Source organism: Simochromis diagramma, unplaced genomic scaffold (assembly GCF_900408965.1).
Source record: "Simochromis diagramma unplaced genomic scaffold, fSimDia1.1 OVJJ01000685.1, whole genome shotgun sequence".
Classification (NCBI taxonomy): domain Eukaryota; kingdom Metazoa; phylum Chordata; class Actinopteri; order Cichliformes; family Cichlidae; genus Simochromis; species Simochromis diagramma.
The window spans coordinates 11,795,637-12,339,163 of record NW_024387477.1 but is presented as its reverse complement, the minus strand read 5'-3'; the positions used below and the strand labels follow the sequence as shown (position 1 = coordinate 12,339,163).

Below are 543,527 nucleotides of genomic sequence, written 5' to 3'. Positions count from 1 at the left end.
CTTAGTTTGATTTTTAATGGCCAAACCACTGAAATCAAAAATAAATTTATCCCCCCTCCATTGTTTTGCTTTTATTTATTTGCTTTACTATAAAGAAGTTTAGGTACAGCTTCAAAAAATTCACGTTTAATTTAAACCCTTTATAAAACTGACTCTGAACAACTTAAGTCGTCTCATGGCTCAGTCACACTGCATTAAAAATAGGAAAGCAACCTCTTTGTGACTAGAAAGACATCTGGTTGTCGTCCCAGTTATTGTATTGATTTTTTCACATTTGTTGGACCAACTTTCAATCAGAAGACCATTGCATGGGTCACCTGGCGGGAAGACAAATTGCCATTTTATTGCTGTCCTCAAACTTGCTTCAAGGACAGCAACCGCCTGTGACTGGTTGCAGACCTGGTCCCTACCTTGGAAACAACCATTTCAAAAGCAAGAAGACCTCCTTGCAGTTGCTGTAGTTGCTGGTTGATTGCCAGGGTCACAAATAGTTTCTCTGTTTCTGTTTTGTGTTGCAATTTTCACACTTTTGCTACTACTTGGAGAATACTTAGCGAGTGCAGATAAGTTGTTGTCTTCCAAACTACGGACTACTGAAGACATTTGCCAGTGTAGTATTGCAGACCTCTTTGTGACTAATTTTTCCGTGTGATTACCAGTCAGCGAATACACATTTTTCCCCAGTGACTGGTGGTCACGGGCGGGTTGCTGATCAGTCTTTAGGCCTGCACAGTGTTGGGGAGTAACGGAATACATGTACCGCCGTTACGTATTTAAAATACAAAATATGAGTAACTGTATTCCGTTACAGTTACCGTTTAAAACGGTGGTATTTAGAATACAGTTACTTTGTTGAAATAATGCTGTTATTCCAGGTGGGGCGGCAGCGTTATGGTTGTCATGGTTGTCATGGTTACAGGGTGACGCTCTCTCTGCAACTGTGTGTTTCCTGGGTGACAGAGCGCCTTTTTGTTGTTGTTGTTGTGCTAAGCTAATAGGCAGAATGCTACAGGCATAGCCCTAAAGAATTTAGCCTCATGGGCAGTGTAGTCTGTGCTGCAGGGAGAATGGACTGCCATACTCGTTATGTGTCTGTGAGCGCGAGGAGGAAGAAAAAGGAGAGTAGAAAAGTACGAGCTGTCATCGAGCAGAAACGGGAGCTGGAAGCATGTAAATATAATAATAACTACTGCAGCCAAGAAGAGTGCCTGACGAGCCCAGTTGTAAGTAAGCTATTAAGACTCGACTGTACACCGTGTTCGTGTTTTCCTCCGAAACAATAAGTTCCGTTGGAGCAGCCTTTCAAAGCCCAGACAACAAAGTAAAGCTAGTTTTCAGCTACGAGCCCGACACAAACCTGACGTATTAGCCAGAGGTCCTTTACTGCGTTCAGAGCCGCGGACCTCCCGTAATAGTAATAAATCACACAGCAATAGTACATTCATGTAGTTGTAAAAAGCATGATAATATATTAAGTAATCCAAAGTATTCAGAATACGTTACTCTCATTGAGTAACGTAACGGAATACGTTACAAAATACATTTTGGGGCATGTATTCTGTAATCTGTAGTGGAATACATTTTAAAAGTAACCTTCCCAACACTGGGCCTGCGTGAATGAGGCATAAGAAAAGTAAGTTGTCTCCGTTTTTTACCTTTTTAACCTTTTACCTCCTTACTTTGCAGTAGTATACCAGACAATATATAAAGAAAGAAAGGAGTGGGAAACAGTTTTTTTCTTTAAGGGCGACCGTCAATAATTTCTGGTGAAACATGCAGCCCAGGATTTATGTCTTTCTTTGTCATTTTTTGCAAAGTCATCCAGTCGGCCATCTTTGGGAGTCCAATTCAGGCTCCCAGGCCACATGCTTGAAATCCCAGCTTAATGCAGAGTTAAACAGTTTCATTTGAAAATAACCTCCCTGCTGATGTGTGCCAAAGAAACGGGACTGCAGCAAAACAATGCAGGGTCACCCCAGAAGAGAAAAAAAGGTTGGATCAGGTCCAACTGCTGAGGTAAATAACGATGACGTCATCCACTAGTGTGTTCATTCAAATCTAGGTAACCGCACATCCTGAAAGATTACATTGTAACAAGAACAGCATATTTATGTTGTTTACCTTCATTTTGACAAAAGACTAAACATTTGTTGATTGGATACATTTTTCCAAAATCCTGCCAGTGAGGATTACACAGCGTTAAGCCTGTAAACACATAAATTTTTCACTAAGGCCCGATTCCCACGAACACGTTTCAAATTCTTTGAAGAACTTTGCCATTTGCAGTGTTTATTTTTTCCATTGTTATCTTACTGTAATACATATAATCTCTGTCTGTCTGGGTGTTTGTTTGTTTCTTTGTCTGTGAACTCCTCCTACACAATCAAGAGTTGAGCAACCAAACTTGACGCACAGGTACATCTTAGTCCCCTGAAGGTACTTATCTATATAGGATTTTATGATGTCATCTTGTTGCCTAGCAACCACTTAGCAAGCCTAAAATGACGAGTTTAACTTATATGCACTTATAAAAAGTTATTAAAACATCATATAAATTTTATTTAATGTCAGAGACAACAGAAGCCACCCTGCAATGGACCCATTTTTAGTCTTTATACGTGTGACTTTATTATTTTTAGGATCAGAATCGTGAAATAAAATTGTCAAAGGATCTTTGCAGCAGTAAAAATACTCCTAAGATCTTCCTCAAAAATAAATCTGTCACATCTTTTGTTCAGGACAATACTTTAAATGGTGATAAATGCAGTCCTGGTTACTTCCTGAGTGCTTGGATGTAGAAGAGAGTGCAATTCCTCTTTGCCCTTAAGAGGTGAGGTTCCTCCGTGGACATGCTAGATCCAAATGTGTGTGTGTGGTGTGTCAAATTCAAAATACATTAATGGCATCAGAAAGTCACTTGTGGTGGTTTGAATGTTGTAAAATACAACCAGAGTACATCCTCCTCTCCAAAATATTACTAGCTAATCGTAAACCATCAACAGTGTGTGAAATAAAGGCTAAAGTCTCCAAGAAATCCAGTGTATCCCTGTAAATTATATACATGCATTTTTCAAGCTCTTCACGGTTCTCATCTTCCCCCCCTCTGTCTGTAGTTCTCGTGTTTGCTCGCCATGCTTTTTTTGTTTCCTAATCTTTTTTCCATATGTCCCACTGCCTCCCTTTGCAGCGTCCATCCGTATGGCATCCTCTCTAACCACACCAGAAGCCATTTTGTGTCATTTCATGTCAGTTTTGTTTCATTTTCTCCCCATGTGTCCCACTTTTCTCGGCTACAATCAAACCCTTTCACCCTTCCCTCAAATTCCCTCGGCCACCCCCGCGTTCTCTCCGCCTTTTTCCATCTGTCTATCTCCTTCCTCTTCTTCTTCTTCTCCTCTCAGTCTCTTCCCTCTCCCTCCCTCTCTCTTCTGCTCACCTGCAGCACATAAAAATTCCTCTTTTCTTTCTCCAGAGGATAGTTCAGTCACTGTGGGATTTACTGCATTCCTCTATGCTTTTGCTCCCTCTTTGTCTCCATATCTGTCTCCCCTTGTTTCTCTCTGTTTTGGCAGCACAACACAGCAGTGGATTCAGCCTATCTTGTCCTTTGTCTTTTTAACACATTTATATCCCTCTTTAAGTCCATCTGTGCTTTCTTTCTCCATCCCTTCCTGTCTTTAACACATACTAATCCTATACCTGTTGATTCCACGACCACACCCTTTCTTTTTCTCCTCTGGAGCACCCACTCTACCTGCTACACCTAGCCTCTCCCTCCTGCTGGGTTTCTTCCATGACCTGGAACATCACGCCTCCACTTACTTAGCTGGAGGGCGTTGGGTTGGGCTGCAGGTTCTCACTGCTGTTTAGGGGTTGGTGGGGGTGGAAGATGGAGGGGGCGCTTCAGGGCCTGGGGCCTGGGAAGAGGTTGATTTATGAGTTAATCAATCGGTCGTCCGTGTGAGTGAGTAAAACCGCAGAGGTGTGTGAGCTCTTTCATGTTACTGTCTGTGCTTGTTGACTCAGTCCCTTAGGAAAACAGCAGGAGCTGTCACTCCCCATGTTGTTCAGCTCCTCGACATGTTTTCAAAAGCAATTACGGAGAAATGGGGCTGGGTGTTCATTCACCTTGATGGTTGAATGCCTCGTCTGTGTGGATGTTGGTGTATGGTGTTAAGGTCTTACAGAAGCCTCACCTGACCGTGAAAAGCCCTGACATCACGTTTGTGCATCGGCGGGGAGAATTCTGTCCGAATCGTTATTTTATGGTGTGAATGTCATGTGTCAAAATAAACAGAAAAACAGATCAATGACAACAGCAGTTCTGCTTGTTCAGCTTTAGATGACTGATCTGACAAGAAGGCAGAGATCACAGAAAGTTGTGTTTATACTGTCTCATCAATTGTGAGCAGCTTACACAGCTGCCATTCAGCTCCATTGTTCAGATTCACAACTGCTCACAGATTTTTTCAGACAGTGTACTAATTTAAAGACATTTAAGCAGCTGATCCAGGACATTTGCTTATCTCTGAATCCACTTTTACTCTACTTTGGTTTGTGAAAGAAAACGACCTTTGACTTCGTCACTTGATAAATGATGAGAGCTGGTTTAAAGGAGTGTAAAGGAGTGGTGGAAAGAGTCATCACTCCTTTACATCATCTTTCTGTCATACAAGCTGCATGAATTTAGCTCATGGGAGCTTATATGCTGGGAGTTGATGCCCTAAGGACTGATAATAGGAGAGACCTGAACACTCGACTCCTCTTGAGTGGAAAACTAAAATCATATACAGTTTAAAAATAATGCATTCTTGTTTTGCCTGGGTCGAAATCTTTGAACGAGTTGACTGCTCTGTGATGTAATATAGTGGTTTCTCAGTTAAAACAGTAACTCCAATGCTAGATTAGCCAGTTACTGCCATTTTTATAATCCTCACAGCCAATTTCAAGCCAGTGCTCTTCTGCACTTGATGAAATTGAGGCTAATGTAAAACTATTTTTACTTTGTGGCAATATGCTGGCTGGCAAAGCACGATCCATCGAAATCTTCCTCAACAGACTCCATATATTATTGTAGGGTCTTTACCTTACAATATAATGCACCTTGAGGTGGCACCTTGTGATCTGGAGCTGTAAAAAATAAAATCCAATTGAATTTAATTGAATTTAATATAAAAAAAAAATGCACACAAAGCATCAAAAATTACCATTAGGGTGTGACTCTGGATGCATAGAAGTGGATGGGACCCTTCAGCTCACCTGACCTCAGGCCTCTGTAAACATTTTCCCCATTATTTTATTTTCCCATTAGTTTAAATGTCATTCTTATTAAATACAGTGTTATATTTATCTTTTAATTAATTAATTAATTGGCAAGTTGCTAACATATTTTCAGTCATAAATGTGACATTTAACAATCACAAAAAATAAGAAAAATTTATTTATATTAAATTTACATTAAGTTACATTAAAAAAAATTAATTCTTTAAATTCAGGACATATTACCTCAAACACACCCTTTTGCTTTTCAACAGGTTTGTTCAGCTCGAACTCGAACAGTAATTATAGTAATTATTAGGTGTAATTATACCAAAACAAGATGCAGAGAAGACAGAACAGAACATTTAGTGAATATATCTGGAGGTAAAAATGGTAAAAGGTTTTTGTCTCTCCAGATTTTTTAGGGTCTCTCACTCAGTCTCATTTCTGCTACCTTGACTGAGGTGTTAGTAGGTTGTTCAGGAAACTCCCCTGTAAAAAGTGTTCATTATTTATTTATTGTTTTTATTTGATTTGATTTGTCTTTTAATGGTGTATATTGAGCTCAACCTTTCTGGATTTTCGTGTCATTTTTCTTGAGGCTATATACTTTTAATGTACTGTACTTTGGTCAATGCTGTTGTTATGATGTGCTATATAAATAAACCTGACCTTAATAATTGTTATTAATCAATAATAATTATTAACCGCGTTGATCTGCACATCTCCTCGCATGTCTTGTTAGAGAGCGCTACAGTAGTGGAGATAATGGCCAAAATCCTCCGCTTAAGGCTTCAAGTTGGGATTTTACAACTGAATGGTGGCTGTGTCCATCTTTTACATACAGTCTATGGATATAAGGGTCTCTAGTGATTCATGAGGGAGGACAAAATCCCTGCCTCAGGTGATATCGAAGATGTGAAGATGGAAATGGAGTGCGGCAAGTAAACAATGACTTGAATCAGATCCTGAAACTGTTTGTTGATAATCTCATGGATTATGAATAAGCATGTCGGTTAAGTAATATCTAATGTGACTGACAATGCAGTAGGAACTGTATCCTACCAGTGCCTCATTTTTGCTCCAAGAAAATCATCACAAGAGCACAAAGTCAGCTGTGTAAAAGTAACAAACCCATGCACCTCCATGTCCAGCAAGTCCAGCAGAAAAGTGATGGTAAAGTCCCCATTTTTCAGACGTTGTAACGCCAAAGCAGAAAGTACTGTAGTTAAGCTGAAGTTATGTTTTAATGGTTACGGTTACTTTATACAGATTAAACAATCATTAAGAAGAGCAGTTATACCAAAACAAGGTGTCAAGCAACATTATCTGAACACCTGGCCAATCAGAAACAGTGTTTAGATGTCCTCCTACCCACAGGATGTTGCTTTTTATCAGCAGATTTCAGCTTCAGAGAACCTTTGCATGTTTCCACGTAGTGTTGTGTATTTTCTTTGCCTTGCCCCCCTAACTCTCTCTGTGTTTTTCCTTCTGCTTGTCCGTCTTTCTGGGGGTTTACATTTAACGTATGTTTGTGTGCGTATGTGGTGAGAGACTGATGAAAAGGGAAAACAAGCGAAAGCTACTTTGGAGAGAAAAGACTGGGGGAAAGCAGAAGGAGCCAGATGACAAACAGATGATAAAAGAGACGTTTGATGGCGTCTAATAAGTCCGATAACTGACATCCATCCTGGCAAAAAGCAGAGATGAACAAATGCAAAACAGAGGGTGCAGCAGCAGCAGCAGCAGCGGGACGGACGGGTGGGGGAGGTAGACACATGCATCCAAACCCAAGGTATGACAAGGTATGCACCTTTGTTCCCAGAGCCAAGCTATCCTGAGGTGATTCCAGCAACCACAGCCAGGAACTTCCCTCTGTGCATTTGTTTTGCTCATTTTATGACAATCATATTCCTCCCCATCCCTCGTAAAATCTCATTTATGATTAATGGCTACAGTTGGGAGTGTTTGAGCAAAAAGTTTTTTTTTCTCTTTTCTTTCCCTCGAGGGTTTGGGTGAGAGTCAATGAGGCGTTTTACGTGTTGCTGTGTCGCGGTCTACGTTACATGTTTGACATGTCACGGTTTGTTAGAGACTAAAACGCCTGTTTTGGACCGGCTGTCCACCCACGCAAAGAAGACTTACAGTGCTCTCTCTGTCTCTCTCTTGCACACACACACACACACCCACACACACATCTCTATCCTGTGACTTGAAAATGGGAGAATGGTGCTAAAGGTAAATAGAAGGCTTTTAAACTGTCTGCATGACACAAAAAGACAGGAGATTATGGAAGAACTACAGACTCCCTCACAGATACACACAACGTCGCACACTTGTTTTTTGTCACTCAAGGGGAGACATTACATTCATGCCCTGGAGACTTACCCCAACTTTAGTCCTAACAAGTCCATGCTACATCCCTGCCTTTAACCTTTAAAATGACTGTGTTTATACTGTGTTTTTAAATGCAAACAAGTCTCGTGAAACACACAAAAGACACCAAATTTAGCCTTCCTCATCCAGCTGAAACCTGATGTAGCACACAGGATATCTTTCTTTTCTCTAGATTTGACTGCAAGACCTTTTTTTCTGGAATAAATCAGAAGTCGCTCTTGCATCTGGTTCAGAAGGTAGCACCTCGGTTTCTTGCTGGCTTGAGCAGGCAGCATCACGTCCCCTTAATCCAGGCTTCACTTTATTGGCTTTCTTTTGGCTTTAAAAAAAATCCAGGTTTAAATCAAAAGGAGATCACACCCCATCAGGGCCCCTCAACTCTAGAACGACCAGTCTGAGGAGATAAGGCTCGCAGAATCAGTGATTTCCCTTAAATCATTCCTGTTTATAGACCTTCCTTTTATATGATGTCATACTTAATTTTTTTGACTGTCTTTTAAAATTGTTTTTCCAAGTGTTGTAATTACTTTTATTTATGCTTATTTATTAAATCTTATACTGAGATCTGAATAACCAACAATTTTTAAGTGTCCTTGGTTCAAGTGGTTCTTGGTTCCCACTTTGCTACCTCATTTAACTCCTGCTTCACAGACACAACACATTTCCTCACACACCTGTTCGTGGCTTCCTCTTTTGCTTTCTTACATTCTCACTGACCCTGAACTTTTTTTTTCTCCCCCACCATGCACCATTTCTAAAGGCAGAACCGAATAGTGGTCCAGGCCTGGAGAGTACACAGGGCCTCTTACAAACCTCACCGTAACATGATGCTGTTTCTTCATTCCGTCACGCTGTCTGAGTTTTCTTTAATTGCTTTGTGGTGTTTTACCATTTGAGCATATAAAGACAAGAATGGACCAAAGCAAACTCAAGCTGGGCATGCTTGTGTCTGCCTGAAAGTGCGGACAAGGATGAGCGAGTAGGTAAAAGTTTAGGGAAAGAGTAGGAGTCCTGACCAGATGAATGAAAAGCGGAGGGGGGGAATTCACATCCTCTTTTTGACGCCTTGTTTAAAATCTGAACTTTTCATCTCGAACCTGCAAAAACATCACTTTACCTATCCAGAGGAATGATTCCCACGATGTGTAGCAGGGCTGATCCCCAGTTTCTATTAATGCTGGCAGATTTGTATTTTTTTATGCTTACAAAAAAGGAATAATTTCACATCTGCCGTGCAACCCCGCCATGAAGCTATTTAGTGCTAGGAGCAAGAACATTCAAAGAAATCCAGAACAAGTTGTTTTGAATAAGTTTGTGCTTTCATCTACAGTTTGCTTGGCAGATGGAACAAAGATCAGATGCACTGGTCAGTTTTGCCCACGGCTTTCTTAGTTCTGTGTGACAGTCAGAGTTAATTCCTCCTCAAAGACCTCAGTGGGAGCTAAAATAACGAGTGACTAGAATTCGATTTTGTTCAATGCGGCCCGGCTTGATTGACACGTTCTACAATCAGATCAAAGTGCTGACAGCTGGGACTGATTTCCACAAACGGTTGTGGTTTAGAGACACAAAGATGAACGGATGGCAAAGCAAAATCCAGAGAAACAGAGGAAAACAGAGAAATGTGGGTAAAGAATGGGTTTTCTTGGGCAATATTTGTTTTCTATTAAACTGATGGTTGTTATTTTTGACCAGTATGGGAGGCAGAAATGTGAGAAATTGAACTTACCGCAGAGATGCTCAGATATAGTTTCACAGTCTACAAATACAGTCAGAGAAGCTGGCAGGAAAGCTGTTATTAATGAAATATTGATGTTCTAATTAGTTTAAGATGAATGCATTGGACTGAAGTTTCACTTAGGGCAGCTTTAGAGCTACGGTACTTTGATTTTTAGCCACTTGGAGACAACACAACAACATTTTGACACCCTGTAAGGATTATTTGATAAACATGTTAGCAGACAGTTGCCTATTCACATTAATTTGGACTCATGCATCACGTCTCAATCTTCTTTCTTTTTTTTATTATCCTTTATTTATCTTTGTTTTGCTCTTGGCTATCCACTAAGATCAATAAAATAAAAGCTCTTTCTCTGCTAAACATCCCCATAAGCAGTTTTCGAGAAACCTGGACATATGGACATACTTTATTTTTTTCTGCTTGAAAGGTACGGAACATGACTATCAAGTGCAAACTCAGGCCAGAAACAGCTGTGCACTGCTGCTAACACCACATCAACTTTTTCCAAAATCTGCAAAGACAACATGCGAAGGTGAATGGGACGCTTTCAGCTATCAGGCCCCTCTCCTCTGGAGCCTGCTTGCACTTAGGATTCAGGATATAGTTGGCCTCTCTACTTTTAAGATTAGACTTAAAACTTTTCTTTCTGGTAAAGCTCAAGTCGAGGCTGGATCAGATGATGCTGAACCATTGCTTAGTTGTGCTGCTATTGGCTCAGACTCCTGCAGGACTCTTCAATTGATGCTACATAAAAACAACTGAGTTTAAAGATAACTGGACCCAGAATGAGGTTAAAACTGAGTGTAAGCCAATCACAGACCAGCAGCTTGATTTTTAACAGGTGAGAAAAGGAGCCTTTTTTTCTACCCGTACCTGTTTCTACAGTAGAGTCGCTGAGGCCAAAACATTTTTCTCCGAAGTGCTCTTTGGGCTGGTTTCCAATTTTGCTGTCCTCTTTGTGTTTAAACTTAAACACTAAAAGAAAGATCTTGTGAGTGTCCTCATTAGGTCTGGGATTTATGCCAGTGGGGTGGGAATGTAGCCTCTGGGTTTTATTGTTAAACAGTAAATATGTGACAGTACATCTCGGGGCATGTTCCAGGGTAACACATAGGTTATGTAATGAGTTGTGTTAGGTTGTGAATTACTTTTTAGAAGGAGTAAACTAGTAACGCAATACATTACTAGTACTTTTTTAAAAACATCTCCACCCACCTTCTAGTCACAATTTTTAAAAAGTATTCTTTATGGGTTTTTTAAGCTTTTATTTTGATAGTAGAGTTGAAAGGGAAGCTGGGAGAGGTCTCTGCGCAAGCCTTATGGCACATGGGTTATCTGCTCAACCCAGTGAGCGGAAAATAATACTACAGCTGTTTTTATACACGCACTGCAGCAATGATCCTTTCTAAACATTCCCCAATGGAGCTGCATGTGAAATCACAAATGTTCAACTCAGTCAGATGAGACAGCTCCCTAGTACAAAGCCAGTGTAATATTCAGTTGCACCCATGTAGGAATATGCAGGTTACACTAAAGTTCACAGTAAGTGTCATGCTGTCTCTTGCATGTTCATTCCAGGAGTTGCACCTCGCCTAAACCAAACAGAGTGATTCCAGCAGCGTCCTGTGGCATGTAACATCCGAGAAACTTTGGACCCCAATCTTCCAACTCTGTGCAGAGTTCATGTGTCGAGTCAGAAAGGTAAAGTTACAGACCACAACAACCACAACAACAAATACGTGGGAAAGTCTGTAGATGCGAGCGAAATGAAGTTGGGTGATGATTGGGATTTGCTTCAAGTGGCCCTATCACATTACCCGCAGTCATCTGTCGAGAGCATCTTTAAGGGTTCGGTTGGCTTAAACCAGCCTAGGCTGTGCGAGGAGCCGCTCGATGGCGTCTAAGGACAAACGTGTAGCTATTTGTATCACTAAACACGAAAGAAAGTCTGTCATCATAGCCTCTATCTGGCTGCATCGCAATGCCTCCCTATCTCCCGTATTCTGCGTATTTCACGTGTCTCGACTTGGTGAAAGGTACGAAAGGTACGATAACAGCAAGCGAATTCAAACACTCTTTTCTTAAAGTCCCCTTTTGTGCTCAGAAACGTGATGATATTATGTCGAAACATCGATATGTTTGTTTGTAAGAGGGGTCCCACCTGTGCTAATCCATTAAAGGTGGAGTTTTTTTTGGTATTTTTCAGCGTCCAAGCCGAAGGGTGTTCGATAGATGTCCTGTGCTGTTGAGGACGTGAAAAAGATTGAAAAAGACAACCTGACAAGCTGTCTTTCTAAAGCACGCTGACTTCATTACTCTGATCAGACCTTTTCGGTTAAAGTAAGGGTGAAAGTTTAAAGTTGACTGGGTTGCTGCTAATTTGAAACCAGGTGGCAGTCTGAAATGTGAAGCTGCCGCAGTGCACTCAAGGTTCCTTCAAAGTCACAACATTCCTACCAAGAACCTGAAGTTTTGGAGTGAATGAGTGAAGAAAGACAGGAATCCGCGTATGGCCTGTTCAGACTGTAAATAGAGTAACGTGATGAACGTGAAGAATAGCAAGAAGAGGGATTTGGGGTCAAACACAAAATCGGGGATCTCAAAACATCTAGAGTGATCGTGTGTTTTCCTAACCTACGCAAAAACCCATCCTCGCATCTCCCTCTCTTAAGCTCTCGTAGGAGTTTCATTAAAGTATGCTTTTAAGTTAATGCATGATCTTATCGTGCATCTCCATTCAGCTCAGCTCCTCTCTCTGCCTCTCTCGCTCTATTTGTTATCACTTCTAATCTTCTTCTTCCTTCCACTGTCTCCCACTGCTTCTCTCAATCCACCCTCATCCCCCTCCCGCCTTAACACACACTCACCTTTTCACTTACCCTTCGTCGTGCTCTGTCTGATTTACTCTGCCTGCTTGAAGGCACTCATTATCTACTTGAAGTTATGGAGCTCCTTAAAAGGCAGAAATAGAAGAAGGGCAAGAGGAGCGGGTAATACTTGAGGCCTGAGCCACTAAGACCTCCGCCATTCCCTGTCCGTCCTTCAATCTAGCTTTTGTTTTGGCTTTCGTTCCCATCCCTCCATCGAGAGTTAGTGTTACACCAGTAGCCCTGTCTCTTTCTCTGCTCGCCCTGTTCATGTTTTCTTTCCCTGGCTCATCCATCATGTGCTGTCGCCGGCGGTTGTAACGCTGTCGTGTAATTATCTCATATTTATGCGAATATGCTTGTCCTGAGCTACTGCCGCGTTGGTTTAATGCACACTCAGGGCTCCTTTCAGCCCAATGCGTCTAGTTTCAAGAGCTTTATGTCATAACTCAAGCCAGGAGTAGACTTTTGATTGGCCCATGGGCTCAACTGCACAGCGGGATCTCTTTGATTATTCGCCGACTTCAGGAGTAGCAAACCATTTTAAGACAGCAGGAGTCCTCGTGGAAAAAAAACTGAATGTGCTAATTACTTTTAGGCACCTACTTGCCTCACAGGGTACAAATGCACCATAAGCAATTTGAAGGATCCTTCTTATTACTGGTGTTTCAGTGCTGTGCAAACATGCAGTTTCGATTTGTGGAGCCACAGCGGGAGTCTAACCCCTAACCACAGAATGGCCACGCCATGCTCTGCCCATTGAACTTCAGAGCAGGAGCGTGCGGAGAAACAGCAGGGAGGGTAATTACTACCTACACACAATGCCCTCAAAGTCTTAATGCCCTCCCGAGGATAAATCAGTCAATGTTTGATCTGGACTCCATTTTCACATCTTCTTTCAATTCCAAACAAAGTCTTATTAGATATATAAAAAAATAACTCATCTCATGTAGACCATGTATTCTTGCCAACATGCCGGGCTCCTTGTTCCAACAAACAACCTCCAGGCTTTTCTTCATCTCTAATGGCAGATAATGCAAAACATTTAGAGTGCAATGAATGTGTGAATGTTTTGTTTTTTTTACTTTTTCTGAAAGAAAATTCAAAGTATAATGCTGCTATTCTGCACATTTTTGAGGAAACTGTTCTTAATCTGCAGGAACTAATTTAAGTATCTCCGAATGACATCTTATGGGCAGCATGAACTTCAGTGGTGGATAACAGACTGGAGCTTTGCATAGGTCTGCAAGCTCCACGACTCCAAAATATCTACCAAATCAAAAACCTTACCTGATCTCCAGAAATTTTTAGAATGGTGCCTGGAAGTGCACATTTGAAATACATCCTGGATCTTTTCCTTGGTAACAGCAACCTTTCAATATCATACTGGGGATGAGTGTAAGTGGTGTGGTCGCTGAAAAAGTGTCACGCTCCTCAGGTCTCTTCAAGCAAAAGCTCTGTATGTTGACACAGTAACCCCAGGGATGAATTCACGTCTTAAAAACCTAATTTGCACCTGTTCATGCTCCTGAGAGAGATCGCATTCATGCCACTTGTGATTATCCTCATTGACGATCGGTCAGGCTGACAACAAGCTGGTTCTCAAGTTTTGTGAATGGTGAAGTCAGAAATTCACCCAACGCTAGTGTCAAAAGCAACATCTCACGAGTTATCCAAATGTAGCAGCTCACAGGATTTGGTTGAACCTTTAGCTTTTGAAGTTTTCTGTTTATTTGAGTATTAAACACCAAACTGACTTTCCCACTTTCCCTCTGGAAAACACGTAATCCTGATTCTCACCATCAAGGGTTGGCTGGCTCTTTTTTATAGATGTAGTAAAACACATATTCAAAATCAGCAATCAAATTATTATATATAGATAGTATATGCCCCCTATTCATTTAAGCAAATTGAGAATTCAACCTGGTATTTCATGCCGGTTTAACTACAGCCGTTATGGCTTTGCTGTCTTTTTGAAACACAAAGGGATCCGCTGCAGCTGATTTTCTGCACGTGTGTTTGTGATACTATAAACCAGTACGCAGCTGCAGAAATTAAATGATTTGTGATTGATGGTATTTTCAAAAGTTACACAAAATTTAGACCAACATTTTAAAAAGTGCAATCCTTAGTAAAATATATGGGGATTTTTTAAATAAAAAAAAAAATCACTTTAATTTCATCTAACCTCATTAAATATATGTTCTTTGTATAGTTTTCATGTTATATGGACATTTGTGCTTCTATGCATGGTACATTACACTGCACGTCTGTTGAAAAACACATGTCCTGGCTGTTCTTGGGGTTCATTCTTTTGATACTACTGTTACAGGACCAGAGGGCCGCACCCACTTAAGGAAGATATATGAAGCTCTGCAGAATTGGTGTGTTGAATAATGGGAACCTACTTTCCAAGTTGGATAAGAGTTATAGCATTATTGAGGTTCAGGATTGAGAAGCAGTAGAAATGCCTCCAAGCTTGGCTCGAATCAAATAGATGTGTCAAAAAAGCACTCCTGCTTTGTTTTCTGTGTTACAGGAGAGCGCTGGATTACATTAAGGCTAGAGCTCCTGCTCCAGATCTTGCCGGAGGTAAATAAGCCCACTGGAAACTGTTTTGCTTCAGCCAACAGCACTGTTTCCTAAATGATTGGCCAGTTGTTAAAGAGGTTAAATAGACTTCTCTTGTAAAAGTTTTTTATATGCCTCTAATGCCTCCCTGTGGCGAGCAGTAGACGTTACTATTATCAGTTCATGCCTTCTCAGGAGCTGTGAGTGTGTTTGACCACCTGTGTGTAGTTTTAAACTGAGAAAAATGATGTGTTATGGTCTTCTGCTAATGGAATCACAGGATTAGATATGTTTTATGTTTCAAGTACCGTGCAACTCTCCCTCTCCCCTGCCAACCCACCAACCATCCTCTTTTTAATGAAAATTAAGACCACATTGAATTTGTGTGTGTGTGTGTGTGTGTGTGTGTGTGTGTGTGTGTGTGTGTGTGTGTGCATTCACTGATTACTGTCTGGACCTTATTTAACTAGAAACAGATTGAAGAATGATAATTAGGGCTAATAAGATGGAATTTCCCTGACTATGTCAAACGGCAGTTGTATCACAGAGTTGATTTTTTTTAAAGGGGCTTCAGGTCAATTGGAACCACACACTCGTATACACAAGAGTAATATGACACCTATAAATTTTCTGCTTATTTACAAAAAAATAAAGAATTGAAAAATGACTATAATCTTGAGGCAATGATTCAACATTTTGTCATACTCTGTCTCCTACATAAACCTATACATTACACCTACAGGAGCTGCTTGGGCCATGCTGTGAAGCACCTGGTGCACAGTTTTAATGCTGATGTTAATGTGAGAGGAAGTTGGAACTGTGCAGTTATTGATCCAGCAGGTCGTGTGGAATTGTGGAATATCTGGTAGGGAAGAAATTTCACAAACTGACTTGTTGCAGCAGTGGTGTCCTGTTACAGTACTGCACTGAAATTCAGTGAGCTCTCTCTCTCTCTCTAGAACAACCAGTTCTATCGCAAATGTTTGTGACAGGCAGACTGCATGGTTATCTTTTGTCTATATTGTGTATGAGGCTACAGCACAGCTTAGCATAAAAACAGAGAAACAGCAAATATGGTTTTATAAAAGCTAAGATTCACTAACTGGGACTGCAGGAACTTGCTACCAGAACAGTCCAGCTCAAATTTTATCAGCTATAAAAACAAATAATGTAAAGCCAGTGTTACATTTGGTCATACTTTTGTAAGTTTGCAACATTACTAACTGAACTGCTGACATTGTGACAGCATTGCTCTGTGTTCACAAAATGTCGACTTTCCTGACATTGCACTAGTGCAAATTAAATACAATGGTTTTTTTTTTAAATGTAACTGAGTTTTTAATCAAAGTCAGGGTAATGTATGTATGTAACTTTTTAAACAAAAATATATTCACATTTATTTGGTAACATTTCTACAACTGGGGCCCTCTCTTACGTTTTTAGGCTAGTATTACATAGTTTGAAAAGTTATAAAGTAATTCTATTTAAGTGCCCAAACGAATTTTGTGTGGAGGGCTTTTTTGAGTGACAGGTTGCTAAAGCTTTAGTTATTTGCTTGACTTCCTCTCAGCTAATTAAATAAACTAGACATCTTAGCCTCTTTTTGTGGTGTTGAACTTTTTCAATCTGGAAACTAATATGGCTTTCTGTGGGGCTGACTATTAACAGCCTGTCCAAGAAGTGAAATTCTAGCATTTTATTAGTTTGTTACTTTGAACTTATTAAGCGGGTGTCTGCCTCTATGTGTATTTATACACCTCACTACATTTAATCATCAGTTATTACTAATCTCTGACTCTCTTCCACAGTGTGTTTATTTTTTTCCCTGTTGCTTCCTCTCATCTAGCTACCAGTGATGGCAGATGGCTGCCCCTCTCTGAGCTTGATTCTGCCAGAGTTTCTTCCTGTTAAAGGTGAGTTCTTCCTTCCCACTGTTGCCAAGTACTTGCTCAAAGGGGTCTTTTGATTGTTGGGGTTTTTGCTCTGTTATTGTAGCGTCTTTACATTACAATATAAAGTGCCTTGAGGCAACTGTTGTTGTAATTTGGTGCTAAATATTAAAAGAAAATCTTAATTCAGTTGGAGTTGAAGAATCCATGCTTAACATATGTAGATGCAGCAAAGCATTAGATTGTACTCCACCCACACATGCAAATTTTCTTACTTACTTGCTTCACAAACATAGAGGTTGTTGGCTGTAAAGTGAAATTTTAAGGCATCAGAACGGAAGTCCACAAACTAATAGGTGATGTGATGTCAAGATGGCTGCTGCCAATCTCCCATAAAGCTTTGGTTTTTACACTTTAGGTTTTGTGCAGGTTAAACATATAAGCAGGTGAGGTTAGGAAGAGCTGCACTGGTTTCTGCTTGTTTGCAGTCATTAGACTGACTGTGCAAGGTAGCTGGTGGTCAACACAGGACATCAACACTGTCCTGACAGCTGTTGGGTGTGAAATTGTAGCAGCAGCTATACAAAAACTGGACTTTACTCTACACTAAACTGTTTCTTCTTAAGGTAAATCTACCTGGCCACTAAATTGTTTCTACACAGACTTTTTACTCTTCAACTTCACAAGGTCTTTTGTGAGACCATTAGGGTGAAAGCATTAAACATGTGACAACCTTTGGTCTTCACCAAGAGAGAAAAAATATCATCACACATATTTCACATTATATCACAATTAAAGATAATACATCAGCATATCCTGCGGGATGATGTTGACGCCTATCCGTCTGGAAATGTTTCCAGAGTCATTCTCAAAAACTACGGGGCTCCACTGAATATCAGCCAACTACAAGCGGGAAAAAGTCTGGGACAGCACTGAATCTGCCAAGAAGTGGTCCTGCCTAAACCTCTCCAAGAACTGAAGAATCAGAGGAAGTTAAAAGAATCCCTCTTTTCAGCATCCAGAGGTCTGCTGGCTTCTTTTGTCCTTGGCTTCAGTCAGTCATCATGAGTATCATGAGGCCAAAAAGAAGCTGAAGTAAAGTGAGATCTATGGCGAGATGCCAAGACACAGTCCACTGCTCAATAGCAAGAAAAATTCATTCTCTGTGGTTTGCCAAATATCACCTAGTATGTGATCCTCAGGATAGAAACCTTCTTTTTTTTTGGCATCATACATTCAATAAAATTTAGAACAAGTTGGACTTGGGCTTGACCTTTGACCTGTTCCATATCACTCAAAAACAAGGAGGACATTCATCTCACATGTGCAACAATATGAAAAAGGCTTTTTTCACATTGCTTCCAGATGAATTAAGATGCTAAGTTGCAGCCAGGTGCTAATGATCAGATGTGCTTAATTAATGATCATCAGCATGCTATAAAAGCAGAAGTTAAGTACAGGTCTGAAGCATTCAGGTGCGTGTTAGCACCAAGGCCAAAGAGGACATTTAGTCAGTTGTTGGGATGGGAAGGGTTAAGACCATTTTCCAAACAATTTAAAAACCATCTTTGTATAGTAAGAAATAGTCACAAGTGGAAAACATTCAAGACAGCTGCCAAGGAGTCCCACGAGTGGACGTCCCATCAAATTCACCCCAAGGTCAGACTGTGAGATCCTCAGAGAAACTGCAAAAAGCTACATTCAGATTTTACAGGCCTCGATTGGCATCTTAAATGTTAAAGTTCATGAGAGTACAAATAGAAAAACCCTGAAAGGGGGGTTCCGGTGAATATGGTGGGCTAGAAGACGTGCTTTCACTGTGCTCCCGCTCCCACCTGTACTTATCACAGTGTAATGCGCACTACTGTCTATATTTTTACCTAAACTAGTGACTGAGAGCTTTGGGAATACTCAGCAGTCCTAAATACGCTTTTTGGAAGTTAAATAATGTCGAAGCAGACGAAGATACAATCTCGGAAGACCACGGCCGTCGTGATGAACAATGCTAGCCAAACTGATATGCTAGTAGCAATGGACGACCAGCCCTCGCCCCCGGTGGACACCGCGACTCTCGTTCGTGAGGTGACCGATAGCATCAGTGAGGTAATTGACCAGAAACTGTCTGCGCTGTCCGGGACGCTGGAGAAAGTTTCGTCCTCGCTGGGAGACGTCTCCAAACGCGTCACGGAGGCAGAGCAGAGAATCTCAGATGTGGAAGATGGGGTGACTGACCTCGCGGGGAGGCTGGCTGAAGCGGAGGGGAGGATTAAGATTATGGCAAAAGGTTTGGACGACTTAGAGAACCGCAGCAGGCGCGACAATATTCGCATCATTAACCTGAAAGAAGGTGTGGAGGGGGAGAGTCCTACTCAGTTTTTTGAGGCCTGGCTGCCTGCCACACTCGGGCTGGGACACAGCTCCGCGGGTAAAGCCCGCATTAAAATTGACCGTGCACACCGGGGCCTCGGCCCGCGGGGTGCTCACCCCAGGCCGGTGATCATCAAGCTCCACAACTCCGGAGATAAACAGCGGATTATGGCTGCGGTGAAAGCGACCCCCGACCTCCACCACGACGGGCAGCGGATCTTCATACATCAGGATTTCTCTTACGCGATCCGTGAGAAACGACGGGGATTTAATGCTTCTTGCCGTGCCTTAATCGACAAGGGCATCCGCTTTAGGATGCGCTTTCCGGCGACGCTTGTGCTGACTCACAACGGCAATGAGCACAAGTTTGAATCGCCTAAAGATGCACGAAGCTTCATCAATGCGCTGGATTAATAGATGCTTGCTCCGTACGAACTGTGGCACTGCCAGGACTTAACTTGGACCGTGTCATTGAACGCCTGAGTCCGCAGCGTTTAACGCAGCTTGAGGAGGAAGTGACGGTTTGACGGGGAAAATGGCCTAATTGTTTGCTCAGTCTCTAATTTTGACTCACAACTGACAGTAACCCGATTCCATTCAGGTTTGGGGAGCGGGGTTTTGCTTTGTTTTTATCTCTTTCTTTTTCTTGTCTTCTCTCTCCTTTTCTCCCGTGGAGTGAAACTTCTTTTGGCCGCACTGGGCTTGTAACACCACCCGGTGGGTGGCATTCTCATTTTTGTTTGTCTCTTGTTTGTCTGCTTTTAGTTCGTGATACCTTGACGTTTATCTTAATTCTTTTATTGTATGCAATTTGTTGTGTGGGTGAAGGTTCCTTTGCCATCTTTTTGTGATGGTTTTGTTCATGTCAGCGCGGCGGGCTCAGACCATGGGTTAAGTTTTTCACATGTCTTTTATTATGATGGCTCTTTCTGTTTGCCTTGGGTTGACGATTCTAGTCCAATGACAGACTACTTTTGCAATGAGTAACACTAAAATTATTACTCTTAATGTCAAGGGAATTAACCACGTCATTATGAGGCGCAAGATAATCTCCTTACTCAAAAAAGATAGAGTGCAGATTGCATTACTGCAAGAGACTCACCTCACAGATTCCGAACACCTAAAACTCAAACGTGATTGGGTGGGACAAATTTACTATTCCTCCTTTAACTCTAAAAGTAGAGGCGTCGCAATATTGGTCCATAAAAATCTACCATTCACTCTACATACTATTGTAAGGGATACGGACGGACGATTTATTTTGATCACTGGGCTTCTATATGGGGAATTAATTCTATTGGGAAGTGTTTATGCACCAAATACTTTCGATAGATCGTTCTATTCAAATTTTCTGGCAAAAACCTCCCCTGTGTGTCCGAACCATGTAATAATTGGTGGGGATTTTAACTGTGGCTTGAATCCTGAAACTGATTATAATCCACCAAAATCTCAACCATCTTCAAAAATGGCAAAGGCTACAACGGACCTCTGTTCAGATCTTGGTCTCTTTGATGCTTGGAGAGTTTGTAATCCACATGTGAAGGACTTCACATTCTTCTCACGCCCCCATTTTTCCTTTTCCAGAATTGACTACATGTTTGTTTCTGGATCTGTCCTTGACAGAACTCGGGGCTGTTTGATCCACACATGTGCGCTTTCAGACCACTCATCAGTTGCAATGGAGCTATCACCTCCTTATTATGACCCTTCATCTAGACATTGGCGGCTAAACCCAGCTCTCCTTAGTGACCCTGCATTTGTAAGGTATTTGGAAGATCAGTGGGAACTCTATCTTTCTACAAATGACTTACCGGGGGTTAGTGCCTCTACTCTCTGGGAGGCGGGTAAGGCGTTTCTCAGGGGCTCTATTATCTCTTTTACCTCGGCAAAAAAGAAGAGCAATTTGGCCAAACAATTAGTGCTTGAACGCGATATCACTGACTTGGAGAGGGAGTTTAAGAAATCCTCGTCTGTTTCTGTGCTTCGGAAGTTGGATGCAGCTAGATCGGCCCTGGACCAACTGTTGACTCAGAAAGCGGAAACTGCAATATTCTATGCAAAGCATAGATTATTTGAATCGGGTAACAAACCTGGACGCTTGCTCGCCCGACTTGCCCAAGGGAGACGGGGCTCTTACGCAATACCCTCTCTAAAAGATAAGGCAGGTGTCTTACAGTTTGAGGCTAAACTTATCAGCAAAATAATGGAAGAGTTCTATCAAGATTTATATTCCCCTGAGTGTCAAAATACTGTAGACGCCAGGAAACAGTTTCTTGACACTGTTAACCTCCCTGTACTGTCGGAGAGAAGTCGATTGGATCTTTGCAGCCCTATCAGGGTGCAGGAGGTCTTGGATGCGATTAAATCTTTACAGGGTGGAAAGGCCCCGGGCCCTGATGGGTTTGGGCCAGAGTTTTATAAAAAAATGGCCAGACATGTGGCGGGTCCTTTGTTGGGAATGTATACAGAATCTCTTGAGAGGGGCGTGCTTCCACCCACCCTGAACCTTGCCCATATATCCCTGATTTTGAAGAAGGATAAACCTGCGGATCTGTGTACATCCTACAGACCTATAAGTCTACTTAGTGTGGATTGTAAGATTCTGTCCAAAGTTTTATCCAGACGATTGGAGGAGGTTCTTCCGGTTCTGATAAAGCCTGACCAGACGGGATTCGTCAAGAATAGATACTCCCGCTCCAATGTCCGCCGACTCATAAATATTGCGCAGTTTTCCCAGAACACCAATTGTAGGGCTCTCGCGATCTCCTTGGATGCTGAGAAAGCATTTGATCGGGTGGAGTGGGAGTATCTATTTGATGTTTTGGACAGGTTTGGTTTGGGATCTGAATTTGTCAAGTGGGTCAAACTGCTGTATGGGGCCCCAGCTGCAAGGGTCTTGGTTAATGGCTCGGTCTCGGATGTCTTCCCACTGGGTAGGGGAACGCGGCAAGGATGCCCCCTCTCTCCCCTGTTGTTTGCACTTGCTTTGGAGCCACTGGCAGAGGCTATAAGAACTGATCCTGGGATCTGTGGGGTGACCTTGTCGAATACTGAATACAGGATTTCCCTTTATGCAGATGATGTGTTGCTCTTTCTCACTAAACCAGAAACTTCTATTCCTGCACTGACACATATCATCAACCAATTTGGCCTCTTCTCGGGGTATAAGATAAATTATGATAAATCTGAAGCCTTGCCACTGGGTGTCGGGGGGAGGTGGGACGCTCCTCCTAATTTTCCTTTCAGGTGGTCGACCACGGGTTTCACATATTTAGGTATCAGGGTGTCCGCAGACACAGCGGAGTTGTACAAGCTGAACTTTAAGCCGATTGTGGCCTCAATCAAGAATGACCTCAATAGGTGGTTTGACCTCCCCCTGTCTTGGACGGGTAGAATAAGTCTGATCAAGATGAATGTGCTACCCAGAATATTATACCCCATTCAAATGTTGCCTCTCAGGATCAACAGAAAAACATTCGTGGAAATTGAGGGTTGTCTTTCTAAATTCATATGGCGTGGGAAGAAATCTAGACTAAAGATACAGATTTTACAACTGCCCACGGATGAGGGGGGTCAGGCTCTGCCTAACTTTTTATATTACTACTGGGCTTGCCACGCACAAATAATTTCAGGGTGGTTACATTCCTTCCTTCACCGGGGCGAACCATCGGTGGATGCCTGGTGCTGTGACCCTCTCTCACCTCTTAGTCTCTTATCCACTGACCTGGCGGACCTCCCTCCTGGTGTCAGAACTAATTCCGTCTTGATGCCCACTTTAAAGGTCTGGCATAGTATTACTGCCCACGTCGGAAGGAGAGGTTTCTCTAGTGCACTGCAGCCCCTAACTAGGAATAAAGCTTTCCCCCCGGGTATTGGCATTAATATATTTGATGATTGGTATTCTAAAAATATAAGGTTCATTTGTGATCTGTTCGAAAGGGGTAGCTTTATGGCTTTCAATCAGGTTCAAGTTAAGTATGATTTACCACAGAAACACTTCTTCGGATTCCTGCAAGTAAGGCATTATGTGAACTCTCTTAAATTTCCAGCCAATCAACCAGTTTTGAACCCTGTTGAAAGCCTTCTTCTCAAAGTTAACGAGGAAATGACTACGAGAAAGAAATTTATTTCTCTTTGTTATGGGAAATTGTTGTCTTTGAACTTTGTAAGCACTGATACGGCCAGGGTTCGGTGGGAAACCGACCTCGAAGCTCAAATTGGTGCGGAAGCATGGTCCAAAACTTTCAGATCTGCCATGAAATTGTTTCCCTGTAACAGACTAAAGGAAAGCCAGTACAGAATCTTACACAGGCTGCAGCGCACGCCGGAGTTCCTAAATAAAATTCACCCTCAGATTTCTGCTCTTTGTGTGAAGTGCAATACGGCTGTAGGGACCTATTACCACTGCATATGGCAATGTCCTTTAATTGCTAGATTTTGGAAGAATATTGCTATAGAGCTTTGCTCTATTTTCCACCGTACGATCCCACTGAACCCTATGCTGTTCGTTCTGGGTCTATCTATAGAAGGGCTCTCTCTGTCTTCTGCACAGATGCTTTTGTTAAGTAAACTTTTACATTTGGCGAGGCGATGTGTACTGTTTCAATGGGTTCAGAGTCGGCCTCCTACTGTTACACAGTGGTACAGGGAATTGCTCGGGGTGCTGCCGATGGAGCGCCTCAGTGCCATCATGAAGGGCAATTGTAATGCATTCTGTAGCATATGGCAGCCTCTGCTTGATCACCTACCTCATGACCTTACTGTGCTATTACATAAAGGGGACTCACAGTTTGTTTTTAAACACAATGCTTAATGTCTGTGTTTTCCCCCCGCTTTCCCCCCCCCTTTTTTTTTTTATTTTTTTATTTTTTTTTTATTTATTTATTTTTTTTTTATTTATTGTTTCCCTTGACTTCAAATGTGGAACGCTTTACATTTTTTGTCCCAGGCGTGTGTACTGGTAACTCATGTACCTGCATTTGCTCTGCTTTTTCTTTTGTGTGCTTGGCTGTGCTGACTTGTTGCTGTTCGTGTTGTTCTGACAAAATCAATAAATCATCGTTTCAAAAAGAAAAACCCTGAAAAAGGATGGTTTCTTTGGAAGGACTGCCAGGCGAAATCCTCTTCTCTCTAAAGAGAACATGGCAGCGCACCTTAAGTTTGCAAAGCTGTATCTGAATAAACCACAAGACTTCTGGAACAACGTCCTTTGGACAGATGTGACCAAAGTAAGACCAAATTATGTTGGAACATAATGCACAGCTCCACATTCATCAGATCAGCATATCACAAACACTTCATGCCAAGTGTCAAGCATGGCGGTGGAGGGGTGATGAGTCCGGTGATGAGTCCAGCTTGTTTTGCAGCTACAGGACTTGAGCGCCTTTCAGTCACTGAATCAGCTATGACCTCCTCTCTATTCCAAAGTACTCTAGAGTGAGATGTGAAGCCATCTGTCCAACAGTTAATGCATGGCCCAGACTGAGTCATGTAACAGGACAATAATCCCAAGCATAGCAGCAAATCTGCAATAGAATTCCAGAAAAGAAGTCCTGACTTTAGTCTGAATGAATTGCTGTGGTAGGACCTTAAGAGTGCTGTGCATAAATGAATGCCTATAAAAATCAAAGAACTGGAGCAATGCTGTAAAGAATAGTGGGCCAAAATTCCTCCATAACGACGTGAGAGACTCATGAAATCATACAGAAAACAATTTAAGTTATTGCTGCAAAAGGTGGTTCTACAGGCTACTGAATCATGGGCTGCACTTAGTTTTTTACTGGACTTTCGGAGTCCTGTGAGAACGTGACTGTACATGAACAGTCAAACACAATATAAGTTGCATTGTTGTTGTTTCTGTTTTGTCAGTGGATCTGGATGCATCAGGATTTAATTAAGCTTCCCTGCACATAACGCCAATGTGAAAGCCTGCAAATGATCCTATTTAAGCCAAGAACTTTTGTAATAAATCTGGATGCACGATAAGCTCAGTTATTTTTGTTCCTTTTTATCAGGCCTGATGTTTTTCATTCTGACAGCTACAAAAGCAAAAGCGTTTGAAGTCACATAGAAATGTACCACACCACTAACACAACAAGCCTTTTTAGAAAGCAGACAGTTTGGCATGTTGTAGCAGTATTTATGTCATACTGTAGTTAATTACACGTTTCAAACTTGTAAAGAGCGGTTACATCAATCAATCTGTGACAGCATCTGTTGAGACTAACATGGAAGTGTTACCAATACGGGATGTTACGACAAAATTTCATTTATATTTTCATTTATATTAAATATAAAAAGAGCAGGAAGTCAATTCTCACCATATCATTGGAATATTGCCCATTTCTGTTATACGTACAATTATTGCATTACACTTTTAGGCACTTTTTGGTCCTGATGCCAAACCACTGAGACACTGTCATAGATTAATGGATCTGAATGATTGTTAAGGAAATGTGTTTCGCCTGCACTTTTCCCTCTGTGACATGCCAACACATTATCAGTGGAAAAAGGAGGCTATATTATGCACCAAAAAGTTGGAAGGAAGTGAAAACCACAAACTTCTCTGGGGCTGGATGGCTTTAAGAGCAGGTCAAAGTGCCTGCGAAAAGCATCAGTTTATGTTTAGCTGCCAAGAGCTGTCGCATTCTTTGTCTCTCCCCCCTCCCTTTATGTTTGTTGTCAGTGTTTTTCACTGAAAACACGACTTGAAAGCAGGAAGAGCTGGAATTCCACTGCTGAAGTGCAGTAAGTGCTTCGTGGTTTTCGAGAATGTTTTTTAGTGTTTGCCCCCTAAAGACTGCCTTGTGGTATTCATGTGAATATTCAGAGCAAATCATTTTTTAAATAGTTACCACACAAAACATTAAGCTCTATACTTTGTCTTACAGAGGTTTGTAAACTGTTTTAAAACAATCTCACTGATATGGGTGTGATGCAGTGACAACAACTAATTTGCTTTTTTAAATCCAGGCCACCACAGCACGAGTCCTCACTGACTTAAATTGTCTTAGGGTTACAATAACCCATTTGGCAGTGGGCCAAAGAGATAATTTTGACCCCTAGGACGATCAAAATGATATTATAGAAGTTAAATTTTTTTATTTCTTTTGGAGTTAGTGAGTTTGAAATCTCATTCCGGCCCAGTGTTAGGACAAAATGAGAATTATTCTTTTTCAAAATTCTCCTATATGTTACTTATCCATAATATCCAGGGTTCTTCATCTTGGCCTTACTATTGTGTAGAAACTACAGATTGCATATAGTTTTCTTCTTTCAAAAAATAGCCCAGGGCAGTGATTCCCAAAGTGTGGGCTGCAGCCCTCTAACGGGCTGTGAATATACTGCAGTTGAGCAGAGATAAGTTATTTAGATAAAAATAGATTTAAACTTTGGTACAAGTTAATCCTGTAGGATAATACTTTAGAATAAAATGGGATTATAGGGTAAATTAATCCCAGGAACCAGTCCTTTCCAAAAATCCTAGTTTTCTATTAAAACCTTCTTTTGGGATTCTGCAGGACTTTTTGACTCTGATTTCTATCAGTTTATCTTAAAAATGCAATCAAATATTTACATTTTAAAAAGAAACTGAATTCACGAAACAAAACCATTGGATTTAAAAATTACTTAACATTACCTGCTGTTAGTCTTTATCCTGGTTGGTAGTTGCCCTGTTCTAACACTGCAGTTTAATGATGGGTTGGATCTGCAAGAACCCATCCCATTGGCTTCCAATCAGACTCATCCTCTACCTGCATTTAAGGACAAGCTCCAGCAGCCAGTCTCCGCTAGATTGCCATGGATTGTAGATTGATAGTCAGGCTCATTTATGGCTTTAGTACTAGTTATTATCTATTACTACCGTACTATCTAGTACTACTGCCCTCAATCTCTTGCTGTCCACAGATTTCTGTTTGGCTGAAAAATATGCTTCTTGCAAAAACTTCTTACTTGTTTCCACCAAGCTGGTTCGTTTCTGGAAGATTCTGGACAAACACTCACCTCTCTAACTCGCCTACAGCACAAACTCCTCACAGAAGCCTGACCGGTTGGTCCTCCCGTCACGCTGCTCCCAAGTAAAAATACTCACCAGCACCTTATAACAGCTGTTGACTCATAACTTTGTTTGGACTTTTTGTCTTCCATCTCCTGGAGTTGCTGACCAGTTCTCCTGAGTCACCCCAGTTGCGAGTTTCATCATTCCCAAACCTCAAACAAATAAAGCCTTTGAATTATAAGCTATCCAGTTTCTGAGTCTGCAGACTGGTTTTACCTTTGAATGCCACGACAGATCTCTGGACTCTTATGTCGGGTTGTTAGTGGGTAAGATCTTAACTTGGGCATTAAGCTGTTGATGGGGAATCAAGTTACAAAAGTAAATCATCAGAAGATCAAAAAGACAGAAGGAAACAAAAAGGAAATACTTTGTGTCTTCATTTCCTGCTTGTGTAATGATCAGAAATGTGAGTGAAAGTCTGGGTGTGTTTTTAATATTCCAGACTGGGATGAGTTTGAGAATGACTGGTCTAGGGTTTAAGGGGTTAATGTGACTTTCTGATTTAATGGGGCTTTTGGGTATATTCCAAAGTAGTCAACATTACCATCTTGCAGAAATATTGCCATCTGAAATGAAAAGAGGAATTCACAACCAGCTCTGTTTCTTCACTTAAACTTACATGAAGTTGCTTGAGAAAGGCAGGGCAGAAAGTTAAATCTGGAATCTATTTCTCCACATATGATTTCTCAAAACTCTCAATGACAGCTTCAAAACAAATTTATGCTAATTACAAAAACGGCCAGTGGAGAGGAGACTGTGGTGGAAAGGTCAACATGCAATAAGAAAGACACCTAAAGCTGAAATGCATTTATGATGTGTAGAATTCAAAGCTTTAGCTGTTTTGACATAAACAACCTGTGTGAGTTGCTCAGAAACTCTTAGTTTTCTGTTTGGGTTTCAGATGTAAATGTACATCTGGTCTGTGACATCACTGACACACATTTTTCTGCTCTGTTTCAGATATAGCTCGCTGTGAGACCTTAAGCAAAACAGCTTCTTTTCTCACGGCGTCAGCCTAAAAATCCTGACAACAGCAGGAATTTTATTTTTCGTTATATAAAAAGCATGAGATCCTGGCTAAGGCAAGAGAAACAATGTTTTGGTAACGAGTAAATTGTTTGCAGCATAATTAGGTAATGAATTGTGGTTAGCAGTTCGGATACTTCTTTTGTTTTACAGACTGACTTTATTCCTGTTAGAGCTGACACTAACTGCCTGAGCCATTTAAGAAATGTGTCTCTTAAACCGACAAATCTGTCTTACTAAATGCTTCCTTCTACAGCACTAAGCCTAAGCTGCATTGGAACACCCTCATCTTATTGCAGTCTTTTAAATTTCATGTGTTAGCACACAAAGTTACAACCGTGCATAGCCTACATTTCATTATTGCATACGGACATCAGACGTGCATCTTGTACATATATTCCAGCCAATGTGTTTAACACTGAGATTAACTTAACTTCCTGAGATCCAAGCTCTTGTTCGTGTTGAGCAGAACAATGATAACGTGTAGAAAAGCCAAATGTAATATCCCCCATATAAATATGGTAGTAGGTTAGGTATTAAAGGTGAGAATGTCAGTGTGGATCAATAGTCTACAGGTGGATTTTCTTCCAAAAATAAGGAGTGGCGGTCAAGAACAAGAACATACAATGCTGAATGAGGTTACAGGCTAATGCTGGGCCAGAAAGCTAAATACAATGTTGCTGCAAACTACACTACTCAAAAAATTAAAGGAACACAATATGTAAAGTTAAGTATAAAGTTAGGAAGCATAAGCCATTGTAGATCAGTTTCAGTTGCTTTGGTGCAAATCAAAGCGAGAACAGGTGCACCAGAGAGGAAACAACAAGACAACCCCGAGACGGGTTGACGAATGGTTTAGCAGGTGGTGGCCACAGATCACTGCTCTCTCTTTATCCCTCCATGCTGATATTTCTCTAGCTTGGATTTTTATTAGCATCTTTGTCACTGCTCATAGAAAGAGACAAGGGGCACATTCCTGAAGAGACAATGCATGCTATCCTGGGAGGATCTCTTCCCAGACCCAGATCAGAGCATCAGAGTTCCTGGATTCTCTGTAGTGCAGCTGGCAGCATTGGATGTACAGCTATATACTATCCCAAAGGTTCTCAAATGAATTCAGGTCTTGAGAATGTGAGGGTCAGTCAGTGATATCAATGGCTTTGTCATCCAGGAAATGCCTGCATGCTCCGTCCATATCAGGGCAGACATTGTCCTGCACCAAGAGGATCCTAGGGCCCACTGTAACAACATAACATATACCAAAGAGTCTGAGGTTTTTATCAGCAGTCCTGTAGATCTCTGCAACCCTCAAAGGATATACCTTCCCAAATCATTACTGGCACACTACTAAATCGGCCATGCTTGATGATGTTGCAGGCAGGCATCTTTATCATCCTGATACGTCTAGACGAAGGTTCGACAACCTTCAACATGAAGACAACCATTTTAGCTCCTGCTATTGAACAATTGGAGAAATCGTGCACCACATGCGGGTGGAGGAGGGGTGTTGTGGGACAGATGGGCAGATGAGGGATGTAATGTGGAGAGAATAATGAATACATATACTATATGTATTAAATAGTTCCGACAGTTTGTTCAGAAACATGCATGTGAGTAGCCTGCTGGCGGTCAGTTTGTAGAGCTCTAGGAGTCTTCCTCATGTTCCTCCAGCACAAAGAAGCAGATATCATCTCTGCTTCTACGTTCATACCCTTCTCTGGCTCTTTTCAGCTCTGCTTGCGTAACAGCACATCTTACTCCACACGCTTTAGACTGTACTGGAAATGCACCAAACCTTTTTGTGACGGCACACGTGCAGTCCTGGAGGTGCTGATCTATCAATGCAGCCTGAATGGGCTCCTGGTTCTGTCTCATGATATCAGCATGACGAGCACACTAGCAAGAGGAAAAAGTAGATAAAAATCAGTCAGGGGCGATGATGGGATAACAATGGTCCGTGGCCACCACCTGCAGAACCATTCGCTTTGTGGAGTTTGACTTGTTTTCTCTCCTATTCACCTGTTGTCACTTTAAGTTTCCCCAAAGCAGCCGAAACTGATCCACTGCAATTTACGCTTCCTAAGTGGACAGATTGATATCCCTGAAATTTAACTGTGTCATACTGTGATGATCAAGTGTTTCATTTTTTGAGCATGAGGCAGTATTATTTAAACTTTGGCTCACTGGGACCTCCATACACGACTCAACCTTTGACAAACTAAAAGCAGGTTTTAGATTCTTTGATGCAACACATTCAAGCTGTATTCCTTTCTTCTTATTCTATAATTCCTTAGTTTAAACATGGATATTTATTCACTGAATCTGTGAAATCTGTAGAGTTGTTCACTCTATTTACAGGTCAGATAACGTCGTTTAACTCAGACTCTGTACTGTTTGTTCAGTTTCTTTCACTGAAACATCTGCTGGGAAGGATCAAAATGTGCTTTCCTCCTCTAAGCAAGTAAACTACCAGTAATCTGCAGTAAAGAAGCTTCTTTGATGATCCATTGTAATTGGCTGTTGTGAGAGTGGACTGTCACTTTTTAATAGGAGCTACAGAACCTAATCCGCCCTTTTTAAATCCTGAGATCACGCTGACTTGTGGCTGCACAGCAAAGTTTCATTAGTCTATTTAGCCGGTGACTGTTTCCTTATGTTGATCCTTAATGTGTCACCCATTCGGTAATGCAATACATGCGCCACTTAACGTTCTGCTTTGGTTAAGGTGACACGGCGAGCAAAGAGTACCCTCCAGTCGCTGAGACATGAGAAAAAAGGCAAAGATTTTTGATCCAATCAGAATCAGGATACTTTATCAGTCACAGGGGAAGCTGCATCTGGACACGTGCTCAGTGCGAATATGAAATGTAGAAAAATATAAACTGAAACATATTATAATAAATACTGCAATAATATTATGTTTTGGGTTTTGTTTTTTTTTTGCTAAATATGCTGAGGTCTTCCTTTTTTTCCTCCTTCCTGGCAGCTCCATTTGAAAAATCTCCTCTGCACATGCCCGAGCCATCTCAGCCTTGTCTCTATAACTTTATGTCCTTAGCCGTCCCTCCGATGCGCTCATTTCTAAACTTGTCCATCTGGGTCAGTCCCAATGAAAATCTTATTATCTTCAGCTCAGTCTCCTGTCTTTTTTCAGTGCTGCTGTCTCTAAACTAAACATCAAAGCAGGTCTCACTACCATCTTGCAAAACAATCTGTAACTCGGACAACAACCTTCTTTCTGCCACCTTCATCAGGGAGGCAGGCCCCACACCCACAGCGAAACTGACCTTGCACATTAGTTCGTTGAGCATGGTGATTGCTATAAAAATAAAGGTGTGTTTGGATTGATGTAGTCCTCCAGGTACTTCAACTTCCTTTTTTTCTTTTCTCTCTCTCTCTTTTAAAAATGACATCGTTTGCCACGATTGCGGGACGTCCAGCAGGTGGAGTCCTCTATCAGGATTCTCCAGACTGCAACGTGGTAAAATTTGCTTCATTAAAAAACTTTCCAGCTTTATTATAGTTATTATAGTTTTATGTTTTCTAATTATGTAAATTTTGGCTTAGTTTCAGAAAGTTTCCATAGTGGGTTTCCTTGTTTTACTTTATTGTATTCAAAATATTTAGATTTAGTTTTTAATCTGTTTCAGTGTCGAAAACTGCACATTTTCTGCGTTGTTTCCACTTTATGTCTAATCCCTCAGCAACATATAGACTTCCCTGCTGTGAAGCACAGTCCGACCTCACTTTTATCTTGTTCACACAGGCCCTGGACTTTGCAGGTGGGGTTAAAGGTGACATTTCCGGGTGTCCACAGCTGGAGAGAGCTCACTCAAATTCCAATGGGATTATTTTATTAAGAAACTGGAGGGGCAGAGTTCTTAGATTTACACCTGCAGTTGGAACAAATGTTTTGCAATTGGCTGTAAAGCTGTGACTAATCAGACTACACTTGCTATATATCTGAAATGGAAAACTGGACAGTTCCCTGTGGAGCCCTGCGGGGTGCAGATTTGCTTTGCGACGTGAGCCCTGTCAGACTCATGACTAAGCAGAACTAATGCTTTTAAGCTGGAGCCAGAATTAATAGGGAATTACCAGATTTTGGCTCACTGCAAGATATTAATAATGCTTGGTTTTCTATATACAGGAGGGTTGATCTGATCTGTGTGTCCAAAATGACTTTCTTCTATGCAAGTAACTCCTGTTTGAAGAATATTAGTTTCACGTTATATTTATTGCTGGTGGTTAATTTATAATTAATTATTGTAGGGTCTTTACCTTCCAAAATAAAGGCCCTTGAAGCAACTGCTGTTGTGATATGGCGCTATATAAATTAGCTCCCTGTTTTAATTCTTGGCCTCAACTATAGTAGCCACGGCATAATGTGCCAAATACAGCTGTGTGCGGCTGTGTAGTTCCTCTACCGTTAAGCTAGCGTGCTTCTGATTGGCCAGCCCTCTGAAACTTCCTCATTCGCAGTGTGTTTGGGATCATTGCTGACAAGAGTGATACCAATCAGATGCTTTTCAGATGGTATGCCATGGTGGCTCAAAGCTGACAGTACCTTTTTGTTTTTGAAAAGACCAAAACCATGACAGAGCCTCCACCAAGCTTCACGGATGGATGTACAGTGGACACTCACTGGTGTGCCTCTCTGCTGACCTCCTCGATACATACTGATGACATTTTGAACCAAAAATGTCAAATTTGAATTCATCACTCCATGTTGACAGTGATTATCAGTCCAGTTCTTGGTATTCCACATACCTTTTTTCCTGTTTCAGTTCCTTAAGAATAGCCTCTCGACATCCACCCTTACACTGAGATCATTTCTGATGAGACTTCAGCAAATAGTAAATGAATCAACTAAAGGACCAGATGACTCTCTCAGGTCCTGTGTCAGGTCTTTGCTCAATTTTTTCCTATTTCTTGACGACATGATTTTCTATTGTTTCAATACCAAATAAATACAGGGCCAGTATTGCAGATACCATTACCAGCACTGACGTGTTTACTTTATAAAGGCAGCAGGGGAGAGCAGTATGTAATAATTTATATGAAGAATCATCATCAGTTTGAAAACTAAATCCCTGTGATTTTCATTTTTACAATAATTTGTTAACATAATAAAAGAAACCTTTTAGCAATTCATGTATTTTGAAACTGAGCTTCTTGGAGACCTGGAATTTAAATGTCCCCGACTCTAAAGCACTGTGGGGCGAGTTCTGTTGTTTAAATATGACACCGACTATAAATAAAAGACATGACAGTGAACAAAAAAGATTCAGATATGTTTCATAGTGCATGTTTGAGGTATATTTTTAAGCTTTCAGATTTGACTCTGTCAGACTTTGTTCGTTTTCATTTTTGTCTTCTTTGTCTTCAGACATGATGTATCTGGGGAAATGTTTGCAATTTATAAACAAAACTGTATGAGAACAACCTACATTTCACAGTTTCAGACACCAAAAGAGTTGGGTTGTTACAATAACCTTCGGAAACACTCTTTCAGTCTTTTAATAGTTATGACTTTCTCTGTTAAATTACCTTAAATGTGAGACATCTCCACATTATGTGGTGAAGTCCTTCAGAAGAATGCATTGCCAAATTAATTTTCTTTTGTTTGTTTTCTTTTGGTTGTCTTTTTTTTTCTTGCCTGTCCCATTTGGTTCTTTAGCCATCAGAATTATTGTCTGAAGGCCAAGAAAAATACCCAGTGGATTAACTTTACTAAATGGTCCATTTGATTCATCTGGATCACCTGTTGAGAGAAGAAAACAAGCAAAAAAAAAGAGCAACATAATAAACACAACGCCATCACAATAATCTAGCTAAGTATAAATAACAGTAAATACTAAATATTGAATGTTAGTGTAGCGGGAAGAGGGAGGCAGCTGGGGATGGGGAGGGAAGGAAGGGCCAGCTCCCCCGCTGACCCCAGTAGGCACCAATACTCTCTGGAATCCACCAAGACCAGGAGGCCCGGATGGGCCTGAATACAACTATTCTGTCAAACGGAATGAAGTCTGTTCCTTCTAATATATGTTCCAAGTATTTGATTCCACTCCAATCTGGGAAGTTAATCATATTATTGTTTTGTAATATGTCAGGGTTGTTCCAGATAGGTGTACGTTTGCATGGGATTAATGAAGACTCCGTCATTTTTAGGAACTCCCACCATGCTGTCAGAGATGCTTTTAAAGCACTCATGTCGTTTGATGTTTGAGCTGATAAACTATTGTTGTATTAAATGTATTTTCAGCTTGGTATGAAACATTAACCACATATGTGCTGAATCAGTTATTCTATGTGATCCCGTATTGCAGTGACATTCCTTTAACCTCCCAAGACCTGAACTCTTTCATGGCATGCATTTTTAATTTCTCTTTGCTGTTTGGCCTGATTGGGACCTGATGACTGTAAAAAGAAAAAGAAGAAAAAGAATTACCTGATTTTTTTTTTTTTACCTGATTTTTGTTTCTGAGAAAAATGCAATCCACATATGAGGAAATTCACAGTGGTAGTATAAATTCCTCGTAAGTGGATATCAGGCCCCTGAAGAGCAAAATTTAATATTTTGGTCTGGACAACTCAAAATGTGATGTCCACATATGTGGACCCCAGGTCCTACGAGGTCAAGGGCTCTTTAAAACTTCCATGCGCCATGCTGGAGGACATTTGCATGGAAAGAAAGAACAGCATGAATGTGTGTGGCGTAGTGACTTTTCTCCTCCCCTCAACAGGCGGTAAACTAGATGGGAGGGAGAAGTCAAATTGAAGGGGGAAGTGTGTGGTGTAACCGGAGAGAGAAAGGGAGAAAAAACGTGGACTTATAGGCAAGAAACATCAGTCTTTAACCAGGAAGAAAGGGAGAGGACAGAGGGAGGGGGAAAAGTTTTATTTAGGGGACTCGGGCTCAACTTTGCTATTAGGACAACATTTAGTTAAAGTTGAGCTTAAATTCTTATTTTGTTATTCAATAAGGAACTCAAACCTTTATTTCAAGCCCCTGTGAGAGGACACACAACTGAAGTAAGTATATGATGTTTGCTTACATTTCCACGTTTTGCCGCTGTTGTGTTCACGAGTTTAGTGTTATATGTAAAAAAAAGAAAAGAAAAGAAAAGAAGTAAGCGGAGGCTTGAAACAGCAGGAGGAACAATCGACCTCTGATACACGTGGCATGAGATGGACAGTGTCAGCTTTCACGATACAGACCAAACGCTGCGTATTAAACCCACAATATGTGGTGTGTCCACGTGTGTTTGTGCGTCCGTGGCCTGGTGAGGGGAGAAATAGCGCAAAGTACGGGCGCTCACAAAGGGAGGGTAAACATGTGAGAATCGGCGCGAGCGGCAGATGTTGAGAAAGTTTCGGAAGTGACGATTAAAATGTGTAGAATACGCTCAGTGAAACCCGAGCCTTCATTTCGCGGAGCATCGGAGTCCTGCCTGTTATGACTCATTTATAATATTTATAAAACCCCTGGAAAGCCATAAATGCGCACAAATGTCTTAAGTTAGGCGTTTGTTTTATTACAGCCCAATTACAGCATAACAGGGGCGGATCTAGAGGGGTGGCATGTGGTGGAATGTGCTGGCATAGACCCCTAATGCCACCTTGGTTTTGCATATGACAGTATTGCATATTAAAATAAGATTGCATTAACACTTTGAGCCTAGCTACAGTTAACACTAAATATAAATTCTAAAACCGAATATATTGCATAGTGTACCCCTCCCCCACCATTAATAAATGGTTCAGCCCAACCGGCTTTTTTCTTGTTTTCAGTAGCAACCGATGCTTATGATTGTGCCAGAGACTGTATTGCCTTGTGTCACATGCTATACAGTACATCAAATCAAAATTCACGTTTTATGTAACTGAAATGTTTAATTATGTGGGCTAAAGAAAATAATTAAGCTATAGACGATATTTATATGAAACATGTATACTTACTGCATTTGAATCATTTTAACCATATGTAACACCTGGAAGAAACTTTACATTGGGTAGCAGTCTGATGAATTTGTTGTGCATTTAATGTATCCATACATGCCTGTACTGAGTTATTAAGTTGGTTTATGTCAGTCAGTGAAAACTTGCTGGGATGACATGATGAAAATCTTGTTTGCATCTTGAAAAACCAAAAGTTGGTTGGTTTCATTGATGAGGAATCAAATAAAACAAAATAAAATGACAACCCCTTAAATTAAAGAATATTAAAAAAATGGGGAGAACGATGGCTGAAGCAACTGTATGTTTAATATGTGTGGATTTTAAATGCAGCATGTCCCCAAGTCACTGGGTGTAGCCTCTAACACCCAGTCTAAAGCATCAGATAGAGCAGAGCTGCCCATTTCTCTCAGAACTGGGGCGCTGGCGTTCATAATCAGTGGATGTTTTGGGTGATTAATGGTCACAAAACCCTTGAAAAGCAGATTAAAAATAATCTTGATCTTTAAACAGCCTAATTATATATTTGTTTCCCTTTATCCAGCCAGTATGCCTATATTTTATGTATTTATTGCTCGTTTGCCTTCTTCATTTATTTCTTAATTGTGTCACGCTTTGATGGGATCTGGAGGCCAGGGGAGAACTCCAGATTTTGACATTTGGAGCAGCACATGAACGCGTCTCCTCTTCTGCCCTGCCTGGTAAGCGGAGGCTGACTGTCACACCCATGGAGAGACAGCTGCTCGCCGGCCGGGCAACTTTTGGACTCTTTGGGGAACAGAGAGGCCCAGGGCTTTGTGGTTTATTTTATTTGGAAACATTTTTCCTGCGGTTCCTTTAGTCCCGCAGAGTTTGATAAACACGTCTGGTCAAGGTCATCTATATCCCCAGCAGGGAAAAAAAGAGCATGGCTGGAAGTAAGCAGCAACAGGGAGACTTGAAAGTAAGCATGATAGGGATAATTGAGCCTATATGTTCACTCAGTTGTTGATTGAGAAGGAAGGCCCTGTTCAATAATTCAAAACCCATTAAAACCCCATCCGCTTATCCAGGCTGCCAGTGGCAAAGAGGAGTAGAGTAAGTCTTGGAGTTATTGCATCATTCAGCTGCTACTGCTCCGGTATTTCAGGAAACACCCTCCTTTTGTGGGATTTATCCCAAAGCAGGCTTCACCTGCTCTAACTTTACAAGCACACACTTCACAGTGTTGTGACAGGGACTCACAACTGCCTGCCAACAACACAAAAAGCCGGGCTTTCATGTTTTAAGTTGTTGCCACATGTCTGTCATGTGTTGACCTTCCTGCACGGTAACACAGTAGCACTCCTGTTCCCTTTATTGACAGCGTGCAGTTTACTGCAGTAGTAACAGGCACCTGGAAATGGGCGGAAAAACGGTGACGAGGGATGTGTGATAAGTTGTAGTTAGTCCGAATGGATCCGTGCCCTGCATCAGTTTGTGTGAAAGCGAAGCAGATGACACCACAGCCTTTTTTTTTTTTTACAGTAACAGACATGTGTTTGTGATACCAAGAAGCCATGAACTCCCATTTTCATTTACTGCTTTGCTATGGGCTCAAAATGTGGTCATAAATATTTTGTACTTGTAAAATAGATTTGTATGTGTAAAAAAGATTTGTATGTGTAAAAAAGATTTGTATGTGTAAAAGATTTGTGTGTGCGTAAAAAAGATTTGTATGTGTAAAAAAGATTTGTGTGTGCGTAAAAAAGATTTGTATGTGTAAAAAAAGATTTGTGTGTGCGTAAAAAAGATTTGTATGTGTAAAAAAGATTTGTGTGTGCGTAAAAAAGATTTGTATGTGTAAAAAAGATTTGTGTGTGCGTAAAAAAGATTTGTGTGTGGACTTAGAAAAAAAAACCCTGCAAGTTACAAGTACGGATTTTGACCCTATTTTTCTTCCTTTCATCTGATTGGTCAATGTCATGTCAATCACAAATGTAACAATCCAATCAGAGAACAGATGGGTTTGGCTGTCGGAGGGGCGCTTTTTTGAACTGCAGGTCCTTGAAGGGTGATACCGTTTGAAGCTGGAGGAACGCTATATAAATATCCGATAGCAGCTAGGTCCCCTAACTTTCAGTAGCTGTTGAAAGGAAAAAGTTGTGGTATATCAGTGGTTAGAAATTACGGAGCCCCGCAGGGGACATGGGAGAAAAAAAAATTAAGACGGACTTTTGCGAGATCTCGCAAAACTAACTCGGGATCTCGCAAAAGTTTTGCGAGATCTCGCAAAACTTTTAGTCGCATTCTTCGGACGCTGGCTCGAAGCCGACCGGGAGGTCGAGGCACGATGTGCCGGGAAAGCGGTGTTCCTCCCGGCTGTAGTAGGTCTCGACCTCCCGTTAGCTTCGAGCTAACGGGAAGAATGCGGCTAAAACTTTTGCGAGATCTCGCAAAAGTTTTACGAGATCCCGAGTTTGTTTTGTGAGATCCCGAGTTTGTTTTGCGAGATCTCGCAAAAGTTTTGCGAGATCCCGAGTTTGTTTTGCGAGATCTCGCAAAAGTCCGTCTTAATTGTTTTTTCTCCCATGTCCCCTGCGGGGCTCCGTAAGAAATACCATTATTACTTTAGGATTAGTTTAACACAAAGTCAGGGCTGACCCAGGACCATTGCTGTGAGTCACAGTGCGCAGCATAAAAGTCCTTTCACATCGGATGCAGGATGTGCTGCTAATGCTAACTGCTAACTAAAAGCAAAGGATCCAGAATTTGTTACGCTGGCTGCTGGGCTCTGTGGGTTTTTGCAGCAGCTCTACCTGTACTAGATGCACCTGCTCCTTGTCTTTTCTATCTCTGACTTTATGTCCTCTACAAGAGTTTGTTTTTTTTGCTAGTTCTTCAAATGTTCAATAAAAACATGTATGCTAATTCATAACGAAGAAAGCTTTGTAATGAAGACTGTCATTTCCAAAACACTGCCCGCCCCCACCCCGCGGTCCGCAGCGCTGTTGAAAAGGCTGTGGAAGTCCCTGTATTAAACACGTAGACCTGTGACACAAAAATCACCAAACTCGGACGACCACAGACTGTTTTCCTTCGTGGTGATGAAGGAAAACGCTGGGTTGGCATGTAAAAGAGCATTTATTCCCTTCAAAGACCTGCAGTTCAAAAAAAGTGCCCCTCGACAGCCAAACCCATCTGTTCTCTGATTGGATTGTTACATTTGTGATTGACATGACATTGACCAATCAGATGAAGGGAAGAAAAATAGGGTCAAAATCCGTACTTGTAACTTGCAGGGTTTTTTTTTCTAAGTCCACACACAAATCTTTTTTACGCACACACAAATCTTTTTTACACATACAAATCTATTTTACAAGTACAAAATATTTATGACCACATTTTGAGCCCATACTTTGCCTCCTGAGCGATGTGTGTGCACGATATTTTCATGCACACACATTTTTCACCATGTGTGTGTTGATGCCCCTGATTCAGCCACCGCGGTAAATCAAATACATGTGACTGTAGCTTGTATACTTAGACCTTTAATGGTCTGTGTGTTACTTTAACATTTTAGTTTGTATATGTGGAAACTCTGACACTACTTAGGAGTTACTGATTTTTTTTAAAAATGCTTTTTAATTTTTTAAGTTAATGACTTTTATGGACTTTAAGTGGTTTGGCTGTTTTTTAGAGTTAAATTTTGTGCATAGTGTAGTGGTGTATATATATGTGCTTGACAAGCAAAAGGTTTCTGGCTCAATTCTAGCCAGAGACACAAATCCCTTCGGGGGCCGTGTCATGAAGGGCAGCAGGTGTAAAGATTAGCCAAATCAATCATGTTTGACTTGGCAGAGTTACATTTGCTACCTGCTGTGGTGACCTGTTCTGACAAGGAAGCAGCTGAAAGTAGGAAAGTCATAAGCGCAACAATGAAAACTTGTATGTTCAACTCCTTGTACTCATTTGATCTTTGAAGTTAATGATATACGCTAAAAGATTTTTTTAAAAGTGCACATTGAGGTTAATTAAACGACAGATTTCCTCAGCGAGATACTAACTAGGTTAGGCTGTCCTTACTTCACATCAGCTTTGGCTGAAATTAACAAGATTTAGATTTACGCTAGATTAAAGAAGTAATGTGTGCATATATCGACAGACACCCTATCAGGATCATCCAAATAGAAGTTCAGTTGTTGACTGTAGCAACAGCTAAGCAACAAATTTTTATCTGTGTACAGTTATCTCTTATATACAAGGACACATGGGATAACTGTAATGGTTGGGGTTTTTTTGTTTGTTTTTTTCCTCCAGGCTAAAAATAAAATACAAAGCACATATGACACATCATGCAGGATCCAAAGGGGAAATGAACTCCTTCCTTCATTTTTGCCCTGTGATTGATAGCTGGAGTCTGTTTTTGTTATCATTTATAAATTTGGTTGTAAATGATAATAAACTCTATGGACAGAAAATTTGGTTATCATTTTGCCCTTTGATTGATAGCTGGAGTCCGTTTTTGTAAGCAGGTGGATCTCTGACACATTTTAAAAGCTCAAATATGAACATCTTAGGCCTTTGTAACAGTGGATCTAATAACTTTGGTTCTCTCTGGCGTGCTGGGTGGATAAAACAATCGGTTTGAAAATGGTAATGGATCGACAACAAAATTCCTAACTTAAAGATGATATGAATGGTTGTAACTCAAGTGTTTGTAGAAGTTTGGCTAAAAGTTAGCCTCTTTACTGTTTGTGCGCTCAGACTTAATTAACGGGTTAATGTGTGGATTGGGCATTTACGCGACAGCGTGAATGAGCACCGTCTTCTGCTGTCACCTCATTGTTGAGTGAGTGTGTGTTGAAGGGGTTTTTGTCGTGGGGTGTCAGTTACAACGAAATCCCCCTTTTCAAACACTCTTTTCAGCACAAAGGCGGTTCAGCAGGCAGTGGATAATCGCATTACACACACGCCTCGTGAAGGCACACGCAAGCTTGTGAGCACAAGCGGAGACAAATCTGTCCCATTAGGGCCTCTCTGGTTCTCCTGTATGACACATGCTTAAAGGATGCTGCCATTAAGAAGCACTGAAACTGATTTCCTATTTGAGGCCTTGACTGTAGGCCTCTTCTCTCGCTGTTCCCCTCCGCCTCCTTTTGTGGTTTGGCTGCCAAATGGAATAGCTGGTCATATTTGGATCATTGCTTCTTGTTTAGATGTTTTTCATATGTGTGTTATCAGATTCATGACTGTGTTGGGCGCTCATGTTGCAGATCATTGTGACCAGTGACCTGTACTTTGTGTGTCTATGTGTGTGTGTGTCTGTGTCTGTGTGTACTTTTCAGGTGGCCGTGACTAAGATGACTTTATTTAGTCAGTCAAATCACAGCTGCTGTGTTTTTGCCCATGTGTGTTTATGTAAAAGCAGCCTGATTATCCTGTGACTTAAAACCAAAGCCAAGCTGTAGTTCCATTTGGTTTCCATACTCATTTAATTCCACTCCCCTTTGCTTTTAGATGGAAACAGCGGCACTTTAAGGTGCCACCCCAATTTCCATAAGGAAAGCAGACCAATTCAGCACTCTGCAGTGTTTCTGGGAGTCAAACTCAAGTGCTTTGTTCACAGCACAGTAGGTGAACATCTGAAGCTGTCTGGCCTAGGATTTACAAAACAGTGACTCTCCACATGGACACTTATTAGATGTACTCATCAGGTTTCAAATGTCAATGTGAATGAGAGCTTAAGTTCACAGGAAGTAAATCCGGACTGGAATAATTTCACAAACCCAAATTCATGGAAAGTGGTGTGAGTCACTCAGACTTAGGGTTACAGTTTGTGCCTTTTTTTTTCTTCCCTGAAACAACAAACTGGTTTAGCAAAAATCCTAACATTCACATCGCTAAAGAGTGTCCTGGTCCTTAATAAATATGGGAACATTGGGAAAACATTACTGAGTGTTTTTGAGCTAAAACTAAATAAGGGCTTCAAGTAATTAATGTTGTTACTTCAAACTAAGACACCGGGTAATCAAACCTTTGGAGGAGGTGGTTTAGCATCAGGAATGACTCACATCAGTGTGTAATATTATTTAATAAAATCTGTTCAGCTTATTTAGTGTGTCTGGAAGTTTTTCAAAGGTGTTAAACAAATGGAAAACCCTTCGCATTTACATTGGATGCATCAACTATCTTTTTTACTTGTTAGAAAAAATAAAAAAAATAACCTCCATGTTTGCCTAAAGTCATTTCAATTTATCCTCCCCCTCCCTTTTTGTTGCTCCTCAATCACAGAGCAGCAGCGATGGCGCCCACTCTCGTCCAGGCCTACAGGAGGCGCTGGTGGATGGCGGTGACAGCGGTGATTGAAAACCTGCTGTGTTCGGCTGTGCTGCTGGGATGGGGCTCCTTGCTCATCATGTTAAAGAGGGAAGGCTTCTACTCTCACCTGTGCTCAGGTAAGATCAGAATCTCTGAACCTTGATATGGAGATAACACATCTATTAGACATTTGCATAGATTGTAAATAGAAGATAGACGTACCCAAAATACCAGCAGCCAAATTATGTGTTCGCAAGCTTGCTACAGTTTTTTGTTTTGGGAGGCTTCTAACTTTAAGCCCTGATTAAATCCTAACAGTTCACCCCATCAACAGTTCCTATGAAGGCATAGAGACAATGCTCAAGTACATTTTAACATTGGAGTCCATGAGGACTGACTCATTTTAGGAACGTCCCTTGAGTGGCCATTTGAGGAACTGCAGGTTTTAAGGCCTCATCACTTGGAATTACTTTTTGGGAAACATATGTATTGTGTTCAAATGTGTCATTGCAATCTATAAAGCATGAGATTGTCTTGTTTTGGAAATTGCAGAAAAGTCACCTTTAAGACAAGTTTAGAAAATGGGGAAAATAATGCTTAGTTTTGGAGTCAAGTCAGAGCCCACAAAAAACCTGAAAGACCCAAATAGTTCTTGAGCGATCTCTCATCAAGCCTACACACTTGTTCCCACAGAAAATGACACAGCGCACGCGTCTTTGGGTAACTCCTCTGGCCAGAAGGTTGAGGAGTGGGTCAGCTGTGTGGACCAGGAAGAGATGCTGAATCTGGGCTTCACCATCGGTTCCTTCTTGCTTAGTGCCACCACCCTCCCGCTTGGTATCCTGATGGATAAGTTTGGACCACGTCCCATTCGACTGGTTGGAAGGTAATATTGTAACATTTGAGAATGTATTCGTATGTGTGGCTCATAAATGATCCTCGTATGTTTGGCTTAATCATAAAAAAATCTTCCTTGGCACATGTGGAGACGAGGAAGGAAAACTTGATATTCAATCAATTCATTTACTGGTAATTATGTTCTAGTACAAAAAGTAGATGGATCACATTCCCACAGCAGGAGTGAGAAGTTGATCCAGTTTCTGCAAATTACTGAGTAGGCAGTCCTCGTTTGTATGTGTGCACCTTTTCTCAGTACACGTGTAATTAGTCTACAACCGTTCATGTAATTACAGGATGTGTTCTGTAAGGTAGAGCTTGGACTGACTTCAGAGCCAGACTCTTAGAGATACAGTAGAAGAAATAATTATTTGATGATCTGCTAAATTTTTAACTTTGAGAAGAACAGTCTCATGTTTTTATGGTAGTTTCAGTTTAATCGAGAGACATAAGATTAAAAAAAAACACATTACATAAAAGTTATACTTGCATGAAATAAACGTTTGATCCTCAAGTAAAACATGACTTGGTACTTGGTGGAGAAACCCTTTTTGGCAAGTGCATTTGTGCATAAGATGTTTCCTGTAGTTTGTAACCACATTTGCATACGTCTCAGGAGGGTTTATGACCCACTCCTCTTTACAGGAATGCTTGAGGTTTCTTGGCTGCTCAGCAACTCGAAGCTTAAGCTCCCTCCATAGGTACTTTTTTTTTTAATAGGGTAGAGGTCTGGGGGTTGGCTAGCTGCTCCTTTGTTGTGTTGTATTGTCTGTATTTTTGGGGGGTTATTGGTCATTGCCTAAAGACCCATCTGTGATCCACCTTCAGTCTTCTGGCTGCGGGAAAGGAGATTCTAATGATTTTAGGGTACATGGTCCCATCCATTGGCCTCTCAGTCCTATGAAGTCGTCCTGCACGCTTAGCAGAAAAACAACCCCCAAGCATGTTTTCATTTCCTGCTTGTCTGTAGGGATGGTATTTCGTGGGTAATATTCAGCATTTTTCTTGCTCCAAACACGACAGATCGAGTTGGTCCCAGAGGGCTGAATTTTTGGTTATACCTGGCAACCGCACTCTTTCTCCAAAGCCTACTCAGAATCATTTAGATGTTCACTGGAAAACTTCAGTTAGAGGTTGGGTTATCTTCAAAACAGAAGGGTAAAAAGTCACGTTACATAAACAAACACACATGGTTTCTGCCTTTCTCATCCACAGTTTGACTTTACTTGACTTTTAAAAGTCAAGCGTGACACTTATCGGATTTGAACGTATCTGATTCAAAAAGCATTCAGGCTGTTAAATCATTGACCAACTGTTTTATAAACCAGACTTTTTATAGCTGATTTAGACTTCTGGTCTTAGTCTTTGTAGACGCTTCAACATAACCTCCATAAGTGGCTGACACCGTTGTCAGTTTTATGTGTCAGCCTCGATGGAAACTGATAAAATGCTGATTTGGCAGATGACAGATTTTACGCCTGAGTTCCTGTCGCAACTTCAAAGGGGTTTTGTGTCTCTAGCTGGAACGAATCAACAATCTCTCCAAGTCACCAAGCTACCCACTGTGGCGACCCCTTGTGGATAAGATGGCAGCAGAAAGTAGCTTTTTATTACTGCCGACGATGTCACCAGCAGCTAGCTATCTCGAGGTTTCATTATTTTTCTCTCTCTTTGTTGCAGCTCATGCTTTGGTCTGTCCTGTATTATGATGGCCGCCTCTGCCTACAAGACCGACGGTGAGTAAAAACAGACAAGATATTGATGAGATAATTGATGCAAAATGGCACACAGGCTTTACAGAAGTCTGTATACCTGGATTTTTTTTAATCACTGTAAAAACAAACAAACTGATTTTTATCACTGATCAATAAGGTATCTATCTATTTGCATGACAATGAGTTATTTAAAAACAATTGTTCCTACCTGTCACTCATAACTCATAATTTTAAGCCTAATTAAAATTTAGATTAATTTTAGGGCTATATGAAAGTGTCTGTCACACTGGCTGGAACCATTTTATGTACCAGCTTGTTTATTTAAGCTGCTGTCTGTGTTGCTCAATATTACACTTAAACCACAGAGAAAGTGACGGAGTTGGAGCTGCATCAATGTGTTTCACCACACCCTCATCTTTACACCACTTCACAAGTTAAAAGTCAGCTGCTTTAGTGAATATCCGCTGCGGTTAAATTTTAAGGCCCATGGTAATTTGCTTGTTTTTGAAGGCGGTCTCCTGAAATGTTAACTTAAACTGACTTCTTGTAAAATGAAGTCCTCCAGTTTACCAAAGCGAGTTTTAATGTTTCTCTTGCTTTCTCTGCAGTCCTCTCAGCGCTCATCTTCCTGGCTCTTTCTCTGAATGGCTTCGGAGGCATCTGCCTGACCTTCACCTCCATCACGGTAAGACACACGGCTAACAGGCGAAGGGATAAGACATGCAGTCTGGCTGATTAATTGAGGGGAATAGTGTGATATATATATATATAGATATAGATATAGATATATATATATATATATATATAGTTTCAGTTCAGTTCTTTCTGCTGTGACAAAACAAATTTCCCACGTGTGGGACTAATAAAGCTTGTCTTGTCTTGTCTTGTCTTGTCAACGGCCAGTTCCAGTGCAGTTGGTTTCATGTTCACATCTCATTTACTGGTATCGTTGTGTCTTTTGTGATGTTGTTAGAACAAGACAATCACTCCTCTCAGTACCAGTTTGGATTTATTTTTGGGTGGCAAAGGTCTTATTCCATGTGGTCAACTTTACAAAACCCCTAAATTAAAAGAAGGGAGCCTTTGCATGTACACCATGTCTTGTATTTCTTAACAGTTGATAGTAGTATGACTGGTAATCCTGTGCAGTACAATCAGTAACATTAAATGCTATTAGTCATCTGGTAGTCAGTCAGTAACTCTATGTCCTATAATATAATTTAACACCATCTATTTACATAACTCTTTCTAACAAAGTAGTGACAGGGTTTTATTTTTTTATTCTTCCTGGAACAAATGAGCAGAAACATTTTAGTAGCATGGTTGGTCTCTCAGCTGACAAAATGGCATGTGTTGTTCTGACTGGCTGGGGGTAAGGGGTGGTGGTGGTACGGTGTGTGATGTCCACATCAGGCAAGTGTATGTGCGTGTGCTCTATCAGCAAGTGTGTTTTTTTTTAAATCATTGTCCTGGCAAGTATTTAGGTTGGTGCTTAGTCCTGGTACAGTGTTTTCGTCAGAGTGCACATGACTTCTACCACATGGAAAGTTTCCACCAATTGCAGCCCAAGGGTGACTACACACCCTCCCTAGTGCTCGGCCCCTTTACCTCTAATCAAAGATACTCAAGGACACATTGAGCACACATTGAGCTCTTCCTCGCGACCTTCTTCCTGCTCTCTTCAGTTTCTCCGCTCAGCAGTCAGCAGAATAATCACTACACAACCTTTTAAACTCTGCATGACTGTGCACACATGCGGATGTGCAAATGTGCGCGCACGGGGAGATGAACAAGAAACAGCTGTTTAAATGCTGAAGTTAAAGACTGACTGTGGACAGATGACCTTATCCTGGGACCTTTTTCTCTTTAAGCTTGCAAACTGCTTACGTGGGTGTTTTTACAGAAAGAAAAGCGTTAGAGGAGTCTATTATGAAACTGGATGCCATTGGGTATGAAAGATGTTTAGGGTGATATAAACCAGACAAACAGTGCAGATGTTTTTAAAAAAAAAAAAAAAAAAAAGTGTAACTTGCAGGGACCTGTTGGTGGTGACTCAGCAGGTAGACTTTTTTCTTGTTTCTACAGTGAACAAAATCGCAGCGTTGAATTTTGATGAAATGTTTTGGAAGTAGTGCAGCAGCACATCGACAGAGTGGTTCGTTCGTTCAGGTTTTTACAGATGCTGACTCATCTTTTTTTTTTTTTTTTTTTACACAACAGTGAAAGATGTTTAATTAGCACTTCTTCCCCCCCAGGTAGAGGTGTACAAAAACAACACCAATTTTAAAAGCAGAAACGAATGCAAAATTAAGAATGTAGCTACCTTTCATACTCGCGTGGCTAACATTACATTAAGGAAACACGCATAACACATGCAGGAACGTGGAGCTCCTTTTAGTGTTAGCTCACGCCGACACAGAATGTTCTTTCAAGCCTATCAGACAAACACGGTTAATAACGCACGCACACACACACACACACACACACACACACACACACACTGTTGAGTAATGATCAGCTGCCCCCTGTTGTTTGTCCCTGACTGACCTCCGTGTCCCTCGTTCCTTCCCTCTGTCGACACTTCTAATCAGGGTGAGGTTTACCAACACCGAGTGACCTCAATGCTGCTGCTTTTCTAAAGAGTGCAAGGGCAGACACACACAGACGTAAATTCACAAATGCCATCATAATTTATACCATGTGGTCGAGAGTTAAACAAGACCATCTCAGTCGTTTTGCGGTATTGTGCTCTATGAGTCAGTTACTGGGGGGAAACTCCCAATACAAAGCCCATCATTGGATTTTTATACAATACATAAATATAGTAATTCATTTAGACAGACATTATAACTTCAGATTCTTTAAACTGGGAATATCAGACTCCCTTGGCGGGCCGGTCTTAATTGGGATGGAAATTCTATGGATGGATTTCCTATAGAAATGTCTGTAGGAACCGCTGATGTCTTTGTCAGTAAGAAGACTGTAAAGCTGACAGAAGCACTGATGAACGTCCACATTTTATCCTCATTCTTTACAGTTTTCACATTTTCCAAAAGTGGACTGGACGTTTGGCGTTGATGAAAGTTTTAACATTTTTAACTCCATAACCTTGATCAGGGTAATTAACTCTGCCTCACTTTCACAGGTACTCTTGGTCCCCCTGTGATGTCCGTACATGTTCAGTGTTATTTTGTAATAATACATTCATGTTGCCAACAATAACACAAGATTGGCAGAAAATTGTAAAATCGTTTGAAGAGATGCTGTCAATTACAACAACAGGTTAAAAGATTGTGGGTTTTATTTCAAGGAGGAGTGACATAATTGAGTTTGGTTGAATATTAAATAAAAACAACTGAACACTGGGACATTTGAGGTGCAGTATCTTGCACAATGAGCTGAGATCCTGTGTGGGTGATGTAAAAGAACAACAACAGGTGCCAAAAGCTGCAATTGTGACGCCCTGTAGTTTTCAGTTTTCTGATTTCTTTCCTTCATTAAATATTTAGTTTGACTCATTACTGTGCTCAATATGCAAACACACCTTTAGTTTTTTTGGTTTTACCAACTAATTAAAGCCTTAAATGACAACAAGGTGATTCACAGACACCTTCTTTTCCAGTGAGTCACATTGTTAGGAATGCATGAGGTCCTTTGAACGCCCTATGTTCTCTATGTACAGAATGAAAGTTTTTCTGCTGCCAGTATCATGTCATTTTTAAAGGAATGAAGCCTGGCCTGCAACTGACAATGCAAATACTTTACCACTGGCATGCGATTAGACAATGCAGCTACTTCTGTTAATCATGTTCCTTGTAATGACTGTGAAAGTTGTCAGTCTGCTTCTGACCTACTTTTAAATTTACTCAGTGAATAGAAGCAACTTCAGGGAATTGGGGGGGAAAAGGTAATTATCGTACATACCCTAATATTAAAAAGTCCCTAGTCTTTATACAAGTCCACTACAGCAGGCTTTTGACGGCTTTGCTAACACTCTGAAGTTGACGGTTTGACCAAAGTGCGAACACTGAGAGAGGGAGCAAAAAGAAGTCTGTGCTAATCGGCTCCAGTTTAGGGTTTCCTGCTGGGATCTCCACAGAGGGAGGCTCTGCAAATGTAGCGTTGGAAGATCAAACACAAAAAGTTTTACTCCTGCTACCTGTCTTTTTTTTTCTTTTTCTTTTTTTCTTACCTTGCTGATTTTTTATTTATTTACTTTTTTCTTGTGGCTTGTCCTGTCTGGCAGATTTTGCAATCAGAATTGTGATCTGAATGTACAGTGGTGAAAGAACAGCTCTTCTTCATGTGAATTACATTATATGTGGTTTGGTTTGACAATGCAGAGGCAAGACAGGTGGGGGGTGAATGCACAACTGCCGCACCTGTAAGACACAAAAGACAAAACAAACATACAGAACCTGGAACAGAAAAATTAGAAAATACACAGATACATAAGCCAGCAATCTTCTTATAGTGTGTGTGAGAATGCCCGTGTCTTTGTCACAGATGTCCTTGCTGATTTTATACTCCCATCTGTCTTTCTTCCTCTCCTTTTTTTCCTTTCCCACATTCCCTTCTTGCGTCCTGTCTTTCAAAATTTCACTGCTCATTAATCTGCTATTTGGCCCATTCTCCCAGTGATTAAAGTCTTAATTAAACTCAGTGCCAAAGCCTTACAACACCCAAGTGAGTGAGCACGGCAGGAGTAGAGCCTGAACTCATTAGCTGTGGCAAGTGAATGGCTAAATCCTTTTTTTTATGTGTGTGATTTTGACCCTGTGTGTGCGTCCATACAGTCATGCGTTTGTGTCCACATCCCCCTAGCAGCATTCGCATGCATAAGTGTTGCAAGGCCCTGTAAAAAAATATTTATTTAATAGGATCTGACAGAACACAGAGGTAGAGGATAGACATTTGCACTTTCCATATTTGGTAACCTGACATCTTACAACATGAGATGCAAGCTCGGAGGGCCCCGTTTCCCACATTCCATAAACTTCCACAGCACTGCAGACCTTATGTTCATAGACGAGCTGTATTTCAGTTCTCAGAAGTGCTGAATGAGGACGGGTGTTCTTGCGGTTGTTTTTCTCATCTCACTCAGACAGGCAGACTCTCTCCTCGAACATCCTCAGGAAAGCTTTTCTTTCCTGTTTACCTGCCAACATCTCACTTCAGTGTCAGCAACTGAAGTGACCTCATGCTTCCTCGATAAAGCGCAGGCACCACAGCTTGCACATCGTCACAGTTATGTAATCTCAGGACAGCAGACAAAATTCATACATGGATGAAAAAGCACACCTCTCACCCACACCTTCCACCTTACATCGTGTTTGGCACAAAGGCCAAAATTTTGATATTTGGTTATAAAACTCCTGGAAACCCTTTTCTATGCTGCTCTGAATCCCAGTGTGTCTAAGTGATGGGAAAATTAAGGACTGCAGAATGTGCTATAAGAAAAATTTACAGTAATTAGAAGGGATCTGTAATCTGTTAAAGGTACTATAATTAATATTTTTAACCAACATTTGCTCAAATAACAATGTATAATGTAAGATTATAAACAGACTGCAGTTTTCTTAGCTCTACAGAGGTTTATACTCTTCTTACAAATTATTTTAGGTTTTCCCAACCCACAACTTTACTGCTTTGGTTCTCACCGCTATCTCGGTGCAGCTGTTTCCAATGAAAAGCCTTGTGTACACTTGCTGATACGCTAGCAAATACAAAGCGAAGTTACACTAGCAAACATCGCTTGATATTTCACTAAGGATTTGGTGGAGAGGGTAGGGAAAGAGTGAATATTGCATTTAAACTTATAGGCTTGTAACACAGGACTCCAAATAAAATGCTGATGTTGCACCATGTTGACTGGTTGTGCAAACTGAAGCAAGTTGCGTCCAAGTCAGCCGTATCAACTTTCTAAGTAGCCTAAGCTGGTGTTGTTTTCAGCTCATTCTTAATTAATAGAGGTTTAAATAACTTAAAGAGATAATGATTTTTCGCATAAAAAAATTCTATATCTCTATACATCATCTCCCAATAAAAATGTTAGGAGGTCAACGTTGTGCTCCTTTATGTTTAATAAATGCTCTCTGCCTCGATAACGTCAGTGTAAGGGTGTGGAAACTGTCTGGGAGACAACAGTGGCACTGACGGCATAGGGAGATTAGGTGACGTTTGCAGGAGTTTTGGAAAACTGTGGTCATTGGGAGAAAGAGAGAGAGAGAGAGAGAGAGAATAGTAAGCTTGTCATCCAGCACAATTAAAATCCTACACATGTGATTTTTATAATCACGATTAACCCATTTAAAACTCTAATTAAAAGGACACTTACTGTGCTACAAGCACAATAGGTCACTGTTGTGTTTGCTAAGCTCCTTGTCACTGTAAATAGGTTGACCTAATATATGGTGTCCTAGTGCCTAATGCCCACCACCTTGCCCCCCTCATGCTAGGTCAGAGGAACCTAGTCAAGTCTGAAATAGTTTGAATTTTATTTCTTTGTTTTAATTGCAAGGATAACAATGTTTCTAAGTATAGCATAATCCATTAATGAGCCATGGGGCCATGTCTTCATTTCTTCTTTGTTTTGACATGGAAACTAATATTTTTAATGAGTCTGCTCTGCAGGAAGAGAGAAGTGTTACTGGGTGCAAACGCTGCAGGCTAGAGCAGTGAACCGTTGCTGTTAGGAGCAACCTCATCAGTGTTCAGTAGTTCGTCCTGCTAACACAAAGCAGACCACTGCCCTCTGCTGGCAAAATAACATAGTGAACCTTCACTAAAATAAATGATGAACTCCGGGTAGTCCATGGACCACTGTGAATGTTTTTATATGTGACCATGTCTGTTTTGTCTACATGTCCCTGTGCCTGCAGCTCCCCAACATGTTTGGTGCCCTGAGCTCCACCATAATGTCTCTGATGATCGGCTCCTACGCTTCCTCTGCAGTCACCTTCCCTGGAGTCAAGGTAAATTAAGGATATGTTAACAAATACACCGTTAAAGTTACACACTTAGATGAATTTCTCACATAAACCGGGTGGAGTTGTAACTGTGAGTCTACTTCAGAGTGCCTTTGAAATGTTAGAAATGTTATGGATGGAGTTATAAGGCATAAACATTGAGGTACGCCACTGTAAATAAATGCATAAATGTGTCTGGATGGTTTCTAAGCATGCTCACCGTAAAAACTTTACAAGGTGATAATGTCTGTGTTGTGTTTACAGCTTGTTCTGTTTCCACCATGTGGTTTAAAAAAAAAAAACAGTGAGCGAGCACACCTTTAAACACAAGTGAAACATGAGTGTAAAAACACAACTTCTTTTTCCTCCCAGGCCATCTACGACGCAGGCGTGTCGTTCAAGGTGATCATGTGGACGTGGGCGGGTCTTGCCACATGTGTCTTCATAAATTGTTTTGTTAACTGGCCCAAAGAAGGTTTTCCAACACCTGAAGAGGTGGACTACAGGTCTGTTTGTTTTTGTTTTTTAATATTGATACAGTAACTGTTGATGACAACCGTAACTCCGTAATTGAAACCCTCCTGTTTATTGATAACAGTAAGATCCTCCATGTTCAAGAGCCACCTTCATCTGAGCAGAAGGTTGTTGGTGAGAGACTGAGCCACCAAAACGGAGACATCCGACGCTCCACAGAGAAGCTTGCTAATGGACATGAGGTTGCACCCAGTAGGTCAACAAATCTGTCCTCTTTTCCTTCTGCAGTTTGTGTGAATGTGAATGGTGCACTATACAAGTGCCAATCTATATTGAGGTAAATAGATTGGATATAGAGCAGGTCATCTACTAATTAAAAAGTTGGTGGTCCAATGTTGAATATTGTGAATGTTGGGTAGAAATAGCACTTGGGTATAGAAAACAGTGCTTGTCTGAATGTAATTGAGGCAATTTAAAATTTTAAAGTGCTTTGAGTGCTTGAGCAGAGTAGAAAAGTGCTATATAAGAACCACTTTACCATTTAACACAGTTGCCACTTTGGAGGAGAATATAGTATGTTATAGTTTTGTGGGTAAAACTACATTTTTTCCAACTGTAAAATTTTAAGATTTGTCTTATGGGGTCTTGCTTTTTGACCCCAAAAGATACAGAGTCCCCACACATGTGTGACTGTACGGATATAGGTCCCCCAAAATGAGTAATGCAAGTGTACCCACACACACAGCCACAATGCTCGCAGTCATGCACCTTTTGTTTTGTGGCCACAATAAAATTCTGTCCCATTAATCATCTTGCAACCCCTCAAATTATAAAATTGTAGACAAACTAGAAAAGTGCCTCACGTCTTGCACATGTCAGGCTGAGAACCACTGATTTATTTTGTGTGATATTACTGAGAGACTGGATCTCCCACAAGGTTTACGGTAAAAGTTAGAAATCTGAACCACTTTTCCTGAATTTCCATCACAATCATTAGAGGAAATTAAAAACACTCGTCCTCTCACAGATGCGGTTCCTTTCCGTCGGTCTGTGTTTTCTCCCATCTTCCTCTGGAGTCTGGTTACCATGGGGATGTCCCAGTTGAGAATCATCTTTTATATGGGGGCAATGAACAAGATGCTGGAGTTCCTGATCACCCATGGAGAAGAGCACCGTGAGTGTCCAACCCTCAAACACAGTCAGTATTTACAATACTGTGAAAAACCTTTGAGCAGTACTGACAGAAATGCTCTTTATTATATGTATCTTCCAGCATCTGGCAAGCTAGCCAAGGAGGCAGAAGACAATGGTGAGCACTGCAGTAATAAGGCTTTAAACTGAAACTTGTTATCTTTGTTATTTTGTCTCCTCTTAATTTAATGTTTTGTCTTTCAGTGGGTTTCTACTCGTCCACCTTTGGCATGCTACAGCTGTTGTGTCTGGTCACATGTCCTCTGATTGGCTACATCATGGACTGGAAGATGAAGGAGTGTGAAGAGGATCAGACAGTCCCCTCAGGCAGACAAGAGAGGTATGTGCAGAGAAACTTGACAGATTTGGGAATAAACATTCATTTATTTTTCGCCTTTATTGGGTAGTTTGACAGTAAAGACATGAATATAGGATGATGGAGAAGGACTGACTAGACTGACGAGGCCATTTATATATGAGAAGCACACACTGTATGTTGTGATGGGAACTTCTTTGCCTGTGTCCTCAACAGGCTCACCAGTGGACCCAAAAGAGACCGTAAGATTCAGAAGGTGACAAATGCAATGAGGGCGTTCATCCTCACTAACCTGCTGCTAATTGCATTTGGAGTCTGCTGCCTCATCGACAACCTGCCTCTACAGGTAATGCCTTATTCTGTGACAACAACGATACAACAATAATTAGTGTGATGCATTAATTTCCTTACTTTTTCCATCTCTTTTCAACCTTAGATCTTGACCTTCATCCTCCACACTATGGTCCGAGGCTTCATCCACTCCTGCTGTGGAGGACTTTATGCTGCTGTGTAAGTGCTGATAAATCTTTGTACAACACAATTACGTGCAAAGTTTCACAAAAACCTAATTTTTAAATCACATGGCATTTAAGTGACGTAATAACTGGAAGAAGTGCTCATCAAAGTGAACATATGTTGAGTTTCCGGTTCATTAATACGACAACTAGGATATCACTTAATCTTGGAAATGAGACAATGGGCTCTTTTCTGACCCATTTAGTGTGATTATCTAACACCATATAAACACCAAAAAGCGCGGCTTTACAGTGTGATAAAAGCAACCAGATGTGGTAACAAAAGGAGGGGGGATCCTGTATTGTGTGCCCGGAGACCACACTGCAACCTTTCAGCTTATGCATTGCTTTATACATTTTATACTTATTCAGTATGACATGCATAATTATGTCATTGTAGGATTGGTACATATCTAATTGTTCATTATCACCCAACATCGTGTGGGAAAACATTAAACTTGCTGGTTATGAGTGCCCTCCAGAGCCACATCAGCATGAAAACAAGCTCTCTCTGGCACTAAATCCTGCATTTCAACACAGATGTTATGTCTCCAACACTAAATCAGTTGTTTTTATTTTATGTATTGTCAGCCTATTGTCACTTGGTATTTCACGCTAACCACTAAATCTTTCCCACAGCTACCCGTCCAACCACTTTGGCACGCTGACAGGCCTCCAGTCCATGATCAGCGCTGTGATCGCCCTGCTGCAGCAGCCACTCTTCATCGCCATGGTTGGACCATTGAAAGGAGACCCCTACTATGTGAGAAAACACATTTTCTCTGCATGCCTGCGAACTTCACAATGAGACGCCCATAAAAAGCTCTCAGCATTGTTTATTGCGCCACCAACTATCCGTGGGATAACTGAAATTGTAAATGAAATGAATTTGCATTTGTTAGCTACAGTTTTATACACATTAATTTCATTAGGTAATGAGTGCACTAAGTGAAGACTGAAGAGGCCAAATGGTAATCTTAAATTGGATCGTCATGTTGGTTCACCTCAAAATGTCCACATGACCACTCAGTGTATGTTAAAACAATCATTCAGGTTTCAAACATAATGAGTCCTAATCACTCTGATCACCTGCAAATGTTTTATCTAGAGCCACATAGTAGGTTGACATTCAGCAAGTATAATATGAATATAGCAAAAATATATATAATATAGCAAAAATATTTGAGCTTTCCTCAGGATGAATTGTACTGAGTTTGGGTGTCACATGAGTTACAAATCTGAAGACATTCCCTTCTGCTTCTTTTGTTTACTGCAGCTAAACTAGCCTGTGAACATATTAAACACTGTGTTATTTTGAGAATGTTAGCACTGTAACATTAGCATTTTAGCACAAACCATGACTATGCTTAAAGGAGACACTACTGTCGCAGTGTTTGCTTACATTGGTAAGTAAAATTTAGCCAAATCTTCTGGCTTCAGGCTGGTCTTAACAGGGAATTTTCCTTAAGGTTATTGTGTTAAAGCTCTCTACATGCCTGAGATAAAGAGGAGGGGCTTACAAGCCTAGGGTTCTGTTTATGGAAGCCAGATGAGGGGCCAGCCAATCAGAAAAAAGTAGGCTTTTAGGAATGCCCCCCTAAAAAAAAAATACAAACTAAGAGTTAGAAGGGCTGTTTTCAAAGAACAAGCTGTATAATTGGCCAGAATAGGACGCGAGAAAGTTTGAGATTTAAACTGTTGGTGTTGTTTTCAGTTGATCGGTTCTTGCTACATGTTAAATGTAATTTGATTTATATGGGTTATTGTCTCAGTTGGTTTCAAACAGTTTTAAAGTTTTCTTCCTGTAGTTTAAAAATAGTCACAGTTGAAACTGTCAATTTTAATTATGGCCTGACAATGTGAATCATAATTACAACTGTCCATCTTCCTGATCTTTCTTTCCTGCAGATTAACCTCGGCCTGCTGATCTTCTCGTTTACTGGCTTCCTGTTGCCGGGTTACCTGTTCTACCACTGCAGACAGTTGACGAGGGAAAAGAAGGCCAGAGAAAAGCTGGCTGCCAATCAGGAGATGGAGGCGCTCAACCACACAAACGCCAATGGCTGCAAACCTCACACTAATGGCTTCGCTGCTATAGATGCTTAGAGAACACGACAGCTGAGGATAGAGGGGGACAGTAGGATTAGATATGAAATAAGCAACCATAAAGTTAAGTTTTGCTTTTTGTTTTGTTTTGTTTTTTTAAGCTGGTGCTAGTTCTCGTAACAAACCACATCAGAAAGAATATGATATCCCATATGTTTGTATTTTAGGGAGATTTGTCATCACTTGTTTTGTTTTTTTATTTATTTTGGTCTAGGTCAAGGATCAAGTTCGTGTGTTTAAAAAGCCATGGATTTCATTTGATATCACAGTACTTGAAATACTATGATATAGTTTTCAAAGACTTATAATCATGACAATACTAGTTAACACCAAAGAACTGCTCGAAGATATTAAGTTACACTTCCAGTTCACAAGCTTGTGGGGATAGGTTAATTGGATAATCCAAATTGTCACTAGGTGTGAATGTGCGAATGAATGTGAGTGTGAATGGTTGTCTGTCCCTGTGTGTTGGCCCTGCGACAGACTGGCGACCTGTCCAAGGTGTACCCTGCCTCTCGCCCTATGACAGCTGGGATAGGCTCCAGCGTCCCCCGCGACCCTAAAAAGGATAAGTGGAAGCGAATGGATGGATGGATGGATGGATGGATGGATGGATGGATGGATGGACTTCCAGTTCAGTATTTTAGGACTCAACCATTTAGTTCTCTATATGGACAAAAGTAATAAGTGACTCCTTTCAATAATTGAATTCAGGTGTTTCCAGTCCCATTGCCACAGGTGTATAAAGTCACGTGCCTCACCAGCTGCCTGCCTTTACCAACATACCAACATTTGTGAAATAATGGGTCGCTTTATGGAATTCACTGAATTTAAGCACAGTGCTGTAATAGGATGGCTTTGTTACCACCAGTCAGTTAGTGGGATTTCTTCACTTAGATATTCCATGATTAGTTGTAAAAGGGGTTATTGCAAAGCAGAAGCGTTAAGGAACCACAGTTAATTCAGTTAATAAATGGTAAACCAAATAAAGTTATAGAGTGGGGCTATTGAGTGCTGAGGCGCATAATGTGTAAATGTTGCCAACAAGCTGACTTGATAACTCTGGAGTTCCAAACCTCCTGTCGCATTAACATCAGCACAAAAACTGTACGCCAGGAGCTTCGTGGCAGGCCAAGAAGCTCCTGTAAGTGTATTGTGTAGGTGGTCTAAAGTGTAGATTAATAGTGCTTTTTCTACTGTAGTCTCCAACAAACTCTTAACAAAAAAACAAAACAAAAAAACACACACAGTAAGTAACACTGTTAATGCATGTGAAAAAAAAAAATCCTAAAGACCTAGACGATTTGAACATTTCAATATTTATGAGAACTTCAGCTCTTCACAAACGTTCTCTGATTGAAACACACAGGCGGACACCACATCTACCTCCATTTACTTTTTCTTTTTTTTGTACTGTCACTCTTTAACAGACTCCTTTGCCTATCCAGCATTTAACACACCCTATCCAGCATTTTCATTTAAATTAAAATACCCGAGCTGAACAGAGAGATTTCTCCTCGTGCATTTGTGTGATTCAGAGATGAAGTTTAACCAGCTTATTTTCCCCTCACATTCTGAACTCTTTTATAAATATAAACATCTATAGGAACACATTTTGTAACTTTTACAAAGAAAGAACGGGATGGGTTTTGGTAATTGTGACGCACAGTGTGTCAGTGTTGGGGACTACTTTATACTACTTTATGCACAGAAATGAACTAGTGTGTGTATAAAATGTGTATTGAAGTGTAGTTTTTATAATTTCTGTACCATTAAAAAGGGAAGCGCTTCATTATCAGCTAATGTTATTTTGTAGCGGGCCTATTCTAAAGGAAGCTCGGGTGATTTAATGTTTATTCTGCTCAGTTTTGTATTGCAGGTAAAGCAAACGTCCTCCAGCAAATTGTCTTGTAAATAAGTGTGAGGTGTGACTTGTATTTTATGATCTGCCGCTTGCTTAACATTTTTGTGTACAGTATATTAAGTGAAGACTGAGGGGGAAGTGGCTGGGGTCAAACTTGTTTGTTGTAAATGTGATTTTTAACTAAAAACACATCTAGCTGCAGCACGTGGTCTCAGCCAATGGCTGGCAAAAACAAAATGTATTTTTATTCCAAAGTGTTGTGTACATGATCTACATGACCTTGTGTCATTGTGTTGTGTACATGTTTGTTCTGTACAAGTGTCCACAAATTACAGCACAAATCAGCTTTAATGTATATTTTTAATTGTTTTAATTCAATCCATTTCAATGCCTGGGCAGCTTTCCGTAGATTTTCTGTTATGTTTTGTCATTTTATTTATACACCATTTTCCTGGTCATAGGACGTGTTCAGCTGCTTGACTCTTTGCACGCTTGCTTAGACGTGAGGTTTTTATTTCAGCTTTGTGCCTGTGCTGCTATCTTTGCAATGGAAGTGAAGGCAAGATTAATGCCTCTAGCAAACAGCTTACTCTATACCAGGGGCGGGGGAACTCCAGGCCTCAAGGGCCAGTGTCCTGCAGGTTTTAGATGTGTCCTTGATCCATCACGGCTGATTTAAATGGCTAAATTCAACATGGCTTGAACTTTTCCAGTGGCCTGGTAATGAACTACTCATTTAAATCATCCGTGTTGGATCAACGACACATCTAAAACCTGCAGGACACCAGCCCTTCAGGCCTGACGTTCCCCACACCCTACTCTTAACCAAAGACATCTTTAGGGACTGTGATAACAGTTGCTAGTATAGGAACGTAAACCAGGAATGCCTTAATATAAACTGTGCACTAGCTCTGCAGTAAAGTCCAATTTGTTGTAAACTCACCTTTAATCTTCATAGAGGCTGAAATTGTTATTACTTTGTATAGATTAGCATTTGAAAGTTTGAGGTTCTACTTTATGCCATTTCTTTATGTCCTTCTTGTCATGTTAAAATATTTAACAACCATCTGTTGTATTATAGTTCCGTGTAAGTAGCCGTCTGAAAAGCTAATGGCTTCTGCTTTTGTCTTTATATTTGATTAGTAGTTGCCACCTTGAATTTAATCTGTGCCTTTGACAGTCTTGAAAACGTCCTTTGCTGTATCTGTAAAGACTGTTAGATGAACTGCCTCCATGATTAGTGTTGAAATGCTGCTTAGCTAAATTAAATCTTGCATCACTATAACCAGCATGTGCATTTGATATATGAATAAATGATCAAATGCCAAGACGTTGCCAGAGTGATCATTATTTTAAACCTGATCGTAATCTAAGACAGACCAAGACACAAGATAGTAACCAAAGTTTATTTAATTTTGGCATTACGGTCAAAAGATATTACAACATTTTTAAAGAGAGACACACACACACACACACACACACACACACACACACACACACACACACGTTGTCATCCACAGCACCACACAGCTTATCTGCCTTTTACACTGTACTGAAATCAATCTTTCCATCACATCCTGTCACAGCTCACTCTTTCGCACACCATACATTTATTTCTCTCTTTAAACATACTCTTAATAATACAATTACTTGTAAAATACACACACATCCTCTTACAAAAGTCACGCATTCAAACACAGGCATGCACACAGTGGGCTGTCTATCTGAGGCTGTTGCTGTTGGGTTGTGATCCAGCGAGGCCGGGGTGGTCTGGACTGTGGCGGTTCTGTGGGGGGGCAGAAACAGAGTTGTCACACTTATAGGATGAATACAGGTGTGGTCTTCACTGCTGCTGAGTGACATGAAGCAGGAGTTTAGAGAGGCTACATCTGCAGTGGGACCCCAGATGGTTTTAAAATTATTGAGGTTCGCACACACAATTAAAGACCTTGTTTAGAGATTTGGTGTCTCAGAAAGGACTAAAACTGTGGAGAAAATATGGATCTGGTTTTTGCAGAATGTTGCTTAATGTTAACTGTTTTAGCAGGTTAAAGCAGAGGAGATTAAGAACTTGTCAATGCTTTATTGCAAAAAAGCTTAATTATTTCGATCAGGGATTACTCACAATGTTTGATGAAATCTAATAAACAAAAATCAGCAGTAGAAGTCATGGTTATGTTTTTTATTTAAGCTAAGAACATTTCCACATGCACAATTTTTAAGAGAACTCAAGGGAATGGGGCTAAACAGCTGTGTAGCCTTAAGAAAATCACTTATCGGTGAGGTTAACTGGAAAGAAAATAACTTGCTAGGAAGGAATAAAGACCAAAATCTGAAGGAGTGGGAAAAAAAGGTGATGTGGTCTGATGAGCCGAAATTTAATCTGTTCCAGAGTGATGGGCACATCTTACAGGTGTAAGAAGAGAGGCAGATGAAGTGATGCATAAATCACGCCTGGTGCCTAATGCACAATCCTGTGGGGACAGTGTTATGATCTGGGGTTGGTTCAGTTGGTCAGGTTGACAAATGTTATGTAGCAACTTTAAGTTTCTAATAAAAAAAAAAAAAAAAAAATGTCAGCCAAAAACCTGGATATAACTTAATGACTGGATTTTCCACCAATTAATTTTTTTGATGGGAGGCTCTTGTTCCAAGATGAAAATGCCAGGATTCAATGGGCTCAAACTGTGTATGAGAAATCGTTTCTACACTTGGATTGGCCACCACTGCATTGGTGAAAAGCCTGCGCAACTCTGGAAGTAGATAAATTTAATCATTAAAGCTCCAGTTAATTAAAATTTTAAAATAGTGCGATTTCAATTTTTTCTTTTGGTTGAGCAGTGTACATACAGGTATCATCATGGTCATGTAGTTAAAGCATTCAGATCCCTCGACTTTTTGCACATTTGGTGTTTTCCACTGAATTAAGATCAAATGATGCATTTGCAAACATGTAACGGTTTACATATTTGCCTAAAAAGTGAAAGATCCTCACTTTTGATAAGAGACACAAATCCCTTTGTTTTTGTGTGAGGAAGGGTTTTTGGTTTAAAATAAATAAATAAATAAATCTGCCGACTCAAATACGAGGAGCTACTTGAAGTGTCGATCCCTTGTGAATAAGAGATCAGACAAAAGTAGCCTTTAAAAAAATAAAAGAAATAAAATACAGAAATTAAAATAAACCTGAAGTGACTATAATAATGAGATCCGTCTAACTAGTTCAGGTAAAGTTTGACAAATGATCTTACCTTCTTCTTTTTCTTGTCTTTCTTCTTTTTCTTGCGATCGGGATCATCATCTCTCTTTTTCTTCTTTTTCTTGGGATCAGAGTCTGACGGCGTTTCTGTGACATCAAACATCAAAATAAGAAAGGTTATTGAAATGATAATATTTGTACCTTTTTGCAGACATGCATGTGGATAAACTTATATCATACCTTGTGGTAATGGATCCTGCGGTCGATGGTGTTTGTGCTTGTGCTTGCTCTTCTTCTTTGGAGGCTGTATGTGCATCAGTCTGTACTGTTCTGGGAGCTGCAAAGATGTGATGAAAAATTAGTTGCGTACTTAATATGCAAATATGAGAATTAAGATCATTTAAATGTCAGTTAAATTTGAATAATCAGTGTCAGTCAGGACGTTGAAAATGTCTGCGTGAACTTTATACTGCATTGTATTGTGTAGTATGTACCGGTCCTGTGTGTAGTCTGAAGCCTGTTAGCAGAGCGCCAGTCAGTGGGCTGAAGGAGTTTCCACACACTGGAGGCTTATCAATCAGAGAGCGTAATGAGCTGCCGTCCTGTGTGCCCGGACAGTCAATCATACCTGCAGAGAAGCAGAAAAGGTCAAAACGTAAGTGCTCAGCTGTGTTCACAGGTAAATTTAATTAAATATTCAAATCAAAAGAGAAAGAAACAAATAAACTGCTGCAACTTTTTTCCCCTACTGGGTCCCCACCCACTCTTTGTTGTGATCAGTTCTTTTTTCACATGCATCCCTCTAGTTTTTCCACTTTTTTGTAGATTCACTCCATTCTGATAGTTTCAACAATATCCCTCCAGGAATTTGCTGACATTTGTGAGTCCTTCTACTGATGTTATGATTATTATTCCTTATATCGATATGATGATTCTCTCACTGATAAATTGTGCAGCAGAAAAGTAGCTGGAAATGCACAGGACGAATCACAATAGTTTCAGAATCACAATAGTTTCGGACTGCTTCGACCTGACATGTAGTTAAATTTCTATGGGAGGTGCATGTCAGGTTATGTCATAACGTTTTAAGAGAAGTTTGCAGTTATGATGTAGCTTCGCATAAAATTCCCACTGATTCCCACTGAAGCATAAATCCCCACTAATATGTTATATCTGTATTAACTAGTTGTGGATCATGGTTTAACAGCTCATAAAGTACTCATAAAGATCCAAAACAAGAGACGTGATTGGAGTATTACAATCATCTTTACTATCACATCACATTGTTTATGTCCTGTGCCGTAGCAGAAGAAATGGCTGAAGATAAACTACAAAGTGTTTTTCCAATATGAGTTTATTTTGCAGCCAATTTCATAACAAAAGGTGGCCTGTATAGTACACTTAAAACTAGATAACCAAAACACACAATAATATAATTGGGATCTTCAGGCCCATGAATGACACCTACACTTAGAATTCATTATTTCAGAACTAATTTGGCATTATTAAATGACCCAAAATGACAAACAATTAAGATATCAGAACTTGTGAAACAGGCTGGTGTGGAGGATAGACTACTTGTATAACTGACACTGACACTTGTGTCAGTCCACTTAAAAGGGAGTTATCCTTTCCCACTTTCTCCAAGTGGTTGCTCATACGAACAAGTTCTGATAACTCTCAGTTGTCAATGTGTCCTTTAGTAAAACTCAGTTTAAAGACTTTTTCTCAGTCAGCGGTATCCAACGGACAGTGAGAACCCAGGTTTTAAAATATTTTATAATATTGCATTTCACAGCTATCAAAGCAAAGCTTTACGGCTACTGTCCAACACTGATCACTATAAGATTGTTACTAAACAGTTATCTGACCACATCTGTGACTGTCGCACCCACCTGGTAACTCTGGCAGAAAGTTGCTGAGCTTCTCCTTCACCTTCTTCCCGCAGAACTTATTGTAAGCGTGCTCCAGGTTGTAGTGCGTGATGAGGTTGGTGTTTCCCGTTAACTCGTTCCCCACTAAGCACACACACCAAATTCATATCATTTGTAACCAATCTGTACATAAATGTTTGTGAAATAGATGGCCATTTCCAAAGGGAACCTGGGCTACTTCAGGGATGTTCATTCCCATAATAACCGTAGTTACACAACATATTTTTAAGCCACAAAAAGGTGTTAAATCTACAGCATTTGTGTTACACACTGAATATAAACGCTTCACTGAAAAACACATCGCTACTAACTACAATCAGCTAACTCAATGTTAGCCCACAACCAGCTAGTCAACCTACGTGACCTAGTATTGTTTACAAACTATTTAAGCAGCTTTAGATTTCGGCTAAAGTTTAAAAATAAAGGACAAATTAAACACGAAGCACCCAACAGTTACAAGAATTCACCAGTACCAGGCAACTCCCGCAGTAAATAGAAAGGTTCATTCATAGCTCCAGGCTTCCGTAGAGCAGGCCCTTCATCCCCGAGCTGCGGTGGTATCTGACCCGCCATGGCAACTTGGTTTTGCGGCATAGGCGGTGGAGGCTTCCCCGGTCCAAAACCCAGAGACGAAGAACCAGGTGCTCCCTGAGCTTCATTTGACCCGAAAAGAGTTGAAAACATTTCCGTCATATCTACCTTGAATAATACATTTATATGGAAAGAAAATGCCGGGCTCTTCAAGCTTATGGCCTGCTATCTGCGAGAAAGCTGTTCTCCGTGAATTCGAGTGTCAAGCGCTCTGCTCCTCACTTCTTTTCATGGCTACTTACCGTAATGCAGGCAACAAACACGCACTGTACCGTAACTGTCGGTGTATACAGGACTATAATCACTAACAATTTCCAAAACGTCGTGTTTATTTTCAAACAAACAGGCACAGTAAACAAACTCATTATGTACAATTAAGTTAGTGGACATATTGTGTAATTTGGAAAATCACACATCAAAAACATCAGCGGGGCAAAGAGATGACGCCAGCCTTTCAAACTCTGCCACTGATACCTAAAAATGAGAGATAAGAACACACATAACAAAACTATTAGTACTCAATTTATTTATGTTACAAGTAGAAATGTTCTATAACAAGTTACCAAATAAAACCATTAAAGCTACACTGAGACTAAATATACTGAACATCCTCATTAGGAATGATAGAAACATAGAATACAATAGAATAGCTACTTTATTGTTATTCAGATCATCAGTTAGTGCGCATTAGAATGCATTTTCAGTGCATTGACTCGCTTTTAATAATAATATAACAAATAAATCTTAAAATATAATACAAAAAGGACCTAAGATGTATATACACACACAAATGTAAGAATATGAGAAAAAAGGTCTATATACATGTAACAGCTAAAAAAAAAAAAAGACTGTATGTGATCATCAAAATAAATGTACTGTACAAAGAATATTTTGTATGTAAAAATCGAAATGACACAGTTTATACTTCCATACATGCTGAATATGGTTTTTTCATGGATCTTATTAGGGACAAGTCATATCTATTCTGCCAATTATCTACTCTCTCTCTCTCACCTTCCACTCATCAACAGCAGCAGAAATTCGGTGTTCAGTCAGACTGATGCTCTCTCTTCCACCCTGAACCTTCTGTGCTAGAGCAGCATTCTCTGCTTGAATCTTTTTCAGCTCCCGTCGCATGTAGGCCTCCTGCTTTTGATAGTACGGCATCAAAAAGCTGCAAAAGTCCTGCTCAGGGACCCCGCTTGGTCGCCTAAGACAACATTTGAGATGATGAGGGATTAAAATGCTTTGATTGTTAAAAAGCTGAAATAACACAGTGGTGATATGCAGTATAGTAAAGGAAGGCAATATAACTATAATACAAGATGCAAAGTTACCTTTTCAATCTGATTCACTGACTAAATGAAATTCTTAAATATACAGTTAGTACATTTAATGAAAAAAAGATTTCCACTTAGTTACGTTTCACTATTTAATTAGATAAAAAATAAGAAAAGAGAGAATTTCAGCAGTTTGGTAAGAAAATGCACAAAGCATATATAATTAAATACTCAAGATTTCAGAAGTTCAAGTGTTTTCAAAGTGGTTTACTGACCATGCAGGGTCTGGACTGTCCTTGGTGGCTCTCTCTAGTTTGTCCAGCTCATTCAGTTTTAACTCTAGCTGGCCTTCTTCAATCAGTCTGTTGATATCTTCCTTCATGAGAAGGAAAACACAAACTTTTATGTAAACAAGTTTAAATAAAGACCAGTAGTAGATCAGTGAATATGGCATACAATGAGTATTTGGACAGCTATACAAATGTTGGTTTTGCCCAGGAAAGTTATTTGGTTTGTCCTGTTGAATGACAAAATGCATTTATAATACTAATTTTACTGCTATCAGCAAGGAAATTGACAATAAATGTCATAAATGTAATAAATGTCATATATACAATGTATAAAAAAAAGGTGTACCACACATACAGCCTAATGCAAAGGAGGCAGAAGTCCTCCCATTTGTTTGTTTTTAAATACAGGGTTTTAATGTAATATGCTACAGACCTGTATGGTGCTCCGCAGCTCCTCTATGAACTGCTTGTGAATGCTCTCCATTCTCTGAGGGTCCTTACTGTACAGTGGACGAAACATGCTGGCGAATCTGTTAAAACTGTGAGAGAACAGTGTGAACAAAGTAAAGTAAACTATGACCTTTCCTGAAAATGATAGCTAAGGAATAAGTAGATCATTAACATTATAAGACACTACTGCTATGTTAAAAGTACGTTTGGATAGGCCTTCTTTTTTGGAGGACAGGAGGGCAGTGGAATTGTTTGGTTTTCATCTGTAAGTAAAATAATATACATTTAAAAAATAATCATAGCAGAGTGCCTGTCTGAAGTGTTAGATTTGTCCAAACCAGAGTTCTGAATAATCGTATTATAGATTTCTTGCTAACAAACACCACAGGATCATTCCTTTGTCAATTTATCTCACTATCTCACATGTGCAAGGACAAAAAATCTGTATGGGAAAGATACACTTCTTAAAAAGAAATATGTCAAATTCAAGTCCAATATTTATCATAAGTGATCATAAGTAGTCTTCTAGATAACAAAAAATGTAAAATGAAAAAAAAAAATGCTAGGGCTCTTAAACAGCCCAACCTCCATCCCTTATTTTTATTTATTTGTTAAAAAAATAATAACAATAACCCTATGATTTTGCACAATTCCCAACAAGCTTCCCTCTGTTTTTCCCCAGAAACGACAACAGACTACACAAACTGCAAGTAAGCTGTTCATCGAATGTTTTTTTTTAAAGCTGAGGTTCATTAAATATGAAGCTTTTAACACACTTAGTTGTTAGTTTTACTTTTTTAAGTCCCTTATTGTATTACTTTTTTAAATTAATCTCGCTATTCCAGGGTTTTTAAGCTATTTTGTTTTCTGTTGTTTTTAATGCCTCGGTGTTGTGACACAATGAGTCCCCTAAATTTAGGGCTAGATTGAGGAAATATCTTATATATACTCTTGGGGTATTCTAGGTTATTATACTGGAGTTTTATTGGCTCACTTGAGATAAATTAAGACTGTATGTGTTCTAATAATGAGATCTTCACACTTGGTTTACTGTTTATTTAATGACCACCACCTTTGTAACTATTTGATGAGAAACGTTCAAACCAGCTCTCACCCCTGTTTATATCCTTCGTGCAGAGGTAATATCATGACATACGTGTAGTTCACCGTAAAAACAAGGTAATAAACACAACACCCAACACGTTACCTGACATCTTCGATAAACCTGTTCAGGCTCTTCTGCATGACTTTGTCAAAAAGCTTCATCCTCTTGTACCGAGCCTCCGCCTCCGCTGTCGGTTTATTCGGCATCTGTGAGGAAGCTTCTCCTGTCGCTTCATTAGCCTGGCTTTCAGCTGAATCTTCCGCACCAGTTTTAACTGCACTGTGCACTTCTGTTGCTGACTTAGTTTCCTCCATTTTTCAGCTGCCTCTGTTTATGTTTTGCAGCGCCCGCCAAATCTACGGCGAGCCGCCGGACCCAGAAACGCCGCCGCCGCCCCCATGTGGCACATGCGCACTGTAACACCGTAGCCCAACAGCTCCAGCTGTCATTTCTCCTCCAACACTCTGTCGCGGTGGTTCGTCTTCTCCGTCAGCATGGGTTTACTCACGGGACTCTGCGCTTTCTTGTATCACTTACCTCAGATTTACAAATGGCTGCTCAAGCCGTACTATATCACGTCCTTCCTCTTGACCATCTCCTTCGTGGTGGTGCGAAAGACTCCAGGTCTTTGCGAGCACCTGGTGACCCAGCGCGAGGACGGCAACTCCTGTGACTTTGACTGGGTGAGCATAGTGGTGGTGGGGGAGTTGCGGTAATGCTTGCGGTTACCTTTGGTGGGGCTAATTAAGTCTCAGAAATATGAAATAAATAGAAGTAGTAAATAAACTTGATACAAAGTTGTTGTTTGTTTGTTTTTAATGATTTTGCTCCTTTTGTTTTACAGAGAGAGCTGGAGATCCTCATGTTTCTCAGTGCAATAGTGATGATGAAGAACAGGAGAGCTAGTGAGTAGTCTACCCCCCACCACACACACACACAACACACACACACTGTCTTATGTGTAAACCTACTGATGAAAGTGTGTTTACACTATAAACTGTCACATCACAAAAAGTGGCCCAATCAACCATGTGGCCAATGATCCAAACCACTCAGCGAATCATAGGAAGCACCGGGATATGTTGTGATTTATTTGTTGACCTTAACTTTTTAGATAAAGTCAGGAAGGTCGCTTTGTTTGTGTCTTTATTACATGCTGCTGTTAAACTTTAACCACACAGTCTGATGTTTAACTGTTTCCACTCCTTGATCTGATAAGCCATTTGAGAGGAACCCCCACTCTACTGAGAACACACATCTGTAAAGTGATTCACTGTAAACTTTGGGTTTGTTGTGTAAACATTAAGGGAGTGGGAGGGGTTCACTTACACACTGCAAGGTCAACAGTATGAAGGTGTTCTTCTGCTGTTCATTCATTGTTCCCTGCTCTTTGTTTCCTCAGTCACAGTGGAGCAGCACATTGGGAACTTGTTAATGTTCAGCAAAGTGGCCAACTGTATCCTCTTCTTCAGGATGGACATTCGGTTTGGCATCCTCTACCTTGCACTGTGCCTCGGTCAGTGGTCTGTCACAACCACCTTTAAAATTGTGTAGTGTAAACTGTGTCTACCAGTGGTTCTTAATTAGAAAAGCACAACTCTACTGCATTAACCACCCCCAGTCTTAAGGCAGTGATGCTGCACTCATTCTTTAGTTAAAGAGATATGTTAATGAGAATAGGAGTGGTCTTTTGTTTTGTTTTGACATGCCAAATTAATCAGCCCTCTGTATTCACCTTGTACTGATATCTAAAGCTCATCAAGGGGTTTCTCCTTGAGCCAGTGTTTCTGAGACATAATGTGCAACAGCAATTAGTTCCCATTTCTGTTACTGCTGTAAAAAATGATCATTACTCTAATGTACTTGAAGCTCATTCCACTGATAAAAGTCCTCACACTTTTGACAAATTTTTCTTCATCTGAATACCATCCAGTGGGAAGTCGGTGTTATCACTGTACAGAAAAGTGACATCAGCAGTTTTCTTGTATATATTTAGATTATTTTCCAATGCAGGTGAGGTGCAATGAGTATTTTTACTCTGAAGTCCTGAATTTTTTTATCTGGCAAAGATTTATGTATTTATTTTAAGAAAAAGCTTCACATCTTCTCTGTGAAGTGTTCTCCTGGTAAAGAAGCAATCTGAGCCCTGTTTAGAAACTTCTCTGAGCTTTCTGCAATCAGAACTTTTTATTAACTGGCCTACAGGTGGTGCCATTGTGTAATTTATAAAAACAGTGTCCTTTACAACCCCCCGTCCCCCAACAAAAGAAGCATTCATTCAAAGTCAAATTTATCTTTATAGCACATTTAAAAACAGCTGTTGACCAAAGTGTACACCTAAAATAATCAAATTACATAAAAACATAAGACAAGATGGCAGAATTTAAGAAAGGAAACATAAAATGAGAAAACTTAAATAAGAAATAACACAAATAAAAATGGTTTTTTACCAAAGTATCATAGGTGAACACAGACTACCACTGGATAAACTGTAAAATGTACATTGTTTTTATCCTTTTTAAGCTCATCAGTCTGTTTATCTGTGTATTTTCTGCAGCATTTGTCATGACCTGTCAGCCACCTCTCTACATGGGCCCAGAGTACATCAAGTACTTCAGTGACAAGACCATCGACGTGAGTCCTGTCTGATATCAGCTGACCAGTTGCATGTATAGTAGTGCCACTGGTCTTTGTAATGATAGATAAAAACAAAAGAGGTGGGAATTACTTACAGTTACATCAGTTGGGAGTGTTATTTTATTTGAAAGTTCATGGAGTGATTGAGTCTATTAATCATTTTGTTTGAAATTAGAGCAGTTTCCATCAAACACTGAAATCCAGTTGTATGATATTATATTAATTGTATGTCTGACATTTAAAAATTCCTAAACTAAAATACCAAAAAAAAGTGAACTCTCTAACTGATCATGCCCTGCTCAGAGGGGTGGGTTGGTTTGAGTGTAACTTTGTGTTCTTCACTCATTAGGAGGAGCTGCAGCGGGACAGTCGTGTCACATGGCTCGTTGAATTCTACGCCAACTGGTCCTCTGATTGTCAGTCGTTTGCTCCCATCTTTGCAAACCTTTCTCTCAAGTAAGAAATCACACTCTTTACTCCAGTCGCATTCAGGTTTTCTAAGGTTAAATATTTCAGAACATATATTTTTTTTAAATCACCTGGTTCCTACCAAGTTTAAAATGATTTGAATACAGTTTCAGATGGACACGTATCATAATACACCATGTCATTAAATACTTAATAAAAATTGTGCAGGAATTTTGTTTTGGACCACTGTTCTTCACAGCATTGCTTCAGTTCATTGAGGTTCGCAGTGAGGCAGTTATGCAAAGTATTGAGGTCTGGATTCGACTGGGCCATCGGAACACTTTGATTCTGCAGTCATTCTGTTGTAGATTTGCTGCAGTGCTTGGGATCATTGCCCTGCTACATGACCCTTTTTTGACCAAGTTTTAGTTTTTTGGAGAGATGGGCATACATGTGGAAGAGTTCATGGTCCACTCAGTGGAGTATCCAAGTCCTGTGGCTGCAAAACAAGCCCAAATCATCAGCACTCCACTACCGTGCTTGACAGTTGCTTTGAGGTGTTTGTGGCTTATAAGCTTTGTTTGGGTGTCTCCAGACATGGCGATGCATGTTATGGCCTGTTACGACCCCCTCTGCTAGGGGACAGGGAGGAGTAACATACATAAGCATACATACACAGGAAACTAAATGAAGAAAAGGTTTAATTGCAGAAATTCAAACTGAAAACCAACAGGGCTGCATTCTGCAGGCCACTGTGCAACCAGTTAACATGTAATACAATAACACAGACGAGGGTAAAAGTTAAGGTTTAACTAAGGCAAGTTAGCATCACAAAACTCCAATCAAACTAAGTTCACCCATATACCGGGGTTAACAAGCAAAGTTCAACACTATGAACAGAGTTTAACAAAAAGTTCAAAGAGGGAGGCACGAAGGGCAAACTGCATGTTCAGTCCTAAGCAGCAGCCCCTGAGTGAAGACTTTCCTTAGCAGGAAAGACAATCAGGTATGTGTTGATACGCACCTGAATGCTTCAGACCAGAAAAGCTGCCAAAACATCTGTTTTTATGGATCTGTTACCCAACTGCTACTTACCCTCTTAATTTCTTATGGAAGCTGTAAGGATGTGCTTAGTTTATCACAGACTGCTTCTGCATTTTTGTTAATTAATGACACAGTAAAACATGTCATGTGGTATTGTTCATATGAGGTAACATTTACCTAAATTTTAAGACTTGCTAAGGACCAAATTATTTTTTAATTATGTGCTGATATAGAAAAGAAGAAGAGTCTAGATGATATTTAATCTCAGTCAGGGTTTCTTATTTGAAAACAGAAATGACACTATGTTTAAAAAAAAAAAAAATCCAAGATGTTAGTTAACATTTTGAAACAATACCCTTGCCTGATTGTTGCTGGTGTACCTGTTGTAGAGTCACTTTTCAAATGCAAGATAATGTAATTTACTTCATGTTAGAGAAACAGCTGTATATTTGTCTCAAATGTCTCATGTGTCTTCCTTTATATTCTGCAGCTACAACTGTGCTGGACTTCGCTTTGGGAAGATAGACATTGGTCGCTATGAAGAGGTTTCAAAGAAGTCAGTTTTGGGGGGCTTTTTTGCCTTTAATAAATGGTCTTTAATTATCCAGTATTGCTCGATTCTTTCTAGAATTCTATTGACTGGTATTAACTGTCTTTCTGAACAGGTACAGGGTTAGTACTTCTCCTCTGGCCAAGCAGCTACCTTCAGTTCTGCTTTTTCAAGGAGGACGGGAAGTTATGAGGCGTCCAATGGTGGACAGCAAAGGTAGAGCTGTATCTTGGACCATGAACGAGGTACGTCTATTCAGATTGTAAGAAAACACATGAAATAAGACCTGAGTAGATGCTGCTTGCTTACACATGCAGACAGTATAAATACATTTTATATCACCCACAGGAGAACATCATCCGAGAGTTTAACCTCAACGAGCTCTTCCAGAAATCCAAGAAGCTGAACAAAAGCCATGGTTTGAAGGAAGAGGAGCAGAATGGCTCTCAGCCACAAGAGGGTGGCGAGGAGCTTCCTCCTGACACCGACAATATGGAGCAGCCAAAAGAGAGCAAGAAAGACCAGTGAAGAGAGGGGCTGCATCAAGTCTTTGCTTTGCTCTTAACATTTCTGTAACTTTCCGTATTGTAACAGCCAAATATTTTTAGTTTAAGGGAAGAAAACAGGCTCCACTACCACAAGAAATAGTCTCTATACTGTAAGTCTTTATTGTGGGAAATACCCATAACCGCTGATCTTATTTAAACGATCTGTGTGTGATGCAGATTGAAGCAGCAGCGATTTTGGAGCATTTTATTACACTAAGTTATTGACGAACAAAAAAGGTTTTTGCTAATTTTTTTTCCACTTTTGTCAACGTGTCATTGGTTCTTTTGCTGCCTGTATTTATTGACTGGTTTGTTTACTTTTGTGTCAGAAAAGCCAAAGTAAAAGCTCGAGGTGAAACAAAGTAAGAATGCGTGCAATGATAAAATCCAAGACACATTCTCTTTCAACAGTTTGACCTTTTTATTCTGACAAGACATCTTTTTAAAAATTCTTTATAAGGCCATTTTGGAATTTTTTTTTTTAAATGTTCTCATTACAGATAATTGAAACTCGTTCCATTCATCACAGCCAACAACAGCAATATTTTATCTCACATAGAAGTTACTTGCTATACTCACATAGGTTCAGGTTGTTCAGTGGCCACCATCCCTTGGCCAGAGCGGGAAGAAAAAAAAAGTCAACACAGGTTCTCTTTATTTCTCTGTACGACGGCTGCTTTGTGCCATTTGTGATATTTTTTTTTTTCTGGATGCCACTCGCACAGAAACCGGATGGGCGTTTGACAATAATCTCACAAGAATGCACGCCAGAGAAGCAGCAATGAACCGAAAAATAACGTTTTTTTAAAGAGTCACATGCACACTGAAGACACAGCCTGGTAGGGTATAAAACTCGTACTGAACAGTGATATTTGTGTGCTTCAAGCATGTACTTTCTCCCCCAAAATGATGTGCCATGTTCCCTTTAGCATTCTGCAAACACTGCTGTGGGCCTTGACAGAAAAAAATAAATAAATAAGCTTTCTGTAATGCCCAATCGTGAAAAACAAACACACTCCTCTTCTGATTAATCCCTTTCTTAACATGGCTGTGGGTATCAAAGTGAGAAGTGTTCCTTTAACAAGAAAAAAAAAAAAGAAGCAAATGAAGCAAGAAATTCTAAATACTTTAAGAAAAGTGTAAAAAAAAAAAAAAATTTAAATGATTAGAAAAAGTAAAAACATGCTTCACTACGAATGGTCTCAAGGCAAGGAAAATAAACAAACCCCAACGAACACACTCGCCAATTTCAAACCAGTCCCTCTTACATATTCAGTGGCATGGCATTAAAATTTAATGAAATATAACCATAGTTTCTATTTTCTCTTTAAAAAAAAAAAACAAAAAAAAAAAAACAAACCAAACTATCTGGGACTGGTTTGAAATCATGTACAGAACTACAAAGTTTCTTTCCACTGGTGAAATAAATAAGCCCTTCCCCGCTGCTCCTATTTGGCTGGCCATCTGTTAAAGGTATAAGGTTGCTAGCATCTTGACTGACTGACAGACAAAAACCTCTCAGAAAGAAAAGAGAATAAAAACACCAAAAAGACATACGATGATCTTAAAGCTACAAACAGATTTTGCATAATGTCTCTAGCATAAACATTACAAGCGTACATTCCACAAAGATGCTTGTGCTGCGATTGTGAGAATTAACATTTCTTTGTGGCTTTTAAGAAAGAATAGAAAAAAATAACCTGTAATTTTTTGCCACTTCAGGTGTCCACCAAAGGATCATCATCATCATCATCTTCTTCTTCTTCTTTGGACAGTGAAAACTCCAGCAAAAACTTTGAATAGCTGATGCAGCCATCATTTCTCAACAGGCAACTGATTTTTAAATCGCTTTCATGAATAATTACATACAGTATAACTGCCACCGTTATCAATAGTCATCTCCAATACCTGACAATTTCACCCAATAATAATCTGTATACATTTATATAAAACAATATTTAAAAAAAGACTTATAAAACTAAAATGATACTGTCTTTATAGATTGGACTCTTTACTCCATGATTCTTATCAATATACAGATTGTGTGGTCCGTTCAGACATTATTATTGGTCAACAGTCCGAAATCCTCCCTCTTAAAGTTTTACATCCACTGGATAAAGGCCATCCTTTCTATGAGTGTCAGACACTGTTGTCAGTACTCTGTGTGCTAATGTACCAAAGTAAAATGGCAAATCATTGACTAGCTATGCGTGCTCTATAGACAAATCTGTACCCAGCTGTGATGATACAGTCGCATCAGTCTATGGCTCACAAAGTGGCTAAATGTTTGTTCAAATCTGAAAGGCTGGCAGATAAGACTGGCCAGTGGCATTACAAAGATAATAAAGTGAGTACCAAACAGGCCTGCTCCCTTAGTCCAGCGCAGCAGGAGCCTGCAGTCATGAATAATATCCAGCTCGGGTAAAAGACAAGTGGAAGTTGTCCAGTGACTTTCTCCCATCCTTGTGGCAGATCATGTGGGATGTTTGTCACTTAAACCGATATCTCATATGTGGTCCCTCCGACGCCGGTTACCTTCTTCACCCCTCCCCCTGGTTTGGATGTGGTGTGATTAGCCAAGACTGGGCGAGAGGTGGATCTGATTGGACAGCCATCGGGAGGGGAGGAGCCACATCAGGGTAGAGGAGAGAGAAGAGAGGGAGATGCAGGTGAGTGGTTCTTTTTCGAAAATAAAGCACTAACCGCAGACGTTTCTTTACACGAGATCTTGTAAGGCATTCGGTAACTACACTGAGTGAGGACAGGGGAAAGACACAAAAGGCTACAAGGCAAAACACAGCAGCATGGGCAGACATGTCACATTCCAACAACTAAACCAAAAAGACTTACACAGACACAGTTTACTATTCAAGCACTAAACAGGTAAAGACTGTAAGTAAAACATGAAGGAGGAAAAGGAAGACTCACACAGATCATGGAAGAAGAGGAGGGCTGACACAAACCAGGAAGGAAGAGGAGTAGGAAAAGGAGAAGGAGGAAGAAGAGTAGCAGGCTGACGGATCTGGCGACGGATCACTACTCACTGTGTAGCCTGTTGCCCTCCTCCCCCTCCCAGCACAGCACCTCCTCCTGCAAGCCGAGGCTTGTGCTGAGGCCCTGCCTCCATATTGTAAGGCAGGGACTTGCCTAGGGAGAGGCCACGAGGAGGCGGGGAGACAGGGGGCTCGAGCGATCGAGCCCCAGGAGAAGAGGATGAGGAGGAAGGGTTACGAGGAGGACGGGAAGAGAAGTCCTGGTTATGCTGAAGCAGGTGGTGGGTCTCAAGTGGCCCAGCGGAGGAGGGAAGGGGAGGGCTGACAGCACGCAGGTAGGCCTTGTGGGGGGAGGAGAAAGTGGCAGAGCCCTGGAGCAGCTGCCCCTCCCTCTGCTGGGCAATCTGAGCTGAGAGAAAGGGCGACGTGTAGCCCTGCAGCGGAGTACTGGGTGACACCACCTCAGTCTGGCCCCTTACAGCTGAAGAGAGAAATGGAGCATGAGGCTTCTGTGGTGACAGCTCGTGGGCGGCTGACTCGAACTCTGGGCTCTCGGATGGTGTCAGCAGGCTATCATAGGACAGGCTGCCATTCCGAGGTGTCTGATTGGCCAGGCTTTTGTAGCTGGTGTCTGTGGTGCCCTCTGAATGGAGCGTGGCCAGCGGGTTATGTGCAGTGTGTGCTGAGCGCAGGCTGGAGGAGTGTGAGCCACCAGTGGACAGAACCAGAGAGGATGGGTAGGAGGTGTAGGAGCGCCCAGTCAGGGAGTAACCTGACATGCCCCCTAACACCCCACCAGCAGTCCCGCCAGGGCCTCCGGGGCCCTCGCCCCTTTCCCCTCCCCCTCTGCGCACCCCTACACCTCCCCCCACCACTGTGGTTCCATCCAAGCTGCTCGGCTCAGAGCGGTAGCTAGGTTGGCGGCTGGACTGCAGGATGGAAGGAGATGGAGAGTCAAGACTCTCTCCACGGATCATCTGAAGAGGAGAGAGGAGGAGAAACAGACCAAAGGGGAGAGGGTAAGGAAAAGTGTGATGAAGATGAAAGCAGGAGTAAAGAGGGGAGGGAGAAAGATGAAAATTACCACCTTGCCGTGGGAATAGAAAGCAGAGAACAGAAAGCAATTTTGTAGAGATTTTTAAACAGGGAAAAAAAAAAAAAAAGAGTGGTGGGGAGAACTGGATGCTTGACCGGTGTGCTACTCAATCATCACACTACTGGATTGGGAATATTGACTGGTTTCAACAAGCACTAACACTGCATGTCAAAGACTGTGTGTGTCAACAAATGAATGGAAATACAAAAACATATGGAACATGAACTATACATTGCAGTCAATGCAGTCTCAGGGGAAAAGGACAGATCCATTCAAACACACAGAGACAGCCAAAGGGATACAGGTATACACACGTACTGAGACTTACTGATCAACCGATGGCCACTGAATGAACAATTTAAAGTAAAAAAAAAAAAAAAAAAAAAAAAAAAAAAAAAGGGGCATGTATTAACCATTAAGGATTTAGAGGGGCAGGGCATATAAGCCACCAACGCTTCCCCTGTTTCACGCATTAAGCTTGAGCACATCTGTGAGTTTTTCCTCATTAAGCTATGTATAAATCAACAAGGCTGTGTGCAGATGGTATTTTGATTTGATTATGTCTGCGTTTTAAATGTAATTAACTTCAGCTATTTTTTCCTTTTCGTACATGGTTTACACAGAGCACTTTAAGGTGTCTGTAAACTAAGATCTACCTTGTTGGGATGTGTGAGTGCAGTGTGGTTTCTCCCTGGGCTGTTGAAGGTTGGCCGGTACTTATACATTGATGGCGTAGGTGGTGCTTCAGTCAGCAAGCTGCTCTCTGAGTGACAAGAAACCAAAAGTGACATTTGAACAAGGTCTGTTTATGATTAGAAAACAAATATTCATCTATTTACACAAAAGCTAAGAACTCTCTCTGCATATTCTGTCATACAAAGTGGAATCCTAGGTTCAATTATGCATTTGTATGTGCATCTCACCCTCTGTGTCAGCACGGGGAAGGCCAGGGTAACGAAGCTCTGGCTTTGGAGGAGGTGGAGCCTCTGCATCCGCTGACTGGCTCTCCATCTGATCTAGACTACTCTTGGACTGGAAAGGATGAGGACCGAAAACAAAAAGCCATTCAGTGAAATCAGACTGCCTGGAACAGAGAGCTACATCTGTAACGTTTTCCAGGTTTTGATATCTGATTAACGTTGCAGGCAATTTCAGGATCCTGTGGGAGTGAATTATCATTTCTCATAACCAAACATTAAAAAAAGAAAAGAAAGTTTGACACCCAATGACTGAGGGGAAAATGTAAAATAATTAATTAATTTAAAAAAAGCATCTTCCATCACACAAACTCTTGAATGTTCTGAGTTTTGCCCTCCATGCTATGGAGTCGCGACAGACACACACCTCTCTCAAAACACGCAGTTTCACAACATAGATGGTGATACATGGTAATACTAACAAGTTAATATTTGGTACAATGACCTTTATTCTTCAACACAGGCAGCTTTCTACTATGTTCTTCAAGTAGTCTTCAGGAGCACTTCTCCAGGTTTCTTGAAGAACTCTTCTTTGCATGTTAGCTGCATTTTGATCTGTTCTCTGTCAAGATGATCCCACTCATCCCGAACACATGTAGAGTGTTCCAGGCTTTGGGGAGACCAATCCATGACTCATAGTATCACACTGCTGGGTTTTTTTTTTTGTTTCCTTTTAAATCCAGATATTTTTTTACTGTATTTGCAGTGTTTTTGGGAGTACTATCAAAAACAAAGCCACTACCATTAAGATGCTTTCCACAAGTACTCCATGTTGGCTCAATATCTTGCAATTCTTTTCTGCAATCATAATTCCATTAATTATAACAAAATCTCCAATACCACTAGCTGAAATGCAGCCCTAAACCATTCACATGCATTTCAGCTAGTGGTGATCAACAACTCTTGAACCACTCTTGTTGGAAAATTCTGACAAAATAACACAAAGAAGAAGAAGACTACTATTAAGTTATTCAATCTCTACTAATAGTATGGTCTGCAAAACTACACCTGCTGCTACTTTCCAGCAGCTGCAGCACCAATATAAACTACATTAGCTGACTGCTAACAACCAGAGTTTCTGTGTTGCTTCTGACCTTTTAATATTTAAACATGAAATTAAAATTGATGAAATATTTTGTGCACCAGATTTCTCTTCTCTAAAACTCATACCACAGTAATAATATAGACATATAGCATATCTGTGGAGCTGTTATAAAGCGCTATACAAATACAGGCCATTTACCAGGCCATTTACCAGGCCATTTATCAGGCCATTTATATCCAGACTTCTCTGTACAGACTGCATGTGTTTGTTCAATTCATTATAACTCACCCTAGTGCTATGTCGGTCATTCTGGATGCCGTTGTCCAAGACCTTGGCTTCTAGTTGAGCTTCAGTGAGAGCAGGTCTAAGAAAAGGTGGCTGAACTTCCACCATCTGCCGGCCCTGCCAACGACCTATGTATCTATAACACACACACACACATATTCAAAAAGATACAACCCAGCTCTGTTGACCAACACCTCACCCACTCACTCCAAAGGTCTGCATTAGATATTTAATTACCTCAACAGACCAGAATGAACTATAAAAGAGTAGGGTGGAAAAGTGGAAGGGGAAAGAGAGCAATGGAAAGAAAGAGGTAGTGGAAAAGGAATAACTGCAGAGCTGAGTGTTAAACGGGGGGGGAGTAAACAGATGAGTGCAGAGAAGAAAGATTGCTGACCTGGGGGCTTGGGAGCTGCAGAGTACATGGGTAATATTCCTCAAGCAGCCGTTGGTGAAAGGGTTAACGCCTCCCCGAAACTTCCCTGTCACCTACGGAGAGGGAGCGAGATAAAACAGTTGCATACCTAACAAAAACACATTAACCAGTGTAAAGCATGCCTGACTTATCTCAGTGATGCAGACCGTGATTTGCACAACCACCTCTGGTATGTACCTGTTCATTTGTGGTTCGACCGCGAGCCACCAGCACTATGTGAAACCCAGTCAGACCAGCGACTGGGACAAAAAACAGGCCAGCCACACACATCACACCCATACTGGTGGGGGGGGTTGTCAAGGAAATCACAAAAAGAAAAACCCCTGTCATAAGACACAGGAAAATCTATTCCAATGATGTGTTTTGTGTTTGAGAGTTCCATAATGTGTTGTGCATTTCTATGACAGACTTATGCCAAGTAAAGGATACGTAACAGCAGCACCTGGCGTGTCCAACTCCTGTTGGTGGTGCAGGACATAAACCAAGCCAAAGCCAAATACGTTCATGATGTGGGTTGTGAGAGAAAGTAAGAATAGGAAGAAATAACGATAATTCCTCCGACCAATGCAGTTGTTCACCCAAGGACAGTGGTGATCAAAATCCTAAGAATAAATAAAAAGATTAAAAGATATCTCTCAGAGGGAAACTATAAGAATAAGCAACAACTACAGTACATCATATTGCATGTCCACACAATTTCCACCTCCCACACTCACACATGAAAACTAAGAATAGGACAGATCTAGGCTGTGTAGTGAAACCACACAGGAGTGTATAGAAGCCCACTGTGAAATTAGGACTTGCTATTAAAACAAAGACATTTTAACATGAATATATAACAGTCATTTAGGTCATTTTATTACATTAAGTGCTTAAACTCATGGAAACATCAGATTTCCAAGATTGTGTTTCCCTACCATTTAGTTTATAGGTTAAAAAAGAAATAGCATAACCAAGGCAACAACAGAAATTTTAATTAAAAGATTTTTAGCATACATAATTACAAAACATTATCCAATTTTTAATGAAGTTCACTCATTGCTGTATGATACTACCAATTCATTTCTAATTTAGAGCCACAAGAATACCCAGTCAACATTATTAAGCAGGGATAAATGTATAATTATGTACCTCCACACAGTTGTCGCACACTGAGCAGTGCGAGCAGCGCGGTGGTCGGTAGAAGCGGCATGTTGAGCACCACTTCATGCGCACCTGGATGCCTTTGATCTCCACTGTCTTATAGAGTGGAGCGCGGAAGTCATCCTCTTTGTCCTCATCTTCCTCCGCTGCAGACACAGACAACCTGAGATTAAACTTGTATCATAATCACCTAATAACCATCTCACACGGTCTCTCTAAATTACTTTATAGGCAGTGAGTATTCGAACAAATAGTCTTATTTTGCATGTACTTTAAAAGTATTGCACATGCATCATTAGGACGTGACATTTTACTTTCTAGAAGTTCACCTCTGGGAAAGATTCCAGGATCCATAAAAGTGGCCATGCAGAAGTTGGCGAGGGTGAAGAGGAAGATTACGGCATTATATATAGGAATGACAGAGGAGAAATGCTCTGACAACCATGGGCACCTGGAGAGTGTTAAGGAGGATGGAAACAAAATTACAGTTAGACAAGCTTCCACCAATCCCCACACTTAGTGGTAAGATGTGGAAAGGAAAAAAAAGTAACCAAGTAACATTTCACACTCCATCATCAACTTCTTATAAGCTTATGTGCAAGCTAAACAACTGCCCACAGAAGTTGCTCAGTGGCAGAAATAGGAGACTGTGTTTGTGTTGGGGAGGTGACAGGTGTGGCTGCGATAAACTATGAACAAATGTTCCTGAAAAGCTGTCAACTTACTTTGAATGAAAAAACATTAAAAGAACAGCAAAAAAAAAACCCTGCTTATTTTAACACTGAACATAATGCATGTGGATGTTTACACATCGCTCCAGCATGTACAAACACATGTGTATGTACACACATGTAGGCCCTTTAAAACCCATGTTTGATATGAAACAAAACCAAGAAACACTCACGTGAAGCAGAAGAAGAGCGTTGTGGCTCCGACAAGGAAAGTGGTGGCTGCAGACACCGGGACGTACCGGCTGGGTCGAAATGGACGGGGAGGAGCAGAAGCAACGCCACCTACTCCTCCCCCAACCCCCCCACTGCTGAAGCCAGGCATCAGAGATAGAGAGAGGGTGGAGGAAGATGGAGAGAGGTAGCTATCTACTGTCTACCTGCTGTAAAGGGGTGCTTTCCAGGTCAAAATGGCATATGTGGCGTTCGTCTGGGAGGAGGGGCCATAGCTACTGACTGGAAAAGAAAACAACACTATGCAAAGCAGCAAATAAAGGGAAACATTAGGGGTTTTCTGTGTCCAGAAACTAAATGTCTCCCAGTACTAATATAATCACTAAAAAACTGATTTTTTTTTTTTTTTATTTTTTTTACATAGCACTATACAAACTGCTGTGTACAGCTTGTTGTAAATATTTAATTTGTGTGCATAATCTTAATAGAAGCTTATAAAAGCAAAACTATACAAGAGCAGTGTGATACAAAAATATGTATAGGTAATTCAAATATTTTTGTATGGCTTTAATGGAACTGTATTTGGTGCAACAATATAAATAAATCTAATCTTCTACTGTTACTCACTGGCACCAGTGCAACCGTAACACTGCTGTGCATATACGCGAAAGGACCAGCACTCACGCACAAAACACTGGAACAGCTCAGGGTTTACATTAATGCTCCATCACTGGGCTTCAGTTCTGATTATCCCGCTCAGTGAAAATGAAAAGACCAGAAAAATTAAAGAGGTAGTGGGTGTACAGCCAACAGGCCGAGAGCAGAAGCACATGGAGGAGAACAGGCAGAGGATTGAGCGCAGCAGCTGCTGATGACTTCTGTGATCCTCCCGAGAAGGCTTATTTAGGCACTGGGTGGGTGGAAGAAACTGAGGATAGTGGCAGGAGGGAGAGTTCCAGCATTTCAAACTTAGTCCACAGGGGAAAACAACTAAACAAACAAATTCAGCTTTTAAACCAGTTGTGGGAAGCCGTTTAACATCAAACTAAAGTCCAGCTGGGATTTGTTTTCCAAAAAAAAAAGGAAGCTGCTATTAAAAAGAAAATAAAATCATAAAAAAATTAAAATAAAAAAAAAGATGTCTAGCCTTTTATTTACTAGGAAAATAACTCAAAAAACCAAGTGGAGTCCCCTGGATCTTCTGAGACTCCTGTTGTCAGTCTCTGTGTCATTAAGGGCACAAAACCAACTCATTCCACATGGAAGTCCCGTGTATGTCACCGAGGTGTCACCACTTTTTGCTGGGATTGGGTCTTCCACCTCCAAATTCTCTGCAGGTTGAGCTCTTTTCCCATACTGCGTCTCCTAAAGAAAGCCACGTAGAGTTTGGATGTCACATGGTTAGATGCATTTCGCACCTTTTTCCCCCTCAAATAAACAAAACAAAAACCCCAAAACAAAAACAAACAAAAAGATCTTTGGCTCCTTTTCTTCTTTCACACTTGGGTTCTTTGTGCAAGTTGCTGGACAACCCTGTAAGAAAAATAAATCACACAAAAACTCAATGAGCAGAACAAAGACAGGACCAGAACGAATTTGTTTCAAATAATTGAAGCTTTAATGAGCCCTTGGTTCAGATCAGTAGTGTCCAACCAGTTTGTTCCCACAGTACACCTACATTAATAGTCCCACAAAGTCTATATAGCAAGATGAAGGCACTTCTAGCTGCAATTTTGCTTCATTGGAACACAGCATGCCAACTACAATTTAGTAGTTTGAATCACACAGAAAGTAATCTTTTTGCCCCTCCTGCTATCAATCAGACCCTCTGACCTGTAGAAATATGGCAAATTAAAATCTTATTCATTATTTTTTTGTGTAGCTAGAACAATATTTGTGATGACTTCCACCTCATGACAAGAAGGACCTGGGTTCAAATCCAGTTTGAGACCTTTCTGTGTGGAGTTTGAATGTTCTCCCTGTGTCTGTGTGGGCTCTTTCCAGATACTCTGCCTTCCTCACACAGTCCAAAGATAAGGATGACATTAGGTTGATTCCTAATTCTGAATTAGCCCCCTTGCAATGCTGAAGTGAAGTCCTACCTGCCTTTAGGAATACCATTTTGGAAACCTGGGATTAGAGTAATGGGTTTTTGATAACCACTATATTTGCATTACATTTATTATCTTTGTCCTATGTGGTGTCAAATTAAATCTTTGCATCTCTGACTGCCAATGCATAATACATCTCATACCATAAGCGTGGAATATAGAATTACCAAATATGTTTGAAAACATGTATACTACAATGTTTTGCAGGTAGCCTTCAATGTATTTCCTTGTTAAATCACAGGCCAAAGGTCTTAGTTTGATTTCACAACAAACCAGACTCACTGACCAAGTTCCTCCTTTCTCTACAAGCTTGCCTTAAGCAGTGTGGGTATTTCACCATAAGCCCGTCACCACCTCAGTGACCGCAGGTTGTCAGATGGAAATACCTTCCACGAAGGGAAACTGAAAACAACACACAGACACAACGATCTGTGGAAAAGGTGCACGCCTTTCACACACACAATCACGCTCATACTCCTTAACTCTTGTAGAAAAACTAGTCTGTGAGTACACTGAAAACGGATCCGAAGCAACAGTGTAATCTGATCGTTTGGACACACCTCTCTCGTCAACAACCATCCGTACTAACAAATGGCAGAGAGGTGTCAGTAGGTAATAATCGCACTTGCCCCAAAACTACCCCCCACTATAATACATGTTAATCCTAAAATCTCCGTGTCGAGCATTGCTTATCATGTCACCGCAACAATCTACACATCGCATGCTACAACCGGTCAAGCAAATTTAATACATTTTCCGAGTAACAGTGACATACTCGCGCTTGATTTTTGCCGTCTGCTTTAAATCTACACCCCTAGACAGACTTTGACTTCATCTCAAAATGAAACGTTACACATACCAACCGTTAAACAGCAGGCCAGGGCAGTGCTAGGATTCAGTCAAGACCAGCTAACGTTATCATAATCAGCTGCCAACACCGTGAACCTCACAAAAATACACACACCACTGTTTTAAAACCAAAAGCCGCCGAGAAGTAGTAGCCCATGCAACCTACAAAAACCGATTAAAACACGACCCATACTTGGAAATCACAAGATACTGAGTAGGTAATCATACAGTGAGCTTTTACCTAGCCTAAAGTTTTTTTTGCGACACTGTACGGTCCTTTACCACAGCTATAAGAGTTAGCTTAACATTAGTTATCTGGCTAGCATGAGAGCTGTACAGTAGCAAATAGATTTTCATTAATAACTGACGAAACAACTGTGGCGAATTTCACCTGAAAAATGGCTAAAAAGAAGAGGTAAAACACACACCTAATCATGAACACACGAGGTGTCTTGCTTGTAGGGTGTGGGTCGATTCGGTCCTCCTTGAGTTAGCCGCTAGCAACCTACTTAGCTCGCCTGCTAGGCCGACGTAGGAATCCCGGAAGTAGCCCGTCAGGCCTCAGGTGGGGCAACCAGCCAATCACAGACATGGAAGGCGTCGACTCTGGGAAAAGAAAAACACTGTGCGTGATGGGCCAGTATTTTTTTTTTTTTTGTTTGTTTGTTACTAGAAGTAATTCTATACAGATTAACCCTAAAACGATTATGTATTATGTTCTAGGAACATGTGAGTACTTTCATACACTTTCTAAAAGACAATAAGGTACTATTTGTATGCAACAAAACAAACAAGCGTTGCGTTTGAATGGTGGAATGAAGAAGTACTGGCAAGTGTTCAAAGTGTTGTGCCAAAAAGTGATCGTCTGCCAAAAACTGATTTCCGGTATCTGTCAAAAACCGATTGCTCGTATTTAAACTGCTATAAGTAACTTGTTGGGCTATAATATGTGAAACATATGTCAAATGCGTCCCTCATGGATGACATAGAGTTATCTTGAGCCACAAACAACATTTGTGTAAGAAGGTAGAAGCCGCAATCAGTTTTTGGCAGTGACTTTTATATAACCTTTATTTATGCAGTTAAAAAAATCTCATTAACATTAAAAATGTCTTTTGTAAGAGTAAGTTGGCCAAGAGGACTGCAGAAATGGCAGCAAATATTACAATAGGTCTGTAAAAATACTTTAAATGGGGATACAGGACCGGATTGGTTATAATGTAAGTACAATAAAACAGAGTTATAAAGATACTTGAAACACAGATAATTTTTTAATTCTATATTTTTAATTCTATAATTTTTTTATATATAAACCGTGTTCACTGAAGTCTATTTACCAACATACATAAAGATATTACACGTAAAAATACACAGAAACACTGGAAATCAGTTTTTGGCAGGCAATCACTTTTTGGCACAACAAATAGAAGAGGGTAGCGAAGAAAAAGTGGGAGACAGACAGTAGACAGGAGTTCCTAGTGGCTAGTTGGTAAAGGAAAATGCTTATGAGACTGGAGACTAAGCTGGAAAGGATGTGCAGCAGTTTGGATGGTTAAGAATAGAGATGGAAAGATACTTATCAGTGAAAGAGTGTATTGAGATGATAGAAGGAGTTCGTTTAAGAGCTTTGCGGAAAGTTAGTGAATCAGTTGGTTGGGTTCATGGTCGGGGTGGGTTTATGTCAGGGATCTGCTCTGAGACCCTTCTTGTTTGTAATTGTGATGGACATTTTGACATATGAGGTAAGCCAGGAGTATCTGTGGACTATAATGTTTGCAGATAACATTGTGATCTGTAGTGAAAGTATGAAGCAGATAGAAGAGAGCCTGGAGAGAGAAGAGGAAAGTTAACAGAGCAAGATAGAATACATGCATATGAATGAGAGGAATAAAGCTGTAACAGTGAAGCTGCAAGGAGCACAAACAAGAAAGAAAGGGCAGTTTTGCTTAAAAACAGCTTTAAAACCTAAATTCGCAGAAGTGTGGCAAATCCACCGAAAATTTTTAAAACAACCCACCTGGAACATACCTTGGGGGAAAAAATGCTATACACCAAAGAGAACAACTGCTGTTTAAAAAGAAAACAGCAGTCACACCAGATACTGATTTCTATATTTTTTTAATAAGGAGTTTTATTTGCCATAAGCTGTTTGTGAAAATATTTTGACGGTACACCTACTTGAAATGGTTTTACACGGTTTCTTTTCCACAAAATTCACAATCTACGTTCCAGATGGCCATCTCAACCCTCCACAACAGACCCACCTACGATTAATCCACACCCTGCTGGTTATGACAAATGATTAACACTGACATGCAGAAAGTAGGTGCAAAGAAACACTACATATGGCAGGCAGGGAATAGAAAAGAAAAATTAAGTAATTTAATAAAACAAAAAGGTTCAGAAAAAAAACAAAATATTAGGAAGAAAAGATTCAAAGACAACAAATCTATCCAATATTATTTTTTGAACCACGTGCTTACATTTAAATATCTACACTTATTTATTATATACTTAGTTTGAGATATTTGTACGTATTATGCATCACACAGTGTTGTTTTTGTGTATGCTTATAAGTCATGTTGTCATACATAGAAACGCTGTTACTCTAAAAAATTAAAAGAGCATCTGGTATGGTTTGGTAAGCTGGTAAGTGTTTACAGAACAAATATTAAATGACCTGCTAGTGTAGTGCTCCCAAACAATCACTAGCATGCTAGTACTGTGTGTGTTTTAATGAAGCCTACAAGTTATTATTATTTGCCTTTCTTTTGTCAAAACAGAAGACCTACTGAATAAAACATATTAAATTTCTTTAGGAAAGGTTATAAAACTGCAAAGTATTCCCAGGTTTGATTGGATTAGAATTAAGTTCATTAAGTGTGTTCCATCCTCAGTTCATTACATATTGGGTATGCAGATAATTAAATTATTGTTTGTTAGTAAGGGAAACATACTGATAGATAGTCAGATAGTGTAATTAAAAACAAACTCACACAACTTTTTACATTTAAAAAATTTATTACTCAAGAGAAAAAAAATCTCTACGAAACAGATTATGAAGAAAAATATTTTTTCTTTGCTTTGATAAAAAAATCCTTTTCTACAGACATCTGTGCAGTGTGGTCTAGAATTTACAGCTGCTTTCAATTTCTATTAGGGATGCACCAATTCCCAGCTCATGCTAAAATTGATAACACAACAAATTGACCAATGGCTAGTGTAGAGAGTAATGTTTTTTTCTTATTTAATCCCCTCTTCTGCGCAATGAGACCAAAAATCTTCAGTATAAAAAACCCCTGCTCCCATCATCTTATTGTTGAATAAGTAGAAATTAAATCATAAAATGTATGAAACAGGCTGAAAACTGGATTCACATGAACCACAAAAAATGATGCATTCCGAATTTCAACACTTAAAATGTTTTCTCTGTAAAGTACAAACAAGATAGCCTTAAAATAAAAAGGGTACCCAGCAGGACGTCTTCGATCCAAGTCCTCTCCTCTGAGGGCCTGCTTCATTTCATATCCATGAAGCGAATGTCCATGATGAGCAGAGTATGCCTGGGCAGGGGTCTAGGTGCTGGGGAGAGCACCTTCATCACCTGTGTCTGAGTATCTACATGAGTCACCACAATAAAGCCACACACAGGACTCTCCACTATGCCCTTTCTAGCACCTTCATCTCCGTCCTCAGCGCTGCTCACGCTTAGGACGTGGTATGTGAGGTCTCTTCCTGGAGTAACAGGCACCAGTTTTAGCTGTGTGTCATCCTGGGACATTCCCAGTGGCAGGCATGAGTCCGGGATGGATGGAGCGCCAATTTTATAGATGCGAACGTCTGAGAAACGCACTTCGTAAGAAAAGGGGTAGAAGGTGACTCCACGGAAGCCGTAGAAATACTCGCGGATCTTCTCATCCCGAGTATCCCGCCGACACTCCTTGGAGCGTTCCACGACTCCCCCGGACTTGGGTAGGAGCACAACCCGCACAAAGTGAGGGAGGTCTCTTTTGAGTTCATTGTAGAGCCTTTCATGGTCCAATACCAGAACCACATCCACCTGAAAGGTTGACGCACAGTGGACCAGAGCCTGGTATCCAGAGCCCTTCACCCAGCCACAGGTGTTGATGATGCAGCCTCCTACACTGGCTTTCCTGTTCACTTCACAGCGCTGGGAAAACACCTCAGCCAGGCACGATGTCAGCTGCATGTTGTGACAAAAAGATTTAAATGCTCAACAGGTAAAGACAACGTACGAAAAATTTAAAGTTTTGTCTCCAGACTATGTCAGGAAGGGTCTAGACTCATTCTTTTTTTTTACCTTGTTGTAAAGTTTGATGTTGGTCCCTGGACTAGTAGAGCCAAAGTGGTAGACCAAAGGAGCCTGGACTGAGAAACCCTCCTCCACGTCCGCTGGACGCTCGATGCAGAGCGCTGACACTGTGCCGGGTACAGACACCTGAAGGAGCAGAATTTTCTTTTACTACTCAAACTGATAACAACTGCATTTTTTAAAATTAAAATTGAGGTCTTTAGATTATCCACAAAAAACAGAAAACCCAAAGCAGATTAAAACAAACAAAACAAACAACCCCCCCAAAAAACAACAAAAAACAAGATACATGATACCATCTGTGGAAGTACTAATCATGCTGCATCATATGAAGAAAGCCACTTTGTCTGTGTCCCACATAAAACAAATGTCCTGTCCAGCATTGTTCAGATCTTTACAGTCAGCATAGAGTGCAATCAAATGACTAACACAGATACTTTATTAACAGACATACTGTAATTTACAAACTTTGACCAAACTGCTTCATATGCTATATTACCAACAAAGGCACGAACACCTATCCCCTTATTGTTCCAATAAGTATACTTATTAGGTGATCCATTCCTAAAAAAAATACTTGGTATATTGACACTTTTTTTTTGTAATTGTAAACAATTACATGTTTCAGATTAAACAAATTTTAATATTAGACAAAGGTAACCTGAGTAAATGAAAAAATTTTTTTTTACAATTTCATTTATTAAGGGAAAAAAGCTATTGAAACTTACCAGTGTGAAAAAGTAATCTGCTCCCTTATTGAATCATCAATTGAATCATTAACTATGATTAACCACATTTTCTGGAAACCTGAACTCAATTTTACTAGCCACACCCAGGTCTGATTACTACAAGACCTGTTGAATCAAGAAATATAGATCCTGTATGACAATGTGAAGTGGGCTAAAAGAAATACATTGTGCTACAATCTAAAGAAACAGTTGAGAAACAAACTCTCTGACTTCTATGAGTCTGGAAAGGGTCAAATTCATTTTTAAGGCTTTGGGACTGCAAAGTAAACCACAGTGAGAGCCATTAGCCACAAATGGAGAACACTTGGTATATTGGTGAACCTTGCCAGGAGTGGCTGGCCAACCAAAATTACTTCAAGAGTGCATCGATGACTCATCCAGGAGGTCACAAAAGAACCCAGAACAACATCTAAAGAACTGCAGGCCTCATTTGTCTCTGTTATGGTCAGTGTTTTTGACTTAACAATAAGAAAGTCTGGGCAAAAATGGCATCCATGGGAGAAATCAAATGAGAAAACCCCTGCTAAAATGAGAAAACTACTGCTAACCAAAAAGAACACAAAGGCTCATCTCACATTTGGCAAAAAACAACTTAATAATCCCCAAGACTTGTGGACTAATGAGAGAAAAGTGGAACTATTTTAATCAGCAAACATGGTGCTGGTAGTACGATAGTCTAGGGTGCTGTAATTTATGGAACCTCTATGCTCTCTATGAGAAAATCCTGAATGAGGGTGTCGATCAGTTCAAGCGGACTTAGCTTATGCAGTATAACAATGATCCAAAACATGCCACCAAGTCCACCTCTGAATGACTCGTAAGAAAACAAAATGAAGACTTTGGTGTGGCCTACTTAAAGCCTGGACTTAAATCAAATTGAGATGCTTGGAAACCCTCCAGTGTGGCTGAATTAAAACTACTGCAAAGAAAAGTGGTCCACAATTCCTCCAAAGTGACCCGAAAGTTATTCCCAGATATCGCAAATACCCGATTGTAGTTTTTTCCTGAAAATGATGGCATAACCAGTCACTAGATTTAGGGGGCAAATACTTTTTTCACACAGGACCAGGTACGTTTGGATAGTTTTTCCCTTTAATAAATGAAAGGAGGAATTCAGTGCTCTCAATCCTGTGTAGAATTCTTTGTTCTTTACTGCAATGACTTGAATTAACACCAGTGACTGTAAACAACTGAAAGACTAATGTTCTTTTTCTTTGTACAGATATTAAAACAGATGTCAAGATTTTTTTTCCAGAACTTGTGCATCTGATAAAACAGAAAAAGCCACATGGGCAGACAAACAGGGGGATCATCACAGCTATAAAGCTAAATAAACAAAGTAGATGCTGTACATGCTTTAGCATCACTTTGCACAAAATCAAGACAGCTGAGTCTGCAGGCTGTGATATGCAATATTTTAAATACCAGCCGACTGTTTGATATTTATAATGGTAATTCCACTTGATCTTACCCCGCTCTGTCCAACATCCAGTTCCACAAATGTTGGCCTCCTTCCAACCCTCACAGCATAGCTGAGAAGCAGCCGACACACCGTTGACTTCCCAACATCTGTCGGTCCCACCACCATCACCTGAGGGTCGATTTATAATTTAGCATTAATCCAAGAAGCACTCATGGGATCTGATAAGTTACTATATGAAGTAGTTCCCCATTCAAACATACCCTTGGTCCCCTCTCATTGTCACGCTCTGCTTGTTTTCTCATCTGTTCAAGGGCTGCATGTGTGTTTAGGTAGAGCAGCATGGGCGTATCCTTGGACACATAAGCAACCTGCGGTGATGAAAGCAAGATGATGGTATTTGTGGCTTTGTCTTTTTTCCCCAAAGTGAAACACACAATGATGCGACTAAATGTAACACAACAGACACATTTGAACTTTCCTAAATCTGCAAGTATTCTCATCCACGTGCTTACCTCTGGCTTCCCATAAAGATTCACACTACAGCCTTGCCAAGTGAAAACTGCAATCTTAGAGCCTGGTCCAAATGTATACTTTTTGTTTCGGTTTAGCTCGGAGCCAAACACCTCAGCCATTCCTGTGAGCAGCTCCAGCTCAACTTGTTCAGCTGCTTCCCCTGACTCCACCTCAAAGCGAAGTTCAGTCTCCTTTTCCAGGTCATACCTGGTGCTGGCCTTTCCAGCTGCTGGAGCATCTTCACTCGTCTTTTCCACCCCCTCTGTTGCCATGACTGTCAACGAGAAACTTTAGGTTGCAATAATTTGGCAGAAGTAGCATGCTGAAAAGAAAAAAAAGTTACATGCATACATAGCGTAGTAATACAACAAAACATTCCACATAGCTTCTCTAATAAAGCAATGCTTAAAGGAAAGTGTGTTAACACGGATCTTTATTAAGTATTTGCATTTTAAAGTCACAAGCTAACCACTGTAGTTTTACAACTTTTTAATAACACTAATTTTAACTCTAGCATTACCCCTCACATTTTTTTTAATTTGGTGTTTTAACATTGTAACATTGTATGCATAAAAGATAAACTTAATCACACAGAGTAAAAGATGGAATTGTTTAAATACTGTGATGTGATCGGTGTTTTCCATCTGCAGGATTAGTCAATCTGAGATCATGAGTCATTTTTTGAACATTTTCTGCTCGGCCATTTTCGACTTCCCTAAAAATGTTATGCTCCAAAGTTGGTCCATATATTTTCAACATATTTATTCTTTGAAAAATGTTTTCTATATACGATGCTAAAAGCAATCATAAAATACAACACAACTCCAGCCCTTCCAGCAGAAGGCCCACGATATTCTGAAATGGAAACACACTTCAGTGATTTTGTCCTAAAACCACGGCGGCGTAATTAATCTTGGCTACCTGTAAAGTGAAACGTTTAAGTCAAATTACAAAAACACACCCGATTACGGACAATGATAGGTTCAAGTAAAGTTAAGAGGGAAACCACTTAAATCAACAAACCAGCTAGCGGAGCCACGGCTAATTCGACCTTTCTAAGATTAGCAAAGGTCGAATCACTGCTTACAAACCCGCCCAGACGATTCTCGAAACGTCAAGCAAAAGTCTAAAACGTATTAATTTGTAATATATAAAAGTTACGCACCAATTTCAAGACTTATTGTAGAAGGAAATCGGTCCCGTGCTCATGAGGAACCGTTGAGTCGACTTGCCTGGTCGCGGGACAATGACGTCACACCCCGGCGATTATTCAAACAAAATGTTCGTCTGCCAAAAACGGAAGACTTTGAATCCTTTTTGTGTGTCTGCTATCCTTGTTTATATTTAAGGCAAAAACAAAACAAAGCAACATTTCGCAAACACTTGGCAGACGATCGCGTTTTCGGTGTCATTGTGTGACGTCCTCACAACGCGACTTGTTTATATTAGCTTGGCATGTGACACGAAATTCATTGTAGCTTCTACCTTGTGACAGGAATGTTTTGGGGGGGATCAAAATGGCTTGATATCATTCACACAGGAGACATTTGACAGATTATAGATTACAGACAGATTAACAAATCTTCCTCTTTCGGCTGCTTCCTTTTGGGGTCGCCACAACGGATCGCGTCTCCAACTCACTCTATCCCCAGCATCCTCCGTTGTCACGCAAACCCTCTGCGTGTCTTCCTTCACTACCTTCTCTGTGGTCTTCCTCTTTCCTCCTGTTTGGAAACTCCACATTGAACATACTTTATCCAATGTACCCATTGCACATGTTCTAACCATCTCCTTTCCTCTCTAACTTTGTCTCCAAACTGCTTAACCTCAGCTGTTCTTCTGATATACTCATTTCTTAAGGCCAACAAGTGATTTAAAACTTTTTAAATACCAGCAACCGTTTTTAGCAAATATTTGCGATCACGTTTGGAAGATGACTTTTTTGCACAAGACTAAGATCAGAGCCCTCAAGTTACTAATTAAGGCCATTGCTTAGGTGAATGTAATTGCACAACCTTCTAAAATATGATACAAGGTGCTTTGCCAGCTGTTTAAAACTATTAATCCTATCAATTAGTAACATGTACTTTATTTGCCAAGAGTTGCAATATGTTGTTAATAAAAATATAAATGCTAATAGTGGTTTTATAGTATTGAGTCAATCAAAAACATTGCTACACTTTCTGAATGCATGTGAGCATTAATGTGTTTCAACACACAAATTGTATCTCTAGTTTTCTTCTCCACACTTGGTTCCTGAATAAAAATAAGAAAACCTTTCCATAATAACAGCTGAGTGTTTGGATAGTTGTAACAAAATACACACAATTACCCCAAAAAAGATTTTATTTATCAAAAACCCCCAAAAACAAAACAGACATAAAACCACAACTGAACGTTTGTGAAACACAACAGTAAACAGCAGTAATGTGTCAGAGAAATGCTTTGGCACCACTAGGTGTCACCATGCACCCAGAAGATGGCAGCAGTTAGAGCATGGCTCATCAGAGGAGGGACTGAGAACATCTCCTTGGTCACTTCTCATCATTTTTGCTTCCACTGGCTGCATCTCCTGAATGTTGGGCTGCAAATAACATGGGAAAAGTTTTGTTAAAAAGACACTTATACACAACTGTTGTTCACTGAACAGCTGCATTGCAATTCATACTGAAGGCATTTTGACTTGATTCTATTTACAAAGCTACATGAGTTACCAGTTTACTGTAAATAAGAAGTAAAGCTGAATTTTCTTATTTTCTATCTGTTTTTTATGCATTCATTATTCAGTCAAACCGCTTTGCCAAACCTTCACTTGGTGTCTAAGCCTTCAGAGCCTCTTGCAGAGCAGAAACTACCACATCAGGCTGTGGAAACTTCAGCTTACGAGGTGGGCCCTTCTTTATTCCAGTCCACAGAGATGTTTCTTTAGGAATCGGGAAGAAAATGTCATTTGTATAATTTTTTTTACAATGAAAGATCCACATTGCTGAGTAAATACTGTTTACCTTTGCCTCCGTCCAGCAGAGTGATCTCGAAGCTGTTCCTGCGAGGTTTCCCAGGGTTGAGGACCACAGTCAGTTCAGGGTGGGCAGCCAGGAGGGCGGATTTCACCTCCTCAGCATTACGCCCGTACACTCGTCAGCTTTTACTGCCAGAAGTGACACATCAAGATTACATCTTTTTGCAGACTTTAAGAGTTGAGTTACACAGTGAACTGTGATGTTATCCATTTTGGTTCTGGTTCAATAATAATATAAACAGATTTCATGAGAACTATTGTTTTTTTCCACCTAATCAATGCATTCACTTCTGATACTTAAACACTTTGATTTTGATTTTTAATTAAGTATTTTAAAATGGTGGCTATATTTACTCACTTTAAATAAACACAATTAGCATTTCCTTCACCACTGATTATAACGTGATTACATTTTTTTTCTTTACCAGTGTTCAATGACCACCCTGAGGCCTTCCTGGCTGCTTTCATCCTCTCCTCTGCCCTTCTTTTCCTCCACTGAGGGTTTCTCCTCCTCTGCTTGAACTTCTGCTTTGCGCTTCTTCCCACCACGACCTACAAACACACATGCGTAGTTTTGTGTTTGGCTGTTTCTTGAATTTGTGCCTCCATATCTCATTTATCCTCTGTCCTTTTGTCCATGACCCAGAATTCAATCAGGCCGCACAATACTGAATGGAAAATTTCTAAAAACATCAATAAGACAGAGGAGACAGTGGCCTGCACAAGAAGCTACAATTGAGGACTCAAGGGTGTATCTTTAGTGGCTGCTTGTCAAAAAGTGAAATTCAAATTCACAATCAAAAGGCCAGTGATGCACAATGTGCAAGTGAAGTATGTAGGCAAAAGAAGTCAGTTTCCCAAAAGAAAAAATACATGCAGTTCATCGATTTACTTGATCCTTTGCAAGTAGCTGGCACATGTTGCTTCCCTTGCCATGGTTAAATAAAACCATAGGCCCCTTCCTGGTGAATGCTGGTCCTATGCCCACCCACCTACTTATTTAGCCTGAGGTGTCTTTGGCCTCAGTAGAGTCTTACAAAAGCCCCAAAATAAAGCAATCATCCATCCACCATCTTCTTCTGTTTATTCAGTTCAGGATTGCAGTTGGGCTGTAAGACTCCCAGCTTAAATAGGGTGACATGTGGTTTACACTGTGGGCAGATCGCCAGTTTGTCACAGAACTCGAGTACAAAATAATTTCGGATGCAGCTGTGCTACATGTCATATTTAATGTATAACCTTATAAAATGAAGTAAAGAGGTCTGTTTTATAAATGTCTAATGCACCAACTCCTCCTGTCATGCCCTTGGTGGGAGGAGAGTGAGTAGAGGAGGACTCGGGCACGTGCAAGCTGAGAAGTTTCATAACCCAACAGAGTAGTAATAATAATGACCCATTTAATGAGTCGTTGCATAATAAACATGGTCAGAAAGGTCAGCGCGCCGACTCCTGCTACATTTAACGAGTTTAGAAAGTGAATAATGTAAATATCTTCGCAGTTACTACTTTGCTCCGGTGCATGTAGCCATTCAGCTAAATGACCTACAAAGACAGGCTGAAACAGTCATGGGGATGATAACCGCTGGATCAAAATGGTACAACCGTCTTCCTCCTCAGACAAACTCCGTTACAGCTTTTGTTGTAGAAAAAAAATACGGTATTGTTTACATTCCTATAACACACACCCACCTGCTTTGGACGCCATTGCTGTTACAAAACTTTGGCGCGCGCATGTCGACTGTACCAATATATTTGGGAAGGGGGTTTCAGTTTGGCTGGGCGAAACCATTAGTAGGAAGTTTTCTGAGCATGAATGAAAATGAGATCTATCGTTATTATTTCTAATGTGTTAATATAATTACTGTAATTTAACTAAAGCTGCATTTAAAGAAAAATGCAAACCGTTTGTTAAACACATACAGCATTAGCATAAGTGTGCTTTCATTATCTTTGTATGTACCGTACCTATACATGAACAGGAATACATGGTGTTTGTAAGGTGACAACACACTTAAGCATATAAAGTTAAAGCAGTGAACGTGTGTTACCTGATTTAAAGGGTTATGTGTGTTCCTGCCTGAGTAAATTAAACATATTTTTTGTGTTTATCTTGGTCCTGCTGATTTACATTTAGGAAAAGGTCAAAAGTGCAACACAGTAATGGTTACCATTGTTGCTTTGCAGAAAGAATGTCCAGTGTTTGAATTGAGCAGTCTCCAGCCTCCCAAAGTCCAAAAACATTCATTGGGTTAAGTTAATTAGACTAACTGGCGATTCTAAATTGGCTGTAGGTGTAAATGTGAATATGAATGGTTGATTGTATCTCCATTTTAGCCCTGCAATAGATTGGCGATCTGTGAAGGGTGTACCCTGCCTCTACCAAGGACAACTGGGATGGGCTTCAGACCCCCTGTGACCATAATAAAGAAAGTGGATGGACAGAAAAAAAACATGATTTATTGTTGTATCAAGTCATCCAGTTGAACACAGCAAAATTAACTTGCACAAAACAATTAAGTGTTTGGCTAGAGTAAGTAAAAAATCTAAAAAGTAACAAAGAAAATCTCTAATTTACCAAAACACATATAAAAACATCATTAGCATCATTATGCTCCACCAGATGACCTCATGTGTCCAGAAGATGACAACAGTTGGCACTTGACTCATCAGAGGAGGGACTGAGAACATCTCCTTGGTCACTCCTCATCATTTTGCGCTTCCACTGGTCACATCTCCTGAACGCTGGGCTAAAACATAAACATTGGACAGGAATAGTCAGTTCTTTCCAATAAACACAGGCAAAGCATCATCAACAGCTCAGCGTAGCCTGAGATTTTCCACAAATAATATGGATGGATGTTTGCCTCAAAATAAAATAATTATAAAAGAAGAAATATCTACAACTTGTTTCAACTGACAGCCAGATTAAATTAGGGGGAACGTACATCTCTTACTTAATCTGTAGCTGATGTTTTCTGTGCAACAGCTTTGACAAACTTTGGCATCCGCTCAACTTTCAGAGCCTCCTGTAGAGCAGCAACTACTACATCAGGCTGAGGAAACTTCAGCCTAGCAGGCGGACCCTTCTTTATTCCAGTCCAAAGGCATGTTTCTTTTGGAATCAGAGAAAAGAGGAACAATGTCATTTAGAAGATTGCGAGTAGGAAATATTTTTGATGTGAACATGGCAATCCAAATCAAGTCCTGTGATAATACAGAGTGAGTGAAAAACCAAATCACATGCTTAACAATCCCTGTACAGACGATATAGCTACTATATGGTAAATGGCCTGTATTTGTATAGCGCTTTACTAGTCCCTAAGGACCCCAAAGCGCTTTACACATCCAGTCATCCACCCATTCACACACACATTCACACACTGGTGATGGCAAGCTACATTGTAGCCACAGCCACCCTGGGGCGCACTGACAGAGGCGAGGCTGCTGGACACTGGCGCCACCGGGCCCTCTGACCACCACCAGTAGGCAACGGGTGAAGTGTCTTGCCCAAGGACACAACGACCATTACTGTCCAAGCCGGGGCTCGAACTGGCAACCTTCCAATTACAAGGCGAACTCCCAACTATTGAGCCACAATCGCCACTATAAACATTAATATTTCCCCTGTGCAACACTAAAAGGGGTGGGTTAATCTTGGATTTTCCTTTTCATCTTCCTAACCTTTGTCTCCATCCATAAGAGTGATCTCGAAGCTCTTCTTGCGGGGTTTCTCAGGGTTGAGGATCACAGGCAGTGCAGGACAGGCAGCCAGGAGGGCAGATTTCACCTCCTCAGCATTATGCCTATACACTCGTCAGCTTTTACTGCAGGAAGCAACAGGTAAACTATAAGGTAGCCATCTGTGCAGGCGCATAAGGTGCTTTTATTAGAAAAGTACATTTAAGAAAGTACTAAGCCCAAGGACAACTTTGAATGCAAAAGAGAAAATACTTTCTTTCTTTATAGTAAAGAATTATACTTGATTTTACTTTATTTATGAATTAGTTGTAAAATAATTGCATAACATAGAATACTGTTGTAGAATCTAAACAGACAATTTACTGTTTAAGTACCACTTTGTAGATGAAATACTCAGTTGCATTTGTCATTGTTAAAAGTAATCTTTTTCAATCAAGCACCCACACACCCTGACAAGGATAAGCAGAAGAGAATGGATGGATGTTTTTTATACTGTAAAATGGATTTATATTAATGTCTTAAGATTATATGACCTATTCAGCTGCAGCTGATTTTTTTAAAAACTGAAATTTCAGAAGGAAAAACTAAAAATGAATAAACCATATAATAAGTAGTGAGTGGACTCAGTGGACAACAGCAGTGGTTGATCTGGGTATTTACCACACCGCTTATAATCATGTGATTAGTGTATTCACCAGTGTTCAATGACCACTCTTTTGCCTTCCTCCTCTCCTCGCTCCTTCTTCTTCCCTGCTGGTGTTTGCTGCTCCTCTGCCTCCGCTTTGCGCTTCCTCCCTCGACGACCTGAACAGCGCACGTGCTGTTACGTGATGGTTTCATAACACAAAGGGGCTTGCATTGTGTTGCAGAATGTAATGCTGGATAAGGCAGGGGAGTGAACTTAACCTGCTACATTATTAAATGCTCAGACATTTCATGTGAATACGTAAAATAAGCGCATAATGTAAACATTTGACCAACTTTCTCCTGCTGATTTTAACTCCGCAGATAAATTCCAATCCAAACCGGACAGCTGCTGTAGCTATAGACTGTATAACACAGCGTGCAGTGTGTGTGTAAGATCTGGAAACAAACTTATCTCAGTGGTGCAGTGTAGCATTTAGGATTCACACACCTACCTGCTTTCGGCGCCATCGCTGTTACAAAAGCTTTTAGCTAGAGGTGGGTGGATCGACCCAAATTTTGATCGTATCGATACCAGTGCTGGTACTGGCATCGGCTCGATACTAGTGCAACAGGATCGATACTTTGTTTTACCCTCTAAGTTCAGTGTGTAGCCCACTAAATTGTGTTAAATATTATTATTATTATCCAAACCTCAAACGTGCACTAAAATGTCTGAGCCCTTTTGTGTTGCCTGTCATTGTGTTATTTTGTTTATCTCTACTCACTCTGTAATAGCTTCTCATATTGTAAATCAGCAGGTCCTCACTTTGCCACCATAACAGAAAATATCTGAACTTCCTACTGCTTACATTTTTTTTAAACAAATGCTTAAAAAAGGTTCCTCTGTAGCATTTATACTTGGGAAGGAGTGCAAGTGTTAGGCTAGGTTTAAAGGTAAGAACTGTTCAGTGATACTTTATAAACTGCAAATTTAAAGCTTGCGTGTGATATTATCACTTCAATCACAGACTGGATATTTCTGCAAAACAAACAAAGATATACTAACTTTGTGTTATTCAAGTGTCACGTATAAAATCCTGGGTAGTTTGTATGGGATAAAGAGGTCAGCTTGTCGTACTGTGGTGGATTTATTGTAAAGAACTGCACTGAACTGCTGCACAGTATCTGTGGTGCCCATGGTCAGTGTTGGTTTACATCAGCTGTAATAGGCTAATTAACAATTAAGATGATGATGATGATCATTCACTCTATAAATAGTATAATGTCAGTGTAGAAAATGGAAGTCAGCTGAGATAGCTGTGAAACATCTTCTGCAATCTGGTTGAATTCAGTTGTGTGATGTTTTTTGGACTTTGTTCAAATAGTACATCTTCTACAGTTGGCTGGTCATTAGAGCATTGTTTATGTACAATGATCCATACAATGTAGCGGCTCAGCAGGCCTAGTTGCTCAGTGGATAAGACAAAGAGGCTTAAGACATGTAACAGATTTGCTGTTTTTTTAATTAAATAAAAGCTTTGAAATTGTTTCATGCAATGAACACATTTAAATAACTAATCTATGGCTACAGATCTCTGGCTCAGCCTACTGAGCTGTCTGAGCCGTAGATAAAGTGTTGGGACCCAAGTTGATTAACTTTTTGGACTTGTATTTGCGTCATCCCGTTCTGCTAAAACCTGTAAAGTTTTTTATTAAATCCGCTTTTCTGGCTCTTCCAGAGAAAGCTCTTCCTGTTATCCTCTGTAAACAGGGAGACAGATGAATGCGGGTCCCAGGGGCTCGTGTCCCATATTCTCTAATAATTTTGTACGATTCCCAAATGTGGACTCGTTCGGGATGGCTGAGAGACGGCATCCAAAACAAACAAGAAGAAAAGTGAGAGAAAAACCCTGCAGAGCACCAGACGGATGTGTTTGCCTACTCCAAAGTCAGGAGCAAATATGGTGTAACCGGAATAGCAGTGTCTCTCACAGTGGCTCTGGAAGTCATATTTTTGGGCACATATAAAGCAATTGTCAAAAGAACGTCACAAGTTGCGTCTGTGCCAAAAAAAATGGGCTATACAGGCTCCCAGTGGGAGGCAGAGTGATTGACTCACGACAACTGCTCATCTAATCACTGTGCTTTTGTTCTCCTACTTACAACAAACTCAAGGCTCACACTTCTTGGGTTTTACTCTTGTTGTCTTTGTCATACGATGACATCTTTCACTCTTTCTGAATCAGAAAGGCAGAGGGAAAAAAAGAAGCATGCATCAAATCTCGAGTGCTTCTTTGGCTCCCAGCAGGCTCTCTATGCAGCCTGTCGCAGTATATTTTTAGCTGTCTGCGTAAATGTTCAGAAGAGTGGACAGATCTTCAGACAGATGTGCCCTGTCGTCACCCCGCTCTCCTCTTTTTGCTTCTAAGTGACGCAAGGCCGGACGCACAGGGCAGCAAGCCTCATCGCATAAATTCTCATGCATGTTCATGGATATTTCTGTGCATGCACACACAAGCAGAGGAGCAGTGCCAGAAGGTTGACGTTTCATTCATGAATCCAATTCTTATTTATGGCTGCATCTTATTGTTCTGACTTCTAACCTCTTCAGCTGTCAAAGCTCTATTATTGCACTTAACTAATCTGTGTCTGTCTCTTTATACTGCAAAACGCAGACAGTACAACTTTGATGAACCTAAGATATTCAACAAATCGATACAGTCAGTCAGAAACGAAAATGACTTATCAGTTCTATCTTTGCACACAGGGCTTTACTGTGACAAAAATTCTCTGTAGTTTCTTTGTTTCAAGTTTAATGAAAACTAAGAGCAGGGGTGCCAAATATAAGGCCTGGTCCCAAAATGTGCCTGCGGTGACTGTTATTAAATTTATTTATGAAACCGCCTTTTTTTTATGTGGATATACTACATATGTAGCATGCATTACATTGTTTAGTAAAAAATTATTTTGATGTTTAGCAACATACATAAAAATACATAAAGTGAAAACAAGTTTGTTTTCCAAAAATAAATAATACTTAATAATAGTTGGGCAGCCTACTGATTAGCTACCGTAACACTCGAGTGCGTTTAACTATACTGGTAATGTGTAATTATGACCTCAGCTAAGAAACTCAGACAAGAGTAGCATGAGAGATGTTTACTTTGATTACACAAACATTATGTAGGAGTCGATAATGGATAATAGATATTTATTTGTAAATAACTGGGCACGAATAACCTGAGCTTGTTCTATAATAATATAGTGTAGTATATTTCTAACTAACTAGGTAATACTCCCTTTAAAGATATAACACGTTTTGGGGTCAACCTGAAACAACGACAAATGTGAAATGTAAAACTGAGATCAGAGGTCAAATATAAAATGACATTTGGACGTTTGGAGTACCCATATACCAGTATCAATACCTGAATCCAATACAGTCAAAGGCAGCAGAATTTCAAGTAAAGTTTTAAATATAAAAGACATTTTATGAATGTTTGACTTTATTTAAGATAATAATAACATGATATTTAGAATATATGTTGTCAATAAAAAGGCAGTAAGAAATTCGTTCAAAACTTTTGGAGCTGTCGTGTTTTAAGGACAGAACTATTACGTCCTTGGCTGAGGTAATCGTGCTCAAGTTCTGAAGGGTTAGGGTCAGGGTCTAACAAAAAATGATCAATGCTTTACATTTTACATCCACAAGAAGCTAGTATAGGTTATCAACAAAAAGGTCTTGGGTTCAAATTTCTGTGTTGGAGTTCGTGCATTCTCTCTGTTGGTGTTAATGGGACTGGCAGCCTGTTTGCGGTGCACTCCTCCTCTTGCACCCATGATCCAGAATTTGATAAGGGAAAGAATTTATAGTAAAGTATGGATTTTATACCTTATGTAGTATTTTTGTTTTGTTTGTTTCTTTTTTAAAGTAAAATCATGTGCTGTGCAGCAGCTTTTCGACCCAGTATGGAGGAGAGGGAAAAATGTGAACTCAAAAACCGCTTTGATGCAGGAGCTTTTTCAAAATCTCAAACATACAAATTGAAGGAAGCACTGGAGTCAGGAATACAAAACAATAGAAATCTGGGGTAAATCACGGAGGGGAAAGACACATTAAGGCTATTTTCAAACAATTTTAAAACAGTGAGAGAGATTATTCACAAGTGGAAAACATCCAGCAGTGGACGTCCCAGCAAACTCACCCCAAAGCCAAAGAAACTGTAAAACCCCCAATAGTTACATGTGAGACACCACAGGCATCAGTTATAGGCAGAATTTAGAAAAAAGACTGAACAAGCATAGTTTGTTTGCTTTAGCCCCAATAAACATATTCTAGAAACATAGTTTTATGTTAATAATATATTATTTGTACAGTAACATAGATAGGGAGCACATAACTTCAGGAAACATGGAGCAAGGAAACACACAGCAGTGATCGAGGATGCGACAAAGGACCAGAGGAAGATGTAAACAGTTTACACACATGGTAATGAGGTGAGGGTTAAATAAGCGGGAGACACAGCAGGAATAAATCAGGGATAATGAGAGGGCAGTTAAACTTGACAAAGTGATATAAGATGAAACACAGAGATGGGATTTGACCAGATACGGGAAAATAAGGCAAGCAAGGAATACAATATGAACTAAAACCAAGAACAGAATTAGAGGGAAGAACCAAATGCAAAGAAACACAATCAGGAAACATTATTTTAAAAAAGCCCAAAGCTCGGAACTGGGTACTTGACTCAGGAACCCGAATACATGGACAACTGTTCAAAGAACTGCAAAAGTTAAAAGAAGACATATTTAATTCAAAATTCATCGAAAGCTTTCTTTTTTGATATTTAGTAATTGTTTGGGAGGTTTCCCAGTTGACTCCCTCCTGCTTGGCAGCTCTTCGTCTAGTGAAACTCCCACAGGCAGTAGGAACATTGATGTTCAGTGTGTGAACTCATAGGCAGCCTCTCTCTCTTTCGTTGTTTCCACTTAAAATGATTTATTCATTCAGTCTTGTTTTTCTGTTCAGGAGGAAGGCTTTGCCGTCCAGCAGGCTCAGGTTTTCACGTGCTGGTTAATAGAAGCTGGCACTGCTGTGTAACAGCACTGCAGATGATGTTTGTCAATTATGGATGTGATAGGTTCGCTTTCCTGTTGACTGCAGCCCTGCACTCTCAACCATTCGACTGAATTCTTTTGCAGGGTAAATATCCAGCACGCAGTGGGAGGAAATTAATCGGCTCCATCCTTCTGAAATTCTTCCCCCATACATTTCATTTCCTTCCGGCCTCCTTTGACGTCAGGGTGTGAGTCTCGGTTCATCCTCTGCAAATACCACGTGTGAAGGTGAACGTCAGCAAACACGACGGCAAAACGCAAACTAAAACGCCAACTCATTCGGGCCAACACGCAGGCTTATTCAAGACAAGCATAGACAGCCACGTGGAGGATACTGTCAGGGAGAGAGACGTGCCTGAGCGATGGGTTTCAGACAAAGACTGAGTGACAGCAAATTAAAAAGATGCAAACACACAAAAGAGAGGAATAAAAGCAGAGGCAGCAGAAGTTAGATAGAGAGTTGGGGGAGAATGAGTGGGCACACATCATCAAAGTCTGACGATCAGAGAAATTCTGGCTGTTAATGGCCTGGTTCCTGCACCGGAAAAACACTAAATATGTCCCATGACCACCCAGGCAGCTGCTTTCCGCCATGGAGGGCAACCGCCCACAGTTCTGCCATGAAATTGGGACTTGAGAATATGGGAAGGGTAATTACATTGGTCACGATGAAAGTTTTTCTGCAGGTGGTTATCAGTGGCAGGAAAAAGCTGAGGGGAGTAATTTAATACTGCTATCTCATCTCCTCTAACAGTAGTGTGAAACTGTGACACACAGTAAAAAAGTCCTTTTACATAACCAAAGCTCAAAACTGCCTTTAAAGTAGTTTTGTCACAGTTATACTGTGAAATACTTTCTGACCTGGTAACTGACTGCATCTAGACATATTGTAGATGTATTTCCTTTGAACATAACAGCAGAGACATTTCTTATAATAATGAAAGTAATTAAGAAAACACATGAATACTCTATAAATGGAGTTTAAAAAAAAAAAAAACCCTTAAACTTACAAAAAATACTTATTTTCTCTCTTTCTTGCAGTCAAAAGTATAAAGTATTACTTCTCAGTTCAGTATTCAACAGCAAATTTTAATGAGACATACATTCACCAGTCATTTTATTAGGTACTTCAGAAAGGCCTTAATTCTTTGTGACATAAATTCAACAAGGTGCTAAAAACATTCATCAGAGATTCTGGTGCATATTCACACGACAGCATCACATAGTTGCTGCAGATTTGTGAGCTCTACATGCATTAATACACTGAACTGCTGTCATGTGATTGACTGATTAGACAAGCAGTTGAAAAGGCATACCTGAAAAAAGGCACCGGTGAATACATATAACTCACTAACTCATTAAAACAGGGCCTTTTGTATTTTCTTATACCACATAATGTTTTTTTTCACTCATACTTAATTCTTATAAATATATGCTACATGATTAAATATGAAAGATGATGATTACACGAATTGATTATATTAAGAGGCATTTAAGTCTTACACAGACATTTACAAATAGAAGACACAAATATTTACTGTAACTTTTTCCTGTTTTTCTTCCATGTCACATTGGCAATGAATTAGCTTAGCTTAACTAGCTAGCTAGCTAACTAACCTAAAAAACAAACAAAAAACCAAAACAAGGTGAAACATCCACATTGCCTCTGCCTAGGGGTGGGTTTTGATTATCTATTTATCGATTAAAATCGATTCTGACTTGGATAACGTGATATCGATTCATTAAAATACTGAATCGATTTTTAAATATAAATTTATTTTGCCCGAAATGCCAGAATCTCAGGTTAAACCTCACGAAATTTCTACAACCACCAAACAGCTAAAACAGTCAGTGAGAGCAGGTACACGGATTCTGCACAAAGACTTAAACACAAAACGCGGACCCAAGGCATCCAAATCAGTGAGATGTCGCCTTTCTCACCCGACGGCCTGTACGCAGACGCGGACACGCCGTGGGCGCTGAAAGCCGACAGCTCACTGATTTTGAAGCGTCGGCGGGCGCTTTGTGTTTACGTCCTTTTTGCACTAGATTCTGAAGCTGCAGGTTTTAGCTCTCTCCAAACAATATTGACTGAACCAGCAGCCAAAGACGATCCAAACTACTTTTTTCACATAAACTTCGTCACCCACTCCTACTTATTACCCACCAGTCTATGGTGTCGGCCGCTGTTTTTTGTTTGTTTGTTTGTTTGTGTTTTTTTTTTTAACTTACTTCTGACAAGAAAGCTTAATTTCTGCTGTTCAATACTGAACAAATTTAAACTTTTTAAAATTATGCAAAATTGCAAAAATGCTTAGCTGTGTCTCTAATCAAACCTCTGTAACTTTGCTTTGCTTCACTTCGTTTTTGACTGCACAATGTATTTAAGGTCATCTGCTATAAAAACCCAGACCAGGAAAACCGCCTTCGTGTTTTTCTGTGTTTTATCCTCAGTTACTTTGACACAAAGGAATCAGCTGTGATGGTTACACCTTTGATAAAGTCTCACAAATGTCAGCTTTCTTTTTATAGATATAAAAATATAGAAATGTACTGATAAGTGATCAGAATTATAATATTTATGACTGTCTGAGGCAAAATTTCCCCGATTCGAATCGAATCGAATAAATTCGGGACCTTGTGAATCGGAATCGAATCGATTCTAGAAATCAATGACGATACCCAACCCTACCTCTGCCTATTAGTAGGTTATTGAATTAAAAACAACAACCTTGTAATAAATCTCAAATGATTTATTTTTTATTTACAATATTTTACAACAACTTTAATTTATGAAGCCACGTAGAATCTTACCTAAACAGTATAAAATGTTCCTAGTTACAGGCTCTTAAGCTACATAGAAGTAAGTCCAATATTTTTCAAGGTTTATGGCTGTGGAGGTGTAGGAAGACAGGGACATCTATATATCAGAACAACAATCCCTGGCTCCTCAAATCTACATGTTGAAGTTTCTTGATGTATATCTGTGAGTGAGTGTCTGAATGTTAGACAAGGGACTAATACATAGAAAAAAGTGTTTGTAATGATGGGTGTAGTAAAAGTGCTTAAAAGTACAGGTTCATTTGCAATTTCTACAAGTTTTGATTCTGTTAGCTAAAAACTCTGGGGAAAACAAAAATGCTAATTGAAAAGTAACCAAAGGTCTGACTCACCTATTAACACTTTGGAGGCCTCTAAATTTATTTGAAAATATTCATGGTATGAAGTAAAATTTCGCATTGATCTATAAAGTTTTAGTAAAGAAACAAATTTGCTGACTCTGAGGATTTTTCCACGAATGACCCAGTAACAAAATCCACCTACCAGCATCTCTGAAGCTCTATAATTTAATACTATTATTTGTTTTAAATAAATGTAAAAGCATGTGAAAATTGCTCGTTGATATTTTTTATTGAGTTTTTACTGAGTTTTCGCCTCTGAGCAGTTGCCAGGCAACAAGTAGACTCCAGGAAGTGCCTGGGCCTGGTCAAAAAAAATACTCTGACATATATCGCTCTGTAAAGCAGTAAACACACATTTATACAGTGTTTCTAAGAATCAAACATACCAGATATGATGTTCTTACTAGTGATCTTAAAAAGTGCAGGTTTTATTCCTCAAACTTCTTAAATTATTACACACCTTTTCCCCTCTTTTCAGTCTTTGAGCTAAGCTATTTCACAGAGCTATCTGGGAGTAGTGTCAATGTTCCCATCTAACTTCCCTTCAGATCAAGAATAAACTTTTTCACAGCTGATATTTAGAATTTTTATTCCAGTAAGGGGAGATTCTTCCTTTTTTTGTACGTGCTTTTGCGCAAGTTCTCACTGGGAACTGAGCCAGCATTGGCACACCTGCGGAGAAAGGAGGACAGGTAACACCAGGTGTCATGTAAAGCGGTCAGTAATTGTTTATTTAGTGGAGAAAAAGATTCAAACAAACTTCTCAGTACTTTTAAGGTTCAGAGAAGCTATTCCCGCAGATCACTGGGAACCGCGGGGAATAGGTTATGTCCCTGGTGGGTAAAGTCAATTATAATAAAATGGTTTTCTTTAGAGTCAGCAGGTGTCAATATCACAAAGTAAAGATGTATTAAGGCTACTTTTAAACAATTTTGAAACAATGAGAGAGATTCTTCACAAGTGGAAAACATCCAGTGTTCCCAGCAGAAAGACGGAACTAGCATAGTTTGTTTGTTTTAGTCTCAATAAACACATTCTAGAAAGATGCATAGTTTTATGTTAATATTATATTATTTGTACCATATTTGTAACATATGACTCATTTATTTGTTATCAAACGTCAGTTATTGGCTTACATTTTTATGTGTGAGGATCACAGGACTAACTTGACTTGTGCAGATTTTTCAGATATTCAGTATTTTTTTTGTGGTACCTTTTTTGTTATAAAAAAAAAAGACAGTATTTGTTGTGTAAAATGCAATTTTTAAAAAACTGATTTTTTTGTCACTTTTCAGTGAATCTGAACTACAACCAGAAGCAACAATCACATATTTTAATATTAAAATAAAAACAAGGCGATCTGTGAAAGTTGTGAATAATTATTTACATGGAGGCCAACCACGAAGTGTGAAGTTGGAGGCAACTCAGCTAAACTTCTTTTTGTGTGCACATGTTGCTGTTTATGTACGTGCACGTGTCCTTGCACTAGCAAACAGATGCGTGAGTGTGTGCATCATCATCATTATCATTAGCATGGTGAGAGTATCTGTTGAGGGGGTGTGCTGATTCCGGGACACATCACATATTCATCCCTGGTGTGCTCCCCGTTCTGCCCTGAATCATACCTCAGCCCCTCCCTCCAAACCCCCGCACACACACACGCACATCTCGAGAACTTATTCATCCATCTCACTGTATATGTAATGCGACCTGATATAGCTGCCTTCTGCACATGTTGAGAAAAGTGACTGGCTTAACATAGCCAAGGCTGGATACCTTGAACACACACTGCGTCTACTACACACAGTTATACAGATAATAAATATCCCCTCCCTTCTATAAACAAATATCCTCACTTTTGCACGAGTCCCTCATTTTACTGGATGGAATATTCCATGCAAAGCCCTTATTCAATAGGTTATCAATTTCAGACTTGCTGAAAGACTTGTTGCATTATATAACTGTATGTCTTATGATTTGCTACTCAGGTTTCTGCTCTCTGCTTTCATCTGATTAAGTGTTCGTGTAAATTCATTATTGATTTTTTTGTTCTTTTGCATCATCCTTAGAGAGCACTTAGAGTGAGATTAGAGCAAAGACAAGAACAAAGAAAACTCCCACTCACTTCTGTGTAATTATTTCTTTATTTTTTTAATAAAGCAAAGCACTTCCATAACAGTTTTTTAATTTTTCATCAAAAAAAACAAAACAGACTCTAACGAATGTCACAGTATCTCTCATGTTCTGTTCTGAAACTCACAGTCATCATCGAGGTTTGGTTTCAGATTTAACATGTGGGGCCGACGTGGACTGTATGTCACAGTTAGGCTTCATTGGTCGTAAACAACACACATACACTTTTCCATAAACACATACTGGGGTTAGAAAGGTTCAGCTTATAAAGAGAAGAGATGGTTCAGAGTGTAAATGCTGCATGCAGTTTTAAAATACAGTTCTTGGTCATTTTTTTGTGTGTATGAAGGATTTTTTTTTTCAGATTTCAGGTTAGAAAAAAAAGCACATACAGACATGTAAAATAATAAAAAACAATATCAGGTATAAGTGTAATAAAATAGGACTTCTGGACTTCCACACAACATGCATACAGGCACTCACTTTTCTAAGATAGATGAAGATCCGTCTCTTCCAGACTTTTCTAGACTCTCTTATCTACATCACTTAAGTTTCACTCACACAACCACAACAGAAAATTGAAACCCACACACAAATCAGTTATAACTCCATGTCTGGGATATCGAAAACTTTTAGATTTATAAAGGGCAAAGTGATAATAGTGGAAATCAAGAGGCGCATATTTAATTTGCTTGCCATCCTTTTACAGTCTAAGCATCTCTTCTATCTTCACAAACAGCTGTTTACTACGATCAAAGTACAAATCCACCTAGTCTAAGATACAGTGTGCTGGATGCATATGTACAGTGATGGTGTGTGGTATGTACAGATGGTTTGCTGGCATCTCTGGGATCACACAAGGTTTTGAATCTGAAGGAGGGAGGTTAGTCACTCCTGGTTGCATTGAAGTGAACACCTCAAACTGCTTTACTTCTCTCCTCCTAGATCTCTCTTGTTAATCCACATCTTTATCCTACTTCTGGTAATGCCAAATAATCTTCCTTTAATAATGTTAGTGATAATTGGATGGTGAGTACTAGTTAATATAGAAAACAGCTGGATAGTTTTACAACGCCTGCGCTGTTTACAGCTGTGATAGAAAAAAAAAAAAGACATCTGGAGACCCCACCAGCTAACTTCGTAGTTTTCTGCCTTTGTGTTGTCACTGTCATTCAGCTCCGATGTCATCCTAAGCCTGTACTATGAAAGATCAGGTATTTCACGATCAATTGTGTCTGGCTCTACATCAGCTCAACTGACCTGGCACTTTTAAGCAGCTCCCTGCTGCCTTGCCTGTCTCCTGCTTCAGTGTAGCACCCCTTGCATGTTGAGGAGGCAACTGAAAGGACTCAAGATCCAGGTTTTTGTTAGTATTAGAAAGAGGAGAGGGAGAAATCAGAGAAAGAAACAGGTAGAAAGGAGAAAGGAGTTCAGCTGAAAAGGAAATGGAAGGAGAATACGAGTATGGTGAGGGTGAGGAGGTGGAGTGGGCGTGGAGTGATGGCTAGGGAGGAGAATGAGGGGAAGGCTTGGTCGTCATAGCTTGGAGCACAGTCCAGCTCAACACAGCGGACAGAGGAATCTTCATTGCCATAGTTGGTCCAGTATTCTTCTTGGTCGAGTTTGGGGAGGGCTGCCTCATCAGCTGACAGTTCATACTTGGAGGGGAACTGAGGCTTGACCGCAGGGAAAGGGAATGACTTCACTGTTTCTGAGCTCTTCTGGTACAAGGACTTTGATTTGGATTCGGGTTTGTTCTTGGAGAACCACCAGCGGGTCTTGGTACTGAAGGTGGTTGTGGTGGATCCAGCCAGAGAGCCGGGGTCAGGAAGAGGGCAGAGAGCGAAATCCATTTCTCGGAGGAATCGGAGGTCCTGACCACGACGTGTAGATGGGGAAGTGCACACAAGGTCAGATGAGGAGATGCGGGCCTTGCGGAACCACTCCCAAAGGGGACGTGCCTCACAGCCACAGGACCAGGGGTTACCATTGAGGCGGAGGAACTGGATGTCTTGGACATCTTTCATGGTCTGTCCTGGTAGCTCAGCCAGGGAGTTGTTGAACAGGTAGAGGATGGTAAGACGGCCAAGGTCACGAAAGGCCTTGCGGTTGACCTGCCTGATGCGATTGTCATGCAGAAGGAGACGGTCCAGGTTGACCAGACCCCTGAACACATTTTCAGTGAGGGTACGGATACGGTTCCCATGCAGGAACAGATGGGTGAGGTTGACCAGATCAGAGAAAAGGTCATCATGCAGAAAATGGAGTTGATTTTCCTGCAGCAAAGTCAAAATGCAACATTTAGTGCTGGGAAAAAAGTGAAAAGTAAAACTATAGACTGCATATAAAAGATACACATAGTCTCCAATGCAGAAGTGACTTAAGCTTGCAATCTGTTTAGTAGTCAGAAGGGGGCGACTCTGCTGGTTCAATTCTCAGCTCATTAGACACTTTTGTGATGAGTTTGTGGTTTCAGTCACTAGTTTAATGTCTTACCATGCAAACCATGATGTTCACATTACAAATTATAATCCCACTAAGACTAAAATAAATGATGATGGATTGTATATTAAAAAAAAATGGCTACTTCGTGATTGCAAGTTGCTGTCTTAAAAAACTTGAAACTAATGATTAACATCACAATGTTTACATCTATCTTTAATATACAGTCTATGAGAAAGACTAAAGAAGCTGGGTATGGTGGTTTTTGTTAAAGACTGCATACAACAGATTCAAGTCCTACAACAAAAGGTCAAAGCTGATTTTGAATCCTGAAATCTAGAAATGATTGGAAGCTCACACAATGTGTGACACAAAAGCCGCCTTTAACGAATTACTGAACATCCAACATTTCTCTTTGAGTCAGCGATCAATATGAGCAGTAAAAATAAATAAATAAAAGAATATCTCACCTCCCTCTGATTGCAGTTATAATTTATGCACACGTGAGAAGTGATCTGTTTGAAAGTAGCTTTATAACACTGAGAAGTGACCTGCATTGTCTGAGTCACACTGAATGTGGGATGTGTTCTCTTTAATTCCCTCAGAAGGCTTCTTGGCAGGCAGTTATTGTCTGATTGGAAGAGAGTTTAAATTCAGGAACAGATGAGATCTCACTGTTAGCTGCCAAAAGCTGACAGCAACCAAAAAAAATAATGCACATGGCATCTCTGCAAGCTAATTTTCAATGCATTAAAATGAAATCACTGCCTGTTATATTATATCTCTACTTAAAAAAAAAAAAAACTATTTGGATCTACTGTACTGGTTTTGAAGTGATTTAAAAAGATGACTTTAGGTTTTCTTTTTCACTTATTTTAAATAAAATTAACTTAAGGATGAATATGAAGTGTTGTAGTAATTTTCCTGCCTTCTACAAGTGGTGATTGTATCACCATCCTTGCCATCTATATGTGTATTTTAAGTTTGGATTGATATTACTTCCTCTGACTTGTAGATACACTTGCTGAAAGTAAATGTGTGGACATGTGTTTTGTTTTTTCTTTTACAATTTATATTATTAGAAGATCTGTCAACTACCCACTTAGCTTACATTGATCATTATCTGCATTGAGTTTATAGTAATTAAATAAATCTATTGTCATATTGTAAATCTATCCTTATACGATAGTTTCAGTGTTTTTTAACTGCTCAATGGTTCTAATTTTCTTTGTAGATATACATTTCTGCATCTTTTTATTTTTACAACTTATTTTTGTTTGCATATAAATGCCTGTGGTGTGTGCAACTCACGCTTCAACACGTGCAATATGAAAGCATCAACGTGCGTGTGGGTGTGCAGCCTGTGCAAGCTTTAAATCAATTCTACAACACAACTAAACGTAGTAATTTTGCATACCCTTGATCATACCCATGTATTACTATCCAACATCTTACTGTGAACGTACTGGTCATCTTTTAGGTGTGTGTGTGTGTGTGAATGTTGTCTTTACCTGCAGATAGAGAAATTGCAGGCTGTACAGCTTGTGGAAGAGATCATGGGGGAGAGTGGCCAGCTTGCAACGATGCATATGCAGGCTCTGCAGCTTCTCCAAGCCCCTGAAGGCTCCACCTTCCAAGTGGCGCAGTGAAGGGTTGTCACCCAGATCCAGCTCTTCCAGTACCCTGAGGTTACTGAAGGCTCCGGCCTCAATCCATGTGATGTTGTTGCCATATAGCCAAAGCACCTGCAGAGGAATTCAACAGGACAGCAAAGAAAAATAAGAATAATGGCATGAGAGAGGAAAAATACATTTCTGCCCATAATTTTTATAAATAGTGTTGTCACTCTGCTCACTTGTGTCTCAAAGCCAAAAGAGTCTGCGCGAAGCTCTGTGATGCGGTTGTTCTGGAGGAAAACACGTTGTGAGTTGTAGGGCACACCGGCCGGCACTATGGTGAGGTTCTGGGACTGGCAGCTGACCGTCATGGGCGTAGGGTAACACACACACAGCTTGGGGCATGCTGTGACCCCACCCGGCTTCACCACCACCAGCCACAGAATCAGCCATAGGGTTAGTCCACCTGGAAAGAGAAGAAAAAGGCAATGTTAGCATGAGAAAGCTGCAGGAGTAGCAGCTTGGAAAAACGTGCACATTGTGTGTGAGAAAGAGTGACTGGCAAAGAAAAAGAGATTGGATTCAGCTTTAGGTACCATTTCTTTTTCTTTTTGTCTGTCTGTCAAAACTTTTGTTTTGTTGTCAGTGATTCCTTTTAACATCGCTGTGCTCTTACCCGTGACCTGTTGATGGATTCAGAACCTTAGGCTTCATATATAATTCAGCAGCTTACATTACAAAAATCAATCACCCATTCATATCCACCTTATCACTTTACCTAAGTAGCAGTGGATTTTGTGACATGGTTACATAACCGTGGATTTCAGCAGTTTAGACTATAAATTAGCCACAAATCAAGAATCAAAATATATTTAAGAGGCAGAAACGAGAAGCACATTGCCTCCCTGTTACATTTACCCCGTTTTCTACTTCTCAGGCTGTTTCAACCAAAAGGATGTTTCCGCTGAAAGGTTGTCTACGCGGAGGGCACGCGTAAAACTAGTAACCAAACCCGGATCAGTTTCGGTTCTTATGATTAATTTAGCAGCTTCTTGGCATCGCTCAGATTACGGTGCACAAAAAAGTGGGCAAGGCGGGAAAAGTACATGCGTTAAATATTAACGAGGTTCCTTTTCATCTATTGTGCGCAAGATTTTCCAGCGTCTCACCCCCTGACCTCTTAACAAGTTGGACTATTAGCCGCGCTGGACGCTGAGAGACAGCTGGAACCAGAGCTCTGGAGTCAAATAGGGCATATGTCTTTCATATTTACACTAACGTTAAAGTAACAAATTGTGCGCGCAAAACTCGTGCTTTTATCTCTCCATGCGTAAAACAGTATGGAGAGCAGAGGAAAAAGCTTTGACCAAGTGTAATAAATAACTTTTTAAGCAGATCACAAAATCTGTACCCCAGAGTGAGCATCCCTGACACGTTTCTTTAACTCTCATAATATGTAGCTGGCATATACAGTTTATATTCACAGTAAAATAATTAGAAAACAGTCAGACTGACTGCGCGTAAATCGAAGTCTACACTTTGTTTTTCTGTCTAACAAAGGCTGCTTAAACCCAAAATTACACGACAATATTCCCTGAAAACACTAAAAAAAACTGAAACGTGTTCAAAGGTAAGTAAAAAGGTGTCAGCTATAAGCACATGAATGCACCTGTAGAATCTGCAGATGCAAAATGGTGAGGAACTTACCCTTGTAGTTGCGGGCGCTGGAGCCCCTCACGGTGCGACGAGTTTCCATCTCGAACCAAAGCCGAAAGCGAGTTAGCCTGCACGGCGTGGAAGTGCCTGCTTGATGCTATCTCTGCTGAGGTTCAGCTCTGGTGACCGAGTCACTGCTGCTTCAGGCAGTGACGTACCGGAGTCCCGAGGAGCTTTTTATCCCCGTGGCCGGTCTTCGCCCACTGCCGTGGGTAGCGGAGGATCCTCTACGTCAGCCTGGGAGGAGGAGTTACCGGAGGAAGCGACTAGAAAGGCAATGGCAAAGCTTGTCACTGTCATCTTGGCGGCAGACCTCCACTGGCTGTCAAAAGAAAAATAATATAATTCAACATTAATCATTTATTATGCTGTGATAATGAAACACAACATAAACTAGAAATTTTATAATTTGTTTTTATAATTCGTTACGTTTTCTTTCTGAGCATGTATTAAATATTCTAACCATTCCCCAACGTTTAATACAAATATCCAGTATTTAGTTTAACTATTGCAATAATTTCTTTGTTCATCGTTTAAGACAACTCGCAGTGTGGGAGGATTGGAGGTGGATGGAGGTGACAAAAAACTAATTACTGGGAAAAAAGTAAGAATTATTGCTGCATGACTACTGCACATTAAACGAATTTGTGTGTAGCCTCGTGGCACATGTACTCTGGGGAGGTGGAGGTGGGAAAACTCATCTGGCCTTACAGTCAAGTTATCGTTTCTCTTCTTCGGTGTAGGCCAGGCTGGAAAGAAGCCGATAGACGCCTACAGTTCAGAATAACAGATGAACATGAAAGGGAAACCCAGCGGTGGAGCGAAATCATCTACCACAGCATATGACCTGGTTATATTAGTGTGTGTGAAAGGGAGAGATAACACCACTGACAAATCGTAGTAGTACAACACCTGCACATCAGGCTGCATTTATTCACACCAATCCTCTTTGTAAATGTCACATTTACCAAAGCAATGCATTATTAATCCTCCAGTGGACTGATGAAATGTGGATTTTCTTTGCGCTGTGGATGTGAATAAAGATGATGGGATGACTACAAGTAACAATGACACAGGGACACAGAGTACCCATTTGACTGAATAGGTCCCATAAGTCGCATCCGTGAGCCAATTTGGCTGCAGAACAAATGATTTGCTAGAAAAGGCGCGATGCAGCGCGCACGGGCGGGACGTGGGATGGATGACAGGGGACATGGAGTTTTGTTTTGTTTTTTTCCATGTGAAATTAACTGTGTCAGGGCAGGGGTGGGCAGAGTTTACTCACAAGTGAGTCCTTCCTTCGTGGCACGGGTCAAGCCCAGGTCCAGCACGATGCGCATCATCTGTTCCCCAGTGAACACACGCTCACCAAAACCTGCTCCTTGAAGGTCATTTGTAACTCCAAGCTGTGAGCGAAGCGCAGGCAATAAAAGCCGTCTGGAGTCACACGATTTCTTGGCGTCGGTATAGTGATTGGGGGAGGTAGCTCAACAAGGAGGCATTAGTGGCCTCAGCGGGGGTCTGTGGAATAGATAAGGTCGCGTGTGTGTGTGCACATGTAATGCACACAGGGTATTCTTGGCCTCAGGGTGAGTGGGGGAGGCAGCCAGCTCACCAACAAGTGTCCATCTTCAAGTGTGTGTTTGCCCACCTGCATGTGGGCGGCTCTTGGTGCCCCTTCTACAATAATGATCTAGTATCCATGCAGACTGAGACAATTTATGATTCATTCTTGTGTGTGTGTGTTTACATCGGCACTTACCTGAGACTTACCCGAGTATGTGTGTGTGAGATGCTAAAGCTATGGCCCATCTAATCAGAACAAAATATTAAAGTGGATAAATGTATGCAAGGACATACACACAGGCACACATCTATCTCCATTCCCAGATACATTCTCTCACTTGCCTGCTGTGTCAAAGTGAGTCACTGGAACGCTGGCATTTGAACTGGTGTAAACACAGCATGTTCAAAGGATCTGTCCTGATCCTAAAAAAAGTGTTGGTGACTCTGTCCATAACCCCCACTCACACATACAAACATACACACACAGCTGAAGACCTTGTGTGAGGACTGAGTGCGGATCTCTGCCCACAGGGTGGAAATTCAAGGAGAAAACTCCAGAAACTTTGCTTTCATGGATTCGCTCTCTCAAAGTTTGTCTCATTTACGTCAGGCTCCTTGTATTTCTCGACCTCTTGCTATGGGGGAGGTTAAGCTTATCATTAAAGGCATCTGAGGACCTAAACCCTGTGAGGTATTGCAAAAAGTCATTTGAATTGGTCAGCACAGCAAGTCCAAGAATCGTTTTCAAATCTCGGCCTTTTAATGCTCTGTGAACTTAAAAGAAATGTATGAATCAGACAAAATGTGGGTGTCTTTTGGGACAGAAAAGGTCTGACAAGACTTAGCTAACGAGACAATGAATCATTTGATATTTTGTTTCAGTGTCAGTGGAGAAGCTTCAGCGTGTAAAGTTCATGTTTAGTTGTGTAATTAACGTGATGTATCTGAAACCAAATTCACTGCAAAACTGGGAGATGCAAAATAAGAGAAATCTAAAGTGTAGCTGTGTAACGTGTGCTTTAGTCACTGATAACTGAAGTGGAAAGTGGTCCTCTTTAAGATTAAAAGTATGTGGACATGGAACAGGCCAAAATCATGAGTTCATCTCATACAAACAAAAGTAATTACTTTTACTTTTATTACTCTGGTTTAAAAACCTCTGTTTAAGTCTTTGCAGAAAATCTTAAGGAATTTGTTTTCATTCAGCTTCACAAAGCTGTTAGGTGATAACTCACCCTCACTCTTTTAGTTCCAAAAGCATGAGGTTTAGGCCACAATGATTATGTTTAAAACAAGACAGACACAAACTGTGGCACGCAATAGGCCTCTTCTGTAGGAGATCAGGTGAATAACTTGGCTATCAAAAACTATCAACTTTCTTCACCTTGAGAAGCTCTTGGAATGCTTTTGTAATATGCACTCAGACATGCTTTTGCACTCTAAAGCTCTGTCAGATCAGTTCTACATCAACTGGCTGAATCTGAGTACATCCCTTTATACGTCACATCCTGCTACATGTACCAGCAGTCACTTTTTGAGATATTTGTTAGCCAACTCCAGTCTGGCCCTCTTATTCTTGAGTGTAACCAGTGGTTTGCACCTTTTTGTAGACCGCCTGTATTTACATTCATGTGGGAGTCTCTTGATTGCAGACTCTGATAATGATACACCTTCTTCTACTAGACTGCTCTCTATGTTGTGAAGTTGATTTTTTTCAAGCAAGGAAATACATTTGTGCATCTGCACTTTAGTTCTCTTCTGTGGCCTTTCAGAAGTTTGGATCTTAGTGAGATGACCAGCGAGTGATCTTGTCTTTATTTATTGAAGAAGATTGTTGAGTAGACCACTCCTGTCTCTGGCAGGTTTGTAATGATTGCCTCCCTCACTTGCACTGATATCTCTTGGTTTTTGTTTATCTTTTGCAGTTTTATTTGATAGTTTAGTTTTTGTTCTTCATTCATTTTGGGAGACAAAATCCTTTGGCCCATGGTGTGGCTGGACCCAGACTCCTTCCATCTTTTTGTTCCTTTTTTGCAGGAAAAGGAACAAGAGTTTCTAACAAGAAATGATTCTTAGTGGCAAACTGAAACTGGGGTGTGGTTTTTTTTTGTTGGGGTCACTGAGATTAGTTGAGCCTTTGCTTGTTCCTAGTTGCGACCTACTAAAAATTGAAGTCAAACAGTTTCAAATCACACCTCGAGTGTTTGATTTAAATGCCTTTGTAGTTTTGTACAGAGGCATACTGTTCATGGAAATACATATTCTGCATAATATATAATGCATGTAATGAAAACGCATACAATTCAAGTGATCAGCAACTTCAGATTAAATAAACATTAAACAGAACCATTATACTCATTTCTATCTCAACATTTTTATCCTTGGATGGCAGTAAGCATGATTTAAACCTCATAACAAAACTAATTGATCTCATGCTCAGTCTTTTTGAAGCTCTTCAATTCAACAACTGCCTTGAAACAAGTCTTTTTAAGCTCCTCTTCCTGTAAGCCAACCTTTCTGTAGACTGAATGCCTCTCACAAACAAAAGATTTGAACAGCAGGTGGGTGGGGCTGTTGTGCTCACTGCCAGCGCTGTACGCCTGATATGACCATATTAAGGACATCTGCTGTCAGTGACATCACAAGAGAGACAGGACAACCTATGAGGGGAAAGTGAGGCTCTGATCTCCTTTTTCTGTGAAAACTGTGCTGTCGTCATCAACATATGTGGTAAAAAAAATTTATGCCCCATATGGGTTTGCTTACTTTTGTCCAACTTGTTAATATTGTAGTTTGTTACTTGCTTCATTGTTGAATCTCTTTTTCTGAGGTCATCATTTTACCAAATGTGTTGATCATTATAATTAAAATCAATGGAACTGGCTGAATTTCAGACAATTTTTGAATAATTTCATTTTTGATAGAATTTCTAATCTCACATTGACCCTCTGAACTAGGTGGCATATACAAATGTTCTATACAAATCTCACAGTCGCATGTATTTATACATTTGACAGATCAATTGAGCACCAAATGGAATGTCAGATTGGACTGGTGTGTCAAAATATAATAATAATGGATTGGATTTATATAGCGCTTTTCAAGGCACCCAAAGTGCTTTACAATTCCATTATTCATTTACTCTCACATCCACACACTACAGTTGTAGCCACAGCTGCCCTGGGGCAGACTGACAGAAGCGAGGCTGCCATATCGCGCCATCGGCCCCTCTGGCTAACACCAGTAGGCGGTAGGGTAAAGTGTCTTGACCAAGGACACAACGACCAGGACAGAGAGCCCGGGGATCAAACCGGCAACCTTCTAGTTACAGATGCGCTTCCCAACCTCCTGCACCACGGTCAAGTCACTCACTTAAGAATAAAGGTTTAAACTCAGAAGAACAAACCAAACACACCTCAGCTGCTGCCCCTGGGAGTGAAAAGAGTGAGCTGAAAGTGAGTGCAGTCCTTATATAATGTGTTCCAGGTGAGTTCAATTAAGGGACAAACTCCAGAGTCAACGAGTGTGAGAAAGTAAAAAAGGAAACAAGGTAAGTCACAAGGTAAAACTAAAATTAGAGAACAATCGTCTGTCACAGTAAGATGCCACACATGACACACAAAATTAGTTTGTCCACTACAAGACAGAGGTGCACACTGGAGGCCTAAACAACAGGAGGTGTATCACTCCTCCTGGTTTCCACCTCGAGACAGTGTTTACGTTGCCTTTGGTGGCTTTTTGGCAGGTACTGTGACATTCACTGGTACCCTCACTGGCACACAAAACAAAACAACTGAAAATGCCCTTTTTATTGCTTCTTCCTGCACTAAACATGTCAACAGTATTCAAAAAAGATCATCATGTATATAGATTTTTTAATCATATATATATATTTTAGTGGTCTATCAATAAAATTAAAAAACAAAATAAAAGACTCAGCCTGGCTGCAGCTTGTTGCTATGTCATCCTACATCAGTCATGCAGTATATTCACTTTTAGAATTTATATTCAGTGTTAATTGTAGCCAGGCTCAAAGTGTTAATGCTAGCTTATTTTTAGTAAACAGCATTGTGATAAGCAAAACTAGGGTGGCATGAGATCATTATATGATGGCACTTGCCACCCCATGCTATCCCTGTAGATCCGCCCCTGGCCACAAGAGCCTCAATACTTTTAGTACAGCACTTAAATAAAAGTACTTTCCATCCATAAAGAGTATATAAACAGAGGCATCCATCATTTTTTGGCCATGTCTGATGTCCCATTAAGAGACCAGGGACCTCACAGCCTTGAACAGTTTGTTTGTTTAGTGCTGCAACTCTAAACTGAGCATCAATAAGCTCAGAGTAGATGATGGAGCCTGATGAGACACTTATTCATTCAGTTTCAGGCATAAACTGTTTTCCTATTAGCTGCCATAGCAGATGGGAGACAGCAGATAAAGGCTGACAATGTGAGGCCTTAACATGTTTTTCTCTTGTTGGACCAATCGCAGAGAGCGACACAATTTAGTTGGCACAGCTTGAGGTCGCCTATTAAATCTGTGTGTTCATATAAGACATCCTCTGTCTCGAGAACATATTCATATTGATTAGTGCACACAATTCACCTCATTAACAGACAACCTTATTTTTATCTTCCACTCCTCCCGCCCTCGCTCCTATTTCTGTCACTCATTTATGCAAGTCTGTATTTTTAATTTGGCGAGATGCTGAGGATGTGATCATCAATGACGCAGATGCATGGATGCAAGGGAAGAACCTGTCACCATGTGCATACACACTGCGTACACGCACACACACACACTTGATGTGAAAGACTTTGTTCAGTAGCATCAAGTTTTATTTTTAATTTCGGGGCACAGCAGGTGTGGGGGAGTGTCCCTGTTATTTCAGGTGCCAGAGATTTTCCCCAAGTATTCTTCCCCATCTGAAATCTCCTCAGCACTTCCCACAAAAACATGGCAACTGCCACCCGGACTGCAAACAGTATGAGTATGACTGGAGAAGTCATGCTGTCCTCCAAGGCTGCCGTGAATCCTACAGGTGTGAAGTGATATCAGATCTGTTTTCAACAGATTGAGCACAACACTTCTCTGACATTAACAAACTCACATCCAACATTGTTTTAAGAACATGAAATGATACAGCTTATAGAATCTGAGGACTTCTCTGGTTTGTTTCATGCAAACATGCACCACCTTCTTCTAAAGATGGCAACTACATTGCTCACTCTGCCGTTTGACCTCTGACAGTATCCTCGGGGCTTCAGGATGTGTGCTGGCAGCAGGTAATGTACGGTCTACCCTTACAGGTCTGATGGGCTCACTATTTGTAATTCTATTTTATGCTATTCTGTCATATATTGTGCTGGTCACATATTTTGAGCACGTCCCGAATTTCTGGATGCATCTCATCCAAACAGAGGCAGTTCGAAACCAAGGATTCATAAAAGTTCTTACACACAAACTGGTTCACACCTGTTAGCTTTGATGTTTTAAATTAGCAGAATAGGCAGATTTTATTTAATCCCAAACTGGGAAATTCACTTGTTACATACAGCAGCACATGGACAGGAAGAAAAAGTGAATTAGAGATTTAAAAATAAAAATGGAAAAAAATAAATGAAAACTGTGCACAAAAAGCCAAAATCCTATACTATGTACAAATGGTTACTATATACTGTAAGAATCTGTCTCATTTCATGTTAAAACCCTTCACTTGTCTTCTGTTTGGACTAACAGCATTCTTTCCAGGTGTGTAGTCTTGAGATTGATTTCCTAATGTTAGTCTTTAATTCTGCAGCAGCAAACTGAAGATCTAATATTCAGTTTATAAAGCTGTTTAATGCATCATGAGTTTTATAAACGGAACAGCAACTTTGCAGCTCTCTTTCCTCAAGTGCACAGCAGTGACAAGCGAATTAAGGTAGCATGCTTTGAAGCTAAAACACATAATGATCCTTTTGCTGTCAGGCAACCACAGAGCCATCGCATGTGAAAAGCCTCAATACGTCATGTTTTTTTACACATGGCACTTCCACCTCCTTAGCCTTTCAGTGCCATAGAGATGGGGAGCACGCGACATCTGTCAAATTAAAAGAGAAAAATATGTGGAACAGAAGCCTCCTATCCTGGTAGATGGTCCTTTCTCCCATACAATGCACCCACAATGATGGCAGCATGTTTAGTTTTTCCAAACTAAAAAAAAAAAAAAAAAAAAAAAAAAAAAAGGACTAAGGTCACACAATGACCCAGTCTTCATCACCATAAATAAACCAAACCTGGCTGAGCAGGTGCCAATTATCTTCAGTGATGGTCTTCAATTATTCATTTAATATATCTAGTGGTTTATTTGTTGCTTTAAATCCTAAATAATGTACAATTATATATATAACACACACACACACACACACACACACACCTTTAGAAACATATTGCAATAATACATCATTTGGGCAAGTATTCAAGCAACAGACAAAACATTCAATAAATCAAGGACAAAAAGCCACTAATTGTCACATTTATTGAAATATAGTATTGGATATGTGCATGTAAAATATACATATACTGGACATGTGTCATAGGTTTCTTTACATCATAATTGCACTTTCTATCTCTTTGGCACCTGCACATGAGGATATAACAGTTTCACCACAGTTAAAAACTGAAACTGCATTCAAGGCTAATATGAATTCCCTTTACTATACTATAGATAATATCAAAAGACTTTGTTGCTGAAAAAAAGAAGTTTGTAGGTTAAGACAGTGCAAAGTCTGGAGTAGTTTCTTTAGATTTTGCTTCCAAGAGCTCAGATTTATTTATTTATTTTAAAGGTGGCTTTGAGCAGTCTAACCTACAAATAAAATGCCCAAGATAATGGTTTGATAAGGTATATTTATAAAAAAAGTAATTTGCACCAACAAGGAAACCCTAGGGTTACTATGTAAAAACTTGGCACATCTCGGCATGGTGAAGTGTTGTCATGATTTGTGAAATTTTGACCATAGAAAAATGTAAATCTATTTTATTCCTACGTGCGATACATCTGGAAAACATCTTGTCAACAGCTTCGTTTTTCAGCCAAAAAAAGATTCCAAGCACACTGGCAGTGCAGTAAAAGCATACCTGATAAAGTGAAAAAACAAAAAAGGCACAGTTGAGCACTGTCAGTCACTGACCTTCCCAGAGCCTGAACCTCACTATGAAGCAGTGTGGGATCATCTTGACAGAGAAAGGAGCATAAGGCAGCCGATATTGAAAGAAGAGCTTGCAAAATATAAAGAAACGAGCGATGGGTAAACACTTTTGCACAGTACTGTTTACATGCAAGTTTCAATATTATTACTACCTCTTAACACTTCAGAAAAATACTGTCTGAAACAAACACTATAGGAGACATTCCCTTTAACATCCTTCACATGTCAATATTACCAGGTACAGTACATTTTAAAAAAAAAAAAAAAAAAAAAAAAAAAAAAAAAAAAAAAAGAGAAATAAGAAACCACGCTCCTCCACACTGAACACCTGAAAATTCACATCCTGGACGCAAACAAGCATCCCTTCCTGTTGATTATTGTCATGATGTCAGTGCAGTTTGTACCATGTGCACTGAAGCCAGCAGATGGCAAAGAAGTTTTTATACTCTCCACTTCGCTCATCAACCAAGTTATTGACGTACTGTCAAGACATTCCTTAAATAAATAGCCTAAAGCTTTTGTTCCCAAATGTCCCTTATGTTCTCACTATAGCCACACTAGGTTGGGGGGGGGGGGAAAAAAAAAAAAAAAAAAAAAAAAAAAGAGAGAGAGAGAGAGAGAGAGAGAGAGAGAGAGAGGAGAGAGAGAGAGAGAGAGAGAGAGAAGAGAAGAGAGAGAGAGAGAGAGAGAGAGAGAGAGAGAGAGAGAGAAATGACACAATATATTTAAAAACAAAAGCAGTGTATTTGTTGAAAGCATTTCTCAGGAAAATAAAAATTATATTTCACCTTGTTTCAATCTGATGTGCACTTGCAAAATTATAATCTCCCCCAATTTCATGGAATCCTTACTTTTATAGTAACTTCATAGAAAACTTTGTAACTTCATTTAGTTTTTATGCAAATCCATGCATACCTTCAGTATCTTGCCAACAATCTAGCAATTGTTTGAAAAAAGAAAAGAAAAAAAAAGATGTAATAATAAAAGTGCATTAAAACAAGAATCAAGACATGTCATAGTTTTTGCACATATATTATTAGGGCAGCCAGCATGATTACAGAAACGGACGGTAAAGCAGGATTAGAGAAAAGGACACATTAGCACCATCGGTTTGTTTACATGCTTCAGAGACAGCAGCTCAGAGCCTGCTTAAACTCTGAAGTTGCAAAAGGGAGTTAAAAAGCTGCAGAGCAGAATCTTTTCTATGACAGATAGTCATTTTTGCACTGGGCATACACAAAGCTTTGCGAATGCACACTTTACAATCTGAAATGCATTTACAGCCAACTTATGGTACGTAAAAAAAAAGGAAAAGAAAAAAAGAACAGCCAATAAAGTTAGTATCTGAATGCTTTTTGTTGTTCTTCAGGCTCTGTCTTTCAGTAGATTCAATCTAAAGCAAAACGATGCAAATATTAATAAAACGGGCCGAGCAGCAGTTTTGTTTTAAGTACATTTGAGATGATTTTTATGAATATTCAAAGAACTGTGTTTGACAGATGATGTGTAAGGTTTGGTTGCTGTTTCAGTGCTGGTCTATAGCTACATTTGCACTGCTGTGGAGGTGTGTGTTAATATAAAGTGAGAATCATGTGAGTGTGAAGAAAAAAGAAAAAAAAAAAAATTAATTTGAGCAAATCAGTAGCTGGGGAAATTATTAAAATGAACGTCTGCAAAGGAAAAACAGGCAATAGCACCAAAATGCAGACAAGCAGATCATTGGTGCGGTGAAAGTAAAGCCCCATATAATTATATAAGCACAGTCATTGATTAAGAGGAGATCTCACTAATATAAGATGCAAACTTTGGTGATCCTCAAAGAAAAAGACCATTTGTAGTTTTAAGAAAAATCAGCTTCTATCATTATTTCAGTACAGAGCCTGAAGAGCAAACAAATGCTTCCTGTCAGGAATGTGGAAATAGCACTTTAACCACATGAAACAAGTTGAAGAGGTAATTCTCACTGGTAGTAAACTTATAAGAATGAGTTACTGTACAGACTTTAAGAAGACTGCGTCATGGCTTTATTCTTGACCCGCTGGGAGGAAACGCTTCGACAGTGCAGGTAGACTGAGAGGGGGTGGATGAAGGCCAGCAGGCTGAGCAATGTCAGACCAATGTTCACCTGGAAAAAAATGGAGAAAAAAAAATGATGAAGATGTGAGGAGAGAAAGGATGAGATAAGGAGCAAGGATAGATCATAAAAATGTATTTACATATAACGGATCCCCATCCAAGACTTTAACCAGAGCAAAGCAGGGATACTGCAGCAGCGAAAACACCGCAGACAGAGCCATGACCAGACCATACAGCTTCCCAAAGTGGCAAGATGGGAAACTAAACACACACAGAGCGAGAAAGTAAGGAGGAAGGAGATCACACAAGAATTATTTAACCAGGACAGGCAGCAATAATGTGGAAATAATTACTTATTACAAGTATACTATATTTACATGCAGTCTAAGAGCATTTGTATACATTTACTTGTCAGCAGCTAACATTAAAGACCCTTTGATGCATTTAAAAATATGAAGCTGTGGTAGAGATGATGTCACTGAACAAACTTATAGACCATCCTGGTCCCCCTCCGTACAGACTGAGCAATTATTACTCATGCAGCAGCTTCCTACAATGCATTATTTGTTCTGCTGACTTCACTTTTGTTGATTAAGTATTTAATATATTTGGTTTTTTTTTAATACATTCATTTTTTAAATTTAGATTTATACTACTAACAAGGTATTTAAATGATGCTAAACTGGTACTAATGGGCCCAAAGTCTGCCAAGAAAATCCACCACCAGCCTGAACTGCTGATCCATGCTTTCATGTTGTTTACATCTAATTCTGATTTCAAGAGTTTAGACTCAATGTTTTTCCAGTCTTGTGTTCTTCTATTGTAAACTGCAGCCTCAGCTTCCTGTTCTTAGCTGACAGGAGAGGCCACTGCGTGGTCTTCTGCTGCTGCTGAGATGCTCTTCTGAGTACTTTGGCTGTGGCAAGAGGTTTGAGGTATTTGAATTACTTTTCTCCTCTTATGATCTAGAAGTCCATTTACACACCTGGAGTTACTAATTTTTATTAATTTTCACCCAGAGAACTGCAACACAATTGATGTCTTCTCTTTCTTTGACCAACCTTTGTAAGCCAGAGACGAGATTGCCAAAAAAAATCCCAGAAGTTTCCAAAATACGAACTGACTAGCTATTTTGTAAGATTTCGCTTTTAGGCATTACTCTACTTACTAAAATAATTTATTTTAATTTGCTGTGTTTGACTTCATTTTAATTGCTGTAGCAAAAGCATATCCCAAATTTGGATAAATGAAATGCTTCATGTTATAAACACAGCTGTTATATACTGCCATCTAGTGATCTAAAGAGGAAATGCTGGGTAATGCTCACCTCTATAAACATTTTTAAAGACCAGTGTGTAAACCTGCCTGCCTCTATGCACATGTGTATATAGAGGCTGGCTTATTTAAAAACAAACAAAAAAATAATTACATGCCTCATCAAAAACAATTCTTTCTGATAAGTTTCTCTTTTGTTATCGTTTTTTCACTGTTTTGATGGATGAGTCATCACTAAGATATGCGTTTTATGCGTTCTCTTTTTTAAACACAGATTTCTTATCTTTTGTGTTTCATTAAATATCAGAAATATTTCGTGGAGTTACAGTTGTGTTGAAAGAGTGCTGTGAAATATAAACTATTCATTGATTAGCGTGCATGTTTGATACTCACGCCACACTGATGAAGGCCGCGTTGCCGCCATAGAGGAAGGAGCGGTTGAGCACCTGCAGGACGAAGGTGAGGTACTGAAGAGGCAGGTATGGGGTGGAGGCACAAATGGAAAACAACAGGCACTGCAGGGCCGTCAGGAAGAGAGAAAGCACCGTCGCCCGCAGGTCCACCTCCTGCTCGCTCTCCCCTACAAACACAATAATGACTTAAGACTGAAGTGTGCATGTCGCTCTTTATGAATCGGCAGCCAGCCTGAGGGTCTCAGACTCTTCAGATGAGACTGAAGATTAAAGTGGACAAATCTTTATATACTGTACGCAAGTTTCCTTTCTTCTCCCCTATCATTAGTCTGAAATAAAGTAAAACTTAAACAAAATGTCAAACAAGGTATAAAAAGACTAGTTTAAATAGCATGCACAAAAACTAAACCATGACAGCATTTCATGTAAACCCATCACTGAATGAATTCATGAAAATTATTCAATCCACACAGGGATGGGAGGTGTTGTCTTTTATTCTACATCAGTATTAGAGTCATGGTGTTACCTTCAGCTCGTGGTTTGCCCTTGTGTCTGTCCATAATGAGGCCGTTCCAGGGAGCACACAGCACGCCACATAGCTGGGTGATCGCAAAGGCATTGGTGTACTGACTCACTGCAGGGACACAAACAAAATGGACAAAAGGCAGAGTCCACCAAAATATGAGACATGATGGTTCAAAAGGCATCAAAAACATGGAGTTTTAGTTTGTAAATCACTGCACTTACTGTGTAAGATAAGCCAGTTTATTAATGAAGCAGAATTTAGACACTGATGCATTTTCAAAGTACCTAACGCATGTTGATTTAGTAAAATTACATTCAAGTGCTTAGAGCTGAGACTCAGTGATGTGGTGTTTGTGCGATTACCCAGTGAGGACTCTCCAGCTGTGAGCCTCTGCAGCATGGGGTTTAGGGTGCCAATGAACAGGTAATGCCTGAGCTGCATCACTGACAGCCAAAGCAGATGCCACATGAAGAACCTGGACAGCAAACAGTCACGGAAACTCTTCTCTGAGAGAGACGGGAGATCACAGAGATGAGGAAAGAAGGCAAAGAGATAGGTAAAAATCACAGTGGATAAGTGTACTGTGTATGATTGGTTCATTCTTTTTCTTTCCAAGTTGGGCACAGACCTTGCTTTGCAGATGCATCCTTGTTGAGCGGCACTTCCTCTACCTTCTGTGCATCTCCGTTTTCTGCCACCTCACCAATACGATTGTCCGATTTACCACAGGTTATCCTGAGGTCAAAGTCACAGTGGGGTTAACGGCACACAGAATGGACCGAGCGAGTTGTTTTACATTTACTTTATGAATTGAGTTTATTGGAATTTTAAATTTTGCAGGATGTTTGCATGGAGATGTGGGGGGGGGGGGGGGGGGGGTAAAAGTTGAGCATTCAAAGCTTTTTCTTATTACAAACCTCATTCAGCCACTAACACAAATACACACAAGTCATTTTTTCCTATCTCTAAGTCCTTTAACATAGCATTCACTCTCAGACACATGCATCAATTTGGGGTTCAGTATATTTCTCAAGGATACTTTGGAGGTTTGGTGGTTTGATTCCTGGCACCTCTAGTCTGCATGTCAATAAGCAGACAAACGTTTCTACCTTTTGAGCTACAGGTGAGGAAAATTATGCACAATTATAAAATTTCTGCTCTTATGATCAGTTTTAGACTTTGTGTTTATATTGGCAGGGACTCTAGTGCATTTAAAAAAAGGAAAAAAAAAGCTGTCCTCATACTGAGGTTTAACTGTTCTGTTGATTTTAATACAACTGATGTCCTCATCATTGGGCCTTTGTCATCATTGGCTGTAAAGAGCTCTCTTACTCAGCTTACTGAGTAAGAGCTTTCTCAGTAAGCACTGGATGCATGTTTGATCTGTTTCCTATGAAAACAGGAACTCTCTATGAGGAAACTATTCTGACCACAGTGCTACACTGATTCCTCTTTTTGATTTAGCTATGGCACTCTCCTTTAGCACTAGCTCTGCCCTCCTTGTCCACTCCAGGTTTTGTTCTTTGGCAGCAACACAAACAAGACAAACTAACCAAAGTAAAATTAAACTCATGCATGATCATTTCATGCATCTTCACTGCAGTTTTTATTTTAGCAACCACGCTGCAAGGTACATTTGGCACTTTCCAAACACATTAGTGCTATTGTAAATGTGAACTGACTGGTCCTTGCATAAAAAGCTCAAGCAGAAATGGACTACATAACACTTTCTGATTCACCCAGTCACACTTTTTCCTGCATCCAGGTGCTTTCTATCCAGCATTCCCACCGATTAAAACTGCGCATCCCTCCTCTCCTTATGGTCCTTTGTCATTTTTCTAAAATGACACTTTGTATTTGAAGTGCAGACCCGTCTGTGACGTCTGCCGTGGATTCATACCCGTATGTGTAGTTATCCGGCAGCGGGTATGGAATCAATTTCCGAGGCAGCAAGAAGAAAGTCCTGAGCAGGTGAACGACGCTGCAGGCGGACAGAAACAGGAAGGAGGAGCGAAGAGCGATGCCACGTTCATGCAACAGCTGCAGGAGAAGACGAGATGTAGTGGTGATCATTGCTACACGAGACAGCCTCTATATATCCTGCTGATTCTTTTGTGTGTAAATGTTTCTCACCTTGATGACGAGGAAGAGTGCCGAGGAAGAATCAAAGGCCCCGTTATAAAGAGTGATGATGGTGGAGCGACGTGAGCCAAACAGGTTTCCTACCTTTAGGAAAATTGAATTAAATGTTATTGTGGGGGCTCTTTAAAATTCTTAGTTGATATTGGTCCCCTCTGCATTCATCTTTCTGTTGTCTATTCTAAGTTTCTGGACAAAAACACACATTGGGCATACCTAAAGTTTTTGCTATCACTGATAGATACAACTGAAGGCGATTACGTCTCTTGTACTGAGAGTTTCTGTGAACAGCGACCAAATGCAAATTCAATATTTGTACCAAGTTTATCTATTTTCCCCACAAAGGGAGGGGAGAATAGATAAACTTGGTTCAGTTTTTCAGTTAGGAGTCAAGTGTGCACAGCTGAAGATTATTTTTAAATTCTGTGCTATGGTAGATAACAGCTCGAGCCGACGTAATTTTAGTGAAAATCGTGTCAAAGTCAAACCAAATGTGAAAAATGCAGCTGCCTTACATCAGTGAGCTACAGCATAAACACCGATCCATCTCCTGAACCTTGAGACAGCTTAATGTTTGTCAGTTAGGTTTGGAGCTGAAAGTCTGCACTTCAAATGACACCCAAGTTGTTTGATTTAAAAGTCCAGTGTACAGTGGCAAAACTACAAAACCTGCCACTGTCCAAACACTTGGCTGTAGGTCTTGCTCGAGGGGGAATGTAGAACGTGGTTCAAATTCATAAATCATCGTGGCCTCCCCAAGAGGGATTTGTGCAAAAACAAAACAAAACAAAACAAAACAAAAAAAAAAAAAAAGTGTGGTGAAGGTGGTTTCTGTGTTTTGGCTTTGTTGCAGTTTGCTGATAGCCTGAGGAAAGAGTGGAACGTCTTACATTCACAGAACACAGATCATAAAAGGTCACACAGTCGAACCTCTTTCTTCACACAGTGCTTTACTGACAAAGTGGGCCATAGATGAGTCAGTTAGCAAGTTGTAATCATGTGTCTTTCCAGCTCTTTCTGGTGATCTACACACAGAGCTCACAAGCAAAAGCGCATTTCAGAAGTCGAGAGGTTTAAAGGTTTAAAATGTGACAGGTCTAAAAAGGTTTTACTTTCCCAAACAGGAAAATGATCAAACCGACATTCTAGAAAAATATATAAGAGTTTTTTTTTTTTTTTACAGAAATAGTCAAATGTATAATAAAATTTATTAAAACTGCCTGATGTTGCAGCAGTAATCTTAAACTGATCCAGTACCTGCATGTTGGTCATCAGAAATAAGATGCCACCCACAGCCAGGAGGGAGAGAGCTGGGAAGAGCAGGATGGCCAGAGCTAAAAAGGAGAAAGAAAAAACAAAAAAACATAACAGCTGTAACATTTGTGTTCATGTTGATATTTATTTACTTTATTTGAGAACTCTCACCTGAAGTAGAAAAGGCCACCATCACTGTACCTATGGTGTAAAGAAATCTGCAATTGAAAAGTATCATTTGTTATTTGTGCCACACAATTTGCTAAAACAATTTGATGAATTCTTGATCATTAGTGTCCTAATAACTGTGCAGCACTTTGGCAAACTGGTTGTTTTGAGATGCGTTACATTAACACACCATCACTCACAACCAAGTAAATGTGCTTCTGGTGCCGTTTGGAGAGCTTTAATTTCCTTTTCTTGGCCTAAGCATCCTCATCTGCACTCTGTGCCTCTTCTACAACTACTAGCATTCCTTGGCTATTTATTTTCACCCCACCCTGTATAACTGGAAACATTGATCTGTTCAGTGCCAGTCTGTTATTGTGGATTTAGATATTTGGGGCAGAACCCTGCAGAGGTATGTCTGGTGTTCTATTACATGATTAACTTTGAGGAGGGATGACAGCTTAGTGTTGGATTCTGAGCATCTGGAGGAGAAAAGAAAACCTTACTCTGTGATTAACAGTCTTTCCATTTTCTTGCCTTCCCCGCTAAATCTGACATTTGATTGAACTTTAGACGGCATCTCTGGCAGCAGAAGAAAATATTTCCCCTTACTCTACTTTCAAAACAATCTTTGGCTATCGCACATTAATGTGAGTTTTTGTTAGAAATCACGAGGAAACTAAAAGATCAGACAGAGATAGAAAAATAATGCTCATTTCGATTTAGGTCATGGGGTCAAATTCAGATATTAATATTTGTGACACCAGTCGCCTAATTTGGACTGTTTTATTTACGTCCCTAACTTGTGAGAAGCTGAAATACTGTGGCTCCTCCAAGCCTCCAAATCTGCTGTCAGATCAGATATCCAAGTATTTCAGGAAATTCATGCATCCATCATTCTGTGGTAATCCGAGTTATGGGCCTGAAATTCCACATTTGCCACGCAATAATTCCTGATATCTTCCCTAAAAGGAAAATTCTCAAGTAGTTTTCTAGATAATGGAATTTAAAAGTGGACTCTCAAAAACAGATGCTATAGGAGGGGGTTTTTTTTGTGGGGTGTTTTTAAGTCCATTTTATTTGTGGGCAGGATATATTAGAATTACCTGCAGAATTTCAATAAACCATCACATCTCGAGGAAAAACTAATTAAAAAGTTGCACTGTGCAGTTGTTGCTCAAAAGTTATGACATCTTATTGGTGCTATTTAATAGTTTACCACTTCATTTCTCTTAACATGATTGTTGGGCTTTTAGTGCCACATACAAGTACATTTTTCATATGAATGTTCTTGATTAGAATTATTCATTGACTATTTAAGGTGCTGGACTTACATTCCGTAGAGCCGAGTCACTGTAGTACCAAACCGGTCAAAAAGGAAACCATTCGGCAGCGTCAGAAAGTTGTTCATAAAAGACGCAATGGTAAAAATAAGCGAGAACTGTTCGTCCTGTCCGGCGCAATCTGCAGAAACAAAAAGTTAGAAAAGACAGAAGGAACAGGTGATTGATTAATTTCCATCCTTCAGCCATTTTCAAGTTTATTTTGTTGCTCAAAGTTGTGAAGGTGAGAACATCACACTGACCTAAAACGTGTGTTCCATTGATTCCTGTGCCGTTGACACACAGAGAGCTGAAGTAGCCTTCTTCCTTGAGGACAAACACAAGTGAAGCCCAACCAAACACGGCTCCAGCGAAACACAGGCACTCCACCAGACCTGTGGTAAAGGTGAGGCAGCGCTGCACCGATAAACCGCTCCCAGACCCTGGCATGGTCGCACAGGCTCAGCTCACACTCACAAAGTACGTCACAAACTTGTACACATTCAGAGGGGGCTTCACTCACAGCACCTGCTAAAATAACCAAACCAAAACACTGCATTTTATTCTTATGTTTAAAGAAAAATAAGAATAATGTGACCATATAACAGCAGTCATTTATTTTGTCTAGCAGTCGTGGTTTGTTTCCATTCCAGGCCTGTTGCTGCATGCCAAGCTCTTCCTTAACCCACCTTCCCTGTTTCTCCATCCCTTCCAAATTGAAAGGGAAAGAATACAAGAAATCTACTACAAGAAAATGAAAAAGCCCAAAACAGAACGCCTTAAATCAAAACCTTTTCAGCTGCGTAAGAGCTGTAACTGAAAACATCTGGACATAAAATGCCCTGCTCAAGTTTAGGTCACACCTCCAGAGACACATATTGCATGAATTCATAGGTTACACAAAAAGAAGTTATTCTTACTAAGATTAACCTCGTGTTGCCACAAAGAGGAAGTATTCCACATAAACAAAACGCTCTGCTGTTCAGTTACAATGATTTACAGTTCATTACCGTCTTGTACTCACAGTTCAGCCTCCAAGCGTCTCCACAAATGCTCTTAAACCACAAGCTTGAGCCTCTCGCGCTTGCTTTATATAGAACAGCTCTTCCTTCCTCTTCCTCATCAGTTCCCTCCCTCTGGTTTTTTTCTCCTCTCTGCTCTATAGGAGAGAAAATATTCTTCGCGGTGCTAGTGGCTAAAGAAAACAAACACTTGTGCACGTATAGCCAGCCAGATAGCAGAGCCACATACACTGTGGGAGAAAGGACAGATGTGGATGCTGGGAGGCTAAGACAGTTTAGTCAAAAGATCATGTGACTCAGACAGGGGAGGGGAAAAAAAACAAAACAAGAAAAACCCCCAAAAAAAAACGTGAGTGCCGTGTGGAACCCTCTTTGTCACAGCTGGTGCACGTGGAAAAAAAATAAAATAAAAAAAAAAAAAAAAAAAAAAAAGATGTGCAATAGGTTTTCTCTCCTTGACAGGCTGTAAAAAGGATGCTGCAGTAACTCATGACTCTCCACGGTGCTCCAGGCTGATGAGAAACAATGCATAATTAGCCCCTCACTAAAATTAAAAGGAGAGGGTTAAAATAAGGCTTCTACATAAGGGATTAACTTTGCATGCAACTCCCCCCCCCCCCCCCCACAAAAAACGTCATCCAACAAGAACGCAAAGTCAAGTGGTGACACTGAGGGGGAAGAGGAAAGAAAAAAAAAAAAAAAAAAGCATGGATAGTCAGAACAGAAAGATTTCACTACTCTAATAACTTGTTACAATGGAGTGAAATGAATCAAGAGTAAAGTGCCTGCAGTGTTTGATTCTGTCTTACTCATTAAAAGAAGAGTCAAAGAAAGCTGCACACCACACTGAAAGATTCCAGGCCAAAAGCCTCTGCTACGTTCGTAGATGGCCCTCAGTTTGAATTCAGGGTACAGACACCTCTACTTTTAAGATTAGGCTTAAAAAGTTCCTTTTCCCACTCACTCTGGTGAGTGGGAAAAGGAACTTTTTAATCACTAGTCATTCATCTCTGGCTCTCTTCCACAGCCTGTCTTTTATCCAGTCTTCCTCCCTTACACCCAACTGGTCGCGGCAGATGACTTCCCCTCCACTAGCCTGATTCTGCTGGAGGTTTCTTCCTGTTAAGAGGGAGTTTTTCCTTCCTACTGTCGCCAAGTGCTTCCTCGTTGGGTCATCCGATTATTGAGGTTTTCTCTGTAGTTTTGTAGAAACTACTGTTCTTCTATATAAATAAAATAGAATTAAGTTACTAGATACTAGTGACAGATGGAAGGCTATTGGCAGACTTAAAAACCCATCTTCAGCTTGTCTAGTTTCTAAAGATTGCACACCACGTTGAAATATTCCAGGGTTTTGGCTAATAGCACTTTGGGAATCATCCTGTTAGATCAAAATACTATTTTTTGTCTATCAACCTGTTCTCTTTGGCACTTTTTATAGATTATAAAGATAGTAACACAATGTATTTCAATTTCTAACAGCCAGTTCCAAAAACAAAGTGCTTAAAGCTACAATTTAAAGCTGGTTCATGCCAAGTTGTCCGTTATGTGTAAGCAACACGGCTTCATCCCTTGAGAAACCATAAATATTACAAACTTGCTTATTTAGTATCCCTTGCTCGGATTTGCATTTTCCCCTTTTAGGAAGACAACATGGGAAAAACCTGTAAAACTTGCCTGACCCACTCACTCACCTGAATAAGACGTGCCCAGTCCTGTAAAGCAGCGTTCCCCAATCCCCTGACCACGTGAAATGTTTGGTACCGGGCCGCGAGAGTTGAGGCTCGAGTGTGAAATGTATGGTTTTCAGGGTTTTTATCGGTTTTCAGCGTCATTTTGTTATCGTTTTTTGTCATTAACTCTGTTTTCCTGGGTCTTTTCACGTGTGTTATGAATAGATCTTTTTTTCGGTACCGGTACTAGTTTTATTTTGTTGTATTTATCCGCGACACTTTAAAGGCTTAGTCCGTGAAAATATTGTCGGGCATAAACCGGTCCGTGACGCAAAAAAGGTTGGGGGCCGCTGCTGTAAAGGACTATTCAAAGATTCTGACCAAGTTCAGGTTTGTTGGAGTTCTTTGTGTCTCACATAATTCTGTTCATTACATCCAAATATTCCACAGTGCTCGATTCCTCAGTGTGAACTCTGGCACAACGCATATGCTAGTGGACCACATTGCACGGTCAAAAATAAGTGTCACGCTCCTTTCAAATCAGAAGTGCTTTCGTCCAACAGCGTGCCATTTTGCAGATATTCCGGCTTACTGCAAAAGGCAGTCATAAAACACCAGAAAACACACATTATTACACATCCCAGTTTTTGTACAGTATCCTTAGTATCAGGGGAGCAGTGGTTACCACCATTGCCTCACAGCAAGACAGTTCTGGATTTCGATCCAGCTGCTGCTCGTTAGCTTTTTTTAAAAAAAAATTATATTGCTGGTAGTTCTAAATTGGTAAATGAGCCTTAGCCCTGTGATTAGAGCGGTGTACCCCGACTCTTGCCCTGTGCTAGAGATATGTTCCATTCACCCTGCAACCCTGAATTAGACAAGCTGAACATAATGGCTCGATTGATATCCTTCACCTATTAAATAATTCATCTTCTACAGTGAAGGTGAACCTTCAAAATATGTGGTTGGTTTCTAACACATGAGACAAAATTCCATATTATAGCTTCAAGGATAGGCCTTTGTTTTTAGCATCCAAATATTCTTTAGGTCCCTCTATCAAAAATGTTTGCATGATCAAAGTTAAAAAAAAAAACACACCACTGGAACAAGTTCAGTAACATCCATTCATTCTCTGCACTCACCTAAATCCCTCATACAGGTTTGAGGTTTCACAGCCTTGTTACGACTTTAAAGCTAATGTGCAGTTATAAGAGATAACTAGCTTACCTGATTATTTTGATTCAACCATTTTTCGACACAACACTGAGTTTTATAGAAATTGCACTAATCACTCTTTCTCTGTTGCTGGCATTAAACTTCGACTGCTCCAGGTCTTCATGGTTACTCAAAGCAGGTGGCTGAGTTGTTTGAAATGCAGAGGCTAATGGACCAAACCATTTGTTGTGATACCTGTGGGGTTCATGGATTTCCTTTGTGGTGAGTTTAGTTGTTATCCCTGTGATTTTTCCCCTTTGCATCCATAATGGTTTGCTCCACTACTCTAGGTTCATGGTGCTCTCGTGTGTTTTAGCTCTCTTTGTTAAAGTGAGGTATTGTAAGCAGTAATTTATGAGCAGTGTTTATTTAGTTCGCCCTATTTATTTGCTAAATTTATATGTCTTGCATTAAATATTATTTTTAATGCTTTTATTTAATTTTGATTGAAATGAAACCCACTTTTTCAACAGCACAGCTTTGCCTGCTCGGTCCCCTACAGTCACTGAGACAGCCTGCACTCAGACTCCAGAGATTATTGATTATACCCAGATGGTGATTGATTTTCTGTCAGTTTTCTTTAGTTTGAGGTTGTTGGGAAGGATGGAAAATGGCGACAGTGACATAACAACAAACAAATAAAGTAATCTAATTTCACCAACATGTGATTTGTTTGTATTTGCATTTTTGGGTGTGGGATGCCAGGATGTCACTGATGCTAAAGCAAACGAGAAAACACAGCACATATTGTTGTGTGATCTATGTCAGTTACAAAACAAACTGTTTAAAGTCATTCTTATTACCTTATTGTTTTTGTATCAATGGGTTTCTGCTGCTACAGCAAGTTAAAGAGGGTGTTATGAGAGGGCAGAGATGTAAATGGAAGTATTACTATAAAAACACATATATATCATCATCACTACTCATCACAAGACACAGCTCACACACTCATGGCTTGACACACAACAAGCTTGAGCACACTTCCTGAAACCAAAGCTTTCTATGTGCATGCAAGTGGAGCTATAGCCTCACTGGAAAGATGACCAAAGGTCTTAAAGCACATGACCTCTTTCTGGTCACAGTCCAGAGTCACTGTTTAATGTCCCGGTAGTCAAAGTGGACTCCAACTCTAATGGTGACCCTAGGTGACATGATACGGAGGAAGTGAGTGTAACAAGTAAAGAATGATGTGCCAGCGTACATTTTATTCGCTCGAAGGATGATGATGCAGAACGAGAACAAGGGCACATTTCCGTTGACTTTCACATTTCTCTTCTGCCGCTGTGGCTCAAACCTCACCAATGAGAGACAGATCAAGTTTCTACCTCTACCTCACAAATGATTAAGGGAGTACAAACACCACAGTTACCATTGTTTGGCATGAATCCCAGTCATATCCATGACACACAAACTAAATGTATTTGGTGCGTACCTTTTCTCCTAGGCCCTCCATTATATGCTGGCTCACTGCAACCACAATTCAAAGCAGCTGACAGCTGGTATGCTGTGTCCAGTGTCCAGCCTTTTATTGACCCATCCCAGCATTTTGAGACATGCTACATGAGCTAATATAGTGCTGTGCAAAGTTCTTGAGCCAACGCTCATTTCTTTATAATTTAAGCCAGAATTTCTCGTAATTGTTTAAATTAGTCTTGAATAATAGTTTCCAAGGCTTTCTGGACGTTCTTCTTTGAACATTTGCTGCTTTTTCGCTCATTTTCAGTCCAGTCTAGTCCATGAAATCTTTGTTAAGCCACTTAATACTGACCTATGAGTCAACTAGGGCCTATATAAAAATGCACCTAACTCAAGTGATGAAACATTGTTGCAACTACACATAACAGACCTTTTAGTAAAGAACCAATTTTAAATTAGATATTAAGGCACTTTGTTACAAGCAGCCTGATGCAAAACAGATATTTTGTTCCCATTCCTTTAGTCAAATCTACTGTATGAGGAATGCCAAAGGGAACACAGTTTGATGCGCATAAAATAGTAATCAGAAATGGTCTCAGTGGAGGAGCAGCTGTCACAGAGCCATTTTTAAAAAAAGGGAAATGTCGAAAAAAGGATGAAGTATGCCAAATTACACAAGAACTGGACTGAAAATCAGCAAAAGGTCTTGAGGAGTGATGAAATTTTATTATTTAGTTATGGATGGGTCTAAGTTCACCCAGTAAAGTCACTGTGGCCCTTCAGCTGAAGTCTACTGATACGCATTAACACTAAGTTACAATAATTAATACAATTTGGTAATGAAAAATGTAAACATCCATATTGCTGACAAAAGTGAGCTCAGTTATAATTATTCAGTTAAAAGTAGTTTAGTGCTTCTGCAGCAGTCGTGGTAACTAGCATGGCTGACACTGGGGATGACACTGGGCGGGCAGGCCTATGCAGGTCAGATTCATGCCTCTGAGAAACTACAAAGAGGTCATTCTTCAGCTTGTGCAGCTATTTTAAAGCACGGAGAAACAAGAAAATTGCAAAAGAAATCGAATGGAAATGTGAAATGTAACGTTTGTGGTGAGTTTGCTGTATTTGTCTTAATTTAAACATTTGATAGTTCTTCTATATTCTAATGTGAATAAAATGTGGGTTTATGAGATTTGGGAATCATTGCGATATGTTTTTATTTCAATTTCACACAACGTCCCAACTATTTCTGAATAGGGGTTGTAAATCAGCAATCATCCAAACTTTGAGAACCAGTGAATTAATAATAGCATTATGGCGCCCAAAAATGTCCAACTGTTTTATTCAGGTGATGTGAACCGAAAGAGTGGAAAGAAATAGGTTATGTTTGACAATCACTTAACAAAATTCCACATCCTGGTGGGAAAATTCAAACAACAGCTCAGGAATATAAATATCAAGAAGCTACTTTCAGCCACTCCGCATGTTTTAAAAGGCGTGACCTTACAAAGAATTTTTCACTTTTGATCCACCTCCTAATGCAACCAAAATGGATTTGTATTTCCTCCAAACTGCACTTGTTAGGCAAATATCTAAACCACTAAACTGTACGCCACACCAGAATGATAAAAACTTAAAACTTGGAATAACTTTAGACAACAAAAGCACATAAACATTTGTAAACTGTGCTCTTCTTAAAAACAGCCAGAGTTCACAGGACAGTATAACAGGCTGGCACTCGATTGGCAATAAAAATATTAAATAGCATCAAAAAATACACATAGTAATCTTAACAAAACTCTGACTCCTGGCCATGTGTGCTCGACTGACTGCCAGCTAAGTTAATGTTAACTGGCAAAGTAAACAAAAGAAACAATGTTGTGCGACCAGAAGTTATGTTATTCAAGTGTCACTCCCCAAAAGTTAAGGCAGCAGCATTTAATTATTTTTCATTATATTTATTCATTATTATCTGCTCCACTCACCACTGTCTGCTCTAGCGTTTTTCTCCTCTTCCTCTTTTTCACTCACAGAACTTTAAATCCTCAAATTTTTCACTCATTGGTTTTTGTTGTTGTCTTTTGGTTTGTTTAAACAGGATCATGCACATCGCAAAACGTGAGTGACTGGAGTCAGGTGGGGGCCTCATAGGGAGTCAAGGTCTCTCCTACTGTCACTGCAAACTTTGACCACCACCCACCAATCAACAACTTTACAGGTATTGATGAATGGATTTTCTTACAGTTTTTGTTGTAAGCTAGGCTACAACAAAGCTAGATTTTCATCTGAGTCTGCAAAAAAAAAGACAGGGATGCATTTCACTATAAGATCAGATCACCAAAGAGGACTTTGGTAATAATGTGCTTCATTAAAAGTGATGCTGGAGCTTTTTGGGTGTATCTGGAAGCTTAGAAATTTGTCTGATTATGAATCGAACCAGGTGCAGGTGTCATTATGGTTGCCTTTAGGGTTATGGGCTTTAGGAAAAGTAAATGAGTGTTCTGATATGAAAACACATGCATCTATATGATTATTCATGTGATTGGACATAAACATACATACATGCATAAATCAGTATTTTAGTGTGAGTCTTCTGCAGAAAATGACTGTGATCAATCCTCAGAAGTGATGGAAATCTGTGTGTGTGTCCTGTATTGCATAACGGGCAGTCAGACACACTCTTCATTCGTGCCAGTCTGATAAGTGCCAACATCAGCAAACCGTTGGACAGGAAATTGTCACATGTCATCGAATTTATATTTCTTTAAAATTCGATCCCCAAATAGAGAAACCACGGGACATCACACTCACTACTTCCTCTTTCTGAAAACGTTTAGGTAAAAGAAAAAGTTAGTGCCACATGTGACTTATGAGATTAGCTGGTGACAAAAATTCTAAACATAGGATTTTGTCACAAGATTTACAGTTTTATTCTTTAGCTTATGTGTACTGTTCAAAAATGCTGGCGAGTTTTGGCTTGCACAGTGTGCTGCTGTCAGGTTGGATGAGGAAGCTCCTCAACTGAACAGGTGTGACGTTTGTTTGTGACTTCTGAAACCTGAAGTTTGGCATTTTGCCTGCCACCAGAATGTTTTTAAGAACCATCAGTCACGAGTTAGGGGGTGGATCTGACTGTTGATGTGGCGGCAACTTCTCAATAACAAGTGAGCTCGAACCTAAAGCACAATCTTCTTTATTGTCTACTGTGCTGTAAACAAAATGATGATCATGTTGTAGTAAATAAGACTTAAAACTATCGACTGAAGCCATAACCAATCAGGAAAGTATCTACTGAGTTCCTAAATCAAGTGAGCAGCAGGGTAATGTTGTCATAGACTCCTGCACAGTTGAAACAGCTTCACTTTTTCACACCAAGAGACCAAATCCTTGTTATTGCATGCGAAGGGAGTCAAAATTGAAGTGAATGAGAGTACCTATGACTGAATGTGAAGGTTCACTGGTATGAATGAATCAATGACCATGTGACCTTTGGCAAACGGACAAACACAGACCTAGTTAATGTTTAAAAGTTAAAGAACAGGCGTTTTTAACTCTTTCCCCTGTAAAGATGACATCTGACAACTTTCCCCCACCCACCCTTAATGATGAATTTTCACACTTCAGTATAAATCACTAAAGATGAAAGATTTGAGTTTCTCTCTAAATAACAATCTGTTTACTGACGACAAAGCATTCATATATGCATAATTAATGATAATCATTTTTCGTTTAACTCGGTGGACATATCTGAACACCAAGAAAACCCTTCCACACACATGATCGATGATGTAGTTGATGCATAAAAATGCAGTTACTTGAAGTTTATAGGACGGTAAAGAATCTTCTAATTTCATTTTTTTAAAATTCCTTTTAAGACCACAACCACATTCTTCAGATAAACGTTCAAAAATAAAGAGAGGGAGCTGTGGATTTTGTCCCAATCAATAATACTGATATAGACTTGGACACAGATATCTCGGCCTTATATGTTAAAAGCCAGAACGATAACAGCAGGAAGAGCAAAGTAGCAATAGTCGCCCTTTTTGTTTGTGACAACGGGAAATGGGTGTTGTTTTAAGACAGACTTGCAAAATTAGGAAACTATTCTTTAAGCACACATACATTAACACACCGTCGCTTTATTAGTTACACTATGCTAGTACCTTTTGCCTACAAGACTACCTTAATTCTTTGTGGTACAAGGTGCTGGAATCCCTGCTCAGCGATTTTGGTTCATATTTACATCACAGCATCACACAGTGGCAGCAGAATTGTCTGCTGCACATCCATGATGCACTCCTACATTGAACCACATCTGAAAAATCCTCTTTTGGATAAGATTTGGTGGCTTTATAGGCCATTTGAGTACAGTGAATTTCTTAAATGGTGAGTTATCCTGCTGGATCCCTTTATGACCACAGTGTACCCATCTTCTGATGGGAACACTATGGTCATAGAGGGATGGACATGGTCAGCAATAGCGTTCAGGTGTTTAAACAATGCTTACTTGGTAGTCCAAATGTTGCAGCAGAAATCGATAGCCATCAGACCAGGCAATGTTTTTCCAATCTACTATAAGTACCATTCAGTTTTGTTGAGCTTCAGTTTTCGGTTCTTAGGTGAAAGCAGTGGTACCTGTTGTGATCTTCTGCTCCTGCTTCAAGGTTCTGCATAACTTGCTTTATAACCACTGTTTATTTGCATTACTGTTACCCTCCAATCACATCACATCAGAATGACCGTTCACCTCTGACCTCTGACATCAACAAAGTGCTAATGGTTTGTTTGTGCTCTGGCACAAGCAACCACGCAACCTCCAAAGGCACTTACATCACATAAGTCTGACCACATCTTTAGATTAGGTCAACTTTAAAAGTCGTTACATTTAAAACAATGAGTGTAGTTGCATGTGATTCTACTAATCAGCTCTTACTCTTTTTATTTGCTGTATGCGCTTAAAAAATACAAGAGGCGTCAGTGTGTTTTTTTTAAGCTGTAATCTATTACAGACAGTGTCTGCTCGGTGCAGTGTCTGCACAGCCAGACCCGTATGATGTTGATGCTCTGTGTGCACACACAAAACTGCCCTCATTAGAAAACAGCTTCGAGTCTATTTTTAGTCTGCAGCTTTGTCTGAAGTCTTTGTAAGAGGGGATGTACACTTACGTGATATTGTGATCTCCTGCAGCGATCCCATTGTCCATTAAATCCACACATTGTTCGTCCTGTAACATGAAAGCAGCCTGGAGAAAGGACTCGGGAGGATTCTGCGCTCTCACACACCCTCTTAGTATATGAGTACTAGCTGGTTTGCTGCTCCCAGCTCTGGTCTTTGCTCAGGTTTAATCCTCTACAAAAATTAATTTCTTAAAAAGAATCAAATATTTTAATTAGAAAAACTTTAAATACTCATTAAAACTTGCATTTGCTCGTCTTCACTAAATTCGACTCCTTGTACTATTCATCTGTCTCATGATGAACTAATAGCTATGTGTTTGATATACGCTAGCTCGTGAAGTGTGCCTATGGTCCTTTTGCGCCACCGTGTGACCATAGGAAAAAAATGCGCTGAATAAAACGTAACAATATTGTGTTCCGCAGGATTATAGGATATAGGATTACATGTAAATAAGAATAAAGCCTCACTGGTTTGCATGAGATTCATCAAAAGTGTGGGAAAACTGGATAAATGAATACATAAATTAAGAATAAAAACAAAAATAACAAATCATTTCTTGCGTTTTTGATACTGACATGTTTACTTCTTCTTGAACGACCTTTCACTTAAGAAAACAAGTCAGATAATTGCCTGAAACCACATTTGATCATTCCCCCTCTATCTCTAACTATAGCTGAGTACTTCTTCCACTGACATACATTGTAATGTACTGTGATGCTGAAACATCCTCTTGGTGTTTATGTGTCGTTTTCCTCCCCGTTCTCCAGCTGTTTCCGGCTCCATAGCTGAATGTTTTTACTGGTGAATCTTTTTGTTTGCGTGTAGTTGTTTACTTCTTTTATCATTCTCACTCTAACTCCAATTCTCTGGTCCTCTCAGTGAATAGTTATTGAAAGGGATTTCTTCCACTCCCTCCATCACCAGTACTACATTGGTGTGATACTGTGATACATTATTTGTGTTTTGTTTTACATTTTTTATATTGACGCTGAAATTTTCAAACAGACTAGAAATCTGATCAAAGGTGATGCTGTGCCTCAATTCACAACAAAGATCAACAGAACAGTGAGAGGAGAAAAAGGTGCATTAATGGTTGGATTAAAGTTGCATTTGCTTTCAACAAAAAATATAATCATCATCAACAACAAGAAAAAGAACAAACACAAATTAAAATGTGTTATCTTCATTCAAACACCTGAGCAGTTTACACTGAAGCGTGATTCACTTTTCAGGCAGGTGTTTCTTTTTTAGTCATTAGGCTCTGATTGGTTAAGACTGCTCTCTGGCAGCATTTATAAGCCTTCACCTCAGCCAACTTTATTACTGGTAGCCTTCAGAATGATGACAACAGACTACTTCTTAGGGTATGTGGCAGATGTAGGTTAATTTCCGTCCTTCAGGCCTATTATCGTTAATGATCTTTTACAAATGTTTTAGGGGTTCAGTCCTTGTCTTGCTGATTGTGCATATATGCAGCCTTCCTCTTGAGAAAGGTAGGTGAAACTTTTCCATATATACAAACTGTATTGCTTAACTTCTATTAATGTTTCCTTCTCCCTCAGGCTATTATCCAGGCACTCCTTACTGGAGAGGTAACACAAACACTGCAGGTAATGTTGACTTAAGCCAGGGTGGCCCTTATGCATACCCATCCTTTGTAGTTGTACCTTATAATGCTCAGTATGGAGGGGTTGCAGTGCAGCAGCCTGGTGTCTATCAACATGCTCCCCAGAGCGTGCCAGTATTATATACTGGCTCCAGTTCTTCTGGTCCTGCCCAGGCTGGAGGATACACGACTGGCTCCACACAGGGTGGAGGTGCTGCTCGACCTGCAGCTGGTAAATAATGGAATATTTCATGATGCACTACAAACATTTATTGTGAACATTACCAGCAAGTGTTGTGTGGCTTTCTCTTTCAAAAGGTTCAAATGTTGGTGTTTCTACTGGAGGAAGCGGCGCAAATACTGGTGCTAATGTTGCCCTAAGCCAGGGAGGACCTTATCCATACCCCTCCTCTGTAGCTGTTCCTTATAGTGCTCCATATGGAGGTATTGCAGTGCAGCAGCCTGGTTTCTCACATGCTGCTCAAAGTGTGGCAGCACCATACACCGGCTCCAGTTACTCCGCTCCTGCTCAGGCAGGAGGAAGCACAGCTGGCTCTGCACAAACTGGGGCAACTTCTCAACCTGCAGCTGGTACCTAGTGTGGTGATGCAGTATAAATGCAATCATTAGGATCTCCTGACCCGAATCCTTGGTAACCTTGGCTTAAATTTTGCTTTCCTTAGAAATCAACTGGGCTGTCCCACCTCCCAAGCTTGGTGAGGAATCATCACCCAACCCTCAAAGCCTTGCCTCTGGCACAGCTGATGAGCCTGGTGCTCTTCTACCACCAGTACCTGCATACCAACCAGGAGAGTTGTCCCACTATGAGAAGGCTGCTGAGGCTGGGGACTACCAGTCGGAGACAGAAGAACTAGGTCACAGGACTGTCCCAGCTACGATGGACTCTTTCGCTGCTGCAGGTGGACTGGCATCCCCGGGCTTTGCCACAGGACAGTTTGGAATGGGTGGGCTGTGGGGTAGTCCGTATCCATCCTTTGACTTCTTGTTCCTGACTGGCCAGTACCCTGTGGGCACAGTCAGTCACTTCAGCCAGGACTACGAGCAGGGACGAGACTACTCTCACAGCACTCACTACCTGAAAGACCACCCCTACCCTGGCTTTGCACAGTCAGTGGGGACTGTTGGAGCAGCTCAGAGCCTTGAGACTCCCAGCTTGTATGTGAGCAGTCCAGTGGTGGGAGGTTACTACCAGGTTGGAGCACAAACAGTACCCGCTTCCTTCCCACACAGGTGTTTCGCAGGTATGTTTCCTAATGTCTAAATTTTACCACAACTGCATGTTGTAATTGTACTTACACTTCCCTCTTGTCTTTCAGATAAAATACTAGCTGAATCCAATCAGCTTACTGAACTGGGCAACACAATGAACTGGTTAATGCTGCAATAGGAATGACTCCATGTGATACAATAAACTTGGGTTTTCAGTGTTTTGAAACAGTGACTTCAGTCTTCTCTGTAGTGAATGGTAATGAAGCTTTACACCCACCCTCCCTTGCTACTCCGGCAAGGCACTAGTGCCTGTTCACATGTCTGTGGATAAATGCCAATTGCTGTAGTCAGCCTTGACTACTTAATGGTTCAGTAGTCTATAGCTTCTAGTATATCTTCGGTCTCTGATACAAAAAGCAAGACCCTAGTGTAAAGCCCCAATGATTTTGAAATTTGGGCAGATTCGCACAAATTTTTAAAACCCTGATCAACTAATTGGCATGATAAAGACAAGCTAATAATTCTAGGTATTTAATTTCCCACAGAAATTAAAGCACTTTGGATAACTAAGACATCTGTCACGTTGGGAGTCAGACTACACGGAATTCATTTTACTAGTTTGCCATACCAGTAGTTCCTTTTCCAGCTCTTAAAGTGAGGAAATGTAAAAATCTATGGCATGTAACTGGCTTGCAAATTTCAGATTCTTTTGGCATAAAACATAAACATTTGTATTGCATGATGTTGCTGCATCTGAGTATAAACACTATAGGACAAGCCTGCTGCTTTATATTATGCTTCCCCCATGTGGCCAATAAATCAAGTTTTAATAACTCTCCTCTACACAAACTTGTAGTACAGATGAATGCTGTGATTTCTGTAACTAGCATGTCAAATGAACATGCAACAGTTTGTCGTCAGTGATTTGCAGACACTCCCACACAGGTGTTAACAGCATTTACAAATCCACAATCCTTTCTACTCTCTCGACTTGATGTCCTCAGCTCCATGTGAAAGATTAACAGCAGCTGTGCATTACAGCTCCACTTTTCACATTAACCACCATTTATGAAGTAACTGCAGGCCACACAAGACCAAAACAAAGAGGAAGACTATTTTGCTAATTTCTAGTTCCATCTTTATTTGTGGATTACTAGAGTAGCTTTGCATGATGCAGTTTAAAATCCTTATTTTTATTATAGTGGTCTTGGTGCACCTCTCAAGTTCATTTCCTGTCTGCAACAAGAAATTTCAGTTCCCTTCCCCCTCCCTTGAAATTAATTTCCTTTGGACTGGCTGCCTCTAGCATGCAAAAGCTTTGAACAGCGTTTGGGTGGGGCTTCTTCTGAACTCACAGCCATAGACGTGTGCCATGAGATGGCCATATCAATGATATCAGTTGTCATTGACATAATATGGAAATGAGCAACAACAAAAAACAGTTTGAACACTGGCTCATAGAGATGACTTTCACACATAGTGCCCTCAATACTTGAAACTTTGTAAATATTAAATATGATTATTCACCACTGTAACTGTAAATGAATGATTTATTTTATTGGCACATAGACAGACTCTTTATTTTTAAGATTTGTGTTAAAGCTCACCTTCTCAGCTCCACCAAGGCAGTTGTTTGCCTTGTCAGGTATCTCGGGCTCTGGAGGTGTATGTTTTTGATTTGTGGTTTTTGTAGGGTTTGTTATTTGTTTGTTTACTTGTTTCTCACTTCAGTCCAACCCCCGGTCTTCTTTGTGTATCGTGTGTTGTCTGGCTTTTTCTTTGCTCTTCATTGCTGCGTCTCACTGTTCTGTAGCATCCTAGCTAGTCGTAGCAGGCGTCTATTTCTCTTGGATGTGTATTCCTGTTAAAAGGATGTTTGTCCTCCCTACTTTTGCCAAGTATTTTACCACATGGGATGATATGATCCCTGAGGTTATTGCTCTCATATTGTAGGGCTTACCTTACAAAGACTACCATGAGTCACTTGTTGTGAACTGCTGCTTCTGTCTGTATGCTGTTCAGAGTGAGCCAACAGCAAATGTAGGGTCTGGTTTTGGAGCTGTTCCTATATTAACTGAACTAAATTATTATAAGAGATCTTCCCTTTTCCCCATCCCCATGTGCTGCTCAAGAGCAGGGGTCGGTTAACCTTATTCTATTTCACCTATATTTTCATGTGAAAGTACTTTGTAACTGTAGTTGGTCTTAATCTGTTCTGAGGTACTATTATCTGCACTTGTGGCATGTGATGTTTCTTATAAGGGTCACTATGTTATAAAAAATATATAGTAATTCATTTTAAGCAGTTTCATTGTTTATTGTTATTGTGACCAACAGCTGTACATTATTGAGATTTAAGCTCTGTTTGTGAGAGATGGTTTTAGGACCTACATGAGACAAATTATTTTATTTCCCATTAAAGTGAATTTTAATTAAACTTCATTTTTATTGCACATTTCTTCCTAACAAATGTATAATGTTGCTGAAATGTCCAAAAAGCTAGCAGTCTAATAAGGGTCGTATTGGCTCGGTGTTCGCACATCTCACAGAAAAGGTCAACAGAACAGTGAGAGATGAACTGGATGCACTGATGATTAGCATAAAACTGCTTAGATTTCCACAAAAATGGAATCATCTATCCAAATAACAAAAACAAATGCAAATGAACCCTTGTTATTTTTCAGAATTCGACGTCTACACCATCTGAGATTGTTGTAGGGTAGTCAGCAGCTCCTCGCACCTAACAGGTGTAACTATGAAGTGAGAATAATGAGTCTGCAAGCAGGTCGATCTCAAAGCTTTACACGTCACAGACGTGGCTCTGTTTTTACCTGGGAAATCACTGCGGTAACTTATACTGAACGCTTAACCTGGTTAAGCCAGGTTATGTAGACAGTTTCCATCTAAAAGTGTTACGTCTCCACTGATTCCTTTATTTACAGCATGTTTAAGTGTCCTAAAGACTGTTGGCTAAATATGTTTTATATGTGCACACTGTTAAGCTGTACCTTTAGTACCTTACAAACACCATGAATAAAACCCAGCTGTAGTTACAGCAGCACAAATGCACATCACATTATCACTGGGATGTGACATGTGATGCACAAAATGTATAAATGCTTTTATACTTATACTTTATACTATACATTTCTGCCACATGAATCACTTGTATTATTTGCATCAGTGTTGCATTTTAAATCTTTATTTTTCATACTATTTCTAGATTTTACCATCATTTTATTTTCATCATCTGATAATGTCTCTGATTGGACTCATTGTCTTCATATAGGAATTGTTGATTGTTGAAGCCCAGTTGATAGCCACCTTTATGATACTCCTTATCTTTGACTCAAGCTTGAGTCACCTTTCCAGCAGGTGTATTCCATTACTTCTTTAAGCTCTGATTGGTTAAGACTGCTTTCTCGCAGCATTTTTAACCCTTCACCTTTGGTAGTTGTTCTACTGGTTGCCTTCAGAATGATGACTGCAAGCCTCTCACTGGGGTATGTGGCAGGTGTAGTTGGCTTTTTCTTTTTCTTTTTACACAACTGACTACTTTTTGTAGGCACGTGATTCATATTTTCAAATGGTTTCAGGGGTTCCCTTTTTGTCTTGCTGGTTGTGGATATATGCAGCCTTCCTCTTGAGAAAGGTAGGTGAAACATTCCTAAACATACAAAACTTTGTGATAAATCTTCATTAATTTCAGTTCTTTCTCACCCAGGCTCTAATCCCAGCACTCAATACAGGATAACTAATGTAAACACTGCAGATAATCTTGCCTCAAACCCAAGAGGAACTTTAGCCAACTTAACTCCTGGACTTGTTCCCTACAGCCCTCAATACAGAGGGGTTCTAGTCCCAGCATATGTCAGCTCCAGTGTTTCTCAACCTAATCAGGCTGGTGGATACACAGCTGGCTCTACATTAACTGGGGGTACTGTTCAGCCTGCAGCTTATAACCAGTGAAATATTTCATGAGTTTAAATGTGCATTGCTCTCATTACAAAAAGGCATTCTGCTTTCTCCTAGATTCAAATGTTGGTGCTTCCCCCGGTAGCAGTAACACAAACACTGCAGGTAATGTTGCCTTGACTCGGGGAGGACCTTATGCATACCCATCCTCTGTGGTTGTACCTTATAATGCTCAGTATGGAGGGGTTGCAGTGCAGCAGCCTGGTGTCTATCAACATGCTCCCCAGAGCGTGCCAGTATTATATACTGGCTCCAGTTCTTCTGGTCCTGCCCAGGCTGGAGGATACACGACTGGCTCCACACAGGGTGGAGGTGCTGCTCGACCTGCAGCTGGTAAATAATGGAATATTTCATGATGCACTACAAACATTTATTGTGAACATTACCAGCAAGTGTTGTGTGGCTTTCTCTTTCAAAAGGTTCAAATGTTGGTGTTTCTACTGGAGGAAGCGGCGCAAATACTGGTGCTAATGTTGCCCTAAGCCAGGGAGGACCTTATCCATACCCCTCCTCTGTAGCTGTGCCTTATAGTGCTCCATATGGAGGTGTTGCAGTGCAGCAGCCTGGTTTCTCACATGCTGCTCAAAGTGTGGCAGCACCATACACCGGCTCCAGTTACTCCGCTCCTGCTCAGGCAGGAGGAAGCACAGCTGGCTCTGCACAAACTGGGGCAACTTCTCAACCTGCAGCTGGTACCTAGTGTGATGATGCAGTATAAATGCAATCATTAGGATCTCCTGACCTGAATCCTTGGTAACCTTGGCTGAAATTTTGCTTTCCTTAGAAATCAACTGGGCTGTCCCACCTCCCAAGCTCGGTGAGGAATCATCACCCAACCCTCAAAGCCTTGCCTCTGGCACAGCTGATGAGCCTGGTGCGCTTCTACCACCAGTACCTGCATACCAACCAGGAGAGTTGTCCCACTATGAGAAGGCTGCTGAGGCTGGGGACTACCAGTCGGAGACAGAAGAACTAGGTCACAGGACTGTCCCAGCTACAATGGACGCTTTTGCTGCTGCGGGTGGACTGGCATCCCCAGGCTTTGCCACAGGACAGTTTGGAATGGGTGGACTGTGGGGTAGTCCGTATCCATCCTTTGACTTCTTGTTCCTGACTGGCCAGTACCCTGTGGGCACAGTCAGTCACTTCAGCCAGGACTACGAGCAGGGACGAGACTACTCTCACAGCACTCACTACCTGAAAGACCACCCCTACCCCGGCTCTGCACAGTCAGTGGGGACTGTTGGAGCAGCTCAGAGCCTTGAGACTCCCAGCTTGTATGTGAGCAGTCCAGTGGTGGGAGGTTACTACCAGGTTGGAGCACAAACAGTACCTGCTCCTTCCTACACAGGTGTTACGCAGGTATGTTTCCTAAAATGCCTACATATGACAATCTGCATATTGTAACTGTACTAACTCTTTCCCTCTTTCCTTCCAGATAAAATACTAGCTGAATCTCAATGGCATGAGCACAAGTTTAATCAATAAAGTCTTATGAAATACTCCTGGTCACTTTTCTTATTAGTGGTGGTGCGGGAACAACTAAGGTTGTAGAAATTGCATGTAATGTAACTACTGCGCTCAATTTATGATCTGTTAAAAGACCGAATGCACGCCTGAATTTAGACCTGCCCATGTGGGGTTTATTACCTTAAGGGAACTACTTGGGTTTTCTGTTGGCAACCTGTAGTGACCCATAAGTGGACAGTCCCACTTTTGGCCTGGTATAAGCAAGTTTACCCTGCTCAGGCTGTCAAGAAGGGCATCCAGTTTTGTAAGTTGTAGAGCTATATGTTAAGGTGGATCTCACACTGGCAGTAACCTATATACGCTTTCAAGTATTTAACATAAAAATACTGGAAGGGTTTACTTTGCCCGGTGGGGATTGCAAAAAATGTGGACACACAAGCAGTACGAGGGAATCACTTGGAAACCTTTCACCTAAGCTACAGACAATAATTTGAATCCTCCACATACGTACACATTCTATAATCTACTAGATTATAGGAGGGTAACTATAAATAGCTGAACTCCCCCTCCCTTTGCCACATGGCTCCTTCTTTCACAAACATCCAGGTTACATTAGATGAAGAGCTGTGATTTGAGTCGTGCTGTACAAGGTGTTGACAGGAGAACTGCAGTGAGTTTAGAGTGAAATGATACATGGACCATTTGATTCCACTCAAGAAAGAAAGCCTACTGTAAGGGAGATTATGTACATTCACTAAGAAAAGGCCTTCAAAAGTCACATTTGGGTTTCAGGGCTGAAAAATTTATTGTCAAGTACATTTATTTATTTATTTTTTTCAAAAAAAATATGTGTGTAATTTCTTAAAAAAATATTTAGGTGGATTTTATTGCTTTGAACAGAGCTGAGATAGCCCACTCACGCTGATTTGTGTTTCATGTTTCCTTTTCTTGACCTTTTGCTATAAGTACAAGTATAAGTTTCCCAAATGTTGAACTGTTGCTTTTAATTTTATTAATTTAAGCATCCCAACAGTACAGCACTCTAAATCACCACACTTTACAGTAAGAGCTTATAAACGGGACAGGTGGTAGCTAAATTGTGTCTATATTTTGCTAAAAGAGAGAAGGCATATTTAATGGTTTCAGTGCTTATGTATATATGTGTGTGTGTGTGTGTGTGTGTGTGTGTGTGTGTGTACAACCATGGTTTCCACAGCAGACGCAGCTGTCCGGCCTGGAGGACTGAGCCTATGTCACTGTAACTCTATTTCGGGAACCTGTGTTGTCCAAAAGGTCAGATAAAGAAGCACAGGAATCCTTACAAAGCAGAGGGCGGGGGTGTCGGGTGAAGGCGGATATTCACAAACCAACACACACACACACACACACACACACACGTGTTAAAACTCAGGACAGTGTTGCTGAGAAGGGGAGAAAGGCAGACAGGAGTAGTGGGACACAGAGACATTAAGAGGGGCTTTCACCTTTGACTGAATTAAAACGTTAGTGTACCAAAGTCTGATCTGACCTCTAATCCAGCTGATACACACACATTTATGGACACCATGGATGGAGAATCACCCAAACAGGACACATCCGGTTCCACGGAATCAACCAATCCCACTGACACCAACAACAACAGCAACCAGGTCTGTATCATTTATTTATTTATTTATTTATTTAACATGTTCATTAACATTTTCACATTCACCCACAATGACTGTCCATCATGTTCTGTACTGGGAAAAAGCAGTGAGAGTGTTCGTGGCTGTAGCAGGTGCTGTGTTGGGACAGCAGAGCAGGAGAAGGGGTTCTTGGCTGCATTTGCTACACCTGTTCTTACTACTGGCTGAAGAATGACACATACACACGTAAATACACACTCACACAAGTTATGCAAAGTAGTGCACATGACACACACTAAGCCACACATACAACGTTGGAGTTTCCTATTCCCACTGATGAGTCACTGCTGTGATGCCTGACCTGGTGTGACTGTTCCTGCAGGAGGTCATTAATAAACAGGGTACATGGGCCTATTTAATCATGATGATAGGAAATAATAATGTATGCATTACATTTTTTTTATATGAAGATTTTTAACATATGATGTGAGATCATTGGTTTTAAAACTGTAAAAGGTCAATTTTCCCCTTGAAAGTTCCAACTCTGAGGTGTATATTTATAATACTCAACAAATCCCAGAGCTCCAGGTCTCACATTACAAGGACTGTGTTATCCCTCGAGTAACTTGTGGAAAGTCCATTTTATTTATACAGCAGCTTTCATGTAAACAGCTCAAACGTTTCACATAGCAAGACCAAGAACTGAAGAACACGGAAAAATCACAAAGAATTATTTTAAAAATACAAATCATAGTTAATGAAAGAAATACCTAAAAAAAAAAAATACAACACACAGCAAATGAACTAATGGCTCGCATTGCAAATCTGAAATAAATAAAATAAAAAACACAATAAACTTTTGTTCATTCTTCATACATTTTTTCATGAAAGAAACAGAAAAAATCCTCTTTACAAGACTGAAAAGAAGAAGATAGTTATCAGAGATGTAAATAACTGAAAGAAAAGAGGAAGACTATCTTCTGAGTCATGCTGAAAAGAAAACATGTGATGTAGTGCCCCCACAGAGAAATGACTATGAAGAAGCTTCTCCCTTCTTCACAAGGGGTCACCACAGCGGGTAAATCTGGATCTCTGATCTGGCAAAATTCTATATGGGATACCCTTCTTCACCCAAACCCAGGGAAAGGAAATAGCAAAGAAAATTACTGTGTAACCTACACTGTTACTTATACTGAATACTCCACCTTAAACTCCACCTTGTCTTGATGCCTTGGTATAAGGCTAGAATTTAGAAGTGATAGAACTATTGTCACAGACATGTATTACAAGTGTTTGTCACATATTTATTTTTGCACAGGCCGGCGAGCCAGAGGTGGAGAATAAAGACTTGGGGGAAGGAGCAGAAGGTCAGAGGGTAATGGAGACTGAGGATAAGGCTGAGGAAGATACTGTATCAGAAGAGGCAGAAAAGGAGACGTCAGGAGACACAAAGAAACCTCAGACTGTGTCACAGTCTGGTGAAGGCAATATTGAAGCAGATGCACAAGATGAGGAGAAAGCATCTACTGGTGCTGAGGTGAAGGATTCTGAACGTGAAGGAAAAGATAAAGAGGAGGAGGCAGAAGAAACCGAGAAAGGAGGGCAAGTGGCAGAGATCCAGAGTAGTGAGACTGGAAAAGATGGAGAGGACATGAAGGACAAAGAGAAAGAGAAAAAGGAAGAAGGTAAAGATGTGAAAGAACAAGAGGCAGAGAAGAAAAAACAAGTGACGGAGGAAGATGCAGAGCCAAAGGACAAAGGAAAGACAAAAGAAGCAGAAAAGCAGGCAAAGCCCAAAAGAAAGAGTGGTCCCCCCTCCTCTTCTCTCTCTCGACCAAGACCCTCTGCACGCTCCATAAGAGCGTCTGCTAAAAACGACATCATCGCCAAGTTCCAGAAGGGCGCACCAGAGTGAGTAACTACATGATGCTTAGTACCTCAAATTAGAGTGTGACAGTTAAAAATGTTCCTCAAGAGGTTAAATCAGAAACTGTGTTGCAACACTGCTAGGACACCAATACCTCGCAACTTCAAGATTCAGAAGTCATCTGCTGCTGTGGCTACAGGAGCTTCAATCAAACAGAAGATACTTCAGTGGTGTCGCAACAAGACTCGGAACTACGAGGTGAGCTCAGCGTTAAATCTTTATCTAATGCGACACATCCGCATTCTAGATCCAGAGATAAAAGAAGACCTAATTTAAGATGCTCTTCCCATGTGTCTGTCTCTTGCATTTTTTAGGGCATCAACATAGAAAACTTCTCGTCATCCTGGTGCAATGGGATGGCATTCTGCGCTCTGATTCATCGTTTCTTTCCAGATGCTTTTGAATACAGCTCACTGAAGCCAGAGGAGAGGGAGAAAAACTTCACTCTGGCCTTCAAAACTGCAGAGTATGGATTTCTTCATTCTTTCTTCTCTCAGTTCAGTTCAGCACATTATCACACATGAAAGATAAAAATGGCTAAGACTGAATAACACAATTACAATATTTAAGAGTCGGAACTTTACATGCAGCACATAATATAACAAGGTCACGGTGAAAAATACAAAAGGAGAACTGCTGTGAAAAGAATGTAACTAAAATAAAATTCTGCATGTTGGCTGTCCAAAAAAGAAAGTTTCAGGAAAACAATGTATGGAATGACACTATTACTGTAAATGCACCTGGTTAGAAATCTCTTATTCATATTACTATGAATGACTGCCACCTTGTCACCTCAACTTTATCCTTTCCCCTCCTTTGTGTATCCCTGACAGGTCCTTGGCTGACTGCTGCCCTCTGCTGGAAGTGAGTGACATGCTCATGATGGGTAACAACCCAGACCCAATGTGTGTGTTCACATATGTCCAGTCCCTGTGCCACAGCCTCTCCAAAATAGAGAAAGAGAGGAAGGACAAAGAGAAGGGGGAGAAAGAGAAGGCTGGTAACGAGGAGGAAGAGAAGGACAAAGGAGATGATGCAGCAGGAGAGGTGTCGCCAGAGAAAGATGAGGAAGAGTCTGCTGAGAACGAGACGATGAGCAGTCAGGAGGATAAACCAGTAGACGGTACAGAGATGGAGGGCACTAATGAGGAAGGGAGTCCATCAAAGAGCTGTGTGGTGGAGGAAGGTCAGAGTTCATCAGTCGAGGCAGAGTCTTAGACAGACACTGGCAAACACAAAGACTGAAAAGACCAAAAAGATTGTTTATGGTACTACAAGGAGCAAGTCTTAGTCTGGCATTGTTGGACTGACTACTGTCGGAGTAATGAGGTACGACAAAAAATCACTCAAAACTAAAATACTGGTGATGATGATGTCTCGTAGTTACAGCGTGTTTGAAAATGTACTTCTGTGTGTGTTTTTTCCATTTACGGATATGCTGTTTTTTATGTTGTTCTGGGCACGAAAAGCAAGAAATTGCTGTGTATCTATGAAAAAATAATAATGAAACAAAGATCTTGTGAATTAAAAAGCTGCTTGTGCAATAAGAAAACCTTGAGAGAGTGTGTGACGTATTTACTTTTTTCATAATACACATGAAAAGGTTAAACTATTTCTGGTCAGATGTTAAAACTTTAAGTTGTTCCAGATTGTTACTGTGAACAAGGTAACAGTGGGGAGGGGGTTATGACACTGTGAAAGATTGTGCGGGCAAATGTTCAGGGCTTTCAGGCAGACAAAAGATGCTACAAGAGCTGTGAAAAGCTTCCAAAAGAAAAGTTGGTCTGCTAATGCAATTTATAACACTATCCTCCATTAAATTGAATGTAAACAACACCCCAAAGCAGGTTTCTCTGGGCCAGAGCTTATTTAAGAGGGACAGAGACCAAGTGTAGGTCTATCCAATTCAAATTTAATATTGATTTTGTTAATCGTAGATCCCCCACATCCCCCAAACTAGCAGAACAAGCAGAAAGCGAACAGCTATCATTACTCCTGTGATGGTACTGGGGAAACATTAATCTATATAGATGAGGTAACTCCCCCTCACATGTGAAGTCATCATTATGTTTAAATATGTGGAGAGACATGTTCTTTCCTGGAAGGCCTTTTTAAAATGTAAACCCATTGAAAAAATTCGCTGTATCGAAACAAACTAATACCACAAAGCCAACTGTTGAGCAACTAAAACTATATCAACCAAGAATTGCCTTCAAAACTACAGAAATTGTTTTCTTCAAACAAACATCATCACCAGCCAAGCATCACCTCCCAGTGTTCCTGCTTTCTGGGTATTACGGTAATCAGCATCATGCTACCAGGAAGGCCATTGTGTTGTCTCTTTTGTTAAGCTAACCTACTGACCGTGTTGCGCCCTTTTTTCAACACAAATCTCGGTGGCAGCAAAGTGAAACATGTCCACAAACATGCCACCGGGGAGCCTGAATCTGGAGTCACAGCTTTTGTCCATTATGGACGTGCTGGTGAAAGCGGCGGTGGCAGAAATCAGCCAGCTGTTCTCGGAGAGCTCGGCGTCTCTCCGTCTGCATTTAACCCAGAGCTTGAAGGAAAACGAAAACCTGAGGACGAGGATGAAGGTTATGAGGAGTGAGCTCTTCTCCCTCAGGCTACAAACCAGAACTAATCGACCAGCGAGCCGCTTTTCTCCCATCAGAGGAAACATAACCAAACCACGAGCTAAGCCACAAGGTAACGATACTTTCACTTTAAAAGTACTTCATACTCGAGTAACAAATAACATTCCGCCCCCGCCATTTATATAATTAACTATTAAATACCCACCGCTAGTTACTTCAAACTAATAACGTATAAAACAGCTGTTTTAGCTAGTTTAACGAGTTGATTATGAAAATGCAGATGTGCGGAGTAGTATCGCGCATCAGACACAGCTGGCCCTGGTCATGTGACACAGATAACAGAACCAGCGGGTTTTTTATTGTGGTGATAAAAGTTTATTCGGCTTATTAAATGTGAATTCACTCTCTTACTTAAACTTAATAATGGTCAGCTAAACCGAAACATAAATAAATAAACAAATACACAAATAAATAAAGACACATTTCGATACGCCTATTCAAAGCCTCAGTCTAAAATAATTGTTAAGTGGAATTTCCGCTTAAAGTATGTGATGCTGAATTATAACAAGTCCAACCTCAACTCAGAACATGTGTCTGTCCCTTTAAATACATTTAGTCTTCACCACAATCAAATCAACCCATAAAGAATCAAAGACTCAGGTACACAGGTTATTTATGGACATATTCTATGTTATCATAAATCACTAATACGATGAATTAAAAATCAATGTCTTACATGATCTTTCATATTACATTTCCTTTATAGACATTTTTTTTAAAGGAAAAGTAATGTTTTGTCACTTTTATTGTGTTCACTGTCAGGTAATTGAGTGGCGTAAACCACAGAGACCGTAGAGAAATGCCATTAATTCCCTGAGTTTTAAGTTCCATATCATATTTGGTGTCGACATGTCAACTTGTTTTTTTTTGCAGACACAGAACATAAACAGATTTCCCTAACATTTGTTATCTCTCATTAATTGACTCTTTTACTCTCTGCATGAATCTGAGGGTTGATTAATAGCATACCGACTTTATATCAAGCTTAAAGTCAGAGCTGTCTGTGTCTCAAAAGTGTCTGGATTGCTTAATTAATAATTTTCTGCAGCATTAATCCTTTTCTTAGTTTACAGTTTTATTTTTTATGCAATTCACTTCAATTTTGAATTCAGTCTTATGTGCATAGCTCCAAATCACAGCAACTGTGAGCTCAAGGCACTTAATTAATGTCTTTTTTATCACTATTTTATCATCATCCTCTGACAAGACCTTTGACTGGAGTAGGCGACACTCACAGGGATCATTTTGTGCAAAGAGGAATCATATGACATGTGAAACACTCGTTTTTCTGTGAGCGCACACAGAGCCTGCTTTTGTGATGCTTGTTATCTCCGCTGGGGGTATTAGGTGTTATTGAGCCAGCTAATGCAAAGAAAACCTGGCTGTGTTGAACTTCCTTCATTTTATTCCTGTCAGCTCGTTTCAGCAAACACATGTGACACCAACAGGGAAGTTGCCTCCCCCCCGTCTGTTCTTGACTCTTAAAATCTTTCGTTTTCAGCTCGTATAAATACTGATACCAACAGATGAACAAATAGCTAACTGAAAGTAAATCAAATATTTAATAAAAATATGGAGGACTTGTCCATATTTGGTATTACAAACTGTGCAGTAAGGCTTTGGTGCAAATATTTGTTGAGACCAGGATGTCTAAATGACTGTGACTCAACTCTTCAAAAGTACTGTGTTTAGTTCAGGTTTTGATCAATCTTGAGGTAAAAGTAACACGGAAACTAGTTATAAAAACTAACCATTTTCTGGCCACGCCAGAAATCAAACCAAACTGAACTGAGGGTATAAACTCAAAAAAGAAATAATATTAGAAATATTAAAAAATGATCAGCTGTAATAACTCTGGGCTGCACAATATGAGGAACCTGCATAGTGCTGCAAAATTGTTCTGTATTTTAAAGACTTTATAAGCTCACAGTTTCTTCTGCTTATCTAGTTCAGGGTTGCAGGGAAAACTTTCACAATTAGACTGTAGGTGTGACAATGAATCTAATCTCTGGACTGTGGGTGAAAACTAGAGTACCTGTAAAGAACCCACGCAGAAAGAACACACAAACTCCACATAGTCTGAATTCAAAGCAGGATCGTCTTGCTGTGAGATGACAATGCTGACCACTGCACCACCAGGCCTGTCACACTCTATAAGTGTCAGCGAATAAAAATGCTTTGAAGCGTGCATATTCAGTGTGGCTCTGTAGTTCAGTGATTTATGCATTCACTAGCATTGCAGTTAACATTGCTTTAAATAAAACTAACCACCACAAGTCTTTCCTGGGTGGTGCGACAGTACAGCTAATAAAACAGTTGTGGGTTTGAGGACAGTAAAGGTATGATTGTTGCTCTTCTGTGACTACATCAACACCATCTGTGGTCACAGTTATTTAAGTTACCCTCAAAGTAGTAGGGTCCTGGGTTCAAATCTGTGCTTATCTGGGGACAGGACACTCTCGCAAAAGACATTCTTAATCTAAGGAGTTTCACTTCCTGGTTAAATAAAGATTAATGAATAATAAAAATGTATTTTCCTTTCCTTCTTCAGTTCTCATCAAATCACAAGTGGCTCAAAAGGCGGGTGGGGAAGCTGCTTCTATCGTCCTGCAGTCGGAGAAAAAGACCACCTCCTCAGCAGCTCATGTGCAGGTACATGCAGTCCATAAATGAATAGCAGTAGCTCTGTTTGAAATCTAGTTTGCTCATGCATAGCTGTCCTTAATGTGCTAGTGTGCAGATGTGGAGAGTCCAGATGTCATTCTAATCAAAGATGAGGATGATGTGGGTGGATGTGGGCCAGATGTTGGTGGTGAGTAGGATTTTTAAGTGAGCTTAAAGGGCTGATTAATTATTATTTTTATTTGTATTTTATGTCTTTACTTGTCATCACTACAGCTCACAGATTCTAAAAGCCTAGATTGTCTATCTTCTATCTTAGGGCTGAAAAACAATTAAACCAGGCAAGCCGAGAATAGGAGGAAGAAAGTAGATCAGACGTCAAGCATCTGATAGAAAGTCTCTCTTTCTAAATTACACACAAGCAGTTCCTCATTGATGAGTGCTGAGTAAGAGTGGCCTAAGCGCTTCTGTTTCATAGTGGCCTTTAAAGATGCTATTCTCTGTCTTTTCAGATCAGGGTGACTTTAGAAACCACAGTCTGCAGGGCGGTGTTGCAACAGGAGCTCAGAATTTGGAGCCAGCTGGTTCCTCTTGCTCGACAGGTGATAACGAGGAGCTGAGAATCGTGTGCGTTCACGGCCGAGGCGAAGGGCCTCTACAGGATGAAAGTGACACCCTCTTCTCTGCATCTGAGCTTCAGGCTTTTAGCTCTCTGTCTGACCACAACGTCGGCCACGACAACCTCCTGAATTTCACCACCGACGCAAGTGACAGAGCTCCAATGAGAGTCACACAGGATAACAGTGCCGGACTGGTGAGAAACAACCAACTTGAAAGAAATAATTCCACACAAATGGCTCCGACAGCATTGAACCCTGGATTGAAATCGCCACTAGTAGTAACTGAGGGTCAAGTGGGGCACCCCAGCCACATGAGCCAGTTCCCACAGCAGCAAAACGTCTTCCCTCACACCGCCAACAAATCCCTGGACTGCAACTTCTGTGGCGAGCGCTTCCACAGCCGCGAAGACCTCATCGTACATCGCGCGAGTCACACCGGGGAGTCTCCGGTCCCTTGCTCTCTGTGCGGCAAGTCGTTTGTCAACAAGACCACACTTAGCATCCACATGCGCATTCACACGGGCGAGAAGCCGTACGCATGTGCGCAATGTGGAAAACGCTTCACCCAGAACGGCAGTCTGAAGATCCACCTGCGGACACACTCCGGAGAGAAGCCGTACACCTGCAGTCAGTGCACAGCCAGTTTCAACAACCCCAGCAACCTTCGCAGACACATGATCACACACACCAACGGGGCGCTCTGACCCCAACGAACTAGAAAGACTTGATAGACTTTGCAGTTTAGAAGCACTTTTACTGTCATTTGTGCCACAGTGTAAAACTGTTTTTGGATCACGCGCACTTGTAGATTCCAGGTACGCTGACACAGACAAGCATGATCGCTGTTCATGTTTTTTAACTATAGGAAAACCGGCTTTCTATTCTCGAGCGTGCACAACAGATCCTCAAATGAAGACACTGAAATAAAGAACCATGTCACAGTTAGCAGTGGGTGACTGTGGATTACTTCTGTTTTGGTCTATGTTATTTCAAAATGGGATATCAATTATCATTTGAAGCTTGGACCACAAAATAATTGCCAGAAAATGTTTAATGAAATTATTGAACATTCGGACAAGTTTTTAAAAATAATATTTGAATACTAATTTGCATATATGAGTTTAACTTTGTTTCATATTTGCTCGTTTTTTGCGTTAGTACCTTAAAAATGTCATGTGCAATTTATTTAGGTTTGTCAGGGGGAAGATTACAGTAGAAATCTCAGAAATTGCTGTCAAATATGATACGCTACGCATTAAGGGGTTAAAGTCTATTTTATAGCAGACTTCTGTATCGATAAAGCACCACGACAAGACTGTTTTTGGCCAGATTTGAGCATTTCTGAATTTTATTTATGCACCACATTTAATACAGTGTTATAAAGCATTCCAGCTCAATGATTTGCCCACTGCAGCAAACTGATATATATTAAATTTCTGTTTTCTGACCCCAGACTCTGTTCTAGGAAGCACGTTCAGCATACTCAGGTTATTCCCTTTATCTGGATTCACTTATTCTAACACTAGTAATCAGGATAAGCAGTCACATGAAGCTGGCTATCAGCTGGCTAATTTAGGGTTTCCTCTCTGTGTTCATATCAAAGAGGTGGCGTTGGCAGAATCTGACCAATTACAAAGATGGATAAGTGACAGCAGAGTGGCTGATTTTACACAAGAAGATCAAACTGTAGTATTAGAAAACTATGAAGCAGTTACACACACAATACAAACTGAAAGTAACACGGATTCTGCAGACAAAGCAGCAGTAGGACTGCGTGTATGCTTCAAGTGTTTTTGTTAGTAAGACTGGAAAACACCTACTGTTTTTAATAATATAGCAAGTTGAAGCTAGGAAAGAAAGCTGGCCAAAAATGCAGACGGTGTAAGTTAACAGATGCATCAATATCACAATTCTGTTTAAAGATCTGATAGCTGATAGGTGGTGATTTTATACCTGTTGATCTCTAATCTCAAATATAACCCACACTGGTCTGCTGCATGAGTTACCATGGCGATGTCCAACCTGCAAGAAGTGAATAAAGGTTAACCCTGAAGTTACCGGGCTTAGTTCAAATCCACTGATGTAAAGCTGCTTTTATATACTATAGGGATACTTTTAAGTAACTGCCGAGCTTCCTCAAATAATAAGATTTAATTCAGTCTGAACTTCAAACAAATTGAGAACGAAAAACATGAATCATTACTTATAACAGTTGTTTTTACATGTGTATTATTTCCTTTAAAAACGCACTACCTCTACTGTTGTCATTTTTTGCAGCTTTTTTCCTCTTTTTTGTACTTCCTGGATAGATAGGGCAATAATATGCTAGTCAGTGTGGATATTCTGAATAAATATAGTTGCTTTTTTACTCGATGCCTGAAGAGTTTCATTTTGCACCTCTAGAGTGCAGTGTTGTGCCCCCCCCCCCCAGCACTTATAATGTCTTAAGGCCTGGTCACACTGAATCACTGTGGGTGGGGGGACTCTCAAGGAAACTGGGGGAAATTCCTCACATTGTTCCTCTTTCCACCCTACCCACACTTAAGTATTGTTTAAGAGTTTGTAGTTTGTTTTTTCTTTGATTTTACCGAAAGCTCTGGAAAGTCAGACTGTATTAAAAAAGAGACTTGACTCAAAGTGTTAAAAAAGACACTAAAATTCAAAATAGTAAAAATAAAAATAAAAAACAAACCCTTAGAGGTATAGTCATGCACTAAGCCTTAAATCCTTTAAATAGCTGTGGTCAAGCATGATTCATGTAAAGAAGCATGTTTACCAGCAGACCAAGCGCATGCGTAACATGTGCACGATGGCCGTTGATAGCGGTTTTTAATACCAGTAGTTTTGGCGACTTGGTGAGGAATGCTGTTGTTGTACTTCCCCATGAAAGTGGTGCTTCCTCCCAGACTATTGTTCTTGGGCAATCAATGAAATGACATCAGTGTGTGTGTGTGGCCACTGAGGGGAATGAATGGGAGGAGATAAGAGGCGGTGGGAGGTAGCTTCTATATTCCACAACACAATTTAAATCCCTCACTTCCGTTTTGTTGTAATAGTCTTTCTCATACCAGCCAGTGTACGTTTCATCTAGGAGGGGATACTTTAAATTTTGTCCCTTTTGTGATAGCAGACTGCTGAGTGACTGCGCCCACCTCGTAAGAACACCTGTATGAGAGGAGGAATTTTGTGTGCGCCTGCGTCTTTACGGTAGCCGTTGATCCCGCCCTCTCTTTTGATAGAAAACTCGGTGATGTCGCTCGGTCTTTAACGAGCTTGACCCAGAACCCGGAGAAGGAGGGGGAAAAAAGAGGGCAGAAAACAGTAAAAAAACAAAACAAAAAAAACCGACCGTCTGGAAGGGGCAGGCTTTTCAAGAGCAGGTGAGTAAATTCGTAAATGTTACCATATGGCTGCGTGTGCTGGGGGTCGCGTTTTTCCCCCCTCCATCAAATTATGGGTGCACTGCAGCGCTGGCAAGGAGTGGTCACAGCATCGACTCTCCACGGCTAGCTAACGATGCTAACGTAAAGTTCAAATCGAGACCCTCTATTGCTCGCCGTGCAGGACTCAAACAAGCCTTTGGTGCCAGGAGATAAAACAAAGAAAACAGTCAGACCTGACTGTGAAGGACGCTTTAACCGAATATTCCCGTGCCTAATCTGTTTTTGCTACCCTAACGCTAGCCTGGCTATTTTTTTGGCAGCGATCTGGGACGGCTATGTGGGTTATTGTGATGCTAACGCTGCAAGACAGCCAAACGAGGTCATGCGGGTGCTGAGCGAGCATTCACGCCAACTTGGGCTGATTTGATCTCCGGCGTTGTCATTTATTTGTGTAGTAGCGCTAGCGCAACTACAGAGTAAGTCAAATGCGTGGTCTTTGTTCGCCTTTTATTTATGTCTCTGTGTGCCAGCTCACCGCGTCGCTCCTGCCCCACGCTGCTATCTTAACGCTAGCAAATCAATTCCCGACATTGCGTGGGATTTCAGAAGGGGTGCTAGCAGTTAGCTGATCTTGCAGGTGATAGGTTTTGGGGTGTTCAAGCAGATATGGCAGTGTGATGCTCGAGCGTTTTTTCTTTTTTGCCTGTCTGCACTTAACTGTGGTTTGACCTACTTATCGTTGCAGCTGATGCCTCCTTTCTGCGGGTAGCATCCATATTTTTCAGCTGGAGAAGGGAGCAGATTGCACAGGCTTGACGATAATTACGATTAGGAGCTCTCCCGTGTCCCGGAGCATAATTGGAAACCTGTTTGGTTAGACGTGTATGTATATGTTGCAGAACTCTCTGAGGTTAATGGTCTTCCATTTGCAGCCTGCCACACATCCTGGGATTATTAGCTTGTCAGCCTGTGAACCTGTTGTGTGAGTCCTGTGTGGACTTGTTTTTGTTAGGAAAGTGCCTGGGTGGGGATAACTGTCAGCCTGTTTGTGTGCCTGAACTCACAAACACTGGTTTCATTAAGGCACAAATGCACACAGTGTGTTTTACACGGGCTTCCTGTACCTATCACTTTACCTGTAGCTGACTCATGTGCTCCAGGTGCCACCACTAATAAGTCTGTCTGCAAGTCCTTGTTTGATTGTTGATGCGTGCTGCCGACACAGACTACAATTGTGTCTGCTCTCTTGAGGTGTACAGGTTAATCCCCGAAGGGCCTAGTGTGTGTATGTGTGTCCATCTACGTTCGTGCATGTTAACTGTGTGTGTGTGTGTGTGTGTGTTAGGATGTAAGTGGATTAGGAGGCTAAAGCTTCAATCCCATTACAAGCCATGCTCAGCTTAAACTACCACCAGTGGCATCAAACTGACTTGAGAGCAAATTGCAGTTAGTTACTTTGAGATGTGTGAACAGATGTGCATTTCAGCAGTGAATATCTTGTTTCAGTGGGAGCTGGTGCAGGTGCCTCTGTTACTGACTAGATTTTAATTAAGTGGACAGAGGCTATATTGTTGCTTACATGTGAGTATGATAAGATATCCCCTGACAGGAGTGAGTCACGTTGACTGATGGGTGCAGAATCAGATGGAGCTGTCTGACTCGTGGTGTGTCAGTGTTCGATCAGATGTTGTAGTTGACCTCAAGGCACGGTACTTGACATGTTGAACCTCTTTTACTTCTCCTTGTCATGGTCGACTTGGAACAGTGTGGCTCTTTTTAAAGAACAAAATAGGAAAACTTGTTTTTGTAGTTACATAGACTTTTTTAAAAATGTGTATAAGTCCATGTTGTGACTCTGTACCTGAAGTCCACATGTAGGGTTGCTCCGTTTGTTTCCTCTGGCACTTTACGTTTTGTCTTAGGTTGGTCTTTCTGGGCATATGTTTTTGACAGATATATGTGTGTATGTACGTATGTATGTGTATATATGTCAGACCACAATGTCTGAAACCCAAGAGAAGATGGTGATCTGATTCAGTGGTTAGACCACTCTGCTTCTTGAATCAACAGCCCAAAAATAGACTGATTTTAGATGGAGCCTGCAAACAGTCACCGCAAACATTTAATTTGGTTGCATCAGACATGAACTAGTCTTTTAACCAGTCTGAAGTGCTAAGTTATAAAGTTACAACATCTGCTTACTCAGATTTTGGTTAGTGGATTTATTAAACTTTTAAAAAGCAGAAACTTTGAGTTTTCAGGTAGTTGCAGGGGTACTTTTGGGACCAAATAAAGGAAAATGCGCTAAAAAGCAAAACAATAATTTTCTTGTTTTAGTATTATTTAAAAGCATAACTGTGATTAAAGTGAATGACTTTGTACTTGTAATCTGTAGGAGATTCGAGTGAAAGTAATGTTTGATGTACCTCATGTGAGAACAGAGCATGTAACCGTCCAAAGTTTACGACGTGCGGACACGCCACGTGTTTGCTGCCCCGTGCACGATCTGGCCTTACACCTAATGACAGCTAACTCATAAGATCATTTCCAGTAGCTGGAGCAGCCGTGATGCTGAGTTTCTCACTTTCTTTCTCACATTTAGCATTAGAAAAGGGAACTCACGATAATGTCAGTGTGTCAGTTTTTCTGATGTTATCCCAGATTTTATATAAAAAAAAAATGCTCTAGTAACTTCTTATTTTAAAATAAATTGCAATGACTTAGCTATGCAGGTTCATAAAAATTGGTTCCCAAAGTTCACAAAAGCAGAACAGAAACCAGTAAATGGAGAACAATATTGGCAGGGTGGGAAGTGCCTTGTGGTCGTGTGATCAACATATTGACCATGGGGGATTTTCGCCGCAGCAAAACACTCTGTTGATGGAAGAAGACAACCATCAGCTGGTGGTTTATGAAAGTGTACCTTAGGTAGGTTTTCAAGGTTTGTGTACTACTGGTTCTATTGGGGTAGAGGATTTATAGTGAGCCAAAGACGCCATTGCGGACCTCTCCTCAGCTCTGATGTCGAATTCATAACATCCTGTTTCTCAGGAAGTGGCTATGAGGGGAAAGGGGAGCGGCAGTGGGACGACATTGATTGTTTTCATTGTTCAGCGAAACTCTGCGCTGACTTTCAAGGCCAAAACTAACAGCTGTGAGAGAGAGAGTCGGATGGAGGACAGAAGCCATGCGCATGTAAAGAGTGACATTATAAACACAGATGCGTGCACAGTCAAATGTGTCCTATGATCTTTTTCTTGCTCCCAAACCCTTTTCACACTTGCGCCTGTGCTCTCAGTTGCACAAACTTCTCATTGTTCCTCCAGCCTCCCAGGCTGACAGCTGCAAATTCCCTCCTGGCTGTGGTTAAACCACAATAACACACTTGCTCACACACAGTGTGTGTATATATACACACACACACACACACACTCTCGCCTGCCAAGAAATATCCATCATGGTTTATAATTCATCTTGTGCAAATGGCATTAGTGCTCATTAGTTCAATAAGATGGCCTACAGACAGGTAATGATAATATTAATGATTTTAACAAGCCAAGAATTGAGACTATGCGAGTTTATCACAAAGCTACGGTATGTAAACAGAGCAGCTTTAGAGACTTGATTAGTTTATTTTGCTGTGTTTGGGTCACAGTGACCAGTAAACCTGCCTTGAAGTGCCACAAAAGCACAGTAAACTCTGATCTCTGAGTGATTATTAGCTAGTGTCCTCCTTAGCCTGTTCCACACTGGATGAGTGGGTGGGCTGCTGTGCTGAATTGGCAGGAGACAATGCTAGGAATGCAAGATTAGCTTTTATCTTTGATTCAGCACTCCTTTCCTTATCGCCCCCAACCCCCCCCCCCCCCCCCCCCCCCAAGCTTCACCCTCTCATTCCCTCATCTTTCCTACAAGTCCATCTGTTTTATTTGTTTCCAGCTCTTAAAAGTCTGTTCATCTCAATCTCTAAAGGATGAAATCAACCCTGTCTGGGCTGTGACCATATAAAGGCATGTGGGTAACACGACAGCAGTTTGTGATTTGCTCAGGTAGGAGGTTATGACTCTCTGTGAGTCAATGAGGTGACATCATATCGCTTCCTGGCAGCCAGCCTTATCCCACATGCAAATGCTGGTTTTGGTTCTCGTGGATTCCTTTGTCTTAGGAAACACTTAAGCCACGCCTGGTTTCCTCATCAGGTCATCCCACTTTCCCTCCCTCTTTTCCCATACTGAACACACCCCATTCTGGGATTTTATTTTATGTTTTTCTTTTTTTAAATGTCGTGTGCTTTGTTAGTCATTATTTTGAAATTCGTACAGGAACAGACAGGCACTGCAGCTGTCAGTTCACTAGGTAAAATGAAACTGAGAAAATGATCTTACTGTGTGGTAATAGTTTTGTTTTTAATAATTTTCTTTATAAACTCATGCTGGGTCATGAAAGTCAAACGACGAGTCATTCATCATCACATCTTGAGCCCCAATGCTTGCTTTGTGCTTTGCTCTACACCTGTTATCTGAAGTGTAAATGCAGGGCCCTGTTTCTTGTTCAAACTTTCAGCTGCGTTGGTGCATGTGCGCCAGACAGTGTGACTGAAATTTAGTCACCCCCCCCCCCCCCACCTCGTCCAACCGGTCATGCAGGTGTGTAGCAATAGCGGGTTTATTCACCTCATGAAGAGCTGGGCCGCTGCAGAACAGGGTGTATCACCAGATAAGAGGATCTGAGTCTCCACTATCCAGTTGCTTGCCTCTGGTATAACAATGTCTCTTTTTAAGGTACAATAACAAAGGATATAGAGGGAGGGGATATAAGGCAGTTAGGAGATTTGGGAATTAATGCTCGGAGCTACAGGTAGGGTGAAAACTGATTAGAGAGAAAAGCTTGGATTAAAAAAAGGGCAAAAAGAAGAGGTAGTAAGAAGAACATATGTTAGAATCTCTAAAACCTGCTTTTGCTTAAGCTCTTTATGCTGAAAATCGATGTTATCCAACCTAGAAATAGCTGCAGGTTGTTAAACTTCCCCAGCTAGCCTCCATATTCTGGCCAAATGTTGAGTAAATACAGGGTGTGTCCAAAGGCTGAAACTACTGTATATCTGTCTCCCTGCTGTGCCTTCCTCCCCACAGAGCGAGCAAACAACCCCCGTTGACACGCTTGTACGGTATTCTCACTGTGTTGCTGATTTTTTTTCAAGCCGATGCGTCTTCTCTAAAACACTTCTCGCCCTCTTTCCTCCACCTCTCCTTTCTTTCTCTGCAGTCCATTTCTACCTGCTTCTGGGGCTCGGTGGTTGGGTCACTTTCCACACATGAACAACTAAAGCGCCACTTCTGAACTTGGTGTGATCTCTCACCTCTTCTACCAAAACCCTGCCCACAGGTTAAGGTGTGTATTTTGGATTTTCTGTAAACCCAGTTTAAAGGCAGATGGTGCATTTTTAGTGGTCAGCCCATAAGGAGAAGTGTGCAGTTCTCTTTTGGGTTAAAGGTTGTAAGTTGTGGTGTTAAGCTTCCTGTTTCAGTAAAAAAAAAGCTTCATTCTCTAAGGGTAAAGGTTGTTTATATAAAGGATTTTCTATTTATCACCAGAAATTATTCTACTTGAATGTGGGGGGGAGTGACTTATCCAAGGACAGCATTTAGCTTTTCTCTGCTCTTATCTGAAACTTTATCCATGAAATGTCTTGTGATACAAAGATACTAATACATGTTTTAAAAACTTTTCTTGGCGTCTTATTTCTTGTGTGGTATCGGACAGTGTCAAAATTTAGAGGATATCTTTGTTTATTTAATGATGGTGTATTAAACTGCATGCAGTCATTGACGTAATGTTGTGATAAAATACTACATATCCACGTTTTATGATTTAACAAACTTTTATGGTTAAGTGCTATAAACCTCTGCTACCACTTCCTCTCTGCTGCAGTTTACCAGTGAAGTTGGGATTTCAGGGTTTTTTTTTTTTTTTGTTTGTTTTTTTTCTTGTTTTAATCCTTTGAACACGGTAAATTTTCCCACGCAGAATTTAAATGGGTTGGCCATGTAAATATAATTATTTTAGCCAAAAAAGACATTGATTTTTTTTTTTAAATCAGTTTTCCTCAATTCATCTCTTTTTTTTTTTTTTTTTTTGTTTTGTTTTTTTCTTCCTTGTATTTTGCAAAAGTTCTCTGTTACAAAGTTTTCTGCCTGCAGGCTGACCAGTCGCTGGTACTGGTTTTCTAAGCAGTCTCTCATTCAGTTGAGCCCCATAGGATGTGACTGACAAGGAAAATGAATCAACTGCTCTGTCTTGTATTTGTCACAAAGTGCTTGGAAATGTGAGAGAGTGCAAGAGGAACACCTTATTTTTATTTATTTATTTTTTTGTCTGTGTGTGTAGAATCCTTGTCTGTTGCTGTTGATGACGTGTGAATATGTGGGAAATATTGCTCATAGTTGTGACATTTGGGGGGGGGAGATGAATGAAATGGACATGACAGGAAGTCTCTTCCTGTAAAATTCTAGTGTATTGGGGAAAGTTCTCTGGTTGACGTTCAGTTGGAGGCGTGTCTTTACGCTAACCGTTGTAATTTCATCACTGAAGCCAAATCATGAAGCGAACTCTTGTGAAATCCCGTAGCTCTCTAAAAAACCTCTGTCTTAGTTACCAAGCAAGATCTGAGGATAACCACCTCCCCATTCAAATCATGCATCAGCTGGATCTCGCTGTACTCTGTTTGGAGAGTGTGTTTTTGTTATACACCCTCTCCCACTGCTGTAGCCTGTTTTAGGGCTGTATGCATGTGTGTAACGCCCCCTTGTCTCCCCTTGGGGCTGTGTAGTGTGTATGGAGCAGTGCGAGAGCGCAGCGGCTCTGCTGGAGTCGGTCAGGGAGCAGGAGGTGCAGTTTGAACAGCTGACCAGGGCGCTGGAGGAGGAGAGGAGGAGAGTGGGCCTCCCCGCCACTAGCCCCTCAACCTTGGGTCGTCCCCTCCCTCACACACAGGTAACTGCCCAAAGAACCCAAATATTCCCATCTTGAGTCATTTCAACACCTCTACGTCTTTGATTGTATGGATCATTATTCCCTCCATCCAACCCTTGGCGTGAGTTCATGCATCGTTTGTCTCTTGACATTCATCCGTCCATCACTCATCCCCTATCTCCTTGGTCCCACCTCCTCCCATCCAGTGCTCAGCAAGGGCGTTTCTGTGCGTCATTCTTGTAACTTTTTTTTTATTTATTTATTTTTTTTAGATCTTTCTTTATGGACTCTGATAACATATGTCTGACTCGTTAACTCTCATCTGCAAATTTATCATTACATGCCTTCAAAACCTGTCAGCATGCCTACAGTGTCACTCACCGGACGCACTCTGACTCACATTCATTTTTCATTCTCCCCTGCTGTGGAATTTCAGTCATTTTCTTATCCCTTCACAGCATTGTGCATGTGTTGCATAGTCCTCTAAACAAGTTTTCTTCTCCAAGTTTTTGTTTTGTTTTTTTAAGATCACAGATTCTTTTCTTTCATGATCATGTCGCATCCTCAGTGTTCATTTGTTTTAAACTCTACTAGATGAATGGCTGTTTAAAAGTCGATATTCATTTCTGCTGTATGCATCAGTCTTAACTGTCTGTGTGTTGGTGCTGCATGTTGTATCTATTAGACTTGCAAATTTGTGTGTTGTATGTTAGAAATTGTTATGGCTGCTCCACAGAGCTTCCAGGTTTGGCAGGAAGCTGACAGGTTGGCTTAGGATGGCTTTTCAAAATGACAGTGGATACATTTTGACCATTTGGCCATTAACTGACACATTTTAGCTCTGATGCTGTCAATATGTCATATCTGACAACTGAGAGCACTCATGGAGGCAGATTTGCTAAATGACAATAATGGATTTTGTGCAGATGTTATAAGACGTTACATTTTCTTTTTCAAATAAATTAAAAAAAGAGGGACTATAAGTAAGTATATTTATTTTCTTACATTTATTTAAAGCTTTTTAGAGGTTTAGCTGTGACTCCCACTTGTTTTGTTTTCCAGACTAATAATTTATGTGGTCCCACTGTTATCATGTGCCATTTTTCTTTACCATAGCGCTTAACTATCACAGTAGCAAGTTTGAGCAGTTAGAAAATAATGGACCTGTTTTTGTTTGTTTGATCAAGTCACACTTTTACAGTAGAGGAGAAAAGTTGGCACACTTTTGTAAGCAGTTCTTAAATGTTTTCCTTCCTTTTTCAGGGCGTGCTGACATTGATTAGATCTCATGTTTTGTCTTATGAAAATCCTTGAAAGCCTGAAGGCTACAAAAACTTTGTGATAGCTGTCAATGCTTTATGATAAAGGCACACAGTATCTGTTCTGCGATTATGGGTTCAAATGCATACCAGAGTTGTTTGTAAATCAGATGGTATTAAAGGAAGGACCAGCTCTAGAGGAAGTTTGTGCTTCCTTTACGGTGTATGCACAGTCTGCTCTTCCAATCTTCATATCGCTTTTAAAAAAAAACAAAAACACAGCCCTGCTTCCTTGTGGGCACACAATAAACCGCAGTAGCATTGCAACAAAGTGGAAGAAATTGTAAAAGGTCTTTAAATGTTTTTCTGGTCGGCAGTATCAGTAATACTGAAACTGAGTGTCGAAACGCTAAACAGCTGCTGATAAACGCTTCCAAAATAGCTCAGTTGTGCTGCGCTTGCATGTGATTGCCACTAACCGAGGTAGTTGCATTGCTAGAGTGTTACTGTGGTTTAGAAAGAAAGTGTCCCAAGTCGTACACTGTGACAGCCTTTGATTATATAAGAGTTTAGTGCAGGAGGAAACGAGGTGTGAGGATGACTGGCTGCATTCCAAAATGTCCTCCTTCGTGTCTGGCAGTGATTCACAGACCATAAACATGCAGGGACGGTTTGGTCAGCACTGAATGTGCTTCAGCAGCAGTAATATCATCTGAGTGGTTAAAAGTAGACAGCACAGACTACTGGGAACTGTGCCTTTACCCTCAATCTTGTATATTGTTTCAGTGTAATAGTATATTTAATTTTTTTTTTCCTGTGTATTTCACAGTCATGTTTTCCTCTTTTATCCCAGAACGGGCGTTTAGGGGATGCAGACATAGAACGACTGAAGCTGACAGACACATATATAAACGGCACACAGGTATGTGATTGTACAAAGTTAAGCACATTTAAAAAATAATGTTCTTTTATCTATGCTTAAATATTTACACGTGTGGTGTCTTTGCTACAGTACAGGATGGTGGACCCTGCACATGGCGCTCTCGATGAGAGCTACACGCCAGAGGATGAATCTCAGGAAGTGCATTCAGTCTTTTCCGAAGAAGGAACCACGCGGCGGATGGACAATGGGGTATGTTAATCTAGCGCATGCTTCATTTTCACCGATGATATCAGACGTTATTAAATTTTAATTTAGCCATGAACATTTTAAAACACTGGACTGATCTCACTATGCCACAGATGAAGAAACCGATATCGCGCACAGTCCTGCCTACTGAGTCATTGTCCATCGATGGGGGCTTGTCAGTGCCTGGTATGGGCGTCTACAGCGCCACATTGGACCGTCCTTACAGGCAGCCTGGTGGAATGGACTACCCCACTGCTACAGTACCCAGAAACTACCACTATGGTCCTGTGGGTGGTTACGATGACTATCGCGGAGGTCCGCCATCAGAGGCCTACGCTAGTCTGAGCAGGGGTTCACACATGGATGATCGCTACAGGTGATTGATGCTTCTAGACAGTGTCTTGACGTTTAATGGTGACTGCTTTGCCCTACATTCAAGCATACACGTCTTTACAAGCCACAGTGTAACGGAAGTTTCCATCATTGCATACAGGGGAATAACTTCCTGTTTTGCCTCATTAATTATTTAACTTTTTAGCCCTTGTTAATACTAATAGACATGTTTTTCCACACTCAATAATTCAAAGCTAAATATAATTCCCCCTTTTTTTTTAAGCATGCTTTTTTTTTTGTAGTGCATATTCATCATCATTCAGTCATGTGTGAAACTGACATGAGCAGAATTTATAGTTGACAGGCCTTGAACTTAACACCATAATAACATGATGGTAACATATAGCCAGTCTATAAACATCTGTTCCGCATTTGTCCACAGACCATGAAGTGTCAGGCAGAAGCCGAGATGTGACATCAGATAACACGTGTCGATCTTTTCCACATTAGCAGCACCTATCCTGCTATCTCTGTCAATCTAACACTGTCCTTTCTTTGGAAAAGAAAGGATTAAGCTAACCCGACTCATCACTTTCATAACTGCCATCTTTACTCAGGCCAATGGATGGCTACAGGACTCTGGACTCTGGCTACCGGGCTCCGAGCCGCCAGCAGCTCGACCCGTACGCAGCACAGCCCCAGGTGGGTCGGGGAATGAGGGCCATGGGCTCTGCGATGGAGATGCGGTATGGGCACGGTCACTATGGTTTGGAGGATGATCAACGTAGCATGGGATATGATGAATATGGAATGGGGCCTCCACCCATGCACCCTGGAGGCTATGGTACCATGCCACGCCTGGGACCGGGGCCTGGGGGTATTGATAGACGAAGACTGAGGTAAAATAAAAACATACTGTTCTGCACTAAGTCAATTCACAACATTACATAGTTTATTTGATAAATAAACACTCTTGATAAATGCTTCCGTCCACTTTTACAGGAGCTGCGAGGACACTTTGGACAGTGACATAGGCAGCGTTGAGCCATACGCCTGGGCCGTCCCGATGACAATGGAGAGAGGAAGCATGGCTTCTCTGGACAGCACATTGAGAAAACCTCCTACTTCGTGGAGACAGCCAGAGCTTCCGGAGGTTATCGCCATGTTGAATTACCGCCTGGACCCTGTCAAGACCAACGCTGCTGCCTTCCTCCAGCACCTCACATTCAAAAATGACAAGGTAAAGCCAACTCTGCAATTGTGTTTCTGGTAGTTCTCTCTTTCTTTGTATGCTGAGTTGTAGTGTTTCTTCTGCTAATTTCTTTTTTTAAAAGGAAGTATCTAATTATGTTTGTAGGTTAAATCAGAGGTGCGCCGCCTAAAGGGCATCCCAGCTTTGGTGTCGATGCTGGACCATCCTAGTAAGGATGTGCATCACTCAGCCTGCGGGGCTCTGAAGAATATTTCATATGGACGAGACCAAGACAACAAAATCGCCATCAAGAACTGCGATGGCGTACCTGCTCTGGTCAGATTACTGAGGAAAACGCACAACCAGGATCTCACAGACACTATCACAGGTATCACTGTTATGTAAAATACTTGTTTTTTGTTCTTTTTGATATATGTGGCTCTTAAATGTTACTACTATTTGGAAGATTTGTGTGGTGGTTATATTTTCTTATTTTAAAGGCTCAACTGTCTCTTTATTTCATTCTAATATTCATTCTAAATTATCCCAGGCACCTTGTGGAACCTTTCATCCCACGATTCGGTTAAGATGGAGATTGTGGACCACGCCCTGCATGCCCTAGTTGACGAGGTGATTGTTCCACACTCAGGCTGGGAGAGAGGGAACAGCGGAGGAGGAGAAGAAAGCTGCAAACCACGCCATATGGAGTGGCAGACCGCCTTGACCAACACTGCTGGCTGCCTTAGGTATGCAAGAGATCAATGGATGCAAAGCAGAGGAAGTTGAAGAAGGAGAAAAGGAAGCTTATTTTAAGGAGAAAACATGCAATTATGTGCTTAACTTCTCTCCCTTTACTTCAGGAATGTGAGTTCAGAACGCAGCGAGGCCAGGCGAAAGCTGAGGGAATGCACGGGGCTGGTGGATTCACTTATGTACATGGTCCAGTCACAGATCAACTGCAAAGATGTGGACAATAAGGTTAAAAATTCACTTATAACTGTCCCTTTTTTCGCAAGACAGTTGTGCGATTTTAAAAAAAATAAATGAATAAATAAAAATTGGAGTTTGAGCCTTTTGTCCCCATTCACCCCTTCTTCCTATAGCTGGTGGAGAACTGCGTCTGCCTTCTGAGGAATCTGTCCTATCAGGTTCACCGTGAAATCCCCGGCTCTGAACAATACGCAGAGGCCATACCTGTCAACCAGGGCCCAGCTCCAGCCAGTAAGGGCGGCTGCTTTGGCTCTAGAAAAGGCAAAGGTTGGTGTTTTACAGCTACATTGTGTCAGATTTGTGGTTGAGTGAGTGGCAGTTACTGGTGGGGTTGAGCTTTTTGGTGGCAGAAGACCCTTTCCCTGTTTTTCACACTCTACTGTTTCCCCCCTTTCCTTTTCTCCCTCCTTATTTCTTCCCACCCTATTTCACTTCTTCCTCTCTGTGCTCTGTTTAGATGAGTGGTTTTCCAAAGGTAAGAGTTTGCGTTTGGTGTTCTGCGAACACCTGCGAAGCTGTCCATCCCTCTCATCACATTATTTTACTAATGCATATTGAAACACCTGGAGAAATAACGTTGAATTTACACGCATTCCACAGGCATGATCACACATAGCATTGCATGCTGATGGTGCTTGTTCCACTGGTTGCATGTTGGACCAGATAACAAGACTGAGAATATGAAAATGGTTATACCCCCCCCTCCCAACATCACTATATCTGTCTTATCTGCTGTTTCTTTTTTTTCTGCAGGAAAGAAGGACGTAGATGATGGAAGTGCAGATATGGTTGATATTCCAAAGAGAACGACACCTGCCAGAGGTACTGTTTGTGTGTCTGCTTCTCTTTCAGATGATTTATAGTTGATCAGGGAGCTTGTGTTCATATAAAAGCATACAACTCTCTCTCTCTCTGCCAACTTTAGGTTATGAGCTTTTGTTCCAGCCTGAAGTGGTTCGTGTTTACACGTCACTGCTCAAAGAGAGCCAGAACCCATCAGTGCTCGAGGCTGCTGCCGGCGCCATCCAGAACCTGTGTGCTGGCCGGTGGACTGTTAGTATCATTTCTTATCAGTGATTCAGAGCTGGCTCTCTGCTATAAAAGGCTAATGTTTAATTTTGAACTTTAAAAGTGCATGAACCCTGAATAGTTGGGTCTGTCTTTGTTTTTATGTTATTAGATGACAACTAAAGTTGATCTGTTCTTTGTGCTTTTCATACAGTATGGTCGGTATATCAGGGCCAAGGTGCGTCATGAGCAAGGACTCCCCATGATGGCGGAACTGCTGGCTCATGGCAATGATCGTGTGGTTCGTGCAATGTCTGGAGCTTTGAGGAATCTTGCCATTGACAACCGAAACTGTGAACTGCTAGGTAAGGTTGTTTCTTCTTAGCTGTTATCTATTATCTTAGCATCTGTGTCATTTTGTTTTCTAAACATTCATTGCACTTGGGTTAAGAGTAAGAGTTTCTCTTGCAGGTTTGCATGCAGTGCCTCACCTTGTGGCCAACCTGCCTGGAGCCCAGAATCAGTCTGGGCGTAATCTATCCGAGGAGACAGTTGTGTCTGTACTGAGCACGCTCAGTGAGGTGCTAGGCAACAGATTGGAGCCAGCAAAGGTCCTTCGAGAGAAACGAGGCATCGAGAGCCTGGTGCTAATCAACAAAGATGGGTAAGTGTTCTGAGTGTAGAAAAGGTGCTTTGCGTATGTGGTTTTTTTTTTTTTGTTTGTTTGTTTTTTTTTGTATAAAAGCAGCTGTTTTCTAACCGGTGTAAACCGTGTGTGTGTTATATAACAGAAAACTCATCAGAGATGATAACAGCTCCAACCCTTATCTCTGGTTATCTTTCAGCAAGCGCTCTGATCGCGAAGTGCGGGGGGCGAGCCAGGTCCTGCAGCTCGTCTGGGCTCACAAGGAACTGCGCCGACCTCTTGAGAAAGACGGCTGGAAGAAAACTGACTTCATGGTTAACATTAACCCAGGCACCGCTACCACTAACGGCCCGAACACTCGAGCTAACGGCACCTATGAAGACAGCACTACACCCCTCCTGGACAGAGGTGAGCAGAGAAAGTATTTACATAAAATTTTGCAGGAGGGTTATTTATGAAGAGTTTTGCAGCTTAACTCATGAATTGTTTTTCTTTGTGTCAGGGGAAAAGAGGGACATGATTCCCCTGAATGACATTGGCCCTGGTTAGTAGATTTCTTTTAGATTTCTTTTGTTTTTGGGGGTTTTTGTTCTGCCTCAAGATTAAATCTTTAACAAATTTTAACCTGTTTTCATCTTCCTTCAGAGGCCTACTCTACACTGGACCAGAAAGAAAGGAGACACACTCTGGATGAGACCACAGACACTTTACCGGTACTTCAAGTCACTGTTAACATGTTGGATTGCTGGCTTAATGACACTAATCCCTAACCTCCTGCACAGCTCTGAATATTTCCTGATTGTAACCTTTTAAAACCTCACGATTACTGACACATATTTTCTCACACTCATTTCCTGTCCGCCTTCTTTCTTTCTGTCTTTCTCGGCTCCTTTCTCAGCGAGGGGTGTATGGGGGCAGAAAGGGCTCCCTGCCTCTATTGGACTCCTACGATGGTTAGCCCTCCCCCATCCCCTCTACCCCCCTCTGCATGTAACAGCATGGTATGTCCAACTGACCTCTATTCCTGCATGAACTTTATGAACTCCTTTTTTTCTCTAATAACTGAAAACCTGAGTGAAACCTGGTCCAAGTCTGATTGTGAACTAAAACAGGCAGAGGTGTCGTTGTACTGATGCTTAAATATGAGATACCCTGATGTGTTGTGTATTCATGCTGGTATAGTATGCTGCTAGGTGTTCCTTGTGCATTGTCCTCTGTCATTGTAAATCCGAACCCCGGGCTGATCATTAAATAACAACATTTAGATCCTCAGAATAATAACTGTTTATGCATTAGTGTTGTCACAATACCACAGTTTTAAAAGTTACTTACAGTCCTTTTAATACAAAACCAAAGTTCTGTGTCAGTTTTCTACCCGTTTGCTGTACATGATCTCATGGGACTGTTTGGTACAAATGGCATGAAACTTCAGGCCCATTTTGTGCCTTATGCGTGCATTTATTTTGTTAAATGCCATACAAAAAAGTTACTGGTCACATTTGTTGTTCTTGACAAGAAATGGCACATGAAAATCAAAACGATTCTGATGAAATTGATGATTCCCAAAGCAGTTTTGCTGTGACAGCTACTCTAATCTTTGTACCCCTCAAAGTCCTTTACAATCAGCTGCTGGAGTGGATTTAAGAATGTCGGGAAGTGTTAATGCTTTTGTCATGTTGTGAAATATTTGTCTGGTTTTTCGGAGATCCATTCCAGTGTTGTGGGTTGTTATTTGTGTGTGAGAGCACACTCTTGTGGTTGTGTCGGCTACTACAATAACACACACCCAAGAATAGAAATGGGTTTCATTGATTTCTTTGAGTTTGTGAGGAAAGTAGTGGCAAAAAGTGCTATTTCTTAACAGCTTTGTTTGGATTACTTTGTAAAATGTTCCTGACTGCATGACCAGAATGGTGAGGGTTTTAAATAAACATGTTTGGCAGTTAAGACACGTAACAAATCAAACACAGAGCAGCCCGGTTACTTGTTTAGAGTCATTAATGGATGATTGACTTCAGCACAGACTTCAGTTTATTATGGAATAGTTTTATGTGCAGGGCAGCAGGCCAGGAACTAGAATCTAATTTAACTAAACTAAAGCAGTAATGTGATTATAGTAGCCTCCTGTTGAAAGGTCGTTTACTGTGACAACACTAGTGTGTAGATTGCCATACTTATACCACACAAGTCTTTGTGTTGCCTCCTTCTTTGATGTCTAAATCAGCCACATATCTTTTGTACTTGTGTTTTTTTTTTTGTTTTTTTTTTGTTTTTGTTTTTGTTTTTTTTAATCATTGTGTTTTCGTCTCTTCCTCCAGAAAAACTGATAGTTTGCATCACCCAGACTGGGCCGTCCCTGCCCTACCACTGCTACTGAGGAGAGAAGATCCAGACTCTCCCTCTCCTCACCCCTTCCTTTCCCCGTTTCTCTCTCTTATCACCACACAAATGGGATCAAAACATGGGGGCGGGGGGGGTTGGCATCCAAAGAAAGTGGTTGTGTTGCAGGCAAAGACTTTCAAGCAACACACACGTGCAAATTCAGTTGTAGCAGCAGAAATGTATTCCGTTTATAACTTATAATTATTCTGTAAAGGCAATCACCTTTGTTGACAATCATTTGATTCTGGTGTTGTCCTCTGGCTTGCTTTTTTTTTTTTTTTTTTTTTTTTTTTTTTTTTTTTTTTTCATGCTGTTAACTTTTTTTTTTCTTTCTTTTTTTCTCCTCTTGGCAATTTTATTGTCATGTTACAGCCACCTGACATTGGCCCTGATAAGTTTGTATTTAGACATTTAAGTAGGGTATATACTGTATATAAAAAGAAAAGGGGGGTGACTGCAGTAGTTTTGGCTCATTAATTTAACTAATGGGAGGTTGGGACACCGACAGCCCGCCCTGTAGATTGAGAATGTTTATATAGGAGTTATTTTCCTGTCTAGAGTTATTTTCTCTCAGTTGGGATGACAAGAAAGGGCAGGTGTGTGTATATTTATCATACAGTAAACCTGTGGGTGTGTGTGCACGTGGAAAATGAATATGGACCTTTTGAATGATTGTGTGTTGATCCAGATGACACCACATGTTTTTCCATCAGTTATGCTTATTTTTTTTTTCTTTTTTTTTTTTTTTTTGTGCGCTCCTCTTCCTGTGATGAAGCTGTTCTTGTTTTGTTCCCTTTTGTCCCTCCCCACATGGAACATTTAAGAGAATTTCAGCTGCTTTATTTTGGATTTTCCTGTTTGGGTTTAGCCAACTAAACCAGCCAACACTTCAGACCTGGTACTGAGATGAAGCTGTGAACAAACACTACTAAGCCACTAAAATATTTCGACATACAGCTTCAGAAGGCCCTTAACCATTCCTGTACACCTGCCTGTTCATCTTTTCTTTTTCTTTTTTTTCTTCTGGACCAGCTGAAGTGACTTTTTGGAAGAAATTTAAATATAAAATTCTGTAGCTGTTTTTTATACATGCTTGTCTGTATTAAAACATTTGGGAGGCTTCTGTACTCAGAGGAGACTCGAGTTTTAACAGGTTGGGAGAGATACAGGTGTAATTTAAACTGGGAGGCTGGCAGAAGGCACATTTTGTTTTTGGGTTTGTTTTTTGTTTTGTTTTTTTGTATTTCTTTGTGCGTCTGTTTCTTTTTATTTTCTGGAGGTTTATATGTATGGGAGTGGTGGATGAGAGCATTATGCAATTTGTTCTACTTTATAATTCCACTTTTACATCAGAGTTGTTTTAAAGGCAAAAGAGACCAATCATCTTTTTGTTTTTGTTTTTTACTCTTCACACACATAGTATATTTGTACTGTTGCCTATCCATGTAAAATTATGATGTACCATTCATTACCTGCCTTGGCTCTGAGAAGTTGCTTTCGTTTTTTCTTTTTTCAGTGACGTATGTAACTGGTTGTTTTTTATAAATAAAGATCTTTTCCTAGACAAGCTTTGGTAACGTGTGCTTGATGTGGCTGTGTGCTGATGTGAGGAAGGACTCCTGTATCGTGTGGATAAACATATCTAATTAAAGAGGGGAAATGCATCTGTGTAATTTCATCCCCTCACTCTTGTAAAGGCAAATGCTAATAGTTGGTGTGTTTGATATTCACTCCCTCACATCTTTAGATCGAATTAGTAGTGCTTTCAGTTGGGGAATGCTTTTTATTTGAGAGACAAACACGTTAATCTCCTAACTTAAGACCTCAAACTGCTCACGCCTTGTGCTCAAGCCTTATTAAAGCCAGCTAACTTTCAAGCGCCACAGTAAAGCTGAAGGCCGGGCGAGCGTTGACGTTCTCGGCTTTGCTGTTTGTCTCTGGTTACACACAGAGCAGCATGTTGACAGGAGGGTAGTGTCCTGAAGGTGTGCGTGTGTTTGCTTCCAAACATGTCAAAGACACACAGTTGGTTGTCTGTGGATACGAAAGTGTTTAGGTGTTTCAAGTATGCAGCGCATCTGAAATGCATCGTGGGCTGGTTGAGAAGCAGCTGCTGGATCACGAGGGCTATGAGCTATGATGTCTGTGTGAAAGTTTGATATTAGTTAAGCTATGATGTGCATGCGTCTGCTTGGAATATAAAATTAACCTTAAATTGAATACACAAGGTGCAGGAAGACGGCCAGTGAGTGCATGTTAGTGGTGTTTTAGCACCGTGAGGGAGTTTATTCTATAGTGTGGAGGTTCACATGCTTTTTGTAGTAGCTACTAAACAATTTATTCATTCTTGAATCTCTTTACTTTTAGTTGTAACAGTTTGAATCACACCAGCATACACATAATACTCCTGCTTTCATCTCTCAATCTTAAGCAGTCATTTTCACTTTTAAAAGCCACAGAGTCCTGTTTACAAGGGAAGCTACAGATTAATGATTTATGAGAGATGTGCCAAAAAACGCCTACATGTATTTTAAGTTTTGAGAACTAGGCCTGATTTGAGTTTTTAAGCGTGTAAAAGGTATAAAGCCCCACAATAGACTGGCAACCTGTTCAGAGTGCATCCTGCCTATTAGCCAAGGGCAGCTGAGCTAGACTCCAATGCCCCCTTATCCTGAAATGTATAAGACAGATTGATGTGCAAATTGAGAATTTTGGTTAAAAAAATAAAGCAAAACCTCTTTCACTTCTACTTATCTTCTTTAACAGGTCTTGACATTAGCTAGCAACAGCCATCACTGCTGAAATTGAACAAAAATGAAGCTAAACTGCAGAAGCAGTGTGTGAAAACCTAAGCATGCTCCATGATTCAGTAGCTCGTAGAACCACCTTTAGCAGCAGTAAGTAGTTTTCTGTATGACTTCATCTGTCTCTCACGTCACTGTAACAGAATTTTGGCCCGCTCTTCTTTACAGCATTGCTTCAGTTCATTGAGGTTTGCAGGCGTTCGTTTATGCGCGGCTCTTTTAAGGTCCCACCACAGCATTTCAGTCGGGCTGAGGTTTGGACTTTTACTGGGCTGTTGCAACAACTCGATTCTTTACTTTTCAGCCATTCTGTTGTAGATTTGCTGCTGTGCTTGGTCAACTTGTGCCAAGCTATACAGGGAGTGCAGAATTATTAGGCAAATGAGTATTTTGTCCACATCATCCTCTTCATGCATGTTGTCTTACTCCAAGCTGTATAGGCTCGAAAGCCTACTACCAATTAAGCATATTAGGTGATGTTCAACTCTGTAATGAGAAGGGGTGTGGTCTAATAACATCAACACCCTATATCAGGTGTGCATAATTATTAGGCAACGTCCTTTCCTTTGGCAAAATGGGTCAAAAGAAGGACTTGACAGGCTCAGAAAAGTCAAAAATAGTGAGATATCTTGCAGAGGGATGCAGCAGTCTCAAAATTGCAAAGCTTCTGAAGCGTGATCATCGAACAATCAAGCGTTTCATTTAAAATAGTCAACAGGGTCGCAAGAAGCGTGTGGAAAAACCAAGGCGCAAAATAACTGTCCATGAACTGAGAAAAGTCAAGCGTGCAGCTGCCAAGATGCCACTTGCCACCAGTTTGGCCATATTTCAGAGCTGCAACATCACTGGAGTGCCCAAAAGCACAAGGTGTGCAATACTCAGAGACATGGCCAAGGTAAGAAAGGCTGAAAGACGACCACCACTGAACAAGACACACAAGCTGAAACGTCAAGACTGGGCCAAGAAATATCTCAAGACTGATTCTTCTAAGGTTTTATGGACTGATGAAATGAGAGTGAGTCTTGATGGGCCAGATGGATGGGCCCGTGGCTGGATTGGTAAAGGGCAGAGAGCTCCAGTCCGACTCAGACGCCAGCAAGGTGGAGGTGGAGTACTGGTTTGGGCTGGTATCATCAAAGATGAGCTTGTGGGGCCTTTTCGGGTTGAGGATGGAGTCAAGCTCAACTCCCAGTCCTACTGCCAGTTTCTGGAAGACACCTTCTTCAAGCAGTGGTACAGGAAGAAGTCTGCATCCTTCAAGAAAAACATGATTTTCATGCAGGACAATGCTCCATCACACGCGTCCAAGTACTCCACAACGTGGCTGGCAAGAAAGGGTATAAAAGAAGAAAAACTAATGACATGGCCTCCTTGTTCACCTGATCTGAACCCCATTGAGAACCTGTGGTCCATCATCAAATGTGAGGTTTACAAGGAGGGAAAACAGTACACCTCTCTGAACAGTGTCTGGGAGGCTGTGGTTGCTGTTGCACGCAATGTTGATGGTGAACAGATCAAAACACTGACAGAATCCATGGATGGCAGGCTTTTGAGTGTCCTTGCAAAGAAAGGTGGCTATATTGGTCGCTGATTTGTTTTTGTTTTGTTTTTGAATGTCAGAAATGTATATTTGTGAATGTGGAGATGTTATATTGGTTTCACTGGTAAAAATAAATAATTGAAATGGGTATATATTTGTTTTTTGTTAAGTTGCCTAATAATTAAGCACAGTAATAGTCACCTGCACACACAGATATCCCCCTAAAATAGCTAAAACTAAAAACAAACTAAAAACTACTTCCAAAAACATTCAGCTTTGATATTAATGAGTTTTTTGGGTTCATTGAGAACATGGTTGTTGTTCAATAATAAAATTATTCCTCAAAAATACAACTTGCCTAATAATTCTGCACTCCCTGTAGTTGCTGCACAGGCAGACTCACATTAGACTCTAGAATACTTTGGATCGCTTTAACATTTAAAATGCTGAGACCTGTGAAGTTTAAGATGTAGCTCTTGATGGGCTTTATTGCAGTTTCTCAGAGCACTGCAAGGTCTGATCTTGAGTTAAGTCTCGTGGGACGTCCGCTCCTGGGAGGATTGGCAGCTTTCTTTAGTGTTTCTCACTTGTGAATAAATTATTAAATTGTTTGGAAATGACCTGATGAGCCTTCCCAGATTGATGGGCAGCAACAGTCATTTCTCTTCAATTATTATATACATATTGATTTATTCTTTTTATTTACTCACTCAGCTGCAAAGGAGAAATCATGAAAGAAATCTTCTGCTACAAAGGTTTTAGACTTTGCTCACAGCTATAAAGCTACAAGGAAAGAATCACAGTGACAAATGAGTCCTGAAATGTACATGTGGACATGTGAGTGCTGCTTTAAGACATACTGAGGAGGGAGAAAGAAATAGTAAATCTATCCTTTCGACACGGAGCCCTGTGAAGTTCCCTTGCCAAAATTAGCAGGCTCCTCATTCATGATAGGAAAGGCAATATAACCGGCATGTAAATATCTCAAAGAATTTCCAGTTTATGAAGGTAATCTTATAGCAGCATTTATAGCTGAACTCCTTGCTTACAGCTTTAATATTAGAGCTGTAATTAACTGCACAGCTGTTGCAAGCAGCTATCTGACTCAGATGTGCGCCTGTCTGGGTTACTCACTGCGTGTGTGTAATGCTTGCAACCTGTGCAGCTGGTGCAGACACACACACACCGCTCTTTAAACCTGAGACCACCAAACGCAGCAGATTCTCCCCCTCTCCTTCATGGTGTCCTATCATTCGGTGTCATTTCTATTTAGGGCTCCTCCGCTGTTTCTCGTTTCCTCACTAACGCTCAGATAGAAGCACCAGCATTTAACTCCTGCACACCATATCGGAGGGGGGAAAAAACCCGCTGGGAGGACCAAGGGAATACTGTACGTGATCGAGAGAGGAATGTAGAGCTGGATTCATCACAGGGACACCACACCACTGGGATTTTATGTGTGGCTTTACGCTTCCTTCCTTATACTCCCTAGAGGTGATCTGTGGAGGACTATGCGTGACCATACAAACAGATAGAGCAACGGACCAGCTTTGATTTGGCTCATGGATACACTCAGCGTCCCTGGTCCATCCGCTTCGAACTCGGATAACGAGTCCCCTGAACATACTCCAGACCCAGATTCCTCCCGCCACACCACCCACACTGGTGGGCAGAGCGGGCTCGGTGGCCTGGGATATGGGATCAGGGTAGCGTGGCACCACCTGAGGCCCTTCATCCCCTTCTTTCTCATCAGTTCCATGGTGGTAGCTCTCGTCTACCTGATGCAAGCCATCATCTACGGGGGGCCCTTCAAAGACCCGCTCTTCTTTGTCAAGTTTAATGAGCGCTGGCCGCGACCGACTCCACCACGAGTGGACACAACGTCCTCTACCGAGCTTTTTGGTCTGATCACCCCCTCGTCATTTGAGGAAGTCCATGTTGACGTGCACAGAGACAACGGCACAACGTGAACTGGAATGTAGAAAAGAAGGACTCCAGGGGGACCACACGCTGCTCTTGGATTAAAAGAGCACATACTAATATTTGAGTGGGAGACATTTCCCTGCCGGTCCTCTGCCCCTCTTAAAATAAAATATAATGGATAAAATTTTTATTTCAGCAGCTGAATCAGGTTTCTTTAAAATCCATTTAAATATTCAGTGTGCTCCAGCTTTTGTTTCTCTTATGAAACAAATAAAAGTGAAACTGCAATTATTTTTTACAACTTTTGGAAGATTTTGTTATTTGCACTGAAGGTTCTTGCATGGCGCTCAAAATGTATAAATCACTACCAGTTTTATACATTTTTTTTAAAGCAGAAAATGTGTCTGTGCGATCTGTAGAGTGAAGCACTTGTGATTTTAAATGCTTGGCCTGGTTTTCTCTCTGCACTGAACAGCAAATGTGCTTTTCCTGTACGTTAAATAAAGTGTCAGTCGTCCGAGGTGGAAAAGTCAAACAGTGATGTTCCAGCATCGCAGTCCTGTAGTCTCCTTTTTCCTGATTTGTGTTACTATCCCAGCTCTACGCAAACACTGTCCAGGAAGCACTTAGAGGGAATTTATTACTCTAAAGAATGTAACGTTTGAACAAAACCAGCTTGAATTGTCTAACTCAGGCTTCTGAAGCCTCATTTTGACCTCATCTTAACGGCAGAGTTTATTTTTTTAGACAAAGTAAAAGGTGTAAATTTTGTCCCCCGTCACCTTCAGCCTTTCACAGCTGAAAATGCTTTATAGACTTGAAAAAATATGAATCTATCCTTTAACCTTCCAGTGGAGTTAATGTACTTTTCTACCTCTCACCACTAAAATCCAGCTCCTCTGTTCACAAGTAGAAAATATTCATGATTCCCTCCCTGAGTGTTTCCCCTATAAATGCATCTCTTGTGCTCATTACTCATTGCTATCACTATATATAAATATATGCTTAGAGAGCAAGAGATGTAGGATTACATCCTACTTCAAAACCTACTGGTGGATAAAAATAATTTTATATTGATATGCATACTAGCCAAGGTCCCTCATAAAAATTGTTTATCTCACATTAGATGGTGAAAAGGTTGAGTGGTAACTTTTAACTGTTATGTGTCTGTGCCATTTTAAAATGTCATGTAATGTAATAACAACTGAACAAATCCATGTGTTAAAGAGTGCAATCAGCTGTGGTTGAATTGTGTTATTATTATTATTATTATTATTACTGCAAAAAAGTGTGCTAAAAACACAAACAGAATATTACAAAACGCATATAAATATGATAATAATACTAATACTAATAATAAAGCAGTTAACTCAACGAATTAAACTATAATACAATCTAATTTAACTGTAAAATGAAAAGAAAATACTATCTATCTATCTATCTATCTATCTATCTATCTATCTATCTATCTATCTATCTATCTATCGCTTACTCTTCCACTAGTTTCTGGTGCCATTTGACGAAGACGGAGGTGCCAGCAGTGAATGCTCTCTCTTTGTAATGTGTTTGTGTGTCTTTGGCCGGCTGTTTTTCTTTTCCTTGGGGGGTGGCCGTGGCGTCTGTGCGGTGACGCTGCCGCCCCCTAGCGGCGAAGCGGAAGACTGCACCGTTTCCTCTGATGACAACGTTGACCTGCGGCTGACCCCACTAAAATCGGACAAAAAACAGCCCAATAAAATGCTGTCCGTTAAATATATTTTGTGAAGTATATTTATTTTTTAAAAAGAAACTGTTTTATTTTGTGCCTCGATAGTGGATCTGTAGAGAGTTTTCAGGCCCGCAGACGGTGAGTAAACCAGGTGTCTGTCACATGGCCGACTTTAACAGCAGCTTTAATTAGCAAGCCGGGAGAGCGCGGTTAAAACAGGCCAGATATGCTGGAATGTGGTGTTAGAACAGACGTTTAGCGGTCTGTAACATGTTAACTAAGCTAGTACAACTCTTTTCTCTGTGTAGTCTGTTTGGAGTTCACTGCTAGCTAGTCCTCTGATACTAACCAGCGCGCGGGCTTTGAGCTGGCCCCACATGACTCGAGTTTAAATGTGCTCAAAGGCTATTTATTGCTGCAAGAAATATTTAAGATTGCCCATTAATCCACACTATACATAATAATAAACTATAAAGCTGCTGATAAAGGAGAAAGAAAGCTCGACCTCAAAAATCTCTGTTTTAATGTGCAAAAATTTCAAACTCAAAAAGTGTGTTTTTGTCCACAATATCGAAGCATTTATTGTGCTAATGTCCAGGTGAGCAGGGATATTTGCTTCACACTCCGCACACATGTCACCTTCCGTTTCCACTCCTCTCTGCTCCCCTTCTGAAGTGGATGGGGAAATGTGGTGCTACCAAAAACCAGGGTTTGATACCCTCCTCCTCACTGAGCTGCAGAGACAACAACAGTGCAGCCAGTTCTGTGACACTCTGCTTAAGGCAGAAGGTATGAGACACACATACACAAAAAACCCAAAACAAAATTTTGCATGTGTTAGTTTTGCTTTTAAAGTTTTTGTTTTTGTCATTTCTCCCTGTCTTGCAGGGGTGTCTATACCCGCACACAGCTGTATTCTGTCAGCTATCAGCCCCCACATCTCCTCCGCTCTGTCCTCCACACCGACTCCCGCTGCGGGGCAGAGTCGCCTCTTGGAGTTTCGGGCTCTGGGTGCCTGCACCTTGCTCCACTTGGTCAGGCTTCTATACTCTGGAGAGATGGCTGGGGAGGGTGAGAGGGAGAAGCAACAGGCTATTTCTGCTGCGGCCAACCTGGGCATCCACGGGTTGGTGGAGGTGACGAAAAGGGAGTGTAAAAGCAGGGATGGGGTCGGGCAGTGCGCCGAAATAGGAGTGCAGACGGAGCCTCTGATGTTTGAGAGTGAGGAGAGACCGGGCAGGTGGAGGAGAGAGGTGAGGGATGGGAGCACTTTTCTGTGGAAAGAGATGATGTCAAATGGCGGGAAGGATGTGTGCACTCAAACAGACGAGCTGCAGATAAACACAGCTCCACCTGCTCACCCAGCAGTATCGTTTGAGACCATCGATATGAGTGCTCTCCAGAGTATACAGCACTCAGACCCCCTACTTGTTCCCCCTCAGATTTGCCCTGTGTCTGTCCTCTACCCTCCAAATGAACTAACACCTCAGATATCCTCTGCTACCTTAGGTTCTATACCTGAAGCTGAAAGCACACCTGTTGCTGTTGTGACCCAGCCGTACACATCTGCCCCCCCATCCCTCCCTCATTTTATGAGCCAGACAACCATCTGTAATGCCGACCCCCAGAGCGGATGGGCTGACCAAGATGTCACAGTGGCGGAAGAATGGGAGGAAGAGCAGTTTAAACAGTTTCAAGGCAACATCCCAGGATTCATCAGCTACTTTCTGAACCCTGACAATGAGGAGGAGCCCCGCAGGGGAAGAGCAGGCCGCAGGCGAAGGTCCGGGGTTGGAGGTGCCAGGAGAGCCGAGACGGGCGAGGAGAAGCGTGGGAGACCACGAGCAGGAGGGAGAGGGCGTGGTCGGGGAGGATTAACTCAAATGGTGCAGGAGGTGGGGGTGAGCGGGTTGCAGAAGTTGTTCTTGCTCAGGTGGGGCATGAGGACGCCCAGGACGGGTCAGGGAGGCGGAGCTGCTGGGAGGAAGCTGTGCCTGCAGACCAGAGAGGTTGTGAAAAAGGGTGCACGCTGTGAGAGGAGAAGAGGGCGTGGCAGAGCGTGGGCATTAAGCCAAGTTGGAGATGTGCTGCGGTCTGGTGAGGTCGGAGGAAGCACCACTCAGCGTGGAAGGAAAAATACGGGGCAACAGTTTGAACAGGTAAGCGAATGAGTGTCCTGTTTGTGGCATCTATAGAGTGTCAAAAGCTGTAATTAAATATTAAATGAAAAGAGGGTCTGGGAGCTCAAAACTAAACCTTTGAGGGTTTTTACACGCAAAAATGAGGATTCAGATTTAAAACAGGGTGTTACATTTGCTGCTTCTTTCAAACATTGTGACTTGTCCTTGTTTGCAGGGCAGTCTTCCTGTGCGGAGGCCACGAAGGTCCAGAGGCAAAACAGCAACATCGGCTTCCTGTTTTCCCACACCTATGCAGTTTACCAATGCACATACTCTATCTACCTCCAGCCACTCCTTCCAGGCTTCTCCATCTCCCCACCTGCCATCGCCTGCAGCCTCCTCTCCACCATCCTGTCTTCCTGTCCCAGCCCCACCACCTCACGAGGAGCAGCCTGAGCAGATCGATCGTCTTCTGGAGGAAGTGATGATGGGACTCGATATTTTACCAAACAACAAAGGCAGCGCTTCACGTGCTCAGCATCCCCTTCCAGCAGGTAGCAACACTGGCGCCTCTGCCTCTTCTGAAATCACCTCATCCCAAAACAAACCGCAGAGCCTTTCTTCTGAGCTCCATGAATCCACTGAGGTTGCAGTTGTTGCAGGAGCAGCTGGTCGCTCCAGTTCTACAAATGGTGTGGTGCCAGTTCTAGAGCAGCCGTGCGAGGGAGAGCTGGGTGACATGCTGGACCACTTCCTGCAGTCGTTTGAGCAGCATGTTGAAAGCTGTCGTGCAAGAGAGGAGATGGAGACGAGTGGTGTGAGCTCCACAGAGTCCTGCCAACCTCTCACTCTCATGAACACTTACAAAAAAAACAAAGATCACACTACAACCCCCTACATGCCTCAACTACAAAGGAGCACCCACAGAATTGAGCGCTCTCAAACACCTGAGCTGCACATTGATGAAAATGAGTCTCAAGAGAGCCGCTCACAGTCACGCAAGGCCCACGCTGGCCGCACCGTTTCCCCCAAACACATAGAGGAAACCAGACCGACTTCAAAACGACAGAACAAAAGAAGGCAAAAGCCTTATCTGTTCTCACTAGAGAAGAAGAAGGTGAAGGTGAGGAAGCCAGACGATGCGGTGAACAGAAACCCTCATGCCAGAAAAGAGAATCAGCTAAAGCAGATTCCTGTGGTGAACCTGGAGAGGAGAGAACTGCTGCCGGTCAAAGTGGCAACGCCGCGACACATCTGTCAGAATCTGAAAGGCAAGGTGGGAAATATTTCAAATAGCTAACTGGCAGATCGTTTAATTTTGCCGTCTGTCACCTGCTAAGTAAGTGAATAATAACAGTAATTAAATATGTAAGTAAACTGTATTTTTATAGCACATTTAAAACCAAAAAGGTTGCATGCATTAATATTTCCATTGTCTATATCAGGGAGATTATCCAAATTATTCATCAATGATTATTATTTGGGAGGTTTTTAACCTGTGTTTTAATAAAAGGAGTTAATGAGCCCAGATTATCCTTCAAACTGTCAGTTTATAGTGGATGGCCAAATAATATTTCCCCTGGTTTGGATTTGTTTAACTCTAAGAAACTGTGGGACGTGCAAAATGTACTCACTGAGCCTTCTTATGGGTCAGCGATCTTCCTGATTCCAAGGTAAATCTGCATATCGATGAAAAGAAATGTGCGGATGAGTAATATGACCTAGACAGAGCGTAATAAAGAAAACAAATAGGCCCCTAGATAGATCCCTGTGGAACTCCAAATGTCAAAGCTGCCGATGCAGAGGATTATTTTCCGGTGTAAATCAAAACTATCCTAAATTTAATAGAAGATTCAAACCAGTTAACCCCAAAGCCTCAACTCCTGCATGATGCTTTGCTTGTTTAAGAATGGCTATACTACTGCATGCTTACACAGTACCTTTAGCAGAAGCTAGGTTTGCATTTATAATGAACTAGTAAGTTTAAACTTTAATTGTATACTATTAGGACATAGACCTTAAAAACGCTGTAAAAATCCCCACAGATTCTACCAGATACAACCAAATTGCATCTTTCTTTTTTTATTCATAGCTTTGCGTTACGTGTAACGTGTTTTTTTTGTGTGTGTGTGTGTTTGTGTGTCACTCTCATGTCTGTAGGTGGGTAGTGATATAATAACAACTAATTCTGAGCCCCTTTTTTTCCCTGAAGTGTTACATATGAAAGTTGCCCCCGTTTAGTCTGTTCTTTTTAACTAATGATGAGCAATGTTTGAAAATTATATGTTGATCTTTTGAACAAGACGCCAGCACACCGATGACTTTGACATCATATCGATTGACTGAAACTGTAAAAGTTCTGTAAGCATAAATATCCCTTACAGTCTTAATTGAGCTCAAAGTTATCACCCACAGGTAATCTCTCTCTTAGTTAAAAATTATATACTAATCTTGATAGAGGCTATTAATGGAGTGCTTTACTGCTAGTGAAAGTATCACCAGGACTTATCTTACCCGTGAGAATCTTCTTGGAGACCACGCCGCCAAGTTTTCTGTTAAATCCACGGGATACTTCCTCTCAGCAAAACATGATTAAATCTTTGTATTAAGATCAGTCAAACCATTTATTCTGTTTGTACTGTATGTTTGTATATAATTTATGTGCATATGTTTTTTTCAGGGTCCTGAAGAAACAAAAAACATATCATCTACAGGGGAAAATCCCCATGGTGGCTTCTTGAAGATCTACCCAATCAGGAGCCGGGTAAGGGAACCACAAATCCCGGTGAGAATGGGGCTTTTTTCTTTCTTTCTTTCTTTTTTTTTTTTACTAGATTAAAGAGCTCGTCTGTCTTTAGATTTAAAGGAATCAGTGAGGCTCTGTGGATGAACCATCAACTGATCAACTTATCGAGAGCGTGTGAGACGCTGTGATTACCAGACGGTGCATCCCAAATACTGCTACTTTGAGCCAGTTTGTGACAACTGCTAACGTTTGAATGCTGACAGATATTTAAAGTTACCACACGTGGATTTTTTCCCCCACTCAGTCATAAAAGGCTCAGTGGTGTATCTACTAAAAGTCTCGGACGAGTACAGATTTCGTAACCTCGACCTCACAGTCAAGGTCATGGGTCAAGTTTTCTGAAAATCTTGTGAATGCAGTCAGTTAAGAAGGAAAGCTTTATACCATAGGTTGCATGTAATAGGAGGCTGAAGGGTAGCACTGTTTTCAGTATTTTCCATGTTTAGACTATTGTTTTGTACTTTTATAGTTCATTAAGGTGAATCTGTTTTACAGGATGCTTTACCCTTCCTTGAGGAGCCACTTACAGCCAAACGCCTACCCTCAGCAGTTCAATCAGGGCGCAGACGTAGGGGCAGACCCAGGAAAAATGACCCTCTCAGTTCATCTAACAGAGAGTGTTCAAAACCACCCATTCTGGCACAGCCTGCAGATTTCTGTGTTGCGGATGAACAACTTGAGAAAAACCAGGAGAGACGTGAGGAGGAGTTGGCTGTACAGTCACACGAAGAGGTGGGGGGGGGCTACGAGGAGGGGACAGAAGAGGGGAGCAGAGTCAGACGAGGATACGAGTGATAACGCCACCGTGGCCAAGAGGGCTTGCTTTGAGACACCGACACAGCCACCCACCTCTGAACCTGCAGACTTTACCTCTAAACTAGGAGCCACAGATCCTGAGGAGACAATCGATGTAGAGACTGTTTCTCCGACCGGAGCCTGTTTACAAGAAGAAAAAGAAAATCTCCCGTGGAGTGAACTCAGACTAGCTGAGGGAAGTCTGACAGATGAGGAAGTACAGAGCAGCGCTGATGAGATCATCGATGTGGATGGAGACGACGAAAACTTTGAGATAAAAGAAGAGATTCAGACTCAGAGCAGAACAGCGCCGACTGTGTTTGCTGACCTGCAGCCTTCTGTTTCACCCTCACAGTCTGCAAATGGAAGCTGGGATGTTGTCAAAGATGAGGTCATCGATGTGATTGGAGGCTCCAGTCCCGTCCCTGAACCGGTGACCATCACGTGGACAGAGTCTTCAGAAGGTGAGGAAGAAGAAGGAGGAGAGCTGGACGTTGATGTAGTCGGAGAACACAAAGACAGCGCTTCATCAGTGATTTTCACCGCTGTGATTAAAGACCTTGTCAAGGGAAACGTTCAGACTGAGGTGCGCTTTCATTAACACCTCTAATGCCCCCTTCTTTTCTGTTCGTGTGATTTCTTATATTGGTTCATTTAACTGCGTCTATTTCAGGGCTGGTGACAAAAGGTCGACGTAGATGTTCATGAATGTTTGTCTTCTCTCTGTATTGTGCTCACGTCCACGTGCAAACATGCTGACAATCACACCAAGGATGTTTGTTTTGCTATTCCACCGGGGTTTAGGATAAACGGAGCAATATGTGTCATTTGTTTCAAGCAGTGAGGAAAGACCTGCATCCTAATGCGTAACATTGTGAGCTTAATCAGAACAAAAGGATGCGTGTTTGTGTGAAGATGTTTAGTTTTAAGCTCTTCAGCTGAGTATATAGAGACAGCTGGGATTGTTCATAATTGAAGAATTTTATGTGTTACAAGTTTAATATTACTCATTTGTAACTGTTAAGCAAAGTTTTCTTTTAAACTGAAGTATTGGAAATACATTTAAAAAATCAGGTTTTTGTATGTAAAGAAAGCGTTTTTATTAGTTGTACATATGACAGTAACCGTGCGTTACGCCTTAATCATGCTTCAGCTAAAAATCTACATCACAACTTAATCTTCCACGGCGATCAGAGTCGACCTGACCTGTAGTTGCATTTTTCCAGAGCTGCACGTCAGGTTACGTTGTAAATTACGACGTAGATTTCCCGCTGAAGCGTAACTCAGTTAGTTGTAAATATGATTGGTCATACATGTATGTCAGCTTCTGTTCTGCCAAAAATTTCCAGAAAACTTTCAGCACTCCTTGTTTTTATGTTTGTTTTTGTTTGCTAATGTTCCCCGTGGCACTTTTGGTTCAAGGATCTGTTTCCTGTAATAAAGATTTTTCTGTGATGCTTGTGACCTTATTACTGCGCAAGTGGATCTGAAACAACAAACAACAACAAAAGCCTCAAAAGTCCAATCCTATTTTTTTAGCTTCCGATCAGCCAGACCTTCTTGTAATTTTTTTTACGTGCTCTTGAGCAATAGTTCTTCAGTCTTTCTGAAGGTCAGGGTTTTTCTTTGGATACTTCTTTAGTTAAATCCATTAAAAAAATGCCACAAATTGCTAATCCATAAAATACACAGTTTGACAGACATAAAATGTTTCCGAGGTTAAAGCTCTTATAATGAAAGCTGTTCTAAGGTCGGACAACTCAAAACTATTTTTTTTAAAACATTCCTCATCCAAAAGAGGAAAAGGAACATATAGCTTGTTATCAGCACTCAGTTTAAGAGCCTGTGTCATCAGTGCCTATGGAATTGGCAGCTTTGCACATCTGGAAAGGCACCATCAGTGGTGGAGGGTATATAAAAGTTTTAAAGTAACATATACTCCCATCTGAACATCTTCCAAAAAAAAAAAGAGCTGCATGTTTGAGCAAATCAATGCTAAATCACATACTGCATATATTAAAACAGCATGGCTTCACAGTAGAAGAGTCTGGGAGGTAAACTGTCCTGCCTGCAGCCACCATCTGAACACATTTGGCATACGATGAAGAAGACGAAGGACTGTCGAGCTGCTAGAATAACAAGAACAACATTTCTCTCCCAGAAGTCCAACAACTGCTCTCCTCAGTTCCCAGATGTTTACAGGTTGTTGTTAAAATATATGTTTTCCATATTCTATTGTGAATAAAATATAGGTTTATGTGATTTCCAAATAATAGCATTCTGGTTTTAGTTATATTTTACATAGTTTACCAACTTTTTTTTAAAAAAAAGATTGGAAAACATAATCTTTTTGTTTTCATTTAGTTTGTTTATTTTCTTAAGATGTACTATGTTTAACTATCAGTCGCTGAGAGCTTCCACAGATTAAAAAACCCTCGGTATTCATCATTCTCTCCACTTGCCTCTGCTGTGTGTCCCTTTAATTAGTCTGGCAGAAACACTTATAAATGCAGCGCAGCATGACTAGCATAAAAAAGAACTCCTGTTGCATGTTTTTGTGTCCTATCAAGGTATATGTTATATGTTCCTTCTCTTCATACTAGAAGAGAAGGAAGGGAAGGAAGTGGGCAGCCCACTTTATTCACATATTTTTTTTCTTTTGGCTCAAATTAAATTACATACAGAATTTGAAATAATGAAAAAAAAAAAGAATACATGAAGTGAAAATGAGTTTATTAGTGATCAACCTGTGGACCAACCTCCTACACACAACTGCAACAAAACACATCTGAGCTGCACCATATCACAGTCTGCTGCACTCAGTGAGGGACTGCAGCGTGGGAGACTTCCCTGGACATGGCACCATGTTGGAGCTTCGTCTCCCCTCGGTTTGAACTCCTACGCTCATCGCCGAGCTCAGGCGGGAGTACAGCGCAGGTGTGTGCTTGTGTGCGGGTGTGTAGCGACCTCTAAACCAAAGTAAAAAGACACAGTGTGTGTGTCAGTTATGTCGGTGTGTGTGTGCGTGTGGAGCGTGTGTTTCCCTGTGCTTTTAACAGTGCGATATTGTCTCTTATCACACTCTGGCTGTAAATCAGTAGTAGTGGTGATGTCGGGTTGGGGCAGCTGTCGCGGCTCAAGTCAAGATGAAGGAAAGGATTGAAGAGAGGAAGATAGAGAGGAGGGGGGTATGGGTAAAAGGAGGCGGGAGTTGAGGGGAGCTGCTGTCCGTGGGCCGTGGCCTCAGTCTCAGCCTGTCCTCCTCTCAGTGCTGGATGCGCCTGATGGACTGGATCTGGGGGGTCTGACAGTGGGAGCCCCAGTTCCTCCAGTGCTGGTAGTCTCCACTGTGTCTCTCACACTCCATGATGTACTGCTGGCCTCTGTAGCCAGGGTACTGGTAGCAGACAAAGCTGTGGGACAGATGGAGAGGGCAGCAGAGTCAGTTTTCAGTAGCTGCTGTCAGAATTAGGATTTAGTAATGGGAATAATATGTGCTGATGATGGATTTTAATTATTTAAAGAGTACAGTTTTATAGGCAGATGATGTTTAATGGTCACAAAATAGGGACTGCGATGAATATTTGGTTAGGGGTACCATCCCCATGTTCGTTTTTAGGGTGAAACTTACGCGCCACACTGCACGTGCATGGAGCCGACTTCAGGCATCATCCATCCCATGGCCTGCAGAGAAGGGTAGTCATCACAGATCTCCACGCTGCGGCCCAAGAAGTTCTCCTTCTCAAAAATGAGCATGCGACTGCTCTGGTGGGACTGAACAGGACAGAAAACTCCAAGAGTTAGGTTTGAGATTTCAGGGTTCAAAAGGAGGATGTGGTTGGACCCTGAGAGAGTCGGGGTGTACTCACGGCGCAATAGATGGGGCGCAGAGACATGAGGCGCTCCACGTGGTAGGAGATGGAGCCGCTGTAAGCGTCCCAGTGGGGGTACTCTCCTCTCTCCATGATGAACTGCTGGCCCTGGAAGTCGTGGTGCTCGAAACCCACCCAGCTTCACAGAAGAGACACAGAGAGGCTGGTTTACATGATGCTCCCTTTAAGAGTTGGTCTGTAATGTAGGTTTTTGTACCGCTGATAAAATCTCGGCTCTTCTTTTTGTCTCCAAAGTGAGATTTACAGTAAAGAAACAACTTTTTTTTCAACTGCAGGTGAGCTACAATTAAAAAAAAAAAAAACCACATCTTTGTATTCTTTTTACAAGAATTTTTAGTGTTTTTTTAGTGTTTGGAATAGATGTGATCAAAAGAGGATTAAGCCTATATATATTTCTTTAACTCTGTGCTGGTCCACTGGGTTTTGTTTTCATCTATTTGTTATTAGTAACAAAGAGAGTTTTGAGACTTACGCTCCGCTCTCCACCCTGATGGAGCGGATGTTGTCCAGTCCGCACTCCTGGATGTTGCAGCACTCGGAGGTGAACTCCAGGCACTTGCCCTGGAAGTGCTCCTGCTCAAACACGGTCACCTGTGGAGACAGATCAAAGTGGGGAGGAGTTTAGATACTGCTGCTCCAAAGGCTATAATAAAACATTTCATATACACCTCCTCACGAGCATTTGTTTACCTTGAAGAAAGGAGCCATGCCCATTCCTGAGGTAACCAGGGGCTGGATCATTGGGGACCTTGTAGTTCTGTACATCTTTACTCCTGGATGTGTGGATGTAAAGTAAAGAACAGGAAGTTTTTGGTGAAACAGTGTCAGAGATAGTAATAATTAAAAATAATAATTTAGATAAAATAACCAGACAAAAACACGCTGGTGTTCGCGCTCACAGTAACTCCACCTCAAACTCCACCTTCTGCATCGTTTATGCTGCACAGCTACGACATTTGAAGGGTGATCTGGCCATGAACAGCTAATTCACACTTTTAAAGCAAATATATATATTTTTTACAATCTGACTGACAGCAACAGAAGTGTTTCACAGGTGTCACAAAGTGCTTTTGGATTTCAGTTTCTGTGTGAAAGCACCACCTGTCTGTCGGACCCTGAGCTGAGCTGAAAGCAGAGATGCAGCCTTACCTAGAATGGCACTTTATTGGAAGAGCTCGGGAGTGGTACGCGCCTACCGCCTGCCTCGCGTAGAGCTTTCAGAGAACCTGGCGCTTCAGTTTTATATCGACTGTCGGGGAGCGCGCCTACTTCTGCGCGTTCGCGCGTACGCTTCGGACCATGCAAGCTCTCCGTTTTGACACAGTAACCATGCGCGCGCCGCCGGAGCTGCTGTGTGGCCTCTGGACGCTGTTGTCCCCCTCCAGCGTCTAGCTCAGCAGATCCTAAAGTGCTGCCGAGGCTCGGAAACAAAAGGCTCTCCAGTATGTTCGGACCCCGGTCAGCAGTCCAGCGCGTGCCCCGCGCACAAAGGGTCGGGATCGGGGCGGAAAATGTGGGGATTAACGGCGCGGCAGAGAGCCACGCATAAAGTTTTAACTGGGTCGGTGTGAACGAGTGTACAGAAATGGAAGTGGAAAAGGTTTACGTTTTCTCTTGTTTAATTAGTAGCATCTAATTGAAGCTGCTTAACCCTAATGATCAGGAAGTTTGACCTAAATTACCAGTCAGACAGACAAGTAAAACACAGTGTAACTGGTACCTTCCAGTTACATCCCAGTTTAAACACCTATTCATTCAAAGAATCAGAATCAGAATCAGATTGTGCAGCCTGTTGTTATGTTGCCAGTTGTTGTCTGTGGGACATGAAAAGGTTGTATACATCATACAGTAATTAACCTTTAAAAAGCATAAATACACATCTGACACTTTATTTAAAGGGCTGCTTTGTTTTATAGTTTTCAGTCAGGGTTATAAAACAGCTTACACATTTTTACTCTTCATACATTCTGTTCCTACAGTCTGGGGAACTTGGTTTTATTTTAAATCACGCATTCAAGGGGAGACAGAAGACTAAACTGTCTGAAATCTAAACCTGACTACTTTTTAATTGGCCAGTCTGTGCTCCAGCTGGTGTCTGTCCTCCTCTGTCTCTGCCCATCCCCATCACCCTTGGTCCGTCCCTCTCTGATGATGTGGGGTTTCTTTTGTCTCTTGTCTCTGACCTCAGCGAGTTTGTTTCTCTTCCCATAATCCCTCTCCTATGTGCGCCAGCGTATAAAAGCGAGGGGCGCACTCCGAGCCACACACACTCTGAGTGAGGCTCGGCACAGGCATCGCACACACAGGTAAGGTACACGCTCACACGCCAGCAGGAGGTCCAGCAGCGAGCGGAAAGGGCATAGATTAGGTTTAAGCTTTCCTTTACCTTTAATTCATTTGAGTTCCTCAACAATCTCGTGGCAATACGAAAGGCTGCACTTATCACACGAATAAACAATCTCTCCCTATTTCTCCCGTTTCTCTTTCCACTCAGTAATCATGTCCAGCGGAGATAAATCCAAGACTTCCTCCCAGACTGACGGAAAGGCTGCCCAGAGCAAGAAGTCTGAGATGGGAATGATGTCCTACAAGGTGGGTGGTTCTCTCCTGTTTCAGATACAGATAACCAGAGATAACAGTGGCTACGCTGAAAAAATTCACATCACAGACCCTTACTGATGTTGTTCTAACGTATTACTTTCCTCCAGATGTACGTGTTCGACCAGGAGAACTTCCAGGGTCGCATGATCGAAATCAGCAATGAGTGCATGAATGTGTGTGAGATGGGCATGGACCGCGTGCGCTCCCTGCGTGTTGAATGTGGACCGTAAGTGTCAAATGAAATACACTTGTGTTTGTGCATCTAAGATTGAGATTGGATGCTTCATGACGCTTCCTCGTCCGCAGCTTCGTGGGCTTCGAGCAGATGAACTTCTGCGGTGAGATGTACATCCTGGAGAAGGGAGAGTATCCCCGCTGGGACTCCTGGAGCAACTGCCAGAAGAACGATTACCTGCTGTCCTTCAGGCCCGTCAGAATGGTAAAAATCTTCTATTTCTTTAAAACGTCACTTTTTTTCCTCTTTAGACTCCCCTCTAAATAAAACCTCTGTCTCCCTCTATTTTCCCATGTGCCAGGACCCCGAGAAGCACAAGATCTGCCTGTATGAGGTTGGAGAGTTCAAGGGCCGCAAGATGGAGATCATGGACGATGACGTCCCCAGCCTGTTCTCCTATGGCTTCACCGACAGAGTGGGCAGCATCATTGTCAGCTGTGGAACGTGAGTGTCAAGCATCAGTGGAGCTTAAATACCAAATTTAAAGGCCATGAAAACAAATAAATTGACATGTTTCATCTTTTTTTCCCAGCTTTGTGGGATACCAGTTCCCTGGATACCGTGGCAGCCAGTACCTGCTGGAGAAGGGCGAATACAGGCACTTCAATGAATATGGCGCCCGCCATCCTCAGTTCCAGTCTGTGAGGCGTATCCGTGACATGCAGTGGCACCAACAGGGCTGCTACACCATGGCCAGCAAGTGAGGCTCAGGGAAGGAGAGAAAGAGAAAAAGCGGAGGTGAGGGAGAGGGGCGGAGGAAGCGGGAAAGGGGGAGAGACGTCTGAGGCCTTTACCTTAGTGCCTTAAGAAGGTCTTTGATCTAATGCAGTGAGGGGAAGGGTGAGGATCTATGTCTGCCCCTGACTGGAGAAAACACCTCAGTGGAAGGGCCAGCCGGACCACAAAACCATCAGACCACCCTCCATTCCTCTCTGTTTCTACTTTTCTCTTTCTCCCCTGTGGGCTGAGCTTTGCTTTCCTCCCTTTTCTTCTTTTATTTTTATTTTTAGTCCCTCGCTTCATTCCCCTCCACAGACCTCTGAGACACAGTAGAGGGAACAGAGTGTCTCTTACTGTTTTACATACACGATTCTCAGCTCAGGGTATGATGCACCATGGGAAACTGAGTCCTTAGAGCCCCCTGCTCCCTCGTCTTCCTGCCCCTGTGCATTGCACACCCTCTCTGCTGTACAGAATCCTGGCCAAGTTTTCAATAAAAAGGAAAATCTTGATTTCAAAGATGTCGTTGTTGTTACTTATTACATAGAAATCACTTAAATTAATATAAATCAATAACACATTATTTAAAAAATGGATAAAAATGTGGACAGCCGGACACTAAAAATATATATTTTTTCTTTATTTTAATAATGCGAGCCAGTGTTTCTTCTGTGCGATCACAGTTTTCAGTGTCAACATATGGTTGTTAAAAATTCATTGAATAAACACTGATGTTGTTTCTGGTTTGGGTTTGTTAAACTTTTGCATACTCAGCTTTAAAAACCTCCCAGTGGCACAATGCTTTGTGTTGCATAGAAAAAGAGTCAGTTGGGCAGCAGAGCAGTTTCAGACATGGGATTCTGATCATGTGACTGCTGCATTGTGCACAGGCTCTGCATAACAAGAGGTCCCATCGAAATTTCTGTTTTGAATTGAACATAAAACACAAACTCATTTCCTTTAAACTGCTTTTATATATGGTAAAACAACCCCAAACCAAAACATCTTAATAGCGATGAATCTACCAGAGTTATCACAGTTTTTTATTTTCTAGTTTTGTATTTTCTACGTAGTTATTAATTTTATTTCGTTTTGAGTTTTTGTTTTTATTTCAGTTTCTAGAGTGGATTTTCTTGTTTTGGTTTAGTTTTTATTGAAAATGCTTAGTTTTACTTGTTTTTTTTAAATTGTTTATTTAGTATTTTCAGCATTAATTTTAGTCTTTTTAGTTGCAGGGCATATGTCAGAAGCAGGATTCAGGAAAATGACCAAAGGTATTACAATAAAAATGCAGAACTTTTTGAAAGCAGTCTCAATAAATGCGTCCTTCAGTGACTAAGAAATACTGAAACTAAGGATCGTTTCTCTATTTTAACTCAATTTTAGCTTTTCAAGTTAACAAAAGTGTTTTAGTTAGTTTTAATTTTTCCCCAAATTTTTATATCTATTCATATTTTTAATTAAAAAAAAGTTTTTTCTACATCTAGTTTTAGTTTTTAGTTAATTCTAACCTCGCCAAGCATAAAAGTCAATTAAAAATTTAAATGTTGAAATTAAAATATAATGTTCAACTGCTTTTAGTTCAAATATTGAACTAGCCAATCACATGGCAGCAACTTAATGTATTTATGCCCGTAGACATGGTCAGGACGATGTGCTGAAGTTTAAATCGAGCATCAGAATGAGGATGAAAGCTGATTTAAGTGACTTTAAATGTGGCACGGTTGTTGGTTGTTGGTGCCAGACGGGCTGATCTGAGTGTTTCAGAAACTGCTGATCTGCTGGGATTTTCCCACACAACCGTCTCTAGGGTTTACAGAAAATGCTTCAAAGAACAGGAAAGATCCAGGGAGCAGCAGTTCATTGGGAAAAAAATCTCTTGTTGATACCAGAGGTCAGAGGAGGCTGACCAGAGTGCTTCGGGTTAGAAGGAAAGGCAACAGTAACTCGCTTAACCCTTGTGTTGTCCTCGGGATTCCCATATACTTGTTTGCCATTCGCCTACGGGTCATTTTTGACCTGAGGACAACAGAAGAGCATATCTGGGCAATCAGCCATCAGCAACAGAAGACCACACCAGGTGCCACACCTGTCAGCTGTGTGATGAGTCTACTGAAACATTTGAATGATCAGAATTTGGCATAAACAACATGTAATAGCTGCCATCAGCCGCAATCCAAATGCTTTACAGCACGGCAGATTTTAGAGCTCAGTGTATCTTTGTTTAATACCTTAATTTCCTTAAAGATTGGTTATGTAGATTACTAATGAATACAAATATAGAAAAGTTGATCAGTTTAAAAATATATTATATCCATGTCATCCTCCTTATGTGTAGCAGTTGGTCCTTCTAGTACTTCATTGTCCATCAAAGCAGCCTGGGTCTTTAATTATGTATCAGGTCATAATAATTGAACAACTTGTCCATTTTATATGTGTTTTATTAATTAAAAACAGGTCTATGATTTTACAAACAAGCTTTTACACTCGAAGAACAAACACTCATATAAAAATACATCTAAAAAACTGAAAATGGTAAATGTGAAGCTGCTGATATGTTTGACATATTTATCTACTGTACATATTACACCTTTAAATTCGTACATGTGCAGTCTTTGTTAGCTACAACAGTTTTTTTGTTTCATTACTTTTTAATACAAAAATATAATTTGAGATGCATGCTCTTAAGAGCAAATGAAGGATGTCCACTACAGAGTATGTGTGATGCTTAGCCAGCAGTTGCGTAATGTCTGTCTGACACGTGGACTGGTCAGCGGGACATCATTCGCACAAACTCTGAAAGAGACGAGAAAAGAAGTGAGAGGGAAACAGAGGAGGATAAACACGATCAGTCAACTGATCCCATCAAGGCCTTCCCACACCTTCAAAGTCCACCAGGCCATCTCCGTTCAGGTCAGCGTCTTTGAGGATCTCGTTGATCTCTCTGTTAGTCACTTGTTCTCCCATCAGCTTCTTCATGGCCTCACGCAGCTCCGTTAAACTGATCTGGCCATCACCATTAGAGTCAAACTGGATACAGACAGAAAGAAACAGTCCTTTTAAGCACAATTATGAATATTCTTCAATTATTTACTTATTATATTTATTGTGTTTTGCTCATGCATTTGTGACTTTAATAACAGAAAATATTAAAGTTTTATAATCTGGGAAATCTTCATTTTTAACAGAAATATTCATCATGCATTGTTGTAGGTTTGTCGGCCACTAACATGATGAGAAAACTGCCCTGAAAGGTCAAATGACAACTAAAAACAGTGAAGGTTTCTTTCCTCTCAGACGTTTGTTTTGCACTTACGGTGTTTCTTTTTGGATTCATTTGCTGTAACCTAACCTTCATAGCTCTCGTTTCTTTATATGTGAATATATTTTAGTATTTCGGGCCTGTTTGGCCTGCTATAGCAGGAAAAATGAAGGTGTCATTAAACACTGATGTGTTTGTTTTTGTTGGTTTGTGTTGTGTATCTGTATGTTTTTGCTTATTGTTTTATGTTTTATGTGACCTGCCCTGGGACATAAGGTGAAGTTTAATATTTTTGCTATGAACTGACATGCTGACATCTAATGTATCTGGTAAATTGATGCACATTAACATACAGTATACTATTCAAAGGTAAAAAAAAAATGAAGTGGCTCTGTTTGCTATTCCACTGAGTGAGCATGCACAATGCCAGGATCCTGAAACGGTCTAACCTGAGTGAATCCAGCCATCATTAAACTATGCATACCTGTGATTTTTCTGCTATGAAATGTCACAATATCTGCTGTGAAAAAAGCCTACCTCCCACTTATGGTTACAAAGATCGGCTTGTTTATTTGAACCCATAATGAAGGTCTGCAAAGGAGAAATGAGCTTGACTTGTTCCATAAACAAACTGCACAGTAATAAATTATTATTTTTATCCAAGTTTCATTCCAGAAACTCCCTGCGCGCTTCTATTTCTTCTTTTATATTTGAAGGGTTATGCTTAGTCTTATTTGTTTATCGTTCCCAATGGATTCTGTTTTACAGGCCTCCCCCACAACTGATATTTGCATAGAAGCAAAGTCTCATGCTACAATCCAATGCTGCTGTTAATAAAGTCACTGCAATTAAATTTATGTTTAGGTCTTTATGTTGTAAATGACAGCATGTCTCTTGACCTCTTTGAATGCGTCTCGCAATTCTTTGACTCCGATCATGTCAGCTGTCTCTGCCAGCATCTTGGGTCCCATCAGCTCTACAAAGTCCTCAAAGTCCACTTTACCTCCACCTGAAACACACACGCACACACACACACACACACACACACACACACACACACACACACACACACACACACACACACACACACACACAGTTGCCATCTATTTCCACTCTGTTCTGCAGACTCGTGTACTTTAGGCTGTTGCTGCACTCACAGATCTGCTGGCTCAGTTCAATGAGCTCCATCTCTGTGGGCATGTATCCCATAGTCCGCATACACTCGCCCAGGTCTTTGTGACTGATGTAGCCATCTTTATTCTTATCAAACTCCACAAATGCCTCACGGAGCTCTGGTAAGACACACACACACACACACGCAAAACACGTGTTATTACTGGTAAGGCGGGTATCATATCAAATGCATGTACAGCTAAAAAAAGCGGATAAATCACCTCACCTTCGATCTCCTCTGGCCGCAGCTCTCTGTCCTGCCGTGGGGAAAGTTTTCACATATTAGCTTCATGTTTCACACAGTTATAGATTTCCCCTCACCTTGCAAACATTCATACTGAAAATATTCACAATGTTTGTTTGGCAATAAGACAATAAAAAGTAGACGCAGGCATTAAGGAGCACAATCTAGTAAGCACACAGACATACAGCTTGTGTCACTTAACACGTGATGCTAGACAGAGCACAGATGAAAAACAGAAGCACCAAGCGAAACAAAACAGAAAAGATGAATAATGAGAGGAAATGTTAAATATTTTTTGTTATGTATAATTAGCGTCTTGACGTCTGGCCAGTGTTTTTGGACAAAGATTCATTTTTTGAGAACTATGCATCACAATGATATTTATGTTCTTTTAACTCCAGGGTGTTGCACATCGATGAAATGCTGAAAATGATCCCTAAGCTGCATTAGATAGAAAGCTCCAGGGCATCTACATGGATTAAACCGTATATCTGATTATTGTATGCAGGGATTCCTGCACCATAGATTACAGTGAGTACCCAGATTACTTTTTGGAGGATGCCAGGCTGCAAACATCTAGAGACTAGGACATGTCAGAGGTTTAGTTTTAGGAATATGTCCACTGTCCGGATGTATGTGTCCGTACACTAAATATATGCATTACTCAAGCTTGTGTGTGTAACCCGAATTATTATTTGATTGTATTTGTTTTGATCAAATTCTCATTTTCACACAGTAAAAGAAATCCTGACAATAAAAGTAGAGCAAAGCAACGTTGTGGCTAGCATTCCTTCCAGCAAGAATCCCCAAGCGTTCCCAGAAGTGTTGCACTTCCACTTTGATGTGAAGTTTTCTAAGTTGTCCCTGTTTGGGCAGTCTATTATTTCTCCTAATCCAATTAAAAAAACATCCACTAAAAAAGGTTTAGACCATTATTTTATTTTATTTTTGTCTTCACCTATATGAAGTGAAGCAAAGGCCACAGGTCATCAGTGTGATTGTTTCACAGTTCACACAAAGGCCTGCATCCTTTCTTTACCAAGGGCACGTATAAGCTCCACAAGGCCAGTCAATGATTTTCCAATGATCTCTCAGTGATTGACCCCTTTAAGCTTGCCCGTTGCCTGGGGATTTTAATTGTCTGACCCGAGCCACTAATGCAGGGGGGGATGACACAGCTGGTAAAGAGCAGGAGGGTCAGCCACGATGTGGGAATGAAAATGAATCGACACAAGTGGAAAAAGTTGCACTTTGGCTGTGGTAGGACACAGTGTGCACACTTCTGTGACTTCCTGTTACATACGAGCGTCCTAGCAAAGCCCTGTTTAAGGAAGATGCAGGCCGGGCCCACGATGTTGTGCAGCATGTTGCAGTTCTTCACCAGCGCACCGAGGGACTCCTTGAACGGTTTATCCTCTACATCCAAATCCTCATCTCCCTCCAGCTGCTGGCTCATTGCCCTCACCTTACGATGGAAGCGCCAGTGTATCACCCGCTTTGGAAGCAGATCAGGGTGTTAAACCACCAAACTTACTGTCCGTCACACCAAATGTGCGACTGATCAAGCAAGTCAATATCTTTTCAGAGGCAAAGTAAGACCCCTGCTTTTCTACAGTCAAACGTTGGAAAGGCAATAAGCCAGAACTATAGGATAGATACAGCTGCTCATTATTACAGGAGGCCCTCATCAGCCTCAGTCCTCACTGTGAGAAACCAGTTTGATTTGAAAATAATCTATAAGTCTCAATCCTGCTGCTGCAGCTTCAAGCTGCTGACACTAGCTGATGTGAGTTTGCTAATTCTCCAGTGTAAAGACTGACAGCTTAACTACACGTCAGTAAGTAACACGGCTACAATAGTAGGAAGCAGTGAACATTACAAGTAACAGTAAAAAAGAGCTAAATAAATAAATATGGCAATCATGCATCTAAAATCACTATTAAAATAAATGCAAGCATTGATAAGCTCATCATATATATATATATATATATATATACATATATATATATGGATTTTGTATTTATTTATCCTTTAAAATGCATAAATAATCTTGAAAAAAGTATGACAAATTAATTTTAATTATTAAATGGGGGATAATTAAAAAATGAGGAATAAATGAACAAAAACTTATTTTTTAAAACAAGTGTGGACAGTAAATAAAAAGGACAAATAAATACAGATCCAAATACAAAGAATATACATTTTTGTAAAATTAATTTATATGTTTTTAAATTTTAATCTAGTCTTACTTTAATCTATTATTTTGATCTCTTTAATTACATATTTTTTTGCATGTTTCGATTTTCTGCACACAAACAGTGTGTCCTTAAATAGCACTTTAAGTGATGCAGTCTGTATACTAAGCTTTCCTGTAACTACCATAAAAGGAAACAGTTTCACTGGTGGAAAAAAAAAAGGAAAGCGTTAGAATTTCGACAATATATTTTTTCCTGTTTTCTTAATTTACATGCAATCGTTAAAATGATACAGTGAGACAACATCCAAAGAAAGCTGCGGTTGTCACGGAGGCAAAAAGCTTCAGTCAGCGAGTGCAAGCAAGAGGATTAAGCTGCAGTGAGTTCGAATCTAACAAAGAGGAGATAAAGTACACTTACCTTCTTCATTTTATCGTTCAGAGATGGTTTGTTCCCCATTACCAGACCTCCCCTGTCACTTTTCTATGTTCCTATTTCCCTGCGCTCTTCTTCTGTGGACTTCTAAAGTCAAGTTCGAGCTCACAAGCTAAAAAATCCCTCTGAGTTTCCCATTCTGGTTAATAGTCGTCATATTGGATAAAACAGAGATGGAAAAAGAGGAACGGCCCTCATCCATTCATGGTCATCTCCACTGACCCAAACCAAACTGAACACGTTACCAAATGATCTTCCCAAAACAAAAACAAACTGGATGACTGAGCAGAAGTGGAGCGCACTGGACACAGCTCGCTTATGTGTCACTCCACAGAAACAGCATCACTCTCGGCTCTTCACGCGGTGCTTTTAATCCCCCCCTCATTCCTCTCTGTCACTCGGTCTTCCCTCCCCCCTTTCTCTCTCTCTGCCTCATGTCAACATGTTGCACGAGCATTCAAATGACTTCATCTACAGTGTGAAGAGTTTTAAAGGGAGAATTAAGAGGACACGAACGGAGCGGGATTAATCCATGCCCTTTCAGATTAAAGAGGACAGGGTGATAGAGAGAGAGAAAAAGGGAAGAGAATACATTAAAGACATTCAAAGGAAGAAACGGAAACAGACATACCTTTCTCATGTGGATAAACAAGAATCTAAATATTTTAACTTGGCCTGGAAATAGAGCATGCACTATTTGAAACCATAAATATTAAAAACAAGATATAAAACAAATTCTTGGCTAAAGATGAATATCAGAGGTGAAGAACACCAGAGGGTTTTATTACTTTAGATGTCTTAAGGCTTGGACTTTTTGTGGATTACATATCACTGCATGTGTGCACTATGTGGTATTAAAGAACACATTATGTAAAATGAATGTAAATATGATGATGTTTGTCACATCAGGTTGACCTCTTGTTGCCAGTAGGAGCGCTATAGCTGTTACCTAATATCAACGTCAGGCTGGGACAAACTGGACAGTGTACGCTCACTGGCCTCTTTATTAGGCACACTGTTTCAGCTTCTCATTAACACAATATTTAATCAGCCAATCACATGGCATCAACTCAATAGGTTTAGGCATGCAGAGATGGTCGAGGCGACCTGATGAAATTCAAACTGAGCATTGGAATGAGGAAGAAAGGTGATGTTAGTGACTTGGAATGTGGTATGGTTGTTGGTGCTGACGTATTGGGATTTTTGGATTTTCCCACACAACCATTTCTAGAGTTTACAGAGAATGATCCAAGAAAGAGAAAATATCCAGTGAGTTCAGTGCTCTGGGGCAAATTGCCTTGTTGATGTAATACCCACTCGTCATTTCTTGAATGTGGCAGAGTTCACTATACAGTGGGGCAAAAAAGTATTTAGTCAGCCACCGATTGTGCAAGTTCCCCCACCTAAAATGATGACAGAGGTCAGTAATTTGCACCAGAGGTACACTTCAACTGTGAGAGACAGAATGTGAAAAAAAAATCCATGAATCCACATGGTAGGATTTGTAAAGAATTTACTCGTAAATCAGGGTGGAAAATAAGTATTTGGTCAATAACAAAAATACAACTCAATACTTTGTAACATAACCTTTGTTGGCAATAACAGAGGTCAAACGTTTACTATAGGTCTTTACCAGGTTTGCACACACAGTAGCTGGTATTTTGGCCCATTCCTCCATGCAGATCTTCTTGAGAGCAGTGATGTTTTGGGGCTGTCGCCGAGCAACACGGACTTTCAACTCCCGCCACAGATTTTCTATGGGGTTGAGGTCTGGAGACTGGCTCGGCCACTCCAGGACTTTCAAATGCTTCTTACGGAGCCACTCCTTTGTTGCCCGGGCGGTGTGTTTTGGATCATTGTCATGTTGGAAGACCCAGCCTCGTTTCATCTTCAAAGTTCTCACTGATGGAAGGAGGTTTTGGCTCAAAATCTCACGATACATGGCCCCATTCATTCTGTCCTTAACACGGATCAGTCGTCCTGTCCCCTTGGCAGAAAAACAGCCCCATAGCATGATGTTTCCACCCCCATGCTTCACAGTAGGTATGGTGTTCTTGGGATGCAACTCAGTATTCTTCTTCCTCCAAACACGACGAGTTGAGTTTATACCAAAAAGTTCTACTTTGGTTTCATCTGACCACATGACATTCTCCCAATCCTCTGCTGTATCATCCATGTGCTCTCTGGCAAACTTCAGACGGGCCTGGACATGCGCTGGCTTCAGCAGCGGAACACGTCTGGCACTGCGGGATTTGATTCTCTGCCGTTGTAGTGTGTTACTGATGGTGACCTTTGTTACTTTGGTCCCAGCTCTCTGCAGGTCATTCACCAGGTCCCCCCGTGTGGTTCTGGGATCTTTGCTCACCGTTCTCATGATCATTTTGACCCCACGGGATGAGATCTTGCGTGGAGCCCCAGATCGAGGGAGATTATCAGTGGTCTTGTATGTCTTCCATTTTCTGATGATTGCTCCCACAGTTGATTTTTTCACACCAAGCTGCTTGCCTATTGTAGATTCACTCTTCCCAGTCTGGTGCAGGTCTACAATACTTTTCCTGGTGTCCTTCGAAAGCTCTTTGGTCTTGGCCATGGCGGAGTTTGGAGTCTGACTGTTTGAGGCTGTGGACAGGTGTCTTTTATACAGATGATGAGTTCAAACAGGTGCCATTCATACAGGTAACGAGTGGGGGACAGAAAAGCTTCTTACAGAAGACGTTACAGGTCTGTGAGAGCCAGAGATTTTCCATGTTTGAGGTGACCAAATACTTATTTTCCACCCTGATTTACGAATAAATTCTTTACAAATCCTACCATGTGAATTCATGGATTTTTTTTTCACATTCTGTCTCTCACAGTTGAAGTGTACCTCTGGTGCAAATTACTGACCTCTGTCATCATTTTAGGTGGGGGAACTTGCACAATCGGTGGCTGACTAAATACTTTTTTGCCCCACTGTACTTAAATGACCTCCACAGTCACCGGATAAAACAATGTATGTCAAACATGTGGCATTCAACACATGCAATAAATGCAAAAGGTGCTTCTATATGATGTTCTTCTTTTGGCTTCTCCCTTTAGGCATCACCACAGTGGATCATCTGCCTCCATCTCACTCTGTCCCTAGCATCCTCCTCTATCTCACCAACCCTCTGCATGTCCTCTGCATTTTATTTACAACAATAAAATAATCTTTATTTATTACATTTGTTGTTATTTATTATTATTTTATATTTATGATTTATTTATGATGTTTTAGAGTGTGATCCCCTTCTATCAGTGGTCATTTGTACATGTAGCATGAGGGCTAATGCAAAACATAACATGTACGTTTTCATTGCTTTGTCATATATGTTTAAAACATGTTTAAGCTATTAAGGGTCCCTGTGACACTCAGTTCATGGGCCCCAAAGATCACGAAAATGGGTACAAAGTGTACAAAGTGTACCAAATGTAAAACGTGAAAGTGAAAAAATGAAACCTGCTAAAGTAACAAAAGAAAAATTGAGTGTTTGCGTTTTTGAAAAATATAAGAAGTTGACTTAGCTGTGATTTGTGAAGTATTTTCCAACAAGTATTAGATGTGTTTTTCAATTATGTGGTAATTAAATTAGAAACCAATGGAAAAATACAACAAGTGAGCTGTAATGCTTCACAAAATGACAGCTTATGCAACTCACAGTGAGACCCCGGTGGCGTTCAAGTGCGTCAGCTCACGTCGAACTGAAAAGCACAATGAACTTCAATTTGAACTTCAGCTCTTACATCCATGGACTACTTTGGTTGAGCTGTCAGTTATAATGGCATAAAGTTAAAATCTCAAGTGGAGGTTATGAGAGCAATGCTAAGTGGTCATCTGAGCTTTCACAAAGCATCTGCAAATCTCTCCAAAAGCAGATTTGGCATGCTGCTTACTACAGTGCATCCATACGGACGGCACAGCTCGTGTGTGTGTGCTTCTGTGTGTGTCACTCATCTTTCTGTTTAGTCACATTGTGGGGACTCTTTTAATTTTAGATTTTAGGGTGACGACTAAGGATCAGGAAAAAGAGATTCATAGGGTATGTGTGTGTGTGTGTGTAAAACACTGCAGGAGGTAGATTTAACTCATCCAGTTTTGGCTCTTGCTGTTCATTCTCCAAATTTGTCTCTCTTGTACTTTTCCGTACTAAATCATACACCCAGTTAGCAGTTTATTATTAGCTTTTAGTTGCCCTAATTGATACATACAGTGTGGGGTGGAGAAAATTATAGAAACAGCAGTGGATACATCTACAAGCGTACAGTTGAATGAAATACTACTCTCAGTCAGCAACAAGAAAACATGAACATAGAACACTAGAGCACAATCAGTGTGTGCAGAGAGAGTTCTTAAACTCATTAGCTAAAACTAATGACAACTCTGCATGCATGCGTTGTCTATTGCAATAAGCTCCAGTGACCACTAGAGGCCACCTTAGGACCCGTCTAACATCAGTATCACCTGCCAGCTGCAGCAGTGGATGTCTGGGAGAGTACCAACTTTTTATTTGTTTATTTATTTTTTAGGAGATACTTTAGGCAGATTAAGCAGTCATATATTAGAAATGGAAATCTAGATTTCTAGTTTTCCTTTTTTTTCTGCAATAAGACTCTTATTGTGATTGATAAACACGGAAGGCCAACACTGGAATTAACGAGTTTGCAGCTTAAGAACGCTTTTGTGGCATGGAGATAGATCACTTCTCTCAAAGAGCTTTCATGTGATTTGATAGAAACAGATTATTTTATTTTACAAAGGTACATGAGTGAGTCATTACAGGAGATGTTTGGGATGTAAAGCTTTTCATCAAAGTGGTGGTCACATGAAAACTGTTTAACACAGTTGCGTGTTTTATACACGTTTCTGTGCAGTGGTTCTTATAATATATAATATATCTTAAAAAAACACACTAGTTGTTCTGGGTTCTACAGGGAAAAAACAACAAAAAATTGAGTTTTTCCTTCCCACTTTAGCTAAGTGTTTGCTTAAAGGAGGTCGTCTGATTGTTGTTGTTGTTTTTTTAATTGATTATAGGGTCTTTTCCTTTATAATATAACGCACCTTTAGGTAGTTGTTGTTGTGATTTGGCTCCTTAATAAGTCAAAATAATAAAATGTGACAAAAATATTAGACGTCATTTATTTTTTAATTGAAAGATCCAGTTTTACACATCTGTGAGGACATGTGGACAGTCGGTATCAGAAGTCTGATAAACACATATCATGTTCTTCATTTACTTCATTCAACTGTGCAAAGATCTACTGAGTTTTAATTAAATAAATATGCAGAAATATTCAAACTTTTAAAGGGTTCACTAACTTTCAAGCACTGCTGCAACTCCTCTAACTGGAGCCCAAGCATCACTTTATAGTGCAGATGTGCTGTGATTTTGCTTGCAAAGCTTTCAGTGCAAGACTTTCTGTATTTTTGATTTGTACTTACAAATCAAAATTAATTTGCAATGAATGACTCAATTAATAATTAACTGTCATTTCTAAGTTTTACATTTTTAGCTGTCTGAGATGGAAAACATATTTCAGAAAGTACCAACCTTGTACAGACTATTAGTATTAGTACAAATTAGTACAAACCTTGAGTAGAGTATATACAATTCAACCTTCAAACTTACATACATACATTTAATAGATAAATATGAGTATCAGCTTTTCAGCACACAATATTAGCAGATTAATCACTTCTTTCTGTGAGCTCCAGCATGATTCACTCTGTTGGCTGCGCATTGAAACAAAACTTAACACCAGTAATTGCAACTGAAGACACCATTAAATCTGATTAACTACCAGGTTGGGTCTCTCTTACTGATGGTTTTAATTAATCACGTAAATGAGATGGTCTTGAGAAGTGGGCGCACACACACACACACACACACACACACACACACACACACACACACACACACACACACACACACACACACACACTGTTTCTGGGTCCTGAATACTCTTTAGTTGCTCTTCTCAGGACATCAGCGCTCAGCGACTGTCATGCTTGCAGTCTGTGGTTAATTTGAATGCACACACACTTTTAACTTAACACACCGTGCATATGTGCGTGTGTGCCGTGTGTATGATAGAGATGTGCCATACTCAGGTAACGTGACTCTGTCTTTTGTTTTGGACTCAACATATTCTTGATCTCTGATGTGAGTGTGATCTGGTGTCAGGTGTACATCAGCAGGTTTCCAGAAATGAGAGCTGTCGAGACACCGGGAAACACTAGAAGAGACAGAACAGACAGAAAGTGAAGAAAGGAGGGAAGGAAGAATGGATAGAAGGAAGGAAGGGATGAAAAAAGGAAGGAAGGAAGTATACTTGTAGAGCTCCCTTAAGACTTAAGACTGTCTAAAATAGAGGCCAGTGCAGAAGTCTATTAAGCCTGCCTCATTTCTAATGGCCAGCAGAGGGAGACTGCTTTGGTTCCAAAATGAAGTCAACAGCATTGTAAGTTTAGACGCTAAAACCCGCAGCTCGCTTGGTCTGTGACCTCAGTGAAAACTTTCTGATGAGTTTATCATCTCACTTGGAAAGTTCAAGTGCATGATGTTTCTTATTAGAGCCAAAACATCAATGTCAATAAAGCGGTGTGTGCTCGTTGTCACAGAATGCCGTGTCCCTTCGTTTGTGATTCACCCTTCCCATGTGGCGGCTAGCTTTAAAAAAAAGCTGACAGGATGATAATGATGAAGTCAAAGTTTCAAAAATGTGACTTCACTAACTATTACTATGGTGTAACCATCTTTTATATACAATTCATGCTTCAGACGCATTCATAGTGCAGGAAATGTTTGGTTTAAAGTGAGGATGCTGCACCGTGGGCACATGGTGCCCACTCGCTCACATGAAATCATTGGACTGTCACCTGCTCTGTTCTCACATGGGCTGTATTACATCACATGAACTTCATACTAGAACGCCGGCAGGTTAAACGTCAGTCAACGTTCAATTTGTGCTGCGCTGCATGCAGAGCAACTTTCTGCAACCATTTGCATATTTTAGGCATGCTTTTATAAGCAGATGCTTTCATGTATTGTTATCAAATTCATGTTGAACATATCGTCTTGTTGATGGATAGTTGTTATTCGGTTAGTGAGGGGGAAATTACTCTTACTTGGGGTTTGTTCACATAATTCATTTAGAAATTCAGTTTCTGACCAAGATCACATTCATGTGACCAAGGGCCCGAGGCTGCACTCACTCACAGCTCTTAAAGTTGCTCCTTCAACACTGGTGTTAAAATTTCAGGTTATTTTATGTAAGCAAGTGTGATCTGAGGCTATATTACATATTGTTGCACTTGAGTACTCAAGCTTCTCTTCTCTCCGACTTTGCTGGCTGCTTTCTCCCACTCACTTGCTGCTCTCTCTTAATTTGGATCACTTGCATCACCACTGACATCACATTTTTTTTTATTTTTACATTGCTTTCCTGTTTCTAACCTCAGCCCCACTCATCGTCACCCTCCTCAGAGTTTGCTGACGCGATCAGGTGGACATGACTCTTTCTACATGTCAAGAAAAAAAGAAAATACTGACTGACTCACAAGCCATGCTTGAAATCAGCAGCAGGAAGCGGGTAGGGATTTAACTTCGGTGTAATCCCTTCTGATTTTATTTTCACACACAAACCGCTGTCTCACACCGCGAGCCCACGCGTCTGGCCCTCGGGTTACAGCGCTGTAATGGTGTGGCCTACCGTGCCGTGTCATGTGTCACCTCTTAGCATGTGATTGATGGGATGTGATGCGATATGGAGCTGATAGAATGGCTGCAGCGATAGGGTGTCCATCAGATCTCTGGCTGACTTTACTGGTATCTATTACGGATTACACTTTGGTAATGTTTCCCAAAGTAGAGCTTAAATCCTCTCAAACTCACGCTATCATCCTTCTACTCATTGCGCTTTGCAGCTCTGGCTTTTTCCACGAGGGTTAAACTACAAGGCAAAATGGTTAATGTTCACCTTGCCGTTGTGAATTTAGCTTTGTGTCTTTCTGAACTGCCAGATCAAAGAGAGCAGGGCTGCGAGAGAGGCCGCTACTTTACAAAAGCTGGACCACAGCCACCCTTTAAATTTGAAGTGAAGGCTTAGGCTTAGGGTTTCTGTGAAGCCAGACATTCAATCAGCCAGAGAACTTGATGCACATGCACACACATTTATTCACTCACACACACTCTAACACACACACGGTAACAAAAGTGTCAGACATACATACAAGAACGCACACATACACGTCCACTGCAGAGTATGAAACAGATGAGCTTCACACACATACACACTCCTACCTGTCCAAACACCGAGTCCACTATGGGCAGCAGATCGACGGGCTCCTCTTCCTTCTCCTTCTCTCTCCTCCGCGGTCCCTCCATCAACTCCTCCAGCTGTTCCTCCAGCGCTTCGCTGTCCTCACCCGCCTCTGCTGCCGTCATCGGGGGTAATTTGGATTTTTGATTGCGAGCAGCAGCTTGAGCGTCTCCGCCACCCCCGCCCTGGTCGTTGGTTCGCTTCTTTTGCTTCTCCACCTTCTTCTTGATGGCAGCCTGCACCTGTGGGAAGGCAGGGGTGGAGGAGAGTAGAACAGCGCACTCAAACTTATATCAATATAAAGCATGACCGATACTACTGAGACTGTAGATGAAATACAGCGCCACAGCGCTCACTGTCTGAAACGTGAGATGTTTAGTTTATAACATTTGGTCTAGGAAGATGTGACATGAACATACTTTGTAAGGAAGATGCCAAAATAAGAACAATACACAACTTGCAGAAGTCAAAATGTTATGAAATGCATGCATTATAAAAATCTTTTTAAAAAGATGATTTTTAACCTATTACATAGAAATCCTTTAACCCATTTACAGTAATCCAGTTTGTTTTAAAACTTTAATAAGTTGTCACATATGGGTAACATGTGTTTTCCACAAGAAATCAACAGTTCGTCTTTTGTATCAATGACTCTTATCATTATTTCGGCAAAACAAAACTTCAGCATGCACAATATAAAATGTGATATAGGCACACAGCATGTAAGGACGCACACACACACACACACACACACACACACACACAGAGACACAATTATATATATATCTATCTGCACCCACTCACCTGTTTTGCGCTCCTCTCTGATGGCGCGCTCATCGCTCCAGCGGCTCCCCCGGGTGCCGGCTCTCGAATGATCATGAACATCTCGGTGTCACGGGCTAACACACACACTCTCTCTCTTCGTCGCTCGCCCTCCCCCTCCCTCACCCTCTCGCTTCCCTCTCCCCTGCTCTCCTCTCCTCTGCTCTAGCTCTTTATGTCTTAAGTGTAATAAAACTCCCCCTCCCACCACAAAAAAAAGTCAGCTTGGACCGATTTCTTTTCTTAAACTCTGAAAAATGTGTTAAAAATTCAGTCCCCTTCACGCAGTGATTGCAGCTGTCTCTTTGTCCCGGGAAACACAAAAGGAGTTAAAATGCTACGGCTCAAATGTTCTCCTGCTTCCTCCTTTCCTTCCAAGTATTTCCTCCAGTTGTTTTCCTCAGAGTTTCATCAAGCTTCTGTCCATCTCTCTCAGGTGAGGAGGTTTTTATCATCAGCTGCTGTCTTGGCTCCGGGATTGAGTTCCAGCACCTCTGCCCCCACTTGCAATCTCCAGATAATTTAGGTGACACTCTATACCTCCCGAACTTTAGCTCCCTCGCGTTTTCTACCTGTAGTGCGTTGACCTCTCTCTCTCCTTCTCTTCCTCCCCTTTTTCCACCTTTTCCCCTTCATCACAGGTAAACTTCCCTCCTCTCTGCTGGGTTCTCTACTTCAAACACAGGCTTTATAAAAACCTGCCTTTCCTTCCCTATAATTCCCATAATCTCGTTATTCTCTCGTGTTTTCCTGGTCGTTTACACTCATCTTTTCCCATCTTATCTCAATCTTTTTCCCAGAATCCTTCTTCCCCCCATCTTTTTCTCTTTCTTATCACCATCATTTCCCCCTGACAATAATCCTCATCGCTCCCTGTGCTTCTCCTTCTTCTCGTCTCTTTCTCCCAATCTATCTGCCCTCAATCCCCTTGTCACATTTGAAGCCTTTGTTGTAAAACAAATTGGATGTTTTTCTGCAGTGCCCAGGTCAGCTATTCATTTAGAAACAGTGAGAGATAGAAAGAGATGAAGAGTTGCAAAAAAACAAACAAAAAAAAACCCAACCTCAGCAGCCATACGATGATGAAAGGCTTTCAGTGAGCAATAACACATCACCTCAGGGAAACCTGCACGCATAATCTCATCCACCAAGCATGGCTGAGCCCACACACATGCATGCACAGGTGAACATGTAACCACTGACCCCTATTTTTAGACACGAATGTTCTCATAAGCATGTAATGTTGTGCTTTTCAGCTCGCTAGAAACAACTCCATAGCCTTTTGGTGTTCTAAAGCAACTAATTCCACTAAAAGCATCATCTTTCTATAAATAAAACCCATCAATCAACCCCGTCCATTTCACTAGCAGCTTTGAGCTGATGATGCATCTCACTTCCCCCCCCTCATTTTGTTCCTAACTGCCTCCCCTGAAAGCTCCCTCCATCGCCGCTCTGCCCCTCGCATCTCCAGTTAACCTCCGATAGTGTGCGTTCTCCAGAAGCGCTGATAATGTATAGCTTCACTTCTCTCCAGTTCCTAATGAGGTTTCCATTAATCAGCTTAACCCTGTCTTTCGGCTGTCTTTCTTTAGCCCCTCTCCTCATTGATTATTGATAAGATGGAGAGACAAATTCTTGAGTGGAGGCAGAAAAGAGATCCATTACAGAAAAGCCAAGTTACACGACTGAGGGTTAAAAATAGCGGCTCATATTTTGGGAACAGACCCGTCATCTGATCGAGGAAAGATGAAGAATGAATGGACGAGATGGAAAGAGAAATTAGAGGTTAGGGAAAAAAATGTGTGTGTGTGTGTGTGTGTGTGTGTGTGTGTGTGTGTGTGTGTGTGTGTGTGTGTGTTTGTTCATTTTCTTTCATCTCAGGCTTATCTGACCTTAAAGAAACTCAAAGATGTGATGAATGGCAGTGGGAGGGCCAGCTGAGCAGTAATGTAGAAGTGAAGGCTTGTGTTACTGCGTGTCGATCAGCCTGTAATAATATCTAATTACAGATCAGAACAGTTAGAGAAGAGAAGGGTTCGACTGAAGGCTGTACGTAGCCCTGACAGGTCAGTCCCGCAGTCTGTGAGTAATGTATGCAGATGACACACAGAGATTAAACAGGCAGAACAGGTACGTTTTATTCAGGTCAGACTAATTCTCATTACTTATTTGGTCGTAATGGTAGTCACAGATTACTGAATTGCTCAACTGGCAGGAGAGGACTCATTAACCTTGCTTAACTGCAGAGTGAAAGAAGAACACAGAGCGTATCTGTGACAGGTAAACACCAAACTCAACCACGGGTAGGATACAGGTAATCAACTGATTAACACAATGTTGTGACTCAAATGTTCAGCTTTTGTTGAGCTTGTGTCAAAAATGACGTTTGTTTCCACTGGTTGAGGGTTGTTGTGTTATATTGTGATACATGTTAAATGAAATCTCTTTGACGCATCATCAGCAACAAAGAAATAATCACAATAAAGTCCACAAAGGTTTTTATACCAGAAACTATTGACTGTCTTTTTATTCATTCGCTTTTATTTCATTTAGCTTTCTTCTCCAGTGAGAAGAAAGCTTTAATGTTTTGAAGTTTCAGTGTTCGCTTTTTATCATAATGTAATACTGAAGAATGTAACACTGTGTAAAAGCTTGAATCACTGTCTTTAAACACATTGAGAAAATTGGGCCAAAAAACCATCTACAGCAGATGAACTGTAGATGCAGATGACAGAGGACCAGAGAGATGCTTCTGGACCTTCAAATGATTGTTAGCAATATGTACGGAGGAGATCAGGAGAGCAGGGTAACAGTAAATATCTATAGCAGACGTGAACACTTCATTTTACCAAGTGGGTCACATGAGAAACTGTACTTTTGCACTGGTGCAGGCCTCCACAACAGTCCCAGTTTCTCATGGTGCCCCTTGGTCAAATTAATTGTCGTCCTGGTTTACAGCCACCCATAAAGCACATCGTTGGCTCTGTCATGGTTTTCAGGTTTCAGAGATCTTGTGAAAATTGATGGAACGATAAACATGGAAAAGTCAGAAGACTTCAGATTTTGTTCGACCATGCAGTCCCATCTTGACCTGCATATAACTGAAGCAGTGTGGGATCATCCCAACAGAGAACAACACAAAAATCCAGTCAACATCCGAAGAAGAGCTCTGAATGTCCTTCACGAAGCCTGGAGAACTATTCCTGAATACTACTTTGAATACTAAGAAATTACAACAAGGCTGGCCTACTACAGTTCAGGCTGTGTTAGAAAATAAAGATTTTTATGACATAAGTTGACTTTCAATCTTGTTAGAACTGTATAAACTTGGTTTTTCCTTCCTTCTTCTTCATTAAATTCCCAAATTCCTAGAAAAATATAAACAATCAAGGGGTGGCTCAAGACTTTTGCACAGCACTGTATTTCAGTGGCAGTGTTTAAAATTACACATTATAATACATCACTTCTTAAAAGCAACGGACTCACATTCATACCGGCACCTTCAGATGACAACCATCTTTCCTATACAGTCTGTGGATAGTTCTTGATATTTAAGTTTATGTTTTACCACTTGAAGCATATTTCTGATTTGTCTGAGCTGATCATTTTTAAAAATCTTCATCTAACAGCTTCCAGTGGGTCGCATTTTCATGAGGGTGGCATTCACATGTTGCACAAATGCTTTAAAGTTGCTTCATTCGAAGTTAGCTTTGGCTGCCCTCTGCTGGTACTACATGTGCAATCAAAGTTAATTATACCCTAAAACTCTCATGTCAGCTATCTAGGCCAGGGGTCAGCAACCTTTAACACCGAAAGAGCCACTTGGACCCGGTTTCCACGCAAAAGAAAACACTGGGAGCCGCAAATACTTTTTGACATCTAAAATGAAGAGAACACTGTATATATTGTTTTTTTACCTTTATGCCTTGTTTGAACAACTAAGGTGTGTTGCTTATGAAATCCTTGAAGTGCTACAGAGAAAATTACATTTTATTTATGTAATTAACACATTTTGAACTCTTAAAGAAATATAACAAAAGGAAAGACGCCCAGCTGAACTAAAATGATCCATGTAGCAAACAAAAACTGTTATATCGCCTTTGGGCTTTTGGAGCCTTGACCTGACTTTTAAAAAATAATTGGAAAAAAAAAAAAAGCACTATGCTGCTAAAAAATGAAAAATAGATATTTGCAAAATTCTCCCTAAATATGTATTCTACCTGGTTAATGTGTGTGGCGGGGTGTGGTCTGCAGCGCCGCTGCAGGGGAGGGCGGACGCACCTGAGCGGCACCCGCAATCACGCCTCGCCGCCTTTACGTCTGAAAAGCTACAGCCTGCTGTATGTGTCAGCAACCGTGTGTGAAAAGTGGTCAATAAAGAGATGCTGAAAAGCATGTTCATGCAAACATCGTCGGGTCTGCCGTGATATGTTTACAATGGGACTTCTGCTCCCGAACCTCTGCGCACAGCGTCTGCAAATCGGGGCTGTACGAAGTCACTTTCATCTTTACGCAGGACTGTAAGCTGTCATCTGTGAGGCGTGAGCGGCGTTTGTTTTTAACATAGTTCACGGTGGAGAATAGCTGCTGACATCATGTGGATCCGAAGATCCATAATTGACCTACCTGGGGTTGAAAGTCTCGATAGATGCACGGCGTTTCGGCGGGTATACCGGCTTCCACGAGTGTGACGCTTATTTTGAGCGATGAAAAAAATAATAGAATATAATTTTATTTTTATATTTCAATATCACAATAATCTTCCAATTTAGAACTACAAGTTAAAAAAAGAACTAACATAAATAAAATACACTTCAGCTAAATACTTCTAATTTATTTTCCAAAACCACGCGGAGCCGCAGGACTAAAGAGTCACATGCGGCTCCGGAGCCGCAGGTTGCCGACCCCTGATCTAGACATTGGTGACTATCACTTCACATTACATTAGCTTTACAACATTAAACTCCGAGGATACAAACAGACGATTAGTAAACTACATTTCAGATTAGTGTTAGACAAATATGAAGGTGGTGGACGAATCATACTGCAGAACTCATACTGTCATAACATACTACACCCATTAGGTTTTCAATGGCACAGAGATAAAACAACTGAATACCTTAAATAAAATGGTATTGCATTGTTAGATGAAACACAAACAATGTGCTGAATGATAGCAGTAGATATACTTTCTGTAAAATACTTTAAAAAATACAAAAAACATTAAAAACTTTGCTAGAAAATCCAGTTAAAAAAGCCAAAACAAACCATGTTTTGATATCATAGTTATAAAAACTCACGTTAAAATACAAAATGTCAGAAATGTTTTCTTTAAATGTCTGTTTCAGCAAAAATTACTCAAAAAGAAGACACAGTCATCTGTTTGGAACTAGTTTAGGTGCAGATTAATATGCATTTGGTGCACTGCTGAATATATCCATCAGAAGGAAGATGTGCATTCGACTGACTGAGAATAAAACCAGTGTGTGTGTGCTCACCACAATAAAAGACTGTGTCAGGTTGTGTTTATAACAGTATTTGTCAAACAGCAACGGAGCTCGGTGGCACACAGGAATAATGGATCAAACAGATTAGGTTTTAGCTAAACAGTTCATTGATTATCTTTTCATGTACTTTCTTTGCAGCTAGATTGATTGAAGTGTCGCCTTTCTTGTCCTTCTGATGTTTCATCCACAGCTTGACAGCCTTACAAGACCGTCGTCATACCCCTAAAAAGTCCTTGTAATAAGACAGATGTGTGAATGCTAATGAGACAAGTCCCTTAAAGTTATTAGCAGCCGAGTCTGCAGTTTGATCCTGAATCTGTTTGATGCGCAGTGTCGGTTCTCTGATGAAAAAAAAAAGGCCATCTATCCCCAGTGTGGCGTTACTATGGTGAGCGGCTCCCGGTTGTGTCCGTTGATGATCGGCCAGGGATTGAAGTAGGGGAAAACAGGCTCTTTGAATTTTGCATCATTGAATGTGAAGAGGTGGCCCATGTCTCCAGCATCATAAAACGACACTAGGCCACGACCGTAGTCCAGGTATATCCCCACTCTCTTCGGAGGTTTGGAGGGATATAATAAGTTCTCCTCTATGTCAGTGCAAGCTTCATACTCGCTGGTGCCGTTTCCGCTGTCCCTCAGCACCAGCGTCCAGAAACCATCATCCGGGCAAAGGCTGATCTCATCTTTCCTGTTGACGGAAGCTGTGGCCACGCCCAGTCCCCACGCCGTCTTAGAGCCTACCTCGACCTCCCAGTAGTGTCTGCCTGAAGAGAAGGCTTCAGAGCCCAGGACAATGTTGTAGCGGGTGAAGCGCTCGGGGTTGTTGGGCAGGTTCGCTTGTAGTTTTCCTACCTGGACGCTGGTGCGACACGGGGAAACCCACAGACAAGGGTAGGCTGTGTCTGGGTCAAGAGTCACAGGTGTCACAGCTGGGAGGACATGAAAAACAGAGACAAACCAATGAAGGTGAAACATGTTTACAGGAACTGACACCACCCGAACTCCTCTGGAGTGACCTTCAGCAAGATACTGAATGCCAGCCTGCGCAATTAGTGTAAGACGAGCATCAGCTACATGGACGCACATTAAATATAAATAACGTGGCTCCGATGTATCCAGAGATTAAATAAATTTCTGGAGAGGAGCCTGGTTTTACAGCAGTGATGTTTGAGGTCATCACGGACCCAAAGTAAGCATGTGTACGCTCGACTAACAAAGAGGTTAAGTTCAGAGAACAAATGGAGTCACGCTTGAAACTCACTGCCAGTCAGAGCAGGCTGAAACGAGACTGAACAATGAGTTGAATCACAAATAAGTCTTTTCTAGACGCAGCCAAATCTTTTTAAAGGAGTATTCCAACAAATTTTGATGTCACACCACTGTTTGTCATAAAAAGCATTAGTGAGTCTGTGAAATCAGTTGTATAAGGCCTTCTGTTGCTCTGCGGGGGCTTTGAAGTTGGATTTGTTGTATTGGGGCCTGTGGTTTTGGTTTTTGAAGGATACTAGAGGCTACAAGCGCTGCGTCAGTGTTTTTTCCAGACTAGACAGTTAATGACTAATGAGCACTATTGTTCTCTTGACCTTGGTTTGCATGACGTGTGTTATCTTTATACCTGGCTGAAGAATTGAGCTCATTTTCCTCCAAATCCTGTACTGGAGAGGTCCCAGAAAGTCTCCAGATTGCAGGTCCACAGCCATCTCTGCAGGGCGCTCAAACAAGCTCTCTGCCCTGAGAGGGAGAGGGAAAGAAAGTCGTTTTAAAGATTATGAAACATCCAAAACTATATGCTTGTGAACTTGTGTTTTATAGCATATTCGAAGTATTTAAGTAAGTACAAGTAACCTTCGTTTAAGAAGAAACTAACGAAAACCTTTACTCTCCACATTTAAAATGAAATTTGAAACTGAAAAAAATGTGTTTCTAGCTGGAACAATCACAACCTCTCATTCTGTTCGAAAACAACTCAAAACGGACGTGATTGCCTTGTGACTTTTGGGCAAAAGTCATGATGAGATAAATGAGAAGATGGCCTAGATATTTGATTAGCTCTGACAGAACTTCTTGGATAAGATTACAGTAGTACTCACCCTCCAATAAAATCTTTGATCCCCTGAAACAGATAAAAACAGGCCTGTGATTACAAACATGGGACTTTCATTCATTCTTTATTCAGTATTCTTTTATATGTGCTCCAATTATTAGCAAAGTATACTGAAAGATTATGAGAAATATGTGGCTCGTCCATAAATCCTTCTCCTCTGCCCCGTCTCTTCTTCTCTCACCTTGAGTTGCTCAGGATTTTCTTCTTCTCTAAGTTTGAGCCGAAGTTTATCGGCTGTAATCTCCAGTTGGCTGATCTGCTCCGTGGACTGAGTGAGCGCCTCCTCCAGCTGCTGAAGCTTCTCCTCCTTCTGCTTCTGCCGTTTTTCCTTTATGCGCTCCTCCTCTTCAACGAGGAACTCCCTCATACGGCCAAACTCTGCAGAGACCAGCTCCTCCAAATCTCCCGCTCGCTCCTGAAATGCAGCGAGGAATTTGGTCACAGAGAACAAGAACTTTGCCTGTCAGTACGTAAAGCACAGCTGATTTGTACAACTTTTTTTCTTTTTTAACCTCCTCTAACCTGGCGTCCACATATGTGGACATCCAATTTTGGGTTGTCTAGACCACAATACTACATTTTGCTCTACAAGGGCCTGATGTCTCTTACGAGGACATTATACTGCCACTGTTTTATCGAAATTTAAAACGAATGTCCCCATATGTGGATCTCTGGCCCTTGTAGAGCAAAATCAGATAAAAAGATAACTCTTTGTTTTTAAATCGAGTCCCGCAAATAGCAAAAAGAAATTAAAAATGCATGCCATGAAAGAGTTCGGGTCTTAGGAGGTTAAAGCAATAGCACGACTCAAAAATGCCCCTTAAAGCTGACAGAAACCAAGTCTGTCTTCAAAATGCTTAACTGCTTTAGAGTTTGTATGATAACGATCTCTGAGTCTTTTTAAGCTCTTCCTGGGGTGGAAAAATACCGAGCTATGCTGTGACAAACGGTGGGGTTCAGTTTTATTTTGTCACATTTGAAATTTCTGTTACATACTGTTGTTTTAATAGGGTTTTATTATTAGAGAGTTATTATTATTTAACAAGTATATTATTATTTTTTTAACTGTTGCGTGTCAGTGAAAATGAGGACACACTTACTTCTCATTGACTGCAATGGTGTGACACTAAAACCGGAAGTGTCCTATTTTACTGTTATTATTGAATAAAAATACAGGTTTTTTTTCTTCTCTGGAAATATGACTACAATCTTATGTTCAACAGATTAAATCAACAACTTTAAACTGTGACCATTCAGACCAGAAGTGGTTCATCAAATAGGAAAAATCAGTATTTGTTATGAGGAGACGATACATTTTATGTCATATGTGGCACAAATTATTATATCTTACTGAGATATAAAAGTTTTTACTAGATCGATCAATCGATAGATAGATAGAGGTATGTCTGTATTTTTAACACAGAGAAGAAAAATTGACAAACTTCCTCTGCTCAACCACATCCTGTCATACTGACAGAGAAAGGGAGAAGTGAAGAAAAAAAAAAATCTGTGAATCTGCATGTAAACTGGGTCAAACAGACAGACAGGAAAATACACCCGCTGACACATTTAAACACACAGATAGGAAAGGAAACGGTCTGTGATAACCTGGAGCAGAGCTAGACGAAGTTATCTGCCACGGCAGAAATGCTCCAGTGCATTCTCTAACACTACCCTCATATGTGTGTTTAACACACACAGCGAGCGTTTCAGTGAACTTCTTCCTGTGCCTGTCGAAACTCTATCAGCTGAGTTCCCTCGCAAGCTGTGTGACATGAAGCAGTTAGGGCACATGCACAGCCTGTGAAAGAAGAGCGCATGACGAAGATAAACACAAAATGATGTGTATGAATGTTCATGAACCTCCCTTTTTAGTCCAGGATGAGCTCCTGATAATCATCACGTCTAAATGAAAGATGAGTAAGAACATGGTGTGTCAGCACCAGTCATTAGTACCACCAGTCATCCCTCTGTCTTGACAGGTAAAGGTGGAGAAATGCGTCAGAATGTTGCCTGGCCGCTAGAATTTCTGGTTATATTTAGAGGACAAACACACTGGAGTGTTTTTCTTTCACAGTGCTTCACAAAGAAACAGCCAGCACACACAGAGACGTGATACCTTAATGAGGAGGATCTTTTCATTGGTCTGTTTTTGGAAGAGTGTGGCCTCCTGTGTCTGCACCTGAACCCTCTCCAGAACCACAGACAGCTTACCCTGCAGGACAAACAGATAATCACATAAAAACGTTTGTTGAGAAGAGGTTATATAAACCAGATTACGCTTCAATCAACAGTTAATTTGATTCGTGCGTCAGTCCGAACAACATCCCGTCTTTAATGGGAGTCATACATCCGCCAATCCTCAACTGAGCGCCCTGACCCCAAAAATCTAACAAAGCTGGAATTTAGCACTGCTTAAACATGTTAAGACACACAGAGAGGCCTCTCAGAGCGGGTCTCCAAACAACATGATGAAGGTCAGCTGCCAGGTTTGAAAGGTAGTGAAGCTCACACAGGCCTGCTGAATTCCTGTAACGCACAAAAATACCCAAAGGCTCCTGGGGCAGACAGGGAGTGTGCTCTTTAAAGCACAACTGCTACATCTATGAAAAGCCTGCTTGCTACATTAGAGCAGTTGAGTTTTTTTAGTAAAAAAGTAGTTTTGACTTGACTTATAGGAATACTTGTGAAACTTACAGTACTGTAGTACAATAAGAGGAGTGTCCAATAAGCATTGTAAAGTATGGCACTCCTTGAAACTCTGATTGCTTGTTTTATCTAGAAGCTCCAGCTGTTATACTATAGAGCAAAAAAATACAGTAGAAAAATAAATCAAATTTGGTGATTATGTTGGTCAAATCTCAATACCATGTCTGTATATGCCTGATTTAAGTTTTTGGAAGACCGGGAGCCTTAAAAACGAGCCAATAACAAAACAGTACCCTGTAGCTTTCAAAAGCCTCTGTAATGGGGATGACATTGTGGTTCTTGTGGTCTCGAGACATCCCGCACACTAGGCAGATGGGAAGCTGGTCATCCTCACAGTAGAGCTTCAGCTTCTCCTCGTGCTCCTCGCACATATCCAAACCCATTCCCAGGCGTGGCCAGTGCCCGATGGACGAGGCCACGCTGCTCATGCTGGAACCCCGCTCGCGGTCCTCGGGCATCTCCAGCGTACCTTCGTGGTCCCACACGCACATCCCCGCGGCCGCGTCCATGGCGCGGGCTCTGCGCACACTATCCACGACGTTGCACAGGAGCGAGTTGGGTCGCAGTTTCCGGGCGCACGACTTTCTACACTTCGGGCAACTCGAGAGTTCGTCCGCCTTAGCTTCCCAGCACTGGATGATGCACACCTGGCAGAAGTGGTGCCCGCACTCAAGGATCACGGGATCACGGAAGAGTTCCAAACACACCGGGCAGGTGAGCTCCGACTGTAGCTCTTCAAGCGCGCTGGCCTCCGCCATCATCTACTGCGCTCATACTTCTCAGAAGACACGTCTGTGGGAAACACTGTGACAGGGAAAGAAGACTAAACTGCTCTTCCGTTCACATTCAGAGAGGGAGTGGTCTGACGCTGACAGCAGTACGACTTTTTTCACGGAAGCGACCAAAGGCGTGTAGAAACAGGCTCGGCTGGGCGTGATGAAGGGCTCCTTTAAAGGGCGCAGTGTGTTTATGATTGCCCTGAGCGAAAGAGGGTTTCTTAGAAGGAAGAGAACAGTAACAAGAAAGGTCACGTTATTGCTGCGAGGAAATATACGCGGAATTTTTAAAAGGGGGTTGTACCAATTGTCTTACTTGTTGGTTTATAAGTTTTTAAATTATTAAACACTTACAGGAAATAAATCAGAAACGTGTGAGCGGAAACTTCTAGGGTAAACGACACAAACAAAAAAGTGATTTCCCGTATTTTTCAAAAAACGATTGCCCGTATATAAACAGCTCTGAATAAGTTGTTGGCCTATAAACTCATACAAACATATGGCAAACCTATCTCTTTTTGAGCATATCAAGTCATTTTGAGACAGAAACATAATTCCTGTCATAAAGTAAAATCTGCAATTAGTGTTTGCCATAGTTGCTTTTATTTATCCTTTATTTATCCACCGAAAAAGTTTTTATTGACATTAAAATGTAGGGTTTTTTAAAGATCTTGCCAAGAAGGCAGCATAAATTGCAACAATTATGACATCATAGCTCTATAAAGATGTTTTAAGTGGCCAAAAGGGGCTGGATTCATTACAATGTAGCTACAATAACGCAGAAATACTTTTACTAATTTCTATATTTTATGTATAATCTCTTCTTAAATCCTATTGATCACAGTCTATTTACAAATATAAGTAAAGACATTAAACATGGAAACATACAGAAACATTAGAAATCAGATGATCGCTTTTTGGAACAACACCCATCTCAGACAGAATCAAAAGCATTTAAAGGCTTTTGAAGATTGAAACTAAGTTTTGAAGCGTTGAAATGCATTTGAGTTTCCTTCTTCACATATACATCACAGGTTTTACCCTACATGTTTTCACAGTGTCGGTGTAATCAAGTCCCATTCATGGCATTTATGGATTTGACTGCATTACACTGTAGAGGCGCAGCTACTTAATATAGACAACACTGAATAAATGTGTGTTAATACTCATGTAAGAGAGCATTAGCGTACACGTATAAGGGCTCTTTAATTTGGCCTTTAATTGGGATTTAAATTAAACTTGTCTCCCCAGGTTATCCCCAAGAACACACACACACACACACACACACACACACACACACACACACACACACACACACACACACACACACACACACACACACACACACACACACAGCCTTCCAGTCAGCAAAGCATGACACAGAGCAAGGAAGAAGGGAAGGGAAAGTAGCTGACACCAAGAAAAAAAAACATTCTTGCCAGCGTTCTTCAATTAAAATTATATCCCTGCCTGTCCATGGATTACACGCTAATACAAATAAAGTCTTATTAGTCTCAGTCAATTTTATACACTTTGCATGATTAATGTCAGGGTCATGTAGGTCATCCTGCCACCTGCTGTTGTTCCTCTGAGTGCTCAGTAGATGGCCCTGATGATCAGTCTACCAGGTGCATTTTTAAGATAAGGACTGATGCAGTATTTGCTCCATTTCTCCTGGATTTTTTCCTCCAGACGCTAAATTTGAGACCAGCTTGTTGTAAACTGTATCCATTTCACAAATTAACTATCAGAATATTTTGGGAGGGAGGCGATATATTAAATATTATAACAAGTTTTCCATTCTGGTGGTTTTCTCATGAATATTAAAAACATTTTCTCAACAAATGGTCTCATTTCTAAGATTATTTAGGGGTTTCTCAGAGAGGTGAGATTACGTCTAAACTTTTGTGTGCCCAAAAACTCAAACAGCTTGTGAGTCTTCTTCTTCTTTCCACTTCTCCCTTTAGGGGTCGCTACAGTAGATTATCTCACCCTGTCACTAGCATCCCCATCTGCTACAACAGTCCTCTGCATGCCCTCCTTTCTAATCCAGAGAAAATCTTAACACCTTTAAATCTGCCACCTGTCTTTTTGTTAGTCCCACAGTCTTCAAAGCATACATCATAGCACGTCTTCCTACCTTCTTGTAAATCCTCCCTTTCATTCTCTCTTCTATCATGCCACAAATCACACCTGAAGCCCACTCCACCCTACCTGCACTCCTTTCTTCACCTAGAGCATACCTCCACCTAGGCTCTCTTCCACCTGCTCCCTACACCCGTTGTCAAAGGAGACTCCTTCATCTGTCAGCCTGTCCATCACCATCTTAAGTAGGAAGGTCAGTTCCCTGATGTAATGCCATCCCCACATTTCACTCCTACCTCACACCTCACCGCTGTCTCGCTGTCCTCATACATGTCCTACACCAGCCTCGCATACTTCTCTGCCACTCCTGACTTCCTCTTGCAGTCCCACAGTTCCGCTCTAAGCTCCCTGTCATGTGCTTTTTTTAGATCCACAAAGACACCGGTCCTTGTACTTGTATACTTCTCCATAAACACTGTGAAAGTAAATATGGCATTTATAGTTTTTGTTCTGCATTTGTGTGCGTTCTGTGTTAATTTTTCACTACACCGTAACATCCTGCATTTCTGTAGAAACAGATCAATCGTGGCTAGATGTAGAGGCAGTGTGTTTCACACATTTGAAATCCTATAAATCATAGAAAACTGAAACCAGTAAATATGACATTTTCCCAATGCCCACAAATGCTGTAGATAGTGAGAGAGTAATTCCATGAGGTTTGATGGCTGAATAATACCAAGTAATATGCGGTCAGGCTTACTAAAACCAGAGGTAATATGTATTCAATATGTATAATCTTAAATATGTATACATTTAGTCAGTTTAAGTTATTATGTAAATATATTTTCACCTGTGCAGTACTGTGAAAAATTAAATACATCCTTACTACTGGAATTAAGTGGGTAAGAAGTAATTTAATTATTTCAATTTATTTATATAGCACCAAATCACACAAACAGTTGGCGACAGTGGGAAGAATCTATCTATCTATCTGCTATATCAAAAAGAAAAGTTTTAAGACTAATCTTAAAAGTAGAGAGGGGTCTGCCTCCTGAATACAAACTGGGAGCTGGCTCCACAGAAGAGGGCCAGGAAGCTGAAGGTTCTGCCTCCCATTCTACTTTTAAAGTGAAGTAGTCGGGCACTGCTAATCAAATGCAAGTATGACCGGCTCTATAAAAGCAGAGGTTTAGAGCATTCAGATGTTGGTTAACACAATGCCATAATCTTCCCAAGATTGGAAATTCCAGCAAATTCACTCCAAAAATTTGCAACAATGCAAAACTGCTGAAAACCCAAAAGCTCTCAGACTCTACAGGCCTCAGTTAGCATGTTAAATTTTAAAGGTCATGACCATTAGAAGAAGAATAAACAAGTTTGTCTTGTTTGGAAGGACTATCAGGAGAAAGCCTCTTTGCTCTAAAAGAACACGGAAGCACCCGTTTTTGTGATGACTGGGCCGTGCAATAAAACAATGATCCCAAGCATAGCAGCAAATCTACAACAGAATGGCAGAAAAACAAAAGCATCAAGATATTGCAATGTCCCAGAGAAATTTCAGACCTTAAATTGATGTCCATGATTAAACAGATGGACACAAGCCGTCTTCTTTGCAACCAACGCTGTAAAGAAGAGTGAACCACAATTCCTCCACAGTGATGTGAGATACTGATAAAGTCATACAGAAAACCATTACTACAACATAGAACCAGTAGCTTGTAGAAAACAAACTTTCCTTTCACACAAAAGTATCAGGATGTGTTTCATTTAGATGTGTGAAAAATATCTAATCTGTAGTTTTCTGCTGTGACCATGGTTTCTTTCATATTTTTTGCTTTTTCTGCATTCTGACAATCCCTAAATGTAGTGAATCATAATTTTTTTGATTAAAAACTGACTAAAATTGAGAATTTCCCCACAAATTGAGCACATAACAAAATAAAGAAGCCACATACTGGTAGTAAACATTTGCTATTTTGGCAATTGTGAAATCAGGGAAGCTCTGCGAGGAGCTTTTTTTGTCTTTCAGAATCCTACTGGTTCTGACATCGAGCGGAGTTTTGATGACAGAAGGAAAAACTGCATTACACCGAAACCAATGAGACAGAAAGAGAAACAGTAATATTTGACAGCATGTGATTACATAAATACATAATTTGTCAAATGACTGTCAATAAACACCTGATGCTGCATTAAACATGTGCTGGAGCTGGTTTAGGACAGCGGTAACAGAAACGAGTGTTTGATTTTCATTATGAAAAGCATCGCATGTCACACCGCTCTGCCTTAAACGAGACACACTTCTCAAAGTTTTCCATGATGTTTCTTTTTTTTAGGTACAAAGTATAATAAGGGAGATTCTCCTGGTTATTAAAAATTCTGGACTAAGTGTACTCAAGATAAAAAATCAACTTGTACAAGACAACAAACAGGGAAGGCAATGTCAGTTCCTGTGACTTTACCACACGTTTTTTGCTCTTTTTAAAACTAATATCATCAGTGCATGTTGTGTGTCATCAGACTGACATAGTGTGACAAATAAAATCCCAGGATTTGTAGAACTCAAGGTGTTCCTACAAGTGTGTAGGTCCAAATTTATCCATTTACCTTGACGAAATTTCCAAATGATTAAAATTTGAAAAGAATCCAAGATCTTTTTTTAAATCTGTGACGCAAACTTGATTCTCAGAAGGGAGCCTGACTGCTCGTTAGCAGGGGAAGTTTGATTGTAAACATCGATGTGGGTGGGTAAGAACTGTTACCACGCTCTTGGTATAAATGAGGAAACCTCAGTGTTAGCTTGCAGATGCAGAACTAACAAACAACAACTGTGGATTATTTTACTCTGGGGATTCGTCTGCTTACTAGAATCTGTTTCTGATCTACAGCTGACCTGCTCATCTGTTACAGAAGATGTCTCAAAGGAATTTGCTCCAACCCTCCATCAGAGCTCTGTTTCTACTTCTTCTTTGTAGCCTGGTTGTTGGCGAGATCGGCAAGGACTTCTCCCACTGCCCTAATTTCTTCTATAATAAAACTCCCCCACAGGGTGTCAGCGCACCAGGATATCAGCCAATATGCCAGCGCTATAGAAACCAGTACCACTTTGCCAGCCTGTATGATCGTCAGCGTCGAGTGCCTTTGTTCTCTGCGTACAGACTGAGTCCTGCTGATGGCAAACGACCCAAATCCGTTTGGAGGTATGAACCGCAGGTAAGAAGGAGCAGACACTTATTTTATAGTGTTGTGTTCATTGTTTTTTTTTTCCGGTGAAAAATAGAGATTATACGTAAAAAACACGTATGAAAAACACAGTCACATATATGTTTTCTTTTGTGAACCCATGAAGAAAGAGACATTTGCATTTTCAAATGACGTCATGTTTAAAGCTATGTGACTGTTTAACTCAAACAGAAGCAGCAAACTCTTTTATAGTTTCTAAACATGGTCATGTCCTTTTTCCTCCGTCTGTCAGTTGGCATTTTCCGGTGCCAGCCCAGATATGAAGCATTTTGAAACCCCTGTCGACCAGAATGTGATTGAAAGCCAGGCGGTGCTTGATGACTACAGGAACTCCAGCTTTACCAAGGGTCATCTCAATCCCAGCTTGCACCAGAAGACGCTCGACAACCGGAAAGCCACCTTTACCCTGACAAACATTGTTCCCCAAAAAGAGGGCTCCAACTCTGGACCCTGGAGCAAACTGGAGAATGACGTGTTGAGAGATTTCAAGATGTTCTGCAACGGGACCATGTACGTGATCACCGGGGCCATGCCATACAAATCTGGGGACCACTGGATTAATAACAGGGTGTCTGTTCCTGAATACATGTGGTCTGCCTACTGCTGCCCATCATTTAAATCTGATCTCCCTAATAATGTGAAGCAGTTTTTCCCCACGTATGCTGCAGTTGGAAGAAACGACCCGAACAGCGGCGAGGAGATTGTGCCAGTTAATAAGAATGCGAAGCCCAGCGTACGGGGCTATGATGTGAGTAGGATGCCGTTAGAGAACCTGGAGGGTATCCTGGCAAAAAGACTGGCCATGCCCATCAGTCTGTTTGATAACCGCTGTCAGGCATAAAAGCCTTTAGCTTGACCGGACTCTGATAAACTCGCTGCAGTTTTAATTATCGAGCTTCTGCTTGATTATCGAGGACATGATGGACTGAAATTGTTTTTTTTTTTCCCTGATTGACTTTGTAAAAATGTCATTTCCACTCCTGCTAATGTCATTTCGCTCACATTTAATAGCATTATAATTTTCCAATTAATCAAGACTGAAGTATGTGATTTTAATGTTTATTCTCCAATAGATTCAAAAGGCAAACACAGAGAGTAGCAAGCGCTCAGTTCTTTTAAATAAAACTGCACTGGTTTTAACATGAGTCAGTTATTGATTACATATTACAAATGTACATTTGAGCTGGAACACCATCAATAAATACTAAGTCTATACAAATGTCTGATTTCATTTTTTCCTCTTTTTTAGGGGCAGACAAGCTTTCTGGGTCACTTTTTTTCAGAGGTTTGCCACTGATGTTACCCAGTTCAACATTTAATGATGATTGTGTCAAACTAAAGAAAAATAGTTGAAATGAGGAACTTTCTCATGAATTATTTGACCATATGAAGAAAATAAATAAACCGCAGACTTGCTGTGAACTGACAGTTGCTAAATAAAGGTCGAACTATGGTATGGTGAGTTTTTATATGTTCAGAAAATTTGGTTCCCACAAGAGAGCGAGTTTCAGTGACACAAAGAACACGGTTCTCAGGCAAACCAGTGTTTACTGAGACAAGAAGAAAAACAAAGATCAAAGCAAATGGATATGGTTTAAATACTGGTTACCCATAGATAGCATCACAGCATTTGTGCTTGGTGTGTTATTTCCAATCTTTCACATCTCTCAAGAAGCCCTAATTTTTATAGAAAACTTGATATAAAGCTGGAGACAGACTCTCTGAAGGAAAATGCTGCAACACCACAAGCGCCTCTTGTTTCTTCTGGCCATTTTTAAATTTATCAGCAAGCAGGAACTGTACTGTCACTTGGTAAAAAGCTACAGGAAGTGAATTTATTATCTAACAACATTTATTTTCTAATAAATTAAGTTGTACTCTGGTTCAGATGGGCCGATGATGAAACTTAAATGTCTAAACCGCAAATAAGATGTGATTAGGTTCTTTTTTACTTGTTGTCTTTCCTGTTTCTGCAGAAAATGGCTCGCTGGAGCCGATCTGGTAGTCGTTCCACATTCATGCACCACTCACCCTTACTCTGCAAACAAACTGACCTTCTGACAGATGGACAGCTTTTTTATGTCTTCTTTAAAAAGAAAAAGACTTAATATTTATGGAGACAGTGAAAACACATCTGGATACAGACTCTTTGTAGGAAAATGCTACAACACCGCAACTCCTGCATGGCTCTTCCAGCCACTGAAAACATGGTGCTAAATGGGATGCACATTTCACGTGTTGCATTGTGAACTGTTGCATTGTGCACCACATCTAGCTATACTCGATGTGCACAATCACGTGGCAAACAGCCAAATGATGAACCACTATTTAAATCATATCCATTTGCTTGGATCTTTGTTTTTCTTCTTGTCTCAGTAAACACTGGTTTGCCTGAGATCCGTGCAACACATTTCACAGCCTCAACCCTGACTTTTGGGGGTTTCTTTCTTTATCTTTTCCTGATGTTACAAAAAATGTACTAATGGAGCCGTCCTGGTTAGAGCTGCCGCACAACTGAGCTGTTCTGGGTCAGGAGGCCAGAAATGAATCTTTCCAGGGTTCTCTCTCATCCAACTTGACTGGCCGAGCTAACAAACACAGCTTGTTAGCTTAGTTTGTAGTTGTTCTACATTCACGCACCGCTCACCCAGAACCTGCAAACAAACCAAACTGCTGAGTGTCATACAGTTTTATGTCTTTTTTAACTTACTCTAGACTTTAGCCGCTATTTAAAAACTACGAAAACACAGTATCTTATGTCAAATACACAGCGTGCCAGGTTATGTCAAAGTGCTGTTTTCATTGCATAGTGCAAGAAAGCCCTTCAGTCAATCAGAAATATCAGTAAGTGAGATTTATATCTGTATAACTAGTGCACAAAAGAAACTCTCAACAACAGCCCAACACTTGAATATGTCTAATATGGCAATATTTTTTTATAATTAATGATAATAATAATAATAATATAATTTTTTATAATTATAATATGATATGATATGACGATATAATATAATCATGACTCAGACAACATAAAATAAGTTGACTTTTGTATGAAAGCACTTCTATCCATCAGCCTAATCTATTTTATTACAGTTTAGCTCAGTAAAGTCTCGCCAGTGCACTGTGAATTAGTTTAACCTTAACAGATCTAGTTTTGACTTTTCCTTAAGGTCTGAAAATAGATAAATTCAATAAGACTTCAAATAAAGAGCAGTTTCTTTCTACTTCCGTAAAACGTTTAACTTTCTATTTACTCATAATAACCACAAAGAAGCGACGTAGATAAAAACAGAACAACTCTGGCCATGTAACATGCAACCCTTTCCTTGCATGACTGCAGCCTGCACGCAGGCAGTAATGAACAGCTTTGTCATAAAGATGAAACATTTTTTTTCAGCCAGATTAATATGTGAAGCTCCTCCCAACACACATTTTCTAAAATGTGACGGAAAGCCAAGCCCCGTTTGAGGATAAAAGCAGGTCTATTCAAACTGAGGGCCCTCTCACTCCCATGCTGCACTAGAAGAGCTGCGAGGCCATCGACACCCTGAGAAACATGATTACACTGTGGGTAGAACTCCAGCACTCAGCCCTTGAGTCATCTGGTACGAGGTAAGTTGAAGATCCTGTCAGAACCAGCCTGAAGTGGGCTGGATAGATGACAAGCAGGGCTGTCGTTAGTGAGCACAGATGGTCTACTTTGCTCTTTCTTCAAATATGAACTTCCTGACTTGGAGATCTTTTCCCCTCGACACACACCATGCTGCTGTGGGAAGAACAGAAATAATCCTGAGAGTGGAGAGGACTTTGCGAATTAGGTTCACCACCTTTCTAATATCAGGACTTAGCTGTAGAGTGGGCAATCATGAGGGAAAACATCAATCTACCCTCACCTACCACTTCACCTTGCTAATAGATTGCCTTTTGCCTTAATTCTTCCTGTCATAGAGTCAACAAGGTGCTGGAAAGTGTTGATGCAGGCTCAATCATCTGGGTAAGGAAATCCCAGAAAGTTGATTCTGTTTCTATTCCATGGGAGAAACGCTTCCTCACTTATTCAAGTGGCTTTTTCAGTCTCAGTTGACTAAATAGAAATCATCAGAAACAGAAGTCAGCTGAGAACGAAGATATCACTTGGATGAGTGATGAAATGTTTCTCTCACAGAAACCGCTACGTCCAGATGAACAGAATCAACTTTGTGGGGAGATGCTGGAAACACTCCTCAGAGGGTTTGGTCCATATTGACAAGATAGTTCGAGATGGTTGTGTGTGGGAAAATCCAAGTAGATAAACAGCTTCTGAAATACTCAAACAAGCCCACGTGACAACAACAACAACAACCACGCCACGTTTAAAGTCACTTAAATCTTTCTTCCCATTTCTGATGCTTGGTTCCAATTTGTTGTCTTGACATGCATGAATGCAGTGAACGCATGCATCCAGTCAGCTGACTAGACACATGCATTAACAAGTAGCTGAACAGGTGTACCTAATAAAGTGGCTGGCGAGCATCTCCATTTGATAGCCATCATTAACAAGAAGTTCTGAAAAAGCAGCAGCTCTTTGAACAGCAAAATTTTTAGTCCTTGAATGAATGTGTAATGACAATGTTGCCTAGTGATGGCTGAAAATTAAAATTTATGATGAAGGTAGTCACACAAAAAAGCTTTATAGCGTATTATTCACTAACCCGAAACTTTTCCTCATGAATTAAGATGTTTATTTTCTAGCAATGTGACGAAAACACAAACATACAAAATACCAAACTGTCAATTATGTCATCCAAAAAAGAAAACAAGGCCATCAGCTTTAACGTACTGATAAAGAGGTATGAATGAACGATGTATTCATCATTATAAATAAGTCCTGGCTGTGCACGTACATACAAATAATAATACTTCCAGTTAAAATGGCTAGATGGCAGAGACTGACTTTATTTCTCTTTCAACACAAAAACACCAACCAGTCCTTCCTGCCAGCTTTTTAACATGTGCCTTCATTGTTTACTCGACCAAAGTCTGCCATGTATGTGCTTTGTTATCTTAAAGATAATCACAGGGAAAGACATGAGATTGTAACAGTCACATTCATCAGCTAAATTCTACCACAACCATAAAAAAAACTTTAAAAAAAAAACACTGTTCTTTCCCTAAACTGAGTTTCTTGTGAAGCCTCTAAAAACACTGATGGTTCTTCAGTTGCTCCACATCACTAAAGCCCCTTCCACAGTTGGAGCACTGGAGTGTTGCCTTTTCGCTGTTGTGTATGAGTTGGTGTCTCTTTAGGTACTCCACACGGCTGAAGCGCTTGCCGCATGCTTCACAGCCGTATGGACGTTCACCTGTGTGAATCCGCTGGTGCCGTTCCAAATTACCAAGGCGACTAAAGCTGCGTCCACAGTGCTGGCAACGGTGCGGCCTCTCACCCGTGTGCACCAGATGATGGCGCTCCAGCGACCGTGAGTGTGTAAAACGCTTCCCACAGATCTCGCAGCAGTGCGGCCGCTCGGCGGCGCAGGCGCACTCGTGGTTCTTCAGAGCCCAGGCGTGGCTGAACGTGTTGCCGCAGTGAGCGCAAGGGAAAAGACTGTCCTCTGCTCCGCTGCTCTGTAAATGGGCGCCACCTAGCGGACACGGGTGCTCCTCCAACTCGGCTTCCGAAGTGAAGCCTCCTCCACATTGTGGGCAGAAGTGGAGCAGGTCCCCGCCGCCCTCCTCTTCCCCGGCGCTCTCCCAGACGCTCCCTGGAGCAGATAGGTGGGGTGGATGCTCCGACTCTCCGTGCTCCACCACATCCTCTACAGGCATGACCGCAGCTGAGTCGCTCTCTCTTAACTTCTTTGACCAGCCTAACCTCAGCTCCACATCCCCAGCCACTCCCAACCTCTCGCCCTCCTTCACCCTGCCTTGTCCTATCTGGTCCTCTTTGTGCAGAGTGGGTGGCTGAGGCTCCAGCTCTCCATCCTGCTCCATTCCATCGAGACCAATGTACTTAGGGGCCAAGCTGATCTCGGACCCACAAACCACTTCTGAGTCATGTTGAGAAGCCTGCTCGCGGCCTCTTTCGGCCCTTAACGCAGACTCCAGGCCCCTCAGCTCATCCACGGTCATTCCTCCCTCTGATGGTTCTGCAGAGCCCACCTTCCAGTTCTCCTCTTCACTCTCCCTTGGATGAAGAGTCGGGGGACGGTCTGACAGATCTCCTGAGCAGAAACAGAAGGAGGAGGAGAGAGTGAACGAGCTGGTGTGGGCAATCATTTCCGTTTTCCTTCAAGTACTGGTCTCTGAACATTTTCTCTAACTTGCCCTCCCTCACTCAGTGAGTCCTGGGCTCATTACCTTCACTCGGGGTTCTGGAGCCAGCGTGGAGGTTCTGGTTGGGCGGATGCATCTTCAAAGCCTCCTTGATTAGTCGGAGAGAGGCAGGCTGATAACCCTCTGTTTGGGCCAACTGCATAGAGAAGCAGAAAGAGAGCTACTGTACTGGGTAATCGACTGAGTCCAGGTACAATGAGACATTCACTATTAAATTTACTCTTGTTCTAAAAAAGCTTGTTAAATTTCCACATGATATGTTTACAATGCACCTGAAATAAAGATATACAGCTAGGTGAAGGACTCCTTTCAAGCGGTGAAAGACTTCACAGAGAAGGGAGGCAAATTTATGCACATTATGCATGGTTTGAATATTCAAATCCAGAAGAGAAATGAAGAGTGGATCAGCGTCCTGCCACTTGGTGATGTGGTGGAAAGCTTTTCTAACAGTAGTGTTTCTCCCTAAAAGCTTGCTGTGCTTGAGATATGAAGAGCCCCACTCCTGGCTCCTCTGGAAGCTAAATATCAAATCAATAGGCTTCACTTTATCCACTATATCTCTGCAGTGATCTGATAGAAGAAGAATTTGAGCAAAACTCTTTCTGTATTATTATTGTCTGTCTGTGTCTACATGCTCTCTCAGTGTTTATGAAGCTGCAGAGCAGAGCAGAGATGCTGTGCCACTTTCTCCTCCTACTCCTCCTCTGAGAAAGCCTGTCTCCCTCACCTCCTCTTTGATGTTGGCCTTCTCCTCCCCCTCACCGCTGAGGCTGCCCTCCCTTTCCTCTTCCTCCACCATCCCTCCCTCGTCTTCTTCATCCCGGGGGAACTGGATGAGGTACATATCTTTGGCCTCCTTCCCCCCTCTTCCTCCCGCTCCTGCTACCATGCCCACAGTTGCTCCACTTCCTCCTCCTCCTCCTCCACCACCACCAGCACCGCCACCACCTCCTCCTCCTCCTTCCTCCCACACACCTCCAGGCCACGCTTTGCCATAGGCTGCTGCTGGGCCTTTTTTTGACTTGCCTCCTGTGGAGAAGGGAGGGTGGTGAAGGAGGTGAGAGGAAGGAGAAAGTGAAGGGGAGGGGGAGAAGCAGGAAGAACAGCAAATGAAATATGAGGGGGAGAGAGATAGGTGGGAGGATGTGATTGGAAGGCCAGGGGAGGGAGAGATGAAGGAGAGAAGAGGGTGGAGAAGTGGGAGACGAGGAAGAGGAGGAGGATGAGGGGATTGGAGATGCAGACGGGAACAGGAGTGAGAGCAATGGGAGCAGGCGGCGGAGGAGGAGTGAGCATGATGAACGTGTTGAGGAGAGGGGGCGTGGAAGGACAGACAAGAGAGCGGAAAGGAGAGAAAAACATGTGACAGCGAGGAGTGAGAGAGAGGCGGAGAGGAGAGGAAGAAGTGGAGTTGGTGGGGGTCAAAAGAGGGGCAGGAGGAAGAGGAGGAAAGAAGGAGGGCACGGTGAAGGAGAAAAAGATAAAAGTAGGATGGAGAGTTGAAAAAGATGAGATAGGAAGAGAGAGAGAGGAGAAGTGGAGAGGGAGTGTGTAATTATGGAGGGTGGTGGAGGTGGTGAGAAGCAGGAGAGGAGAGGGGGAGAGTGTGTGTGTTCAACGTGATGAAGTAGAGAGAGAGCAGAGCAGAAGGAGGTGGGGGCAGGGAGAATAAGAAAAGGAGAAGAGGGCGTGAGGAGAAGAGGAGCGGGAAGGGGAGGAGGTAGAGTTGGAGGGAGACGGGGAGAAGTGAAGGAGGTGGGGGGGAGAGGAACCAGGCAGGAAGAGAGGAAAGGAGGGAGTGAGCAAATGCAGAAAGAGCGAAAGGAGTAGGAGGGACAGAATGCAGTGGAGAGAGGAGAGGGGGAGGTGAAGGACAGAGGGAGAGCGATCATGAAGAGGAGGCGGAGGAGGAAGGGGGGTGAGGAAGGAGGAGGGAGGGAGAGATCAGCTCTTGCCAGATGGTTTTCCAACAAAACAAGTGCGTCTTCACATAAACTGCACAGCATTCACATTGTTATTCACGTTAAAGCCACAATCATAGGGAAATACTGCAGGATGTGCTGATAAGCTGCCATTGAACTGTATACAGCATGCAAACTAAAGGTAAACAGGAAGAAAAGCTCCAAGTCGCCACACACAGCAAATACTTACGAGTCACGTCAAGTTTTCGCTTCTGCCGGCCTCCAGCTTCCTCCACCGGTGCTGCTGCCGCCACCAGCCCGGCGTTGCGGCGGTTGGCAGCCCAGCCCATGCCGTACTTGCGCTCGGTTCTCAGTTTGCTCTCTGTGAGCCTCAGTCGCAGTTTGAGAGCCTCGTTCTCCTTCCTGTTGAGGGACAGCTCCACCAGGTAGTCGTTCACCGTCTCCTGGAAGAGTTTGGTGATCTCGCACACCGAGGCACGGATCAGGCTGTCCATGACGGCGGTCAGATGCGTCTCAAATGTGGTCACCGATTCTTCCATCATCCTGTCCGCGGGGCTGCAGATCTGATGACGGTTTCACACACAGTTCGTGATCAGTTGTAACACAGCTTTCCTGCTATGATCGCAAAAGTTTTCGATCGTGTGATCAACTCTGCCCCATAGCCGCTGTTGGTTAACTTTACTGGCTAACCTGCTGCTAAAAAATAAACCTAAATGATTACGGCAGTGAAATGAGACAGGGCTCCGTGAATAGCATCACGGTCATTCCGCCTCTATTACAACTTAATTAAAGACTATACCTGCCCGGTTAATCTGTGCAGTGCCAAGGCGGCGATGCTGGTTAATCGACGCCAAAATCACAACCCCAGTCAGCCCGGCTTGTTAGTAAACTTATAATGCTTCTGTGCGTGCATTAATGTTAAAGTACAGCTGGAGCAGCAGCCTCTCCGTAACGTTGGAAAGTGCTAGCAGACTGGCTAGTTTAGCCCTGTATACGCACCGTTTGTCGGATGACACCGAGGAGCCACCACGGCGTGAAACGGCGGCAAAGGTGTAATTTCACGGATCACGGAGACGCTCGGCAGCTGTTTGTGTGCCGAAATACGGCGACAAAGGATAGCGCCATCCAACTTCTGCCCTCTCTCTCTCCCTGCCAGTTCCCTTCTCGCCTCATCCAGCACTGCTTTTAATTCTTGAGAACACTACGCATGCCCGGTACCGTAATTACGCTACACTCAAGAGCAGCCGCACCCTGGAAATACCAAGCACTCAGGTTTCACACGCCACTTTTTATATAATAATTTCAGCAGTGGTGATGATTTTTAAAGACATAAGGATACAGAAGAGCTTCCGCTTGATATTATTGTTTTTTAGCACGACCCGTTTGTCACATGATTGCACACGTTTTCTTCTCAATTTCATAGTCAGGGGTGGCGAAAGTACAGACTTTATTTACTTAAGCAGAAGTTGAGCAGTAGGTTAAAAAATACTCGAGTAAAAGTTGAAGTACTGAAGCAACTTTTTGCTTATAAAGTTGGAATTCAGCTAATGAGCCTGAACATCATCAGCTTAAATGCAAATTCATCTCTGCAACTTGATGCAACCTAAGCCTGACCATGAACACCACAGGCACTGTGCACCAATCCAACACAGAGCTTTGCTGTGAATTCACCACATTAATGCAAACGAACCTGTTTATCGTGGACAAAACTACCCAGTATTTTCATGCAACATTTGAATAACACAAAGTTAGTACAGCTTAGCTTGTTTTGCAGGACAAAACAAAATATACACAATTTATTACAGCATATTATATACAAATCCAATGCGTGATTGAAAATGATGACATCATATGTAAGATTTAAATCTTCAGTTTATCAGTCCTTACCCTTACACATAACCTCTCTTCTTCCCCTTCTGTCTATCTTTCTGCATCTTTCTATATCAAAGAGAGCTAACTTTCTACAAGTTAGCTCTCTCTTTTGTCTCTCTGTGAAATACATCTGCTGGCACTTTAACTAGCAACAGACTGTGCTGCAAAATGCACACAGCTGACAGAAAAGTTGGATTTAAAATTACTGCTTAATAAAAACGTCACTCCCTTCATGCTGTCTCCTCTTCTGTAGCGCTAGACAGTTTCTGAAGTATCGCAAACAAAAACACATGCACTCCTTCCACCGACTTTAACTCCCGAGTATAAACGCTATAGATGAACCAAATGTAAGAGTCTGTTAGAAAATGTAAGTAGTAGAAGTAGTAGTAGCAGATGTGCGGATATTTCTTTAAAAATGTAGGGAGTGTACAGTAACGAAGTATTTGTACTTAGTTACTTCCCACCTCTGTTCATAGTTTAGTAGTTTTAAGACAGAAGTGCGTATACAATTGCATTACCAGTTGCAGAAAAAACCGACAAAGTTAGCATAGTAGAATACTAAAGTTGGAAAATAATCTTAAATCATATCCTTTGACAGAGGGATAAGAGTCTGTCATCACTTAGCAGCACTGAAATTGGAGATCAAATTTTTGTGGAAACAAACACAGATAATGTTCTTAATAAGAAAGAAAGCACATCAATTTGATGCTCACCTAGAGTGCATGGTGACATGGAAAGTTACTATATACATACAGAGTGATTCAGATAAATGTAAAAACGTTATAAACATTATGTATTTTAGGAGCAGAATGGAGTGCAGATATTGCTGCCCTAATTAGATCTTGAGTATGAGAGTGTGGTTTATGGATCTGCATCAAAAGCACTTCTTGCAGGATTGGATATTGTCCAGGCTTGGGATCTCATATCTATCAGGGCTGTAAGATCATTAGTAGTGTGTGTGTGTGTGTGTGTGTGTGTGCGCGCGCGTGCTTCAAGCTGAAACAGGATAGATGTCACTGTGTGGAGGAAACAGCTGTTAGAACATTACTTGTTGAAGTTCAGAGGTCATGGAGACAAAGACTCATCAAAATCAACCTTAAAGATACCCTGGAAATGAGAAGGAAGAAAGAAGTCAAGTGTTAGGAGGGGATCGAGTGGCAAGAAGCATGGGAACGTGTGACAACTGGCTATTTTCATACAGCTTTGTTATGGCCTTCAGTCACAATGTGGACACTTAAGACATGAAAATAGAAATTGACTGACTGCAGCTCAGGTAAAGAAATAATAAAGCATTAATTTAGTACTTGAGTTTTATCGATGTGGAAAGAGGAGACATGCAAGATATTTTTAAATCGACACTGACAGATCTGTGGAGAAGGATAAGGGTGCCCATTTTTTTGAGAATTTCACTGGTGTCTGATGTGCCTAAAATCAGAACATGACAGTAATGAAGTGCCACACAGAAGGACCGAATCTAAGACACATACAGAAGAAAACCCATAGACAAATTTTTAGCATGGAGCAAATAAGTGGAATTCTGTGTTTGTAGACATGCAAGTGATACATTCTTCTAGATTTCATGGAGCAATATTCTTGAAAGTAAATACTTAAGGAGGTCAGTTTGATTAGATTATTTCTTCATGAAAACCTGAGATATAGACAGAAGATTTCTTAAGCTGCCTACGAGCCTGAAACTGCAGGAAAAAACCCTTAAAATAACTACGATTCCCCCCAGCTGGAAAGATGGTGCAAAATTTCAGAGGAGAAGGAGTAAGTTCGATGAAGCATTAGAAAGTGTTCCACAGGATGGAGAGAGTAGACTTCAGCGGAAGCAGAGGTGATGAGGAGGGTTGGGGTAGGTATGGTGATAAGAAGAGAAATGCAAAAGGACAGATGCTAGTGGGGGTTTTTCTGAAAAGGATGGAAATGCCTGTGCCTCCTTTAAGGAGAGCAAGGAACATTAGCTGATGTATAAGATTGGAGGAAGCTAAGCACATCCAAAAGGTGCAATCTCAATTAAATCAGGAGACTGTAAGGTGGTGGCAGGGGAGAATGTAGCTAGACACCATTCAATAGTAGTCTGTAAAATGGCTTTGGATACGAGTGAAGGCAGAGCCATGGATTAACTGGTGGGAGCGGAAGAAGGAAGACTGTTGCACAGAGTTCAGGAAAAAGTTGAGCCAGGCTCTGAGTATTAAGGAAGCGTTAAGACACTTAAGATGACTGTGAAAGTACAGCTATAGTGCTGAGGGAAACGTCGAAGAAGGCGTTTGATCTATCCTCTGGACAGAGAAAAGAGGATAAAGAGGCTTGGTGGTGGAATGAGGAAATACAGGAAAGTATTCAAAGGAAAAGGTTAGCAAGGAAAAAGTGGGATAGTCACAAAGATTTAGAAGAACTGGGAGACAAGGCATATAGCCTATTTGGTTCATTTGAAGAGTTTCAGTCAGGTTTCAGAGTTCATCACAGTACAGGAACAGTTTTAATGAAGGTTACAAATGATCTGCTTATGGTCTCTGACAGTGGACAAATCTGTGCTTGTCCTACTAGACCTCAGTGCAGCAGTGATCATATATTTTATTATAGCGATTAGAGCTTGCTGCAGGTATTATAGGTACTGCGCGGCAGTGATTTCAATCATATATATCTAATAGACTCCAGTTTGTTCATGTAAATGGGGAGTCCTCTTCACACAGTAAGTTTAATTATGGAGTTCCACAGGGTTCTAGGGTGCTAGGACCAATTCCAATTGCATCACACATGCTTCCCTTAGGTAGACTTGTAGTCAAGACCACCTAAACCAAGACCAAGACAATACCAAGACCAGAGGGTATCGAGACCAAGACAAGACCAAGACCGAGTCAAGACTAAGACAAAGTCGGGAGGAGACCAAGACAGAGACAAAAAAAGTCTTTAACCTGCAGCCAGACGGCTGTAACTAAGGAGGTAGAGCAGGTTACCCACTGATTGGAAGGTTGGTGGTTCGATCCCTGGCTCCTCCAGTCCTCCGAACATCCAACTCTACCCTTGGGCAATATCATTAGAAGGCATAGCATAGATTTTCACCTTTTTCTTTTAAGGACATCCTGATAATAATGTATTACAGTAGTCCAGTCGAGAAATAATAAATGCATGAACTAGTTTTTCTGGCTCTCTTCCACATCGTGTCTTCGTCTTGTCTTCCTCCTCCCACCCCATTCCTCCTTCCCCCTTCCTGAGCCGGGTTTTGTCAGAGAATTCTTCCTGTTAAAAGGGAGATTTTCCTTCCCACTGTCTCCAAAGTATTTGCTCAAAGCGGTTCATATGATTGTTGGGGTTGTCTTTGGTTTCTCTATACCGTACAATATAAAGTGCCTTAAGGCAACTGTTATAATATGGCGCTATGTAAATAAAATTGAATTAAATCTCAAAGAGAGAGGTGGCAAAGGAAAAGGCCCATAGTGAGTTGTAAGAGGCCGAAGTTGTTTAAATATGTGTTGCTATTAATGCAGGGCCATTAGCGACTTTTGTAATTGTGAAACACTTAAGTCTGGTAGGTGGCGGTAATGCGTCTACAAGCTAGTTGCCAACCCTACAACTAGAAGAAGAAGAAGAAGAAGAAGCAGGAAGGCGAAGAATACCAGCGGCTGCACCTTGAGGGAGAGAAGCGTTGCAATAATGCCGATGTTTGTAGTGAACACCAATGTTGCCAGAGGTGATGTACCGGCAGCTGTCCTGTCCGAGGCTACAGAGGAGCTGGCCAAAGCTATGGGAAAACCTGCACAGGTAGGGCGGCACGCGCTAATTCTTCCACCTACCCTCACGCGATTGTACGTCATAACTATCAATCAATGGCTGTCCCCTTTAATTCCGCATGTTTAGATTTAACTTCTCTGATGAAAGCATATTATATAGAGCTCCACTCGGTAAACTAGGCTGGCTCTGTCGTGTGTAATTATGCAGACAGTGTGTAGACTGCCAGCGCTGGGAGATCATTGATCGGTGGAGTTGGATCACTCACCCGCTTCAAATGCAAGCCTGGAATATCTGGATGGATAAGAATATCTGGATGGCGCTTCATTACGTCACATTAATACTCTTATAATTAAGTAACCTACTCATAAATAGTCAACATTAAAGGAGACAGACATTTTATTCTCATCAATGATGAGAATAAAATAAAATATAATAAATATATATATAAATATAATTCAATAACATGAGTCATCATGTTATTGAATTATAATCAGACGATTCTATGGTTTCTTTATTAGACTGTAATTAATTAAGTGCTACATAGGCGACAATGTTAAAATATATTATAGAGATTCTCTACTTGTGTACAGAAACGGAAAATAAATGAAGATATTGGTAACTTTTCAAAAATCCACAGCCTTCACTGGTTAATTGTTTTAAAATTTGTTTGCACCGTTTTGTGCTTCTGTCTTGTACACACCAGTACGTATCTGTGCACATCAACCCTGACCAAATGATGATGTTTGGAGGGAAGGGAGACCCCTGCGCACTCTGCTTCCTCTACAGCATTGGCAAGATCAGTGGTGCTGCCAACAGGCAATACTCTAAACTGCTGTGTGGACTGCTCAACAAACACCTGGGCATCTCTCCTGAAAGGTACCAAAGACACACTTTAACCAGCACATTTTTAATAATTTGATGAGTGAAAGTAACATGGTTACAGAACCAATCCCCACCCCCGTCTGGCTGTCAGTGTCTACTCTCATTGACCAATTTTTCCTTCTCTCTTGTGTATTTCAGGATGTATATTAACTTTATGGACATGGAAGCAGCCAATGTGGCCTGGAACAGCACAACCTTTGGCTGAAATGGAGGTCAAAAAAAAAGATCATTCCAGAATTTTCCTACAGGAACTTACAACTGACTAAATGATGAGTTGAAGACAATTGGTGATCCACTTGTAGAAATACTGACAACCTTAAAAGCACTTATCCAGACTCTTTAGCATTGCACTATAACTTTCCCATGTAAATGCAATAAAGAAAATCCTATAAACCATAAATGATTTTCTGTTTTCCTTTGTTTTCAATGAAAAAGGATCCTGACAGGTATGTGTTAGAGCAGTCAGGGAGCTGTGATGGAATCTTACTTTGACTGGAACACTATGTGGACGGCACAGGGGAAATATTACGATTGCATGATAGTGAAAGACAAGCCATCTGTTAATTGTTTTATCCCATTTGAAACTATCACTGTAAACTAAGTGCTACTGAGTGTTAATGCTCTGAAAATGTTGTCCATTAATGAGCTAAGCAAGTTGTCCTTGTCATTGTGCCTGGTCAAATATCAGGTATATTGTCAGGATACATATTAAGTATTATTGAAATACACGGATTCATACAAAACTCACTTTGAAGTGTTCATCATCAGGTCATAGGAGCCAAGCCATTAACTGTATATATCCATGTACCCAAGCATGACAATTAAGCTGTTTTCAGGCTGTGCATACAAGTATAGATTGTTCAGTCTGCTGTAGCTCTACAAAAATCTATGCAACGTTTTGGCTGGGCAAGATTTGCTTTAATCTTCCGTAGCATAGATTCAACACTGTGCCGGAAACATCAGAGATTTTGGCCCATGTTGACGTATCATCACACGGTGCATATTTGTGAGATTTGCATTCATGCCAAGAATCTCTAACTGTCACTGTTAGTGAACTAACTGTCACAATCAAGAAACTATTTTGAGATGATTGTGACATGGCACATAATCCTGCTGGAAGCAGACAACAGAAGATGGGTATACTGTGGTCATAAATGGATAGACTTTGTCATCAACAATACTCAGTTGTACAAAGAGTTTGTGAAGTAAATATTTCGTCAGTGATGACACTGTAAACCTGCACAGTCTGCTTCCTTTTCTGTATTTCAAACTGAATATTGCAGAAAGAGAAAATAAATCATTAATTTGGGGATCAGGCATTCATGAAAGGGTTTAATTTTCTCAGGTTTTGGATTGTATTTAACTTTGTCTAGCGGTTATTTTGGGGCTTATCTGTGAATTCTTCAAGCATGGTTAAAATATCTCCACACAGCTTGATGCTTTGCATTCTCATAATAATAATAATAACATTAATAATAATAATTCAGTTTATATATCGCCTCTTAAAAACTGTCAAAAGCGCGGAATGCCAGGTTAAAATTAAAAGCCAAATATTAGTCAAAACACTTTTTGAAATGGGATACGAAACACTATTAAAAAACTATTAAAAATAAATAAATGTACAAATAATAAATGTCACGAACTCCTACCGGAAATTCGTGACGGGAGGAAACGTCATATCACTGCGCGGCGGGAAAAGTTCAGTCAGGAAATCTCAGGTTAAGCTGTGGCCTTGTGTTTTTCCAGTGTCTTTGCTGTCCCTAATCGGTTCACTTCAGTTCAGGTACAGAAAAACAGCTTCTCTCGCATGCAGGTAAAAAAAAAGAAAAAAGAAAGAAACAGGTTAGTGTTGTATGTAGCAGACGAATAGACCGGCTCGTGCTGTATTAGATGGTTGCCATGGTAGCCGCTACGTTTGATATCAAAGATGGCGAGCAAATATAAATATTGCGAACGGAAAATATCTGTCTGTTATTAACTGTATATTTATGTATTTAATTTTAACTTGCTTCAAAAATATTGAGCGTTTTAATAAATCCATGATTACTTTGGGTTTTTTTTCTACTATAAACCGACGTAGCAGTGACGTACCCGTTTCCTTCTTCTTCTCTTGAGCGAAATGGCGGCTGAATATGTTAGGTTTATGTACATTAGCTAACGCAAAACCAATTTAAGACGCAATTTTGGTATCTAGGCGCCATAATCGGGTTCCTTCTTTAGTTCTAGTCTAGCAAATTTCTGGGTTGAAGGCGAAGTTCGGAAAGTCAAGCCTCGAAGGAGTTTCACTGTGCCGCACTGTAGGTATTTGGATAGATAAGGAAATCACCCGCCATGTGTTAACAGTAGCCTCTCTGAAGTGGTTATATTTAAGATAAAATGACGCATGCACGTTATAATAGTGATTATTCGTCTGTTCGACGTTAATTTTGAACCGGGGTTTTAATCTATCACCATGGCTTATAGTAAAAATGAAGTGGTTTACGAATAGCTGTTTATGAATGGTGATCAAATGTAGTTAACCGTCTGGGTTAGGTTTTTACTGCTGTTTTTGTTCAGTTTTTTTTCCTTAAGGAAATACGGGAGAGTGAACTACTTTTGTCTTACCAGGTAACTAAACTTGCATGCTAAAAAAATGCAGTTTAAACCTTTCTGTTGCAACATGTGACGGTTTCCATACAGATTGATGGAATAAATGTAAACATGAATAAAATAAACAACATAAAAATACATCCACCAGTGATATTTTAAAAAAAAAAAGTATTTTTTAACTAAATCAGGTTATGAATGATAGTTGCTCTACCAGATGGGAATAAGGGAATAAAAACGTGTATATTTGCTGTTTGTAAGTCCTGTTCTAAGTCCAGACCTACTTATCATTTCCACCTAAATACTCTTTTATGTATTTAGCGCCATAACATTAGGTGGAAAGTTATGGGGCAGAGAGGAGACTTTATCAGCAAATATACACTTTAAATTGCTGTCATAATTAATGTAAAGCTTGTAAGAATACCCAACTTCATCTCTAATCCCTGTGTTTAGGAGTGAAGCCACCACCACACACAAATTTATGATACTAGGATATCTGCAAGTCACTTTCAAAGATGTCTGACATTCTAACACGAGGGTTCAAGGCCCAGCTGACCACAGCTATGGAATCTATTTCGAGGAGAGCCGTGTTTGAGATAATGAAGATTTTTGAAAACACATTGTATGACAATCAAATGGAGCTGGCACAGAAAGGACAAGAGGTCGCCCAACTTAAAATAAAGCTACAGACAGCAGAGCTAAAGCTGAAAGAACTTGAGGATGCAAGAGGAAGACAGGTAAAGACGAATCAAGTCCAGACGAATCCGTCGCAAACCGAGGTTGAAGTTGTCACCGAAACTCCAGGACAGTCTTCCGAGGTCCCTGAGATTGATTTTGAAGGTATAATTTTAAATGTAGTTACTTCTTTGACTACATTATGACTAAATGACATTTCTGAACAAATAGGTGTTACTGTTTATAACCTCCAGGGCAGTGGTGGAGTGCGTGTGCAGAGTTGATCATAATTGATTATTTGATTTAATCTTGGTAGACTGTTGCAAGATTATTGTTACTCAGTAAAACAGTTGCCTGGCTTAACTTTAAGCATGTTTGCAATTTTCGTGCATTGGTTTGTGCAGTACCCGATGACTGGTGTTCTCCTCTGGGCTACGAGACAGTGACCAAACCAGATGAAGTTGTGTGTCCCAGTGTACGACTACGGCCGTTGTCCATACCTCTGTGTCATATTACAATCCCCAAGGATGAGGTATGTAGTTGAAGGTAGAACTGTGGATGTAGCATCCTTAACCACCAGAGAAATCTGCAACTTGACTTTTATGTTTTCAGAAGAGGAAAAAAAACATCTTCGTTTTGTGACGACTTGAGGCTCGCTTACAACGTTTCACAGAAAACTGAAATTTAGGAGTGCAATGATGTGTATACAGCTACATAGTTTGTAAGATGAGAATTTACAAATTTGTTGGGTTATCAAATGTTATTGATTGACTAATTGTATTTAATAATCATATGAGGTGGCATGCAATGCACACTGGTGCATTATTATTACTTTCACTAAGTGGTTAAAACACAATTTTAAAAATGAAACTAATATAAACAATAGCTAAACCTTTAAATCAAACCGAAATTTACAAATGCATGCTGAAATTGTGCAAGTTCACCTAAGATATTGTGGCTCCTAATGACTTGATAAAAAATTAAAATGTTTACTGCACTCTTCTGTTCTGTTACATCTATTTACTTTACTTATTTACTTTAGCTGAAAACTAAAAGAAACAAATTCTTCAGATGATGTTTGTCTCTTTATGCAAACACAGCTCTATGAGCATTTCGTTTACTTGTAAATTGCCCTGTTAGTCTTTGGAGATTATCATCTATATGTATATCTATATTTTAGGCAGTTCGCTGTGACATTGACTTGAACCAGAGAAGAAAGAGTGCCAGGAGATCCAGTAGAAGTGAGTCTTAATTCTTTCATTTACTATTTCATGCCAGAAGTGACAGCGCGCCTCTGCTTTCCATGTGATAATATTGTTGGTGGGTGTTGTGAGCAAAAGTTTCAGTGAATCATCAGATCTGTTTATAGTTTTCTACTCAGCAGATATTTAATTTTGCCTAATTACTTGTGCCAATTAATGGAGCAGCATGATTAGCTGTCTCTTCAGTGAATCTGTCATCCTGAGGTTGAACTGGAACTCCCCCATGCTTGAAATACTATTATTTTTCTGATCTGCACCCTCACTGAGCTCAGTGTAGCAGCATGTGAACCGGTTCCCCATCTATTGTTGGATCTGGTTGGAGTGGCCCTACAACTTGGTGCAACTCTCAAGAGCAGAGATGATATAGAGACGTGTCACAACAGTGAACTGGGGTCTGCAATACAAAGAAAATCCAATGTGCCCAACCTGGGCAATCAAGCTAAGCAGTCACATGAAGGCGCTTGTCAACTAAAGAAGTTGGCACAATCTAGCTATCAGCGTGTTCACATGAAAGGGTGGGTGTTGACAGAGTGTGACCAGTAAGAAATGCGAACCAGTCTACTGACATCAGGGCAACTGATTTTACAGAGAAAAGGTGAAGATGTTAAGTACATAATACAAGCTGAAAGTAACACATCTCCTAAAGACAAAGCAGCAATTTGAGTTTGCGTGGGTTTAAAGATGTTTGGTTATTAAGACTTAAAAAGACCTGCTGTGTTCTTATAAAGTTCAACCTATTTGAAGTAAGGATGGAAAATAGGCAAAGATGTTGTCTGTAAGTTAGCTGGGTATCACAGCTCTGTCATTAAGACTGATTAGAATTTTGATGGATTCAAATTGTTTGTTCATTAATTTGATATGTAGATGTGCATAAGAGAGTTTTAGATTTTACTGTCTCAGATGCAGCCCTGTGGGGTTGAATGGTCTGAGAGAAAAGAATTTATATAAAAACAGAATTCAAATTTGGGTTTACTTGCATGTGCTTTTGATTTAAGATCAAAAAGTACAAGAAGGTTCCAAGTTTTAGGATCCTGTATTAATGCTTGTAAAACAATGGGATTGTTGTTTACACTAAATAGAACCAATTGTATGCTAAAATAAAAGATACTTTAAGCTCCTTTCTTAAAAAAAAATGCTCAAATAAGTCTCCAAATATACTTGAGTGTGTACTAATAAATCACAAAGCCTTCCCAAGTAAAGTTTCTGTGTATCCTATCAAGTATAGCTTATAAAATTTAAGCTGCAGCTCTTCATGTGGATGTGTATTACCAGTCTGCAATCTGGCTGATCTAGGAATAAGAAAGTGTAAGAAATATCACCATTTTCCCCTTCATATTTGCTTATTCAGTGCTCAGCTTGTGATATCAGTTAAATGTTTGCATTAGTTTATTTCAAAATGCAAATGCACAGTTTGGCATATAACATTCATGTTATGTTAAATATTTTTTCCATGTTTTTCTTCACAGTTTCAAATTTAAAAGAGAGCAAAAAAACAGGTAAGGACAAAAGATTTCCAGCACATGATCATTGGTTTCAGAACATTAAAAATGATGTGAAACTGTTACTCCATGACATCAAAGAGGAATATCCGGACCTAATTGCTTTGGGACATCATAGACGAAGGAGGAGAAAATTAACAGGACAAAAGCAAGAAAATGAAGTGAAGAGCAGAAGAGGGCAAAGAAAAACTGCATCAACTGAGTCCACGTCCAAAGAACATGAAACAATGGAAAGTGGCAGCAAAAATGCTTACTCCTGCAAGATTTGCAAAAAAGTTTTCGATACAGAATTTGGCCGAGATGTGCACGTACGATCACACAAGACGTGTCGAGGCTGCAAGAAAATCTTCCCATTTCCGAGCACACTGAGACGTCATAAACGTAATTGTGCAAAACTCAAGAAATTGTTGGCAGCCAGCTCTGAAGGCAAACCAGCTGATAAAAGAGAAAACCGTACGGCAAGCAAAAAACAGGCCGTCAGTGAAGAGAGCACCCGTTCCTCAAGCAGCAACAACAATAAGGAGGGAAATAAAAACGCGGGAAGGTACCCCTGCACGCACTGCAGCAAGTCATTTGATTTTCGGTTCAAGCTAATAGAGCACATGCGGATTCATACTGGTGAAAAGCCGTATTCATGCAGCATTTGTCAAAAGACGTTCCGCATTGCTCAGTCACTCAGATTGCACATGGTGAAAAGACACAACGACCAAAACACGGAAATAAATGGAGACCTATATTGGACCAAACCTTTAGAAGAGATCGAAGAGAACACAGGGGGTTCAGTTTCTCCCCGCAAACACACGAGTGAGGAAATTGTGCAAAACAAAGAAAGGCTTCAGTCAAAGAAAAGCTCCAGATGGCAAACAATGGGCGTGCGGCACAATTATGGCTTCATGTGCTTATCCTGTCACAAGGTGTTGAGGAGCAAAATAATCTTGATTGAACACTATCGCATCCACACAGGAGAGAAACCCCTAAAATGCGACAGGTGTCCTGCGATGTTTCGTACTAATGCGCAGCTGTACGTGCACAAAAAGAAGTGCCGCTCTCCACCGGCAGTTATCCAGTGCAAGAAGTGTGGGAAACAATTACCCTCACAAGAAGTTTATGACAAGCATGTGTCTAAATGTAAAAATTAGATCTCGTCTAAAGGACTAAACCAAAGGACTCCTCTAGTACCATATCGCTCGCTAACATCAGTACTAATTACTTTGAGTAAAGGTGTCATTACCTGACTGTGGACATTGAAACACTGGATTTTGTCTCTGGTGGCTTTAAGTTAAACTGTACTGTTTGTTTGTTTGTTTTTGTTTAATACAATTACATGATTGTCTTTCATCTCTGGCGTATTTTAAAACAATACATAAAACATAATAATCCACAATCAGGTGACATATGCTAACGACAAATTGGTATGAAGAAATGTCACTAAACTAAGAGTTACAGTTTTTTAATCCACCTAAAACTTTTTTTCACTAATAACATGAAAATATATTTTGGGGTTTAAGCAGTGGTTCAAGCTAGTGCAGATGTATACTAACCCTCAGGAATTTCAGTCTAAATACTTCTAAAGATGTTTTTGGTTTTGTTTGGGTTTGTTTTAAATATATTAAATACCTCATAAATTGGGATAGTTCTGTACTTCAAAAGTTCTGTAAAACCAACATTACCTTAAAGCAGACTTGCACTTTGACCATAATAGTGACTGCAGTAGTTGTGGTAATGGATACTGAAAGATACATAGATCCCTGCTTGCTAAACTCTATTTTAAAGGCTTACCCTCTTGTTCTTGTTTATAACTTGAGCTAAATGCCATTCTTGCTGTCGCTCTGTTTTGTGTTTAGCTTGTCCTGTTTTTGTCAACAGGAATTTGAGAAATCGCATGACTTGACCTTTCACATCATCCCAAATTGCCTGATGTGCTTGAGTGCTTGAGCTTTTCATGTTGACTGTATTTACTGGAAAAAAATCAGTTATTCTAAAGGTTCAACTTGTTTTATATCTGAAAACATTTCATTGTTCTGAGGTTTTGATACCTTTGCAATTTTTATACAGTTCTAAATATATTTTGTACGTTTGTTCACTGTTTTTGTTTTTTGTTTTTTTTGTCCAAGTTTACAAAAATATGAATGTGTTTTACCTTTTTATCTGCTCCAAACCAAATATGTGTTTTTATTTTGGTCGTGTGGGTTTTTCTTTTTAACCTATATGTAATAGGTGATCTTACAAGCCTGTTATACTTTTTCTTTGTAACCGGACTGTAATTGCTAGATTGAATCGTTGTCACTTTTAAATAAAATCCCTATTTTATACCTTTTGTCATTTATGTATTTAATATGAATTTAGAGAAGATTCAAATTGCAGCAATAGGGATTTTCGATGAATGCAAATGAATGTGCTCTGAACCATTTAGCCTTGTTATCGCGAGACTTGCGGCGGTGATCACGTCGCAGTTACCAACCTGCTAGCTCAAGAAAAACTACATTGAGTGTTGTTTTAATGCTCAGTGAAGATATTTTCCCACCGACTACTGTCGGCCATTACGGTCCTGTGCTTTTGGTCGTTTCTTCTTCAGTTGTGCTGTGAGCTTCAGGGCTGAATAGTAAAGGCTACGCTTGATTGGCTCCCGTGTTTACACGTTAACCGGAGGTAACGTTAGCTAGCTCGGTGTAACGGCACTGAACGCCTTGCCTGGTCACAGCCAGTTTCTCAACGCTAGACTGAAGTTAACTATGTTTATACTCTTCTTCCATACAAACTGGCTTTTTACATTACAGCATATTGCTTGCCATCATCGTGTGTAACACTAGCAGTAGCTTAAGTGATAAATCATATAGGAGTTTTTGTGATTATTATAACATTACTATGAAGCAGTACACATTGTAGATATCAAGTTATAAATGCTGGCAGCTGTTATAAATGTCTGATGGCGTAATGCTGTAAATTGGCTGTTTAGTATGGCAGCATCTCATGGCAGTTCATAGATGCCACGGCAGAGGAGTGTATAGCGGTAGCCACGTCGTCCGTCTACTCCCTCTGGAGGCAAACCACAGAAGAAAACAGCAGTGGCAACCAGCTGTTGTCATTAAAACAGCATCCACAAAACAAAGGACAATGGAGTCTGTGAGGAGTGCTTTCCATGCTCAGCTGGCCACCGTCATGGACTCACTGCTGGCAGCAGCTGTGTGCGAGATAGCCAAGATCTTTGAGAGCAGCCTGTGTGAACAGCAGGCGGAGCTGGCGCAGAAAACCGAGGAGCTCTCCATCCTCCGGTGTAAGCTGGAGAAAGTGGAGAGGAGGCAGAAGGCAAAGGGTGGAGGGAGCGAGGAAGGAGAGATGTCCTCAGGAGACAGAGAGGGCAGCTTGAGGCAACAGACCCTGACAGGATCAGGTATTACAGCTGTCTTTGTCTGATTCAAGCTGGTTCATGAACAACTCAATTTGGTCATCGTCAGGTCATCGTCATCATATCTATACCTGCTCATCCCGTTATCAGCTCCATTGAACCTGTTGTGTTCATCATTATGTAGACCTATTACCTACTGAATTAGTGCCAGAGATGGTTACAAATTACAGTTCTCTCGCACAGGACTGAATATGGGAAAAGATGTCTCTTCTCATTCTGACCCAGTAGAAGGAGTCAGCCAGAGCCTTGGTAAACTGAAGGAGGAGGTCAAAGGTCAGGATGGAGCTTCAGTAAAGCACGAGGTCAGACCCTCCCCTGCCTCTGTGTCATTCAGAAGTTGCCTGTTTTATTAAACTGCAGCAATTAAGTCTTTATGACTTCTTAACATTCACCTGCTAAACTTTCCCTGCCTTTTCTAAGTCTTATAGCTACATTTTACTTTTTCAATTCAGCGTGCTGGGTCACGGCCTGGCCTGGGGTCTTTCACAGCCCAAGCGCCAGAGAGAAGCCTCGCAGCTGGGGACGAGATGCAGATTGATGCCCTGACTGCTACACAAGCTAAGACAAAATGTAACTAAGTCACAATCTATTGCTAAAACAAGAGAAGCTATGAGAATAAATAATCAAAGCGAGAATAATAGTGAGAAGGCTGAAAGTAGCTAAATTGTGGGTGTTTTTTTTCTTCCATATTTCTTTGCAGTATCTCACTGGGATCAGAGCAGTCGTGGTGCAGACCACAGACCCCTTCAGGATCAAGCCTCTGCCCCATTTCTCTCCATCTCCCAGAGTGGGCGCTGCTCCCCCAGACCTGACCCTAGCCTAGCTCAACCAGGTGAGTGGTTACCTGGGTTGGACACCACCCGAGGTGGGGTGTCCAGTCTGGAGAACCTACAGGCAGACACAACCAGCTGCACTGGTGCAGCTAGCAGCAGCTCTGGCACAGATGCGCCCTGCTTCAGGCCTGGTTTTGGCTCAGATGAGACCAGTAACGAAGACGATGACAACTCTTTCCCATTTCTGGACCAGGAGCCTGAGAACCAGAACTCCAACCAGAATGCAGAGAGGGGGGCCCAGCAGGATCAATCCCAAGCCCCACCTGGTGAGTCACTATGGAGACCAAGAGACGAAAGGGGTGGGAGAGCCTCCATGAATAACACCCGGCGAGTCACAAATTTTGGAAACAGAGACCCTCTCCGACCCCAGTCTAATACACAGCTGCTCACTTTACGACACACAAACGCTCTTAGCCACAATCCAGCTTCAAGTGGAGGGAACGGCCGACCTTACACCTGCCCATACTGCACAAAGTGTTTTACGTACCCCTCCCACCAGCGCAGACACCTTTTACGCCACACAGGAGTCAGACTGCATCCCTGTCAGTTTTGTGAAAAGAGCTTCCTCACTCCCTCTGAGCTCACTGTGCACACTCGCACACATACAGGGGAGCGGCCTTTTGGCTGTGCTCAGTGTGGTAAACGTTTCGCCCGCAGCGGGAACCTGAGAGCGCACCAACGGGACGTTCACATGGGGAAGAGGCCCTTTGCTTGCACAGAGTGCGGAAAGAGATTTGCCCACAGGGGAAACCTTAGGGTGCACAATCACAGAGTCCACCAAGGAGATCCCTACTATATGGATAACCAACAGGAGCCTGACATAGTCCCAAATCCCATTTAAAAAGATTTTTTAAATTAAAAAAATGGATCTGCACTTTGAATTTCATTTGCACAGTAAAACCTAAAAACGTCTTTGAAGGTTGCCTGTATTAGTGAGCACTTAAAATAGTTTAAAATACTTCAGATTTTTCTTTTATTTGTTTCTGTTTTGAGACAAGTGTTAAATTAATTATCCAAAGTTTAAGCTGCATTTATTGACCCACAGAATCAAAGTTAGTTTCTAAATGTTTTTTTCAGTTTTAACTTATAATTTTGGGTCCCACAAAAAGAAAGCTTCTTATTTTGCTGTATTGTAAATGAGTAGATGTGATTTTCCAAGAATAAGAAACATTGGCTGCTGATGTGAAAAATGTAATAATAATGATTCTCCAGGCTGACTTTATCTTCCAGTGATGTTCTTCCCTGAATGTGGACAGTTGGTAAATGAATCCAAGCACCTTTTCATTATTTAATGTGACAAAACTCCAAAATAATAATAATAATATTTTTTGTAAAGCGAATAAAGAAAGACTAGTTGGTATTAGCTTAGGATATGTGGCATGCAGAGGTAGGATAGCACATCTGTTTCTTCACATTTGTCCTGTACTGCCTATCTCCTCAAACCATTAAGTTGAATGTATTGTGAAAAAAATGGAAATGTGTTCCTTCAACAAGTCCATAATCATGATATTAAAAAACAGTACTTTCCTTTCATCTTGTTTTTGCAAAGTGAAATTAAACACTGTAGTCATGCATTAACTTGTATTTCTCCTAAGCCTGAAAAATCACTTCACTTCAGAGTTTGGTTTTAGTTTCGCTGCACAAGTCTTTGTCAGACACTAGGGGGCAGTGCCAACACACAAAAGAGTTATAGAAACAGCTTTGGACAGCTTTGCACATTTTGATAGTGTTGCCCTATATTTCAGATCTTTTTCCCTGATGCACGCACTTGTGTCATCGTGCCATTTCTCAAGCTGTGCTTGTTAGGCAAAATCTAAATGAGAGTACCTCGGTTACTGGGTTTAGGTGCTCAAGCCCCTAATTTCTCTTTAGCCGTTTGGCTTTAAAAGTGTGCAAAAACAGCAGTTTAATTATTGTCAGAGGGGCCATTCTATTTTTACTCCAGTCCATATCTTCAAAAGATGTGCTGAAAGATTTTGAGCCTTTCATAAAACTATATTTGCATATGCTTTTATGAACAACACCATAATAAGTCCCCGTGTGTGTTTTCTTCTCTCCATATAGTTCCTGAAAAAGTTACTTCCTAATTGTGGAAGTGAGTGGATACAGAACCCAGATGTCTCATTCTATGTAAAATGTTAAAAAGTATTTTTCACTCTTAATTATTTAAGTTAAATCAGAATCCATTAAAACTCGAAGTTGGTATGAAATATTCTCTGAGTTACTGCCTCTTTCATGTAGCTTAGGGCTGCAAAAAAGACAGAATTTAGTTCTAATAACACAAACTTAAATAACTTTAACCTCAAGCATGTCTTCTTACGCACAAGCCTAAAAATGCCTCAAGTGTGTAGGTTATGTGGAGGTTGATGGGATATTTGTTCGTGTCTCATCTCAGGAGCTGAGTGATGCCTGGCTGACCTCTGTGTATGTATGTATTCCCCAGGCAGCTGAGTCCTTGCTTTGCTCATGGAAAGATTACATTCAGTGACCTCCCATCCCCCAAAAGGTCACCTGTGTCCGTGTCTCCCTCTGGGTTTTGTGCTCACAGTTGTGAAACGAAAAGAAATCCTGACATTTGTAACAAGTGAACAACCAATTCTGAAGTGAAGCTTATAAAGGACAAAGAGAAAAACAAGCATGAGGAGTTTTGTGTTTTACTTTATTTGTATTTTTGAATTTGTGAGTCAGATAAGGGCCAGTGCGCCTGTGTGAGTGAACTGCTGTTAATGTGAGCCAATTGAACCCCCCTACTGTGTAAAGCTGCAAGCTCTTACGGTCCTTTTCGGGGCATGCAGTGTTTAAGTACTGTATTTATGACTGCAATGTCAAATGGTAAGCCAAATCTATACATAGACTCAATAAAGGGTTGTGTATATGTGCTTGCATCAACAGGCAGTCAGTCACACAGGCTTTGCAGTGTTTTCTGTTTGTATATTTAGTTATGTGTAATCCCCTTTCTGGTATAAGCAGCTTTGCCCCAGTGGGTAAAAGCAACAAATGAACAGCTGAGTAGTCTGGAAAGACTATACAGCATTACTGCTTTAAAACTATGCGATAAAAGGTTTGCATAAAGGCAAAATATATATGCAGCTATGCTCTAGACTATAGTGCTCTCTGGCATTTCAGCCCAAGTCTTAATAGCTCCATAGTCCATTTGCCCAGTGATCTGATTGGGTAGAAATTCAATTGCTCTCACAGTTGGCACAGAATAATAACTATATAGTGTCATTATGATTATAGTGTTGCCATTCTATATTTCAGCAGGGATCAGGCCATAATGTGCTCACCATCTTTCAGATTATTTGTCTTTAAACTGCTGTACCTCCAGCCACCTCCCTGCCGTAGGTCCAAAGAGTCATTCCATCATCATCCCATAATCCACCAGGAGTTTAAACGATCCCCCTGACACCCAGTGAATGCGCCCTCCTCCCCAAACATGTCATGCAGATGAAAAAATGAAAAGAATAATTTTCCCCCATTGACATATCAGTCAAATGCAACTGTGGAGGATGTTTATTTTTATAGATGCACTCCTCTCTTTTTCATTTTCAAACATTTTCTTGTTATTCTTATGGTTGTATTTATGTGTTACCAGTTTCTTTTAATGTGTTTCTGTCTGTGTGTATGCGTTTTGAAGCCATGAGGGATTTAGCACTGCCCCAAGGCTGTTCGTAATCTACCCAGTCCCACCACTCCCCAGGGGCTGTGGTTTCATGCGGGTTGCCATTACTGTAGTGAAACCCCCCCTTTAGGGGATTGCAATGCTGTCTCCAGCTCAAGGCACTGAGTTGATCCATCGTCTGCGGACTGTGTTTAAGCACTCACTTAATGTGCTAATAGTGTTAGACTGGGGAGATGCTGAAGAGCTTTTAACTTTCATCAGCTAAAGCTTTGTCTGTTAGAAATGCTGATTTCATGGCTGCTGAGTCGAAATTGTAAAATATTACGTGAGGTTCTGGTGTTTGATAGCAAGAGCTTTTTATCAAAGAGGCTGATGGGAATGTTTCCATAGATAAAGATGATGCCTACATGGAACCTGAACCAGGGTGGGGGACTCAGAGGGTCACAGGTAGTGGACGGAATCTCCTTCGGGCGCTGGGTTTCACTGAGCCTCTTCACATGCTGGGGTCACAGAGCGTGATGGAGGAGTGGAGTGGGACTACATTATCTTTCCCTTTTTGGAGTTCCTGTGTGTGTGTATGTGTGCGTGAGAGTCTGCACGATTGAGTGTGTTCTCCATAGGCTGCTCTTGGGTTGCTAAGCAACTCTGTGTCTGCACGGTGAAGTGGGGGTGGGAAGGAAGAGAAGCACCAGGTCAAGAGAGGCAGACATAAGCGTCGCTGCTTCTGATTGGATCTACCAGTGCTCCTGATGAATGATGCTGATTGTTATCATATTGGCTGGGTGTAGGCCTGAATCATGTTGGGATATCAAGGTCCATCACCTCCCTTCTTCAGTCATTATCTCTATCAGTATCTGATTCAGATACAGTCTGTTCACCTGTGAGTTTGTGTGTATAAAAAGTGTGTTTTTACTTGAATTAACACAGGTACAACCACACTACACAGTTTAATCTAATACATAGGTCTTAATTCCCCTAATGTCACATTTTAGATACAAGTGTTTCACGTTTGCAAAAGCAAAAACAGGAGGAGAGAGTTTAGCGATTCAGTTGTTTTTGATCTATACAGGAAATGTTAGGAAAGGATGGGCACAGGGACTATTTTATAGTTTCCTTTCCATACTAACAGATAACTAAACAATTTTGAGTTAAATAAAAATCAGATATTCAGGCAATTCCCCTAAATGAAAATACCAAACTAAATAATGAACCTATGTGGGAAAATTTTGGGTGTTTTGTTTGAACAGAGACTGACTTTTAAAAGCAATGTGGTCATTAACATTACTCTGATGTAACCTTTGTAATTAGGGGTTTTGTTGTTTATTGGATGGCTTCTGCAAGTAAGGTGTCCCACTTTATATGGGGCTACAAAGCATTTCTGTCATTTGTCCCAGATCAAACATGCCTCACGAGAAACGTGTTGTTCCTAAGGAAACATGCATCCAAACTGAGACCTCAGCAAAAAGTACCTGAGAAAACAGTTACCAGTTTTAACACGTATTGCAACAGAAGAAGGGACTGCATGCGTGTGTAAGAAGATTTTCACATAAGATCATAATAACAAATGTGCATATTTAACCTGCTTATATGAGACATATCACATATATCCCATCCATATTTAGCTTCTTGAGGTCTAGCAGTCTATTAGCGGGTGTCCTGTGCAATGAATATTGCATCATGTGTGATTCAGCAAATCAGATCTAAACTGTTTACTTCATTTCAGCTAATTCTGTTGTGTCCCACTCACAATCTAATATCCAGGTTGTGATCACTTCAGTCTTTCCTCAGAACAATGTTATATCTTGTCCTTGTCTTACTCACTAGAAATGGCACTAATAATTTTTCATGCCTCCTTCACTTGGATGTTTTGAATAATATTAACAGAGTCTGCAGGGGTGTCCCCACCGTTTCTACTGAAAGAGATAGTGAGAGGACACAAAACAGCTCAGATTCTCTGTGTAGGGCAACGAGTCCAATTAAGGGAGGGAATGATGGGTGGTCACGCTCTTCTGTTACCAAGGTTACAGGATGGGTCCAAAGCCAAGCCTTGACAAAAGGCACCGTCTCTACAGACAGAAGAGAGACCCAAGGCCACACAGCCAGGTCCAGGGTCAGGCAGAGCATGGAAACAAGGAAAAGCTGGATTTTAAATTTACTGCAGCTAAACAAAACTGCTGTAAGTAAGGTGATAATGATAATTACTGTGTGCGTGTTTACTCGTGTTTCCACCTGTTGTAATGATTTGTTTTTCCAACCATAAAAAGTAAACAAGAGGACACTGTAAAAAGTGTTTTAAGCTCTATTATACCTGTTCTTTTATTTTTCATTAATTTACTAAAAGTTCTGACTTTAATCTTAGAATCCTGAGACAAAAGTCAGAATTCTGAGAAAAAATGTCAGAACTTTGACACCCAGTGTACGCTTTATTAGAAAAAAAAAGTCAGAATTCTGAAATTAAAGTCAGAATTCTGAGAAAAAAAAGTCAGAATTCTGACCTTAATCTCAGAAGTCAGAAGCATGTCTTTTTTTTCTTCTTTTCTGGAATTCTGACTTTAATCTCAGAATTCTGAGATTAAAGTCAGAATTCTGAGATTAAAGTCAGAATTCCGGAAAAGAAGAAAAAAAGACATGCCCACTTTTTTTCCCCAGTGGCCCGAATCCTCTTTCGTAATTTTGAGCTAGATAAATTCCTAAATTTACTTAATGCTTAAATGTACTCTTTACCATTATAGGGAAAATTGCACTGTTGAGGCACAAACAGTTACCTTACATTGGTTGAAAACAGAAGGACTTTGTCACATTTACAAGAATAAAGGTGATTAGTAGTAGTGCCAAAGTTTAGTTTTGCAGTTCGATGCTTTTCATTTGCAGCTTTATAATATATAATATATAATTTCTCACATCAATTCCTCTTTTGGCTCTTGTCATAAGTGCTGTGGCAGGGTATTACTAAAGGTTAATACTTACCCTACTTTTGGGTGAGGTCTGTGTAAGCACAGTAGTCCCGCCAACCTGTTGTAGGGACAGCCAATCAGAAGGAATTTGGAATAAAGGTAGGGAGGCTTTAAGGGGAGAGGATCTAACGTGTCTCCTTTTACACAGTGAATAAACCGAAGGGCTGGAAATTCCCAGTTTCAGGGACTCTAGCAGAGTCATGATCTAAAAATGCCATTAGTCCACTATAATATGTACAGGTAGCTATACCTATGCATGGGGGAAAAAGGGGTTTGTGGTATATTTTATGCTGGCAGGGGGCACAGAGAAGGTCAGATATGGCAGCAATGTGTGGCGCATTGCTCATCATTGGTAAGTGGTGGGTGGGGGAGGGCAATGCTGGCAGTCTTGGAGTAAGTCAGATAAACAGCTCTTCTTGTTCACTGGGAAGGGGGAAGGTTAAATCCTGGTGGCAGACAGCCAGCACCAGTGATGACACCAACTGTCACTGGCAGCCCCTCACTCCCTGCTGCTGTGCTAACTCCACTGTCTCTGTGTGTGTGTGTGTGTGTGTGTGTGTGTGTGTGTCCACTCGAGCATTGGTGTGTGAACTGAAGTGCTATTTCCTTTAGCGTGTGGTCATTTTTGATCCCCCGGAGTAAGGATGGGTAATATGGTTGATAAGCGCAAGTGGAACAGCTGTTTAATGAATCCCCACAACTCTGTAGAACAGCTCATCGGAAGCATTTCATTCATGCTTCATATTTATTTATTTATTTGGTACTTTTCTTACTGGGCATTACTGTGCTTTGCTGTTTGGCTACTGTGTTAGTAGTGTGTCAAATCATTTGTCCAGCACATTTGCTCAGACAACTTTGTTTACACTGTCTGCAGCTTATAGTAGAATACACATCATATGAGGATATAGAAAAAGTCTTTTAAGGTAAAATGTGGATGGACAGAGCTAGGATAGTACGATGTGGAACACTTTGTAGAATGGTAACTTGATAAAGTTATTTTTAGACACAGCTCAAACTTGTTAAAACAAACTAACTAAATTATTGCCTGTCCCTGCTTTTTAGTGTGTATTAACTGACTGTATTAGTCTGTCTGCTACTTCAGTTTTGTCTCCAGGTAAAGGCTATAGTCGTCACTCTTCTGTTGTTCATACTGAACACATAGTCAGGCGAAACACTCTCCTGCTCTCTCTGCTTTCTCTCCCATTAATCACAACCTTATTAGACGCTGTACCACTTCCGTTCTGCCACCCACTCCTCTATCCTCAGCTTCTTTATCATTATTAATCACCTGCATTCAGTGGTCAAGCAGATCTCTAGTCTGTGATGATTGGCTGTGCTAGACAGTGGGCGGGGCCCTCGCTGATGCATCATACACAGTACCAGCACAGCAGAAAAGCTCCTCTCTTGCCCTCCCCCTTCCTCTACCTCTCACTCTGCCTTTCATACATACGCCAGAGCACAGACTGCAGCAGAACGCAGGACCAGAAGGATTTTCCTTCTCATACTGGAACAGTCGAGAAACCAGTGGGACAGAGGTACAGTTAGCCAGTGAGGAGGAAAAAGACATTATTCATAGAGGATCCACTGAGGAGTACCTGGCTTTTAAGCTGCCAAAGTGAGTGGTTGTCCCTTTGCGTTTATCCCCACTGTGTATGTGTGTCCATGCGTGTGAGTTTACTGCAGAAGCAGCAGCAGCACTGCAGATGCCACGATCAGTGACTCTGCTCATCCCTCTTTCCCCTCCCCCCATTCTCCTCCTCCTCATCTCCTCTTCTTCTGTTAGAGCATCCATTAATAAGCAGGGACTTTTCCCATTTCTGAGTGCGCATTGATTGTGTATGTTGCATGTGTTTGTGAGAGAGCAGAATCGGTCCGGCCACACCTGGACGCAGCAACTGCAGGGGGGACTCGGAGTGCGCTTGATTTTCCTTGCCTCATGACTAATGTGTGCTCTTGTGAGGTACAAATCAAGCTCACCACTGGTAGTTTTTGAACTGTTTCCAAATGATCCCCTTTCTGCAGGTTTGCATCTGGCTCTCAGAAGCACTTCTGTGGACTCCCTGGTGCATCCATCCCTCTTTTGGGGCTGCCCCACTCCCTCCCCCTCAGCCTTACTTAAGTATAGGATGACAAGCTGTGCGCCCCTGTGCTGAGGAGGCGGGCAGCAGTATGGGCACTGTGCTGAACGGCATCCCCACCACCATCCCCTTCGCCACCAATCTGCCACCATCACGCTGCCCCACCAAGACGGGCACTCCCCCAGGCCCCGCTGATGGGCGAAGACACTGACTCCACCCCAGCTCTCAACCACCACGGCTTCCTCCCCGACCACAACTATGTGACTGAAGGTAAGAAGATGACACAGGAAGCTGTATGTGTCTGTTCTTTGTATTGAAGTATTTCCTTCAGGCAAGTGTGTATCTATGTATTGAACTTTTGGAGTGTGAGTAAGACAGAGTGCGTGACAAAACTAGCTCAGGGCAGCTTCCTAAGCTTCTGTAAGCTCTGTGTTAATTATTGTTCAGACAGGAGCTGCCCTAGTCACCAAAACATTCTTCGTCGCAAAATTATATCATCTAAGGCAACTTTTCCCCTCCTCTCACACTATTTCCTTTTTCCCACCCAGCACTTTTCATTCATTATTTTGTTTATGCTACTTTGTGTTACACAGCTATTTTGTCACACCGCAGGGAGGAATTGATCTGGCCCATGCCAGAGTGTCTTCACTTTTGTCTCCAGTTGTGTTTGTGTGTCAGAGAATTTTCCAGAAAAACGAGGCATAAAAATTCCACCACACTGTTTTTGTACTTGCATTGCATGTCGGCTCTTGTATGATAACAGCGTCACGCGCGTGTTCCCCCTGTTTGCTCCCCCACTCTTCTATATAATTGGCTCAGGTGTCAGATTGAATACATGATCTAAGGCAGGGGGTATATTGACAAACCCAGCAGCCTACAAAACTGTACAAACCACTGAATTTCTTTGGTTTCTTTATAAAGCATAAAGGAGATGGATTATGACCGTGGATAACCACGTTCTACTTATCTTATTACCACCACTAATCTTACCTGCATGCTGGCTTTACCTGTCTGCTTTCCTGCCTCGTCTGTCTGTTTCTTACACTCAGCTCATTGTTCGCTACGCGCCTTAGACCTGAACAGCGGATTATCATTTTGGGGTCATGAACGTGTTGCGAGCTTATTTGTGATCCTCCTATCACTGTAGAAAGGGAATTATGCTTCCTCTGTGTGTGCTGTGGCATAATTTCCCCTTGCACAGAAGCACATGCTGTAGTCAGGGGAGACTGTAGTGCTGCCTGTTGATTGTGCAAATACTCTTGTGTGTATTCAACACACCACTGAAGATTACATTTGTGCATGTCTTTGTCTGTATGTGAAGGTGTGCTTTTCTGTTTCTTCTTACATATACTGTGTTTCCATTAGTAAATTGTATCCATTTCAGGAAAAAGGTTTTTAGTAAGTGACTGGTAAAAGAAAAAGAAAAATTAGCCTTAATACCCCTTAATACCTCTCGACACCCATCCATTATTGCTATAGTAACAGCCAGCAATGCTAAACATGCTGCTTTTCATGCTTGGCCAGAGTGATTGGCAGATCATCTCCACCCACCAATAATGGCAGTATTAATTATTCCACACACACAGGAATTATTCAGGACTGAATTGCTGATGAGCTCACACCAAGGTGGACACTGCTCAACACTGTTGGTGTGACGGGCCGTGCAGCGCATTGTGAGCTTTAATGGAGAGGACGTTCAGGAGTTCCCCAGATGACCAACAAATATTTCTTCTATCTCAAAAAAACAAAAAACAATAAAACTGGGAATCCACTCCAACTCCCTCCACCTTTCGTCCATGTTCACCCCATCCCCCGTCCGCCTCCCCATTTCCACCTGCCCCTTTTTCCCCCTGTCTGGTCTCTAATGCAACACACAGCATTGTTGAGTGCTGAAGTGGCACAATTGCCTAACAATTATCCAACAGTGCTCTAAAGACTGCTCAAACACAGTACGCGTGTCTGAGGGAAAACCGAGCTTGGTATAGACACACAGAAGGAGATGGTACATGTGATTTTTATTCGTGGGTTTATTTTGCTGTCTCCTGTGTGTGTGCCTGTATGTGTGTGTTTCCATCTTTCTTTCTTTTCTTTTTCCTGTGTTTACATTTATATTCGTGTGTGTGCATCTTTTTGTTAGTTCAGGTTTGAATTTGTGTGGATGTGTGTCTGCAAGTGTTGTGTCTATGTGTGTAAATGTGTGTCTGTAGATCTTCTAGTGGGGATTCCCCTCCCCTGTAACTCCTACAGGGGAGGGATGCTTAAACTCCCTCTTCCTTGCAGTCCCTCCTCTCTTGAATTACATACATTGCTTACTCCCCATCGTCCACAAACTTCCCTTGCCTTCAAAAGTATCTCATTTGGTTCAATGAATCGAGTAACAAATTCTAATTTTTAAAAATAACCCCATTATTATCCTATGCCTCTATATATAAGAGTGCCCATTATTAATTATTGTTATTCACTCGAGCAGAAATTGAAAATAGAAAAATCACCAAATGGTCATATAACAATTCCACATGTATCTCTAAAAATGAAAACTGTGTTACACTGAATATCTTTGGATGTTTGCCCTGTTTAGTAACTTGTAATGGGGAGATTCGATTATGTTCCACATTATATGTCATTAAAGACTATTCTAAGGCAAGTTCTGAGTCATTAAAGTAATTGGTCACGAGGGAAAATGTGACCGAGTAGCCTTTCCCTGGGCCATGCACACTAATGATTACCTGGAAAGCTAAATGAAAGTGAATAAACAATACATGCTTAAGACTTTGTCCCATTAGCTTCCTGTGTTCATCCTTCATGTGTTGCTAGCTTTTCCCACCAAACCCAATATGTTATTCTGTGATCATGAATACACCACCAGCTGATTTTCTTTGGTGAGTACTCATGACCAAGTGTGGTAATGTAGTAACTCAGTCCCTACCCTTAACCCCGCCTTCAACCCCCTTTGCTGCCCTGGTCCTTTTTCCTTCTTATTTTCCTTCCTTCCTCACCCTCTGCTTCCCTGTTGCCCTCCTCCCTTCCTTCCCCCCTCCGTCCATCCTTGCTCCTCTTGCAGGGCTGCTCCTGGCTATAGCCTGAAGAGCTCCGCCCCATCCTGTCCACCCCTCTCCACCCTGGAGTCCTCCCCCAGGATGTTGAGCCCCATCCAGGTCCTGTGCTCCGACATCACTACCCTTTCTCTGGAGCCTGAGCCTTTTGCTTCTTACACTGAAGGTGTGTGCTCTATCCTCTTCTATCCCGAAGGTCATATCTATGTCACACAAATGTGCCACATGACCCCAGTGTGAGATGTGAGAGTTGTATGTGTGCACATCTGTGTGCTAATGGCTCCATGTGAGAGTGTGTGAGTGTTTGAAAGAAGTGTGTGTGTGTGTGTGTGTGTGTGTGTGTGTGTGTGTGTGTGTGTGTGTGTGTGTGTGTGTGTGTGTGTGTGTGTGAAGGAGTAGTTTGAGTCAAGTGCATTTCCATGTGAGTCTGACTGTTATAAATATCTTAAACATCACTTTGTCTCTGTCTGTCTGCCTCATCCTTTTTTGTGTGCCACTATTTTTATATCCAGCTCTTTATTTTTATCTCAGTCTGCCTGCTCGGATTGTGTGTATGATTGATTTCTTTAAATAGTTTGACCAGATGACACCCCGCCTCCTTCAAAGCATTGCTATCTTAAAAGCATTGCTATCTTTCTTCTATTTTATATTGAGGGAGAAAACACACGGGCACTTCACATCCATGAAAACGAGCACACACGGAATAAAATCAAATCTGTGTAGACATTCACACAAAGGCCTGGAAATGCATTTTTTTCCCCATTCTCATTTCATTCCATCACCTTTATTAATGTGTCGTCTGTAAAATGTCTGAAAGTTGTGAAAAAAGCTTTGAATTTCCTGGAGAATTGCTTGGTTTACTTGACAAGCAATCCATATAATTGCTTTGTGAAACACTACAGACAACAGTTACATTTAATTTCCAAGAAGATAAAATCAGTGAATTTTCTGCATTTTGTGCAAAAGAAATTCAGGATTGACTGATCTATTAATGCAAATAAATGTAGAAGGCCAGAGGAATGCATTAAAAGGCAATTTTGTTTGTTTTAAAAAAAAAATATGAAGGATTAATTTTTCAACATTTATGAGCTGTCGGAACATATTCTGAGTTTTCAATATCACTGGGGTCAGACGGGGTGTAAACATACTAAGCCTCTCATCTTTTTTTCATGCTAGTCTCACAAATCTGCCGAAAAATAGATTTTTGTACAATCAAAAATGAATCACAAGCAGCTTTGAGAACACGTGTAGTCAGAAGAAGCTCCTGCAGCTTGGTAAAACCGGATTACAAGTGTATAGTCTACAGGCGCAGCAGCTCCCTTGTTTTGTAATTCTAATTGTTTATATCTATAACCATTAGGCTCACACCAGCTCCTCTATTCTGCTGATATTTGTGCAGAGAAATGGCAGACTCCCTGCTGTGCTGGGCTTAAATCACTCCTCTCCACACACGTGCACTTCTAACAAACACATGCGCCAGTTTTTTTTCCCAGATAACTCCAAAACTGCAGGACAGGGATCAATTTGCCATCTCCCTCCGGCAGGCTCTCCCCTCCTCCTCCCTCACTCCCTCCAACCCGTCTATTTCTCTACAGGGTAATTGAGTACACACACTTGTGCACACGTATGCAGGAAATGCGTGGTGCTTGAGCTACAGCTCACACACACACACACACACACACACACACACACACACACACACACACACACACACACACACACACAGATGCATCTCCTGCTGAGTGGTGGCTTGTCCCTGCTTTTAAGGAGCGTATGTTTTTGGCTTGGCTCTAATGGTCCGTGTTTACTCAGACCTAAGATATCTATAATTGGACCTGTAGGATGTCTGCTTCCCTTTCTGCCCCCACACCCCCCAAAACAGGAATTCTGCCTCCCTGTGTTTTTACCTCCACCCTGATCTGCATCTTCGGACTGACAATTAAATTAACTGACTGATCACTTCGGTTCTATCTGTCAGCTATTTTCACTGCTAATGTTGTGAGAAAACTGTGACATCTAAAAAATATTTGCTTTGTTCAACCATCATCCCCAAAATTCAAGCCATACAATTTAATAACAGTTAATTTTGTATTTACTATGCTGTGATTTTTAAGGCACTGCTGTCCGTAAACACTACAGTGTTTGTGTATTTGGTGTTCATACCCTGTGCCTGTTTTATATCTTTCTGTATCATTGGGTTCATTCATGTTTGTGTGTTGTTTTGTGCTGTATGTGTGAGCGCATGCACTTGCAGTCACAGTGTGTTCCTTCAGCTTCTGCAGTGTGGCAATGAGTCAGACTGCTGATGCTAATGGACAGTCTGTGGGAGAGACAGACTGAGGAAGCTTGCTGCACTGTAGCACACTTATCCACAAGACAAAAACCTACAGCTTCACAATGGCACACACATTGCCTTTACACACAAGTGAACTGGACAGCAATACTTCTTGGGAGAGAACCACAGTGATCATGATGGTAGTTATCTCTGCAGTTGTTGCTTAGATTCTTATTAGGTGTTTTTCTCCTCTATTAAAAAGAGTGAAAGACACAGATGGGTGTGTGTTTTGTGTGTGTGCACAAAAAGGAAACAGAGGAACAAAAAGACCAGAAGAGGATCCAGGTTGAGAACAGACTGAGGCTGAGCCAGGAGAGAGTGTGTGCTCCATATTTTATTCAGCTATACTGTGTGCCGCTCCTGTGGTTTTGCTTAGCTTAGCTCTTTCTGACTGTGACCTGACTGGAGACACAGTTGTCTGTATGCGTCCAGCCTCTCACTCACGCACGGAGCATTAAGCTCACACATTTTCTTTGCGTTATTTTATGCACATGTGCACGTAAAGCCCCTCTGGTGCACATATGCGCGTTTGTGAATTGGACTGCATACACAGGGGTCTGCATGTCTGTGTGCATCCCTTAATTATCTGCCTATCCTCAATTAGGATCACAGCGTCTGCTTCATCTCCTGGTATTAATTTAGCAACATTTGTTAGTGGACAGAACTAGAGCAGCATAATTATTTTACCACGCTCCTTCTTCCTGTGAGGGTTGGATTGCTGAATCCCACTTCCTCCTTCACCAGATTCCATATATGGCTAACCTTTACCAGCACCGTCTCCACTGGTTGGCTCTGCTTGTTACTATGGCAACCGCTACACACTGGAGGAGCCCCACCACCACCACCACTATCACCACCGCTGCCTCAGCTTCCTAGTCCTTTCCCTTCACCATCCTTTCCATTTTACCACCACCAGCATCACCACTTCTTGTGCACACCAGGCAGCAGAGTGCTGTGGGGGAGGGATGAGAGAGGGAGAGAGGAAGAGAGGTGAATGTGCAGAGACAACCAAGAAGAAACTGAGACAGAGAAATGGGGCAAAGAGAGAGATTGGCAAACAGGAGATTAGAGATGACAAAAGAACATGTGGGTTGAAAGGGAATGAGAGAGAGCCTAACATTGAGGGGGAAATTGTCACCGAATAATAAGAAAGGTTCTGCAGCATCTGAGAGATCAAGAAAGTGTGTGTAATAAAGAAAGATGGCTGAAGTAAAGAAAGAGGTAAGAAGTGATACACAGAATGTATGAGGGTGAATGAGGTTGTGTTGTCGTGGAGATTGAAGAGCAGTCCCCGCCTTTCCTCATCATAAAATCTCTCTTTCTCAAGGCCACAACAAAATAGGCAAGGCTACAGCTTTGAATCACTCCGACTCAATAAATACACTCTCCAAGCTCTATTTTTATTACAGCAAAGCTTAGTAAGAGCCATGTTCTTTTCTACCAACACCATGTGCTGTATAGAGAAATCCAGTAGACGCTGCAATGCCTTGTTGTTATTTTTGTGGTCAGCAGTGAATTTTCAGTTGCAGTTTCAGGGTTTGTATCATGATTATTTCCATACTCGGTCAGTGTGTATGTTTAGGTCAGCAGCCCAGTGCGATGCACAAGTTAAACAGTGTTATGTGGGACAGAAACCGAGATTATTGTTGAGATAACTGGAGAAGTGTTTGTTAATGCATTAAATGTCTGGCTGTTGTCAGCAGTATAAATCATCATCTACCTCTTCATCATCTTCTGTGGGGTCATCACAGTGTTTCATCTGCTTCCGTCTCGCCCTATCCCTAGCAGCACCATCTATCACAACAAGCCTCTGCATGTCCTTCTTGACTGCATCCATGACTCTTCTCTTGTTTCCTTCTGCCTGGCCTCTTGCTTTGTTGCCAAGCTGCTAACCTGAGCTATCCCTCTGATATATTCATTTCTATTATTGTCGGCTACTCCAAATGAAACTGAGAATGTTTTCTACTCTGCCACCGCTTGGGCTCCTGTATTTTTGTCAGTGCCAAACCACACATCGTTGCAGGTCTCACTACCGTCTTGTAAACCTTCTGTTTCTCTCTCACTGCTATATTTCTGTCACAAATCACCACATGTCTCCACCCACTCCACCCTACCTGCAAACTGTTCTTTACCTCTACTGTGCTCTATTCATTGCTTCCGATGGTTTTTAAACTTTACTACCTCTGCCTCTTGCAGTATCGCTCTCTCTAATTCACACCTATGTATTCTGTCTCGCTTCTACTGACTTCCATCCATCTTTTCTCCAGTACATATCTTCACCTCTTTAGGTTCTCTTCCACCTGCTCCCTACTCTTAGCAAAGGGCTAACGCCTGCAGTAAGATTAATTTAGTAAAAAGAAAAACCATGATGGCAAATGTAAAAACAAATGAAAACAGCCTACATCAGCACATCTAGCACTCCATAGTCATTTGTTACTTATTTTTTGTTCTTTAGATTAAAAAGAAAACAATTTGTGGGTTCGTGAGAGGTAATATGTTGGAACTGTTTCTCGTTCAGCTGCAGTAAGTTTGTTGATTTGCTATTTGTTGAACTTCACACTATCCTAAGTGAGGTTTATGTTACTTCCCGAATAAAGGACTATAACAAAACAAATGATAATAGAGTAAAATACTTTTTTTTTTTAAATGTGTCTGTTCACAATGGCATTCGTGATCTTGGAGGAATAGTACTGTAACTTAGCCAAGCTTCCTGCCGGGTCAGTTACATACCTTCTCATCACTCATCATTTTTACCGAACCTTACAGTTTAATCTATCCGAAAGAGGTTTAAGCACAGATACTTTCAAGCAGCTTTGTCTCTAAATCTATTGTATGTTTACAACTAAATCTTCAATCTGCTGCACAAAGACAGAGGTGAAAGGAGGACAAGTAAACGGAGGAACAGGGAGCAGATTACATGCAAAGCTGAACCACACACAGGTCCCAGTTGTCCTGCTCACACGCTCTTCTTTTGACGACACAACTGTGTGCTTTTCCGTTTCATGTTTTGTGTATTGTGTTATACAGAATGGACCACGTAAAGCACTGAGTCACTGCACTAAATGCTAAGTGGATAATAATGTGCCGATATTTCAGCGCTGTAAATGAGCCATTGGGTTATTGTTTAGGGAGCGATGGGAGCTGTGAGGTAAATATACAAATTAATGTTATATGAAATTAGCGATTAAAACTCACTGTGTCGTGACTTTAAACACGCAGTTGTTTATGCCCTTAATAGAGACCAAGGAGTACGCATTCACCCCAGCATAAAAACATGAACCCGAGTGACTCTGTAGTCTTGTACGTCATTGTGTATGTACAGTGGGGCAAAAAAGTATTTAGTCAGCCACCGATTGTGCAAGTTCCCCCACTTAAAATGATGACAGAGGTCAGTAATTTGCACCAGAGGTACACTTCAACTGTGAGAGACAGAATGTGAAAAGAAAATCCATGAATTCACATGGTAGGATTTGTAAAGAATTTATTCGTAAATCAGGGTGGAAAATAAGTATTTGGTCACCTCAAACAAGGAAAATCTCTGGCTCTCACAGACCTGTAACGTCTTCTGTAAGAAGCTTTTCTGTCCCCCACTCGTTACCTGTATGAATGGCACCTGTTTGAACTCATCATCTGTATAAAAGACACCTGTCCACAGCCTCAAACAGTCAGACTCCAAACTCCGCCATGGCCAAGACCAAAGAGCTTTCGAAGGACACCAGGAAAAGTATTGTAGACCTGCACCAGACTGGGAAGAGTGAATCTACAATAGGCAAGCAGCTTGGTGTGAAAAAATCAACTGTGGGAGCAATCATCAGAAAATGGAAGACATACAAGACCACTGATAATCTCCCTCGATCTGGGGCTCCACGCAAGATCTCATCCCGTGGGGTCAAAATGATCATGAGAACGGTGAGCAAAGATCCCAGAACCACACGGGGGGACCTGGTGAATGACCTGCAGAGAGCTGGGACCAAAGTAACAAAGGTCACCATCAGTAACACACTACAACGGCAGGGAATCAAATCCCGCAGTGCCAGACGTGTTCCGCTGCTGAAGCCAGTGCATGTCCAGGCCCGACTGAAGTTTGCCAGAGAGCACATGGATGATACAGCAGAGGATTGGGAGAATGTCATGTGGTCAGATGAAACCAAAGTAGAACTTTTTGGTATAAACTCAACTCGTCGTGTTTGGAGGAGGAAGAATACTGAGTTGCATCCCAAGAACACCATACCTACTGTGAAGCATGGGGGTGGAAACATCATGCTATGGGGCTGTTTTTCTGCCAAGGGGACAGGACGACTGATCCGTGTTAAGGACAGAATGAATGGGGCCATGTATCGTGAGATTTTGAGCCAAAACCTCCTTCCATCAGTGAGAACTTTGAAGATGAAACGAGGCTGGGTCTTCCAACATGACAATGATCCAAAACACACCGCCCGGGCAACAAAGGAGTGGCTCCGTAAGAAGCATTTGAAAGTCCTGGAGTGGCCTAGCCAGTCTCCAGACCTCAACCCCATAGAAAATCTGTGGCGGGAGTTGAAAGTCCGTGTTGCTCGGCGACAGCCCCAAAACATCACTGCTCTCGAGAAGATCTGCATGGAGGAATGGGCCAAAATACCAGCTACTGTGTGTGCAAACCTGGTAAAGACCTATAGTAAACGTTTGACCTCTGTTATTGCCAACAAAGGTTATGTTACAAAGTATTGAGTTGTATTTTTGTTATTGACCAAATACTTATTTTCCACCCTGATTTACGAATAAATTCTTTACAAATCCTACCATGTGAATTCATGGATTTTTTTTTTTCACATTCTGTCTCTCACAGTTGAAGTGTACCTCTGGTGCAAATTACTGACCTCTGTCATCATTTTAAGTGGGGGAACTTGCACAATCGGTGGCTGACTAAATACTTTTTTGCCCCACTGTATCATAGTGGAACACAGAAAGCACCTGTGCCTACTGTGAAACAGCTGTGTGTGCGGTTGATTTCCTTTGTTTTCATGTACTTGCATGTTCTTTATAAAGCTCATTCTTCAATTTCAAGCACAGTTATGCAACAGTTATCAAATATTGTCTCATTCCAAACATGAATTTGCATATTTTAATCCACTTACATGTTAATCCACTGACTGTTGATTTGGTTTAATAATTTAGTGTGAGATGAACATTATACAGATGAATGATGATGTGCGGCTAATGGCTACTCCTTCTCTCTCTTTCACTGTCATTTCCACTCTCATACTGCACATCTCCTTCTCTTCTTCTCTCTCTTTCTGCATTCATCTTTGTCTTTATACTTCCAGCTGATATCATCTCCACTGTTGAGTTTAACCACACTGGAGAGCTCCTGGCCACGGGAGACAAAGGGGGCCGTGTGGTCATCTTTCAGAGGGAACCTGAGGTACTTACACATGCGCACCACACCAACACTGACACACTTGCACTCATGCAGCACGTTCAGATATAACATTTTTCATTTGAGCTGTAAGGGTAGCAATGAATGCACTTGGTTCCCCTCCAGCTACACTCTATATTGGTTGATAAATACTTGATGTCCCTGCTGTGTCAGAGAGTGTGTCATTATAGCTGTGCGGAGTCCATGCCAAGCAGTTTCTGATTAACATCGAGGTGATGGAACATGCACATCTTTCACTTTCATCTACCTTTTTTTCTCTTTCATTTCCTTTTCTTTTCATAGAGCAAGACTGAGCCCTTCTCCCAGGGAGAGTACAATGTCTACAGCACCTTTCAGAGCCATGAGCCCGAATTCGACTATCTTAAGAGTCTGGAGATTGAGGAGAAGATCAATAAGATTCGATGGCTGCCTCAGCAGAACGCTGCACACTTCCTGCTTTCCACCAATGGTGAGAGCCTCCTGCATACACACCCTGGAGAAAACTGGAAGCTGATGTGATTGATTGATATTTTCTACATTTGCTGTGAACCACTTTAAATGATTGCTTTTTCTGAAGGCATTATCTAAGAGCATGTTTCTGAGATACTGTTGCTTCTCCCTTACCCTTTTACACCTGAGCACTGCCAGACCGTATCTTATTAAAATAGTACCTGTCTTCTTAAAAAAATTAATGAGTGTGACCCACTTTAAAGCTCTACTACTACTATATGTTGCGTGTCACTTCTTTTTAATTTCCCATTGGAGGTCTTCCATTTCCCAGGCTCTCCTGTATTGTTGTAAAGATGCTATGCTCTCTCAAATTCAAAATTTTGACCACTTGAAGATAAATTTGAATTTGCCCCAATGTTCCTTACCCAATGAGGTTTTTAGGATTGTGGCGCTGTTACTGATTGAACTGAAAAAAAAAAAAAGACTTTGGCTTAAGGAGTTAACATGTTTGTGTGGGTGAGGAACGTCTCGTAATTAAGATCTTAAGTCAGAAGCAGATTTTCCCTTGCCTAATCGCAGACGAGTTTCTGTTTGTGTTGCAACTCTTCTCTGTAGTACATTAGGATGTGAGGTTACACTCTGATTTTATGGCTGGAATACTTATTTTAGTTTATATTTACCCTGAGAACCTGAGTATTGATTTTTTTAAAGTACTTTATTATTTATAATTGAAGGCATGAAATATGTAGGACCTGCCTCAGCAGCTGAGTAGCAAACATGCTGACATGTTTGTTGTTGCTATTTTCTCAGTATAATACAAAGAGTCCACGCTTCCTTACCAACCTGACTGTGTGATAAATTAGTACATAATATAAATGTTTGTATTTTTTTTTTTTATTACAAAACAAAAACAGTTTACTGTAAGTTTTAATGATTGTAGCTTTGATTGTGATGAAATCCCATATTGGTCTCTGGGATTGTTTTTAATCACATCTAAGTAGAGTCTCTTATTATCAAAGCATTTCAACAAGCACCTTTATCTGATTATTTAATGGCCCTGTTATCCGTTTTCCAGATAAGACCATTAAATTGTGGAAGGTGAGTGAAAGAGACAAACGGCCAGAAGGATACAACCTGAAGGATGAAGAGGGTCGAATCAAGGATATCTCCACAGTCACCTCTCTACAGGTATCTATCTATCTATCTATCTATCTATCTATCTATCTATCTATCTATCTATCTATCTATCTATCTATCTATCTATCTATCTATCTATCTATCTCTCTATCTCTCTCTCTCTCTCTATCTCTCTCTATCTCTCTCTCTCTCTCTCTCTCTCTCTCTATATCTATCTATCTCAGGTTAGGAAATAAAACTGGGTCAGTGAGTACAGATGTGTTTGCATGTGTAAAAATGGGTCACTGGCACAAGGAACATGTGAGTATGTGTGAGCCTGTGGGGGTGGTGAAATCCTCTTTTTGTATCCTTCACTACAGCGCAGAGAGAAACCGTCTACACTGGATCTTAATTAGTTAAAAGCTTCAGTGTTTCTATCAGCAGTAAACTCTTATTAAGAGTAACTCACCGTGCCTCCATATGTCTGGTTATAATGCACCTCTGTCCTTTTGGAGGAGAACCAATGTTAGTGATTCTAACACTGTGCAGTATGCAGAAAAAGAAGCCATAAATCTAAAACTAACCATGCGATATTGTGCAGTCCCCTTTTGTGTGGGTGAATTTGTTAAATGTAAGCATGTGTCGACAAACAGTTTTTTAAAATGAAGCCAAATGAGTGAAGGACCGAATGAGCACTTGGACTTGCTAAAGTTTCACTCCTGAGAGTTGCTCCTTTATTATTGATGTCAAAGGAAGTAATGCATTAAATATTAACTATGATACAATTAAATTATTTCAGTTTATTCCACTCTGTATATCTTCTACTTCTTTCATTTCATTCAGAATAAATGTTAAACTGTTCTTTCTTTGGGGCTTTCCAGGTGCCGGTGTTGAAGCCCATGGACCTGATGGTGGAGGTAACTCCTCGGCGAGTCTTTGCCAATGCCCACACCTACCACATCAACTCCATCTCTGTCAACTCTGACTATGAGACCTACATGTCAGCGGATGACCTTAGAATCAACCTTTGGCATCTGGACATCACTGACCGTAGCTTCAGTATCCTTCATGGTTCGAAGCACTCGTGCACAAAGACTGGAGGAGATGAAGACAAACACTTATGTGTGTACGCACATAAAGCAGGCATATATTTGTCAAAGCCCAGGGACTGCGATAATGAATGCATACATTAATGCATGCATACTCAACAATCAATTCCTGCCCACACAAAGCAACAAGCTCTGCAAATCCCACTTTGTTGTATGAAGATATGCACAAAGACACACACAGTGCTGGGGGAGGGGAGTATTATTCTTGAGGAGTGAAAATGTATCTTAATGAATAATTCAGTGGCTGCATAAATATTTCAGCCCTTTTCTGAGTTCTAATCCAGCTCAATAGGACACAGTACAGTCGCATCCCTGACCCAGACAGGATTTATAATATTACAATTTATGTGAATATGGAATTAGTTTTCTCCCAACAATCCCCTCTAGATATATTTATATTGGTTTGCTTTATTCCTGCTGTAAATTATTGATATAGTGTTGACTATGTATACATTTATATAAACTTTTGTTTATATTTTGTTTGTAGATTATAGGCCTGTGTGTGTTTCCATATTATTTTAATCAGTTTAATTATTTTCTCATTGAGTCAGTTGGGGAGTTAAATTAATAAAAGGATGAATGAATGCATAAATAAATGAATTAATTATGTGCAGTCTATAAAGCGCAGGCCTGAAGAAGCTGGCTCTTTGAGAGTTTTCCTCAGCTGTGGCGCTCTCCATCAGACATTGTGGACATCAAGCCAGCCAACATGGAGGATCTGACAGAGGTGATCACAGCGGCTGAGTTTCATCCCCACCACTGTAACTTGTTTGTCTATAGCAGCAGTAAAGGCACGCTGCGCCTCTGTGACATGAGAGAAGCAGCACTGTGTGACAAGCACTCTAAATGTGAGTAAAACGTGCTGAGAGAAATGGTGGACACGCGCATGTTGCATGTTTATAGTTTTTACAGCAAAGATTAGAAAAGATCTAAGCTTTTAGATAAGTATGCTAACCCTTCAAGACAGCCCAAAATTCAACAACAGCTGTATTTTTTTCTTAAATGGAATGGACTGGTACTCAGAGTTTGTCTACTTTATTTGAGCAGTCAAAGTCCATTTATGGATTCACACACATTCAAGCACAAACACTTCTTTTTCTGTGCCCTAGCATTCACATGCTCGCACTGATGGATCAGAGGCACCTTGGGGTTCAGTATATTGCCCAAGGATGCTTCGACAAGCAGACTAGAGTAAACAACCATTTCGCTGCTCTAACTCCTGAGCAGCAGGTGCTCCAAACTAGCAGCGAGGAATGGCAGTGCTTTTTTCTGTAAGCTGGGTTTATCTCTATCCTCTGATTTTTCTTCTAAATTTTTAAAATTGAGGTTTGCATTTGTGGTATTGAGTGGAATTCCTTGATAACTCTTGTGTGCATTTTTTATTGCTTTGGTATTCCCAGACTTTTACTTTACCACAAATTGTTAAAGTTTTTAGGCATTTTGAGCATGTTAGTTCAAAGTGCTGCTGTGCCCAATTTTAAGCTTTACTCATCTACAGCGGGCAAAACTTAAGGTACAATAATACTAAACGAATGGCCTAAAAGATAAATTGTAAGAATTATGATTTCCCCACACTGTAGAAGTATGATTTATCACTTCTGGACCTTTTCTACTCTGTGTAATAATTTTTAGTTCTACCTCAGAACAGGGCTAGTTGCTCCATAAATCTGTCGTCCTTAAGGGGCAACAATTCAAGTCATGGCACTATATTTCTTGTATTTACGTTTTCTCTCAATCACTTTGGTTCATTTCTCAGAACATCGAGTCATTTGTGCATTATAAAAGCAATGTCATTCTTTTAAATAATTTTTTGACGCATTAAACGTGTAAAAGGTTACGTACTATTTCTTTCTGTCTCACTTCCCAAAACATCCCGGCAGTAGTTCACTGTGCAAGTCACCACATGGAAGACGGTTGCAGCATTTGTCACAATATGTGATGTGGATGAGAATTTTTCAGGCCACAAATTCTTCACATCACAGCAGATGTCATGCAAACGACTGTACACAGCCTCTGCAGGCGTCTGCTCTGATGTTTTATTGTATTTTTGGCTTTGAGCTATAAAACAATCTCATCTTTTTCTTTTCTGTTGGTAACGTCGACAAAACCATTTTAGTTCATACACCAAAAATGTAAATGTTAATCCCGACTAGTCTCATACATGCAGTATTGTGTCAGCTTATTGTTTGGAAACTGATGTATGCCTTACAAAAATCCCTGTCACTGAATCTTAGCCACGCTTTCCTCGACTGCTTGCGGTACTTTAGCCATGTTGTCATATATTGACAACATGGCTGCAAAATTTGACTAAAAGAGTGAAATGTTCATTGACATTTTGGTCATAAATAATACTTATGGGACTGTGAGCCAAGCTTTCCTGCCTGTCTTTTCTTTGTTTCCCACTTTTTGTTCCTGTTGTAATGCTTCATCCATTCAGTTTACAGCTTTGATCATGAGTCACTGCTGCAGTGTTCCTGCACAAGCTGTGCTCAGCAAGCAGCTAGATCTTTCATTTTATTTTTCATATTCAGTGTTTAGAGGAACTTTAATAGAGCTCTTTGACATTTGCTAATGTTTATACACTGATGTATTCAGACAGCAACACCTCTACAGAAAGATACAGAAGCCGTGTCCGTGGTCTCTGTCTCATAAATGGCACTTAACATAATGAGTCATCTGAGAGATTTATCTCTGTACACGAGATAAAAGCACACATATCCAACTGTGTTTCTGCCTTTCATCTTGCTTAACGGCACTCGCTGACCTCTCCTTCTCTCGCCTTTTTGTCTCCCTCCCACTCGCCAGTGTTTGAGGAGCCCGAGGACCCCAGCGCCCGCTCTTTCTTCTCCGAGATTATCTCCTCTGTGTCGGACGTCAAGTTCAGCCACAGCGGTCGATACCTGCTCACCAGAGACTACCTGACTGCCAAAGTCTGGGATCTCAACATGGAGAGCAAGCCCCTAGAGACATACCAGGTGTGTGACTGGCGATGTGTGGAAAAACATGAGGCAGTGTCACAATAAATGACAAGAAACACCAGGATGAATATAATATACTGTATTCTGTCTTACTCAGCTACCATGATGAGAAATGGATAGATCAAGGTTAAGGAGCTCCCAGGGGTCAGGGATCCTTGCAGGTCACAAATAAAACAATTGACAATTGGTGTTCTATAACTTTAAGCTCTTTTATTTTATTTGTAGGAGATTTAAAGAACACACTGAACAAAGGAGAAACATTACATATGCACAGCAGGTTCCTTGATTAGCTTTAAGGCTATGAAAACGATCTGCTATGGACTTTGCACAGTTGCAAGAGAGAGGAGGGGGAAGACATGCAGCAAATGCTCTGGGATGGATTCAGCCTGGTGAGCTTTACTGGCACCCCATTTTTTTGCACATCTTAACCTTACTCTGGACTGATATGTGCAAAACTCTCTACATCATCAAGGCATCAAATGGGGAAAATTCCTTTCTTTTTTTTCCATTACTTAGGTAATATTAAAAAAACAAAAAAAAGAAAGGAAGGGGAAAAAAGGCCCGAACCTGTTACTGTAGTGGGTGGTGTTACTAAGAAACCCAGCACCAAACTATCAACTGTCATCATTACCACTGACCAAATCCCAGTTGTGTTGTCCAAATGGCGAGGTGACTAACGGTTTACTGAAAGAGGGCATTGTCGTTATGGAAGAAATACAAGATCGGAGAACGAAATGAGTCATGAGCGTAAGATTGTCTCTTACAATCACAGTACTTACAGATGATTCGATTTTTTCCCAAACCTTTTAAGGATAATTCAGAGAAAATGCACTTCCCCTCACTGATGCAGAATCCTCACGACGTTTTTTAATGTAAGATCGTAATCTCTTTGTATGTCAAAGAAATGAATAAACCCAAATTAAAACCGTAAATTATCAGTATGTTGTGTATGCGGGAGTTAATTTACAGGGGCTTAAAAATGCTGTGTTGATATACACATGAAATAATAAGCTTTTTAATATTTACGCATGCTATTATTTACACATACATGCTCAATTTTTCTCCTGTGTCACTTCTAAGTGGCCACGCTAGCTTCTGGTTATGCATTTATAGGCACTAAAACTATTTATCAGCTCCTTTTTTTTCCAGTATGTGTTTAGTATTCCTGCCTCAGGCCTGTGGGTGAACATGCGTGTTTGTGTATGTGTTCCTGCCTGACGTGTGAGGGCCTGTGAGGCGGCCAGGAGTGGGAGGCTGAGACGCACTGGAGCTATTTATAGGATCCCGAGCCTCCACTCATAAAGTAAAGCGTGAAGGAGGGATACCTTCCACAGTGGCTGACACCTAGATCTGCAATGCAGCAGAGAAAGGGGGGAAGGAGGGACAAAAGGGGTGAGGAATTGGGAGGGAGTATGAAGATGGTGTGATGTGAGGAGGAGAGATGAATAAAAGAGAGTAAATGGTAGGATTAGAGAGAAGGATTGCAGAGGATGCAGCGTACGGTGGCCTCTGAAAATATCTGCATTCAGGTATAAATATTAGGGGTGCAACGATACTCGTATCGATATTGAACCGTTAGATACAGTGCTTTCGGTTCGGTACGCATATGTATCGAGCAATACAAAATTTTTAATTTATTTTATCAACTTTCCTTCTGACAATGCTGTCTGTGTTGAGCGCTCAGTGTATCTGCGTTCGACTACTCCGCCTAGGCTGCACTGTCGAGCGCAGATCCACTGAGCGTTCAACACAGACAGCATCGTCAGAAGGAAGAGCGCAGGGCAAGCTAGCGAGACAGAAGTTAAGCTCTCCTTGCAACATGGCAAATTGAACCCCCCCCCCCACCCTCATTCAGATCTGGCGTTTGGAATTATTTTGGTTTTCATGTGACGTATGACCCTGAAGGTAAGCGTGTCATGGACTAAAGTAAAACAGTATGTTGGATGTGCCACGCAATGCTCAATTACATGGGTGGGAACTAGTGTGTTAGTGCAGTTAGCTCGTTAACGTGTTGGCCGTCTAGCCCCACGCAGGGGTAGCTCATTAATGGAGATTTGCGGTGTTGTGGCGTTAACGTCATTTCAACGAGATTAACGCTGACAACACTAGTGGGAACACAACGAATATAACTGCACATTTACGCCGACATCATCCTAGTGCAAAGACAAGTGGAACCAGACAAAAACAAGCATGCATGCTACAAACTTTACCCGAGTCATTTAGACAGCCGTTAGCACATGATTCTCCTTATGGGGACCTGATATGTTTAATATTGTGGCGAGCTCAGACAAGGAGGAGACGGAGGTGTCGTTTGGTCTTGCTTCCCGTGAGCTAGCCAGGGAGCACAGCCGTTTATTGACATCTGCAGAAGAACACTGCCGCTAGCTAACTGCTCAGCGCGGCAACCGCACAGCAACAACAACACACAGAGCGCCCTCTGACCCCGGAAGGACACACCGTCGCAGCGAGAAGGCGTCACCCGTCACTATGGCAACATAAACAAAACATAACTGTACAAACAGAACCCCGAACAGCCCTGACCTGCTACATAGCCCCCACCTAAGGGGTCAGTCGTCCCCGACTACCCCATTACCCCACACAAAGTCCTGCAAATGTCCAGGTGCCTTCTTTTGGCGCACCGGCCGGTCACGACCGGCGGGGGAAAAGTCACTCGGGTCAGAACATGGGGTGCCACCATCATCCCACTTCTGACACCAATGTGGCGAGCTCAGACAACGAGGAGACGGAGGTGTCGTTTGGTCTTGCTTCCCGTGAGCTAGCCAGGGAGCACAGCCGTTTATTGACATCTGCAGAAGAACACTGCCGCTAGCTAACTGCTCAGCGCGGCAACCGCACAGCAACAACAACACACAGAGCGCCCTCTGACCCCGGAAGGACACACCATCGCAGCAAGAAGGCGTCACCCGTCACTATGGCAACATAAACAAAACATAACTGTACAAACAGAACCCCGAACAGCCCTGACCTGCTACATAGCCCCCACCTAAGGGGTCAGTCGTCCCCGACTACCCCATTACCCCACACAAAGTCCTGCAAATGTCCAGGTGCCTTCTTTTGGCGCACCGGCCGGTCACGACCGGCGGGGGAAAAGTCACTCGGGTCAGAACATGGGGTGCCACCATCATCCCACTTCTGACACCAATGTGGCGAGCTCAGACAACGAGGAGACGGAGGTGTCGTTTGGTCTTGCTTCCCGTGAGCTAGCCAGGGAGCACAGCCGTTTATTGACATCTGCAGAAGAACGCTGCCGCTAGCTAACTGCTCAGCGCGGCAACCACACAGCAACAACAACAACACACAGGGCGCCCTCTGACCCCGGAAGGACACACCGTCGCAGCGAGAGGGCGTCACCCGTCACTATGGCAACATAAACAAAACATAACTGTACAAACAGAACCCCGAACAGCCCTGGCCCGCTACAATATGCTGCTGAGAATATAGCCCAGAAGAAGCGTATAGTATAGCTTTTATTTTGGAAAGAGCCATTTCTCTGTAATAAACTCTCTTCTCCAAAGATGAGTGATTCCTCAATCAGATATATTTATTTTTTTAATTACTTTTGTTTCAGCAACATTAAATTTAAAAACTGTACTTTTGAGTTAAAATATATATTTATAATTTTAATAAATGACAAATTAAAAAGGCATGAAGATTTTTGTTTGTATCGAAAAAATATCGAACCGTGACACCAAAGTATCGAACCGAACTGAACCGTGAATTTTGTGTATCGTTGCACCCCTAATAAATATGTATAAAAACATGGTCAGGTCTTCATCTAAGTCACAGATATGGACTCTATTTTAACTATAATAATAATCCTGCTCTTGTTTTTGTTCAATACTTTATTTAAACACTCAGTGTTGTTTGGAAAAAGTATTCCAGCTGCTATGCTAACAGCAGAGTTGATTGGAGTCAGGAGTTAACAGCAGCATCAGCTGATGGAAATCATGCCTTTTAGAAAAGACATGTTAGAATTTATTGAGGTTAATTTAATTCCATAGTAAGCTGGGCAGACCCAGACAGCTCAAGGCTGAAAGGAATCGGTGAAGCTGGTCTGTTTTATGATGCTATGGAGAACTGAGCCCACAGAAGTAAATCAAAGGAAAACCTCCAGAAAGACACCTCTTTCTTTGTATTTGAAATTTATTAAAGGACAACTTGAAACTGTATGGCACTGCTGGGAAAGTGGTGTTTGGATTGATCACACCATTTGGGAAGAACACACAGCACAAAGGGGCATTGTATAACAATCACAAAAACATGAGCCCAAAGTGTGTAGAGTAGAAAAAGCATTGTGATTTGAACCTGTTTCGACATCTTCCAGTCGAAATCTGTCAGGGAAGACTATTGTTGGAGCGTGGTGTCTGTGCTTTGAGCCTATCACTCCACACAAATAATGATACACATGAAAAGTGAGTACATATTCCTCTGGAGCCTAAAGGTGGATGCAGGGATTGTGGAGGGGTTGAAATGGCAAGCATTGATGCAGGCCAATAGCGGGATGGACTTGTCAAGGGAGAAATTTATAACTTAAAAAGACCATCAAACCAGGAGGGTATCTTTGGTTTGTTATGTGAGGAGAGGGATGCATGTTAGGTGTGCGTGACGAGGCACACCTGGAATTGTCTGCCTGAGCTTGCAGGCTTCACTCCATGTTATCTTTCAGTTTTCCTTTTGTTTGAGGTTCTATTATTTTATTGCTCCAGCACTAGCATTAGCAATTTCATGTTTGTGTATATTTTGTTAGATAGAAAAAGATCAGATTGTATTTCATGACAAATTAATGCAAGAAATGGAGTAATTCCAAATCCATTGTATGTGGGCAGAAAGTGGGTGCTGGGGTGGGGGGGTTTAAAGGCTAAGCTACCTTATTATTTATTTATCTATGGATCTATTTTGTAAATTTACACCTGTACCCCCCCTGGATCATGAAAAATGTGCACAAATTCATGAGGAATGAGGTGCCATGCTCTAAATCAGAAATCATGCGGACTGGGGGGGTGGAAAGAGGACTGTATATTCAGCTCAAGCTGACACGGTATCATTTTCCCCTGTGCAGAAAGACCCAAAGGGAAAAACAAAATTGTCACTGGTTTTGATGTACAACCGTGAGACGACCTCAGTTTGACTGTTTATTGATTGCAAGGTGGCTGCTGGCTGCTGACTTTATGCAAAATGTGGAAAGCGGGGTTGGGGGGGGGCTCAATGGAGAGAACAGGACCTGGAGGAAGAGGAGGTGTAGATTTCATCTCCTTGCATCACTGGGCAGACACAGTGCTGACACAGGCAGGTCGAATAAAAGCACAAGGAAAAGCAGTTATAAGTCAGTGTATGTGTGCGTGTAAGAATATATGTGTGTCTCTATTATCGCACTCTTGGTAGGTGCGATTGTAGAGAGCTGGATGTTAATGGATTTAGTGATATGGAAAGGAGGGTAGATTAAAATGTACTCCTGGCCCTTGTATTGCTGAAGGTTGGTGTTGTGTCTTATTAGCGTTTCCTTCAGGGAGGATTGTGTTACAGCATGCCCATATTTAATGTGTTTTGGTTGTGCTGAGCTTGGTATGTGTGTTTGTGTGTCTTCTGCTCACTCTTCTATTTATAGTTTACGCTGAGAGTCGATACCTGGGAGTAATGCAGCTGTGAGATGGGCTCGATTGTAATCATATCTGTTTGTGTGTGTTTCTACAGGTTCATGATTATCTCCGCAGCAAGTTGTGCTCTCTCTACGAGAACGACTGCATCTTTGACAAGTTTGAGTGTGCCTGGAACGGCTCCGACAGGTACCTGATGTTTGATGATGGATGTGTGTTTCCAGCTTACAGCCATCCGTTAGTCATACCTGCTTACCTTAGAAATGATGTGATGAAAGCATGAAAACTGTCTTTAGAGTAACTGGATCTCTCCTATCCTCGTGCTCTGTACAGCGTTATCATGACCGGAGCCTACAACAACTTCTTCCGCATGTTCGACCGCAACACCAAGCGCGACGTCACCCTGGAGGCGTCACGGGAGAGCAGCAAACCCAGGGCCGTGCTGAAGCCGCGGAGGGTTTGCGCCGCGGGAGGAAAACGCCGGAAGGATGATATCAGTGTGGACAGCCTGGACTTCACCAAGAAGATCCTCCATACGGCTTGGCACCCGAACGAGAACATCATTGCCATCGCTGCCACTAACAATCTCTACATCTTCCAGGACAAACTCAACTCCGAGATGCATTAGTGAATGGATGTCAGCGGCAAAAACAAATGAGTTTACACCCAATAACACACAACTATGCCAGAATGTACACACTATCAGACATGCACACACACTGTCACACAACCAAGAGATGCCTAAAACGCATACCTACACACACAATCAGAACTCATACACAGCGTTTCACGTCCCTCCTTCACCTCCTCCTCAGCCTTCCAGAACTGCAAGGCCCTCGGCAGGGCTAGGAAGGGAACAGGCTGGATTACACAACGGATTATGGATTGCAAAATTGTCCGAACAGTGGATTTCCTGATTGTTAGCCTCTGGATTGATGGTTCGTTCGTTGCTGCAGCTCGGCTTCCTGAGGGGAGGGATCACACCCTCGGCCCCAGAGTGGAGAGACGTTTACATGTTCGTCTTCTTCTTTTTTTTAATTCTTCATGCTCTTTTACTTTTTTTCCACCTCCTCCTCCACCTCCTCTGCTCTCTGTATTTGTGTGCTCAAGCAAATCCTATTCTTATCCCTTGCCCACTGTTTTGTGTAACAAAAACCCTTTGTGGTTGTCTACCAGCGGCACTGATAAGAAATGGGGCATTTATATAACTGGCTGTTTGTTTTAAGATCAGATCATCATTTCAGATCAGCTTTCCCTCTTCTGTTTTATGTAACTTCTTTTTAAATGATGATGATGGTAATTAAAGAGGATGAAGTAAAGCGATTTGCGTGATGTACGAGGATGAACTTGGGACCCCCCTTCTCCCTAAGCCCACCAGACGCCTCTGAGCTCTCCCTGAATCAGGAGAGACGACCAAAAACTGGGCTGCGTTCAGCAAACGTGAAACATTTACAGTCCTGCAGATAGAGAAGTTAACAGATGATACTATACCACCATGGCCTAACATGAGGACACACGCTCATATATGGTCCACAGTGCGTTTCAGTAATTCATGTTTTCCCTGCTCAAACAGACCTGAACGTCTCTGATTTCTGCTTCTGGTCTGAGGCTGCTTTGTGTGCTACTCTGACATTAAACATGTTAAACTCAGATCAAGCAAAAATATTACTAAAAAGAAAAAAAAATCTATAAAAGAAATAATTTCAGCAATCAAATGATAAATGCTGCATGTCAAACAGATTTAGCCTAGGTGTTTATAAATTGACTCACTGACTGGCTTGGCTGCCTTCGTAACCATTTTAGATCCAGCTTGTACAAAGGCTTCGGGGGCCCCCCGGGGGGCCCCTTGCAGCACGAGTAACCATAAATGACCGAGCTCCCTTACATTTATTTGTGTCTTCGGACGCTGAAGCATGTTTACCGGTGTTCGGTTCATACACTTAACACGTACTTTTCGAATGAAGCCGTCCACAAAATTAGTTTCTGCTCAGTGAAACTGCAAACTGAGAAGAATGGGGAATGTTTGTGATTAACATTAAAAGAAAAAAGACAAAAAAATCTAAGGGCCTAAATGGTGTCTGTATATATCAGCTCGGCTTTTGACATGTATGAGGTTTCGTTGTTTTTAAACAACCATAAACTGACTGCAGACTTGATCATCGGTACTGATGACTGCCTCCAAAACTACAGCAAAGAGATGGTACTTTAATCTCTTCGGCCTTCCTCACTGATAACTTTGCTGATGTGTTTATTTTTTAGAAAACAGCAAATTCTTTTATCTGTCCTTTTTTGTTCCTTTTGCTTTTTTCTGTCGGTTGTAGCCTACTCCACGTCCTTACCACACTAAGCCACATATTTTTGTGTTAATGTATGTTGATGACATCAAAATTGTCAAATGAACAGTTATAAATAATGTTAATATGTTTTTTTCTGAATAAAGATTTCAACGAAATTGCATCCAATGGGCGTATCATTGTGATTTTCATTACTGTTTAGTTAGGAAGTCCTAACATTGCTTAACTGTTAATATGTACCCTTTATATGGCTTTTCAAGTTATGTAGTGTAAGGCGCCACCTTGTGTTATTATGCACTTATTACATGTGGATTTAAAATTGCTAAGGGATTTAATAATGAATGAATTTAATTGAAATAATTACCAAGTTTCATGATTCTGCACATTTTTTCTGTCTGGTTATCTTTCTTCTTCTATCTGCCTAAACTTGAGTTTAAAACCCCCACAATCATCTATTTTATGCTTTAATGACAGTTAATCTAAGCAAAATACATTTCTTCATAATTTAAAAATAACTCGTGTTAACGCTTCATAAATATCAGAATTTTTTCTTTCAGTCTCTGCTGAAAATCGAATCATTTTGCGTGTTGTTCACTGTCTTCATTGTTCCAGTGTGAATCAAACTCTTCTTAAATTGGACACATTAACTTGTAGCAGGAAAGGCGCTTGCGTTAAATAATAGTTTTAAATGGTTCTGCTCCTATCACAACGTTGTGTTTTGCATTGAAAGTCGTGTCAGAATTTGGCGTAATTAAGATGAAAACATGGATCATGAACACTTTTGCCGGGTCATGGGAGTGTAATGATGTGGGGGATATTTTCTTGGAATACTTTGGGCCCTTTAGTACAAAATTAATAGCATTTTATTTACAGAGTATTGTTGCTGACCACGTCCATCCCTTTATGCTCACCGTGTACCCGTCTTCTGTTGGCTTCTTCCAGCAGGATATCACACCATGTTCACTACCACGAACATGACAAAGTTCAAATTATCTCAAACTGGTTTGTTGAGCATGACAGTGAGTTCACTGTGAGAAAATCAGTGAGTTCCATCTTAGCACCTTTGGGATGTGGCGGAACAGGAGATTCACATTATGGAGGTGCAGCTGGCAAATCTGCAGCATCTGTATGATGCTGTCATGTCAACATGAACCAAACTCTCTGAGGAATGTTCCCTGAATCTTGCTGAATTTGTGCCATGAAAAATTAAAGCAGTGCCGAAGGCAAAAGGGAGGTCCAGGGTACTAGCAAGATACGATTAATAAAGTGGCCAGTGAGTGTTTAATGCAAGAAAAATCCAATAAATTACATAAGGGCTAGGATCTTGTTTGAATTTTGTGTCTAAAGATCAGTAAAATATAAATGATTTTTTAATAAAACTGCAACACACACACACATTTGATTTCTTAAAATATTTATAGGACACAGTACAGAAAAAAGTAGTGACAACCTAACTTAAACCACATCATCACTCTGGGATCGCAAATGTTCAATATATTAAATCCCTGCACAGCAGAGATGACGACAAATACAGAGAAGAAAGACATGAAGGTAAAGAAAGCCAAACCTGGTTAACTGTTCTGTAATAAATAAAAGCTCTGATGCAGCAGAGCTCTTAGAGACTTAATTTAGTCTAATTGCTCCCAAATAATATGCTTCAGAAGGCACTTGAAATCTGTATGGACAAACTGTATGTTAAATAATTATAGGGAAAACATATCTATATGACAACCTTGCCTTCAACAGCGGTAGCTACACAACGATGCATGTGCACTTCAACAAGGCAAGTGCAGAAGATCAACACTGATGGTTTTGGCCACAAAAAGTCACGACATACAGAAAGATTTGCAGATGTAGTGTTTGCATAGCATCCAGTAACAAATCAAAATCATGTCATTACTATACTTAAGATGATTAGCTTAAACCGGATGAAATGTTTATAACAAGCTGAACACAGCGAGGTTTACATGACGTTTTTCCTCATGTGGCGTTTGGCAGTAAAGTACTTAAAAACCACATTGTTGTGTGCTTCTTGTATTTTAGCATTAACTGTTTCTTCGTTATATGTAGTCACGCATTTTGGCTCAAAAGCTATAAACATAAACACACACACACACACACACACACACACACACACACACACACACACACACACACACACACACACACACACACACACACACACACACACACACACACACACACACACACACACACACACACACACACACACACACGATAGATCACATATCTGAAGGTCCATCTACTTTTCTACAGTAAGACACTCAAAAATATTGCTGTCCGATTCTTTTAAGATCAGTGGGTAAAAATCATTAGTGTTCTTCACTGATGACAGTGTTATCCCCCAACCATCTCGTCTATCCTCCCTGCTTTGTCACAACCTCTGCTTCGGTCTCCGTCTCTGAGTGTTGTCCGAGCTGTGCAGTCAGGAAGGGGTTGAAGAAGAAGTCAAAACCGAACTGGAGGGCATTCTGGGCCGTACGCCTCCAGTCATGTTCAATCTTGTACTGTCTGCGGCTGGGAAGGCGGGCGTCGCCGCATGACATGCAGTGAATGGCTTTCAGTTCAAACACAGGCCATTTGGAGCCTAAACGCCCCTCCAGTATGGTACTGAACTCCACCAGGCTGCCAGTGTTTAAGTGTAAAAGCACAGACTTGAACTCGTTACTAGCCCGCAGTACTATGTCCTTAGTGGCGTCTTCATCCTCGATGATCGTCCCGTTCCTGGATTTCCTCTCGAGCGGCATGCCCATTGTAACTTCAAACTTGTATCGGTCAAACCGTTTGATGTGACATTCGTGCTTTGCCAGTTTTTTAAGTTTACACAGGGGATCTTCAGGAGGAGGAGCTGGGGCGGGCAGAGGCTGGGGCTCGGCGGTCGCATTCTTCAAGTCATCACACAGAGGATATGGCTCACCGTACAGGCACCGCATCCAGTTCCCTACAAATACAGGCAGCAGGTTGATAACCGACTGCGGCCCGTTCTCAATGTCGGTCACACGGACATATTTGAATCGTCCCGTCCATGTGACACGATGTCCTTCCAGATGAGAGCAGAGAATCTGGGTTTGGGCCATGTTGGACTCCTTCCAGGCCAGAGGGCCGCAAAGGTTGCTGTACTCAGGCCACGTCAGGGTGGAGTTGTACACCTTCATGCCCTCAGACCTGTAGACGTACATCCAGCAGAAGAGCACCACAGCACTGAGCCAAACCAGGATGAGCTTGACAACACTGCTCCGCGACAAAGACCGAAACACCTTGATGGGGTTGAGGCTGAAGCGAGTCCAAAGCCTCAGCACCACTGGCACAAAGCAAACAGTCAGCGTGACCACCATCTTGGTGACCTCCAGGGTGAGAAACCACTGCACTAACTGGATGATGAGCATCGCAGCCATACCCAGTGAAAGTATAGGAAGGGCAAACAGGAAGAGGAAGTAGCCCACACATGTGCGGATGAGTCCTATTGCCGAGGCATTATTAAGGAACACCAAGCAAAGCTCGCACCAAGTGAAGCAAACCAAGTAGGGCACCAAGCACAGATAGGTGCCCTTAAAGCCTCTCAGCTGGGCCATACGGAAGAGGAGATAGACAAGGTGTCCATACAGCAGACATGGCATCCCCAGGTTTAATGCCATGATATCGCCAAGAGGCACAGTGATGAAAGTCTTCCCGAACATTCGGAGGAACCACAGGGACTCCGGGAAGAATTGAGTGAGGGAGCATGCTCCAGAGAGGACCTCTGTGACGAGGGCTTTACGAGCGAAGAGCTGAGCTGAGGCATGAAGGCTGAGGAAGGCGGTAATGGTGAAGAAAAGAGCAACAGCAGCCAGTTCTGAGCAGGGGATCCAGGATTTATCAGCTACAGGGAAGGAGAAAACCACAAAGACCACCGAGAGCAGGAAGTACCTGATAAAGCAAAAAAAAGTAATTGTTCTCCTGCAGAAACAGTTCAATTCTTCTTTATGGTAATATTAAAGGAAGAAAAGATCAAATTGAAGCTAATCTTTACATTATTAAACTACTGGCAACTGAGTGATGTGGACTTACAGATAAGGCTCCAAGTGCGTCCATCCAAAGTTGGTCTCAGCCTGCTCCAGGTCGAGACCAGGTTCAAACTGAGCAAGCAGGTCTGTCAGAGCCTGGAAATGTTCCCACGCTTTAGAATTCTGTAGAAAAAAAAAAGTTTTGTTTTAATAAAACAAAGGTACTATATTATCAGAAATCACTAAATACGTCTAGTACATCGTGACAAACCTGAAATACACGCAGTGTGCAGATGACCATGGAGAAGAATGAGAGGTAGAAAACCAGCAGGGGGATGATGAAGATGAAGAACTCGATTGTGAGGTTGGAGATGATAAAGAAGAATATAAGTGCGTTAACGTGGTGGGTGGGGATCAGGGCGCTGAGCCACTGCATGCCCGCTCGTGACGCCCAGTCGATAAGATGCTCTTTTATCTCGAGAAGGGCGTACAGAGGAAACTTCAGCAGCTTTGAAAAAAAAACAACAAGGAAGACAGAATCAGTACGTCGCAGAGATGGAATCAGACAAACAAAATCTTTTAAAAATTGAATGACTAAAAAAAACTCTCTTTTTCTCACAGGGACTTGAAGGCTATTTAATGTGTTTCTTTGGGGAATTTTTTTTTTAGAAATACGGTGGAAAAAGAGAAGGTGCAGATCTAGTTAATGAGATGATCCTGAGAAAATCAGTTTAGTTTAGACCTGAACACTTAAAACTAGCTATACAACTGATGCTTTTTCCCCCCCTTTTGATGAAGCTATTAATTATTATTCATAATCTGGTCCAAAAGAAGCCAGGAATACTCAAAAAAAAAAAAAAAAAAAAAAAAAAAAAGGAAAAAAGGAAAAAGAAAAGAAAAAAAAGTTCACCGGAAATCTGAAGTCCCAAAAAACATTATCATTTGTGACTGGTTAAAATTTTCAGTTCACTGCAACTTTTAATGTTTATTTAGTGAGTGTATTTGAATTATTTCTGGCTGTTAAATTAAGGATCATATCAACTGACGACTACACAGGTGAAGCTTTGGCTGCACACCTGGTCGTGCTTCAGGTGAATTTATGTCAGGTGAACATTCACATCCTGACTGATGAAGCTTCGCTTGAGCTGTTATTATGTGTAATAAACCAGCTTCCAACTGAATATTAACACAAAGGAATGGAAAATGATTTAGAAATATAATTAGATGGTTGATTTTCTTCCACAAAGGCTAATAGTGAAAGAATGAAAACAGAGCAGGACCGAAACTGATTAAGTTGCAGAATTTCTTTCACTTTTTCACAGATTTACTAAACTCAAGACAAGCAGAGCGTGAAAAGAAGATGACAAAGGCAGACCACTACCCCCCAAACCACCTTTTGATGCAGGGGCAGTTCATCTGGATTTTTCACTACTATTTCATCATCGTCATCATCATCATCTCCTCCTGCAGCAGCCATAACTGGTGAGGGTGCAATACCCTGGGCGTACTTCTTGGTCATCTCAACAAAGTCATCAAGACCCACATGGGAACTGGCTGCAAAGAAGTACAGAAGAAATATTAGTACTTTTATTTTACTCTGACAGGCCTGTAGGACACTTTGGGCTTGAGGAAATGACAAATTGTGCATGTTTAATCCCATTAGAAGACACATTTCAGACCACACATACCCTCACTGGTGACCATAGTCTCCAAGACTCTCCTCTGTTTCTTAGCAGACCTGTTTAGGGGACCAGGGGAAACTGGTGTGTCTGCAGAGGGTAGAAAGTATAATTTAAAAAAATGAATGCCTTCAAAATGTAAATGATTTGAAATACAGTATTATTCCTCTCGGACCCGGCTCTGTGTTAACATGTTCAACGTTCTCTAGCATCTCAGAAACGGGCACAGACTTCTTCCTCTCTGGGTTTAACTTCCAGTACATGAGCAGAGCTGCCTTCCTCACTCCTCTCTCAAAACGAGTCTCTGTACACAACTTCTTCACCTCCTCAAAGTTTTCCAGTGTGATGCCTGAAGAACAAATGAGGATGAATGCACAGATGAACATTAGCTCAATCATGCTCCAGTTTCACACTGGTTCCATTATTCTAAAAGCTATGCACTAAGAGTAGCAGTCATACCTTTCCTGGAGGCCAAACACTGCTGCAGCAGTCTGACCGCATCCTTGCGGCCCTGTTTAGCAGCCTGGACGAGCCAAGTGACCGCTGTGCAGTTGTTCAGTTCTTCATTGCTTTCTTCTGCCAATGCCAGGAAGTAGCGGCCCATCTGTGCAGACACACACAGACTTTTAGACTTGCAACACAAGCATTACTGTGACTTAGTGACCTGTCCGTCCTATCAGCATGTCACTCTAAAATAAAATGTATAATTACTTAGCTCATATGCTCTGTCATCACCATATGGTGACTAAAGTCCACAGTGTCTGCAGTATGATCATTGCCACTAACCTTAGTCTGTGCTTTGGCATCACCTGACTTTGCTCTCTCCTCCAAATCCTCAAAACTGACCTCCTCCTCTGGCTCCTCTGAAACAGAAAATACATTTTCAAAATCCATCCAGTAGATTTTAGGGCTCTTTCAAATCTTTCCACCTTGGACACCTACTAAGGTAACCCTTGTTTTTCCTTTCTTTTTTTTTTTTAAATCATTGTTTTCTGTGGTATTTCTAGCCCGCTTCCAGAGCACTGGGTGTGCATCAGAGGCCAGTTAGGGTGATATCTGCTTGTACAGCTTACTGGGGCTGGCCTTGGAAAAACTAAGAACCTATTTAGTTTTAAATATCTTTATTAGTAAGCATATATAATACAAGTTATAACTGTTAGGCTGAAATTAATGCTTCAGTTTTTAACCAGTTAGTTTTGTAATTCCTAATAGAAAGCTCTGGAAACTGGCATGATAATGACAGAAACTACGGGTTACCCCCTAGTAGGTGTCCAAGGGGCAAAGAGTTCATTGAGACCTGCTGGATTGGGAAGGGACCTTTGGACCTTTGGTTCCATTGTTTCAGAGTCAATGGGTGATTTGAACAGGGTTTTGGTTAGATCCTTTAAATAAGATGTGTATTTAACTCGAGCTTTAGACATTTTCAAATGTGTTGTTTTACCATATAATATACATACAAATATCACATTTGTAAATTTTGAAGGTTTTACATGTCAGATTGAATGACATTTCAATGGAGCCTATCTCAGCTGTAATAGAGTGCCAGTCCATTTACAGGGCTAACACAGAGAGACAGAAAGACAACCAATCATGCTCACTCCTCGCCAACTGAAGCCTAACACTAGCCCTTTACTTCTGCCAGCAGCAATTATGATTGAACCACCGCTGAAGTTCTGTTAGTTGTGTTAATAAGGCTGAGAAAAACATGCCAGTGACTTTAACACGACTTCAGTGGTTTTATTTTCCTAAAGTTTTTTTTATTTATTTATTTATTTATTTTTAACTCAAAATCATATAGAAAGATGCCATTTGTCCAGGGAACCGAAGTCACACCAACTTCCAGTTTGTCTTACAAAAAACCTCCCTGCTGTACTCTGTGATCATTTCAGGGACACAGCTTTGAAAGTGAGCACAGCTGTCCCACACAGGGTGCTGTTTAAACCTTCTGTTAAGAGAGCAACAGCCAATCAGAGGATGGTGGCCTAAAAGGTAAGAGATAAAATAATTTGGTTCAGGCAGTGGATGAACGACATTGTATAAGAAAAATATAAATTACTTTGAACTCTAATTCGCGCAGAGCTAACCAAGAAAAGTCCAAGAATAAACATATGGAGCTTGACATTATGCCCACTTAAAAACAAAAAAAAACAACAAAAAAAAAGCAGCTATTTAATATATTAGGTTTTCTTCGGGTTTTTCGAAGGAGCAACTACTCCTTATTACTCTACATTTTTAAATAGTCTGCAGATGTTCCCAACAAACAAAAATAGAAACAAGACACCAGCTCAGTGTGGCAATCTGTGACATCAGTGATCCCAGAGCATGAGCATGAGTCACATCCTTCCAGAAACAGCTTTGGCCTTGACAAGACCTGATAATACCACAGAGCCCTCTTGGTTTAATTATCATCTTCCTTTGGCTAATGATTTCTGCTACTCTTAAATCCCAGTTCTCCAAAGGAACAGGATCTCACACCGAAAATGTGTCTGCTTCCCGTAAAGTAAGCAGTCATATTTGTTCTGTTTAAAACTAACAGCAGGAAAAACAGATGTGGAAACACTTTTCCGTCATGCGGGCTGTAAGTGATACTGGTGAGTGAAAGTGGTCTGCCTGTGCCTGTGGATCTCAAGAAGCAGAAGAAAATGTGAAGCATCCAGTAACTTACACTGGTAAAGCCACGTACACTTTAACCATCTGCCTGAGCTCTAAAATAACTGTTTATTTAGCACAGCAAACAGCTGCTGCTCATTCTCCTGGTGTGCAAACACTTCCACAGTGGTGCAGTCCATCTCCCTGTTTTACTTTCAGTACATTCAGAACTTTAAGACACTTAATTATATTATTTTAGACAGCTAAAGAAACTGGAAAGTGTTTACTTATGAAATGACTGAGCAGGTAAGCTAAATATATAAATCACTGCAAAGGGTTAAAAAGATAAAAAGTGCTATTCCCCTTCAACCAAAAGACGTCTTACTTGCATACCGTATTTGTTTAGTTTAAAAAAACACATGTGAAACCATCTTTTCTCTTCAGGTCAGCAAAAAGGGAGAGGCTGCTTTACATGCTGAGGTAAATGTCTGTGGTCATGGAAACACTGCACTGCACATACACAGTAACCTGGGAGTGTTGGCTGCACTGATTCCTGAAGAAGTGCAAAGTGAAGGTCAAAGGTCAGTTTTGATTCTCACCTTGCTCTGGTGTGGGAGGAGTCTGTGGAATTGTTGCAGGACCTCCAGCAGCTGATGATCCAGTCATGGGATTCCCTGTAGACGCGGCGTTTAGCTGAGATCTGCCCCCCTGGGAGAGGCTCCTGATTGGTTGCCGAAGAGGCGAGGTTGTCGGTGTGGAAAGGGAGGAAGAGCGGTAAAGAGGATTTGGAGAAGTCCGAGGGGAGGCAGTAGAGGGAGAAGATGAGGGTGTTGCTGGAGGTGTTGGCATTGTGAGTTTAGGATTTGGCCAGTTTGAATTTGTCGTAGTTGAGTTAACAGATGAGCTGAGAGAGGAAGGTCCGGGTCTCAGGGTGGTAGGAGACGAAGGGTCCAGTTTGGAGGCGGATGAACTGGCAGTTAGTGAAGGATCCATGGCTGAAATTACATCAAATTTTTTAATCAATTAGGAATGTTTTGGGGAACAAACACAATCCCTGTGATTTATGAAAAATTATGAACAAAACATTACTGTGGTAATACTAGTAATGCTGCAGTGTGTGAAAAACAGCAATGCATATACAGTATGAAGCACATGTTCAAGGACAAGCAGCTAACAGAGTGCACCTGTTGCAAAGTAACAGGTGTTTTGAAAGGTTGTGTTCCCTCATCATCACATGAGTTTTCTCCAAAGTGAGATTTTACCGGGGGGGTGAATCAAACAACCAGTCACAGCCGATGGTTGTCTTCCTTGAGCCTGGTTTTTGCCACTGTCACCAAGTGCTTACTCATAGGGGGCCATGTGATTGTTGTGGTTTCTTCCCATTTTCAATATTCTAGTGTCTTTACAATATAATATAACGTGTCTTGGTATGACTGTTGTTGTGAATTAGTGCTATATAAATAAAAATGAATTGAATGCAGTATGTACCAAATATTCATGAGGAATTTTTAAATTAGATTTTTAATGTGTTTGGTTGTTTTTTTTTTTTTTGTTTTTTTAAGTGTGGAGGGGTGTGCTTGATCTCCCAAAGTGTTTAGGAAGGTGGTATGTCAACCACATGAATACCACTACCAAAACTTCTCAGAATTTATAACAAGACTTTCAATTGTCTTCAGTAAACCTCTCATAGGTTTTAATATTGTGCATAACTGATGTAAAATGTGTCATTTGATTACTATAAAAGAAAAGCTGCTTTCATACTACAGACGAAACCAACAGATCTCAGCCACGTAGCTCAGACTCAGGCAGATTTCCAAAACAAATGTAATATTTACCTCTGTTATCCTAGAAAGCTCCTTTCCTTTTACTAATTAAGGCCAAATAATCCCACACACAATTTTGTTCAGATGTGTGCTACGAGGTCTATAGTCTATTTTAGATATTATTAACCGAGCCCTGGGTAGCTATATTGAGAAGGTGACATCCTTAAAGTGCAATGACTGCAAATCAAGTGTCCTGGTGCCCCTCTTGGATAAGCAGGACAGGGCTCCGATGACAATAACTTTGCCGATAAAGGGGACTTCCAAACTAAATTTAGCACTCTTAATAAACGTTAGCGGCAAAAAGAACGCTATATACACACATACACAATGCCATTTCTATATATAGGGCTACTTCATTTGATATTAAAAAGACAGCAGCAATTGGATGTGGCAGGAGGCGTTAGCTGAAATAACCGGTGCTTTAGGAGCTAACGCTAACGAGCGCTGACATTCAACACTTCTAATGTCGGCTTACCTTTCCCGTGACAACACCAGTTTAATTAAACCCTCCAGATTAAATTGCTTCTCGGTTTGTTCACTATTTAGAGTCCCAACTCATTCTTCCATCCCCCCCCTGAAATCCGCACGTCCTCTGTTTTTTGTGGTCAAACTCCAAGCACACACGACGCGCCGGAAAGTCTGTCAGCTGCTCCACTCCACGTCCACGCCCACTTTTCATTCTGCGCAATGTGATTGGAAAGCGCCGAAAGCTTGTTTTTATTGATTAGGATTTGATTGGCTGCAGTGGCAGGAAGTTCAAATAACCCTAAAGTCAAGAGAAATCAACTGTCGAACGACTAATATATCGAGAACATTTGTTAGAATTCATTTAGCACGAGGACAGAAAAAAAATGAGTTCAACGGACTACGTCTAACAACGAGTTACTATTTTGGAGCTCGAGGTTCCTTTAAATTCTCCTATTTGTTTTTATGAGTCGTTTATCGATGTATATTTTTTATGCTCGCAAAAACGCAATATTGATTTTATACCAACAGATGGCAACACAAAACTAAACTAAACTTAGCTATAGTCATAATTAAATATATGGGTTTTGATAATTGAAGTGGATTTGTTTTGTTGAAAAATTATTAGAAAAGAAATGTGCTTTTCTTTAGTATTTATTTAAATACTTTTATTCTAAGTAGAAACATAATCCTTCCCCTGCTCTTTCTCCATATAGCAAAGATTAAATCCTTTGTTTATTATGTATCACTATTATGATATGATAAAGATATGATAAAGAATGATGCTGTAATGAGGGAAAGATGCAAAGCTAGGACTGTCAAATTGATTGTGGAAATTTACAAAAATAGTGTAATTTACTGTAAGTCAAATTTAAGAAATACCAGTGTAAGGTGTTACGCCAAACAATTAAGCAATCAGGTTTACTTTAGAGTCTTTCTCCCACAAGCATGTGTAATCATTTTTATCCAGACTCCACAGATTAAGATCCACACATAGAGTGCAGACAAGTTGAAGCTATTTACAAGGTAATATAATAGATTTTTTAAAAAGTGTGACAGCATGCCACTAAATATATGAATGGAATGGAATAAACATCTTGCAGGTTTCATTCTGTGAAAATATTGTGTTGATTGAGATCAGACTATAAGATCTGCAAGAGTCTCAGTGACAGACAAGAAAAGGAAAACATTCAGTTCAGACTATGCTCGGAGGAAGGGCACTTAGTAAAAAAAAAAAAGGAAGGAAGGAGTGCAGACAATTAAAGGAGTTTAAAGACATTGGGACTCGGGGGGAAAGAGTGAGATTAAAGTTCAAGTGTAGAAAGTTCAAGAGTAGATAGCACACTGTGGGAAAAGATGGAAATGAGGGCAGTAATTGCTTAACTGCAGTTGCACTAAAGCAGTTATGTAAATGGTTCTCGATTAGTAGATTAACACAATCCAGTTGAGAGGATAATCAGGACCCTTACAGTGCTTTTGGTCTCTCACATGCACACCTGCAATCTGCATACATCAGGAAATCTGTCTTTTAAATGGGCTTAGACACACATGCACTCAGAGATGTGTCTCTCCTAAACTAAGCAAATCAGCTCTGGATAGTTATTTGTATTATTTAGCTTGTTATGAGTCCAGATCTTTTGATTATGCAAATCCCCTTTGCAGATTTGTCAGGACTGCACTGCCCATGCCTGAGACGGTCACAGTCAACAGTTGTGGGTTTTTAAAATGTGGTAATTACTGAGGTAATTGAACACTGAAACAGGCTGTTCTTAATAACTCCAGTCTGCTTGCTTTCTCTCTCACTTTCAGTGTATACCCTCCAGGAAGTAATGACTCAAGACTCAAGCAATGGAGACTCCCCATCATGTTTTCTGTCTGGTAAACTTTCTCATGCAGCTGCAGTGATTGGAAACGGTTACATGACACAACATGGCACTGAGAGATTTTGTCCAGGATGCACTTGAATTGCCTCCTCTGTCTCTAGGTAACAGGTCTCTGTATGTAAAATAGAAGCTTCGCCTACAGAGTCCCCCTGTAAACCCAATATCTCTCACAGGAAGAGAGATCTGAGAAGGAGGAGGAGGAGATGAGGTATGGTCTGTAACCATAGCAACCAGAATGGCTATATGAGAACGGACACTGACTGGAGTGAAGGTGAGTATTTCTAACTCAAATGCAGCCCAGTCACTGTTTTGACCTTTGAAGTTGCTCTCTGTAGAGAAATGGGCTGCTGTACTGGGTGCACTGCATCCAGCTGATACTTTGGTCAAATACAACACCCAAGGAACATTTTTGTAAAGCACATAGTCTTTACGTAGCATTTGTTGATAAGAAATATATAAACGACATCACAGGCAAGCAACATGTTGTCCTGCAATCCGCTTTACATTGAGGATTGAAAGGAAGTAATCCAACTCTCATACAGGGCCACTGTCTAAATATCTGGAAACATGAACCACTTGGATTAATATAACTCCAAAAAGTCTCAACGTGCTTAAATCACTGGAAATTCCAACAGGCTTTTTAAATGTGGAAAACTCAACTCCTTCCCATGGGTTAATTCTCAGCTTCAGGCAGAACTCACATATTGATCTGGCAGTTTTGAGCCTTGAGAGAAACAAGGGTGGAGGAAAACACAGCACTTACACAATGACGGCAGAAATAATTGCATGGAAACAAGCTTTAGTTGTAACTGTTTAGATCTTGGTTGTTGATCTTGATATTACGTGCTTTGTCTCAATAGATGAAAACGCCACAATACTGGTGCAGAATTTAATGTGATTTTAGATGCAGTAATTCACAGTGCATAGCATAAATACAAGCTCTAAAGTAAGATTTCTATCTTAATATCAGAGGTTCAATTGCAAACTGAAAAGTTATGCAACACATTGTTTAAACTTTTTTCCACCCCAAAACCAATGCTAATACAACACAATAACTGCTGTGGCTGACTCACACTCCCCGTGATGTGGCTATAATGGCACACTGTATTTCTTGAGCTTTTAAATACTAGAGCTTTCTAGTGGAACATCTGAGTGCTTTTGAAAGCAGTTTTTCCATTAAACATATCGTATTTTGGCTAAATGGTCAACATAGAGAAAAATCTCCTTCACTTTCTTTGAAAGTGCTTTAACAGGTGAAAACGCCTTAAAGACCGATGAAGTCATTCATTCATAATCTGAATGAAGGTTTTGGAAATAGACATGGAACATCAGGCTCTGATTTTTAGTGACTAACAGCAGTGAGTCATGCCTGGGAATCCTAATTACCTTCATATGAAAGTGTTACGTCAGCATGAGCACTGGAGGCTCGAGTTTACGTTGTGTTAAATAGGTCAGTTTAGTGGATGGCTGCAGACATGGACTAAAAGGTGAATGTTTCACCAGTCATGTGACTGCCTGTGTGTTTCCATAAAATCCTGCATAAACAACTAAGTAGTTTGATATATTCCTCATCTGATTCTTAGGGCTCCCCTGAATACTAAGAGCCATCTCTAAAAGTTTAATCTGCACACAGTCATGAATATGTTAAGCTTATTATGGACAGCTCTCAGGGATATGCCGAGAAGCTAAGATGATTATGTTAAGTTAATAAAAGCGGCGACTCCCCACTTTACCATGTTTCTTATAACCAGACAAAAGAAATGTAAATAAGCTGATTTAACATTTAGTTAGTTTACAAACTAACTAGAGAAAACCTTTACATCTGTGGCAGTGCAGTTTGTCTTCTAGTCAAGGCACAAGACCAGCTTACAGTGTGTTTTTAACCTTAATCTACCATCACTTTGACACTTTAATTATCACCAATTATATCACCCAAATATAATAACACCTCAAATTGGTCCTTTATCTGAGGATGAGAACTCACAAGACCTAATCACAAGGTTAGATTGACGTCAAAAGGAAAAGTTTCCTTTATCCTGTTTCTGTGAACTCTGCTCCTGTTGTTTTTTCAGAGTGGGCACTGTACAAAAACAGACTAAAAAAATATAATGCTGGCTAAAAAAAAAAAAAAAGTACCTCAGGCAAATCAATTCACAGAAACAATTGTTACAGTTCTCTCACATTTGCACCGTGAGACAATGCTTCACCAAAATAAAACCAAACACACAATTATTTCAATATTTTTTGTTGCTGTTTCTTTTGATTTTAATCACTCCATCTGTGTGTCTGCTGGCCTGAGCAGGAGCATGACAGCAGTGCAGCCTAATACCCCAAACTCACCTTATCTGCTTTGCCTGCATTATCTCACTCTAAAATGTCCTGTACATGCAAATATGATCCGTGACAGCTCGGAATAGGTCACGACACAGGCAAAGACTAATGTACACAATTAAAACTCCTTACGGACTGTGTGTTTTGCCTCTTTCACTTCCTGTGCCTTGAAATAATGGGCCGCATATGTTGCTGCCACAGAAAACTGTGAGCATGCATGTATGTGGCCCTGCTGGTGAATGGCAGACAGGCAGGCACAGTGTGGAGAGGCAGAGACAGGCAGCTGTGCGTAAGTAATACAGTCTCTAGAAACTGGGTCACACTCACGCCACTGTCATAATATCAGAGTATTTCACCTACTTTTGTGATCTGACAAGTCATATTGTCCTAGAATAAAAGAAATATACCCATACACACATGTAATTACATCATTTAGAGCATCACAGTAACACTATTGAGCACACTGAGGTTGTATGATAAGGTTATTTAGTTCATACAATGAAGCACGGTAAGAAGCACAGTAGGTTTTAAATGAAATATACTGAAAATTATCATCACCATCAAATTTATAATTAATAATTAACACATAATACAAAACAAGCACAAAGGACGATTCAGAGGCATCAATAAAACACTTAAACTGATTGCAAAAGGATTTTGGGGGTCATAAGGTGAAATGATGAAAGGATATTAATCAGAAACAGTGTGTTAAAAAGTAAGAAAATAAACTTGGAAACACATAAGAAGACAGTAATACTCAACTTTGGTCTTATAAAGATGTAAAGGATAATGAATCTGAAAATATTATTAATTTTTCTATTTTTTAATTGTATTCCTTATTATCTGGCGTAGACTAATGTCCCAATAAGCAAATATTTGAAATCAATTAATTCTGATAACTAATGAAGTGAAAATATCACACACACCCCCGTTGAAAGCTCTTGATAATTCTGTCGTTCACAATACAAAACACAAACACAGGCTCCAATTAAAAACTTTGATATTTGTCTTGGCAGAATTTCAATTTACAAATTAAAAAGTATAAATTAAATTAACCATTAATGCGATACTATAACTTTGCTAACATGATGAAACGTTAAAGAAATGCACGTTGAGTCTGTGTGTGGTATTAAGCTCAGATGTTTGGGCTGTGCAATGGAAACTTTGAATAGAGTCACGTCAGTAAGTCAAGATGTGATTGAAGAGTGGACTGTTTTCTTTTTATAAATCCACAACTCATGAGGTTGTCATCAACTTTAGTTGGATTGTTGGGTTTTTGTTGAGCTTAACAAAGCATTATTTCTTTTAAAAAAAAATTCAAAAACATCAAATAGATATTTTTTCCCCTCCCACTGCATTCACACATGCATCCACACCTCTGTGGTCCATTTACCAGCAACCACTTTAATATTTAACACTTGGAACCATCTCTTGAGCTCTTATCTCGCCAATTTGTCATGAAATACCAAAGAAACAGGCAACCCATTGTTGTAAAAATGTCTGTTGGTCAATGGTTCTCATCAATTGTGCTTTTGAGCCTTTGAAATGGAAAAAAATGTCAGTACTGGCAGCTAAAGTTTTTTTGTTGTTGTTAAGGCTCTAATTAAAGGTTAAAAAACATCTTGATTACTTGATTTTAAACACTAGTGGTATGAAAATTATAAAAAATATGAACATTGTATCACTGTCCATGTTTGTATTTTCATTAAACACCTGGTCAAATCATAAGAAATAGTGAAAAAAATCATCTTTATCTGAAAAGCTTTAATAACTCAATCAAGTACAAATTTTGTTTATATATATTTATATATATATCAGTAAAATAACAGGGGATTTTAAAAAGAGGTCAGATAAAGACTAAATTCAAGTTGTAATGACAACACAGGGTAATTATGTAACAGACTAACTGCTCAAACTGACCAAAATCTTACCAAACAGAGAGCAAAGGGGAACTTTGGTGCAGGCTGATCAGACCAACTTTGAAACAGAGGAGAAACAAAAAACAATAACCTATTGAGCTTATTTTCAATATTTCACCTTAACTGAACAGTAGTACAATAAAGGAAATCAATTCGCTAACTCAACAATCAAGTATAAATAATAATATTTTTTAAATAATTAATTAAGGTCACCCCCCCAAGATGCATCACTTAGCACATTCCAAGTAAACCTTCCTGTATTTAGAAGTGCTGGTTGCAAATGTGGCTGGATCTCACGTGCTACGTGGACCGGCCCGCAAGTAATTTAGCAGAGTGAGATGTTTTAAACGTGGCTAATGTGCTTTCAGCAAATGTGAAATGAACATGAGTACATAAAATCAAAGGTTAGGCGTTGCCATTAATGTGTTGAGTGTGGTAATTGCGGCAGTTATAAGAACACAGATCTTATAGCTGAACCACATCCTGTTCAAAAAGTGCAGGAGTCATGTTATTATTATTATTTCTTGGAGCATACGGGCACATAAATTATCGTGATCCCGGGGGGAGTAGCATTAAAAAAAATCACAGAGTAATATTTGGAAGTGATAGGGAACAGATATCTTTCTTGAGAAGGACCTTTTCAAAACCAGTTATGCAAAGATAGGGGCTTGTTTCAGCACGATACATTGCTATGGTAAATAGAGAATATGTTTGTTAAATACTTGTGTTTGTAAATCAGTTCCCAGGATTAAAGCGCACGAGTCACATCCGCCTTATAAAGACAAAGTAGAGCCAGTTTGTACAGGACACTGCACGTTCCCGACACCACCCTGCGTCTGTCAGGCTCCTGAACACCGGCTGCGCATGGACGTACAAGTCCACGCAATTACCGCGCGCAGTGTCATTCTTGAACACGCAGTCAGGTGTCGCGCTACTATCACGCTACCGGCGACGCCGCCCTCCTCCCATACACACACACACACACATACATATGTTCACGGCACTGGAATCGTTTCATTTATTTATTTAATAATTCAGTCATGTGGATGAAATGCACAGGAGCGGATGACGTAGCGCGCGCGTTCTAACGTGTGTGTATGTGCGTGTGGGCGTGGAGGAAAATGTCAACGTGCAGCGCAAGAAGAGGCTGGAGCTGATGAGAGTCATGTTATTACGAAGCTTCAGCCTTCGCGTTAGCTGCTCTAAAATATCTGATATCCGGGGAGGAAAGTTTCTAAAGGGGTCGGCTGTCGGCAGTTAGCGGAGCCCGGGGTGTTGAGGAGGCGGGAGAGGTGAGTTCATTGAGCCCTCCACAGCGAAGCGAAGCCCAGCCTCCCTTCCTGCATGTGAAACAGATTGGGCAGAGACGTTCACAAGCCTTGGGCCACTTGTGACCGCCGTTGACCTCCTATTTCAGGTGAGTTTGTTCGCTTTGCAAAGCCGGGGAACTTCTAGCGTGTGGTTTGTTGACTGACAGGCGGCTAGCTCCTGTGACACATCCGCTAACGGTGCAGCAGTAACGGATAGAGAGGCACCGTCTGGACCTCATCATTTCTGGCTTTCGATGTGAGTTCAGCCTGCCGACAGTAACTATCAAGCTTCTTGTGGAGATGTGAATATTGTGTTTGTGGTTGAATGCTGAACCGATATGACACAGCTGTCCCACTCTGCCAGCTAGCCAAAGAGGAAGCGTGAACCTCGATGATAACGGGCGATTAACATTCAACTGTTTTTGCTGCCCCCCCCCTTCATATCATCAGAGCTGTTACATTATCTTCCCGGAACAAGAGAGGCCTCTGGTGAAATTTTTAGACCAGATTAGTTTGTGGTCACACCAGCACAAGAGCACCGTGGCCGTGTTTGCTGAAAAAACATCAACACATAACACCGTGCAGCTCTGAGTGCAAGGACAGCCGTCCTGGCCGGAGGAGGATGATGATGATGATGATGATGCTGCAGCAGCAGCAGCCTCTCGCCGTGGGGTGTGGTTGGCTAGCCGGACAAACAGGTTTTCAGCAGTGTAAAAACCCTCCCACCCGGCGGTAGTCTACCCTTTAATCTCCTATTTGACAGCTCATTAGAGGGCCGGCGACATCGCATTAGACCATCATCTCCGGCATATTCCTCTGCCCAGGCAGTCCACTACCATGCATGTTGTGTTTCTCAGGCTCTGTCTGTCATAACAGTTTTGCTGCTGCTGCTGTAGCAGGCGGCCCCAGAGGCTCGTAAATTTGCCCGAGTGGACACCCAGCATGTGTTGCACACTCACTTGTGTTTGATCAAAAGCAGGGATCCACATTGTGATGCCTCCCTTATGAGCTGGTTAACTGAGCCCAAAAAAGTGGAATTAAAGTATCATCATATTGCAAAATACAGATCTGTCTACTGATATTTTGGTCTGCTCTGTTAGATTTAGCAATTACATTTCCTGGGACCCCAGTGTACGTCACTGTTTCCCCCTCTCTTTCCTTCCCTTTCTATAACTTAATTTGTACACTAATACTTCATTCATAATCCTATTGCTTTCTCCATATCTCTGCCTTCCTCAGTGTAATGTGCTGAGTGACAGCCTGCTACCAGAATAATCCCAGTGCTCTGTTATTCTCATGTGTATAACGCTCTCTTTCTTTATCTGCTGCACTTTCCTCATTCTTATTGTGTTGCAATGCCGGTCTGGAGCGGGATGAGGGTATCACTGCTAAAGCGCAACCATGCATGCAAAAGCATACATACTCATAGAGGTACACAGAGAGGCTGAAAGCTTTCAGCAATGATAATTACGACTATGTTAACACATTAATAGACACCAAAGACCAGAGCCTGTGCAATAAACCAGCAGTACAATGTATGTGTATGTGACACAGTGAGAGAGAGACTATTGTTTGTGTGTTTGGGTTGACTAGTCATTGGGGTCAGTAACTTGTAGTCATTCTCCTGGCATAGTAGTTTTTTAGGTCATATGCTCCACTAGTGTTGCTCTTGGCTGGGTTACTCGGCCTCTCGATGGGATCTTTACAGTGTATCTTAAGTGAATCTCTAGACAGCAGAGGGTGTGCGTGTGTGTGTGTGTGTGCAGACTGTGGAGGGGTGTCTGGATCGTGGCCAGCCTTGTTCTGACAGTCTACACTCTGCTGATGACTGCAGTGAGGAGGCTTGTTTCTGTGTGTGTGTCTGTGTATAGGCCTAGGTGTTGTAACCAATATGCAGTGTAAATAAGATACAGTATATTAGCCTGTCCACACCCTCAGTGTTGATTTTTTTTTTTTAAACTTGGAAAGAGGAACAAGGAGTCAGTGTTTGAGCTCCTATTTGCTTATGTACTTATTGGGCCTTTATGTTGCTGTAAAGTGTACTTAATGTTTAACCCTCGGTAGGCATGTGTGATCTGTCTGGCTTTGAGTAGATTCATCTGTTAGTGTGTAATAAGCTTGTGTCCATTCAGAATGTCTGCTCAAGTAAAAAGTTAACTATTAAAGTGCATTACTGTTACACATTCATGCATACAGCACTTCACTATAAGTGCTTTTTATCTGTCAGGTGCACACTGACACTAGAAAGGATGAATTGGGAGCAAATTGGGGTTTCGTATCTTGGCAAAGGACACTTTGACACCTGGGATTGAGATTGAACCACTGATATTATGATTGGCTCCCGAGCTGTAATTGCAACAAATTCAGTGATTAATGCAAAAGCAACAGATGTGAAGTCATTAGTATGTTAAAACAATTGTATATGTCTGCAACCTTAGTTTTTCATATGGCAGTTGAGAACAGCTTTATTGCACTAAGTACTTTCCGCTCCTCTCTTATTTCCCCTGGGGTCACCACAGCGGATGGAGCCACATGTGTGATTTGGCACAGATTTTACACCAGACATAACCTGACTGAGTTTATGTCTCGCCCAGATCTCAGACCAAAGCAGTCTTACATGTGTAAGGCAAATATGCACCAAGGAATCCAAACACTTCTTTTAAACCTGTGGTTCTCAAACTTTTTCTGGCATACCTGACCTCAGAAGTTGAAAAGAGTTAAGGCCATGGATGGTATAAAACACGGGCGTAGCTTTCGGCTGAAAAAGAAAAAAGACGCTATTGCGGAAGTGCTTCAAACCTGCATTCTACCTGAAGGCCACCAGATGGCGTTAGCTGGGGTTGCAAAAAGAACTTCTTGTTGTATACAAGTCTATGGGAAAACTAAAGAATCAGTTACTCATTTGGGGTCATGTTTAATTAAAAATTATGTCTGTTTGTAAATCTTGCTCATACTGTTTGAAAAAAAGAGTATTATCCATGGTTCATTGGCTGACGACTTGCTGACCAGTCAACGAGTGAGCAGTTTTCAGTCAGAACTGCTCCCTCTCATCCATTTTTAAAAAAAGCCAATATGGCAACAATGAAAACTCTGCCACTCTCAATTCAACAGTTAATTCCATATTTTTTTCCCGTAATCATCCTCACCTTACCTGGAGTGGCTCCACATCCCACCAGGGGGGCCCACCCCACAGTTTGAGAACCACTGCTTTAAATGGATGGGTTAAGTCAAATGTAACTCTAACAAAGTCACTGGGAGCTATAAAGCAGGTAATTAGAGAGAAGAAGATAATTAGTGACACAACAACACACATAAAAATTAATAAGGGTAATCCCTTCACCCAAAAGATGATGCTGCAAAGTTTTGGCATGTCACACAGGTTTAATTTTATTTACTTTTTATTTTATTATCTTAAAATCTAAAACATATTTCCTCATTTGGAATTTTTTTCTTTTTGCAGTTATAGTATAGTGATTTAGCTCAAGATGATGATCTCAGAGCTACATTCACTGCACTTAAAAAGGCCTTGAAGGTAGTTTTTTGTTGATTTATTGTTCAGTTTATATAACGTGTTGCAAAATATGACTTATGATTGAAGTCATGAGTCATAGTGACATTTTTATTCAGAATGAATGTGGGTTTATGTTAGCTAAATATAGATGTTGAAGACAAATCTGTTAATTTTGTCTGGTGAATTGTCTTGTTGAAGGGTTTTGCTTCCTTTTCCATCACAGTGTAAGCTACACAAACAGTTTACACTTAGAGTGGACGAGGTAATTTAAGGTCTACGATCTTTGCTGGTTTTTGTTTGCTCCTGCGAACATTAAAGGTGGTTCTTAGCTTCTCGGTGCCCCTATAAAATTTTCCAGTTTCACATATAACATTCCTGGCTTTCAATGATCTATAAAACTTTGAGATTTAGCGCCTGGCTGCCAGGTTGGGAACATGATGTGGCTCCAGAAGGCTTTGTGGGAACTGTGGGTGGCAGATGTCTTGTAGTTGCTGCACAAATTTATTTGAAATCTTGGCTTAGTATTTGTAAGATACATACTCAACTTATTAGGTACACTTTATCGTTTATTATTACATCAACCATGTTCATTAGACCTTTGGAAATTCTGAGCAGAGATGCCTGTTTTTTTTCCTGCATTTCCTGAGTTGTGTGAGTCACAAAAACAATATAAAATACCATATCTGTGGTCACAAACTTTCAGTTATTCCATGTGTGGGTAATTCTTTACTATTTAAAAATACTCTCAGTGCCACTATAACATATCCCCATATTTTGTTTTCAATGCTCCCCAGTCTATACTCACAGACACTTTTTTTTAAGGAACACCTGTTCAATGCAAACATCAAATAGCATGATTGTTGGTGTCAGACAGGCTGGTCTGAGTATTTCAGAAACTGCTAATCTACTGGGATTTTCCCAGACAGCGTTTACAAAGAATGGCTCAGAAAATATCCAGTGAGCAGCAGTCCTCTGGGCGAAAATGGCTTGTTATTGTCAAACGTCAGAGGAGAATAGTCAGACTGCTTTAAAGCTGATAGCTGATAGAAGTCAAATAACTCCTTGTTACAAGCAAGGTGTGATGAAGAGCATCTCTGAATGCAGAACACATTGAATTTTGAAGCATATGTACTACAGAAGAAGAACACCAAACCATGTAGTCTTTACATAATTTCCTCTGGGATTGGCTGGTGCTCCTTAAGATCAAGAGGTTAGAGTTTTTGGCTCACTAAAGGTGGACATTAGAAGATTAGAAAAACATTGCCTGTTCTCATGAATCTTGATTTCCGCTGCAACATTCAGGTTACCATAAACAACATGAAAGCATGGCTCTATCGTCCCTTGTATGAAAGATTCAACGATGGTTGTATAATGGTGTGAGGGATATTTTCTTGGCACACTTTGGGCCCCTTACTACCAGCTGAGTACTGTTTTAATCCAACAGGCTATCTGAATATTGTTGCTGACCATGTCAATCCCTTTATGACCACAGTGCACCCATCTTCTGATGGCTTCCAGCATAACAACATGACGGCACACTAAAAACACGCCATGTCACATAGCTCTAATCAAACATTATCGTGTTTCTTGAACAGTTAGTTCACTGTATTCATATGGCCTCCGCAGTCACCAGATTTCAATCTAATACGGCACCTTTGGGATGTCCTGGAACATGAGATTCACATCATGGATGTTTAGCTACCAAATCTACAGCAACTGTGTGATCTATCATGCCAATATGGACCAAATTCTCTGAGGAATGCTTCTGGCAGCTTGTTGAATCTATACCACAAAAAATGAATGCATTTCTGAAGCCAGAAGGGGTACAGTGCAGTACTAGCAAAATGTACCTAATAAAGCGGCAGATAAGTAGATCTGTGTTTTCTGCTGCTATGACGTTATGCAATCTCATCTCATCATTGATCGAGGCAAAGAAATCTCTGATCTCACTTTATGTCGTGTGCTTCTTCCTCTGTAGTATTTTTGACAAGCAACAAACCATAATAACCCTTGGCTTCCTGTTTGCACTAACTCAGTGTACACGAACAGTCAAGTGTGATATGTGCTTATGGGTCTATCTGTGCTTCCTTAGAATAAGAAGAAAAAAACAGGGAAACCATATGTCATGCCTCTCAGCCATTTCAGCTGTGGCACACCTGGTTTTTGATAACAACACTGACATGCATAAACATGCTGAAAACAGTAGAAAGTGTGCTGAAGCCATTTATTGTTGTTGCACATAAACTGCACATAAATTATATGTGCATGTTTCCACCTCACTTGCCTGTGTGTCAGTTGTCTGTTGCGCTACTGCAAATAAATACCCGTTTGTTACTATTGTGAATGGGGTAGAGGCCTTTTGGTGGCTGTGTGAATATGTGTCAGCTGTATCTGTCCCTAATTGTTCAGTTTAAGACTCTGTCTGTGAATGACCTCCCTCTATTGCTTTCTCTGTCTGTGTGAATAAGTGTGAGATCAGTAACATCGCCATGCCTTTATGTAAGTCTGGATAGATGAAGAGGGGGTGGGGAGTTTAAGGGGACAGAGGGGAGTTGGGTAAGAGCTAGTTTTCTTTTGTAGAAGTATGCAATTTCCTTCCTGTTTTACTGCTTTACCTCTACTGTAGGTTATATCTTCCACCTTTTCTCTGTTATTCCGTTTCCCTTCTCTCCCTGCCCCCACTGGTTCCCAGCATTCAACTGTGCACACTGTGTAAAAATTCATGTGGAAGAAAGCTTCCTCGCCCTCCAGCATCGACGCATTTCTGTCTCTCAGTCAACCTCGTCTCAAAGATGCAACCAGATAACAATACCATGTATGCACTTACGTATTCTTTTTTTTTCTTTTTCTTTTTTAAATCTGAAGCTTCTATACAAATAATGAACTGTATGCTTTTCACATCCACCGTGAGGCTCCTTCTTCCCATCATCCTTTGCTATGAGAGGCGTTTTTGAGAGCAAGTGTTGCCTTGGTAACTATTTCTGCCATCTGTGTATGTTGTATGAATGCGTGGCAATGTGTATGTAGAGAAAGATGGAGGCACCTGCGGTCTTAATGCTCCAGCTTCCTCATTGTTGCATTATTTATTTAATAGTTAGCAGAATGACTGGAAGGTTACTGGGTTACAATCCACTCTGAGAAGAGATTAGAGGAGTCCGCTTTCAGCTCAGAGGATGTGTGCCACTGTAACACATCTGTAACAAAATATGCAAATAAAATAGCTGCTATCATAACCTGGCCTTGGTTAGTGAGTAGGAGTATAAGAGATATTCAGTCGTTAATTAAAATTCGTTGGTGTTTATTTCTGTATGCCTCGCTTTTTTGCTGTTTAGCCAAAGGTGATATTTGATTTGAAAAGCTAATTTGATTATTTAATAATCACATTTTCAATCAAGATGTGACATTGTGGCTCCTGTAATCAGAAAACAATGTTAGTGACTGCCCTATTCTAATATATCCTGTATGTTTAGGGAGTAAAAGGAGACTTTGAGGCAAATGTTGCTCTTATATTGTGCTGTGAATATAGCGGAGGAATCAAATGACAGTAATGCAAGCAGCTTCTGCCTATATTTGGCAAGACAACATGAAGATATCTGCTTAAAACAATAATCTATTCAATAATGGGAAGACAAGAAGAAAGCAATAGAAAGGCAGACATGGACGAGGTGAAATTAGTGAATTGTAACTCCATTAGAGCACTGTGTGAGTGTTTGGCTAATTGTCATCTTAGTGATAAAAAAGTAGTGATATGTCATTAGGTTAGAACAGGTAGGAAAGATTTATGGGATCTGCAGCCTGAAGACTCGTGAAAGCAAAGAAGAGATTTCTTAATCTACAGAAAGGAAGAAGGCTACTGTGAGATGCTAAAACTTTGATAGCCAGACACTTTTTCATGCACTGTGGAGCTGCTAAGTACAGCCCAGGGACTGCAGCCCAGGATGGTGATAAATGGCCCATGTGTATATGTTGGAGAGAAAAGGGTGGCAGAGGAGAGTGCAAATGTTAGTCCCCAAAATAGTTTGTGTTCCCCAGGCTATATTGCGTCATTATTTGGTTGCTTGGCCCCAGAGTATTGTAGTTCTGTGTAACCCAGATTTTAACCCTGACTCAACCTTTTTTTTTTTATTTCCACTTTTTTTTTCCCTCTCTGCTTGTCTGTCTGTCTCTCTCTCAGGTAGAAACTCTCTGCAAGCTTTAGCAACAATGTAGACGTCCCGATGATGATGATGATGATGCAGGGCCTTGTAGGGAGGAGGAGCAGCGACTGATTTTCTCCTCAATTTTATCACACCCTGCACTCTATGTCCGTCCCGACTGGGAGGCTAGAGTGCTATGTCATCAACCACACCCCCATCGGCTCAACCGTCTAAGAAGGGACGGAAGCCGGAGAAATCGGAGGTGATGGCTGATTCGGTGCCGGCCACCAATGAGGAACTGAGGAGCAAGATCATGGACCTTCAGATAGAGCTACAGCAGGAGCGCGGGAAGGTGAGGGTGAGGAAGAAGAGGAGGTGGAAGAAGCTGAGAACATGCGTTTAAAGTTAATAAATGTGGTTGAGAAGTCGTCTCCTATTTTATCAACTCAGCAGAAACAGGATAGAAATGGTTGCCAGTTTTATTTATAAATTATTTGCAACCAATGTTTAAAAGCATGTAAGCACACTTATAAAGAAGCAATATCTCTAATAGGACAGTAGGGTTACCTAGCGTGCAGTTTGGCTATTCTGTTGCTGTGAAGCAACAGAATACATATACTTCTTTTTTTTTCTTTTTCTTAAAAAAAGGTCTCCGGGCAGTTTATTACTCCAGTCTGCTCACTGACACACAAACCTCCTCTCTGTGCTCATCTCTCCATCCCTCATGGCTAGTTTGTTTTAGTCTGCCAGGACTTAGAGTAAAAATATGGAAATATGCACAATAGAGTCAGGACAAACTTTATGTAAATACTGATGGCTGCTTGTCAGGGGTACTCTAATCTATATTCTGCATTATGTCCTTCTATCAGGTATGCAAACTCCGCGAGCGGCTCCAAGAGCAGCGGCAGGCTCGCGAACTTGAGCAACACAAGCATGCCGTAGCACTCACTGACCTGCGTGCCAAACTCCATGAAGAAAAGCTACGTGAAATCGCTGCCATACGGGAGACTCTGGCACGGCAGCATGAAGCCGAGCTGGCCAGAACAATCAAGATCCGGGATACTGAGGTTCAGAGGCTGCAGGGTCTTGTGAATGCACTGAGAGATGGAGCTGCTGACAAGCTCAAAAATGCCCTTCTTGCAGAGGCTAGGGAGGAAGCCAGGAGAGCCTTTGATGGGGAGAGAATAAAGCTCCAGCAGGAGGTAGGTTTTAGTAGGTACAGGGGTGACAAGTATAACTTTTTCACATGTCAGATTGTGGAAAGTAGAACGTGTATAGGGTATATGTTGATCTAACAAAGTTGTAAAATCAGTATTGCAGACTTGATTTTCGAGTGCACTTTGTGTTTAAATACCCTTTTTGTGTATGTATGTGGGTGTGCGTGTGTGTGTCTGTGTTTTGTGGGACTATGCACACTTTTGTAATTTGGTCCTGAAAAACAGGAAGCAGGGTGGAAAAGCCTGTTGCCAACCTATTGTTTCACTGTAGCCTACCTAGATGCCTAGATCTGTCATTAAACTTATTAATAGGATAAGAGCAAGTATTTACAAATGCACAGCTGATGTTCTTTTTGTTGTTTTTGTTTTTGTGTATATAAATATTAAAATGTGTGCATCGGGCCATTTCAGATTCAGGAGCAGAAAATGGCTCGGAAGCAAGCCGAAGAGGCTCTTGCAAACGCTCTTCAGGCTGATAAAGCCAAAGCAGCTGATCTCCGCACAGCCTACCAACAGCACCAGGACGAGGTGCACCGCATTAAACGCGACTGTGAGAAAGACATCCGCCGGCTGGTGAGAACACATAAAGCTGGAAGTCACAATACTGTGTACCCTCATTTTTAGATGACTGATAATCATTACAAAAAGTATTTTCTAAAAGACATTTATCAGAATCCACTTAACTTGAGTTTCAATTGGCAATATCATAATCACAAAGCCCAATATTAATCAAATAACTCCATTATTCCTGATTAAATAAGCAATAAATAATCACCCTTAAGTATTAAATACTAAAAAACCAGAGCAGATTGGCCTCACCAGGCCAAATCTCACAAAGTTTTTAAATCCTGTTTGTTTAAAGACACACAGGCACAAAAATCTACCTTTACTTAAGCTTAAACTTTTTTTCAGGTAAATAGAGGTTTATGTTGTGCTCTGTTGCTAAGAAGCTGATTAAGAAAGTGTTATTGGGGCATTAAAAGTGTAATAGTCCTCCCTGTTATCACTGATTTTATAGTTGGAGATTAAACGTGCCTCTTTATGTGCATCACAAGGAGCTAACTATTAGTGAAGTGCAAAAACAGGGAGGTGTACTGTGTGCAATAAGCAGACACATCTTACACTGCATCATAAACTAAGCATGTTATGCCTGTGATAGATTAGCTTCACGAACCCAGCAGCTGTTAACGCTGTAGTCCCTGTCTGTCCAGATCATATTTGAATGACACACACACTCACACACCCACACACAGATTACACAGATTGGTTTCCTTCTACTGAAGTTCACTTCCAGCTCGGGGCTTATCTCACTGATGTAGCATGAAGGTTAGGAGCTAATTGCCACAATGTCTGTCTTGACCATGTGGTGCTATCTGCAAGTATAAATGTCTGTGTACCTGCTGCAGTTACTGATTTACCCTATTACATACAGGAGGGCTACAGTAACAGGCATTGTTGTTAGTAAAGGAATGCTTGAGTGAGGAAACTCAAAGAGTAAAGCACGGCTTATTGATGGAGAGCAGGCGGTGCAGGAAATACCGGCGTTAAAGAACAAAATACGGAGGGAAGTAGAGGTGGTAACAGCTGTCAGGAGGGGTTGCATGAATGCAGAGCAAGAACAGAGGCTTATAAATTAATCAAACCTAAAGCAGAGTGTTATAAAAGCTAAAACATTGTTAGTCTTCACCAAACGCCATCTTACACTGAAGCTGTGCACAATGTACATACATAAATTATAAAGAAAAACATTGTACATATGAACTAATATTCACATATTGGAGGTGAAACGAGGGAAATGATTAGATTTAGATTTAATCGAATCGGAGTTTTCTGCTGCTTCTCAGAAATCTCTGCACTTTTGTAGACAATAAGAACAATATTTTCAGTGCTTTATTTTGAAAAATAAGACCAGACAGAATAAGACAAGAGATGGACTCCAGCTGCTTAGATAAAGATGATAAATGAGAGTTGAGAGGTGGTTTACATGTGAGTTTGTGATGTGTGGTGAGTGAGAGGGTTCCCCTTTTGATTCATTCTGGCATAACCGCAGTGGAGGGACAATAAAGTGTAAACAGAAAAAAAACATTAATAAACTAGTAAAATAAAAATAAATAACATGAGTAATAGAAAAAGAAAAGACTGGAAAAGGTCTTAAAAATAAAATATTAAGGACTTCAGTTAGACGTAAAACCTATTTACTAACTCCTTATAATGACTATAATCTAGTTCTGTTTCACTCCTTTAGATGGATGAGTTGAAGGCAAAGGACCGGGTGGTGTGCGCTCTGGAGAGGGAGCTGGGGTTACAGGCTGGCTATGCCCAGAAGCTTCAGCTCCAAAAGGAAGCCCTGGATGAGCAGCTGGGTCAGGTACGAGAGGCCGAGAGACACAACCATGGCAGCCCGAAGAGAGAAGTGGTGCCTGGACTAGGAGAAAACCCAGACTTGCTCAACAACCAGGTATACAAGTGTCAGTATTTTATGCTTAAGATATTTTTATATGTTCCGAAAGTTTCCCATATTTACAGATATTTTATATTATATTTTATATTACAAATTTTAATACAAAGTAAGCACAATGTGAGGTATTTCTGGTGAGGAGCTTTTAAAGAAAAATAAGTGATAAAAAAAAAAATCACAGTGGAATAGTGATTTTGTAGTGCAATTGATAATATTGATATTAATAACAGATGCCATAGAGTTAAAAAGTGAAATTGGCACATCTGTGAATCCGTGAGCCGTACATGGAGAATTTAACATACGTTGTTGTTTATGCAGCTTTTTCCTGATTCCAGCCAACGCCACAAAATCAATTTTGAAGGAATACTTAAGTTGTCTTTACAGACAAACATTATATATAAATAGCGCTGTATAAATGTGTGACTGGGTGCATGAGAGATGCAGTAGATAGTGCTTTGAGTGCTCATCTGACTAGAAAGGCATTATTTAAGTACCAGTCAATTTACCAGTTCATAAATCACATGGTTACTGTACTTCACATACACATTCACTCTGTGAACAGCCAAATCATCTTTCTTGCCATCACCTCCTTTTTACTGTCCGTCTCCATTACCTGCATGCCTGCCTGCATGTACTCCCTTTTTCAGTTGTTGTCTTCCTCCTCCTCTTCTCCTCTCCCCACGGCTTCACAGGAGGTGGAGGAGCGTGACATGAGGAGGTTCCAGTTGAAGATTGCAGAGCTCCACTCAGTCATCAGGAAACTGGAGGACAGAAATGCACTACTGGCCGATGAGAGGAATGAACTAGTGAGAAAAACACGCGTGCAGTCATTATAAACATACAATTATACATGCAGACATTTTTTAAATTATAATTCGCATAAGTTTAGACACCATGAAGAGTATGGATGTCGAATAAACCTGAATCCGAATATTTCCTAACTTCCTCACTGTTGATGTTGACTGTCCTAGTTAAGCTGGAAATTCTGTGGCGACACTTAAGATTACAATGTCCCCCCTCCCTGTTTCCTTCCTCTGTTCAGTTGAAACGGGTGCGAGAGGCAGAGAGCCAAATGAAGCCCATGTTTGAGAAGAATAAGCGGCTGTCCAAGAAAAATGATGACCTCCTGCAAACACTGCAGCGCATGGAGGAGAAACTCAAGAACCTGAGCCGTGAGAATGCTGAGATGGTAAGTGCAACCAACATGTCTTCCTAAACATCTGCTGGTGACTCTTAACTCCCTCTTTTTTTTAATACCTGAAGATAAAATCAAAAAGTAGTAATAGGATGTAGTAGATATTACAGTTTTATCTAGTCTATTCAAGACGTTTTATGGTTTTTAGGGCTCCCTGAAGGAAAGAGGACCTCTGCTGGTCATTTGATGAATAGCATGAAAAATAATTAGTCCGTCTGTTTCCCTCCTGCAGAAGGAGAAAGCTTCCTCTTCTCGGCCACCATCACAGCAGCAGTCTGTTCAGGCCCAGATGAAGCGACCAAGCTCCCTGACCGACCTGACCCACGCCCATGAGGAACAGGAAGTAGAGTTCCTCAAGCTGCAAGTTGCTGAGCAACGCGGCATCATTGATGAGCTCACGCAGGTCAGGACAGGGTTACATGCCTGTTAACACATAAGGTCATACAACAGTATATACTCAGATAACATTACTCTGTCAGCTCGTCTGTTAGATGTTTTTAGATAGCTCTCACTATAATATCTCTTAATGTATTGGCAATACATTATGGCACAAGATTATTATTGTAGGCATAATATTAGGCCCCGACAAATGCAGGAGTATTAAGAGAAGTAACAATATTGATATTCAGTGATTTAAAATCGTATATTCCATTATATCAGCTGAAAATCTTTTTTTCTTTTTCTTTCAGACACACGAAACATGAACAGATTTACATAATATTTCTTATGTGTAGTTATTTATTTACTCATTTAAGCTCTGCTTGTTCTGTTTGGATCAGCTGGTTGCTATGTTAAACCTGTTCCAAGCATTTTTATTTCCCACAGTCAACTTGCCCTCTGGTGTCCAAACTGCAACATCAGCACTCCACATTGCTCTTCTGTCCCGTCTTTACTTTTTAAATTAATCGGCCTGTATTGAGTGCCGAGGCCAACAAATCAGCAAACAGTTCTGGCTCTGCAAATGATAATATGATTTTTCATGTGTGTACTTCAATGGAAGCGTATAGAGGTTTCTGTCTTGATATTTTATCTGTAATATGTCAGTGGATTTTTTTAAGTGTGCCAATAACAATATACAAATACATAAAAAAATCATCTGCATTGCCATGGCTAGAAGGGGGACGTTTATTGTGACAGTACTAACCCTGAAGTTGTGCTTCTCTCTGCGTTTTTGACCCCTCTGGATCAGGGGAGCATACATGTCTTATACATGTCTTATACATGTCAGAAGGATCAATGGTTATATGTTTTTTTTTTTTAAAAAAAACAAACAAAAAACCTTGAGAAGAATGGCCTAGTCTTTAGTTTTTGCCTATGTTTCCCCTCTTATCTTCTTTACATTCACTGACACTGTCAGTCTGACAGCTTGAGTTATTAGAAGCTGCTAAATTCTTGAATTTACAGTTTAATGCTGTGACTTTATTTAATTTGAAATATAGAAAAGAAATGTAACTAAATTAGACTCTGCTGAACAAAACATTTTATGCTGATGGCAGGTAACGTTTTGATTGATCAATGTGAATCCCGTGCCGCCACAGATGCCTCCGATTGCTCTCTTAAAGGTCAGAATTTAAAAATGTTCATCTGTTGTGTCTTTAGGAACGTGATCGATTGGTGATGAGCAAAAAGAACAGGAAGAAACCTTTCAAGCTGCCGAAAGTGAGTTTTCATCAGTGTTTTTACACATCTGTTAATCCAGTGGTGTGTAACTAAGCAACTTCCCTATCTGTGGTTGACTGACCCTTGAGCATTGTTTTCACTTGTGTGTTTGTGTTTAATTGGGCTCAGGGGACAATTATGACACCATTCTTCACTGCTGGGACCATCACAGTGAGCACACACGCAGCTAGTTGAGAATTATTTGTTTTGGGGTTTTTTTATTATAGATTTTTTTTTTATGTGAGTATATTTTTGTTCTTTATAAGATAGTGTTACTAGAGACTGGACATGCATCACAGAAACTGCAAGCTGTATGCAGCATTTCATGCTTTTATCTGTGCCAAAGGGATTAAAGGGATGACAATATCTAATTGGCTGAGGTGACAGAGTTTGAAAGAAATAATTGCTAAGTACTTGTGTGTGCATGTTTGGGCTAATACATCAGGGGACATTTTAGAGTCTGCGATGTTGCTAGGAGGAGGAGTTTGTAGATGCATGACATTTATTTTCTTCCTCCTCCTCCTGGAACCAGTTTGTTAGCTTGGCAGGTTCAGCACTGAATTGGGGCACAGCAGCTTGGCTTTTGGACTTGCACCTGGAAATTTGGCTTTCCTTTTTAGGACAAACCCAGACACTGACCATTTTTTTTCGTAGGAGTTTGATTGTAACCAGAGGCTTTGTTGTCGGCTTTTTAGATTTTGTTTAGGAGTGACAAAAAAAGCTGTTGTACTTTATGGGCTGCACTTCAGTTTTTAGATCTGCTGGTGTTTTTGAAGATATGATAGATGTATATTTAAGATATTATTTGTAGTTTACTTTTTGGCCTGGCAGCAACATGACAGAGTACATCCTCTTTATCCTCTATTTCTCTTCTTTCATTTGCCTGTGTGCCCTGGTCTGCCTTTATTTCTCTGGTTGCCAGGAAATGACTTATAAACATGATGGTAAGCACTTTGGAGTCTGGAAAAGTTAAAAGCAAAAAAAAAAGTAAACAGTCAGTGCAGTCATTCAGTCTAAGTTTTTTAAAATGAGATTACTGACTGAATGACAGTGTCTAGATTTAACAAGTTTGAACTTTTAGTCATTTTTCCTCTTACTTTGCAAAAGTAATTGGATTTCTTTTGGGTTTGATGACATTAATATTTGGTTTAAAAGTTTTCTAAGCTGAAATCAGATGCAGTATAGTTCTGGATAATAATTGTTTTTGTTTCCAACTGCTGATACGCAGAATAACATATGTGTAGATCTGAGGTTGATTTAACCCTTTCCCCCCCTCCACTGCTCTCTGCAGAGGCATGTTGTGGAGACATATTTTGGATTTGATGAGGAGTCGATAGACTCTGAAACCTCCTCACTGACCTCTTATAACACTGACCTCACTGACCGCACGCCTGCAACTCCAGAGGAGGACTTGGAAGAGGTAGGAAAGTCCTTTTGTATCCACTGAAAGAAATATCTTAACATCTTAAACAGCTGCAAGATGTGGAAAATAAATCCTGAGTTAATAAATCAGAAGAAAGTAAGATGGAACGTTAACAGTAATTTGCAGATTAATATATGTGATTATGAAAAAGTAAAGGGTGAAGCTTTATGTGTTAATTTGACACATTCGCTCTTTGATATCACAGAGCATTTCCCGTGAGGAGTCAGAGCTTCGTTTTCGTCAGCTCACTAGAGAGTACCAGGCTCTTCAGCGGGCCTACGCTCTCCTGCAGGAGCAGACTGGGGGGTCTCTGGATGCAGAGAGGGAGGCCAGGGTTCGTATCTGCTGCCACCTTCCAAATGTGCTACGTACAAGTCTAACTTCCAATTCAAGAAAATATTTAGAGCATAGATCCTCATTATGGTTTTCTCAGTCTGCTCTATTCATTCCTTTTGTACTTGGATTTAAGTCTCTGATGGCTCATTTTCCCGCCCACAGACCCGTGAGCAGCTGCAGGTGGAGCTCAGCAGCTGCCAGGCAAAGATCGTGGATCTGGAGAAGGCCTTGGCTGAGCGGGGGCAGGTAATAAAGACAGTGGATGGGGACAGAAGCTCACTGGTCCTGCTCTCACTGGGCCTCCTGCATGTCTGTCTGGCTGCTGTGCTCCTTGGCTGGCGCTTTGCTGACCAGGTCTGCCGCAGATTCCTGTGATGTCACTTCCTGCATGTGTGATGTCAGTGCTGTGCCTGCATTCTCTCCTTCACCCTCTGCCCTTACCGATGATGGTGTTTTATTTTAAATACTTGTGTCTGAGTTACTCATCACAGATTAAACACTTCAACCACCTTGATTCATTTCAGCTTTGTATAGATTAACACATAAGATTTTCATGTGGTAGTATATAACCTTCTGTTAAAACATGAAAATACTCACTTAATACAACTTGATTTTGGTTATTTGATGTGTACGAAAGGCATCTTGGTCTGAGAAGTAAGCCAAACCACTGGATGTGTAGTGGGAAAGCCTCTGGCTTTTTTTTGCTTAAAGAAAGTAGTGAGAGGATCACTGAATTTATCATGCCGAGTTCATATCAGGACACTTTGTTTACTTTTTTGTGAAGCATTTCATTGAGTTACTGCATGTTGCCTGTGGCTTGATCCAGCTGGTATTCTGACTCGCTTTGCTGCTGTTTTTCATCTCAGATTGCCATTTGGTCCTCATGTTGCTGTGAACTCTTGTTGCCTGTGATTGCAGCTCTTTTGCTTTGGTTATCTGATTTGGCTTCATTTGTCTGCATCAATAAACTTGTGCTCCTGCCACCCTGTGCTATCTTTTTTGTGTCTGTGTTGCATTTGCTTCTGTCTTTTAAGCTGAAAGTTTGAGGGATGGGAGTTTTGTTCATCACACTATGTCATTGCAGATCCTTTAAATCCTCTTCTGTTCCTGCCAGTGTCATTTCTCGCTCATGTTGTGTTTGGTTGTTATGGCAGGATTCAAAGTGGGTAGAGGAGAAGCAGTACTTGCTCAGGACCAACCAGGAACTGCGTGAGAAGGTACATTAGATTAGCCTTCTATATCAAGGTATTCAGTACGAGTTGTAATAGCTGGTTTTCATGATCAGATGTGTTCTTTATTAACCACCTCTGAAAACGTTATATTTTGTATAAACATAAGCAGAATAAAAACTTTTACTGAGAAAATAGTGACAGAGTTAGTTAATGTAGCTGTTTAAAAGATAATTATCTATGTAACTCTCAGTTGATTAAAAAATTGATAACATTTATAAGATAACTAAAAGTAAATACACAATTTAAAATGTATGCACGAGAGTAACAGCTGTAAAGATGTGCTGTAAAGTTTGTAGTTATAGACACAGAGAGCAAAGTCAATGCAGTTCCTTAAGTCTGCATTCTGTCTAATGGCCAGGAGGGGGCAGATCCTTTGGCTCAAAAAATAAGTCAGGCTTTATAGAAGTCGATTGGAAATAACCCTCAGCTCCCTTGATCAGTGATCTAAGTTAACAATTTCCAGATGATGTTATGGACTTAATCACTAGGTAATTATTTTAATATAAAATTATGTTCTTTTGCAAAACTTTGGCCCACATTAAAATAAAAAAAGAAGCCTCAAACATATTATTTGTAAGAGTGGGCCTATTTGATTGATGCCAGTACAAGTGTGCAGTGCCTCTCAGTTTCACAGTCAGATTCACTCACAATTTTTATATATGGTTTCAAAATTGCAAGAAACTGACAAAGCATTGCAGCTAGAGTGGCTTTGTCCATCTTCTTTATACAGTCTATTACATATTGTGCACGGTGAACAGACTTTTGGCATCCTGGACACTGTCCTCAATATTTACACACAAGACTTTGAAACATTTCATAGTGTTTAGTATGTGTAACGAATCTGTTGTGTTTGCAGATGAGTGCGCTGCAGCAGGCGGAGTCCCGGCTGCAGGCTGAGGTTCAGGATGCTCGGGACCAAAATGAGCTGCTGGAATTCAGAGTCCTTGAACTGGAAGTAAGAGACTGTGCCAACATCATACTGTCACCAGGAGGTGACAACAACAATCTCAGCTCCAGACGCAAGACCTATATACAGTGACTCATCAGACAGACAGACATAGCCTTAAACACACTGCTCAGTTCTTCACTGTATGCATCTGTGTTTCCTTGTTTTGCATGGCAGCTGTGTACCTTACCCTTTACTGAAATTGAATATTTTTGTCAATGAAGAAATGTTTTGTCAAGAATATAATTTTTAAGTAAATAAAAATATATTTAAGTTCACCATCCACTCCCATTTTTCTTCATTTTGTCTCATTTTTGCATGCATATCCCAATTTTCTGTTGTTGTATTTTTCACAATTTGAAAGTTGATGTATATGAACAAAATGAGGACGGATCCCATGGAATTATGCTTTTGTTTCCTTTTTTATTAAAAAATAAGAATTTGCATACCATACTATTAAGATGATATTTTTTATTTCTAAAGTCCCATCACCCTGATGGAGTCCAGTCTCCATCAGTTTAAATAGCAGTTGTATCTCAATGTTGGGAAATGACACGTCACTGGCTTAATTTAGAGTTTCAGCATGTTATTCTGTTGGCTTGGTTTCTTTGACCCCTTTTCCATCGGTTTTCACCGCCCTCCTTTGGCAGATCATGATCATGTTGTCATTGTCATGTAAGTAAATCCCTCATTCCCTGCCATTTTGCATAGTGTCATTGACTTACACCACCATTTATTTTTCCTTTTGTTGATCAGAACTGCCCGTGGTACAATGAATAATTGCATAGCTGACATTATGTGTGAATATTAACACATTGTTTGCATACATAGGAAAGGGAGCGCAGATCACCTGCCCTCAATCTCCACATGTCTGCGTTCCCTGAGAACAGTAGCAGTGCCCTGCAAGTCTACTGCCACCAGGAGGGAGTCAAGGTGAATGCACTAGTAAAAAACAAACAAACTAGAACCTTTCTTCTAAATGCTTTCTTGAGTACCTGCACAGTTAATATAACAGCCTTGATGATTTGGTTTGGGGGTTTTTGCAGGATGTAATCATTCCTGAACTGATGAAGAAGTTGGATATTCTGGGAGATAATGGGGTGAGTTCGAACCCACTGTAAAAAAAATCACTTTAGTCTTAAAATTTCTAATGAGTCTTTGTCAATGTTGTATTTTCTAAAGAATCTCAGAAATGAAGAGCAGGTGGCTGTGATCCAAGCAGGGACTGTGATCTCACTCTGTGAAAAGGTGAGTGGAAAGTTTCTCTTTTCTGACACACAGTGGACAAACATTGCTATAACACCCTGTTACCACAGCAAAGCCATTTCATTCAAGCCTGCATATTTGATATAGCAAGGATTTAATGCTGGATGCCCTCACTGATGCAACCCTCCCCATTTATCCAGGCATGGGGCTGTCACTAAGAGTACATTGGTTTGTGCCACACCCCTTGGCTGGGTTAAACATCCCGAGCAATGGACAGTGCACAAGGTGAAGGAGAGAGTGCAGATAGGGTGTTGTGGGTGGAGTTGAGTGTCAGGGGTGATTTGTGAGAGAAGAATAGCAGCAAGAGTAAAACAGATTGTTGTGAGCTCTGCTATGATGTATGATTGGAAGACACCGTAAGAGTGGCAAACTTGAGATGGTTTGGACATGTGCAGATTGATATATTGGACAAAAGGATGATAAAGATCGAGCTGCCAGGCACGAAATAAATGAGAATGACCACATAGAAGAGTCATGGAGGTGGTAAAGGAGGATATGCAGAAGGTCAGTGCAACAGAAGAAGATGCTAGAGAAGGGGTGAGAGAGGCAAAAGAAGAAGATAAAGACGGATTTCATTTAACTCATTTTTGTTTAATTTAGATTAATCTTATAGAAGCAAAATGTGAATCCCACACCTTTCTGTGTCTTCATCTGCAGTGGTTGAAGCAGATAGACAGCACTGAGGCTGCCCTCACGCAGAAGATGATCGACTTGGAAAATGACAAGGTGAGAAAGTTACCTACAAATGCATAAAATTCAGCTTTCTACAACATATTCAAAGCAGCGTGTTAATATTATAGTCTCCTGTTGTTATTATGTCAAAGAACTTATCAAGACTAATACATAATTATAACTATACTACTATGTACGACATGCTACCTTCTACCAAGCCCTGCATTATAGATTATAACATCTTATTGCAGGAGCTGTTTAGTAAGCAGAAAGGATTCCTTGAGGAGGAGTTGGACTACAGGAAGCAGGCCTTGGACCAAGCCTACATGGTACGAAGCTTGGAGCAATAATACACAGCGTGCTTTTACCTGCATATGAACACAGATATATCTACTGCTTACTATTGTGTATATTTTTACTTATAATGGCTGATGATAAAGTAATTCAGGAATGCAGGGGTGCAGCATTATCATTTCAGCATGAGATAAACATCTAGGACCCTGTTAACCATCACAAATGCAACATGCTCCATCAAGGTAAAATTTGCTACATTGTGTTGGGATACTGCATCTTTTACCACTGAAGTCTAAATTATTTTAATAATCTTAGCCACTCAGTTGGCCGGGATACGTGGCCACTTGTTTATGACCTAAACCTCGATCAGATTTACTCTCTCTTGATTTGAGAAAGTATGATATGATTCATTTATGAATATCCTATTTAAAGTTGCTCAGGAGAAAGTTAAAAGAGTGAGTTTAATAATAAGGTTTTAATTATATATTTTTAAAGCATGAATCTTAAAGCATTCTCCACTTCCACTGATTTAACTAGACTGTAGCCAGATAACAGAAGTTAACACTTAGATCATTCGCCATATAATTCTAACCATTTTACTTGGTCAGTTTTGGTGTTGGTTTGTGTTTATAGTCCCACTTGATATTGTGTTGGGCTGATCTTGGTTCTTACTTGGAATTTGTTGTTTGAACAATGTGTAAAGAAAAGCACAGTTTGTGTTGTTAACCAAATCAAGTGACCATGTAAAAACCAAGCTTGAATAGCCCTCAATGTAAAGTGGAAAAGTGTTCCCCATATCTGCCATGGTCACAGTGTTGTGTGTATGTGTCTGTGTGTTTGTGTGCATATGTGTATTCCCTTGTTTGTGCTTGTGCATGCCTGTGTGTGTTCCTGCATGTGCATGTGCACGTCCGTGTGTGTGTGTGTGTGTGTGGGTGTATACATGTATGTGTGTATATGTGGCTGGCTGTGCAGAGGATCGAGGAGTTGGAGGCCACGCTGTATAGCGCTCTGCAGCAGGAGCAGCCGGCATGCCAGGCGGTGGCTGAGTCGCTGACAGACAGGCAGAGGGAGGAGCTGAGGCTAGCCGTGGACAAGCTGCGGCGTCAGATTCTCCGGCAGAGCCGGCAGTATGACAGTCAAATCTTACAGGAGCGCATGGAGCTCCTACAGCAGGCCCAGCAGGTAAGGCTCAAAACAAACCCAGTCAGGTTGTTGAGTCCTGCCCTCCCTGAATCTGACCCCTGGTACCTGTCTGGAACTTTTAACCCCACCAGATCTCTGGTGCTTTGAAAAAGATGCAGTATCCCTGTACGTGCTACCTGTAACTCTATCTGTAAGTGCATATGTAAAAGTGGGTGAGTGGAAAGATGAGACAGAATGACCTTGGATTTGTGTGAGTGTTTGTGTGTTTCATTGTGATCTGAATACCCTGACACCTTCAGTATCCCTCCACTCAGCAGCCCTTTCGATACTTTACACCCATGGCTTTTGGCATTGTGTTATCCATTGACTACATGACACTACATGTACTCTAACTCACTAACAAAATATCCTCTAACCGTACTTACTGCACATTTTTAATGTATCTACTAATTAATATGCTCAAACTACTGAACCGATTAGAAATCAACATGTTTGCAGGTCCGAGAAATGCATCTGATTTAATTTATGATATATTTTATAATAATAACTCTGAGAATTATGCTCACTTAAAAAGTCCCCACAGTGTGGCTTTTATTAACACTCGTTCCAATTTCTCTGTAGTTAAGAAGTGATATTTAACTGGAGCATTCACCTCAACCTCAATTTGATTTGCTGCACAGGATATTAACTTCAAAATGTCATGTATTTGTTTTAAAATATGCCTGCCTGCCTCAGTTGTATTTATGTACTGTATAGTGAGCACTCACAGTGGAAAGCTATTTAAACTAATATGTTAGGAACAAAGAACCGAGTCACTGATGAAACCACTCAGCTTTTAAGTCTCAAACAGTGTCACTGTTAAATCTGCTCTTCAGTTGCCATGGCAGCTCATTCCAACAGCTGCCATGGAGACAGTATGGCATGATGGGAACGTCAGAAGACTATTTGGAGTGTCTGCAGGAATAGATTGATAGCAGCCTAACTTAACTGTTGAACCATGTGTGAAATAAATAAAGAAATGAAATGAAATGTTGTTGCACCTGAGGAAATGATTGTGTCAGAATCAATCAGATGTGTTTCGCGTGGCCACGAGCTAACCACTTCTGTCTTTTTGTTGCAGAGAATAAGAGAGCTGGAGGACAGGATTGACTTGCAAAAGAGACAAATAAAGGAAATAGAGGAAAAGGTACACACTCAAATTTGACTTGTTTTTTTATTAGTGCAAGGTATCAATAACATCTTCTGTGCGGTGGTGTTTTCTAAACTTTTTGTCACTTTTTTCTTCTCTCTCTTTCCTCACCTGTTGATTAAACCTCTTGTGTTCCTTTAGTTTTTGTTCCTCTTTTTATTTTTCTCTTTAGCATTTATTCTTTGGCCTTAATGAAAATGCCCATGGACCCACATCAGGTAGAAGTAACTGTATAATACTAGAATTCGGCACAGTTTTGATGCCTGCCAATAATTCTTAGGAAAGAGTTCAAATTTTCTTTTCTTTTTCTTAGGTGTTAAGGTGCTGTGGTGGCAATCGAAGATGAGACAAAACCTAATTGTTTTTTATGCATTTGTAGACAGTTCAACTAAACCTTATGGCCTTTTTGATAAATGTGCACTTTTGCAGAAGACTGGAATGCAAACATATTTGAAAATTTAATAAATAACCAGATATACATGAGAAGAAAGTGAGATTTATTTATAAGTAACATCTGTTATAGTGATCCCTGGACCTGGAACATAAAACCCCAACTCCTCTGTAAAGCAAACACTTTGATTTAACGAGGGAAAAATCGGAATCAGACGATTTACAAACGCAAGAAGAGCCACAGCCTCAGCTGAAGGAATGCCAAGCAGGACAATGGAAGGGGACAAATGGAGAGAGGAGAAGAGGAATGAAAGCACAAGGCTGACTGACAGGGTGAACAAGCTGAGCGCCAACTGGATATGGAGGATTTTGGCAAAGTCCAACGTCTGTGTCGTTTCTAAGGAAACAGCAGTGCGTCTAAGTTCGCTGAGCAGGAGCTGAACTATTTGGAGGTTTCTTGACGCACTGAAAAGGAACGAACGGTGAAAACGCAAAAACAGGTTTGTTGTTTCACTTCACCTTTCAGAAATACTCCTTTGCAAATTTGTCACCAAGGATGGCTTCGATTAAGGTTTTGTGACTTTGTCTATTTTTAGATTACAAGAAATCTGTAAATGATTGAATTTCTAATAACACTACCACTGATTTATGTAATTGCACTGTTACACATTTGCCACACTTGATTGCCAGAAATCTCAAAAACCTTTTCGTGAATAGTTTCAAGTAGGAACTCTTTTTTCAGCTAAACCAATACACTGCCAGGTGGAAGTGGCATGCAAATAGCTACCATAACGGTTCAGCTGAGTGGGACACCGTTAATGCTTACATCCTGTCACGGTGCTCTAAGGAGGACACCTCGTGTCACTGGTAGTTGCATGCATCTTTCTGCACCTCCTTTTTGGTATTAAGGAAACAGTCTTTCAATATGAATCTGGTTTGTGGATGTCTTTTTAGCATTGCAATCATGATTTCTGCAAAAGAGATATTTAGCAAATGTACTTTTTTTTACCACAAAACCTCTGTTTCCATCATATTTAAGAGGTGCCACGAATCTCCATAGCTGATATTTCCAAGCCAGGATAACTCAGAGCAAAACAATAGATAAATAAAAAACACTACAAGCAAAAGAGAAAAATTGGTGCTTGTTTAATTTTTGGAGTGGACCGTCCCTCGAAATGTTTAGGTTCATGTTTTTTTTGTATATATCTTCAAACAATATTCAATCAACGATATTACTCAACGCACACTATGTCCAGGAGCAATCATCAGTGCAGACACAAACTGTTGAACTGAAGTGATTGTATGACATAAAACTTTTGTATGTTTGTCCAGTGTGGTACAGTAGGAGGTGCAGGATGGGAGTGGATGATTAGAAGGAGGCGTAACCTGATAGATTATTGTGTGTCCAACAACTTGCTTCCAGGCTGTTGACAGTGTGAATAATACATGACTGTATTTTAAGTGCATGTATCTTTATTGTGTGTGTCTGTGTTTGTCTTAGTTATAGTCTGTACAAATGTGACAGAGTTGTTAACTGGAAACATACAAGCTGCCCAAATGAATGTATGAAAACGTGTATGAGTTTTAGTTTTTTTTAAGAATTGAGTTTGACACCGGCAGTTCTTGTACTGCAGGTGAAATTAACTTAGTGGGAATAAGCTGACCAAATGGAGGATCACATGACCTCGTCAGACTCAGCAGGTACCGGATGCACTTCAGTTGCCATGGTAAAGGACTCTGTAGGAGCTGATGCGGACCTGCGTGTGCTGTGTGATCGAGTGGAGGACTTGGAGCAGAGAGCGGTTTCAGCCATCCAGCCTGAGAGCTACCTGAGGAACAGGTGAGAGACTGGGTGAGAGGGGATCCAGTGACACACACATCTGCTACTGTACGCTCACTTTTGGCCAACATAATATCACGTATCACACACACCTGACTGCACTGCATGCAAGCTTGAGAGTGCACCTCTGAAAACTACTCACTGCATCTGCTGCCATGTTAGGAGATAAAACTGAATCAATTTTTTTTTAAATCAGAGACAGTTTAATGTTTAAAAGCTCATTTATATGATATTATACTGGTGTTAAGATGACGTAATGCGATCTTGTTTTGCTATTTGATAAGGATCAGAGAGTTGGAGACGTCAGAGAGGAGCCTCCTGCTGCAGCTATATCAGCTAGCGTCTGCCTCTCAGTTCCCCAACATGCATCACTCCCAGAGGCTGGACCAGAGACTCCACATGCTCAGGGAGGAGGTCAGGACCATGGTGAGTGCTGTCTGAGAGATTCAGTGGGTCACTGATGTAGAAAATATAAAATACATTTACAGCTTTGAATATGCAAGTTTTAGAAGATGGGAGTAATATGTACTTCAGATATGAATGAGAGGCTTGTGCAGTTTACTGGGGATAGACAAAATAATATCTGATTTTACCTATAAAAATAATGAATTCCCATTAAATGCAAAGTTTTAAAGGCTGGGTTTGTTAATAGTTTAACACTTTTACTGCTATAAAATATATTTTGCAAGTAGCACACTTTATATACTTTATACATACCTTGAGTAGTCACATGAATTCACTTACAGGCCATTTTTATGCATTTATTTGGCCAAAACAGATACATACTACATGACTCAGCCACTGTTATATACTGTTTTTTTTTTTACCTACAGATTCAAAAGAGTCAAAAAAGTGTAGAGGTTATTGTCTTAGGTCCCAAGATTCATTCATTTTGTCTATACCAAACATTTGCACTGAATTTGGAAAAAGAGCATTCAAATTTGCAGCTCCTATTAGACGGTTACTATTACTAAGGTATTCATTTTTATTGACACTGAAGTTTATCATTTTTGGTTGCGTCTGTGTTTTATTTTTATTGCCTGTCTGGTGTATGAAGTGTATGATTGTACTGCTCTCTTTTGTGGCCAGGACATTCTTGTAAACGAGATTTCTATTCTTTTCCTGGTCAAATAAAGGTTAAATTAAAAAAGCAACAACAACAACATGCTAGTGTGATAGTGAGCATAGAGTTTTTTTTATCATCTTTGTTGAGATTACATTACTTTATCTTTTAGGTATCTTTAAGAAGTTTGAATGATGGAAACTTATTTAAAGTAGTTAGTTTGCCACTGTACAGTAAAACAAATACAGCTGATGATATATGTCTTATAGATATCATATACAGCTAAGACTGTTACTACTACAAATACTAGCACACAAACTAGGCATGTAGAACATGTTATCAAGCAAGATTCTGTTCTCTGTCTCTCTCAGACTCAGGAGAAGGAGCGAGAGGAGCGAGTGTGGAGGGAGCGACTGCAGCGTTGTCAGAGGCAACTGAAGGCCAAAGAGGAAGAGATGAGTCGACAGGCCCAGTATTTTGAAAACTTTAAAACCCAACTCCAACACAAGCTCAGCCTGGCCTGGGAGAGAGAGCAGAGCCTGCAGAATCGCATCTACACTTTAGAAAAGCAGCTACTTGACATGACTGTGAGTGCCGCCACTGGTATGACAACTATCAGAGCAGTCCGAATCACTGGTGGTACTGTGCAGTGCTTGGAAGAACAAGACAGGCTATCTTCCATGAGGGGAGAGGGCGAAGGAGAAGAGGAGACCAAGGAAGAGAGGCGAAAGAAATGGCAGCCAAGTGTTGGAACTGAGAGAGAAGAAAGGCGAAAGGGCGATGAGGGAAAAGCAGAGAACAGCATAGGAGGAGGAAGAAACAGTGACACAAAACAGTCCTCAAATGAGGCAAGGTTACAAGGATTCATTGTCAGCCTGCAGGAGGATCTCAGAGTACTGCTGGAGAGAGAGGAGGAGAGGATGACTGAGAGGAAGAGACTAATGGAGCAGCTCCAGGAGGCCCAGGAGAGCAACCACTTCCTCAGCTGCAGCGTGGATGAGATGAAGTCAGAGATCCATCAGCTGAAACTATCTGAGAACTCGCTATTGGAGGAGCTTGAACACCTGAGAGAGGAGAACCTAAGACTGCAGCAGGTCCTCAGGGATTCGGCTAACCACATACCAAGCCAATCATCCGCATGCCTGAGTCCTGAGACCAGCACACCCAACTCCAGTCTGGCTGTTAATTCTGGGACTGCCAACATTTTCTCATATTCCACTGCCACGGGACAGCCATCAGTGGCTTGCTCAGGAGAGGTTTGTAGGATCCAATTAATATTCCATCCATCCATCCATTTGCTTCCGCTTCTCCTTTTCAGGGTCGCGGGGGGCGCTGGAGCCTATCCCAGCTGTCATAGGGCGGGAGGCGGGGTACAATTAATATTAATATTTAATATTATTAATATTATATGAATGTTTTATCTATGTATCTATGTATCTATCTATCTATCTATCTATCTATCTATCTATCTATCTATCTATCTATCTATAATATACTACTATAATAATATCTTAATTAGGTAGTCTGACTGTGCTCTCTGAAAATAAAGCTTGATTACAGCAGGAGAAGTTCCATATTTCAAGTTCCTTTAAAGTTTTAAGTACAAAGTACAAAAAGAGAGTCCCTCCCGAGTATTTACTTCTGGGACATCAGGAGTTCAGGACACTACTGATATCTAAATATCAGAACATATATGACTTACTGATGCCGGTTTGGAGACAAACTGCTGTTTTTAATGTATTCACTTATTATCACCTATTTGTGAACTTAGGCTACCAGTGTTAATTGTTAATTAATTAAAATGTTTTGCAGTGTGAAAATTATCAGTATTTCCCATAGTTGAAGGAAGCATAGGAACTTTACAATTCTTTGTTATAAGAATTGTTGTTATTCTATCGACTTTGTCAAATATCTTAAAATTGTGATTTTTGTGCAGGTGCAGCCTTATTCATCAGAGGTTCCACTTGTTCACCACCAGGCGACAGCAGAGAGCGCACAGAGCAGCACAGAGCATTATTCCTCAGCAGTTAAATCAAAAATGCCAACTAAAAGTCATCCTGTAAACCTGTTTCACTACGGGTCTGAATCCAGTGCCAACTTCAAGTCACTTTCCTTGACTACAGAATCAATAGATGAGTTTAAACTTGGAAGCTGGTGCTCTGAAGGGAACTTAAACGTAGAAGAGAGCCCCAGTGAGGAATCTGATGCCCTGAGGGAAGCTTACAGGAGCTTGGGGTTAGATAGAGATCTTAAAGCTCTTCAGGAGCAACGTGACAACCTGAAGGTTGCTCTGCAGCACACACAGAGTCAGCTAAAGGAGATAGCTGAGGAAAATGCTCAGCTGAAGTTACAACTCAGGAAGCAAGCAGAGGAACTAGAGGCAGAGACTGAGCAGAGGTCTTCGGCAGAAAAGGTATTTTACACGTGGTTTAGTATTCTTATCATTTTTATTTTCCACCAAAGACATCCAGTATATCACTGATCAAACTCTGTATCTCTGTACAGATTAACACACCCTCTACTTATGGTGGGAATGATCAACCCAGGTCATCTCCTACCCAAGATGGCAACATTCTTGCTCTTGCCCAGGATGATCTTATCCAAAGCCTGAATCAGGAAAACGGGGCATTGGCAGAGAGGATCCAGGAGCTTTTGGCTCACATTGAGCGCAAAGAGGATGACATCACAAAGCAGCAAACCCAACTGATGGAGCGTATCTCCCAGCTAGAAGAGGATCAGGTCAGGCTGGAGCAGGAGAACCGGGAACAGGGGTGTTTGATCTCAGAACTCACCAAGAAGACTGAGGATGATCTGAACACCATCATGGATCTGCAGCAGAAGTTAGTCCAAGGAGAAGAAGCTTCACATTTGATGTTCAATCAAGAAACTGACTCTACGAAAACAGGATCAGTATCTGGTAGTCAGCATAATAATCTCTGTGACTTACTAAAAAGCAGCTCACAAAAAAATCATCTTCATCTTGATTCACAAAAAGATGAAGCAGCCCAGCTGACCAATTCAGTCCAGAACCTCAAAACAGAACAAGAAGAATTGACTAAATCCATAAATTCACTCAGAGAGCAGCAAAGAGAAGTAGCTCTGTCAGTCCAAGTACAGACAGAAGAGAAACAGCAATTAACTCGGACAGTATGGGGACTGAAGGAGGAAAAAGACCACATCTCTAAAGCTCTGGCTGACCTTAAACAAGAGAAAGAGCAGCTGAGCAGGGCAGTCTGTGGGCTGAGAGATGAAAGAGAACACTTTAAAAGGTCCATAAACGGCCAAAAAGAGGAGAAAGAGCAGCTAACCAAGTCTTTATCTGCACTTGAAAGAGATAAAGGGGCAATATTAGAATTTCTCTCAAGTGGAAAAGAAGAGCGAGAGGAAATAATGAAGTCACTGCAGAGTTTACAGACAGAAAGCGACCAGTTAAGCCAGACAGTGCTGTATCTGAAACAAGAGAGAGACAAACTAACCGATTCTCCTAAGTGTCTGAAGGAAAAGAGAGACCAGGAGGAAATATCTCACAGTTTAAAGGAAGAACACGACAGGTTGATGAAGTCAGTAAGCAGCTTGGAGGAAGAAAAAAGAAGAACTGAACATTCAGTCCGTTGTTTGAAACAAGCAGAAGAGCAGATAATGCAGGTAATTCAAGACCTTAGGGAGGAAAGAGACAGCCTACAAGGTCTCAGCATCCAAAAACAAACAGAGGAGAGGAATCAAAAGCAGCAGATGTTGAACTCAAGCAGCGCTGGTTTGACGAAGAAGAGTGAGATTCCTGCTGAGACTGCAGATTATGCTACACAAAGATGCCAGACTAATAACCGTGGTGGAAACTTAATACAGGTATTGAGAATGGAGTGCATTTGTGCATGATGTCAGGGCCTGTTGTGTCAGTTTACAGAATATCCTTTCAGCATCATGGCTTTTCAGCGTGATTTTTGAGGCATCAAATTTTTTGATTTATAGCAGGAAGAAAATGATCTGATGAGAGAGATTGAAACTTTGGGAGCAGAGCTAAATAGGTCACGGGAGGAAATGGACAAGAGCCGTGCAGAGGTGGGTTTAAGCGAGTTTGTTATTAGTTTAGAAAAATTGTATTATGCAGATTTTTTTCATCCTTCTTGTCATCATATTATTTTCTTAGAGAGCCATAATAGATGTTTCAAAACCACACTTTCCTCATTTTGTATACATCTTCAGATCAAGAGGCTTCAGGGTGAACTGCGTCATTCAGAAACGAGGAGGGAGGAGGTGGAGAGAAAGGCGAGCCAAGCAGCTGAAAACGCGATGAAGCTCACAGATGTTGAAAATCAGATGGAAGAAATCGAGAAGGAAAATTACAACCTCACAACCCAGGTATTCAACTAGATTTACAGATACAGTCAAAATGATACCAGCCCCTAAATCTGCAACATGTTCTACATGTTAAAAAAGTGCAAAACTTATATAATTAGTGTAAGAAGATTTGATTTTCGAACATAACTGGTTGAGTCTCCAAGGACATTTCAAGATTGGTTGACTGGATTGTTGGAAAACGTATTGATCACAGGGCTTTAATTTTACGCGCTTCAATAGAAAAACAAAATGCCAGTAACAGTGAAGTTTACCAGTTCCTGCAGCCACAAAGCATCTCCACAACAGGAGCGGCTTACTTTATACTTCTTAAAACAGGCACACTGGACTTAATTTTTAAGAAATAGAGTTTAATCACACCATAAAGAAAACCCCCCAGAGCTTTAAAGTCCTATTTACATTTTGTCTTGCACATTCGAGTCGACTTTTATGTTCTTTTTGGTTTAGATTGGAGTGTGCTGAAGTTTCCAAAGTTTACACCTTTGCCTTTCAAGTCTACTCATTTATAGTCTTTGATGATACTTTTATTCTCGCCTCCTTCTAGCCCTTCTTCTAAGTCCTTCACAGAAATAGTCGTTTTTCTCACCTGCTGTTTTCAAACATCCCTTCAAAGAAAAGCTGTTCTTTCTTTTGCACCTTTTTCCAAGTGTGTGTCTTTGCCTCGAACTCTGTCCCTCCTCTTTGTTACTCATCTTAAACCCACACATGCAACAATTATATTGGCTTCACAGTTGAATCAAATATAGTTGTATTAGAGTTCCCAGAAGCTTAATTGGGTTTCACCACCAATTGGTGAAATGATTAAAAAGCAGAGTTCAGGTACTGCAGGTGTTGAATAATTTAGACGTGGCTGTACTACATGAAAATCCATCAAGAATTTTAATCATTCAGTGTGTTTTTTGCCTCTGAGGCCTTTCAGCTAATTTTGTACACAAAGTTTAAGCGTTAGACCTAAAGAGCAGCTGTCTCTGCAGGTGAAGGAGCTGCAGAACAAACTGACAGGCCTGCTCCGGGAGAAGACTGACATGTTGTCACTCAAGGCTCAAACAGAGGAGCGATATAACATCCTCACAGCTCAGCTCAAAGCCAAGGTAAGAATGCCAAAATGCATTTGTTATTTGGATTCTTCTACATCATAAAATACTTCTAAGTGGCCGTATGTGTTGAACAAATTAGCGTTAAACTTAAATCATTATCATGATGCTGATATGTTGTACTAGACTGTAATACACTGACACATTCTAATTCTTGGCTGGAGACAGTTTTACTCATAAGTCGTCTGTGTGTGTGTTGATGTGATGTGTGTGTGTAAAACCCCACAGACTGTTGCTCTAGAGGAGCTGAACTCGGAGTATATAGCTCTGAAAAGAGGACAAGGCAGCAGGGATGACGTTAATACTGTTCTTGTCTCACTCAGGGCACGTTACAATGACATCAGAGCTAAGGTGGGTCAGCTGTAGTTTTGCATCTAAGTTTAAGTAATAAACTGTTCTCTCTTTATACTTAATGGACAATTGTCATGTTTAAAATTTTACTTATTTGTAGTATGATGCGCTGCTGAAAAGAAAAAGCCAGACAGACTTGGATATACCGCCTTTAAAGGTGAGGAAATAAAGACGAGATTTATGTTCAGGTTCTGCTCAACAGATTTTAGTGGTTCATTCTGACTGTCAGGTATTTTGTCCAATAACAGGCCAAGCTGTCTTGCCTAGTGGTGAAGTGTCAGGAGAGGAACAGCTTATTAGATCAGATGATGAAGATCTTGCAGAGACAAGGCTGTATGAACCCCTACCTCACACAGCAGGTCGAGCATCTGCTCAGCGATGCCGCTCTGCAGGAGTACACTGCAGCATTCACATTGGAAAATAACACAAAGACCTGGGATTACGCTAGTGGGTTTACTCCTGAATTTAGTTCAAAATATAAAAGCTGCACCAGTAAATTCATAACTGATCGGACCTGCCCGGTTGTATCCACCTCTGTAAAAAAGCATCAACAAACTGGAGTCACACCTGAAGCTGGAGTAGAGGGCAGAGGGAAAGAAATTTCCATAGTTTCCACCGAATCTTCAGGAAATCATCAAGACTGCGGTAGTGAATTCACACCTGTACTCACAGGATCGCTAAAGAAAGACGCCAACTCATCTGTGCCATCCTCACCAGTGCAAGAGCAAGCCACCGTCCAGGCGTCAGCGTCACCTGCTCTTCCACCAAATGAGCGAGAAATCACTGATACAGTGCCGGTGAGGCAATGCAAATAAATATAATTAATAAAAGCTTATTTTAAAACCTTAATTTGTAATATTTTTTATAAAAAAATAACATAACCTCAGTTCCAGATTTCTGTGTTATGTTATTTATTGTATGTTTTCTGCCAGGCCTGCATTTATTCTCACTTCACTCCTTTACAGAAAAGTGTGTCTGTCTTATGTTTTTACAGTGAAAGATAATTTTTATAGAGCAAAAACTCTCTGAAATATTCTTTGTTAGGGAACGCTAACATGACCTCAGTGTGCCAGTGCTTAAATTATCAAACAAAGACTGTACTTTACATTAGAAATTGTAGACTCAGTGAAAGTCTAAGACAGTCTATTCTCGATCCAGGCACAGCTGTCTCCTTCTGCCGGTGGACCGCCCCAAGCAGCCAGTCAACCAGAGAAATTAGTGTTTCATCATCCGGAGATAAAGAAAGAGAAGTCCTCCCTCTGTGCCACCAGTGTGACTGGATACTTGTTGAGTCCTACCATTCCCTCCTCTGTCTCCTTTGCCAGTCCAAAGAGGAGGTTGAGTAGTCCTGAGAAGATCCTTAACCTCCACGAACAGCTACAGAAGACCCTGAGGAGCAGCTTTGAGGTACACTTAGGAGTTTTCTAACATAGAGTAACAAAAATATAGGTTAGTGCTGAATTATACAGAAAGGTTGATATAGATTTTTGCTTTTTTCTGATATGAAATAAAAGCCACTCTAATCTACAATTTGTCCTTTGAAGTTTCACTGACTTAGAAGTTATTTCCACATAAAGTAAGGTAGGCCAAATCCAATCAGATCTTATATATCTAATGAATTCTAATATCTGTCTCCATCCCAAGGCTCCAAAGAGCAGAGGAAGAGGACAGGACCCCAGGAGGAGTCCATCACTGTCAGCTCCTGCAGACCTGAACAAAGCCTCTCAGACTAAGACGCTGAGCTTGAGTTTCAATAACGCACAGATCAACTCTCTCACAGTCACCACAGCTATGAGCCAAGCTCCACACACTCCAGTAGTAACAACTAAACCAGTTGCCGCTAACAAGTCACCAACACTTTTTGAAGCAGTTGCATCTAGATCAGTTAATGCAACCTTCAGTCCCAGCATCTTTACTAACCATCACCTTAAAGGGGACACATCTGCTCTTTCTAGCTCTTCTAACTTTACTTTTTTCACCCCGGCTGCAAATAATGTCAAATCCATTTTAAGTAATGGCACTAATGAAACATTATCCTCAAAAATTACAAAGAAAATCACTGCAATCCCTGATGTATCCTATGCCGCGCATAAAGCTTCTCTACAGAGGGTTGCTACTTTTGACTCTGCTGTTACTAATCCAAAAGCCACTTCCTCAGATCCAACTGCCTCTCAAATATCAACTGCCCCTGAAGTTACAACTTTCAACATGACTTCTAAAATGGATGGTGCTATCCCTGAAGTTTCTCAGTCCAGTCAGCTGTCTCACTGCTCTCCTGAGAGATCGAACAAGTTTGCCACAACATTCACCGCTCGTTTAGGAAAAAGACCAAAGCCAGGTACTGTTCATACCACTTGGTTTAGTAAACTAATAGTAAATTCTGGATATATTAAGTCCTGCTATCTTTGTTTGTTTTGGTGTGGTTTAGTAATAACTAGGGAATAATAAAAGCAGCAGAGAGCATAACTGTACTTGACTTTTCTGTGTCCAATCCCCTCCAGAAGCTCCAGCCGAGGTTCGTTCCATTGAGGTCATCAAAACAGTGGGTCAGAGCAACCTTATGATTGGCTGGGAGAGACCACCACTCGATGAGCTGGGATGCAGTAATGGCACGTTTGTGTATGGCTACAGGGTAGGTAAACAATACATAGGATTATCTTCGTTTGTATGTGTTTTTCTTGTACTCATTATGTCTTGTTATCTCTCAGGTGTATGTTGATGGGGACTTTCACAAATCTGTCATGAGCTCAGCATGCACCAAGGTATCCACAGCTGTACAAAACCCATCCTGTCATGATAAATAAGTAAATCAAAGTGTGAATGAAAGCAGGGCACACAAAGTAAGTCTTGTTTCTGTCTGTGCAGTGTATTCTTGAAAATATCGACCTGAGTGTCCCTGTCCACATCAGTGTGCAGACACTGGGATCTAATGGACTTAGTTCAGATAGTGTACACACCGTGTTTCGGACCTCAGTTAGAACTGAGCCACAGTGAAGCCACAGTGAAGCCACAGAGATGCTCAGATCAGCAGGTTGGTCCAAAGATTATTATACCAGTTTTCACCAGGTTTGCATATTAATATGTATATTATTATATTTTTTTGAATCGCTGTAGAAATACTGCAGATTCCCAGTGAGTTTGTGCCATTAGTGATTGTTTTATGCACTATAGCTGCATTTGTAAAATAATTATGTACACTGCTAAAAAAAAATGAAAGCAAATCACTTTGAAAACACATTAGATCCTAATGATCTGGACCACGTCCGGTGTTCTACTGGATGCTGGTCAGGTGAGCATGGGAAAGTCAGTGGTATCAGTTCCTTCATCCTCTAGGAGCTGCTCGTATACTTCCACCACACGAGACATGATTGTGCACCAGGGGAACCCAGGACTGACTGCACAAGCATAGGATATGACAATAGGTCCAAAGATTTCATCCTGATATGGAATCGCAGTCAGGATGCTGTTGCTTAGCCTTTAGATGTGTGTGCGTCCCTCCCCAGATATGGCTCCCCAGACCATCACTGACCACAGCTTAATGCAATGCTCAAAAACAGTCAGAAAAGATGAGGGAAAAACGTCAGTGACCTCAACCTATAAAACCATTCCTGTTTTGGATGCTGCCTCATTGTTGTGCCTCTAGTGCACCAGCTGAAACTGATTAACAGCCCCACTGCTACTTAACTGACTAGAAGTTTAATTTGACTTGATGATACACTATAATAAAAAAGTGTTCCTTTAATTTTTTTTTGAGCAGTATATACATATTTTCATTTTATCGTGTTACAGCGTTCACATTTGAAGAACAACAAAATTCAATTAAAAGTATTTTCTCCTGTGTCCTGCGTGTTGCCGCAATATACCACTAAAAAGACTGTACTGTGATAATCTAATTTCTTTCTGTCCTGCGTGTCCTGTGTGTGTGTGTGTGTGTGTCCGTCCTTCAGCACAGAAACATCTATATCTGCAGGCCTCTGAGGGAGCGCCCTCACCTCCGCCTCGACTGAGACACAGTCACACTGCTGGATAACCGCTCCACGTCAGGCTCAGGTCAACCAATCAGAAAAAACTCCTCTCACACGGTTATTGCCAGCCTATGATCATGCGGTGACCTGTGGTCGGCCACTAAACCTCGAAATGATGAACTAAAGATGTCATACAAAATACTGTGTAAGATCCTTGCCTCGGCTCTCAGAGTTAATGTGCATGTAAAAGCAGGTCGATCCTCGTTGGAGGACCTTTCTGTTTTACAGTCTCATCTGCTGGACTTCTTAAACGAGCGAGACGTTGTGCTTGCCGGTCCACGCGATTGCCAGTTTTCTCATGAAAAACTGCTAAGTGCAAATGTTTATGAAGCCAAGCTGAATCATACTGTAAAACGCTGCCTGTGACACCAACATGTACTAACACTGGTCAAACAAGACATAAAAATGACAAAGGGATGTCTGCTTCTGCTGCACTTTTACACTGTGTTAAACACAGGGAGATAATGTGTCACACTGCTTGTCATATTACTGTCTCTGTGGACTGTGGACCTGAGCAGCTGCCTAAAGGGACATGAAGTATTTGAAAAGCCTTTTTGACAGCAACACACATTGTAAAATGTGCTGACACAACCTTGTACACAAAGTTCACAGTACTTGATTTTTACACACGAAGCCAAATATTTGAAAAGATGTTTCACTCCAAAGACTTCTCTGTTTCCTTCTCCTCATAGGTCTACAGGACTTCTTTAATCACAGACGGCAGATGTTGTTTAAGTTTGAAAAATTTGCACACAATCAGTATTGAAATCTAGAAGAAGAAATTTTAAAGAAGAGATTATCACTGATATTTTTTTGTAGAGATTATAAAAAAAATATGCCAATATACCACACACTGTATGTCTTTTTGTATGAGTGACACTTTCATACCTAATAGATGTCATGTTTGCACGCTTGCATTATTTTATTTTTTTTAAATTATAACACGCTATGTTCTTTTTACTATTAACTGTATGTACGGGTGCAGAGTGATCATGGTGCAGCAAAGGTATTTTTCTATCAGTAATTGATAATATTGTTTTCCCATTGATTCCTTACAGCTGTGCAGAGAATAAATGTTTATATGCAGTCTATCTTTACTCTCTGTCTGTCTGTGCATGTGCAGTTTTGGTTTTAGAATTCAAAAGGTATGACACATCTCTGAATTAAGCAATTTCCAGTTTCTCTGTGGTAAATTGAAGTCTTTAACGCTCCCTTAGTGGCTGGCAGTTAAATTAAATAAGCCATTAAAAAAACCTACTGGATTAATACAAGAGATATTTTGGAGCTATGTGATTATTCCAGAACAGCAAGCTTCACTGATCGGGTGTGCAGTAATCTTTCCCCGCAGTCAACACCAGATGGCAGGCACTGAAACCATCATTGTGTTGGCTAAGGTGCTCTTACTCTGTGATTGTGTGTATAAATCTGACACCTTTCACCAGAGGTTTAATGGAGTGGATGATGCTGATGTGCACACAGAGAAAGGCTGAAGTTGCCTGACACATCTCACCGCTTTCCTTGTTCATTACAATCCAGGCACAACACCAAAAAGCGAAGAAGCATTTAGGGGCAGCAAGGTGCCAAATATTCACCTGCTGTAGTCGGCAGATTTGGAAGCTCCTCTGAGAATGTCATCGCTCATGCTCAGCAGAAATAGTGCTAGGTGAAGGGAGGTGGGGGGGCTGTGTCTTTGTTTGCACTGAGTAAATGGAGCAGTGACTTAAAAAACATTTCTACCTAGGGTAAGTTTAAAACTTGTGTTTTTATATTTATTTCACCTTTTAGGTCATACTTCTTTTTATTAATTTCACACGCTCATTTTTAATTTCCCTGTTGTAAGGGGTTTGGGAAATGGGTCTATCCTTACTTTGAGGTAAATCACATAATTTGAGGCCCAGTAGAGGTTTTTGGGGCAGACTATGATCAGCTGGCTTTCATTGTTGATTAAGCCAACTGCATTTTATATCATCCTCATCCAGTGTAATATTAGAAACCAAAGAGCATATTTAACTTACAGTCTTTAAGTTATAGTCTTTAACCTAACAATACAGCAAGCATGGACAACACAGTCTGCTCCGTGCCAGTCTAAATTAGTACAACACTGAAATACTTTTCCATAATACTGCAAGCTATTCCTGCACTAATAAAACCTTTGAATAACTCGATATCATTCACTGAAGAAGGCATTTCTAGACATCGTTGAATGTTCTTCTCCATGTACTCCAGCTTCCTCCCAAAGACGTGCTTTTTAGATTAACTGGTGCTTTTGAATTGGCTGTAGGTGTGAATGGTTGTCTGTTTCTCGCAGTTAGCCCTGTAATTGAATGTTGACCTGTCCAGGGAGTCCTTCCACCCACCCTGAATTAAATAAGCAGTTAGGAAGATGAATGGAAAGCACATTTTAGGAATTTCTTGAAATGTGATAACCTTGTTGAGGCAATTTTCAGTTTTCTTTAAGAAGTAGGAATGTTAGTTACAGACCTAAATGTTTTAGATATTGATATGTTTCGTATGAAACCTAATTATTTTTAACTGCTTATCAAACTTGGGAGGGTGTGGATGGTTTTGGGGGGTGGTTGCTTCCTGCCCAAGCTATCACAGAGTGCAGGGCCAGGTACACAGGTGTGGTGTATGAACAATATAACAATAATGAGTAATTATAGCACAATAAAACTTAGATAATTTGAAAGTGGTGAGTGGAAATGCAATTGGGGCTTGTGTACAGTTTAAGTTTGCAGAACGCAAGAAGGTTTTGTTTCCATGCATAAAAACAGAATTCATATCATTCAGCTGATATCATTTTTCTTCAGAGAATACTAGGGGGCATATTTTCTGTATTGCATGTTAGTCCCATTGCAGTTGCCTCCTAGATGGCTGGTTTTGACTCAACTCCTAGACAAATGTGGTCTCCTGAAGTCCTGCAGTGCACCAACTAAAGGACCTTAAATGGAAACTGCATTGCAGATACTTTTACACAACTTGCCTTTAAATTAAAGAAGCTGGGCTGGACCCACAGGGCTGCCCATACCCTTTCCAGGGAGACTCACCTTAATTATTAATACATTCTCCAACATACATGATGCAAAGGCTCAGAGTAGTGGCGTGGGCCTATGGTCGTATTTACGTGAGATCTCTGTTGATCCATTCTTAACGAAGCCCACCTCAGCACTGACTCTTCCCATGGAGGCCAACATGGGGTTTACAGAGATGGAATGGTGGAGAGAGATGGATGAAGAAAGAGGAACTACAGATTAAAAAGTGTGAATGCACAACTTGTCTCAGGGGTGTCAATATCAGAGACAGCTGGGCTCAAGAATATTCTGTAGTGATGCTTAAAGACACATCTGGAGCTTTCTCTGTGTATTTGTGTGTGTGTGTGTGTGTGTGTGTGTGTGTGTGTGTGTGTGTGTGTGTCAGAGTGTGAGAGAGAGAGCTCTGCAGGGGATATTTCCTTTTTGCAGGACTGTGTGTGTACATAAGTGTGTCCTAAGCTGTGCATGTGTATGTGCTGTGATCCTGACAAGCAGTTGTCATCAGCAGAATGTCTTGAGGGGGGTTTCTTGGAAATGGAGCCAAAGAAAAGAAAGAGGAGAGGAGGGATGGTGTGTTGAGGTTGTAATTTCACCCAGAGGGGACGTTGTGACTCCATAACTGCCACTGACACCCTGAGTGTCCGGGGCAAAGTGTGGGGTGGTGGTTTGGAGTCGACTTCCAGACCTCCAGGGCAGCATTTGCTGCTCACACCCAAAGACGAGCTCTAAAAGCAGGGTTTCTTCTGTTGCTGTGTCAGGGCAGATGGGTCTTGACGCTTAAGGTTGTTTAGTCGAGTTGCCGTGCGGCAGCAAACATGGATGCGATATCAACCCTGTTAAATGGGTATGCCAATGCAGGCATGTGGGTTGGCAACACTGGAACTTGCATGGATATTGTCATATTATGCAAACACACTTACGTATTCTAAAACTGCCATCACACAAAATCGCACACTGCTAAGAGGTAATTCTTTGCGGACACACGTACGTGGCGTTTTGCATCCCATTTCTCTTCAGTCATGGGTTGAAAACCCTGCTTTATTTTCTGTTGTGTCTGTTGTTGTTGCCCTATCAGTCCATCTCACAGCCCGGTATATTTAGAGGCAAAGCACTATCAGAGCTTACAGCTGGCCGCCTCTGATTCAATTCTGACAGATCTACAGCGTTCAAAGCAATCTCCTCTCTTTTTGTCTCACTCATTTTTCAGCCCATCTCCACCTCCTCTTGCTGTCTCATCTCCCTCATAGTCCCATGTTTTTCCTCCTTTCTTTTCACTTCACTGCTTCCATTTCTTATATTTCTTCTCTTTCTTTTAGCTTTTTCCATTATGTCATTTGCATACCTGTGGGCACTCTCAGATCTGTTTACTGATTTTCTTTATGCATCTCTATTTCTTCCCAGCTGCTTGCAAACCATTTTCATTTTCTAGTCACATCTTTACCATTTTCTCAAATAAGCAGTATATTACTACCCTGGTGTCTTTTCTTCAGCATTTGGTCCCTTTCTGAGTTCATTTTGAGGTGCTTTATTGCCGCCGTGGATCATGAAACTCTGTCTTCAAGCCAGATTTTTCTCTTCTCGCCTCTCTCTCTACTTCCCTTTCAATTTTCTCCATTTCTTTATCATCCACAGTGCCTATCAGGTATGTTTTCTCTCCTAGGCAAAGAAATGAGAGCTCCATCACTTTGAGTGAATCCATGTTGAAACAAACATCAAACAAGGCAACTTCTAATTTGGGAAGAGACAAGCAATTAGCTGCTATTACATCCTTGAATCTGTGCGCAAAGGCAACCCTAATCTCATTAATCATGAACAATGGGGGCGGTAATAGAGAAGCATGTTTATGCAAATTCTCCAACACAGTAATCTCCTCATGCTTAATAGCCGAAACAGTGGTGATGCCTGAGAAAACAATCCCCCCACCTCCTCCTCCTTCTCTGCTTAGCCTTTTTACCTGCTTCTATTCCTTCCACCCCTCCTCTTTCTTCCTTCTTTTTCTTTCTCTCTGCTCTCATGTCAGTTTTTCCATCCCACCCTCCACTGCTTTCAGAAAGTGTGAGCCAGAACATTTCGAAACTGAAGATAAGCATCGATCCCAGTCCTCTCAGACCCTTTCAGTTTGATAGCAAATAACCCTGAGATGGTACGGGACATTGAGTTTTACATCCCGCCTGCTGCTAACACCTCCCCTCTTCCATCTCTTGGCAAAGTCCCCAGCTCATTCCACGTCGCCTTCATCAATTCTCCCTATTTCTTCTGTTTTTATTCCTTTCATTAGCATTTTTATTGTTTCATTGCTTGCCTTCTCCCCCCATAGGTGTCTGTTTGTATCTATTTCTTCATTTCTCCTCTCTTCACCCCCCCCCATCCCTTTGCTCTTATTGTTGTTTGTTCAGTATTTTACATTCCAGTCATTGATCCAGTAGCCATACATGATTTGGAGCCAAATATAGCCCAGAAAGACATTACAAGATTGTCTCCCTGCCTCCTCTGTCTCTCCCATGTGCTCCTCTTTTTTCCATCTTTTCCTCTCTGTTTTAGTCTTGTCATCTCTCTTGAGTTATGTGCCACATTCAGATAATGACGATGACAATGATAGCGCGATGAAAAGTGTAGTAAGGATGAATCAGGGGTCATGGTAATGGTCAAAAGCATGTGATCCGTAACAGTTATTGTTAAGTACAAATGGATCGATTGATTAGCATGCTCACTGTCTGGCTGAAAACCTATTGATGAACTGTGATTGAGGTCAAAGGAATCAATAGAGTAAAAGCTTGTGTAAAGGCTGAGATATAAAACATCAAGATTAAACTTGCTTACATTTTAAATGAGGTGGATTTATATATATGTATATATATATACACACACATATATGTTTTGTTTTTAAATTCAGGAATTTTATTCGCAGAGTATTTTTAGATACTGACGTTACCACTTTTTAGGCAGGTCAGAGTAGGACATCATTTTTTTGACTTTTTGCCAGATACTTCTGTTTCCTCCTCCACTCCGGAGACATTCACAGAAGTTAATTTTGATTCTAAATGGGCTGAAGGTGTAGATGTGAATGGTTTACTGTCTCTCTGCGTCTACTGTGCATCATTTCTCTCAACCCATTTCAGCTGGGATGGGCTTCAAGAAAAAGCATAGACTGGATTGGATGAACGTTGACCTGTGACAGCTCCATGGCAGCTGACAGGCAGAGATTGACTCTATATTAAGTTGTTTATTTGGTTTTTAAATGTGAAATCCACTTAAATTTACACGTAATGAGTAAAAGCAAAAATAATAATAGTTATAAAATATAAAAGACAAAAAATAAATAAATAAATAAATGTTAAACACAGTCAAGTTAAATACCTTTTAAAATCACAGAGTATTTCTATTTCTAATTTTGGTGATAATATTTATAAATGCTGAATCTGGTGTTTGCAGACAAAGCTCATTTCGTCAGCGGACGAAGACCAAGTGCCTTCATGTGTTCTGAGGGTTGTGGGAGGGGTTGAAGGAGGAGTGTGTGTGCATGTTAGCATGTGTGTGTGCGCGTGTGTTTGCCTACAGAAAGAAGCAGAACAAGCTTAGTGTGTTTGGTCTGCGTGGTGGGGAGCTGTCCATTGTCACCGGTGCTGAAAGTGTATTGCTGCTTCCCCACTTAAAGGGGAACGCATTTGATAAAGAGGAGGAAAAGAAAGAGGAAGAAGAAGGACAGAAAAAGCAACGAAGAGTTCATGAGACTGCTTCATTACTGCAACGCCACGGGCTGTCCGCAGAAGGAAGTTTCATGGAAACTTGGAATGTAAGAGAATCTCTAATAAGCTGTAGTTGTCTTACTCGGACACCAAATTTTACTTCCTCAACACACCTTCTTTCTCTCTCTCTCTTCCTCTCTTCCCTCTCTTTCTCACTCTCACTAAATGCACATCTCACTAATTTGGACACGCACAGAGGTGAGCTGGAGAAGGCAAAGAAAGAGCGGGGGAGGGAAAGCAGAGAAAAACAGAGGGAGATCACCATTCCTCCTTTCCCCTCCAGCTTAGGAAGACGAAAGGCGACGTAGTAAGCCTCTATCTTCTGCTCCTTTTGCCGGTGTTGGATACATATACTAAGAAGAAGTTGTATTGATCTGAGAGTGCTGCTACTGGTGGTGCTGACTTGGACCTGGAAACCCCTGTCCTGCTCTGGCCCTGCTCAGCCTGCTGCATCCCAGGGTCGCTGTCAGGATGACAGGGTGTGCAAAACGCTGCAAACAAGGTCTTGTCAAGTTTGCTGTGACCCTTCACAAACTGGTCACTGGGACTCTCATCAAAGGTACGTATGTGCTTGAGCCATGGCTATATTCCTAAGTTCTTGAATTTGCACAAGTTGCTTGCTCAGAAAGTGGGTGCTGCAGACAGTGATAGTGTTGCAGGAAAGCCTATTAGCACACAATCAGAAGTGAAAGTTCAGTCCACTTCATCGTTCATCTTCAGCTCGTGCAACTCCTTTTCTTCACTCTCCGCGGCATCTACTCTTGTCTGCTATTGACCTCGTTCTGTTCAGTATGTTCTCCACAGGGGGGGGGGGACTGAAAAAGACAGAGATGAAGGGAGTAAGCGACTAATAGAGAGGAGAGATAAAGTTGATACAGAACAGAGAGTGTGTGCGAGTGTGCTCCTGTGATAAATGTGAGTAATAAAAAGCGTCGGTGTGGCAGCGGCGGGGAAAGGAGTTGCACACACATGTCGAGAGGAAACGAAGGGCTTTACTATTGTGATTTATTAGTGGTTAATATGTGTGTATGTGCTTGCATGTTTCTTGTGTCTTCATGTTACTGGCCTGATGTTTTTGTGTGCGCGCGTGTGCAGCATTAAAGCGATCCATTTTACTGCCGAAGCAGGAAAGCAGTGCAGGCAAAAGGCACACAGAGCCGTGCTTCAGAAACTGTTTGCAGCATAGCAGCTGCTTGAAGGCACACGCACAAGCCTCCTCAAATGCACACATACACACAAACATACACACACTTACTGTATAATACTCTTTGAGCCAGCTGAAATTGTTTCTGGTGGGATGGGAAATTTCTAAGAATTCAGTGAAACACATACAGTAGATGCACAATAGGCTTACTCAAATGCATGCACGCACACACTCACAAACATGTCTGTGGATGGCTCAAGCTTTCAGCCACAGTGGGTAGAATTGCCCTTGAGGTCTCACACACTCATAACGTCATGAAGGAGCTTCTGCTGAGGTTTGGTTGCATAACAAATCAGTCTTTAGAAGACAAACCAAAAGAGCAACCAGCAGCAAACATAAAGTGCTCCCCTGTCATGCTCACAGGAAATAAAATGCACACTGAGCAGAAAGTAATCACAAACATACACAAATGAGCACATATATGTAAAAAAAAATAATAATACACACGGTCAGTACAACACCCACACAGACAAAAAGGAAATGAGCTGCAGGAACCAGAGATCTGGCTCTGCAAAATATCAGACACATTGAGGTTCAGGCTCATACGCACACATTGTGTTAACTGAATATGAAAAGAAGATGTGATATGAAGTGGCAGATGAACACTATGAACACTGCAATACTAATTACACCTAGGCTTCGTGCTTGAGCTTTGTTTTTCTGAAATATTTTTTCTTGAGTGCTGGGATCCATTTCAGATCACTTTCACAGTCTGCATCAGAAACTGGATAGTTGTAAACTGGGCGGTTATGAAGCCATTTGGAGAAAAAGGAAAGAGAGTCTAATGTAATGCAGTCTCATTTGGCTCACTGTTTTCCTAATGGTGCTTAATTGTATCTGAAATTCTAATATTTGTTTTCTTTTTAAAGATCAGAATTTTAAATAACTGTATGTGCTGGTGATTTTAGGGTAAACTCCAGAAAACCAATGCACTGCCATTGAGGGACTTTTACTGTGTAGTAATGTCTCCTACAGTTTCTCAACTTATAAGCATCCACAGCTTGTTAGCTCCATGTGCTTATTTTCTCTTTCCTTCTTTAAGAGCAACTAATACTACCAAGAATTACAGCTGTTACCTCTGCACAAGAATGCTCCACTGATCAAAACTCATAAATTCAAAGATCAGATCAGTATTTTACTCTCCCTTAAGAATTATTCGTGATCCGCGAAGTAAAACATATCATCTACTGAGATATTGATCCAGTCATCCATCCATGCAACCATCTGTCCATCCATAGCAGCAAAGTCCTTTTCTGTTTTTTTTTCTGAGATGCTGATGGTAAAAGGGGACTATTACTTTCTGCAGCCAGGAGGCCTGACAGCATTTTCAACACTTCACTGTAAGTTACAGGCTCTTTTCAGATGACCTTTAAGAGTCAGCATTTTAGGACACTTTAAGAAGACTAAGAAGATAAGCCGCGGGGGACAGAATAGTTTGGTCCTCTCACTGGTAACATGATTTTTATATCAGTTTTTTTTTAAACCAGTAGCAGCATGGCTTTGGAAAGAGAAAATACTTCAAGTGTTTAAATGTATTGAAATGAATTGTAAACACAGGTTTGCTAAGGATTTAGCTCTGTAAAGGCTTTCATAGCAGCACTGACATCTGCTGGTACCTGTGGGAAAATACGAGTTTACGGTGGGGAGAAAATAACATTACATTAAATCGCTAAATTCATGAGTGGTTGTCTTAAGCCATCATCAAATCAGTGACAGCAAAGCTCACTAAAGGAATTATGCTTCTGATGTTGCTAATCCCATTTCCCTTTTTGAAATTCATGGCACAAATGTGTTTTGTTATTCTGCAGGAAGACAGGAAAGGGACATTAAGGACTGGGATAAAATAAAATAAAATATATATGCAAATCTGTCCTTTACATCTGAGTAGGACTTTTATGACAGGCAGTGGAGCAGAATTACTTAAAAATTCTCTCTTTTACCATAAAGCTCTCTGACTAAATCAGACTCTGAGCAACACAGCAGCTGAAGTCAGGTTTCTTACTAACTAAATTATAATACCTAAAGCTTTAAGACCTGTAAACATGCTTCTGAAGAACTAAGTTTATCAAAGTCACTTAAGCTCTTTGACACGGCTGACCTCGAAATGGCAAAACATTATGCATGACGTTAAAGACATGAGATACTGCTTGTTACATTTTAGATAGATGTAAAGAAAAATCAGCTAAGAATGAATTTATGCAGTTCAAACAATTAGCAGTTCATTGTGTAAATACTTTGTTGAACATGTTTAAAGATTTATAATAATTCACATACAATGTGGAAAATAGACACTTTTTTATTTCCATAAAACCGATACAAAAAATAAAAATGTGAACATAAAATTGGAACAAAATAAAAACAGAGATCATAAAATTGGAACTAAGTTTCTGTCTGTGCACCGAATGACAGTTCAATGTGCTCAGTTTTCTTAATGGCCCTACTGGGGACTCCATTGTCCTTAGGTGGACGATGACAGTGTGACCTGGAGGGGTGTGATTGGGAAGAATAGACCACCAGATCTGAACCCGAGTCATGTTTTTTTGGCAAACCTCTGTGCTAACAACAGTTTGTCCTGCTCAAACACCAACTGTTAAGCAGAAATGTGCACTCGGCACAACGCCCAGCATCCAGTAGGCCTTTTGCAGCCAAGTGTGAAGCAGCAGGGATGAAAATCAACACCTCTAAGTTTCGGAACATCTGCACACTGGGTCGGGGCTGAGCTGCTGCCCCAAGTGAAGGAATTTGAGCATCTTGGGGTCTTGCTCATGACTGAGGGGAGAGTGGACCAGGAGATTGAAAGGGGCATCTGCAGTGATGGGGACACTCTACTGGTCTGTTTTGGTAAAAAAAGAGAGCTCAGAGTAAAAGCAGAGCTGTCATTTTGCTCCTGCCCCCATCCATGGCCACAATCTCTGGGTAGTGACAGAAAGAATGAAATCAAAGCTAAGGATGCCTCCTAGGTGAGGTGTTTCAGAAATGTCCTGCAGGGACAAAGCCCTGGGGCAATCACATACCATGCTGAACCCAGACAAGTGGCAGAAAATGATGGATGAATGGGTGGACAGTGTATACACTGAATATGATGATTGTAGACTGTTGGTTGTGGGTGTGGAGCTACTGCAGGTGGGGAGTGGGCAGCTAGGTGAAAAATATGAAGTGCAATAAAATTGTTTTTTTTTTAAGGTAAAGGTATTTTTTAAAAATTCAATACTGTCATCATTTAAACTTAATTCAACTATTTTGTTAGTAAGTCATAACAACTGTGTTGTGTCTCGGTAAGTCTCCAGAGAAAGAACAATAAGAGGGAATCATTTAACATCATTAATCATTTAACTATTTGCAGACCAAATTATTAAAAAAGTTTCTATTTCTCAAATTCTACTAAAAAACATGCTAACTGGGTTGCTCCAGAGAGTTTAGAAACTTTAATATATCTCTGATGCTGCCTGTCTCGTTTTAGCCAGAGTCCTTTATCTTCCGTGTTTCTTGTCAGTTTAAAAAAAAGTGTCTAAATAACATAAAAAAAATTAGAAATTAAAAAAAAAACATACTAGTTGAATTTTCTGCTTCCCAGAAATCTCAGCCTCTCTCAAGTTCTGCTTTTTTCTTCTAGCTGCAGGCTGTAAAGACTAAATCCCTTTCATCACTTTGGTTTCCCTCTCAGTTCATCTCTGCCTGTCAGTCACTTTCTGCATTGCCTTAGCAGTAAACGTCTCTTCTGCTTCCTGTCATCTCTGAAAACCCTGTAAACATCCTGCCAAGCAGCTCCAGGCTGTAAACAGCCTGCTTGATTTCACTTTTTCTTTTCATGCAGCCTGCCCTCTGGTGCTTCCTCCTGGCATACAAAAGCAACCTGCCTGGATGTAGAAATGTGCGCTCGGCTGTGGTCTGGGCAAATGCGATGGCACCTGATGGAAGTCATCAGCAAACAAAACCCTGTTTGGCTGAAAATCCCCAGCCACGCAGAGAAAATACTACTAAAAAATCTCTTCTTATCTGCAGGCTGAATAAGGCAAGAACCCCTGAAACTACTTGCTTCTCACAATAAATTGAGCCCAATTCGTGACCTGAATCCAGTCTTTCTTTATGTGCTTTAGAAACAGGAGGGGGAAAAAGATGTTGGTGTTCACTAATGAGAACAACCCAGCATGATTTTTAGTACCCCAATTATAAATGGCTAATAATATCAGGTGACGAAGACCAGAAATGACCTTTTAAAGAGAACTATGTATTCATGTTGTTGAGAATAGATTCCTTCATATAGATCAGAGTTAAAGAGAATATAGTTTGTGATTTCTTTCAACATTATAATATTGCGGTTAATGGGTGTAAGAATACAAAATAGAAAATAGGCCTGGGATGGGAACAAAGAACTGAGGTACAGGGCAGGAGGACAATCAACCCCCACCCCCAGGACAGTAGCAAGAGTTATTGAGGGTGAGGAGCAGACAAAGGGCAAACGGGCACTACCATAAAAGGAGATGGGGGCAGGGTGTCAGCACCCTTGGCCACTGTACTAGTGTATTTCCATTGTGGGGGTGTTTACTGTAGGGGGGAGGAGACCAGAGGTTATAACTGTAACTGTTGTGTGGAGTTCTTTAGATCAGCCTTTAGCATAGGAATGCAGTGTGCTGATCTCCAGATGCATCTGTAAGAATAATGGGTAATAAAATGATTGTGTAAAACATGGCAGCATCTTAGCGTGATCTCTACCAGGACCAAAAGAATCGCAGAGACCAGCGTTGTCTCAACAATGTTTATGAGTAATATCCATATGTTGTATTTGTGTTTATCAGACTGGACAGCAGAGGGCATCAGGTTACTCTTTCTCTTTTTCCTTTCCAGATTACTGTAACCACACATTCCCACATTTTCAGAGCAGATTAGAGAAAAATGTAGTGTTTAAAGCTTTAAATATTCACTATCTCAAAGTGCTGGCACACGAGGCAGCTTTTCCTTTGATGGCTGATGCATGATGGACAGCAAGGCGGATTTTCAGACTCAGGGTTCACAGTCGTCAGCCACAGTGACCTAGCTGTGCATTCCTCATAAGTACTTAATGAAATATTCACTAACTCCTCTTTTTTCCATCAGATATTTGCTCCAGGCTCCCTCTTGCTTTGAGTCGGGGGTGGTGGTGGAGGTGGTGGTGGGGGGGGGGGGGGGGGTTGGCGACTTGGCTCGTATTTGTATTCAGAAAAGAGGAGGAAAGAGTAAATAAAAACAAAGAGCAAGGAGGAAAGAAAAATGAGAAGATGGATGAGGGTGTGCACATGATTGCACATTTTTGCACATATGCTCTGAGTTGGATATTGATGTGTGTGCGCTATTATCTCATTGAGTGTGCTCTACAACTGCGTTCGTGTGTGTGTGCGCGTGCTGCTTAGCTCCAAAATGCTGTCATATCACTTTTAATGTGCCATAGGGGACACGGCGAATATTTAATACAAAATATAATGCATAATAATTCTTATGAAAAAGGCTCTCTGAGGTGGGGACGCCACTCTCCCCCCCTAAACGCTGTAATCAATCCCCAAGCTGCATACAATTAACACCTCCATCACTTTCATCTGCAGTGAGGAAGGGAACGAGACACAGAAGGGGAGAGTCAATAGAGTTGTTTGCATTCAGTTCACATAAACCACTGGGGCACTGATGAAGTAAAGAAATAAGACCTGATTCCCTTCAACAAAAATGTCAATTTTATATTTATTTGCACATTTGAATACACTCATCTGCTAACTATCTGCTTCCAGGAATAGCAGGCCGGCTAGTGAAGGCTGAATGTGTCTGAGAACAGTAACACCCACAGGCAAGGTGACGCTGTCTGCAAAACATTTATGGCAAATGAAGCAGAAAATATTTCAGCCAAGCTTAAGAGTAAATGGATAAACAGCTTTTGTGTTAGTGCGTCTCTCAGTGTTAATGTCCTGTGCAACTTCACGTCAAGCTGCACAGAGCTTAAAGAGCCCTCGGAAATGTGTCATCTGTGTATTGACCCGGGGGGGGAAGAAGGTTAGATGGTGTTTTTCACGTTCTGACAGGCGACATAAAGTTTGTGTGTGGCGTACGGCGGTGAATTGTTTTGAGAGATGCACTGTGGGACAGAAAAACAGCAGCCATGGCCTTGAGGAGAGATGGTTGTGATGGAGAGAGTCTAAAAGCAGCAAAGATTCACCAACATGGGCTCTTGTTGTTTTCAAACAGTACAACGTGGTTACAGCTGTTTTTAGGCTTGAAAAATATACATTGTTTTTGTTACACATACATGTTTAAGATCATCAAATACATTTTAATATTAGGCAAAGATAACCAGAGTAAATAGAAAAAACTTCAAAATCATTATTTTGTTTTTTAGAGCCATTCAAAGGTGATGTTTTGATATTGATTGTGATGAGCTGGGGTGCTAGTAAGCACGATTACTGAGATTAACAGCACGGTTTAGATAACTTATGGTTCAGTCAGATAAAAAAAAGTATTTGGACAGTTGCCTCTGCACACCACTACAGATGATTTTAACTCCCATAATCAAGATGGGATTTAATTGCAGACTTTCAGCTCTAACTCAAGGGGATTAACAAAAGTATTGCATTAATTATTTAGGAAGGCAGTCAGTTTTATACATAGCTTTCCATTTTCAGAGGTTTAAAAGTAACTGGACATATGACTAAAAAAACAGTTTCACATCCAGGTGAGGCCATGACTAATTACACAGATAAAGCTTCTGGAGTTGAGTTTAATTGTTGAATTGGCAGCTATTCACTGGAGCGCGCAATAGGAGCTCTAAAGACATGTAGATGCAATGAAGGAGGCCTTCGACGTGTTGAAAAACCAAAACAGTTTGGTAAATTCTTAAACAATAAATGTACTGGCTGGCTCAATAGCACTTGTGGAAAAACCATGGGGAAAAAAAAAAGATAATGACAGAAATAAGAAAATGTAGTCAATTCAAGAACACTCTTGAGGAGGTAGGCGTATGATTGCCAAGGTCTGCTACGAAGAGATCAGTTCATGAATGGAAATATGGGGAGTTTACAAGCAGGTGAAAACCATCCATTGCAAAAACAGAAAGGCCAGATTAGAGTGCCAGGAAAACATCAAAAAGATCCTGCATAGTTTTTAAAGAATTTTTGGACTGATGAAACTGAGATTGAACCTAAATGATGGGAAGTGATGAGTGTTTAGTAGGAACTGCTCACGATCATGCTGATAGTAAATATCAGTCTCTGTCATTGCTAAATGCTCTCCCATTAACATCTTCAGTTGCAACACCTCCCAGAACAGTTTAAAACAGCTCCTAATAACCAGCTACAACACAATGTTGCTTTTACATACATAAGCAATGCCCATCTAAAATACCACATAATATATATATATCTATATGTAATAGTATTAGACAGTCAATAAGACTATCCTACCATGCTTTTTGAATGCTCAAGTCAACTGAGAGAAGCTGTTGATAATTCTTGTTGCGTTCACCGCTACAATCGACCCCTTTCTCACACACATGTGATCGATTTATAGACTAAGATTGATTATGGTGACTTAAAGACTTTCAGAGATCCTGCTTTGTGTGGCCAGCAGCCTAAATCAGCAGATACTTATGCTGCATTTTTATTTGAACACAGAGCACACCAGCAAATATTAGCTAGCATGATTTTTTTTTAAAATGAACAATAATAAAATCAAAGTCATGAATTTTCTCCAGTTAACAGGAAAAAATGATAAATCCTTCTATTTCTTTTATATTTGTGAAGTTATAAACACAATTTCTTTCACTCCTAGTGTGCTGGTTTTGTAGCAGACATTTTAAAAAGGGAAATCTTAAAGCCTGAACAAACACAACTGCATGTCTTAATAGGGGTTATTTGTGGTTTTATGATTTTGGTGAAATGATCCTTTACATGATGATTATGCGGTATGATATAGTCATAGCAACCAAATTACTCCACTGGGCCTTTTATACACTTTGCTTTGTGGTCTGTGTTGGTGCAACTAACACATGCTTGGCTTTGTTAAAGGAAAACCAACATGCGATTGTCTCTTTGCTGCAGAAATAGTCTGCTCTCCGTGGCGCTACACGTCTTTCCCGTGTCTGGCAGGATCGTTGAGCTCGTCTCCTTTGCTTCTCACTTCAGTAAATCAATCTGTTTGTCCTGATGACTCAGATGTCACTGAGCCTGTTAGGAGCCAGTCTTCAATCTTGCTTCCTAATACTGCATCTAACTGTTCTGTCTGTAGCTCTCCTTCTTTTCCTCCTCACCTACACCCCTTCGGCCCTCCCTCCTAGAATTACTCCCATCTGGTCTTCAGAATATCTGCTCCTGTTTGACTTGCTGTCTTCTTGCCACTTCCTATACTCTTTCCTTCCCTCTGCATTTCCCTCTCTCTCTGCCCTGATCTCTTCTCCTCTGTGCGGTTATCACTATGACAGATTCCATTCAGCCTTCATCTAATAAGACCGGACAGCAGCTAACCAGCCAATTTATTATTCACTGCCTGTTCACCACTTTCTGTGCTTGTCAACACCGTCTGTATGCTGTCAAACGCTTTCTACCTTTCAACTCCACAGTCTAACCCCATGTACTTTTCCTTTGCCTCCATTCATTCACCCAGGCTGCCGTCTCAATCCCATAAAAGGTCTGTTGTGTAATGGTTAATAAATGATGAGAGAAGGGTTGGCTGGCACTCAGAACGATCCAACGAAGGCTGGACAGGACTGAGTAGCAGCACACACGATGTCAAGCTAATGTCTCGGAAGGGTTTGGCACTCAGCCTAATGTGATGAACCTGTTGCCGTTAGTGTTACTGGACTGCAACTAAACAGTCTAGAGTGCTATTTTAGTTTCACTGTATTAAAATGACTAGAAAGCTAATGGCTCAGTTAATCCGTGTTTGTTATTGTTTAAAGTATTTAAACAAAGGTGATGATTTACAGTAGCTCCATTTCTTAAAGAAATCCTTTAATGATCAGGTCAGCTGATCATTAAAGGATGATTGCATGAATTATTCATGTCATCTTTTAATAAGCTTATGCATTGTCACAACACTTTTTTTTTTTGCCAAGATCTCGTATGGATGGTCAGAGAGTCATCAAAGTCCAGCACATCCCAAAGATTCTCAGTGGGGTTGAGATCTGGACTCTGCGGTGGTGAACCCATGTGTGAAAATGATGTCTCATGCTCTGTGAACCACTCTTTGATTATTTGATCGCTATGAAATCTGGCACTGTCATCTTGGAATATGCTTGCACCATCAGGGATGAAAAAAAATTCCACTCATGGGCAAAAACTGACCATTCAGTTTATCCAGAAACTACACCTCCAGTCCAGGGGAACGTTCTTACCCATTTCCCTTAGCTGAATTTTTTCTTGGCCTTGCAGTGATTTTTACCCGAGTTAATTTACATGAATGACAGCAGCATCATTACCTTAAGACAGACAGCTTTGTGTAACCAGTTTAATCATAGTGATAATTGTTCCCTACCTGAACAGACTAATTATTCCTTTTTTACATGACTACAAATCGGTCCCCAAGAATAACACAATGTTAACCCAGTCTGTGTGCCTTCCTAAACAAGAAACGTTTTGTGCTTAACATAACCAGACTTTAATTCTACCTATGTAAAATCAGAGAGCTGTTTTTGTAGTTTCTGGAGGCAGTCATATATAATTGATGGGTCTGAAACTCTTTTCTCATTCTCCAAAACAAACATTGTATTTTTTTTTTTGTTTCATTTTCCACGATGCTACTGTCGTATTGAGAAATGGTAGATGTACAATTGTCATCGCATTGCCTCAGGAATAACTGTCAAGTGGTTACAATAACTGTGACAGCAACCACTCTGACTGTGAAAGTAAATGTCATTATTTTTCTGCCACCATTTAACGTGCTGACGCCTGGTTGATGACTTTAACCCCTGTCCAATCGATGTCATGACCTCTTTTGGGCAGCTGTTCACAATCGGCTGATGCTGTCTGAGAGCCCAGTATTTCTTCACTTTCTTCATTTAAAGTGCTGCACGATGGTGACATGACTGCAAAATGACATAGGTTCTTAGCAACCTTGCTTTTACATAGGAATATCAACAAAACACAGCCACTTAGTTACTTGAGATGAGTAGTTGAACAATCTTATTGAGTCAAGTCCCTACAAAGTCACATCACATCAAATCAGGCTTCAGTTATATGCAGACCTTTGCTAATCTGTGTGAGAGTGCTCATAGTCGGTCCAAGTTGGACCACAACTGCTTGGAGACAGGTTGGCTTTCACCAGGCGACCTCTACCATCACCTTGCAATCGCCAGTTGTTACCCACGAATTGAGACTGCTGCATGCTAAGTTTCTGACTGCCAAGTTTAGTCACCTCAACTACTTCCAATCAATCTCCAAATGCAAAAAAACTCAATGCAATCACTGGGAAACCACTAATTTTTCCTGGCTGCATGGAGATGTCTGTCCTAGTTTTACTCTAGTGTGACTGAATGAAGGCAACACTTAGTGTTGGTGTTCTGAGGTTTCAAAATCAAACCTCCACACTCAAAACAACCTGAAAATAAACACAAGATTTGCCCAGACCCTCTGACACTTATGCACTTTCATTGGAGCTTTCCAAACTGATTTCAAAGGACAATGTAGAAAAAAAATATACTATTTTATACAGTAATAGCACTGAAAATATTGCTGGGTACAGATGGCTTATAGTTGCTGCTGGTTGCTACAAAAAGGAAGCCAGCGGCAGGCAAGTCCAACAGTTCGATGATCCATCTCCCATCTGTGGACTGCTCCGAAACAATGTAATATTATCTTTGTTTCCAACAGACAGGAGTCATAACTCTTAAAGTTCTAACTGAGCTGAGTTGAACATGTACATGGAGGCGTTTGCGTCATTGGAGAAGTGATTGATGCTGCAGCTTTTCCCGTGCAGATGTTCTCACTGTTTCTGGGTTTTGGAATTCAAAGATTTGTGAGAAACTTTTGTTCAGGCTTTCTTTTCCAGAGGACAAACCATTCTCACTGCAATAGAATAGAATACAATAGAATAGAATAGTCCTTTATTTTGATTATACATGTCTTGTGGGTGTTCCACACTAACTGTTCTGGAATAAAATACGAAAAGTAAGACAGCAGGAATAAATAACAAACAGGAGAACTATATACAATCAAAATAAATATATACAAAAACAAGTAAAAGGCACACAACAGAGAGCACAACAAGATCCACTGAGTAACTGCTTTGGAGGTTTTTACAGACTAAAAAATATCATCTTTTTTAGGCTTGAGGGGCTTTTGCCCAAGGTTTTCATTTTCAAGGTTAAGAATTGACTTTCTATTCTATTCTATTCTATTCTATTCTATTCTATTCTATTCTGTAATTGCAGCTTGTTTTCTTCAGCCTGTGTTGTTTGAAAACTTGGTATTTGGAAAATGTCAGCTTTGCAGAGGCTGATCAAAACAACACGTTTTTCAGCTTTCCCCCTGTGAGCTTTTTCAGTTTATCCACTGGGTTTTCAAAGTGTTTGATCAACCGAAGGCTTTTCTCTCTATTGATGGATGTGTATGTAACCCCTTCACTGAAGTTAAACATCATCACTACAGCAAATCACGCTCCCTTATCTCGCCTATTCAGCCGGGCTTTCAGAATTTAATCAGCATGTCTTTGTGTCATTGCTGTAGTGTGTACTCAAAGACCTGCTTCTCTGTGTTGATTTATTGCCGCTCTTACTTGCTGTAAGCACTGAGTGTTTGTCAGCGTTTGTGCGTATGCGTGCACGCATGTGCAAAATGTTTTTTCCTCTTTAGTGTTTGATTTTGATAAGAGAATCACGTATGATCTCCTCCTTTCTGCAGAGATAGAAAAGGGATAGGGGAGGTGTGAGCTCTTGCATACCCAAAAAATGTCTCTCACCATTGAACGCACTCACTCACGCACACACATACTCCTGCCCTGCAGTGCTCATTTTTCTCACTTTCTTTGTCTATCCACCTTTCACTACCCTGTTCTTAATTTTCTTTTTCTCAGTCTCTTGCACTGCCTTCTTCCCTCTCTTATTTTACCCTGCATTGATCCTGAGCATACAGGCTACTGCAGCTAGCCTTTAATGAATGCCATGCCCTAATGACTTTATCATTGGCCTTGATGGCCTCAGCTCAACCACAGCGATGGCTCAGCTGTAAATTGTTTTCTTAACTAAAGCCATGTGAGGAATTTCAATAAGGGCTGCCATCAGTGGCATCAGCGCAGCCTGCCAATCTGAACAACCAGTGTTACACAGAGGGCACCAAGGGGTTAAGCGTGACTGATGGGAGTAAGGAGTGCATGTGTGAGTTGGACTGTGTTGCAGACTGGCATCGCTCTCCTGGGTGTATTGTTGTAGATGGTGTGTAGCCTCTGTGTGTGCGTGCATGTGTGTGTGTAGTTGATGAGTTCATCAGGAGACTTGAGCACAAAAACATGTCTGATACAGCATGTCGATGCAGTCGCTGACAAATGCGAGGCAGCGTTTCTGAGGACGTAGCTGTGCCACACGTAGAGGGTTTTGTCCATGACCCACCCGCGAGCAGAATAATTACACGCACACAATCGCATACACACACACACACACCACCTGCCACACTTGTGCATGTAGAGATAAAGCAGCGAATGCACTCTCCACACTCAGACTGTTTGCCTGCTGAATAGCAAAGGGGGGCACGGATCAGTCTATTCCTCCCTTATCTCCCCTCACCTCTTGCACTCCTCATCTCACTCCATCTCTTTCTTTCACGGTCTTCCCCTCCCACCCTCTCGCCTCCTCACTTTGCCTCCCCTGCTGTTTGTGAATCCTCCTGATTTGTCTCTGTCTCCTCTTCCTCTTCTCCTCACCCTCTCCTCTTTCTTCTCCTAATTTCCTCATCTCTTCTTCCTCCTCTCGCTTGCCCTCTCTTGAGTTTTGTCCTCCTCTCTTGCCCCATCTCTCCCGTCTCTGTCTCTGCCTTTTCCTGTGCAACAGTGTGCAATTCCCCGTTCCCCACCAGACAGACAAAGAGACAGAGCGACTCAGACGAATGGGAGAGAAAACGGGAGCAGGGAGAAGCAGAGACATAGAGGCAGATACATGAAGAGGCACAGAGGAATTGATGGGATGACAGTCTGGTGACTGGGGACTGGTGGACAAAGAGATAGAAGGGATGTAAAATAGACAGCTTCAGTGGCAGGGTAGACAAAGGCAGCCTGAGAGTGGATGTGTGCCGCTTATTTCATTTACACACGCATACATAGAAACACACACACACACATACTCTCTCTCTGTCTCTCCCACTCTCTCTCCTCTCACTCACACTCTCTCTCTCACACACACCCTCGAGCAGAAGCGGCAGAGCTGTGTGGGTGTGAGGCAGCATGAGAAGTGATATCTGTACTTCTACACATACAGCTGGCTGATGGACTAACTTAATCACAAATTTACGCTCACCTACTGTACGCATACTTACTAGCACACCTTGATCATAGGCAGGCAGACCAGCGCGCGCTCATAAACACACTCACTTACGCCAGCACGCACAACCTTCCAGCAGCCAGAAGTCAACATGGGTCTTGTGATGGGAACCTTTTCCATGCAATCCAAGCAAGTGTCCTACCACAAAGGTAAGAATTTGTATTTGAAATCCACACACTGAACACGTTTGAATCCTGAATGTGAGGATTTGCATGTTACTGTGAACAGCATCCATCATGTTGCGTCATTGTGCTTTAGTGATGGAGTCATATATGTTTGCTCAGAGTGGTGAATATGGCACAAGAAGTGCATTATGGTATTAAGATGAATGTGCTGTAAGCTGCAATAAGAAGTTGTATAAAAAAGAGAAATTGTTATTCACTGTTGCTTTAGAGTGCTCCAGGCCACCTGTCCTCTGTTTGAACTGTGGATTTAACAATATACATGTGTCCGTGTGTGTGCATGTGTGCGCGCAACTGTGCCATTGGGCATGTCTATAATAGGTGATGGTATTTACCCCTGTCTGCTTTCCAAACCAGCCCACTCTCTTTCCTGCCACGCTACTGTTTGACAGGTGCTGACACTTGACACATGCATACTGTACCCAGTATGTATGTGTATTCTTTGTCCACAGAAAATATTTATGCACCTAATTGACTGCTGAAAATGTAGGCGCGTGTGAAGAATCGTGCATTTTGTGTGTGTGGTGGCTGTGGTATTGTGCCGTAAATCAAAGCGTTGTAATCCATCAGCTTTTGGCCGTGGTCTGTCCTACATCTGTTGACCTTAAACCTTGATGGTTATCGCTGACAGACACAGCGCTGCATCTCAAATACACACAGCAGAGGTTGGAAAATTGGGAGCCAAATCACATCTCGACGAGGAAAACAGAGGGATAAAATTCAGAAATCTCTAATTGGATCATTAACTGGAGTGAGATCATGCAAAACTGTCTGCATGTTGCATATGCTGTGACAAAAGAAAGAAAAAAACACCGGAGGTGATGTAAATGATGTAAATTATATGCTGTGAATGTCCCTCAGGAAAATGCCTTCCAGCTCTATATTCTCAGTGTTTTCCCTGTCCAACAGTGCAGTCAGACAAAGAAGAGCTGAGAAAAGTCCTTAGAGACCCCATAAATGGGCTCCTGAAATACAAACATATATAGCATGCTGCGTGGGTTGTTTATTTCAGTGCCTGACCTGCACCTCATTTTCCTGCGTGGAAACAGCTCTCAGTCGATATGTGCTAAAGAGATACTCAAGGCACATTTTCAGGTTGGTTGTTTTCTGCAGTCTACAGTATGAACATGCGTGTCAGATACTTTGTGTTCGTGGTAGCTACTTCCATTTCAAACGCAGCCCATTTACTCGTTAGGGAAGGCAACAATGCTTACAAAGCAACCAGGATGTAGGGTAACCTCTAAATAGCAGCCACTTTGAAGTTTCCACTGTTAGGGTGTGAGGCGGAAGTGATAGATGAGTAAAAGTGGGAGAGAAAAAATTGAGAAAAGTTGAGAGAGGAGGCGAGGTTGCTTCTCAGGGGGCTGCAATGTGTGTGTCACTGAACGTGTGTGTTTCGCCATCTGCTGCAGTGATAAAAAAAAAGTGCCCTAATGAAAGCAGGCCAGGATTCATTTTGCATGGAAGGTTGACCCACCCTTGATCACAACTCAACATGAGGCAATGGCCAGCTGAGAAGGACTTAAATTAACTAGCTGAGGATTCAAACTTTAGATGAAAATTATAGATGTGGATTTAAGGAAGCTGTTAAATTGACAGGGCAAAATCAGAAACAATACTTTTCAGCAACTCACTTCTCTTAGTGCCATTGCTGACTGAGGGGAATAATGTTATGAACTAGTAATTTTATCTTTATTTTGTATTATTTTGGAGGACCAGGAAGTCTGTATTAGCCCCTTGAACCATAGACTAAAAAGCTGCAAAGTCTGCCCCAACGACTGGGAACAGAACCTCGATTGTTTTCACCGAATCTTACATCTGTATCTTGAGCTCTCAAACGCCAAAAACAAGCCAAAGATAAAGATGCAGTTATGTTAAAAAGAAAGGACACCATCTTTCAGTTTTAAGGTTTTCATATCAGGAAAATCTGACCTTTATCTGGTCTTATTATATGTTTAACAACAACAAAGTCAAAACTCAGCTGTTGGGCAATGCTAACCAAATGTTCTTGATTCACTGATCATTACCAAGTTTGATCACATCTATAAAAGCAGTGCACAGGTCTGGTGCATTCAGGTGTGTGTTAACACAATACCAAGAAGGAAAGATATCAGCAATAATCCGAGAGAAGCAATTGCTGCTGCCCATCAATCTGGGAAAGGTTATAAGGCCATTTCCAAACAAAGTTAAAGTCCATCTTTCTACAGTGAGGAAAGACTACTTACAAGTGGAAAACATTTAAGACAGACGCCAGTAGGGATGGGAATTAAGAACTGGTTCCCAGTAGTCTAGTTCTATTGGAATTGTTAGTCTGCCTTCCTATCAATCTCACTTATCAGTTCTTGCACTACAAGATTTCAGTTTGTGTGTGGAGGAGGAAAACAGTGACACAGTCTACAGCGTGGATATGGACATTACTATTATTTTATTTTATTTAGTATTTTTTTGCCCATAAAAACAAGTGTAATGGTAAAGTGCTAACTGCATCAAGGACAGAAACAGCTTCATTATGCTGCTAACGCAACTTTGCTCTTTGCAAGCATCTGCACAGATAGCATGCTAACGCTAAGCTAGCCAAGAACCCAGAGTGAAAGCTGAGTGAATGCCGACCCCAGCCCAGCAGCCAGACCCTGAACTTCAACAGGTAACAAACTGATGAGCAGTCAGACTCCAGCCAGTTTCTATCTTTCTTTAATAGAATCACTATGACGATCACTTGAAAATCTCCTCATGCTGGTTTTCATCTTTTCTTTGTGCTGTTAACTTTTTGTTCTACTGAGAGGCTTTGTGTAATACTAAGATGAAGATTATATGTGTGTCCTCATTAGGACAGGGATTTGTGTTGGTGTGTAAGACATTAGCCAGAGCTTTATATTGTGAAACTGTAATTGTGAGACAATGCATTTCAGGTCATTTTACAGAGTGACATGAAAGTAATGTAACGAGTAGTAGAAGGAGCAATTAAAAACTCTAATGCATTACTTTAAACAAAAGTGTCCTGTATAATAATTACTTATTTGACTAATGACCCTAAGACCGATCACAACAAAGAGGGGAAATACCTCCAACAGGCTCAAACATCTGACCAGATGGTGATGGTCATAGTGGTGACTCTCAAAGCGAAGCTGGTGAGAATCGATAAGGAATCGAATCAATAAGTGATATTGATAATGGAATCGTAATCGCTATATTCTTATCAATTTCCATCCCTAGGTGCTAGTCTTTCCAAACTAGACATCCCAGCAAATTCACCCCAAGGTCAGACTGTGCAATACCCAGAGAAATTGAAAGTGGTAAATGCTAAAATTCATGATGGTACAATTGCAAAAAGTCTGAACAAGTATGCCTTCTTTGGAAGGGTTGCCAGGAGAAAGCCTCTTCACTCTAATAAAAAAAACAAACATACGTAGTAGTATGGCCTACATTTGCAAAGCTACTTCTGAGCAAACCAACAGATTTCAGGAACAATATCCTTTGGACAGATACAACTGAAGTAGAAGAGTTTGGCCAAAATGCACAGTGCAATGTTTGTGAAAAAACAAACACCTCGTACCAGCTGTCAAGCAAAGTGTTGGAAGGCTGATGATTTGGGCTTGTTTTGCAGCACCTTGCAGTCACTGAGTTGAAGTCCTTGTCAAGTGTAAGGCCGTTAGCTAAGGCTTGGCCCAAATTGGGTCATGTAACATGACTATTAGCAAATCTACAAAAGAATGGCTGAAAAAATTTAAAATTTTTGGCAGTCTCTCAAATGATGTGAGAGACTGTTGAAGTCGTACAAGAAACAATTGTTTAAAAAAAGTTATTGCTCCTAAAGGTTGTTAAACAAGCTCTGGTTCAGTCAACAGTGTACAGTCATAGGTGTACTCAGTTTTTCCCACACACTGCTTTAACTTAATTTTTCTTAAATAAATAATAGTGTAGTAATATGTCACTTAGTTTTCATCTGAATTAAAAGAAATCTTATCCTAGTAGGTGTTTACATATAAGTAAAAATAAATAAATAGATAAAGATGTTTTTTACAGTGCAAACTCCACAAATGTTATCACATGGATTTTTGGTTTGTTAGGTCCATTTGAAATCAGGAGCCAAAGTTAACAAACACATCTCAGGAACTGTTTCATGTATTGATGCCTGACTTTGTGCATAGATTGATCACCGAGGTTGTTTAAAAATATGGTGTAATTAAAGCACTGCAACAAGAAAAGGCACTCTTATTTTTTTGCTTGATAGATTGACCTTCTAAAAGTGCTTGCTAATGTATAGTGACGTCAAAGGGAGATCAGAAGAATGGTACAGCCTGGCCAACACTATACTATATTTAATCAAAATCTAATGACTGCTAGGTTTTTCCTTTATTCTTTAGCATGTCTTACAATAAATGGCTGTGTGTATTTGCAAATGATCTCTGTGAGCCATAACTCTGGCTTCAGACTGTTTTAATTCGTCTGTTTCAGACTGTGTTTTTCTACTCTTGCTTCTGTATGATGTCAGTGAGAGCAGATATCTTTAGTATGGTCATCACAGATGCACAGCTCTAACTAAGAGAAATGCCATTCACTTGCTGTTCAAACATCCTGTTTGGAAAGGCACATCCAATCAGAAGACCTTTGGCTTAGAAGAGGAGGTGCTTATTTCAGACAGAAGTGAACTGAGCCCCAAAATAAGATATCAAGAATTATTTTAAATTGTAAATCGTAGAAAGCTACACTAGTAAATTCCATTGTTAAAAATATGGAGCTGAAACATAATGGACCCATTACTTTGGAGTTCAATGACCTTGTATACAGTAAACCATATGACCATATGTGGCAAAGTGGGTAAAAAACTATTATATTTATCTATGTCCCACCACACAGAAACTGAGGGCATGTCAATATGTCATAATGGCGTCACTTCCTGTTTGGCAACCTTGATTTGTCGGCACCAAGTGTGGCATATAGACTTATTGTTATCGGCACTCCCCATTACCCTTTTATCATAATTCATTTGCGATGGCGACTGCGCCCTGCTTAACTTCTCGGCTCCCTCATCGCTGCTTGTAGCTAAATTTTTCTGCCACTTTTGATGGATCCAGTTCATGCCAGCAAGTGACAACGGATGTTAACTCCAGTGATCACATTTAGATAATGCTGTGGACAAAAACCCAGAAAACTCACATCATTTCCTACACATACTCACCATTACATTTTTAAAAATTCAGTATGACATTTGTAATATTAAATTAGTTTAGGACTCAAAGCACAAGAGACTCGAAACCCTTTGACTTGGAAAACCGGTTGCAAAACTGTGTTTATTTTCAGGAGGACACGGGTTACTAATGTTGGCATTTATCTTAGAGATGCGCAGTGAAAGCCCCATTCGATAATGTAGCCTATAATTAATTCATTGCTCTCCAGCAGTCATGTATCCACAAGAAGAACTGGTTAGATATTAATTGCAGGGTTGGTGGTTTGATCCCAAGCCCCTCCTGTTTGTTTTGAAGTACCCTTGAGAAAGAAATTAAGCTTGCTTGCTCCCCATGGCCAGGACTGTGTTGTGCATGGGGAATGAAAGTCCCTCTGTAAAGCACTTTGGTTTTAAAAAGCTAGATAAATGCAGTCCATTTACAGTCCTATCCAGCACATATTGTGGTGATGAATTGACTGGAATGAATTAAAACGAGTTGCTAAACTACACAACTATAGTGGGTGCTTTTGCTTTCAGTGTGGGTTTCTAAATGAAGTCAAACTAATGCTGTGGCCTACATAAAGTCATAGCTGTTCCACAAGGGAAGCTTGAAGGCTGAGTTATTAGCCATTGCCCTCACTGGCTCATATAGCCATAGGCTGGGATTAAGGCATTTATCAGTATGTGTCTTTTTTCACCTGGGGAAAAAAAGACATTTATCCATTGCTTGTACACAAACTACTCTTTTCCTATGAAATATTTCCCAGCGGTTATAAACTACAAAAGCTGCACCTTTGCAAACAGATTCATCTCCCGTTCCTGTTTGCTCCATTTGTTTCTGCCTTTGCTTTCAGTTCTCTATGCCCGCTCACTTTGTCAAGTGAATTTTCTTTCTCTTCCTGTCTCTCTCTTTGTCTTGCACACTTTCACCTCATTTCACCTTCTCATTTTGTCTTTCATGTGTTGGTCCCTTCAAGTCTTCCCTTTGTATTCGCAACACAGTTCCCTTCTTGATCTATGGCTTTTCGTCCAGCTTTGCTGTTTATCTCTTGGTTCCTTCCTCTTTCGCTCTCTCGAACCCTCGCATCTCTTTGTGTTCTGAGTTTTGCACAGTACAGCCTTGTCCTACTCTAAGATCACTCCAGCTGTTTGAAGTTTTGCTAATCATGTTGGCTTTTAGTTTCGGGGCGGTAGAATACATGCAAATATAATGTGTTTGTGCATGTGGGTCTTCTGGAGAACAAGTGCGTTTGGCTCAACGTTTCCATCTGCTGCAGGGCTAAAGGGTTGAGAAGAGAGGATCTCTGTATCTTTAATGGGCTTTATAGTTTCCACCTCTCTCTCTCATCCCCAGACATCAAAAGAAGTAGACCAAAAGGGCCAATTAGGACAGCAAAACAGCTTTATTAGGCACATGGCATCACGAAAACAGCTTTCTGCTTAATCTCATGCCCAAAGCACATGTGTGTCTGTGTGTTGTTTATAGGCGCAATGATGCGATTGCGATACTGCCGTAGAACCTCAGCTCCCATATTTCTTTACATTCAAGTTTGTGCCGTGCAGATATTCGCAGCAAACATGCTTTCCACTTTTTTAAAAAGAAATGTGACCGTAATTGAAGATTCTTTGTCGGTGTTCCAAATTAAACCCACATTCAGGCATTATATTATATAAGAAAAAATCAGCACACTGTATATATAAGGATAATTCATTTGCATAATATTTGCAAGCAAATGCTTTGCATAGTTCTTCAAAGATAAACAATATTTTCCATGCAATTTATCTCTGTAGACCGTTCAGCCTTGTGCTTGCCTCCAGGCCTTTGTAATACCGGCGCCAATGAGAGAAATGGAGATGATGAATATAGATAGCTACTTAGTCCTGACTATATGGTTCAGTCTGTATGCACACATATGACAGCAGTGATGCACATCACTTGAGCTAAATTAATATGACAGCTGAAATGGCACTCGTATAGTGAGAGTAGCAAATGTTGCCAATGTCGCATTTAATGCCAAAAGAACGTGAATTTATATTCAGATCAAAGTTGCTCTGGTTTCAGTGGATAACAGACATCACTTGGTAGCAATACAGGCACTTAATCTGTCCACTGAGCCTAGTTTGTAAAAAGTACAGAGCAAAGAGGCAACGCCTTGTGTTCCGTCTTTTTTGCAAATGAATCCAAAATCAGATTTAGCACATACGCTTTCAGACCAAGCGCCACAGAAAGTGTTTTTGTATTGGTGCAGATATTATGAAGTGCACTATGAAACTGTTTCAGGGTTAAAATAACATAAATACAAATCTCTTGTACATTTTAAGTGGAACAGCAGAGAATTGAGAAAAAACAGACTACAAACAGACCGCCTGTCACCAAGTGAACCCATGTCTCAGAGTTTGTTTTGCGACCCCTGAGAAATAAAGAGCTGCACTGCAGTGAGAAGCGAAGACTAAGATAAGATGAACAGAATCAATTACCTATTAGATGAAATAAACTCTGCAAGGAAAACAATATATGGTGGACATCGTTACAATCACTGACATTCTCATCCGTGCCTGTATCTACCGTTTCTGCCACGCTGCTCCTGTTTTTGCCTGAACATAACCAAACTGCAAGTAAAGTAAAATGAAATCCTTTCTGACAGGATGCCCTGACTGCAAGTACCTCAGAGTGACCTTATACTAATCGGGTTAGTGAGTCACAGCTGTCATGCATTTGATACATATTCTTCATATACTCAGGATGGCAAGAAATAAACACGAGCTACCATGTTTAAAATTGAGTACTTTCCCTATTAACTATCAATCACTTAATGGACCGTCATCTATTTTAATCAATGAAATGCTGTCAGCTTTAGCTGCACATCCAGACTGACCTCAAATCTTGTTTTTTTTTCCACTGATGGTTAAAAAATCTCCTCTAACATCTCAATGTCAAATACGAATATCTTCCTATTCCTGCTTCCTTTGCCATGTTTACAAAGACCTCACATCCCACGTCAGTCCAGTTAGCTGTAAGACTAACAACTTAGCTCAACTAAGCTACTTCCTCTGCTCACTTTTCTCTCTCTCTCTTCATTGAATCTTCTTTAAACATCTGCCACATTCTCACTTTATCTTCTGCTTTGTCTCACTCTTTTGTGCTTTACTTCTCTTTAATGTCTATCCTTCCTCCTTGCTTTCCATTTGTTTGCATACCATCCTCCATCCCTCTTGTTTTTCTTGCTTTTACCCCTCTCCCTTGATAAAAACAGATCAATCGCAGAGCCTCCTTTAATTATCCCCTTTTTTTCCATTCTTTGATGGGTGCCTGTAAGAGACTCAGGATGCATTTGCTAATAAAGATACAGGGAAGCGTCTGTGTGAGAAGTCATTTCAACAGCGATAGATATTAGTATTGATTTTTCTTAATAGACATGTCCCCTGTTCAAAGCCGCGATGCCCCTGATGAGTAATTGCCAAAGCTTTGTTTGCCATGATTGATTCATAATCTATAACTCTTGGGATGAATCCTTCATGTGGAGAAGCAGGTGTTTTTATGGGTTTTTTTTCCCACTGCAAGTTAGCACTGAGGTGGGTCTGAATGTGCAGATTTGACTTTATTCACTTGATTTTCTAAAGCTTCCAAAAGCATTTGAATCTTAATCAAAATCTTCAGAGTTTTATTTTCCCTCCCCTGGTTTTTTCCCTAATTTCTTTTGTTCCACCGTCCTCATCTCTGGAAATGTGATGTTTGCATGTCCCACTTGCTCTCCTCTGCCTTTTCTTTCTTGCAATACCACTCGCCCACTCTCCTGGCTCTTGTTACCCACTTCTTACTCTTTCATTCTCTCTCTGCATCGCACTCTAATCTCCCGCTGGAAGCTCTTCTGGTATGCTTCTTCCTCCTGATTTTTTTTCCTTCTTCATCCTTTATTGCCAAATATGCTTCCATCTGTAATTCTGCTGCTTTTTCCTTCCTCCTTACATGCATTTTTGAAAGAGTCACACACACACACACACACACACACACATATATATATATATATATATATACACACCTCTTCCTGCTCTTGCTGTTCTCTCCTCGCTTCTGTCTCATATCATCTTTCCTTTAAAGTCTGACAGGGGTCTTGTAAAACAGTCTGCAGCCATTCACTCACATGCCTGCAGGGAAACACCAGGCAGTTCTGTACCAATATTATACACACAAGCATAAAAACAATCACACACACTCCAACCTTTCACTCCTTTCTCTCTGCTCTACAGACAGACTTTGAAATGATTACTAGATGGAGAAACGTTTCTGTCAACGTGTGGAAACAGGCCTGTCAGAGACCGCGGGGAGATAGGGAGGGACGGAGATTTGAGATTGGAACAAGCTGGGAACACTGTTTGAAACGACAGAAACACTAGGCTGATACAAGCGCAGAGATTTATGGGGAGAGATGGCAAGATATAGGTGTACTGGCGAGGGCTGTGCGCCGGAAGACAAATTCATAGAAAAGGAGGTGTCGAGAGATGGATAGACATAGTTTAAGGCTAAAGAAGAAGTAGGCTGCAGTGAAGATAGAAGGGAATAACTCTGATAGCCTGTAAAATCCTATAGGCACAATTCAGGCAGTCAGTTATATAGCAGGGCAAGCAAAGCGGAAGAGCAGTTTGTGTGTGTGTGTGGCAGGAAATGATTATGCTCTACTGTGCCGACTGCATGTCATTTGGATGCCACTAGCATCCACAGAGACCTCATCCTATGATCAGACAGTCTTTCTGCCCATGCTTGATGCATGTGCAAAATGTATGTGTGTGAATATGTGTGCCTCTTTGTGTGAGTAACCATATGTGTGTTTCCATGTGTGTGTAGGCAGGGTGAAAGCATTACACCCCACTGCTGTCCATTCTGTCTTTCTAGCTGTTGTGAAGAAAAAAAAATGCATCAGCGCATTCATGAGCACATTTTTACAAAAGCAGATTGCAGTTTCCTTTGCTCACCAAACTAAATCTTTTCTGCTAAATCTGCCCATATGGCTTCCTAACAGTCTCGCTTTGTTCATTATTCACCATCGGCAGGCAAAAAAGTGCCCCGTTTTTGAAGCTGCTGCCACATTTGCGGAGGCATTACTACTACGGACTGCTGGCTTGATATAAAAGGACACTGTGACTATTTTCCAAATCGTTTACTAAAAAAACATTTGTGGAAACAACTGCATCTCTACTAAACAATATTTTTTCCCCCCATGTAGTGAGAGAGGAAAAAAAGATTTTATCGACAAAGAAGACGAAGAAGAAAACCATAACCAGCTAATAGTGCAATTTTTACATGTCGTGCCCTAGTGGAAGCTTCATTTCTGTATTTCTTGCCATCAACAAGCACAGGGACGATTACGCGAGAGCTGTATGAGCTGTATGTAGGATTCGCAGCCTCTGCTCTCTACAGTCATTTGACAGGTATGATAACTGGATATTTTATTGATTGATGTCACCAGTTTAATATCCATTTTAATTATCATTATATAACGCGGTTGCATAACAAAACTTCTGTCTCACTTGCCAGATGGCCTGTAGGGTGAACAGGCTGGGATGGGGTGGGTGTGATGTTTCTAGTGAGGATGCTTTCTATAGCTGTTCTACAAAAAAGTTCTGCAAAAGACTTCCGAAGTTTCGTTAAGAAGCACATCTGTTTGTGAGGGATCTTTATCACAGCGACAGATGGGTGATAACAGTGACAGATTATTGATTCCTTGGGACATAAAACTGTTCACCTCCTCCTCTGCAGTTCCACATGAGCTGCTGATTGAGCTGGGACTAAAATTTACAGTTACTCTTTCTCATGATGCTTAATAACCATCCATTCAAGTATTTTCTGAACTGTTTGTCTAATTTGATTCAATCTGATTGCACAGTGGAGTTAGACGCTATCCAACCTTACACTGGGCGCGAGGTGGATTACACTTTGACCAGTCTATCAACTGATATTGTGTAAAGATCCCTTATGTATGGTAAATTGTGTAGGCTGAAACAAAAGATATGCACATTAAGGACACACTTTTAAGAGAAAAAAATGTTTTCACATTAATGAATGCAGTGCAGTCCAGCACAGCACCACCTGGCAGAAAGTTGTAGACTTCAGGTTTAAAGTAGCCATGGAGTGACTGTGGCATTTTGGATGGGACTTTGTCAGTGGATCCAAATGCAGGACTCGCAAGACAAGAAACTCAAAAAAACAGCTTTAATTCTGAAGCCTTTCAAACAAATTACAAAAACGAGGCAGGGCTCGCCCCAGGAAAGCAAATCCTCTGAGTCACAGGGAAGCACAGACCAAGGGAGCACACAGCATGATGGAGGATACAACAAAGAACACAAACAAACTGAGGGTTCAAATACGCAAGAGGAGATGAGGTTAGAGTGGAGACACCTGAGGAGAAACATACAGCTGAACTAAATCTGATGAGGAGACACTGGGAGGTAAAACTTAACACGAGACACAGAAAACACAGGGAATGTAAAATAAACTAAAACAAGAATAGAATCCATTTCTATAGAAAGCCTGAGAAAGTAAAAAAAGAAACACCAACAAACTATACCACGAAACGCCAAAATACCGCAAACTAAGAGTCAAACATCAAAGAACTAAAGTGAAACTTCTAAACTCAAAATGCTGGGTCACAGACCGAGGACCATAAAAAAGTGTAAATACAATTTCACTTTAAAACTGTACATAATTATATTTACTCTTTGGAATTTTACTTATAACTGAGTATTTTTGTGAAGTGGCGTTTCAGCTTACAGTCTTCAGTCTTTCATGTGCAGCACATTTGGTTTGTCATCTGTGACTGTCTTCCTGTTCTTCTCACACTTCCCTTACTTAGAGTGGTCTACTTTGTTTGTATCGATTAGTCTGTAATTAAAATGTGATTTCATCTTTGTGTGTGCAGCTCTTAAAGGGAATAGCACACACTCCTGCAATATTATCTGACACTCGTCTTGATCCCTCTATTAGAGCCATATTAAATATCTCACTCTTCTCATCCTTTGCCTCCTCTCACTTTAATCTCTCTCTTTTCTCACATCCTTGACTTTCAGCTGTTTCTCCTGACCCGTGAAGCCAATCTGCCACCACACACACGCTCCCTCACTCATTCACTCACCCTCCATCCCTTTATCCATCCTGCTCATGGGTAAGGATGGATTAACAAGAGCGATGGATGAAGTCAGCGGAGGTGCTGATGGACTAAAGTGGCCTTTTCGTGAACAAATCGCAATGCTGAGGAAGCAAAGCTCAGGGCTCTTCGTAATTCCCGTCACATTCACGTGTTTCCCCTTCGCTCCGTGATTCATATTTACCTCTCCAGTCAGTGTTTGAGCAAGTATCTATTTGCATATTTGTTCTCCTTTAGAAGGAAACAGATGAGTTTAGGTGTGCAGATGTAACAGGGCATGTTTGTTGTTTTGTTCAGAGCGATTCATGCGGCGTTATCATCAACAAGTCAATGGGTATACTAATATTAATTTATAATTTAGTGAATCAACATCCTGGCGATTTCATACTGAATCACTGATGCTCCTCTCGGGCTCTTGCCTCGCTGTGAGGGTGGGAGGGTGATAGATGGAGAGAGAGGGAGGGAGAGAAATGGAAAGAGGGAGGGCAACTACAGCCCCTAATGAAAAACAAGGAGCAGGGAGGGAGGGGAGGGAGGGAGTGAAGGAGTTTGGGGAGAAAGGGGGCGAGAGTGAGAGAGAGAAAGAGAGGAGGAGCGCCACAAGATGGAGTGTGAAAGGATGAAAGAGGGGATGATGGAAGGAGGGTTTCTGCCTAGAGCAGCCATTGAGAGAGGAGGTGGAGAGAGAGGAGGAGAGGATGAGAGGAGGAAAGAGGGCGAGGGAGTGCGTGCGTGTGCGTTCTAGCCGCTGAAACACGTGACGAAGAGACACAGACTTCAACACACAGACGCACTTGTTTCCACAACGACGGCGGCAAACATGGGGGCTGTGGTGGGCACGTTGACCATGCAGACCAAGCAGAGGAGGCCATCCAGGGGTGAGGGAATACACACACAAACATGAACGCACGCATAGACATACTCACACACACAAAACACACAAACATAATGTGGGGTTTTTTTTCTCTCTTTTTCTAATCGGCACACGCGCATGGATGCACGCATACGGGCGGTGAAACTTTTGACAGTGTGTTGTCGTTGTGGCTTTCACACACACGCTCACTCCGGCACAATGTATACAGCGCAGGTACGAAAAGCTGCAGAGCGAAGATTAATAACTGCCGGTATTTCAGTTAAGATGCAGTGAAAGAAGGGGAGCAGATGGTTTGTCGAGAGAGAGAAAGGAAGAAATATAGAGACCAACAGGTGTTCCCAGTGGAAACAAAAAAGTGAATCTGTTTATTCTACAACAAACTTTCAGCCAGGCAGTGTCTGTGCACCCAGGTGATTGTTGTTGAGCTTATCTTTTTTTGACACAGCAAACCGAGGGAGGAATCTAAGAGCTGGCTCTTTTTTTTTTTTCTTTCTCTTTTTTTTGGTCTGTGCGTGCGCACGCGTGCTGCTCTGTCTGTCTGTCTGGCTGCATGCTCAGACGCGAGCCTCGACGCTGGTAAACACACACATGTCGAAGGTATTTGTCACTCTGCTCACACACTGCTTTTCTGTCTTGCTGTTACCTTGGAAGCACCGTAACCATGGCAACAAAAGATGTGGGGTTTGGGGTGGGTGGGGTGGGGTTTGGGTTTTTTTTTTTTTTTTTTTTTGATGAGATTGGGGTTTTCCTAAGTAAGTCAAGGCCACGTGAAAGAGACTCAGATAGTGAGAGATGCAAATTTGCAGATGAAGCGAGAAGCGGGATGTATGAAAACCTGTTGCCTGTAAGAAATGATTTACTCCCTCGTTACTCATTCTAAAAAAGAAATCCTGTAAACCTCATTTATGTAAGTCTTACAAATCTAATGTGGCTACTACAATGAATGGGCACAGTGAGCAGGAGATCAGTGCCAGACGGAAAAAAAAATCCCCAACCCTACCCCCTATTAATAGTCATTTAAACTTATTTGTCGAGGCAGACTGTTATCAGTTTTCTGTCCAAACAGGACCTTTTCCAAATCAGTGCATATGGCTGGCTTCATCTTTTGAATAAGCTCTTCCACTCCACCACTAACTCAGACAAGCACTTTTCCCTAAGGGTGTTCAAAACCAAAAAAAAGCTAGGTGTAAATTTGTTGCTATTTTGAAAAATGAGGTGGTTGTGGATGCACTTAAGTTGTGGAAACGCATGAAATCTGACTCTTGCTGCAAATGAAAACAAGTCTTTTTACCTCCACAAATACCCAGCGAAGAGATAAAAAAGAATGGGATGTGGAGCTGTGAAGCTATTTGGGGTTGGAGGGGAAGAGAATTGTTTGTAATTCAGCTGTTGTTACTTCAGCATCTTTCTCCTGCTCTGACATGTTAGCTTTATGCGGGATTAGTGCGGCGGGGCTTGTATGTATGCAGGCGCCCGTTTCTTTCTTTGGTGTTGCAGATAACTTATCCTCACAACACTGACAGCAACGCTGAAAATGGGGGACAGTGCATGGCTATAATATTGTGAGATTAAATTTCTACATGATTGATCTTCTGGGCATGAGCTCATCACTCCTGTGTCATGACAGAAAATACCCTCGCCGCGTTCGTGTCCTGCACCTGCTTGAATATTTACATGCCTGTCTGGACTGTCTGTTTTCATCAAGGCTGCGTGTTGTTCTCTCAACTTCCTTTATTTTCTGCCAAGTTGTTTTTTCTTCCTTTTTCTGACAGGCTCTTTCTGGTGGGAGTTTTCTCCTACTGTCTTGTCTGCATGGTTTTGTCTGGCAGGCTCGCTCCTGTTTTCCTCCTCATCTGTTGCGGTGGCCTCTGACAACTCATCTCTCCAGAAGAATTTTCACCTGGCATTTTTTTTCCACTCCCTGGTGAATTTTCCATTTTTCACTGCCTCCCTTACTTACTCCCTGCAGCAATGTTGTCTCAATCTCCCTCTATCCTTTTATTTTCTGTCAATCTCTCTCTCCCTCTAATCTTTCTTTTGTTTTGCTAGTTGCTTCATCCCTACCAGCCCCTGAACCTCTTCCTCTTATTGTTTTTTTCAGTTTCACATCCTCCCACTGCTTTTTCTACTCCCAGTTGTTTCCCCCATTTCTCCCTCCCACATTTGTCCCTCTTCATCTTACTTTCTTCTAATTTTTCCCCACCACACTCTCGCATGCCGCCACCACCATCATAATCTGCTCCATACCGCTCCTTTCCTCCCCTCTCACTTTTATGCTGCTGTTCTTTCTCTCATTTGCTCCCTCTCTGCATCACCCACACTCCCATTAGCTGGTGTGAGTGCTTATTAAGTCATCTCATCATCCTCATCCTCTTGGCATCCAGCAGTGTGTCTCTGCCTGTGTGTGTGTGTGTATGTGTTTGTGTGTTCTGCAGATTCAGAGTCTAGACATATGTTTACTCAAAAATCAATACTGGCGTGCTGCTATGTGTGTCTAAATGAGCCGTATTTATAACTCCCTCTTCGAAAACATAATCAACAGTAGCCAAAAAAAAAAAGTGACACACTTTCCTGTGTTTGTTTGAACATACTTTAGCAATCCAAACAGTCCTCCTTCAGCAGGCTGAAGGTCAGTATCCAAGCAGTGATATGTGTGAGTGTTTATTGTTTTACACACACGGGTGCTTAAATGCTTTGTTCGTCAATAACTCTGGATTTCTGCCTTGTTTTTAGCCCATGTGACTGGATAAATTTATTTTTCTGTGTTTATGTGTGTGTCCCCAAATATAACAAGTCACTGGACCTTCAGTGAAGCACTGAAAAGCCAGTAAAGGATTGGCCTTATGTCCCATGACTTGAATATTGACTATGGAAAACAATATGTTTCAGAATGAGGGCTCAAATTCACTGCGTGAAACATGATTATATATTCAGCTTTTCCGGGGTTTATACTGTTGCTTGCAGCTATTTAAGTTGCCTCTTTCTTGGAAAGCACGCTCCACCATGCAGAGGCCAGTAAGAGAAACTCCTCTTTAGCCGGCCAGGATGACAGATTAGGCTAATTCAGATTATGCAAATGAGATACTTTCTGGCAAGGATTACAGGACACGGTACTAGAAAGAAAGAGAGAGCATGGCATAGATAGAGTGGCGGACTGAGAGGAGAGTTTGGCAGAGGGGGGGAGATAAGAAATGGAGGAGAAAGAAGGAATCAGTGGGAAACAGAAGAAAGGAAGAGATGCAGAAGAAATTAGCGCAGCATTAAATACCAGAGGCAGGAGTGGTCAGGAGAAAGTTAGGAATTAAATCCTCTCCATGGGCTTTAGGAAGAGGGTGTGTACAGACGTAAGAGGGGCTTTTTTGTGTTAGAGTGCTTGTTGGGGAGAGTGACAGGTAGTCTTTCTTTGCTGGCAGCTCAGGCCACCGCTTAACACTCTGAACAAGCTCTGAAAGAAATGGGCTCAGGCTGTTGGTCACTGTCAGACACCACGGTTTATAATAGGTTACGCAGCAGATGGAAGTGAAGTTCTCGAGGTTGCTTTCTAGGTTGGGTTTATTTAGGCTTTCTTTATCTGCTAAGTTTGCAGATTTTGTTGTGGAACACGGATGATGTAGGTTTCTAGACCTCACCTGTTCAATGAAAACTTTACAGAAGTTATATGACCAGATATATTCCACCACTACACACTTTCATGTGTTTAAAAAGAGGTTTCCTGAATCAGAAGACTTCTTTTACATTTGATAATAATCCCCCAAAGGCTCACAATTAGGTTTTGAACTCTATGTAGAGTAAAGACAATGAGTTGGGATTAGATATGTAGAACTGGGTGATATCTCCTAAATTCAATGTTAGTTTACATCTGTAGACATGTTATAATGAATTTACATTGCGAAATGAACTTAAAAGTAACTTTGGATCTTAACTGCTAACCAAGGAAGAAGATCACACAAGCTCGTGTACACAGTCTATTTCTAGTAACTCATTTTCTGTTTTACTGGAGCAGCATAATGCTCAAGCTCAGTGTTTTCCTTTGATCGGGAACCAAACAAGAACACTGTAGCAATTACTTCAAATATTCAGTGTGCTCAACACAGCGTAGCACTATCTATTTTATTGTTTTGTAATGCTTCAAAACTAATCAATAATAGCTTTGTAATTCAGTACATGTTGTGACTGTGTATTGATGTGTCCAAAATGTTTTCGATTGTGAAATTCTCACTGAGCACATTCATTTTCTCTGTACCTTATAAATCACTGCTTGGATGAAGAGGATTAGCTACAGTAGAGTAGAATTAGTATTAGTAGTATTAGTATTAAATTAGCAAGTCTGTGTGTGTTACTTTGTTTTTGAAGCGTGTTCCTCTTTGCTTCAAAATCTATTAGTCCTCTGCTTCCTTAAATGTATTAAACTGTTTTTCTCTCTGAGAAACATTAAAAAAAATCATATTTACTGATTTAGGCAGATTTTTATGAAAATGACAGGATTGTTAAAGTGCTGTATTTTTTTGTATTCCCAAATAGAAATGTGTGCCAAATTGAACAGTTGTAGTTAGTAGAATTAGAAAATACCTTTGTACAAGGCTGCTCTGTCTTTGTTTTTTCCACACTGTCTCCATCCTCTCGCGCATCAGTAAAAACTCCTAACAGCCTGCGCGGAGCTTGCCAACTGTGTGTGGGTGTGTGCACGTGAGCGTAAACAAAGATGGTGAGCATATGCCAAATGGAAACTGTTAGCTGTTTGTTAGTAAACTCAGTTATTGTTGAAGTTAGAGGCTTCAAAGGCTTGATGGTAGGTTGTCCATGCAAAAGTATTATTTCACTGAATATCATATGAAGCCCTGTGATGGATTGATACCTGTCCTATGACAGTTTCACTCAGTGAAGTGTTAGACGATAGTGTGTTAAAGGTATCGACCAATCTTATCTAGCAATAAACTGATATATTTTCATAGACTTAGATGTAGAATTAAGCCATCAAACATACGCAGGAGAGGACACTAGTTTGTGAAAGCTCATAAATAACTCGTAAATAGCTCTTTCAAGCTATCTGTGGCCATTTAGTATTTGTAAATGCATATTTTCATCAGCTCTTTCTCACCATGTCATTCTCTTCCTCTTCCACTTCTGTTTCCTCCCTCATTTCCACTTCATCATCTTCCTCCTCTCCTCAAGCCTCATTTCCTCAACTGAATTCAAGGCGGTTAACACCCAAAAACATTCCTAAACACGCTTATTCATTCCCAGTATTGATGCAATTATTTATTGTCAGCAGATTAGACATTTCACCCTCTCTGATAACAAGCAAGCTAAATATCAAAAACAGCTCCTTATAAGCTAAAATAATGCCAGCTAATGTTGGGTTCTAGTGTCCTAAAAATCACACTTTCCTTCTGATAAACAGTTTGATTACTTCCTCACATTGTATGAGAGTTTATTCACTTAATGTCCAAGTCCAACACTGTTAGAGCCACTTCAAAGAAAGTTTCACCAATGCTAGCAAACAGCAGCTAACAGAGGCTAATATAGGCTAACTGCAGCTAACACCAAATGCAACAGTGCTTACTGACAGAAAACTTCACAATATCCTCAAAAACTCACCTCAGCATCGCTGTCATTGAGAAGAACTGAGTTTTACTGACTCGTCGACCCCTTTCAAAGTTTATATAGCCTCCTGCAGATTAAATAGATGTATTGACAGATGAGGTAAACAGCGGAATAAAAGCCTACACTCACTACAAATGAGAAAACAGATTTCAGTTTGCTACAATCGCTGTACCTGTGTATAATATCCCAACAGAAAATCCCAGTGAAGACAGCTAATGAACACAACTTAAACTACACTTAATCATTTATACTAATGAGCAAATGTCTGACAAATTGGATTAAATTCTACTCTTGCCGCTAAATTAAATTTTCCCCAGCACTGCTACTGTAATTTCACAACAGTAAATAAAGCAAACCTGCAATCGACAACTCTGTGGGAAACCTCTTGATACGGCAGAGCCCCCTGCAGTCTGCAAGTCAGCGGCTGTACTTCAGCTCAGTTGGCTAGTGAAGCTTCTCTTTGCATACACATAAAGACTTTAAATGAGTGCCATCTTGTTAAGAGCACAGAATTTACAATTTAGTCTTTGTTTCACTGTGATTTTGATTGTGTGGATGCATTAAAATAAATCGCATTTGAGCAAAAATCTTTGTTCAGCTTATCAAATTGGTCACTGCACCGATATTCTATGAGAAAGCTAAACATTAAAATGTGCATCACATTTTTAGCAATCATGGTACTGTTCTCTGTGTTAGGTTTTGCTACCCCCTGGTGGTCCACAAAGGTTATAGCAGTTCTTATAGTTCCCAATACTCTTGTTATTCAGGCTTGCTGCAATTTTTATAAAGCCCACAGGGCAAATTAGAATAGATGTTCTCTCAGTGCGTGTATTCATAGGTACTGATTTATACAAAGTGCTGTTTATATTATAGAGTACGGTATATGAAAGGTATGTTTAGAAAAGTCACTTTGTGGTGAATTAGGCCGTCTGTTGTTTGAAGCTGACTGTGTGTCTTAATGGGAGCCATTAATCAAGTCCTGATCTGTTCATGAACTTGTACACAGTCACAAAACAAACACATATGGCGGTACGGTGTAAGGTGAGTTTATCATTGTTACAGTGTGCTCACTGTAAAGCCCCAAAGAGTGAAGGACACCGACTGTAATACAGGGGGGAGTGGGGCTCTGTGGGGAGAGAGAGGGTGTGTGGGATAGAGCGAAGGTCAGGATAAGAGAGGAAGATGCCCCAGGGAGGAGAGAGAAGGGGGGATAAAAAGACAGAGACAGAGAGAGGCAGGTGAGTGCTGATTTCACTGTGGGAGGAAGCAAGATAGATGGAAAGTTTATAATCACGAGAGAGAGAGCAGGAAAAAGTTTAAAAGCCAACCTTGTTTAGAATTGTAGTGAAAAACCACCACCAGTGTTTGAAAGTTTGGAGTTCAATTTTTCCTTATTGTGCAAAGTTAAGCATCTTAAGGAATAAAAACCAGAAGGGGCTAAGGAAGTACGGGAAAAGTTGAAGACAGAAAGCTTCAGGATAAACAGCGAGTCCAAAGAAAAGAAGAAAATAATCAGAATGGACAGAGAAGAGCAGAGCGAGAACAGTTTACATACTATAGCCATCATTCTGCTGTGCTGTGGGGCCGTCAAAATGCTGCACCTGCTGGGAGTCATCACTGTGGAGGGTGAGTCATTATACTATCATCCACCTTTAAGTCAACCAACAAAGTCAGAGTGTTTCCACTGCTGTTGGGCTGTCAACCAGCAAAGCGAATGTTATAGTTTTTCTCAAGACGCAAAAAAAAAAAAAAAACAGGGATAAATGAAATAAATAAAAAAATAAGCAGTTAATAAATGCAAACTGCTGCTGGCTGTTCTGTTGTCAGATTTGCACTCTTACCCACATGAATTCTGAACTTCTGTCATTAACTACTCATAGCAGGGAACTGCTGTAGAGGACTTGTGCGTGCATATATATATTTCTCCTGCTCATTTTAATGATGCGAATCTGCAGTTGACTCATGCACATGCATTGCTTTTCCCCACTTATAATAATTCTGCTGCAGTACAGAAACATCATCTGTCATGTACTATAAAGAAAACAGAGCCTCATACAGCCACAGCTCAATAAAAACCAAAGATTTAAGAAAATCTCTATATGTTAACAGTGCCACTGGTGTTGGGATTCATTCCAGAACTTTGTAGTCTGAGTTTTTAATTTGACGTTTGCATATTTTAAAATATATATTAATGCCATAGTGCTGGATATATTACAAAATTTCCCTACATTTGGTTTTACTTTGTTTCATAATGAAATGAAATGAAGAAACTGAGATGATTTTAGTCAATGAAGACCACAAGGGAGATTTTCTCTCTGATGATCAGTGGAACTTTTAGTCTCTGGGGGAATTTTACTCTTTAAAGGTGTATGAATGTTAACTAATGCTTCCCCATCTCACCTGTGAGGTATTTGTTCTTTAAATTTACTTACCTTAGATGTATTGATATTAAGGTCCATGAATCACAGATTCTGCCTAAAGGGCTTTTCCAGCTCTGCACAGAATCAGACACCCTCTCTTTTAAGACCTTAGTATAGTTGATATACGTGTTTACACATGCTATGTATGCTAAAACATAAAATCTCTCTATAATGGAGCCTTTTGTAATTATATATGATACTACTATAATATGGACGTCGTGTCTGGTCGTTATTTTGCTTGGAGTGTAACGGTGACTGTGCTGGTATGATTAGGTATTAGAGGCCTATCAGATGAATTCACACGATTGTGTGTGTGTGTGTGTGTTTGTGTGTCTGTGTGTGTGAGCCTGAACCTCAAAACCTACATCTCAGTACCCCAGTGTGACGCTGACAATGTCTGATCTGCTGGGATGAAAATGACCTTCAAGTAATGTGTGACCGTGTGTGCATGTGTGTGTGTTTGCAGGTAGCTGTGTTTGTGTGCGTTGAACACGTTGAGGGAGGAGGGGTAAGGAGCTATATAAAGAGACTACAACTCAACATTATAAGTTATACAAAGTCATAAAGTCATACTGCTCCCATAAAGTACAAAATGTGAGACCACAATTCAGCAAGCACTTACTGAATCGCGTAATAAATTATTTTGATTTTTTTATCGTGACTTTTATACTTTAAATTGACATGTGCACCGTTAGATAATATCATTGCACATGAGACTATTCTCACCGTTTCAAAGCATCTCTACGGCCACATCTGACAAACGTGTGAGTCAGCAGGCCAAAGAGTCAGTATATCGTATTTGATTGTAGAATTCAAACCTGCTGATTTAAGCTACGATGGCAAACTTTAGGTTTTTTTGTGTGAAGTTCTGAATACTGAATCTGAAATCTGAAAAGTTCAGGCTTAATTTAGCAGTGAGATAAAGCAGTCTTTGCCTTGCTCAGTGAAATGCCATCTCAGTACCCATCATTCACTGGGAGAATAGAACTGAAGAGGGACTGGTGTAATGAAGCTTTACAAACCACTAATGGTTTTGTCACACAGATAAAAATGTCTCATTTCAAAACTGTTAATGTTTCAAAATGTGAACTGCCAAGGACAGAGTGAACCTTGCACCCCGTGACACCAATTAAAGCTAAATGGGAACCATTCAAAAGATTTAGCTTTGTGCCTGTGCTGGACACTGTCACTGTGCCTGATACTGTTCAAAACACATTCAGCTAAATTTTCGTCTGGACAGCAGTAGGCACAATAGTGACTTTGATAGTGATAATGACTAGTGTGCTAAAAGGGGAAATGGTCCATAATTTTCTATGAAAAACAAACTGGGTGATTACAATCTCTCATAGATCTTCTTAACTGATGCAAACACAGGGAAGTGCATAACAGCTTCTACTAATAGGACCATTCACCTTTTTTTTTCAGCCTTAATTTCACGAGGATAAATGAAAAGAACAAACATTTCTGAGGATTTTATCAGCTTTTAATGGGATCTTTTTCTTATGCTGCTTAGTCAGACATTAAGACATCAGCCTTCATTAAACTCAGCAACTCATTATTTCAACAAAAGCAACATCTTTTTTTATTTATTTAGGTTCTGCCATTTGCTAATTTTAATAGTGTCTACTGCTGGAATCTAATCACGCCACTCCATGGCCCTTTTCAGCTTTAATTAGAGCCTGGCTGGATTCTTGTGGCCAATGTCGATACAGATTGTTAGGGATACACTTCATTAGGTACACCTTGGTAGTACTTGGTTGGACTCCCTCTTGCTTTCAGCACCGCCTTAATTCTTCTAGCTGCAGATTCAGAAGGGTGCTGGAAACATTCCTCGGAGATTTTTTTTATTAATATTGAGGTGGTGGCATCACATAGTTTCTTTCTGCAGGTTTATCGGCTGCAGATGTGAATCTCCTGTTCCACCACATCCCAAAGGCGCTCTGTTAAATTGAGATCCAGTGAATATGAATGCCATTTGATTACAGTGAACTCATTTTCATATCAGCTAACCAATTTGAGATGATTTGAGCTCTGAGACAGTATGTGTTATCCTGGTCATAAAGGTCAGATAAACAGATGGACATGGTTAGCAGAAATACTCAGGTGGAGTTTAAACAATGCTCTGTTGATAATGAGGAGCCCAATTAGTGCAGAGAAAGTATCCCCTACGACATTACACCACCAACAGTTGTGTAATGCCAGAGTGTTGTGAGTTCAGAGATGCTGTTCTGTATAATTTGGTTGGAATGTAAATGCACTGAGGTCTGTTTAAATGGCTGATACTTGCGTTACCAAGCAGATGAATAAGGGTGCCTAACTGTGTCGCTGGTGAGTGTATATTGGCTGATATTCTTCATATATGCATGTTTTAAAAAACTGGTATGGAATAATGTGAACACAGCATGACTCACCATCTGGTAAGCTGTGAATTTTAATGCTAGTTGTTCTGCAGAAAGTTATGGAAACAGTGAAATATGGGCCATTTTACAAGCTTAACCCAAGCTTTTTTTTCCCCCTGTATCATCTTTTTGCATTAAAAAAAATAATAATAATAAATAAAAAAAACTCCACACCTGTTATTTTCTGTTCAGCAAGTCGGCACGATCGCCAGTAAATGTGGTGATAACTTCCTACTGAGCCTGGAAGTTTGTGGAGGAGGCCGCCTACTGATAACAGTCATTCAGTGGGCTGATAACATAACGGGGGCACCATGACCATTTTATCATATTCAGAATTTTTATTACTACTTCTATTAAATTATGCACAGTTATAACACTATGCATAATTATTACATTGTAGATTGCTTTGGGGGGAAATTGTTCACTGGTTTAAATGTGTAAATGAGTGTCTCTAAAAGAGGGCGAGAGAAAATGTCTTAATTTTATATTGTTGTGTTCACCTATAACCACCGTGTGTGTGTGTGTGTGTGTGTGTGTGTTAAGTCAGAGTCAGTGGTGTGTCCTCTTTCAACCTCCCCTCCAGCGAGGACAGTAATGAGTTGTTAATGATAGGGCCGGTAAGAGGAGCAGCGTAGAGCTGCGAAACTGACCTTTACCTCTCTGCACCTCCATCTTTCATCCTCTCCTCTCCTTCGCCTTTTTGGTCACAGTGTGTATCATTCTGCTTGAAGAACTTTGTTCAAACCCGGTGCATACATATGACTTGACTGAGCCAATGTTGTCCTTTTCTCTTCATCTGAACAGTCACTCCCTTCCTATCTACATCTATCCTTTTACTCTTTAATACTGATTTTTTCCCCTATATATATATATATATATATATATTTTTTTTTTTTTTTTTTTTTTTTTTACCCTTTAGACAAAGCTGATGATGACTTGGAGATGACAATGGTTTGCCATCGACCGGAGGGCCTCGACCAGCTAGAAGCTCAAACCAACTTCAGTAAAAGAGAGCTCCAAGTGCTCTACAGGGGCTTCAAGAATGTAAGTGACTGTAAAAGTGCACTGCAACACTTCACCTCCAGTTTTTTCATCACGACTTTCCTCCCGCTTAACTGTCTGTAACTTGAGTATGAGAGCATAAACAATAAAAACATCTCTCTAAATCAAAGAAAAACACCCAGTAGCAAAAGACATTTGAATGATTTGTATTTATGTAGTTTTTAATTTTTTTTTAACTTTGTATTGGCTTATATACACGGATGATAGCAGAGGTGGTGCTTTTAACCTGTACTGCAAGCAGCAAGTAGAGGGAGATAGGTATATCATAACATCTAAATACACTCTATGGGTTTTACTGAGCTGACCTACCTAAATAGCTGCAAATTAGTGTGAAGATCATTATGAACATCCATCATCATATTGGACATGCAGACCTTTTTTTTCTTTCTCTGATTTCCAAAAAAATCCTCTGCGGTGCTACATGCACGCCTGTGCAGTAACCCGGTTTACCTAAATCACGGAGAATATATAATCTCTTCTTTAATACTGAGCCAATGTTTGCCAAAGCCCGGATTCAAAGTACACAACACTGTTACATTTCTTCTAGTGAAACAAAGTGGTTTTATTATCCTCCTGGTTTTCTTTGTCTAAGTCTGTACATTTAATTTCAGTAACAATGACTCTGCTTCATGTCAGAGTGAATAATTTTCACAGGTAAATAAATGGGCCAGAGTACAGTCTGCATTTGTGGTCACGCAGTAACATGCAGTAAGTTGTGAGATTAAACATTCCAGGTTTCTTTTTGCGTTTTTGGGAGAGTTTATTCATTTGTCACTTAATTGTAACACTACCATTTTAATGCAGATATACTCTGTTTTGGGTTTTTTTTTTGTTCTTTACTACTTTCACAGATTTTTGTCGTAAAGTATATTTTATATTGAGGTTGCATTCTTTAGCTTAAAGCTCTTTATCAAAAATAGTCTCATAAGAGACACCCTGCTGTGATAGTCAGAAACTGTAATTAGATGTACCTTTGGTGATTGTCAGGAATTAGACTGTAATCATTTTAAGCAACTTTAATATGGCTTTTTGATGACCAATCATCATCAAGTCTGGATTTATCCAATCTCCGTGCCTTATCGGCTTTTGTATTTCTCCACTGTTACACCCTCCTGTGTACTCTGTTTACTTCGTTTGTGCTTGTTCAGTTTTCACATTGCCCTTAAACTTTGTCCTTTTGTCCCTCTCTCATTCCAGGAGTGTCCAAGTGGTGTCGTAAATGAAGACACCTTCAAGCAAATATACTCCCAGTTCTTCCCACATGGAGGTGAAGTGTGTGTGTGTGTGTGTGTGTGTGTGTGTGTGTGTGTGTGTGTGTGTGTGTGTGTGTGTGTGTGTGTGTGTGTGTGTGTGTGTGTGTGCTGTGATGTTTGCATTTATGTTCGTCTTTGTCTCTGCACATTTTCCTGCCAGTGTATTAGCAACTTTTTTCTTCTTCTCCTGCAGATGCCAGCACCTACGCGCACTACCTGTTCAATGCATTTGACACAGGACACACAGGATCCATAAAGTTTGAGGTTTGCTTTATACTAACTCATTTCCACTCAATACATCTCAGCTCTTTGATACTCACCTACCATACGCCTCCCTTATTCAGTTTGTCATTCTATATCTGCTTCGTTCTCCATCAGGACTTTGTAACAGCTCTGTCCATCCTGCTGAGAGGTTCTGTCACCGAGAAGCTACAGTGGACCTTTAACCTCTATGATATCAACAGAGATGGATACATAAACAAAGAGGTTTGTCTTAACTTCTTCTTTTTTCCACATGTCAGGTTTTATTCATCATAACTCATGGTGTCTGTGTTCTGTTTCACAGGAGATGACAGACATCGTCAGAGCAATCTATGACATGATGGGGAAGTACACTTACCCTGTTTTGAAAAATGACGCACCCAAACAGCATGTGGATGCCTTCTTTCAGGTACCATTATCTGCTTCCTTTATTTATAAAGTAAAAGTAAAGTAAATTTTGATTTATATAGCTCCTTTCAAGATAAAAGTCACAAAGTGCTTCACAGAAGCTAAAACATAAAAATAAAAATCAACTAAAAGCAAGTTTAAAAAGATGAGTTTTCAGCTGTATATTCAATGAAACCGACAACATCAGCTTAGCACTGCCTACTTTACTTATCCAAAAGTCGCTACAGTAGAAAATAAATGACCCGTTACTGTTGGCTGCAACATCCACCCAAAATATACAATGACCAAATCTCAACCTCATTGAATATGCATCCATCAAGCCAGCCATCCAGTTTCTGCAACGTATCCCTGTCTACTCTGCTTAGACTGTGGGGGAAGCACTGTAAGCAGAGATGTTCATACATCCATCTCCACAGTCACCTGTCCGAGCTCTTCTGGTAGAACATGAAGGTGTTTCCAAGTCCAATGGTAATTTTATAGTATGTAGGGGTAAAAATTCAAATTTGCTCCGTATATTATTATAGAACTAATCTGACACAAAAAATCCACCATCCACTTGACATGGTCATATCAGCAGAGCTGGACACACTGAGCAGCTCAGCTAGCTGAGTTAACTGATTTTAAATGTCAAAGTAAATAAATTAAATAATGTGACGTTTATAAAATTCATCAACTGTCTCCTCCCTGTAGACAAGGCTAAACAAGCAGCATTTATTTTATGAAAATCAGCTGCAGCTGGAGTGAGTGGATACAGGTGGGGGTCACTTAGGGAGGGTAGGTCTCTCCAACTGTAATTGCAAACTGTAGTATGTCAGTCCTTTGGGGCTCCCACTGACCTGGGGCCTGTCTTGTCTGGTGGCAACCAGCTTCTGTCTAAGCCAGCTAAATTTTCTGTAACTTGCAGCTCGCTGATTCAACTATTGATTTAAATAGGCCGATTTACTAAATGTGTTTGTAGCTTTAAATATCACGTATTCTTCCATCTGCAGAAAATGGACAAAAACCGAGACGGTGTGGTGACTATTGATGAATTCATCCTTTCTTGTCAAGAGGTACTCATTTGTTTGCTTTTTTTCTTCAACTCACTCTAAAGGCTTCTTCCACTGAGAATAGTTTAACTAATGCAGGATTTGCATATAATGGAAAACATGATGGCTGACTACAGTGCTGTTGCTAATGTTATTAGTGCATTTGCTCTCCGAAATGTCAGCATGTCTGCACAAAAGACCACCACAGTCACAACAGTTTTGCTAACTATTTATTATTATTTACCGAAGGCCTGTTAGATTTTGCAAGTCTCACTGTACACGCTATTAATTATGGCTGTTAGTACAGTTTTCCATCAGTATTTATCTGCAGAGATCATTAAAATTTTATGGACCTTTACTGCCCCCTAGTGGCCAGTAAAACGAATTAAATGGTGATTGTTGGCCGACTTTCTTTTCTCACAGTCACCACTTCTTAATTTTCCTTCATCTTTGCACAGGATGAAAACATTATGAGGTCCCTCCAGCTCTTTGAAAATGTCATCTAGACACGAGGGAGATGGTGCAGCAGACGAAGCACAGAGTGTGAGAAGAGAAACGAACAACAGGAAAAAGAAGGAGGAGAAGGAGTGATGAATAAGAATCTGCAAGCAAAAGGAACAACCTAACTTGTGAGAGAAGGCAGACAAGACGCTTGTCAATTTGGGTGTGACTGTTTTCCACAAAACCTTCTGGAAGGCATCCTACTGTAAGAAATCTAAGGCGATAAACCTTCACTGGTTTTGGAAAGCCTCCTTTAGACAAAGTTGACCTTTCTGTGACCACTTCTCTCATCTCCACCTCCCTCCCTCGTTTGTTGCTGTTGTCAGTGTCATCTTGGACGGTGCGCACTTAGTGCCACTATGTAAATACTGCCCCTCTCACATTTGGTTGAAGGCCTTTCTGAATTATGTAAAATTGTTACCATGCAAGGACTTAAATTCCTGAATGCAACTTAGCAGAGAGAGCATCCAAACGCACACTTTGCTCATTAGAGGCTTAAATAAGAGCATTATAAATTTCTGTGTCAATACAAAGAACATGAGCAATATTGTGAAGCATGCACAAGAGATTCCTACAGTGTAATAAATGAATATGTGTCATAAAACTCGGTGGCAATATACACAACATCTTGCTAAATGGTTACGTTTGGGATGCCCGGTCTGTGTGCAGCATCTCACCGAGCCAGCTCGGCCGGTTTTAGACATAAAATCAAACATAGGCCTCTAAAGGTTTGCAGAGCTGAACGTGTGACTGTGTCCCAGCTTGTGACATTCTTAGGTCTTGTGACAGCTTGCAACAGTCCTCAGAGGCCTCCTTAACTCCTAATGTGTGTTCCAGTATCGTCGGTCGGTGTTTGAATGTTGTAATGACTCGACTGTAGATATTTAACTGTTGTGTCTGTGGATTCTTCTCAGTGTCTTGAATCACTGGTGTCTGTCTGTGTGTCTCTGACTACCTGTCTGTCCTTCTGTCAGATTGGATATGACCCTATAATTATTCTACCTGCCACTCGGTGTTAAATAAAGAGCCCATTTAGAGGTTTCCCGGCATGCAGATGGAGAGCAATACGAGGATGTGCACGTGTTTGTGTGTGTGGTGTCCCGGTGTGAAGGTCCCATTTCCCTGAATATTAAAATCTCATTTATTCTAGCATGTAGCTTCATCTTCAAATGAGCTGACTGTGTTTTTGCACGAGAGGCGAGGTTTGTCTTTAACTCTGTCTGTTGAAAACGTCAACTCAGAGCTACCAAAACTTCACTGTGAGGGAGAGATGTTGAAGGGAAGATTGCAGAGGAGGACAAAGCTCAGAGAATAAGACAGAAGATGAAAGTAAAGACCTTTTCACTGATTATGGAGGAATGGAAGCCATGTTTCAAATAAGAGCCATCGTTTTTGAAGACTGAGTAGTGCAAAAATACATTTATAAATGGTTTACTGTCATGCCTACTCACTGTGCTACCAATATAGTGATTTAAAAAAGCAAAAACAAACAAACCCCAGACATACTTTCACATAGACGGACGGATAGACAGGCAAACAGACAGACACACTTAAAACAGTCAGAATGAAATAATGTGTGTATTGAAATACTGTAAAAAATCATTATATTTATCAATAAACTTTTCAAGAAATAAAATCAAGTAACGTCTGCTTTTTCCCCCCCACCATGTTGCTCCATACGGTTTTTCTGTTTTACACCTTATTATATGGTAAAACCTTTAAATAAGCACATGAGCAAAAGGGTCACAACAACATTTTATACTGTACACATATACAACGTAAGTACAAAAAGACTTGTACATTTGTGCCTCCGTTTCAAAGAACACGGCCCACAAATAAAGCATGATAATGTGCGTTAGGAAAAAAAAACCCAAACTTCACCATCACTGAACATGCATCACTCCTTTTATTCCCCAACTTACAGCTTGTTTCCTATTTTCCTCACTTCGCACCACCAAATCCAAGCATCTATTTTCTGTTTATTACTCCTTAAAATAGCTTTTCTTTTCTGTCCATAATGTAACACTGTTGTCATAATTTTGTTGGAGCGCCTTACAGGTGACTGTGATGGTGCGCTGTAGTCTCGTCAGAGTGAGTACATCTATAAATGAAGGTTTAAACACCAGAACAATTAAGAATTAAAGAGGAAGTAGATTTTATCTTCGTTGTTTTGAGCAGACATTCTTGTTTTGTACTTTGATAAAAACACAAAGAGATCTGGCCTTTCTCATAAACACATTCCAACCCGTGCACTTTGTTGTGTAGCTGCTGGAGTGCAGGCCTAGATGATTATCCTCCCACTAAAATTTAAAAAAAAAAGAAAAGAAAAGAAAAAGGTAATAACAGAGCCAGCTGTAATCAAGTCCACTAAGTAGGGTAGACTAAGGCGATGGTCGCACTGAGAAACCACACCTTTACAAAACAATGATTCTTGCATCTCAATGTGGAGAATTAATTACCTCCATCATGTCTCCTCTTATAAGTACGAGCGCAAGAGGACAATCACATGGTGGCGAGAATTTTTTATGGTGGTAAGTCTTTTTTCGTATCCTTTGAATTTGTGTAGTCCTGGTGTTTCCAAGTACAGAGCTGCAACATTTTGTCCAATAAAGTTTCTGCTTCAGGACTCACCACGACTTCAGGTCCACTTTCACAACCACTCAATCGGGTTCTTCCGTTTTTGTTTTTTTTCTGGTCACACTTTTTTCCCCCCTCCACAGTAAGGATCACAGTAAGTCCTACTGTCCTCATGTAGGTCTAATTTAATTAAAGTATCCTCGCAGGGCTGTTAGAGGATGCTCAGTGATTACCGCTTGGTGTCTGGTCTCTACTCCCTTTCCTCGGCCCAGGGTTGAAGGTTCTGCAGCGCATACAGGGAGGAGTTATGGGCGCACAGTGGATCTGATACCGCTGATTCGCTGAGGGACTTCTGGAGGGCGGACTGCTGCAGCTGCAGGATGAGGCGATTGGCCTGCTGACGCTCCGCCTCCCTCTCCTCGGCTGTCTGCCTCCTTAAAAAAAAGAAAAAAAGAAAAAAAAGAGAGAAATGAAACATTATTTTGGTTCAATAATTTTAAAATGCTGTGTACGATTAAAGGAGAGCGACAGAAAGTCTTGAAGTCGGAAGATTGCTATTTGCAAGATGAAAACAGCAGCTGTGCCTTGTTAGGAAAAAGGATGGCGATGCAATAGATCTGTTCGAAGCATAAAAATGAACTCAGTAAAAATATTTTGGGAATCTGAAAGGTGAATTAAGGGCTGATTAATCAAACAATACAAAACCCATCCTTGTTATTATTTAATTTAATTAGTTTCACTTATTTGTTTATTTTTTTAGAAGTTTTTCAATTTAATTTGGTCGGAATTTAAAGTATTTAAACTTTAAAATTATTTCCACACACTAAACATACTACACTAAGCTAAAATTTAAATATTTTCTGTAAATGTATAGTCACATTTATGTATTCGTTTTCTTTTGCGACTGAGTCCGTTAACAGGAAGATGTCACTTGGAAAGTGGAAAGTTTGTGTTTTCAGCGTCTAATAAAGAAGTCAACGATTTTTCCTGGATTTTTTTTTTTTTTTAAGTTCCTATACGGGCATCACTTTTGACACATGTTACCATGACATTTCATACCAACCTCCACTTGGTCCTGCGGTTCTGAAACCAGGTTTTGACTTGCGCGTCTGTCATCTTGAGACTCTTTGCCAGAGCTGCCCGCTCGGCGCTGGCCAGGTACTTCTGTCGATGGAAACGCTTTTCTAACTCACATATTTGAACTCTTGAAAAGGAGGTGCGCGGCTTTTTCCGTTTAGGAGGCGTCCGGTTCTGGTACGGGTGCCCTATTCTCCGCGTAACGGCGAATGGCACCAGAGCCGCTGCAGGAAGGAGAGACGGGGAGACAGCGATAAATATGAGGTGAGATTTTATACAGCAGCAGACAGACGATTTCTGTGTGGAGATCCAAGGCCAAATATCACAGAAATCTGCCCTGTGCGACAACAGTGCCCTGTTTATGCGGTGCACATGTGAAATACGGTGACTTATATTATATTTATTAAGCAAGTTAAATCTGAGCAAATCTTGAAACAAAGCAATAATAAATAGCGAGTAAATATTTCTTCTTGAAGTTGTGTGAACTTTAGATATTCGTGGCACTGGTAATTAGAACAAGAGCAACAACAAGCATTTTGGTCTATCACCGTGGAATTGTGTGTCTGTATATTTACAACTATATATAATACATGTATTATATCAGGCCTGTGGTCATAAAAGCTTCCATTAATCTTCAATAAAATAGGCCACAGGACTATTTGTGTAATAAAAACGTTTCAAATCCTCTTCACACACCCTTATAAATACAGAGAACTGGTTATAGCTTTTATTATTTTACATAATTGTGCTTCAGTTTCCTTGAAATTTATGAGATAAATCACTCCATAGTCCAATAATCAGCTTATTTATAGTTATCTTTAATTCCATAAATAAATGCATTTATTTGAGTTACTTTCATGTTTATTAGAAAACTGCAACAACGCCAGGTTGTTTGGTTTAACTGTGTGAATGCACTGGGCTTGTTTTTCGCAAAAACGTGACGCAGAAATTAAACATTCAAGTTCTACAACTGAAGCCAATTGAACAAAGCGGATGATGACGTTTAATGACAGTCTGTAAATGTAGTGCATTCTAATATTTTTTAAAACAACAACTTGCACAATGTTCTATATATTTACGCCTTTTTAGATAAACAAAACCGGCAAATAAATTAAATAGGCTTTAGAGTTCTACAGATATTTGGCAGAGGTGCTGGTTTTTGTAATGGCTGAGCAGCACTTACTACCGTTTTAAACATTATAAAATATTAACGAGGGGAAGTCGTTAGTTCTAACAGCTGGCCTACCTGATATTCTGTCCTTGGCAAACCTGTTCCCTATCCAAGGGAAGCACAGACCTCCAAAGCCAGGAACAGCGCTTTGCACGGGGGCCGGGGGTCCCGGGGCTGTCACTGGTCTGTGGGCTGGGACGCGAATGACTCCCCGGCTGCCCAGACTCCTGCTCTCTCCGTATGAACCTGAAGCCTCCACCGGAGGCATTACACCGGAGAGGGAGATCGAGAGCGCGGTATATGAGGGCGCGTTGGCCCCAGTCGGGCTTCCCAAACTGTAATAACCGTCTCCGTTACTTAAATCTGATCCACTTTGTCTTCCCGCCGTGCGCGCGCTTTCTGGCTCAGTACCGGCTCCCAGAATCTGGTCGATGCCGAAGCTTATGGGCTCGTGATGGGCCGGTTTTGGAGGAGGGCTCGGCGCGCTTGGTGCTTGCTCCATTCCTCGCTCGGTCGCAAAAAGGGCAAGAAAACTGAAGCAGATGGGGGGTTTTAGGCGTTGTTCGCTGTGAGGTCAAACTGTACCAAAAGTCATCATCAGAAGTGTCGCCATCGCTATCCAGCCGTAAACCCAGAGTCCAGCGCGTCCCGGTTGTCTCTAACAGGCCTCTTTCAGAGGACTGGGTCCTCTCTACAGGCTGTGGTGAAAGTTTGATGGGCGTTTGGCGAGATGTGACGTTCTGTCCTCCTCTCAGCGCATCAAAACGCTCCGTCTAGCAGCTCCGTCCTCCTCCATCCCTCTCCACCTTTCATTGGCTGGCACTGGAATGACTGATTGAATGTCAGTGGGGGTAGGCCAACGATTTGGCACAATAATCAAGATTTCACATAACCACAGGGCGTCAGCGTGTTATATATATGGTAAGATATGGCATCTTGATGTTGTCTGAGTGAGTCAGTATTTCATTTGGCGTTTCTTGTAATTCTAATAGAGAGCAGGGAGCAAGCAATAACTCTATGAAAATGTAAATGGAATATCTAAAAAATCGGACCCGGGGGGAAGGACCAATGTTCTCTGCTGTTTGGCGATGGATTTTAGCATTTCAACCAAATAACGTTTTGTCATTTACCTGTCAATGTTCTGCTCGTATCCAGAAATACATCCTGAAAAATCACTTTTTTCAAGTTTTTTAGTAAATAAAGGAAAAAGTTTTTGCATACCCTGAAGTCTGACGAACTGAAAATTCTGCCCATTTCCACTTTTCAGGCTAGACGCAAAGTGCGAATCATTTGTCCTCATACTGCTGCTGTCATTTCTTGACACATGTGGAATGTGCAAGAATAATAAGTTCACACGAAAACTGGCTGAAAGCTATTAGAAAAAAAAAAACTTGGTGATATAATCCCCTACAAATATTCTTCACCTTATAAAGAACTCACCAAAAAGGAAGAAGATACATTCCCAGTTTATATTTAAATCCTTCACTTCGTCCGCACCATATAATCAAATACAAAGAGTTAGTTGTTACAATTTGCATTTTTTAATATTCCTTTGTACTCTGTCAGGTGGGTAAAATGTCGGACTTTTAAATTTAAACCAGTAAAACGAAATTCGGTGTCCGTGAAGTGTCACACTTAAAATTTTAATCTTACCACATTATTGTCGAGTACAGAGAGTGTGTGATCACATTTTCTGGATGTTTAGGTGTGACGTTACTTACAAATAATTTCTAAACATTTACTTCATGCTCTGGTTGAACGTTTCTATTAAATGTGGGAAGTAATATCAGCTTACGAGAGGCAAATAAACACCCTAAATCCATGTTAATAGCACTCCAGTGCGTAATTACGCACATCCAATTCATGACATGACACCCATCATGTAGCTCTTTAAAACAAAAAAACGACAGCAGCCTTATTGAACGTTGGCAGAATCACCAGCACCTATTGAGCTTGGCAAAGCAATACACGGCCTTATTTGTTCCTGGTAGCCAGTGCCACATTAAATGACCTGACAAGGGAAAGCCACGGGCTACTTCAGATAAAGTGTCCGGACTCTGGAAGCTGCTAACCGCTCAGATTCAATGTAACAGGCGCCCAAAGTGACCGGGTAATCACATTTTCACTAACTTGTCTCACGGACAGACAAATGTGCGTGGGGTTGGGATGCGGCAGGTGGCTTTTTAGGCTATCACATTACAGGACTTTAACAAACTAGTAGCTACCCAACATACTCATTTATTGACAAGGTGGTTTATATTCGTTGGCTTTTGTTCATGTATTTAATCCGTGATTGGTTTGGAACTGCTGCGCTTTAATTGCCGAATTAATTTATTTTAACACTTTATTTAACATTATATGGATTCTGTTGTTTTCTTGTGTTTTCGTGCGCAATTTTTGCTACTATCGTCAGTCTATTGCTGTTTTTAAATCATCAATAATTATTTAAGAAACGACTCAATATATATTTTGTAGTCCACTTTAAGACCTGGGAAAATCTTCGGATTAAATACATTTTTGTGATACAAAATCAAATGCAAAAAAGTAGCATATATATATATATGTGTGTGTGTGTGTGTGTGTGTGTGTGTGTGTGTGTGTGTGTGTGTGTGTGTGTGTGTTTTGTTTTTTTAAAGAACCCATATCTCGCCCTTTACAATAAAGTCTTATGAAGCAATATGCGATGGGACAAGGCCCGGGGTGATTGTTTGGCAATATGGACAGAGTGTTGGCTGGTTCGCCCTGCCATATGTGAGCTCACCGGTGGCTTTTGATGGGGGAGAATTGGTCTGTTATAGCTGTCATCATTTCAGACATTTTTATGTTTCTTCTCTTGATGACATTTGCAAAGATTATTCCCTTATGACGGAGTTGTGAACAGAACACAACACACATTCAGCTTCTTTTAATTGCACGGACACTTTTTTTTAAATAGGATGAGTCACACCTACATGGCAATAACTGCTGAATAGCTGTTTCAAGAAAATGAATAATTATTGTATTTATCCTGACATTGCACAGAGTGAATGTAGTCCCACCAGTCCGCACAGAGCACTCGTTGCAGATGCTGGGTGTTAGTAATCTGGTGTAATCCAGTGATTATGATTGATTATGACACGTTATCCCTGACCTTCCGGGATTCCACGATGACACGGGTTGTCCAAAAAACAGCCCAGGAGAAACCCCAGCTTGCATTCTGCCAGGTTTGTAAATTCATTGATCGCGTGAATGCTGGATAAAAAAAAAGTGCCGGACTTTTTCATTGGGTCGTGGATACAGCAAGAAAAAAAATATACGTTTAAAAAAAGATGCTGAGGGTCCATTTAAAAAGCAGCCTTAAGGTGATCTCATTTAGACCAAAATATTTAGGCACTGTTTCGGAAAAACCTACCGCCGGTACAATTAAGATGCACATCAATCCTCGTTTTTTTTCCACAGGCAATATAAAGCTGACACCCTGATTCCAAAAGTCCAAAAAGAAACGACAACAAAAGAGTGAAAGAGTGCGATTTGTTTGAGAAATTACCACTTGATCTGCATAATCGGGGGTCTGGGCTGCAGCTCGGTACCCGGGGGCTGCGTTTTTATTGCGCGTCTCTTCGCCGTTATCAATTTCAGCAGCGCGCCTGACTTTTTAAAAGGGGGACGAGGCCGGCTGCTTCTGAATAATGAATGACACGCTTTTATATTGTCGCTAAAGTGCCCGTGATGTTACAATATGAAAAGGCAGCGGTAAGTAATAGTGCATTTAAAGGGGATGTAGTGTATTATTATGATGTAAAAGAGAAGGAGAGAGGCGAGAGGGAGAGAGAGAGGGAGATGAGTGGAGAGCAGAACCCAGAGAAAGAGAGAGATTGTTTTATTACAATAAGAGGAGATGAGTTTGCCTCGCAGCGAAATGGGGACCAGTTAATGAAACTTTACCGCAGCTAACGATTTCCCCTCCCTCGCTCTAAAAACCGCCCTTATGAAATATTTAAACTATTTAATATAGGTGGTATTAAGCTGAAAGACACTGGCATTGGCCATCTGACAACATTTACAAGGCTGTGGATTTTTCTAAAGTTGGGTAAACAAAGCTTTACGGCCCGCTTTTTTTTCTCCTCTGCGCACATACACCAGAAGTCGTGTAGTAAATCACGCTTACATTGAGCGCAATATAGTGAAAATGTGTTTTACTGTTGGGAGACTTGATTTAGTCTAATTTACACTTTTCTCCATACCCACGCCATGCGTCCCCCCCTCACAGATGCAGCATAAGCCCGTCTTGTCTGTAACGGGGGTGGGGGGTGGGGGGGATTGCATGGCCCCAGTGTGGGGGGAGATAGTGTTTCATATTGACATGCTCAGTGGGATTGTTGGATGAGAAGAGAGCAATGGGATCCCCCATCAGGGACACAGACAGGACCATCCTCATCCCTGGGCTGTCACAGGAACACTGCTCTGTGCTCCTGTGTGGACACTCTTATCTGCAAGACACTTAAAAAGCAGATAAACCATGTAAAATGTCACCGTAAATGTCAGTTATATGGCCTGGTAGATATTAAAGGGTTTTAATGACCAAATATGAAGGTTATAATCCCAAAAGGTTCATTTTATTGGAGGGAATCTATTTTACATTTCCCTAAAAGACAGATGACAGCACACCTTTTGCCTTTTAAATGTTGTAGGGGCTGATTATAAAAACGTAGTGGTAGATCTTCCTGTGTTTAGATAAGAAACAAGTTTATTATTTATTTATTTATGTATAGGGATGGTATTTGTTTCAGTGAATGTTGCATTTTTTGCTAAACTCAAAAAACAATGTGCTTTGGTTTTGTGTGTGTGTGTGTGTAGACCATGTTAGCCTGTCTGATGGTTGAATGCATGGCTGCCTCTTCACGCTGGTTAAAAGTCAGGGAGGGAGAGTCGGAGGGAGGGGGAGGAAAAGAGTGAGAAAGGGAAGTAAGTAACCGCACAGACATGGATTTTAGGGATGGACAAGAGCAAAAAAAAACCCAGGATGGATGGGTGGATGGCTAAGACTTAGATGTGAGAGAAAGAGTTAAGGCATTAGTCCGGGGGGCTGATGATAATTGGACACATGGCTTGAGTTTGAACAAGAGGATTCTCAAAGTATACTCTTTTCTTTGTGTGCGCGTGTGTGCGTGTGTATGTAGCTGTACGTTTGGAAGTTGACCTGTTAGATGTGAGCTGAAGGCTAAGTAAAAGTTTCCCTGCTTTTAAGTCTCTCATCACACTCAATAGCTTTCAAAGGGATCTGCCATTGACAAAATGACTGATGCAATTAATAAGTGAGTGTGTGGTTTTTTTTTTTTTTTATCTATAATGACTGATTTATGTGTGCATGTCTGAGAGAGAGCGTGCCAGGGTGGGCTTGTGCTTAAGAGCAGCTGAGTGCTCTTGAACGCCCCTGGTCGTGGCACTAATGTGTTAATTCATTACTGCTTGTAGTCAGCTGCATTGTGTCAGTGCAGTGTTTCCCGTCTCCCTCTGTCTGTGTTCTCTCCACTTCATAAAAGCCGATTATGCTGCATGTCGCCGCTGTTCCACCCGTTCTCTCATGCCTCTTGACCTCCTCACCCCTCCTGTTGCCTGCCCGCGGGGCGCTCATGCAGGGGAGCAGAGGAGGGAGGGACAGAGGACCAGCTGCCACCAGCCATAGAGCTCTGGTACCTGGCAGAGGCAGCTACTCCAGCACCCTGCTTTGCTGGGCCTTCTGGCCCCTCAGGGTGGGGGCTGGGGGTGGGGTGGAGGGGACACCAGCCTCATGCCACCAGCCCCACCTGTCTTGCCCTAGGCGTAGTGTGACCGATTAGACACACACACTCAGATATATACAGCATTTCCCTGCTGAATGAGTCTAAAAATTTGAGTTTTGATCCAACGTGAAATGAGAATATTGCAGAGGCCGCAGAAGTTGTGCAGTCCAGGGAATCTTTCATTTGAATTAAAAACGCAGCACTAGTACGAAGTCTTTTATATGCTCTGCGCATGTGTCTGTTTTAGGAAATAGGTCTATATTTAAATACAGATTTCCTCAACACACATGCACATATTGACACTACTGCAGTCCTCTGCACACTCTCACACGCACACACACACAAGGATACACAGAGGCACTTTGCTGTGAGGCGTGAAAGAGCGAGAGCTAAGTGAGGCCACTCCGGAGCACTATTCTCTATATTGATTTCCCATTATCAGACCCCAGTCCCTGTGGAGTCATTAGTACTGGGATCAAACAGACAGACAGAGAAGGAGACTAATACCAGTCACTTACACCAGCACAGGGAGATCACCTTACCTCCCCGAGGGTAGGAAGGCCAGAGAGGAGCATAGGAGGAGAGGAAACGAATGAGAGGGGGGTAGTGGATGCATGAGTGCAATGGGCTAACAGATGGAGATGGCAATGTGTAGAGTGAGAGGAAGAGGAAAGAGGTGGGGTTTCGAAGTGGAACGTTCATGGGCAAATGGTAGACACCTTTGATCACTTTATTTGCCCACTCTGTTTCGTCTGTTGTGGTGGAAAAAGCTTTCGCTCGACTTTTTAGCTATAGACATCTGCAGCAACCCACAAACATTTGCCTTTTGTTTTTTGCTTCGTAGATCTCATTATGTTTTCACAGGTGACTTTTCTCTTTGTCCAACCTTGTAAAAGCTGGCCAATATAGCTCCTCAGCCTCCTCTCTGTCAATAATTTTATAGTAAAGATGCAATGATGAATGGTTTTCATGTAGCCAGCAGCTGTCCCCACACCGGAGAGAGAGACAAAGAGGGAAAGAGAGAGGGGGACAAACAAAGAGAAAGAGTGAAAGAGGAATATGAAATGTGAGATGCTCATTTTGGTCCCTTGCTTCATAATTTCTGTGGATGTATTTATCCTCCATGGATTCAGAGGGAGCAATGAATTCGTCGTATGAATCAACACCATCAATCTTATTCACTTCTGCCTGCCAGTGAGCCCTGGAAGTGGTGGTCAGGCTTCAGTCCGCACACTCAGATCGGGCCACACTGACACACACACACATGCACGCTCGCACACACACTGCTCAGACGGGGGTGACCCTGGCCTGACCCCCCTGCTGACCCCCAATCTGTTCCCCAACCTCACACCATGAGAGACCGGAGCACACTGGGATAGGGACACGCACGCTCAAAGACACACACGCACTGGCACATTGTGCAGCGTGTGATCTGATGGATATTTCCTCAGACAGTACCATGTGTGTGGGCAGAGTGCGTGCGGACACCATGCGTACGTGTGTATCTAAGTGTGCGTGGTGCCATAGCCTCTGCCCCCTCCCACTGGTGTTAATTGATTCTTGGTGCGCTGTGCTGATTGGTGTGAGGACCCCTAGAGGCGGGCTCAGTTCACCCCCCAACACACAAACACCATGCCCCCACCCCATTTTATGTAGCACCTGACTCACACACACACATACTCAGTACACACCACACAGACATACAGTATCTCTATGTAATGTATGTCCACAAACTGTTAAGAGCGCATGTGTTGACTGTACCGGTGAGAAAATACACGTGCACACGCTCACACTCGTGTCTTTCAGGGGGTTTTCACACCCCGGTAAAGAGGAAGCTGGCTAGCTGACATGAGCAGATTGTGGATCATATGAGACAATCCGCATAGAAAAAATCAGTCTTAGAGGTGATTCATGAACAATATAGGTGGGCGTAGGTGTGTGTGCATGTGTGTGTGTGTGAGAGAGAGAGAGAGAGCCAAAAGAGACAGTAAGAGAGATGAATCTCCGGTTATTAATTTCCAGCCGCGGCCCCTGGGTGAGATGTTAATATAGGGCTGATTGTGACTAATTTCTTATTAATTGCCATCAGCGATTACACAGTGGCCAGTAATGTGGCTAATTTGTTGAAATGAATTTGGTTTTTGGAGGCATTTTAATTGCTGCAGGTGGGCAGCGTCCTCTGCACACTGTCACTTTTGTTTTTCAGCAGGAAACTTTTGACGTCGCGCCGCTGCTGTGTGTGACTAGTAACAGCAATAACGTGTGAATTATGTCGCATTATCCTAACAGCACAGAATGTGTACATGTCTGTGTATGTGTAATCTTCGCATGCGTTTCTCCCTCTTTGTCTGAGGACATGCACGGAAACAAATCTTTGCAGCATCAGTGTAAATGTCCTTGATATCTTATTCATCAGCCTTATGCATCCTCCTCCTTCCATATATCTTCGCACGTTCACGATCATTACAGCAGGGATGGAGAAACATTTAAGTTGTTGCCTTTGTTTGTTGAATGTTTATAGCTTCCGTTTGCACAGTCTCAACGACCACTGAGGAACCAGTAGATACAAAATCCAAATCCTCCTATAAAAGAGGAGATGCCCTCTGGGCAGCCATAGCTCATAGTTGGCCTGATTTAGTGGCAGCCAGGAATCTGGGCTTGAATAAAGACAGAGAGAGCGAGGGCAGAGTGGGAGAGAGAGAGGAAAAGATAGCTCCCTGTGTGATAAATAGCCCAGGCTCCCTCTATTGCATTAGCCGTCCGGGCCGATAGATTGCGAGCCCAATAGACCCAGACGTATGCGATTGGTTTCTCATATAAAAGTTGCATATTAAATTCCTTCACAGGACTGTGCCCCCCAAGCATGAAGGAGGGAAGGAAGAAATGGGAGTTAAAAAGCAGAAAGTGGAGAAAGCAATGGAAGAGCAAGAAAAAGGCTTTTTATGAGAGATGAAACGAAGGCAGAGTTGGGGAAGCCTGAGAAGAAGCGGGAAAGATAATGGCAGGAGAAAAGTAGCTTGATGGTAGAAAAGACAAATGGTGATGTCATGTATTTAATAAGTCCGTGGATATTGGGCGATGAGTGCGACCGTACGTCCATTTAATCAGTATTGCTTCCCAATGAAGATTTCTCTCCTGTTTGTGCACGCCCGCCCTTCTTCTGTTCTCAGCCGTTCTCCACACACTAACGACCTCTCTAATTGTTTCCAAGCTCATTAAGATGCTGATGTTTTAATAGTAATTAATCCGTCATTTGCCTACATGCAAACGCGGGCCACTGAGGTTTGTTCATCGCTCTTTCAATACACTGATAATGCAGTAGCCTAGTCAAAGGAGACAACATCCTGCTAATTTAGCTCATCACTGTTAATTGGTTGTTAAGTGCCTTTAATTACCAAGCAGGCTTTGGGATTTAGGTCTGCAGAATGAGAGGGATCCCCGTGATTGTCCCTGTTCGTCTAATGAATCTTGAGTGAACTTTGAAAAGTGGAATAAATGACCAGAGAGTGAAAAGAGACTGCACTGACCCCGTTCTCTTTTCCATCTGAGCTCCCTCCTCATTTCCTTTCTTCTTTTCCTTCCTTTTCTCTGTCCTCCTGTCCCTTCCTCCATCTCTCTCTCACTCCCTATCTCTTTCTCCAGATATTATTAACTCATTAAGTTTTTTTCATTATTTTTAATAAAAGATGAGTTATGGCTTTAGCCTCACTGTGGCAGCATCCCCCATACTCTCGCCCTCCCTCCCTCTTCTCTCTCTCTCTCTCCCTCTCTTCCCCTTCAACCATTTACTCCCTCCCTTCCTTTTCCTCATCCTCCCATTTTCTCCTTCCTTCTCAGCCATATTGCGCCTGCTCTGATACATCTGACCCCTGAACTGCAGTCTCTGACCTCGGTGTTGCCGGTTGCAACCTTCTGTCCGTCTTCTTTCCTTTCGCCACACTCACTCACGTCTATCAATCATCTCTCTTTCTCATAGCGCTGAGCAGTCTTTAGATGGCATTCATAAGATTTATGATTCATGATTCTCTCTCTTCTCCTCTGTCTGTGTGTGTGTGTATGTGTGTGCGCAAGATAGGAGAACAGAGAGAAAGAAAAGGGGAGTGCGAGAAAGACAGACTGAGGGAGAGGGAGAAGGAAAGGGGCTTGTCGATGACAGACTTGAATAATGACAATATCTATGATTGATAGCTTATATAGGGCTAGTTGAGTGTGTGTACTGTATTTTTGTCTGTGTGTGCGTGTGTGTTAGAGTGACAGAAAGAGAGTTTATGTGTTCCGTTTTCACCACATTAATCTAATGTTAAAGGAGCCATGATGAATGGTTTTCATGTGGTTTGAGCTGTCAGTGGTCACAGCGATGGAGAAGAGCAGCAAGTGACCAGAATTACCAAGGGACACATGATTTTTATGTAGGAATAGAGGGACTCTAGAGGGAGAAGAAAAAAACAGAATCAATTTTCTCTCTGATATTAACCAACTTTAGTGTTTTGAACTGTGGAAGCCCTACGTAATTCTTTTTCTTTCTCACAATGTAAAGTTTCTTTCTCAATTTAAAATTCCTTCTTCTTCTTTATTCAGTTTTGTATTCATTTATTTTGCAGAGCCACGCTGATAATATACATCTGATAGTAATGTGTGTTTAAAGCTGCAAACTGTCAGGTAAAAGATGGCCACAGGTATGGTCACATCTGCTCTGCTTAACAAGCCTCTCTAACCTTCAGCTCTAAAAAACAAACAAACATTATGCAACAAATACAGTTGTGGTGAAATGAAAGCACAACCTCTTTCTATTCTAAGGTATTACGTATTAGAAAATCATAAACAAAATCTGTTCTTTTAGATAATAACAGATTCAGATGAACAACAACACATGACATATTACACTGTCATTAGTTATTTTGCAAAAACTAAGCCAAAATGCAACAGCAATCTCTGAAAAACTAATTACACTGTGATTCAATAGTGTTTGCTGTCAGAGAGGTGACCTCACATTTGATTACTTTGATATACAAAGGATTTCATGGTTGACTCGGTGACTGCAAGGTGTTCAGGTCCTGTGGCTGCCAAACATGTCCAAATCACTACCCCTTCACCGCTGTGCTTGACAGTTAGTACGAGGTGTTTGTGCTGAAGGGATGTTTGGTTTTGACCAAATGTGGCATTGTAATTATGGCCAAACATCTTCACCTTGGCTTCATGTGTCAGAAGGAAATTGTTCCTGAAGTGTTGAGGTTTGCTCAGATGCAGCTATGCCAACTTCTACTTTTAGAGAAAATGAGCTTTCTCTTAGCAACTCTTCTAAAAAAATTTTAAAAAAAAAACCAACTATATTTTTCTAATGATACTGTTATGAAATTTAACATTTAATATGCCAACTGTGTAGAGTCTGAAATGTAGTTCTTGTGTTTTTTGCATTTTCTCTGAGCATTGCACGGTCTGACACGGGGGTGAATTTGCTGGGACGTCCACGCCTGGGAAGACTGAAGACAGCTGTTTTGAATGATTTTTCACTAGTGAATATCTTCTCTCATTCTACAGTTATGGACTTTACATTTTTGGGAGATTTCTATATAATCCTTTCCAGATTGATAACCAGCATTGTGTTAACACACACCTGAATGCTCGAGAAGCAGCAAACTGTTAACATGTCTGCTTTTATAGAGGGTCTCACTTAATCAAACCCTTTTGCGTATCAGCACCTGGTTGCTGGTTAACCTCCGAATTCCAGTAGAAGCAGTAAAAGTGAACTTCTGCTTCTGCATTTTGGTGTAGGTTTTTTTAAATACATAATTACACCATGTAATTTGTCATGTGTTGTTCATCTGAAGCTACATTAACTTAAAAAAAATGTTTGTCCTGATATGTAAAGGCTTATAATTACCTCCTTCTTTTTTTTTTTTTTTAAACATAACTGTAAATATGGAAGTATGTGACCGGTTAAACTTGGATCTCAAGTTTTTTGAGAAAAGTTTTTTCTGTGGGTTTGTTGTTTACTGCATATGAGAAGATGCACAATGTTAGCCTGACAGCTTGAGGTAAAGCACTTAATTGCTCTCAGGTCAGGTGTTTAGTCTGAGCTAAATATGTCATGTTCTGTACCAGTATCACTTTTTATTGAGACATTGTCAGCGCAGCTGCCAGCTGATCAATGATATCCCATCAATTTTATATAAGAACATATCAGCACTTAGTAATTTGCACGTTTACTCGACTGACTCCAAATGTCATCTTGCTGTCAGAACTCCCCTCTCAAACGATTTTAAGTTGTTCTTAAAATTTTGTTGCTTGTCAAAAAGCCCCGTTGAAGAGGAGAGAGCCTTTCCTGAAAACCATCCAAGTCTAGTATTTCCAAGCTTACATTTGCTATAAATTCCTTAAGTTATGTTTGGCATAAATGTCTGCAGCTGAACAAAGGCTCTTTTTGATCTTCATATTTTACATAGTCACGCGTGAAAGCAATGCCTTGCTAGAAGACATGAAGAATGAAATACGTATGAGATCTGTTCAGCATTGAGTAAGACAGACTTGAAACAATCAAAACTAATCCGTTATTTCTCTAGAGTTGAATTGAAGAAATGACTCTCCTAGCTATAAACCAAATAAGTGTTTCCATGTGGCGAACTGGATTGTAAAATCAGTTGTTTCCAGCTACAACCTAACATGCATGTATATATATTAGTATACACTTCTGAGTCATTCCTCAAAGGAAATAGCTTGAAGAATGGAGAAGGTTAAGTGTTAATGTGGCAACAGTTTGAAGCGATGTTTGCTGACAGCTGTGATGAATTGTTTCCAATGTGCTTGTGTTCCTTACCATACACACACGTTTTCTGCATCATCCCACAAGATAAGATCTGTTCATGCTTAACGGCCTGTATTGTCTCCAAAAACGGTGGTATGTATCATATTTTTTATTTGAGCTGCTCTTTATTGGTATGTTTGCTTTTTGAGGAACAGTGCATGCCATTTATTCAGTCCATAGTTACATTTACAGTATGATTCGATGCTTACACTTACCAGCTCTGTACCACAAAATGATAAACGGTAAAACAATATATGGAGGGGGCTCCATTCTTTAAAATCTACACATAACATTATTTCACATGCTACACATTGAAAGGTCACATATTTATCAACACATAAATAAGTGTAACGAGAGTCTATTTGTCACCTTCTCCCTTCCGTTATCTCATTTTATTGAACATTTTTAATTTAACACCAATTCTTCCTTTTTTTCCCATTCTGAAGACGTGGTATTTTGTATTCCCACTGGAGTGCACTCTTGTGTCAGGATATAAAATATCCAGTCCTTCATGAAATTGATGAACAACAAGTTAATTGGCTGGTCTGTGCTTCATTACTATCCACAGTTAGTCTGCTTAAGAGCATTTTAGGGCCATATGTTGCCCTGAGTGACAGTTGGCTGCAGTCAACTAATTGTGTTAAACAAGTTCAGTTTTAGTTCCGTCCAAGTAGAAGCAGCCTCATTTGTTTGGTCCTGGGTGGACTGAGCTGGCTGTGCGTGTGCAGTTGATTCTTACCGATGAGGCGTAGAGTTGCAGAGATCCTTATCTTTGTATTCATAAAGACACAAATGAAAAGGAGCAAAGGTTTGCTCGTCTATTCACTCACCGTTGGTAATGTATACATACATACGGGGCTACACATAAAAGTTTCAGGAGGTAGGACGGGTCCTGTGGAGGAAATAGCTGTATGCACAAAAAGAATACTGCAGTATTAATGTACAGATCAGACAGCTGACCCAAAAACACAACAATAAAATGATGTAATAAACTAAAAGAGAACTTGTAGTATCTGGTTAAAGTAATTACTGGATGGCAAACATGTTTGAATAATTATGTGCTTTAATGTAGATTTGATGGACTGTGTGTCTGCGCACACTCGTATGTGTGCTTGTTGCTACAGAGCTCTGTGCTCTCGTCGGCAATATGGGCGCAGATTTTGTCCTTTGTTGTTGTAACTGAGTCAGACTTTGAGCTCATGCACATAAAATGAACAATTAAGTCAATGATAGTCACAAAATGCATAGAAAGAAATGATAACAGAACGTGAAACTGGATAATGTAACTCCTTTATTCTGGAAGCAAATTTCTCAGCCTAATAAGCATATGGCAATATGGCCCGATGTGCTGCGGATGACACAGCTAAGATGTGTGTGTTACAGCTCGTTTGTTCTCAGCTGGACTGGTTTGTGGGGGCTATAGGGATGTCAGAATGTATTTCTACTTACATGATGTACTATGGATGTTTCTACTGTGATACTGGATGCTTCCAAATAGAGGGGGTTGTACATCTTTGTCTATCTTTTGTCTGTTTGTTGCCCTTTTGTCATCGACCTGATGGATTCCTGTTCTGGGTTGTTTTGTAAGCACACCATCCACCTCGCCAGCACAAGCTCAGCACAACCTGGGTTCACTGAAAAGAATGAAGAAAGACATATATGTGCATTTGTGTGAGTGAGAAGATTTTATTTTTCAGAGTATGACAGAAACACATTATATGATTTAGTGCAATGACATACTGAAAGCAGGGTATCATATAGAGCCAGGGTTTCTTTTTTCATAGCATCACATTCATCTGAATGTTGGTGCTGCAGCATTGTCACTCCAGTCTGGATGCAAAGCATGGTTTGTTTTTTTTTAAGTACTCAATTTATATATGATGAGGTTTGAGTCATGACTGTGCAGGCAATAACACCAGTGCTGACACAAACTCATCTGCAGCATTCTGTATTCATGTTCATGAAGCATAATGTAACAATAGCCTGAATAATAATTTACCTTCCATCACCACTGACATCTGTGGTAGCAGCGCCATTTGCAAATTGGATAGATGTTGTGGCTGTCCTGCTGCTCATTTCTTGAAGCATGACGTTTTGATGTGTTAGACCTGCTCTGCAGGTGGCAGGGGTGTGGCCGCACAGCAGCGTTACCTCTGTAAGCTGGTCTCTGGCTGAGGAAATTCAAGGTAAGATGGAAACTGGGGATAAGGATATACTGTAAAATGTATTGACACTATAATGTTTGCTGTCTTATACAAAACAGTCAGAAACCAAAAAATGGACTGGTACGTATGTGTATAGTGCATTTGTAGTCTTACTGACTTTAGGCTACAAGCCACATTTAACCATATATTCATACAAGGTTTTATTCTGTTGCTTTAAACACATTATCTACCTCACATCCGTGGCCATTTTTTATTTATTATTTCTGTCATGGCCAAATTAGAAAAACAAATTAACCTAAAATGCATGTATTTGAACTGTGGTTAAGTTGAAATACCTGAAGGAAACGCACTCAGGTAAAGGGAAGATGCAAAGTCCACACAGAAACCAGACACCAGAAACCTTCTTGCTGTAAGTGCTAACCTTTTCACCACCATGCCAGCTAACTCAGCTTTATTGATTTTGTACTCTCCAAGAAACTGATTTTTTTATTCCTTACTTAAACCTGGCAGTGTGACTCAAATATTTGTCCCTCATCAGAGTTTGCCCGGGTGATTACACCCTCATTAGCCAACAGCGAATGAGGAGGAGGTCTCGCTGCAGTCTGGAAATGGTTCTAATGTTGTTCAGCAAATTTTGGATATTTTTTGAAGCAGCTGATTAAAGTCATGAAGAAGGGTCCTTTTTATTGTGCTGTGGTGTACCATGCTCCATGAAGTTTTCCAGATTGGTTACAACTGGGGATTTTAACATACACATTAATGACAACTCTGACTTATTTGCCAGAGCTTTTATCAGCATCGCGAGTTACCAGCACGCTTATGGCCCCACGCATACCAGAGGACACAGACTGGAGCTTGTTTGTACTTTGAGTTTAAATGTTGTTTGGATTTGTTTTAGGAACATTTTTATTTCTGATCATCACTGTATTCTTTTTAAAAAATATTTGTGCCTTTCTCCCCACTCAGGTCTCAAATTTCAAATTGTTTTTCTGCTGATATTTTTTTATGCTTTCAATTTATTCTTATCCCCTAATAACAATATTAATCCTTTAATATATGTTTTAATAGTCATTGTCTTATCAGTTTAGATAAAGTATGTCCTGTTAAAAATGAGGACGTACTCTTCTCCTTGGATAATTTATTTATGGTTTAAGGTGTTCTCGTCAAAAAGTTGAACTTGTTTACCCATTCATTGCTTTCATTTAAATAATCTTTTAGTTTGTTTTAAAACTTCAGAAGAAATACAATGGCTGCTTGCTTTTCAAACCTAGTTTCAAAGACCAAAGGTAGTCCTAGGGTTTTATTTGACATTGTGATATTGTTACTCCTGCTCCACCTGCTGTCACAAATATTTCAAAAATCAATTATGAAAATGTTCATACTTTCTCTGCAGGAAAAAAAAACAAAAAACAGAAATGTGAGAAATAATAATAATTCAGCATCTTCACTGTCTGTTCCTGCCCCAGCTGAGCCTGTTATTTTAGGAAGATTTTTACCTGTTTCTTTTCTTTATCTGTTGAAATTAATTGAGTTATTGACATCATCCTCCTGTTCTCTTGATATTTTACCTGCAACTCAAAAATGTTTCATTTACTAGTATTGGTTCCTATGTGCCTACTGTAATCGAACTTCAGTGATGGCCGATCAAGTCCCTGCTTATTTAGTCACATATTTTAAAAAATATATTATATTTTTAAAGCTTAATCTTTCTCTTCTTAGCACTTTTAAGACTAATCTCAAAATTGTTGTTCATTGCTCACCCACTGAGCCTAACCTCTGCCTTTGATACTGCTGAACCTCACATTATGCTCTATAGACTGGGATACTGGGTGGGTGTATCAGGTTCTACTTTGTAGTGGTTCTTTTCATATCTGTCTGGATGATCCTTTGGTCTTCTTCCAGTTCTCTTATCCATGGTGTGCCACAAGGTTTGATTTTAGGGGCCTTTACCACTTCTGTTATATCAGCTCCCTCTTCAGAACATGGTGATGCATGCATTTTTAAGGATATTTCTTACCACTGCTGCACAGATGTCATTAAGCTGTATATTCTTTTTAAGCCCCATATGTTTCTACATTACAGATCTTGTACAGGTGTTGGATGGCTGACGGCCAACTTTTTCTCTAACATAATGAGGAGAAAATAGAAATCTTTGTTTGTGCCCCTGATAAATTTATGCATGGGCTAATAGAAACACTAGATTCACTTTCCACTTTTACAAGTGCTTTTAGTATCTTGTAGTAGTTTGTGATATTAATCTGGAAAACAGCTATAAAAGTACAAATGTTACTTTTACTTACTTTGAACAGCTTTACCTGCTGATACAGAAGGGGATATCTGCTGGCTCCTCCACCTGCTGTACATAGGGCATCGGCATCTCAGTAGATGGGTATAGGCTGACCTGAAGTCCCTGTTGAGGGCTCCGTAGAGGATTGGATTTAGGGCTGAGTTGGCATAGCCTAGCCACAGCACAATGGAAAATTCTGGCACTGTGCCAGGGTCTGGATGCTCCTGTAAGCCCAGCACTGTGAATAGGATGAAATAAGGTAACCAGCACACCACAAAAGCCCCAATCACTGCTGCCAGTGTCACTGTGGCTTTGTGCTCCCGCAGTGCCACAACTGTAATGCTGGAAATCACAGTGGTGGTAGTGGAAGAATTGCTCCTGCAGTTGTAGCTGGTGATGCAAGTGGGGCGTTCACTGACAATGCGCTTGGCCTGTGCACGTGCAATGCGAAGTATTCTGAGGTAGGTCCAGCACATAGCCACCAGAGGCAGGTAGAAAGTGAGGAGAGAGTCAGTAAGCACATACGGTCTGTTCAGTTCAAAACGACATTTCCCCTCCGAAGCCCAAGGCCCGTGGTTCTGCACTGTCCCGTTAACGGTGTTCCATCCCATTTGGATGGGCAAGAAAGACACGGCCAGAGACACAGTCCAGACACTCGCCATGGCTACAGCAACTCTCCACGGTAACACCAGTGATGCATATCTCAGAGGCATGGTCACTGCCAGGTAGCGATCGACACTGATTGTCAGGAGGGTGAGGATGGAGGCAGTGCACAACATAACATCCATGGAGATATAGAAGTTGCAGAAGACTGCGCCAAGTGGCCACTCTTCATTTAGCTGTAGGAGAGCAGAGAAAGGGAGGACTAAGAGGCCGAGCAGCAGGTCTGTCACAGCCAGCGACAAAATGAAACAGTTAGTGAGGCAGCGGAGACGTCGAGAGGCACAGACAGCCAGGCACACAAGTACATTACCAGCGACAGTCAGGAGGATGAGAAGGATCAAGATGAAGGCCAGCATTACTTTGGACAACATTATTGCTGTTGCTTCACTCGAGTCAATCAGACGACATCATGACCGCTGCTTTATGTGAACCATTGTCCTGTTTTTGTGTCAGATTTTAATCAGATGAAGGATGGTTGCTTCAAGGACTCTCATTGATTAAGTGCCACTTAAAATCTTGGCCACCCACATGTAATTCTTTTATCTCCAGCTCTCCCTGTATTTCCAATGTAGGTAGTAACTGATTGTTTCCTGTTGTTGAAAAACCTAAAAAGTATCATATGGACTGATAAGAACAGATTTTCCATACATACTAATGACAGTAAAAAAAAAAATAAAAAAAAATCCGACTGGCTGTTGGTTGGTTGTTGAATGGCTTTATGTCTGCAAGGCTGATTAACAGTGGTTCATGGTTCATCTTTCTGTCTTCAGCACCATTTCATATGGATATAGTGACACCTAGTGGGAAAAGACAAAAAGTACAATTAATAAGCCATTATGCCGTACAGTCACAGACACACTTCTACACTCACACGTCAAAAAGATGCGGCTTTCTTATACATTGGTTGTAACTGTAATTTATGTTATGTAACTGCTAATATACTACTACTGTAATAACCCTTTAATGCCTGCAATATTAAAGCAAAGGCAGCTAGTCAAACAAATGGTAGATGTCATATTAGGACAAACTGGGTTACACTGATAAGATCCTGTCCTGTTTGAACTGAGGAGGTCATGTGAAGGAGCATTTAATTACTTGTAAATTCAGATTTTGTTTGCCAGAGAGTTTGTTGTTTCTTCTTTGAAAACTTCAGTAGTGTGTCTTTAAAATGACACATATTAACCTGTTGAAATGTTGTTTAAGGTTGAAATTAGTGCTACATATGCTACAGCACCAGCAATGGCTTCACTTTTGTGCAGCTTTAGATGGTTGCATGCATGTCTGACACCTAATGTTTTAAATGTATAATGCATGATGCTAATTATTTCATTGTGAGCTTGCACATAATTAATTCATTACATGCATCATCATATTTTACATGTATGCCACTCTGTATTCTTTTATGCTTCCATTTTACAAACCTGTTTTCAAACAAACAGTCAATCTGAAAAAAAAAATTTCAGTTATCGGTAAATATTTAAATCAAGGGCGTCTTATACACAGCCTAATTGTTGATATGACTGGATATAAAAAGAGAACTAGAGTGTGTAAAAGATTCTGTAAAACAATATGTGAGCAAATTTTCTATCAATAGCAAGATATTAACATAATATATAATAATAATAACAACAAGAGCACTCAGAAAGTACAACTCCTCCATGAAGGGCAATTGCTAAAGTTTTATGTTTTTATTACAATATGATGACATCAGTCTGTTATGGCATCATTGTGTCGTGATAGGGCATCATAGTGAAAAATAAAAAGTGTGTTGTACAACTCTCTTTTTGCCCTTTTATATGATATGTTACTCAATATGTTTTCTCAAATGTTTTTTCAAGGACAACATTGACCTCGGGTGCTAAAAATGATGGTCAAGGTAAAATGCTTAGCCAACCTATAGGTACTCATTTCTCCTAGTATATTCCTGTGAAATTTGAAGACAATCCATAGATTTTTTTTTTTTTAATTTTTTTTGCTAATATGAAGTTTTCACTGGTTTTCACATTTGCTGTGCCCATGACCAACTTGATCCAAATTTTATCAAAATTAAATCAGCTCGAGATGTCATTTAAATCCACCATCACACAAAATTTGAAAATTATATCTTGAAAACTGTGGCCAATAGACTGCCAACAAATAGACAGACAGACAAACCAACAGAACCAATAATATGCTCCCTTCCTTCGAGGGAGGAATTTTAACAAAAAAAAAAAAAAGAGAGAGAGAAAATTGAGCAATCTCTGAATGCTAGTGGCAAAGACCATGACTAAATGGCTGTGATGTTCAGGCCTTCAGGTGCCACTTCATCCATAATACACAATACTGAGGTGGAAATCACTGCAAGGGTTTAGGAGCACTTCTGAAAACTGTTATTACTAAATCAAACTAAATTTTAAAGCAGAAAACCATGAAAAAAAATCTTTTTTTAAATTAAAAATGGATAGAAGTGAAGTCTTTCACTGTCTTGTGAGCAGAACAAGGAACGAGGTTCATATTCAGAAAGGAAAAGGAAAAGTTTGGGGAATTATTGGCTTATAGAAATGGCTGTCAGGGAGTTTTAGGATTACCTGAAATACCAAAACTTGCCAGCTATGGATATTTTTCCCTGCTTGGGTCAAATAGCCCTTGGACACCTGTTGGAGGAGTTTGTTAACTTTTGGAGGAAAGATCCACTCACAGGTTAGAACTCTACTCTGAAAGGCACTGGGAAAACCAGATCTAGGGCTCAAACATTTATTGTGAATATGATGCAACACCAGGTAAATGTCTCGGCACTGTGTGACAATGCACAGGCTTTGTTGAGGTCTAGCTTCCTATACTAGTTGTATTCTCACCTGGATGATTAGAAGAATCCAAGTTTAATGCACTTCTGCATTGGCTTTCCCTCTAAGTTATATCTTTTACAGTCTATCTCAACCTGAGTCTGAGTCTATAGATGGTGACAAAAGGTAAAAGGCTGTTGCTAAAGATGTGATTTATTTCTCTACAGGACAGGTTGTTCGCTACTGCAGGAACATCAGGAAGGTTCAGTGTTTCTATCACAGAGGAAGTGGAACTTCTTTTTCGAATGCTGTGGTTACGCCAGCCTTCTAAAACAAACATGGCAGGGACCTGAATACTTTCTAAAGTGACTTTGTGCCACAATGGTAATACACAGCACAGTGCAAAAGTCTTAAACCACCCATCATTTCTCTATATTTTGCTGGGAAAATGGGTGATGAGTGCACTGATTTATTGAAACATGCAAACTTGAATAGAAATATGGTATAAGTACTGTATACGGTGACAAGTATAATTCAAAAAGAGAGTGGTTATTCTTCAGCACAGCCTGAACTCTCTTGTAATTTCTTCAAGTAGTCTTCAGGAATAGGTCTCCAGGCTTCTTGGTTGACATTCATATTCTCTTCTTTGGATGTTTCCTGCCTTTTGTTCCATTTTCTGGCAAGATGATCCCACACTGCTTTGATTTGAGGTCCAGGTTGGGCAGGTCAGTATTCCATTATGTGTTTTTCTATCAAGGTATCCTTTTATTGCATTGGTAGCATGGAGAGGATCATTATCATGCTGAAAAATGAAGCTGCTGCTAATTAGACATTTTTCAGATAACAACAATTTGTAAGACCTGCAGCGACTGATTTTCAGTACATTTTTCCTCAGTGTCACACATTTCTACCTGTTTCCTTTCCTGTTTCCTCATGGCCACTGGAAGCTTATTGGCCTTACTAGCATGTGACCCACATATGCAAGTCTAATGCAGTGTCCTGATTTAAATGTGCCCAAAGGTTATTCACTGTGTCCTATCTTCATCTTATTCCCAGCTTTCCTGTCTTTGCCTGTCACAGTATGGCGAGGGCAGACTGTATGAATTGATGAGAAGGACCCAAAACGCAGACTCCAAGGAACAGGGAACAAAACTTGAATGTTAACAAAAAGCGAGCCATTTAATGAGGCTGGTAAAAGGTACAAACAAAAGGCAAGGCAAACTGAAGCAAAATTAACACAAACCTAAACTGGGGAATCTAAACCACAATATGAAAAACCCTGGACATGAAACCTGGTGTAAAGAACATGGCGTGAACAACAGACGACCTGACAAGGGATGACTGAAGACACACGGACTAAATACACACAGGAGGATAATGAGGGAAACGGAAACACATGGGGAAACAGCTGACACACATGAACATAACGACGTCACAAGGGGAGAGTAAAACTAAAAACATTGAACATAGGAACACAGGACCCCTTCAAAATAAAACAGGAAACATAATGAGACGCAGACATGACAACCTGAACTTGACAACATAAGACACAGATATGAAACACATGAAGGGCAAGGGAGACTTAACAGGGGTTGGAAGACACAAGAGGAAGCTAATAACAAATGAAAAGAAAAAATAACGAACTTAACCATATACTATAAACATCAAAATAAACTAAAACTCAAAACACTAAGTCATAAGAACCAGGATCGTGACATTTGCCCCGCTGTCCTATCACAATAACAATAAAAATAAAAACATTTTAAAAATATATATCAAGAAATAGAATGGCATCTTCACAGTGCCCATTCTGATGAGGATTCAGCAAACAGTAGATGAATCAACTGAAGGAGAAGACGCATCTCACAGATTCTGTATCAGGTCTTTTGCAGTATTTTCTGCATTTTTTTAAAAAAAAGACATGATTTCACATACTGTTCATCTGCTAAGGTAGTTTTAAAGCCATTCTTGTTTTGTTCTCCACATCTCACGTTTTCTCCAGTTTTTAAAGGTCACACTGCACACCATGCAGCGATATACCACCAGCTAACACATCTTCGGGAATGACGTAAAAATACTATTTTGGGGGGTCAAACTTGCCTTTTGTCATAGATTAATCTAAAGAACACTGAAAAAATTATGTGCTTTTGTACCAGGCTGCTAATAACAAAATACCTAAAGATACAATTTAGTTTAAAATTGGTTCTCCTCATTGCTAAGTAGTCTGTAATGAATAGACCCAACGTTGGTTCATCCCTTGAGTTAGGTGTCTTTTTATGCTTAAATAATTCATCGGTCAGTGTTAAGGGGTCAAATAAACAAAACAACATAAAAGCTTTCCTCTGAAAATGGACAGGGACTGGACTGAGATGAGTGAATCAACAACTAATTGTCAAAGAAGAAATTTCGAATGACCTTCAGAAAGCTTGGAAAACAACTGTTCAAGACCACTTATCCAAAATTACAAGAAAATCTGTCTCCTTGGAAGCAAATTAGAAAGAAATGAAGAGGGGCGGGGGGGCTTAAGACTTTTGCACAGTACTCTATGTAGTTTTCCATTAATAAATAACAACCTTGAATGACAAATTATTCAAAGCTTTACATCCAGACGTTAATGCTTTGTTTTCTACATAGACCTTGTTTACAGATTTACAGAGCGGTATTTCTACTCTGAGAACACTAATGACATGTCGGCTTACGCTTTTAATGTGTGCCTGGTGGAATGTGGAAAACCACTACTAGATAGGTAAGAGAGATTGTGTGTGGGCAATGTGTGTCTATTAAATGTGGTTGCGTCAGTAGGTGGTGGGTAATGTTTGCCTCTCTGTTTTCTAACACTGTAATGGATAATGGGAGATTTGCCAGACTGGGTTCAGTGCCACTTGCTTATCACATTAGATAAAGATGCTGAGACTCTGGGCCGATGGCTTCAAATCAAGACAGGAAGAAAGAAAATTACACGACATAATGAAAAGAAATGTTTTAATTAAATCTGGTTTCACAGAAACCAGCACCAAATCTGTAATCTTTGAACTCTTCTAATCTGCACATTTCTATGACTTACTCAGCACTGAGCTACATCCAGAGCAGGGGTAGGCAACTCCAGGCCTCGAGTGCCGGTGTCCTGCAGGTTTTAGATCTCACCCTGGGTCAACACGCCTGAATCAAATAATAAGTTCATTACCAGGCCTCTGGAGAACTTCAAGACATGTCGAGGAGGTAATTTAGCCATTTAAATCAGCTGTGTTGGATCAAGGACATCTAAAACCTGCAGGATACCGGCACTCGAGGCCTGGAGTTGCCTACCCCTGATCCAGAGCAAACACCGATAACAGAGCCACTAACGCATGAAGTGCATTTCCTAAATGCACGAGCCTTTATGTCTCACAGAACAACAGACAGACCCCAAATTTCACCTGTTTACATCATCAAAATGTGTCACTCACTTTGTCTCTCATGCACATTTTCTTGCAGAGAGCTAGGAATAGATTTGGCTTGCTTTCAACACAGGCCTTACAGGCCTTACAGTCATTTTTTTTAAACAAGGGCAACTTTATCACAATCTTGGGCATACCATACAGGAAATGTATATATACGCTATGTATGCGTGTGCTTTTCTTACTTGCTCTGAGCTCAGTGCATTAGCTCAACTTTCCATGTCACAGTGCATGTGTGAGAACTTAACTGTGCTTGCTTCCTGTGTTTATCTTTGCATAAACATTTATGTTTTAATTTTAAAAATTATATTATTATACAGCCTTGGCCAGTCACTTATAGTAAACACATAATTTATTTAGCACAAGATGCAAAAGACCCACGTACATTTGTCTTTCATCAGTATAAAGTCACCAATAGTCTGTGTAGATAGTAAAAAATAAAGTCAGTCAGTGTCATTCACCTTAATGCTGGGAAACAGAATGTGATGATGTTTAAAAATGAAAAAAAAAAAAAGATTTAAAAAAAAAAATCCCTCATTTAGACACTTTATTACTGACCATCTGTTTTCTTTCACAAACCACTCATTAGTTGTCCCTAATGGAAAGCAATGGTGAGTGCTACTGCAGCTGTATGCACTATATAATAACACACATTCATGCATGCACATGTAGGTCTGCACTGACACACTAACATGACCCAAAACATATGTCTTGGTAATGGATTTTGAGGACCGTAATGGATTGTAATGACTGCTGAGTATTTTGTTTTCCACGGGATATAAAAGGCTGCACTATCCTCAGAAGTTTCTTGCAAAACAACAGTTTAAAAAAAAATGTTTTCAGGTGTTGAGGAAAAGGGTCGCATGGGTTTGTGGATATGAAAACAGCACTTTAAGAGTTCATCCTGTGTTTAATAAGGTGACGTCCAGTATTTTGAGGACTTAAGAGAGATGAAATATAAAGTGATTAACTGTTAATTGCAGCAATATTTTCCTGTCTTTGTCTTCTCAATGTAGGGAGATATAAATGAGCTGAAGAGGCTTCATCCTGTCTCACCCAGATCTTTCTTTACTCAGCAAGCTTGTGAAAAGAGTCCAATTTGGGTATAAGGATGAAAGGCAGGCAGAAAAGTACTTAGAACAGTGGCTCTTTACCAGACATGGTCTAAGCTCTGGGATGAGTAATGGAGTTATTTATCTCTCAGCTGGGACTCTCTGCCTAAATTGTGATATTCTCCAAATACCAAGTGTTCATCCTCTGACCTCTTTTTTTTTTTTTTTTGCTCGCCAGATGCGTCTTTTTAGAAATAAACTAATAATAAATGGATGCTCCTCATCATCCCAATAGGTAATCAAAGTAATCACATCTATTGTGATAAATGCAATGTAATGTCTTTTGAATATGTTTAGATTAATCTACCCTCTCAACTGACTCCAAAAGGTAATTTCACCCCCTGCTGAATTGCAAGGGGTGAAATTGCCTTTTCAGACTGGTTGCTACCGACTAGTCATGGATCCAAGGAATAACTCAGCTATACATTCATTTATGTTTCAGGAAGTATGGCAATGGCCTGAGATTGTGCGCTGAATCAAATCTCTTGTTTTGCTATGAATTCATGCATTTTTGAGTAACATATTTATTTGATTATGATTGGACAGCAGCTAAGTGGTTAAATTATTCAACGGCAAAAAGAAGATTAGACTGTACGGCAGCTGGTGCGATTCTGAAAACGTCTTTTTTTTTTCAACTATCATCAGATCAATAAACATTTGTCTAGTGCTAAAGAGGACTACTGATGTTGAAAGTAACTCGTGGATCATGTGCATATATTGTCCATTAGAGAAACATAATACAATCAGGAATACAAATCTTTAATTCGTCTTAATACAGTTTAATTGGGTATCAAGTACTTGGCTCACTGACTTCCTCTGTTTTTGCAAAGCAATCTTTGGCTGTCTGCTTTGTTGTGAATGTGTGTGCATGTTTGTCTGTGTGTATGTGTTCACATTTGTCTTCCTGCTTGCCTTTGTTTCTGTCCTTTGGTCTGGGGTGCTTGGTAGGCTAGCTGTTGTGTATTCTAACCAGTGAAGGAAAGCTGTGGAATCCTGATGAAGCATGGAAATGAAACACACTGCGACAGACACGACTGCAGACAGACAGGGGGATCAGATGCATAAAATATGCATAGACACTAACAGCATGCTTTGCTGTGGTACACGCATGCGCACACACACACACACACACACACACACACACACACACACACACACAAATGCAAGTTTGGGTCACACGGGGGTGATTGATTGCACTCAATATGTCATGCTTGACCTTGCCAGATCACATCTGTCATGTTATCATTGCAGCCATATAGAGTCCTTTACAGAAATAATGTTGTGTAATGTGGGTTAGACACACACAGACTTAAAAAAAAAAAAAAAAAAAAAAAAAAGACCAAATCTGCACGCAACTGTATCAGCTGGGATATCCCAGCTGATACAGTTCATAAAGTTACCAGCAGCACATTTGAAAGGGAACTGCTGAACTGCTGAACAGCAAATAAGATGCGGTGACCATGATATGACACTAAACCACATCCTCTTGCTATTCTTGTAACCGTTTCTCATTCTTTGCTCACTTAGGTGTAACATCCAGTTTGAGCTGTGTATGTGGCGACCTTTTTTTAAATAACTGCACACTTTAATTTTATATAGGCCAGCTTAAGTCAGAGTTTGTATATCTTGCTTTAAATGTATGATATTGCATGTTTCTCGAAGAAACAGCAATGGTGTTTTAAAACAAAGTGGGTATCATTAGACGTGACTGCACAATGGCTGAAAGAGCATAGCTAGTCCTTCCTTAACTCCATAAAAATCAATGAAACCAGTGCAACAGTTAAAAGCCAGATTGTCTCAGTAATCTCTTATATACAAAGTGATTTACAACAAAATAATATTATTAGATATAGCCAATATTAAATGCCTATAAATACCAAATGTAACCTTCTGGAAATCACTAATTTGAAAAAATAGAATCAGGAATTTAATTATTTTGATTTTTATCAGATTTTATTTCCCAATACTCCTACAGTTTAAGGGATAAAATCATTATATTTTGTTTATCAGCAACTCCAGGAAGACTTTATGGATAATAGGACAATAGGACAATGCATAGTAATGTACATAGTAATGTACATGCTAACAAGTACATGCTAATATGTAACGGCAGACATATTTGTTATGTCTTGTTATGTCACAGACCTTCAAAGTGTAAAAGAGAAATTATCACACAAAGAATAATCTCACTTCCTCATATTCAGAACTGATTACATGACCTCTTTGTATATTTGTCTTTGTGCCTAGTTCACATGTTCACATCAGGCTCAGAAGTGGCCCAGCTGAATGCTACACAGCTGCAAACCTCTGACATCTGACAGTTTCTATTCATGACCACGTCACTGCCCACATACGTACTGCTTCTATACTTTTTTTTCTCCTCATCTTTGCATTTAAATTCAATAAACTATAAAGAAAATCTGATATCAGACCATAAAAAGAGACTTAAATTGAATTTGCACTGACTGTGCTGTCAATTAAATACGGTTTCATCACCTATTTGACCAATCTTAAATGAATTTAACTTTTTTTATTTCTATTAATTAGCATTCTTGCTTGGCTGCTGAAAAGCACTCAAATAACACAGTGCAGATCAAATATTAACTCAAGCTTGATTATGCTGCCTGGCTACAGCATTCGCCGTGTTTTCACACGTAGCTCATTTAAATTTGAAGACATATTAAACAGCAAGTATAAATTAGGAAACTATCACTCACCTCAGCGCTTCTTCTCCTCGTCTGTGATGACTGCCCTCGTTACACTGCTCTGCTCCCAGAGCGAACCACAGTCTTGCTCGTGAAGTGTGTGCATTTGTGTGCATAACGAGTGTGTAAGTGTGTGTGGGAAAGAGAAGAGAGAAAGAGGAAGGGAGTAGCAAGTCCTCGTACAGCTCCATTCCTCTCTCTCTCTCTTTTCCCTTTGCTCTCTGTGCGTCTCCTATTGTTGTCGGCTCAACTCCTCAGGGTAATTTGCTTTTGAAATTATTTTAATGACACTGCCATTCTCTTGTCACATCTTATAAATTGTATGTGCCATATGCCAGAACAAAGAAGATTCTCCTCAACAGTTTGATCCAGACTGGCCGATATTACCTGAATAAATTAGGCAACCTGTTGTATTCAGCCTTAATGGAATGCCCAATAAGTCCAGTATGGGTTGAGAGACTCATACAGGAAGGCATGGTATTTGCGCTTGTGTCGTTTCTTGCCTTAATATTTCTTACTGATCTAAATTCTTCTGCTTTATAAACTTTCTCTGAGAATTGGAACCAGATGGGCTGGAGTGATATCAGTGACCCATTGGGTCAGAGAGATTTCTAAATCAATCTTCCTATTTCTGGCGCAGCTTTTTAGTCAGCCTTTGTGCCTATTTTTCACATGCTTTGGCTTCTAGTGTGGCTTAGATCTCTTTTCCAATGCTAATTTATCTTCCAAACTTCAGTCTGAACAATCAAAAGTCATTGTCACTTCTCTTTTCATACTGTGTTCCTTTTTTTGACTCCCCGTCTCAGTGCACGTGGCCTAGCTCGTATCATAGCTGGGACAGAATTCAGTCTCCCTTTGTCTCGTTTTGTGCTTTCTCTTCCTGTTAGAGAGGCTCCCTCTGCCTGCTGCTTCTTTTTATTCCTTCAGCTGTACATCAGTTAATCTCTGTTGCATCTCTTTTTTATTCCATGCTATGCACCTTTAAGCCCTACCTTATTTTCCTCCTCCTTGAGTTCCAGTTTATTTCCACTACAAAACTATGAGATAACATATCTTTTGTCATCCATTATCTCTCTCTCCTTCTCACTTCGTATATCTATTTTTCTCTCATTGCCCTTTTTTGTGTACACAAATGTTGTCAGTCATTTCTAGGTGCCGATTCCTAATATTTCACCTTTTTTCAGTGTTATATCAATAGCATGTCTCAGTCTCACACCATGTTTCCATAACAACAAGATTTCTACAGGACCTTCTGGTATTTCGTAGATGGTGGCGAGTACCTGACTGGCATTCCTAACTTGGAGTCAGTTCTGAGTTAGGACTGCCAATGGCTCTGTTTGTGATGCATATTAAAAATAAGGCTGTGGATGGATACCTTTTAGCTCCAGTGCTTTTACAGCAAGTTAGAGAAATAAAATAATAAAATAAACTATTTAAGCTGGCAGAAAGTATGCGAAAGGTAGTTGGCAGTGAAACCCCATACACTCATTGGCTACTTTATTTGGTGCACCTGTGCAATTCCTCGCTGTCGCAAATATCTAATCATGTAGCAACAATTTTAGGGATTTAGACATGGTCAGGATGACCTACTGAAGTTCAGAGCACGAGAATGAGAAAGAAAAATGATTAAAGTGACACTGAACTTCGGATGGCTGCTGGTTTCTGAAATATCAGACTATCCAGATGAGGTGAAACAACAGATCTGCAGATGTACTAGGAATTTACCACACAACCAACACTAGGGTTTATAGGGTTTGCAGATAATGACCCAAAAAGAGAAAATATCCAGTGAGCTGCAGTTTTCTGGATTTAAATGCCATGTTGACATCGGACAAGAATGGCCGGACTACTCAAGCTGATTTGGTGTAGCAGTGGAACGTGGAGAACATAATTACTTAATAAGTTACAGTTAGTTTCGTGAAACTGTGATAAGATGACCCTGCAAGTACTGAAGCAGAAGCAAGAAGAGCCTTGATGTCCTCAAAGGCTTTTTGACAGTGATCTGACCACTAGAACTTAACTTTGGGAGTTACATTAGTAAAAGGAACCACAGAAGAGAATTTTTTAAAAACTCATGGTAAAACTCCATTCCAAGAAATCACGGACATTGTCTCTTAGTAGTGGTAGGAAGGAACTCAAGAGCCTCCACTTTGGCTCTGAAGGGATGTGCGTTCTCTTGTTCAACCACCTTAACCAAATAGGTGGCCTTAGAAAACTCACATTTGGCAAGACTCATTCTAACATTTGCCTTAATTAGATGAACAAAGCCTGGATGCACCTAAGATGATCTTGACAGGTGTTGCTATATAAAACTACATCATATCAATACAGCACACCCTTCCAAACCAGAAACGATGCAGTTCGTCTGGCACTGGAATGTGGCAGGAGGATTTCTCAACCCAAATGGCATAACTGTAACTGAAAATAATTCAGCTGGTGTGATAAAGGATGCAATTTCTCTAGCATGTGGTGTCAAAGTGGATGGGAACATCGAACAACAACGCAGTGTAATAATTGAGCATAGCCCATCCTTTCTAGATTATTCTAGAAGGGAAGGGCTATGCTATTCTATATGTCCTAACATTAAAATCAAGATTATTCAAAGACACTTAAGACAACCCTGTTCGAAACCTTTAGATTTCTCTAAGACCTCTCCAACTACTCCCAACTGGATCTAAGCAGTTCCCTGGAGTAGAAATGATGTAGTTCAGTTCTACGAACTGGTGAAAATAGTAGGAGCACACATTTCCTTGTAAAGGCGAATTAACAAGAGGCAAAGGGTCAACACTTGGTCCCCTAGGCCAGGGGTTAGCAACCTTTAGCACCCAAAGAGCCATTTGGACCCGGTTTCCACGCAAAAGAAAACACTGGGAGCCGCAAATACTTTTTGACATCTAAAATGAAGATAACACTGTATATATTGTTTTTTACTTTTATGCTTTGTGTGAACAACTAAGGTGTGTTGCTTAAATCCATGAAGTGCTACAGAGAAAATTACATTTTATTTATGTAATTAACACATTTTGAACTCTTAAAGAAATATAACAAAAGGAAAGACGCCCAGCTGAACTAAAATGATCCATGTAGCAAACAAAGGCAGGGGAGGCGGACGCACCTGAGCGGCACCCGCAATCACGCCTCGCCGCCTTGACGTCTGTGCTATCTATGCTGTTTGTGTTGGTGTGTGTCGGGCTGTGAGCTTTAACACCGGCTGTATACGTACAGCAACCGTGTGTGAAACGTGATGTCATGGGGGTGGGCGTGGAAAGGATTTTGGAAAAGATAGATATTGGCATTATTGCAGGCAAACCAGCCAATAAAATGGATGAAACACATCGTGACTGGGTCCCAGCGCTACACAAGGGACCTGCTTCAAACATACCACCATGCCAATCAGATTACTTCTTCCATGTGAGGGTGAAGAGGTGACCCTTCTGGATAAGATGGTGAAGGTTTGCTGCGTTTGGTGAACAGTGTGGTAGTAAAACCAGGGCAAAATGAAACCTGCTCCTGTTAAATATTCTTAAGTCTTGTGCTGTATAAATAGCGGTATTTTTTCAAAAGATACAGTAAATAAAGTAATGTTAGAAGTGGGTGATATCATGTAAACACCGTCATGATTTTGTGTAAACATTTTGTCATTTGTAAACTATAAATGACTTGGATTCTACACTGTAACTGATGTGATGTTCTACAAAGTGGTTTTAATTAAAAAAAAAAAAAAAAAAGAGGCAAAAATTAGTTTGTTTCTTTATTCAACTTTTGAACAGTGGTACTCAGTCAGTACATATTCAGTAAATGCAAATTATTTACATGGCAGTGCACTACAGGCATAAATCTAGACCCCTAGAAAAAACATTATGGGTCATCCCGCAACCCACAGCTTTACTGTGCTCCAGCAAAGTATCCAATAGCAGTGACAACTCCTCCACAGTAGCAGGTGGAATTTTTCTTTTTTGAGGACGGCTCCTTTTACCATTCTTTTATGACTGGTCTGTGTTTCTGCTTCGGACTGAAGGTCAGACGTATCACAGTGTTCATGTAGATATCTCTATAAATCAACATCATTTCAACGTCCCTATAGTAAGACCGTCGGTTTACCACAGTATTTCAATGTTGTTACAACAGTGGCATTTCAACCCTGACCATAACGACGGATCAGATGAAAAATCAACATCAATTCAATGTCGTCTTGCTATCTGGGCAGATATGTAGACTAGTTTTTAAATCCAGTAGGACCAGAAGACCCCTGTCCTGCTGTAACACTCCTTAAACATCCATCCATCCATCTTCTTCCGCTTTATCCGGGGCCAGGTCGCAGGGGCAGCAGCCTAAGCAGAGAAGCCCAGACCTCCCTCTCCCCAGCCACCTCCTCCAGCTTATCCGGAGGAACACCAAGGCATTGCCAGGCCAGCCGAGAGACATAATCTCTCCAGCGTGTCCGCATCACTGCGGCCGCACCAATCCATCTGTCGATCTCCGGCTCCCTTCTCCCATCACTCGCGAACAAGACCCCGAGATACTTGAACTCCTCCACTTGGGGCAGGAACTCATCCCCGACCCGGAGTGGGCCCATCCCTGGAGCCAGGCCCGGGGAGGGTGCCTGAGGGCGAGCGTCTGGTGGCCGGGCCTTAGTCCATGGGGCCCGGCTGGGCACAGCCCGAAAAGGGGACATGGGCCCATCCTCCCCCAGGCCCACCACCCGCAGGAGGCGCCGAAGAGGACGGGTGCATCGTGTGCCGGGTGGCAGCCAGGAGCGGAGACCCTGGCGGACTGATCCTCGGCTACCAAGACTGGCACTCCTCAAACATTGTGACCAAAACCCAAGTCATTTGGACTAAAGTCAGTGCTAGACTGAGCTACTTCTCTGTTCAAAAGTCAAGTCACCAAAACTTAAAGTAGAACTTACTCAAGCCTGCACTGGCGACCCCATCACGCCTTATTCAGTAACCATATCATCATGCTTTGAAACACTAGACTGTTTCAACTAATAGTTTTGTTACACCAACTCAGCTGTTAAAGCAGTCAGTAAAGCATCCTTAAAAGCCTGTCTGTAAAGATTAAAACGTACAACAATCTTCAACACTGATCTCTTTTACATTTATTCAAAATCGCCTCACTTAGATAATCCACAGACTCTGCTACTGTAGCCATCATTTCAACCTGAAAAAAAGCTACTAGCACTGACTTTGCTACTAGTTATTTGCTACCACAGTACAAAACAAGACACACCACTCAATAATGGCAAGCTGAAACATCCCCCCACCCAGCTAACTGCCTCTCAACCCTAGTCTTCATCCCATGACATATACTTAAAACACAAAACCCACTTGCGTCATTTAAGTTCCAACTATGCTGTTGTTCACCTAGACAGGAAAGTGACACAAGGTCTTAATCCGGTTCTGCACAAAATAACATAAAAGAGCAAGCCAACTAGCCCACAAGTAGACCGAGTTGCTTATCCCTGCAGGGAAAGTTAATCTAGAGAAACTCCTCTACTATCGATACCATCCCAAAATAACCCGACAGCAAGTCAACCATGCAGCCCAAGCAACAACTGCCTCACACAAGGGCATTCTACAGAACACGTCAAATTTACCATTACTCCAATAACAGACCCAGGCCAAATAGAAACAAAAGCAACCACCAACAGGTGGTGATCTCCCTCCAAACCTGCCTGCAACTTAGTCCTTAGTAGTTGGTATTAGCACCCACTTTGTTATAAGGGACTCTAGCGTGCGACAAAAGAGGGATTCTATACAAGTAGGATATGCATTACCTATTTTATTTACAGAAGATGGAAACAAAAAGAGGAGTAAATTAGTGCTGCAATATATGCTTTGTTGGGTGACTATAGGAGCTGAAGTGCGTCAGTCAGAGCGCCTCCTTACCATGTGAGGACAGAGAAAGAAACAAGGTTGGCTCTTCATATACACTGAGTCACAAACAGCCCCTGATGACAGCCAGCTGGCAAGAATTCATATTTTCCACCCATGAGTCACATGACCCAACAAATCAGACTAAGGGTCATGTGCTGTAAATGGCACTTGCTGAGCAGTGCATACCTTTGAAAATAGTTTCTCATCTTCCTCTTCTGTACTCATTCTTTCTCCATCTCTCAGGCTTGCACATTGTTTGTTTGCTCACCCAAGGAAATACTTTTAGCTAGCTGACACACTTTATGTCAAACTAAACAGAAACGTTTTTGTGTATTTGATTTGGATTTGTTGAGCTACTTGGAAAGAATTTGAAATTGCATTTGAAACCTCCTACTTTAAAAACAATTACTTTTTATGCTCACTGTCTTCTTTAGTGATGAAACATCATCACATGTGCACCTTGAACGCATCACAGGGATGAGAAGAAAATAGGCATGTTTTGAGAGTAAATAACAACCTGTGGGATGTCTTTATTTTCCTACTACTGAGCAAGTATATGCATGCCATCATATATTATCTAAGAGTAATATTAACAAAGAGTTCACTGTACTCAAATGGCCCCCATAGTCATTAGATCAGTCCAATAGGGCAGCTTTGAGATTTGCATCATGCAGATTTTCCTCATGGAAAAAAGTCTGCAGTAACTGTGTGATGCTATCGTGTCAATATGGATCAAAATGTCTGAGGAAAATTTCCAGCACATTGTTGAATCTATAGAGCCATAACGAAGCCAAAACTACTAGCAAGGTATAACTAACAAAGTGACCAGCGTGTGTAGTGTCTAGTCTATGTCAACACTATGTTCAGAAAACAATATATACTGATCAGCCAATCAATCAGCCAAATCTTTATTTCGAACATGTAAGTAACAAGTGTTAATACATACAAAAACAAATAAACACAAAATAGCTGGAAGCCTTTCTACTCACAAGGAAAACCAAAAACCAAAAAGCTGACCATTTCCCGTTCAAAAAGGAGCAAGAGGAAGCAAATACTTCTTACTGATAAGATATAAGTAAATATTTGAAAAAAACCAAACAAACAAACCATTTAAGAGCTCTAGCCCCCTCTTCTGGATTTTCTTTTTGACCCATCCATACAGGTTTTTTTTTCATGTGATTTCGCTTTTATTCTTATAAATAACAGTTTTTGATATACTGCAAATGTTAACTTAGCTGGCTACTCCAATGCACCCAATTTATCTATATGTTTAACAGCTGAGGAGCTGTGGTAAATATGCATGAACGCCTTGCTGTGAAACTCTGTCATGTTATTATGATAAACCGCTACCAGGAATTTAGATTTACTTGTGATTGTGTTTTGTAAGGATGTCCTGATTTGCAACTTCAAATGATGTTACTTGAGAGTCACAAGGCGTGGTACAAATGATCTCACCTACATTATAACACAGACTATATAAAATGTATACTTCAGGTCCTGAGAAGTGAAGCAAATGCAGAAGTGCCTCAAACCCGCATTGTTTTCTAAGGTTACCAGCAGGTGACTCTTATGACTTAAGGTTAGGTGCTGTGGTCTATAAACCTCTGTGAACACTTTTACAGAGGTATACGGTGACTTAAATGACCATGATTTGAAATGTAAAAATCAAAAACTTAAAAAAAATGGGTGGCCTATAAAGGGACATGTGATAAGTATGTTAAAGTCACACTGCAAAAAACATTAATTTGGTAAATCCTGGTCCCCACTAGAGTCAAACAGGATGATATATTGACAAGCAGCCTGTGAGTACCGGGTGATTTCTTGGTTAGTTCAATTCTTGCCACATTCAGTTTCATTGAGTTTCAAATTACCAAGTTGGTAAGGGCAAAAACTTTACACTTGAAGCTTCTCAACACAACGCCCCAATGGACAAAGCAAGAGTAGCTTTACCTTTCATTTACAGTCTATGGATTATACACATTGGCTATCACTTGTGAAGTACCCAAAATCCCTTTATGTCCTCACTTTAGTAAAGAATACTATTTCATTTTCAAGGATCATTTCAGACATGGCTAATTTTAAATGTGCGGCGTGAGAAAGCCTCTAAAATCACCATCATAACAAAAGTAAACAGCGATATGCTGATGATAGATCAGTTTTTGATGTGTCTGTAAGGTTTTGACAGCATCATTGGTTGAGGCTGTCAAAACCTGACAGCCATAGCCTTATTGGTTGAGACCCAACCTGCCAATCGGCCTTTTATATTGTGAGCTACACTGGCTGTCCAAAAAGTAATACTCACATAGAGTATTTTGATTGGTCCTTTGTCTTGTGAAGATGTCCAGAAGAAACTAATCCCTGAGTCATCCATATTTCCCCTAATAGGGACTATAACAGAAGAAAAGCTGTAAGGATAATCATCAACCAGTTGAAAATGGTTTGAAGTTTGAGTTTATATTTACAGGGTACTTTTTTTTTTTTTTAAGGGTGGGGGGTGATTGCTTTGGGAGTGTCATACTGATGATGAAGTTCATAAAGACTGGAGGATGATTATTGGTTCATAAATGGATCGTTTGGATATTAATTACTTCCCACTGGTCTCTGAAAAGTTACTATTTACTATTCTAAGAGTGTAGTTTATAATTAATGTCAAGAGAGCGATCAATAATATTAAAAAAGGTCTCATCAATTATGGATGCTTGTTGCCAATTGCTGTGTAAAGGATGCTGTCAGGAATGGAAAGCTAATGGTTACCAAGGCAACATAATCTGTGGGAGGTACAGGGTAAATACAGTTTATTTAAGGAGTGTTTTTTTCAGTCCACAACTGGAATATTAGTTTTATATAAGATTCTTAAAACCAGCAATTCAGGATCCAGTTAACATCTGCGTCACTTAACATCTCTCGCTGTTTTTTGAAGTACTAGCGAAGTTTCAGTTTAGAAAGTATATAGAGCTGCAGGAATGTTCCCTATTAAAGAGGCAAAATTGCTGCGGTTGCTATACATGCAGTCTTTTATGTGTCTTTCAGCTAACATTGCAAACATTACAAAGTTTTTTAGTGATTGCCAAAGTCAGTATAATTTTTGCTTCATGCTGCTGGAATGTGATCATTAGCTCCTTTTCACTGTATTCACATGCATATTAAATTAACCATTAATGAGGTATGGAGAGCTAGCCAGGCAGGGCTTGATGACGTGGCCTCTGGGTTATTACAGACATTTTTTAGTCTTTTCAGATCAATTTTAATGAGCAGCAAAATTCATATAAAAAAAACAGAGTGTGGTTTGATGTCTCATGCAAGAAAAAACCCAGGAAGCTTTTAACACATCGTCCCTATGCAACATAAAATTGTTAAAGATTAGCATTAGTATTGTAGTGCTTGCCTAGCCATTCGGATTGTTATAGCATTTTCTCCACTTTTACCTTTCTGGTTGTAGATCGAGGAGGAGGAGGGGGGAGCTCAAATTATCTGTAATAGAACACAGCATCAAGCCATATTCTCTGATGCTTTGCCTTCTACAACATTTGATTTCACAAGCTCAAATGGTGATCCACAAAGGGAAAAGTCAGAGTATGTTATGTGCAAGATGGCTGAATAATGGTTTAAGTCATCAACGGTTCAACAGCTAGATGCTACTGTGAGAAAGCAGACAACCTGCGTTTTTCAGATATGAAAACATGAAAAGATCTTTAAAAAAAAAGCAAAAAAAAAAAAATGTGCACGTACAGGCCCGGTTGGACACTCAGACATCCTCTCGACTCTAACACTTCTGTAACTGTCATCGTGTGTTACTGACACACTTTACTTTGAATAATGACGGCACGCCGAGTCTAAATGAGGAAAATAAGAGACATCGCACGCTGCAAAAGCCTGCGGGTGCTGTAGGACTCCACCTTGTTGTACTCACCCACTTCCTCTTAACCGCCTGAAGGCAGGAAGAGAGAAGAGACAGAAGGGGAAGAGAGGCAAAGGGGGATGGGCTTATTGCTTTCATTTAACGTTAACAAAATGCAGAAATGAGAAGTTAAGGTGGACGGACAAACTAGGAGATTTCTAAAGACAAAAGTATAAAGTAGGTAAAGGATTACACACAATCATGGCTCCTTGGATGAAAACCACAAGAGAGCGGTATGGTGTAGGTAAGTCAACATGTGCTTGTTTGTATGTATCTTTGTGTGAGTATGTGCAGGCACATCCAGTTTTTATGGTGCCTTTCTGTTACGGTATGATGCTAGCCTATACAGCGAATGAAAAGAAATGAGAAAAATAGATTCCCATCACTTCCTGCTTGGCGGATGTAGGCAGGTGCCAAAGGCCTCAAAGAGCTTTAGGAGGTAGACATCAGCTTTAATCCCTCCAAAGAACTGAGATCCTGAAATCTTATTCATCATTTAACTTCAGTGCAACTACGCTAATTATAGTTTATTTGCACTGAAGTGGTTCTGCAGTGGTTTGTGAGGGATAAAATCATAAGCAAAAATGGAGAAATAAGCAGCTGCAAGTAGGCAATCTCTACAAATTGCATAGCATGCAGCACATAAATATGGAAGCTAAAAGATAAACAGTCCTTAAAAATGTTCATTTTTGAAAGTGAAAGCCTGGTTTTGACTTGGAGCAAATCCTAGAATGGGCAAGTACAGTGTGCAGTTTATCTGTTATGTATGTGGGTTTAATATGGCGGAGCTAATCAGTGTGTGTTGCCATTAGATATGCAGTGCAGTCACACACTTGGAAAAGACACAGATTTCTGCCTCCTAATACAGGCTTTATTAACTGAGGTTCACTGGTCTGTTGCAGCCACTGCATTGATTTATCATTTAACCTACTTGCAAAAAGATAGACCATGTAGGGTTCTTTCACCTGAGTAGTTCATCTACTTATAGCACAAGACTGATGCTGATGGTGGGTGTGGGTTAAAAAGTCATTTTAAAGCACTTTCTAATATACTTACTCAAAGAAAATATTGTTTATTGTATCTAGTATAAATATCTTCCTGGTCTGTGTAAGACTACAACACAGGAAGTGGGGGAAGAAGGAAGTCTCAAGTTTGAATACAGTAGAAAGGTCTGATGCAAAAAAAAAAATGTTGACAATTTAGTCTCACGAAGTGCGCACAAATAAGCTTCCTTTTCCTTTTCTATCAGTTTAGGTATCGTCTAGAAATAGTCTGACTTTTTTGCTTGGTTTTTTTGCACAGTCAGAATTTCATTAGCAGGCATTTTGTAGCTGCAGTTCTTCTTGAGGGCAAAACATCTTTAAGCTCAAATGGAGGAGAGCAAACCTCTGAACTGTTGCACAAAGATGAATGATAGACTCTGTAGCTGTCGGTGCTCTGCACACTTTTCCTCTGCCGTGCAACTGGTCTTTGGCTGCAACCCATGCCGCTACTCACTGCTGCTTTCACTGTTTCCTAAATCCGATCATTTTGACTGATACAGTCATTAAAGAAAAGACAGAAAGCAGGAAAAAAAAGAGCCTAGTAACGTCTTTAAATTGCTCCAGAGCTCCGGATTATCAACAGCCCAAAACCTAAAGAAATGCTGTTTACTATCGCATAAACCCAACCTGAGGCCCACTGAAGAAAGGCGTTGCTCCTTTAACCTGTTCCGTTGCCTGCCTACTCGTGTGTGCCATCGTTTGCAGCTGGCCAGCATCTGGATACACTAACTTATTTGGACTACCTATTTATATTTACCTTAAGCTACTTAGTCGCCATCTACTATTGTGTTTTACTGCTACTTTTTTTTACTGGCTAGCCTTTTTTTTTTAAAACCTTATAACGTGTGACGTCACGAATCAAGCTAGCTTACCGTGTGTACTAAAATCTTCCTGTAACCGAGGCTTGCCATTGCATACTTAGTGTTTGTGTTCAAGTTTATTTTTCCATTGTAACAATAACCTTATTTATATATTCAATATATTTATGTATATATTTATTTTATTCACTTGTGTTTTTTTTCTTCTTTTTTAGTAAAGTGGAACTTTGTTGGCCAAAATGAGAAGCACCTTTCCCTGGAGGTGGGCGAAACTGTCCACATCCAAGAGGTTTGCGAAGGTAAAATGTTGTTAAATAAGCCGGTTATCCGGTTTGTCAGTGTGGTTCAGATACTTTATACATGGATGTGTAAACCTTTAAAATTATTTGTTATTGAAAAACTGCATGTTAGTAAGCATATTTTGTTCGTGTTTTTGTAAATGTTACATTTTTGAGAGTTAGACGTTTATCATGTTTTATGGAGTATAAACATGATAAATACATTTAAAATACAATAATATGTACGCTCAACTGCTACTTCTTACACCTTTGTACTGGGTTTAAGCCCCGTTTAGCCTTCAGCATTGCCTTAATTCTTCCTGGCAGAGATGCAACAAGGTGATGGAAACATTCGTCAGAAAGTTTGGTCCATGTTCACATGATAGCATAACACAGTTGGTGCAGAGTGAATCTTCTTGATGCAAATCTCAAAGGCTGGATGGAGATTTGGTGTCTATGGAATTAGCCAGATGATTTGGGCTTTGTCACACAGAAACAGCCATTAGAGGCCATCAGAAGATGGGTACACTCTGGCTATAAAAGGATGAGCATGGTCGGGAGCAATATTCAGATAAAAAATGCTAAACTGGTACTAAGGAGTCCAAACTGTGCCAACACGATATCGCCAACACCATTACACCACCACCTGTCTGAACTGTTTATACAAGGCCGGATGGTTCCATGCTTACATGTTGTTTACACCAAAGTCAGACCCTACTATTTGAATATTACAGCAGAAATCAAGACTCATCAGACCGGGCAATGTTTTTTTCCAGTTTTCTACCATCCAATTTTGGTGCGCTCAACCACATTATAGCCTTAGTTCTTAGCTGGCAGACCAGCGAGCCTGGCTGTAACAACAGTGCCTCGTTCAGAGTCCCTTCAGTCGCCTTTCCTCCCCCAGTCTGAAACTCTGTTTGAACTTCTTAAGGTTGTCTTGAAAAGGCACTGAGTTGCTGATATGTGATTGGCTGATTAAATATTTGCGGTAACAAGCAATTGAACTGGTGTACTTAACAAAGTGACCAGTGAGTATAACTATTACATTGCTGTAACTTCCAGAATCAGAGTACTTTATTAATCCTTAGGGAAATTATGTGGTTACAGTTGCTCCAAGACAATAACAGTAACAGACTAAATTAAGAACTAAATTAAATAATACAATATATCACAAATTTTACAAAATATGAGAAATGCCTCCAATATGTACAAATAGCTCAATTATAAATATCCAGAATATTGCAGAGGTGAAATATATATGATTGACATTTTACTCCAAACTGCAAAACTTATTATTTGTTATTTTCACTGTAGAGCATGTGCAAAACGGTGTAGTTATTGTACTGTGCATTAGATGGAGGACTTGTACAGGGAGATGGCCACGGGTAGGAATGATTTCCTGTGTCGTTCCGTGGTGCATTTGGGAAATCTCAGTCTCTCACAGAACATCCTCTTGTGACTGGCCAGCACGTCATGGAGTGGGTCAGAGGTATTGTCCTAATGTTGGACAACATCCCCCTCTTTGATACCATTTTACGGGAGTCCAGCTCCATCTCCACAAAATTATGGAGCTGGACTCCCTTAAGGTGGTGATGTTGTTCCAATTAGAGAGTCTACGCTATCCTGATTTCCTGTCTTGATAGTAAGATGCCACTTTGTCTTTCAGGTTGGTACAGAGGCTTCTTGTCTAGGAACAAAGCGCAACAGGTAAGAGCCTACACGAGCACAATATCAGTGAAGATTTACAGTAACAGAAAGCTTTAAAGCACATTTAAGCGGTCAGCCAGATTTATTCATGTGAGAATTTTACTTTTCTTATTCTTTCTTGTGGAAAAGAATATTCCAAGCTATCACCACTTATCGTTTCCTCATTCATCTCCTCTACATGTATTTCAGGGAATGTTTCCAGTCAGTTTTGTTCAAGTTAAGGAAGTCATAATTGAAAAACGAGGGTATGTAAAAAAAAAAAAAAAATAACAGTACCAAAAATAAGGCATCTTTAACTGTCTGTAAAAGTTTTTTTTTAATTTGTTCCGTTTTCCATTACTTATGCTCTGACAGAGATGAGGAAGTGGTGTTGTCTGCAGAGATGCCCTTGGTGAAGGAGGTGACCACTACGTTGAGGGAGTGGGGAAGCATATGGAAGCAGCTATTTGTGGTATGAATTAAACAGTGAGCCACTTTTTGTATTCGTGTGTGTGTGTGTTTGTGCGCCTGAATCGAACATCATTTATTTACCTCTCCAGGCCAATAAAGAGGCACGTGTCAAACAGGTCCAGAGGCTGATGTGGGAACTGATGGAGTGGCGTTCTCAGCTCCTGTCTGGCACCCTGCCTAGTGATGAATTCAAGGAGCTAAAGCAGAAAGTTACTTCCAAGATTGACTATGGCAACAAGTATGCCTGCATTAATATTTAAACATGTTTATACTTTCTCATTGTTTAAAGCTTAATCAACCAACCAGATTTTTGTCATACTGACTGTATAATTCATGTTAGTTTGATCTCCTTTGAACATCTTTCTGTTCTTTTCCTGATAACTTTGTCTTGCAATCTCTATTCCTTTGCCTTCCAGTCCATACCCCTTGCTGTGTTCCTGTGTTGCTCTTCCCTCATCCTTGTTCACCTTGTATCAATCTTCCCTCTATTACTCCCCACACCAGGATCCTTGAATTGGACCAGGTTGTTCGAGATGACGACGGGAACATCTTGGACCCAGAGCGAGCCAACGTCATCAGTCTATTTCGGGCCCATGAGGAGGCCACAGCCAAGATCAATGAACGCATCAAAGAGGAGCAGGTATATAACAAACTGTAGGAAGGAGAGGGCCATATAGAAAATGTTTTCCAAGGGTGAATGTGATGTCACAGTCACAACAGTGTTGTTTTTTTCAGCTTGGAAGCAACAACCAGGGAGTTTTTTTTTCTGGAGTAACTTCTACCCCATTATTGGGGTAATACAAGTACGCGTAAAAGTTACCCTGAACTAAACACGAGTAGAAAAACGACTTTATTACTTTTTAAAAAAAAAAAAAAATTAGTAAAATAAAACTTAACCCTTGTGAAAAAGTCCTTAAATAATACATTTTACTTCCCAGTCATGTGTGCTAGCTTGGACTAATTAAGAATTCACTTCCTTACAAATTGGCTTAACTTCACTTCAACTCCATCCAGCCAATTTTTCATTTCAGCCTTGACTCAGTTCATTGACAAAATGGATTTCTGATGATTTTCTTACTCAGTGATTTCCATTTCCCGCACAAACCCACAATCTGCAGCTGCAGCTGGTGCATTTTAGAATAAGTAACCACTAATTATAAAACATTAGAGCAGCCAAACACATTTATCAGACCCTTGCCAAAATGAACACTTTTGGTTGGAATTTTATCCTGTTAAATCATCATCAGTAGTTATCTCCTAAAATTAATTTCCTCTCACGCAGTCCAACATCCAGACAGACCACAGCGGGATCTCAGCACGGATCCAGTCCTCCCCCACCCACAGCCTCTACGTCTTTGTGAGGAACTTTGTCTGTCGCATTGGAGAGGACTCCGAGCTCTTCATGTCCCTCTATGATCCCAATAAGCAAACCATCATCAGGTGTCACTTCTCTTTCCTTACCGTATTCCCTAAAGGTGTTTCAGACATCTGTTCCTGTCAGGTGGATTAGACGCTCAGGAAGATTTGGCTTCACATTGTGAAGTAAAGTTATTGCAGGTCTTATATATTTTTCAGTGTCACTGAAAGGAAGTGACTTTTTATTTTGTGTTAAATCACAAACATACAGACTGAAAGATAAGGCGATTTTTTTTTCTTATGTAATTGATTCTTCTTTGGAAATTAACATCATAGTTCCAGCTAAAAAATTACATCCCTTGTTTGTTTAGATGTCGTTGTTGTTGTTGTTGTTTTTTTTAACCTTACCTCAATTGTTCTGCTGTATAAAACATATATGCAAAACCTTTTTTCTATTTCTTCTTGTGTCTGTATACCTCTCCATTGTTTCTCTTCTATTGCTAAGCCCTGTTAAATGTGAACAACGGCATGCCAAAAATAAATATACAGAAACTACAAATTATAGGGCCGCACATACTGAGTGGCAGCACTGTGTGGTGCCTGACAGTGCTGACGTTAAGCCCTGTCACTCACTGTCATACTGGCTATATCTATGTCTCAGCCACAGAAGCTGAAAGTATTAAGATAGACCCAAGTCTGTCATCTTATTCTTATAACATATATTATCCACAGCTACTCTTTTGTATTTTCTTGCATTGGCTGTGATCTCTGATTCACTTCTGTCTCATCTGTGCTTATGTGCTTAAATAATTTACTATTTTCTTTGAAAACCATTTTTTTTTCACAGAGGTATGTTTATCCACATCTCCCTGAAAAAAAGTGAAGAACAGTAGGGTTCAATAATTTTAGAAAGATATTAGGTTTTTCTAATTTTTTTTTAACCTTACTGCACCCACAGGTTTTCTTGGGGTCCGCTTTTCTATTCTCCTCCCTTAAAGTGTCTCTTACATGTTTATGTAGCTACACAGGGTAGATTTAGTAGTTACAGCTGTTTGCAAGGGATCAAAGATTTGAGCTTAAGTTTCACTGAAACTGTTTTCATTGTGAATCATGTGGATCAGTCAGGCTGCAGTGCACAGTTTCATTTTGGCTAGTAGAGTATGTCTGAAAATTTAATTATGAATGATGAGATAATCTTTATGTGGTTGCTTGCTAAAATGTAAAATTAATTTAAAAATGTTTATTTATTTGTGTATTTATTTATTTGTAACTCTTTACCCTTCTTTGTACAGTGAGAACTACTTAGTACGCTGGGGCAGCAAAGGTTTTCCTAAAGAGATTGACATGCTCAACAACCTGAAGGTTGTCTTTACAGTAAGTGACCACACGAGGGCAATGTCACACTGTTCTTAGCTGTGGAGAGATGAAATAGGTGACCTATTTCTTTTCAGAAGATTACATAGCATTTTTTTTGTTTGTTTGTTTCTTTATTCCTGATTTCTGAATTTATTTCATACACAATTGTTTTTGTCTTTGTTCAACAGGACTTGGGAAACAAAGACCTGAGCAGAGAGAAGATTTATTTGATCTGTCAGATTGTAAGAGTAGGCAGGATGGACCTGAAAGAAGCAAACAACAAGAAGTTTACTCAGGGCCTGAGGAGGCCTTTTGGGGTTGCAGGTAAGTCATGAAGAGACAATGCAGAGGTTTTTTTTCCAACATGCTACTAAATTTCTAGCCCTAGTGATCAAGGAGTGGAAAAAGTACATTGGCAATCTTCATTGTCAGTGTTTGCTAGTTCAGCGATAAGCAATGTTTATTTTAGTTTTGTTATATATACGTGACTTCAAATTATGACACACTTTTGCACTAATGAACAGATATATTGAACACTAATCAAGGGATATAGTGAACAGGAAACACACTATTGCATAATTTGAAGGCAGTGAAGAAGACTGCAAGTCTGTGAATTTAAAAAGTGCAGGGTTAAAACCCTTTTTTTTTTTTAAAAAAAGGTAGCTTTGTGAGCATACTGGTGACCTCGAGGTAACTGAGCGTGTCTTTTTGATTAATGTTGAGGGTCAAATGGTAAATGGCCTGCATTTGTATAGCGCTTTACTCAGTCACTAAGGACCCCAAAGCGCTTTACACTACATTCAGTCATTCACCCATTCACACACACTGGCAAGCTACAGTGTAGCCACAGCTGCCCTGGGGCGCACTGACAGAGGCGAGGCTGCCGGACACTGGCGCCACCGGGCCCTCTGACCACCACCAATAGGCAAACATGGGGTTAGTATCTTGCCCAAGGATATTTGGCATGCAGCCAGGAGGCAGCCTGGGATCGAACCACCGACCTTCTGATTAGTGGCTGACCTGCTCTGCCACCTGAGCTACAGCCACCCGTAAAACAACAGAAGCTTTCATCCGATTCACAGGAGAAAAGGCTAACACATCTCATTTCATTACCAAATTCCACCAGTTTTACCATCAATAATGACTTTTGTTAGGTGCTTCAATCATTTTTACTTGTGTTCTGTAAAGCAGTGGTCCCCAACCTTTTTTGCGCCACGGACCGGTTTATGCCCGACAACACAAACCGGCCTTTAAGGTGTCGCGGATAAATACAACACAATAAAACTAGTACCGGTACCGAAAAAAATACGATTTATTCATAACACACGTGAAAAGACCCAGGAAAACCGAGTTAACGATAAAAAGAATAACAAAATAACGCTGAAAACCGATTAAAAACCCTGAAAAGCATACATTTCAGACCTGAGCCTCAACTCTCGGGCCCGGTACCAAACGACTCACGGACCGGTACCGGTCCGAGGCCCGGGGGTTGGGGACCGCTGCTCTAAAGGTCAACATTGTTTTGCTTCTGCTTGTGCTGTTGCAGGTATTATTGAACATATTTACACCTGGGAGCTATCCTTTTTACAAAGCTAAAATGTTGATGGTGACTGTAAAGCCCTTTTTTTTTTTACACTTTTGGACTTTTGGCTTCTTGGAATCTCACTTCTAAGTTGCCTATATCCTCATGTAACTTCACAACGAGCAATGAGGAGGCCAGTCTTTCTAATGTGGTGTTTTGCTAATGTGAAACCTCAGTACGGATTACAACCTAGTACTTGTTTGATTCTGTGATCACAGACACATTTGTTTTCTCTTCTTGGCAGTGATGGACATCAGTGATATCATCAAAGGGAAGTTTGAATGCGATGAAGAGAAGCAGTATTTCATCCCCTTTTTCCCGTATGTCCTGTTTCTTGTTTCTTTTTTTCCCACTCCACCTCTCTCTGACCTTTTCTTAGCAATTAAAAACCTGAAAATCTATTACCTGTAAAATTAAGAAAACAGTACTGTAATTTTCTGCATATGAATGTTTTCTTTGTGTTTGTATGTTTGACTCCAGGGTAGTTGCAGAAAATGACTTTCTCCACACCTTACTGAACAAAGTGACAACATCACGAGGAGACAGTGGTGGCCAAGGTACAGTTTTGCAATCCCAGGCTTTGTTCTTTGTTCCCAGTCATGTGGCAGTTCTTGCAAAAGTCCTGCACGCACTGAAGGTTCCCACTGGACTGTATATGCTCCAGTCATTTGTGGTTAGATAAAATGGCAGTTCTTCATTGCATCCTCGCCTCTTTTATCTGCACTAGGGTGGAGAATGAAGGACATTATCCTGATGTATGGCACCCACCCTTGAGCTGGTGTTTTCATATTACTTAACCTCCATTTCTCCCTGACCAGACTCTAGTCTTGCTGCTCACTACCTCATGTTTATGGCTGACTTTGACAACCCCTATGGGTGACACTGTCTTGTTCCACATAGAGTAACCCCGCATATCCGACTGCACTGTCATATCGCTCAGCTTTTATCCTCCTCTCGCTCCTGAAGGCCCTGGGCATAACCTGGAAAATGAAAGGAGCACTTGAACAAGCAGATATGGAAGGAACACTTGAGGCCACCAGATGCCTGCTCTTAACATTACTCACCCCTAATCTCTCCTTCCTCTCTTTTAGGTGCTTTTGCTACTGTCCAGACACACACACACACACACACAAAACACATTGAGTGTTTTCCCTGTAGGTCTGTGGTTAGCCTTGAAAATGTAGGTTTGTAACACAGTCTAGATTTCACCACCTATGTATTTCCCTAAAATAGCTCACCTCTTTTTTCCCTTTTGATTCCCAATTCCTTTTCTTTGCTTTTTCACCTAATTTCTCTGAAACCCTCTGAGAGTCCATTTTCTTTAGAAGTAAATTCTGTCGATAATAATAATACCTCCATCTTTTCTTTTCCCCCTTTGCTCCCATTTCCTAAATGGGACACAGCAATTTTCCAGCATTTATTGCAGTCTTGTCTGCAATGCCAGCACATCCTCAGTTCATTTTAATATCATGTTTCCCATAAATAACCAGTAACCTTTTACATAAAATAAAGCATCCATTAAGTTCAGCCCTCAGGCCTCATGTTTCAGGGTTTCTGTTGGTCCTGAAAACATCTTAAAGTTTTTTTCAAATTCAGTTTTAATACTACAGGTCCTTGAAGTTATTTTCATTTATTTGGCTTCCATTTGAATTTACATTCCCACAGAGAAATAAATGAACACTCGTTTTGCGATCCCTCGTTTAAAGAAGACTTGAGTGGTGCCTGTATTTACATGTAAACGCTCTTAAATTTGCTAAGGTTTGGTCTTGCAAAGTTCTTTAAAATATTCAGTTTATGCTCGTGCCCATTAAAATACACTGTTTTTACACAGGTTGTTTTATATGATAGATGGTCCTGCAGGCCAAATCTTATCTGTGCATCTTTCTCTTTCTGGTCTGTTGCATTTTACAGAAACGCATGTATGCTTGAAGAATAAGCATAAAAAGTTTTATGATACCATAAACTGACTGGTATATAGTGCGTACCCTTACTCTAACTGTGTGCTCAAACCGCTTTTTGCTACAGTGCTCATTCACATACATTCAAAGAACTTTTTTTCTATACCATTTTCACACGAACTCACACTCTGATGCATCAGAGGCAACTCTGGGTTCAGTGTCTTGATCAAACATACTTCAGTATGCAGACTGGAGAAGCTGGCGCATCCACTGATCTTCTAGCCACAGCTGCCACAAAGCTGGGCTTGGAGCTGGGTTTGGGTTTGAGCCTGGGCCCGGTCTTGCAGTTGAGAATGGAGCCAGCGAAACATGTGAGGCAACTGAGGACGGGGCTGGTCACCTGAGACCTGCTCAGATTTACCGGCATTAAGATTTCCAAAGCCAGAATAGGAAGATTTCATATGTGCTTCAGGGTTCCCAACAAAGCATACCCATGGCAGCTCTACACAAAATATAAATCTCATGGCTTTAACTAGAAATGTGACCAGATATAAGCTTGAAAAGCCTCTTCCTAGCTTCTTTTAACCAACACAACCACAACTCTGCATCACACTTTATGTAGTGCAGAAAAATAATATGTATAAGGAAAAAACATATATAAAGTCATTATCGCATCTTTTTTTTTTTTTTCAGTAGTACATTCTCTTCCTCCATCTCTAATACATAGTCTTCTTCATTCTCTTATCCATAGGGCTGTGGGTCACCATGAAGGCTCTGGTGGGGGACATTGTGCAGATTCGGAAGGAATACCCTCACCTCGTGGACCGCAGCACCGTGGTAGCCCGGAAGCTTGGCTTCCCAGAGATCATTATGCCTGGAGATGTTCGCAATGACATCTACCTCACCTTACAGGGCGGAGACTTCGACAAATACAACAAGACAACCCAGAAAAACGTGGAGGTCATCATGTGGGTCTGTGATGAGGAGGGCAAAGTCATACAGGTGAGGAAATGTGAAATAACAGGGACAGAGCATATCAATGGATTCAAAGAGGAGAGGGATTTCTATGAGCTGTGATTGGTTTGTGTGTGTCTAGGGTATAGATAAAGTGTGCGGGTGCAAAAGTATATGTTGTGTATTAAATGATTGAGGTGGTGTAGGTCATTGAGCAAGCACGGCACTGATGAAACACTTACTCACCCTCTCATAGTCAGGGCAAATGGATACGGATTTATCCCAGAAGGCAAATCCATCTTAGGCATACATGGATGCACACACAAACATAAATTCTTCACAGTCACTGTGAGGCGTATTTTTCTTTATCTCTCTTTTTCCTAGAACTCCATCTGTCTGGGAGCAGGGGATAAGGCAGTCAGTGAGTACAGATCTGTCATCTACTACCAAGTCAAACAGCCCCGCTGGATGGAGACGTTTAAGGTGTGTGTGTTTTATTTCCTTATCTACTAGTCTCTTCGTTCCGTTGTCTTGATATAATGCATTTGCATTCGTGATTTCTAATGTTCAAGGCAAGAAATCACATCATACTGTCAGTATGTCTTTAGGATATCAGTTTTATTATATTCTACAATAACGTGAGATATCCTCCAGGTGGCAGTCCCCCTGGAAGAAATGCACAGAATTCATTTACGCTTTATGTTCAGACATCGCTCTTCCCAGGAGTGTAAGTATCACCCTCTGTCTCTCTCTACTTGTCTGCATTCTTCATTAGATCATCACTCTTAACTCCTCCTCTCTGATCCCCTGAGTATAATGTGACACTGAAAGGACAGAATGAGTCTAACCTATTTGGAAAATGAGCCAAGGCATCATTACACATACTTGATTAAACAAATGAGCACTTTTTCTTTCTTCTGCGTGTGAATTCGCGTGCCGTGTGAACTCCTTCCTCTCTTTCTCTATTTCCCTGATGTGTTTTTCCCCTGGCCATTTCTAGTTTTGTTTACTTATCGTTCTCCTTCATTTGCAGCCAAGGATAAGAGTGAGAAGAACTTCGCTATGGCTTTTGTGCGTCTAATGAAGGATGATGGGACTGTTCTGCAGGATGGACTGCATGAACTTGTGGTCTTCAAGGTCAGAACCAGCGGCAGAACTTTTGGATAAAGAAAGACGAACTAATGAATGGACTCAGTATCCTCTCAAAAGGAAATACCATCAATCTCGTTTTCCAGTTTAGAGAATAGCGCATATAGACCTAAGAACACATAATAACAAACAAAGAATGATCCTTTCATGATTAATTTATGTTTACAATATGAAGGTCAAACGAAAGTGGTGAAAATGTGCACAGCCACTTGTCGAAAATACTGTATGGTAGATAATCTACAAATAAGTTTGAAAGATGATTGCACCGGGGAAAACGTCTAACGATGTATGTTTAAATGCAACAATCATCAAAACTGACCTAAACATGTAGCGAGTATAGATAAGAGGTTATGGCCACCCAGACAGGTTGAGTGAAGCCAAATAGATTTCCTGCCAAATGAGCCCAAGCTAAGATTGAATCCCCATATTGATTAAATGCCAAACCCAATGAAGATTAATTACTCGTGATTCACTCAAAGACCAAATGGATGGTCCCTCTGTGCCCTCTTTCTCGATTATCTCTCGTTATCCCTGCATTCCTCTCGATCTCTGCGCCGCTCATGGCTTCACTCTCTTACTCTCCAATTTTTCCAGCCACTCACTCATTATTTACTGATGTGGCATTAATGAGGACAGAGTTGAGGGTGCTGAGTTGAAAATATGACATTCACTGATGCCCTCACCTCTGCCGTGCCAGAGCTGTCCTACTGCTACCACTACCTGCCACCCTGAAGCAATCAACCTAGAAGAACCGTTGATGTTGATGTGACAAATTAACGGTGTTCTGTTTTTGTCAAAGCTTCTATCTTTCTAACTTGTCTGACACAGCTGTATCCAAAACTATGAGTTCACAAAAATTAAGGCAGAAGTAAATAAGGCTTAGGCAAAACATAGGATTACGCTTTACAAATCTTACAAATGTATCAAATCGATCAGTTTTTCATTTACATCAAGACGTCTTGTAAGCTGAGACAATTTCTATACATCTATGACATCTTTGTCGCACTAATGGTATCCACAGCATTTTGTTAAAAATGACTTTGTGCTTTTAGGGTGACAGCAAGCGCATGGAAGATGTGAACTCCTACTTGTCTTTGCCCTCAACCCGCAACCATCACAGTGACCCCCACAAGATGTCCACACTGAGCCGCAGCTCAAGCAGCGTGTCTGGGGGAGGAGGAGGCCTGTCTGTGAGCTCTAGAGACAGCTTCACCATCTCCACCCTGGTCTGCTCCACTAAACTCACCCAAAACGGTACGTGCAAGCCTGATATTGTGGCGACGTTAACACGCTAGAGGCTTGGCAGGGCAAACGATTTTTACACAGAAACGGCCATGAAAACACAATAGATGACAAAAGGTCAAAAGCAGACCTTCATGTGGAGGAGGGTGCTTGAAATCAAGCCTGACACATCCAAAAAAAGAAAAAAAAAATTAATTAACAACTTCTTTCAACAGACTAATAAGGCCAGGCAAACACAATGAATCATCGGTTGGCTGTGAAATTAGTAGAGGACAAATCCACTCCTTACAAGTCTGTAAGAAATACTGGTCGGATGTGGCCTCATGTATTGAGCTGGATTCAAATGTTTCCCTTGAAAACAACAAACTTGTGGTGAAATGCAATCAACATTTTACTAACGTGCTAAGACTGTGTTATTTTTAGGTTTAGGGTTAAAAGTTGAGGTGAGGTCAAATTAGAGGAAAGACAACCTCTAACCAATTAATGGTGAGTCAACAGAATCTTAATTAGACTATATGTTTTGTGGTCATGGAATAATAAGCAAGGGATGGAGGGCAGGCTGTGTATATACATGGATTTTATTAGCAGGGAATGTCATCATTTTGTCCTACACACTCAGGCAGCCCCACAGGCCAGACACACACACACACACACACACACACACACACACACACACACACACACACACACACACACACACACACACACACACACACACAGAGTGAAATGCACATCTACATCTAATGCAAAAAGCACGTACACCCCAGACAGTAAGGTGCATCAGAGACAGGTGGAGTTCAACAGCTGTTACTGAGGAAGTCAGTCCATCACTATAATGAACATTATCCTGCTGTATTAATCACCTGTACCACGTGCACACAGACACACACATGCACACACTTACACACACAAAGGCTTTTAAGCATGCATGCACACAATGTTGTTCAGGGCCACCCACCAGATGTGCGGCTTGGCCCGGTGAGTCAGAAATTACCGGACAGGGAAAGCAGTGAGCCTTACGTGGGCAGCACTACAGAGACATGGAAATCTGCCCCGTGTCAAACTGAAGCAGAATTAATGACACAGACTGTGGATTTGAAAGTCCCAGAGGGATGGACACTGTCCATATAACAATCATTACTTGACAAATCTCCACTTTATTGGCAGATGGAGATGAACTTGAGACTCTAGAATTAAATGTTTATTGCCCAGGAAGCATACACTTTATATTTATTATTGTATATTTAAAACCCGGTTGATTACATTTACAGTGGTTTAAAACAGGGAAAACAGCAAATTGCTGAACTTCAATGCTGTCAGTTAATTAGAGTAACTAATTAAATCATTTATTGTTTCAACTCTAATTTTAATGCAGCGCAGAAAAAAATCAGCTTACTATATTTCACATGAAATTAAAACTGAATTCTGCACAATACCAAGGAGAATCTCTCTTTTTTAATTATGCTGTTAATTGAAATGGCATTTACATTATAGTTGAGTAACCTCAACTTCCACCTGAACATCAAAAATCCTTTGTTTTCTCGTCTGTGTAGTGGGGCTTTTGGGTCTGCTCAAGTGGAGGACTCGACCTGAGCTCCTCAAAGAAAACTTGGAGAAGCTAAAAATCATTGATGGAGAGGAGGTGGTCAAGGTCAGTGGTGTGAATACAAGTGTGCCATTCAATAAGCGTGTAGACTAGCGTGTGTGTACTTTGACTGCTTCTCCCTTTTTTTTTCTGTACATGTGTATGTAGTTTCTGCAGGACACTCTGGATGCCTTGTTCAACATTATGATGGAACACTCTCAGACTGATGACTATGACATTCTTGTGTTTGATGCCTTGGTGAGTGTGTGGTTTTTGTGAGTCTGACTTTGCATGCTTGCGTTGTCAACACATGTAGCAGATATCTTGACAGGCTATCTCTGCGTTCAGCGGGTCTTGACATCTTTGTATCTACCCGTCCATCTTTTCCCAAATAAACACGACTGTCAGATGATCATACAAAAATTCTCATCTGCCTTTTAAATGTTTTACTGCTTTGTAAGCGTTTAACAAACTCTCATAGTCTCTCTTCTCTTACTATGTCTGGCAGATACACATCATCGGGCTCATCGCTGACAGAAAATTCCAGCACTTCAACACAGTGCTGGAGGCCTACATCAAACAACATTTCAGTGCTACGCTGGCTTACAAGTAGGTTATTTCCATTATCTTTCCATTATTTCCTCTTACTGTCATGTCACTCCAGAAAGAGGAAGATACACTTTTTAACAACACATCCCATTTACTGGAGCAGCAAAGGAAGTTCCTGAATGATTTGGTGAATTGAATCTAAACCGCATGGTGCAGTGATTAATAACTTCACTCTTGGTTAGTCAGATTCCTGGTCTCAACAGCTCACAGTGACACATGACAACAAGAGCTCAGTAAATAGAGACAGGCTTTTTCAGGAAATGTGAGCTTTTGTCTGAACGGTGCTGAGTGACAGGATGCAGCCAGAGGCCGATGGTGTGGGTTTTTGTTTACTTGTATAATGACAATAGAAATAAATATGGTGATGAAAACCCCTTATGTAATCACATTAATCTGAGGTAAATGAGTTTATATTCCACATAATCACTGTAAAATGTCACGCATTTAAGAATAAAATAGGAAATGCCACTCTTATTGAAAAGATGCTGTAAATGAGGCAGCGACACGTAGGACTGATGAGAATATTACATTCCAGCATGTCCCGCATGGCCGGCAAAATATCACGTTATAATGAAGTGGTCTTATACATGGTGTATTTATTGAGTTTATTTTGCAGTACGCAAACACAAAAACTGTACACTCATAATAGATGAAAATAGACTAATTATCAGCATTTCCACTTCAGACAAAGAAAACGTCCTTAGTGTTTCTGGGCAGAGGCCCTGGCGATCCCTCTGATCGTCCAATGCTTGACAAATCTGGCTAAAGGGACATGGAACATCACCTGTATGGAGGGGAAGGAGCCCATATTAGTCTGTGAGGTTGAGAAACAGGGTCCCCTAGCTGAGGGTCTGAAATCAGTTTCCCCTTGATAAGGGATGGAAGGCTGATTTCCACTCTGGATTTCTGAGGCAGTAGACAGGGATGGCTATACTTGTATTTCCCTGGTGCCTGTACACTGGGTTCACCTTGGTGGACAAGATTATTTCCCTCACCTCTAATTTCATTGTTTCATATGTGCTCTATCATAACTCCATCCCTCTCCCGTTAGTATGTTGGCATTCACCCTCTAAGAGGGTCACTGCAGCTTATCGCCTGTCAGCCCAGAGGCTATTATGTAAAACTGTCTAACTTGCTCTCACCATATTTTAAACTGCTCTCAGATGGAATAAATCCTCCTGTACTTGCCTTTAAGCTACTGCACCAAAACAAAACTAGGGATCACTGACTAGTAATTACATTGGAAATATTTTCAAGTCCACTCTAATGGCAGTGAGGCCAGATTGGAGTCAAGTTTTAAAAGGACTTTTATTGTTTAAGAGGATTGTGTAGTTTTAAAGTGGTCGTTCTTAGCGAGCGATCCGCTGTTGCCACTTCATGGAAATTGAGCTATCACAAAACCAAAAGGCTATGTAGCTACTGTACAAATGTTCTAGTGTTGTATAATATTGCGACACAGGAAGGTTAAAGAGGAAGATTCTGGTAGGTTGTAAACTTAGACTGAACTTTGTGCCACCCAAACCTCTCTCCAACTGCGTTGGCACAGCAGAATATTTATGTGTGTGTCTAAAGACGCCTGCAGGGTGTGCATGTGTTGGAGAATGATTTCTTCACCATGCATCTGAGGGCAAATAAAAATGTCTGTGAGCTGTGTGAAAGGTACATCTGTTCAGGTGTGAAATACTATTTTGCTATTTTTCCACAGCCACCTCTCTGACAGTTTTTCTCTCTGGTTCTTTTGCTCTCACTCTATTGCACTCCGTCTTTCTGCTCTATGGAAGTGAAAAATGGAGTTGGTGATTAACTTTCCAACCTGTGCAACATCAGAAAAGGAATGACAATTTTGTCTGAATGATTTTGATTGTCTCCTTTCTCCCCATCCTGCACCTCCTTCCTGATTCCTCCCCCGTATCTTTCTTCCCCAGAAAGCTGATGTCGGTGTTGAAGAGGTATCTAGATGTGTCCAGTCGAGGAGAACAGTGTGAGCCCATACTCCGAACCCTCAAAGCCCTCGAGTATATCTTCAAGTTTATTGTTCGTTCACGCATGCTCTACTCGCAGTGAGTACTTTTTTTTTTCTGTTTTGTTTTTGGATCCTCGACAATGCAAATAGAGATTCTTGAACACACACAGAACCCAGTGACTCTGCATTGCCAAAGTAATTGTTTTTGACAGCTCTGTGAGAAAGGCCTGCTGATTACAGCACTAAAGGTGCTAATAAGCATTGATGATGAAGTGCAGCAACCAAATGATCTAGCTAATGTCAGGGCAGGACTGCTGAATGGGCAGCCAACATGGCCAGAAAAGTTCCAGCAAGAGAGACACCCACTGTGCTGAGCCCAGGGCTGCGCCATATGACGAGTGTAAACACCATTTATAACTAGTGAAAAAGTTGTTGCTGAGAGATCAGACAGATGATCCAGAAACATGATGTTCCCTGCCTGTGGGTGACTTGAGTGGCTTTGTGTTGATGCCACTGGATGTAGGTACATAGGACACAACCCTGTAGAATTCTGTATGAATGTTTATAGAAATTAGTTTTGAGGGGATGTGTGTGTGTGTGTGTGTGTGTGTGTGTGTGTGTGTGTGTGTGTGTGTGTGTGTGTGTGTGTGTGTGTGTGTGTGCGCGTGTGCCACCTGGTCAGTGACAGTCTGTCTTTTTAATCTTCTAAAGGGCATCAGGGGCTTTTGATTGTTTGTTTATTTGATGAGAAACTGGAAATGGGAAGAGATATATAAATTCGGATAATAAATTGATTATACTGAGTTTACTCTGCCAGTTGGGGACAAGGGCAAGTCCATCAAACTTTTAAGGTCAGATTTTGTTTGTTCCAGCATTCTCATGAAATTATATTGGTATACCTTGCCCATTCTGATCTGGATGCCCATGTTTTTAGAAGATGGAAATCTAAGTTTGTGAATGTGAGAGCTTGAGAATGAGGCAACAATGAGACCTTAAGATTAAATGGAGCTAGTAAATGGATAAGTTTGAATCTTAGTGACCATGACTTCAAGGTCAGAGGTCACTGAGAGTCACAACAATGTCACAACAATGACATTGACCTCAAAGTCAAGGTCAGAGGTCAGGTTTTCTGAAAATCTTGTGAACCTGATAACTTGAAAACGAGGAGACATAGGATTTTGGATACCATTGGTGTGTGTGCTAGGAAGCTGAGGGTCAGCACTGGCGGTCACGAGTATTTTTAGAACCTGAAACTATGCCCATTTTAATATACAGTCTACAAATAAAAATGGAGATACATATGCCTATTTAGCAAGGTGTTACAAAATGCTATTATAAAAAATGGCAAGATCCAGTGTCTCAGAATGATAGAATTAGAAAATGGCAGATTTCTCTGTCAGTGAGTTCAGATTTTTCTGCAGGTTTGTCTTTTTGTGCTTTTCTTTGTGTTTATGTATGTGCATGTGTGTTCACACAGACATTTTAAGCAGACATTTAAGCATTCTTCTAAGTAGATGCTTTTGTGTGTGCATGACATTATCTCATCACTGGTCCTAGACTGACTGAGCTTCAGTCACCAGCATCCCCTGGGTGTTTCTAAAGCGATAAATCTCACTCTTCTTCTCGGCTTCTCTCTCTCCTTTTCTGTCTCTTTGTCTACCAACTACCTGCTGCTGACAGTTTCAGCTTCCTCTGCATCTAAAGTTTTCACATCAGATTTCTCCTCTACTCTAAGGCCTTGTCACGCAGAGAGAAAATCACATATTCAGGGGAGCCACCGTGCTGTAGATGCATCTGTAAGGCTTCATCACCGTCACCATGAAGACTAGCAGTCATTAATAGTTAAATAGGTGGCATTGAAGATTTATTAGGTTGTCAAACCAGCTTCGTGTTCAAAATCTATTATGAATGTGTAATGTGTACTTCAGAAATATGTAAGGCAAGCAATTCTATATTTTGCTTCTTTTTGTCCTTCAAGCTTCAAGCTTTTAATTTCTCTGGTGTCTAGTTAATCGCTCTCACAGTCCTCTTTAATATGTTCAACTCAAGTAAACTGCATGTAATTATATCACATGAAAAAGATTGTTTTCTGATATGAAGACTTATTCTTATTAATGTGATAAAAAATTATTAGATGATCATTTTATTATGAGCTCAGTGTTTTCTAGTTATGACAATAGATTTGTTTCACAGCAGCCATTTTTATATCACAAAGAAGGTAAACACAGGTGTTACTAATCACATTAATCCTCTGCATCTAAATTAAATAGAACTTTAATGTCATTAGTAACACCTGTGTTTACTTACCAGTTCACCGGAAAATGGTTGCTGTGAAACAAGTCTGTGTCTGAGCTTTTGAATTTTGTTATCTTATTGTTAACACATCTTATTATTTAATATAAAAGCAGGCGAAAAAGGATAGTACTTTGACAGTAAAAGACTAATTACAGGAAAAATAGTTCCCAACTAAAATTCAGGGTCACATTGATGCGTACCTTGGGACTCTGTTCCATCGATCAGATTGAAACATTTCAAGCGTTACAGACCAAACAATAATCAGAGGATTTTTCACAGTTACGCTCATTGGTGATGCATCTTAGAGGTTTTGGTTATTCTCATTTCAGTCAAAATATTGCAGCATTGAGCACTTCGACTCCAGGGAAGCCGATTAAAATTACGAATCAGAACAGGGAGATATTTATGACTAGAAATTCATATGTCATGTTTACTGGTGCCTTGAAGACATTATTTTTACAACTACAATATCTGCAGCTGAGTTGCTCTTCAGCCCCTCTTTTAATCAGACTTCTTCTCTGCCGCTCACTCCTTTCTTAAATTTACATAATTTTGTGTTAGTGTACGCTTCGTGAGCAAATAAAATTTAGGTTAAGAGTAAAGTGATCATCTATTGTGTAAAATGCAGGAGAAGTGCGTATTTGTGGTATGAGTGCACAATCCAGTCTTAGCATAGCAGCACTAACACATCAACTGTAGATAACACCCACGCAGGTGTGCACAGACACACACATACACACCCCCACACACACAGAAACACTCACGCACAGACAGGGCTGGTGGATTAGCAGGACAATGCGTGTGTAATCATAACTGTACTCTGCAAAGAGCCCAGTGATAATACCTCTGTGTGTTACTGCCTAATCCATCCCTCCACATGCTAAATTTGCTGTGTGCCACATGCTAATCCTTCCCCCCAGCACTCATAACTTCCATTGTAATTAAAAACTGCACAGTGCAATTGAATCGCTCAAACACAGTGAGGAGAAGGAGGAAGGAAATGGGTGGAGAGATGGATGGCAATAAAGTTTGCTAATGCGCGAGCCCGTAGACCCGAGGGGATGTTAGAAGCAACACAGTCAGCAAGCCTTTTCTTGTGACAGGATGCTGTAGTTACAACAGTCAGTGCTTATCAGTGTTCAGTTGCAAAAACTGGCTTCATTTTGTTAGTGTAATGCTGCATTGTTTTTTCTCCATTACTACAATTGAATATAGGACATTAAATCAAAGATATTGCTTTGCTGTGTAATTACCTAGGCAGTTTTTCGTGGGTTTTACAGCTTCGTATGCTAAATAAATGATTGACTTAGGGTTTAAAGTGCACTCCTGTTACAGAAAGAAGATACGAGGAACTGTAGCCAGTTTAGTTTATACCCCATTTCCAGAAAATCACAAAAATTCAGATGCAGTGTCACTCTGTGCTAAGTGACTTTGATTTCATATAAAGAATTGCAGCACGGAAAAGATGAAGATAACTTAACAAACCTTTCATTACAAGCCTGGAATCAGTTTAAACTGTGAAGAGAAACACTGGTTGTTTTTAGGAAAGCCAGTAAAACTTATCAGCGGTATAAAATTGGCTACTTAAGGACTAAGGTTGTTGTGGAGCTGCAATAACAGTAGATTTAGGATTTGAGGATATGTGGACTTTTTTACCCACTAAATTAATTTGGGCTGATTTTTTAGTTTGGCTTTGGCTCAGGAGGTAAAGCGGGTTGTCTATTGTTTAGAAGGTTGAAGGTCTGATTCCCAGTTCTTCCATTTTGCTTCTGGGCATCATACTGACCCCTGACTTTCCCTTATGCATTTACTGAAGAGTGTGTGTGAAGAGTGTGTGTGAATGTTGGATAAGGTGATTAGGTTTAGATATGTATGTGTGTGTGACTGGGTGAATGAGGCTTTGAGTGCTCATTCAGAGTAGAAAAGTACTCCAGTCCATTTACAGAAAAATCATTCAAGTACAGCAGGCATTATTTAGTAAAGGACAACATTCCTCTTTGAAGTGTCTGACTATGGCACGCATCCTTATGAATGACCTATGAATGAGCTACACATGACCTGACCTCTTGTGATCATATTACTTCTAGAAGTGCGTGTCTCAGTTGCTTATGCAAGGGGATCTATTGGTTTGCAAAGAGAAAGAAAATAGAATAACATAAAATATTGTGAATAAAACCTTGAAATAATTATCCACCAGTCTCTGTTTGTCAAATTAATCATTTATAGTACAAATTGATATATGTATCAGTATGCATATGTATCAATTATAAATGAGACTCATTACGTCTTTTTTTGCCCTTTTTGACCTTTCTCACTCTCATTGATTATTTACTACACTTGTTTATTTTCTGCTGTTTTAATCCGTATTGTTTCTTTTATAGCCTGTTCACTATTCATATTCCTCTGTAATTACTGACACGGTCTCCCGTCTTCTCTTTTCACGTTTTTCTGCGCTTCTAGGCTGTACGAGGGGAAGGAGCAGGAAGAGTTTGAGGAGTCGCTGAGGAGGCTTTTTGAGTCAATCAACAATCTGATGAGAACAGACTACACCACCACACTGTTGCTCAGGGTAATCACATACACTCACCCTGCATCCACGCTTCACAACCTAGTGCACCTCATTACATTGTTTTTATATACTTTTCATCTTTATCCGAACCATTTTTCCGCTCCTTCTGTTTTGCTAGATGTCCTGTCTCACTATGTCTCACCTTCGCCTCATGCTCCCACTTCTCAAAGTCTGTTTTTGACTGCATCAGTATTCTGCTGCTTAGTGTTTTCCTCTTATTCTCTGTGCCTACACGTACACAGACATACAAACAGAAAACATCAGAAAAAGTTAGGTAGAAAAACAAGAGCCCAGTGAAAAATGAAACACCCCCTTTAAACACATGTGGAGAATGCCTGTTTGATGGCAAAGTCACCTTGCACAGGGTTTCAAGACAGTAATTTAACACTATTTACTTGTTGCGTGTTGTGTGTGTGCATGTGTGTGTTGTTAGGTTGCTGCTCTGAAGTACCTGCCAACAGTCCTGCAAGATGTGGAGAAAGTATTTGATGCCAAGCTTCTCAGGTAAGCTTATCCTTAAACTCACAAACAGAGAGACATGCACACACTTGCACTTTATCTTTGGTCTTATTCGTTCACACCTACAGAGAGAATATATGAGCGTTTTCACCTCACGTTTTCCACTTGGCTTTATTCAGTGACCCTTATTCTTCTATTTCCTCCCATATTCTATCATGGTTAAACCTTACCTCCTTTATCAGGTGATAAAAATCCCATCAAACTGACGTGGACACAAGGACAAACACTCCAACACACTCTGCTTCTCATCTATGTGCCCCTGAGTGAAATGACAATTTTACCAGAACCATCAAACAAAAGCCATTTGAACCCCTTCTCTTTTATTCTCAGAGTCCTGAAGAACAAAATGACTTAGAAAGACTGGCATAACCTTTCCTTGACCCAACTGAAACATACAATCAGTGTGCATACTTCACCAGTTAGTATGTTTTCTTGTCTTGCCACATTCCGTTTTTAAACCTTCCCATCCTCATATATTGTCTTTTCACCTTTCTGTGACCTGTGGGGTTTTGTGTGTCCGTGTCTGAGCTCGTGGACTGTCTGCATCTGCCAGTTCAGTCCCTCTAGTGGCTCGATGTCAACACAGTGTCACAGAGGTGCTACCTTAAACACCTGCCTCACACACAAAGATGAGTGTTGAGGCAGAGTTAAAAGTCAGGGCATATATTATCATATTCTGTCTTTTGTCATTCATTTCCTTTTTTTATCTCCCAATCCCAAACCCCTTCACTCACCCTTTATATTCTGTCTTGTGCAATTCTTTACACACATATCCACAAACATATCGCAGCCATCTGAACTTGAAAGTAAAGTCCCCTTTGCATTCTTGATCAGGATCGCCTCGAGCAGAGTTTCCACAAGCAGGCCATATGAATTACAATTACGCTGCTCGAGGTGGACATCAAAGCTTTGTATCGTGTCCTGTATAGTTACATTTCTACACCTTGTAAACTCACCTGCAGTGTGATCTGTGCAGTGGTACTAGTGAAGACATTGTCTGCTAAGGATGTGTTTTGTCACTCAGGGTATCTGCAGCATATCCACAGAGTATGTAGTGACATTTTGGATTTTAATTAGATTCAGCCCAGATGATTAGTGGACTTCACTAATCCTCTGTACTCGAGCCTGCTCCTGTGCCAGCTTGGGGGACATCAAAAGTCACACGGACCTTTGTGTTATGTTTAGTTTGGGAGCAGAAGGTTTGCATTTTCTTCTTTTATGCCATTATTGAAAGTGCTGCAGCAGCCTGTGTGGCATAATTCAAGGAGACAGAGACAAAGTGAGATACAGACAAAAAATTGAGACCGAGGGTTTGCCATGTTCTGAGCGTTCAATCTTTCTAAGTGGCGTCAGGGCTTGCAACCAGCCCATTTAATTATTCCAAAATTGAATTTGGGGCAGAGAATAAGTCAAACCCATGTCTTCATTAAGATGTGTGCAGACTTTAGCTCATTTGTTTTCCATGCGGCATACACTGCTCTTCCCTGTGATACAACTGCTGCTTCTAGAGGTTGCATATTTTATATGTTAAAGGTGATGTGTCTAAACCAGGGATGGTTTTGCTTTTGATCTTTGAAGCAGTTACATTGTGTGAATTAATAATGCTTGGTGAGATGTATAAAATGTGGAAAAATATAATTTCTGAATATTTTGTGTGTCCAGTTGCTGTTCCCCATGTGATAATCTTTTATGATTATTCATTTTCCTCTGTGTCATTTTCTCTCCGCAGTCAGTTGCTGCATGACTTTTACTCCTGCATTCCTCCTGAGAAACTCCAGAAACAAAAGGTGGCCTCTATGACTGAAATTGTCAGCAGCCAGCTCTTCCAGAGACAAGGTGCATCATTTTTTCCATTAACAGTTTTCAGCACTGAGTTACTAACAAACAGCAGACTTCATGCTGTGTAAAGAGCGAATCACAAATACACATATACATTCTGAGTGAAATCCTTCAAAATCCTATAAAGCATTCGTTGCTTCTTACTTAACAGTAGTGATCAAGTTAAAAGGTCTATTATACAGTAAGTAATTCTAGCTCAGCAACTGTACCAGACTGCTTCTACTGTACTTTATGGCCAGTGAGGGTGCTCTTTGCACTAAAGGTTTGATCACAGTAATACAGAAAGGGTAATGTTCCATTTCCTGTGGGACAATCCAGTAAAGCACTTAGATTAAAAGCATTAGCCAAACGGTAAAGGACATAATGGGTTTGTGAGCATTTATTCGGTTTACTGCAATAAAGACACATGTTCTGATGAAGCCTTTTTTTAGTTACATCAAACTGACAGTTTCATGAATTTTTCATAGTCGTCCGATTCTCTTATGAATTTCTTTGTCAATAGATTTCAAAATGAAAGAATAAGCCTAACTTAAAATCATCAGCTGCCTTAGTTAGGATTTATTTTTGTGTTTAGCTTCTCAGGTAGTCTTCTCTGTGTGGCCTATTTTCTGTTGAGATCAAAGAAACGACGTAGCTGTTTGATGCTGATATTATAACATATGATTTTAGTCCTGCTAAGCTCACCTACACTAACATTGCAATCAGTGCAATGGACACGAGTCAGATACCATCTTATTACAATCAGCACAAGTGGCACCGATTTTTGTATTTATACACTGATGGTAAAGGTCACTTCAAGTCAGTCTCACAGAGATTAAAATATCTTGAGGCTGGTGTGCGATGTGAGGGGATTTTGGTTTTGACATTCCAATGAACATCCCATGTCCAAAAGCTATATTGCAAACTGAAATGAGTTGACTGTTCACAGCTCACTAGGTGTTGGTGCTGAATAGAGAGAAAGATGAGTCCTAGACATATTAATGTCACGGGCGATGTCAGCTGTCTGCTAAAGGAAAAGTGATATTCTATGTTTGTAGCTGATAAAACTGGAAGCCCTTGCAGAACTCTGCAGTGTCACTGTCATTAATGTGTCACTTTTTACCCAATTCCTTCTCTATTCGTAAATGATTTTCACCAGATTTTAAATGCCTACCGGGGACATATCATTTTATCAGTATTGTTCCTTTAAAGTGTACCACACATCGATGATCGCATACTGTGCACTAGCCTCATTCAACCCCCTGCCTCTGCTCAGCCCTATTATGTCTGTCTAATTCGCTTGTAGTGGGCTGATAAGTGGTAAATTCCCCTACAGAGGTCTGCTCGATGATGGATAGAGTGTGATCCTATGTTGTGCTGCTGTGTAATATAGACTCAATAAATGGGTCCATAATCAGACCTCTGCAGTAAAAACTGATTAATTGGAGGCAGACAGTGAGTGAGTGAGTTTGAAACTGATATCAGTCTTAGTGACACTGAGAAAAGCTAGATGACATGCTGGGAAAGACGTATTTGAATCACGAACATTGCTCCCTGTGAAGCATCTCTGAAGCATTCTCATACACAACCTGCAAATATATTTGTATGCATTGGTTTCAGAGTAGCTGAGACTGTGTCTGAGTGTGAGTGTGTTTGCGAATCTGTGTTTGTGCAGTGGTGTATGCTAAGTGGTTGTGTGGACTGCTTTGAATGTTGTTTTTGAATAGTCCGTTGCTGTCAGCTGAGTCGGTATTCAGTTGAGGATATGGTTCTTTGGTATTGATCCTGGGTTAGATGATTGATTCCACAGGGGACGATGTGACAGGTTTGGCCCTCTGGCTTGCTGTCAACATGCTCAGAGTCACACAAGCGATCAAAGTGAAAGCAAATGCAGTGTAGGGGCATGATGGGGAGGAAAACAGAAAGTGTGATACAGAGAAAAAGAGCTAAGTTTTTGAGGGACAAAATACTATCAATTGTGCCATACAAAGTTCTCTAATTACTGCCATGTTTTCTAAACTGCAAATGTCTGTTTAGCTGGACGACGTTGAGATGGACTTAGGCAGAGGTAGTGGAGAGGCTAGTTAAAAGGAAAGGTCGAGGAAGAGATTTTTCAAGGAGCACAAGGAGCATTTAACAAGTTGACTAGAAAGAAAGGATAGAGGGTGACATGATTATTGCTAAAGGATGGTCAGGCAGAGAAGGATAGCTAAAGAATGGTAAAGATGGATGACAGAGGAATAGGGAGGAGATATGGCTTGTTGAAAAAAAAGAGTTAAGCACACCGTTGAATGGTAGTGTCAAGAGGAGAAAAAAATGGGTTTAGGAGAGTATAAAAATGAAAAAAGAGTTAGTGAGACCAGTAACTTCACTTGCATTGCTATTAAACAGTCCAGAAATGATTAAAGTTTAAGCCCAGCTCACAATCAATATATCAGCAAATCTGCAAACTGTTGGTCAGTGATACCCTTTTCCTCTGCTGCTTTCTTTTCCTCCATATTTTGGCACAACGCTTTCATTTATTCTGTCATTTATACACTGGCCCTTTCCATCTCGATCCCTGCCTCACCAAATGAGACCTGACACTCAGTCTAATTGAGATGCATTTTAGCATTGGGATGCTAATAAGGAGGCTTGTATGCTAGTGTGCCATTTATCCAGGACGCTGAAATATGTAGCTGAGCTGAATTATATATTTATAATACCTAATGGCCTGTGGTGTCCTATCACTGTGCTGCAATACATATTTAATAATCCTAACTGTCTGAGCAAACCTACCTACCTCACTCTCCAGGGAAAAATGTCACACTGCTGACACCACTTCAGTGTAAGAGTGGTCAGATGATGGGAAAGGATGGTGGGTGTGTGAGTGTATGAATGTGACAGGAGATCAGTTCTTGTTCATGTTTGACACTTAGTGGAAATGACCAGTCTGATGAGGTTTATTTTTTTATTATTATTATTATTATTTTTTATAAAACATAAAATCTGGAATGCAAGTATGCTTTAAATTTAGCACAAAAAGAAAGGAAATTTGTGTTTGGTCAATAATTTATTTGCTGTAAAATGTTTCTTGGTAATAAGTCTTATACTGTTGTTTATTTTCCCTTAAATGGTCCCACACTGGTAAGAAAAATGCATTTGTGGGTTGAGCAGCAGACCCACCAAACAGGACTCTTGTTTGGTGTTGTTTATTCAGTCGGATGATTGAAGTCTGAAGAAACAATATTGAAAATGTAACAGTTTATTAATTTAACAAACGGGGGACCCCAATAGCACTTGGAAGAAGCATAGATGGTAACAACAGCCTGGCACCTCTCCATCATGCTGGTCACCAGTGCACACTGCAGTGGGATGGTATCCCATTCTTCATCTGTTGCAAGTCAGCCAATGCGCTTGTGTTGGTCACAGAATAAGCTGTTTGGCATTAGCAAGGAAGATTTGGCAAGTTTATCATTGGCACAACCTACATACTCTACTCTGCTGTTCAACCCACAAATGGATTCTTCTTACAAACGTGGGAGCACTTCATGGAAAAAACACAAGCTTTACACAAGTAGAAGAATCATTGTTATAACAGAGAAACAATTGATCAAACATTTCATTACTTTTTGCTCTAAGTCTAGTAGTTTTTAACTACCATACTGAAATACTTAAAATACTTTTATGCACTGTTTTTGTATTCTGCACTTATTCTGCTAAATGCAGAAGTAAAGCATCAAGCAGAGTGCATTATTTATGATGAAGACCAGTCAGATGGTCACATGTATTAATTTTTCTCCAGTCCTGGTTGTAAATGAACACGCATACTTGTGTGTAGATCTAGTTGTGCGATTGTGTTCAACTTGCTGATGTTGTCTGTCCATGTGTGCTTAACTCTTTGAATCTATGGGCAGTGTTTGAAGGGATAGGGATTTTTTTTCTCCCACTCAGAAATACTCCTCTGATTTATTCAGCATACGCTCCTGGGATTAAGGGTCTTGGCAAGCACATAGTGTATCCACACACAAACATGCACAATGCGCACATACCCGTGCTGGCAGACGCGCATAGATAGACATGTGCATCCTGTCATATGGGTTAATCTGGTTTTGAGACAAAATTAAATTTACAAGGCGCATTATGGCTCAATTTAGTCAAATTATTATGCCATGAGGCAATCGCTGTGACAGATTGAGAGCATCAGCACTGATAAAGGAAAAAAAAAAACAATGAGAGATCAGGGAGAGCAAAGAGCAGAGGGACAGGGGGATGAGCCTGTCATTTTGTTTGCCCACTCATTTCCCAAAGCTGGTCAAAGTCCTTTATTCCGTCCACTAACCTTCACGTTTTTTCTCAGCCAAACCTTCATTTCTCCAGCTTTCTCCATCTTCTGTCTGCACAGCTTGAAACAAGTTATGTCATTCATATTGTAGTATATATTAAACAGATTAAATTAAGCCCATATATTTGAGTGTAATGGCCATCTGCGAAGAACAGTTACAGCTGGGTGTAAAAATAACCCATAGTGCAAAAACTCAGAAAGCTGTCTGTGCTGTGGTGCCTAAAATGATACATTCTTTAATTTTAATGTATCAATCTCTACAAATGGCAGGAATCTCATTACATAAATTGCTTGCATTATACTGCCATGCATTATACAGTATTGTTGGCAATGTTCACACCCGTGTCTATATTTCTCCTGCTGTGATTACTTAACGGATGCATGTCAGAGCTTGATGAATATGGAAGACTGATGTACTGTACAGTTATTATCGTCAGGGTTTAATCAGTGCTGAGTGATCTCAGTTGTTCCTACACTCTCTGTCAATCAGCATTAAGGACAGGTCACATTAGGCCTCAGTTATAGCTGAATGTGGTTTCATACTTCTGGTTTCTAAGAGAGGTTTGAGTGACAAAGTTGTCAAGGGACCAAGAAGGATCTGGCTACAACTCTGTCTCATTTAAAAGCAGTAGTGAAAAGATTATATAAGATATACGTAACAGGATTAACCTGCAAGTGAGCCGGTGTTTGAATGCACCAGAAAAAGCTGCGTTTCTTTCATTATCAAAACAGCTGTTTGAGCTTAAATGTTTAAATTTCACAGGCTTACAGCAGCTTAAGGTGTGTGAGTACACTGATTTTTTTTAAACCGTTTGCTTGGTGGTCCAGTAATCCCCAATGATTCCATATGCTTTATCTGTAGTTACATAGATATATTAAGACATGCCAACATTAAAAAAACATAATAGTCATATTGCCGTCCCGTCAGGCTGTCTCTAAGCACTGTTCTCAGTTCTGCTTCTTATGAGATGAAGTGTTTGTTTGCAGCATTTCTCTCTCTTCTCTTCTCTTCTCTTCTCTTCTCTTCTCTTCTCTTCTCTTCTCTTCTCTTCTCCTGTGTCATACTCTAATGCATTATTTTATGCTGCGTTACGTTAAATTAGCTTTTGCTACATCACATTAAGTCTCGTGTCACGGCTTACTTTAAATGCAATGCGATAATGCCCGCAACCAACCAGCAAAGACTGACGGTCAAGCCTGTAGAGAATTAGCAATGTAAACTGGATTTGTAAACTGAAGGAGTGGCCTGCGTGTGGATAAATATGTGTGTTGGGCTTTTTGAGAGCAGGAGCCATCTGCCAAGCCATTTTTGACTGTTGTTATACACGCTGACCCAGAATAGCTGTGGTCATTGTAGAGCCTTGGGTCGATGGTTCAAAAGGTTAATGACAGAGAAAGAGGTAGCTGCTGTCGGTTGGTAATTTGTGAATGAGACACATGGAAAAAAGGGATGGATGACATTTAATGGAGCAAAATGAAAGGAGTTCAATCATTTTGGGAAATGCCTCTGTCTCAAGGGCTCCCTCTGCCTCATTTATATTCTGATGCTTATTTCTGTGGGATAATCTCAGTGGAAACTGAATGCATACAAGGGCAGGAGAGGGACACACTCTGTGAACACTAATAATTCATTGTGTGAGCATGCGTTACTGTTAACTACAGATGAGAACCTGACAGAGCAGTATTGTATTGTAAATCATTGGGTTTCCACTTTACTGCTAACCTTCCAAATTTCGAAGGTTTCTGGGAGTATTTAAGACTGAATGATCCCTATTGAAGTTGTGGGCTATTGTATAGCATCAGTAATAACTGCAGAAGTGGATGCCATTGAAGATACCATGACAAAGAATTGCAACATTTGAGTAAATTGGATAAACTATAATATAATCTGAACAAATACAAAGCAGGATTTAAAAACAAAGATCAGATATAGGCTTAGCTCGAGCCAGCAGCTTTGTGATGTATTACTCTCTGATTAGAGGGCACTGGGAATAAATCTGCCCATCAGTCAAAGCAGTGAGGTAGTTGACCACAAGGCTTTCATCTACATTGATCTGTTTTGGTTAAATTGATCAAAATGGTGTAGCAACTAATGCTACCAAGAGAGTAATTGGTCAGTCAATTTTATAGTCACATCGAATATGGAACAGAGGAGGAAGGCAGAGTTGAGTGGTGGCAATTAGTCTGTGACTCATAGAGGGTGACTAAGACAGGTGGAAAGAACGAGAAAAATAACAGACTGTGTGAAATAGAGGGATAAATAAATAAAAGCAGCAACCCAAAACAGCACGCAAAGCATTAACTCATGATAATATCTAGTATATGGCATCCTTGTACTTGGTGCAAGTTTTTGTTTTTCAGGTAAACATGACAAAAATGCCCATTTCGTTTTGGACAAATCAGCAAATACCAACATATACTTGGTGTAATAAGGCTTTTTTGCTACAGTGGGATATCTTTATGTGTATATGTTCTGTATAATTGGAGAAAACCCTGAAGAATAGTCATTATATTCAAGAAAACCCCTTTTACTGAGAGATTGTGCACTTTTTCTGGGGTGATTTATATCAACCTCATAGCAGAAATCACAGTAAAAAATTGTAGTTGCAGGCATCTTCACCACTGTGTATCACCATCACTCACTAGTGTGCTTTATCATCTGTAACGTATTGGCCTGTAATTTTGGGAGAGCACTCATTCACACAGTCAAGGCAATCTTAAGCACCGCTTTTTTTTATTCTGTCCTACTAAACCATTTTGAGATAGATTTTTTTTTTAAAGCTTTTTTAAATCATGCATGTCAAATATATTTTACTAACGCAGTGTATTGAGGCAGTAATTAAAAACAGGGAAGTGTGGACAGACAGGCACAGCATAAATACGCTCAACGGAAATGTACAGCTGTAAATTCGAAATGGGGTTTAAAGACGGAGTAGAAGAAAAGTGATGAAGGGGGGTGGAATACAAATGAAGGATGGAGGGAGAGTGGATGAGAGGAAACACCCATAGTGACACGAGAGAGACATTTAGTCATCACCAAGTGAGAAGACAGTTGGCCGCGTCCCAGCCCCCTATCAGCTTGCAAGATTTACTTGTCGTTGGGCCCCCAAACCTCATTATCGTCTTTTCTATCGCTCTATCTTCCTGCAAGCACAGTACAACAACCAGAGGAGGAAAGAAAAAGAGGATCGAGAGTAGGAGAAGGGAAACTCTGATTTACATGCCTCTTGGAAACTTATACGGCATCTCATTATCATGTGCGATAGTTTATTGTGTTTGACTGTCAAATGAGAAAAATGGAAAAGAGAAAGGATGAGCTGGCTGCTGAGCCATCAAAGCTGCTTTCCGTGTGGTGGCATGCCAGCACGGGTGCTTGTATGCTCTCACGAACTTTGTAATGCGAACACATAACCACCCTTTCACACAGGCACAAAGACATTCAAGCGCTTACACATCAAATAGTGGTGAAGGACCAAACCATACATAGAAAGGACAATTCACACTTGGGCACACAGGCATCCATTGGTATTAAATAATCAAAGCCTGAGATTATAGCTAGAATAAATAGAAATTTTGAATTGAATATAGATGAGTACTTGAAGCTGTGCTGGTGTGTGCTTGGAATATGTTGCGTGTCGTGCTGCAGCACCTGTGTGTATGGGTTTGTGTGATGGCTAGAAAAAGGTTAAAATTCATGTCAATGTTTTCTGCAAGACCTTGATTTCCATTTGTTTGTCAGTGTCTGCTGGCGAGACTCTCGTCCACAGCATGGTGGAACTGATTTATTGCATTGTTGCACTGTAGGCTACAACTTACAACATGCAACTAAATCATACAGGAAACGGGAATGAATAAGCTAGAAAAAGGTTAAAATTCATCTCCGTGTTTGCCGCAAGACCCTGATTTCCATTTGTTTGTCAGTGCCTGTTGGCAAAGTTCTCTTTCACAGCATGGCTGAATTGATTTATTGCGTTGTTGGACTGTAGGCTACAACATGCGACTAAATCATACAGGACACTTGAATGTAAAATAACAGGTGTGTTTTTAAAGTGCAAGCATTGTTGCATTTACCAATGTTAGTTTTAGTCATTGTAGTCTCGCTGATTCAGTACGAAATCAACGTTTTTTTCTCTCTCTTTCTCTTTTGCCTTTTCTTCCTCATTCCTAACATTTTTTTATTTACTTCCACCAGTTGGACACAGTTTTTTAGGTAGCAAGTAGTTTGTTTCAAGAAAACCCACCGCTGTTGGTCTGTGGGTTTGAGTTGTCTTATATGCTTTTGTATTGTGTAATCCAAGACTGACTACATGTTGCTGAGATGAGGCATAGCATCTGTTATGGAACTCATTGTCCTTCTTGTGTTTGAGGACAGTTTCCATCAGCTTCGGCAATATGTTTAGAGTTGTTGTCATGCAGCAAAATGGATTTGGGAGCAGTTAAACGCATTGTGATAGCTACAAAGATGTAAAGATGTACTTACAGTCCCTAAAGGCTCAGAATTGCACATTACTGTATTTCTATTGATTAAATGAAATACAGAGCTGGCAACGAGACAGACTGGATGATTGGTTTATAATTAATTGATTACAAACAGTAGTGACAGAGCTACAGAAGTGGAAGTGGAATAAACTGAATTAAGACACTTTGCATTAGAAACTGTACTATGGTAGAAAAGTACTCTAAGACCAATGATAATAGAAGATAGTCATAGTCATAGACTCTTGAGGCCTTTGGGGGTTTTTTTGCCAAGAAACTTTATCCACTAAAAATATCAGGTAGCTTAAATAAAACTTAGAAGAAAGACAGGAATGTTCCATGATGTTTGATTGACTGAGACAGGACTCTCTTCCAGACACTCTAAACCAAGGAACAATGTACATTCCAAATTCCTTTAATTTTAAATATGTTTATATTGTCTATTCTGTAAAATAGTCAGATGTCTATTCATATTAATGTACAGAATTCACCTGCTTGCTGCTACTACTGCACATTCACCCAATGTATATACTATATATATATATATATATATATATATATATATAAAAAAATGTTCTTCCTCTACCCCCCCCCCCCATTTTTGCACATGTCGAGGAGCGTGTCAGGCTACATTTCACTGTGTGTTATACTTGTATAACTATGCATGTGACAAATAAAGAACCTTGAACCTGAACCTTGATTGTACCACCAATCTGAGCCTCATTAGCATAAAAGGAAGGTTTTGTAGGTATGAAGACAAACGTTTTCCTTCAGGGTCAGAGTGTTAGGTCAGAAACCTAGACAAAGTGTTTTTTTAACAGTAAATAGCCATTATTTTAAATGCCCTGTTAAAGAATGGCCTAGACCTGGAGCTGCACCCCATGGTCACTGATGTTCTTACAAGACTGGAGGCCCCGAGGACCAAAATGTAGTTCAAAGAAGTCTCTGAGAGAGCTGCTGTTCCGACAGAGGCAGCAGATATTAACATTCCTGATGTTATTCCAGGCCAAGCAAGGTAAAAAAGAAATACCTGCAAAGTTAAAGGCACTGCTCTGCATCGGTGATTGAAGACTATCAGGCACACAGTCTGAAGGACCATAACTAAGGCAGCGTGTACTTCATTTATATGCTTGCATTAAAAAGTTCTATACGTGATTTGAAAAGAAAGTAAAATAAAAACAGATAATTGTCACTCACAGATCTATCAAAGGATGCCACAGAAGAGCAAGCTATTATGGTACTCTTATTTATCAGTTTTATGAATTTTAAGATGGGACATAGCTGCTCACTGAAATGGCTCTGCATACACGAGCTCAGCATAGGTTTTGCAGATTTTGTTCAGGGTGTATCAAAAAGAACCATCTTATTTCAAAAGGCTATATTTCTTTTCAGCTTGGGGTGAATTTTAAAATACTTGGCTGAATATAAAGTGTTATATACAGAACTTAAGACGTTCACAAGTGCTTAGTAGTAGTAGTAGTTATAGACTGAACTGAACTTAAGAATAGTGATTTTCAGTCTAACTTTTTCAAATTTTTGAAGCTTTTCAGCCTGACTTTTACTCCTTTTTTTCTTCTCCTTTTTTCCAGCTTTTGTATTTGCTTTAAACTACACTGAAAATGGACTGTGCAGTGCTTTTATGTTCTTATTGGCCACTCAGTTCAATTCAATTCAATTCAGTTCAATTCAGTACAATTCAGTTTTATTTATATAGCGCCAAAACACAACAACAGTCGCCTGTAGTCACTTTATATTGTAGAGTATATCCTATAATAATAGATACAATCCAAGCACTCTACACTAAAAACAACACTTACCACTTTATCTACATCACATCACATTACATCCAAGACTGTTAACTTGGATTCAACAGTTAACCGAGCATGCATTGCATGTCTTTGGACTTTGAGAGGAAACCAGACAACCCAGAGAAGCCCCAGGCAACCACAGGGAGAGCATGCAAACTCCAAGATTTGAACCCAGAACCTTTCTCCTGTGTGACAGTATTAATCACTGCACCATCTTTTTTTGGCTACAAGTATGTTATTTAAACAGAGATAGACTTTATTAGTTACACACTGCTCAAATTCTGGGTAAATTACTGCAGCACAAGGGCCAGGTTAATTAATTATTTAGAACAGAATAAATTACAGATGTATTAGAAAAATTTAAAAAAATATATAATGTACAAATAAAAAGCCAGCATACTATACAAAACTACTCAGTGTGCTCTAAGTCGAGTTAGTCACTTCCTTTGTCCTTCACAGCCCTGGGTCAGGGTTGGCTTACGCCTCAAAACTTGCTGTGTTGGTTGTGTTTCCATAATGGGACATGTCAAAGTAATGCAACACAGGTTACTCTATGAACGCCTCCCACCTCATCTTCTCGCCATTTCACGTTCTCTCCTGAGAACATGTTCCACCCAAAATATCAACTGGGTTCATTTGTTAGATCAATAAAGCAGCAGGTGGCTTTGGGGTTATTTCACCAGGGAGTAAAGTGCACAGGTCCACTGGTTTAATGTTAGATCCAAGCCAGAAGGCAGATGGATTAATTCCCAAGCCAGATCACACAACCTTTCTGCTATAAAACACAACTCATTGTTTTCGCTGTCTGAAAGGACAAAGATGATGAGTTTCTGCTTTGATGGATTAAACAGATTTAGCAGGGTTGCTAAAATGCAATGCTCACAGAATCTAAACCACCATCCTCCACCTTTCTAAAAGCCAACACAAGCCGTTAGGCCATCCTGTTTCATTTTTTGTGACACAAGCTTTTTCTTTTCTTTTTCTTTTAGCCACAAACAGACTGATTTGTAACTGCAAAACTCTGCTCTGCGTCTCCAAACCTATATGCAGATTGTCTTAATGCACTCACAAACTGGAAATTATTTGTGCAAATGTTATTCATTTATTCATTAAATGCTTTACACAGCTGCAGATCTCCTTTCAGATTCAAAAATTAAATCTATTCGTTCAGATATTTTTACATATTCACTAATTTAAATATTAAATGTTTTGGCACATTCGAATATAGTGATGCACAGCAACAATACTCTTGGCTGGAGTCTCCTCCCTCCATCTTTGAGTCATTGAGGGCATTCGGTGACGCATGCATTTTCCCTTTTTGATTCCCCTTCCTCTCTTCATGTTTGTGTGATAAAGTGAGTGTTGGGATGAGGATCCACTCAGCAGGCCTATAAGGCTTAGCTCAGTTATTAATGGAACTAACGAGCATCAGCCCAAATGAGCTTTTAATGGGCTCTGTCTACCTGCAGCTACAAAGAGAGGGATGGAGTGGAGGTGGTGGGGGGCAAAAAGATGGATGCAGAAAAGACAAGAAAGGGTGAGGTCAAAGTATTTAAGCAGAGAAATAGATAGGATCAGTTTATGTTAGATTCCAGTAGGGTGGCAGTTTTCTTAAATACCGGCAATTAATGGTTAAACATTTATTTAACTCTGACTACAAGGTGGTTTGCCTAACTTTTACTGGCTTCAAAAAGTATTAGAGGTGAATTCCTGAAGGATTCCCTCCTTAGAGGAACCTTACCAGTCATTTCTGCTGATGACCTGTGTGGGTCCAGCTTCTATTATGGACAGGCATTTCATTATCACCTTAACTATTGCTTTTTGCCCTTTGTCAGCTGAGATAGGATCAGCCCCCCTCGTGACCCTATGCAGAATAAGCAGTTAATAAAATGGATGGATGGATTTCATTATTAATGGAAATGGTTCTTTTTTCATACCTGTGAAGGGATCATTGGTTTCAGTTCACTTTGGTACACTATCAAATTCAGCTTAGGAACTTGAGACTCATTACTTCCTCCTCATAGCTTTTGCATAATAAAAATTGGGTTGTTTTTTTTGTTTGTTTTTTTTTGCTTTTTCAAATTACTTCAGGTAAACTTGCCTCATGACCTCTAAATACTTCTTCATTTAGGTACTAAATGCCAAGGTTCAGCAACATTGGCTCACAGTGAGAAAATCCCAAATTAAGTTCATTTTCCTGTCGCTTCACCCTTGACAATACAAAGGCTTAATGCTACAGTTGGTCTCTAGGCACTACACAATAGCAGCTCTGAGAGCTTAAAAGAAATTGAATGTAGACCATATATTTCCATACAAGGTTCTTATCTGCATACCTGTGTGTAGTAAAAGCAAGTTTTCCAAGGCATAGCAATGAATTTTAAGGTGAATCACCTTACTATTTAATTCAGTAAAATCTTTGCAAATTCATTGAAAAGCAGGAATTACATTTTAAAGTCTGTCTTCTATTAGTCTAAAAGAGGCTGTGCAGTCTGTAAAGAACATGGTCCAAATCCACACTAGAATTTCATGTCTTCACACTTTGGCCTTTCTTCTTTCTTTCTGTCAGGTTTCAAGAAAGTTGATCTTTTAGTTTCTGTGTAATCCTGATAGAAAAATGTGGCTGGTTGCTCATGGGAAATAACTGGTTTGATCCTTTAATAGTCAGTACTTGTATTTATCTGTTACAGCATTCTTGGTCCTGCCATCGGCCTCACCATTAAAACATCAAAAGGCAGAAAATTTGTATTTTCTAGCAGGACAAAAACCCACCAAGTTTACTGACAAATTGTATCCTTGAATAATCTTAGACTAATAGATTTCAAGAAAATGTGTTGTTTACTGCTTTGTTAAGTGTAGTAAAACCTTGTTTTATCTATTCACATTTCTTTTTGCTTCATTTTCCACTGCAATACATTGCTACTTTTGTAGTTCCCTATAAATCCCAAAATGACTTTGGACAACTGCCAGAGAAGAGCTGCGAGAGATGTATGATTAGGCACAGATGTGAGTGCATACTGTTATAAGACTAGTGACTGTTTTAACGCTCTTGCTGCTCAAATGTTGGTAGATTTAATGTGTTTAATTCATTCCATTGTATTTGGAATCAAAGATTTGGATTCGTCAGAAAAATGGGAAAGAGAAAATAATAGTTCGGTGATTGATGTGTTGACTGTGTATCCAACAAAGCAGTGCACTGAACTGTAAATCGACACTTGATTGATATCACTCCACTGTTCAGTCTGGGGTGAGGTTTGAATTTCTTCTCCACGGTCCAGTGGCATCATTACTCATTGCTGTGTGGCTGCAGCAGTCTCCACAGGTGTTTGATTGGTTTTTCAGAGAGGAATAACACTGAAGTAAATTTTTATGGTCTGTCTTTTGATATATATAAATGTAAACAGTTTAAAACCCCAAAGGACTAAATTTTTAACAATCTTCCTGCCATATCCTGCATTATGCTGATTTTCCTTTATGTTTTCTGTTGCTTTAAACTATCTGTCTTTGGCCACCGTGTTTAGTGTTGTGCTCTTACTTATACTCTTTGCCTTTTGTTCCTACAGAATGCCGTGATGTGTTGTTACCCCTGATGTTGCGGGAGCTGAGTGGGGCACTGGTCACAATGGCTGACGGCCCACACGATGAGAGGAAAAACAGTTTGGAGCTCCTCAACAACATCCTCGAAGTCCTCAGCAGGAACAATGTGGTGAGACACAACGCAACCATTTATATAAAACGCTGATCTCATCTCTCATTTGTGGAGAGGATTAAGGGTACAGTTCATTTAATCTTTATGCAGCTGGTCTTTTCCCACACTTGTTGTTCTGTGTGACTTCGTATACAGCCAAGTCCCACAGCCTCAAGCCATTACAGAGTTTTTTCTGTCCAATCTCTCTAGGTTGCTACTCGCTTCCCAGTTTTCTTGTTTCTTTCATTTTGATGATTTCTGTGTAATTGTAGCAAATATGCTGTAGCAATAATTACCCTTCATAACAGCAGTCCCAGTTTCCCACAGATACAATCAAATGTCAGTGGGAAACAAAAATCAGATCCTCATTTCACTCAAGTGACTTGACCTAATCTTTGGAACCATCAATAACTCCAGAGTTTATGTAGAGACAATAAACATATATCGAAAGGTGAAAGGCCAGGTAGAAATGTACAATCTTCATTTATAGTAAAGATTGTTTTAGGCCAAGCAGACAGTTCAGCAGAATCTGATGAGACACTGAACCTACGGGGTATCATTTTGTCGGAAAATTTGTCTATCTTACCTCCATCATCTTTGCAGAAATGTGAGTGTAAAAATGATCCAGTCCACAAATTAGACGAAATTTCCTTTGTCTCTTTTTACTGGATCTCCTCGCTAATTGGATAAATTGAAACTAGCCCGGAGCTCTGTTTCATCCCAGTTGAGTCTACAGAAAAACAATAAGCTGTTTTGTCTCCAGCCATCCTCTCATGCAATGAAGCTAGCCTTGACCAATTAGAATTTATTTGATTTTGGTTTGCACGTGTTGCTGCATGTTTGTATGTTGAAACAAAATGCAGTTAGCTCTTTAGTTCAACACTTAATACTGTATAAACACGCAGACGCACACACACATATATAAATGTAAAACAAATAGATCACCAGCATCTAGCTCAAGGCTTTTTAATTGCTTCTGCAAGTTGTTGACAGCATGCTGAGTCTTTGAAGTGAAGGTATGCCTTTTTTGGCTCTATTTATTTGGATGCGCTAATGAAGCATGTGCCAGTGGAAGACAGATAGTGAGAGAAGAGAGCAAGTTAATGAATGAAGTGGAGTGGAGTGAATTTGATGAGATGAATTTGCGGTGGTTGAGATATGAAAACAAATGCAGGTGGTGACAGAGTGTTGAAAGGACATGACAAGTTGAAATTCGGTCTTGTCTGGATCACAAAACCAGTGACGCACAGCCTCATAGCGTTTTTCCATCAAACTACACAAGGACAAAAAAGTTTGCTATAGAATGACGTTATTGTTTGAGGCTGAGCACTGTTTATGGGCATGCAGAGAGGCTGAACAAACAATATGAAAACAGAGGATTAACAACTAAACACACAGTGATTTCATAGATAATGTGTCAACCGTGTTTTACAATGAAAAAATAGTCATAGGAGACAGAAAACAGGTGCAAGATCTAAGAAAAACAACAGAAGTAGAGGAGGAAGAGGTGATAGGAGATGGGTTTTGCCTCCTTCTCTCTACTTTTCTGCTCCTTGTCTCCTTTGTTTTTCACCCTTCTGTCTTCCTCGCTCTGGGTGGTACCTGATTAAATTGTCACACAACAGATGTCTTCGAACCAAAGAGAGGGGGAGAAATACAGGTTGAGGAGTGGAGATAGAAGAGAAGATGTCACTATAGACATATGCTCATATCTCCGGAAGATTTTGCATTGAATGTATTCACAAGTAACTTTTGTATATGATAATGTTGCTTTTTTTCTGTTCTATAACGGCAAATCAGTGTTTTCAGTTTATATCTAGTTGCTCGGGGAGAAGATAAACCAGCTGGCTACAGTTGGAGATAAACAGAAATGAAACTTTAGAAGAAGAAAGGAGCATTTGTGACTCTCATCTTTCAGCTTCCTGTTCTGAGAAACCCTTTCCAGGGGACCAAAATACCTACAGTGAGCTAAAAAGATTTAAGCTTATTTAAGATCCACAGCTGCGCCTCAGTTTTACTATATGAGTGTGTGTGTGAGGTAGATGGAAATAGTATGCAAGATGACATACACACATTTAGACAGTTGTTTATTTTGTCTATGTCCTCTGGCTGTGAGTCAGCGCATTTCATGTGTTACAATCATATCTACCTGATTCTCATCAGACCCTGCTGCCATCAGGCCATTGCACATGCACACAGCTGCACTGATAAAACTTTGAAGCTGACTTATTTAATTTTTTTTACCTTCCTCTGTTATTTTTGTACCCTCCCTCTTCTTTTCATGCTTTGCTGAACGCCTCATAAAGGAATATACACACAAAATAAACACACACGTACACAAACAAACTGACACACACACACTGGGACTAACAAGGGCTTAAAAACACACACACACACAGATGCACCCTGCAGTATTAGTACTAAGGTGTGTCTGAATGTAGCCGATGCTTCATTGGTGAGTTACTACCCCCAGGCAAGTCTGAGTCAGCGTCCATTGACCGCCTTTACTGTGGCAGAGTGTGCTTGTGTGTGTCCCTATTTTTCTTTTTTCCCTGTGTACATGCACTGGATCCATAATGAGATTAGATATTTTACATATACATATATGCTTTCAAGAGATGCCTTTTTCCTGTTTGGTATGCATTTCTCTTAACTTGCAGTCTGAAGGTTTTTTTTCTGTACACAGTAATAGATGGGCATAGTTTCACTCTCCCATAAGCAAGCTTATGGGAGAATCTGGAAAGTACAGCAAGCTATACACGCATGCACACACACACACACACACACACACACACACACACACACACACACACACACACACACACACACACACGTGAACTAGTGAATGAGACTTAGCAAATGCCATTCGACTCCAGCTGCTTGTGTCAAGAACGTCTGTCAATCAACACAACCGCGCCCCTAACTCAATTATCCAGGTGGATGAGTTTTTAAAAAATGACCCCACTCAGAGTTGGTGTAAAGGAGGAAATATCCATAGAGGCCCAAACTGATTTTTTTATGTTTTTTTCAGGCTGTAAATATTCTTTTTAATGCTGCAAAGTTTGACTGGGAGTCTAGAGAAAGCCTCGAGTTGCACTGCAGTTTTTGCTACTTCATTTTTTTTTTGCACTCATCATTAAAAATCACCCTCCAGAATGTATATATTTCATGAAGTGTATATAAAGTAAAATGTACACTGAGAGTTGAATAATTTGTGCTATCTGAAGTGCTTTTATGATAATATGTATAGATGGAAAATTTTCACTGTAAGGCTGTGTTTAAGTTAAGTAATATTATTTTTCAAGGTCAGAAATGACCCTGCAAGTCCAGCTGCAGTTAGTCCACTGAATAAAGTAGGAACAAGACCAATTAAAGGAGAGCTGACATTACTGTGACACTTTGAATCGAGTCAGTTTAATATTTATGCTTTGAGCTTTTTGTTCTTTAAACCTGCAGACTTTTTCTAAGGTTTAAACAGGCATCTGACCTGAACAGGTCTGGGCACAGAGATCGACTCTTAAAAACATTTTATCCCCTTTGTTTAATTCTGGAAGGATAAAAGAAAAAGAAACATGGCAGGGGAGTGGCTTCAAAGGGAATGGAAATATAGGAATAGGAAAGTAAGTCTGCACTGAAAAAGTCTACATTCACGTGTCAAAAATCCTTTTGCAGTTCATTCATCTATACTGAGGATGATTAAGTAAATGTCCTGGTGAGGCATTTCAGAAAAGTTAAAAGACTTTAAACTTTTATATTCAGAAAACTTTTTTTCTCTTTCTTCAAGTGTTTGGTCCACCGTGCATTCAGAACCATAGCCATGATTTGTACTCTGCAATTCTGGCTGTTTTCACGCTCAGCATAGTTAATTCAAGGGTAGAACACCTACATAGATAAAATGCTCAAGTAATCTTAAGTTTTGTGAAGAGAAGAAGTTCTGGGGTATCCCCACAAGTAGTACTAAAGTTATGCCTGAGTGAATAATGTTTGAAAAGGGCAGGAGCTGCTCTGCATCTGTCTGTGTATCTATTTTTTTTTCTTTTGATCTGAGAAAATCTAACAATCTCCTGTGTATCTCTGTGTTTTTCTCCATATCCCTCTCTCTGTGCTTCTCTTTCCCCTCCACCATACACCTATACTCTGACTTGCTATCAGGGGGACACCTTCCAACATATCCAAGACATTGTAGTATCTCTGCTACGGGTCATCAACCAGACAGTCATCACCATGGGTCGAGAGCACACTCTGATTGTAAGTACTTTACAAGTAGGACATATGGTGGACTCTTTAAAACCTTCTGTCTTGCGTCCTTGTCATATTTTCCCTGCTGATACCATGTTTATCAAAAAGGATTTGCAAGAAAGCACCTTAATTTACTCCGCTATGGTATTCAGTTTGTTTTTGAAACACAAAATATGTTGACAGCAGAGTATTTTGTTTAAAATACACAATTTTATTGCACATACAAGAGGGATCGTGAGGGCTCACACACTGTCATGGGAAAGCTTAAGAAAATTCAGGGACAGAGCATTTTGCGCATAAACTGGTTAATTACTAAGTGTAGTATCATCCAGGATTGTATTTGGTGGCAACTGTACAGCCATAAGCAGTTGAAGGACGTCCTTGTGAGATCAGTTGTTAAGCTCTAAACTGCTGTGAACAAAGCAGTGTGTGAATGCTCTGTGTGTGTGTGTGTGTGTGTGTGTCTGTGTGTACAAAATTAATGTCCAGATGAATGCTGTTTGCAAAACTTTCTGTTTATCTACCAGTTGTGCTATGCTTTTACAAATATATTGTTTCCCTTTGGGAAAAAAATCTTCAAAAACTCATCACCCTTAGTGACTCATTTTGTGTATTTTGTTAACCTATATTTAAAGTTTAGCACTAATATTTGTTGATTAGGAGGGCAAGTGTGGCCTGAATACTACAGAACACCTATATAGATATTGAAATGATAGTCATGTAAAATATATCAGACAAAGTTGAAGTGTGCTGTTGGTATTAAGAAAGAGATTGAACCTTTTCAGTTTTTTTTTTATTCATTTTTCCGGTTATCTTCCTGTTCTCTAAAGCTTCACATTGTGTTGTACCAACACAGCACTCACCTGCACAATTTGTGCAATGGTAAATTTTGAAAAACAACAATTCATTGGTGCCTACTGTATACATTGTATATTGATACTCAACATTTAAACAGGCCAGTCCTTAAAAATGGATTGACAGGTCTGTTCTTAGCTTGCACTGGTTCACAAATGTATTGAGTGTTTACTGTGTGAGAGAGGAGTCAGTTGTTTGTATTTCAGTGAGTATGCTGTATGTGTAAACTGATGCCCGCTTGTCAATGCCACTAAGTGCATGCATTCGAATGCACACGTGTGTAAAGATCCTTGAAACACAATTGAGACTGCAGCAAAACACTTCCATTTTGGATGATAATAAAGGAGAGAATCGATTACTCTGTCACTCAGGGTTGACAGAAATTTTAATTATCTGACAAAGGCTGTCAGTCTTCAATCAGCTGTGTATCACATTGTCTGTTAATGTATTCTTAATACAATCTGTACTTTCTCTGCGAAATCCTGATGACTCAGTGAGCAAGCTGTGTGTCCAGACAGTTCATCAGCTTGTTTTCCCATGATATCCTTCAAGTGCTTCAGTTGTTGCTACATTCAAATTATGTCTGTCCAGCCATCCAAAAACATAGCATTCAAATTAATTTTTATATTCCTTTGTTTTTCTCATTCATTTACATTCCCCTGCTTATTGCTGTAATTTATCCAAAACTGTTATAACGATTCATTCCCAGCTCGTCCATCTGTTGAAATAGCCACTCAGCCAAGTGACAAACTGTATGCTGTCCAGAGTGACAATGCTTCATCTGTCTGCAGCAGATTTGTTATTGAAAAACACTGTCCTCACTGTCAGGCGAAACGTAATCTCAAATTAGCCAGCAAATACTGGTTTCTGCAAATTTCACCTTCTTCCTCCCAAGCAGTCAAGAAAGTTTAACAGCCTCTTTTGTCCTCTTCTCCCTCTTTATCACATTTCCTTTTTTTTCTCTACCTTGTCACCGGTGTACAGGGCTCAGGATTGGTTACTGTGGAAAATGTGCCATTCACAGTCCATGTTTTCTGCTCAGAAAAGATCACCTTCTGAATTTAAACTTAAGCTCAGTGCACACCCACATGCTTTACTCCGCAACATCTTGGATCCCCTGAAATATAATCCGCTCCTGCACCTGCTGCCCAGAAGGCCAGTTGTGGCTTTTCCAACTCTTAGAGCTCAGAGCCACCAGAAACACTTCTTGCGCAGTTTCTTGACCCGTGCCTTGGTACTGGGGCGACTGGAGGATGCCGGGGCTGGCGTCGGCTTGGTCAGAGTTGGTGCAGGCACATCATATTCCCCCTCTAGGGCCTCTATAACCCCCTGGAAACGTCCCTCCTGCTGTCTAAAATCATGCTCCACACTGGAGGAGAGAGAGAAATAGAGAAGGCAGTTGAAGAGGAAGGAGACAAAGATGAGTGAGAAACATTATAAGCATGATTTAGAGACTGAGCTAATGTGAACCAAGCCAGATGTTTGTTTGTTTTTTAAATTCAGTTCCTTTCTCACAAAAATAAAATACCGTAAATGTAGGGGTTAAAGGGAGATGGTGAACAGCTGTGTAAAACAAGAGGAAGTCTACTGGGCAGAAAGAGAGATTAGAAAGAGAGGGGTTTAGAGACAGCTAAGCTAAGGTGACCTAGTAACATCAAGAAATGCTGACAACACCTTAAATACTGTCCATAATGCAGTTTTTATGGAGGTTTAAACTCACATGTTCTTAATTTTGGTGTACGCGCCATCAGCCCACACACTCTTTCACACGTGTCTCAGCTCAGTACTCTTTTCACATCTATAGTATTCTTTTGCACTCATGCACCAGTAGATCACAGGCTGGTGAGATGAGAGGAGTGGGAGGAGAACGAAAAAGAGAGTAGGAAAGAAGAAGAGCATTTGCACAATGGAGGAGCTAAAAGAAGGAGCAATGGAGGAACTTTTTTACTCTTCTATGTTCAAAGCAGACCCTCGTGGCTTACTTTTTCTATGCTCCCATTCCCCCTCCACCCCTCATCTCGCTTGTGCTCTTTTTCCCTCACCATCTCTCTGAAGTGCCCATCGCTGCAGGTCATAGTGTAGCAGACTCTGAGTTTCTCCCTCCATTTGGTAACTTTGTGTGTGTGTGTGTGTGCTGAGCTGGATTATATGGGTGGAGCTACATAGGGTCTGGCATCTGGAGTTAATGAGGCACATGATGAGGCAGGCAGATCGGAGACAACTACCAGTCCGTCCCTCTTTTTGTATGCCAGCAAACAGACACACACACACATGCGCGTGCACACACACACACACTCAAAAACATATAATATACAAACACAGACGTGCTCCCCTGCCATCTCCATACATCTTCCTCAAAAGCCCACGGCTGAGTGAGAGTAAAAGAAAAACATGCAGAGACTTATGAAAGAAGAAAGGAAAGAGACAGAATCTTTGGGGAGATCGAAGGATGGCTAAATGAAAGAAAGGCGACCTTTAATAAAACAGGGCAGGGAGGTCACTGCATAGTAAAAAAGGAAACAAAAAAAGACAGGGAAGTAAAGAAGGACAAGATGAGTGCCACTAGAGATATGAAGAGGGGAGGGCAGCAAGGTCTCGGCTATCCGAGAAAGTGCGCAGTGATGGAGGGAGAGACGGAATGAGTGAATATAGGAGAAAGTAAAAGCTTGGGTGGGCACAGAGGAATGGAGATGGCCGCATGAATAATTGATGAAGAAGATCTACCGAGACACATATACACAAACAAAGCCACACAGCATACATATAAAGAAAGATAAAGGATGGCACCTGCCCCACATCCACTTACGGTACAGTGTGTCTTGTTTTAGAAACTAAAGCTTTTTCCATGTCAGGTCTCTCTATACGTCCCCTTGTCTCAAAACCTCAGTATAGCTCTCTACCTCTCTCTACCCATACCTATTTCACTCCCTCACAATTTTTCGTGGATTTACTGCACAGCTGCGAAAGCTGCTATTCTTAATTCGTTGTGTAAGCTGTCACCTTCAGCATCTTTTTACGTGCATGTATGACTGCGTGCTACGGCGTCTTTCATCCCTGCGAGACACAGCTAAACCCAAAACCTTTATTATGTTTTCAAAATGAGGTGTAACATGTGGAGATCAGGGCTAAAGTTTTGGTTTGTTTGCTTAATACATACATCAGTTTAAATTTGAGACTTGTGTGTGTATTAGAATACTTTTAGTTTCTAGGTGCGCATATGTGTTTTGTTCTGCTTGTTTCAGCTGTTTAAGCTTTGGGAGGAAAAACAGAGGAGCTGTCAGAAGTTCCTCTCCCTCTTGTCTCTCATTGTAAAGATTAATTAAAACAGACGATGGCAAAACATCTTCAGGCAGTCAGCCCACGTCAAAAGCTCTTTTTTTCACCACAGATCATTAGGATGAATGTTTTAGTCCCACACGTAATTCATCCTCTGCCTGGGTGTCTCTTATGCCATCTCCACTCCTCTTTACCCAGAGTCCTCTAGGGTTTTGATAAGGCCATTATTGTCCAATCAAACAAACAGAGCTCGTGTAGTTGTGACTTCTCTGTGTGTATGTCATAATAAAGATGCTGATTTTCTTTTTTTCCACCCCTGTTTTTGAAACAAACTCATACTGACACGAGAAGAAATATGACTAGGCTGGAGAATCTGCCTTTCAGTCCAAGTCATTAACATATTTCAAAGCGCATGAAATATATTCTTTTGTTTGTTTGAAATGTGTATGCACATGAATCAAATAAAAGCTGATTTCCCTTTGTGCTGGATTAATTATCCTGTTTGTATTTGCATGTGTGCAATTAAGACAATAAGAAAGTAGAGCAGGAGAGAAAATCTTAGAAGCTGAGAAGAGAGAAAGGTGGACTATAATGATGTGAGAAGTGCATACACCAGAGACCAGGATTGTTCCAGGTCATGTAAAGTATCTCCCCAAAATATTCGAAAGCCTCACATTTTGAAGACTTCCATGTCTGGCTAATGTTAGACATTATATGACTATGTAATGACATGTTTCTTTGTGCAATGTATGCTACTAGACTACTGAGGGGGTTTATTTGTAGTACAAGAAGATAATAGTATGTTTTGTTCTGTAAACACTAATTTTCTGCTAATTTCATAAACCGCTAATATCTAGGTTTAGCACGTTCAGTTGTTCTGCTTGTCTTCCATCAAGTTTTCACAGTCTGCATGGAAATGCTTCTGAAAGTGCTTATTTAGTCAAACAGTTCAAAATCATTTTTGGAAGTGTTTATGTTTTTCTGCTTAAGTGAATTGTTGCATAATGCAGGTTGTCTTGTCATTAAAGCATTTGCAGTAGTTAATCAGGCTGTTGTATAATTACTGTCAGTGTTTTGCAAGGCTGAAGTCAAATGCCTTGTTTTCTCTTAAAAGCAGTCCCCATTTAAGATATTCCACAACGTGGAAGATGATTCTTTACTGTGTGAACAAAGGAGCTTGCATATAAGTGCATTTGTCTCACTATGTAAAGTAGTGGTGGAAATCAATGTGTGTATATATGTGTGGATATGGATGAGCATGTTGCCATGTGGCAGCTTTCTCCCTTGGTGCTCATTGCTACTTACTGGGATAAGGATTTTGCTGTGTTAATTAGGATCAAGGGAACAAAGAATGAGATGAGGGGAAACAGAAAACTGGATGCAAAGAAGAGATTAACTGACAGAGAAATGGAAAGTTAAAACAAGAGCGAGATGCAGAGGTGGGGCTGCTTTGAGGCAAGTAGCTTTGAGAGTTAAAGAGAACTGAAGAGGTAAAGACCCCGCAAAACTTGTCTTTATCCCCTCGAGGCCTGCGAGGGAGATTTGTATGTGATTGTAAACAAGCAGAATTAACTTCAAGCCTAGCTTTGGTCTGTAAATACTTCTTTTCTTTTAGTTTTATCCATGAAGCTACATGCAACCTACATTTCCAGCTTATGTGAGCAGTGCAGAGAAAGAGTAGAGGGTGAAAGTGGGGCACATTGAGGTGATTAGAGCTTTGGCGATTGACAGACAGAATGAGGCACAGATGTAGACAGGAGTTTGTTTAAAAAAAGAAGAAATGACAGAGATTTTAGTGGCATGTAATGGAAATGTTTACGTGAACATTTGTGAGAGAGAGAAGGAATATGTGGAGCTAACAGGAGGATTAAAGTACAGTATGCGATAAGAGGCAGTGCAGTTCTGCAAGTTGCTGAGGATCTAAGAATGCAGTTAGTTATTTAGGTCAGTCAAGCATGAGATAACTGGACTGATCATTTAGATGTCGAATTAATATCCTTGTTTGCACAGAACATTCTTTTGTGTGTAAATATCCTCCCTTGGTAGAGCATCTTTTACTAATCTGCAAAGTACAGCAAGTATTAATTTTAATATTTATAAGAGCAATCACTCTTAGTTTCTTTTTCCTTATAATAGTGTATTGTATGAGTGGTACAATAATCAGAGTGGAAGAAAAGGGCAGCGACAGCAGGGTGTCAGGAAGAAAGGGTAATGAAACAAAAAAAGCTGAATAAGTGATAAAAACCTGGAAAGGCTGAAGAAATAACAATGGGAAATTGCATCCTACGAGAGGCATGCAGTTTTACAGAAGTTTCATGGCTATTTCTAAAGCTCCAGGTAAGAATTAGTTGTCATTGGTGTGTTATATAATACAGTAAGCTCATTATCTTTATTAGGTTACCTGTAGATGATGCAGGCTGTCTTTTGGCAGGTGGGGCAGTTGTTTATGTCCTGACCAGTTCTGTATGAGCTGCGACTGCAGAAACAACAAATGTAAAACGTTTACACACATGAAAGCAGTTTGACTGAACAGAGCCGTGAATGCTGATGGCAGTTACACGTCTGGTTTTTAATTTTTGCTGTAGTGTTTTGATTGGTAATGATCTAAACAAAATTCTATGTAGGCATACAGTGCATGCGTTGTTTGTTATAATCCGCTTAAGTAAACCACTCTGATATATTTACGATTGCTTTAATCATTAGCATATATGATTTTTAGATACGCTACTTCAACAAAAAAGGAAAGAAATCCTGCCAAGCTTCAACAATATTCATTTTTGTAATAGTGAAAGATTATTTTGCACAAACAGCAGGCTGGGCTTTTCGTGGCGGTGTCACGCTGGTGTCAGAATTGTTATTTCTCTCTCCATGGACACGTACCCAGTGCAGCAACAACAGACATGCTGTCTACATGTTGTCAAAGGGCACAAAATAGTTGTGATGTTTAGTGCATACAGTGTGCCTCAGTAACACTATTCAGGACATTAGCAGGATTGCCCCAATGGTTGAGTACCTGCCTGTTTACTATTCTATGCAGGAAAAAAATGCAGCAGCAGCAACTGTCTTGGTACATCAGGTTTTGAGCCACACGTCACATGGCACAGATATTATTACCTTAAATTAGAGGCATAGTGAAAGTAAGCTTATTGTCTTTCATTTTAGATGGCTAGTTTGAACAGCAGAGCACACATGCCAACTGCATCAAGGCTGAACAAGACTAAAGAGACTACAGAGCCAAGGACACTGTTTACATGTTAGAAAATAAGCTGGAATTTAAAAATATCTGTTAGGCTTGTGCTGCCTGCCTCCCAATTAAAATACTTTATTTTGCCAAGGTATTTTGGCTGGCCTTCAGTTGAACCATTTAGAGAAAAGAGTAACTGATTTATGTCAATAAAATTGACATTTTAATTACATGGAGTGAGACTGTGTAACTGGCATCATTTTTCTCCCCCACCAGTCTTTATCAAAGAGGACAACAACAGCATGAGAAGACAAGTTTTTGCTTCAGGAGAGAAACGAGACAAGGAGCTGAGCACAGCGACAACCTTTTAGCTCAGCCGACACTTTTATCACAGCAGCCCACTTAGAGTCCTTTCATTTCTGGCACAGCACCAGATTCATGCAGTCCCTCTATTACTTGCTGCTTCTCTTAATGTTCCTTCTTTTAATGTCTTCCTATCTTTCAATAGCTATCTTTCACCCTCTCTCTTCTGTCTGACTTTCAGTCTATCTGTTTTTCTGTCACTCTTAGCATGATACATGGGCATCCTCCCAAAAAAGCCTTTACACACAACAGAAGCATGAATGCATATCATACAGCAACAAAGATGGGGGTAAGACAGCTGGAATACTGATTTTATGTGTCTTATTGTGCAGCTTAAAGTTTAATTGCAAGGTAATCTGATAGGGATTAGACTGCAGCCAGAGACCTCTGTTAACGCTGGACAAAAATAAGGAGGGATGGGAGAGAATAAACCATGTACACAGGGAGTTTAGGTGATGATGGAGAATCATCAGTTTTAGGATAGTTGAGAGGTAATGGTTATGGGTGGGAAAAATAGGTGCAGACTTTAACTTAATGGTGAAATGGAAGAGGGTGGTGAAGAGGTGAAGAATAGGAAGCAAAACAAAACAGTGTGACAGCAAAGATCTGACAGCAGGGAAGGGTGATGGACAGGTTGTTGGGAGAGGAGAAGGGGGGAAGATGAGAAGGCACAGGAGTGATTCACAGTTGTTAGTTGAAGATATGATTCATACTTTACGGTGAAGTGTGTAGCGAAAGATAAGGAGTGGGAAGGTATTAATTAAAAATGCACCAAAGAAAGGTGTGTGGCTGATGGTGAAGAGAGGGATAAATTACTAAAAGCGGGTTAAGAAGCAGTGGAGAAAAGGGGGGTTTTTGAAAGACCAGCTGTTATGTGTGGAGGGAAGAGGAAGAACATGTGGCCAGGGAGGAGGAAATTAAGAATCAAAGATTTAGCAGGGGAGAGAAAGAGTAACTGATTAGTTCTGTTTGCTTAGAAGTAGTGTCTGTTTGGGGCTACATGCTCTCAAACTCAAAGGAAATGCAAGAAAGCCAACGCTGACCTTCTGCTGGTAGGTATCAACTCTCTCCAAACATGTGTACACACATTGGATCTCCACACCGGTGGCATTTAAAAATCTAATATACTGTCTTTAAAGCCTGCCAGCTATAAAAACTTAAAAATACTCTGTTATTAATCTCTTTCACTCATAGTGCACCCTCTCTTCTACCCCTCTTTCTCATCTTTATCACCTCCCTCTTGCTTAAACATTTGCTCACGCGGTGAATGCCTCTACCACTCCTTTTACATGTGTTATCTCTTTTTATCACTCCCTTTTTCATTCTGTCTTGACATCTATGTTTCTTCATTTCACACTTTATTCTCAGATTATCCTCTTCCTTTCCTTCTTACCTTCTTCCATTCCCCTATTTCCCCTTCTCTCTTCAAGTTATTTTCCTTCCTAAGTCCCTTCTCTCACCCTTCAGTGAAGGCTTTGCTCTTCTCCAAGTCTTGAATCACGTTGAGAAGCACCTTTATCTTCTCCTGATTGGACAGCAGGTTCTCCTCCACACTCTGCAGCTGCTTCTCCAATCCACGTGGTGCTTGTACTGCATGTCCGTCCAGAAGTCCTCCCGGTGCCCCATTGCATTGTGCTTTCATATGAGTCTTACAAGGCAGAGTGTGGTCATCGAATGATTTGCTCTTCTGATTTGTGTAGTCCTTGAGTTTGATCCGTTCTAAGGATCGTTTCGGTACGTTTGTGGTCTCCTGGGTTTTGTTTTGCGCTACAGATGTGGCTGGTTTAGACTGAGTGGATAGAGGACAATTTTTTGGTGGAAGAGGTGGGGTGGTGCTAGATTTTGAGCTATTGTGACAGGAAGGAGCTGGAGACTTCAAAGCAATACGGGCTACTGTGTTCTGATGTGACTCTTCATCAGTGCGTTGGCCTTGAGCCACAACTTGACTGCGTTCATCATTTGAGTGTGATTTTATCACCTCTAAAGTTGGCGTGTGTGTTTGTTGTGTATGCATGTCAGCTGTGGTCCTATCTGTGTTACTTTGTGGATCTGTTGTCTGCGTGGAGGAGTCCTTGTAAGAGGTAAATTCTGCAGAGTGTGGCCTCATGTGCTGCTGTGAATCTTTGGCTTTGTTCTGAGTGTGTGTTGCGTGGTTTGAGTGTGAACTGTGCGCTTTTGGTATAGTGTGCGACAGCTGTGATAATTGAGTAGTCTTTACTGATGTGTGTTGCTGTGTGTTGGCTGTGTCTGTTTTTTTGGTGCAAGACTGGGAGTTCATAGCAGCGGAGTCTTTTCTTGACTGATTGGGAGCCACAGGCGGTTTCCGTGGTGGATTAGGTAAAGTCTGGCTAGCTGTTATTTGATTAACTGCCCTCCTGCGACATGCACCAGTGCACGGCGAAATCTGAGATCGTCTCCTCCCACATGTCCCACAAAGGCGAGGCGGAGAAGTCGTCATTACTCTGCAGGGCCGAGGTGGGGTGGCGTGCACAGTTGTACAAACGCTTACTGTCTTTAACACCGTGCGATGACCCTCCCCTCGTAGAGACTGCACCCTTCTCCTCTCTTGGGCAGGCTCCTTACCTTCTGTGGCTTCACTGCAAACCCCTCCCACCACATCAGAGGCTACCACACTGCCATTTGTGTACCGAGCTGTCCTTTTACCTCTCGTGTCCTTTGGGTTTGTCCGTATGTTTTTGATCTGGCAGTAAACTCCACTGCCTGATCCCTGTGACCCCATGTCGTCCTGTGTCAGGCTGTTGATCTCGTTTTGAGATGTCTCTTTTGACACCGGCAGACTGTTGCTGTCACTTCTGATAACTCCCCCTGCCTCTGCTGTTGTTGTTGTTTTGTCTGTTGCCATGGTGAGGAGCCGAGGTGTGTTGGTTGGTTGGCTGCTGTGGCGTTTGATGGAGGGGAGAGTCCGAAGTCTGGGAGATGTCTGCACCCCGACACTGCACAGTGGGCCCCATCGTCCCCCCGCCAGGGGAACTCCCAGTGCAGGGACTGGATTTGTTGGGTCAGCCACCCTCCTGCCCATACTCCTCTGGAGGCTTGCTCAGCCCCCTGAGGAGCTGAAAGGGATGGAGGCAAGCAGCGACATCAGCCGCCAGCAAGATTAGATCTAAGCGCAATCCAAGATGTTTCCAGCTCTTGTTTACCCAAATTAATTTATGTGAAAGAGTTTTTAGGGAGCTGGAGAAAGGAATTCAATATCCAATAAAGCTGTAGACTCTCAACTTTCTTCCATTAATGATCTTATTACTTGAGCTACTTCCGACTGGATGACACTGTCAAAGCTTTTCTCAGTTTCCAACCAGAGGCCCGCAGATGATGAGTTGGATTGCTTTTCTGGGCATTGCTGGTTTGTTCTGGAGAGAGGAAAGAAATAAAGGCAATGAATGATAGAAACAAAGGTAGAAACAAGAGAAACTGGCAAGAAATAGTCAGACTGGCAAGAAGACATAGACATTAGGCACGTAAAGCACTGTGTAAAAGCTTCGACCTCGACTGAGAGCACACACTGTCCAGATCAATATAGGTCTATCAAGTTCTTATTACCCTAGCAGGTGGGTGAGAGTAACAGTGGCAAAACTTTAAATCCCATCAAGGAGAATGAAAAGACTATAGAATACATTCAGGGTTAGTTATGGGCAATTGCATGTTTCTCTATAGAGTTGGGAGTTGCATACAAATCACAGGAGCTATAGATCCTGTCAATTGAAAAATGCTGCTTAATTCTTTTATTAAGTGATCTAAGCAGCTTGGATCACTTTAATTTAATTTAATTTAATTTTAAACGTTACAGCACATTTAAAATTATTTTTTCTTTCTTTACAGTCCATAATAGTTTGTAGACTTATAACTAATCATTTGTTATCATTTGTCGTAAAAGCAGTTTGGAAATGTTTCAAATGAGTTAAGATAATTTAATAATTTTGTGATCAACTCTATAGCATTGTTCCATGTTTAATGTTTCTTTTGTGTCTAGTAATCTATACAGACATTGTGCCCTTCGGTCTATTTTAAATGTTTTTTTACTTGATTTTTTTACAGGCAGGAAATTTAATGTTAATCCATGACTAAATTATGTTAAGGTCTTATCTTTGTTTTGTGTTATTTTGCTTAGTCTAAAGTTTTTGTATTGATTGGGAGAGAAGCAAAATTAGCCATTTAGTCTTTATCATTTCAGATCACTGACTCAGTGTAATTCAGTGGTGCACTGTGTCACTGCGATTAGCTGATGAAACTGGGCCAGAATTCTATTATATTTACAGGAAATATGGGCAGGGTACATCAAAAAGAAAAAGACAGATAAGGAAGAAAAAAGAGCGCTATTTAAATAACTTACCCAACTGGTACTATATTTAAGAGCATGGAAAAGTGGATGCAGGAACATTTGTCTGGTATATTTCGTTTTAGCTAATGGAGCTATGCTAATTTGAGCTAATGTAATTACACACAGTTTGGCTCTTGAGGATAAATGGCAGTGCAGTGCATTTGCTGTCTGCACAGAACTCAAGCAACAATACATTTTAAACTTGTTGCAGATCCAGCTCATATATTGTAGAAAATTTATTTTTGTCCGCCTGTGTTTAAAAAGTCAGTCACCGTCCACCTTTGATCCCTCACTGCCGCACACAAAGCTGGTCTGCAGCTGGTGTGAGGTAATTTGTCCATGAAATTAGGCTTGTGTGTGTATCTAGGCTGAAATCTTTGTGTCTTCGTTTTTTCTTCTATGTTCTATCTTCACAAACAACGTTGTCACTCTATTCAGCCAGTGTGGGGTGCAAAAGCTGGCTGCATACACACACACAGACACACACACGTAATCAAACACACACAGGGAAGATGAATGGCTTAGTTTACACCAGCTGGTGCAACATGTCACACAGATGCTTGCTGTATACGGTCAAGTGTGGAAAAAATTAAAAGATATATAGAGAGAGAGAGAAAGAGGGAGAGAGAAATAAATCAGCTATAGCCATGTTCACCTAATAGTGTAAGAACCCATGAGATTACAAACAAAAAAATCTTCTATTGTTTCATTATTGTAAAGAATTCTTTCTCAGGGTTTTGAGAAGTTTTAAAACAGCTTGTCGGCTCTGGCACTGTAGCAGGTAAAATCATGTACTCACCAGTGGACAGGTAACACATCCTAACTGCGGTGAGCCTGACTGCTACTCTAATATTTCATATGTATTCAGAATGAGAGGCTTGTACCCATTCACTCATACCAATGCCCTGTCATGACCTAAGCCTAATACCCCATGCTGTTTTGACTGCACAAGGAGAATAAAAATTGACATCTTAGCCTTTTCCCCCCCTTTTTCCCTGACAGCAAGTGTAATTAAGGTTGTCAGACTCTTTTCAGTTTTCATTTAAAAAAAATTAAATATTAATACTGATGCTGGTGGGCTTGCCCATGAGCTGAAGTGCTGAACAAGGAACAGTTTAAATTTAGACTGTTCAGCCTGCATCCTGCGTCTGAAACTTTCTAGACATAGAAAACAATAAGTGTCACACAGTGCACTGCATTGCTTGAGAGCTTCAGTGACAGTGGTGCTTTGAAATGTAAGGTTTCTGCATAAGGCATTAAAGATCAAAGGATTTCTGTTTCAGTGACATATTGCTCCTACTTATATAAATATCTTGACAGTGTGTTTCGCTTGTGGAGTGTGACATTGCCAGGGAGGGGTCTCGCATTATTGACAGCCCAGACTGCTTATTATTGTTTACTGTGCTAACTGTGGTAATCACTTTCCTGGAGTGGACGACTGAAGCTTTAACTTATATTTCATGCGTCCCTTTTTATATACAAAGCAGGGCACAGCGACTGGGTGAATGAGAAAAGCACTGAGATTCGTTGTTTGCACAAACAAATTGCAGATGATGATGGCATTTCTGTGGTGAGAAACAGATGGAGAGGGAAAGCAAGAAGAAGAGAGCTAGCCGGTGTTTGTGTGTGCAAAAAAAAGAGAGAAAGAGAGAGAAAGGATGCATATGTGCGTGCATATGTCCCCATTTGTGTGTTTGATTGTGTATAAGAGCTGTCAAGCAGCTTGTCTTGGGATTCAGACTGAGTGAACTAAAGGTAATTCCATTGCAGCTGACTTGCCTTTCCATCAGCAGCCTCATCAGACAGCAGAGCACCTGCTGCAAGTTTTTTCTTTCTTTCTTACTTTCATCATTTTGTGTGTGTTCCTTTTTGAAGTCTGACTCTTCACCCCTGACCTGCATGATGTCAGGCAGAAAGTGACACCATATCCTCAGAAATCCAGCTCACACTCTGTGTATCTCAGACTCTCTACCCTTCTCTTTTTCTCAATCACTTCCCCTCTCTTTTAAATCTTAAAGGATAGCACTAACCTCGCATCCCTCTTTCATCACTTGCTGTGTTTGTTGTCACACTTTCCCACTCAGCACCCTCTCTTCCATCTCTGTCATGCAACCTTTGATTTTCTCTGTGCTTCTCTCGCCTCCTCTTTGTTCTTTATATATAAACGTAGTCTCTCACCAACATTTCACCTCTGGCTGTGCAAAATAAACGGGGAGGAGAAAGGGAGGAAACATTGTCATCTGGGGGATAAAGGGGAGGCAACTGAAGAGGATAACAGGGTAGACGCCGGCACAGGCAGGGCTGACAGGTGGCCAGGGGATGACAGCGAGAGAACAGATGTATTAGCAGAACTGTGGACAAGACGAAGGACTCGCGCGAGCATTTGTATGTGTGGGTCAGCGGAAGAGATGTGAAGGCCTAATTTTCTATAGTTGCTTTAAATCTCCAATCAGTTTCTCCTTTCATAATCTGAATGACTTTTTTAAAAGATAAAAGTAAAAACAGAAGACTGGAGGAGAAGGAGGAGGATGTGTGAAGAGGCAAACATTAAAGGAAAGGAAGAAAAAAAGATCTGGGATGCCACACACATTGCTTGCCAGTAATCAATGAACACCGCAAGTGTGCTTGAGCATCTGTCATCACGCACACAGACCATACAAGCCTTTCAACACCGCAGGGAGTTTCTTGACAGGGTGCAGCCTTTTATGAAATCTGTTTATACATGCAATGAGTTTAATTTGCCAGTCGGTGGGTTTGAGCTTTTAAATCATTGTCTATGACACAGGCAGTCTCAGCGATGCCCTGCATGTTTTTTACATGTGTCTGTGAATGAGTGCACACCCACGCCTTTGCAGTGGTAACAGAGCGCTGAATGCTCCAGCGAATCGAGTCCCCTGTCGTTTCAAGGTGAGTCTCATTTTTCAACTGCCGATTGACGGGCCCTGTGTGTGTGTGTGTGTGTGTGTGTGTGTGTGTGTGTGTGTGTGTGTGTGTGTGTGTGTGTGTGTGTGTGTATGAGTGTGCAAGCGTTTTTAGGGAGACTGAGAGTTGCTTTACTGCTCTGTAATCACACCACCCCTTTCAGTTACTATCTCTCACCCACTCACCACCAGAACAGAACAAACGCAGCACTTTATTGGCCCTTTGAGACGGGGCACACAGTGCATTTTGTGCAGTTCATTAGGCTTTTTTCCCTCCAGCCACCGTTGTTTGGGTTCAAGGCAACAAAAACATTTCTCTGTTATATATTGCCAAACCTTTCTAATCTTACACCTCTGATTTAACATGTGTTTGAAACTTAAATGGTAGGCAATGTGTTTTTGGTGACACTGGAAGAAAAATCTATAATAACCTTTCAGCATATTGTAATTCAAAGTGTCTGAGAGGAAACAGACTCCTTCACTTTCTGTTAGCTTTGTTTTCAGGATTTTAACAAGTCTACTCCTCAGAGAGAGACGTTGGTTGATCACAGATCTGTTCAGACAAGAGCTGGCGTAGTATAAAGTCGAACAAAGAGCAACATTGTAAGATGTAGCTCTGCAGTGGGTTAAGCGCAAAACTTTCAGCTGGAAGAGTGGGTTCTAAATGTCACATGAAGCTTAAAAGTCAGCATTATCCTATTTCTATTCCATGTGAAACACCTGCTATTTAGTGTGGACGCCCTATGTCTGGTGGGAGGGACTTAGAACAGTGAGGTGAGAGCTGCATCTTCTTTCTTCTTCTTTTTCTGCCTCCTGCAAGTTTTATTCTATCAGAGACCTTTATGAGAAATAATTTCTGTCCATTTCTTACAACTGTTATATTGGATAGGAAGATACATTTTAGACATTTTTTGCCACACCTGCCATTTAAATATTTGAGCACCTTGTAAGACCATCTCTCTGACTCTTTGCTACAATAAGCAGACAAGCTATCAAGCAAGATACTAAGCTCCCCTCAAAGAATTGTAATATAAAAATATAAGTTTGTTCAGTATCTTGCATTGCTTTTATTACTTTGCCACAATATTCTTTTTTTTTTTCAGTTAACTTTCTTCAAAATGCAGGAGATGGGGAAAAAAAAACAATCAATATTTAGTATGAGCGCCCTTGTCCCTGAAACCACACCAGTTCTCATTGGTTCACATTTTTCAAAGCAGTTAGCGTGTTCCAAGCATCCTAGAGAATTTGCCACAGTTCATCTGTGGATTTGGGCTGTCTTACTGTGTTCTGTCTCCTCGTTTAATCCCAGGCTGACTCCATGATGCTGAGATCAGTGCTCTGTGGGGGGTGTCTGTTGCAGGACTCCTCTTTAGCTTTGTGACAATACTGTTTGATGCACAGTACCCTATATGTACCCTATATATTTTCTGTTTATATATGCGTGTAATTCCATGTTGTTTGTCTGTAGTTTTCAAAATGTGAAGTCAGCCTCAAATTCAATATGCTGATATACATACTGTGTCTCTTTGTGTTTGTTTGCATTTTTAATTAGTGATTTCACTTTTGTTAAGTGTCCCAGTATAACACTTCTTCCGGTAACTCATAGAAAAATGAATCCGGTATTAATCATCAAAATAAAAAAGGACATATACACAGCTGATTCTGCAGCCGTTGTCATTCTGCATTTTAATTGAGAGCAGCTGTATTTTTTAGGAACAGTGCCCATAAATTAGCATCTCAACTGGAAAGAGGGAAGTCACAAAAGGCTAATGTTCATACACAAAAAGCCAAACATTTCACTAAGCCAGCAAGTAAGGGTCTAAGTGAAGAATTGTTTTGGGAAGATTGTGCGTAATATTAATGAGAGAGTAACTGAGATACTCAGGTTCCTCTTAAAGGTATGCAGTGCAAACTGTGGTCACTGTTGCTCTCCAAGCAACACAAAAAAAATGCAAAAGAGGACTTAATTGGGGTTTTTATAGACACACTCAAATCCCAACCACTTCACAAACAACAGGAAAATGGAAAATGCTCTGCGGCGCCCTGTGTACTGAATGTTCATGAAAAATTTACATTGGACAAACTCTGTGTATATGTACTTTGCGTTTGTGTGTGTGTGTTTTTGTTTCTGCATGTTTGGAATCAGAGATGCATAAATTAAGCAGAAGCAGAAAATAAATTAAACAGAGAACTGAGAGGCAGACTTCCCCGCACGTCTGTCTAAGAAGAGACTCAGATAAGGCAAACAATGTCACTAATTGAAAGTAAATCTGAAGGGTTTTAGTCTGTTCAGTGCATGAACACTGTAAACAGACACTGTAAGTCATTACAGTCTTTTTTTCCTTCTCAGGGACTCCCTCTAGTAGAGGAATGAAAGGGTTCGTATCGATGTTTAAACATGTCTACCTTCGGTCGTGGTGCAACCCCAATCAAAAGGCACGGCACGATGACACAAAGTGGGAAAAACAAAACTGATCTCATAACAATGGATTTTATTAAAAACTTGTAGCCCTTTCAGCCCAGTCAGAAAGACCCCAGAGGAAAAAAAAGTCAATTCGGTTTTAATGCTGTAAGCTTATTTATAACCTGTTAGGAACCTATAATAAGAAAGGGCTGCAATACATTACAGACCAAGAGCACATTATTGACAAATCCATCTGGCGATTTAATTCATTTGTTTTGTTGTCTGCTGGAGTAATGTTTGCTGGTTGAGCAGCGGGGCAGAGAAACCAAAGGAAAACGGCATATTTATGAGATATTTAGCACCAAATACTTAATAATAGGAGATAAACATGATAGAGTGGAAAACTAGACCGAGTCAGCTAAGAGGGGAAAACAAAGTGTTTGAGTTAGAGGAGACGCCACAGATGCACTACTACATAAAAATCTTATCAGTGTAGCTAATAGGGTGTGATATCATCAGAGGTTTACATTTTTGCTTTTACTGTGTACTCTTCTCTCTCTGAGCATTTTTTTTCTCCAGTCACCTTTCTTTTCCCCTTGGTCACCTGTCGTCATCCTGATTACTACCTTTTGTCTTTGTACTCTTTTTATCATCTCATTGTTCTCTTCTCTTCGATATCACTCATCCTGCCTGCACATCCCATCCAATATCTCCATCATTAACCCCTAATCTATTCCTCCTCCTCTCATCTCTTCATCTTGTTGCCCCTGCTGCCCTCGCTCCCTTTCACACATCCATCTTCCCACCATTCTGACTTTTGTGTCCTTTTGTCTTTCACCGCATCTCATCTGTTTCTCATCACTTGTTCACAGTGTGTCTGGTTAGCAGAGCGGCTAAAGTGTCACTGACATGCACGTGCGGATGCACAGACACACACACATATAACTTCATGTGTGCATGCCAGTACATACTTCTTTGGATTCCTCTTTCTGTCTTCCTGTCGACTGACTGAACCTTTATTTCTTTATTTCTTTCTTTTTATTTCTTCTTTCTTTTTTTATTTCTTATTTCTTTCTCTCCATTATTTGTGAACCTGCAGACACTGAATGTGATAAAAGTCAATGTAGTTTAAAGCTACCTACTGATTAGGTTTTCCCAGTGTATAATTTTAGATGTAATTCCTGTACTAAAGTTGTTTCCAATATGTGAACCTGTATTTGTGCATTTACTACTAGACACATAAATGACTTTCTGTATAAGTCTATACAAGTTAGAAGTTATTACCAAATAAATGAAGTCCAACTCAGGAGTGTTACAAACAAATCAGGCCTAGACATATGCAAAGAAAACATGTTTATATGTAAATAAAGAATATGAATTCATAAAGCACATTGTTGAAAATATTCAAGAATCTTTGAGAAAGATTTCATTGGTCCTGAATCAAATTCCTGCCTTCACACATCAGCTACTCATTATTATTTTTCCCAGAACAAGAGCAGAGAAAAGCCTTAGCAACATTCTGGTGCATTCCTAATAACCACGACAGGCTCTTTGTAAAGTGGCATGCTAAAATTTGGACACTCCTGAAAATATTGCATATTATGTTAAAGTGAGAAGAACTGAGTGCAACCACTGCAGAAAACAGAGATAAAAATTGGGTTTTATTCAAATATGGATGTGGTTTTCAAGGGGTTTTATCTGCTTATTAACTTTTCACAAACTGATAATATGCTGCTCTGTCATGTGTGCTTGGTCATCTTTGTGCTTTTAAGGTTTCATAGCATCAGCGGTTCATTAGACTTTAATTGACTCAATAGAAAGAATCATCATTGGGAGTCCAGAGCTTGATTCATTCTTGATTCATTGATCCTCTATTTCAGATTTCATGGTAACCAGGGCTGACTGGTGATCTGAAAAATTACATTTTACTTTTACTTATGAGTTTGAATGCTGTTTAGAAATCCAATGCACCCCGTTCCTTTAAGCGGTGGCTTTTGGCCCTTCATAAAAGACCCAAAAGAGTTGCAGCTTGTCTTTGACATATTTATTATTTCATTTAGGTGAATAGGGCATTTTTTTTAAGATAAGTTTTACTTAAGGTGTTTAACTTAGGTTAAACAAGTGCTTTCCAATGTCAGTGAGTAATGATGTTAGAATAGTAATACTTGTCTGAATATTGACAAAAACTCTTTTCTAAAAAAACAAAAAACAAACTACCAGCTTGAAAATTCCACTTTCTGAAATAGCGGTAATGAAAATGCAAAATTTGTAAAAATCAAGAAAACGTTTTTTATTTTATAAATCTGTACATGCTGGGAAAAAAGGAAAAGCAAAACCAACACATGGCAACAAAAGGCCTACAGGAAGGTGCCGCAGCAGAAATGCACTGTTTCAATGTGCAGCAATGATGCACAAACAATACCTATGTAGAGAAGGCAAAACGGGGGAAAACGTCCTTCAATCTCACAACAAATTCAGCATCTTAAGTATGCAAAATAACATCTGAATAAGTCAGTCTCAATTTGGAAGGAAGTACCGAAGACAGATGAAGTTCAAATTGAGCTGTTTGGCTGCAGTTGTCGAAGGCATGTGTGGAGAAAGAAAGGAGCACCATTTGATGAAAAGAACACCTTGTTAGCTGGAATGACTCTTGTTTAGGGTTGTGCAGTAGCTTATGGTAGAGGAAACACAGCATACATAGAGGGAGGAGGAGTTCAAATATTGCGCAAGCAGTCAAGAAAGTCAAACTGAAAACAGATTCCCTTCTACAGCAACAATAATGACTCACAACAGAGTACAATTAACTGTTTTTGGCTAAACATCCCACACAGCAGTAAAAGCGAGTAATTTAAATTTAATAAATTTATTCAACAAGTGCGGTTATTTTGCTGTAGCCCTGTAGACATGTCGCTGTAGGACTAGAAACAACATTATTTTTCTTTTCATTTTTCAACTTGTTGATGTGTTTGTGCAAGTGGAAGACTGGACTGTGTGATAGTGTAACACATACACACACGCACACACACACAGATATGCACAGATTGTGATCCTGATTTATGTTCTAACTTATGAGGTTATATAAATTTTGCACACAGGTCACATAAATCCACACTGTCTCAGTTTGAGATGTCTGTATACAGATTTGATCGTTTTAATACAAACGCGCGCATACACACAAACACAGATGCATGAGGTCAGCATTAGTGTATAAAGAGAAGGGTTATTGCTTTATAATCCCACATTAAAGCTACACTAGCTGTCCCGATGATTGGTTCAGAGGCTTTTAATATTAGTCGGGCAGCAAAGACACACACGTATTCCCATAAACACACAGGAATGTTCGGAATCGTTGTTAAAGGAAAACTTGTAATTAATATTGCATTATGAAACACACTCACTTAAGCACACACAGACGTATTCATGTGAATCAAATCCTACTGTGACAGATGGATGGGATTACTCACCTGCCACACACACACACACACACAGCGTATCTGCTGTCGATACTAATGCAGTGATCATACTACTTTTTTCTTCCTTTTTTGCGAAAATACACTTATAAGGTTTCCATAAAACAGATAGACCGTCTGATATATAAATACACTTTTAGCAGAGGACTGACTCTGTAAGGAATGAGACATCCACCAAGCCAAAATTTGTGTGTTTTTGGATTGTTTGTTTGTATGTTTATCTATGTAGCCCAGCGGTTTAACCTATGGATTTTTTTTCCTGCACTCCAGTTAGCTCTCTGGTGCCTCCTTCCATAAAACCAGTTACCTTCATTCAAAACCATAAATCTTGAATGAGCATCTTTGAAAAATAAAGTATTTGCCTTGGGCTACCAGACCAGAAACATTCCTCAGATGGCCATAACAGCGCGAGAAGAAAACATGTTAGGCTTCTATGCTATCACTCCCCTATACACACACACACACACGCACACACACACACATACACTTAACTACATATACACTCAGTGTTATTTTTTTAACAAATATCTTTGCTCTTGCTTTCTTAGTCACTTACCTTTTCTTATCATCCCCTTTGGTCCGCATGCTTCTGTCTTGCCCTTGTTCTGTGTGTGTATCACTCGTGTGTGGTAGTCCTTTAGTGCTCAGTAGAGCTCTCCTCCGATTCTTTACCACTCTATCTCTCTCTCCGTCTCATTCTGTTGCTGCTGATCCTCGTATGCTCGCGGAGCCCAGTGATCCTCCCTCCCTCTCTCTCTCTCTCTCGCTCTCTCTCCCTCTCTTTTTCTCACACACACACATACACTCCTCTCTCTCCCTCTTTCCCTGATCAATATTTCTACCTGCTTCTCTTTAGCTCTCATGTGCTTCTCAAATATTCTCACTCATTTCTTAAGTCATCCAGTGTCATGACTCGCTTTATTTTTATGTATTGGTGACAAATCTGATGTCATGCCCTGAATTTTGTGTCTATGTTTGTCTATGTGCCTACATTGACCCTGGCACAGTAGTAGACCCAGTGAAACTTTGGCAGTGTGCTCCCGGGAGTCGAGCCAGGACACAAACAAACACACATGCGTGAACACACAGAAGCACACACTCGTGCTTCTACCACTCACTTTATTTATACCTTTGCTTTTCTGTGAGAATAAAGTCTAGCATTGCCTTGCTAACTCGCTTTCTCTTTCTCTCTGTTTTGATTTTCTCCTTGTAGTTTCACCTCACTCTTCTATTTGAGCTACAGTATTTGGTCACTGTCCTCTCTCTTCTTTGCCCCACTTTCTCCTCTTCATGCCATTCTTTAGTGTTCTTTCATCCTCATTTTTCATACTCCCCTCATGCTCTGTATTTGGCTGTCCCACTACTCATCCTCCTTTAAGCTTATTGTCTTTCTTCCCCTGCTCCCATTCATATGAGCTGAGAATGACACTGCTTTCTTTCTTGTGGCAAATAAGGCAATTAGATAAAATGAAAAGAAAGTGAGATTAAACACCATATGACATCGGGTTTAAATTATGCTTAATGATGAATGCTTTGTCTTTTGAGCCTTCCAGGAATTGTGTGTGTGCGTGTGTTTGCATGTGTGTGTGTATAAATTAATTTCTTCTTTTGTCGTGCATCAAGGAAGACAAGAATGTTTTACCATTTTTCACATCTTTTACTGGCAGCTTTCAGATTTAGAATTCAGGTTTAGGGATTGATCTTGTATGGTTTCATTAGGATAAACATTTGTTAGGCTGTTAGCAGTTAAGAAATAAAGCTGCAGGGAATTTACAAATGTAATGCTTGTACAATAACACAATGCAATGTCGAGCTTGATTCTCCATTCTAAGCAGTGATTGTCAGTGAAATGTTTTGAATATTTCTTTAAAACGCTGCGAGTTTACGTGTTCCCTGAGCGGCTGTTTGATGCAGTGTCCATATAAATGTCCCTCCTGACCCCTCCCCCATCTGAAAATAACTGGCGATGTATGCACCACTGCAAAGTGGTTGACTCACCTTGTGTTGTGTTTCAATTGACCTCTGGTGTGATGAGGTAAATGGTGTGTGTATGTGAGTGTGACAAATATAAATGTAATTATGCACATTGCATAAGCAGCAGTCACCGCAGTTCAACACATGAAGGCTTTTAAAAAATATTACACGTGTGCACGGAAACACGCGAGGGCCATAAATCATGAGATAGTTGTGCCAGAGCTTAGAGGTCGTGGTAATTTGATTTGGGAGAGGAAGATGAGAAGGGGTATGAGAGTGTATGGTGTGTGAGCTTGAGAAAACAAAAACCTGTCCTCTTTTTAAGCCTGTAAATGTTTTATTTCACTGCATTTTTTTTTTTTCTGTTCTTCATTCATTTTCCCTTGACCTCCCCTCCTCTCACTCTTCCCTACTTGCGTTAACTGATTCTGGCTCTTTTTACATGAGTAGGAAATGGGCTGAGGACACATTGATCTGTTTTCTGAACAGTCAACAGGCGTGCAGGTTTGCATATGCTGTGTAATGCACACAGAACAAACATGCAACCAATCCATCCTTAAACACAACAGCTCTAATTACTGCTGCACACAATCCATCTCTTTTGTCACCCCCCTTCCCCAACCACCTCCAACAGTCTCCCCACTCACCACCTCTCTACATTTCACCTCAGCCCACAGGTGTTGGAAAAAATGTGTCTGCATGTATTTGTGTGTAACAAGGAGGTCAGTGTTGAGCATGTCGCTGTGAGGGAGTACAGTAAGGATTGCTGCAATTGTCCAATGAGAATGTGTTTTTTAGATGTTCTATTTTTAAAAAAAGGATGACGACAAATCACACTTGAGAGCAACATAATGACTTCCCATTTAGGGGGATGTCACAAAAGGAACCACAGAGGAGGGTAAAGAGGGAGATTGGTGAGGAGAGCACAAACGGGATATAGACTGCTGTGAAAGGCATCATTGGTGGAGTCTGATGTAGAGTCATTTGAATGGATTGTTCTTATCGTGTGCCCTGTGTTTTAAATTGAAACTCCAGATGCCTAGACCAGTGGATAGTCATCCACTAGTCTAGGCTAGTGTCTATATGTATATATCTTGGTTATTTGCACTGTTAAAGGTGAAAACATGGACGTAGATCAGTGTGTACTTAGTGCACTGCTTGATTCCCTGTTCCACACTATTGATTGGCAGTTCTGTCAATGTCAGAAACAGCTACTCGTGTAAAGATTAAACCCTAAAACCTTAAGCATTTAAATTGGGACTGTCACAGTTAATGCTTTAATTCTCTGTCTTAATTTAAAATTAATGATATGTTAATTATATTTAATTGCATCCATCGTCGTTCCACTGTTTATCCCGCTGGGCATCTCGTGGGCATAATGAACTTTAAACAAAATTCAAACTCACTGTCATAGAGTCTATGTAACATTTATAAGACAGAAAAGCCCAGGCTCAAAAAAATATGAGCAATTAATTCGGGATTGCCAACTTAGAGCTACCACTATCAGTGAGAATATTGACAGAGGCTGATGGCAGGGGTTACTAATATAATAATATAGTTACTAGATAGTGCTGATCTAATGATATAGATACAACAGTGTGCTCACTAGGGTGGCTGTGATGAAGGCTTAATTGAGTCAGTTTACAATTTCATGGTTATTTCCATACTTTTTTAGTTATTGTTTACTGTGTTCCTATTTTCATTATTCTGTTTGATTCTAAGGCTTTAGGTAATGTAAAGCAGTCCAACAGAAACTGGAAGAATATTTTAACTTAACTTTAACTTTAATTTTTTTTCCAAATAAAGTTTGTTGTTAAATGCATTGCCTCAGTCTATTGAACAATCTGTCTTTCTTTTTGCCAGCTGTCTTCTGAGAGAGGACAGCTGGCCTTAGATTACTAGTTTATGATTTTGTCATCTGTCATCTACCACACGAAACATAACTTTAAGGACATTCAAATGTCATGCTAATGCATTTTGAGATTTCTCAATTACGGTGTTTTGTAGGCGATAACGTCAAATTAGCAACAGCACCAAATGATAACACCTTGGCAGCTGTGTCTTACTCTGTATTCTTGCCTTAATCACAGGGTTGACGCTACAATCTGAGATGCTAGCTTCTCTATATGGCAAATTTCCAACACAAGTGCCAGTCTACCAGCTGAAGGGTAGAAAAGTATACTGTGTAATTTTCCTTCCAGTGTAACAGTTCTGTCTCCATGTCAGAGGTAAATTGTCATTTGTAGTGATAAAGTTATGCTATGTCCATAAATAAAGATACAAGCCTGGATTACATTTGTAAATGTGAATGTTGTGGTGAAATCCTGATATTCAATTTTTTTTGCTATGTTTAGAAAAAAATCTTTTCTCAGAAAAAAAGTTCCCTCTTTTTTGGTGTATTAGATTAGTTTGGTTAGCAATCATGGACGCGAAACACACATCTCTATACATCTCTGCAAGCATAAATTAGTTACAAATAATAATAACATATATCTATTAAATCCTACTTGTATTCTGTTTATATTTTGGCTTTACAGTGGAACAACCAGGAATTCTGTCATTTGGTGGCTGGAATTCCACACGAAAATTTCATGTTTCATTCTTTTTCTTTTGCTAATTATGGCTCAAGAAACAATAGAATTTCAGTTTCACTATAAGCTGTAAGCAGGTGTAACATCTGGGTTCAATTACTATTTCAAACTAGTAATTTGAGAGTGTAAATCATATCTTCCTAATATCATCTGTTGTTGAGTGGATGAATGCTGACTGAGATCTATCGCTGCTATCACTATCAGTAAAAACATTTCGTTTGACGCTGTCACCACAGTAATGACAGCAACACATTATCAGACAGCAGATGATATGCAGTGAAAGTTATCAGGATACAAACTGCTTTGTCAGGTAACTGTCATTTGGAAGCAACTTGGAAATTACAGCTGTGAATTTGTTGCCAACAGCAGTGGCCAGAATGAGAGAATGGATAGACATATTAACCCTTTAAAGCCGGTCGGAGCGGACACGCTCCATTTTGCGTAACTATTTTTAAATCCTGGTAGCTCTGCAATCACGTAAGCTAGCGCAATAATTTTTTTTTTCATATGAAACCGGAGGAGTTGTACTTACATCTTATCATCAGCTTGTCCTAGGTCACAGTTTCCTTCCACATATAGCTTTGCAAAAACTGCATAAAAAGCACTTGTAGCAACAAAAACATAATATTCCAGAAACACGCTTTGCCGATCCGATCAGCTGTTCATAACACTTCCTACGTCCATCAGCGTGAACTATCGCATGTCCGCCATGACCTGCCCGAAACCGGAAGTGACGTCATTTTGCGGAAATGTAGTTTTTTACCATCGTGGCCTTATGAGCCTCTACTGGTGTTTTTAAAAGTTATCTTTGACTTTATGACTTTCTGTTTCGTTTCTGGGATGCTTAGAACTCATATTGCACTGCTCGAAATAGTTTGTTTTGATGCACATGCTGGTTTTTTTGCTAATTTGCATTATAATATTTATTTTTGTTTTTCCTGCAGTATATGAAAATTGGTGTATTTCAAAAATAAAACTATGAAGACACTTAAAATAAATTTCCTGTGGTGGGAAACTATTTTGTGCAACTTTTTTGTATTTAAAGTTTTGAGGCATAAGCCTCTTAAATTTCTCTAACTAGAAATATATGTTAAAAAAACAAAAACAATTTTCAATTTTTTTGTAGTTTATTGCACTTTTTTGCAATTTATGTAATTACTATGCACTTAATGCATACATATTATTAAAATTTGGGCTGTAATGGTTGTATTGATGTATATCAACTTGAAATGCTCCCAAAAATGGCACTACAGCATGTAAAAATATAATATAAGCTCTGGCAGACTTGGTTCTATGGTAGGTCTTAAAGGGTTAAAGGAAAGCAAAGGATGGAGGAGGAAGGGAGTGAAATCTCAGACCTTGGCAAAGTCTGTGCCATGTTTTGCCAGTAATCTTTTAGCTGTTGTGTAAGGCCTTTGCCTCAACAAGCCCTAAGCTCTCTCTCTGTCATACACAGTGTGATTGTTTGCAGTTTTATTATTATACACAACAAAAATATACCTTCCATGCGTCTTTGCATGCAACAATGTGTTGATGAAACACATTCATGTGTGAGGACGCAGGAGCATTTGATGGCTAGATATTTGGCCCTTTCAGCATTTGTGTCGTGTTTAGATGGCGTTAAAGGAGATTGAGAGCACTGCCCCTCAGAGAACACCAATTAGAGTGAAGTAGGGCAATATGACACGTGACCTACACTTCAAAACAGTAACATCCACATATACACCAGCACAGTGAACACTAAACCAAAAATGTATGAGCTGTTGAGTAGTTTTCCTGAGTAAGTGTGTGTGTGTGTGTTCCTAATCCTATTACTGATCAGGCAGTGCACTCTAAGGAGGCAAAAAAGGAAGAGCGAGGGGTGAAAAAAAATAGAGTTAATTGTGCTTCTTGATCCTGTCTGTTGGTTTTTACCACCTTTGGGGAGAGTTTCCTACTAAATTACATATATTAGTATATATGCATAATTTAAAGACTTGCCACTGCTGTCAATAACAGTGTTTTCTCATACTAAGGTTTACTTTCAATGACAGGAGTTAATTTTAGTGACAGATAAGTTGTTATTTAAGCATAAACTAATCGTTGTTCCCTCATTTAAGTGTTTCTTCCAGCACTTACTCTGTACTTAGGTGTCACACTAAACTGATCTCCCAGCACTTTTAAGAGGGAGACATAAGAGGAAAGAGAAATGTGAAAGAAGGGAAGCGAGATTAAAGAAGGAAGTATGGTGATGGGGTCTCTGGTGTCACCATAGTGCAGACGGTTGGAGGATGGGGGTAGTTATACCCTGAGCAGTAATACACAAAACCACACACACACATAGACACACACACACACACGCACGCACATTCAAGAACATACATTCTCAGTAAGATATTTATTAGCGACTAAGCTCTGTAGGCACCCATTATATGTACGCTTTTTATTTCATCATTCATTCCTTTCTTCTTCTTCTCCTCCTGCCTTTAGAGTCTGTTGGCAACCCCAAGGACTGCATGTTAAAAGTTTAGAAATGTGGCACAGCGTTCAGGGACAGTCCCTGGATTCCGAGGGTGCTTTTAATTATGCTAACTTATGCATCCTCAAGTCCTCTCCCCTCCCAAGACCCTAAATTGTTTCTCCTTTGTCACAATGAACGATCTTTCAAGTCCTTAATTGCATCTTGAGGAGAGAGAGAGCTTTTAAAAGGGCTGAGAGTGAGGAAACACATGTGTAACCCACAGAAGCCTTTTATCAAGTGCTGTGATGAATAAATGCTGCACCTCCTTATGGGACCACAAACTATGTGTACTGCTGTTTTACTCACACGACTTTGTGTCGTCATGTATAAGCATTAACAGATAATATAAAAGATGATATTGATTTACTGTAATCAAGTTGTGTATAAAAATCAATCCTATATATTCAAGAATAATTCACTTGCAAAGTGTTGTAGGATCACACAAAGCTGCAGATTTTTATTCATTTATTTTTTGTTTCTCTACTTTGAAATTGAAATGTACGTGTTCTAGCACAGCTGTGTTTTATTTTACTGTTTAAGGAACAATGTTGCAAGTAAATAAAAAGACTATCGCATCATCTCAAATAGCAGAAGATTATCATGTAGTCGGTTTGACAGGTGATCCGGTTTTGCAGCACATAACAGACTAACACAATGGAAGAATGGTTTGATCATTTGGCAGCTTCAGCGTCTCTGTCCTTGCATTTCTTACACATCTGTCACCAGCATTGCTGCTATCAGGAGCTGAAAAACAACCAGCTTAATAAAAAAACATCCCTCGTGTTGTGTTTGAGGCTTGACCACGCCTGCACCGCCACTGGTTTAAAGTTGCAAAGTTTAAAACACGTGGATGACTTTTTAACAAATGAAGTACTGCTGAACTTTGTGGCTTATGCTGAGACGTTTTGATTTTTATGAAAATGTTTTTGACGTTTTCCACAAAGTTGTCACTGATAAGCCCTAAACCCATGATAACCAAAGTTGACATATTTTTTTGATTTTTTGATTATTACTTAAAGGCAATAATAGGTCACAGTCAACTGAAATCAGCAGCAAGCTTACAAATGTGGTAGTGAGGTCATATCTCAGCAATGCTCAGAGCTATTACATCCAAACGTAATGCACAGACCCGGGACCACATTGTGAAGACTGTCTGTTTCCTATGAGTGCTTAAAGTCACGTTTCTAACACGATCACATTAAGTTGCCATGGTGACTGTGCCCTGCTGAACCACTTGCCCCCTTCGTTGCTGCTCGCAGCTATGTTTTAATGAAGTTTTAATGAACTTTTAAGTTTTGTTTGCATACATGACTGAAAAAGTATTGTTGCTTATTAGAATGCAGGCAAGCACAAACACAAACCCTGCCACTTTTGATCAAATTAAAGCTGTCATCGCGTTAGATGCCATTCATCTTTCATCTTCAATTAGTCATCCATCATCCTTAATCTCTGTCTCGTGTCTCCTTTTCTGCCACCAACTCCGAAGGATAATTTCTCACAAATCCCGGTGGCAGAAATACCTGTTCTGAATGTTTACTGAACTCAGTGTAGCAGCAGAAGGAGGATCATAACAAAAACTATATGTAGTGTAACAAAACAAGGGCATATAAGGTAAAACATATTAGTGTTTACCAGTGTTTAAAAATGTTCTGGCCCTTTTGAGGCTCAGTGGTGTGATGATTATGTGGAGGGAGGATTTATTTACAGACCACTTGAAGAAGTCAAATTGAACCTGGCAAAAAGAGTCGATGAAATCAACAAGAAAAATGATTGAAAATGCAACAGTAGTCCAGCTGGTGCATGAAGGAGGAAGAGTGTAGATTGACAAAATTTCACTTAATCAGCAAAGATTTCAACACTTTTAGGAACATATATAATATGCACAAACCTTAAAATAAATTCACATTTTCTTTCATGCCAGTAATTATTCATGTTTTCTTCAAGTTGATGCAGATCAGTTTCTGTATTTTTTTTCTGTGTTTTCTTCACCTTCATTGACCATTACCATTCTCAGTGCCTTCCCCCTCTCAGCCTCTGGATGTGGAAAGATCTGCTCTAAATTTTCCATGAATTTTCTGCTCTAATCCAGCTCGAGAGAGTTTTTCCTCAGTACTTTTCACACAGATTTAAAGCTAACTTGGGTAAAACTTTTTTTTTTCTTTTTCATGCCTAGCCTCATCTTTCATGTCTGTCTTTCTCACAGAAGTCGCAGCTCCTTCTTCCACCTGCTCTGTCTCAGGACTCTTTCTATCTTCTATCGCTGACGCTTGATAATGCTAAACTCAGCGTGTGTCTATGTGTACTCAGCTTGGGCCATATTTCAAGTTAAGTGCATGAACTGATGACCCTCACAAACATGAAACATTCAAACTCTATTTCGTTTTTGCTTAACGGTTTTTAGACAACATCACATGTTATCACACTATAAAGCCCCTTTGTGGTGATATTAAGGTTGACCACATCACTGAACTTTTGTCTGAACTGCTTTTTTTTTTTCTTCTTGGTTTTGTTGATGTTTGAAAGGTTTTCGTCTCTTTATCTTTTCAACAAGTAAATCAGATGAACTATGTTAAAATGAATTTTTACTGAAGTTCATTGTACCTTTTCTCATTTGTTGTTATCAGAAAGTCTGAGCGGTTTAGTTCTGTATTTGTTATTTGGAGTGATCGAGTCATTCGGAAGGTATTTCTTTTTAATTTCACCTTGTGGCAGGGTGCCACGATGTAAACTATAGAATGTAATTTAGAAACTACAGACACTGCCAGCCTTCCTGGCAATGATTGGGTTTGGTTATAGTGATTATGATCATCTGAAAATTCCATGGTAATAACGAGCTGTTGATGCACACAGTTTAATTTCTGTTTAGCTATGCGTCAGTCTTGGTGCAGTATGGATAACCTTAAGTGACTCAAAAGCACCCTGCAATAGATTGCTGACCTGTTCTGGGTGTACAGTAACACACCCCTCACCTTATGAAACTGGAATAGTCTCCAGCCCCCAAGCAAAAACTGAAATGGAAAAGTGGTTTAGAAAATAGATGGATGGATGGATGGATGATTCAGTTTTCGGCTTAAGATGTGTAGCTCTCAGGCTAAGAGTAATGGGTTATCTCTTTCTTTCTTTTTCTTTTTACACACTTTACCTCTGTAGTCGAGGGTTGTTGCCTGCATGACAGCTATTCTAAGTCAGATGGATGATCGACACTATTCTACATACATCGAAACCTTCAGTGGAACTACTGATCTAGTGGTAAGTGCCTCACACACATATCCGCAGATGGCAGAAAACTGGATTTTTTTAAAACTGGAGTGTTTATTGAGCCTTCTGACAAATAATAAAAAAAAGAAATTAAGTAACTGTTTGGACATATAAGTTTTAATTTGTATCATTTTTGCTATATCTGTCATTTTTGTGCAGCAAAATGTCTCATTTTCCTATCAAAGTATAAATGAAGGGTGGCTCAAGACTTTGCATATTGCTGTGTAGTACAGTTCTATATTCTCATTTGTCTCATGTTCTTCTTGTCTTCTTCTACTGCAGGACTTCCTAATGGAGTCCTTCCTCCTTTTCAAGGACTTGATTGGGAAACATGTGTATCCGTCTGACTGGATGGCCATGATCATGGTACAGAACAGGTAACATATTGCAGATATGTACACACACGTGCACAGAACCAGTTTGAAAGTCTTCTCTTGCATGGTTCCACATGTGTTTGCCCATGAGCTACAGCTTATGCATTTAAAAAGTCGACATCAACAGTCGACTGGTTCATCCACATGAACCCACACAGGGATAAGTTAGCGATAGGAAAGCTGGGATCAAGGCTGCGATGATGAAAACGGCTGATGTGGCAAATATGACTGTGTGTGAGCCGATGGAGTGAAAGCTATCAGTGTTTTTTGTGATGTAAGCTAAAGGGAGGCTAAAGCTGTGTCAGACGAAAAGGCAAATAGGAAAAATTGAAAATGAGGTACAGGAAAAGGCAGTTTGATAAGGAGTCTGCAGACCGGGGTTAGAATGAAGATGTGCAGATATAGAAAGAAAAGCCTACTTAAAAGAAAATGAAAGAAGGAGGGGGAATGAGAAGGAATGGCATTTGGCTCTGTATAATGGTGATAGATAGACAGTGTTGAAGCAGAGGGAGCCTGAGAGTAGTTTTGCTACTTAACTTTAGAAATCCATAAGGCCATATCGCGCCAATACACCTGCACACTTTGTTAACTTGCGATCATGATCTATCACTGTGACAGAAGATTTGAATTGAATGCGATATTGCATTTTTTTGTCTGGAATAACAGTTTAAAGCTGTGGCTTTAAGCTCTAGAGCTAAATTCTTTGATAAACAAAAAATAAGCTACATTGTGGTTTTTTAAAGAATCCCATCCTTTTATTCTTTTTTTACTCGTATTCTCCTTTTTTTAACATTCAGTTTGATCAAACACAGCCACAGCAAAGTTTACTTCATTGACATGTCTTTTTGATTTATTTTTTTATATCTGTTCATTAGGGTGTTCCTAAGAGCCATCAATACATATGCTGACACTATGAAAGAAAAGTTCCTTAATAACGATGACTTTGAAGTCCAGGTAACTGTATTTTTATGTGCAATATTTCCGAGCTTTGTCTCATATTGATGCCATCCTTCTTATTGTGTCTGAATCCCCTTTAACGCTATCTTTCTCTGCATCCCCTCCCTTCCTCACTCTTCCTCACTGTCTAGTTGTGGAATAACTACTTCCACTTGGCAGTTGCGTTTATTACCCAGGAGTCCCTGCAGCTTCAACATTTCTCACCAACCAAGAGGAACAAGATTCTGGCCAAGTGAGAGAAGAGCTATTTAATTTCCCAATTTACCACACCTACTCTCCCCACTGATTTGTGGTCTATTTAGGATTCTTTGTTTGCTGTCTAAACTCCACTACCTATTAAAAGTGTGTGTTACCTGTAGATAGGCATTTAATTTAGATCAAGTTGAGTAAGAGTAGGTGAGCATTATCTTTTCCACTCAGTAATAACAGTATTGATTAGGACACTGCTTCCAAACTAACATTCTAATGTCTTCTTTTTTCTCTTTCTGTGTATTTTTCCTTCCTTATTGTCCCACACTCTGAATCCCAGATATGGAGATATGAGAAGGCTTATTGGCTTTGCAATCCGTGACATCTGGTATAAACTAGGTAAGAACTATACTGTAATGTGTAGTTTTTCTTCTTCATAAACTGTGGATAGAAAGGTTCATGAGTCAGCAGCGTTTCACACTGACAGACACCAATCTGAATATATCAGTGCACTAAAAATATCACAGTTTTCTGTGGTGTGTACAGAAGAGTAGGGTTATATCCTGCACAGAGCTAAAGCTCTTACTGTAGAAGAAAAATACTTCTTGTATTTGCCAGACAGAGACCTGTAGTGTTACCTGAGGGTGAGTGAAAAATGCTGTGTCTGCATATACGAGCAATTACGTGTGTTTATTTCTATGTGTGTGTTTTTTCAGGCAGTCATAAAATCTGTTTCATCCCCGGCATGGTGGGTCCCATCCTGGAGATGACTTTGATCCCTGAGGAAGAGCTGAGAAGGGCCACTATTCCCATCTTCTTTGACATGATCACCTGTGAACATGCACGTTTTGGAAACTTCAGCAAGGTACACACATATAGGAACACAAGCAATTAGTAAACATACTAAACTTAAGACAGTCGAGCCATTTAAAAAGTAATCGTGATACAAAAAATACTTAAATATATCTTATATATTGCAGACTTTGATGCATTTGTATCTATGAATACATGCTGAAATTAAAAGAAGGGACAAGGAAAACAAATGAAATAGAAAATCTATAACTGTGGCACATACACATTGTGCTCCCGCATTGATTTCCTGTAATGCAGCAGATAAAAGTAAAAGAGACACCTTAATTATGCTTGCATGCATAATTGATTTCCACTTCTGTTGCTCCCGTCTTTTGCTTCTTAATCTACCTTTTGTCCCACTCTTTGCTTTCCCCATTTTCAGTGCTGTTCTTTATGCTATTAATCAAGCTCTGAGTGATAAATGTCCTTTTGTTCTGATACTGAAAATATTTTGCCCTGTTACTTGGACTGTATGCACATAGCACTATTGTGAGGTGTTACCCAAGCGAACACTTATTCTTTGTTTTAAATACAAAAGGACAAACAAAGATCACTCATTAGGTAGGCAGGGAGAGGGAATCTGATGACTCAGTAGATAGTGATGCAAAGTTGTTTGATGTTTACCCTGAAAGAGAAAGCCTGAAAAACAATTGATAAAAAGAATAAAAGATGTGATATGAGCATACGATGACGCTCCAGGGCTTTGTAATTTGTTATCTGTCTGCCTTCTAAGGATGTTGGTATATTAAGAATAGAATACAATAGAATATAATAGTTACTTTAAAAAAATAATAATAAAATCTTCGGCAGTTTGAGAATGAGATCATTCTGAAGTTGGACCATGAGGTGGAGGGTGGTGGAGGAGATGAACGCTACATGCAGCTACTGGAGAGCATGTAAGTATTGCACGTTTTTTTCACTATACCGGTACACAATCGATTTCCTGCTAACTCTCATGAGCAGCATTTCAGACTTGGCTCTGGTCTTCTGCCAGTACATTAATAGACAAACTGAATAACCCTGAATAACAAGGTAAAACCCTCTCAGAGGTCTCTGATGATTAACTTGTGGAAGCATGTCTGCCAGATTGCTGGACTGTGCTGCTGAGAAACCCACGCTGAGGCCACAGGTGCAGCACTTTGTCTCCTTGGTGAAGGGGCTCCTCATTCGTCTCCTTGACTACCGCACCGTGATGAGCGATGACAGCCGCAACAACCGCATGAGCTGCACAGTCAATCTTCTGGTAAGAACCACCTTCTTTGAAATCAGCTGGCAAAGTTGCCAGCGCTTGAAAGTCTTGTTAGCATCATCATCATTAGCTTTCTAGTGTCTAAGTGTGATATGTTTGTGTCATCATGGATTAGCATTTATTGCTACTTACCTTGTGATTCTTGTAATATACAGTGCCTTGTTGGTGTAGTGTCTCATAGCAAAGAGTTGCTGATCTTAGATGTACGCACATCAACACCAATAAATCCATTAGTAATTGAAAGACTAATATAATGTGAAACCAAAGCAGCCAGGAGTTTATTATGAAACACAGATTTTATTTCTTGTCTTATGTGCCAAGGCCTTTCTATTTCTTTTCCCCCATTTAATTTGGGTGCTGATTGATCTAAAGGCGAAGATTCATCTCCTTGTCTGGTCTCCTACATTTTGCATTGGGTTGCATCAGCTCCTGTCTGTTCCACGTCTTTTCTCTTATGTGATCTCCTAATCAGATTCTCCCCCACAGTATTCTTAGGTTTAGTAATGGATGCCATCTACCCACCTTATGATCTTCTCCACGCCAGATTAAATCGTATGATACCTCAGCAAAACTCTTTTCCTTTCATTTCCAAGATGCAAACATTTAAAAAATCATAATTCGACAGATGGATGCGTCTGTGTTTGAATAATAATGTAGAATAACTCTTTATCCCCCACCCCCAAGGTGGAGGCTGCTGGTACATGGCAGGAGTGTTTAGTTTGTAGCCTGTGGCAGTTGCCCATTAGCTATTCTGTTTCATTCATTTGGCCAACTGAAAAAAATCCCCTCTGCCCACAAGCAGGCACTAGTGCACTCTCCTAACCGTACCCCCCAGGCTTACTTTACTAAGGAATTATACACACAGGCACAGTCACGCGCATATTTATTCTGCTCTTTCATGTAGATGAACTATCAAAACAAAACAAACTTATTTGAACATAAGAAGTACTCTCAAAAGGTTTGCAGTATATCATTTTGGTTTCATTTTTCTTTTTCGTTGTTACAGATATTAACTCAGTACACATACTGTACACTATATCTACAATATACTAAGCATACATATGTGTAGATTTTTTTTAAACAACTCTCAGTTGCTGTACTGTTCTCTATAAAAGATAGAAAGTGATGCTGTAGTTCTACTGAAAGTTGTGTTGCTATAGATTTAGGTGGACTGCTGCAAATCTTTACTTGTCTTCTTGATGGGCACCCTATATAAACATGTTAGCTCCCTAAATTTAAAATTCATTGTCCAATAAATAATAAATCTTACCCTTGACAATATAAAATGGTTCGATGGTATACTGTGGAAAAATTAACTATAATTTGTCACATTTGTGATTATGTGTCTGTTGGTGCTGTTGTGTGTATTGGCCTGTGCTAGTGATGGGAGGTGAGGTTACATCAGTTCGTTCCACTCCTCTGTTCACTGTAGATATCATTAAACTTAATTAAACTGGGAGTTTGTGCAGTTTATCTAGCACACTTGAAAACACACACGCTCCCACATTAAAGCACAAGCAATCAGTATTATAGTATAGTACTGTAGTATAGTATAAAATAGGATAGTGTAATGTGGTATAGTGTTGTGTTGTAGTGTAGTGTACAGTATAGTATACATATTATTGGATAGTATAGTGTGATACAGCATGTTATGGTGTATAATATAGTATAATATTAACGTGGAATTAATAGCATAGTTTCAAAACCTCTATCAGTTATATATGCATATGCATGCGAACACAGGCATACATACACACAGAAACTACACTAACCAACCCCTCCTTCTGTCTTTGCAGAACTTTTACAAGGACATCAATCGTGAAGCGATGTATATCAGGTATTTACTTGCTGGATTTAACTTAAATGGTGCATATCTGTGTTGTACGCATGTCTGTGCATGCGTGTGTGTGTGTGTGTGTGTGTGTGTGGCTCTATAATCTGACAAGGGATTATATGAGTTCCACTGAATTAATGTCAAAATCCACAGGATCAGCTCGGCCTGACTGGAGGGAGAGAGAGACATGATGAGTGTGAGGGAGGGAGAGGTGGAGAGACAGGGAGAGACAGAACCATTTGTAAGAGAGCGAGAGAATGAGCGGGACAGACAGGAAAGAGAGGAGGAGAGGAAGTACAGATCTAGTCAGGTCCCGCAGTGCACTTCTGAGTATGGCTTTTAGACAAATTAGTTATCTGTATGTATGAATGTGAGTGAAAGTCAGTGGTTGATCAACTGCCTTGTCAGCTCTGTGGATAATACAGTAACATTTAGCTGGCTGGTTTATTGGTGTCAGCCAACAAATATATTTTAATGCAAATAGACAATTTATGTCTGTGTTATATAATTAGTCACAATGTAATGGTGCGCTTACATAACAATGGATAATGAAACCCAAAACTAATTAAAATTCCCTTTGTGCTGCTGCGTACAACCCAAATCAGCCACAATGATGAAGCACATGATCAAGCTTCAGATTTAAACTCTGTCATCATTTCAGAATCCTATGAAAGAAAATATGTAATTAAACTGCACTGGACTCACCTCGCTGTTTTGGTTTGCATCCTTGGTGCATATGATAATGTCTTTTTCTCTAAATGCAGTACGTTGAAAACTGAATCTGCTCCCTTCGCCAAGTTTCATTCTGCTATACATACACGTAGTGCTATTCGCTATATGTGCTACATACTAGTCACTGAAGCTTGTAGCTTTCTGTAATTTCTTTTTCTTTGTGTAGCTGTCTCATAAGAATGTGAGACAGCTAGACAATTCTACCACATAGGAGCTGTGAGCAATGCATCCATTCCCCTTGTAATAGAATAGAAATGTTGATGTCCTATTGATATTTTACAGGGTTTTTGTTTTTGTTTTTACAGCATGAAGATACTGCTAAACACTCATAACCTTCCATAACCTGTATTATGGAAATAGGACACTTCTTATATTGTTCTATTCCAGGTGCAAACAACAAGATGAAACTTACTTATTTGTATCAAACAAAACCGAGTATAGAAGAATAAAAAAGATGCCTCCTGCTAAATTTGGATCATCAAAACCCTTTCAGTTTTGAAACGTGCAGGTAAAGTGAAGCTAGAGAAAGTGAAAAACAGGATGCCAGAGAACAAATGAGATGAACACACGACTCTAAAATAATAGTCAAACAGATTGAGTAATTAATGTAAGTTGCAAATGACTTGGGGCTGAAACCTTTCAGTTTTTTTGTTCCCTTTTCTGTTTGATTTCACATCCAATGACTGGACTGTCATAAACAACTTACAGCCAGATACATTTCCAACCAGAAAATTGTTATATCTGAAAGTGTGAGAAAGGAAATAGCAGGTGTGACATAAAAAAAAGAATAAAAAACAAGGAAAATGAGACTGTCAACATTTAGGCAGACAAAATAAGCAGTTGTCCTGTGAGCCAGCACCTTACTTTGCAAGCAGATATGGGACTGTTCATTTAAAAGCATCCAGAAAACATTTCTTTTCCTACTTTGTCATCAGTGCTTTAGCAACAAAGTCCAGCCTCTGGCCATGTGGAGAAAGTTTGTCTTGACAGATGCAAGATATAGATACAACAAAACAGATCAAAACTAAAAGCAGTAGCAGTAAAAGCCGGTCCTCCAGGTGACAAGAAGTAATCCCATTTTTCCCCTTGTCAGGCCTATAAAACATTATAAGCCTACAAGCATCTGTCAGACCATTATAAGACATATGCTAAATTGTGCTCTTTTGTGTGTGTGTGTGTGTGTGTGTATGTGTGTGTGCGAGTGTTAAATGACCTTTTGCTAAGCTTAGTACATATTTCAGGGTATCTACCAGTGTGTTTGTGGGTGAGAGAGTGAGAGAAAAGAGAGAGAAAGAGGGGCTAATGCTTCCTTTGCAGGTCTTCAGGTTGCCCAACAGTGGCATCTAGTGGAATAAGGTTTATTTCTCTTGTTTAAAGAGTGTGCCTTCTTTTTTTCTTTTTTCTTGTACTTGTGTGTGCTCAGGTACCTTTACAAGTTGAGGGACCTTCACCTGGAGTGTGAAAACTACACAGAGGCGGCGTACACACTGCTGCTCCACTCTCGTCTGCTCAAGGTGGGGCAAACAGTCACATGCACGCATATGAAGACACATATCGTTGCTTAATGCTGGCCCCGGTGTCTTGTTCTTCTTAATCACTTGCCACAACTGAGACAGTTTTGCATTAGCTGATAAACAGTTGCTACGTCGCTGGCCTCCAAATGATGAAGCGCCGAGTTTAGTTTATGGCATTGCGTCGTCTACTGCAGCTACATCGCTATGGTGATTGATGCCGTGCACTTGCCCGGTGTGTGTGTGTGAGGATGTGCATGTATGAGTCTGAGTCTCTTATGTCGCTTCAACTCTTTTATAAGACACATGAATTTGAGCATCCCCTGCTCGTCATCTCCTCTGTGTGTCTCATTACATCAAAGCAGTTGAACTCTATTTAACAATTTTTATAATCTCCATTTATCTGCAGGGTCAGTCCTGTCATTCCGGTCACACTACTGGAAACAACAGGCTGGAACACACAGCATGCTATAATCTTTGCTATCCTAAGCAGATTAGACAGTTTTAAAAATCATGATGTACTGTTTTTTTTTTTTTTTCTAAATTTAATTCTGTGTAATTTATGTAATAGAAGATAAACAGTTGTCTCATTTATATAATAAATGGGCACTCTGCTGCTGTTTTTGCACATGCTCCGCTTAGGACTAATATTGATTTATTACAACAATGAAACTGTAAGCTTTAAGTACTTCTTCTCCCTTTGTTCCTCTGTGATAAATGGCACAGCAGAAATTAGAGTAGTCCTGAAGGCAAAGTTTTTCTTTTGTTTCAGCAATATCAAGTTGGGCCTCCCTTCGGAAATATCTCATTTTGTTTTTATCTTTGTCTTTTCTTCCATATCTCTTTACTTCCTCTCTGTCTCTGTTGCAGTGGTCAGATGACATGTGCAGTCAGTTTGAGTTCCACGGCTCCCAAACGCAGCGACAGCTCAAAGAAACTCTCTACGACACAATCATTGACTACTTTGACAAGGGCAAGGTCGGTATTGTTTCAGACGATGTCAAAATTTGCTTAGCTGTGTCGATACTGAGTGATTAATTGAGTGCTAATTAGCGCTCAGTTGCATTAATGAAAATCTGTGTGTTGTTGTTCGTTTTTGTCTTCTTTTTCTTATTTGCGTCACTCGAGGATATCGGAGACATCAAAACAGATATCCTTCAACCACACATGATCACTGTGCTGTATGTTAGTGTCACATTCATTTTGCATTCTCCCCGAGTGTCTCATGTTCTCTGAAGCTGAGATAGAGACTTCCTTCCACTCCACAGAGACTTGGACACAGACATTTTCATGATATGAATTCCCACCACGACAGCTGTGCCCGATTTATTAGCAGATGGTGTAATGAAGGACACTTCTGTTTCTTTCCTTTGTGTGCTTAGATGTGGGAAGAGGCCATCACTCTGTGTAAGGAACTTGCAGAGCAGTACGAAAATGAGATCTTTGACTACGAGCTGCTCAGCAAGAGACTGGTAATACATTACAATCACAGGGGTTCATGTCTTCTGTGTAGCATTCATGATTGCATGTTTTTTCCCCTTTCCCTTTTATAGATGTTTTAGATGTTTGGGGGGTTTAAGGTGGTGTTTGAAAAAAAGAAAGAGAATTCAGGCTATTTATCACGTCTTTGATTAAGGGAGTGCCATCCTATAATAATATAAATATGTACTGTCATCTAGTAACCAAAAATAGAGAGGGCATAGCCGAACATATGAAACAGGAAAATACCGCCGTGTAATCCCTTTATTTCAGCAAAGTAACTGTATTCTAAATACCACCTTTTTAAACGGTAACTGTAACGGAATACAGTTACTCATATTTTGTATTACGTAACGGCGCTACATGTATTCCGTTACTCCCCAACACTGCCTCTGAATATATTGTTACATCATCTGCACACTCAAACATTAACAGCTATTTTTAAAGCTTACTCGGCATGTCAAATACTCCTTTAAATCAAGCTTTTTTTGAGCTTTTGGCGTGTCATAAATATATGACCCCAAAATTATGATTCTTCATTAGCAGTCTTCAGCTACTTCAAAGTCCTCCTGGCCCTCACTTTGTCATCTCAATCACACTTCCGCTTCTTTCATCTCTTGCCTCTGCACAACAGAAGAAGTGATTCTCCCATTTACCGGTACTAACTTTTGGTTTAGCACCACCTTCTCCTCTATCTCCCCTTCACTCAAATAACTCCTTCCACTCCTCGAAGAGAATCACACATTTCCCAACAATGGAAAAATCTCTCCCTCTCTTTATATGACTGCAGCAGAAGCTCTCTCAGCTAATGCTGAATTTATGTGGTTATATAAATGACAGACATTGCCCTTGGATGGGGTGTGCTTTTTTTTCACTACATCTATCACCCTCGCAGGCCCGGCATTCTGCTGAGCGTAGCTTTGTCATTGGCATGAGCTGATTAAACTGCCCAAAGTGCACATCTGAAAGTCTCCCTTGGACACATCCTCTGTTTCCTTCTGTCTCTCTACAGGAAAAACAAGCCAAGTTCTATGAAAATATTATGAAGATCTTGAGGCCTAAACCAGACTACTTTGCAGTGGGCTACTATGGACAGGGCTACCCTCCATTCCTCAGGGTTTGTATTTTGCTGTGTCACAGTTGAGTTAGAGAATACTTCAAATTGTTACCAGAAACACTCATAAAGTAGATATTAAGGAATTCACACCATTTACAAAATCCTAACTGTCTTCCATTAAAAAACGTTATTGGCAGTTAAGCTTAGCTGTTTACAGTTTTTTTTTAAAACGCACCAGCAGGTATCTAGCAGAGTGGGACATACGATACCCTCCGGAAACATTTTGGATGTGTTGATTGCAACAGGCTGCAGAAATATAATTTTGCAATGATTATTGCTTCTGCTATGATTATGTGTGTTAATCTGCTGTGGTAACGAGTGAGACAAAGTCAGTACTCAGCTTATAAGAGGGCAGTCAAAGGTGATCGGGTACAACTTTTGAGTCTTTGAGAGAATTTCAGTGTCTGCCATTCCTAGGTGGACTCTGCCCTATTTAAGGACGTTTAAATAGGCAAAGAACTTTCCTGTGAAGATAAGCTGGGTCTTAATCTTTATTATCAGTATTAACACTGGTTTATTCCCCCTGGCTTCAGAACAAGGTGTTTATCCACCGTGGTAAGGAGTATGAGCGCAGAGAGGACTTCCAGAACCAGCTGATGAGCCAGTTCCCCAGCGCCGTGCGTCTCAACACAACCACCATGCCAGGGGACGATATCAAGAACTCTCCACTTCAGTGTATCCTTCAAGCAGCATTACACACTTATTCATTTACAGTCATATGTAGATGCATATTGAACGAAGAAAATTTTAATATTCTGCATGGTCTACAGTGTTCTCCAGCACACTAGCATAGAAGTCATAAAATATTCACATGCAGCACCTTCGGGATTATTAAGTATTTGGGTCACTGAACACATTTGAAAGTACTAAATATCCAGGGACCTTTTAACCCAGAACCACAGTACATCTTAACCAACCATCAGATCTCTGTTTATCAAACTAAAATTTCATTTTAGTTTACTTGTCCTGTTCCTTTTGATGCACTTCTGTATGAACACATCCCTCCACTATGAGTTTGTACACTCACAGAGATACTGAGAATCTATCTCTTATGTTTATTTCTGAGCAGTCCAAAACAGATATCCAGTGTTTTACAGTGCAGCCAGTCCTCGAAATCCCTCCTCGCCTGAAGAACAAACCCGTTCCTGACCAGATCATCAAGTTAGTGCCATTCAAGCTAGTGCTTAAAAATGAACTGGAGGTTTTAAATATGTACACCTAATGTATATTGTGCCTCATTTTGCATGGTTTTGTCTGTTGTCTTTGTTTGACTCATTTCTTTCCTCTTCAGCTTCTATAAGTCCAACTATGTGCAGCGCTTTCACTATTCCAGACCTGTGAGGAAAGGACCCGTGGACCCAAACAATGAGTTTGCTGTGAGTTATGTCTTTAAAATGAAATGTGTGACCACAGGGACCATGAAAGCATTTCAAGGACTTTTGTACTAGAACTGTTATCAGTCTGAAACTGTGAGTTTCTAATATATAAAATAATAGGATTTTATTCAAAGGCAGGATTTTTCATATGCTGAGGCTTGTGTTTAAAGGTTTCAGATGAGCTCTTGAGATGCAGCATCAGATTCCGGTATTACTGTGGTGTATGATTAGATTAGAATAAATAAGATTGTGCAGCAAGCGTCTGTTAAGATTTCAGGCTTCAATGCAAGATATGATATCAGAGTATTCACAAGTGGTACAGATTTATCTGACAGCTTCTCTGTTCTTATACTTTTTTTTTGGTTTTTTTTAGTCCATGTGGATTGAGCGCACAACCTTTACCACTGTCTATAAGCTGCCTGGGATCCTGCGCTGGTTTGAGGCAACTGACATGAAGCATGTAAGTCTACAGGGCCATGTTTGTTCTCCATGTTTGACTTGTATGTTTGCTGTAAGTTATTATCTCCAGTGCAATGCGTTTCACATTTCAACACCACTGATTACAGGGTTTTTTTTGTGTTTAATATTTAAAGGTTTTATTATATGTCTCCCACATCCGATCTGAAAACTCTCCATCCATCCACCTTCATTCCTTTTTCTTCTACTCTTTCTGTGTGTCTGCCTCCCTTTCCAGACTACCTTGTCTCCTTTGGAGAATGCCATAGAGACCATGGAGTCAACAAATGAGAAGATTTTAACGATGATTAACCAATACCAGTCTGACTGGAGCCTTCCTATCAACCCTCTCTCCATGCTGCTCAACGGCATCGTTGACCCAGCTGTCATGGGTGGCTTTGCAAAATATGAAAAGGTAAATTCTCAAAGATCATCACTAATATTACAAACCCAGTTCCAAAAAGGTTGGGACGCTGTATAAAATTAAAAAAAACAACAACAACAGAAAGCCGTGATTCTGAAAACTCTATTAAGACCTTTTGTCATTTAATTTTTAAAAATTAACTCATTTTGAACTTAATGGCAATAACACATCTCAAAACTTTGGAGCGGTGGGAACAAAAGGCTGGAAGAGTAAACAGAAACAGACCCTGAAACAGATGGAGGATTATCTTGTAACTAATTAGGTTAATTTTCAACAAGCCAGTAACATGACTGAGCTTAAAAAGAGTTTATTAGTGAGTTTCTCAGAAGTAGGAGGGGCAGAGGCTCACCAGCTGGCAATAAAACACAAGCTAGTGTGGCCTTAGACCTGATCCCAACCCTGGCTACATTGGAAGGTTTCATCAGGAAGGACATCCAGCATAAAAATCTGTGCCAAACATACAGATGCATCTGCTGTGGTAACCTTTTGGGGAAACAAAGTACTTTAGCTTAAACCGGGATTTCTAAAATGAGAAACTAGTACCTGCAGGAAACCTTGGAGAACTGGATGAGGTGCATGTGTTTGTTTAAAAAAAAAAGAGAGAGAATCATTCCTGCATAATTATTATTATTATTTTAATACAAAATTTAAGTTCAGTAAATACTTTTATGTTCAATATTTTGAAGTCACAATTAGCTATCATCAAAAGCCAACTGAAAGTAATAAGCACAGTCACATTTACTGTGAGCATAAAGCCAGATTTTGGTATTTTGTGGCAGACAAAAGGAAATGGATATGTGTTCAAAGTGTAACAAAAGCGAACCACATGTTTGTTTGAGTCTTCTTTTTCTTTCATGACTCTGAAACAAAGCAGTCTTTAAAGACTTCGCCTGGAAAAGAGTTTGATCTCTACAGATGTTTCTCATTAAAAATTAAGTAAAGTTTTTTTATTGCTTTTAGTTCTTTTAGAAAACCTCGCTGTAATGCAACTTCAATGCTTAGCTTAGGATGTCGAAAAAAAATTGGTTTTCTGTGAATTTTGTGTTGCCTTTAAATATTTGAAATGTAGTAATTAAGTGCTTTTAGATACACATTGTTTTTCATTAAATCAGATTGAGAGAGGAAAAGTTTGAGAACCACTGCATAAAGCTGTTATATTGCTATATATATATATTTCTATTGCCATCTATTGTAACACATACCACGTACAGCCAAATAGGGGTTGCGAAAAAGGACGGAGATTCACCGTAACAAAGTAAGTCCTTTAACAGATATCAGAGCTTAAGAGAGTGCTCTCATGCAAGACTCGTCTCTCATGATGAACTTAAATCCATTAAGAAGAAACTCTTTATCACCTCCTGAGGCTCACTGAATATAATCAAAGTCAGTTTCTGCAGTCCAAATGACATTAAATGAAATGTACTTATCTGACTATCATTTAAGTGCCTCCACACACACCATTCAGTATTATAATATTCCACATAGGATGGCAGTAAATTACCATTTTTGCTAGCTGGTGAAATAGTAATCGGTTTTTATCATTTTTTAAATGAGTGTTATATAATATTTCCTCTGTATCAGGCCTTCTTTACTGAAGAGTACACCCAGCATCACCAGGAGGACAGAGAGAAGCTGGTTCGCCTCAAGGACCTCATCGCATGGCAGGTGCTTAATACATATTCTCAAATACATGTACACAACATATATAGTCATTATTTTATATGTGTGTGTGTGTGTGTGTTTTTCTGCTGACACCATGGCATTTTTATTTCCAGATCCCATTATTAGGTGGAGGAATCTCCCTCCATGGGAAGAGAGTGACAGAGGACTTGCGTCCTTTCCATGAGCGCATGGAGGAGTGTTTCAAACAGCTGAAAAAGAAAGTGGAGAAGGAGTACGGAGTGAGAGAGTTGGTAAGCTGAAAGAAAAATGTAGGAAAATCCTAAGTTTTCTACTAAAATATGATGCTTCCGTAATCCAGAATATCTTTTTTTCTGCAAAGCTGGACATGGAGCTGCTGTGGTAGAGCAGTGTAGAGCTAATTAAGCTGCAAATTAGCTGACCCAAGCGAATTTAAAGATCAAAGTACTCAGAAAACGCTGTGAGAAGAGTGTTGATGTGGGATTTGTACCTTTTAAATTTCTCTGCAACCAGAACAGGGTTTGGATGGTTTTAATGGGGGCAAACGTGGTCATTAACTTGTAATTGGCACTGCCTTTCAGGAGAAATTAAACAAAACTGGAGTAGAGTGATTATACACCATTTTAAAAGTGATTAGACTCAGTTTTACTTTTTTCTTGTTCTTTTTGTTTTTAGAGATGTCACTTTTTCTACGATATCTTTTTCGGCTAATCTACATATTGTTCACATTTGTCTTTCTCTCTCTCCAGCCGGACTTGGATGAGAGAAAGTCTACTCGTCCACGCTCCATGCTGCGATCATTTCGTCAGTCCGTCATCTCGATTTCCTCACTGCAGGGATCCGAGTGTGGGACGCCAACCAAGACACATGCAGACAGGTAACATGCACATTTTCGAACCCCTACTGTGTCACGAGAACCCCACGATAACACTCAGTTCAAACTGCATACATGAAGTCTTATGGAAAAAGCGTCACACAAATATGATAATAAGCTTGGATTTCCTTTGAATGTCTAATCTAAACCTTCCTGCCTCCTCCCAGGGACAATCCTCCTGAGTCTCCAATCTCCTGGAGCTCTGCCACCCTGCCACGCTCCAGTGGCAGTGTTAGTATAGGTGAGGAGGGGAGCATGATGACAGTGGGTGATGCAGAGGTCAAAATGAGGAAGAGTAAGAAGAAAAAGAAAAGGAGCAGCATGATCTTCATCACAGAGGAAAGAGAACGGACCAGTACACTGGAATGCAAACGGGTGAGAATTAGTGATGATGGATAGCAATGTGGGGAAAATGTGAGAAAAAGGTACAAAGACAGAAAAGAGGGGAAGGTTGCATGTAAAGACATGATTAAGTAATAAAACGCTCTGTTTCTGTGAAGTGTAGTCTGAGTTTTCTGTGATCTTTGTCTCCCTCTAGCTGTCCAAGAAACAGGAGTTCCGCAGTGACACCAACTTGTCTGAGCCAAATGAAGTAAATGTGGCGCTGACCAATGCCAACTCAAGATCGCTGCCTGCCATCACAGGTGACACACAAACCCACCTGGTGTGATGGAATTACTGTGACTGAGGTGCACCAAAGCCCACAAAGTCAAAAAATCATGACCTAAGAGGAAGTGCTGCATTTTTCCTGCTCTGGAAAGCTGACTCAAAGAAAAAAAGAGCACAAGCAAGGTCATAATAGGAGAAATACCTTGGCATGCTATGGTGTGCAATAGAAAAAGTGAATGCTGGGGAATGCACAGTAACAACTTGCCCTAAGACACACTCTGATATAAGGCAGCAAATCAGTTTGAATGTTGTATTTTCTCAGAAGTATGTAATAGTTGCATCTGGTTTATATCTGATTGTTGTATTTACACATCCTTGCACTATGGTGAATCAGGCCACAATTTACTGATGCTTCGCTGGCCTCCTGCCTTCACTGAATCAGCTGAGACAGCACTCACTGCGGTGTTAATACACAACTACAAGCTGCACTGCCCCCAGTGTTGCTAGGGCACACAGGTCATCGGCAGAACAGCTGCAGGAGCCCAATTAGTCACAAAAAATCACCTGGCTACAGTGCAAGATCTGCTGTAAAATTGTAATCACGAGGACACAAACACTACATTTGTTTTTTCCCCCTCTCCCTCTTTCTCTCTAGGCCTGTCCTTGTCAGTGGCAGGAGGGGCTGAGGAGGTGGAGTCCTCCAGAGCCAGGAGGGACAGTAAGAGCATGTCGGTGTGTGCAACCTCTGACCGAACAGCAGACAGACGCTCAAAGGGTGTCATCAACCTGTTATTCAAGTCCAAGGTAGAGTAATAGCCCAACCTGTTTAAGTTAACTGGGTTTAGATTCAAGAATAAGTGCTTCAGTTAAAAAGAACAGAAATACACCTATTTACTTATCTGTGTCAAGCTATTGCCAAGGTTTGTCAAGGTAGGTTCACTGGCTGCTGTTTGGCTTCATGTTTAATGTCCAGGCATGAGTGATGTCAGCTGTATACTACCTCTTAGTAGGAATTCACAAATATATTTTTCAGAAGATCTCAGATCTTTTCTTTAACAGAAGTAGCACTGAAAATTTATCTCCAGCATGAGTCTCTTGAATTATTCCAAGCAGGAGCTCAAAACCCGCTGAAATGTTTTATTTGAGCACATTTCAGGTCATTTTTACCATTAAGAAAAACCCCTGTATTTACATTATGTGTGTTTGTTTCGGCAGAGCTCCAGAGCAGAGGAAGTGAAGCCCAGTGATGCACCCAAAGAAAGAGATAGCCATTTTTGAAATGTATTATTTTCATTTCTTGTCTTCTTTACTTATTTGTACTATGCTTTTTTTTTTTTAAACCAAAGACCTGTAGCTAAATCCACAATTATACACTGACTCACACAGTCTACTTGTCTGTCTCAATGTTGCTGTTGCCTTAATATAATTGATTTTACCTATCAGTAAAGGCTATTTTTGTTGTGTGACCTTTTTCCTGGCAATTTAGGTGATTCCCAGTGAAGCTAAATGCCATCTTACAGCTTTTCAATCAATTCTGCTTCTACAAGAATGAGCAAACACAAACCATCCCTCCGACACACTTGATTAAAAGCTTCTCATTATACGGCTTTCAGCATTGTTGACACTGAAGTTAATGAGAAAATAATAATTCTATAAAGCACAAAGGTTACTGTGTCCTCCCAAAGGACTTTAAACTGGAACTTTTTGCCACGAGGCTTTGGCACTGATACAACAAATAGGAAAGTCTAATAAACTCAAATAGAGTCAACAAACTGTGAAACTCATTGTACAACATCAAAGCTGTGTGTACCCCAATGTTGAGTTTGTGTTTCTGTATGAATTATTTTGGGAGTTACTTTCTGCATGATTTGGTCACAATTTTTTATACCTTTCGTTAAAATATAAAAATAAATGTTTAAGTGTATTTCCAGTTTGGAATTTGCTTTGGTTTTTTTGCATCACCGGTTTTCACGAAGAGTTCTACCTAAGGAATACTTTAGGTGCCGGCTAAATACCAAGTTTTATAAATGTTAGAGTCGCTTCTACTCTTTACGGTAAAAAGAGTTCATCTTGGCTTTAGCTTCATGAATGAACAGCTTTTTAATTTAAGAGAGATTTGACTGTAAAACAAATGAAGCCAATGCTTGAGTGCCAACAACTGTAGTTCTTCGAATGACCACTTGGGGCAGGCTTTAAAAGTCAGTACCCATAGACTCTCATGCTAAAATGGTCATATTTCAGATTGGAAATAAACATGATTATAGCGTCTTATGAAAGGCTGTTTTAGACCCTGTCCACACCTGCAAGAGTATTTTGGCAAATGAAGCCTTTTCCATGCATCTTGGCTTTTTGTAGATATGTAAACATGGTTTTAAGTTGGTCATGGTTTATGCAAATATAGGAAGGTTTTTGGTTTCAGGATTGTTTCCTTGTACCGCTTCCTCAGTTAGGTTACTGTTTGTAGTTTTCTGATTTATGTCTAGTTTACTTGAGCTTCTGTGTATACCAGTATTTATTCTAGTATTATGAGTTTCTTGATATTTTAGATTCTAGTTTTGGTCAGTATATTTACAGTTATTGTTATTGGATTCTTTATATTTTGATTTATTAGTCTTGCCTTCCCTTTGTCATCCTCTTTCTTGTCAAGTCTTATTCTGATTCCCTGTTTAGTGGCGTCCTGTTTTATTTTGATTGTCATTTATTTCTAGTGTCTTGTTTTTTGCAGTTTTTATTAGATGTCATTAGCCTACAAGTCTACAGAGTGAAAGAGACCGTTGATTGGTCAAAAGTCTAGCCATCATTGTATCGTTGTGTATATATAGGCCTGCCACCACCCTTTGTCAGACTATTTGTGTATCTTTTATCTTGTGTTCCTCATGTTTTCCTACTACTTTTGCATTTCTTTCTTGCTATTCTGAAAATCTTGCGAATACGACAACTCAAGAAGTAAGGCCGCTAGAATTTTCAAAGTTATACCATAAGTGCATGTACTAAAAATCTGAGAGGAGTTCAAATTCTGTTGACCTTGACACCAAGGTCAGAGGTCAAGTTTTCTTAAAATTTTGTGAATGCAACAACTAGAGAACGAGGCGACATTTCACACCATAGGTGTAACAACTAGGAGGCATGGGGATAACACTGGTGGCTGCCAGTTTTTTTAGAGTCTGCATTTTGGGTTGTAATTCGGAATACATGACAAGGTCATTGAGAACATCTTCCAGGGTAGATGTTTGCAGAGACTCGGCTGCTGTGTTTACATGTGGAAAATGGAGAGGTTGTCTTGTATCATCAAAGATTCACTGTATTGCATAAATCAATGCAATGATATCATGTTGGCAACATCCATCTTTAATGTACTATAAGCAGCAGGGGACCTAAGAGATGCAAACTTTGCTGGAAGGCACTTTTCAAAGTTAACATTGAGTAATTTGTAGTCCATATTGATATTCCAAGACACCAATCCAGGTGTTCCCCAAAGAATTTGTTCTCTGAGCTAGAGAGAGCATGGATAATGAATGAACAGCCCCAGATCATCCATTCAGCTGGGGCAGTGCGTGTACAGCATCCAGGTTCTGAAGAACTGTACTGGCCCAGAGGAAGAAAACATAACAACATGCACTTAGGGTGGTGAGCAGATTTCCTCTGTTCTCCTACAGCAGAGAAAAGCAAAACACTACAGCCTTCAGGCCTGTTGTAGCTTCGCTTTTTAATTTCTTTAACCCCTGGGATCTGCCTAACGTACTCTGAGACAACACAACTAAACCCTTCAAAATCCTGACAGATTATGAGTAAGTGAAGTCAGGAGGGAGCGCAAGTCTTCCTTTCTTCGTTGGCTGTAGTGACATTTTAATGAAAACATTAAGATTAATTGTTAAAGGTACAGACAGGGCAGCTGCATTTAATGAATAGAAATTAGTGGCAATTGTAGTCCTAAATAAACAGAAGGGCCTTATGTTAGAAAATATAATTTATAATTTGTTTTTGGTTTTTTTCCATTATTGGCAGATGTGGATGAATATCTCATATTGGATTTCCTCTTGGTTCTCTTTGAGCCCTATCTGCGGGAGTGCAGACTGTCGGTAGGTTGTAAAGCACAATGGAGATATTTCTCCTCTTCCTTATTAATACTGCCATTATCTGGTGTCATACTGACCACCAGGTTTCTCTATGGCCAATTTAAAGTTGCAGAATAACCTTTTAAACTCAGTCCTGTACTCCTATACTTCGGTCTGGAGTGTGAATTTTCAGACAGAACCATAGCCCCGTGACCACAGAGTGATTTCAAACCGGAGTCATGTATCTCATTTATGCAAAAAAGGATGGATTGGGTTAGTGGTGAGGGTAAATGATATGCTGCGAATTCTCATAGGAACTAATAGGACAGCACTGCTTGACTGATTAACAGACTGCTTCACAGTAAAAAATGCTAAGATTTTTCTGGAATGTGTGTAAAGTTGCCAAATTACACGTTGGTAAAGTCAGGTGCACAAATGGAGAAGTGTTGCAAACATTGCATTTTGAAATAGAGAAGCCTCAGCAACCTGTTTGGAAATATGACTCATTAGTTGCGCCCGTGGCAGCAAGAAACACGTCAAATTTATGATCCTCCACTGTGGTTCCTTTAGGTCTCCTGATGGACAAACTAATCAAAAGCACAAACACACAACTTCTGTTATAATAAGTGTTGCCTCTAAAGACACTTTAAGGATGAAGGTTTTATTAGAGGTGTCACTGTGGTTGGTACTATAACTTGGATGTCATATTAACTAGTGCAACTTATGTGCTTAGGAGACATATTTACATATTTATCTTGAAGACTTGACATCAAAGCTTCAGGGCTGCATTTGCTTAGATGATACTGTGAATAACACACAAAAACTATCACAAAAGTCACAAAGTCTAAACACACATTTTCTAAAAGACATAAACAAACCGTAGCTCTTTAAATATTCCCCACAGAGCTGAATCCATCAAGGATAAGTATGGGTGAATTATTTTAAACTGATTAGTTTCAGGGACAGCACAGTTGGACATAAAATACTCTTTAGTTTATTTAGGATGGCGTAAAAATAGGCGGTAAATTACAAATGCACTGTGGGCTTTTCAGTATCTCTCCACACTGGCTGCTGGTGTAGACAGCATCACTGGGCCTGAGATCGAGGGGCTGTTCCATGCTGTTGAAGCTCGGCTCTGTATCAGTCTGACGGACATGGCTGAGCAGCTCAACCCTGTCAGAATACATAATGAATGAGCAGTTGATGGCAAAGTAATGAAGGTGATAATTGAAAAGCAGTAATTCTGACATCTATTGCAGTCTTGGCAAGCTCATTTGCAACTAATTTCAAGCAAATTAGAGATCAGACAATTCCTTCTTGAGCACTGTCATCGCTGTTGAAATGATGGCAGTGCAAAGATATACTAGCTACTGTGCTTATTGTCACTAGCAGAGGCTGACAGGCTGATGTGAGCGTCAAATGCGGTTATAATCCTAACCCACTAGGGGGCAGTAAAACATTGTTTTAAGGTGTAAACGGTTCAAGTCATATTAATCACTAACCACTAGCGTGGTTTTTGTTAATCCTTTGGGCATGTAAGACCAAACAAGTTTTTAACTCTTAGAATTTTTTTGTTAAAAAAGAAGAAGAAGAAGCAGAAAGTCTTCTTCTGATATGGCGCAAGACTAGTGAGGTAAGTCGTCCCATTGGGAATACAGTACAAGTTTCTTGGTTTTCACTTGTACCTGGGATTTCAGCTTCCACGAAATGACAGAGACTTTCTGCACATTCCCAACATCTTTTGTTTTTTACCCAAGATGGCAGCCATTCAGCTAAGTTATGACAGGTAAATAAACACTAGATAGAGTGATGTGAGGCACACCGTTGTGCACGTATTTCTCTATATTAAGCACGATCACAACAAACACCTTTTAAATGACTGATAACAGAATGCAATATAACATTATAAACTTTTCTTTTGTAGAATGGTGTCTATATACAAAATATCTTACTCTCTGTCTTGTGTTGAACCTTCAGTTAAATAGTTAAAATGAGGTCTGGACTTTTTCCCACTACAAAATAAAACTTTGGCTCAAGGACAGTTTTTCCATTCCAGCAGTTTACCTTTGGTCAGCAGTGTTGTGAACTACTTTTCGCCTGTTCCAGTTAAGGTGTTTAAATTGAATCCAGAAGTATGCAGTTGGGGTTGAGGTCAGCTGAGGTCAGTGAACACTATGATATTTGTCACATTAAAGAGTTTGTCCTTGAGAGAGAGCTGTTGTAGAGCTGAATATTACTGCAGTATGCAAAATCCACTCATATTTCCGAGCTTTATATATATATATATATATATATGCATATGTATATATATATATATATATATATATATATATATATATATGCATATGTATATATATGTATATATATATGCACCTTTCTCAAGATCCAGTAATATCAACTTCAAACTCCAGCCTGTAGAGGGCAGTGTTGAAATGTACCAGCGGTGAGACCTTTACTGTATTTATTTAAGCTTAAAACACAGAGTGATGAATAACCTACACAACTCTGTAAATCAAGGCTGATAACATGCTAGTTATCAGCAATCCTTCCCTCCTTTTTACTTTGCGATCTTTAGCTGCACTTTTCTCCTCCTGCCTCTTTGTAATTGCCTTGCTCTAACACCCCCCTCTCACTCGTAGCAGCCCCCTTTTTGCCCTCTTTCTGATACTCTTGGTAGTCTCTCCATCTCTCTGACAGGTTTTGCAAAGAGCTGATAGGGGAGCAGAAAGTGGAACAGTGCTGTGAGTTTTAATGGGGCTCCCTGATAATCTCTAATCTGACAGCTCATCAAAGGCGACCGTGCTGTTCACATTCTGTCTTTCAGGGATCATTCGCCAGGTTGCATGTTAATGTAATGTAAAACAGTCATCTGTGCCTACAGCCTTGATAGTGTGTATTGCTTATATAGCACATTTACTGTATGATTCACTGCAGCACAGAGGTTTGACTGAAATTGCAGAAGCTACAGTGGTGGAGTTTGATGCTGAAAAATGGGCAGGTGAAAGGTATTACAGTGTTCCAGTATTTGCAGAACAAATGACATATTTCAGACACAGTTTGGTCTCAGCATACTGTAATGATATTTCAGAAGGCATCTCCAGATAAGTAACAGACTAAGGGGAAACCCGAACTAAAGAGTGAGGGGATACAGTGGTTATGCTATGCTAGGTGGGTTTTTTTTCCCTTTAATTTGTTACCACCTGTTTGCGTTTATATTTTACCATTTTGCAGACATTTGTAACTATGTCAGGTTAATGTGATTCAGTTTCTCAACTCATTCACAGTACAGGAACATTAAGTGATAACAAGTAAAAGTAGGAAGTGGAAATATTGATTTTTTTTTTCTGTGCAATAGTTATTTCATCCAGTTCCCTGCTAAGGTGAAATTTTGTGTGAGCAAAAGTAAGACAAGAAATCAATGCAAACCACAAGTTACATTTAGCCAAGTGTCAGATGAAGAAAAAAGTAGAGTATGTGTAACAATGATTCAGGAAATTCATCATTACAAAACTTTTTTGGATCTGGTGAGCAGCAGGGGTTAAATGGGCGGGAATGATCATGAGCTTGATTTAATGAGCAAGTCAAGCTGATCAATAAAAAAAAAAAAAAAAGTAGGTTAATTTGGATGTGCTGGAGCTGAGTATTGCCTCCACCTGATTATACTATACTACAAATAATAAAGTAAAAGCATCTGACTGTCCTGCTTTCTTTCGAATCACTGGCTTGCGTTCATGGTGCAGATATCAATAAAGCTTTGCTGGTGGAACTTAATAGCATCTGTTAAATACCTCAAACCACTTTCATCTGTAAAGTGATGGATCTTGGAGCGTGAGAAAAAATGAGTGATAAAGGACACAAAAACAGATATCATTAATAATTTAATAGAAGAAGCCCAATTAAATGAACTCCATACCCAGACATCATGAAAGTGTTATATTTACAGCACTGGTATCAGAGTTATTATGTAAATACAGGGTGATGATGCTGTGTGAATGTTTTAAAAGTACATAAAATGAACAAACTAAAGCCCGTGTAGAAGAAGACTTGCGGTAGCTCCTGAGAACTGCTGTGATATGAACATCTCTGTTAGCAGTGAGCTGAAACATAGGTGCCCTTGTGAACAAGCAACAGCAGGGGACCAGACAGGAAGCAACCCCTCACTGAGACGAGCGACTTCTTGCCATCTTAGCTGGTTGCCTGGCAGCTTCGCAGTCCCAACAGTGTTCAAAGTGCTAATGAGTGAGCTTTAGTGATAGGTTAGATTTTTAGCTGTGCTAGTAGCATGGTTCTGCAGGAGGTTCTTCAGCTTTTTTGGGTTTGGGGAACAAAAAGTGTTCCCACTCTTACTGACAACCCCACTACAAGCTGCATTCACACACACAATATATGGACTGGAGGAGTCAGAGATCAAACCACCAAACCTTCCACACTACTTCCATCACAACATAAAAGGCAGAAAGGAACAAAAACTTACATCTGGCAAAGAGATCCTCTGCACATAAAATAAAATAAACAAGAAAAACAAGCTATTTAGAATATTACCTAACTAAAAAACGGGGGAGGGTATTTGAACACATCTTAAAAATTAGGGCCTGGGAGATGGTCATTTGTGCTGGTGTTATGACTAAAGAGCATAGCCTTCATGAAGCCTTGATCATAAATAATATTTGAATGCTGAAAAGAGGTTTGGCAAACATACTGCTGTCCCATTGAGGTCTGCACAAGGTCCACAGGTCACTTTTTCTATGGAGCCTACAAACTGCTGGGCAGCGTTTGAGCCTTTGAAAACAAAAACAGTCATTAGGAGAACAAGGGCAGCAGCAGAGATAGCTTTTAGATGGCAGTAGCTAAAGAGGGGTGCACTAATGCTGCCAAGGTGCTTGTTGGGGCTTGTCTAGGTTGCCTGGGTCTGACATTGTGTTTCCCAAAACAGCAACTGACCTCTAAAACATCACTGGCAGTACATATAATGTATCTTTCATCTTTGCTGAAATGGCAGTACATCTGTGCACACCCTGGGTGCTGCAAGTTACCACAATGAGAAGCATTCCTTCAGAGGGAAGAGTGTAAAAACAAGCACTTCACATACATGCCAACACTTCAGTCTTCATACCAAGTAACTTATAGTAATTAATTCAGTACCTTAAAATGTGTCATTTCATTTAGGCTGATTCCCCTTCTAAGCAGAGGAAGCCGACTAGTATTTCCTTCAGCTGAACAGATCGCCATACTGCTATAACTGTTTTACTGCCAAGAAAATAACACAAGAGGAACCCAAAAATCAAATGTCCACACACCAGAATTCCTAATTAGGATGGCGTCGGTGGTAGGGGAGTGGATAAATGGTCAGTACTGTTTACATCAAATCTTTGGAGCCGAGTAAGCAACACCGCAGAGTTGCTGAAAATCACTGCTTTTGGGATAATGATGTCGGCTGATCAACGGTCCCGCTCTCAATGGATTAGCACCAAAAAAAGAAAAGAAAAAAGCAAGAAAAGAAAAAGAAAAAAACATGTTCCCAGTGGTTTAGAGCTATTCTGATTTTACTCTTGACATAAACACAAAACATTATCTCAGCTTTATGTTTACTGTACACACGCGAGATACCGTGAGATACCCTCATCTGATTGTAGGGAAGAGAGAAAATGAATATTTTCGCAACTGTTGAGCAATTAAGAGCCGGAGTTATAGAAATATATTTAATCTATCCTGTGCAACTGTGACCCCAAGTCTTTACATTCAAAGCTCCTTTTGTCTTGTCTTTGGTTGATAAAAATATTTGTCTGACATTAATGTCTCCCCGCAATCAATTTGGTTTCCATTTGCAACAAGCATACTTTAAAACAGCAAGAATAAATGCTTAATGCAGAGTAACATAGAAGAAATAGTTTCACCTCTATTTGAAAAATAAAGACAACATTTTTTTGTTATAAATGATGTGGTTACGAATTTATGGAAGGTATATATCAAGACTAAGGGCATAGATTTTAGCCCATCTCCCCACCCAAACGGTCAGAGCTGTGAGGCTGGCAGTTCCTTCTTAGTTTGATCGCACAGCTCACTGGTGGTTGAAATGAAAGTTTGGTACGCTCAATCCATGTCCTGAAACATGCTTTATAAAAGTTTGACTAACGAGCATGACATTCACCACTAGCAACAGGGCAGGCAGCAGCAGAGTATAATGAGTGAGCTTGACATCGAGCACCTAATTGGTGATGCTGTGAGCTTATTGGATGTCACATGTGATGCCACATTGGTTGTGTGTGTTGTCTGTAGCACTAAATTTGCTATCAGATATCTACTAATGACACACTTTGTGTGCCTGAAAAACAATGTCGGAAAAAGAGGAGACTGGGAAGGAAGCCGGTGGCGGGAGACCGACAGGAGAAGATATATTATCAGAAGAAAGATGTAGCAGGTGGAAAGAGCCACAAGCTGCCTGCTGTTCTTCACATGTCTTTCTTATATATATATATATATATATATATATATATATATATATATATATATATATATATATATATATATATACACCTTCTGTATGCAAACATGCTCACATAGTGGTGCAAAACTGATTTTATTTTTAAGTGATGGATCTTGCATGTGTGTGTTTTGTGCTATCATTCAAGGGTTTGACCTCTGCCTCACCCCATGTCAGGGGAGAATCATTACAATAAGCAACAGCACTAAAAATCAGGACCTCACTTTACAAAATTAAAATCCCCGAAGGGCTAAGTGGTGCTAAAACTGAAAGCATCTGGGCTTAGTCACCCTTCATGTTGCCACAACTGTTAGAATGGGGTTTTTTTTGTCTTCATTTTAAAGAAGCACATCTAAATGTCTCTCTCTATGTAGCTGTGATGTCAGCTTTTATGGCCCCGTCGCAATCAAAAAGTTCTATTGACCTCCGACTTCTGCTCAGGAGATGATAGTGATTTCTAGTGGATGGCTCATTGGGGAATGTGGTGATGGTGGCTTTCACATCACAAAATGACACAGGCATCAGTAACACAAATGACTGTTGCTGCACAATAATGATGCTGCCTGTATGAGTTCACTTTTCAGATTAAAATGTAGCTTTAATGGTTTTCAACTGACCTCTGTTTTATGTACTGCTTTCATTTCCCACCCCATCCCATCTAGCATGAATAGCTATTAGTATAATTTATGAAGATCTTTAATTTAGTTTTTTTTTCTTTCATTATTTGTTTTATTGTGAAGTGATGTAACGATCAAATAGAATTCAAAACTCATTAAAAGTAGTTTAATACTATTTAGTAGCCCATTCAACTAATATAGTTTTTTGTTGTTTGTTGTCAGAAACAGTAATGCTACATTTTTGTTAGATCATTTTGAAAAATGATTAGTAAAATATGGAAGCAAACAAATAAATAAAAATTCCAAGCCAATGTTTATTTGCAACATAAATTCATTTTGAGCTCAGAGCACAACCAAATTGTTCCAACTAGGATAACCATCTGCATTTACTATTCAGTTGTAGTTTTGTGGATATATATTGGACATTGGATATTTGGATCATTTGCATAAAATTGCATTTTTTGCATGGTTAATAAATACCCACGCAAGATGCATAGTAAGGTATCTAAAGCAATACAATGATGATAACAATTACAATAAACAAACAAACAAATAAATAAATACTTTCAATAATAATAATAAAATTCAACCGTCATCCCCAACATTGTGATCATCATCTTTTGTGCTTATTTACTTGTCTGCTAATGATTTTTTTGTTTGTATTGCATCTATTATTGTTACTATTATTTGACTATTATCCAGTTCCTCCTTTCTACTGCCACCTGCATTCCCCTGTGGCTGTCTTCATCTTTAGTTTTAGTCTTCATCACATATAGTTACATATAGATTTTGGATTTTACTTGTTGTTTCTTCCCCTCCTTTGTCAATGCAATCTTGGACCTCACCAGTTTCACCTATGTTCCCTTTCCACCTGTTTGTAATCACGTATACTGCTGGAGAAAGGTACATAACAAGTGGCGATGTTAAGGAACACAAAGCTATTGTTGATTACTTCTTAGCTTCTGACTTTACATAGTTTCTAAAAATGCCCTGTGTACATATGTAGACATAGGTGTGCCATTCCATTATGAGCAAACTGTGTGATGTGGTGGTTGCAATGGTAACGTTTCAGAGGTACAAACAAAATCTGAGCTATGACTCTAAAACATATCAAATGTCCCGTGTGTACTACATATCTACATCTTGCAATCCATTTAACAGCATTTCCTATCTACTACATTTTAATTTAAACACATTCTTTCCCAGCAGTTTAAACAAAATATTATTTACAAAGTTATATATTATTTTAAACTTTTATCCAGTGTCCAGTGTGTGAGTCAAAAGCCTCTGGGGTTCTTAAGGGATTTTGTAAAAAGTTATTATGAAATAGCTGATCCACTGATCCGCTGGTAGAATGAGCATACATCTCAGGAGAATCACCATGTCCACCGACTGATTAGGCAGTTGTCACATGAGGCCCGGTTGCCAAGGTAACTGTCCTCTGACACCTCCCGTTCTGATTCGCTTCCTGCTGCTCTCCGCTCTCTGCTCGCTCCTGCTTTCACTCTCCTGAAGTCATTTTGGATTTTTTTCTCTTCTGAGGGCAAGAGCTTGCAAACTTCTTGTGCGCTGTGTGTTTGTGTGTCTCCGTGCACGCAACTATCAATGAGTGTGTATGATTCGAAAGTTCAGTGTGTCAGTGACAGGGTGTTTCTGTTATCAGTCACGCAGTGTGGCCACTGTCTCCCCTGGTGACGGACTGTGATACCAATCTGTTGCAACAACAAGTCTGTCAGTACTGAGCAGGACACTCAAAGGGAAAAAAGAGCTGCTCTCAGATCATCCACCCTACCTCCAAGATCTTTACTTCACTTTCCTTTAGTCTTTTCTTCCAAGATATCACAATCCTTCCTTACATGTTATTTTATTTCATATCGTCCTTCATTTCCTTTGCCTCTTTAGTCTCCACCTCTGTTTTCTTCTCATATGTTAAAACTAGAAGGTAAAAGGTAAAAGGTCTGGAAATGGAGCTGATATAACAATTACAGTTTTCCCCACCAGAGAAGGTTAAAAAAAAAAAATTCTCTGGAATGGGGCATAGAGAGATATCTGAACTGTATGTGGACATGAGAGGGAGGGAGACTACTTTTGATAAACTGACACACACTGTTGCAAATGACTGCAACCTGGAGGGAGATAAAGAACAGACAGAGAAAGAGAAGTCTGTGCCTTGGTGTGAGTTCCGAGTCACACCTCATAAAAAAGCTCCAGGGCATCTAGATCCAGGAGCGGCGGTCCCTCAGCCTCAGAGGGCCCCCCCTCCTCTTCCATCTGTGTGCGCTTGGCTGCCAGATGGATGCTGAGCTCTGTCTGCCCTGTATCAGAGCAATACAGACCTTAACTCACGGCTAATCACCTGGAAGTGTGTGCATTGCACACTATATTTCTGCTCTCCAGCTGTTATTTGTTTAGATTATCACCATCTTAAAATGTTATTTGTAAACCTCGCAATAAAATATGCTCGCAATATTACGACATTACAAATGCAACGACATGAATTTGCAAATGCAATGATATGGGGGAAATAATTCAGGATGTTGTGAATGTGCCCATAAAACTTATAATAGCCAGTCTTCCTGCTTTTAACGCGCTTGTTTCCTCTTCTGTTCTTTTCATTTGCATGTACTTCTCTCAAGCAGAATGATCATAAAGGACTGGCAGATCCAACAGGATGGCCACTCCTCTGTATGAGTCTAATTAAACACAGCTTTCTCATTGGTGCCCCTCCTTCTTCTCCTCCTCTAGCTTCTTTCTATTCCTGTGATGCACAGCGGGCTTATTAATTACTCAGGAGTTTACAGATCAGCAGGCTCTGTCTTTTTGTCATCCAGTGTATTAACATACAGGTACACATGGTTATCCATTCTATACAGTGGTGCTGACCCTCTGTTTGTATTTGTATTAATGAAAGGCTGCCAAATAACCTTTTGGTTACGTTTTGATTTTTTTCTAACCAGATGGTTCTCTCCTGTGTTTTCCCATAAGCGAGAGTGTGGGTACTACTTTGATGTGGAGCGTGGAGCACAAAGGTGCAGTCACTATCCCGGCTCTGTTAGATTGAGAGGCAAGTACACACCCATCTCCTATCTTCCACAACAGTCAGAAAGATAAAAGGAGGAAGATAGAGAACCAAAAAGAAAGGTGCTAACAGACAAAAGCATGAATAGAAAGCACTAAGTCATGGCTTTACATGTTGCAAGATAACATGAATCTTTTATAAAATTTCAGTCAATAGTAATCATATTACATACACTCTTGAATAAAAGGCTAATATCCACTTGATGGATATTAAATTAGAATCACATTAGAAGTGAGAAAAGGGGAACTTCCACAGATTACACTACAGATGTCTCACAGTCCTTTCAGTTTAGATAAGATCAAGTAAGTCTCTGGGGTGCTGTCTGACCTTAGTATGCCTACTGAGATGAGATCATCAACCGCTTCTCATGTATGTTTGTTAAAACACTCCATGATTTCCTCTGAGCGCGTGCTGTGTATCTACAGGATCTTCACAGCAATAATATGCATTATAAACAAAACATCCTTCACGAGAAAGTAGAAGAGTTACTTTATTAGTACTTTAGTTAGTT

The 543,527-nt window shown here is 40.6% G+C and overlaps 31 protein-coding genes and 1 long non-coding RNA gene across 81 annotated transcripts; 16 read left to right on the top strand and 16 right to left on the bottom strand.

The window, feature by feature from the left end:
* Positions 1-34,957: 34,957 nt before the first annotated feature.
* slc43a1a (solute carrier family 43 member 1a) lies at positions 34,958-56,633 on the top strand. Its single transcript, XM_040015864.1, has 15 exons — positions 34,958-35,211; positions 42,388-42,551; positions 43,108-43,300; positions 44,992-45,047; positions 45,635-45,711; positions 51,908-52,000; positions 52,367-52,500; positions 52,593-52,720; positions 53,496-53,642; positions 53,742-53,777; positions 53,864-53,999; positions 54,192-54,321; positions 54,412-54,485; positions 55,130-55,253; positions 56,399-56,633. The coding sequence occupies exons 2-15, from the start codon at positions 42,398-42,400 to the stop codon at positions 56,594-56,596; spliced, it is 1,680 nt and encodes a 559-aa protein (XP_039871798.1). The 5' UTR covers positions 34,958-35,211; positions 42,388-42,397; the 3' UTR covers positions 56,597-56,633.
* Positions 56,634-60,013: 3,380 nt separating this feature from the next.
* med19a (mediator complex subunit 19a) lies at positions 60,014-64,404 on the bottom strand. The gene is made up of 6 exons (XM_040015221.1): positions 64,067-64,404; positions 63,555-63,677; positions 62,154-62,287; positions 61,900-61,996; positions 61,712-61,806; positions 60,014-60,246 (listed from the first exon to the last, which is right to left on the bottom strand). The coding sequence occupies exons 1-6, from the start codon at positions 64,284-64,286 to the stop codon at positions 60,181-60,183; spliced, it is 735 nt and encodes a 244-aa protein (XP_039871155.1). The 5' UTR covers positions 64,287-64,404; the 3' UTR covers positions 60,014-60,180.
* A 91-nt stretch (positions 64,405-64,495) lies between these two features.
* si:dkey-6i22.5 (polyamine-modulated factor 1) lies at positions 64,496-67,683 on the bottom strand. Its single transcript, XM_040015222.1, has 5 exons — positions 67,412-67,683; positions 66,188-66,293; positions 65,740-65,840; positions 65,199-65,394; positions 64,496-64,658 (listed from the first exon to the last, which is right to left on the bottom strand). The coding sequence occupies exons 1-5, from the start codon at positions 67,621-67,623 to the stop codon at positions 64,593-64,595; spliced, it is 681 nt and encodes a 226-aa protein (XP_039871156.1). The 5' UTR covers positions 67,624-67,683; the 3' UTR covers positions 64,496-64,592.
* A 38-nt stretch (positions 67,684-67,721) lies between these two features.
* On the top strand, positions 67,722-73,635 carry tmx2a (thioredoxin-related transmembrane protein 2a). The gene is made up of 8 exons (XM_040015220.1): positions 67,722-67,992; positions 68,154-68,214; positions 68,712-68,825; positions 69,867-69,943; positions 70,296-70,402; positions 71,889-71,954; positions 72,064-72,193; positions 72,297-73,635. The coding sequence occupies exons 1-8, from the start codon at positions 67,804-67,806 to the stop codon at positions 72,474-72,476; spliced, it is 924 nt and encodes a 307-aa protein (XP_039871154.1). The 5' UTR covers positions 67,722-67,803; the 3' UTR covers positions 72,477-73,635.
* zdhhc5b (zinc finger DHHC-type palmitoyltransferase 5b) lies at positions 72,981-84,902 on the bottom strand. Of its 2 annotated transcripts, none has more exons than XM_040015214.1 (12): positions 84,762-84,902; positions 81,376-82,906; positions 80,801-80,922; positions 80,460-80,617; positions 79,758-79,930; positions 79,506-79,608; positions 79,290-79,381; positions 78,896-79,028; positions 77,509-77,617; positions 77,242-77,348; positions 75,541-76,466; positions 72,981-75,095 (listed from the first exon to the last, which is right to left on the bottom strand). In XM_040015214.1, exons 2-12 carry the CDS (start codon positions 81,522-81,524, stop codon positions 74,990-74,992), a joined length of 2,178 nt encoding a protein of 725 aa, XP_039871148.1. In that variant the 5' UTR covers positions 81,525-82,906; positions 84,762-84,902; the 3' UTR covers positions 72,981-74,989. The 2 variants fall into 2 exon arrangements, with proteins under 2 accessions (XP_039871148.1, XP_039871150.1); XM_040015216.1 differs by lacking the exon at positions 84,762-84,902 and adding an exon at positions 84,348-84,732.
* Positions 84,903-87,579: 2,677 nt separating this feature from the next.
* clp1 (cleavage factor polyribonucleotide kinase subunit 1) lies at positions 87,580-92,751 on the bottom strand. 3 transcript variants are annotated; one of them, XM_040015219.1, is made up of 6 exons: positions 92,517-92,751; positions 91,351-91,673; positions 91,099-91,206; positions 90,887-91,006; positions 88,655-88,792; positions 87,580-88,537 (listed from the first exon to the last, which is right to left on the bottom strand). In XM_040015219.1, exons 2-6 carry the CDS (start codon positions 91,621-91,623, stop codon positions 87,851-87,853), a joined length of 1,326 nt encoding a protein of 441 aa, XP_039871153.1. In that variant the 5' UTR covers positions 91,624-91,673; positions 92,517-92,751; the 3' UTR covers positions 87,580-87,850. The 3 variants fall into 3 exon arrangements, with proteins under 3 accessions (XP_039871153.1, XP_039871151.1, XP_039871152.1); XM_040015217.1 differs by having other exon boundaries at positions 91,351-91,625; XM_040015218.1 differs by lacking the exon at positions 92,517-92,751 and having other exon boundaries at positions 91,351-92,510.
* Positions 92,752-93,679: 928 nt separating this feature from the next.
* selenoh (selenoprotein H) lies at positions 93,680-96,124 on the bottom strand. Of its 2 annotated transcripts, none has more exons than XM_040015223.1 (5): positions 96,060-96,124; positions 94,796-94,922; positions 94,357-94,499; positions 94,158-94,274; positions 93,680-93,935 (listed from the first exon to the last, which is right to left on the bottom strand). In XM_040015223.1, the coding sequence occupies exons 1-4, from the start codon at positions 96,073-96,075 to the stop codon at positions 94,171-94,173; spliced, it is 390 nt and encodes a 129-aa protein (XP_039871157.1). In that variant the 5' UTR covers positions 96,076-96,124; the 3' UTR covers positions 93,680-93,935; positions 94,158-94,170. The 2 variants fall into 2 exon arrangements, with proteins under 2 accessions (XP_039871157.1, XP_039871158.1); XM_040015224.1 differs by lacking the exon at positions 96,060-96,124 and adding an exon at positions 95,917-95,953.
* Positions 96,125-96,807: 683 nt separating this feature from the next.
* Positions 96,808-99,293, bottom strand: LOC120723642. 2 transcript variants are annotated; one of them, XR_005693799.1, is made up of 5 exons: positions 99,209-99,293; positions 98,765-98,873; positions 98,052-98,194; positions 97,325-97,482; positions 96,808-97,117 (listed from the first exon to the last, which is right to left on the bottom strand). It is a non-coding gene; the product is annotated as an uncharacterized LOC120723642 (long non-coding RNA). The 2 variants fall into 2 exon arrangements; XR_005693800.1 differs by lacking the exon at positions 99,209-99,293 and adding an exon at positions 99,051-99,190.
* Positions 99,294-108,896: 9,603 nt separating this feature from the next.
* On the bottom strand, positions 108,897-115,285 carry rtn4rl2b (reticulon 4 receptor-like 2b). The gene is made up of 4 exons (XM_040016380.1): positions 114,895-115,285; positions 113,427-113,653; positions 113,083-113,316; positions 108,897-111,405 (listed from the first exon to the last, which is right to left on the bottom strand). The coding sequence occupies exons 1-4, from the start codon at positions 114,941-114,943 to the stop codon at positions 110,560-110,562; spliced, it is 1,356 nt and encodes a 451-aa protein (XP_039872314.1). The 5' UTR covers positions 114,944-115,285; the 3' UTR covers positions 108,897-110,559.
* Positions 115,286-124,681: 9,396 nt separating this feature from the next.
* slc43a3b (solute carrier family 43 member 3b) lies at positions 124,682-143,455 on the bottom strand. 8 transcript variants are annotated; one of them, XM_040015330.1, is made up of 14 exons: positions 136,762-137,171; positions 133,850-133,998; positions 133,103-133,370; positions 132,852-132,981; positions 131,521-131,567; positions 131,353-131,429; positions 130,090-130,182; positions 129,857-129,996; positions 128,585-128,691; positions 128,319-128,462; positions 127,957-128,064; positions 127,411-127,597; positions 125,883-126,003; positions 124,682-125,791 (listed from the first exon to the last, which is right to left on the bottom strand). In XM_040015330.1, the coding sequence occupies exons 3-14, from the start codon at positions 133,287-133,289 to the stop codon at positions 125,669-125,671; spliced, it is 1,464 nt and encodes a 487-aa protein (XP_039871264.1). In that variant the 5' UTR covers positions 133,290-133,370; positions 133,850-133,998; positions 136,762-137,171; the 3' UTR covers positions 124,682-125,668. The 8 variants fall into 8 exon arrangements, with proteins under 8 accessions (XP_039871264.1, XP_039871263.1, XP_039871261.1 ...); XM_040015329.1 differs by having other exon boundaries at positions 133,103-133,367; positions 133,864-133,998; XM_040015327.1 differs by having other exon boundaries at positions 133,864-133,998; positions 136,677-137,170.
* On the top strand, positions 126,645-146,412 carry LOC120723702 (sericin 1-like). Of its 2 annotated transcripts, XM_040015337.1 has the most exons (8): positions 126,645-126,649; positions 144,675-144,708; positions 144,782-144,837; positions 144,907-144,954; positions 145,042-145,182; positions 145,269-145,541; positions 145,634-146,212; positions 146,288-146,412. In XM_040015337.1, exons 2-8 carry the CDS (start codon positions 144,683-144,685, stop codon positions 146,356-146,358), a joined length of 1,194 nt encoding a protein of 397 aa, XP_039871271.1. In that variant the 5' UTR covers positions 126,645-126,649; positions 144,675-144,682; the 3' UTR covers positions 146,359-146,412. The 2 variants fall into 2 exon arrangements, with proteins under 2 accessions (XP_039871271.1, XP_039871270.1); XM_040015336.1 differs by having other exon boundaries at positions 144,907-145,182.
* A 3,197-nt stretch (positions 146,413-149,609) lies between these two features.
* LOC120723700 (sericin 1-like) lies at positions 149,610-151,659 on the top strand. The gene is made up of 7 exons (XM_040015333.1): positions 149,610-149,683; positions 149,777-149,832; positions 149,905-150,117; positions 150,213-150,488; positions 150,575-150,847; positions 150,940-151,517; positions 151,594-151,659. The coding sequence occupies exons 1-7, from the start codon at positions 149,658-149,660 to the stop codon at positions 151,603-151,605; spliced, it is 1,434 nt and encodes a 477-aa protein (XP_039871267.1). The 5' UTR covers positions 149,610-149,657; the 3' UTR covers positions 151,606-151,659.
* A 1,313-nt stretch (positions 151,660-152,972) lies between these two features.
* On the top strand, positions 152,973-156,735 carry smtnl1 (smoothelin-like 1). Its single transcript, XM_040015335.1, has 5 exons — positions 152,973-153,274; positions 154,569-155,161; positions 155,261-155,375; positions 155,492-155,643; positions 156,011-156,735. Exons 1-5 carry the CDS (start codon positions 153,182-153,184, stop codon positions 156,393-156,395), a joined length of 1,338 nt encoding a protein of 445 aa, XP_039871269.1. The 5' UTR covers positions 152,973-153,181; the 3' UTR covers positions 156,396-156,735.
* A 7,412-nt stretch (positions 156,736-164,147) lies between these two features.
* Positions 164,148-181,937, top strand: LOC120723697 (catenin delta-1-like). Of its 8 annotated transcripts, XM_040015318.1 has the most exons (23): positions 164,148-164,231; positions 164,316-164,456; positions 169,725-169,850; positions 171,289-171,452; positions 173,544-173,612; positions 173,703-173,822; positions 173,933-174,195; positions 174,770-175,051; positions 175,155-175,392; positions 175,510-175,732; positions 175,895-176,090; positions 176,205-176,322; positions 176,448-176,601; positions 176,792-176,809; positions 177,088-177,156; positions 177,260-177,387; positions 177,557-177,707; positions 177,814-178,006; positions 178,188-178,396; positions 178,491-178,532; positions 178,634-178,701; positions 178,887-178,941; positions 180,307-181,937. In XM_040015318.1, exons 4-23 carry the CDS (start codon positions 171,294-171,296, stop codon positions 180,363-180,365), a joined length of 2,814 nt encoding a protein of 937 aa, XP_039871252.1. In that variant the 5' UTR covers positions 164,148-164,231; positions 164,316-164,456; positions 169,725-169,850; positions 171,289-171,293; the 3' UTR covers positions 180,366-181,937. The 8 variants fall into 8 exon arrangements, with proteins under 8 accessions (XP_039871252.1, XP_039871250.1, XP_039871255.1 ...); XM_040015316.1 differs by having other exon boundaries at positions 164,148-164,456; XM_040015321.1 differs by having other exon boundaries at positions 164,148-164,456; positions 178,887-178,989.
* A 6,226-nt stretch (positions 181,938-188,163) lies between these two features.
* On the top strand, positions 188,164-195,521 carry LOC120724310. Of its 3 annotated transcripts, none has more exons than XM_040016429.1 (6): positions 188,164-188,483; positions 188,944-189,134; positions 189,234-190,504; positions 190,701-191,741; positions 193,146-193,229; positions 193,767-195,521. In XM_040016429.1, the coding sequence occupies exons 2-6, from the start codon at positions 188,978-188,980 to the stop codon at positions 194,064-194,066; spliced, it is 2,853 nt and encodes a 950-aa protein (XP_039872363.1). In that variant the 5' UTR covers positions 188,164-188,483; positions 188,944-188,977; the 3' UTR covers positions 194,067-195,521. The 3 variants fall into 3 exon arrangements, with proteins under 3 accessions (XP_039872363.1, XP_039872364.1, XP_039872362.1); XM_040016430.1 differs by having other exon boundaries at positions 188,165-188,483; positions 189,021-189,134; positions 193,146-193,250; XM_040016428.1 differs by having other exon boundaries at positions 188,166-188,483; positions 193,146-193,250.
* A 1,176-nt stretch (positions 195,522-196,697) lies between these two features.
* cryba1l1 (crystallin, beta A1, like 1) lies at positions 196,698-198,724 on the bottom strand. Its single transcript, XM_040016432.1, has 5 exons — positions 198,650-198,724; positions 198,432-198,550; positions 197,936-198,077; positions 197,698-197,840; positions 196,698-197,479 (listed from the first exon to the last, which is right to left on the bottom strand). The coding sequence occupies exons 1-5, from the start codon at positions 198,722-198,724 to the stop codon at positions 197,332-197,334; spliced, it is 627 nt and encodes a 208-aa protein (XP_039872366.1). The 3' UTR covers positions 196,698-197,331.
* Positions 198,725-199,998: 1,274 nt separating this feature from the next.
* On the top strand, positions 199,999-202,007 carry crybb1l1 (crystallin, beta B1, like 1). Its single transcript, XM_040016431.1, has 6 exons — positions 199,999-200,265; positions 200,454-200,551; positions 200,668-200,786; positions 200,867-200,999; positions 201,097-201,239; positions 201,328-202,007. Exons 2-6 carry the CDS (start codon positions 200,459-200,461, stop codon positions 201,497-201,499), a joined length of 660 nt encoding a protein of 219 aa, XP_039872365.1. The 5' UTR covers positions 199,999-200,265; positions 200,454-200,458; the 3' UTR covers positions 201,500-202,007.
* A 1,940-nt stretch (positions 202,008-203,947) lies between these two features.
* cabp2b (calcium binding protein 2b) lies at positions 203,948-219,381 on the bottom strand. 3 transcript variants are annotated; one of them, XM_040016623.1, is made up of 7 exons: positions 217,969-219,381; positions 217,146-217,406; positions 206,177-206,207; positions 205,935-206,069; positions 205,677-205,786; positions 204,398-204,545; positions 203,948-204,311 (listed from the first exon to the last, which is right to left on the bottom strand). In XM_040016623.1, the coding sequence occupies exons 1-7, from the start codon at positions 218,047-218,049 to the stop codon at positions 204,286-204,288; spliced, it is 792 nt and encodes a 263-aa protein (XP_039872557.1). In that variant the 5' UTR covers positions 218,050-219,381; the 3' UTR covers positions 203,948-204,285. The 3 variants fall into 3 exon arrangements, with proteins under 3 accessions (XP_039872557.1, XP_039872559.1, XP_039872560.1); XM_040016625.1 differs by lacking the exons at positions 217,146-217,406; positions 217,969-219,381 and adding an exon at positions 208,810-209,533; XM_040016626.1 differs by lacking the exons at positions 217,146-217,406; positions 217,969-219,381 and adding an exon at positions 207,498-208,047.
* A 3,418-nt stretch (positions 219,382-222,799) lies between these two features.
* On the bottom strand, positions 222,800-229,230 carry LOC120724118 (zinc-binding protein A33-like). The gene is made up of 6 exons (XM_040016091.1): positions 228,540-229,230; positions 227,717-227,812; positions 225,779-226,012; positions 225,584-225,606; positions 225,109-225,224; positions 222,800-224,422 (listed from the first exon to the last, which is right to left on the bottom strand). Exons 1-6 carry the CDS (start codon positions 229,065-229,067, stop codon positions 223,857-223,859), a joined length of 1,563 nt encoding a protein of 520 aa, XP_039872025.1. The 5' UTR covers positions 229,068-229,230; the 3' UTR covers positions 222,800-223,856.
* A 4,357-nt stretch (positions 229,231-233,587) lies between these two features.
* Positions 233,588-235,635, top strand: LOC120724385 (endonuclease domain-containing 1 protein-like). Its single transcript, XM_040016576.1, has 2 exons — positions 233,588-234,380; positions 234,643-235,635. Exons 1-2 carry the CDS (start codon positions 234,081-234,083, stop codon positions 235,249-235,251), a joined length of 909 nt encoding a protein of 302 aa, XP_039872510.1. The 5' UTR covers positions 233,588-234,080; the 3' UTR covers positions 235,252-235,635.
* Positions 235,636-239,114: 3,479 nt separating this feature from the next.
* On the bottom strand, positions 239,115-243,836 carry si:dkeyp-121d2.7 (zinc finger and SCAN domain-containing protein 29). Of its 2 annotated transcripts, none has more exons than XM_040015368.1 (5): positions 243,647-243,836; positions 242,877-243,210; positions 241,453-241,754; positions 240,750-240,861; positions 239,115-240,613 (listed from the first exon to the last, which is right to left on the bottom strand). In XM_040015368.1, the coding sequence occupies exons 2-5, from the start codon at positions 243,187-243,189 to the stop codon at positions 239,586-239,588; spliced, it is 1,755 nt and encodes a 584-aa protein (XP_039871302.1). In that variant the 5' UTR covers positions 243,190-243,210; positions 243,647-243,836; the 3' UTR covers positions 239,115-239,585. The 2 variants fall into 2 exon arrangements, with proteins under 2 accessions (XP_039871302.1, XP_039871303.1); XM_040015369.1 differs by having other exon boundaries at positions 241,453-241,751.
* Positions 243,837-248,098: 4,262 nt separating this feature from the next.
* On the top strand, positions 248,099-249,536 carry mif (macrophage migration inhibitory factor). The gene is made up of 3 exons (XM_040015372.1): positions 248,099-248,284; positions 248,958-249,130; positions 249,275-249,536. Exons 1-3 carry the CDS (start codon positions 248,177-248,179, stop codon positions 249,339-249,341), a joined length of 348 nt encoding a protein of 115 aa, XP_039871306.1. The 5' UTR covers positions 248,099-248,176; the 3' UTR covers positions 249,342-249,536.
* Positions 249,537-250,828: 1,292 nt separating this feature from the next.
* On the top strand, positions 250,829-260,975 carry LOC120723717 (zinc finger protein 558-like). 13 transcript variants are annotated; one of them, XM_040015355.1, is made up of 9 exons: positions 250,838-250,949; positions 251,693-251,743; positions 252,176-252,562; positions 252,802-252,929; positions 253,578-253,638; positions 255,126-255,155; positions 258,748-258,866; positions 259,017-259,134; positions 259,265-260,971. In XM_040015355.1, exons 3-9 carry the CDS (start codon positions 252,238-252,240, stop codon positions 260,236-260,238), a joined length of 1,755 nt encoding a protein of 584 aa, XP_039871289.1. In that variant the 5' UTR covers positions 250,838-250,949; positions 251,693-251,743; positions 252,176-252,237; the 3' UTR covers positions 260,239-260,971. The 13 variants fall into 13 exon arrangements, with proteins under 13 accessions (XP_039871294.1, XP_039871291.1, XP_039871289.1 ...); XM_040015356.1 differs by having other exon boundaries at positions 250,855-250,978; XM_040015354.1 differs by lacking the exon at positions 250,838-250,949 and adding an exon at positions 251,040-251,433 and having other exon boundaries at positions 259,265-260,975.
* Positions 260,976-266,394: 5,419 nt separating this feature from the next.
* LOC120723721 (serine/threonine-protein phosphatase 2A 55 kDa regulatory subunit B gamma isoform) lies at positions 266,395-292,564 on the top strand. 2 transcript variants are annotated; one of them, XM_040015370.1, is made up of 11 exons: positions 266,396-267,588; positions 267,996-268,321; positions 271,113-271,270; positions 278,743-278,840; positions 279,138-279,303; positions 280,360-280,472; positions 281,282-281,459; positions 282,193-282,357; positions 284,315-284,484; positions 290,200-290,291; positions 290,436-292,564. In XM_040015370.1, exons 3-11 carry the CDS (start codon positions 271,189-271,191, stop codon positions 290,728-290,730), a joined length of 1,359 nt encoding a protein of 452 aa, XP_039871304.1. In that variant the 5' UTR covers positions 266,396-267,588; positions 267,996-268,321; positions 271,113-271,188; the 3' UTR covers positions 290,731-292,564. The 2 variants fall into 2 exon arrangements, with proteins under 2 accessions (XP_039871305.1, XP_039871304.1); XM_040015371.1 differs by lacking the exon at positions 271,113-271,270 and having other exon boundaries at positions 266,395-267,588.
* A 2,108-nt stretch (positions 292,565-294,672) lies between these two features.
* wfs1b (Wolfram syndrome 1b (wolframin)) lies at positions 294,673-303,172 on the bottom strand. The gene is made up of 10 exons (XM_040015353.1): positions 302,967-303,172; positions 301,268-301,663; positions 298,866-298,942; positions 298,539-298,683; positions 298,255-298,428; positions 298,089-298,169; positions 297,794-297,954; positions 296,672-296,908; positions 296,465-296,583; positions 294,673-296,323 (listed from the first exon to the last, which is right to left on the bottom strand). The coding sequence occupies exons 2-10, from the start codon at positions 301,659-301,661 to the stop codon at positions 294,775-294,777; spliced, it is 2,937 nt and encodes a 978-aa protein (XP_039871287.1). The 5' UTR covers positions 301,662-301,663; positions 302,967-303,172; the 3' UTR covers positions 294,673-294,774.
* Positions 303,173-310,006: 6,834 nt separating this feature from the next.
* jakmip1 (janus kinase and microtubule interacting protein 1) lies at positions 310,007-333,960 on the top strand. 7 transcript variants are annotated; one of them, XM_040015782.1, is made up of 23 exons: positions 310,007-310,506; positions 318,089-318,398; positions 318,916-319,248; positions 319,675-319,836; positions 321,509-321,721; positions 322,414-322,527; positions 322,764-322,910; positions 323,149-323,319; positions 324,516-324,575; positions 325,867-325,995; positions 326,204-326,332; positions 326,497-326,580; positions 327,489-327,551; positions 328,423-328,521; positions 329,344-329,445; positions 329,559-329,612; positions 329,695-329,760; positions 330,436-330,504; positions 330,702-330,779; positions 331,720-331,929; positions 333,011-333,076; positions 333,221-333,297; positions 333,393-333,960. In XM_040015782.1, exons 2-22 carry the CDS (start codon positions 318,243-318,245, stop codon positions 333,269-333,271), a joined length of 2,556 nt encoding a protein of 851 aa, XP_039871716.1. In that variant the 5' UTR covers positions 310,007-310,506; positions 318,089-318,242; the 3' UTR covers positions 333,272-333,297; positions 333,393-333,960. The 7 variants fall into 7 exon arrangements, with proteins under 7 accessions (XP_039871716.1, XP_039871713.1, XP_039871715.1 ...); XM_040015779.1 differs by having other exon boundaries at positions 318,085-318,398; XM_040015781.1 differs by having other exon boundaries at positions 310,007-310,655; positions 318,085-318,398.
* LOC120723931 lies at positions 333,857-347,289 on the top strand. Of its 3 annotated transcripts, XM_040015775.1 has the most exons (18): positions 333,857-333,969; positions 335,104-335,309; positions 335,594-335,735; positions 336,744-337,628; positions 338,309-338,785; positions 338,878-340,218; positions 340,342-340,431; positions 340,576-340,731; positions 341,703-341,819; positions 342,051-342,173; positions 342,274-342,330; positions 342,422-342,970; positions 343,332-343,580; positions 343,818-344,511; positions 344,675-344,805; positions 344,882-344,935; positions 345,039-345,204; positions 346,121-347,289. In XM_040015775.1, the coding sequence occupies exons 2-17, from the start codon at positions 335,137-335,139 to the stop codon at positions 345,165-345,167; spliced, it is 5,367 nt and encodes a 1,788-aa protein (XP_039871709.1). In that variant the 5' UTR covers positions 333,857-333,969; positions 335,104-335,136; the 3' UTR covers positions 345,168-345,204; positions 346,121-347,289. The 3 variants fall into 3 exon arrangements, with proteins under 3 accessions (XP_039871709.1, XP_039871711.1, XP_039871712.1); XM_040015777.1 differs by lacking the exon at positions 345,039-345,204; XM_040015778.1 differs by lacking the exons at positions 344,882-344,935; positions 345,039-345,204.
* Positions 347,290-352,976: 5,687 nt separating this feature from the next.
* Positions 352,977-397,435, top strand: LOC120724057 (Kv channel-interacting protein 1). 3 transcript variants are annotated; one of them, XM_040015994.1, is made up of 8 exons: positions 352,977-353,535; positions 392,362-392,486; positions 393,702-393,771; positions 393,951-394,021; positions 394,136-394,243; positions 394,323-394,427; positions 395,416-395,478; positions 395,913-397,435. In XM_040015994.1, exons 1-8 carry the CDS (start codon positions 353,448-353,450, stop codon positions 395,958-395,960), a joined length of 678 nt encoding a protein of 225 aa, XP_039871928.1. In that variant the 5' UTR covers positions 352,977-353,447; the 3' UTR covers positions 395,961-397,435. The 3 variants fall into 3 exon arrangements, with proteins under 3 accessions (XP_039871928.1, XP_039871929.1, XP_039871930.1); XM_040015995.1 differs by lacking the exon at positions 352,977-353,535 and adding an exon at positions 367,068-367,806; XM_040015996.1 differs by lacking the exon at positions 352,977-353,535 and adding an exon at positions 380,759-381,023.
* A 79-nt stretch (positions 397,436-397,514) lies between these two features.
* On the bottom strand, positions 397,515-401,581 carry LOC120724056 (T-cell leukemia homeobox protein 3-like). The gene is made up of 3 exons (XM_040015993.1): positions 400,856-401,581; positions 399,596-399,833; positions 397,515-398,966 (listed from the first exon to the last, which is right to left on the bottom strand). The coding sequence occupies exons 1-3, from the start codon at positions 401,280-401,282 to the stop codon at positions 398,783-398,785; spliced, it is 849 nt and encodes a 282-aa protein (XP_039871927.1). The 5' UTR covers positions 401,283-401,581; the 3' UTR covers positions 397,515-398,782.
* A 13,041-nt stretch (positions 401,582-414,622) lies between these two features.
* Positions 414,623-429,835, bottom strand: hrh2a (histamine receptor H2a). 2 transcript variants are annotated; one of them, XM_040016577.1, is made up of 4 exons: positions 428,488-429,835; positions 417,810-419,256; positions 415,344-415,515; positions 414,623-414,978 (listed from the first exon to the last, which is right to left on the bottom strand). In XM_040016577.1, exons 2-4 carry the CDS (start codon positions 418,828-418,830, stop codon positions 414,960-414,962), a joined length of 1,212 nt encoding a protein of 403 aa, XP_039872511.1. In that variant the 5' UTR covers positions 418,831-419,256; positions 428,488-429,835; the 3' UTR covers positions 414,623-414,959. The 2 variants fall into 2 exon arrangements, with proteins under 2 accessions (XP_039872511.1, XP_039872512.1); XM_040016578.1 differs by having other exon boundaries at positions 417,825-419,256.
* Positions 429,836-438,304: 8,469 nt separating this feature from the next.
* Positions 438,305-530,708, top strand: LOC120723656 (dedicator of cytokinesis protein 2). The gene is made up of 51 exons (XM_040015257.1): positions 438,305-438,496; positions 440,329-440,412; positions 442,058-442,098; positions 442,288-442,343; positions 442,453-442,549; positions 442,638-442,786; positions 443,053-443,188; positions 443,831-443,988; positions 445,197-445,278; positions 445,449-445,584; positions 447,087-447,162; positions 447,323-447,399; positions 449,492-449,742; positions 450,079-450,177; positions 450,349-450,421; positions 450,728-450,831; positions 451,896-452,097; positions 453,639-453,736; positions 453,839-453,928; positions 454,179-454,279; positions 456,205-456,339; positions 460,998-461,106; positions 461,540-461,610; positions 463,355-463,461; positions 477,612-477,754; positions 481,889-481,984; positions 513,003-513,101; positions 513,393-513,487; positions 514,360-514,438; positions 514,573-514,673; positions 514,971-515,029; positions 515,347-515,495; positions 516,293-516,378; positions 516,569-516,725; positions 518,528-518,568; positions 520,721-520,811; positions 521,679-521,786; positions 522,191-522,280; positions 523,300-523,404; positions 523,938-524,079; positions 524,484-524,565; positions 524,696-524,780; positions 525,154-525,240; positions 525,475-525,651; positions 527,242-527,325; positions 527,436-527,573; positions 528,051-528,178; positions 528,343-528,550; positions 528,714-528,819; positions 529,440-529,588; positions 530,000-530,708. Exons 1-51 carry the CDS (start codon positions 438,454-438,456, stop codon positions 530,060-530,062), a joined length of 5,523 nt encoding a protein of 1,840 aa, XP_039871191.1. The 5' UTR covers positions 438,305-438,453; the 3' UTR covers positions 530,063-530,708.
* LOC120723657 (protein INSYN2B) lies at positions 482,375-493,367 on the bottom strand. The gene is made up of 3 exons (XM_040015258.1): positions 491,114-493,367; positions 488,508-488,582; positions 482,375-484,199 (listed from the first exon to the last, which is right to left on the bottom strand). The coding sequence occupies exons 1-3, from the start codon at positions 492,691-492,693 to the stop codon at positions 484,016-484,018; spliced, it is 1,839 nt and encodes a 612-aa protein (XP_039871192.1). The 5' UTR covers positions 492,694-493,367; the 3' UTR covers positions 482,375-484,015.
* Positions 530,709-543,527: the final 12,819 nt, after the last annotated feature.

Coding starts and splice junctions, on each gene's coding strand:
- slc43a1a (XM_040015864.1), top strand. CDS start 42,398: ATGGCGCCCACTCTCGTCCAGGCCTACAGGAGGCGCTGGTGGATGGCG. Junction 42,552..43,107: donor CTACTCTCACCTGTGCTCAG/GTAAGATCAGAA, acceptor TTGTTCCCACAG/AAAATGACACAGCGCACGCG. Junction 52,721..53,495: donor TGGACATGAGGTTGCACCCA/GTAGGTCAACAA, acceptor GTCCTCTCACAG/ATGCGGTTCCTTTCCGTCGG.
- med19a (XM_040015221.1), bottom strand. CDS start 64,286: ATGACGGAAATGTTTTCAACTCTTTTCGGGTCAAATGAAGCTCAGGGA. Junction 62,288..63,554: donor CTTTCTGCCAGAGTTACCAG/GTGGGTGCGACA, acceptor GCTTCTCTGCAG/GTATGATTGACTGTCCGGGC. Junction 61,807..61,899: donor GCAGGATCCATTACCACAAG/GTATGATATAAG, acceptor TTGATGTCACAG/AAACGCCGTCAGACTCTGAT.
- si:dkey-6i22.5 (XM_040015222.1), bottom strand. CDS start 67,623: ATGGAGGAAACTAAGTCAGCAACAGAAGTGCACAGTGCAGTTAAAACT. Junction 66,294..67,411: donor AGGTTTATCGAAGATGTCAG/GTAACGTGTTGG, acceptor GTTCTCTCACAG/TTTTAACAGATTCGCCAGCA. Junction 65,841..66,187: donor AGCTGCGGAGCACCATACAG/GTCTGTAGCATA, acceptor CTTCTCATGAAG/GAAGATATCAACAGACTGAT.
- tmx2a (XM_040015220.1), top strand. CDS start 67,804: ATGGGTTTACTCACGGGACTCTGCGCTTTCTTGTATCACTTACCTCAG. Junction 68,215..68,711: donor GATGAAGAACAGGAGAGCTA/GTGAGTAGTCTA, acceptor TTGTTTCCTCAG/TCACAGTGGAGCAGCACATT. Junction 71,955..72,063: donor TATGAAGAGGTTTCAAAGAA/GTCAGTTTTGGG, acceptor CTTTCTGAACAG/GTACAGGGTTAGTACTTCTC.
- zdhhc5b (XM_040015214.1), bottom strand. CDS start 81,524: ATGCCTGGCTTCAGCAGTGGGGGGGTTGGGGGAGGAGTAGGTGGCGTT. Junction 80,923..81,375: donor ACGCTCTTCTTCTGCTTCAC/GTGAGTGTTTCT, acceptor AACACTCTCCAG/GTGCCCATGGTTGTCAGAGC. Junction 77,349..77,508: donor TCCCCGTGCTGACACAGAGG/GTGAGATGCACA, acceptor CTTGTCACTCAG/AGAGCAGCTTGCTGACTGAA.
- clp1 (XM_040015219.1), bottom strand. CDS start 91,623: ATGGCAACAGAGGGGGTGGAAAAGACGAGTGAAGATGCTCCAGCAGCT. Junction 91,207..91,350: donor ATCTTTATGGGAAGCCAGAG/GTAAGCACGTGG, acceptor TCATCACCGCAG/GTTGCTTATGTGTCCAAGGA. Junction 91,007..91,098: donor ACAATGAGAGGGGACCAAGG/GTATGTTTGAAT, acceptor ATCGACCCTCAG/GTGATGGTGGTGGGACCGAC.
- rtn4rl2b (XM_040016380.1), bottom strand. CDS start 114,943: ATGGAAACTCGTCGCACCGTGAGGGGCTCCAGCGCCCGCAACTACAAG. Junction 113,654..114,894: donor CAGCGCCCGCAACTACAAGG/GTAAGTTCCTCA, acceptor TTCTCTTTCCAG/GTGGACTAACCCTATGGCTG. Junction 111,406..113,082: donor TGCAATTTCTCTATCTGCAG/GTAAAGACAACA, acceptor ACTTTGCTGCAG/GAAAATCAACTCCATTTTCT.
- slc43a3b (XM_040015332.1), bottom strand. CDS start 133,289: ATGCCAGGGTCTGGGAGCGGTTTATCGGTGCAGCGCTGCCTCACCTTT. Junction 131,568..132,851: donor GTGACTCGGCTCTACGGAAT/GTAAGTCCAGCA, acceptor TTTCAATTGCAG/ATTTCTTTACACCATAGGTA. Junction 128,065..128,318: donor AGCTGGAGAGTCCTCACTGG/GTAATCGCACAA, acceptor GTGTCCCTGCAG/TGAGTCAGTACACCAATGCC.
- LOC120723702 (XM_040015336.1), top strand. CDS start 144,683: ATGATGACAACAGACTACTTCTTAGG. Junction 144,838..144,906: donor CAGCCTTCCTCTTGAGAAAG/GTAGGTGAAACT, acceptor CTTCTCCCTCAG/GCTATTATCCAGGCACTCCT. Junction 146,213..146,287: donor CCCACACAGGTGTTTCGCAG/GTATGTTTCCTA, acceptor CTTGTCTTTCAG/ATAAAATACTAGCTGAATCC.
- LOC120723700 (XM_040015333.1), top strand. CDS start 149,658: ATGATGACTGCAAGCCTCTCACTGGG. Junction 150,118..150,212: donor TGGCTCTACATTAACTGGGG/GTACTGTTCAGC, acceptor GCTTTCTCCTAG/ATTCAAATGTTGGTGCTTCC. Junction 150,848..150,939: donor AACTTCTCAACCTGCAGCTG/GTACCTAGTGTG, acceptor TGCTTTCCTTAG/AAATCAACTGGGCTGTCCCA.
- smtnl1 (XM_040015335.1), top strand. CDS start 153,182: ATGGACACCATGGATGGAGAATCACCCAAACAGGACACATCCGGTTCC. Junction 155,162..155,260: donor TTCCAGAAGGGCGCACCAGA/GTGAGTAACTAC, acceptor CAACACTGCTAG/GACACCAATACCTCGCAACT. Junction 155,644..156,010: donor CTGGCCTTCAAAACTGCAGA/GTATGGATTTCT, acceptor TATCCCTGACAG/GTCCTTGGCTGACTGCTGCC.
- LOC120723697 (XM_040015318.1), top strand. CDS start 171,294: ATGGAGCAGTGCGAGAGCGCAGCGGCTCTGCTGGAGTCGGTCAGGGAG. Junction 171,453..173,543: donor GTCCCCTCCCTCACACACAG/GTAACTGCCCAA, acceptor CTTTTATCCCAG/AACGGGCGTTTAGGGGATGC. Junction 177,708..177,813: donor CCGAAACTGTGAACTGCTAG/GTAAGGTTGTTT, acceptor TTTCTCTTGCAG/GTTTGCATGCAGTGCCTCAC.
- LOC120724310 (XM_040016428.1), top strand. CDS start 188,978: ATGTCACCTTCCGTTTCCACTCCTCTCTGCTCCCCTTCTGAAGTGGAT. Junction 189,135..189,233: donor CACTCTGCTTAAGGCAGAAG/GTATGAGACACA, acceptor CCTGTCTTGCAG/GGGTGTCTATACCCGCACAC. Junction 190,505..190,700: donor CGGGGCAACAGTTTGAACAG/GTAAGCGAATGA, acceptor CCTTGTTTGCAG/GGCAGTCTTCCTGTGCGGAG.
- cryba1l1 (XM_040016432.1), bottom strand. CDS start 198,724: ATGTACAGAACTACAAGGTCCCCAATGATCCAGCCCCTGGTTACCTCA. Junction 198,078..198,431: donor ATCAGGGTGGAGAGCGGAGC/GTAAGTCTCAAA, acceptor TCTTCTGTGAAG/CTGGGTGGGTTTCGAGCACC. Junction 197,841..197,935: donor TGCGCCCCATCTATTGCGCC/GTGAGTACACCC, acceptor TGTCCTGTTCAG/TCCCACCAGAGCAGTCGCAT.
- crybb1l1 (XM_040016431.1), top strand. CDS start 200,459: ATGTCCAGCGGAGATAAATCCAAGACTTCCTCCCAGACTGACGGAAAG. Junction 200,552..200,667: donor TGGGAATGATGTCCTACAAG/GTGGGTGGTTCT, acceptor ACTTTCCTCCAG/ATGTACGTGTTCGACCAGGA. Junction 200,787..200,866: donor CTGCGTGTTGAATGTGGACC/GTAAGTGTCAAA, acceptor CCTCGTCCGCAG/CTTCGTGGGCTTCGAGCAGA.
- cabp2b (XM_040016623.1), bottom strand. CDS start 218,049: ATGTTCATGATCATTCGAGAGCCGGCACCCGGGGGAGCCGCTGGAGCG. Junction 206,208..217,145: donor TGGACTCGGTGTTTGGACAG/GTAGGAGTGTGT, acceptor TCCCCACGGCAG/GACAGAGAGCTGCGGCCAGA. Junction 206,070..206,176: donor GCGGCCAGAGGAGATCGAAG/GTGAGGTGATTT, acceptor GTGTCTTACCAG/AGCTCCGTGAGGCATTTGTG.
- LOC120724118 (XM_040016091.1), bottom strand. CDS start 229,067: ATGATGGCGGAGGCCAGCGCGCTTGAAGAGCTACAGTCGGAGCTCACC. Junction 225,607..225,778: donor AAAATCCTGAGCAACTCAAG/GTGAGAGAAGAA, acceptor TATCTGTTTCAG/GGGATCAAAGATTTTATTGG. Junction 225,225..225,583: donor ATCAAAGATTTTATTGGAGG/GTGAGTACTACT, acceptor TCTCCCTCTCAG/GGCAGAGAGCTTGTTTGAGC.
- LOC120724385 (XM_040016576.1), top strand. CDS start 234,081: ATGTCTCAAAGGAATTTGCTCCAACCCTCCATCAGAGCTCTGTTTCTA. Junction 234,381..234,642: donor TTTGGAGGTATGAACCGCAG/GTAAGAAGGAGC, acceptor TCCGTCTGTCAG/TTGGCATTTTCCGGTGCCAG.
- si:dkeyp-121d2.7 (XM_040015368.1), bottom strand. CDS start 243,189: ATGATGGAAGAATCGGTGACCACATTTGAGACGCATCTGACCGCCGTC. Junction 241,755..242,876: donor GCGAAAACTTGACGTGACTC/GTAAGTATTTGC, acceptor CCTTCTCCACAG/GAGGCAAGTCAAAAAAAGGC. Junction 240,614..240,749: donor CTCCAGAACCCCGAGTGAAG/GTAATGAGCCCA, acceptor GTTTCTGCTCAG/GAGATCTGTCAGACCGTCCC.
- mif (XM_040015372.1), top strand. CDS start 248,177: ATGCCGATGTTTGTAGTGAACACCAATGTTGCCAGAGGTGATGTACCG. Junction 248,285..248,957: donor CTATGGGAAAACCTGCACAG/GTAGGGCGGCAC, acceptor TGTACACACCAG/TACGTATCTGTGCACATCAA. Junction 249,131..249,274: donor CTGGGCATCTCTCCTGAAAG/GTACCAAAGACA, acceptor TGTGTATTTCAG/GATGTATATTAACTTTATGG.
- LOC120723717 (XM_040015358.1), top strand. CDS start 252,238: ATGTCTGACATTCTAACACGAGGGTTCAAGGCCCAGCTGACCACAGCT. Junction 255,156..258,747: donor AAAAGAGAGCAAAAAAACAG/GTAAGGACAAAA, acceptor TCTCTCGCACAG/GACTGAATATGGGAAAAGAT. Junction 258,867..259,016: donor GAGCTTCAGTAAAGCACGAG/GTCAGACCCTCC, acceptor TTTTCAATTCAG/CGTGCTGGGTCACGGCCTGG.
- LOC120723721 (XM_040015370.1), top strand. CDS start 271,189: ATGTTGAGCCCCATCCAGGTCCTGTGCTCCGACATCACTACCCTTTCT. Junction 280,473..281,281: donor CCACAGTCACCTCTCTACAG/GTATCTATCTAT, acceptor GGGGCTTTCCAG/GTGCCGGTGTTGAAGCCCAT. Junction 282,358..284,314: donor GTGTGACAAGCACTCTAAAT/GTGAGTAAAACG, acceptor CCCACTCGCCAG/TGTTTGAGGAGCCCGAGGAC.
- wfs1b (XM_040015353.1), bottom strand. CDS start 301,661: ATGGATCCTTCACTAACTGCCAGTTCATCCGCCTCCAAACTGGACCCT. Junction 298,684..298,865: donor ATGCCAAAGCACAGACTAAG/GTTAGTGGCAAT, acceptor GTGTCTGCACAG/ATGGGCCGCTACTTCCTGGC. Junction 298,170..298,254: donor ACATGTTAACACAGAGCCGG/GTCCGAGAGGAA, acceptor TACCCTCTGCAG/ACACACCAGTTTCCCCTGGT.
- jakmip1 (XM_040015782.1), top strand. CDS start 318,243: ATGTCATCAACCACACCCCCATCGGCTCAACCGTCTAAGAAGGGACGG. Junction 326,333..326,496: donor ATGCAGAGAGGGAGGCCAGG/GTTCGTATCTGC, acceptor TCCCGCCCACAG/ACCCGTGAGCAGCTGCAGGT. Junction 329,446..329,558: donor GCCACCAGGAGGGAGTCAAG/GTGAATGCACTA, acceptor GGGTTTTTGCAG/GATGTAATCATTCCTGAACT.
- LOC120723931 (XM_040015775.1), top strand. CDS start 335,137: ATGGAGGATCACATGACCTCGTCAGACTCAGCAGGTACCGGATGCACT. Junction 335,736..336,743: donor GGGAGGAGGTCAGGACCATG/GTGAGTGCTGTC, acceptor TGTCTCTCTCAG/ACTCAGGAGAAGGAGCGAGA. Junction 344,936..345,038: donor TGAGCTCAGCATGCACCAAG/GTATCCACAGCT, acceptor CTGTCTGTGCAG/TGTATTCTTGAAAATATCGA.
- LOC120724057 (XM_040015994.1), top strand. CDS start 353,448: ATGACAGGGTGTGCAAAACGCTGCAAACAAGGTCTTGTCAAGTTTGCT. Junction 353,536..392,361: donor CACTGGGACTCTCATCAAAG/GTACGTATGTGC, acceptor TTTACCCTTTAG/ACAAAGCTGATGATGACTTG. Junction 394,022..394,135: donor CAGGATCCATAAAGTTTGAG/GTTTGCTTTATA, acceptor GTTCTCCATCAG/GACTTTGTAACAGCTCTGTC.
- LOC120724056 (XM_040015993.1), bottom strand. CDS start 401,282: ATGGAGCAAGCACCAAGCGCGCCGAGCCCTCCTCCAAAACCGGCCCAT. Junction 399,834..400,855: donor TGCCAAGGACAGAATATCAG/GTAGGCCAGCTG, acceptor TCCTTCCTGCAG/CGGCTCTGGTGCCATTCGCC. Junction 398,967..399,595: donor AACCGCAGGACCAAGTGGAG/GTTGGTATGAAA, acceptor CTTTTTTTTAAG/GAGGCAGACAGCCGAGGAGA.
- hrh2a (XM_040016577.1), bottom strand. CDS start 418,830: ATGTTGTCCAAAGTAATGCTGGCCTTCATCTTGATCCTTCTCATCCTC. Junction 415,516..417,809: donor AGCAGGTAAAGCTGTTCAAA/GTAAGTAAAAGT, acceptor GAATTTCCTCAG/CCAGAGACCAGCTTACAGAG.
- LOC120723656 (XM_040015257.1), top strand. CDS start 438,454: ATGGCTCCTTGGATGAAAACCACAAGAGAGCGGTATGGTGTAG. Junction 445,585..447,086: donor GAGGCCTTTTGGGGTTGCAG/GTAAGTCATGAA, acceptor TCTTCTTGGCAG/TGATGGACATCAGTGATATC. Junction 527,574..528,050: donor AGTACGGAGTGAGAGAGTTG/GTAAGCTGAAAG, acceptor CTCTCTCTCCAG/CCGGACTTGGATGAGAGAAA.
- LOC120723657 (XM_040015258.1), bottom strand. CDS start 492,693: ATGGGCAGGAGGGTGGCTGACCCAACAAATCCAGTCCCTGCACTGGGA. Junction 488,583..491,113: donor AGCAAAGCCTTCACTGAAGG/GTGAGAGAAGGG, acceptor TTGTTTCTGCAG/TCGCAGCTCATACAGAACTG. Junction 484,200..488,507: donor ACAGCCTGCATCATCTACAG/GTAACCTAATAA, acceptor TCTCTCCTCCAG/TGTGGAGCATGATTTTAGAC.